Source organism: Microtus oregoni, unplaced genomic scaffold, assembly GCF_018167655.1.
Source record: "Microtus oregoni isolate MIOR12 unplaced genomic scaffold, Mior012 000012F_ref0000307, whole genome shotgun sequence".
NCBI classification, from domain to species: Eukaryota; Metazoa; Chordata; class Mammalia; order Rodentia; family Cricetidae; genus Microtus; species Microtus oregoni.
This window is the reverse complement of record NW_024543071.1, coordinates 52,928,085-53,472,372: the sequence shown is the minus strand read 5'-3', so window position 1 is coordinate 53,472,372 and position 544,288 is coordinate 52,928,085. Positions and strand designations below refer to the sequence as shown.

The 544,288-nt window shown below is 49.4% G+C and overlaps 31 protein-coding genes, 1 long non-coding RNA gene and 1 pseudogene across 57 annotated transcripts; 16 read left to right on the top strand and 17 right to left on the bottom strand.

Annotated features, from left to right (window-relative positions):
• The first annotated feature begins 7,638 nt into the window (after window positions 1-7,638).
• Window positions 7,639-18,404, top strand: LOC121454501 (aldehyde dehydrogenase family 3 member B3). Of its 4 annotated transcripts, XM_041661878.1 has the most exons (11): window positions 7,639-7,735; window positions 8,550-8,627; window positions 11,503-11,665; window positions 12,109-12,219; window positions 12,405-12,525; window positions 12,643-12,728; window positions 12,842-12,923; window positions 13,184-13,570; window positions 13,985-14,151; window positions 16,516-16,615; window positions 17,808-18,404. In XM_041661878.1, exons 3-11 carry the CDS (start codon window positions 11,504-11,506, stop codon window positions 17,990-17,992), a joined length of 1,401 nt encoding a protein of 466 aa, XP_041517812.1. In that variant the 5' UTR covers window positions 7,639-7,735; window positions 8,550-8,627; window position 11,503; the 3' UTR covers window positions 17,993-18,404. The 4 variants fall into 4 exon arrangements, with proteins under 4 accessions (XP_041517812.1, XP_041517814.1, XP_041517815.1 ...); XM_041661880.1 differs by lacking the exon at window positions 11,503-11,665; XM_041661879.1 differs by lacking the exons at window positions 7,639-7,735; window positions 8,550-8,627 and adding an exon at window positions 9,122-9,222.
• A 2,389-nt stretch (window positions 18,405-20,793) lies between these two features.
• On the top strand, window positions 20,794-30,206 carry LOC121453982 (aldehyde dehydrogenase family 3 member B2). The gene is made up of 10 exons (XM_041661131.1): window positions 20,794-20,885; window positions 25,698-25,860; window positions 26,244-26,354; window positions 26,549-26,669; window positions 26,787-26,872; window positions 26,986-27,067; window positions 27,328-27,714; window positions 27,999-28,165; window positions 28,731-28,830; window positions 29,081-30,206. Exons 1-10 carry the CDS (start codon window positions 20,848-20,850, stop codon window positions 29,263-29,265), a joined length of 1,440 nt encoding a protein of 479 aa, XP_041517065.1. The 5' UTR covers window positions 20,794-20,847; the 3' UTR covers window positions 29,266-30,206.
• A 3,814-nt stretch (window positions 30,207-34,020) lies between these two features.
• Acy3 (aminoacylase 3) lies at window positions 34,021-39,418 on the top strand. Of its 3 annotated transcripts, none has more exons than XM_041661884.1 (7): window positions 34,021-34,046; window positions 36,155-36,666; window positions 37,286-37,481; window positions 37,737-37,830; window positions 38,025-38,132; window positions 38,216-38,325; window positions 39,043-39,418. In XM_041661884.1, exons 2-7 carry the CDS (start codon window positions 36,431-36,433, stop codon window positions 39,256-39,258), a joined length of 960 nt encoding a protein of 319 aa, XP_041517818.1. In that variant the 5' UTR covers window positions 34,021-34,046; window positions 36,155-36,430; the 3' UTR covers window positions 39,259-39,418. The 3 variants fall into 3 exon arrangements, with proteins under 3 accessions (XP_041517818.1, XP_041517817.1, XP_041517816.1); XM_041661883.1 differs by lacking the exon at window positions 34,021-34,046 and adding an exon at window positions 34,984-35,035; XM_041661882.1 differs by lacking the exon at window positions 34,021-34,046 and adding an exon at window positions 35,042-35,239.
• Window positions 39,419-45,592: 6,174 nt separating this feature from the next.
• On the top strand, window positions 45,593-48,437 carry Tbx10 (T-box transcription factor 10). The gene is made up of 7 exons (XM_041662086.1): window positions 45,593-45,784; window positions 45,856-45,957; window positions 46,271-46,442; window positions 47,000-47,155; window positions 47,387-47,454; window positions 47,659-47,753; window positions 48,148-48,437. Exons 1-7 carry the CDS (start codon window positions 45,621-45,623, stop codon window positions 48,435-48,437), a joined length of 1,047 nt encoding a protein of 348 aa, XP_041518020.1. The 5' UTR covers window positions 45,593-45,620.
• Window positions 48,438-49,713: 1,276 nt separating this feature from the next.
• Window positions 49,714-51,332, top strand: Nudt8 (nudix hydrolase 8). Its single transcript, XM_041661849.1, has 4 exons — window positions 49,714-50,065; window positions 50,416-50,548; window positions 50,857-50,934; window positions 51,029-51,332. Exons 1-4 carry the CDS (start codon window positions 49,872-49,874, stop codon window positions 51,254-51,256), a joined length of 633 nt encoding a protein of 210 aa, XP_041517783.1. The 5' UTR covers window positions 49,714-49,871; the 3' UTR covers window positions 51,257-51,332.
• Window positions 51,333-52,545: 1,213 nt separating this feature from the next.
• Window positions 52,546-56,199, top strand: LOC121454527 (double C2-like domain-containing protein gamma). Its single transcript, XM_041661921.1, has 11 exons — window positions 52,546-52,559; window positions 52,678-52,983; window positions 53,131-53,210; window positions 53,280-53,351; window positions 53,508-53,617; window positions 53,698-53,827; window positions 53,942-53,995; window positions 55,337-55,494; window positions 55,587-55,668; window positions 55,787-55,883; window positions 55,957-56,199. The coding sequence occupies exons 2-11, from the start codon at window positions 52,740-52,742 to the stop codon at window positions 56,085-56,087; spliced, it is 1,158 nt and encodes a 385-aa protein (XP_041517855.1). The 5' UTR covers window positions 52,546-52,559; window positions 52,678-52,739; the 3' UTR covers window positions 56,088-56,199.
• Window positions 56,200-56,720: 521 nt separating this feature from the next.
• Window positions 56,721-61,721, bottom strand: Ndufv1 (NADH:ubiquinone oxidoreductase core subunit V1). Its single transcript, XM_041662209.1, has 10 exons — window positions 61,556-61,721; window positions 60,455-60,537; window positions 60,211-60,381; window positions 59,027-59,210; window positions 58,565-58,754; window positions 57,841-58,053; window positions 57,516-57,682; window positions 57,261-57,342; window positions 56,985-57,130; window positions 56,721-56,880 (listed from the first exon to the last, which is right to left on the bottom strand). Exons 1-10 carry the CDS (start codon window positions 61,625-61,627, stop codon window positions 56,794-56,796), a joined length of 1,395 nt encoding a protein of 464 aa, XP_041518143.1. The 5' UTR covers window positions 61,628-61,721; the 3' UTR covers window positions 56,721-56,793.
• Window positions 61,722-87,923: 26,202 nt separating this feature from the next.
• LOC121454159 (glutathione S-transferase P) lies at window positions 87,924-90,477 on the bottom strand. 2 transcript variants are annotated; one of them, XM_041661377.1, is made up of 7 exons: window positions 90,355-90,477; window positions 90,070-90,105; window positions 89,758-89,864; window positions 89,575-89,662; window positions 89,200-89,303; window positions 88,338-88,445; window positions 87,924-88,176 (listed from the first exon to the last, which is right to left on the bottom strand). In XM_041661377.1, coding segments are annotated over exons 1-7 (633 nt in total). In that variant the 5' UTR covers window positions 90,356-90,477; the 3' UTR covers window positions 87,924-87,987. The 2 variants fall into 2 exon arrangements, with proteins under 2 accessions (XP_041517311.1, XP_041517312.1); XM_041661378.1 differs by lacking the exon at window positions 90,355-90,477 and adding an exon at window positions 90,223-90,303.
• A 17,395-nt stretch (window positions 90,478-107,872) lies between these two features.
• LOC121454468 (glutathione S-transferase P-like) lies at window positions 107,873-110,990 on the bottom strand. Of its 2 annotated transcripts, XM_041661836.1 has the most exons (8): window positions 110,941-110,990; window positions 110,127-110,220; window positions 109,988-110,023; window positions 109,596-109,702; window positions 109,397-109,484; window positions 108,475-108,575; window positions 108,260-108,367; window positions 107,873-108,107 (listed from the first exon to the last, which is right to left on the bottom strand). In XM_041661836.1, coding segments are annotated over exons 2-8 (630 nt in total). In that variant the 5' UTR covers window positions 110,128-110,220; window positions 110,941-110,990; the 3' UTR covers window positions 107,873-107,918. The 2 variants fall into 2 exon arrangements, with proteins under 2 accessions (XP_041517770.1, XP_041517771.1); XM_041661837.1 differs by lacking the exons at window positions 109,988-110,023; window positions 110,127-110,220; window positions 110,941-110,990 and adding an exon at window positions 109,908-109,964.
• A 5,270-nt stretch (window positions 110,991-116,260) lies between these two features.
• Cabp2 (calcium binding protein 2) lies at window positions 116,261-120,865 on the top strand. 2 transcript variants are annotated; one of them, XM_041661943.1, is made up of 7 exons: window positions 117,112-117,168; window positions 117,652-117,810; window positions 118,485-118,515; window positions 119,179-119,313; window positions 119,759-119,868; window positions 119,985-120,132; window positions 120,652-120,865. In XM_041661943.1, exons 1-7 carry the CDS (start codon window positions 117,112-117,114, stop codon window positions 120,675-120,677), a joined length of 666 nt encoding a protein of 221 aa, XP_041517877.1. In that variant the 3' UTR covers window positions 120,678-120,865. The 2 variants fall into 2 exon arrangements, with proteins under 2 accessions (XP_041517878.1, XP_041517877.1); XM_041661944.1 differs by lacking the exons at window positions 117,112-117,168; window positions 117,652-117,810 and adding an exon at window positions 116,261-116,422.
• A 9,774-nt stretch (window positions 120,866-130,639) lies between these two features.
• Cdk2ap2 (cyclin dependent kinase 2 associated protein 2) lies at window positions 130,640-132,697 on the top strand. The gene is made up of 4 exons (XM_041661615.1): window positions 130,640-131,218; window positions 131,526-131,626; window positions 131,714-131,846; window positions 132,195-132,697. The coding sequence occupies exons 1-4, from the start codon at window positions 131,137-131,139 to the stop codon at window positions 132,260-132,262; spliced, it is 384 nt and encodes a 127-aa protein (XP_041517549.1). The 5' UTR covers window positions 130,640-131,136; the 3' UTR covers window positions 132,263-132,697.
• Window positions 132,698-133,759: 1,062 nt separating this feature from the next.
• Window positions 133,760-147,152, top strand: Pitpnm1 (phosphatidylinositol transfer protein membrane associated 1). 2 transcript variants are annotated; one of them, XM_041660903.1, is made up of 24 exons: window positions 133,760-133,944; window positions 134,837-134,955; window positions 136,347-136,561; window positions 136,648-136,769; window positions 136,940-137,164; window positions 138,537-138,863; window positions 138,950-139,045; window positions 139,136-139,243; window positions 140,086-140,147; window positions 140,237-140,487; window positions 141,318-141,507; window positions 141,611-141,718; window positions 141,948-142,105; window positions 142,187-142,392; window positions 143,285-143,455; window positions 143,968-144,132; window positions 144,311-144,459; window positions 144,547-144,657; window positions 144,770-144,886; window positions 145,032-145,180; window positions 145,267-145,416; window positions 145,495-145,678; window positions 145,930-146,058; window positions 146,654-147,152. In XM_041660903.1, exons 2-24 carry the CDS (start codon window positions 134,878-134,880, stop codon window positions 146,915-146,917), a joined length of 3,735 nt encoding a protein of 1,244 aa, XP_041516837.1. In that variant the 5' UTR covers window positions 133,760-133,944; window positions 134,837-134,877; the 3' UTR covers window positions 146,918-147,152. The 2 variants fall into 2 exon arrangements, with proteins under 2 accessions (XP_041516837.1, XP_041516838.1); XM_041660904.1 differs by lacking the exon at window positions 133,760-133,944 and adding an exon at window positions 134,114-134,235.
• Window positions 147,153-147,634: 482 nt separating this feature from the next.
• On the bottom strand, window positions 147,635-155,381 carry LOC121453891 (aryl hydrocarbon receptor interacting protein). The gene is made up of 6 exons (XM_041660905.1): window positions 155,151-155,381; window positions 151,939-152,118; window positions 149,172-149,360; window positions 148,473-148,649; window positions 148,236-148,377; window positions 147,635-147,955 (listed from the first exon to the last, which is right to left on the bottom strand). Exons 1-6 carry the CDS (start codon window positions 155,247-155,249, stop codon window positions 147,750-147,752), a joined length of 993 nt encoding a protein of 330 aa, XP_041516839.1. The 5' UTR covers window positions 155,250-155,381; the 3' UTR covers window positions 147,635-147,749.
• Window positions 155,382-159,689: 4,308 nt separating this feature from the next.
• Tmem134 (transmembrane protein 134) lies at window positions 159,690-165,008 on the top strand. 2 transcript variants are annotated; one of them, XM_041661681.1, is made up of 7 exons: window positions 159,690-159,927; window positions 160,798-160,862; window positions 161,250-161,339; window positions 161,445-161,521; window positions 164,339-164,383; window positions 164,532-164,585; window positions 164,665-165,008. In XM_041661681.1, exons 1-7 carry the CDS (start codon window positions 159,754-159,756, stop codon window positions 164,745-164,747), a joined length of 588 nt encoding a protein of 195 aa, XP_041517615.1. In that variant the 5' UTR covers window positions 159,690-159,753; the 3' UTR covers window positions 164,748-165,008. The 2 variants fall into 2 exon arrangements, with proteins under 2 accessions (XP_041517615.1, XP_041517616.1); XM_041661682.1 differs by lacking the exon at window positions 164,339-164,383.
• A 4,694-nt stretch (window positions 165,009-169,702) lies between these two features.
• Cabp4 (calcium binding protein 4) lies at window positions 169,703-173,873 on the bottom strand. The gene is made up of 6 exons (XM_041662013.1): window positions 173,508-173,873; window positions 173,082-173,112; window positions 172,857-173,000; window positions 170,868-170,977; window positions 169,899-170,046; window positions 169,703-169,798 (listed from the first exon to the last, which is right to left on the bottom strand). The coding sequence occupies exons 1-6, from the start codon at window positions 173,871-173,873 to the stop codon at window positions 169,770-169,772; spliced, it is 828 nt and encodes a 275-aa protein (XP_041517947.1). The 3' UTR covers window positions 169,703-169,769.
• Window positions 173,874-177,283: 3,410 nt separating this feature from the next.
• Gpr152 (G protein-coupled receptor 152) lies at window positions 177,284-179,035 on the top strand. Its single transcript, XM_041660782.1, has 2 exons — window positions 177,284-178,519; window positions 178,856-179,035. Exons 1-2 carry the CDS (start codon window positions 177,284-177,286, stop codon window positions 179,033-179,035), a joined length of 1,416 nt encoding a protein of 471 aa, XP_041516716.1.
• A 5,193-nt stretch (window positions 179,036-184,228) lies between these two features.
• Window positions 184,229-189,769, top strand: Coro1b (coronin 1B). 3 transcript variants are annotated; one of them, XM_041661484.1, is made up of 11 exons: window positions 184,229-184,337; window positions 184,978-185,180; window positions 185,513-185,635; window positions 185,739-185,868; window positions 186,072-186,253; window positions 186,338-186,457; window positions 187,001-187,105; window positions 187,188-187,333; window positions 188,093-188,150; window positions 188,966-189,229; window positions 189,334-189,769. In XM_041661484.1, exons 2-11 carry the CDS (start codon window positions 184,980-184,982, stop codon window positions 189,457-189,459), a joined length of 1,455 nt encoding a protein of 484 aa, XP_041517418.1. In that variant the 5' UTR covers window positions 184,229-184,337; window positions 184,978-184,979; the 3' UTR covers window positions 189,460-189,769. The 3 variants fall into 3 exon arrangements, with proteins under 3 accessions (XP_041517418.1, XP_041517419.1, XP_041517417.1); XM_041661485.1 differs by having other exon boundaries at window positions 184,230-184,330; XM_041661483.1 differs by having other exon boundaries at window positions 184,236-184,344.
• A 130-nt stretch (window positions 189,770-189,899) lies between these two features.
• Window positions 189,900-192,415, top strand: LOC121454230 (protein tyrosine phosphatase receptor type C associated protein). Its single transcript, XM_041661486.1, has 2 exons — window positions 189,900-190,529; window positions 191,624-192,415. Exons 1-2 carry the CDS (start codon window positions 190,527-190,529, stop codon window positions 192,227-192,229), a joined length of 609 nt encoding a protein of 202 aa, XP_041517420.1. The 5' UTR covers window positions 189,900-190,526; the 3' UTR covers window positions 192,230-192,415.
• Window positions 192,416-192,519: 104 nt separating this feature from the next.
• Rps6kb2 (ribosomal protein S6 kinase B2) lies at window positions 192,520-199,446 on the bottom strand. Of its 2 annotated transcripts, none has more exons than XM_041661402.1 (15): window positions 199,233-199,446; window positions 198,924-198,964; window positions 198,708-198,828; window positions 198,364-198,432; window positions 196,405-196,552; window positions 195,070-195,127; window positions 194,893-194,993; window positions 194,677-194,767; window positions 194,504-194,594; window positions 194,284-194,391; window positions 193,741-193,803; window positions 193,553-193,630; window positions 193,355-193,459; window positions 193,151-193,263; window positions 192,520-192,925 (listed from the first exon to the last, which is right to left on the bottom strand). In XM_041661402.1, exons 1-15 carry the CDS (start codon window positions 199,308-199,310, stop codon window positions 192,736-192,738), a joined length of 1,455 nt encoding a protein of 484 aa, XP_041517336.1. In that variant the 5' UTR covers window positions 199,311-199,446; the 3' UTR covers window positions 192,520-192,735. The 2 variants fall into 2 exon arrangements, with proteins under 2 accessions (XP_041517336.1, XP_041517335.1); XM_041661401.1 differs by having other exon boundaries at window positions 193,355-193,462; window positions 199,233-199,439.
• A 2,441-nt stretch (window positions 199,447-201,887) lies between these two features.
• Carns1 (carnosine synthase 1) lies at window positions 201,888-211,436 on the bottom strand. 2 transcript variants are annotated; one of them, XM_041660669.1, is made up of 10 exons: window positions 211,377-211,436; window positions 210,985-211,011; window positions 209,025-209,298; window positions 208,269-208,358; window positions 207,537-208,024; window positions 207,127-207,301; window positions 206,955-207,040; window positions 206,097-206,328; window positions 205,715-205,995; window positions 201,888-203,474 (listed from the first exon to the last, which is right to left on the bottom strand). In XM_041660669.1, the coding sequence occupies exons 2-10, from the start codon at window positions 210,985-210,987 to the stop codon at window positions 202,248-202,250; spliced, it is 2,856 nt and encodes a 951-aa protein (XP_041516603.1). In that variant the 5' UTR covers window positions 210,988-211,011; window positions 211,377-211,436; the 3' UTR covers window positions 201,888-202,247. The 2 variants fall into 2 exon arrangements, with proteins under 2 accessions (XP_041516603.1, XP_041516604.1); XM_041660670.1 differs by lacking the exon at window positions 210,985-211,011 and having other exon boundaries at window positions 211,377-211,427.
• A 4,869-nt stretch (window positions 211,437-216,305) lies between these two features.
• On the bottom strand, window positions 216,306-224,745 carry Tbc1d10c (TBC1 domain family member 10C). Of its 7 annotated transcripts, none has more exons than XM_041661597.1 (10): window positions 224,415-224,745; window positions 223,485-223,662; window positions 222,737-222,836; window positions 222,505-222,612; window positions 222,302-222,408; window positions 222,019-222,133; window positions 221,346-221,411; window positions 221,027-221,216; window positions 217,936-218,090; window positions 216,306-217,658 (listed from the first exon to the last, which is right to left on the bottom strand). In XM_041661597.1, the coding sequence occupies exons 2-10, from the start codon at window positions 223,634-223,636 to the stop codon at window positions 217,311-217,313; spliced, it is 1,341 nt and encodes a 446-aa protein (XP_041517531.1). In that variant the 5' UTR covers window positions 223,637-223,662; window positions 224,415-224,745; the 3' UTR covers window positions 216,306-217,310. The 7 variants fall into 7 exon arrangements, with proteins under 7 accessions (XP_041517531.1, XP_041517533.1, XP_041517534.1 ...); XM_041661599.1 differs by having other exon boundaries at window positions 224,451-224,745; XM_041661600.1 differs by lacking the exon at window positions 224,415-224,745 and adding an exon at window positions 224,165-224,253.
• Window positions 224,746-224,957: 212 nt separating this feature from the next.
• Ppp1ca (protein phosphatase 1 catalytic subunit alpha) lies at window positions 224,958-228,221 on the top strand. Its single transcript, XM_041661935.1, has 7 exons — window positions 224,958-225,102; window positions 225,563-225,694; window positions 225,842-226,072; window positions 226,757-226,861; window positions 227,264-227,487; window positions 227,567-227,701; window positions 227,779-228,221. Exons 1-7 carry the CDS (start codon window positions 225,048-225,050, stop codon window positions 227,887-227,889), a joined length of 993 nt encoding a protein of 330 aa, XP_041517869.1. The 5' UTR covers window positions 224,958-225,047; the 3' UTR covers window positions 227,890-228,221.
• On the bottom strand, window positions 228,210-234,869 carry Rad9a (RAD9 checkpoint clamp component A). The gene is made up of 11 exons (XM_041661934.1): window positions 234,709-234,869; window positions 234,555-234,625; window positions 233,994-234,122; window positions 233,512-233,626; window positions 233,326-233,425; window positions 230,446-230,555; window positions 230,248-230,357; window positions 230,110-230,174; window positions 229,878-230,015; window positions 228,959-229,166; window positions 228,210-228,870 (listed from the first exon to the last, which is right to left on the bottom strand). The coding sequence occupies exons 1-11, from the start codon at window positions 234,740-234,742 to the stop codon at window positions 228,775-228,777; spliced, it is 1,176 nt and encodes a 391-aa protein (XP_041517868.1). The 5' UTR covers window positions 234,743-234,869; the 3' UTR covers window positions 228,210-228,774.
• Window positions 234,870-248,019: 13,150 nt separating this feature from the next.
• Clcf1 (cardiotrophin like cytokine factor 1) lies at window positions 248,020-257,211 on the top strand. Its single transcript, XM_041661979.1, has 3 exons — window positions 248,020-248,242; window positions 253,862-254,028; window positions 255,803-257,211. The coding sequence occupies exons 1-3, from the start codon at window positions 248,065-248,067 to the stop codon at window positions 256,295-256,297; spliced, it is 840 nt and encodes a 279-aa protein (XP_041517913.1). The 5' UTR covers window positions 248,020-248,064; the 3' UTR covers window positions 256,298-257,211.
• Window positions 257,212-265,737: 8,526 nt separating this feature from the next.
• On the top strand, window positions 265,738-267,341 carry Pold4 (DNA polymerase delta 4, accessory subunit). Of its 2 annotated transcripts, none has more exons than XM_041661978.1 (4): window positions 265,738-266,022; window positions 266,264-266,353; window positions 266,536-266,606; window positions 266,992-267,341. In XM_041661978.1, the coding sequence occupies exons 1-4, from the start codon at window positions 265,926-265,928 to the stop codon at window positions 267,052-267,054; spliced, it is 321 nt and encodes a 106-aa protein (XP_041517912.1). In that variant the 5' UTR covers window positions 265,738-265,925; the 3' UTR covers window positions 267,055-267,341. The 2 variants fall into 2 exon arrangements, with proteins under 2 accessions (XP_041517912.1, XP_041517911.1); XM_041661977.1 differs by having other exon boundaries at window positions 266,536-266,647.
• An 8,039-nt stretch (window positions 267,342-275,380) lies between these two features.
• Window positions 275,381-300,032, bottom strand: LOC121454572. Of its 2 annotated transcripts, none has more exons than XR_005975275.1 (3): window positions 299,749-300,032; window positions 277,827-277,979; window positions 275,381-275,439 (listed from the first exon to the last, which is right to left on the bottom strand). It is a non-coding gene; the product is annotated as an uncharacterized LOC121454572 (long non-coding RNA). The 2 variants fall into 2 exon arrangements; XR_005975274.1 differs by having other exon boundaries at window positions 277,827-277,975.
• A 2,975-nt stretch (window positions 300,033-303,007) lies between these two features.
• On the bottom strand, window positions 303,008-310,799 carry Ssh3 (slingshot protein phosphatase 3). Of its 2 annotated transcripts, none has more exons than XM_041661332.1 (14): window positions 310,528-310,799; window positions 310,043-310,080; window positions 309,269-309,500; window positions 307,659-307,774; window positions 307,512-307,583; window positions 307,273-307,338; window positions 307,002-307,190; window positions 306,833-306,926; window positions 306,550-306,678; window positions 306,391-306,437; window positions 305,615-305,761; window positions 305,204-305,404; window positions 304,837-305,110; window positions 303,008-303,932 (listed from the first exon to the last, which is right to left on the bottom strand). In XM_041661332.1, exons 1-14 carry the CDS (start codon window positions 310,591-310,593, stop codon window positions 303,648-303,650), a joined length of 1,956 nt encoding a protein of 651 aa, XP_041517266.1. In that variant the 5' UTR covers window positions 310,594-310,799; the 3' UTR covers window positions 303,008-303,647. The 2 variants fall into 2 exon arrangements, with proteins under 2 accessions (XP_041517266.1, XP_041517265.1); XM_041661331.1 differs by having other exon boundaries at window positions 310,043-310,083; window positions 310,528-310,798.
• A 1,091-nt stretch (window positions 310,800-311,890) lies between these two features.
• On the bottom strand, window positions 311,891-322,211 carry Ankrd13d (ankyrin repeat domain 13D). 2 transcript variants are annotated; one of them, XM_041661431.1, is made up of 15 exons: window positions 321,974-322,211; window positions 321,300-321,435; window positions 321,085-321,209; window positions 320,385-320,430; window positions 320,161-320,304; window positions 319,768-319,957; window positions 315,459-315,525; window positions 314,747-314,838; window positions 314,493-314,554; window positions 314,268-314,358; window positions 313,177-313,334; window positions 312,950-313,066; window positions 312,698-312,861; window positions 312,523-312,614; window positions 311,891-312,259 (listed from the first exon to the last, which is right to left on the bottom strand). In XM_041661431.1, the coding sequence occupies exons 1-15, from the start codon at window positions 322,061-322,063 to the stop codon at window positions 312,046-312,048; spliced, it is 1,788 nt and encodes a 595-aa protein (XP_041517365.1). In that variant the 5' UTR covers window positions 322,064-322,211; the 3' UTR covers window positions 311,891-312,045. The 2 variants fall into 2 exon arrangements, with proteins under 2 accessions (XP_041517365.1, XP_041517364.1); XM_041661430.1 differs by having other exon boundaries at window positions 314,268-314,398; window positions 314,757-314,838.
• Window positions 322,212-325,527: 3,316 nt separating this feature from the next.
• Window positions 325,528-345,151, bottom strand: Grk2 (G protein-coupled receptor kinase 2). The gene is made up of 21 exons (XM_041661665.1): window positions 344,805-345,151; window positions 334,014-334,090; window positions 332,505-332,578; window positions 332,288-332,389; window positions 332,094-332,168; window positions 331,876-331,937; window positions 331,242-331,293; window positions 330,886-330,977; window positions 330,395-330,494; window positions 330,232-330,310; window positions 330,016-330,146; window positions 329,692-329,786; window positions 329,505-329,612; window positions 329,234-329,300; window positions 328,902-329,002; window positions 328,176-328,242; window positions 328,002-328,097; window positions 327,589-327,751; window positions 327,309-327,445; window positions 326,888-327,001; window positions 325,528-326,811 (listed from the first exon to the last, which is right to left on the bottom strand). The coding sequence occupies exons 1-21, from the start codon at window positions 344,915-344,917 to the stop codon at window positions 326,647-326,649; spliced, it is 2,070 nt and encodes a 689-aa protein (XP_041517599.1). The 5' UTR covers window positions 344,918-345,151; the 3' UTR covers window positions 325,528-326,646.
• Window positions 345,152-357,516: 12,365 nt separating this feature from the next.
• Window positions 357,517-431,840, bottom strand: Kdm2a (lysine demethylase 2A). 2 transcript variants are annotated; one of them, XM_041660800.1, is made up of 21 exons: window positions 431,083-431,840; window positions 429,827-429,930; window positions 407,592-407,730; window positions 406,253-406,331; window positions 405,847-405,893; window positions 400,260-400,438; window positions 394,568-394,674; window positions 394,001-394,094; window positions 392,774-392,927; window positions 391,569-391,684; window positions 387,535-387,661; window positions 385,048-385,442; window positions 372,081-372,164; window positions 369,883-370,152; window positions 369,340-369,471; window positions 367,565-367,654; window positions 364,923-365,629; window positions 362,945-363,108; window positions 361,638-361,796; window positions 360,600-360,815; window positions 357,517-359,770 (listed from the first exon to the last, which is right to left on the bottom strand). In XM_041660800.1, exons 2-21 carry the CDS (start codon window positions 429,866-429,868, stop codon window positions 359,589-359,591), a joined length of 3,483 nt encoding a protein of 1,160 aa, XP_041516734.1. In that variant the 5' UTR covers window positions 429,869-429,930; window positions 431,083-431,840; the 3' UTR covers window positions 357,517-359,588. The 2 variants fall into 2 exon arrangements, with proteins under 2 accessions (XP_041516734.1, XP_041516735.1); XM_041660801.1 differs by lacking the exon at window positions 431,083-431,840 and adding an exon at window positions 413,551-413,771 and having other exon boundaries at window positions 429,827-429,920.
• Window positions 431,841-463,905: 32,065 nt separating this feature from the next.
• Rhod (ras homolog family member D) lies at window positions 463,906-475,353 on the bottom strand. Its single transcript, XM_041661648.1, has 5 exons — window positions 475,192-475,353; window positions 467,827-467,914; window positions 467,129-467,238; window positions 464,939-465,073; window positions 463,906-464,494 (listed from the first exon to the last, which is right to left on the bottom strand). Exons 1-5 carry the CDS (start codon window positions 475,321-475,323, stop codon window positions 464,327-464,329), a joined length of 633 nt encoding a protein of 210 aa, XP_041517582.1. The 5' UTR covers window positions 475,324-475,353; the 3' UTR covers window positions 463,906-464,326.
• Window positions 475,354-480,287: 4,934 nt separating this feature from the next.
• Syt12 (synaptotagmin 12) lies at window positions 480,288-517,348 on the bottom strand. The gene is made up of 8 exons (XM_041661705.1): window positions 517,054-517,348; window positions 504,133-504,189; window positions 496,670-496,863; window positions 492,588-492,980; window positions 489,766-489,981; window positions 488,282-488,402; window positions 486,206-486,339; window positions 480,288-484,176 (listed from the first exon to the last, which is right to left on the bottom strand). The coding sequence occupies exons 2-8, from the start codon at window positions 504,164-504,166 to the stop codon at window positions 484,003-484,005; spliced, it is 1,266 nt and encodes a 421-aa protein (XP_041517639.1). The 5' UTR covers window positions 504,167-504,189; window positions 517,054-517,348; the 3' UTR covers window positions 480,288-484,002.
• Window positions 517,349-536,517: 19,169 nt separating this feature from the next.
• Window positions 536,518-537,111, bottom strand: LOC121454780 (annotated as a pseudogene).
• Window positions 537,112-544,288: the final 7,177 nt, after the last annotated feature.

Here is a 544,288-nt window from a genome sequence, read left to right as displayed (position 1 = left end):
TCACAAAATTTGGGAGACTGAGGCAGAAGGATTATGAGTGTAGTTTTGAGGTAGCCTAGGCTACTTAGTGAGACTGTCTCAAATATGTAAGAAAGAAATAGGGAAGGAGGGGAGGAGGAAGATCTTTTCAGATCAGGCTAGCACCATTGCCTGGCAGAGCTGAGCTGGAGGGCATATTCATGATTATTTTGAGTTATTTTAATATTTATTTTTTAAGTGGTGTTTTTGTTTGTTTGCTTGTTTGTTTGTTTGTTTTTGTTTTTGCTTTTCAAGACAGGGTTTCTCTATGTAGCCCTGGCTGTCCTGGAACTCTCTCTGTAGACCAGGCTGGTCTTGAACTCAGAGCTCCACTTGACCCTGCCTCCTTTCTTTCTTTTTTTATTTATTTATTGTTTGTTTTTTCAAGACAGGGTTTTTCTATAGCTTTGGGGCCTGTCCTGGAACTAGCTCTTGTAGACCAGGCTGGCCTAGAATTCACAGAGATCTGCCTGCCTCCACCTCCCGAGTGCTGGGATTAAAGGCATGCACTACCCTGCCTGGCTTAGACCCTATCTTAAAAAAGAATGGGGAGAGAAGCTACTTCTATAAAATCAGATCATAAGAGTCAGGGCTGAGAGTGAGGACGTAGCCAGCTGCAGACAGAGGCCCTGCAGCAGGATTGGCAGGCCCCAAAGGTGGAGCAGGTAGACAGCATGTAGCAACCGAGCAGGTGGACAGCATGCAGCCGCCGAGCAGGTGGACAGCATGTAGTCATTGAGCAGGTGGACAGCATGTAGCCACTGAGCAGGTGGACAGCATGCAGCCGCCGAGCAGGTGGACAGCATGTAGTCATTGAGAAGGCCTTGTCAACAGAGGATGGGCCAAAGAGAAGCCCCAGCAGCAGTTCTCTGTGTCCTTGCTACACACCCTGGGTGTCAGATGACAGTTGGTGGGGCGGACCCATGGATGCTGTTGTGTTTGTTAAGCATCTGTCATGCTATGGGGTCCAGGCAAGGAAGTTCCACCCTTGTTTGTCTGGTAAGCTCGTGGGTTTGTTTTGCCTCACATGGTTTTAACATACCAAGCTCCCCAGGCTAAATTTACCCTGATAAGTGTATGAAGCAATACCCTTCCCACTTCCAGTCATTTATCAGGTGGCGTGGCAGCTAATGGTGTTTGTGGGTTCTCCTTGGTGAGCAATCACGCCCCACCCTTGAAATGGAGTAAGGAAGCGTTTGTAGAAATGAGTCTTTCAGGGGCTGGAGAGATGGCTCAGAGGTTAAGAGCATTGCCTGCTCTTCCAGAGGTCCTGAGTTCAATACCCAGCAACCATATGGTGGCTCACAACCATCTGTAATGGGGTCTGGTGCCCTCTTCTGGCCTGCAGGCATACATGGAAGGAATGCTCTGTATACATAATAAATAAATATTTAAAAAAAAGAAATGAGTCTTTCAGGCCAAGTGTGGCTGAAAAGTCAGTCTGCACAATATGACCTGGCAGATCAGACTCAGCAGAAGCCTATAGGGGACATTTTATATTTAAACTATAATAGATGGAGAGACCAAGGCACCAGACCTTCTGGGGAAGAGTTGAATCAGTAACTGAGAAGGGAGTCTGGGATCTGTTACTGGATCTGTAGAAAGGCCACCTGATTGGAACAATGGCCATTTTGTTTGTTTGATCTGTCAAGACAGGGTCTCATGTAGCCCAGGCTGGTCTGGAACTCACTGTGTAGCCAAGGATGACCTTGAATTCCTGCTCTTACCGTCGAAAATGCCAAGATGAGAGGGGTGTGCATATGGACCCAGTTTACAGTGGGGCCTGGTGAAAATGCAGACACCAAGGTACTAGAGGCTAAAGGGTCCCAGAATCAATCCACTGAGTCCTGGATGGGAAACCAGGGGTCTGGAGGAATGGACACAGCTGTTTTTCTGTCCCCAAGAAGGCTCCCTGACCTGGGCACTAGATTGTCCCCCTTCCCTCCTTGCTCAGACAAGACCATCCCCTCTCTCAGGCCTCACACTTCCATGGCTCAGTGAAAACACCACTGGATCTGAGTTCAGACTTTGTTTCTTACAGTTCTGGTATCCGGGTGGGCTCTTCCAGATGAACACCAGCTTCCCGGCAGGTGGATTTCCTCCACTCTGTCCCATCCTCCCCCAGGAGATGGGGACAATGCCAGCAAGCCCTCTAATGTCTCTTCCTCGTTTTCTCTTCCTTCCTTTCTTTCCTTTTTTGTATGTGTGTGTGCATGTGCAGTGTATGTGTGTCCGTGCATGTGGGTGCCCATGTGGGTGTCTGTGCACGTGGGTGGGTATGTGTGTGGGGCGTGCACATGGGTGTGCACGTGGGGGTGTATGTGTGTGCACGTGGGGGTGTATGTGTGTGCACGTGGGTGGGTATGTGTGTGCACGTGGGTGGGTATGTGTGTGCACGTGGGTGTGTGTGTGTGCACGTGGGTGGGTATGTGTGTGCACATGGGTGTGTATGTGTGTGCACGTGTGTGTGTGTGTGCACGTGGGCGTGTATGTGTGTGCACGTGGGTGGGTATGTGTGTGCACGTGGGTGTGTGTGTGCACGTGGGCGTGTATGTGTGTGCACGTGGGTGGGTATGTGTGTGGGGCGTGCACATGGGTGTGCATGTGGGGGTGTATGTGTGTGCACGTGGGTGGGTATGTGTGTGGGGCGTGCACATGGGTGTGCACGTGGGTGGGTATGTGTGTGCACGTGGGTGGGTATGTGTGTGCACGTGGGTGTGTATGTGTGTGCACGTGGGTGTGTATGTGTGTGCACGTGGGTGGGTATGTGTGTGGGGCGTGCACATGGGTGTGCACGTGGGTGGGTATGTGTGTGCACGTGGGTGTGTATGTGTGTGCACGTGGGTGTGTATGTGTGTGCACGTGGGTGGGTATGTGTGTGCATGTGGGTGGGTATGTGTGCGGGGCGTGCACATGGGTGTGCATGTGGGTGTGTGTGGGTGTGCACGTGGGCGTGTATGTGTGTGCACGTGGGTGTGTGTGTGCACGTGGGTGTGTGTGCATGTGGGTGTGTGTGTGCACGTGGGCGTGTGTGTGCACATGGGCGTGTATGTGTGTGCACGTGGGTGGGTGTGTGCATGTGGGGGTGTATGTGTGTGCACGTGGGTGGGTATGTGTGTGCACGTGGGTGGGTATGTGTGTGGGGCGTGCACATGGGTGTGCATGTGGGGGTGTATGTGTGTGCACGTGGGTGGGTATGTGTGTGCACGTGGGTGGGTATGTGTGTGCACGTGGGTGGGTATGTGTGTGGGGCGTGCACATGGGTGTGATGTGGGTGTGTATGTGTGTGCACGTGTGTGTGTGTTTGCACGTGGGTGTGTGTGTGTGCACGTGGGCGTGTATGTGTGTGCACGTGGGTGGGTATGTGTGTGGGGCGTGCACATGTGTGTGCATGTGGGGTGTATGTGTGTGCACGTGGGTGGGTATGTGTGTGCACGTGGGTGTGTATGTGTGTGCACGTGGGTGGGTATGTGTGTGCACGTGGGTGGGTATGTGTGTGGGGCGTGCACAGAGGCCACGGGATAATCGCAGCTGATACTCCTCAGGAGCTGTCCCACCTTATTTTATGAGACAAAGGTCTCTCACTGGACTGGAATTCACCAACACTGGCTGGTCAGTGAGCCCCAAGGATCCTCCTTTCCCTGCCCTACCCACAGCTCTGGGATTACAAGCAGGCAACACCACACCTAGACTTCTCACGCAGATCCTGGGGCGGGAACCAGACACTCCGGCTTACAAGCCAGGCGCTTTATCAACATGTCCCAGCCCTTTATCTTCCTTCTCTTACAGATGCACCCACCAGATCCTGCCCTATCTTCATGATCTAATCTAACCGTCCCCGCAAGGGGCTGCCCCCAAATCCTGACACTCTGGGACTTCAGGTTTTACTACACAAACTTGGGGGACAGCATTTAGCTCACAGGCACATGCGGACCTCCCTGGAGTGTCGCACTGACTCATCAGGCAACCTGCTACGTCCACTCGGTGGTTGGTTACTTCCTGTACAAGTCCCTAGAAGAGAGCTAACCTTCCCCACTGCCACATCTCACAAGTTCCCACCTCATCCTCATGCTCACCCCCTGCAGCAATGTCTTCCTGAGCTTGTCTTATCAGTGTCTGGGGACACCCCACCTCACCCCGCGTGATACCAGCCACTGTTTGTGGAGGAGCCGTAGAGGTTGTGGTTCCCCACAGGGTGGGAAGTGACCTCCAGGGGACACAGTCTTGATGTCACAACCGGAGGATGCAAAGCACCCAGCTGTCATCCCTGCACATGCAGATGGCAGTGCAAGAGTCACACCCTGCAACTTTCCGACTGCAAGAACCTGCTGCGTGGGAACATGCCTGCCAGGTGTCTCTCTGCGAGCAGCTCCAAGCACACCCTCCAGCTCTGGCCTGTTTGCCCTTGTTGACTCGGGTGTGTCAGATCTGTCTATTTCAACCATGCTTGTCTCGCTGTATCCCTGGCTACCCATTCTCTATGCTCCTTCCCCATAGGCTGCCATTGCCCAAGACAGGTTGAAGGCCCCCACAGCTGGCCTCGGCCCTGAGCCCCTGACTCATACTTCAGGCATCTGCTCTACGTCTCGCTGGGCACCACTTGCTGACCACTCTACTCAGGCAGGACTCAGGGTCCCTACCTCCCAGGGCACAGAACCTGAGCCCTAATAAGCAACTTTCAGTCTATTGCCTCAGTTAAAACCTGGTCAGCCCCCCATTTCTCTCTCCCACCCCAAACCCTGGCTCCCAATACAGAGCAGTCTTTGAAGTTCTCCCAGGAAGGGATTCTTCTTCATTTTAGATGAGGTCATGTGATGTAGCCCAGGCTAGCCTTCTACTCACTATCCTCCTGCCTCAGTCTCTGGAGGGCTGGGGTTATAGGTGTGTTTTCCCAGGACGAGCCCATCCCGAGTCCACTGAAACTCCAATAGTGACTCTGTTTGAAGTCCAAATGGCCTTGATTGTGGTCCGTGTCCAATTCTAACCCCCTATCTAGCAGACAAGATATTGCTGGCTGTCCCCTGCCTCTGCCTGAACACTCTGCTGTGCTTTACTGATGGCCTGGGGCAGCTCTTCCTTCTCGGGTTCTCTGCCTCTCTCCCCTGTTAGCCTCCTCTCTGCATAGGCGTGGCAAGGCGCTTATCCAGTCAGTGGGCATCTGAGTATGTTTTTGGAGAACTGTGATCCAGTGTTCCCCAGAAGTGACAAAGCAGTGGCATTTGCTCCCCTTGGTAGGTGGATAATAGTTCCTGTAAACAATGCCTCAGCCGGGCAGCGGTGGCGCACACCTTTAATCCCAGCACTTGGAAGCAGAGACAGGTGAATCTCTGTGAGTTTGAGGCCAAACTGGTCTACAAGAGCTAGTTCCAGGACAGGTTCCAAAGCAATAGAGAAACCCTATCTCAAAAAGCCAAAATAAATAAAAATGAAAATTATATTTAAAAAACCCAATACCTCCTAACTCCTGGGGCTAAAGGTGACGCTGTGGAGAAAGGGTCTTTCCAGGTCTGGTGACATTAGGGATCTTGACCAGACGGTCATTCGGGTAGGAGACAACTTGAGTCACAGTTGTCCTTGTAAGAGAAAGTGGGAGGTCGCTCAGGGGTAGAGCACATCCTCAGCATGTAGGAGCTTCTGAGTTCAGTCCCAGCACTGTATGGGAGGAAATTGGGGGGCAGTGATGAGACTGTGGGCCAAGGGTTGCTGGCAGTTACCTGACACTAGAAGAGGCAGACTGTAATCTCGAAAAGCCCTCTGGGAACTGGGTTCCATCTTATCGCATCTAAACTGTTGGCAGCCCTTCTCTTTCGTTCGTTCATTCATTCGTTCCTTCCTTCCTTCCTTCCTTCCTTCCTTCCTTCCCTCCTCTTTCCTTTCCCTTCCTCTCTCCCCCTCTCTTTTTCTTTCCCTCTCTCTCTCTTTCTCCCTTTTCTTTCTCTCTCTTTTTAACTTTGAGACAAGGTTTTACTCTGTAGCTCTGGCTAAATTAGAACTCTGTGTACACCAGGCTGGCCTCAAAATTATGGCTATCCTCCTGCCTCAGCTGCAGGACATCAGGAGCTACAGGTGTGAGCCACTGTATTCAGCTGGATTTTGCATTTCTCTCTTCAGCGTTGAGAGAAAACACAGCGCTGCTGTCTCGCCCACTTGGGGTCCTTTGTCACAGCAGCCCCAGGACAGGACAGAGCAAGGTCAGGAAGCTCCCTAATGGCTATCTCACACTCTGGCCATTGCTGAGGGGATCTGGGATGTTTGATTCACAGGCTGTGTGGGTTCCTCTCTGGCTTAGTTTTCTTTTTTTTTAAAAAAAATATTTATTTATTATGTATACAATATTCTGTCTGTGTATATGTCTGCAGGCCAGAAGAGGGCACCAGACCTCATTACAGATGGTTGTGAGCCACCATGTGGTTGCTGGGGATTGAACTCAGGACCTTTGGAAGAGCATGCAATGCTCTTAACCTCTGAGACATCTCTCCAGCCCTCAGGCTTAGTTTTCTTTAAGCTGTATCTCTACTGAGCTAGGATTCACACAGCCTGGAGCCTACACACCATGGTGCTTTACAGCTGAGCGTGGGAAATCATCTCCTGGACCCACCTGCTGCTCTTAGGCAAGGCCACCCCTAAGATACCATCCGGTGTCCCCTTGGCTCACACTGTGTTCTCTTCCTGGGCCCACACTGGGCATTTAGCTCTGAACTAGCAAAGATTCAGGGCCCAGGGGTTGGTAGTGTATTGTGGCTCCCTCCGACCCAGCTCCAACCACAAGGAAAGGTTATGACAGACACCTGCTGACCCAGAGAGGCCCTTTCTGTAACTCTGACTGGGGGTGTATTGATGTCTGTGTCAGGGAGGGGTGGAAACAGGTCTGGACACGGGTGAGAGATGGCAGCAGGGCCTGGGCCCAGTCTCCTGGGTCTCAGACTCTAGGGGTCCTCAGTGAGTGTGCACAGAAACACTGGGAGCCAGCATTGCCGCCCCAGAAACACTGACTTGTGCCAGAAGCTGTGATTGTGTCTCCTCACTCCCAGCAGAGTCTCTCCAAACAATCACAGTTACACTCAGGGAGGTTAAATAAATAACCCAAGTGGTGCCACACAGAAGCTAAAAATAAGATATGAGTGACATCCCCCTCGGCAAGCTCCTTCTCTCCCCTCTCCTTCAGGAGACCCTCTACAGCTGGCAAGGACCCTTCTTCTGCCCCATGTGTGCCATTTGGTCACAGGAGAGTGGAAACGAAGGTGCCTCAATAATCCAGGGATACTCTGGTTGTGTGTGCGTGCGTGCATGCATGTGTGTGTGCACATGCATTTGTGTGTGTGTGAGGGTGGAGATGATTAACCTGTGAGGGCTTCCTAAAAGAGGTAGCATTGCTGGGAGAGCTCAGGTGAAGCTTGTCCTGGGACCCTTTCCTCCTTCCTGCTAGCTTCCCACCTGCCCCCCACCCCCACTTGGTAGCTGATAAAGCAGCCTGCACACCCCGTCGTTCCAGTTCCCCTCCGTGCAGCCAGGGAAGAACTAAGATAGGAAGGGCGTGGGGTTTAAAGGCAGCTGCCCAACCAGGATAGATCCCCGTGCTGTCAGGCGTGGGTGCAGGAGTGTGGTCCAGGGGCACTCGGAGGAACAGGCAGAGGAGGGAGCCATCAGGGTAGAAGAGGAGCTGCATGCCTGGAGCCAGAATGTCCAGCAAAGGCCAGTACCCAGAGCCGGAGCAGGGGTAGGTGAACCTGCTGGTAGAGGACCTAGGGCCATAGACTGGGGCCAGTGGCTGAGGGAGATGGGATGCCAGGGTCACAGGAGGGGGGTGGCAATGTGATAGGGACTACAAGTCCAGGAGTGGCAATGTGATAGGTGGCCCAGGGGGCTCGTGGCACAGATGTGGCTTTGTTCTTCCTTACCCCAGCCTCACATCCCTGTGACAGACAGGTTCCCCATCTTTCCTGGAGATGTTCCAAGCTACAAAAGGCAGCTGTGTGGGCAGATGGGGACCTGGTAGGACACTAGAGGTGTGACCAGGTTGTTATAAAGAAGGGGGCTTCTTGGGAGATGCATTCAGAGCTGAGTTTCTGGTTCCGTGTTTTTTTGTTTGTTTGCTTGTTCTTTGGTTTTTCGAGACAGGGTTTCTCTGTTGCTTTGGAGCCTGTCCTGGAACTAGCTCTTGTAGACCAGGCTGGCCTCGAACTTACAGAGATCCGCCTGCCTCTGCCTCCCGAGTGCTGGGAATAAAGGTGTGCGCCACCATCGCCTGGCTCTGGTTCCGTGTTTAAAAAGCCATATTTCCAGAGGGACACAGAGGCACAAGCTGTAATCTCAGCACTCTAGAGACTGAGGCAGGAGGATTCTGAACTCAAGGACTGGGCTATATAGTAAAATTCTGTATGGGGGGACGGGCGGGAGGGAGGGAGCCTGGGGCTGTAGATGTGTTTCCCCAGGACCAGCCCATCCAAAGCCACGGAAACTCCAATAGTGGCCCTGTTTGAAGTCCCCATGGCCTTGATTGTGGTCTGTGTCCAATTCTAACCCCCTACCAGATGACTGTTCCCTGCCTCCTGCCTGAACCCTTTGCTGTGCTTTACTGATGGCCTGGGACAGCTCTTCTTCCTTCTCAGGTTCTCTGCCCTCTCCCTGTTTGACTGTTAGCCTCCCCTTTGCATGGGCATGTCAGTAGACAGAGTGCTTGCCTAGTGAGCAAGAAGCCCTGGGTTTCAGCCCCTAGCACTGTGTAAACAGATACTAGTCATCTTAGCACTGGGGAGGATGTGGAGGCACAAGGATGTTGGGTGGGGAGGAGGGATTCAAGATCATCCTTGGCTGCTTAGCAAGTTTGAAGTCAGCCCAGGCAACATAAGATTCCATCTCAAAAAAAAAAAAAAAAAAAAAAGGCTGGGGGCTGAGGTGGAGGGTGGAGGCTGAGGGTGTTCTTGTGTCTATGGAACCATTGCATTCTTTTACATTTTTGTTTTGTTTCTTTTTCTTTTTTTCTTTCTTTCTTTTTTTTTTTTTTTTTTTTTTTTGCTTTTTTGAGACAGGGTTTCTCTGTGGCTTTGGAGCCTGTCCTGGCACTCACTCTGTAGACCAGGCTGGCCTCGAACTCACAGAGATCCACCTGCCTCTGCCTCCTGACTGCTGGGACTAAAGACGTGTGCACCACCATCTGGCCCAGAATTACATTCTTATTGCAGAAAATCTTGAAGTTCCAGGAAGGTGCTGATGATAAAAGGCATGCTCCTAGCACTTAGGAGCTGTCTCGAAACACACACACGGAGGGCTGGGGAGAGGGCATAATGGGTAAAAGGTTGGCCACACAAGTCTGAAGGCAGAACTCTGTCACACACACACACACACACACACACACACACCATCGGCACATGACTATAATGTTGGTGAGAAAAGAGGCCTGTGGGGTCCAAAAAGACCCATTGTTTAGCAAGCACTGTGCACAGGACAAATTAGCTGCTGCTTGGAGCCTTAGTTTCCCCATCCTTACAATGGAGCAACACTGTGCGCCAGCTTCAATATTACGCTTTCTTCCAGCTCCCTTCCGTGTTGTTTTTGATGGCCACAGACTCCGTCGCAGCTTCCTGTGCAGCAGGTCCCGCCAGGACAGCTGCTCTGCACCGCTCATTGCTGACCATCCGCATCACAGGGCCTTTGCCCTGCTGCCCCACGTCCACAGTGTCCAATGCCCCTGTGTCTCCATTGCAGTCAGAGGCAGGGTGACTCTCAGAGCTGCCTCTGGAGGTGTCTGTGTGCTGATCCTGTATAATTACAGTCTCATGTCACATAACTGACACGTCAGCCAGTGACAGTCAGATGTACAACAGTAATCCTACGGATTATAGCCAGGCTGAGTGAAGGAGGCTGCCCCACACTAAGGAGCCCTGGGGGCCTCAGCACATCCCAGGCTCAGCCCATGAAGGCAGTAGGAGGCCATGGACAATATCAGAACAAGGCCAGTGTGACCAGGAGCCCGCAGAGCCCAGGCAGGGAGCACTGGGGAGGGCTGGTGACATTGACACCCCAGAAGGAATGCTCAGGAAGAGGCCTGAAATGCGCTAGGGCCTAGAATCTAAGCCAACTGTGCCAGCCATGCTGGCTGAGCCAACCAAGCAGGCTGCCCAGCCAGGCCCAGTTCCTCCAGGGAGCCCCTGCAGGGAAAGGCCCCTGGTCCTCTGGGAGGGGGTCTAGGTGGAGGCTCCCTCAGGCCTGAGTGTAATGAAGGAGGGTCTGGGTCCCCATGAAGCCCTGGCAGGAGTTGAGCCTGCTCGGGGACAATCCTCACCAATGCTGGTGTGAGCTGTCTCCTGCCAGTCCCAGATAAGGGGGATGTGAATGTGGAAGACTCAGCCAGGAAATCAGCAGCACTGTCTGAAGGCAAAGGGCAAGTCTGCCTTCTCCTGTCTCCCACATTTGTGAGCTGGGACAATCCCTCAGAACCTGCAGTGGCTGCTCTATTTACCCCAGGCTCTATCCTAAGAGTTCTACCTACAGGGGTGCTGTCCTGAGAGTTCTGTCCACAGGGGGCGCTGTCTTGAGAGTTCTGTACACAGGGGGTGCTGTCCTGAGTGTTCTGTCCACAGGGAAAGCTGTCCTGAGAGTTCTGTCCACAGGGGGCTCTGTCCTGAGAGTTCTGTCCACAGGGGGCGCTGTCCAGAGAGTTCTGTCCACAGGGGGCGCTGTCCTGAGAGGACATGTGACTGGAGAGGCAAGGGAGCACCTATGCTGTCCCTATAGGAGCATTGCTCCTGAGAGGACTGTTTTGAGTGCTGTCCACTGTGGGGCGCTGTTCTGACATGAATTCTGTTCACAAAGAGTGATGGTGCCAAGAGCTCTGTTCAAGGAGTATGCTGGTCTCCAAAGCTACGCAGAAACCCTATCTCGGAAAACCAAAAACCAAACCAAACCAACCAAACAAAAAAGAGTGTGTTGGCTTTAGGGGAACCTCCAAAGGCCATGATCAGGTCCCAGCATGGGCAGATGCTGTTCACACAGATGCAAAGCCTTCACCTGAATTCATTCAGGTCATTGCAAAAACCCAACACACACACAAACACACACGTGCACAGATTCAGAATACAGACACTTATTCAGACACATGGATGTAGGCACTCATTTACACACTGACACAGCAATATACAAAATGACATTCAGCCTTGTGAGTTAGCTTGTGCCAGCAATTTCAGCTCTGTTAGAAGCAGAAGCAGCAGGATCAGGAATTCACAGGTCGCTTCGAGGTATCTAATACTTTGGAGGCTACCATGAGCTACATGAGACCTTGTCTCAAAAAACCAACCAACAGATGAATAACAACAAAGACAAAACACTCTCTGGACCCAGCATTCAGAAGAGCTCAGCCCCACCGCAGTGTCCGGCCTGTTGGGTCATAGGATGAGCTTCTGGGTGTGGCACAAATCATGGGTGATTGGATTGTGTCTTAAAGATGGAGACAGTCCCAGACACCCAGTTATCTGCCCCATATTGCAGGATGGACCCCTTTGAGGAAAAGCTGTGGAGGCTGAAGGAGGCCTTCAACACAGGGAAGACAAAGTCGGCCAAGTTCAGGGCTGAACAGCTACTAAATCTGGGCCACTTCCTACAGGATAACAGCAAGGAGCTGCATGACGCCCTGGCTGGGGATCTGGGCAAGGTGTTGTGGGGCTGTGGGGTGGGGCACACAAAGGTGCTGATGTGTCTTTCCTAGGCTGGGCTACATCCTTTTTGAGACCTCGAGTAGCTAAGGAGGGCTCATACCTTGTAATGTGACCCAAACTGTATCCTGAATATTCCATCCATGCCTTCTATGCAGAATGCAGCATTTACTCTGGAACACATAGAGCCCCACCCCACCCCACCCCACCCCAGAGGCCAGCTGGATGGCTGTTGTCAGGTCACAAATAGGGAAACTGAAGCACTCCCGTTAAGTCACTTGCCTGAAGTTACAGGACCAGGCAGTGGCAGGTCAGAATGCAGCTCCCATGGGCTCATCCTGCTGCCCTTACGTCGTGTTTAAATGCTCAAGGACACTACCTCACGCCCTTCCTGAATGGTAGACCCCAGCCCAGCCTTGAACCAGACCTCCCCATCCCACAGTCAGCCTTCGAGTCAGACTTGAGTGAGATCATCCTGTGCCAGAATGAGGTGGACCTGGCTCTCAAGAACCTGCAGACCTGGATGAAGGACGAGTCTGTGTCCACCAACATGGTGAGTACTGTTGTTTCAGTAATGGTGGGTGGAGGTGATGGTGCTTGCTCCAGGCCCCTTCCTGCCCTTGAAACCAAAGTAAGCCAGTCTTTACATTGGGGACCCATCACCCAGGGAGGTGAGGACCCATGGGAGTGGGGGAGGCTGTTACTCATTTGGCACCTCACTACCACCCTGCATCCTAGCTCACGAAGCTGAGCTCAGCCTTCATCCGGAAGGAGCCCTTTGGCGTGGTGCTTATCATTGCACCCTGGAATTATCCATTGAACTTGATGATCATGCCCCTAGTGGGGGCCATCGCTGCAGGTGAGTGGGGTTTGGGAACCCCCTAGTCGGACAGTCCTTCCCAAAGAGGGCATCCAGAGTTTCCTGGAGGGTGCAGGCACAGGCCTCACTCCTCTACTTCCCTATTGGCTCCTTCAGGGAACTGTGTGGTGCTGAAGCCATCAGAGATAAGCAAGAACACAGAGAAGGTGCTGGCTGAGCTGCTGCCCCAGTATCTGGACCAGGTGGGTATGGCTCTGCCTGGCAGCACCCGGCATTCCCATATCCCTGTCCTGGCCAGTGGGGAGGTCCCCGCTGTCCTTGCGTCTGCCTCCTGAGCTGTCATCCTCTTTTGCAGAGTTGTTTTGCTGTGGTGCTGGGTGGGCCCGAGGAGACTGGGCAGCTGCTGAAACACAAGTTTGACTACATCTTCTTCACGGGTGAGGATGGCCCTGGCCAGGATCCCGGGCATGGGGACAGCAGAGAACACGGCGTAGAGAACAAATCAAGAGGTGGAGGTGTCCCTGAGGGTGGCTGTCCAGGACCTCTGAGAATCTTGGAGATTGGATCCTGGGTGGTCAGGATAGGTGGAACAGCCCAGAACTTGGGCTGAGAAAGGTGTCTGTGGAGAGGGGAGGCCAAAGTTCATGCCTAGACCAGTTGTCCAGGTGAAGATTGTGTCTCTTGACCCTGTTCTCAGGGAGCCCTCGGGTAGGCAAGATTGTGATGACAGCTGCTGCCAAACACCTAACGCCCATCACCCTGGAGCTGGGGGGTAAGAACCCCTGCTATGTGGACGATGACTGCGACCCCCAGACTGTGGCCAACCGCGTGGCCTGGTTTCGCTACTTTAACGCTGGCCAGACCTGTGTGGCCCCTGATTACATCCTGTGTAGCCAGGAGATGCAGGAGCGACTGGTACCTGCCCTGCAGAATGCCATCACACGTTTCTATGGGGACAACCCACAGACCTCTCCCAGCCTGGGCAGAATCATCAACCAGAAATATTTCAAGCGGCTCCAGGGCTTGCTGGGCTGTGGCCGCGTGGTCATTGGTGGCCAGAGCGATGAGGGAGAACGCTACATTGGTGAGTGTCCTGTTTCCATCAGTGGCACACAGCCCCCCTGGGCTGAGTCTCTTCCATACTGGAGGGGCTCACTCTGTACCTCGAGTCTGATCCCAAAACCGAATCCTAGTTTCTGGTGCTAGGAGTCCCCAACACTGTGGTTCCTTGGCCTGTGACTCTTCAATGTTAAACTGCTGTCCCACAGCTTAGCCCCCTTGAGCTACAACCCCATTCCAGGTGTCTATACGGTGGCTTAAATTCCTATCTTCTATTTTCCCATATCCCAGAAGGCCAGAGTCCTACACACTAAGCCTGGAGTCCTCTGAGGTCAGACCCTGAGTCTCCCCTTCTTGGAGCCCAGACTCTGTCTCGTCAGAGTCCCTGTTCCTCAGAGTATCCTTCCTAAGAAAGGCTGTCTACTTCCTGTGTCTTCAGCACCCACAGTGTTAGTGGACGTGCAGGAGACAGAGCCCGTGATGCAGGAAGAGATCTTCGGGCCCATCCTGCCCCTGGTGACCGTGAGGAGCCTGGATGAGGCCATTGACTTCATCAACAGACGGGAGAAGCCGCTGGCATTGTATGCCTATTCCAACAGCTGCCAGGTGGGTGCAAACAGGAGAAGCTGCTAGCATTGTATGCCTATTCCAGCAGCTGCCAGGTGGGTGCAGACAGGAGAAGCTGCTAGCATTGTATGCCTATTCCAGCAGCTGCCAGGTGGGTGCAGACAGGAGAAGCTGCTAGCATTGTATGCCTATTCCAGCAGCTGCCAGGGGGGTGCAGTCTCCATGGGCCATGGGAGAGGTGGCAGGAGAGAGCACACAGGCCGTCTGGATAGTAACAGAAGTTCAGGGAATTCTGGTGGCTTCTTAGGCTCTGTCCCTGCCCTCCCTCCCAGAAGGCACTGAGGTTCCCTCCCACATCCTATCTAGATTTCACACATTCTCCTGGGCACCATCACATCTGGCTGAGCCAAGAGTCTTGTTTTTCTAGACAGGGTTTTATGTAGCTCTGCCCCGTACTTACTATCTGGATGAGATGACTTCAAACTCCTGATGCTTCTGCCTTCACATCCCTAGTTCTGGGATAATGGGGTGATGTGGGATTCCCCTCTTTATTCTGTGAATATCATTGGTTAATAAAGGAACTGCTTTGGGTCTATAGCAGAGCTATAGGGGAACAGAACTAGGCAGGGAAACTAAACGAAATGCTGGGAGAAAGGAGGCAGAGTCAGAGAGAAGTCATATAGCCCCGCCAGAGACAGACACCGAAACTTCACCCATAACCACCGCCACATGGTGATACAGAGATTAATGGAGATGGGTTAAATTAATAGGTAAGAATTAGCCAATAAAAGCCGGGCGGTGGTGGCACCGCCTTTAATCCCAGCACTTGGGAGGCAGAGGCAGGTGGATCTCTGTGAGTTCAAGACCAGCCTGGTCTACAAAGGGAGTTCCAGGACAGGCTCCAAAGCTACAGAGAAACCCTGTCTCAAAAAACTAAAAAAAAAAAAAGAATAAAAATAATATTCTTTTTTAAAAAAATATTTATTTATTTATTATGTATACAATATTCTGTCTGTGTGCATGTCTGCAGCCAGAAGAGGGCACCAGACCTCTTTACAGATGGTTGTGAGCCACCATGTGGTTGCTGGGAATTGAACTCAGGACCTTTGGAAGAGCAGGCAATGCTCTTAACCACTGAGCCATCTCTCCAGCCCTAAAAACAATATTCTTATTATTCAATAAGAAGCTAGAGCTAGTGGGCCAAGCAGTGATTTAATTAATACAGTTTCTGTGTGATTATTTCGGGGCTGAGCAGTCGGGAACCAATAAGCAGTCTCCCCCCAACAATGGGGTACATACCGTACCTGGTTTTAGGTGGTGTTAGGAATCAAACTTAAGGCCTCAGACATGGACACTGCCCATGGAGCTCCATCCTCCAGCCCTCAACAATGGACTTGTAAATACACTTTTATTTGAGAATACATTAATGGACAAGTCACAGAGGCAGTAGACTTCCCCATGTACCTACCATGAAGACGGACAAGAAGCAGAAGTCCCGTGGGCATTGCCATACCTGTCCCTGCATCCGTGTCGTCTGTGTTCCTAGTCTAGTGTTTTATGAACAAGGCCTCCGTCTGGATGGCCAGGTCTCCACAATGTCCCCAGTTTTCTGACAACTCAATCCAGAGAAATTTCCCATAGAGGCAAAGGCTGTCTCCGAGTGCCCAAGAGTTGTGCATGGCTGAGGAGATTAACAGTCATTTAGGCAAGGCTCTGTCTGCCAGTGGCTTTGCTGGGAGCTGTCGTACTTCTCAAGAGCTTAGGACAAACCTCTAAGCCAGCCTCTGATGGGGGGGTGGTGCTGCAGGGCCGTAGAGAATGCTGATAACCAGGCTCCTGAAGATACACTCTCGACTCTGGGAGAAAGTATTGCTTCCTGAACCATTTATTTGACAGAATAGATGGGTGTGTGTACATGCATGTACGTGTGTATGTGTGTGTACATGTGTATATATGTAATTTTCTTCATTTTCTGAGGCAGGTTCTTGTAAACAAGACTGGTTTTGTGCTCCCATGTCTCTAAGAATGACCTCGAACTCCTGGGGCCAATCTCAGGCTGCTAAGCCCAAACCTGACCTTAGTGACCCAAATTCTCCCCACACAGCCCCTCACTTCTTTCCTAAATAAATACAGGACTCAGAAACTACCTCATGTTCCCCCACTGGGACACCTCTGTGACCACCTGGCACCTCACTGTCCCCACTCTGCCTGCATCTAGCCTCATGCTGCCTCCCTGAGATTATGTCCCAACACCTTGCTGGGGCCACATAGAGGCAGCAGACACACGGGGAACACGTGCACAGCATAGGAGTCTGTGAGTCTGTCCAGACCCACCTTGAACCTCAGGCCCTTACTGAAGCAAATTATAAACATGTGTTTTACAAGTTCCTCTTTCTCTCCCAGGTGATCAAACAAGTCCTGGCCCGGACCAGCAGCGGGGGCTTCTGCGGGAACGATGGCTTCATGCACTTGACCCTGTCCAGCCTTCCTTTCGGAGGAGTGGGTAGGTGGCAGCAGCCCTCGGCCTCCTCACTCTGCTGCTCGAGCGCCCTGACTACAGGACGTGCGGCTCACCCTCAGGGGAGCGGACACGAGAGGAAGCCCCCTCCACAGACCGTGTCCACCTAGCCTGCCTCCCACCTCCCTACAGTCTGTGGTGGAACCTTCCAGGTGTGCTTGCACTTGCATGTGTGGGTGAGGAACCGAGAAGCCGTTTGGTGGGTTTTCAGAAAACACACCTGAGGCTGCCAGCCATTAGGCACCTTGATGTCACCAAGAAACACTTGTCCTCAGTCACCCCTCCCCCACCTGGCCATGGGTGTTTTTACTCAGCTGTGAGGCTGCATGCTTGCCCCTCCAGCCTTCACTTGTCCCTGTGAACTAAGCCCTGGGCACCTCAGATTTCAGGGTGCCTGGGCTGTGGAGATGCATGCCCTGTAGACACACGTCCCCCTCTGAACCACTTTATTATTGAAAGGGTGTCCTGTCCTTTCGCCTGGTGAGTCTCAGTAGTGTGAGGAGTGACATTTGTGGCGCTGGCCTCGCCTGGTCTGTCTAGAGGACCTGCTCACTTTTCTCTCTCTTACTTCTGCCTGCTGTGGCAGCCACTCCACTCGGCCCTAACATGTCATCCCCCTCTGAGGTTCTCTGGGTTATCTGCTAGCCTGAGTCCTTTGGACTCACCCACTATTCATAGAGTAGACCCCCCAACCCTCTGACCTCACTCACTCCAGAAATCACAGCTTCATTCCCTCTGCTTCGCCCAGGCCATTCCCCTGGACTTCCCTAGCTGGGTCCATGTCCCTTCCTAGACACTGGGAACTCCAAGGATCTGACGATTCACTTACTTTCTCACCCGCAGAGAAGGGCGTCATTGTCCTAGAAGGGGAGACTAGGGCAAAGTCACTTACTCAAGGTGGCATAGCTATCCAGGGCGAAGCTGGGATCACCCCACTCTCACCCGGCAACTCGGCCTCAGGACAAAATCCACTGGCCATTGCCTGTCTGTTCTGCACCAGCAGCTGGTAAGCTGGTGCCAAGGAGGCTCAGGGCTCAGCCTTTCACTCACAGAGCCTTGTGTAGCCCACAGGACAATGGGGAAACAGAGGCTCAGATAGACCCTGTCAGAGCAAGGTCTGCGATGCCCCTTCAGTTGGTCGCTGAAGGTTTGACCCTTTGTCCCATGCTGCCCACAGGATCGAGTGGGATGGGCAGGTACCACGGCAAGTTCTCCTTTGACACCTTCTCCCACCAGCGTGCCTGTCTGCTGCGCAGCCCTGGGATGGAAAAGCTTAACGACCTCCAATACCCTCCTTACAGTTCCTGTAATGAGCAGTTTATAAGCTGGGCCATGGGCTCCCAGAGCTGCATCCTCCTATGAACGCCACCCCCACTCCCTCCTGCTGCCCAGGCCCTGCCCCACCTGAGCTTTCAGCCGCACTCACATCCCCAGTGGTTCCGAAAGGCAGGTGTCTGGCCCAGCCTGTGCACACCCCACTTCAAGAACTTTTCCTGAACAGACCTGCAGCCAGGCAAGACCTGCGGGTGGCTGGTTCAGTCCCTTTCCAGAGCATGGCCCCTCGCAGCCCCCTGACCCTCTCCTTAGGCAGATCTGCTGACAGAGAAACCCCCTCCCCAAGGTTGAGCAGATCTGGTGACTGAGGGGGACTTCCTTTGTCAGATCCTAGACAGGGTCCCAGAAGACAGAGCAGTGGCTCCCAGCTGCATCCACACCTGGAGGGTGGCTTTGTCCCATCTGAAGTGACATGATCTTGAACACTGATCAGATTTATTGGTGGAATCTGCCTGAAGGGTGTTCATTATTTACTTTTCTGTTGCTTTGATCCAATGACCTGATAGGCAAGTTCAAGGTGGAAGATTCTCTCATAGCTCATGGTCAGAGGGTTCACTCAATAATAATTTCTGATGGAATTTAGGATCTTGGCAGGAGGGTCATCCACACAGTGCTAATTTCAGGTGCCTTGTAAGAGAGAAGAGGGGCGGGGGGGGGCGGGTGGAGGTGGGGTAGCGCAATAGGGTACTTGCAAAGTTTGTGGGAGGCCAGGGTTGCTGAAAGAGAAAGGTGTGTAGGGGTGATGTGTTCCCAAACAAGACAGAGATAATGCAGTAGATATGTCTCGAGACAAAGGTTATGTAAAGATAGACAACTGGCGTGGTGGCTACAACCAGATCTTCTCAGCAGTCACCTGAAGCTGGAAGAGGTGAGAGAACCCTCCCCGACAGGCTTTTAGAAACCAGGGCCGGGCTGTGGTGGCACACGCCTTTAATCCCAGCACTCGGGAGGCAGAGGCCAGCCTGGTCTACAAGAGCTAGTTTCAGAATAGGAACCAAAAGCTACGGAGAAACCCTGTCTCGGAAAAAAAAAAAAAAAAAAAAAAAGAAACCAGGGCCTCAGCATTTCTTTTTTCTTTCTTTTCTGAGATAGAGTCTCAGTATACAGTCCTGACTGCCCAGGAATTCATGGCTATCCTCCTGCCTCAGCTGCAGGAGATCTGGAGTTACAGGTGTGAGCCACTGTATTCAGCTGGACTGTGCATTTCTGTCTTCAGTGTTGAGAGAGAACACAGCGCTGCTGCCTCACCCACTTGGGGTCCTTTGTCACAGCAGCCCCAGGACAGGACAGAGCAAGGTCAGGAAGCTCCCTAATGGCTATCTCACACTCTGGCCATTGCTGAGGGGATCTGGGATGTTTGATTCACAGGCTGTGTGGGTTCCTTTCTGGCTTAGTTTTCTTTAAGCTGCACCTCTACTGAGTTAGGATTCACACAGCCTGGAGCCTACACACCGTGGTGCTTTAGCTGAACATGGGAAATCATCTCCTGGACCCACCTGCTGCTCTTAGGCAAGGCCACCCCTAAGATACCATCCGGTGTCCCCTTGGCTCACACTGTGTTCTCTTCCTGGGCCCACACTGGGCATTTAGCTCTGAACTAGCAAAGATTCAGGGCCCAGGGTTGGTAGTGTACTGTGGCTCCCTCCGACCCAGCTCCAACCACAAGGAAAGGTTATGTATTGATGTCTGTGTCAGGGAGGGGTGGAAACAGGTCTGGACACGGGTGAGAGATGGCAGCAGGGCCTGGGCCCAGTCTCCTGGGTCTCAGACTCTAGGGGTCCTCAGTGAGTGTGCACAGAAACACTGGGAACCAGCACTGCCACCCCAGAAACACTGACTTGTGCCAGAAGCTGTGATTGTGTCTCCTCACTCCCAGCAGAGTCTCTCAAAAATTATGCTAGGCCGGGCGGTGGTGGCGTACGCCTTTAATCCCAGCACTTGGGAGGCAGAGGCAGGCGGATCTCTGTGAGTTCGAGACCAGCCTGGTCTACAAGAGCTAGTTCCAGGACAGGCTCCAAAACCATAGAGAAACCCTGTCTCGAAAAAACAAAAAAACAAAAAAAAATCATGCTAGTAAGGGACTAGAGAGATGGTTCAGGGGTTTCCAGCACTGGCTGCTCTTCCAGAGGACCTGGGTCTAGTTTCTAGCTCTCAGATGGCATCTCCATTTCTGTAACTCCAATTCCAGGATATCTGATGCCATCTTCTGGCCTCTGTGGATACCATGAATATGATATGGTACACATATATACATGTAGACAAAACACCCATACACAAAAAATAAACATATGTTTGTTTGTTTGTTTAAATTATGACATTAGGCTCAGAGAGAGTAAGCAACTTGACTGGGATCACAGAACAAATAGAAAAGAAAGATGTGAGTGACATTTGCCCATTACAGCAACTCCTCTGCCTTCAGAGTCTCCTCTATGACTGTCAGTTCCCTTCCGTCCTCTGTCCCCTGTGTGTCATTTGGTCACAGGAGGGTGGAAATAAAAGTGCCACAATTTTTCTTCTAGACAGTGACACCTTGGCTGTCCTGTGTGTGAGGATGGAGATGACTTCCTGGAGGAGGTGGTATTGCTGTCAGGGACCTGATGTGGTTTGTCTTCACCCCCACTCCCATGACTTTTCTCCTCACTAGCTAACTTCCTGTCATCCTCTCCAGAACACTCAGACCAGCAAAGAAGCCTGCACAGCCTGCCATTCCGGTTCCCTATAGCTGTGCCCAGGAGGCAGTGCCAGGGCGAGGGCTTTAGGAGGTGGCCGCCCCACCCACCATCTGTTAGCGCTCCTGCCTGCACTTCCAGGTAGGGCAAGGTAGTGTAGTCAGAGGTAAGAGAGAGTCTGGCTAAGTAAGGAGCCACACATCTGGAACCAGAATGTCTGCTACGGACGCAGGCGCGGAGCCCTCATTGGGGTAGGTAGCGTCACTGCTACTGGTGGCAAAGGGTCTTAGTACAAAAGGCCTTGGGTGGGGGACAGTTACTGGTGGAATTGGGTGAGAGGCAGGGCTGGGAGTCAAGGGGTTGAGATCACCAAGGAGCCTAGGACAGCAAAGTGACAACAGGACCAGGGGTGGAGGGCAGAGGTACAGCCTTCTGCTTTCTCTTTCTTCACGTTTCTGTGACAAATAGGAAGCGCTCAAGTCCCCTAGGCCTGGGGACAAAGCCATCCTGTCTGGAGGAGCTCCATACTGCTGAAGGGACAGCCATGTGAGCTAATGGAGACCTGGCTAGGGACACCAGAGCTGTGATTAGGGTGTCAAAAAGGAGGGACTTCTTGGGAGGCAAGGTCAGAACTCAGGGTTTTATTTGTTTGAGGTAGGGTCTTACTGTGTAGTTCTGACTACCCTGGAATTCACTATGTAGACCAGGCTGTCCTCAAACTCACAGAGATCTACTCACCACTGCGTTTTGAGCTGAAGTTAAAGGCATGTGCTACCACACCCAATCCAGGTTTAGGATTAAAAAGTCACATTAGCAAAGGGGTCATCTCAGCTCTCTAGATGCTGAGGTAGTAGGATCATGATTCAAGGACAGCCTAGTTGTTTCATTTTTAAATTTTTTTTTATTTTTTAAAAGATTTATTTATTTATTAAGTATACAACATTCTGCCTCCATGTATGCCCACACACCAGAAGAGCCACCATGTGGTTGCTGGGAATTGAACTCAGGACCTCTGGAAGAACAGCCAGTGCTCCTAACCACTGAGCCATCTCTCCAGCCAGAGTTGTTTCAAAAAAAGGAAGGAAGGAAGGAAGGAAGGAAGGAAATTTTTTTAAAAAGGAAAGAAAACAATGGGGCTGGGGATGGCAGGGTGCTTGCCTGGAGGGCATGAAGCTCTATGGTTGTGCCCCAGGACAGCATACACTGCATGTATGTAATCCTGGCAATTGGGAGGCAGTAGCCCAAGCATGAGAATCAGGGGTTCCAGGTCATCCTTAGCTAGATAACAAACTTGAGGCTAGCTTGAGCTACATAAGGTCCTGTCCGGAGCTGGAGAGATGGCTCGGTGGCTAAGAGCGCTGGCTGCTCTTCCAGGGAAGCAGGGTTCAGTTCCAAGCACCCATATGGTAGCTCACAACTGTCTGTAACTCCAGTTTCAGGAACATGATACTCTCACACAGACCTACAAACAGACAAAACACCAATACACATAAAATAAAAATAGTTATTTTAAAAAAGAGATCATATTATTGTGCTGAATGGCACATGCCTTTAATCCTTTCACTTTGAGGCAGAGGTGGTGGGTAGGTGAATCTCTGTGACTCTGAGGCCAGCCTGATCTATGTAGAGAGTGTCAGGCTAGTAAGAGCTTCCTAGTGAGACCTAGTGGTTCCAAAATAAAAAATCCCTGGTTACTGTGGCTCTGAAAATGTCACATTCTCTTAGAAAACGGGAAGCTAGGGGACTGGAGAGATGGCTCAGCGGTTATGAGCATTGCCTGCTCTTCCAAAGGTCCTGAGTTCAATTCCCAGCAACCACATGGTGGCTCACAACCATCTGTAATGGGGTCTGGTGCCCTCTTCTGGCCTGCAGGAATACAAGCAGACAGAATATTGTATACATAAAAACGGGAAGCTACCAACAGGCCTTGAGGAGATGAGAAAAAAGTATGTAACTAAAAAGTATGTAACTGACAGGCACATGTCACCTCCATACGCAGAGGCAGGAGCATTGCTTCAAGTTCAAGGTTGCGTAAAGAATACCAGGTTGACTAAGGCTGCATGGTAAGACTATGCCTCAAACCCATCACATACATGGTGATCCTCTTCTCAGGTGACCCTAGCCTAAGTCAGGATGACAGTCAACGCTAATTGGAACAAATCAGCTAGTCTCTCTGAGCCTCACTTTCTGTTCTTTAGTATGGGGTAATGGATGATCTCTTCTGGACTGAATGAGATGGCACTTGCCACCCTTCTGTCCAATCGCCAGCTCTGACTTCCTTCCAGCTCCCTTCCGTGTTGTTTTTGATGGCCACAGACTCCGTCGCAGCTTCCTGTGCAGCAGGTCCCGCCAGGACAGCTGCTCTGCACCGCTCATTGCTGACCATCCGCATCACAGGGCCTTTGCCCTGCTGCCCCACGTCCACAGTGTCCAATGCCCCTGTGTCTCCATTGCAGTCAGAGGCAGGGTGACTCTCAGAGCTGCCTCTGGAGGTGTCTGTGTGCTGATCCTGTATAATTACAGTCTCGTGTCACATAACTGACACGTCAGCCAGTGACAGTCAGATGTACAACAGTAATCCTACGGATTATAGCCAGGCTGAGTGAAGGAGGCTGCCCCACACTAAGGAGCCCTGGGGGCCTCAGCACATCCCAGGCTCAGCCCATGAAGGCAGTAGGAGGCCATGGACAATGTCAGAACAAGGCCAGTGTGACCAGGAGCCCGCAGAGCCCAGGCAGGGAGCACTGGGGAGGGCTGGTGACATTGACACCCCAGAAGGAATGCTCAGGAAGAGGCCTGAAATGCGCTAGGGCCTAGAATCTAAGCCAACTGTGCCAGCCATGCTGGCTGAGCCAACCAAGCAGGCTCCCCAGCCAGGCCCAGTTCCTCCAGGGAGCCCCTGCAGGGAAAGGCCCCTGGTCCTCTGGGAAGGGGTCTAGGTGGAGGCTCCCTCAGGCCTGAGTGTAATGAAGGAGGGTCTGGGTCCCCATGAAGCCCTGGCAGGAGTTGAGCCTGCTCGGGGACAATCCTCACCAATGCTGGTGTGAGCTGTCTCCTGCCAGTCCCAGATAAGGGGGATGTGAATGTGGAAGACTCAGCCAGGAAATCAGCAGCACTGTCTGAAGGCAGAGGGCAAGTCTGCCTTCTCCTGTCTCCCACATTTGTCAGCTGGGACAGTCCCTCAGAGCCTGCAGTGGCTGCTCAACTTGCTTCAGGCACTGTCTTGAGAATTGTACCTACAAGGGATGCTGTCCTGAGAGCTCTGTCCACAGGGGGAGCTGTCCTGAGAGTTCTGTCCACAGTAGGTACTGTCCTGAAAGTTCGGTCCACAGGGGGCGCTGTCCTGAGAGCTCTGTCCACAGGGGGCGCTGTCCTGAGGGTTCTATCCACAGGGGGCGCTGTCCTGAAAGTTCTGTCCACAGGGGGCGCTGTCCTGAGAGTTCTGTCCACAGGGGGCGCTGTCCTGAGAGCTCTGTCCACAGGGGGCGCTGTCCTGAGAGCTCTGTCCACAGGGGGCGCTGTCCCGAGAGCTCTGTCCACAGGGGGTGCTGTCCTGAGAATTCTATCCACAGGGGGCGCTGTCCTGAGGGTTCTATCCACAGGGAGCGCTGTCCTGAGAGTTCTGTCCACAGGGGGCGCTGTTGTAATTTTCTGTTCACTGTCATAGTTGGGCGTGTGTGGCGGTATGTCCCGAGAGTGAGGCATATGTGTCTGGATGTCATTGACTAGAATGGTGACCTGTAAAGTCCAGGGAGGATGTAGGTGTTGATGGGGCAGGACTTCTAGGGCACCACAGGGATTGTTTCTGCTCCCTCTCAAGGATGTGAACAGGTCCCAACATGTGCTGTTCCTGTCCACACCGACGCAAAGCAACACCCATTCCCACCCAACTCACCGCACAAGTCATGTGAACGGGCCCTCAGGTGTGCACACCAAGATAAACCCACTGACAGACACTCCTTATATGAAGACTCTTGAAAATAGGCACACGTGTAAACAAGCGCACATGCACACACAAACATATACATATCATCTTCATAGTTGGAGGCAAGCGGAGCTACTGTTGTGTGGCAAAACTTTTACTGCAGAGGCAGAACACAAAGATCTTCTCACCCCAGATAGGGAATCCCATGGCAGACCAAAGTACAGACACCACCAAAGTCCAACTTGGTGAACCAGAGACTTTAATTCCAGGTCACTTACAGGAGTGTGGGTGAGGGGTTGCTTGCAGGAGCAGAAACAACTCAATGACAGCTGCATCACTAAGGCCCAGCCCAGCAAAGTGACAGCCACAAAGCTGGGAACCTGGAGCTCACTGTACGGCCTGCAAGCAGCTCAACTGTTTGGACAGTGTCTTCCAGGCAGCTCTGCTTTCGCAGGGAGAGGCCTAGTCTCTCTCTCTCTCTCTCTCTCTCTCTCTCTCTCTCTCTCTCTCTCACACACACACACACACACACACACACACACACACAGACAGAGAGAGAGAGAGAGAAAAAAAAGAGAGAGAGACAGAGACATAGAGAGAGAGAGACAGACAGACACACAGACACACAGAGACAGAGAAACAAAGAGTCAGACAGAGACAGACAGACAGAGAGAGACAGAAGGGCAAGTGAGATGCCTTGGCAAGGCAGACACATCCCATACGAGCTTGGTGACCTGTATGTGTTGGGACCACAAGAACGAACAGTGGAAGGAGAGAACTGACTCCACAAATCTGTCCTGTGACTTCACACACATAGTGGGAGTGCCTCTATTCACATCCAATAATAAATACAATTTAAAAGAAAAAAAAAGAAAGAAGCTATGAAAATGCTTATTTCCAACAACGACAAAAAGTCATTAAAAAAAAAAAAAACAGACACAGTAACACCCAACACCATTCTGTAACAGCTGCTCCGGGGGAATCCTCTGAGGGCTCTGAAGCTCAGGGTAGGGACTTGGGAGGATGGGAAGGCGGGGCATGAGCATTTGGGGGGCTGCCTTGTGCTCTGGAGCGGCTGAAGCTCTTCCCAAGGGTTGAATGGAGCACAAGCTCCACTCAACGCCGTCACATCCTGCAGGGTGGACCCCACTGAGGACACACTGCGGAGGCTGCGGGAGGCTTTCGCTGCAGGACGGACTCGACCTGCGGAGTTCCGGACAGCACAGCTGCAGGGCCTGAGCCGCTTCTTTCAGGACAACAAGCAGCGGCTGCAGGATGCACTGGCCAAGGACGTGGGCAAGGTGCTGTGGGGGCATGAGTGTGGGATCTAGACAGGTGCAACGGTCCTTCCCAAGCTGGGCCAAATGCTCCGTGAGATGCTGTGCCCTCGACGAGGAGAGAATGTCCTGGTGTCTTTAACCCTTGCTCTATGCAACATTGACTTGAGAACATGCAGAGCGCCACTGAGAGGCCAGCTGGATGGTTGTTCTCAGGTCACAAATAGGGAAACTGAGGTACTCAGTTTTAAATTGTTTACCCAAAGTCTCAAAGCCAGGCAGTAGCAGTCCAGAATTAGTACCCATGGAACCATACACTGCATCTATAGGCTCAAGGTCACTACCTCACACCCTTCCCAAATGGTAGACCCCAGCCCAGCCTTGAACCAGACCTCCCCACCCCACAGTCAGCATTCGAGTCAGACATGAGTGAGATCATCCTGTGCCAGAATGAGGTGGACCTGGCCCTCAAGAACCTGCAGACCTGGATGAAGGACGAGTCTGTGTCCACCAACTTGGTGAGTACCGTTGTCTAGGGGATGGTGGTGGAGGTGGCAGCGTACAGGACAGCCTGTCCCAAACCCCTTCCTGCCCTTGAAACCAAAGTAAGCCAGTCTTTACATTGGGGACCCATCATCCAGGGAGGTGAGGACCCATGGAAGTGGGAGAGGCTGTTACTCATTTGGCACCTCACTACCACCCTGCATCCTAGCTCACGAAGCTGAGCTCAGCCTTCATCCGGAAGGAGCCCTTTGGCGTGGTGCTTATCATTGCACCCTGGAATTATCCATTGAACTTGATGATCATGCCCCTAGTGGGGGCCATAGCTGCAGGTGAGTGGGGTTTGGGAACTTCCTAGTCGGACAGTCCTTCCCAAAGAGGGCATCCAGAGTTTCCTGGAGGGTGCAGGCACAGGCCTCACTCCTCTACTTCCCCATTGGCTCCTTCAGGGAACTGTGTGGTGCTGAAGCCATCAGAGATAAGCAAGAACACAGAGAAGGTGCTGGCTGAGCTGCTGCCCCAGTATCTGGACCAGGTGGGTATGGCTCTGCCTGGCAGCACCCGGCATTCCCATATCCCTGTCCTGGCAAGTGGGGAGGTCCCCGTTGTCCTTGCGTCTGCCTCCTGAGCTGTCATCCTGTTTTGCAGAGTTGTTTTGCTGTGGTGCTGGGTGGGCCCGAGGAGACTGGGCAGCTGCTGAAACACAAGTTTGACTACATCTTCTTCACGGGTGAGGATGGCCCTGGCCAGGATCCCGGGCATGGGGACAGCAGAGAACACGGCGTAGAGAACAAATCAAGAGGTGGAGGTGTCCCTGAGGGTGGCTGTCCAGGACCTCTGAGAATCTTGGAGATTGGATCCTGGGTGGTCAGGATAGGTGGAACAGCCCAGAACTTGGGCTGAGAAAGGTGTCTGTGGAGAGGGGAGGCCAAAGTTCATGCCTAGACCAGTTGTCCAGGTGAAGATTGTGTCTCTTGACCCTGTTCTCAGGGAGCCCTCAAGTAGGCAAGATCATCATGGCCGCTGCTGCCAAACACCTGACGCCCATCACCCTGGAGCTGGGGGGTAAGAACCCCTGCTATGTGGACGATGACTGCGACCCCCAGACTGTGGCCAACCGCGTGGCCTGGTTTCGCTGCTTCAACGCTGGCCAGACCTGTGTGGCCCCCGATTACATCCTGTGTAGCCAGGAGATGCAGGAGCGGCTGGTACCTGCCCTGCAGAATGCCATCACACGTTTCTATGGGGACAACCCGCAGACCTCCCCCAGCCTGGGCAGAATCATCAACCAGAAACATTTCAAGCGGCTCCAGGGCTTGCTGGGCTGTGGCCGCGTGGTCATTGGTGGCCAGAGTGATGAGGGAGAACGCTACATTGGTGAGTGTCCTGTTTCCATCAGTGGCACACAGCCCCCCTGGGCTGAGTCCCTTCCATACTGAAGAGTACTGTGTTTGACCCTGAATGCAAGCTTCATCTTGGATCCTTAAGTTCACTGCTTCTGGTGCCTTAACTGTGAGCGAGCCTGTGACTCCTAAATTCCTGGTCCCTAGACACTCAAACCCTGAAGTTCTGAGAGGTCAGATCCTTACTTTCTCCAGTCTGGAGCCTTGTTTCTACCAAGCCCTGAGAAAATGAGAGGCTGTTCCTCCCTTTTTCCACAGCACCCACGGTGTTAGCGGACGTGCAGGAGTCGGAGCCCGTGATGCAGGAGGAGATCTTTGGGCCCATCCTGCCCCTGGTGACCGTGAGGAGCCTGGATGAGGCCATCAACTTCATTAACCAGCGGGAGAAGCCCCTGGCCTTGTATGCCTTCTCCAATAACAGCCAGGTAGGCCTGCCGGGACTGGGGCCACAGAAAAGGTGACAAGGGGACGATTGGCCACACCTCCTGCTGGGGGCTTAAGACAGGTGCTACAACTTTGAGCCACCAGCCTGGGTCCCTCAATTTCCGCACAAAGACACCTGAGAACAGGACACAAGCAGGGCCACGGGTCCCAGCAGCATGACTGGCCAGCTGTCTGTCCTGACTGAGGCAGCCTCCACTCGCAGTAAGGGCTGTGCCAGAGAGGGAGCCCCCTCCTCACTTCTGAGCTGTGCAAAGTTCCTATGATACTGAAAGACGATACCAACCAGGACCGCACGGGCAAAGCTTGGCTGGTTACAGTGAGGGTCCACCACACCCTCGCCAAGTCCTAACCTCCTCATGGTCACAGTGATGGGCATGGACCTCTGCCCTACCTATTCGTACAAAGTGTGCCCCCAATGGGTGCTTGGAATAAGGACTGCCAGCAGAGGGAGGACCTGGGAGAGGTGATGCAGAGGTGAGAGCTCTTTGTTCCCCCAGTGGGACTGTCAGGGCTCACCCCCTTCCTGTGTGCTTCTGCCTCCCTCAGGTGGTGAACCAGATGTTGGAACGTACCAGCAGTGGTGGCTTTGGGGGCAATGACGGTTTCCTCTACCTGACTCTACCTTCTATGCCCCTGGGGGGAGTTGGTGAGTTTCTGGCCCCCTCCATAATCCAGCCCCAACCCCAGAAAGTCTTTGCTATTCCACCTGAATGTGGGCCCTGGGCCTCTTACAGCCTTGGTTTTCCTATCTGAAAAATGGGTATTTGATTGTGCTGCCTTTCTGTGTTCCCTTGTAAGCTTTGGGCTTCTGACCCAGGTAGGTGGTGGTCACCTAGGCTGGCAAGCAGGGTTACACAGGTGCTGCCTTCACACTCTTGTTCTCTGTGTCCTTGCAGGCAACAGTGGGATGGGCAGGTATCACGGCAAGTTCTCCTTTGACACCTTCTCCCACCAGCGTGCCTGTCTGCTGCGCAGCCCTGGGGTGGAAAAGCTTAATGACCTCCGTTACCCGCCTTATGGTCCCTGGAACCAGCAGTTTATAAGCTGGGCCATGGGCTCCCAGAGCTGCACCCTCCTATGAACGCCACCCCCACTCCCTCCTGCTGCCCAAACCCTGCCCCACCTGAGCTTTCAGCCGCACTCACAACCCCAGTGGTTCCGAAAGGCAGGTGTCTGGCCCAGCCTGTGCACACCCCACTTCAGGAACTTTTCCTGAACAGACCTGCAGCCAGGCAAGACCTGCGGGTGGCTGGTCCAGTCCCTTCCCAGAGCATGGCCCCTCGCAGCCCCCTGACCCTCTCCTTAGGCAGATCTGCTGACAGAGAAACCCCCTCCCCAAGGTTGAGCAGATCTGGTGACTGAGGGGGACTTCCTTTGTCAGATCCTAGACAGGGTCCCAGAAGACAGAGCAGTGGCTCCCAGCTGCATCCACACCCGGAGGGTGGCTTTGTCCCACCTGAAGTGACATGATCTTGAACACTGAACAGATTTATTGGTGGAATCTGCCTGAAGGGTGTTCATTATTTACTTTTCTGTTGCTTTGATCCAATGACCTGATAGGCAAGTTCAAGGGGGAAGACTCTCATAGCTCACAGCTTCAGAAGGGTCTATCCCCATGACTCAGCAGACATCACAGAATACAGTTTAGTTCATAAAATGGCAAGCCAGGAAACATCATGAATAACAAGAAAAACATGGTTGATTAGTCAAGTCTGTTCTGGGCCCAGGCAGGGGTGTGTGCGAGTGTTGGCTACATCTCCACTCCTAGAAAGAGGTAATGAGAGGTAGAATATGAAATTGGGGACTTGGGGATAAAGAGATGGCTCAGTGATTAAGAGCACTGGTTGTTCTTCCAGAAGACTGAGTTCAGACCTCAGAACCCACATAGCAGGTCATAGTCATCTTTAACTCCACTTAAAAAAGATCCATCTTCTTCTTAGGGCCTCAGCAGGTACCAAGCACACATATGATGCCCAGACATACATAGGCAAAATGCTCATACATGGAAAATAAAATTTAAAAATGGAGGCTTGAAACCAAGTTTGGTGGTGCACGGCTTTAATCACAGCACTCAGGAGGCAGAGGCTGGCGGATATCTGTGATCTTTGTAATGCTGTCCTGGGCTACAGAAGGAGCTCCAGGACAGTCGGGTGTGTAGAGAGAGACCCTGTCTCAAAAAACAAACAAAAAACTGGAGACTTCATCTGAACATGGGAAACTGAAGTCTTAATCAAGACAGGGTTGACCTGAGTTCACCGAGGAAAGACCAGGGGTAGAGTCTAGAGACAGAGGGCTTAGTTGAGGATTGTGGAGCTGGAGTCTGAGTAGACAGAATGCATGACCTTGGAGTTGGTTCCTTGTTCTTCCCCAATTCCCCCTACACCCAGGCACAGAGCCACTCCAATTTCCAGCCTCGGCTTGCTGGTTCCTTAGAGTCACAGGAAATCTGAGCTAATGGCCTGAGGCTGAGAAATTAAAAGAAGTGTGGTCTTAGAAAGTCTGGGTGGTGGCATCTCCAGAATGGTACATGGGGGACACAGCAGAGGCCCTTAACAGGCTTATGGGTGGATGAAGGAGAGAATGAAAGAATGGATGAGAAGAGGAACAGATGGTGTGTGGATGACGGAGGGATGCCAAGACTGATGGGTTCTTGAGTAGGTGGGCAGGTGAGTGGCAGGCTTGGGAGCTGCCCTGGGGCTCCAGTGGGTCATAGTGAAATCTAGCCACAGGTTCTGGGTCCACAGTGGTCTCAACTGCCCACTGTCTCAAACTGAGAGTGTCCATAGGAAAACCACTACAGGTCCGAACCCAGGACATCAGGTTAGCAAGAAGCCAGCAGCACAGCGCTGGAGGGGCAGCCGAAGGGACTGGTCCCAGGGAAAGTGGCAGGGTAGCAGAGAGAGCAGCAGGACCCCAGGCCTGGAGCATAAATGGCTTTGGGAGGTCAGGTCTGGAAGGAAGGACTAAGGTAAGGGCTATATCTGTGTGTGGCCATAGCAAGGGCCTCCAGGGGCTGGAGAGATGGCTCAGAGGTTAAGCACACTGGCTGCTCTTCCAAAGGTCCAGAGTTCAATTCCCAGCAACTACATGGTGGCTCACAACCATCTGTAATGAAATCTGCTGCCCTCTTCTGACCTGCAGACATCCATGCAGACTGAATGCTGTATACATAATAAATAAATAAATCTAAAAAGAAAAAAAAAAAGAAAATGTTGCCGGGCGGTGGTGGCGCACGCCTTTAATCCCAGCACTCGGGAGGCAGAGGCAGGCAGATCTCTGTGAGTTCGAGGCTAGCCTGGTCTACAGGAGCTAGTTCCAGGACAGGAACCAAAAGCTTCGGAGAAACCCTGTCTCGAAAAATCAAAAAAAAAAAAAAAAAAAAAAAAGAAAGAAAAAGAAAATGTCCCCATCAACTTGGCCTGCAGGCAAGTCTGTGAGTCATTTTCTTAATCAATGTGTGATGGTGGGGAGGGCCCAGCTCATTGTGGGTGGAGCCATTCCTAGGCAGGTGGTCCAGGGGTGTGAAAGGAAGAGCAGGCTGAGCAAGTCACCTGGAGCAAGCCAGGAAGCAGCGGTTCCTCATGGCCTCTGTTTCAGTTCCTGTTTTCAGGTTCCAGCCGCGACTTCCTGTCCTGACTCCCTTAAATGATGGATTTGTGCAGACCTGTACACCCTTTTCCGCAGCAGCCCTCTGTTCATGGAGTCTTTAATCACAGCCACAGAAGCAGGGCACTGTCCCTTGAGCTGTGGCACTAGCACCGTGCCGGGGCCAGAGGACAGAGCTGTTTCCCGGGGGCTGTGTCCATGGACCTCAGAGGGTTCTCAATGCCCCCCGAGGAATACAAAGAGACTTCTCATGTCCTTCTGTCCCGCATGGTCACCAGAGTCCTGCCTTCTATTCCCTGTTCTCTGGAAAGCAGACTTTAGGGGGCAGAAGCCAGCTCTGGCTGGTTGCCATGTCCCCAGTACCCAGTCAGAGCTGGCCCTGCCTGGTACTTAACTAGAATTAATAAGGCAGGTGGAGGAGGGCTGAGGGACAGGAAACAAAGGCACCCCTCCGCTGCCTCCTTCCTCTCCCTCCCCCTAACTTGTCTTTGAGAAGGGGCCAAGAGTCCCCACCTGGGCATCCCCAGGTCCTGGCCTTGAGAAATAGTGATGGTGGCCTGGCACAAGGTTGCTGGTCAGTGCCCACATGACTGCCCTTCCAGCTTTCCACTTCGGCGAGCTGAAAATTAAACCTGACTCAATGAACCTTTTACCCTAGCTGGGCCTTCTCCTTTCTCAGCTGCGGTGCTGCCTACACTCCCTTCCCCACATTCCCAGGCCCTCTCTGTCCACTTCTTCCCCTCCTTCTCCCAGTGGAGACCTTGTGGTCTCCGGCTTGGACCCTGGCAAGGCCTTCCAGGTCCTTTCCTGGCTCATTCCCCAAGACTGGCATCCAGAGCCCTTTCAAAGAAAGACAAAGCCATCTGTCATCCCCTTGTCATTAGGGGAAAACACCAGGCCAATGCCGCAAGCCCTGCAAGACAACAGCTTCCTTCTTGGAGTGGCCTGAGCACTCCCGGAAGATTCAGTCCCAGAAGGAAAATGGTGGAGCGGCTGCTGACAAACGCTGTGTCTCAGATGTCACCTTGGGAGTCACTGGCAGGGAGATGGGAGGTCATTGAGAAGGGCTAACAGGATACAGCAATCTGGAGAAGCTGGTAGGGGGTGGCCAGTGTCACTCTGAGGACACAGGGAACAAAGCTGAGGGACCCTGACCAAGATATGACAGGCAGGCCAGAGGAGCTGAGCTGTGACAAAGGAACCATAGCCTGGTCAGAAGAGTGGAGGGTCAGGCAGGGCCTGCAAAGTCACTGGGTCCCTGATCCTCAGGCATGGATCCCAGGCCACAAGGCCCTCTTGGATCAAGATTTACAACTTGGGAAGAGGGGGGAGCTTAGTTTTGATACATTCTTGGGCCTCAGTTTCCCTAACTAAAGAGATGTGGATCCCCTGCTGGCCATCGCTCTAGTGCTTGTTCATCTGGGGGTGCTCTTGCCCATGCCAGTTTTCCAGGCTTGCACTTGCTTTGCCCCCACTCCCCACAGCTGCCTCAGGCTCAGAGCTGCCTCACCCTCATTTCCCAAGCAGGATGCCAGACCCAGGGTGGGCACCGCCTCCCTCCAGGCCGCACAGCTTATCAGAGCCCCCCTCTTTGCTGGGGTTTGGGGTAACTCATCAGACCTGCCCCTCATTCTGTTCACAGCTGTGTCTGGTGACGGGGGAGGGGGGGAGAAAGAGAGAGAGACCCACAGAAACAGAGAGGCTAAGGACATGAGGCATTCATTCTTCACTGCTGCCCTCCCCATAGCTGGGAGCCCAGGGCCTCCTGGCAGGAAGGACCCTGGACACTGCCACGCCCCCCCCCCAACAGCCAAATTGCCTAACAATTCCGACTTCAGAGTGCCTGCAGCAGTCAGCAGCACCCATCAGCTGGGTGGCCTTCAGACTGAACACCAAGGCTTTGGGCTGAAGCACAGTGGGGACTGAGAAGGAGGCTCATCCCCTCCAACCACTTCCCCTCCCCTCCCCACAGGGGAAGGACTTGGGGAACAGCCTAGGGACTGGTGGCAGAAGGGTCAGTGACCCTCTGCAGAGGCCTTCTGGAGGTTTCTGCCGTCCCTCAGCTGAGGCCTCAGACTCCAGAAAGGGTGCTCAGAACCACAGTTCACCGACTCAGGCTCCCCGCCAAAGGACAGAGGCCCTGATGAGAACAAAGGTGAACAGGGTGGGAAGGGTCAGAGGGCAGGCTCAGGCCACCTGAGTCAGCTTTGAGGAAAGTTAGCCTGTGCCTAGTGAAGCCCAGCCACGTCCCAGCAGGTAAGAGGATGGTCAAAGGCTTCCTGCCAGTTCAGAGGAGGGTGCAGGAGGCCTGGAGCCCAGCTGCTTGCTGCAGCTAATGGCGTGACAGTAGCCACCAAGAAGCCCCAAACTATCTGGTCATCTTGGACCTACAGCAGGAGCAGTCTTAGAGGGAAGGCACCCTGGGACACAGGTGCCCCCGCACGGACAGTGACAGAGGTAATCAGCTGCACACAGCATGGTTCAAGGCCTCGTGGGAGGGACAGCCCTGTGTCAGGGGACAAGGACTTCTCCTTTGCCCTTCCCCTGAACCCCACAGAGACAGCAGGGAGTGGAAAGGGCCCAGACCCTGCCTTCCAGGTCCAACTGTCCCCAGTGCTCAGTGCATCCGTAGCTACTCTGTCTAAGCCTCAGTTTCCACATCTGTAAACTGGGTCTAAGGGTTTGTTCCCAGAGCAGAGCAAACAAATCCATTTTGGTCACAGCGCCCTTGAAGACCACAAAGACTAGGCAAGACAATTTGCAATTTTGTTTGAAGCATCAATGAGCTGTAAGATTTGAGCCCCATGGCTCACAGCCTTAAGGAAGTGGGGAGAGCTGCAAGGACAGAGGGAAGGCAGAGGGAAGGGGACTTCTTTTCTGGTGGTCCTCAAGGTACAGGGCTGATGGGGCTACAAACGAGTCACAGCCCACTGCTGTCTGCCTTAAGTAGCGACAAGGAAAGCACCTTTCTGGGTGGATCTGGGCTGGACTCCAGGCAGGCCTGTCCACCCACCAGGGACCAGGCCCTGACTACCTTGCCAGTCAGTAAAGCCAAATCCTCTCTGAGGACTGGGAATCCTCCAGGTCAGGAATCTCAACGGTTAATTTTCCAAGGGTTAAGGGCAGCTTCCAGCAGGAGTCCTCAGAGGCCCTGGCACACAGAACTGTCCCTGTTCCCGGAGGAGGAGCAGAGGGCAAGGACAGGAACTGGCCCTGGGGGATCTGGACCCAGTAGGCTGTGGAAGGTGAGGGCAGGTGGAGCTTATAGGAGCTGGGGGTGGGGCCCTAAGAACTTTGGCTGCCTGGCTCTCAGCCCAGCCACCCGCCCCCAGTTCTCCAATAACTGGGCACAAATGCTTCCTGCCTGGGGCCTCCAGGCCGGCAAATACAGCGGGTAGGAGTGGACACATCAGGCCTGTGCCTAGTGAAGCCCAGCCACGTCCCAGCAGGTAAGAGGATGGTCAGAGGCTTCCTGCCAGTTCAGAGGAGGGTGCAGGAGGCCTGGAGCCCAGCTGCTTGCTGCAGCTAATGGCGTGGCAGTCTTCTCTCCCTGGAAAATTTGGCATTGGTTTTACCATCTATAAAATGAGTGTAGTTCTATGGTGAAGATTGTGTGGGTGGGACCAGTCCATCCTTCCGACTGTCTGACTCCCTCTTCTCAGCTTATGTGTGTTAGACCTGAGAAAAAGCCATTCCCACGGCTGCCTGATTAATGCAAGCTGCATTTAGAGCTGCACAACGGACTGGCCAGACAACAGCCTCCCCCTAAGTCAGGATTTCAGAGACCAGCCCCTCACTGGCTTTTGAGAGGAAGGGTTAGGTTGACAGAAAGAGCTGTTGAGATAATTGGCTGTTAGCATCTGGGCAGAAGAATGGGGGCTCAGTGCTCAAGGCTGTCTGGGGGTAAATGAGTACGAGAACGCATACATGGAAAGGGGGGTCACCACAGTTGTTCGGGAGTCCAACAAGGCAAGGGGCTGGGCATATATTATGGGGTTACCAGTTCAGCATAGGTTGAAAAACATGGTTTGCAGGACACGTTTGCTTTAGGGAAAAAGAAAATTATTCTTGTAAGGTGTAAGGTATGGAGACTTTCTTTTCTTTTCTTTCTTTCTTTTTCTTTTTTGTTTTGGTTTGGTTTTTGGAGATAGGGTTTCTCTGTGTAGCTTTGAAGCCTGACCTGGAACTGGCTTTGTAGACCAAGCTGGCCTTGAACTCACAGAGCTCCTCCAGCCTCTGCCTCCTGAGTGTTGAGGTTAAAGGCATGCACAGCCACCTCCTGGCAAGGTATGGAGACTTAGTAACAATGTAACAATGGCAATGTGGCTTCTCAGGAACAACATGGTCCTGTCTTGGTTGCACAGGTGAAGGGACCTTCCTTCTAAAGACATCAAGGAAAATTGTCTCCTCTGAGAGAAAAGTGGAGAGCGCAACACACCCTCCAAGAAAGTTCCAGAAGCAGGACTGAGGTTCCAAGTGGAACAAAAATTTAGCTGAAAGTGTCCTAGAGCTTGGCTTCTGGGTACAGGTGGGAGACAGCCGACACTACCACCCAGCTACCTCTTCACGAGCAGCCCTCTGCCTCAGACTTCTCAGGACCTGGGAGCTCTGTGTCTGGTGAACTCCTGCCCTACACCAGGATGTGCTCCCTGCCTGTCTCCCGGCAGCCCCTGCGCCGAGTGGCTGTGACTGGGGGCACCCACGGGAATGAGATGTGTGGTGTCTACCTGGTCAAGCACTGGCTGCAGGCTCCAGGGGAGCTGCAGAGACCCAGCTTCTCAGCCATGCCAGTTCTGGCCAACCCAGCAGCCACAGCTGCCTGTCGCCGTTACCTGGGCTGTGATCTCAACCGCGCTTGCACCCTCACCTTCCTCAAGTGAGTAGACTTGGCCAAGGTGGCTGGTCCACAGCCGGGTACTAGCATCCTGCACACCGCCTCTGTGGCTTGCATCCCTGCCTCTGTGGCTCACATCCCCGCACCCCCGCCTCTGTGGCTCGCACCCCCGCCTCTGTGGCTCGCATCCCCGCACCCCCGCCTCTGTGGCTCGCACCCCCACCTCTGTGGCTCACATCCCCGCATCCCTGCACCCCCCGCCTCTGTGACTAGCAAGCTACCCCTGCCTTTGCTCATTGACCCTCTGGTTTAGAGAGATTCAGATCAACGTTACCTCTTCCAGTAAGTCTGTCCTGACAGCAACCTGGATCAGCCACTGATCCTTAGGCCAGACTCTTACCAGTTGGAGTGAGATTCACATGGGGAATAGGAGGTGTGAGCCTCAGGTTCCAGGAGACACAGAGGAAGTGTGTGTGTGTGTGTGTGTGTGTGTGTGTGTGTGTGTGTGTACCACTTGCTACATGAAGCATCCAACCTGGCCAAGAGCAGTCTGGGAAAGTTTCTTGTAGGAGGTGGCATCTCAGTCAAGCCCTCAAAGGTGAGAAGCTAGCCAAGAGGAGGCTGAGATGATGGGGACTGGTGTGCCCGACTTTCCCCACAGTTCCACAGCCACTCCTAATGACCCATATGAGGTGACAAGAGCCCGAGAGCTGAACCAGCTACTGGGTCCCAAGGGCACAGACCAGGCTTTCGACTTTATCCTGGACCTGCACAACACCACGGCCAACACTGGGGTCTGCCTCATCTCTGAAGCCTCCCACAGCTCCTTCAACCTGCACCTGTGCCGCTACCTACAGGTGGTCCCTAGAGGGCAGGGAGAGGGAGGGCAGGGAGCAGGGCCAAGGGACCAGAGTCACCTCTGCTTGTCCTCTGTTCCCAGAGGCCTGCCACCTGCAGGTACTCCAGAGTCTCTGGAACCTTCCAACCAAGGGAGAGAGGTGGGACAGGGCAAATGACACTGTGCTTCCTGTACACTGCTCTTCCCAGTCTCAGTGCCTCAGTTTCCCCTCTCAAGAAGGCCTGGATCCTGATTGGCCCCCCTCACTCTACAGCTGCAGAACCCGGGGCTGCCCTGCCGCCTCTTGCAGTATGAGCCACCCGGAGCAGAGACCTACAGCGTGGAATCTGTGTCCAAGAATGGAATCGGTGAGCAGGTGGGGTAGGAGAAATAGGCAGGGAGAAGAGGGCCGAAGGGTGGATGGAGTCAGGGCCTGGAGAGGCTGAGTTGGAAGGGGTAGGACAGACGCTTGGAGGGCAGAATCAGCACCCAGAGGGGCGGGACCTCCTGTAGGTGTCTGGGCCTGGGGCACCTGCCTGACTTTTCCCTTCCTGGTCCCCAGGTCTAGAGCTGGGCCCCCAGCCTCAGGGCGTGCTGCTGGCCGACCTGTTCTCACAGATGAGAACTCTGGTGGCCTCCACTCTGGACTTCATTGAACTCTTCAACCAAGGTAAGACCCCACAGTAGCTTTTAGGGAAACTGAGGTGGGGGAGAAAATGGAGAAATAGGCAGTCACACTCAACCTCTCCACAGGCAAGGCCTTTCCGGCCTTTGAGATAGACATCTACAGGATCTTGGGTAGAGTGGACTTCCCACGCACAGCGGACGGCGACCTGGCTGGCACTGTGCACCCTCAGCTCCAGGTCAGTCCTGCGGGAAACGAGGGGTGGGGGTGGTACCCTGAATGTCCGATGGAGCCCCCAGTACCTTAGAATCCTAGTGGACCAGAGGCTGATCCCGTCCAAGCCTGCAGCTGGAGCCCCGCCTCGTACCTGGCATTTGGAGCAGCACAAATCTTCACACTTGGAGTGGAGGGAGGCCCCTGGGTGGCTGTTTAACTGAAGAGCAGTGGGGATCAGACATTGTCACCTGATTGGAAGTGCAAACGTTCTTTTTTCATGGATATGCAAGCAACCCCGTGTCTGTGAGCTGACTCTCCACACGGGGTCGTTGTTGAACAGGGTCTTGTGCAGCCCTGTGGCCTTTCCTGCAGCAGTCTTAGTATTTTCTAGAGTATCTGACGCCTGGCAGAGCATTGTACGCCAGGTCTGCCCATAAGCTTTGCTAATGATATGTAATAACAGTTACTTTAAAAAATATAAGCTTGTTCTATACTTTGTCCAAGAGGAGACTGTAGGCAGAAGCAGTTCTGGTGAGAGGGTATTTCCTGATGATGTCATTGCTGTCCTAATTTGCATAGTATATTCCATGATGTTCTTGCGCCTGATGACATATTTCTCAGAACTAACCGTTTTTAGACAGTGTTCCTTGGCAAGGCTGGAGTTACTCCTCCTGGGGGAAGGGAGGATGGGGGGCAGAGATCATGGCCCCAGCTACCTTGGCCTTGGCTCTTCTCCCAGGACCATGACTTTGAGCCACTGAGGCCCGGTGAACCCATCTTCAAGCTGTTCAGTGGTGAGGACGTGCTATACGAGGGGAACTCCACTGTGTACCCCGTGTTCATTAATGAGGCTGCCTACTACGAGAAACACGTGGCTTTCATGAAATCTGAGAGGATCCGGGTCTCTGTGCCTGCCCTGCCCGAACTGACCTCCAGCTCCACCCTGGCTCCCTAACCCAAGTCATACCTGCCTGGTCTCAGTTTCCATATCTGAGGATAAGGAACATTTCCAAGCCCAGGGTCCTCTGTCCTACTCTGGGCACCATGCCCCTTGTCAGACAACCAATCCCATGATATAAAATAAAATGTAAAATAAAATAAAAGAACCATGGTTCTTGTTCTCTGCCCAGCATGGCCTCTCTTTGGGGAGGTGGGTGGAGGAGCAAAAGAATGCCCACAGGACCATGCAAGGACCTGGACATGTGGGCACAGCACATTGAAGGGGAAACTGAGGGAAGGGCCAGTAAGTGTAGCCTTGGACCTGGGACCAGTGACAACCATCTCTGTGCCCACATCTGGCCACACATCCTGGAAATAGGGAGAGATCATATATGTGGAGACCAATCTGGGGAGGGACTTTCAAGAGCCCAGGAGGGATCCCCAGCCCCCTACAGACATGTACCCGTGTGTATGTGTGTATGTATTACCAAGGGTCCTGGGCCCACAAGTGTTCTTTTGGGGTGATCTGTATGTAGCTAGGCACATGGCCTAGATGCAAATTTCCAGGTGACTCAAGGGATTCAGGATGCCTAAGAGGTGTCACCAGGACAACTGTCCAGCTGCAGGGCACTGGGGGGGCGGGGGAGATGGCTTGGGTCGTGCAGAAGGAAGCCAAAGTTCAGTTACCACCATCTTCTCTACCTCCCCCCACCCAGTAGCATCCGGGGAGTGAGCACAACCTGGAATCTGAGGACCAGGTCTCTGTGTCTGCCCTGCTGGATTGACCTCCACCTCCACCAGCACAAGGTCCTGGTGGTAACCCCTGGTCCTTACCCAGGTTCCCTCTGGGGCAGGCAAAAAGGTCAGGATGCTGGGGCCCAGAGCTCTGTCCTTCTGCAGCCTCACGTGCTGGACCTCTGCAGTCTGCCTGGCCCATCCATCTCCCTGCGGCCATGGCTGCCATGCCGCCTCCTGGTATTGAGCTGAGAGATGAGAAGGTGTGAAGGATACGGGTGCGCCAGGGACCAGCTGGCAGACAAGATGGATGAGAGGGCAGTGGGGGCCAGCAGGAGCCTGGGGCAGGCAGGCAGGCCAGTTAGGGAGGGGTGCCTGTGTTCATGTGCCGGGCTTTGTCCCCTGTGTGGACGGAGAGACGGTACGCACACACACAAAAGCTTCATCCACTGTCCTGCCGTGAGTGGGCCTGAGTTCATGTGTGTGCATGTAGGCTGTGAGTTTGTGAGTTAGCGTGTCTGTGCTATGTGTGTGTTTCCCATTACAAGTATCAAAGACAAGCACGAGAGTGCGTGCGCACACACACACACACACACACACACACACACACACACAACCCAACAGACTCCCAGGCTGGCCCGCTTCTGGGAACCTGGGCTGAGGAGGATCTGCAGAGATTGGGACAGATCTCTCAAACCTCTCCTTTGTCTCCTACTTCCCACCCACCACAGTGAATCCTGAGGCAGGAGGCCTGGGGCGCACTTCACTGGAGGCCCCTGGGAGATTCTGGTGCCCTTTGACTTGAAGACAGCACCCCTTTCTTGCTTTCTTGCCTGGGCAAAAGCTCCAGAGCCAATGTCCTCGTCCTCACACAGTGGAGTATGAATCAGTGCAGGGTGGGACCCTCACCGCACCCCTCCACGTGTATATGGGGGGGACCCTCACCGCACCCCTCTCCACGTGTGTATGGGGGGTGGGACCTTCACCGCACCCCTCTCCATGTGTGTATGGGCAGGGTGGGATCCTCATCGCACCCCTCCACGTGTGTATGGGCAGGGTGGGATCCTCACCGCACCCCTCTCCATGTGTGTATGGAGGGGGGAGGTGCCCATCCAGCTTCAGGCTGGAATCTGAGGTTGAGAGACATTGAGTGGCAGCAGGAGGCAGGGCTAGCTAATCTGAGTGCACCACACTCAGAGAAAAGCACTCCTCCAGCCATGGGTTTGGGTCCTGCCTGTTTGTCCCCAGCAGCACCAGACTCTAAAGAGGCTTGGCTATTCCTTCCCAGGGTGGGCTGAGGGGATCTGGCCAGGTGAATTTCTGTGGGTCATTTAGCACAGGCCACTAGTCAAAGGGTGCCCTCAGCTAAGGAAGTGAGGGCTTCCAAGCCCCATCCCTGGGTGGTGACTAGGTTTCCCTCAGGACAGATGGGGAAGCTTGGAGGAGGTGCCTGGCAAGGCTGGAGAGGGACCAGTGGTTAGAGTGGATGCACAGACTGCCTCAGTTTACCCTAATGGAGATGACAGATGATCATCAGGTGAGGGTGTGACCCCTGCTATGCTGTTTTCAGCTAAGGCCAGAACATCCCAGGCAGAGCTGATTATTCACTGAAGTCAGGGATATCTGACTACCCAGTCTGGAGCTCTTCCTGCCTCTCTTGTGTTTCCTGCTCGTCCCTTATCCCATTCAATACTAGCAGGCTGGGGTCTTCGGCTGTGAGGGAGGGCACCACTTCTGCACTTAGCTCTCATCTGCCACCTCTCCTGTTGCCTCCCCTTTCAGCTCTTCCATCTAGCCGGATCCTGGCCCCTGTGGACACCAGGCTGTCCTCAAGATGGCACTCCACCCCCACCTGCACTGGGACCATTGATCAGGAATAGCTGGGGGGCTCTCAGCTGGAGAAGAGAGAGAGGACCAGGAGAGGAGAGGGGGAGCTTTGCAACGTCACAGCCTCCCCACCTGCCCCCTTCCACATGTGCCTGCCCCTGGAGCTAAACCCAGCCAGTGGTCCAGCTCCAGACACTACAGTCAGAGGTGGTTTGGAGACCCCCCCACCCTGGACATCCTAGAGCCAGACTTTATGAACATCCTGACCAAGTGCCATCTCAGGAGGAAAAGTCTTGGCCAGGGACGTGGACAGAGGACAATTGAAGAGGGAAGGGCAGTGCTGAGAACTGAGGACTTGTGCACGCTCGAGAGTGAGTTCTGTTGCTGAGCATATAGGACAACCCAGCATTGCTGGCTACTCCTCCTGGGCGAGGCTGTAGCCCCGCCTGAGCTGAGATCCTGCTGTCTGCATGGCAGGTAGGTATGGTTCAGGCAGTAGAGGTGGCCTCATAAGTAGATGGGGTTCAGGGGCTTGGACAACTGGATGGGAGGCTCCCTAAGCTACAACCTCTGATCCTGCCGATCTTCCCCCAAAAGCCTCCATTCCCTGCTGCCATCCCAGGATCTTATGACCCCTTCATGGGTCAAGGGCAGTCAGGGTTGCTGCAAAGCCCCATCCAGATGTGCTCTGTAAACAGTGGCACTGCCCACCTGGTGTGTTAGACACCTCCAGCCTTCTGTCTTTCTCATTGTTTATAATTGTTGAACGAGCTGTGATTTCCTGCACGGTAGGGTGGGGCAGCCGTGGGACTTGTGCGAGTTCAAGGACAACTTTTGTGGTTCTCTTTCCAGCCTGGTGGGTTCTAGAAATGAAGCTCAGGTTGTCTGGCTTTCATGGCAACCATTTTACCTGCTGAGCCAGCTCACTAGCCCTCCCCTTCTCTTCATCTCTATCCATCCAGCAGCCCCCTTTCTCAGGCTGACCTGGTGGTGCTGCTGGGAATGGAGACCTGGCCACCAAGGAGTCTGTGGACCCTCCTGTCCTCAGTCCCTTACTGGAATGTTGTTCTTCACCGATTTCTGTTTCCGCATTGAGCAGGGGTATCATGTAGCTGAGGCTGACCTTAAATTCAGTATGTAGCTTAGGGTAACTTCAGCTTCCAGGCACTGGGTGTACAGGTGTGCACCACCACACCTGGCTCAAAATAACCTTCTTTAAAATCCAGAGCTGGGCATTGAAAACAAGTACATGCTAGGCAAGGGCTCAACTGCCGAGGTATATCCCCAACAAAACCTTTAAACTACAGCAAGGGTATAGCATGTAAAACTTAACCGTGTTAACCATGGTTAAGCTTACAGCGTCGGGCATTAGGATACCCTTGGCTGTGTGCCCCTCAGTCTGCTTTCAGTGTCTTAGAAAGATGAAACTCTCACCCCCACGGAACACTCCTTCTCCTGGGCCCTGGCATCCCCACTGAACTCTCTGTGTTTCTGTAACTTTTTACCTTCTGTAAACAGAATTTATACAGTTTGATCCAGTGCTTCTGGTTTATCTCACTGAGAGAATGTTCACACACAGTCTCAGAAAGTCCTTTCCTTAGAGGGCTAATTACTATAATTATTATTGTAATCGTGAGCTACATTTTGTTTATCTGCTCATCTGTCAGTGGACACTCGATTGCTTCTGCCTTTTGGCTCTTGTAAGCAGTGCCGTCCCCAGGCGGGTGTGCTGACATCTTTATGTAGGTTCCTTTGGTGATTCCATGTTTAGTTTTGTAAGAAGCTTTTGATTTCCTCAAAGGCTACACCATTTTAAAATCCCACCCACCTTAGGATTCCAGTTTCTCCATAATTCCACCCACACTGGTTAAGTTCTGCCTTCTTTTCTTGTCCTAGCAGCCATCTTGACGGCTGGACCTGGATCTCACTGAGAACAGTGCTACTGATTTCTTTATTTGTGGTTTTTGAATCGGAGTCCTATTTTATTTGCTTGTTATTTTTATTTCTTCTTCCCTTTTCTTTTCTTTGTTTGTTTTGTTTCGAGACAGGGTTTCATATAGCCCAGGCTGGCCTCAAACTCATTACATAACTAAGATGAGCCTTGAACTTCCGATCCTCCTGCCTCTACCTTCAAGTCCTAGCATTACAGGCATGTACGACCATGTTGCAGTGTTTTTAACATGGTGCTGGGGATCAAACCTAGCATTCTGTGGACACCAGAAAAGCAATCTACCAACTGAGCTGTGTTCCCGGTCTAGTGTCAGTATTTTATGTTAATATTTATTTTGTAAGTGTGCCTGCTAGTTGTCAACTTCACACAAACTGGGGTCATTTTGGTAGAGGGAATTCACCCGAGGAATTGCTTGCATCAAACTGGCCTGTGGGCTTGTCTATAGGGCAAAGATTAATGTGGAGGATGCAGCCCACTGGCGTAGTGCCTCCTCAGGCAGGCGGTTAAACAAGCTGAGCCAGAGGGTGGTGGCGCACACCTTCAGTCCCAGCAGAGAGGCAGGTGAATCTCTGAGCTCAAGGTCAGCCTGGTGTACAGAGCAAGTTCTCAGACAGCCAGGGGTACACAGAGACAAATAACAACAAACAAACAAACAAACAAAGTTGAACATGCCACAAGGAGAAAGCCAGTGAGCAATTCTTCCATGGCTTCAGTTCCTACCGCCAAGCTCCTGCTTGAGTTCCTGCCCTGGTTTCCCTCAGTGATGGAATGAGAGCTCTAAACCACATAAACCCTTCCTCCCTGTCTATGACGTCAACAGACAGCGAACTAGCAGTGAGCACTAGTGGAAGTCGGAGGAGAAGCAAGTCAGTTTCCTCTTTACCACACGAGTCCTGGGAACTGAACTCGGCTGCTCGGGCGTGTTAGCTCCTTCACTCGCAGCCACCTCACCACCCACGTGTATTGTTTTCAGTCCTGATGCCGTGAGCTGTATGATTAGACACGGCTGACTTGGTAAAGTTTGCCTTAGGTATACCCTAGCTACAATTTAAAAGGTTTCGCCAGGGCATAGGAAAGTCTAAGGAAGATAGTTTAGGTAATTTGGATGAACTGGATCCGCCTTCAGCCCCCTTCCCGTAAACAGCACTGGGGGGTGGGGGCTCCACGGAGCTTTGTGCTCCTGTGGCACACTTGCTCCCTTTCCCGCCGTCTGTGCGCATGTCACCTATGAAGAGCCTCCACTGTCACTCCGCTCCCCACACCAATGTGTGTGTCTGCCCTAGGAGACATGGAAACTGGGGATCCAGAGGTCGGGCAACCTGTCCAAGGCCATGTAGCTGTCGTCTCTGCCCTCTAGGATCTCGCTGAGGGAAAGGCTTTAAATTAGAAACAGTGACTGTAATCCTGGGACTTGAAAGGCTGAGGCAGGAGGATTCCCTCTAGCTTATGGCTAGCCTTGGCTACCGAATACTACCATGCTTCAACAGTCCCATCCAGAGAGTCATGGTGACACAGGCTCGTAACCCCCGGCCCTGGGAAGTGGAGGCAAGAGGTTCCAAAGTTCAAGGACATCTTTGGAGTTTGACACCAGCCTGGGCTAAAGTCTGGGGGTGGGGGGGGGGCAAACAAACAAACAAAGTTCACTGTAACTGAACGCTTATGGGGTGATGCTTTCTGACAGCACTGGGAACAGAAGCCTGGCAGGCAGGAGACCTCCCAGAGGAAGAGGCAGTGGCCACTCCCTGAAGGATGAGGCTGGATGGACAGTGAGCTGCCAAGGGCAGGACTCACAGATTCATCCTCTCTCCACAGTCTTCCTGTCTGCTGGCCTCGGGGTACTTGCTCCCCCAGAGCCCCGGCTGGGGATGTCATACCCATCAGGTTCGGAAGCCCAAGCCATGGTAGAGGCCACGGGGCAGGGCCCCAAGAACCCACGAGTGTCCAGTGTGATGGTCCAGCTGGAGATGAAGCCCCTGTGGGAAGAATTCAACCAGCTGGGCACCGAAATGATTGTCACCAAAGCTGGACGGTATGGGCGTGGCCAGTGGGGGCTGGGCAGGGGGTGGGGCCACAGCGAGGCTGAGCACCTCCCTCCCGCAGGAGGATGTTCCCTACCTTCCAGGTGAAGATCTTGGGCATGGACACCTTGGCTGACTATGCCCTGCTCATGGACTTCATCCCTCTGGATGACAAAAGATACAGGTCTGGGCCCCTGGGGACTGGGTGATGTGGAGCCCTTCTGAGTTCCTGCCAGGGAAACCTAGCCCAGAGCAACAGCCTTTAGGCAGAAGGAAGCCTACCACAGAGGGAGTGGGCTAGTCTAGCACAGAGGGCGTGGGCTAGCCTGAGGCAGCCACAGGAATGCACACACATACAGAATTAATTAAAAATGGAGGATACTCACCAGGCAGACTGAGCATGCGGGGTCAGGATCATCCTCTTCACCATTGTCTTGGTCAGACTTGGCACCGACTAGGATAGGGACAGCCCCTGACCTCTCAATCTGCTCCCCCAGGTATGCCTTCCACAGCTCTGCCTGGCTGGTGGCAGGCAAGGCCGATCCTGCCACACCTGGCAGAGTGCACTTCCACCCTGACTCACCAGCCAAGGGCGCCCAGTGGATGCGTCAGATCGTGTCCTTTGACAAACTCAAGCTGACCAACAACCTGATGGACGACAACGGCCATGTGAGGCGCAAGCCACTAAGCCATCTGGGGGGGGGGGGACTGTGGCAGCTGTGGCAGGGTGGCACTCGGATTGGGGGGAGCCTGGAGCTAGCAGGGCTGATGTGGTATTTGAACGAGTATCTGAAGGAAAAGAGGGAGGAAGGGAAGGTGCGAAAGGAAGCTGTTTGAAGCCTAGGAGACAGCCTGAGCACAGGTCCTGAGGCCAGACAATATGGAGTGAGTCAGGAGACTCCCAGTGGGGCTGAAGTGAAAAGACGCTAAGGGAAGTGGCTGTCACACGGGGCCAAGTGCCGAGTGAGAACCCTGGCTTCTCCTCTCTGTGGATGGGAGCTATAGAGGATTTAAAGAGAGTTCATGTGTCTTGCCCAGCTTCTGTGTGGAGATGGGGCAGGACAGGATGGGGAGGCAGGGAGGCCAGTCAGCATGCAGCTGAAAGATGAGCAGGGCTGGGTAGCACGATGGCAGGTTGGAGAGGTAGTTTGAAGGCAAAGAATGGGTGGGCCCAGGGAGGGCGGTGTACTAGCTCTGGCCCTGCACTCGGCTCCCGCCTCCTACAGATCATTCTCAACTCCATGCACCGTTACCAGCCCCGTTTCCACGTGGTCTTCGTTGACCCACGCAAGGACAGTGCCCGCTACGCCCAGGAAAACTTCAAATCCTTTGTCTTCACAGAGACCCAGTTCACAGCAGTGACAGCCTATCAGAACCACAGGGTGGGTCACACCAGAGCTCATGCGGACCAGCCCTCCTCTGAGGGGTGGAGACTGAGGCTGGAGATTCCTCCTGCCCACTGGGCATCTGCCTGCATGGTGGCTCTGGAGGTCCTGGGCCAAGGGGGTCTGGGTGGATGACTGGGAGTTCCCAAGGGACAAAATGCCGAAGTGTGGGCTCTTCGGGGCCCAAATGGCTGGAGGCCAGCCGGTAACTAAACTTTCTCTCTGTAGATCACACAGCTGAAAATTGCGAGCAATCCCTTTGCCAAAGGCTTCAGAGAGAGCGACCTGGACTCATGGTACTGTCTCACACAGGTCTTCTTGCTCTAAGCCCAGCCCTGGCCCCAGGCTCCACCCAGGCAGCTCCTAAGGCCTTCACTCCTGACCTGTTTCACTGTTATGTCTTCTGGTTTGCCATGGGATCCCTATCTGACTCTGACCATAATATCTGGGGTGGGGCTCCCCTTGACCTCCTACCCCATTCCTGCTTGTCCTATCTTCAGGCCTGTGTCCCCAAGGCCACTGCTCAGCATCACAGCCCGGAGTCGTAACAACTTTGGTCCCTGCCTCCTTAAGGGTTCGGCAGAACGAGAGAAAGGTGAGGACCCAGCCCAAACACGATGCCAGGCACACAGGTCTCCAGGAAGGGGCTTCATCGTGATCAGCAATAGCCCACCCTCACCCCCACCTAGGCAGAAAGGTCCAGGGCAGGGACAAGGTATAGAGCACAGGAGGGATGCCTGGTGGGCTTCCTGGAGGAGGTGGATCCCAAGCTGGGCATCGGAGATGGAAGCCCATCTTGGGACTGGGAGAGGGTTTTTGGATAGAGGAGAAGCTAAGGAAGAAAGTCCAAGCAGAGACGAGAACAAGAAGAAATACTGAAGCAGGTCAAGATGGGTGACCAGGGACAAGGCAGACAGGACAGGTCTCAGTATTAGGACTGGGCTTACAAGGGGAAATCTGTGAGCCACTTAAACCATTTCCTCCCTCAGAAGCCAGTAAAGCTTCAGCTTTCGACTCCAGGACCCCTACCCAGCCGCACCATCAGCTGCTGCCCGCCCCAGAGGTCCTGCTGGCCCCTGCCACCTACAGGCCTTTCCCTTACCAGGACCTGTACCCTGGAGCCCCTGGCCACATTGGAATCCCAAGGGCTCGGCTGGCACCGTACCCTCTCCCCAACATCGGCCCTGATGGAGATCAGGAAGACCCAACCCTCCCAGGCAAGCTGGGGCTCCTATCCTCCTCTGCCTTGTGCTTGGAACCTAGCCAACACTCCCAGTGATGGCCAAGTGCTTTGGAAGCACTTTTACCCTGTGCCCCACCTCTCCCATCCTCCTCTTGTAAGACATCTTCTAAGGAAGCCCTGATGGCAGTGGTTCCTGCCTCAAAGTCAGTCTGGGCCTCCAATCTTGGAATCAGGACTCCTACTCAGAAGCCCTGAATCCTGACCCCTGCCTCGAAGACGACTTCTCTAAATCCTGTTTCAATTGTCCTTCCCCCACATTAAACTGCTTGACACCGGGAGTCAGAGCACTCTGTCCACAGGAACTCCCAGACAAGACGGTCCCATCACCTTTGTAGGTATCCAAAAGCTGGACCCAGGTGCACAGGGTGATGGTAACATTAATGAGGCCAGCAAGGCTGCACTTAACCTGGTGTGTCCCCTACTTTGTGCACCCATATAAGGACGTAACCGGCTCGGAGAGGCTTCTGCTCACAATCACACAGCCAAGTACATCCGACACCTGTTACTCCATTTAAAAGCTGTGCCCCAAGGCTGGTCCTGAAGGCTAGGAGCCATAGAGGGGTGCTTAATATGACTGGTAGGGATCACACAGGCCAGGGTAGGGACGCGTGTAGACTGGAGAGCCAATCAAGGCCGGAGAGTAAAGTTCAGGTGGACAGGGGCTGGATTCCTGCTAGACAGACACTGGTGGGATAAGGCTGGGGGAGGCGCGTATCCTTCATTCTCTTGGGGTGGGCGCCCCGGGGAACCGGAAGACTCCGACTTTGCTTAACCCGGAGCTCTTCCTGTGAGACCTTCTGGAAAGCACCGACACCTGCAGGAGCGAGAGACAAGGAGCCCAGCAGATCTTCACCAGCCAGACATCTCAACTCCCGAATCTGAAGTCAATTCAGGTTACCCAAGCGTTCCGGAAACACAAAGACCAAAACAACCCGGCTGCACTGATAGGGAAGTCACGCCCCCGGAAAGAAACTCAAGTCAGGGGGACCACTTTACCGGACACGCCTCCACGGGCTCTAGGCCAGGTCTTTCCCTAAGGTGGCGCTCTGGTCCCGGTACACAAAACCGGTTCTACCCTCATCTAGCAAGCCCCTCCTCAGATGCCCCACCCCAATCACCTCTGCTGCCCAATAACAGCTGATCCTGCCTTCTCGCCCCTGTATGCCCCGCCCCCGAAGGCCTCCGAGGCCCCGCCCCAGCTGGCACTGCCCCGTCCGCCTCCGAAGCCCTCTGGAGCAGGCCCCGTCCCGGCGGCCTCTGAAGCCTTGTTCCGTTCCGGCAGTCCCGGACCGGCCGTCCCCGACCGATCCGATTCCCGACCCCACCCGAGGCGCCGCCCCAGCAGGCACACACGCTTCCGACCGGCCATGAGTCTCCGCCCCTCAGTCCCCAGCAACGCCCCCTTCCGGGTCCCGCTTGGTTCCCGGCTCCGCGCCGGCCGGCGCCCTCCATGTCCCGGTCATCTGAGACATGCTGCCTGATTGCCTGTCTGCCGAGGGCGAGCAGCGCTGCCGGCAGCTGCTAGCTGGGACCACTGCCCGGCTACGCTCGCGGCCTGCGGCGGCCGCAGTGCTCGTGCCGCTGTGCCTGGTGCGCGGTGTCCCAGCGCTCCTCTACACGCTGCGCTCCAGCCGCCTGCGCGGGAGGCACAAGGGGCAAGTCAGGTACACCGGCCGCGGGCGCACCTCCTGCGGCCCGTACAGCCCGCTGAATTTTTCCCTTCAAAAACTGGACTCTGCTCCTTGCCGGGAACTGGAGGGAGCCTGTCCGGGGTTCCCCTTCTTTGGCTTCGCCCTCAGCAGAATTGAGAACACTGCAGGGTCAAAGTCTGTATCGCAGGGACACAACAGGCAGACTTGGGGTGTCGGAGCAGCAGGATAGTCTTGCCCTGCTGCCGACCTCATGCCCTAACCTGTATCTCCAGTGCCTCCCCTCACCCCCTAACTCTAATGATATAGGGAGGTAAACTGTCCCCTGAAGGCCTGTGGTCCCAAGACTCCCTTTACTCATTCAGTTTCCCAGGTGGTAAGTGTGACCCCGACGACCAAGATGTAATACATACGGCCCTTCGGGAGACTCAAGAGGAGCTGGGTCTAAAAGTGCCCAAGGAGCATGTGTGGGGTGTCTTGCAGCCTGTGTATGACCCGGTGAGCCACCTCATCCTGTCACGCTGTGTACCCCAAGTGAAGGGTGAGCCTGCCCTGCTCAGGGTCCAAGGAAGGCGTGCAGGGTAGGCTGCGTTGCTCTGGGCTTGAATGGCAAGTGGGTGATTTCAGGGTAGTACCGGTGAGGGCAGAGGGTTAAAACTCTTCGAACTTGTAATCAGGCAGCATTGCTAGAAGCCAAGGAAAAGGACTGGAGGTCTGGGCCATGACTACCCAAGGCCTCTGAATGGCAGAGCAGGTCTGCCTCTGAGGTTTGCTTCTCCTGACTGCTCACCCTCCTCCTACCCCAGGCAAAGGCAACTGTAGTCCCCGTGCTTGCCAACGTGGGCCCATTGGATCTGCAGAGCCTCAGGCCCAACCCTGAGGAGGTGAATGGGGGGTACTGGGGAGTTGGGATGTCCTACCGGGGGATTCAGAGGCAGTCAGTCCTCTGTCCACCCTCTCCTTGTCTCCTGCCCACAGGTGGATGAAGTGTTTGAGCTGTCTCTGGCCCACTTGCTGCAGACACAGAACCAGGGGTATACCCACTTCTGCCAGGGCGGCCACTTCCGCTACACAATGCCTGTCTTCTTGAATGGACCACACCGTGTCTGGGGCCTCACAGCTATCATCACTGAGTTCACCCTAAAGTTGCTGGCCCCTGACATCTACCAGCCCTACCTAGTTGTCCCTGAGCTGCCTAGGAGTTGAGGCCTGGCCTTTAAGTGCCTCTGCCTTCGTTTGACCAGGCTACTCCAGAGCTGATTAAAAGTCTTTGACAACTCTCTCTCAGCATCTCTGTGTGCAGGATGAAAAAGCAGGGCATGGTGGCACACCCTTGGAATTCCAGCATTGGGGAACAGTTAGGTGGATCTCTTGGGGCTGCTGGCCAGCCCGGATAGGCTACTTGGTGAGAACCAGACCAAATAAAAGACCCTGTTTCAAAAAAACCAAGATGGGGCTGGTGAGATGGCTGGGTGGGTAAAGGCACCTACCACAAAGCCCGACAACCATTGTCTAACTTGGGGACCCACGTGGTGGAAGTAGAGAACCAACTCTTGCGAGTTGTCCTCTGACCTCCACATACATGCTCACGTATGTGTATGGATAGAGATACACAGAATACATGTTTAAAACATGGAAGAAGAAAAGTATGTGGTTTACCCTTGTAATGCCTGCACAGTGGAGGCAGAAACTGGCAGATGGAGAATTCAAGGTCCCCTTGCACTTGGGTTACATATTGAGACTTTGTCCCAGAAACCAATAAATTGTTGGGTAGCAGAAGGGGAAGGGATGCTGGAGCTACTGTCAGTGAGATTCCCCTGCCAGGAACACCTCAAAGAAGTGACCAATTGCCAGGACAGAAGTGACCAATTGCCAGGGTGGAGGCCGGTCTAAGTAGAAGGTACCGCCTGGGCGGTGGAAGAGAAGAGATTGTGGAGATGAAGTGATAGGCCAGTCCACACAGAGGGCCACCGTAAGGTCAAGGGGCAGACATGGTAGGGAGACAAAGGGGCATGACTGATTTGACTGTATCCCAGCCAGGGGACAGGGCTGAAATGTGGCGTGATCTTCAGCTGGTTTCCTCAAGGGAACCAGAATGCAGGGCCTTCCCAGCTGCAGTACCCACTTCTTCCACAGAAGCCTCCCCATTTCTGCACACTTCAGCGGTCCCTTCTCTTCACCTCCTTTGTCCCCCTTCTCACCTATTTCCTCTCCCGCCTACCCCCAGCACCCCCTTTGTCACCTCTAGCCCTGCAGCCTTCTTACCCAGCAGCAGGAACACATGACGGTGGCAAAAATAGCTCCATCTGACAGAGTGTGAATGGAGGGGCATAGCAGGAGACGGCTGGGCAGCCAGCGCTAGGGAAGGGCCCTTGGGCAGTGTGGGCACCTGATCCCCTCCCCTGCTCAGTCACACACTTGCTCAGATGGGTCACTTTAGTCTTGGGTTCTGTTGCCCTAAGCATACACCAGAGCCAGCAGCAGCAGAGCAGAGACGCAGCTGTCAGAGGTAAGGCCCCCAAAGGGCTGACTCCAGCCTTGACCTCCAGGTAGAGCTCCTAACCCTTCCCTTCAGTCTGTCCTAGGGCAACCTTGCTGATGTTTCTTTATTCCATCTTGGTGGCTAGGTGTGTGCCCAGTGTCTCTGGTAGGTGAGAGCTTTCTCTTGAGTCTCTATGTCTGAGCCACCATGGCGTGTGCAGGGCCAGCTGGTGGGCGGCAGCGGGTGAACATGCAGGAACACATGGCCATTGACGTGAGTCCCGGCCCCATACAGCCCATCCGCCTCATTTCTGACTACTTCCCACACTTCTACCCCTTCCTGGAGCCGGTGCTGCGTGCACCAGGCTCGCAGGCTATGCTGGCCCCGGCCATCCACTCTGCATCCCAGCTGCAACCCAACCCAGAGCCAGAAGGAGACTCGGATGACAGCAGTGAGTAGGGGAAACAATGAGGGGGTGCTCCCTAGGACCGGATGGGGTGTTCTAGCACCATGGCAAAGGCCAGGCAAGTGGCACTGTGCCATGTGGGATAGGTGGGTGCAGAATTGGGGTGACCATGCCTGCCACTTGCCACCTTAGCTGCCCTGGGTACCCTGGAGTTCACACTTCTCTTTGATGCGGACAACAGCACCCTGCACTGCACAGCCCATCGTGCCAAGGTGAGGATGAAGGCAGCGGTTCTGGGATGGGACAAGCCACAGGCCTCTACATTCATTTTCTGTTTCCAGGGCCTCAAGCCACCAGCCTCGGGCTCTGTGGACACCTATGTCAAAGCCAACTTGCTGCCGGGGGCCATTAAGGTAAGGGTAAGATCTAGGCCCCTTAGATGGCAGGGCCAGCTTAGGTACCCATGGATCCTGCTTCACCACTACTCCAAGAACTAAGTCTCAGTTGCAAGGATTCAAGAGTCAAGGCAGGAGGCCAGGAGGATGCCTGACCTCCCTGCCTGGCTCCAGGCCAGCCAGCTTCGGACACGCACTGTTCGAGGCACCAGGGGACCTGTCTGGGAAGAGACACTCACCTATCATGGCTTTACTTACCAGGATGCCGGACGGAAGACCCTGAGGTGAGGACCCAGATCAGGCCACCGGTAGGGAGGCAGGGGGTGGGGCTCGTATGACCAGGAGTGACCTGGTTGGCCACTAGGTTATGTGTGTGTGAAGACTCACGACTGCGGCGACGTGCATCCCCCTTAGGGGAGCTACGAGTGCCCCTGAGGAAGCTAGTGCCAAACCAAGCCAGGAGCTTTGACATTTGTCTGGAGAAGCGGAGGCTGGTGAGTGGAGTTGGGGCTCAGGTTGGGCCCACAGAGCCAAATTCCATGTAATGAAAATGGGGTAAGGGACCTGGACAATATCTCCTGAACTGACCAAGGGTTTTGCTTTTTCAGACCAAGAGGCCCAAGAGTCTGGACACAGCCCGTGGGATGTCTCTGTATGAAGAGGTAGGTAGGAGAACTTGACCGAGCAGGTATGGAGACAGACAGGCCCAGGCGGCCCAGGCTGGGATCAGAGGTTTGGAGGAATTTGAGTCCATCTCTCTCATAAGTTCTCTGAGTCCTCAAGAACTGGCTAGGCAGGGTGACAATGACTCTTTTGCTAGGGTAGCCTGGAGATGAGGAACCCTAGGAAGGACCTGCAGAGTTCTCAGAAGACAGGCAGGCAGAGAACCAGCAATCTAGAGGCAGAGCCTGAAAGTTGGTATTTGTGACCAGAGGTGGGAGGACTGGCTAGGGTGGAACAAGCTCGTCTACCACTAGTGTCCGCTCTGGGGATACCTCTGGGTGTTCCTGTCAGGAGGCAGTGACGGTAACCCCACAGCCCGGTAGGAAGGGCATCTACAAGGCTGGAGGCAGGCCTTCCAGCTGCTCCCATCAACAGAGTAGGTGCCCTGCCCACTAGAGGAGGCCTAGCTTCTGCAGCGGCTGATTAGCTAACCCCAAGCCTTTGAGTCCCACACAGTGGTCATCAGTAAGAACCCCCAAACAGTCTGCCGATCCCAGAGCCCATGTGCAGTTGTGCCCTGGCACACGGAAGCGGAGGCCATACACTCCTGCATTACCAAGCACTGCCAATGACAAAAGTCTAGATCTCTGCCATCAATTCTACCCCAAAGATGGGAAAGAAGGCTTGATTACCCAGGCCGTCATCCTAGCTGGGGGCTCCAATGTCTAAAGAATGTGGCAAAAGCCGGGCGGTGGTGGCGCATGCCTTTAATCCCAGCACTCGGGAGGCAGAGACAGGCGGATCTCTGTGAGTTCGAGACCAGCCTGGTCTACAAGAGCTAGTTCCAGGACAGGCTCCAAAACCACAGAGAAACCCTGTCTCGAAAAACCAAAAAAAAAAAAAAAAAAAAAAAGAATGTGGCAAAGGATATTCATAACATGGTCAGCCAGGCAGTGGTTGTGGAGGTGGGCTTAAGAGGTAAGAGACCTGTCTCTCTCTCTGGTGACAGTCTCCCAGAGCTATTTCCATTGCAAGGGAACAAGCCACTTAGAAAGCTCCTGGTTTTGACACGTCACATGCATGGCTGTGACAATCATCAGTTCTCCTACTGACAGAGAGGTGAGCAGCAAGCCCCTGCCTTTCTTGGGCTTTGGAGGATACAGATCTCTGAGTGCCACTGTAAGGTCTCTTCTGGGAACGGGGGAAATGGCTGTTTAAGGAAATAAAGTTGATGGCCTGGTTTTTCTATAGCCATCTGTGCTCTCACAGTGGGGCCCGGCCGCTTGAGACAGGTGGCAGGCTTCAGACAGGACAGGGTCTGACTTAGCTTGCATCTCCAGGAGGAGATGGAGGCAGAAGTGTCTGGGGAAGAACGTGGACGCATCCTCCTGTCCCTATGCTACAGCTCCCAGCGTGGTGGCTTGCTGGTGGGCGTGCTGCGCTGTGCCCACCTGGCCCCCATGGATGCCAATGGCTACTCGGACCCCTTTGTCCGCCTGTGAGTAGAAACAGACAGGTGGGCATGGAGAATGAGAGAGAAAACCTTTGGTTCTGCAGGGGCACACCTGACAAGCCCATCTCTCCTTCTAGTTTTCTGCATCCAGGTTCTGGGAAGAGATCCAAATACAAGACCAGTGTTCGAAGAAAGACCCTGAACCCTGAGTTCAATGAGGTGGGTCACAGCTGGGAGAACCCAGTAAGTGTGGTCATGGTTTAGCAAACCAGGCCCTGCTTGAGCCCGTTTCTAAAGCGGCAAAGAACTCACCTCTTTCCTGTCCCTTTCCCTACAGGAATTCTTTTACGCAGGTCATAGGGAGGAGTTGGCCCAGAAGACACTGCTGGTGTCGGTGTGGGACTACGACCTGGGCACAGCTGATGACTTCATTGGTGAGCAGCAACACAGGGTGCTGAGGGGGGTGTCTCACGAGCCTCTGCTGGCTACTGACCCCTCCCTCGGCAGGTGGGGTACAGCTGAGTAACAGAGCCAGTGGGGAACACCTTCGCCACTGGCGTGAGTGTCTGAGCCGCAGTGACCGCCGGCTGGAACTGTGGCACCTGCTGGACAGTGTGCCCCCACAACTTGGCGACTAGCCAGCACAGAACCCTGCTTGCAGCCTGTTCAGGGGCCAAGATGTTGCTGCAGCTAGAAAGAGCTGTAGGTTGGCCCTACCTGCTGTGCCCATTCCTGTCTCCTTTCAGTCACCCTACCTCCAAACACAATGCAAAATAAACATCTGCTTCTGCTAGCCAGGTGCCTGGCCTTGCTCTAGGAACACCTGCCTCTTCTCTGCCTGCTTCACAGGGCAGACCAGGCCCATACCCTCCTGTCTCTTAGCATTTAGAGCAGTGGTTCTCAACCTTCCTAACAATGCAACCCTTCAACATAGTTCCTTATGTTCTCATAACCCCCAGCTTCTAACTGTAACTTTGCTACTGTTATGAGTCATAATGGAAATTTCTAATGTGTGACCCCCAAGAGGGCCATGACCCACAGGATGAGAAGCACTGCCTTAGAGGCTGCAATGGGCCAGGTTCACGACTGGGCACACAGCTCAGCGGCAGCATGCTCACCCAGCATGCCCTCAGGCCTGGGATGGATCCCCTAGTGTCAAGCCCAGCCTTCACCTCCCTGTCCCATCCTGCTTCTCTTGCCCAGTGAGGGAGCAAACGCCCCAAGTGGATGGGGGTGGAGGGGTGAAAAGCACAAGCACAGACAAGCTGTGATCGGAGAGCAGGCAGCACTTGTTTATTGTCCAGCTTCCCAGAGGGATGTGAAATTCGGAGGCCAGGGTACAGCTCAGGAGGCTGCCTGCCGGGCCGGGTGCTGCAGAGCAAACCGGTGCATTCGCTCCTCCAGCTCTGGCCGGAAGTGTCGGATCAGACCCTGGAAAGGAGAGGGAGGCACTGTATGAACCAGAATTCAAAATTCCCAAAGCTCTGGACTCTAATGCCACCCACCACAGTATGGCACAGCAGGGCAGTGTGTACCTGTACTGGCCATGCGGCCCCATCACCCAGAGCACAAATGGTGTGGCCCTCTATCTGCTTGCTGATCTCCCAGAGGGAGTCAATCTCAGCTGGCCGGGCATCCCCCTTCACAAAGCGGGCCATCACTTTGTTCATCCAGTCAACACCTGCAACAGAGCAGCAAGAGGGGCCTGAGGCTCTCCCACTAGGGAGGGGGACAACACTCAAGGGGTGCAGGCCTCATGGCAGATTAAGAACAGCCCAGCAACCAAACCCCAGCCTTTCTGGGAAGCTCACCCTCACGGCAGGGGGTACACTGGCCACAGCTCTCATGCTTGTAGAACTCAATGAGACGAGCAATGGCTTTCACAATGTCTGTCTAGGAGACAAGAAGCAACGCGCAGACACCTTAGCCTCCCACAAAACCCTTAGCCTGGGTTCCAGTGTTCTGGCCCACTCTCCCACTGTACTGGGATCTCAGGCTGTAAGGATTGGTAGGGTAGGGAGTAATGCCCAGGCTGGCAGGAGGATTGTGGGGCATGGGGCTATTACCGAGCGATCCATGACAATCACCGCAGCTGTGCCCAGGCCTGTCTGTGCCTGCACCAGTGCATCAAAGTCCATAAGCACTGTCTCACACACAGATTTGGGGATCAGTGGAGTGGATGAGCCACCAGGAATCACAGCAAGGAGGTTGTCCCAGCCGCCGGTGACACCACCTGTGGCAATACCCAAAAGAATTACCATGGGTAAGCCTGGCACACCCGCCTAGGCTTAAGACAGGACTAATGTCAGCCCTGAACCCAGTCCCGCCCCTGAATTTCCCCCTGTGCCACCTCCTAGCACCTTGCCCCTCCTGGCTGGTCCTCAGGCTTACCAGCATGCTTCTCAATCAGCTCCTTCAGTGGCACAGACATCTCCTCCTCCACAGTGCAGGGGTGGTTGACATGGCCAGAGATGTTGAACAGTTTGGTACCTGAGTTGCGTTCTCGGCCAAAGCCAGCAAACCAGGTGCCCCCACGACGGCAGATGGTGGGGGACACAGCCACTGTCTCCACATTGGCCACAGTTGTGGGGCATCCAAATACCCCTTCAAGAAAATAAAAAGAGATCGGTGACTGGTGGCTTCCCAGGAAAGGGAACAATTTTTTTTTTTTTTTTCCAAGACAGGGTTTCTTCGTGCAGCCTCAGCTGTCCTGGAACTTGCTCTGTAGACCAGGTTGGCCTTGAACTCAGAGATCCCCACCTGCCTCTGCGCGTGCCACCACTGCCTGGCTGGGAACATGTTTCTTGCAGTGGGATGTTTCCTGCCCTGGTCTTGTGGCAGTTCCTACTCTTATCTACTCAGCACTCTTGCCCACACTGCTCTCCAGTCCAGGGGAGCTCATCTGCTCACCACCACACTCCTAGCTCCTACAGCAGGTACTGTGGGACGCAGTCCTCAGCTAGCAGAGGACATGGGTGTCTGATGGTGGCACTGGTGGAGCCTGTGTTACTGATACCTTCTATCAATCCATCCTCCCCTCCAAAGGGCACAGAGAAATATCGTAAGAACCACCCAGGGGGCCCCTGGTCAGATCCAGGATCTCACAAGGTCTTACCCACGTCTGCTGGGAAGGGTGGCTTCAGGCGTGGCTTTCCCTGCTTGCCCTCAATGGACTCAATGAGTGCTGTCTCCTCTCCACAGATGTAGGCCCCAGCCCCGCGCACCACAAACACGTCAAAATCATAGTCAGAGCCACAGGCATTCTTGCCAATCAGACCTGCTTCATAGGCCTCTCGGATAGCTACCTGTGGGACAAAGTGTGAGTTCCCCAGCCCCACCACACTCCAAGAGTCAGCCTCTAATCCAGGGGCCATGGAACCCTTAAAGACTTCCTAAATCAACCTTTGGAGCACAAAGGAAGACGTCTGGAGCCATGTCCTGTTGCTGATGTAAGCAGAAATGGGATACCCCAGCCCAGGCTGGACCACAGACTAGTGCTACCATCTAAGAACGGCTGTGCCAGGAAAGGAAGCACGAGAGGGATGCATGCACTGCCGGCCAATACCCATGTGCTCACCTGCAGATTGGAGGCCTCGTTGTAGAACTCCCCTCGGATGTAGATGTAGGCAGCCCGGGCGCCCATGGCTCGGCCTCCCACCAGGCAGCCCTCCACCAGCTTATGAGGGTCATGGCGCATGATCTCTCGGTCCTTACAGGTTCCTGGCTCCCCCTCATCAGCATTCACCACCAGGTACTTGGGCCTGTGGGGTCCTGAACATCAGTCAGGCTACAGACATACCAGGACCCAGCACTCAACCAAACTCCATTCCTTCTGTACCCAGAGAAGCCTCAAAAAAGCTGATCCTCTCTGCCCCAGCTCATGTTCTTTGCCTCACTCCAATGACAGCCCAGTCATCTTTGGCCAGGTATGTCCACAAGAAAAGTCTTTGCTCTCCCTGTGCCTTCCCTTCCGAGTCAGCTCCTGGTCATAACAACTCTTCTCCAACCTCCACCACAGCCCAGAGACCAACAAGAGGTAGAGCAGCTGACTTAAAAAATAAATAAATAAATAAACAAACAAACAAATCAATAAATAAATAAAAGGAAAATAAAAATTTGGTTGAGTGCGGTGGCCCACACCTTTAATCCTGGTACTCTTCTTTTTTTGTTTATTTTTTTGAGACAGGGTTTCTCTGCAGCTTTGGAGCCTGTCCTGGAACTCACTCTGTAGACCAGGCTGGCCTCGAATTCAGAGATCCGCCTGCCTCTGCCTCCTGAGTGCTGGGATTAAAGGCATGCACCACCAATGACTGGCTATCCCAGTACTCTTGAGTCAGAGGCAGTCTGGTCTACAAAGCAGGTGCCAGGATAGCCAGAGCTATACAGGAAAACCCTGTCTGGATAGCCCATGGCTCACTGCTATGATTTACACTCTAAGTGTCAACTGAAGCTGTAGATCAAAAGTTGAACCAGCATTATCTTTCTAATTCCCACATATCATACTCAGGCATGAAAAAAGAAACTTCAGATTTGAAAGGAGCAGATTCTGCGAAGCTCAACAATTACTAATAAGGCCTGCCTGAATCAAAATCTTGTGTGGATTGTAGACTCTTGCGTCCCTGCTGAGGAAATCCGGAGAGCTCTTAAGTTCTGCCTAACTGCTTACAGTCTGATAAGTCCCCCAGAATCACTCTCAGAGTCCAGTGCTCCAGCAGCCCCCAGTCTGTCCTACAACCACATCTCAGGGTACTCCCCACAAACCTGCCATCTGAGGGCTTATTCATGAAGCTCCATTTGAGGCCAGTGGGAAAGCCAGCACCACCACGGCCCCGTAAGCCAGATGTCTTGATCTCACCCAAGATCCAGTCAGGCCCTTTCAGCAGGATCTCTTTTGTCTTGTACCAGTCACCCCGACTCTGGGCCCCTTTCAACCTGGAAGGAGTAGGAAAGGATGTAAGGAAGAGGCCCTTTGAAGGGACCCAGCAGTCCAAGGGCACTGTCTCACCTCCAGTCATGGCGACCATACAGGTTGGTGAAGATCCGGTCTTCATCCTTCAGTGAGCCAAATGAGGTTTTCTTGGGTGCTGTCTGGAGAGACAGAAGGTCAGGAGGCGGCCCAGCAGAGCTCTGTGGCCATGAGGGGTTGGGCAGACGCTTCAGCTTCTTGGGCCCTTCAGAATAGGAGGGGCTGGGCCACAGAGGGGGCCGAGGCTTCAGACTCTTCTAATGGTGACAGGTAGCTGCAACGCTACCTCTTTCAGTGCTTCCTGCTTAGAAGTTACAGAGCTAAACATTCCACACCTCACCTCAACTCACCCAGGTAACAATCCTGAGGTAGGAATCCTTTCCTCCATTTTACAAAGGAGGAATCAGAGGCCCAGAGCAAAAGGAACTTAGGGACGGTCATAAAGCTAAAAGCAGATGGCCCCTGCTGAGCCCATGTTATGCTTCAACTATGGCATCAACACTGCTTCAAGTCCAGCATGTATTTGTCTGGAGGGGTCTGACATCCCTGCTAAGGAAGCAAACTGTGTTCACTGGGGATGGGACACAAAAGGGATGTGGGGCCTACCTGGGATAAAGTGGAGATGTATGGGCTGGAATGGGTCATGACAGTAGAAAGTGGGCAGACTTCCAGTCTCGCCTCCTTAAAAGTACTTCTCAGGTGTTGTGGTGGATGCCTGTGGTCCTAAGAGCACCCCGGGACGCTGATAAGAGCATCATTACTAGTTCGACTACAGCTTGGGCTATAAAGTGAGCCCCTAGCTCATAACGCAAACAAAAACCACAAAAGTGCTTCCTGGTCACTACAGGAAGCAGAACACTGGCGGGGGATGAGGAGATATCCATCCTCTCCAACGCTGTTTTCTGCATTTGCAAATGGGGAATGACCCCGATACCCGGCAAGGCTGCGCGAAAGAAATAACAGACCTTGATTGCCTCAAACCCTGCAAACCCTCACGCTAGGACGAGGTTGCTAAATAAAGGAAGCTGGACCGGAGAGCCCTGGGTCGGGACCGTTCGTTTTTATTCAGGCTGAGCTGCAGCCCGAAGAGAAGGAGCGCGCCGCGCGGACACCCCAGGCCTGAACCAGGAAGGGCCTCACCGTGCCGCTGCTGAAACGCACAGATACCCGCACGGGAAGCGACCCGCAGAGAACTTGCCGTGCCGCTAGCATCGTGGGACCCAGGCGGGTCACCTCCCGCTGTCACCTTCACAGCTCCCGGCGCGGGACAGGCGCGAGAGAAACGCACAGGTGGGGGCGCACAGGAAGTGCGTCACACGCCTGTCAACCAGCGGCGCGTTCACGCGCCGTCCCCGCGCCTTCACGCTCTGCCATTGGCCCCACCTACCAAGAGGGCGTAGACACGAGGGCCGTAAATTTACTCTCGTGCTGGGCCTTCTGGGAGATGTAGTCCAGCTGCCCCAGCCCCTCCTTCCTTGGATACCAATTTCCTTTCCCAAGTAAACAAGGCTCCGGTGTCGCCCTCTGCTGGATCCCGAGTATTCCACTTCCTGGTGGACACCAGCTGTATGCACGGATAGACGCTGGGGAGAGAATCAGTGGTGCTAGAGCCGGATCGATCTGATCTGGTGTAATTATGCTTACCCAGTCGAACGCTATTGGACTAAGCGCTCCCTCTGGACATCCGTCTGCCCGGGGAAGTGCTTATTAACCACAGAACCAGGTGACACACACACCCTACACACTCCCTCTGGACATCCGTCTGCCCGGGGAAGTGCTTATTGACCACAGAACCGGGTGACACACACACACACACCCAAGGCTGACCCTGTTTCTTTGCCTTGATCTTCTCGATGCCCGTGTGTCTGCAGGCCTTCACTGGGTGTCACATGCTCCAATAGAAGCTGCACGGCTTGCCCTTCCCTTTCCAGGGGATCTACCCTTGGTGCTCTGGCTCCACACTGCAGCCTGATGCCTCCTGTCTTCAGAATCCAACCCCAGATCGGCACTTAAGGATTCCACCATCCCTTCAGCATGGTCCAAGCCACTGTTGTCTTTTCCAAGACCCTTTTCTGGGCCTCGCTGGGCATTAGCATGAGTGTTGCTATCTCCTTCCCCTTATTTTCTCTGTCCTTTTCAGTTCCAGAAAGTATTGGGCACTTGATCAACCAATGCTTGTTTTACTCAGCCTTTTGGGACCTTGCTCTGGTTCCGGTGTGACTTTTAAAGAATAAAACCAAAAATGCTTCATTTGTTTTTCTTTTAAGAATGGGTCTTGGCCGGGCGGTGGTGGCGCACGCCTTTAATCCCAGCACTCGGGAGGCAGAGGCAGGCGGATCTCTGTGAGTTCGAGGCCAGCCTGGTCTACAAGAGCTAGTTCCAGGACAGGAACCAAAAGCTACGGAGAAACCCTGTCTCGAAAAATCAAAAAAAAAAAAAAAAAAAAAAAAAAAAGAATGGGTCTTGGCCGGGCTGTCTAGGTCTCTTCTGGGTAGAGAAGAAAAGCCTGAGTAGAGGTAGGGATCACACAGCTAATCCAGTACTCAGACTTAACTCTGCCGATCCTCTGGGGACAGGAGGAGGAGGAGGAGCAGGATGGAGCCAGAGGATTCCCCAACCCCTCTTTCTCACGCCACAAAGAGACAAGAGACAATGGTCATGGAAGTGGTGGAAATAGAACATGAAGGGCAGGTCTCATGTTCATCTAGTGCCAGGCTCAGCATCAAGTGCTTGCCATGTGTTATTTATTCCCTAATCCCCCACATCCAAAGTCTAACGGATGAACCTGATTGCAGAAACAGACAGTGTAGCTAGGATGCCAAGTGGTCCACTCAGCAAGGTACAACTGCCAGTGTCCTTGCTTACCAGGCTCCTCAAGTAAAGAAGGTCTGAGGCAGAGGCAGGAGGATTACTGCACATTCAAAACTATCCTTGTGCATGTAGTGAATTCCAGGCCAATCAGGGATACATAGCGAGACCCTGTTTCAAAAACAGGGGTTTTTTTTGTTTTGTTTTGTTTTGGAAGCAGCTGCCTACCATGCTCAAGGCCCTGCCTTTTGCAGGCCCACATCTGTAATTCCAACTCTTGGCAGACTAAGGCAAGAGGATTACCATGAGTCTGAGGCCAAGTCAGGCTAGAAAATTAAAGTCTTTTTCAAGGTCCACTGTAGTATCATCTCCTAAGCAAGCTCATCTGGGTGCTCACTCCTTCTCAGCCTGTTCCGCCTGTGTCGTTACCTGTGTTTCTGGCTTCTGTCTGCACTCCAGGAGGCATGAGGGAAGCTGCTGTCCCACATGCTTCACGCCCACTACGCTTGCCTTACACCCCTGCCACCTGGAAATTTCCACGTTCCCTAACGACCCCCCACCATTCTCTATAAGTGTGGAGCCAGTGGAAATGTATGAGCCCCAGGCCCGTTTGTCTCCCACTGACTCAGGACTAAACTCCAGGTTACTATTTCCAGCATTCAAGACTCCATGTCCTCTCTCCAATTGCCCTGTCTGCAGAGCTGGCACACACCAGGGATCTGTTAGTCTCTTTGGCCCCTTTCTTCCTATTCCTCCTCCTGAGAAACCCTGTGGATGTCACCATTTCCAGGAAGCTTTCTTCATCCACCAAGATCAACTACATAGAATAACCCTGTCCTGGCCCCAGGGGGAAGAAGGCCTGTGTGACAGGAACTTCTCTTTACTTTGACCCTCAGAATGGCATTACAGAAAGTGTTTATTTAATAGCATAACTGATTTTATATTTCAAAAAATAAAAATAAAGCCTTCTTTTGTTTTTTTTAAGATTTATTTATTTATTACATATACAATGTTCTGCTTGCATGTACACTTGCAGGCCAGAAGAGGGCAGCAGATCTCATTACAGATGGTTGTGAGCCACCATGTGGTTGCTGGGAATTGAACTCTGGACCTCTGGAAGAGCAGCTAGTGCTCTTAATCTCTGAGCCATCTCTCCAGCCCTAAAGCCTTCTTTTGTTATAAATGTACAAAATATACATTTTGGAAGGGCTATATGACTCTTTAAACCAGGTATGATTGTACACACCTTTTCTTTCTTTTTTTTTTTTAAGATTTATTTATTTATTATGTATACGGTGTTCTGCCTGCATGTGAACCTCACCCCAGAAGAGGGCACCAGATCTCATTACAGATGGTTGTGAGCCACCATGTAGTTGCTGGGAATTGAACTCAGGACCTGTGGAAGAGCAGTCAGTGCTCTTAACCTCTGAGCCATCTCTCCAGCCCCCACCTTTTCATTTTTAAAGATTTATTTATTACCTATACAGGTAATATAGGTATTTATTATCTATACAGTATAATATAGGTGTATTTATTACCTATACAGTGTTCTGCCTGCCTGTCCCTGAAGGCCAGAAGAGGGCACCAAATCTTATTACAGGTGAGCCACCATGTGGTTGCTGGGAATTGAACTCAGGACCTCTGGAAGAACAGCTAGTACACGTAACCACTGAACCATCTCTCCAGGCCCTGATTGTACACACCTTTTATCTCTGTACTCAAGAGGTGGAAGACAGAGGCGAGAGGCTCAGGAGTTCAAGATCATCCTTGGCTACATAGCAAATTTGAGGCTGGACTCATGAGACCCTGTCTCAAAAAGAAAACAAAAACAACAACAACAAAAAAGGCTGGGCAGTGACGGCGGCGCATGCCTTGAATCCCAGCACTTGGGAGGCAGAGGAAGGTAGTTTGAGACCAGGCTAGTCTACAAAACGAGTTCCAGGACAGCCAGAGTTACAGAGAGAAACCCTATCTTAAACCACCCCACCCTCCCCAAAAAACCCACTTTACAATAGCTCATGAATTCAATGATCCAAAAATTTTAGCATTTAACATAAAAGACTAAGACTTGCCCACCATCCAAGAGCCAAATGCTTTTGAATCTGATGTTGTGACTGCCAGTAACTATGAAGCTTGCTGACTCTTTTGTTTTTGAGACAGGGTCAATGCCTGGCCTCAAACTCACTACAAAACCAAGGAAGGCTTTGGGCTTTTCTTTCTTCCGTCCTTACCTCCTGATTGTTGGGTTTACAAATGCAAGCCCAACAGCTGATTTTTCAGACCTGGGGTTTGAACCCAGGGCTTCATTCATGTTAGGTGGGCCCTCTGGCAACTGAGCTCCATCTGCCCCTTGGTAGAGAGGTCTTGATCATCTCTTAGCATCACAGCTTTCTCCTGAAGGATGTTTGGTGCTGGCGTCTGAGATGGTCTTGTAACTTTCATAATCTGTGGTTAATTCCCTCTGTCACTTTGCCATCAAGTAAACCACCATTGACCCAAGGGAGCGCTGAGTGAGGCAGCTGAGAGCAGTATGAAGCCAGTTAGTTTCAATCTTCCGCTCTTCTGTGGCTTTGAACAGTTCTTTGACCTCTTTATTCCCCGAGGTGTAATTGCATTCATTAAATGTCTTCATCCGTAAAGTTTTTGAATAGGAACTAGCACATAGTATATGCACAGATCTGTTAACTGTTCTCTTATTTCAGTTTTTTGTTTGTTTTTTGCTTTGGGACAGGGTTTCGTGTGCCTCCGGCTGACCTCAGACTTGATATTGCCTAGGCTGACCCTGAGCGGCCTTCCTGCATTCTGAGTGCTGAAATGGCAGGTGTGCCTCCCCACACAGCTGGGTTTGTTTGTTTGTTTGAGGTGGGCCTCACTTCGTCCTGGAACTCACTACGTAGACCAGACTGACCTCGAACTCACAGAGATTGCCTGCCTCTGTCTCCCAAGGGTTATAACTATATCTCATTTCCAGCCTAGCTAGATACAATGAGTCAGAACACAGAAGGAATGCAGCTGTCTGAGTCCTGCAAACCGGGAGGGTCGTGGAAGCCATCACCAGGCCCCACCACCCAGGTCCCAGCCCCGTGTCAGCCTGCACCTGGCTGGGCACCTGCACTGTCCACCTCCTTCACGAGGGATATCATCTGCAGTTCTGTCCAGTGGAGACACTGAGGTCTCAACTGAGACAGGTCATAGGTCACATTGCCGTTCAGCGACTCCTGCTGTGTCCCTATAGCCCACCTGAGTTCAGACACCCAGCAGGACAGGGCCAACTCTCTGCAATGTCTCCTCTGCCAGCCCTGAGCTGTCCCTGGCATCCTGCCCACTCTTTGTCCTGAAACAAAGTTGTTTTTTTTTTTAATATTTATTTATTTATTTATTTATTATGTATACAATATTCTGTCTGTATGCCTGAAGGCCAGAAGAGGGCGCCAGACCTCTTTACAGATGGTTGTGAGCCACCATGTGGTTGCTGGGAATTGAACTCAGGACCTTTGGAAGAGCAGGCAATGCTCTTAACCACTGAGCCATCTCTCCAGCCCCCCTGAAACAAAGTTCTAATCTCTTTATTGTCCAGCGTGGCCCTTGATGATGGTGTGGGGTGGCAGATGTGGGAGGTGTCTGTACATTCCTTGGGAACTGTTAGAAATGAGAGACCATTGACCCACTCCAAAGTGTTCAGCTGGAACCTCCAGCTCACTCCAGCTTGATCCAGAAAGCCCACTCCCCACTCTCCAAACCCCACCCTCTCAGAGAATCTCCAGTAAAGCCACCAAAAGGCCCGGTCAGTAGCTCCTCCCCTGAAGTTGCCGGCAGTCCAAGACCCCGCCTAAGGCGCTCAGCTTTTGACCTTACCTGGACACAAACCCAGTTTGTGGAGGACACATCCTCACCCCTCGCCCACAGGCTATATAAACTGCTTTAGTTCACGTGTGACTGCCTCAATCTCTGGGACTAGAGAACTCACCCAGGAGTTGCTTCGCTAAATAAACCTATTTTTTCACTTTCAGTTCAGCCTGGCCTGGCTTACAGTATCAGTGGAGAAACCTATTGTTGGGGCACAGAAAACCTATAACAAAGGATGCAGTTTCTAGAATGGCATTGATTTGTGAATCTGCAGTTCTCAACCTGTGGGTCACAACCCCTTGGAGGGGGTTTGAACGACCTTTTCACAGGGGTTGCCTAAGACCATCAGAAAATACAGATATTTACATTAAACTCCTAACAGTGCAAAAATTACAGTTATGAAGCAGTAACAAAATAATTTCACAGTTGGGGTCACCACAGCATGAAGAACTGTGTTAAAGAGTCACAGCACTGGGAAGGTTGAGAACCACTGAACTTGAAGGAAGGAGAATAGCCTGCGGGTCTTTGTAGCTAGACACAGGCGAAAATGCTCAGCTTCCCCCACGTCTTCTCCTGAGGTCACTCTGTACCTTGGAAAAGCAGTTTCTCCCCGTAACAAAATCTTAAAACAAGGAGGAAGGGCCTCTGTTGCTGCACTGGGTCACGAGGCCCCAGGTGGTGTTCATGGCTTTTTTCTTGCATGATTTGGTCTGTGACCCTTGGAGTCAGTACTTTGGTAACTCAGGAATGTTACTGGTGCAAGACTAGTAGCCAAATATGTGGCTTTCCAACCTACACATTCACTGCAAACCCTGGCCCACCACCCGCCAGGGCTTCTCATAGAACTGAGAATTTGATAGTAAAATGTATATGGGAAGAAGAACCAAGAATGGCCAAGATATCTCTTGTTCGGTACTAGAGATGGAGCTCAGGGAGACTCTAAGCTCTCTACCACTGAGCCATGCCCCAGGTCCTCCACGGTGGATCCTATGCACAGCTCTGCCACCGACTCATCCCTCCAGCTAGGGGCAGGTTAATCTTGAATAACAACACAAAGGGTACCTGCCTTCCAGAGAGCCACATAGCCAGCCAGCTAGAGCAGCTGAGACAGGTCGGCCATGATCCTGACAGAGATTCATTTTATTTCCGTTTTTTGCCTTGTTTTGTTTGTTTGTTTTAATGTTTGGGTGTTTAGCCTGTATGTATGTCTGTGCATTATTTGCATGCCTGGTACCTGTGGAGGCCAGAAGAGGGCATCAGATCCTTTAGGACTGGAGTTACAGATGTTTCTGAGCCCCTATGTTAGAAATTGAACCTGGGTCCTCTGCGAAAGCAGCCTGTGCTCTTAACTGCTGAGCCACCCCTCCCCCTCTGAGACAGTTATTTTTTTTTAAAAATCCAAATTTTCTAAATGTTCTGCAGCCTCAGCTTTCCTGTCTTCTTTATTAGTCTTCCCCCCACCCCCCTTAGCCTGAGATCCATAGAATGACACTATTGCAAACAAATAAAAACAGTACAGGGCTGGTGCGGTGGCTCGCTGAGCAAAGGCACCCACTGCCAAGTCTGAGACCTGATTCAACTCCTAGAGCTCCGGTAGTTAAAAGAGATATCCTTCTCATGTAGCCCAGGCTGCCTCACACTCACTATGTAGCTGAAGGTGACTTTTAACTTCTTACTGCTGACACCTCCCAACCAATGAATGGCAAGCAGGCATCCCCATGCCTGACTTTACGTGGAACCCAGAGTCTCACACCCACTAGGCAAGCACTCTCAACTGCGCCACATACCCAACCCTTGGATGTCTCTTCCCCCACACCCCTTGAAACAGGTTCTCGCTATATATCCCTGGATGACCTTGAACTCACGGATCTCTGATTGCCTCTGCCTCCTCAGAGCACCACCACAGCTGCCATTCATTCGTTCAGACATTTATTATTATTCTTTGAGACAGGGTTTCTCTGTGCAGCCCTGGCTGTCCTGAAACTCACTCTATAGACCAAGCTGGTCTTGAACTCAGAGAATGCTTCCTCTGACTCCTGAGTGCTGGGATTAAAGCACGTGCCACCTCTATCCAGCTCTTTTTTTTAATGATTTATTTTTATTTTATGTGAATTGGTGTTTTGTCTACATGTCTGTGTGAAGATGTCAGATCCCCAGGAACTGAAGTTACAGACAGTTGTGAGCTGCCATGTGGGTACAGGAAATTGAACCAGGGTCCAATTAAAGAGCACTCCATGTTCTTAACCACTGAGCCATCTCTCCAGCTGCCGGTGTCATTCTTAAAAGTTATTTTATAAAGGTAAAGATGCTAGAATGATTTATTGCCTGGCTTTGTTGTTTTTATTTTCAGTTTCATTGTTTAATAATAAGCTGTTGTTGCCTGCACTCTCTTTTGCTTGCTGGAATATTCTACAACTCATAGAGGCATGAGAGAAGATTATTGTAAAGAATGTTCTAGAGCAGTGGAAAGGATGTTGATTTTCCCATCCTATTTTGAAACCTGTATTTAAACTTCAAAGTCTCTCTATCAGTTTATATTACATTTATGTATCTATGTATCTTTCTATGTATCTATGCATGTGTGTGTATGTATGTATGTATGTATCTATCAGTCTGTCTATCTATATGTCTATTTGTGGTATGTGAATGCTATGGCATATGTGTGGAGGTCAGAGGAGAACTTAGAGCAGTCAGTTCTTTCCTTCTACCACATGAGTCCTAAGGGTTGAACCCAGGCGGCAGACTTGTCAGCAAGCACCTTTACCCTGGCCCTGTTTGTTCTCATTTGTTTGAGATTAGGCCATTCTTTGTAGCCCTCACCCTCTCCCATAGTCAGCCTGGTGAATACTAGGAGTGTTTCAGAACACTCAGCTTCCCTTTGAGCCTCTGGGTTGTGAATTCCAGGCAAGTTGATTGGTGCTAGAAGCTTTCAATTGCTTTGCTTCACATTTTACTTTCGTGAGAAGCTGAAGAGGGCTTTTGTTTTTGTGGTCTTTGTGGTTTGGAAGGATTCTGACAGTTCAGTGGGAGGTCAGCCTCCTGTGTGGGAGAGCGCAGGCATTTCCTCTGAGCTAATGGGCTCTGATAATCTGATACAGCACAATGAGCCCGGTGCAGAGGAAATCCTCAATGTAAGGACGTTCGTTTGGGGCACTGTTTAAGAAACACACCCCAGGTCTAAGGTCACAAGGACATTGTTTTTCACTGTTATTGTTTCTTTATTTATTTATTTTGAGACAGGGTCTCTCTATGTAGCTCAGGCTGGCCTTGATCTTGGAATCCTCCTGTGTCTACCTCCCTGGCGCAGAGATCACAGGACACTGCAGACACAATCTGACCAAATGCCTCTTGCCCCTGACACCGTGACTTCCCCACGTGACAGACTGTGCACCCTTGAACAGTAAAGTCAAAATAAACCCTTCCTTCCTTAAGTCGCTTTTGTAATAGCAACAGGAAAGGAAACGAAAATGCTGGATCTTCACTCCTGAGAGGGCTGGAGGCCATCGGACCGTCCTTGTCAGTCTTGGTTGTTTCTCAGTACTTCATTATCCTGGGTGCTGTGTGTCTTTGCTCTTCAGCCCTGAGAACCCAACTGTGTGCTCAGTCCTGCCTGCGCCTCTCTCCCGCTCTCTGGACTTCATCAAACAACACTCCCCTTTCTTATGTTACCACAGCTTCATCTGCTCCATTTCACACACATTCTCAACTTTTCCTCCCAGTCTTTCTCATGTGCTACCCTATATTAGACCCCCAAACTCGTCCTCTTCTCATACTCATGTCCCGGATGTAGGAGTGTCTTTATACATCAGCACCCCCACCGCAGTGGTTAGTGTTGACCTGGAGGTTTGACTCCACTGTCTCTCCTTTTTCTCCTGCTCACTTTCCCTCCTTCCACATCACAGATTGCTCTTGTGTCGGCTGCCATTTGTCGGCTTGAGAGCATATAGGAAAGTCAGGTTCTTTCTTTCTTTTCTCACTTTAATTTTATTTGCATGGGTGTTTTCTCCACATGTATGTCTGTGCACCACTTGTGTGTCTGGTGCTTTCAGGGGGTCAGAAGAGGGCATAAGATCCCTTGGAACTAGAGTTGCAGTTTTTAAGCCACTACATGGGTGCTGGGAATCCAACCCGGGTCCTCTGGGAGAGCAGCCAGTGCTCTTTACTGCTCAGCCACCTCCCCATCCTGGTATTATTTTGGTTTTAATTCACCCTACCACAAACAGCATAGCAAGGAACAGGTTTGTAGTGCTCAAAGGTTTCTGAGCAGGTCACACTGCTGCCTCCCCTTTCTCACACAGATTCTCAAGCTGCCCCTACCTGGAAGGATTATCTGTCTGTTTCAAAGACTTTTTGCTTTTCTTTATTCCCAGAGTCACGCCAGACGTCTCAGCAGCCAGAGCTTCCAAGAGTCTCCTTTTGCTCATTTTATCAATTTTGTTGGTATCCATAACTTCTTGTCTCCTGTCGAAACACAAGCATATCCTCAGCCCTATCTTAACACTTTCCCTGGTTTCCATTTTGCTGTTAAAACATCTTTAAATACACAGACCGACTCAACTCGGTAGTCTATTCCACAATTCAATGCCTTTCAGCAGCTGTTGTTCCTCCTTTATTAGCATTTAAAAATTGCAAAGTTAATAAAGTATTATGCAGTCTATCCCTGAGGGGTCCTTATATCCCCCTTCTGTTTAGAAAGCATCTCTGTTAGGGTGGGAATAGATCTTTCAATAACTGCTTGTCCTTTAGAATTATATGGTATGCCTGTAATGTGTTTTATGCTGTAATGTGCAAAAAATTGTTTCTTCATTTTACTGGAAACGTAAACTGGGACATTATCAGTTTTAGTTTGTATCAGTATGCCCATTATGGCTATTGTTTCTAATAAATGTGTAATTATAAAATCATCCTTTTCAGAACTTAAGGCAGATGCCCATTGAAATCCAGAATATGCATCAGTGGTATGATGAATAAGTTTTAATTTTCCAAATTCTGTTAAGTGAAATATGTCCATTTGCTAAATTTTAATTATTTTTGTGCACCTTTAGGATTATTTTCTGCAGGTAACAGAACTTGATTATACAAAGAACAAGCAGGACAGCTTTTTAATCATTTCCTTAGCCTGTTGCCAGATAATGGAAATTTTGTTCTTTAAGCCTTTACTATTAACATGATGTTCCTTATGAAATTCTGAAGCTTCCAACACATTTCCTATCAGTAATCAAACAATGTCTTTCTTTTTTTAAAGATTTATTTATTTATATATACAGTGTTCTGTCTGCATATTTGCCTACAGACCTGAAGAGGGCACCATATCTCATTACAAATCCACTATGTGGTTGCTGCGAATTGAACTCAGTACCTCTGAAAAAGCTGCCAGTGATCTTACTTAACCAATGAGCCATTTCTCCAGCCCCATTGATCAATTTCTTAATTTCCTTTTGTTAATGGCCCAGGAAATCCAGTATGAGATGGAATATGTGTGATATAAAGTGGATAATTTCTTTTTTTTTTTTTTGGTTTTTTCGAGACAAGGTTTCTCTGTGGTTTTGGAGCCTGTCCTGGAACTAACTCTGTAGACCAGGCTGGTCTCGAACTCACAGAGATCCGCCTGCCTCTGCCTCCCGAGTGCTGGGATTACAGGCGTGCGCCACCACCGCCCGTCAAAGTGGATAATTTCTGTCCATATTGTTTGTTGAAGTTGCATGAATAGCAAAGTTAATTCTGAATTATCAGGAATAAATTCAGTTGCTGCAGCCAGCACAGCCTGGATAGCCAAGACTGGAGGGGGGTGCTGGGATTGAGACATGGAGATTAACAATCAGTAGTTATATTAAGAGATTCATTAAAGTTTAATAAATGTAAGCATTGCAGCTAGGATGGGAAGGTATCCTGGCAGTCGGGAGCCAAGGAATATCACAAAGTCACTGTAAGTTTAGCAGCTTACAGCTCTGCTCCATAGGAGGGTTCCCAATGCCAGTGTAACAACTCTGTTCCAGCAGGGGAAGGTTTCCCCAGCAAACTTGTTACAGTTCAGGAAAAGTGTTACAGCTCTGCTTAGGGCCCCTAGACAGTAACAACTCTGCTCCTCTAAGGGAAAGCTTCCCGCAGCAAAGCCTTACAGTTCTGCTCTTCTCCCCTCTGCTCTGACTCCAGCAAAAATTGTTACAGCTGGGCTCTGCTCTGGCAAAAGTGCCACACCACACAACAAACCTCACTCAAGAGATTTATTGGGAAGGAAGAATCCTGGAGGGTGGCTGCCTCAGGTGAGAAACAGTGCAGACTAAACTTATATAGGAGTGTGTGTGTGTGTGTGTGTGTGTGTGAGTGTGTGTGTGTGTGTAGCTTTCCAGGGTGGTTTGGGATTGGTGGACTTTTATAGCTTGATTCTGGGGCAAGCTCAGGGATTGGTGGGATTTCATGCTCAGGGGTTGGTGGGATTCTGTGTTCAGGGGCCTCAGGGTTGGTGGGATTCTTTGCTCAGGGATTGGTAAAATTCTACAGCCTGATTCTGGTCCTGGGGTCAAGTCAAGGTCAGGGTGTTTTTCATGGTACAGGTCTTAGGTCTAGTCAGTGGTAGGATGTTCTTTTCTTGGCCCCTTTACCCTACAATAAAACCATTAGAATGGCATTTAACTATGAGTTTTTGACTAAAGCATATGGACTTTGAACTACTTTGATGTTTCCTGCTTTATAACCAGACATTCCTACTTTATTTGCAACAGCGAATGTAAAAACGTAAAAGCCCCAGAAATGGGAAGAATCCATTCAGTTCTTTTTATAAATGGAAGTCATTAACTTTCAGACATTTGTTGTTAATTTCTAAGAAATTACTACAAGCTCTTTGTCAATCATCATTAATCACCCAGAGCTGCATAATTTCAGCATATAATAAAGTACTACAATCTCAGCTGGATCTATTCCTGACAACTGATGAAGTCTTATTCTTCCCTTTATAATTAATTCAGAAACCTTTTCTATATAGGCTTCTAACTTTTTACTCTGTGAACTAGGAAAGAGCATTCTAAAAGATTATCTCCCTTTGCATAATGAGTCCAGTAGGGGAATGGGTAGAGGCAAAATTACTAAAATACATTCAGTTGTGAGATCCACTCAATCCAGATAGGCATTCTGTAACTCTTCTTCTACTTGGGTCAATTCCTTTTCAGTTTCAGCTGTTAATTATCTTAAATTGTTTAAATATGAGTCACTTTGCAAAATTTGAAACAAATTACTTAACTCTTGAGTAGATAATCCAATGGTAGTGTGTAACTAGTTACTATCACCCCAAAATATTGAGAATCAATCATTAAGAGTGTGTAACCGATCTCTTCTAATTGGTATGCTTTGTGGATGAATTCTATTTACTTAATTTAAATACTAAATAATAAGAGAATCTCCTTTTTGTATTTTTTTTCAGGAGAAAGTTGTAATCCTCAACAGTGTAAAGTTTTTGTACTATATTAAACATTCTTTCTAAGGTACCTGTATCAGAAGCTACCAACAAAACATCATCCATATAATGGTAAATAACAGATTGAGAAAATTGCTCGCACAGAATATTGACATAAAGTTGGACTGTTTCACATTCCTTGAGGAATTATTTCCATTGATATCTCTTTGCAGGATGGGATTATTATAAAGACTGTAAAAGAAAATTTTTCTCTGTCTTTTTCTTGTAAAGGGATAGTGAAGAAATAATCCTGCAAATCAATAACAATACTAGGCCAAGCTTTAGGTAATAAAGAAGGTAAAAGACTTCCAGGCTGCAAAGATCCCATAGGTTGAATTACCTTACTACAACTCTCAAATAAGTTAGCATTCTCCATTTTCCAAGTTTCTTGTTTATTACAAACAGGAGAATTCCAAGGACTAGTAGTTTTCTCAATGTGCTTAGAACCTAACTATTCTCTTATTAGTTGTTCAAGCGCCTGTCATTTTTCTTTAGTCAAGGGCTATTGATCCACCCATACAGGCCTATTAGTTTAAAAAACTCTGTTATTTAAAAACTAATTTTAAAAACATTTTTAAAACAATTAAAATTGCCGGGCGGTGGTGGCGCATGCCTTTAATCCCAGCACTCGGGAGGCAGAGGCAGGTGGATCTCTGTGAGTTCGAGACCAGCCTGGTCTACAGAGCTAGTTCCAGGATAGGCTCCAAAGCCACAGAGAAATCCTGTCTCGAGAAAACCAAAAAAAAAAAAAAAACCCACACAATTAAAATTGACATTTCCAGAGCAGAGTAGTTGGGTTATTGGCAGTGGCCCTTATCCCAAGTTTAGAGAGGCAATTTCTATTTCATCTTGCCATTGGACAACCTGTATAGCCTGTGATTTTCCTTCATAATTTTTTTCTAATACCTTTTTCAGAAACATATCCCATTTTAGGGGTGGGGGGTTGAGACAGGGTTTCTCTGTAGCTTTGGAGCCTGTCCTGAAACTAGCTCTTGCAGACCAGGCTGACTTCGAACTCATGGAGATCTGCCTGCTTCTGCCTCCAGAGTGCTGGGAGGGATTAAAGGAGTGTGCCACCACCACCCCATATCCCATTTTTAAAATCTTTATGAGCTGTTTTTGAAATTGTAGGAATGTTAATTTGAGCTTGTAATAAATCTCTCCCCCATAAAATCATGGCTATATCAGTCACATAAGGCTTTAATATCCCTTCTTGTTCTTTGGGCTCTATACATTTGTGATGTGGGAGTGTCATATATCAATCTGTTGATTTCATTGGTTAAGCAATAAAGAAACTGCTTTGGCCCTGATAGGTTAAAACATAGGTGGGAGGAGTAAACAGAACAGAAGGCTGGAAGAAAGAAGCTGAGTCAGGGGTCGCCATGATTCTCCCACTCCAGACAGATGCAGGTTAAGATCATTTCTGGTAAGCCAGCTCGTGGGCTACACAGGTTATAAGAAATGGGCTAGTCCAGGTGCGAGAGTTAGCCGAGAAAAGGCTAGATATAATGGGCCAAGCGGTGTTTAAAAGAATACAGTTTCCGTGTAATTATTTCGGGTAAAGCTAGCCGTGGGGGCGGCCGGGTGCCGGGGACGCAGCCCCGCCGCTCCTAATTCAACACATTTGATAATTATTAATAGTGTGGAATAAACAATTTACCTGGATTTTATTTATTGGAAAATATTTTTTGTAGGTTCTTTATCAGAAAGAGAGTATTTTTTATGAGCTTTTGCCTTGGTAGCCACAGTAGCTAATAAGCTAAAAGCCTGATCTGTTTCAGGCATTACATTTTTATAGAATTTAACCAAGAATTTGCAGAAAACAACTTAAAGAACAGAGCCAAGGGGCTGGAAAGATGGCTCAGTGGTTAAGAGCACTGACTGTTCTTCCAGAGGTCCTGAGTTCAATTCCCAGCAACCACATAGTGGCTCACAGCCATCTATAATGAGATCTGGGTGCCCCCTTCTGGTGTGCAGGCATACATGGAAGGAATGCTATATACGTAATAAATAAATAAATCTTAAAAAAAAGAACAGAGCCAAATTCTTAGCAATAATAAACAGACAAGAGCATATCCAATAATCTAGTTTAAAATCATGAATTTTGTTTTTTTAGTTTATTTACTATGAAAACTAAACATTAATTAGACAATCTAGATATTCTCCACATAATGAATGACTAATACCTCTGGAAATTCAAACAGCATTGGCTTTAGTACTTTATGCCCTGAAGGGACCTTTAATATTGAGTTATCCCTGCTCTGAGGGAAAAAACATTTAAACCAAAGTTAAACAAACAAACAACAAGAAAATTCTAAGCTCTGGGCCAGCTGTGCTAGCTCAGGCTGAGGCAGGGAGCCCCACTCATCATTCTTTGTACTTCAGATGCTGCAGCTCTCTCTAGCTGCTGATCCCTGAGAGAGCTGAGAGGCCGAGTGCAGGCAGGGAGCTCTGAGGTCCAGCTACCCTTAATTTCCTTCTTTTATCAGAGAAAGCACCCTGTCTTCTTCTATTTCTACTAGGAAGAGGCTTTTCTCTTTCCTTTATTTTTTGTTTATGAGGTCCTTTAATCTTTAGACCTTAATTTAACATTTTCCATTCTTTTCAACCAAGAAAACCTTTTTTCTTGATTTGAACATTTCTCCTTTTCCCATTGAGAAATTTCCTTTTAAAATTTCCTTTCCTTCCCTCTTTTTCTTGATTTATTTTTTGTCTCAGAGCCTATTTTTTTTATATTTGCAATAATTGTGCAGTTACTAACTTTTCCTTTTAACAAGCATTTTAGAAATTGCACATTTCATTGCTCCTGAGATGGGAGTTTAAGTTCCCCATGACCCTGCCAAAATCTGGAGTCCTCTTACCTTGAGAGCACACTGTTAAGAGTGTTCAGATCCCTTTTATCTTCCAGCCCCACGTTGGTCACCATATGTGTTGGGTGTTCAGTTCACGTGGGTCTGTGGAAGAAACAGTCACTCTAGGATGCTTTTAGCCTTTGCAGCCACAGGGGAGTCAGCTTCTGGTGAACTGACTACCTGTAGCTTTGCAAAAGGTTTTTTTTTTATTGTTATATAATTTTCACCTTAGCAAGTCAATTTCAGCACATCAAAACTTCTTATCTGAAGTTCCCCAAAGGAGATAAATGCCAAAGCTTCTCAGCTTCAAAATTTCTCAGGTCTTCTGCAACCAAGTTTTGCACCTTTTGGAAAGCACTTAGATAAAATTTACATGCTTTAAACAGAAGGTAGTAGCCACAAGAGAGAACAGTTACAAAAGGCAGATCAAAGCCAGGTGCTAAGACTCCAGAATCAAACCAGCTGCAAAGCTCTGCAGGAACTCCTGCTACAGACAGGCCTCTCCAATGTAGATGGACAGCGTCCACTTGAATAGAACAAAAAGGTTGAAGTGTTGCACTGACTAGGCCTGGCTTTTGCTCCTGAGCAACTGGTGTCTGAAATCCAAAGGAATTACTCTGCCCTCCAGCTTCCAGGGATCTCCAGCTTACTCATATGTAATAGGAGGTTTGTCTTTCACTTGCCTGTTCCCAAATACATGGCAGTTACTTCCCAAATTATCATACAGAGGCTTATATTAATTACATATGCGTGTCCAATAGCTCAGGCTTATTACTAGCTAACTCTTTTTTTTTTTTTTGATTTTTCGAGACAGGGTTTCTCTGTGGTTTTGGAGCCTGTCCTGGAACTAGCTCTTGTAGACCAAGCTGGTCTCGAACTCACAGAGATCCGCCTACCTCTGCCTCTCGAGTGCTGGGATTAAAGGCGTGCGCCACCACTGCCCGGCTTACTAGCTAACTCTTACATTTTAAGTTAACCCATATTCTGTATTTACACTCTGCCACGTGGTGGTACCTTTATTAACATGGCACATTCATCTCCTGTTCCCTCTGCATCTGGATGCAGGTGGACTCCTGGCTCTGCCCTTCTTCCCATCATCCTTAATTAGGTTGTCCCCGTATACTTTCTGCCTGGCTATTGGCCCCTTAGTGTTTTATTAAACCAATTCAAGTGACAAATCTTTATAGTGTATAAGAGGATTATTGCAAAGCACCCATGGCCACCTTGTTATGGCTCCTTGGAACCCAGATCATATAATAAATCTCTTTTTTTTTTTTTTTTTGGTTTTTTTGAGACAGGGTTTCTCTGTGGTTTTGAAGCCTGTCCTGGAACTAGCTCTTGTAGACCAGGCTGGTCTCGAACTCACAGAGATCCGCCTGCCTCTGCCTCCCAAGTGCTGGGATTAAAGGCGTGCACCACCACCGCCCGGCAATAAATCTCTTTACATATGAAAAGATCTAAGATGCCATTTCCAATTGTGCTTCTCTGGCACATTGACTGTTTTGAGCTAAAGAACTTTTGAATAATAGCAGGGGCAAGAAAGACCACGCTAGCCTTGCTTTATTTATTGCTTTTTCTTTTCTTTTTTTTAATTTAAATATTTATTTATTTATTATGTATACAATATTCTGTCTGTGTGTGTATGCCTGCAGGCCAGAAAAGGGCACCAGACCCCATTACAGATGGCTGTGAGCCACCATGTGGTTGTTGGGAATTAAACTCAGGACCTTTGGAAGAGCAGGCAATGCTCTTAACTTCTGAGCCATCTCTCCAGCCCTTACTGCTTTTTCTTTTCTTCTCATTGCAAAAGTAGGAGATGAAATTCCCATAAGACAATGCCCACCCTACATCAGAGTGGACTTTTTTTTTCCGTTATTTGTTTTTGGTTTTGTTTTTTGAGACAGGATTTCTCTGTGTAGCCCTGGCTGTCCTGGAACTCACTCTGTAGACCAGGTTGACCTTGAATCCACAGAGATCTGCCTGCCTCTGTCTCCTGAGTGCGAGTGCTGGAATTAAGGTGTACACCACCACCTGCCTTTTCTCATCAAGGACAGAAGATCTGCTAGCCCGTTTCCTTGTGCTTCTGAATGATGCCCAGCACTACTCCCAGCTGCTCCATGTCCTGGGACTCACAAAACACAATCTAGGTTTGCTCTGATACCATCAATGGTTCCAAAAATTGTCCCGAACACGTGGAACCAGACATTGCCATTTCACACCAATCTCACCACTCCATGGTGCCATCTCATCCAGGACACTTGATGTGGGATTCCCTTCTGTATGCTATGAATACCATTGGTTAATAAAGAACTCTCTTGTCCTGTAATAGGGCAAAAGAGTAGAGCTAGGCAGGGAAAGCTAAACTGAATGCTGGGAGAAAGAAGGCAGAGTCAGTGAGATGCCATGCAGTCCCGCCAGAGATAGATGTGGATGGAACCTTGCTGGTAAGCCACTGCCACGTGGCACTACACAGATTAATAGAAATGGGTTAATTTGGGGAGGGGGAGGGAAATGGGAGGCGGTGGCAGGGAGGAGGCAGAAATCTTTAATAAATTAATTAATTAATCAATTAATTTAAAAAAAGAAATTGGTTAATTTAATATAATAGAGCTTGCTAGGAATATGCTAGAGTCATTGACCAAGCAGTGTTTTAAATGATATAGTTTTAAATAATATAGTGTGGTTATTTTGGGGCTGAGCAGTCGGAACAAACAAGTGGCCTTCCTACAGCAGACACTAATGCTCCTTTCTTGAAACTCCACTTACAAGGTCTGAACAGCAGTGAGTTCTGTTGAAACGGAGGTGGGCGTGGTATCTGAGAGCTATTTTTAGGCTGAGGTTTGGCTAAGGTTAAGTGAAGGGGAAATACGGAGACCCAGGGAAATCTGCACAAAGGCTCCCTCACTAGCCTCATCTTCTAGCCACTCCCCAAGCTCCTGGGTTTTGTCCTGCTTCTGCAGCTTGCTGGTCTGTGCAGCTGCACTAGATGGCTGCTCAATACAGCTTCCTCAGATCTTCATTTCCTCATAAAGTGTCACGTGCCATGAAGAACTTGCCTCAAGTGTGAATGCTTGTCTCTTGCTCATTGGTGCCATGCCAGTTTATTTCTTGGGCCAGCTCCAAATCCCCAACACAACACAACTATTTAAAAATATTTGCTTGTGCTGGGCAGTGGTGGCGCACACCTTTAATCCCAGCATTCAGGAGGTAGAGGCAGGTGAGTTTAAGGCCAGCCTGGTCTACAGAGCCAATTCCAGGACAGCCAGGTACTGCAGCCTGGAGGAACCAGTCCCAGACCACCTGGGTTAGAAAGAACTCCACTGCTTCGTTGCACTAAGACCTTTCTGTCTTAGGGTTTGGGGAAAGAAGACACACAAACACTGTCCTGATGGATTCCTTCTTTTTCTTCGTGTTTTTCTCCTTCTGTTCTCCCCCTCCCTCCGCCCCAGCTTAAATACCCCAGCAAAAGCTCTTAGGCAAGGCAGGAGTCACAAAGGGTTACCTTCCTCCACCCTGAGATCTCCCATGCAAACCATCTCAGTAACTGTCACAAAACAAGGAAGGAGCTCTTCTTCTCAGTTAGCTGTCTCATCAGCAGGCTGCAAATGGCGGTAGTAAAGGGTGAATTAAACACTGTGTTATCTAATTTGAGAGGTGCTCTTATTAGGACTGTTAAAGGGGTCATAAACCACTGAGGAGTCTAAGAAGTCAGAAAGTTGCATACTGTAACGGGTGCTTCTGCGAGAAGTTAGGACTGATGGCCGTTTTCTCCTTTAGCTCTATATTTTTCTAAGCAGGGGAAAAAGGCAATTTTAAACTAACCCACAACTATATAAACATTTTGGACTAACATTCCAGGGATAACATAATAAAGAGTCATAAATTCCAGGTTATCACGGACTCAGAGAAAGCCGCACTTTAGACAGACAGACAGACACACACACACACATACACTGGGGGTGTTGTAAATTCTCTAGTTAGGGCTCAGGTCAATATTCCTGAGCTACTGTAAATCTTGTAGCATCAGCTCAGTTGACGCGTCCCAAGATACTGTGACACCAATAGCGCTTTAAGTCTCAAATGTACTTTCTGTCCTGCGTGTCACTCTAGACCATAAAAGGAAACTTGTAGCTCTTTCTCGGGACTATAAAGTCAAATTATTTTCTGTAGCCCTGACCAGTTAGAACAGAAGCTGTTTCTGTTTCTAGACCTCTGTGTTTCACTCTCTGTCACCTGTGCAAGACCAGGACCCAACATTTTTAGACATAAAAAACAGTTAGTTACTGAACTTAGAGTATTCACTGTATATTCCCATTTCAGAAAGCTGAGGTCAGGAATTTATGCGGAGAATTCATTGTGGTCCCCGGTATCAGTCACACCTAGCAAAGCAATTGGGGGCAGCAGTCAGTTTGCCTCAGGCACATGCTAGACAAGGGCTCTACCGCTGAGCTACATCACACCCCCCTTTTAAAACACCGTACTGTTTTATGTGCTGGCATGTCATGCTCCAGACAGTCAATAAGTCCTTTCACTGTAAGCATGAGGACCTGAGTTCAATCTCCAGTGTCCTGTAAAAGTCAGGTGTGGCCAAACATGCCCATAATCCCAGCACAGTGCACAGCAACCTGGGCTCCCTGGGGCTCACTGGCCAGCCAGGCTAACTGACTCAGTGAGCTCTAGATTCACTGAGAGACCCTGTCTCGAACTATAAGGTGATAGATAGCAGGGCATGGTGGCACACACTTGAATCACAATACTTGGGGAGTAGATGCAGACAGACAGATTTCTGAGTTCCAGGATTTCTAGGGCTATATGATGAGACCCTGCCTCAAACAAACAAACAAACAAACAATAACAGCAACAAAAAAACCAGTGGAGAGTGAGAAAGATAAGATACAAGTGCCAATCACACACACACACACACACACACACACACACACACACACAAAGCTCTCCTTGTCTCTCTCTTTCTAAATTTAGGTTGCTGGGAGAATTTGGGTGGCTCTGTCATGAGGACTCTTGGTCCTTTTCATACAGATGTGGTCATTGTTCTTTGTCTTCTGTGTCACTGGTCACGCGGAGGGGAATCACAGGGTAGAATCAGGAGTGATCCCAGGAGCTTGTGGCTCCAGCCCACTTAGACAGTTGTGGGGTATTTGTACACTGTGTGAAGATATATTGCTGTGGTTGGTTTAATAAAGAATTGAACAGCCGATAGCTAGGCAGGAGGTATAGCTGGGACTTCTGGGCAGAGAGAGGGGAAGTAGGAGATGAATCTAGGGGTATGGGAGACGCCAGAGAGGAAACAGGAGGTGCAAGATGAAAGAGAGGTAATGCCACGTGATAGAATGTAGATTAATATAAATGGGTTAATTAAGTTATAAGAGCTAGTTAAGATACGCTTAGCTTTCATAATTGATAAGAAGTCTCCATGTCATTATTTGCAGACTGGCAGGCAGCCCATAGGAAACTATGTCTGCAATAGACTAAAAAGCTGGGCTTCTTGCCTGGCCTCCATCTGTGTGGACAAGTTTTGCTGTGGTCCACCAATAAAATGAATCGGAGTGGGTTTCTGTTTCCCTTAGTTCACATGTAGAGCTGTCATTCAAAGAGGAGAAGTAGTTGGCCCAGGTCATATGGCCAGCAGAACAACCTGGGTCCAGGGATAATATATAATAGTCTCTGGGGAGCTTATCATGAGGCGATGCCCCCGTCTGAAGGGCCAGTCTCAGGCTTCACTGGCTCCTACGCCCATCTCATCTTTGTCTTCACTGGCTCCTCCTACACCCATCTGGTGCTGGAAATTGACCCATCCCTGACTTGGACACTTTCAGTCTCCCAAATGGTGTTTTTGTGGCATGTGGTACCATGGTGTTTGCTTTCTTGGGCTGCCTTTGAGATGACCTCTTAGATAGTGGGAACTGTGTCCTCTGCATCTGCCTCAGGAATGCCTTTGCCTCCTCCCCGACATAGGAAAGAGCTTTCCTAGCAGCTCGTGGCTGACACACATCTGTAGTCCCAGAATTTGGGACCAGTACTCTTAACTATCGAACCATTTCTACAGTCCCAAGTCAAATATAATTAAAACAAAAAAGAAAAATGTAATGTAACCTCATTCTTCTATTTGAAGTAGTCTGAATTTTAAAATTTTATTTTATTTACTTATGTACAGGAGCTGGAGGCTTGGGTTCAATTCTCAACATTCACATGGCAGCTCACAATCATCCTAAACTACAGATCCAGGAAATCCAATGCCCTGTTCTGGTTTCCACAGACATACATATGGCTAAACACCCATACATATAAAATAAGTAGGATTGGAGAGATGGCTCAGTGGTTAAGAGCACTGGCTGCTCTCCTAGAGGACTAGATTTAATTTCCAGCACCCACGTGGTGGATCACAACTGTCTGTAACTCCAGTTCCAGGATGTCTAACATCCTCACACACATATGCAGGCAAAACACCAGTGCACATACAATAAAAATGAATAAATCACAGAGTGGTGGTGGTGCAAGGCTTTAATCCCAGCACCGGGGAGGCAGAGGCAGGTAGAGTTCAGTGAGTTTGAGGACAGCCTGGTCTACAGAGCTAGTTCCAGGGCATCCAGGGTTACACAGAGAAGCCCTGTGTTGAAAACTAAAACAACTAGAAAAGTGTGTGTGTGTGTGTGTGTGTGTGTGTACAAATGTATCTGAGGAAGGGAGCCTGTGTTCACAAACAGGCCAGAAAAGGGGCATTATGCTTCCTCCTCCGTCACTCTATTCCTTTGAGGCAGGGTCTCTCCTTGAAGCTAGAGTTTGGAGTTCTTAGGCTAGGCTGGAAACCAGAGAGCCACAGCAATCCTCCTGACCTCAAGCCCTCTCTAACTAGGGTTACAAGTGCATATAGGTCATGCCTGGCTCACCTCCTAACAGCAGAGATCCAAATTCTGGTCCTCATGGGTGTGGAGCCAAGTGTTCACACTGTCTCCAACCTCTGATCCGTATGTTTGGAGGGACAGGATAAACACTCGCCTTCTCATAAGAAGTTCAGCTTAGTAGGATGGACCAGCTCCCAGGAGCTAAGGGTGGGTTTCCCAGGGCTCCATAGGACTGACCAGATCCCAGGGAGGAGAGTCACTTTCCCAGAGCTCCCTTCCGCTCTATGCTTGCTCATCCTCATGCTACTCCACCTCACCAGACTCTGCCCTCCCTTCAGCACAGCTCAGCTTTTTGTCATTGTTTTTGTTTGTTTTGTTGAGACAGGGTCTCTCTGTATGGCTCTGTCCTGGAACTTATTATGTAGGCCAGGCTGGTCTTGATCTACCTGCCTCTGCTACCCAAGTGCTCGATTATAGGTGTGCTGCACCACCACTACCAGGAACAATTCAGCTTTTAATTTGAGATTTCTGAGGAAATTTTGCACAGGGGATAAAGGAGCTTTGCATGTGCCCAGACACAACTCAGGCCCGTTGACTATTTTGCGCTACAATCATTTTAAGGATCTGGAGAGGCGGCTTAGAGCACTGGCTGCTTTTCTTTTTTTTTTTTTCTTTCTTTTTTTTTTTTTTCTTTGGTTTTTCAAGACAGGGTTTCTCTGTGGCTTTGGAGCCTGTCCTGGAACTAGCTCTGTAGACCAGGCTGGTCTCGAACTCACAGAGATCTGCCTGCCTCTGCCTCCCGAGTGCTGGGATTAAAGGTGTGCGCCACCATCGCCCAGCCACTGGCTTGCTTTTCTATACAGGTTCAGTTCCACCACCATGGGACAGCTCTAACTACCTGTACCTCCATTTCTAGGAGAGCCATCACCCTCTGCTGGCCTCCATGGGCACCAGCACTTGAGAAAATACTCCTACACATAAAATAAAGGTAAATCTTTTATTTAAAAAAAAAAAGAAAGAAAAGAAAGGAAAAGAGAAAGGAAAGGAAAAGAAAAAGGCCATGAAATCCCTTTATGGAAGACCCTGTGGCTTGATGTGGTTTCTCCCACTAAAACTCACAATCACATCCAATTGCCAATATGACGGTATCAGGAAATAGGTTAGTGATGGCACACATCTTTAATACCAGCATTCAGAAGGCAGAGGCAGGAGAATCTCAGAGTTTGAAGCCAACGTGGTCTACAGAGAGCTCCAGGACAGTCCGGGCTATACAGAAACCCTGTCTTGAAAAATAAAAAAAGAAAAAAGAAAAAGGAAAGAAAAAGAAATACTGGGGCCAATAAGAGGTGTTGGGACAGCCCCTTCAGGAATGCTTTTTCTGTGGGGATTAGTTAGTTTTCTGGACTCCCATGAAACTAGTGTCCTTGCTCAGGTGTATACCTTCTTTGCTGGAAGCTGAGAGAAATCAGATACTGTTTTCCCAACTCCAGAACTCTGAGCCCAAACAAGCCTCTTTCCTGTAGATGGATGTGTGTTCTTTCAGTGTTAGAGTGTATCAAATAATGAAACAAGCCTCTTTCCTGTAGACAGACATGAGTTTCTTCAAGGTGTTAGAGTGTATCCAGTTGTAGGGCCCATGGGTCTACCCCTGCTCCCAGGGTTCATTTTGAGAAGTTTCTGGCCAGCCAGTTTCCTGTTTGTTCTTGTGTTCCCTCTGCCGGGCCTGGTGATTAGCTATAGGGCTATATGTTTACTCCATCTTGGGTGTGGCAATTCCCACCTTCCTGGGGGGAATTCCCTGTGCAGCAGCTAGGTGTATAAGGATTATTCTAAGCTTGAATAAACAGCATTCGGCTGATCTCCTTTCGAATGACCTAGGTCTCACGTGTTCTTTCAATCTCCAGGCCCTTGCCCGGCTCACATAAAATACAGTGGTGCAAAATATACCAAGAGTAACGCAGGCAGGCGTTACATCTGGTAATAATGGTTCATACCCAGCGTTGTCCCTGCTGTGATTTACCTGGCAATCCCAGATTCCTGCGACAGTTGGCAATAGCCTCTTTCCTTTTTGTCCTAATTAATAATATGAATTCTCAGAATGCTCCTTAGAGGCTGTGGACGTCAAAGAGGAATTACTGAAGGACCAGCTAAGAGCTAGCACAGTCGCAGAGTGACAAGCAGGTGGCTTAACAGAGCCCATTGAAGAGGACTGTAGGGCTCAGCTACCAAAGTGCAGGATCCCCAAGGTGAGGACCCAGGGTCCAGAAGGGGGGGGGAAGGAAAACTTCTCAAATGGACCTCGTCAGGCAGTGGGGATGGGGCCATGGAGCTCAGGGGACACGGGAGGTTTTCTGCCAGTTGGTCCCTGGATGCCCACACCAGATGTTTGATGACAGGTTGGTGAGGTCATTCCCATGACAGTTGTGCTTCTTTTTAAGGAGTCTGGTGACAGTATTGCACTTTTCCTTGCTCTCGGATCTTTGGCATGTTTTTAAGAACAAAGGAAATGCCGAGTCATCCTGAATCTGCAATTACACTCCAAGTGGAACCTCCCCATCTGGAAGCCACTGTCTCAAACAAGTCAGAACATAGTAGTGACTCAACAGTTGGAGTACGGCACCAATCTCCAGAGTACCTACCCTTGGTCGTTATGTTATAGTAACAACAACAACAAAGACTAAAAAGGAGAAAATGTCCTTTTCATCACCAAGTACAGAATGCTGAGGCCAAGGGAAATCTGCACGAACAGTCTGAGCACGGAGGTCCACCCCTGTATCACAGCACTGGGAAGTGGAGGCAGGAGCCTGGGAGCTTAAGTCAGTCCTGGTTACACAGAGCTCGAAGCCAGCTGGGATACAGGAGATCAGTACCGGAGCTGGGGAGATGGCTGCGGGGATGAGAGCACTTGCTGAACATGAGGATCTGACTTTGAATCCTCAGTAACTGCAGTGCAGGGTGGGGAGGGTGGCAGAGACAGGGGCTTGCTGGCTGCCAGCCGAGCTTTATTTTAGAGAGATCCTGTCTCAAGAGAACAAGGCAGAGAACTGTAGAGCAGGTTACTCCCCTCCTCCACCTGCCTCTGCACGTGCATGAGCACACACGTGTACACACTGACCCGTTTGAGTCGGGGTCTCACTGTAGCCCAGGCTGGCCTTGAACTCAAGGTTATCTTGCGCCTGAGTTGTGACTACTGGTACGGGCTACCACACTGGGCTCTGTTCCTGCTAAGACTGTCAGGCCTAGTAGAAACAAACAAAAACCACTAAAAGGTTTTTGGAGGTGTTTGGAGATCAAGTTGACCTTCTCCTTGGTCTTTGACTTAGCCTGAGAACTCTTGCTAACACACCTTGGCTTGTAAATATGTGTAGTGTGCAACAAAACTCACGCATCACCAGCAAGCCAAGCAAAGCCCCGCTGCAGAGTCCGTGACCCCTCCCAGGCCAGGGAACTGACTCTGGCTAGCAGGCAAGGACTCTGTTGCCTGCTACTGGGACTGACTGGCCAATCAGCACAAGGCTCTCCTCACTAGACGTTACGTTATCCCTCCTCCTAGTCTCCCTTTTTCCTGTTTTAAAGATCAGCAAACATTATGCAGGAATATGCCCTGGTCCCACTCTAGGGTGCAAGCTTCCTGGTCCTCTGCCCTTTGCCAGTCTAACAGAGTCCCCTGCCCAGGAAACAGCACCTGCAGCAAAGTCTTACAAACTTTATTAGTGCTGGGGAAAGGAGGACAGGCAGCTCCGGTCTCTCCCTACATTACTGCTTGCCGTTGCCATTGATGGGACGGTTCAAATGGTCAGGGGAGGACAGGAAGGCCTTGATCTTGGGCCGGGCACTGAGGCGTGCCACATAGGCACTGAGCAGGGGGAAGTTGTCCAGGCAGCCAGGGGCCAGGACCTGGTGGATCAGCAGCAGATCTAGCAAGTTGTAATCGGCGAAGGAGATCTGCAAGGGTGGAGGGTGCGGATATCAACAGGTGGGAGCAGGCTGGGGCTGGGGAGCAGAGAGCCGACCCACCCCACCCCACCCCACCTCACCCCTCCTCCGGTGGTTCTGCTCCATTTTACAACTGGCTTTATCTATAAGGCAATGAAGCAGCTGCTCACCTGGTCACCCACGATGAAGGCTTTGCCTCCTTGGTTCTGGGACAGCAGGGTCTCGAAAGGTTTCAGGTGTCCAGGCAGGGCCTTCACATAGTCATCCTTCCCTTCCTCCTGCCAGGGAGACCCCCAAAGCTGGACTATCCTCCCACCCTCACAGGGCAGTGGGCACTGGAATCCTGCTGCCCTGTAATGAATGCTACCCTTTCTCGATAGACCCCACCCCCAGGGACGCGCCCCTGCCATTAACTACCTCTTGGGTTGCCTGGAGAGGAGCCGCCCCTCTGCCTGCACCCCACACCCAGGCTATGACCTTAGTCTCGTTTACTTCGGAGGCTAATTCTTGCCCACTCCTTTCTACCATTGCATTCCTGCTAAGATCTCCGTCTATACCCTAGGCTGGCCTGGACAACTCAGACAGCAGAGCAGGCTTGGCCTCGAACTTGGAGTAGCCCTCCTGCTGAGACCTGTTGTGGGTTGTGTTAACTCTCCCATCTAAGATCTGTTATCTTTATTATTGTAAAACTCTCCAGCGGGCACCTCTGAGGATCATTCTGTTTCACCTTTAGACCCACCCACAAACAGACTCTTCAGCACCACTCCCCCACACCAGGTTCAATCCAGCTCCAGGGCTTTAGGACCTGGCCTGCTGCCCCAGCTCTCTCATGTTCTGCTCCTATGCACACACCCACACACTGTGGGCACACACACTCTTACTATCTGCCACCACCAGCCCCTCCCGCTCCCGAAGCTATCTATTGGTCCTCTTCATACTGCCCTGCCTCACGAAGCCTGGCAGAGGGAGGGAAAGGATGGAGTCCCTTTGCTTGTACACCACCCGCTGTGTGGGGGAGGGGTCCAGGCTCACATATTTGGTGTAGATGAGGGTGATGTATTTCAGGCGAAGGTCTTCCACCCCATCATTCACCATATCCACCAGGGCAGCCTCCTTCTGATCTTTTCCATAAAGCCCTGCAGGTTGGGAAAGACAGCATATGACTGACATCTGATTTCCCCACCTCAGCCCCCTTTCCCCAGGCTGTCTGCTGGTCTGAGAGGCAACAGGAAGTGAGGACAGGCAGGCGGACCACAGCTTGAACAAACAAATCTTTGTGTATCCCTGCTTTGCTGTCTGATCTGGAATAAAATGGGAGTGGCTGGGAGGGCAGACACCCTGAAACCACGACCGATGCCCCCACCACACCCTGCCCACTGGCTGGACCACCTGAGGTTCAGGACTTACCAAGGGATCGGCCCAAGTGCCTCAAGATGGCATTAGATTGGTACAGGGTAAGGTCTCCATCCTGAAACTTGGGGAGCTGCCCATACAGCTGGGGAAGGGGGCAACACTTGGTGAGGCTGCGGTCTCCCAGTTACAGCCCTCCAAAGGCCCCACCTCTGGCCCTCCCCCGGGTGTGCCACTCACACAGGTGGACTTGAGCAAGCCTTTCATCCAAGTATCTATGGACACCACCTCCTCCTTCCAGCTCTGGTCCTGGTCAGCCAGTAGTATGCGCATGGCCTCACAGCGCCCTGTAAAGAGAGTCAGGGCAAGCAAGGCTTTGGGGACAGTGTATAGACCCAGCCTCAAGCAACGTGGGGAGCGGGCCTGGGTACGGTGAAGGAGGCACAGCCTTGTAACCAGAAGGGTCAAAGATGAACTGGAGTTTCCCCAGGGTGGATGGGAAAGGTGGGCTGCAGTCCCTCCCCTCCCCTTTCTGCAGTCCCTGGTTCCTACCTCGAACTGGGAAGTAGACAATGGTGTACGGCGGCACTGGGGATCACAGGAGAAGGATGTTAGTTGGGAGAAGCGGGGTAACTAGGATTCAGAGTGGTGCACCCTCTTGCCCCACCTTCTGGGTCCCCCTCCCTGCTCTGGGCCTCCCAAGACCTTCTGAAAGCCTTCCCTCGCCCCGCTCTTGGTGCAAGCTGCTCCGTGCAGGGAGCTCTGAATCCCGAGGGAGCCCAGGCCGGCACCAGCTGCATGTTGGTAGTCTGCAGAAGCCGGGCAGCGTGTACTCACTGGCTGCTCCGTAGACGGAGGCACGAATTCCGAGCTGCGTAGACGGTAACGGATCTTGGGTGTGGACGCCAGCACAGGCCTCAGGGACGCTCACCTTATAAGGGGCACCGCGCCCCGCCCCGGATGCTGAGTCACCACGGTGGAGGGAAAAGGGGGGTTGCGGGAGTTCCGCTGCTCGTGCCTCCTACCTGGGACACTCACGAGCTGGACCTGAGTCTGAAGCACATGCTGGGTTCATTTTTGGGTCAAAATTACGTTCTGCTTAGAGAAGGGTGTGACCAGCTCCCTTCCACTTTGTACTGGAGCTGGACGGCTTTTTGCAGCATGTGCACCCTGTTCCGCTTCCGCCTGTCCCCATCCACCAAACTCTTCTGCAGATCCTGCCAGTGATTAACCTAATTCATTAACCTCTTCTTTCTCCTGCCCAAAGAGCTTCATTTAACCATTTGACCTCCCACAAAACTGCAGTCCTGGATCCTCTATGCCAGGAACCTGAGGAGTTTCAAAAAGAGAGAGGGAAAAACAAAAACAAAAGAACAAGCGAAGAGACAAAGTTGCAGTTTTATGTCTAAATAAAACCCTTCACAATTGATACTTCCTCTACTTTCTGCGCTACTTCTTCAGATCTTAAAAAATAATTGCTGGCTCTGGAGAGATGGCTCCGAAGTTAAGCACCCTTTCAGCTCTAGCAGAGGACCCAAGTTCACTTCCCAGAACCCTCATGAGGTGGCTCACAACTGTCTGGAACTCCAGGACCAGAGGGATCTGACTCCTTTGTCTTCCTCTGGCTTTGCACTCATGCGCACAAACACAGAGACCCATGAGTTCAAAAAATAAATCTTAACAAAAGAAACATGTGTCCCCAAAGGCTACTGTACACACAACCTCACTGTTTAACACATCCAAGAGTGTGAGGGGAGAGAGAGAGGAGAGAGAGAAAGAGAGAGAGAGAGAGAGAGAGAGAGAGAAAGAAACGGGGAAGGGGGGGAGTCGGCGGCTTTCTTCAAGCTCCTCTGACTGGCTTCTCTCTCCTCGTGTCTCCCTGTGTAAGTTTCAGTTGTAAGTCGGTGGCCATGTCTGTGTCTCACTCTTTCCCCCACAACCCTGTCTGCCACTGTCCCAGTTGGAGTCTGTCCCCTCCTCATTTCTCGCGCTCTGGTTACTTCACAGGAGCCCGAGCAAGCTTCTCATTTTGGACTGAACTGGGCAGAAGCATTTCTCAGCCCTGCCTCTGTCCCTGTGTCCTGTGGACACAAAATATTGGCCAGTCCCTCCCTCTTCCCACAGCACCCGGGACCTTTCTGCCTGTTCAGTAGTTGCGCAGACTCGTATGGGGCTGTTAAGGTTTCCTGGATTCCGGCTCCATACTGGACACAGGTCCGAGCCCTTTCGTTCTTGTGTGCCCTCACTTACTCCACTCTCACTTCCTGGCTGTGTCTGGGATGCCTCCTGGGTGGAAGTGCTGGTCCCAAGGTATGTGGACCTGATTTGCATAAGTAGAACCAGGTGGCCCTCAGGAAGAGCTGTATGTGCCAATCCAAACCTCATTCCATTCCGAGCTCCTGCAGGCCCCACTTTTCATTACTGAGGATTTGGGCCCTTCCTTCCTGTGTTCTTTCGGGTTTTTTTTTTTTTTTATCCCCTTGTGGAAATTGTGTTTTCCTAATCTTGGGCTTTGTTCCCTGAAGCTGTTGTTCTCTGTTTCTAAGCATGAGGTCTTCTTTTATTCGACACGTTAATCTCTTATTGATTTTTTTTTTACTTTTACATTTATTTATTTATCTAACAAAACTCGAGAAGTCCTGACAGGCCTTGAACTCACTAAGACCACATAGGTGGGCCTTGAACTTGTAGCAACTTCTCTACCTCAGCTTCCAAGTGCTGGATTACAGGTATGTCACTAAACCTCTTGCTTCTGGTCTCAAAGGGGCTGGTGGGTATTAATGAAGAGAGGGGATCCCTGTACTCTCTCACACAGCCCAATGTGCTTTGGGTTACTGCCTTGTTCAGATAATCTGGCCAAAGAGCTAGGGGACTTTATGTATAGCTGTAAGTGTAGATTTTTGACCTGTAATCCCATCACCTGAGAGACAGAGACAGGAATCCCAACTAGCAAGTTAGACCAGCTGGAACTGGTGGACTTTAGTTTATCAGGGAACTCTGCCTCAATATAAAAAAAAAAGCAGAGAGCCATTGAGGATGGTGCCTGGTGTCAGTTTCAGACTTCTACACACACGTGCACATGCATCCATACATACACACATGGGTACCACACACACACACAAACACATACACATAGGTACCATACATACATGCAAACATACACACATGGGTACTACACACATGCAAACACACATACATAGTGCCACACACACATGAAACACACACACATAGACACCACACACATGCAAACACACACATGGGTACCACATATACATGCAAATGCATACACATGGGTACCACACACACATACAAACACACACACATGGGTACCACACACATGCAAGTACCACACACACATGCAAACACACACACACGATTTCCACACACACGGGTACCACACACATGCAAACACACACACGGTTTCCACACACACATGCAAAATGCACACACATAGGTACATACACACATGCAAACACACACACATGATACCATATACACATGCAAAAAGAAATTGAGCTGAGCATAATGGTACATGTCTAGACTCCCAGAACTCTGGAGGCTGAGGCAGGAGGATTGTGACTTCAAAGGAACCTGATGTATATACCGAGGCGCTGTTTAAAATAGCTTCCTAAGGGGGCTGGAGAGATGGCTCAGAGGTTAAGAGCACTGACTGCTCTTCCAGAGGTCCTGAGTTCAATTCCCAGCAACCACATGGTGTCTCAAAGCCATCTATAATGAGATCTGGTGCCCTATTCTGGCCTGCAGGCATACATGGAAGGAATGCTGTATACATAATAAATAAATAAATCTAAAAAAAATAAAATAGCCTCCTAAGATGTGGAGGGCAGAGAATTCTGTTTCCACCAACAGTGTGGAAGGAATTCCTACATCCTCTCCAGTAGGAACAAATAAGATCCCAAAGAGAGGTGAACTGCAGTGTCATGTCCATGACGCTGAGAAAAAGCCGAAACTCACAGGAGGGAACAGGTGAAGGATGGCCAGGGGCTGGAGGTGGGTGAGCGTCACCGGGCAAAGGGATGGGGCATGTGCGGACACGATAGTTTTCTTGCTGAATCATAGTGAGTTGACTCCATTGCTACAGTTCATTCATTCGCAGGTGAAGTGCGCTTGAACTCATGGAGAGAATGGATCCAGTCACTCTGTGTGGCTGCATCTTGGCTACATAAACAGCAGTGTGCTCCAACTAGTACAAAGATGGCCGAGCCATGCCTGAAGAACACGGAGAACTAGCTGAGACAATGGGCCGTTGCCCTTAACAACCTAACAATCTGCTGATAATCCTGCAAAATCATGCTTGCCTGTCAGTCCCACTTGTGCTTTCAAAGTATAAAATGGAAATACAAACGGGACAGGGAACCAAAGCCTTCTGTAAGCCATCCCGGCTTCGGTCCGGTTCTTCTCTCTTCCACTCTTACTGGTATTGGAGTGCTTATTCCAGAAAGACCTCACATTTGGGGGGCCAAACCCAGGGAGAACTCCTTTGCCAGTTGGTCCCCAGAGGCTGCAGCTCCTGGGGCCTCTCAGCCCACTGAAGGTCTCTGGAACTGGGAAGGGTAGGCCCCTGAGGAGATTCCCGGGTCCCCTTCCAGGGACTTAAAGGAACTGTAGGAGCGGAGGGTGGAAGAGACCAGGTGTCCAGACCAGATAAAGACCCCTGCATTAGGAGACATAATTAATAAAAACAAACATTTAAAAAAGTGTATCAGTTGTGGGCTTTTTGCTACTGTCGCTTTGTATCTGAAGTTTTGTTTTTGAGACAAGGTCTCAATGTAAGTGTTAAGTTGGGAGCTTAGGCCCCAGCCCCTAGCATCTATCCTAGCCCCCTGACCCTGAGAGTTAGCACTCTGGACTCCAAATCCCAGCAGGCCAGGTTCTGACCCCTCCCTGGGGGAAGGTCAGGACCACTCCCAAGAGTATTTAAGTGAACTCCCAAAAGAGGAACTCGTAATCTCTTTTTCTTCCTCCCGGTGGCTGCATTTGCGTGGCCCCCCACCCGAGAGCGCAGAACTCCCATTAAACCTGGATATTTCTTAATTTGGCTTGTTTTGATCTGGCTTGATTGGGATTATGCGTCGGCAGAGAGCTCGCATTAGGAAAATATTCCTAACAGTAAGATAGGCTTGTTTGGAATTTTCTGTAGTCCTCCTGTCTCAAGCTTCCACATGCTGGGATTTTAGGCATGAGCCACCATGCATGACAACCGTCACAGTTTGTCAGAGTGGAGAAGTCTGCCTAATCTAAGAGAAAGGAAGATTTCTGAGTCAGGCATGATGGGGCACACCTACACTACAACAGAGGCCAAGGTTGATGCTGGGCTATGTTCTAGCTACCACGTATGAAACATATAACATTGTCTGGTTTATCTTTTCTGACAGTCTCCGCCTCATCTGTCACTCACCATCTTATTCTGCATCCTTACTAAAAGGTTTAAGATCTTTTGAATACTGTTTATTGGCCATGTCCACTCTACAAGAGGCTCACACTCTCTGTGTAGTGGAGCACAACCTTGAACCTCTGATCCTCCTGCTCTTGCCTCCCTCCTGCTGGGAATGCAGGATGTACCACCACATCCAGTTTCTGTGGTGCTGGGGATAGAACTCAGGACTTTGTGCATACTAGGCAAACATTCTGCAGAGGCCCAGTCCTACAAATCTGTATTTAAGACAGGGTCTCAGAATGTTGCTTAGGATTGCCTTTGGCTCCTGGGCTCTAGCCATCCTCCTGCCTCAGCTTCCCATGTAGTTAGAACTATAATTACCTCTTACTGCAACCAGTTTTTTAGCCATCAGTTTTATGCAGCAAATGATCCCATTATTCACTTTCAACTCTGAAAAAGTTTTTATTTACTCACTGTGTTGTGAGAGGGAGTGCCACAGCATGTATGTGGAGGGCAGAGGACAGCTTGCAGGAGTCGGTTCTCTCCTTCTACCATGTGGGTTCCGGGCATCTGCAGGTGGTCAGGCTTGGCAGCAGGTCTATCTGTTGAGCCATCTTGCTGGTGTTTCAACTCTTAGTTTTGCATTGATTATTTCTTCTATTTTGCATTAATAACTATCCCCTTTGTGCTTCTGCGTTTCTAGAATGTTTGTAATCTGGGTGTATGTGGTTCTACAGAAGGTTGAGTCATCAGCTGGGACTTGGGAGCCTGAGCCCCTGGTGGACTTGATGAGTCTGTGCTGTTTCACTTTGTCAAACTATGACTTACTAAAACTCCAGTTTTAGTTGCCAAACTTGCCAGCCTGTGACTTCAAGAAGGAAGGAGCTGAATTCCAGGGAAATGCTGTGTCAACCAATCTCCCTTGTCACTCCTCAAGCAGAGTGTGAGGTCAGAGGTTCCCCTTAAGACCCTAGGGGCAGGGACTAAGCTTCTGGGCTCTAATGTGTCAGTCCTGGGGCATTTAAGGGGAAAGCATGGATAGGAGACCTTCCTCTTCCCCCAGTGCCTCCTCACACCTGCAGTCTGCAGCCAGCCTTCTGACTGGGAATGCCTGCAGCTGCTTTAGATCAGTATAGGTAACCATGACAGCCCTTCCCCAACCCTGGCAGTGGTAAGGACTAAGTAACACACATACATCTATATGCACAGACACACACACACACACATACACATCTATATGCACAGACACACACACACACACATACACATCTATATGCACAGACACACACACACACACACACATACACATCTATATGCACAGACACACAGATTCAAAGCAATCATCTATCTCTAAGAAGTCTTATCAACAACCCCCAACATTTTATCATTTTCTTAAAATACCAGTGTATCTTATTTTATGTGCAAAGCGTTTTGCCCCACATACATGTATGTGCACCACATGGATGATGGTTGATGGAGGAGGGTCATTTGTCTATGTATTGCTTTCATAGAGACCCACCTACATCAGGTGGTGCTCTTTGGGGTAAGAAGTGGGCATCGGATCCCTTGGAACTGTAGCTGTGTATTGTTGCAAACCACCATGTTAGTGCTGGAAACTGGACCCAGGTCCTCTGAAAGAGCAGCCAGTGCTTTTGGGCAGCAAGCCCTGGCTCCAGCTCATGTTTTGTTTACTCCACTTTCCCCTGAAGCCCCTCCTCTCTGCAGTTTCCTACTGCAGTTCAGTGCATGCCAGGTCACCAAAGAAAGTGAGGCTGCCATGTGGTGGACCTTGGCATCATCTGCCCCTATAACGTTTGTTGGATCCTGGTCATCTTTGTCTTTTACATGGCTATCTGTTTGGGTTTTTTTTTTTGTTTGTTTGTTTTGTTTTTTGGTTGGTTGGTTGATTTTTTGAGACAGGGTTTCTCTGTAGCTTTGGAGCCTGTCCTGGAACTAGCTCTTGTAGACCAGGCTGGCCTCAAACTCACAGAGATCCACCTGCCTCTGCCTCCCAAGTGCTGGGATGTTTGCTTTTGTTAAATAGCAGCAGGGATAATGGACCTCAACAGCTTTCGTGCTGTTCCCAGGGATTAAGCAATTGCTGTCTGCCCTGTATGGAAACCGTGGTGACCTCTTATACAAACCCCAGTCTTCTGAGACACTGAATCATGAGCAACTTTCAGTATCATTTGTTTCACCAGGACCGTTGCTTTGGAGCGGCCCAGAGCAATGCCCAGCATCTCTCAACATCCCTGAACTGACCTCGGGGTCCATGCCAGGGTGGGAGCCACGGGGATATCCCTGCAATAGACTCAGAGGGCAGTCAGGCAGCTGAGGATACTACTCCACTGCTCTGGGCCACAAAGAGAACTTTGCTGGGCTGGCTGAACGCTCACATTTTCATAGGCCACAGTGTTTCTCTGTGTAGCTTTGGAACCTGTCCTAGAACTGGCTCTGTAGACCGGGATATCCTCGAATTTACAGAGCTCTGCCTGCCTCTGCCTCCTGAATGCTAGGATTAAAGGTGTGTGCCACCACCGCCCAGCAGGTTCTGAATTCTTTTTCTGTGCAAATTAGACTTTGATATAGAAGTCTAGATAGAGAAGTGTTGTGGAATATTATTTTAAGATGTGTTGTATTTGCTTATGATATAGAATATTTGTTTAATGATTCAAAGACATGTTGCATTCTTTTATATTTTATGTTTAACTTGTGAAGCTGTGTTATTTTGCCTGTCTAAAACACCTGATAGTCTAATAAAGAGCTGAACGGCCAATAGCAAGGCAGGAGAAAGGGGCTGGCAGGCAGAGAGAATAAATAGAAGGAGAAATAGAAGGGATCAGGAAGTAAGAGAGATCAAGAAGCGAGGAAAGAAGGGGCCAGCCACTCAGCTACACAGCCACACAGCTACACAGTCACACAGCTACACAGCCACTCAGCTACACAGCCACTCAGCTACACAGTCACACAGCTACACAGTCACACAGCTACACAGCCACTCAGCTACACAGCCACTCAGCTACACAGCTAGACAGCTACACAGCTACACAGCTACACAGCCACACAGTCACACAGTCACACAGCCACACAGCCACACAGTCACACAGTCACACAGTCACACAGCCACACAGTCACACAGCTACACAGCCACACAGCTACACAGTCACACAGCTACACAGCCACTCAGCTACACAGCCACTCAGCTACATAGCCACTCAGCTACACAGCTACACAGTCACACAGCTACACAGCCACTCAGCTACACAGCCACTCAGCTACACAGTCACACAGCTACACAGTCACACAGCTACACAGCCACTCAGCTACACAGCCACTCAGCTACACAGCTAGACAGCTACACAGCTACACAGCTACACAGCCACACAGTCACACAGTCACACAGCCACACAGCCACACAGTCACACAGTCACACAGTCACACAGCCACACAGTCACACAGCTACACAGCCACACAGCTACACAGTCACACAGCTACACAGCCACTCAGCTACACAGCCACTCAGCTACATAGCCACTCAGCTACACAGCTACACAGTCACACAGCTACACAGCCACTCAGCTACACAGCCACTCAGCTACATAGCCACTCAGCTACACAGCTACACAGTCACACAGCTACACAGCCACTCAGCTACACAGCCACTCAGCCACACAGCTACACAGTCACACAGCTACAGAGCCACTCAGCTACACAGCCACTCAGCCACACAACCACACAGTCACACAGTCACACAGCTACACAGCCACACAGTCACACAGTCACACAGCCACACAGCCACACAGTCACACAGCCACACAGCCACACAGTCACACAGTCACACAGTCACACAGCTACACAGCCACTCAGCCACACAGTCACACAGTCACACAGTCACACAGCTACACAGCCACACAGTCACACAGTCACACAGCCACACAGTCACACAGTCACTCAGCTACACAGTCACACAGTCACACAGCTACAGTCACACAGCCACTCAGCTACACAGCCACACAGTCACACAGTCACACAGTCACACAGCTACACAGCCACTCAGCCACACAGCCACACAGTCACACAGTCACACAGTCACACAGCTACACAGTCACACAGTCACACAGCCACACAGTCACACAGTCACACAGCTACACAGTCACACAGTCACACAGCCACTCAGCCACACAGCTACACAGTCACACAGCTACACAGCCACTCAGCTACACAGCCACTCAGCCACACAGTCACACAGCCACACAGCCACACAGTCACACAGCTACACAGTCACCCAGTCACACAGCTACACAGCCACACAGCTACACAGTCACACAGTCACACAGCTACACAGTCACACAGCTACACAGTCACACAGTCACACAGTCACCCAGTCACACAGCTACACAGCCACACAGCCACACAGCCACACAGTCACACAGTCACCCAGTCACACAGCTACACAGCCACACAGCTACACAGTCACCCAGTCACACAGCTACACAGCCACTCAGCTACACAGCCACTCAGCCACACAGTCACACAGCCACACAGCCACACAGTCACACAGCTACACAGTCACCCAGTCACACAGCCGCACAGCTACACAGCCGCACGGCTACATAGTCAGACACAAAATAAGAAAGAAAAGATATACAGGAATAGAGAAAGGCAAAATCCCAGAGGCAAAAGGAAGATGGAATAAATTAAGAAAAGGTGGGTGGCCAGGTGGTGGTGGCACATGCCTTTAATCCCAGCACTTGGGAGGCAGAGGTAGGCGAATCTCTATGAGTTCGAGGCCAGCCTGGTCCACAGAGCTAGTTTCAGGACAGCTAGGACTGTTACACAGAGAGACTCTGTCTCGAAAAACCAAAAAAAGAAAAACTTGGTGGAAATTAGCCACGCTAAGGCCTGCCACTCATAAGTAATAAGACTCCATGTGCATTTGTTTCAGAGCTGGGTGGCAGCCCCCCGAAAAGCCAAAATAGTAAAGAGTTAAAACAAAACAAACAAAACAAAACAGGGGAAGCATTTCCACTTCCTTCAAGCTTGTCTCACTCGACACCTCCAAGGGCACGGTTTTGAGGTGAAGAGGGAAGTGGGGGTGAAAATGCGCAATGAAGGCAGTGAGGCAGTGAGCGGTGGTGTCTCCTCCGTGATTGGCACTGTGTGAGACTCACCACAGCTGAGAACCCCAACTGTAGCAACTGTAGCGAGAGACTAGGTGATCACATCATCAACCTCGACTTTGTAACGACATTAATAACAAAAGCCAGAGAATGGAAGCTGGAAAGGGAGGAGCCACCCCAGGCCTTTGCAAGGAAGACAATTAGAAACTGGTGTTTGTGGTTTACAATAGCAGAAATGAGGATCCTGTGTTTTGAGGTAGGGCTTCACTGTGTAGGCGGGACTCACAGAGATCCACCTGCTGTGCTTCCTGACAGCAGGGGTTTAGAGCCTCGGTTGCCTTAGCTTCAGGAGGTTGTGAGCTGCCCCAGCTGGGTGCTGGGCTCCAACCACCAGGCTTCTGCTGGGGCAGTGTGTGGTTTTAACCACTATGCTGTCTTTCCTGCCTCATAGGTTTAGTTTTGTTTGTTCAATTTAAAATTTTAATTTTGATTGTATGTTTGTATATGCATGATGTGTGTTTGTGGACACCGAGTGCCACAGCACACATGTGGAGGTCAGAAGACAACTTCGTGGAGACGGTTCTTTCTACTTCTTGTGGGCTGTGGGATTGAACTCAGGTTGTCAAGCTTGGTCCGCAAGCCCCCTTACCAACCAAACCATCTTGCCAGCCCCATTTTTAGCTTTTGTGTGTGTTGGAGTTAAGTCTCTGGCCTTGGACTTGCTAAGTTATTAATCTCCCACTGAACTCTAACTAATAGCATGGTTGTTTGTTTTGGATACATTGTTCTTTTTCTTTCCCTGAGACATATTCTCACTGTGAACCCCAGACTGACCTTGAACTAACTCTTCTGTCTCAACCTCCCAAGTCCTGGTACTGCAAACATGTTTTACCACCCAGGCAAATTTTATATAGTTGTTGGGGTTTCTTGTTCGAGACAGGGTTTCTCTTTGTGGCCCTGGCCATCCTGGAGGTGGGCTTTTCCCCCCCAGTTAGAGGAAGCAAGACCATAAATAAAGAGGGCAATGTGGTTACAATAATCTCATTTCCAAACTAGAGGAACTGAAAATACCGTTGTACTCCCTGGGAGAGAGGCAAAAGGGATGGGGACATTGCTCACCTATGAGGCAGATCAGCAGAGACCGCTCCGAGCTGATTGGTTAGGAAACAACAGTAATATAGAGTAAATTACTTTCTCAACAAAGAGAGTAAACCCCTGGAAACCCAGATCTAAGAGTTAAAGTGTTTGCCACCAGGGGGCGCTGGCATACAGCGGCTGAGACAGAGGGCTGCTTCGATTCACCTGTTCTCCTGAAATCTTTGAATGCTAACATGCTACCAACATGTTTCTATTTTTCGAGTCTTGCATCTTGCAGGCTCTCATGGCCGCAACTGCAGGTGACAAAGGCAAGTCTAGGTTCCCCAGTGTGCTTTCCTGCGTTCTGCCCAGGAGAGGGCGCAGCGTCCTGTGTCTCTCTGTCCCTCCCACAGCTTGCCCCTTGGAACGCGTCATCCTGCTTTTTCTGAGTCGTGCCTTTTTTGGCAACTACATAAAAGAGAGTGAAATTTTGTCTGAGTTCTGTGAGCCATTTCAGAAAATCGATGAACCTGCCGAGGAGTTCACTGGCGCCCCCCAGTTTTGTAGTAAATTTATCAGGGTGCAGGAGGTTTAAGCTTGCTTTTTAATCCCACTGCTGAGGAGAACAGAGGCAGGTGGATCTCTGTTAGCTTGAGGCCAGCCTGATCTATGTGGTAAGTTCTAACCAGTCAGGGTCACATAATGAGACTCTGTCCGAAAAACAAAAAAACAGGCGGCCCAGAGCTTGTGATTGGTGGAGTGGGTCTCAAGTGGGGGTGGCCGATGAGACCTCCCCTTGGGGATGGTGCTGGCTTGGGGCAGCTGAGTGTGGAAATGGAGTTGAGCTGTGAGCCTACAGCTAGTGCTGGCCATCTGGTAGTGAGAATGGAAACCACGCTGAGAGAAATCCCTCAGATCTGCGGCCGCACGCCCCTACACTGCCTGCTGGACCATCCCCCGCTGACTCCGGTGCGGAAAGGCAGGAAGTCCACTCTCAGCCTAGGCACTGGTGCATCAGCTTGTAATAGAGCATTTGCCTAGCGCAGTGAGACCCGGGCCTCCACCGCTAGCGTCAAAAAAAAAAAAAAAAAAAAAGAAAGAAAGACTAGGGGAGACAGAGGGAAAGGGAGAAAGGGGGAGGGAGGTTAAGGTTAAAGGTGAAAAAATATAGTTGGTAAGAGAGCAGCACCTGGTCTGCCCATGGCCTGTGACCTTGAACTACACAGGTAAGACAACACAACGTACCTAAAATGCTCACCACAGAGCCTGGCATACAATACATCACCAGTAATGACTGAAGACAAACTCTGTGACTCAGAGGTCTGATGGAAGCCCTTCGCTTCTGTATCACATTGGCTCCTTGAGGAACTAGGGTATTTGCCATTATAGCATGGAAGCTTCTGGAAGCTTCACCCAGGCCCCTGACATCCATATACCCAAAGAGTCAGGAATGTTTGGGTGGAAGCTCCACCCCAAGCCCCCTCCCCAATCTCTCTCCAAACCCTGTGCATCTCAGAGATGCTCAAGATGATACTTAAACTGCTCCCCGCCCTCCCGAAAACAGACGCATGGTTTTCCAGTCTTCCTTTCCTGTCTCCTCTCTGGGGGACTGGAAAATCATCTGGGAGCTTTTCTATCCATTAAACCTGGACTTTTTCTAATTCGGTTTGATTTAGTCTGATTTGGATTGCTGCATCGGCAGAGAGGCTTATCCAGTACAGAAACTTTTCAACATTTTTCTGCATGCATGGCTAATTAGTATGCACCCTAATGTTTTATTAATTAATTATTATTGTTGTTGTTGTTTTCAAGACAGAGTTTCTCTTTGTGGCCCTGGCTGTCCTGGAACTCACTCTGTAGACCAAGCTGGCCTTGAAATCACAGAGATGCACCAGCCTCTGCCTCCCCAGTGCTGGGATTAAAGGCGTGCGCCACCACCACTGAGCTCTTGCCCTAATATTTTGTTTGTTTTCCTGTATGTAATTTCTCTTTTCTCTTCTTTTTGGAGGTCTCATGTAATCCAAGCTGGCCTCAAACTCATGATCCTCCTGCATCAACCTGCCTACTGCTACAACTACAAGCAAATGTCACTGTGCTGGGCTTGATGACCTTTTTACTATTTTTAAGAAGTGGAACCTCACAAATCAAGATCAACGAAGCCTACAAAACATTTGTTCTTCAGAGAACAAGCTTTACTAATTCTCTATCGTGTGTGTGTGTGTGTGTGTGTGTGTGTTTGGTATGCACAGGCTTGTGTGTGGAGGCAGGGGGTTGATGCAGGGTACTTCTTCTGTTGTTTTCCACCTTATTTTTTGAGGCAGAACTCTCCATGAACCTGGAGCTTACTGATTTGATGACTAGGTAGCCCCTGAGCTTCGGGATCCTCCAGGCCCGGTCTTCTCAGCACTGGGGTGACAGGTATATGTGCCCAGTGACTGGCATTCTACATGGATGCTGGCATTGTGGAGTATCCATTTTAACTAGGCAAAGGTGTATTACATTTGTTTATGCTGCATTTGTTTAATTATATAAAGATGTGTTCTGTTTCATCTTGCCTGCCTAAGGCACCTGATTGAGCTAATAAAAAGCTAAGCGGCCAATAGCTGGGCAGAAAAGGGATAGGCAGAGCTGCAGGCAGGGGGAGTAAGGAGGAGAGATCTAGGCTCCAGAGGGAACTAGAAAAAGAGTCCACACTCTGGGCCAGAAGCCAGGCAGCTGGCGCCAGACTTGGAGACAACAGGAAAGTAAGATATAGAAAGAAAGAAAGGTAAAAAGCCCCGAGGCAAAAGATAGATGAAAAGAAACAGGTTAAGTTATAAGAGACAAACATGAGATAAGGCCAAGTATTCATAACTAACAAGAAGTCTTCATGTTGTGATTTGGGAACTGATTGGTGGCCCAAAAGAAAAAGCCTCCTACATCCTGGGACTCAGTACCCACTCGGACTGGGGTCCAGTGCTTGTGTGGCAAATACTCTGACTGACTTGCCTTCCCAGCCCCACCGTTCCTTCTCGTTCACACACTGGGTTCTGTATGAATGAGATACATTCAGATTCAGGGGCAGAGCCTTCCGATGATGGCAGCTAACGCTTAGACACTCTCCTTACTCAGTCACAACCCGGGGTCATCTGGATGGACTGGCGGACACCTCACGGTTACATACCCATACTCTCACAACAATAGTAACCTCCAGATTCCACAGCCCCAGCCCTGAGATGGGACGAGGTATCCTCTGAGTGTCCCCTTCCCAGGAGACAGGCTCTGGGGCTTACAGTGCCAGCGGCAGAGGATGCCACGTGCCTGTCTTTCCACCACCTGTGAGGCTGAGGCAGGAGTTCAAGGCCAGCCTGGGCTACGTCGGTAGACCTGTCTCAACAGCTGTCAGTACACACAGCCTGACCTCATGGTGTGGTGTGGAAGCGCTGTCTTCCAGTTGATGATGACTTCTAGTGACCCCACACAGAAAGCCAAGAGAGGTACCAATAAGCACACTTTCCCCCTCTTGTGGCTGGTTTACAGACAGCTCATTATTTAAGGATCGAGGGGAAGTAAGTGGGGTATACCATGCCACACGCAGGTTTTTCCAGTGACATTTTATCCATCTGCTCCTGGTGGTCTCTGACTTTGTGAGGTCACAATACAAGATATACAGTCTTCACTCAGTAGCATCGTACTTTTCTAGTGTTGTAAGACTCCTGGCTCCATCCCTAGCACTAAACACACATGCACATGTGTGCGAGTGTGCACACATACATAAATTCCTTCAGCTATGATGGTTTACATTAAAAAAAAAAATAGGCCAGTGAACTCCAGGGACCCACCAGGTTTTCACCCTCCTATCTCACGATTGCTGGGAATTCCAGCACCTGGCCGCTACAGTCGGCTTTTACAGGGGTTCTGGGGTGGAACTCAGTCCTCACCCTTTATTTATTTATTTGTTTGTTTGTGTTTCGAGACAGGGTTTCTCTGTGTAGCCCTGGCTGTCCTGGAACTCACTCTGTGTACCAGACTGTCCTTGAACTCAGAGATCCACCTGCTTCTGCCTCGTGAGTGCTGGGATTACAGGTGTGCACCACCACCGCCAGGCACAAATTGTATTTTCAAAGGGAAGCATTTGTGGTTCACACCACCACCCAGGAGAAGGATGGGGTGAAGTTAGCATCTCAAGCCTGGAGCCAAGAATCTAAAGTCTCTCCTATCCTACTTGGATGGTGAAGAGAGGCAAGACAGCAAGAGGAAGAAGAGGGCAGGGAGGGCAAGAAGGAGAACAGTAAGGATTGAGGTGTCTATTTAAGTGACCAGAATGAAGCCCCAACTCCAACCCACCCCCACCTCAGAGGAGGCTCCATGCAGAGAATGGTGAAGCAAGGGGCACAGTGGGGGCGTTCCTGGCCTCCGACCAACTGTGCCAGGGAGGTGGGGTAGCTGGTCAGAGACGACTCAGAAAGGCTCAGTTCCGTGCCTTGGGAGCCTCATCTTTGCACCCATCCCTACAGCCAGAGCTGGGGCTCTGTGATTAGCTAACCACAGGTCCCATGTTAATCCTGCATCTAGAGGGCAAGGCCCAGCACAGGAGGAGATACTGGCGACTCACGTGCAGCAGAGAGAAGAGCTGCCGGGCGGCTGCCAGGTTGGAACTGGGCAGCCATCCCAAATGTGTGTGCAACTAACTGTTCCTGCGGCCAAGTTTATGAGGCAAAGGTCGTGTTCGCCCTATTTTTGGAACAGCAGGAAAAAGCATTGCTTCAAACTTGCAAAATGGTAACTTTCCACAAAAACAGCTTAGGCAGATCTGTGGGAAGGCCTAAGACTCTTGGACCTGAACCTGGGAGAGGCCACTACATCAAGTGGTCACCATACTTTTAAGATCAAAGCAATCCCAGGAGCAAAAGTCTTCTTGTCATTTTCTCTCCTGCTGAGAAGAATCAGGACCAGGACAGAAACAAGTTGAATGGAAGCAACAAAGCTTGCACCCATGGATCCAGGGCCACATTTCTGTCTTGTAGCAGGAAATAACCATGCAGGCAGGCAAAGCAGAGCTCCTCCCTCTGGCCTCTGTCCAAAGCTGATAAAGCGGGGTGTTTGCTGCCAAACAGGGAAGCACTAGGCAGTTTGGGGGATTGGAATGTCCATCCATAGGTAGCATGAGAAGAGACTCGTGGCTGAAGCTCACCCCAACTTTGTCCCCCCCAGTTTTATAAAACCAACGTGCAGCTTTCCAAGCCCAGATGCAAACCCCCAGGCTGCCGGGGTTTGGACGTGACCCAAAATTTGTACCGTTTGACTTCAACCTGTGTATTTAAAATGTAACTATCATGAATGTTTTAAATAGCCACTGCACTTGTTCAGGGAACATTTGCAAACTTAGTCTCGGAACGCAGGTTTAGTGGCCACCTGCCTGGGTGCAAATTCCAGCTCTGGCCTCAGCGTGAGAGAGAACACACTCAGAGAGGGGCGGCTACATTTCCAAGGGCCCACACACAGGTGAGAACTGCACAAGAGAGTGAGTCTAGCAAGCATGCCCCAGGGTATAGAGTCCTCAGGATCAGGTGGGAGTGGCTGTCTAGCCCAGTGCCCCCAGGGTATAGAGTCCTCAGGACAAAGTGGGAGTGGCTGCCATCTAGCCCAGTGCCCCCAGGGTATAAGAGAGTCTTTGGGACCAGGTGGGAGTGGCTGATGTCTAGCCCAGTGCCCTCGGGGTATAGAGTCTTCAAGACAAGTGGCTGTGGAAGTAACCCTGGGAGAGATGGTGGAAAATTCCCATAGACGTCCTGCCTTCATGATGTAGCTGAGGAGTGCAAAGCAAGGGATAAATTCTGATCCCAGGACTGAACCCTCATCCCTGAGCTAAGCCCTGATCCCAGGTCCGAACTCTAATCCCTGGACTAAGTCCTCATCCCTGATCTGAATCCTGATTCCAGTCCTAAAACCTGCTCTTTCACGGTGAGCCCTGGCCCCTGGGTTAAACCTACTATCTGAGCTGATCCCTGATCTCAGGCTGGAGACCTCACCCTAAGGCTGAGCCCCAAGCCCTCTTGTTTCCCAGCCCTCTCAATCCTGGAAAGGACAAACCTTTTTGTGGAATGAGGCCAGTCCCCTTGAATCTACCCTTTCTGCTCCATCCCAAGCAGCAGCTGGCCAGCATTTTCTGGTGTGCAAAAGTCTGCCTCACCTCCCAGACAGAGCAAAAATCCAGTCACTAGTCTCCAAAAGTCCCCAATTTCAAATCAGCTGGAAGACCTTGGCCTGCCTGGGACCCTTGCACAGGAGACCTGCTCATTGCCTGTACACGGGATAGGAACATTCAACAGTCCTCCGAATGCACACGTGATATACCTAAGTGTGTACACGTGTCAGTCCTGAGGGTGTCTGCCAGAACAGTTCACGGGCTGGGACCGCAACTAGCGGATACCCTTAGGCTAACGCTGTCTTTTTATCAGCTGAAGGTCCTCTGGGTTTGAAGGTCAACCACCTCCCAGCAGGGAGCCCTCTAGTGGGACCTGAGGGCTTGGAGCCCCAAGGGCCTTCTTCCTGTGGTCAACCCTGCTGAAGGTCACCAGTACCCTCACACCTACCCCTAAAGACCACAGTTCAGCTTCCTGCTATTGTTTTTCTCTTTCTTTTTCTAAGTTTTTTGAGACAGGGTTTCTCTGTGTAGCCTGAAAGTCCTCTGTAGACCAAGCTGGCCTTGAACTCGGAGACCTGCTTGCCTCTGCCTCCTGAGTGCGCTATGTACCACCACCGCCACTGGTTTCTGCCATTGTTTTTATTGGTCCATGAGTAGGGGTTAGGGGAGACAGGTGGGCTCATATCTTTAGGCGAGCAGAAATGGGGCGGTTCACATGCTCAGGGGAGTCCAGGAAGGCTTTGAGTTTGGGTCGGGCTCTGAGGCGTGCCACATAGGCCGACAGCAAGGGGAAGTCATTCAAGCAGTCAGGGAACAGGAGCTCGTGGTTCAGCAGCAAGTCTAGCAGTCGGTAGTCAGCAAAGGAAATCTATGAGACAAGGGTATGTGACCGGGCTTGAGTTGGGGCCAGAGGGAGAAGCTCCATGAAGCCAAACGCAGGACGCTTCCCGCCTCCACCGCTGTATCAGGCAATTTGGCCTCAGTTCAGAGAAAGTGGGAAAGGCCTGAGCCAGGGCTCACCTGGTCACCCACAATGAAGGACTGGCCTCCCTTGTTCTGGGCCAGCAGAGTTTCAAATGGTTTGAGGTGTCCCGGAAGTTCCTTCAGATACTGGGCTTTGCCCTCCTCCTGTGGACAGAAATGATGGCCCCAGCTGGGGATGTACAGCCAGACTGCCCAAGGTGATCTCCCTTTCCTGACCACCCTACTGGGCACTCGCCTGTAGCCCGACATACATAGTTACGGAGAACCTGGCCAATGTGCCTGACGAGGTCTTCCAGTCCGTCATTGACCATGTCCACCAGAGCTGCCTCTTGCTGGTCTTTGCCGTAGAGCCCTGGGTCAGGAAGCAGGCAGCAGGCTCAGGTTCTGGACTCAGACCTAAGCCTGCGCCGTCAGGACCCTACTCTGTAGCTTTGCTTTGGAGATCTTCCCTGCCTTCGTCAGCCACACCACCTTCACAAGGTCAGTCAGCCCAAAGCCACAACCAGCTGAAGTCCAGGCCTGTTTTCTGGGCCGCACCTGTCACTGGGTCTGTCACACCAAGGGAAGGCAAAGACTCTGGTTTGTCCCTCCCCTAGAACAGGCTGTCTAGGGACCTAGACAGTGAAGTGTGAAGGCCTCTATCCATATATATCCTGCGATGCTCAAGGCAGTTGTGGTGGCAGGCCCCAGCTCAAGGCCTCGGTCTGCTCTCTAAACCCTGCAGAAGTTATGGAACTCCAGGCACCCCCTTTCCTAAGCAGGCCCACAGAGAATAGTTGCCTCGGCCTCCCTCCTGCCATTCTTCAATCAGGCCAAGGCCTCCTCACTGAGGTGGTGGGTTTCCCTGACTCGGGTATGGCCAGGCGAGGAAGAAATGGACAGAAAGGCCTACTAGAAAGTCTCTACCCCACTGCGTTGTCACACAGAAACTGGAGGCCCGCCTCTTATGAGAGAGAGGTCATCTAGGAAAAATGATACAAGTTTCACGGAAACTCACAGCCCCTGGCTGTGCAGACAGCCCCGGAACACACCTAGGCGCCTTCTGGAACCTGGGCCTGCAACCTTCCTCTAGGGCAACCCTCTTGCCCTCTACCCAGGTGAGACATTGGTTGCTGCAGGTGAGGCAGCTCGAAGTCCCAGGGCATTTGACAGATGCTGCTCTTCAGGACTCACCGAAGGTGCGGCCCAGGTGCCGCAGGACGGCATTCGATTGGTACAGGGTGAGGTCTCCATCCTGGAACTTGGGGAGCTGGCCAAACAGCTGGGAGAAGACAGCTCTGTAAGGGGTGCTGCCCCTGGCTGCCCCCAACCCTAGTCACAGCACCCTAAGGCTGCGCCCCAACCCCATCCCCACTGAAGTGTAGGCACTCACACAGGAAGCCTTGAGTGTCCCCTGCCCCCAGGCATCCATAGTCACTACTTCCTCAGTCCAGCTCTGGCCCTGGTCTGCTAGCAGCATGCGCATAACCTCACAGCGCCCTGTGTTGGGGTACAGGACAGGAACTGAGGAACAGTGAAGGGACAGGAGTTTGGAAGAGTGGGAAGCAGACACGGGAACCGAACTGAAACGCTAGCTTTGGAGCCTCGTTGGGAGGGGAGAAATGTAGTAGAGGCCAAGCCCTAATAGTATCATGGAGAGCGGGGACCCAACTTCACCCCCAACGTCCCAGGAAAGGAAGCGTGCCAAAATGTGGCAGCCCAGAACCAGAGCGACCCCGAGGACTACAGCTTGTGCCCTTCATCTTGAAAGCGCTGAGGCCACACCTCGGAAGGGGAAATACACGATGGTGTAAGGCGGCACTAGGAGAGATAGACAGAAAACACGATGAAGACCTCATGGCTGTTGGGGGTGGGGTGCCAACTCTGCCCAGGCACCGCCCTCACTGCCCAGCTTCATACTTACTTGTAGGTGATGAGGTGCGGTGCAAGCTCAGCAGCAAGACAGAAGGTGAACAGGGCCTTATATTTACAGCGAGGCTCCGCCTCCTCAGACCGCCCTAGAAATACACCAAGTCTCTGAGTTCAGTACACTAGGCTCTAGGCTAAGGTTAGGTGAGGTGGGGCGGGGACTGTACTGGGGCTTTGCAAGAGGCCTGCGTGCTAAGCCTCACACCTTAACACTCCCAAAACACACTGTTCTTCGTGTACTCATGAGCTTGGACAATGCCTTGCACGCATGAAGGTCTCCAACCAACAGCATATATATAGTAACTGCTCAATAAATGCTTGCTGTAAGAATAAAGCAATGTAGCCGGGCGGTGGTGGGCACGCCTTTAATCCCAGCGTTAGGGGGCAGGCAGATCTCTGTGAGTTCGAGGCCAGCCTAGTCTACAAGAACCAGCTTCAGGATAGGCCCCAAAGCTACAGAAACCTTGTCTTAGAAAACAAAAAACAAACAAAAAACAAAAAAAAAAAAAGAAGAAGAAGAAGAAGAAGAAGAAGAAGAAGAAAAGAAAAAAGAAAAGAAAAGAAAAAATAAGGCAATGTGGCAATGTTACTTGGCCTGGTGGCTCACTCATTTAATCCCAGCACTAAGGGTGCAGAGGCCGGCAGCTCTCTGTGAGTTCAAAGCCAGCTTGATCTACACCTAGAGTGCCAAGCCAGACAGAGCTATATAGTGAGACCCTGTCTTCTCAAGAAAAGAAAGAATAAGGAAATGTTCACAAATCCACTACCCCCTCCTGTCCTGGTGACACTGTAACAGAAAGAAGACTTACAGGATCACATCCTCAAGACTAGCTCGGTTCCGCTTTCTAGAGACAGAAACTGAAACAGAACTGAAGTGACGTGCTCAAGGCCACACAGCCGGTAAACAGGATTTAAACCGCCGCCTTGGTCTGGCCAGTTCCTGGGAACCTCACTTTTTAAGCCCATTATTTTTTCTCTTTGGTACCTTGTTGAAGAAAAGCAGAATGTGTCACTTCCAAATAAGCTTCTCTAAAATAAAACATATCTTTGAGGCTGGCCATGGCAGTGCCCTTGTGAGATCCAAGAAGGAAGATCAAGTGAGACCAGCCTGGGCTGCATAGTGAGACCCTGTCTCAAAAAATAAAATTAGGGGCTGAGGAGCTGGTTCAATGGTGAAGAGTACGTACTGCTCTTGCAGAGGACCTGGATTCAAATCCCAGCACCCATGCCAAGCGGACCACAACCACCAATAACTCCAGCTCCATGGGGTCTAAAGCATCTAGCTCCTGAGGGCACCTGCACACACACACACAAATAAAATAAAAAAATCTTTTAAAATATAATAGATCAAAGCCAGTGTGGAAACTCAGGGACATGCCACCTGGCCTGACGCCGAGTTCAACTCCGGGAAGCCACAGTGAAAAGAGAGCAGACTCCCGGGAGTTGGTCCTCTGATCCTCACAGCCGGTACAGCATGATGTGCACTCGCAACACTGCAATAAAGTAAAAAATAAACAAAATTACTGCAAAACCTGGGCAACGGAGAACAGCAAACGGTGGTAAGGATTTCTCCCTCCCTTCCTCCCTTTCTGCTTAAAGGTGAGAAACAAATTTGAGTGTTTATGCATGTGTGTGCATGTTTGCATGTATGTGCACGTGTACATGTGCAGGTGTGTGTATTTGTGTTGTAAGCAGTTGTGTATATGTGTGGTGTGTGATGTGTATGTATGTGTGTGTGGTATATATATATATATAAATGTGTGTATGTGTGTGTGTTGTGTGTATATGTGTGTGTGTAGTGCATGTTACATGTGGTGCATGTATGGTTTATTGTATGTGGAGTGTGTATGTGGCTGGGAGGACAACCTTGAGTGTATTTCCTGCCGTCAGCTTTTCTGAACAGGAGAGCAGGTCTCACTGCCTGGAGCAGGGTAGCCTGGTTGGCCAGTGAGCCCCAAGGACCCTTTTTCCATCACATGTTCTGCCTTTTGTTGTTTTATGTGGGTCCTGGGGGTTCAAGTCAGGTCCTTGTGTTTGTAAGGCAAGCAGCTGGCAGACTGAGCTATCTTATCTCCCAAGCCTGGGAAACTAATTCCTTGAGCTCAAACCTCATCAGCCCGAAGGAGTGTGCAGACAAACTCAGCTTTGTTCCTTTCTGCTATGTATTTCTTGTGCTGGTTCCCCTCTGGATGCCCGCGGTGGCCTTTTACAGTTCTCACTACCTCCCTACCCTTTAGTTTCTGCCTGTGGAAGATGCTGGTCAGTGGAACTGGAAGCCCAAGTTTCTCCCATAACTTGTTGCTTTTTATAGTTTTTGAGATAAGTTTTCATCTATTTATTCTGAGGATCTCACTATGTAGCTCTGGCTGGTTTTCCCACAAAACTCAGCAAGGTTGAAGGAGAACATCCTGTGCCTCCAGCATGGAGTCTCCAAACCACTTCTCAAGCCTGTGCGTCCTGTGCCCTTTCCACACAGGCCAAGTTTGGGGGCAGAGATACAGGACAAACCACACAGGGAAGTTCCGGTCTATGGCATGCCCAGGACTCTAGCCAGCCTCCCCCCTTTCATCTCTCCTTGCCGTGTCCCTCAAGGGAGACTCTCAGTAGGTCAGAGCCACAAGGAAAGTGGAGGTGTAGAACCCTCCAACTAGCATTTGGAAGAACCAAAATTACTCCAATCAGGAGAACCCCAACAGCCAAGGCTCTTGCTTGGGAAGCACTTCCTCTCCCGTGAGCCCTCAGCTTTGTGGGGCTGGGAGCAAGTGCAGGAGGTGGTGCCAGAGCTGGGCTCTCATCCCTGGCTCACAGCTGGAGGAACATCTGCCCTGCATGAGCCGCTTACTAAGAGCTTTCATAGACGATCCCATTTCATCTCCCATGCAACCCTGGGAAGAAGTTGAGGAGGAAGGGAGGGAAGAAGGCTTGTTGCCATTATGCAGATGGGACATGGTGTCTGCCAGACATTCCTTCATCATGTGGAAGCACCGTGGACTTTGGAAAGCAGGTGCTATAATTCAAATAGGTGACCCCAAAGGTCTGTGTAGTAAAGACTTGGTTATCAGACTGTGTAGTATTGTTAGAATAGTGGTTCTCAGCCTGTGGGTATGCTACTTACATTACTTAATGATTTATAACTAGCAAAAAAAACAGTTATGAAGTTGCAATAAAAATAATTTTATGGGGCTGGAGAGATGGCTTGGAGGTTAAGAACATTGCCTGCTCTTCCAAAGGTCCTGAGTTCAATTCCCAGCAACCACATGGTGGCTCACAACCATCTGTAATGGGGTCTGGTGCCCTCTTCTGGCGTGTAGGCATACAAGGAGGCTGAACACTGTATACACAATAAATAAATAAATATTTAAAAAAATAATAATAATAATTTTATGGTGGGGATCACCAGAGTATGAGGAACTATATTAAAGGGTCTTAGCATTAGGAAGGCTGAGAACCACTGCTTTACAGAGTTCCATGCGACTGCCTGAGATCACAGTCCTTTGGTTCTACAAGCCCAGACTTGGACCTGGCTCTGGGATCACCCCAGGGCCTCCTTTTGTGGGTCCCAGAAGCAGATCCTTGACATTTCAATGGGCCAAGCTCTCTCTGTCCATCCCCAACCTCCAGACTGTGTGTCTATCCACACCTGTTTCTAGGGCAATTTAAAGACATATACAGCTTTGGTTTATGTAAAATTCACCTGTATATAATGAATGTTCTGGGGGTTTTATTATATTCAGCATTGAGTAATTGTCACCACTGTCCAAGTCCAGAACATTGTTCTTAAGCCAAAAGTCCCCATTAGCAGTGACCCCACATCACCAGGGTACCAGCTGTTCCCTTTTCTGACGTGTCACATGAAAGGATGCAGACAGTATTCACCTTTTGTCTTTCTGGCACCTTTCATTTAGCATAGCATTTTTCCACAGACTATCCACGTATTTGGTATGCATCAATACTTTCTAACTATGGCTGAAAACGACTCCATTGTATGGGGCTGGAGATGCAGATCAGTTGGTAAAGTGTTTGCCATGCATAAAGGTGGCCTGAGCTCAATCCCCAGCATCATGTAAACCAGGCATGATGGCTCCTGCCAGTAATCCTAGCATTCTGGAGGTGGAGGTGGAATGTTCAGATGTTCAAGGTCATCCTCCACTCCACAGAGAATTCAAGGCCACCTGGGCTACGCAAGAGTCAACTTCAAAAAAAAAAAAAAAGCCACATAAGCCAGATGTGGGTGGCAGCGCACATCTTTAATCCCAGCACTCAGGAGGCAGAGGCAGGCGAACCTCTGTGAGTTGAAGGCCAACCTGGTCTACAGAGTGAGTTCCGGACAGCCAGGGCTACTCAGATAAATCACTGAGTGGTGCATGCCTACAATCCCAGGTGCTTGACAAAAGGAAAGGAGAAAGAAAAAGGGGGGAAGAGAAATGGCTGGACACGGAGCTTGTTGGTAGAGTATTTGCCTGGCACGTTGAGGCCCTGGGTTTAATCAATGAAATTAAACAATGAAAAGAGGGGCAGGAGGCAAAGCCAGGGACCCAGCCCTGGCAGCCCCTCTTGCAGAACAGGGGGATGTTTTCAAGGGTGGCCTTGCCTGGCACAGAGGGACTGAAGAGCCACTTGCGGAGTCGCTGTGAACAATCACAAGCCCTTCCCAACCTTGACCGCCTGGCCAGACTCCACACACCTCTCAGGCTTGGCCTGTCTCAGATCTCAGAACTTCCTCTAGGCTGTGTTCAGAGTTTCCTCTTCGCGGAGGCCACCTGCTCCCAGACACCTGTCTCCAAGCACACAAGGCCTCTCTCTGACAGTCTTCGAGACTCTCCTTGTATTTCTCATCAACTGTAGTCCTACATTGCTGAAGGTATTGCTCCTACCAACTCAAAAGTTCCAGAAGTGAGGCTGGCTGCCTGCTCCCAGGATCAGAGGATTCAGAGCTGATCCTTAACCAACACCACCCTCTGATGCCCCCATCTGTTGCTACCCATACCTTTTACAGAGGGCACTGATGCCCTTGCCTGCCTCCTAAGGGCTCTGCCCAATGCTATGTAAGCACCCAGACACTGCTGGGTCACTGTTGATGACTGTTAAACTCAACCAGGACTAGATTGACACCAGCGGACACAACCTAGATCCAAGTGTTCCTCTTCCCTGCCTAGGTGGGTGTTCCCAATCACAAACAGACTGCTTGGGGGCCCTTGTCTGAGTTAAAGTCACCGAACCGGGAGTTCTTAGGGCAAGTGGGCCTTGATGCTTGCAAGCGAGTCGGTGAGTGGATGACAGAGTCGCCAGCTCAGATGGCAGACATGGCGTGGGATCTGGTTCCCTAGGACAAAGGCTGGTGCAGAGGGCAGGTGAATAAATCATGAGGGGCCTGCAGCAGGCCAGCAGGCCACAGCTGACCTCATTCTGGAAGTGAGGCGTAGGCAGCTGCGTGGTGAGTGGCTGGGGTGTGGCAAGGGGGAAGGGGTTTTGTGGCACCTCCACCCTTGTTCCCTGAGAGGAACTTGAAGGTCACTGGAGAGGTGGGGAGACAGAGGCTAAAACAGAGGTGTCCTGGGGCTCCAGATGGGGGAGGGCGAAGCAGGTGGCATGCTTTTCCAGAATCTTGGAGTAAAAGAGTAGGAAGGGCAGACAGACAAGGCAAGGTGAGAAGGAGCCTCTGAGCATCAGTGAAAGGGACTGAGGGGAGCAGACAGGGGCTGAGGAGAGTGGATGGGGGGCTGAGGGGAACGGAGAAAGGTCAAGGCACAGAGAGAGGGCCAGAGGGTCATGGGAACAGTGCTAGACCAAGACAGAGCTGATGGAGAATGAGCAGGATACGGAGCATGCTCAGACCACCAGCCAGAGATGTGCGAGCAGGACTTGGGGGCTGAAGGAGGCCCATCCACTTGGGAGCCTAGCCACCTGGGTCAGCAAGGAGACCTGGGGTGCAGTCTGTGAAGGCTGGAAGGAAGGAGGAAGATGAAGATTTCAGAGATGGGCTACATGAGTAGCAATGGAAGAAGATAGTGACTTTAGGGGAGTTGGACTCTACTAATCCCCAGAACCAAAAGGGAAACGGTATCTGAGCTTCCTTCCTGCAGGTCAACCAGCACCAGCAGGAACAAAAAAGGTGCTACACCCAGGGCCATGGCCCTGCCTGAGGGCCCAGCAGATGGCAGCCTCCCTGAAGGGGACTCCATCCCATCCACAAACACTCCAGGACCCAGCCAGGACCTAGCCAACCCCACTGCCCGCAAGCGGGCCCTCCTCCGTGAGCTGGAGGCCCAGGTGCAGGCTGCCTATGGGCAGGTAAGGGGCAGGAACTGTTCTTTAGGGGAACCCACATCCCAGCTGGATATAAGACAGCCCCAGGGCCAAGTCCACTTACAGGTGATCAGAGGGCTGAGAAGAAGCTAGGGACCCATCTCTGTGGATACGAAAGGATCCAGTACCCAGAGTGATCCTTTATTGTAAGGTATCGAGCACTGGTCCAATTACAGGGTAAAAGAGCCCTGAACAGAGACAGGGTCCTGGCCGCAGACTTCAGACCGGCCAAAGGTAAAAGCAGGTAGGACTCATCTTCCAGTCCCCAATTGCCACAGAGAGTTGGGCTCCAGCTGACCCAGGCATGGGGTGCCAGCTCCTTCCGTGGGGATCCAAGCCTGCTTCTGAAAGGTGCTGATTGGGGAGATTAGAGCAAGGCTAAGAGGAGAAGGGCTAGGGGCAGTGTTCAGAAGACCCTTCTGAGGAAGTTCCAGGAGGCTGTGCCTTCCAGGGAGCCTTGACTCTGAGTACCCCCCTACTTGCAGAGATTCTCTGACATAATCTGGGATTGGATTAGGGCCCAAGCCCCGGGCCCAGGGCCCCCGCCTGCCCACCGGCCCCTGATCTTGCCCACAAAACCCCAGGAAAATCCTCTCCAGTGCTCCCAGGCTGTCCCTGGAAACAGCAGGAGGCTGGCAGAATCCACAGCATCCTCCCAGGACTCAGGGCCTGGCATGGTTCAGGGACCCATGGGGAACTGTGCCAAGCGGCCCTGGCGCCGGGGGCCTAAGGTAGGAAGATGAAGGGGAAACCTAAGGCCAGAAACCTGGGTGGCCCCATGTGTTGGGCAGGCAGTAGCCAGAGACCTAGGAGTAATGGGCTGGATTATAGAGGTCCGCGGGCTCCAGGGGAGATGGAGGGGACATCTGTATGCTTTTCTTAAGGAGATGTTTTTCTGGACAAAGAGCCCCTCTGATCTTGGCTGGGACTCCCCTGCTAAGTTAATAGTCCAGCTGCCGGTTCTGGGTAGGCCCTACTCTCTCAGCCGTGGCCAGGGTGACCAGAGTTAGAGGCCACAGGCTACAGGTTTCCTCAAGGACCTGGGAGAGGCCCTCACCTCTGACGGGTGAACCTTTCCAGCCTAGAGAGTAAATGGGGCTTGTGTACTCAGAGGCCCCGCCCCCTCTGCCAGGGGCTGAGCTCCAGAGAACGGAGCTGGAGAGGGGCTGGGGGGGGGGGGGGGTTGCTTCGGCTTATGGCTGAATTTGCCATAGGAACACTGGCAGTGGCCTGGAGCCCCCCTAGGGAGGCCCAGTCCCGGCCCTAGCCCCAGAGCTGAGGAGCAGGAGGGCACCCAGGGCTACTCGGTGCTTGGCAGTCTGGTGGGGCCAGCCTGCATCTTCCTTCGACCCAGCATCGCCGCCACCCAGCTCGTATGTACAGTCACTCCTCTGCCAGCCTGCTGCCCCGGTCCCTTCGCCTCATCGCTCCCTGAATAGGAGGGAGAGGCCGGAGAGGACATCGGAGGATAGACACGCAACCCCCGGGGTTGGGGCCAGAGCGGTAGCTCCAGAACAAGTTAAGAGTTCAGGGAGCCCCTAGATCCATACCAGGCATGGGGGGTGGGTAGGGACCCAGAGAAACAGCCACCCAAGGGTTGGGGGTGCAGCCCAGTGACAGAGCACTTGCTTTTAGCAAGACCAGGGTCACGCCTACAAAAACAGAAAAGTAAGTTCTTCCAAGGGAAGATGGCTGGAGGTGGCAGGGTTCTCAGGAGAGGGACAGTGGGCAAAGCCGACTTGCAGTGACATTGAGGACAGCTGGGTTGCGTATGACTATGACGTTCTGTCTGGCCCTGGGATCTACCTCTGTCAAAAGGAGCTATGTACCTCAAAAGACAGTGTAGGAACAGGGGTCCTGAGGGTCCCCTGGCAGGTTATAGGAAAAGAGAACCCCAAGACACCCAGGCAGGTGAGCAGGACTGGGCAGAATAAGTAGCAGGCCCTGGGTATGCTGTGGTGTGGGCTGGATGACGAACCCAAGAAACAGAAGGAAGGTGCTGAGGCCTGGGTGTGCCAAGGAATCCCTAAGCCATCTGTGCCCGCAGGACCGGGAGCTGAGACCAGAGGAGATTGAAGGTAAAGAAAGAATTCAAGGAGGGGCTAGTCGAGGTGGGGCATGGATGGAGATTAGAAGGGGAGGTTTGGGGCTGGGGCCTCTGCAGGGTCCAGGAAGGGTAAGAAGGTTATGGGGTGAGACTGGGCAGGGAGGGATGGCAAACCCTCCCTTCTTCGGCTGCCAACCCCTTGGTCTCAGTGACCACACTGGTCAAGGGCCTCTTTCATATTTGTCCTGGCTGTCCACTGTGGGCCTGGCCCCTCACTGAGAACCAGGAAGCACTGCTAACCAATAGATAAGGCCGTGCCTTCTGGAGCTACAGTGGCAGCTGTGTGGGTCTGGAGAGGAAGAAATAGCAGAGAAGCCTCCCTGGAGTCGGTGACACTGAAGCCGAGGAGGGAAGAATGGAATCTCCCTGAGCTCATAGCTTTTCTAGCTCCCCTCCCCTCCCCCTCTCCCTTCTCTTTCTAATCACCTAGAGCAGAAACTGACACATAGTAGATGCTTCCCAAACATTCCATGAGAACAGAAATTTAAGATCATATGTGCAAAAGCCCTAAGACAGCAAATAGGAACTGAGGCTTAAGAGCAAGAAGGGACTGGAAGAAAGGGGACAGATGGGCTGGTCCCAGCTGGCAGCCAGGGAGAGTTTTGGAAAGGACTAAGCTCACTCTGCCTGGCAGAGCTGCAGGTCGCCTTCCAGGAGTTTGATCGAGACCGGGATGGCTACATCGGCTACCGGGAGCTGGGTGCCTGCATGCGGACGCTGGGCTACATGCCTACAGAGATGGAGCTCATTGAAATATCACAGCAGATCAGTAAGTGCCTCAGCCCGTGCCTCAGACCCACCCCACCCCCGCACTTCAGCCCTGGCCCAGACCTGAGGTAGCTGCATGCGCTGACCCAAGAGCACAGGGCATAACTGTCTTTAAAGGAGAGCTGCCTCCTAAGAATCTACTAGGAGAGTGGCGAGGATGACACGACCCCCTCCTGCCTCCCCCGACCCGTTTACCAATAGTGACTGAAGCTCAGAGAGGTGAAGTCTTTGTCCAGAGCAGGCTCGGGAAAGAACAGTGAGTCTTACGAGCCTGCTTGAGGATGATTCTCACCAGTAGCTGCAGATGACGCAGCCTCTGGTACCCAGGGATGAGAGCTCATCCAGTGCCATGAAGGAAGGGACCAGGAGCAAGAGGGAAGGCGGTGGGCTGGGGAAGGCAGGTCAGGTGCTAGGCCAGGGTCTTTCATGGATGAATGCACCCTCAGGTGGTGGGAAGGTGGATTTTGAAGATTTTGTGGAGCTGATGGGTCCCAAGCTGTTGGCAGAGACTGCGGATATGATTGGCGTGAGGGAGCTTCGAGACGCCTTCCGGGAGGTGTGCCGGGGTGGGAGGGGTGGAGGGTGGGTGAGACTGTGAGATTGCAGGAGTTAAGGGCTGAGCGAATGTGGGACTCAGTCAGTGACCCCATGCCACCATCGATGCTGCCACAGTTTGACACCAATGGAGATGGCTGCATCAGTGTGGCAGAGCTGCGGGCAGCCCTCAAGGCTCTGCTGGGAGAACGCCTCAGCCAGAGGGAGGTAGATGAGATACTCCAAGACATCGATCTCAATGGAGATGGCTTGGTTGACTTTGAAGGTAACGCCTCCCCTGTTTAGCTGAATATGCCCTGAAGATTCCAAACCAGCAGTTCTTGACTTGTGGGCCTTGACCCCTTTGGGGTTGCATATCAGATATTTATATTAGGATTCATAACAATAGTAAAATTAGTAACAATGGAAATAATTTTATGGTCGGGGTCCCCACAACATGAGGAATTGTATTAAAGGGTCACAGTGTCAGGAAGGTTGAGAAACTCTGATCTAAACAGACCCGGGTTAAACATTATTGGAGGATCAAGGAGGCAGGGCTATTATACTCCCTACTGGCGAGAGAAGAAATCTGTGTCAGTTCTCAGGATAGCTAAAGTACTTACTTAGGATAAGGAACTAGGGAGAGCCAAGATTGTAATCTGGGCAGCTGAGGCCCCTCCTCCTGGTTCTCAGATGCCTTTGAAGGTCTCCTCAAGCCCACTCTAGCCCACTCTTGAGCAGGCAGATCTGCCAACCCTGATGGGGTCAGGAGGGCAGACCTGAAACCTTGCCCTTGTCCTGGCAGAATTTGTTCGGATGATGTCTCGGTGAGCTTATATAGAAGCTGGAGTGGACCAGCCTGGAGGACCACAGCCGCTGAGCCGCAGAGGAGCCCATGTATTCCTGGAAACTCATTATGAATCAGACTGTGTGCCTCCTCCCACCCCTGCTGGGCATAGTGCCCTCTCCTGTCACCACCCTTAGCTCTCCCTGGTTCTCTGACAATAAAGCATTTTCCAGCTTGTGGAGAAAGAGTTTTTCCTACTCGTTTATCCTGGAAGTCTGGCATGTGACCCCAAAAGTCAACCCCTGGAGCTGGCCTTCTAACCACAGGTTACCTCAATTGTGAGTTCAGGGGGTATGGAGATCCCCTCTTCTTCCTCTCTGGATCCTGGATCCAGTCCAAAGGAAGTGATAAAAGGTATCGCTGAGCTAGGCATGGTGGTGCACACCTTTAATCCCAGCTCTCAGGAGACAGAGGCAGATGAGTCTCTGAGTTCGAGGCCAGACTGGTCTACAAAGTGAGTTCCAGGCCAGCTAGGGCTTCCTAGGGAGACTTTGTCTCAAAAGCGAAAACAAAAACCACACACAGAGAGGAACACATGCAGATGCACACACACACATACATGCATACATCAGTGCTCTGAGTTCTGTGCTTGAAGATGCCCAGGACAGAGCCCTTCTCCAGTTCTGTCATGTATGTATTACTGCCACAGCCTGGGAGGAGCATTGCTCAGAGCTTTCAGGAGGATGGTAGCTAGCAGAAGCCCCCCACTCTGTGCCTCTGTCTGATAGCTAGGACTTCTTTTTTTGTTGTTTGTTTGATTGTTTTTGTTTTCCGAGACAGACCTGGCTGTCTTGTAACCAGGCTGGCCTGAACTTCCCGAGCACAGTGGGAAGGGAATAGGACTGGTCAGCCCTGCCCAATTCAAGGCCCATCTAATGGACAGTCTGGGTTGGGGGTCTTTTAGGTCAGCATAAAACATAGGTCCTTCCTAGCAGGAATCAGGACCTTCCTGCCCTAACTAGCTGTCCTTTCCTTTACTAGTATCCCTAACCTAAATCTTCACTCTACTAGACACTCAGATCTCCACACAAAGAGCCTTCTCAGCTCTTGGATGCTGGGAAGCTGTAGGTCTCCATCCAATGCCATTTTTTGTTTGTTTGTTTTCGTTTTCTGAGACAGGGTTTCCTTCAATATACAATTACTGAAAATTGACATTAGACAATAAAACTGGGCCTAGTGTTAGTAGCACACACTTTTAAACCCAGCACTTAGGAGATAGAGGCAGATGGATCACTGTGAGTCCAAGGCCAGTCTGGTCTACAATGTGAGTTCCAGGACAGCCAGGGCTACACAGAGAAACCCTTGTCTTTTTCTTTTCCTTTTTTTTTTTAAAAAAAATATTTATTTATTTATTTATGTATTTATTATGTATACAATATTCTGTCTGTGTGTATGCCTGCAGGCCAGAAGAGGGCACCAGACCCCATTACAGATGGTTGTGAGCCACCATGTGATTGCTGGGAATTGAACCTCAGAACCTTTGGAAGAGCAGGCAATGCCCTTAACCTCTGAGCCATCTCTCCAGCCCCCCTTGTCTTTTTCTCCTTCCCATGTAGATTAGACCTATGTAAGTCTCTCTTAGTGTCCACATTGTTGGCTAAGTTCTCTGGGATTCTGTTTTATAGGCTGGTTTTCTTTGCTTTATATTTAAAAACCACCTATGAGTGAGTACATGTGATAATTGTCTTTCTGTGTCTGGATTACCTCACTCAAAATAATATTTTCTAGTTCCATTCATTTTCCTGCAAAATTCAAGATGTCATTATTTTTTTCTGCTGTGTAGTACTCCATTGTGTAAATGTACCACATTTTTCTTTTTTTTTAAATATTTATTTATTATGTATACAACATTCTGTCTGTGTGTATGCTTGCAGGCCAGAAAAGGACACCAGACCCCATTACAGATGGTTGTGAGCCACCATGTGGTTGCTGGGAATTGAACTCAGGACCTTTGGAAGAGCAGGCAATGCTCTTAACCTCTGAGCCATCTCTCCAGCCCTGTACCACATTTTTCTTATCCATTCTTTGATTGAGGGGCATTTAGGTTGTTTCCAGGTTCTGGCTATGATAAACAAAGCTGCTATGAACGTAGTTGAGCAATTGTCCTTGTGGCATGATTGGGCATCCTTTGGATATATACCCAAAAGTGATATTATTGGGTCTTGAGGAAGGTTGTTTTCTAATTTTCTGAGAAATCGCCACACTGACATCCAAAGGGGTTGTACCAGCCTGCATTCCCACCAGCAATGCAGGAGTGTTCCCTTTTCCCCACAACCTCTCCAGCATAAGTTGTCATCAGTGTTTTTGATCTTGGCCATTCTTACAGGTATAAGATGGTATCTCAGAGTTGTTTGGATTTGCATTTCTCTGATGACTAAGAATGTTGAACATTTCCTTAAGTGTCTTTCAGCCATTTTAGATTCCTCTGTTGAGAGTTCTCTGTTTAGGTCTATACTCCATTTTTTTTTTGGTTGTGTGATCTTTTGGTGTCTAATTTCTTGAGTTCTTTGTATAGTTTGGAGATCAGACCTCTGTCTGATGTGGAGTTAGTGAAGATCTTTTCCCATTCTGTAGGCTGTCGTTTTGTCTTGTTGACCATGTCCTTTGCTTTACAGAAGCTTTTCAGTTTCAGGAAGCCCCATTTATTAATTATTTCTCTCAGTTCAGTGTCAATGTGTTCAAGTGTACTTCCCACTTTCTCTTCTATAAGGTTCAGTGTGGCTGGCTTTATATTGAGGTCTTTGATCCATTTGGACTTGACTGGAACTAGCTCTTGTAGACCAGGTTGGCCTCGAACATACAGAGATCCACCTGCTTCTGCCTCCTGAGTGATGGGATTAAAGGTGTGTGCCACAGCAACCTGGTTTGTAGAGACATTTTAATTTAACACTCTCAGGTCGAGAAACTGAGAAGCCCAAGATCAAGATTCAGGCAGAGGCAGGAGTCTGAGGCTAGCCTCAGCTATATAGTGAGACCCTGACTCAAAAAGCGGAAGAAGAGCAGTGGGGGTGGGGGTGCACACCATTAATCCCAGCCAGCCTACCAAAACAGGGGCTCCAAATTCAGTGAGAGAGCCAGGCAAGGTGGCACACGCCTTTAATCCCAGCACTTAGGAGACTGGGGCAGGAAAATCTCTGTGAGTGTGAGGCCAGCTTGGTCTACATAGGGAGTTCTAAGGCAGGATTACATAGAGTCTATAATGTTAATAATATTGAGGACAAGGAGTGTGATTGGGGAAGACATTGGCTGCCAACCTCTGACTCACACATACAATAAATAAAATAAAGTACCAAGGCGTTGGGAGCACGCTGGTCCTCGCAAGGTGGTCTCAGTGGAGCATGCAGGCACCCTGGATCCCCAAGCAGCAGCCTGGAATCTGCACTCTGAGGTGGCAGGGCTGGCTTCAGCAGCCTCAGCACCACCCATCTGGAGATCCCAATTAATCCTTAATCTTCAATTAAGTGATCCCTGCTGCCAAGCCTATAGCCCCAGTCCCGTGGCTTTTCCAGACGCTGACACAGATGGTATCACGCGTGAGATGTCTCTGCAGGAACTGGGGGTGGCAACCACCAAAATCGAGGGGAAAGCAGGCAGGGTCCACTGCCCACTGTCCCCCAAGCCCCACCCAAGCCTCTGTGGGGGGATGGTGAAGGCCACCAGAGAAGGTCTTAGACACAGTGTGTCTCCTAACACAAAGTGTTCATGGATCCCCCAGAGGTCATATGTGCCCCCCACCACAAAAAGGCCTCTAGTCCAAATGTTCCGGTCCCAGTTGGAGTAGGTCTGGGTCAGGGTCAGGAGGGGCGCGAACATTAGGTCTATGCTGCCCGCGTGGGGGTGGCGTGTTTGTGAGCCTGGGTTTCCCAGCTGCTAATTTATGCGTCCCTGGGAGCATGCTCACTGCCTTGGCCCTTGGCCTTCCAGGTCAGCAGTGGTCCACTCCCACTGTGCTCCTTCTGTGTCTGTGAAACAGCTGGATTCTCGGCTTGCTGACTTCCTAGATGAACTTTGGGTTTGGTTTTTTTTTTTTTTTGAGAGGTAGGGAGGGCTGAGGTTTCTCTGTGTAGCCCTGGATATTTGGGAACTCTCTTTATAGACCAGGCTGGCCTTGAACTCAGATGTTCACCTGCCTGTGCCTCTGGAGTGCTGGGATTAAAGACTTGCGCCACCACTGCCCTGCTAGATGGACTTTTAAAATGTATGTACACTGAAGTCTGCCCATTGACAAATATTCAGTGTCTTCTAGTCACCCTGGTAGAATCATATGAAATGGTTCACTCTCCTAAAAACATTGCCTAGACTTGCTGGCCCTGCCCCACCCCCAGACCCTCCTTAAGCCCAACAGCTAGTCTCCTGTCAGTCTTAGGGTACTTTCCCTTTTCTAGCATGCTGCACAATCGGAATCATCCATGCTGTAGCTTCTTCAGGCATTTCTTTCACTTAGCACCATGCACTTAAGATTTAGCTATGCCATTGTATGGGGCTGGAGAGAGATGGCTCCGCAGTTAAGAGCTCTCCCTGGCTGCTCCTCTAGACGACCCAGGCTCAATCCTCAGCACACGTGGAGGCTCACAGTGATCTGTAACTCCAGTCTCATCCCCGTTCATGCCCTCGGAGGGCATCAGGCAAGCATGTGGTGCACAAACACAGACATACATGTAGGCAAAACACCAATAAATATAAAATAATTAAAATTAAAGAGATTTATCTATTTTATTTTATGCTAGATATATGATTTCCATTTGTTTCTGAATAATATTACGTTTTATGAATACACCACAGTTAATTCATCTAGTTACTTTTTTTTGAAACAGAGTCTGTCTATGTAGTTCTGGTTATCCTCAAACTTTCTGTATAGACCAGACTGGGCTCAAACTCAGAGTTCTGCCTGACTCTGCTTCCCGAGTGCTGGGATTAATGGTGTGTGCACTAAACCCAGCTGTTCCTGGTCACCGGGTGAAGGGTGTTTTAGTTTGTAAATTATTCTTGAGACAGAGTCTGGCTGTGTAGCCCAGTTTAGCCTCAGACTCACAGCAATGATCCTCAGTCTCCTGCCGAGCTCTGGGATTACAGGAGTGTATCACACACCACCTCTAAAGTCTGAAGCTGGCTGCCTCCCCAAAGGGCCAGGTGTTTGTTGACGGTTTGGTTCCCCAAGCTCACGGCACTGCTCACCAGGAGTGACAGAAGTTCTAGGATGTGTCGCCTAAGGTGAGGTCACTGGGCACTAGTCCTTTTATTTTTTTTTAAATATAATTTCCTTGTTGATTTTTTGGGAATGTCATATCATGCCTCCTAGTATTGTTTACCTCCCAGTCTCTCCCAAATCCTACCCTAATCCCCCAAGGAAAAGTTTAAAAACGTTAAACTAAAACAAAACAAAGCAAGCAAGCAAGCAAACAAACAAAACAAAACAAAACAAAAATCTCTTCGCTCCTCCATCTTTCCTGCCTCTCCAACACCTCTTTATTCGTCCTGGTGGCATTGGGAGCCATGTGTCACCCTTTTGTCCAATCAGCTCTACTAGCAAATGTTCATCACAGTGAGTCACTGGTCTGTTTCACCGTCACCACTAGATTCGCACCGGAACTCCTCTGGGATATCCCAAGGCTGCCCTAAGTCATGGAGAGCCTTCCACAACACCAGTCCCTTCACAAGCTCCCACAGGTCCTGGATAGCCAACCCAGGGCCATGTGGCCACCGGCCTCAGGTGGGGGGGGCGGCAGAGGGGTGGGGGGCAGTGACCCATGCCATCAGGATCAACTCCCTCAGCCTGGTGAGGGGTGAGGCCATTTCTCCCAAGTGCGGGGGGGTCAGCTCTCCTGTGACAGGGCCAGCTCTCTTCCTGTAGTGTCCAGCAAGAGGCAGGGAAGGGTGGGGCCAGCTCAGCAGGGCTCTCTGATTTCATCACACATGGTTCCTATGGCCCCATGGGATGACATGGGCCACAGACACCAGCTGCAGCTGGACAACACACCCAGACCCAGCTTGGGCCTGGGCGACACCATGGCGCTTGGTGGCAGCACAGGCCACCCAGATTAGCATGGCTCCAGCGGTGACACGTGGACACCTACATGACCACAAGTGAAAGCCCAGACTCTGGCCATAGTTGTGGCCTTTGGTGGCAACACAAAGCCCCTGGCTGTGGCAGGACCATGGACCCAGACATGTGGGCATTGTTTCTGAGCCATTAACCTATTCGATTCTCCACCCAGGAAGTGAACAGGTGTCCTCTGACATCGGCCCCACCCAGGGTCAAACCACCAAGAACTGAAACCATGAAACACAGGAAGCCTTCCTCCTACCGACTGTCAGAGCAGTGGAAAGCTGATGAACAATGAACATTTCCCCGGCTGGAGGTCATAAACTGCCGTAGACGGTCAGGTGTGCCTGCTTTGGGGACACAGACATGTTCAAGTCATCTGGGTCAACACCCAGAAATACATTCTCTGGGTCATGTAGTACGACTATAATTTTGGAAGAAGTTGCCGACGGACCTTCTGCAGGGGCTGTGCTATTCTGCCTGCCCACCAACTTTGCGGAGAGCTGCTGCTGTCAACAGTTACAAGGGATGAGGGGCGATTCTCTAACAAGGGTGTAGAGGCGGCTCCTTGCTCATCCATTCATTTTTTTCAACATTATAAAACATTACATGGCTGGGCAGGGGTGGCACACGCCTTTAATCCCAGCACTCAGGAGGCAGAGGCAGGTGGAATTATGTGAGTTTGAGGCCAGTCTTGTCTACAGAGAGAATTCCAGAACAGCCAGGGACACACAGAGAAAACCTGTCTTGAAAAACCAAAAAACACACAAAACAAAAAATCTTTACAAACATAAGGTGGGTTGTGAGCCTAGCCTTTAATGTCCAAGCCAACTATCCATCCCTAAAACTTTACAAACATAAAATGGGAGAAATATACAGAAATACAAACCAGCAAAATGGCTCAGTGGGTGAAAGTACTTCCTGCCAAGCCTGACAACCTGAGCTTGTTCTCCGGGATACGTAAGGTAGAAGATGAGAACAGATGCCTGCACCCTCAAGCTGTCTTCCGATCGACCACACATGCCCCATAGCACGTGCACCCACACACAATAAATAAACAAAATGTAATTTTAAAAAATTGATCCTAGCACTTGGAAAGCAGAGACAGGTGGATTGCTGTGAGCTGTGAGTTCAAGACCAGCCTGGTCTACAGAGCAGGTTCCAGGACAGGCTCTAAAGCTACACACAGAAACCCTGTCTCACAAAAGAAAAAAAAAAATGAAAGGGACTTAGGGGTCAAGAGTACCCACTGCTCCAGAGGACCTGAGTTCAACCCCCAGCACCCATGTTGGATGACTCACAGCTACCCAGAATTCCAACTCTAGGGGATCTGACAGCCTCTTCTGACCTCCTCAGTCACTTGTTCTCACCTACACTTACACACACACACACACACACACACACGCACGCACACGCACACGCACACATGCACGTACAATTCCAGGCCTGGGGAAGGGTGCCCTTGACAAACTGGCCAAGGGGCTTTTCCATCTTGCCCCACGTGAGTAGAGTCTGCAATTTGGGTGAGCCACAACTGCCTGCTCTAATGTCCTTCAGACACTGTGTTCCTCAGCGAGGACCCCTCAGTCGAATTGCCACTGCCCCAAGCACAGATGTTAAAAGGACTGAATGTTTGTGTGTTCCCTGAAACTCATTGGCTGAACCCTTAGTCACCACTGAGGCCCCATTGTGACTGAACCTGGAGGTAGGTTTCTGAGGAAGTCATGAAAATTTAACGAGGTCAAAAGGCAGGGCTCTTATCTAGAAACCCTGTGTGGGGTCAGGAAGAAAGCCCACACCAGGAGCCCACGAGGCTGGTACCCTGACCTCAGACTTTTAGCCCCTAAACTGCGCAGAATTAATCTGTGACTTAGACCACTCAGTCCATGGTATTTCCTTCTGTCGGATATTAGTCAGCCCAGCTGATGAACATATGGAGCAATGGAGAAGCAGGAAGTCTTAGCGTTTGAAAGGAGAGGGGACTGGGACATTCATCAAAGGATATTTCACAGTGGCTCCTCCTCACAACCCCATCCACCCACTGGAGTCTGTCCCACAGGGCAGTCTTGCTGGCACACTTACGGGGGGCTCTTGGGTAACCTGATCAGCACTTTGTTTTTTAGGTTTTTTTTTTTTTTTTTGAGACAGGATTTAAGTAGGTCAGGCTGGCACTGAATTCATGATCCTTCAGCCTCAGTTGAGGTTACAAGCACTCACCACCATGCCCAGTCCTTATTTTAATTATGTATTAGAGAATTCTTTGTTTGAGACAGGGTTTCTCTGTAGGAGTCTGTTCTGGAACTCGCTCTTGTAGACCGGGCTGGCCTCAAACTCACAGAGCTCCACCTGCCTCTGCCTCCGGAGTGCTGGGAATTCTGAAGAGGCATTCATTAAATGCCATTATTATTATTATTATTTTGTTTGTTTTGTTTTTTTCAAGACAGGGTTTCTCTGTAGCTTTGGAGCCTGTCCTGGAACTAGCTCTTGTAGACCAGGCTGGCCTCAAACTCACAGAAGTCCGTCTGCCTCTGCCTTCCGAGTGCTGGGATTGAAGGCGTGTGCCACCTCCGCCCAGCCCCCATTATTATTTTTAATTGGAAGTTTTGGGGTTATTGGTTTGTTTGGTTTGGTTTTCTAGCCAGGGTTTCTCTGTATAGCCTTGACTGTCCTGGAACTAGCTCTGGCTGGCCTCGAACTCACAGAACTTCCACTGCCTTTGCCTCCTAAGTGCTGGAATTAAAAGCAATCACCAACACTGGTTTGTTTTTTAATAGTCTTTAAAAGGAAATGTAGTTGACTGGGAGTTGGGCGCATGCCTTTAATCCAAGCACTCAGGAGGCAGAGAGGATCTCTGAGTTCAAGGTCCATCTGGTCTATACAACAATTCTGGATTAGCCAGAAGTAAATAATGAGAACATCTCTCTCTTTCTAAAATAAAATTTTAAAAAGATTTATTTTCATGTCTAGTGTGCTTTTCCTGAATGTATGCAAAACACATGCATAATTTTTAAATTTTCACTTGTTCGTTTGTTTATTTAGGTTTTTCGAGACAGGATTTCTCCGTGTAACAGCCCTAGCTGTTCTGGAACTCGCTCTGTAGACCAGGCTGACCTCAAACTCACAGAGATCCACATGCCTTTGCCTCCCAAGTGCTGGAATTAAAGGTGTGCACCACCACCGACCGGCCCATAAAGTATTTTTTGATTTAAAAATGAATCAATTTAAAGAAAATAGGACTAGATGGCCAGACCCAGGTGGGAGTTTTATTAGCGGATGAAGTTAGAAGAATGGGTAGCACATCAGCTCAGCTCCATCTACTCGAGGCCAACTCTCATCTCTCCTGCTCTGCCCACTTCCTAGTTTAATTTCCAGGGATCATTGTCTCCATGTCTCAGATAAGGAAACTGAGGCCTGTTAAGGCAAGAAACTCTGGCACGTGCCTGTAAAGCCTAGCATTTGGGAGGTGGAGGATCAGGAGTTCAAGGCTATCCTCAGCTAAACACGAGTTAGAGTTCGGACTGGGCTCAATCCCACCCAACCCTCCAAAAAGAGAGCCCCGGGAGAAATCGCTATTGAGGGGCTAAAATTCCAACCAAGGAAGGACCTTGACTCAGGTCCTGCGCGCCCCAAAGCAGTCCTTGATGTCGGGACGCCCTGTCATTGTCTGTGGAGGACTTAGGGTGCAGGTCTCGAGGGATGTCGTTGGCTGCCTTGCACCCAGGACCTGCCTAGACCTAAGACTCAAACCAAAACAGAGAAAGCGTAGCGATGACTTTGGCAAGGGACCCGTTGTCATAGGAACAAATGAAGGCCTGAGGCGCGCGCATGCGCACATCCAGAAAAGGGGGTGCTGAACCGGTGAAAGGTGACGTAAAGCGCCCGGGGTGGGGCGGAGGGCTCACACTGTAGGAGCTGCAGCCTTTCGTGCCCTCAGCAGAGGGAAGGCGCGAGACGGTGAGGACGGAGAGTGTCCGGCGCCCGGCCACACACCACCGGAGCGAACGGCGAGGACCACAGTGGCCCCGCTGCCGAGGCCCCGCCTCTCGGGCCTCGGGACTAATCGGATTGAAAGCGCGCCGGCCCCGGGCCCCGAACTCGCCAATTGAGGAGGGCGGCAGTCACCGCCCAATCCGGGGCAGACAGGTGCGAGGTCCGGAAGCTGGAGGCCAATCAGCAGCGGTTGCGGCCTGCGGGGGCTGGGCTCAGCCAATGAGGCGTCTCGAGTGACAGCTGAGCGCGCCAATTGAGAGTGAGGAGCGGTCGTGCCCGCCCGCCCTTCCGGCCGGAGCTCTATTTACCAGGGGCGTGCAGCCTGCTTGCCAATCAGAGAGCGGCTGAGCGGCCGGACAGCCAACCCCGGAGGAGCGGTCGGCTGGCGGCCGCCGTACCCAGGAGTTGGGATGTCCTACAAACCTATCGCGCCCGCCCCCAGCAGTACCCCCGGCTCCAGTACCCCCGGGCCAGGCACTCCGGTCCCTACAGGTGAGGCTCCAACTCCACCCTTGCTCCCCTTGCCCGGGCGGTCTAGGTCCCGAAGAGAAACGGCTCGAGTTTTGCAATACGCGGCCTGCTAGGCGAGCCTTGCTCGGCCTCAGTTTGCTGGCCTGAGAAGTGGGCGTGGTCACGTAGAGCTTGTAGGTGGAGCGCAGCGGGGAGGAGTGTGTCTCTGAAGTTGTTCGGCTTGGAATGAAGAAGCCTGCCTCTGGAGATAAGTCAGGCGAACGGTCCAGGCTTGGAAAGCTGTGACGAAGCCCTTGCCACACTCTGACATCTTACTCTGCTTTTGCAGCCGGAAGTGTCCCATCGCCGTCGGGCTCAGTGCCCGGAGCTGCAGCACCCTTCAGGCCACTGTTTAACGACTTTGGACCGCCCTCCATGGGGTATGTACAGGTGAGTGTGGCCAAGAACTTGCTTTTGGTGGAGGACAGGAGATCCTCTCGGGGTCTGAGGTAACTTTTCTATTTTCTTTGGACACAGGCGATGAAGCCTCCGGGTTCCCAGGGTTCTCAGAGTACCTACACGGACCTGCTGTCTGTCATCGAGGAGATGGGCAAAGAGATCCGGCCCACCTATGCTGGTAGCAAGAGTGCCATGGAGCGCCTGAAGAGAGGTGAGGGAAGCCATAGTCCCTCCCGTTCCCTGCCCAGGACACAAACACTGAACGCTAAGACGTTTCGTTAAGGAGAGAGTTTATCTAGAGTCAGTGCGGACACCTGGGCTAGCCTAGATTAGACCAGAACCTTTAGAAACAGACAGGTGTTTCAAAATGAACTTGAGTCCGTTTCCCAGAAGGTGCCAGGGAGCTCAGGATGAATGTGAGGGTTAGCTAAACCCTTAATCTCATCCTCGCTGAACCAGAAAGGGGGTGGGGGAGCGTCTGCTCTGAAGCGTGGGAGTGGTGGCTGTGGAAGGCTGCTGAGACCCTGTCTGTGACCTCCCTGTCCCCACCCCACCTCAGGCATCATCCATGCCCGGGCGCTGGTCAGAGAGTGCTTGGCAGAGACAGAACGCAACGCCCGCACGTAACAGGAAGCACCTTGGCCTTTCCATCGGGACCTTTCCGGCCACCGCAGAGCACCTGCTTCTCCTTGGCCTTCACCCCAAGTTGCTTCCTATCCTGGGCTTCCTGTCCTGTGTCCCTCGGTGGGCCTCCTCCAGGAGCCAGGTAGCAGGTCTTCCTCCAGTTGGCTGTACAAGCTGGACTCCTCCTCTGCACGAGTGAGCAGAGAGGCCACCGTGAGTCCACCCCTGACCTGCTCACAGTGCTGATCCAGCTGGAGCTTGCTTCTCTCCGCGGCCCCACCATATCGCACTTACTTCTTAAGTCTTAGTCCAGGCCTCCTCCCCCTCCAGCAGGAGTGCAGGTCTCCCTGCCTCGTCTCTGGGGCCACAGCCGACTTTTTTGGTGTGTCTTTTACTAAATATGCCCTTTTTATATAAATAAAAGATGATTTGGAGTCATTCAGTTCTGAGCCTTTCCTCTGGGGAAGCCTGAGCGGACCAGGCAGGAGGGAAAGGGCAGAGCCGGAATCGGGGAGGCTGCTTGAACATAGTTTTCCTTCCTACCCAGTCCATTTCACCTTCTCCTGCTCTCGCCCGCCTTCCAGCTGGGGGAGTAGCTGAAAGGCCAGAACCCCAGCGGAGGGGGAAGCCTGCATCGTGCGGTGCCACCAGGGGGCAGCGCAGGACCTTGGCTGCCTTCACAGCTGGAGGCACTGTGGGGCAGCCGCAGCCTGGAGGGCCCTTCCTCTGGATTGGCAGGCGTGCCTGGCAGGGTGAAATACCAGTTCACATAAGCCTCTCCCTTGAATGCCCTAATGCCCCTACACTACCCTCCATTCTAAGTTGTCCTTGGAAGGCACGAACTACACCAGGCCTCTCAACTCCTCGGGGAGGCAGTTAGACGCTCCCTTCCCCCAGCACCTTGGCTTGGTGCTGGTATCCACTGTCCCGACAACTTCCACCAGGCTGGGTGTGGCTCCATGAGCCAGACGCGGTGTCTTAGCCTTTGTATAGAGTCGGGCAGCTCGGATGGACGGCCAAATTTGAGAAGCTAGCAGCCATAAGTAGTGAAGGACTTGGGCTCCATTAAGAGGATGGCCAAGCGAATTGTAGTGATAGAGGCCTCTACCTGGGTGTGTAGCTGAGTGATCCTGAAATCCCAATCCTAGGCAGAAGCAAGTGAGAGCGATAAGTTTTTGGCTGACTTTGGGGTGCAGCGTTTCCTCTACCCTGGGACCCATTCATGTCAAATTCCACCTCTTCAACACACACACAAGGGTTGCCCTGGCTGGGCCAGGGTGGGAAATGAAACCGGGAATCTTTTGGGTGTCCAGACAGCACAGAAGTAAAGGACTGTGACTTTTGGGTACCGGCTTCTTCCTCACCTCATCTACCTCTCGGAGAAGGAAGGCAGGGGCCTGTTCTGCTATGCCGCGGGCGGGCTGCCCCGACCCTGCCGGGGTGGGGAGGGCCTGCCGGGCCCAGGAAGGGGGCGGGGCGGCCGCAGTGACGCGGCGGGGAGGGACAGCAGGGGCGCCGGCGGGCAGACGGGGGAAAAAGGTCGGGGCTATGGGCCGGCTCTGCGCCTCCAGAGGGTCGGGCTCCCTCTGGAATCCGAGGCCGGGGCTGGGGGCCCAACGGACTCCCACCTTGGGGCCGGCCGCCCCTGCCCGGGCCGGGTGAGGGGCGCCCGCCTGAAGCTAGAGGTGAGTGGGGACGTCGGTGAGCGGGCGGGTCAGAGCGCGCCTGGAGACTGGGACGCAGGGGGAAGTGGGGACGAGGGCCTCTTGCCCGCCCGCCCGCCCGCTGGGTGAGGTGTGGGTGTCTGCTACGGAACTGTGGCGCCGGGCCGGGACGCAGGTGGGTAGAGCGGGCCTCCCAGGGCCGAGGCCGGAGGGTTACCAGTGGACCGTTCCTGCACCAGCCCGGAATGGGCAACCTCGTGGGAGGATGACGGGTGGCTGCAAGGACGAGTGGAGAGCCGGCGCGGACCGAGGGTACAGTTCAGGACCCGGGTATCCGCTAGGGTGGTGAAGGCAGGTTTAGGGGGCGTAGAGGGGTTTATTTGGCACCGGAAGGTTAAGTTAACATTGGCAGAGGCACATGGGGGCCGCTCCCAGAGAGACACCTTGGGGTTACAAGGGTTTAAGTGGATTTCTGGGAGTGGGGTACACGGAACCCCACCGACTTCGGGGATGAAGTGAAGGGGGCGGGTCCCTAAGGTTCTGGTCTTAGAAGGCGGGCGCGGCTCGTGGATGCTCTCTGGGGAGGGCGCTGGACGCGGCCGCGGTGGAGACGCGAGGCTGGCCTTGCGGCGTGTCGGCCCGAGTCCGCCGCTCTAGGGGGCCAGCGTCAGTGCGCGGTTGCCATGACGACAGGCGGGCGGGGGGCGGGGGCTGCGTGGAAAAGAGGTCAGCTCTGAGCCTCGTTGCTGCTCTGGACTCCGGTGGCGCGGGAGGCAACACTGCTTTCGCCTCTGCCTCCCCCGCTGTGGGCCCGGGCATGGGGTTCCGCGACCCGAGCCCCTACGCGGGCGTGCAGGGCTCGGGACCGCGCATCGCCACCCTGCACTGACGGGCGCGCGGTACCCTGCGCTAGGAGGAGAGGAGGCCGCACGCGGTCAGCCGAGCATCTTCAGGATGCTCATCAAGGAGTACCACATCCTGCTGCCCATGAGCTTGGACGAGTACCAGGTGGCCCAGCTCTACATGATCCAGGTGAGAACGGAGGGGAGGGCTGTGCTTCATGGTGGAGAAGAATTCGCAGGCCGCAGGGGGATAGTTCTGCTGGACCCCCCCCCCCCCCAAAACACACACACACCAGTTCCGTTAGTGGGTTCTGCCGCCCAGAAGAGGAAAACAGACATCCTTTGGATATTAAAGCGGAAGGGAGGGACAGAGGGGCAGAAGGGCAGGGAAGGCCAACGGGTGCTTTCCATCCATTAAATGCCCAGCCCGCACAGCCTGCATAAGGTCTCCTTTAATCCTAGGAATCTGTAATCCGGTGGGGGAAGGGAAAGCAGTCTATGAGGACACTGGGGAGCCAGGGACGCTAGGTGGTAGGTAGCTTAAGCGGGAAGGGGTTCTGGGAAGAAGTGTAGAATCCTAGCATTCCCAGGAGATCAGAAAGATGGGCATGTAGATCAGGCACCCAAGCTGTGGCAGGGACTAGATGGTGAGGAAAGGCATCTTCCTTGGGCTGTGAGAAAGATGCTGGATCAAGGGGGTCTGGGCCAGGTGTTTCCCAGACCTATGGAGTATGAGTCTAGGAGTAGAGAAAGTCACAGCCCACCTCGGTGGGGTTGACAGAGCTTTCAAAGGACAGCTGGAGGCTCTCTCACTGTGAAGGATGTCACAGGAGCTGGGAATAAGGTCCTGAAGGGAAGGGGACAAGTTGAGTCTGAGAGGAGGTGGTGTTGCTACTCCTGAGCACATTCGTCATGTTCTACTACCGAGCTTGCACAGACGTTTCTGCTTTAGCCTCCCGCCCTGTGCACACACACACCACATGTTCGAGCCGTGGTCCTGCTGTCCTCTCGGTCAGATCTCCTGTGACCCATCTTCTCACATCCAGTTCCCTGCTCTTTACTCTTGGCCGTGCCTGCCTTTCTCAGAGCACACGCTTCCTTCCTGTTTCCTGTTTCCCTTTGCTAAGTTGTGGCAGGTGGAGGTTCTGTTTGTCAACAAATCCCAATTCTCCATCCCAAACAATTAATGACCAGATCAAGTGTGAGGTTGCAGAGCCCTATGGGAAATGGCCAGAACCTATGATCTCAACCCCAGGAAGTTGCAGGGACCTGAAAAGACCATGCAGGCTGCAGAGATAAGAGCACTTGCTGCTCTTGCAAAGGACCTGGATTTTGCTCCCAGCACCCATATGGCAACCTACAATGAACTGCAACTCCAAATCCTGGAATCCAGTCCCCCTTTGGGGCACCAGACATGCATTGCTGCACATAAATACAGGCAGGCAAATGCTCATGCACTCAGAATAAAATAAACAAGCCTTTTTTTTTTAAAAAAAAAAAAAGGCTATGCAAAGAACCAAGCTGAGGACCCCAGGATTTAAGCTAGAGGCTGAGTTCCCTATTCTCTGTCCTGGGCTGCAGAAAAAGAGCCGGGAGGAGTCTAGCGGTGAGGGGAGCGGTGTGGAGATCCTGGCCAACCGGCCCTACACAGATGGGCCCGGAGGCAGCGGACAGTACACACACAAGGTGTACCATGTGGGCTCCCACATCCCAGGCTGGTTCCGGGCACTGCTGCCCAAGGCTGCTCTGCAAGTAGAAGAGGAGTCCTGGAATGCTTACCCCTACACCCGAACACGGTGAGTGTGGGGTGGGCCAGGCTCAGGACTGTTAAGGAAACAGTGCTTGTGGGCACAGCACTGACTTTCATTCTGCCCTCTGCCAGGTACACCTGCCCCTTTGTGGAGAAGTTCTCCATTGAGATAGAGACCTACTACCTGCCTGATGGGGGGCAGCAACCTAACGTCTTCAACCTGAGTGGGACTGAGAGGAGACAGAGAATCCTGGGTGAGGTCTTCTTGGGACCCCTGCTGTTGTTCCCTGGTGGGCAGTCTCGGGCAAGCCCTGTTTCTAACTCATCTTCCTGTCTCTGAAAGGCTTTCCTCCTAACCCTTGGGGTGAGGGTAGAGATTAGAAACGGGGCTTGATTTACTTAGTGTTGGCTGGAACCTCCTCAGATACCATTGACATTGTGCGAGATGCTGTGGCCCCCGGAGAGTACAAAGCAGAAGAGGACCCCCGGCTGTACCGCTCAGTCAAGACCGGCCGAGGGCCGCTGGCTGATGACTGGGCACGGACAGCGGCCCAGACAGGACCTCTCATGTGTGCTTATAAGCTGTGCAAGGTTGAGTTCCGCTACTGGGGCATGCAGGCCAAGATTGAGCAGTTCATCCATGATGTCGGTGAGCATCCAGATGAGGAATACCCAGCATGCACTAGGCCTGTTTGGAACCAAGAATGCTCCCATCCACTGGGGACATGGCAACATGAAGCTCTCTAGGGTAAAACACAGGTAGGGGAGGGGGCAGGGGCATAGTGTGGCCTGTCTAAGAGTCAAGGGAGCTTGCTTTGAGGTACCTGAAAGAATTAGGGGGCAAGAAGCGCTGGCAGCATGGTCTCTGAGGCCCATGCTGCCTCTGGTCCTCAAAGATGTAGTGGCCTTTGTGATGTTCTGAGTTTCTCAGGAGACACACCAGCCCTCACCGGGTTTGCTGAGGGATGCATGCGAGGAAGCACTGATCCAGGACCGTTCTCCTCAGGGTGCCCTCCTTTCCCCAGCACCCAGGGTCACAGCTATGACCCTGATGTTGAAGACCCAGTTCTAAGCCTCTTCTGAACCGACCCCCACCCCACCAGAGTTGCTACCCAGCCCCGCTTACTTGTTAGGTCTGAGAGACCCCCAGGTGCGAGAGTTCTATAGCCTGGGTTCTGCTTCATCCACTGCTGACCCCCTGAGGCTGTCCCAGCAAGCTGTGAGCCATCTCAGCACCTTCGTGTTGCTTTCTGACGTGAGAAAGAGGTGAAGTTAATGATAGCCAGTGCCTGAGTGTCAGCATATACCAGATCCTTGAAAGTCACTTTTACTGCGGGGCCTCCTTTGGCACCCATGGCATCCCTATAAGACAGGGGTTACTGCCATTCCCGTTCGGCAGACAAGGGCACTGAATTTAGAGAGTGATTCAGACTCCCTGTAATGCACTTGGAAAAGACCAGAAAGCATAAATAAGAAAATGAGAATTACCAACATACAACTTCTATTAGGATACTAATGCATCTCCTTCCAGAGGTTTGTAATTCAACCATTATTACTTTACTTCCTAGATTCTTCCGAGTCTCTTAACTTTTTTTCTCCTTATGATGAAAATATCCCAGAATGAGTATTGCCTTTTGCTCCACCCTTTGAGGATAGCCAAAATTTCCATTAACTGCTAACACCTTCATTAACCATGACCATTTCATTAACTGTTACCACCTTAATTAACTGTTAGCTCTTCAGCAGATCAGCAGGAAGCTGCTGAAAGCCACAAGCCTTGTTCCTGTCTGCTAAAGTGAAGGGGTCAGTGCTCTGAGTGTCCAAAGAAACAGACAAGAAAGGGCAGGGAGACAAATGCCTGTCTCCTATCCTGCCCCCTACATAGCATAGACCCTCCTCTACTATGTGGAGGATGGTTTGCCTAAGGGAGTCATTACCTAACCTTGAGGACTGGGCATGTGGCTGCAAGGGCAGGGAAGTAGCGGTGGGAGGCATGGTTCTGATGCCTGGGGCGTCTGCAGGTCTGCGCAGGGTGATGCTTCGGGCCCACCGCCAGGCCTGGTGTTGGCAGGATGAGTGGATAGAACTGAGCATGGCTGACATCCGGGCTCTGGAGGAGGAGACTGCACGCATGCTAGCTCAGCGCATGGCCAAGTGCAACACTGGCAGTGAGGGGCCTGAGGCCCAGACCCCTGGGAAACCCAGCACTGAGGCCCGGCCTGGGACTAGCGGTGCTGGCACCCCCGATGGGCCTGAGGCCCCTCCTGGCCCTGACGCCTCACCGGATGCCAGCTTTGGGAAGCAGTGGTCCTCATCCTCCCGTTCTTCCTACTCATCCCAACACGGAGGTGAGACTGGGGTTCCCGATCTGGGGATGGGAGGGAGCCACTCACCCCACCTGGTCACCTAAGCTGAAGCCCAGGTGGTCCGGCAGGTGGTGTGTCTCCACAGAGCTTGTCTGAGTGGCGCATGCAGAACATTGCTCGAGACTCGGAGAACAGCTCCGAGGAAGAATTCTTTGATGCCCACGGTCAGCAGAGAAACCATATTTGTGGAGGGTGGGAGTATTGGAGAGTTCTTAAGACACCCCATCCCATGACACAACCCCTTGCCCCCTCAGAAGGCTTCTCAGACAGCGATGAGGTCTTCCCCAAGGAAATGACCAAGTGGAACTCCAATGATTTTATCGATGCCTTTGCCTCCCCAACTGAGGTAGAGGGGACACCAGGTAAAGACCCTGCCTCAGGGTACCACACACCAGCACCCAGTGTGCAGCAGGGACTCAGAACAGCCTTGAGTGAATGGGGCCTGAGGAGTGTCAGTCTGGGGGGCATCTCATCAGTATTCAAATGACAAATGGAGGGATAAAGGGTGGGATGATGGACGAGAGAAATGCAGACAGGCCTGGTGGCGCCAGGGAAGTACTCCCTGGGTGTAGAGGAAGACTTTCCACTGGGTCCAGTGTCTACTCTGGGTTTAAAGGTTTGAACCAATGCTGCCCAACAGAGCTGAGATAATGGAAATGTTCTAGGTCTGAGCCACTCACATAACCACTAGCACCATGTGACTTAAAATGGATTTTTGGGGTTTTGGTTTGTTTGTTTTTTGACAGGGTTTCTCTGTGTAGTCTTGACTGTCCTGGAACTTACTTTGTAAACCAGGCTGCCCTCAAACTCAGAGATTCGCCTGCCTCTGTGCCACCACTGCCCGGCTCTTATTGCATTTTAATTCATTTCAGTATAAATAGCCGTGTGTGGCTTGTGGTTGCAATGTTGTTTCCTTGAGATGGTTGCTGATATGTTTTGTTGATCTTCTGTGATTTTATTTGGAGGTAGGATCCTAAGCCCTTCCGCTTGCTAGGCAAGTGCTCTACCACTGAGCTAAGTCCCCAATCCTGTGATTTACTGTCATATGTGTCAGGGTTAGCGTAAGGAAAAGCCCGGAATGTAAAATGGCCTGCAGGTTTGGGTAAGATAGGGAGCATCAGGCAGTCATGACTGGGGTACCTGGAGTGCCCATGAGAGGATCCTAGTGGCCTCTGGTCCCCTCATTGGCTCCCCCTTCCCTTAGATCCTGTAATTATGGCTACGAAAGGCATTGAAGATGGGGCCCGAGCTCCCAGGGACTCAGAGGCAAGTATGTTTAGCTACCCTAGTCCATGCTCTGCTCACTTGCTGGCTGACCACTGATCTGATGCCTCATTCTCTATTGTGTCCCTCAGGGCCTGGATGGAGCAGGGGACCTGGGGGTTGGAGCATGCTCTGTGCATGCCCTCTTCCTCATCCTTCACAGTGGCAGCATCCTGGACTCCGGCCCCGGAGACACCAGCTCCAAACAGGCTGATGTGCAAACACTGAGCGCAGCCTTCGAGGCCGTCACCCGAGTCCATTTCCCCGAGGCCCTGGGTCATGTGGCGCTGCGGCTGGTGCCCTGCCCACCCATCTGTGCAGCTGCCTATGCCCTCGTCTCCAAGTACTGGCCAGGACTGGAAGGGTGGAGCACACACAGGGTCCCCAAGGGGCAGTCATCTATGGGGGGGGGGGCTCCCAAGATCGAGGAGGTCCTGGGGGTGGGAGAGGAATCACATTCCGCAACCAGCCCTGGTCATGAATGGACTAGTTCTATATTGGTTTGTTTGATTTTGATTCTATTGCTAGTTTGTGTGTGGGTGTTTTGTCTTCTGTGTCCCACGTATGTGGTTAGTGCCCAGAGGCCAGAAGAGGATGTCTGATCCCCTGGGACTGGAGTTACAGACAGTCGTGAGCTGCCATGTGGGTGCTGGGAATTGAACCCAGGTCCTCTGGAAGAGCAGCCAGTGCTCTTAACTGCTGAGACAATGTTCTAGCCCCTGGCTTTGCTTTTCTGAGACCTGGTTTCACTCCAGCCCAGGCTGGCTTAGAACTCATTGTGGCTGAGGTTGGCCTCAACTTGTGAGACTCCTCCTAGTTCAGCCTTCAGAGCAGTGGTTCTCAACCTGTGGGCTGCGACCACCAAAAGACCACAGCAAACACTAATATTTATGATTCATAATGGTAGCAAAATTATTATGAATTATTATGAATTGACGACAAAAATAATTTTATAGTTGGGTTAGGAGTGTTGAGAACCCCTTCTCCAGAGTGCTGGGGTCACAGGGTACACTATCATGCCTGGATATGAAAAGACCTGATCAGTGGTGCCACCTCAAATGCCTCTCAGTTCTAACACCCCACAAAGGACGCTTGCTAGCAGGCCCAGGGGAGTTGGTGGCAGTGGTTAAACTGAAGGCCCTTACCCACCCACCACACCTTCTCCTCCTGCAGCCTGAGCCCCTACAGCCATGATGGTGATAGCCTGTCCCGCTCCCAGGACCACATTCCGCTGGCTGCCCTGCCACTGCTGGCCACCTCATCCGCCCGCTACCAGGGTGCTGTGGCCACTGTCATCGCTCGCACCAACCAGGCCTATGCAGCCTTCCTGCGCTCGTCGGAGGGCACAGGTTTCTGCGGGCAGGTCAGGGGTTAGACACGCTCCCAGGAAGCATCCAGTACCCCTGTAGCTGTGTTCCCATCTGGGTGGTGACAAAGCCTCTCAGTTGTCCCACCTTCTCACTCAGGTGGTGCTGATCGGAGACGGTGTTGGTGGCATCCTGGGCTTTGATGCGCTCTGCCACAGTGCCAGTGCAGGCACAGGGAGTCGGGGCAGCAGCCGCCGTGGGAGCATGGTCAGTGTGGCCAAACCCAGCCTCCTCAGGAGGGGGGTTGTCTCCATCTCTAGGTCTCTGCCCCCCTGGAATATGGATGGCCTCTTTGCATGTGGGCAGGGCCCCAGCTGCAAAGTTGAGTCTCTCTGGGACTCTGCCCAACCCAACCCCAAGTCTCTCTCACTTCCAAATTAAGTAGGAATCAGATAGTCTCAAGCTTAAGGATGCTTCTGTCCTTTGTTCCTTCTAGAACAATGAGATGCTTTCCCCAGAGGTTGGCCCAGTAAGAGATCCACTGGCAGATGGGGTAGAGGTACTAGGTCGTGCTAGCCCAGAACCCTCCACCCTACCTACTCAGCGTACCTCCGGGGACATGGCCAGTTCTGAGCCTGATGGCTCTCAGAACAGGTGACATTGCTGCCTAATAACCCTTGCCCTAAGCATAGGCTGAACTTGAGAAGCAACACTGAGTTTCTCCTTTCTTCACAGCCTACAGGTAGCCTCCACAGCCTCCTCCACCGGGGAGCCCCGTCGGGCAAGCACAGCCTCCTGTCCACCTGCTGCCAGTTCTGAGGCTTCTGATGGCCCCACCAATGCTGCTCGCCTGGACTTCAAGGTCTCAGGCTTCTTCCTCTTTGGCTCCCCATTGGGCCTGGTGCTGGCTCTACGCAAAACCGTGATGCCCGCCTTGGAGGGTGAGCCCTCAGGGTAAAGGGGGTACCCTTCATCTGCTTCTGTTTGCTTCTTCCCCATCTCTGCTACCTTTGCTGGCTCACTTGAGACAGGGGCATTCTTACTGTTCTTCCTCACTTCAAAGTAGTAGCTTGGCTAGAAAGGGAGAGGTGGAAGGCCCGAAAGGATATGCCAAGGCTATGTCCCAGAGTGGATCAGGAGGACCTTCTTTGTGTGAAAGGTATTCTATGTAAGAACGGGCTCCCAAGGCTGGAAAGTTGGCTTGGTTATGAGTGCTTGTTGCTCTAACAGAGGACCTGGGTTCAATTCCCAGGACCCACATGGCAGCTTGTCACCATCGGTAGTAACTCAGTTCCAGAGTATCTGATGCCCCTTTCTTGACTTCCTGAGCTCCAGGCATGTACATGGTATACATACATACATGCAGACAAACACTCATACATATAAAGTAAATAAATCTAAAAGGAAATTTAAGAAACATAGCAGGCTGGGCAGTGGTGGCATGCATTTAATCCCAGCACTCAGGAGGCAGGGTCAGGCAGATCTCTTGTGAGTTTGAGACCAGCCTGGTCTATAAGAGCTAGTTCCACGACAGGCTCCAAAGCTACAGAGAAACCCTGTTTCGAGAAACAAAAACATAGCAGTCACTGAAGGCTTCTACTGCTGCTTGGCCAGGAGACCCATGCAATGCCTGGCTTAACACGCCCCCTCAGGCCAGGTGGAGTGGCACACGTAACACACACCTCTAATCTCAGCATCAAGAGACAGAGGCAGGCAGATCGCTTTGAATTATAGGTCAGCCTGATCTACATAGTGAGCTCCAGGACAGCCAGGGCTATGTACAGAGACCCTGTTTCCAAACCAAACAAAAACCCTCTCCTCGTCTATCTCCAGTGGCTCAGATGCGCCCAGCCTGCGAGCAGATCTACAACCTCTTCCATGCTGCTGACCCCTGTGCCTCCCGCCTGGAGCCCCTGCTGGCCCCCAAGTTCCAGGCTATCGCCCCCCTGGCTGTGCCACGTTACCAGAAGTTTCCCCTAGGAGATGGCTCATCACTGCTGCTGGGTACAACTTCTCCCCTAGCCAAAATTAAGGGGAGACAGAAACTGTAAAAGATAGGCAGTAGCCCCTACCTCATAGGTAGTCTGTCATGTCACCCCTCCCAAGTGCAAGGACCCTTCCTTTTCCCCTTGTCACACAGGCAGTCAGGATTCCTAGGACTTTTGGATGTGAAGCCAGTGACTAATCTAGAGAGGAGACGGAGGGATATTGGCATGAGCACACATGACTGCACCATGTAAGGGTGCACCCTGGCTTCCATGTATACTTGGAGGGCATGTCTGAGAGGGGAGTATATAGTATATGTTTGCATGTTTGGGGGATGGCAAGCATTCTGATAGGAGTGTAGTTGACTCGTGCGTACAACTGTCCCTCCCCTGAAAATCTTCAGCCTCAGTCAAACAAAGAGGCTAGAAGGGAAGACAATAGCGGCCCAGGAATTGAGTTATCTTGGGACCTCTAGAAGAGACATGGTGGGCCTGGCCCAGCCTGTGCTCAGGTTGGTCCTCTTTCCCTAGCTGACACTTTGCAGACCCACTCGGGCCTATTCCTGGAAGAGCTGGAGATGATGGTGCCCTCCACGCCCACCTCGGCCAGTGGTGCCTTCTGGAAGGGCAATGAATTAGGCAGTGAGCAAACAGCCCAGCCAGCAGCCCCCAGCACCACCAGCGAGGTGGTTAAGAGTAAGTCGGCCAGCTACTGGCCTGCACTGTCAGCCTGTCTGGAAGGGTATCACTTCATAAAGTACACACACATTCTCCTAGCTAGATGGAAAGGGGGGAGGGGAGAGTCCCCATAGGCCAGGTAGATGGGCAGTGGGCAGCAGGCCACCCTGACCTGCTGCCCACCATGGCTGTGTAGTCCTGGAACGCTGGTGGGGAACCAAGCGGATCGACTATTCGCTGTACTGCCCTGAGGCACTCACCGCCTTTCCCACGGTCACGCTGCCCCACCTCTTCCACGCCAGCTACTGGGAGTCAGCCGATGTGGTGGCCTTCATTCTGCGCCAGGTGAGTGAAGTCAGGGATATGGGCCAGAGGCAGGAAGCCTAGGACTATGGAAGAGGGCTAGTGTTTTCTGCTGGGTGTCCTGAGCAGGTCATAGAGAAGGAGCGGCCACAGTTGACAGAGTGTGAGGAGCCATCCATCTACAGCCCTGCCTTCCCCAGGGAGAAGTGGCAGCGTAAACGCACGCAGGTCAAGATCCGGGTATGTGCCCTGGTGCCAGAAACCAACTTGAGCATCTCACCCAGCATTCTTGTAAGTCCTCCCCACATCTGCATCCTCACCCAGTCCCAGTGTACCCTCTCTTTCCCACCAGAATGTCACTTCCAACCATCGGGCCAGTGACACTGTGGTATGTGAGGGCCGTCCCCAGGTGCTGAACGGGCGCTTCATGTATGGACCCTTGGATGTAGTCACACTCACTGGAGAGAAGGTCAGGACCGGATGCCATGCTCCTGGTGTTTCCTACATTGCTCTGTGGGGCCTGACCCCCCTCCCTGCCCAGCCAGCCTCTGCTCTCACCCCCTGTGGAGCAGTGCTCAGAGCTCTGCCTCCATCGCCCTTGCCACCCCTTTCAGGTGGATGTCTATGTCATGACACAGCCCCTGTCAGGCAAGTGGATCCACTTTGGCACCGAGGTCACCAACAGCTCGGGCCGCCTCACCTTCCCAGTGCCCTCAGAACGTGCGCTGGGCATTGGTGTCTACCCTGTGCGCATGGTGGTCAGGTGAGCAGCAGGTATTTGGGCTCTGGTGGCGCTGGGCTCTGCCAGCCTTCCCCACTCCACTCATGCCATGCCTCCCTGGGCCCTAGGGGCGACCACACCTATGCCGAGTGCTGTCTGACTGTGGTTGCCCGAGGCACCGAGGCCGTGGTCTTCAGCATTGATGGCTCTTTCACAGCCAGTGTCTCCATCATGGGCAGCGACCCCAAGGTGCGCGCTGGCGCTGTGGACGTGGTCAGGTAGGAACTGCAGCCCTCCTGGCCACGATGACTGGTCGTCACTCTGGATTGTGGAGCTGAGTGGCTTCCATGTCACAGGCACTGGCAGGACTCGGGCTACCTGATTGTGTATGTAACTGGCCGGCCTGACATGCAAAAGCACCGTGTGGTAGCCTGGCTGTCGCAACACAACTTCCCCCATGGTGTTGTCTCCTTCTGTGACGGCCTCACCCATGACCCGCTGCGGCAGAAAGCTATGTTTCTGCAGAGCCTGGTGCAAGAGGTACTGTGACTGCGGGTGCTCCCAGCCTGCCCTCACCTCCTCCCATATGACAGTGGTCCCATTTCTATCAACTTGAGCCTAAAGAAGTCTTTGTGCTCTTTAGGGCCAACAGGGGAGACTGAGCTGTGTTCACTGGAACCTTGCCCCCATCTCACAAACAGTGCTGCCCTCAAACAGCAATTGGGGGTGCATGCTATGTCCCCAGCCCTATGGCTCCACCTGCAGGGCTGCTGACTGACTTCTTAACACAGGTAGAACTGAACATCGTGGCTGGATACGGGTCCCCAAAAGATGTTGCGGTGTACGCAGCTCTGGGACTGTCTCCAAACCAGACCTACATTGTGGGCCGTGCTGTACGTAAGCTTCAGGCACAGTGCCAGGTGAGACCCGAGAAAGCTGGGAACAGATTCCAGGGCCAAGGCTAACTTGTACTGAGTCCTGCAAGTGAAGACCTGAGATAGGGGTCATAGTACAGCTGTAGCAAGTACAGCTGTGGACAGACTAGAAGTGATCACCGAGGCTGTGACTGCTCAACACCTCAGATACTGATCCTTTTATTGTGGCCTTGGGCAGGTGCTTGGCCTTGCTGAGCCTCTGCTGTGGATTGCGAATAATGCCAGCACTCAATACTCACTAGCTTATAACAAAGGTCTCATCATTCACTGCAGGTCAAAGGCTCAGGGCGAGGCCCGGTGCTCACTAAATGCTAACTGCTGTTATTTCCCCAAGATGCCAGCTTAAGGATGAGTCAGGGCCAGAGAAAGAGAGGCTGATTTGGGAGTAGAGCCAGGTGCTGTCTCACTGTCGGGGGTATTGTCTGCTGGGAGGCAGCTTCCTGGCCAGGTTGAGCCATGCTGTCGCTTGCCACTATCCCTCAGTCTACCTATTCTGTGCAGGAACCTAGAGAGAGCAGGGAAGGTGGAGTATGGGCGTAAGGTTGGCAGTACCCTCATCCCTGCCTCCTTTTACCCACAGTTCCTGTCAGATGGCTATGTGGCCCACTTGGGCCAGCTGGAGGCAGGCTCCCACTCCCATCCCCCCTCAGGACCTCCAAGAGCTGCCCTGGCCAAAAGCAGCTATGCTGTGGCTGCCCCCGTGGACTTCCTCCGCAAGCAGAGCCAGCTGCTTCGCTCCAGAGGCCCCAGCCAGGTGGACCGTGAGGGTCCAGGAACGCCTCCCACCACCCTGGCCAGGGGCAAGACCCGAAGCATCAGCCTCAAGCTGGACAGTGAAGAGTGAGGAAACTGGCTGGGCCTGGGTTATTTATTAATACTCAAGGGGCCTCAGTGACTGTGTGGGAAACTGGGGCCCAGACCTTTGACCCCAGTCCTGGCCTCACACCCTGTATAGCTACTCCTCAGTATTACTTCCATGGGAGGGGGGACCTAGCCCCCAGGGAAGGAAGGAGGGAGTGGGCTAGGGCCCAGCAGCTTTTCCAGTGTGTGAACCCATGAAAATAAACAATTGCACCTTACCAAGTGCCCACTTGTCTGGGCCACTGAAGTGCTGAAAGGGGCAAGGACCTACTCAGGGTCACAAAGGAGGGCCAGGCTAAAGCCTTCACTTTCCTCACTGATCCTGGCTGTTTTCCCAAGGTCACTTCCTAGATAGTCTGCCTAGTCCTTCCCCTGTCCCCAACCTCAGACAATGTTTGAGTTTATAAGAGTCCTATGACTTCTGCTCTTCAGCCCTTCTCACCCCTGCCCCCAAGGAAACCTGTCTCCAAAAGCCAAAGCCAGGGAACCATGGGACCTGAGGCTGGAATAGAGTGGCCTTATGGGCCTGTGTTATCTACTACTTAATACTAGAGCTCCAGATGCCGCCCAGTACTGGCCAACAAGAAACACTCCCAGAGACCTTAAAGCAGACTGGTGGGGAAGAAGGATGAGACCCTGATCTTTTGCCTTCCACTAAGCCAGTGATGACCAGCCTTTGGGACAGATTAGCTCTGCAAACCAGAGAGATAAATAAGGCCTTTATATACACAGAAGCGGGAGGTGGCAGTGGGGGTGGACAGGTGGTGGCAGCAATGGGCAGGGCAGGGCAGGGCAGGGCAGGATGGACTGCCCTGTCAGTGGGAGAAGATGCCTCTGAAGCGAGCTTTGTCTTCCTCGTCCTTCTGCCGGATGCGTGTCTCCAGGGCCCGCAGTTCTCTGCTTACCACGGGTGCCAGGGCAGGGTCTAGCTCCAACACTTTGGCAAAGTCAGCTTGGGCTTCCTGGGCATTCCACACAGCAGCATGGGCCTTACCCCGCTTGAAGTAAGCTTTGACATTGTCTGCAGGGACACCAGAAAGCAGAAGGCTGGCAAAAGGCATGAGAGGAGACTGGCCAGCCTGTCTCCTGGCACCTGGGTCCGCCATCGGACACCTGCTCTACTCTGAACATCCCAACACTGCCCCACCCCATTCACCACTCACACTTCCTGGACACATCCCTTAGCCTCCTGGGATAAAGGCTCTGCTCAGGCGCTTGTGGGGAGCTCAGAATGGGGAAATGTCAAAGCTGAGAGACCCAGGAAGAGGCCACTCTGGACTGCCACGGGGTCTGGAGCTCACCGTCATACTTGTTGAGGATGGAGGAGCAGTGGTCCAGCACTTCGTAATACTCCTGGGCCACCAGCTTGCACTGGCAGTAGTTGAGGAGCAGTGGTGTGATCTGTAGGTCCAGCTGGATCCAGTCAGGTGACCCAGGCTGCTCCTTGGGGTGTGTGGAGGCAAGGAAAGTGGAGACACTGAGACCTTGCCCTGGCTCTCCCCGTAACCCCCACACACACTGCAGCCTCTGGGGTATACCTTCATCTGCAGGTTCTTGAGGCAGGCAATGGCATCGTAGTACTTGGCAGCGGCTTCTTTCACCTGGCCCTCACGGTATAGCCGGTTACCCTCTTGGTGGATGAGTGGCACTGCCTTAGCTTTCTCCTCATCTGTCATTGCCCATGGGTCCTGCTGATATGTGCCAGGGCTCTCCACCTGCCAGGGCAGGGATGAATTCAAGGCAGAGCCCATGGGGCACCTCAGAGTCCTCTGCAGCAAACCTGATTGGCAGCAAACCCTAGGCTGGCCGGGTCTCTGACATCAGATGCTGGAAACCAAGTCATTTGTCCACTGGTCTCCAGCACACACTCATCGGGCACTAAGACCATAGCAATGAAGATGATGGCTAACACCCATGCCCTGGCAGAGCTTATGTTCCGTGGAAAATAACCTAGGTGGACAGAAGGAACTACCTAAACCCCTAGTACCTTCAAAGCACAGCCAGCTATGGAGGAAAAGATGGGTCACAGACAAAGGATGAGAGTCAAGGTGGCTGTCAGTCCTCCTCAGAGAGGTGATCACTGAGGCCTGAGGGCAAGTGCGGGACACTAGGAGCTTCCACACTGTTTTCCTATCCTTCCCCTTTCCACAGCAGACCAACTCAGGACAGCAGGGTGTAGCAGCCAGCAGGGAGGTAGGCCCAGGGCTCATCTTCAGCATCAGCAGGGGGGGCCTTACCTTCAGCATCTCGATGTGGAAGATGAGGGGCTGAGGGTTCTGCTGCAGGGCGTCCAGGTCTGCATGACCCAGGGAGTTATGCTCGTGCATCTGAGCAATTCCACAGCAGTGCCGCTGGCCCTCCAGGGGGTCTTTGCCCTCCGCGATGTTGCGCAGGCTCTTGGCCACCAGTGGGTAGAGGACTACGTGCTGCAGGAGGGCAGCAGAGGCTCTGTCAATGTGTGCACGTGGTCACTGGGCACAAAGAAGCCTCACCATCACCATTCAGACAAGGAAAACTGGTGGAGCCCCAGCCCTTGCCTGCTCAGAAACAGGAGGGTCTTTCCCTCTGCTGCCTTTGTTTTTTGTTTTTCAAAACAGGGTTTCTTGCCAAGTGGTGGTGGCGCACGCCTTTAATCCCAGCACTTGGGAGGCAGAGGCAAGCGGATCTCTGTTAGTTCGAGGCCAGCCTGGTCTATGAGAGCTAGTTCCAGGAAAACCAAAAAAAAACAAAAAACAAAAAAAACAAACCAGGGTTTCTCTGTGCCACTCTTGCCGTCCTGGAACTCACACTGTAGACCAAGCTGCCTTTTACCTCCTGAGTGCTGGGAGTAAAGGTGTGCACTGCCACTGCCCGGCTTCCTCTGGTGCCTTTCTACCCTCTCAGCGTACTCTCTAAGTAAAGTCCTCAGCTTTGCCATGATCTCTGGCCACCAAATCCAGCACCTGCCCAGCCCACAAACAGACAGACCCACAATTCACTTCTATCTCCTGTCCTAGATCCAATATTAGTCTTTCCTCTTTGTCCCTTCCCCCTTCTCTCCTTAGGGATGCATCCCACAAGCCAGTTCATTACCACATCCTATTCCCAGCACCACCTCTTCCTTCTCCCACCCCACTCCCATTCATGCCAAGGTTCATCTCAGAGCTGAGAGCAGGGCAGCAACTTCATATCCCCAGGACAACTGGGAGTGGTGGGACACACCTTGGCAGGCAAACCCAAGGCCTTCCTGGTCTACAGAGCGAGTTCCAGGACAGCCATGACTACAGAAAGAGACCCTGTCTCCAAAAACAAAAACCAATCCTCGGAGGAGCTACCTTGTTGTGGAATATTAGTTTAAGATGTGTCTCATTCGTTTATGCTGGGGTATATTTCATGATGCAAAGACGGGCTGCATTCTTTTATGCTGCATTTGTTTTAACTTTGTTAAACTGTGTTACTCCCCCTGTCTAAAAACACCTGATTGGTTTAATAAAGAGCTTATCAGCCAATAGTTAGGCAGGAAAGAGAAACAGGTGGGGCTGCCTAGTAGAGAGAATAAATAGGAGAAATCTAGGCTGGGGGTGGGGAGAGGGAGGAGGGAGAAAAGGAGAGGAGGATGCCAGGAGCCAGCCACTCAGCCACACAGTCAGCCATAGAGTAAGAAGTAAAGAGAGATATATAGAATTAAGAAAAGTAAAAAGTCCAGAGGCAAGAGAAACGGGATAATTTAAGTTAGAAAAGCTGGCTAGAAACAAGCCAAGCTAAGACCAGGCACTCATAAGTAAGAATAAGTCTCCATATATTTATTGGGGAGCTGGGTGATGGTACACTACCTGGTACTTTGGTGTACCTATTATCCCATCTACTCAGGAAGCTGAGGCTGGAGGACCATGAGTCCAGGGGTTCAAGAGCATCTTGGGTAATACAGAGGTCCAAAATAACAAAACAACAAAAATCAGGGCTTAGGGAGACGGTTCAAAGGGTAAAGCGTGAGCACCTGCGTTTAGGTTCACTGTACTCATGTAAAAGCCGAGTGTGGGTCCCAGTGTGCTTGCAAATCCAACGCTGGGAGGTAGGGACAGGGGTATCCCTGGAGTTCCCAAGCCAGTCCAGGGCACACACACCCTAAAACAAACACCTGCTTCTGAAGAGTAGAGCAGGGCACCCATACACACACACACACACCAAAACAAAAAAACCTGCTTCTAAAGAGTGAGGCTGGGTATGTAGCTCAGAGGTAACATAACTTGCCTAGCATGTGCAATGACCTGGCTTCAATCCCCACCACAACAAACACAACTCCAGGAAGATGGGAACAGAAGACTTAACCTAGAATTCTTCCCTTGAGAAGGATGCAGAGATGGTGGAAATCACATAACGGACCCCCGTACTGTCCACTGCTCTCTGCATGTGGTGGACTGATGAGCAGACATTCACATGCAGATGTTTCTGGACATAGCACTCTGGGTTGGCTCCATTTGGAAGCAAGAGATAGGAGAGCCCAGTTCCCATCGGGTGTAGGTGCAACCAGACAGATCCTGACCATGCAGGTATGGGGCTGGAGGACCCAGAGGAGGCTCAAGGAAACCCCTAGCAGACAGGCTTCCCAGGGATGGTGACCAGGAATTGGGTTTGAAATGCAAGGCTACAGGAAATGAATGAAAAGGAAGGGCAAGGGGATGCACCTGAGGAGACATTACCAGGGACCAGACTCCAAAGGGACAGTGCACAGCCACACATGCTCCATCCTAATAGTGACCAAGAGCCACAGAAGTCTGAGGAAATGGGTCCTATGGGTCACTGTACTTAAGAAGGAGTTCCCTGGCTGGTGAGCCCTGGGGGGTTCATGCACAGGAAAAGATGGAATAGTGGCCAGGATGCAAGTCAGGAGACTGGTGGCAGTTTAGAGAAAGTGCTGGGATTAAAGGCATGTGCCACCACCTCCCAGCTTTGTCTGGAGTGGCTAAGCCAGGGCAGGGGCTACAGCACATGGCCAGACAAATGTACAGACCCCAAAACGGATACCTTGACATCGCAGAGGAACTGGGCAATCTCCCCTTCACGCATGGTGCACACAATGGTCTCCCACACGGGCAACTTGAACTTCTTGCCAATGATGAGCTCCATGGGCTTGCCACGTGTTCGGCTGTCATCTAGTATGGCACCTTCGTCATCACTGTGCAGGGTCCGAAAGTGGAATGTGGCCTGCAGGACCACATGGGAATCAGGCAAAGATATAAAACCAGCAAGGTCAAATCTAGCCCGGCTTCTAAAGATGGGACAAGGGATGAAGCTCTTCTCGGACCACCAGCTAGTTCTGCACCTGGCTTTATTCCACCATCTCAGTGAGCGCTAAGCCACGGGCAGAGAAGTAAGAGGCCCAGGCACAGGGCTACTGGGTGACAGGGCTGAGACAAGAGCCCGTTTCCAACCATGCTTTCAACAAGGACTTACTGAGCTCCTGTTATCTGTGCAAGACACAAACACAGCAGTAAACCACACAGAAGCCACAGACCCGCTGAGCTCTCATTGTCTTTCTAGAATACAGAAAGAGTAAGACAGAGTTTATGCTATGAAAGATGAAGGGGATTTTTCTTATTTTCTTCCTTTTTTTTTTTTAAGCATCTTGAGCAAAAAAAAAAAGTTAAACAACTGGGGGTGTGGTGGGGGTGGGGCTCTCCAAGGATGCAAATTTTAAGCAAAGCTCTGAAAGGAATAAAGAAAAGAGTGAGCTAGGCAGGGACTCAGGTAGGAATTTTCTAGGCCAAAGGAACAACAGGTACAAAAGCCACACAGTGGGGGCAACATGTGAGGTGTCCAAATGCAGCAAGGCCAGTGCCACAGGGCAGAGTGAATGCTGAGTATAGACGCCATGGAGTCCCGGGATGAGCAGAGATGAACTCCAAGGGGCATAGAGGATATGGTAAGACCCTGAGTTTTACTCGGTTTTACTGAGTTTTACTGGGTGGCACCTGGCAGAAGTGAAACATAATCCAACTTAGGTTCTGTGGCTGCAATGTGATCACTTTTAAAAGCAACAAGGATAGGAGGAGGGGGCAAGATGGGACGGTATGACCCAGGGAAAAAGGCAACTCTGCCTAAATTGATGTCGACTGGAATCAGCACAGATGGAGCAGTTAAGACTGTGGTGCAAGGAGGCACACACCTTTAATCCCAGCACTCGGGAGGTAGAGGCAGACAGATCTCTGAGTTCAAGGCCAGCCTGGGCTACAGAAAGTTCCAGGACAACCAAAGCTACACAGAGAAAACCTGTCTTGAAAAACCAAACCAAACAAACACACAAAAAGATTGTGGTGCCATTCCAACATCAAGATCAGTGGGGCAAGGAGAGCCAGACCTCCACGCATGAAAGGAATCTGGGCAAGGAGTCATTTCAAACCGTTGACTCTAGATAAGATCAGGCTAGAGTGAGGGCAGACAGGAGGGAGCTTGACACGGAAATCTCAACAGGAAGGATATGGTTAGCTGAGCCCACACTCAACTGTTCCATGGCTGTGCAGCCTCTCTGAAGTCAGTTTTCACATCAGTAAAATTGAATCAACAGTATCTGTTTAGCATCGTGGGAGATATACCTATGAACATGTACCACAATGCTCACGGCTAGTTGGGCTTTTTTCCTTTTCCTTCCTTCTGGGCATGAAATCCAAGACCTCGACATGTACTCTACCGCTAAGTCACATCCCTAACCCTGGTGATATTTTTAAATTACATTTATTTATTCAATTGGGGGCACATATGTGCATAGTGCACCATCTACCATCTGGGCCCTAGGGATCCAACTCAGGTCATCAGCAGTCTTGGCAGCAAGTGCCTTCCTTTACCCACTGAGCTAACTCACCAGGAGGAGATCGCCCCCACCTCCAAACCCCTCATGAAGGTTTAACCCTGCCTGTTCCTGTTTACTGTGTACCCCCGCTCACAGATTTCTCTATCCTTTATTATTTTATTCTAGTCTGTTCCATCTAGAATCTGTAGAGTAAAAGGGCCAGCCAAAGAAACCCACCTGGTTCTGAAACTCAAGCCAGTGAAAGAAATGCTTTAGCCCTGATCCCAGACCCAAAGAAACACACAGTGACTCTGAAACCAGTGCCAAAGAAACACACTTTGTCCCTAGAATCAGAGCCAGTGAAAGAAATACACCCTGGCCCCAAAACTAGAGTCAAAAAGCCAAAAATGGTCAGTGAGAGAAACACAGTTTGGCCTTGAAATCAGCCATCTGCCCCTGACCAACCAAACTAACCAATCCCCTGAGCAGGGAAAACTAACCAATCCCTCTTCTCCAGGGGAAAACTCCACCCCTATATAAGCCCTGCACCTGTTCAGTTTGCTACTCTTTTTCCACCCTGGAAGAGGCAGCCACTCCTGGATTCTTCCCTCCCAATAAATCTGTTGCATGCGATTTGGGTGAAGACCCTTCGTAGGAGCAGAGCAGGGCTGTAACACTTTCACTGAGGGAGCCTTCCCTCTGGGAAAGTCAGAGACAGAGCAGAACACGGCTGTTACTCTTTAGTTGGAAAAAGCTTCCCCTAGCAGAGCAGAGTTGCTACACTCCGGAACACACGAGCCAAGCTGTAACAAGTTCGCTGGGGAAGTTCTCTCCTGCCAGGGCAGAGCTGTTACATTGGGGAAGCCTTTCACTTAATTCTTGCTTTGGTCTTCACTTGTATCAGCCCACAACAGTGATTAGAGATGACATCAACAGAGCAGGGACGCCTAGAGATATGGAGTGGTTCAGGGTGCCTAGATAGAAACGCGATGCTACTATCAGAAAGTTGACAAAAGGGTTTGATCTGGAAAACTAGATCTCTGGGACTCTTTGGGTTTTCGAGTTCCTGGGTCTTCCCATCTAAATAATAACAGTTGTTCTTGATGGTTTCAGAAGGCCCTTTACTCATAAACTGCATGAACTTTGAACCTGCAGGTCCCAGTAATAGCACTGAGCTCACACCCTCCCCCAAACCAGTCTGAGATGACTGACACCCACCCCTGTCCAATGCTGTACTAAAGCAAAGCCAAGAGGCGGGATAGACAGATCTGAATTTACTCCCACTTAAATCCAGACCAATCAGCGTCGAGCTCGGCATGTGAGAGGTAGGGTGACTGGCGGCTGCTCTCTGGGCATGCGCAACCTCTCACCTACGGCCTCCTCCCGCCTGGCATGCGCACTGCACCTCAGAAGAGAGATGGGGGGAAGGGGAGAAATGATGGACACGAACCTTAGTGCCATCCTGAAAGTCAGGCAACTCTCCTTGGCCCTCCTGTATCACACGCTTTTGGATCCCGTCCTCTCGAAGTCTTGCGATGAGATCCGCCATCCTCTTTCCCCGCTGCTCTCTTTCGGCAACTTCCGGACTCGTTCGGTAGCTTCCGGACCTGCTTCGGCAACTCCTATAGCTTCGGCAGCTTCTGAGCAAGCGCCATTTTGGCTGAGGGCAGAAGCCAAAAAGGGAGGAAATGAAGAATAGAGCCGCGATTGGCTCTCTGCGCAGCGGCTTTAACTCAGCGCCGGGGGCGGGACCCGAATCTGCCTAGGGGCGGGGCTTGATTGGCCAGTGGGGCGCGGTCGGGACCTCCCCCAGCAATTGTGCTGTTGGCTTCACTGGGACTGAAGCTGGGTGCCATTCCATTTAAGTTGTAGATGCCCTATTAACGGCATTCCAGTTAGGAAAATGAAAAAAAAAATTCACCCGTGTGTTCCCTTTTGACCCGTTTATTTTGTGTACTTAGCATAAATTATGACTTATAAAGATTCTGGACTCTTTTTTCAGAAAAAGGGAAAGAAAGTCTAGTGTGGTGACACACACTTAAAATCCCAGCGCTTTGAAGGTGGCAAGCAAGAGAATCAGGAGTTCAGGGTTATCCTTGTTTATACATAGCCGAACATGGGGTAGATGTTCTTAAAACAATGTCTTAAAAACAATAGGAAGAGGACTGGGCTGCGATGTAGCTCAGTGGTAGACCACTTGCTCCAACATGCTTAGCCCCTCCCCAACCCCACCTGTTCAAAGCGAGTTGAGAGTCAGTATCCCTATGAGAACCCCAACAGCTTGTGGGGTTGGGTGAGCCTATGGGTGATCGCACATAATAGGTGCCCATAAATACCAAGGGAAAGAGCTACCTTAGGGGGTGAAACGGTCTTTCTCTCCCCGCGGGAATCTAGCTGTAAACAACAGCTGTGAGACTTTCCTGCTCTCACAGGTAAGGGAGTCTCCAGGCCTCTGCAGCGTCTTCAGCCTGTTATCGTCTTTCCCATGAGTCCCAGGTGCTAAATGCTTCTCATATTTGTACTGGTTCATCTCCCAGTAAGAAGTCCTCAGAGAGGGACAAGGCTTCTGAAGGGAAGGGGAAACATGCTTGTTTGTTTTTACCAACACAGAGAGCGTAGGCAAGCTATACCAAATTTTAGTAAAAAGTGGTCTGCTGTACTTATGTTCCAGAAAGTCAAACAGGAATGAAAGCTGACCAACATGGCTGATTTACTTTGATCCATGAGCCAAATAAGTATATGCCACAGCAGGAAAGAGAAATAGATAGATAGAAAAAGTAATGAAATATTAATCTAGGGGCTGAGGGTGTAGCCCAGAATTAAAAACTTGTCTAGCATGTGAGAGGCCCTGGGTTCTTTCTCCAGCATGCATATCCACAAATTAAGCTAACTGAGTACACGTTCCATAAACATATCAGTATTCTCAGAGAAATATAGTTGTGAAAAAATACTGTATGGACTGGAGGGATGGCTCAGCAGTTAAGAGCACTGGTTTCTTTTTCAGAGAGCAGGGGTTCGATTCTCAGCACCCACACAGCAGCTCATAACCTTCTGTGAATCCAGTTACAGAGCATTCTGGCCTCTGTAGGCACCAGATGTATGTAATACACATGCATACGTGTAGGCAAACACTCATACACATTCAAAAATACTGTACAATCATGATTACTGTGGTGTCTGAACAGCTAGTTTGTAGAGGGAAAGTAGAATTGTGGGGTGGTAATAGGGAAGATGTTATTTAAGGAAGAACTGAGTTTCTATTTTGCAGAATTACAAAGCTCTAAAGACTTGCTGCACAATATCGTGAATACATAACAGAACTGTACAGTTTGAAACTGAGCAGGGAGTGTTGATGTGATGTATACATAATGTGTATTTTACTTCAAGAACAAATTTTGTTTCCAGAATGAATTTTGTTCCATACACAGAAGACAATCTGAAGATCCAGTCAGGTTTTCCCCAACGATGTAAGACTGATTAACATGAGAAGTACTCATCACTAAGACCAGTGAGCTATGTCAATGGGAAAAGCCCTTGACAGGTAGGGCAATGCCTCCAAGGATAAGAGCACCTGCTGCCCTTCCAGAAGACTGGGGTTTGGTTTCCAGCTCTTGCATGGCCACTCACAACCATCGATAAGTTCAGCTCCAGGAGATCTGACGCCCTCTTCTGACCTCTACAGATACCAGGCACACGTGTGATGCACACGCATGCATGCAGGTAAAAGACTAATACACATAAATATCAATCTTAAAAAGAAGAAGGGGGAGGGAAGAGAGACGGGAGATCTGGTAAAGGCATCTGCCACAGAGCCTGACAATCCGAGGTAGACCCCCCTGAAGCCACACGGTGGACAAAAAGAGCCGACTTCCTTTGAGTTCTCCTCTGACCTACACATGTGCCAAGGCATATGCATTCACATACATGCTTGTGTGCACACGCAGAATAAATAAGCAAATACATGAATAAATAAGGGAGACCAAGAGGAAGGAGAGAAAGGAAGAGGGAAGAAAACTAAGGGTAGTGATGTAGGCCTGTATTCCCATCATCAAAGAGGCTGAGGCAGAAGAACCTGTAGCATTGTCTATGTGGAAAGTTCTAGCCCGGTAAGAGTTACAAAGACAGAAAAACAAAGGAAGTTAGGGATGGAGAGAAGTACTGTCTTGTACTCATGAGACCTGCCAGCTCCTGGGAAACATGATGATACCAGGGCCTGAGAAAAAGCCAGAAGCCTCAAGATGGATGTCAACTCACCACAGCTGAGGAGAGCATCTGCAAGCTCTGTGAAGTTGCCAGGGTAAATTCCTATGGCCTGGACAGCCTTCTGCTGCAAGAGGAGTCCTCCCACCCTGCACAAGAGATAACAGTGATGGGTGCCTGAGGTCAAGCTGAGTGGGGTCCCTGTGGGGCTATGTGCTGGGAGCCCAACTGGTACCGTGCCTATGACTGGTAGAGACAGCAACAAGATGCATGTGGAAGCCATTATCACTGAGTGGAAAAACAGAAAAATGTAAACAACAGAGTGAGCTTGGTGCGTGACACCATGTTTGTGAACTGCAAACACATCACACAGGAGACAGTGCTGTGTATGGGACAGGACAGGCACGGTCGGCTGAAGCCCAGAGAGGTGAGGAGGAAGATGAGGGGAAAATGAACCACCATAACTGGATGGGAGCCTCTTTCACAGTAAGGAGGTGCATAAACTGAGAAATGGAGTCGCCTAAGTTCTTTATAGGAGATCATAAAATGAGAGCGTGGGTGGGCATGGGGGACAAAAACTTTGTGAGCTAGGAAGATGTGGGTTCAGATCCCAGATGCTCCACTTTGGCAACCTGCCCACTCAGTCCTGCCACGGGTATTTATTTACTGAGCATGAACTCAGTTCCAAACTCCTGGGCACTGAGGAGAGAGCAGTGAACAAAAACTAGGGGCTAGAGAAATGGTTCGGGAATTAAGAACAAGTACTGCTCCTACAGAGGACCTGGGTTCAATTCCAGCTCCAAGGGACATGGTCTTCTGGAGTCGGCTGGTACTCACTCACATGTGCACACGCACCACAAACACAGTGACGGGAGAATGAGGCAGAAGCATTGAAAGTCTGAGGCCAGCCTGGAACTCACACACACACACACACACACACACACACACACACGCTTGTCTACGATTCAGTGACCCTAGGCTCAATTGCCGTCATGGAATAAACCAGACATGGTGGTACAAGACGGCAGCAGAAGCAGGAAAAGTTCCAAGTTATTATTCCATTACATATTGAGTTTGAGAGTTTGAGATCAGCTGCATGCACTACAAGAAATCTTGTTTTAAAACACACACGCGCGCGCGCGCACACACACACACACACACACACACAGATCATGGTGGTTGGTGTATGCCACTAGAAAAGAAAAGCTGAGGCAGAAAGATTCAGAGTACAAGGCCAGTCTGAGCTACATAGACAGACCCTCTCCCAAGAAAAATTAAGATAGAAAGAAGTGCAAACGTGGTGCGAGAAAGAATTAAAAAAAAAAAAAAAAAAAAACACTCTGCCTGCCTCGTGAATTCTGAATTCGAGGAAGCCATGTAAGTGCTGAGCTTCAGTTTCTATATCTGCAAAATGACAAGAACACTCCACCGGAAGCCGTGGTGAGTAGCATGAAGGAACGGGTCCAAAAGTCTCAAGAAAGCACAGGACCGGTATTCAGGCCACACCTTGAGGCCTGAGCCGCTGGCATGGGTACTCCTCCCTCCTTCCCGCCCCTGCAAGCAGGAATCTAAATTGTGTCAGGTCACAGTTCGGGCTGTCGCTCACCAAGGCAGCCTCTAGGTGGCGCCGCGGGTTCCGCCTCCCGCGAGACGCTGACGTGATCCCGAATCAACTCGGCGCTCCGCCTCTCAGGCCTGCGAAGAACGAGCGGGCAGGGCGGGGCCGTTGTAGAGGGCGGGACTTCTCGCCTAGAGCGACGGGGCGGGGCCTCCGGGGGCGGGACCTGTTTAGTGGGCGGGGCCGAGGCGAGCTCAGATGGCGGCGGCGCTGGGCGCCTAGGCGGGCGGGGGCCATGAGCGCCACCCGACCCCAGTTCAGTATCGATGACGCCTTCGAGCTGAGCCTGGAGGACGCGGGGCCTGGGCCCGAGTCCAGTGGGGTCGCCCGCTTCGGGCCGCTGCACTTCGACCGCCGGTCCAGGTTCGAGGTGGCTGATGAAGACAAGCAGTCCCGGCTGCGCTACCAGGTGAACGGCCCGGCCCATCTCACCCTCTTGTCCGGGATAGGGCGGGACTCCATGCCGGGCCCCGGAGAACCCTAATTCCAGAGACTCTGCCTAGAGACCCCAACGGAGCGGGAAACTTTTCCCCAGTCGTGTCTGCTCATCCAGAATTATGGCCTTGCCCTCTGAACTCGAGTTCGGTCCCCATGCAGCTTTGGAGAGCCACAAGCCCGGACCAAGAACTCAGACCTCAGCAACAGTGGAGAGCCCACCCATCCTGGAGAGTGACACCCCAGTACCACTCCTCTGGGTTTGGGGAGCATTTTGTATCTAAACCAGACTTTGCCATTCCTTGCAGCATCCCTTGAGCCCCAGGCTACACGACCTAGGTAGAATCTGCATCCTGTTTTGAGACTCATCCTGGCAGTGGAGGACCGCCACACTTGACGTGTTTGCCCATCTCTTGACTCCAACTACACCATAAATCATTGTCCCAGATAGCCTCCCCCATCCCTAGCGCTCTTTGAAACATGGGAATTAGAGACCTGTGCTCTGCTACACCAATTCCAGAACCTCTCTGTTGGACCCCAGAAAAATCCCAAGAACCCCATTTGGGTGGTCACCTGCTCCTGGGATCCATGGTGAAAGTCAGCAGGAGCTCTCCACCCACTCCCGCTGACTTCTGTGCAAAGACCCCAGCAGACACCTACTTTCTATCTGGGTTTCAGTTTCTGTCATCAAACCGGTTGTGCTGGGAGGGCAGGGAGAGGCAGGAGAGCACCTGCCAGACATGCCAGGCAGCAGTTGTCTGGCTGGCACCTTTTCTCCTCTCCCCAGAGGGGAGTGAAAAGGCCCAAACCCAGCAACCTCTCTGAACCTTGTGTTCTGCAACAGAACCTGGAAAATGATGAGGACGGAGCCCAGGCCTCTTCAGACCTCGATGGGGGAGTCAGCACAAGGTCAGGGCCAGGTGGGGGCCCACCCTTCATCCCAAGCCCCATGTCTCTAACTCCTGTCTGCAAAAATCTGCCCAGTCCCCACCCCACTGTACTCATCTGTCCTATAAGGAGTCCCTCCTGGGATCGCCTGGCCAGCTGGGTCACCTTACCCTAGTGCCCAGTGCCTCCAATTTACCATCTCCTAGAAATCCTCAGTTTAACTCACCCCCTCCTTCCCTCTTTCATTTCTCTTACACCCCACTCTGTAATTCACTCTCGCCCCCAAGCTTGTCCCCTTTTGGGGCCCTCTATCCTGCAGGGTTTCGCCTCAGCCCCTGCACACACACCCATTTTATGTTGACTCTATCATCTTCTTTCTCTCTCCCTCCCCATCCTTTTGTCCCTCAGGGATTCTGGGCGCATGTCCATCCGTAGCTCTCAGTGGTCCTTCAGCACCATCAGCAATACCACCCAGCGTTCCTACAATGCCTGCTGCAGGTGAGATCCCCTCACTCGGAGTTCAGCTGCTTCTGCCTGCCAGCCAGCCCTGGCTCCCCACCTGCTTCCCCTCCTTGACATCTGTCCCTCTCTCCTGCCACCCAGCTGGACCCAACATCCTTTGATCCAGAAAAACCGAAGGGTAGTTCTGGCCTCCTTTCTGCTCCTGCTGCTGGGGCTAGGTGAGTGTCCTGATGGCCTATCTTCCCTCCCTCCCATAAGCAGGCTCTGTAGCCACCTAGCATTTTGGGCTTCCCTGTTAGAACTGAGTCCCAGGGTCCTGATCATCTGTCCCAAGAGTCACAAAGGGTGAGACTGGAACCTGACTTGGACTTTTTAAATTCTTTTTATTTTATTTTATTTGGTTTTTTTGAGACAAGGTTTCTCTGTAGTTTTGGAGGCCTGTCCTGGAACTAGCTCTTGTAGACCAGGCTGGCCTCGAACTCACAGAGATCTGCCTGCCTCTGCCTCCTGAGTGCTGGGATTAAAGGCGTGTGCCACCACCGCCCAGCTTAAATTCTTTTTTTAAAATTTATTTTTAATATTTATTTTGTCATTGCTTCTTGGCCTTTTGGCTAAGATTAAGTGTAATATTTATTTTGTATGTGTATGTACATGTACCATGTGCTTGCAGTCTCCAATGAAGTCAGAAAAGGGAATTGGTTGCCCTGGAACTAGAGTTGTAGAGGGTTGTGAGTCACTGTGTGGGTGCTAACCAAACCTGGGTCCTCTGCAAGAGCCATCTCTCTAGCTCCCCTACCCCCTTTTAAGTTTTTTGAGGCAGAGTCTCCTGTAGCCCAGAAAGTGAAGTATGCTCTTGAACATTGTATCATCTTGACCCTGCCTCCCATGTTCTGGGATTCCAGGTGTGTACCACCGTGCCAGCTTACTCTCTTTTTGTTTTAATTAATAGATTTATTTATTTATTATTTTTTTGAGACAGGGTTTATCTGTGTAGCTTTGAACTTGCTCTGTAGACCAAGCTGACCCGACTCCTGAGTGCTGGGACCAAAGGCGTGTGCCTTACCCCTCCTCCCAAGCCCCACCCCACCTCCTGGCTTATTTTCTTTTTAAATTTGACCTGTTTATAAATCTGTCAGAGGACCCGAGAATGGAGAGGTAACAGCTTCCATCTATTCTGTTACCTACTGGCAGGTTCATTTTCCCTGCCTTACAGAGGGGGCAAGTGAGAGGCAGGGTCCGGAGCCCGATCATGAAGTCAGGTCCAGGGTTCAGGATACTAGTGTCCCTGAGGTCAGGTATCAGGCCTGCTTCTTTTTCTCTGGGGTCTGTGATCTGACCAGGACCTTTCTCCACTCCACCTTGTTTAGTGGGGAAACTGAGGCCCAACACAGGCAAGTTTCACAAATAGATATTTCTACTTCTTTATGGGAATGAGATGCGAAGTCCCCAGAATATCCAGGGTTGAGGTCAACAGGGGGCCATAAGGAAGGATCAACTATGGCTGCTACCCTAGGTCCCCTTCCCTTCCTTCTCCAGGAAGGTCAAAGACCCCAGCCGGCTAGGTCTCCTGGCCAGAAATCAAATCTCCACCTCTAGATATTTGAGTGCAGGGGACAGAGCTGCAGCTTACCAGCACCACTGCAGGCCAGGCACTGGTGACATCTACTGCCAGCTTCTTCCCAACCCAGCAAGGCAAGCATTGGTAGCATCCTGGCTTTGGAAGTAAGGACACAGGTTCGGACTGCAGAGGGGCTTCCTCAGGTGGCAGCTGGAGGAGGATGAGCTGGGATTTATACTCACACCTGTGACTGCCAAGCCTCAGGATCACCAGAAGGCCACCGAGAGCTCTAGGGAATTAGAAAAAGATGTTTACTCTAAGCAGAAGCCAAAGCCCTGAGCCAGGGGCAGGGAGTGAGTGTGAACCCCCTTCTGAGGTGTTCTTTGTGGAACATGGAGTCTACAGAAGTTCACAGTAGCTCCGTGGGCCCACCGGCTCTACCCTACCCCACCAGTTCTCAAGGATGGATACAAAAAACTGTGTCCAGGTCTGACCTCTGCACCAAAGGCCGTATCCTTGCCGGGGACAACAGGCCATCCCAGACCTCCCCAGCCCAGGGTCCACTTTAGTCTCATCCAGGGCTGGACTGTCACCTCTGTCCTGAATTCTTACTCTGCTTGTATGATGGCAGCAGCTACAGCTTCCCCTGGGTCCCCCTGGGTCATGGTTTAGTCTATGAAGGCACCGCACAGAACGCATAGCTCAAGGCCTGGCAGTGCCATGTTACTGCTCCCGGCTGACGTGAGGCAGCTGCTTCAGGCTCCCACAGACCTCTTTCTACACGTGGATCTTGTTGGTCCCTCCAGTAAGAAGGGCTGCTAGACAAGCACCTATCTGCCTTTCTATTACATTTCCTTAATTCTTTGTGTGCAGGGATAGGAGGGCGCGTGCATACCACAGTCCAAGGGTGGGGGTGGGGGTCAGAGGATAATTGTAAGATTCAGTGCTCTGCTTCCACCACCTGGGCCCAAGGGCAAGCTCTTCTACCCACTGAGCCATCTTGCTGCCCCCCATTTGCCCTTTTTTTTTTTTTTTTTTTTTTTTTTTTTTTGGCTGGGGGAAACAGCCCTGGTTGTCCTGGAACTCCATATGTAAACCAAGCTGGTCTCAAACTCACAGATCTGTCCGCCTCTCCCTCCTGAATACTGTGATTAAGAGCATCCATTACCATGCAAGGCCCCATCTGCCTTTTTATGATGGAATTCTTGGTACCTGGCATGCAGAGGGTGTTCTGCAAGTGGCTGTCGAGTGACTAAAAGTCACACCAAACAGCAGTAGAAACTCCCATTTCATAGCTACTTCCCAGGGTCTACCAAGTATGCTGCCCTGAAAACACAGCCTGGTAAGCATCCTGGGAAGATATTCTGCCAGGGGGCATCAGTTTAGGTAGGAGATACATCTGGTGGGAGCCGGGCTGAGAGTCGGGTGTGGAAGACCTTACCCTCACCCCTCCCTCCACAACCTCCTGTGTGTACAGTGCTTATCCTGGTCGGCGTGGGACTGGAGGTGGCCCCCTCTCCAGGTGAGCGCCCCTCCTGCCTGGGTCCTCGGCAAACCCTCCCAACTTCTAGCACAAATCAACCACCTTCCAGGAGAGAGGGAGGCCTTCCCGGGCAGCCATCGCCCCTAGGGACCCCTAGTCCTGAGCCGTCCGTTTCTTTCTGCTTCAGGTGTCTCCAGCGCCATTATTTTCGTGCCAGGTTTCCTGCTGCTAGTCCCGGGAGGTGAGAGAGTGACGTGAGGTGGGGCGGGGCATGGGTGGGGCGGGGCCAGATCCACTTACTGACAGACACCGCCCCTCAGTTTACCACGTGATCTTCATCTACTGCGCTGTCAAGGGCCACCGGGGCTTCCAATTCTTCTATCTGCCCTACTTTGAAAAGTGAGCTGCAGCTGGCCAGTGGGATACCAGAGCTCCACGGCCTCAGGCCGCCTCCACATGTCCCCGGGGCGGTTCTCCAACCTACGCCCGGATCTGTCCCTTTCACTTGGAAGGAAAAGGCCTTCTGGGAGCCTCACAGCCACCAGCCCCTCTGGATTTGCTCAGGAAGCTTGGGCATGCCAGTCTGGGGGCGTTGCCCCTTAACCTGGGCCCTGGACTCCTGGGTTGGTGTAATTTTGTGCTAATAAAAGGGTAATTAATCCCAGCGGGACAGTTGCAGTTTTCTCTCCCACCAGGTCTGGCCCAGCCCCTTCTACATAGGTTTAGTGGAGGACTCACCTGGGGTGTGGAGGACCACCAATCTCTAATGGCATCTAGGACAACCTGGTGATCTCAGATGTGCCAAGGTCACCATTATGTCCAAGGCAGAGCTGCATGGAGAAGTGGTCGGCCTTCCTGCCTTCAACCCTGAGGAGATTCAACTCTCCCCATCTGTGTAGCATGCCAGCACTTGTCCTGGTGGCCTCATCAAAGGGCACTGAGAGATGACGCAGGCCTGGGGCCTGGAGGCTGGTATCCCAGTTCCAGCCTGACTCTGGGGCCCTAGGCTGCCATATGCATCTCTAAATAAGGGTTATGTGGGACAGTGCTCCCCCACCCACTGCCCTACTTCCGAGACCCAGCGGCTGGGAAGGACTAGGGAGCTGATGGGGGTGAGAGCACAGCTCCTCAGCAGAGCACCACACTGACAAAGACTTTTGTCACCAAATGTTTGAAACACCATCTTAGATTTTTGGAAAATCTGGGCCTCTAATAATGTCTAAAAGTTAAACAAAACCTAAAACAAACAAAAAACCCAAACTCTGTATGGAAATCTGGGCTCATGGTAGTGCTCACAAAACAAGCTGTGTCAAGCACTTCCCTAAGTCAAGTCTTAGAATCCTTACTGCCTCAACGCCATCTCACACATGAGAAGCCCAACGCCCCCGGTTTACAGGTGAGAACCAGCTCTTCAAGGACAAAACACAACCTGAGCCCCTTCTGAAACTCAGGGAGAGGGAGAAAAATGGAAGAAGGCTGGTGACCTCTGCAGGCCACCAAAAGAGCAGCTGAGTGGTGTTCCCTCCTCCAGACAAAAGCAGGAATGTCCACAGAGAGATCAGGCAGCTGGGCTGAATGAATGGACACCTAGTCTTTTCACCTGCTCCTCTCCCGACCCACCTAGACCTTCCATCCCCAGACCTCCAGTCAGAACACCTTAAGTAACTTACCGTTCTGCAACCAGCCAAGGCAAGGACTGTAGAGGTCTGGTGAGATGGCACCAAGGGTTAAGGCACTTGCTGCCAAGCCTGACAGCCCGAGTTCAATCCCTGGGACCCACAGGATGGAAAGAGAACAGACTCCCACAAGCTCTTTGCTGAGCTCCACATATGTTTCATGGGATGCTGGAGCACGCAAGCATGCACACACCATAAAGAGAAAACGGAGGGATGTGCTGGAGAGATGACTCAGAGGTTACCAGCACAGGCTGCTCTTCCAGAGGTCCTGAGTTCAATTCCCAGAGACCACATGGTGGCTCACAAACCATCTGTAATGAGATCTGGCGCCCTCTTCTGTCATACAGACATATATGCAGGCAGAACATATTATACATAATAAATCAAATAAATTCTTAAAAAATGAAGGAACTGGGAGATGGAGCAGTGGATAAAGCATCTGCTATGCAGTCGTGAGGATCTGAGTTCGAATCTCCAGAATACACAAAGCCAGACACAGTGGATGTCTGTCATCCTAGCTTCTACAGAGGTGGAGGTGGAGGCAGGAAAGTCCTGGTATCTGAAGTTCCAAGACAGCAAGAGCCCTGCCTATCTCAGAGTGGAAGGTGAACAACTGAGATTTTTTCCTTCCTTCCTTCCTTTCCTTTATTCTTTCTTTTTGTTTTTCAAGTCAGGGTTTCTCTCTGGCTGTCCTGGAACTCGCTTTGTAGACCAGGCTGGCCTCAAACTCACTGAGATCTGCCTGCTTCTGCCTCCCTAGTGCTGGGATTAAAGGTGTGTGCCACCACTGCCCAACTCCGACTGAGACTTTCTTCTGAGCTCTACGTCTGTGTTATGGCATCCTCCTGCCCCACCCCCTAGATTTTTTAAAATTTAGATTTATTATCTTGTGTGAATGAGTGTTTTGCCTGGGTGTATGTCTGTGGACCACATGTGTGCCTGGTACCCAGAGAAGTAGTGAGGCTCCATGTGGATACTGGGAATTAAACACAGGTTCATTTACAAGAACCACTGAGCCAACTCTCCAACCTGATTTTTTTTTTTTAGAAAAGTGAAAAAGACAAAATCCAAGCCCACAGTTTGTATTATCAGTACATTCACACAGTTATCGTCCAACAAACATAACGAGAACATAGAAAAAAAGGGAAATTTCAAAACTGTTCATTGAAAAGAGAGCTGGCAAGATGGCTCATTGGGTCAAAGCACTATTGCCATTACACATCCCAGACAGCTTGAATCTGATCCCCAGATCTACTGTGGAGAGAGAACTGACTCCCCAAAACTGTCCTCTGTCCTCCACATGTGCACCATGGCAGGCACTCACAAACAACGTTAGCCTGTCCTAGAACTCACTCCTTAGACCAGGCTCGAACTCAGAGGCCCGCCTGTCTCTGCCTCTCAAGTGCTGGGATTAAAGGCGTGCACCACCACAGCCCGGCTATGATACTGTTTTTTAAAAGACAGTTGCACAGTGTACTCTGGCTGGCCTGGAACTCGCTCCGTAGACCATATTGGCCTCAGATTCACAGAGATCTACCTGCCTCTGTCTCCCCAGGGCTGGAATTAAAGGTACCTGTCACCATGGCTTAAAAAAAAAATAAGTAAATAGATTCAATTCCAATTCCATCCTTTGACCCAGCATATATCACTTAAAGCTGAAATGTGACCAGTGCACTTTCTTCCTTTGTTAAAGGTACATCATTTAGGAGAGATTCACACACGTGTGCGTGTCAGAGGGCAACTGTGGGCTCATTCTCCTGTGGCATGTGGAGCCCAGGGACTGAACTCAGTCTTCAGGCGTGGCACCTTTACCCGCTGAGCCATCTTGCTGATCTCGCTGGCCCTCCTCTCTCTCTCTCCCTCTCTTTCCTTTTTTAGTGAGGCTCTCAAGTCCAGGACCTTGCCAATGTTATGCAGGCACTCAGCCACTAAGTCACACTCCAGCCCAGAGCCCAGAGCTAGCCTCTTGCTGATTAACCCATCTCACCCAGATGACTCTGACCGTGACACTTCTCTGCGATCTGAACAGACACGCAGACACAATAAACAGCATCTCATTCTCTCGAGGCACACTTATAGGAGAAACAAGTATTTCCTTAGCAGCTGTGGGTGGGTGGCGCATGTGCCTTTAATCCCAGCATTTGGGGGTGGGGCAGAGGCAAGAGGTTTCTGTGAGTTCCAGGCCAGCCAGGCTGCCCAGTCTCAAAGGAGAAAAGCAAAAAAAAAAAAAAAAAAAAAAAAAAAAAAAAAAAAACTTATCTCTTCCTCAGCCTTCTCCTCGTTTAAATCAAAATTCTTCATTTTCCTCCTTGCCTCCTCTGTAATGGTATATTCTGTGTCCCTCATCCTCCAGGCTAAGCTTCAGTGAAGTCCACTGTCACGTTCTACCCTTCTCTCCGACACTAGAAAAGGTCCAGGTCACATCTTTCCTTTGAGTTACTTTTGCCTCTGAAAAAACTTTTTTCCTCTCAAGGCCCTGACCGCCCTCAACATGCCCCTTTCTCATCCCTGAGGCCTCTTTGCTGGGTTGCCTTTTCAGACTCTGGATGTAAGCAGGTGGTTCATATCCCCCCCCCCCCCCCCCCCCCCGCCAGACTCAAACGGGGGTCTATCACTCGGAAGTGTTAGAGCCCAGGCCCCCAAGCCTCAATCCAGGACTGAATCCCCCAGTCTCAGTTCCTCCAAGATCCCACACTGAGGTCCCCAAGCTTTGAGGACCTAAGAGCAGCCCCTCCTTTCCAGCACTTTAACTGTTGGAACTTCTACCCTCTTGCCTTGGCCTCCTGTACTGAGATTGCCAGCAGGTCTGCCACACCCAGATTCCAGTTCACTTTTCATTTATCGCAAGGGGTGCGTGGTGGGCGGTAAAGGGTGCGTGGTGGGTGGTAGAGGGCGGCGGGGGGGGGGGTGCGTGGTGGGCGGCAGGGGGTGCGTGGTGGGCAGTAGAGGGTGCGTGGTGGGCGGTAGAGGGTGCATGGTGGGCGGCAGGGGTGCCTGGAGGGCGGCAGGGGCTGGGGATAGATAGAGCATGCGCATGCCAAAGAACAACTTTATGAAGTTGGTTTTCTCCTTCCATCATGTGAATTTTTTGTTTGTTTGGGGGGTTGGTTTGTTGTTGTTGTTTTTTTTTTTTTTTTAAAGAGGATTTCTCTCTGTATCCCTGGTTGTCCTGGAACTCACTCTGGAGACCAAGCTGGCCTGGAACTCATAAAGATCTACCTGTCTCTGCCTCTGCCTCCCAAATGCTAGAATTAAAGAAGGGTGCCACCACTGCCCGGCCCCCACCATGTGAATATCAAGGATCCTATACAGACTTGGTGACAAGAGCTTTTACCTGCTGAGCCATTTTTACCAGGCCCAAGTTCATTTCTCAGAAGAGCACTTTCTGCACACAAGTAGTGGGAAGTGGTTTGGCCGCCCTCTCAATCCACCAGGTCCTAAGAATTCCCCACAATACACTCTGCCTGGTTTATTCAAAAGCAGCCAACGCTGGGGAACTCCCTACTTCTCCAGGGCCTGGAGAGATTTCAAATCTTGTTCTCTGCTGAGAACTGCACCCAGCTGGGATTTTTCCCTCCACAGTTTAGGAGTGGGAGGAGAAGACAGCGCTGCAGATACGGGAGGCAGGCCTACTCAGGGGTAGCCGCAGCCTACAGTTGGGGAGGAGCTCCCAGCCTCGGGAAGGGTGTGGTTGTCTGGTTCTCGCAGGTATGTGGGCCTCAGGGGCAGTAGGTCGCCCTGCAGGTGCCTCAGCCAGAAGATAGCATCATTACAAATTCTGCAGGAGAGAGGGGTAGAGAAAGGCCAACCCAGGTCAGGGATTGAAGGAGATCCAAAGTGCCGGAGGCATGGGCAGGGTGTCTGTGAGGGTGACTCACCGTCAAAGTCTATGGTGCCATCCCCATTGAGGTCCATGTCTCGCAACATCTCATCCAGCTCAGTGCCCTCTAGTGGTTCCCCCAGCAGAGCTGGCGCTGCCTGTCGCAGCTCCGCCACTGTGATCAGTCCATCCCTGTCCTTGTCAAACTGTCAAGAGAGGGTCCAAGCATGGTTCCTACCCTGTTGTCTCTGTATGTGGCTCCATTCTGGTTTGGTTTCTTTCTTTTGTTATTTGAGATAGTGTCTCACTATGACATCCTGCCCAGGCTGGTCTCAAACTCACAGAGTCTCTCTTGCCTCTGCCTCCCAAGTACTGAAATTAAAAGTGTGGGCCAGGCCGGGCTGTGGTGATACATGCTTTTAACTCCAGTACTTGGGAGGCAGAGGCAGACGGATCTCTGTGAGTTTGAGACCATCCTGGTCTACAAAGTGAGTTCCAGAACAGCCAGGGCTGTTACACAGAAAAACCCTGTCTCGAGAACCCCCCCCCCCAAAAAAAAGTATGAGCTAACATAACATGCTTAACCTCCTTGGGTTTGTTCGGTTTATATTGTTGAGACAGTGTCTCAACTCACTGTGTAGTGGATACAGCCTTGAACTCCTTATCCTCCCGCCTTCGCCATCTCCCAAATCCTTGGATTATGTGTGCACCACCATGCCCTGGCTGTGCTTGGTGCTAAGGATTGAGCCCAGGACTTTGTGCATACTGGATATGCACTATGCCAACTGAACTACATCCTGTTCTCGGTTCTGCTCTTGCCACTGCCTGACCTAAGGCCATGATGCTCCCCGCCAGGTATCTAAACCTCCCCATCCTCAGAGATCAGTTTTCCTGACTGAAAACCTCACAGGCAATGAGTGTCGCCCTCTCTACCTGTCCCTACACCCTAGTCTTGCCTCTCTGGACCCCCTGAAGGCAGGGATCCCAGTAAATGTAGTCCATGCTTGCCACCGCTTGTAGCCCTTACCTCTCGGAAGGCGATGCGTAGCTCTCGTACACCCAACATGTGAGCTGTCTCCTCTCTCAGCTTTGGGCTGATCAGCTCCACAAACTCTTCAAAATCCACAAAGCCGCCCACTGTGGACCCAGGCAGAGTGTCAGAATCTGTTCAGGGAGGATGCTGCGTTCTTCTGCCCTCCCTCCAGGGCTCTGAGCCCAAGAAGGCACATCTAGTTCCTCGCTCAAAGAGGGGTTTCTTGGCTACTGGGGGTCAGGGATGCTCCTCTTCTCCATGAAGCCCCAGTGGGCCAGAAAGAGAAGGCAGCCCAGGTTCAAATCCTGCTGTATGAGGTCTTGGGTGGTTTACCAATCCTCTTGCTCTCTGGGAGGGGCCTGGAAGGTGCTTCACGGAGCAGTGCTACAGCTGCTGGAAATCAGGGCTCAGCTGGGTGGAGCTGAGCAGGAAGCACAGATTGTTATGGGATATTTGTACACTGTGTGAAGATGTATCATTGTGATTGGTTTAATAAAGAGCTGAATGGCCAATAGCCGGGCAAGAAGAGGTTAGTTGGGACTTCCAGGGATAGAAAGGACTCTGGGGAAAAGAAAGGTGCAGTCACCAGCCAGACGCAGAGGAAGCATTATGGGCAGTATAGAGAGATGAGGTAATGAGCCATGAGGCAGAACACAGATTAAAATAGATGAGTTAATTTAAGTTATAAGAGCTATTGTGGTAAGCCTAAGCTAAGACCGAGCTTTCATAATTAATAATAAGTCTCTGTGTCATTATTTGGGGCTGGCAGTGGGGAAAAAAAATCCATCTACACTAAATACCTTTAAAAAGCACAGCCATGTCCGTGTCATCCCTCAGTTCTAAGATGTCATAAGTCCCCTAAGATTCCAAGGATCAAGCAACAACTTTGGGGGAAAGAGACGCAAGGCCCTAGAATGAGCATTGCACTTCTTGCTTGTGTTTGAGGCATGGACTGTGTTAATGTTAACCTGGAGCTCACTCTGCAGCCCAGGCTGGCCTTGAACTCACGGAGATCCTCTGCCTTTGCCTCCCCAGTTTGGGATTATAAGCATGTGCCACCACGCCTGGCTCTGGTTAATTTTTTGTGTGTCAACTTAACATAAGGTCATTTAGGAAGAGGGAACTTCAATTGAGGAAATGCCCCCATTAGAGTAGCCCATAGGCAAAGCAAGTCCGTGGGACATAATGATTGATGTGAGAGGGTCCATTCCATTGAGAGGGCCGACTCCTGGAAAGGTGGTCCTGGGAGGTATAAAAAAGGTAACTGAGGGACTGGAGAGATGGCTCAGTGGTTGAGAGCACTGGCTTTTCTTCCAAGGGTCCTGAGTTCAATTCCCAGCAACCACGTGTTAGCTCACAGCCTTTTGTAATGAGTTCTGGCACCCTCTTCTGGCCTGCAGGCATATGTGCAGACAGAACACTGTGTACATAATAAATAAATCTTTAAAAAAAAAATAAGGAAGGTAGCTGGCCAGGAACCTGGAGATAAGCCAGAGAGCAGCAAATGTCTCCACAGTTTCTGTTTCAGTTCCTGCCTTCAGGTTCCTGACTTGAGTTCCTGCTCTGACTTCCCTCAATGGTAGATTATAAACTGTGATACGTAATAACCCCCTTTTCTCTCAATGTTGCTTTTGGCCATGGTATTCATCACAGCAATAGAAAGCAAGCCAGGATGTGTGCATCAATGGCAAATCCCATGCTCGTCTTGAAATTGTTGTAAAACAAACCAGCAGATGGCTCCATGGACAAACATGCCTGTCACCAAACTGGATGACCCGAGTTTGAGCAGATCCCTGGGACCCACACGATAGAAGAACTCAATCTTGACAATGGGATTCTGACCTCCAGATGCACACTATGGCACACACACACACCCCACACACTAATAACTAAAATTAACAATAGCATGGATGTAGCCCACCCCTGCTCTAGGTAAGCAGTCTGGCTCCCAACCCAGTCACCAAGCAGGGCTCCGCCACTGACTGCGCATCTTCACGTGCTGTGACACTTCCAGGAGCTCCATCTCCGTGGGCATGTAGCCCAGCGTCCGCATGCAGTCACCCAGCTCCCGGTAGCCGATGCAGCCATCCTGGTCAGTGTCAAACTCCTCAAAGGCAGCCTGCAGCTCTGTATGGGTTAGCGAAGTCAGAGCAGGAAGTCATACCCAGGGTCACCTTCCACCTCCCAGCAACGGTGAGAGACACTCACCCTCCAGCTCCTCAGGACACAGTTCCCGATCCTGTATAGGAATAAGGCAACATGTCCCCACTTGCCACAGTTCCTCCAACCTCCCACCCCAAGTGCACTGTGCAGGGCTGGCCCCACCAAAGCAGCTGAAGAAGGCTGAGATCCTACAGACCCCATGAGTAGACAGCTACATTCTCCCATGCTCTTGGAGCTCCAAATGGATTCTCCAAGATGCCTGGTGTGAGGAGGTCTTCTGCTCCCTATGCCAATTGGTCAGAAGCCAACCTTGTCTCGCATTCACTTCCCCTCATCTGGGTACAAGAAGCCACAACTGTGCCCTGTCCTGTCTTTCCCAGTCTGGGACAGGAGGCCCAGACAGTAGAGTCAGGAAGGGATAAAGATAAGGAGAGTTAGCCTCAACCCCCTCCTCAACCCTTTACCCCTGACCTTTCCGAAGATGCGGTTGAGCAGGGGCCCATAAGTCCTTTGGGCAGCATCCTGCTGGGGGTCAGAACGATGTCGGTGGGACTGTCGGTGGGACTGTCGGTGAGAGGCTTGCCTGGGCGGTGCTGAAAGTGGCTCGCCCTGCCCCACTTTGGTCTTTGGGGCATTCCTGCTGCTTCCTGAGGCCTCAGAGCCTTGGCCAGAGGATTGCTTCCCAGAACTGGCCTTCTGGGACCCTGGCAGTCGCCCCTCCTTCTTGCTCCTTCTTCTGGTCAAGGTGGGACCCTCAGCAGCACTCCCGGGAGATACAACTCCTTCAGGGGTCTTCTGGTGGCCAGGAACCCTCTGAGAGCCATGCTCTGTTGCCATGCATAGGATAACAAGACTCAGCGATGCAGCTCCCTGAAGTGCCCTTGGTTCTCGGGGCCCAGAAAACTGCTTAGGGGCCCCGCAGGCTTGAGACGATCACCTGGGATCCACAGTGAGGGGGATTAGGGTAAACGAAGCAGGCAGCAAGCCTAATCTGTGCCCTCTGCCCTAGGGTGTCCTGGCAGTACCAGATGGGTCTTGAAAGCTATTCTTAGGAGTGAGGGTACCAGGACACAGCAGCTGCAGTGGGCTCATACTTAAACTCAACCACTTCTTTTTTTTTTTTTCTTTTTTTTTTTTGGTTTTTCGAGACAGGGTTTCTCTGTGGCTTTGGAGCCTGTCCTGGAACCAGCTCTGTAGACCAGGCTGGTCTCGAACTCACAGAGATCCGCCTGCCTCTGCCTCCCGAGTGCTGGGATTAAAGGCGTGCGCCACCACCGCCCAGCTAACCACTTCTTACGTAGTAGAAGCAGCCAATTCATCCTTCCAAGTCTCAGTTTATCCATATATGAAATGGGAGCACACTACTGCAGAGTTAAGCACTCATCCCAGAGTGTGACATGGCTAAATTTAGTGTATCAAAGACCAGTGAAGGCCCTTGAGGCAGGATGAGGACTACTGGAAAAGACTGAGAGTTGTCACCTTGGGTGTGCAATGGAGTGACATCCTAGTTGGAGCAGAGGGCATTTGAAACTTTAGAAAGCAGGCCTTGGATGCTGACAGAGGGGTGGGATTGACATAGTGTGCCCTGGGCTAGAGGAGTCCCAAGCAAAGGGTCTCTGTTACCTTACCTTGGGATGGGGGGCCCTGGCTGGTGACTTAGCCCTATGGGGCCACGGTTAGGGTTTCCCAGAGAGCAGACCCATGAATGATTGATGCTCCCTCAGCTTGGGTTTCCTGCCTGTCCGCCTTCATATCTCCACTGGGCACCATGCGGCAGGCCCCATCGTGGGGCTGGTTGGTGGCGGACCTTGGGCAATCAGGCAGTACCCTGCTCCTTCTACCTGGCCTGCATCTCCCAGGTAAGCCAGGAAATGCTACAGGCCCTGAGGGAGGGGCATCCAGGCTCTGAAGCCATCAGAGCTAGAACTCATACAGGAAACTCTGCCAAGAAAGAGGCGGTGGGAAGTTGTGGGGATAGTGACTGCAACCGTGGGTTCCAGGCATGATCCAGGCGTGTTCGGTATGTAGCTGGTAGCTAGTCCCTCTCAACCCTCAAAGGGACGCTTTCTTCCCTCCACCAGCTGGGGGAGGTAGAGTAAGGACAGCAGAAGGCACTGGGGACTCATGCCTGGGCGCCCCTCCCCCACTTCATTGTCAGCATCCCACTGAGCCCACTGCCTCCTCTCCATAGTAGCTCCAGGGACAAACACGGGAGCAGCACGGGTGGCAATGCAGACACTGAAGAATCCTAAGCTGCTCTCAGGACACTCAGGCTAGCCTGCCAGGGTCTGGAGGCACAGACCTCACCTGGCGTCCTGAGGAGGGCACTAACGGCACTGTCTCTCTGGGAATTCTAAGCATTTGAAACCCCATATCAGGATCATGTGAAAGGATAATCCAATAGTTTTCTTTCTTTTTCTTTCTTCCTGTTTTGAGATGATGTCTCATGTATCCCAGGCTGCCTTCAAAACCCCAACTATCAAAGGCTAACCTTGAACTCCTGATCCTCTTGCTCCACTCTTCAATGCTTTGGGTGTGCACCGGTTGCTGCTTTTGTTTGAGAGGTTTTAAAACCCTGTTGTCTAGGCTGACCTTGAACTCATGGCATTCTCCTGCCTCTGCCTCCCACGTACTGAGGTTACCAGCATTGCTACCTTTAAACGGTTTTCAAACCCTGTCTTCACGCACACTAGGGGGTTGTTCCTGCACCTTTAAGGGGAGCACCCCTTCTCCATCCATGGAGATGGTCCATTCCAGCGCTTTACCTTAGAACAAGACTTGGAGCTGCAGGAAAAGAGCTAGGCTGGGCCTGATGGTGCACTCCTTAGAATTCCAACACTCAACAAGCAGAGGCAGGAGGATCATTTAAACTTTGAGACGAGCCTGCTCTACATAGTGACAACTTGTCTCAAAGAAACAAGAGGCAGGGTCAGGGGATGTGAGTCAGTTGGTAGAAGGCATGCCAGGCACACACAAGGCCTTCGGTCTAATCCTTTCAAGCCTGCATAAGGTGAACACAGTGATGCATGGCTGTAATCCAAGCGCCAGGTAGCGAATACTGGAGGACCAGGAGTTCAAGGCTACCCTCAGCTCTGTAATGAATCTGAGGCCAGTTTGGGCTACGTGGGATCTTGTCTCACGCCACTGTCCCCCGGCTTGTCTCAAAAATTGAAAAACTGGGCTGGAGAGATGAGATGGCTCAGCTGTTAAGGCATTTGCTGCCCTTGCAGCGGAACCAGGTTCAGTTCCCAGCATTTGCATGATAGCTCCCGACTGCCATGTAACTCCAGTTCTAGGGGACCCGATGCCCCTTTTTGGGCTCCACAGGCATCATCACACACAAAGTGCATATATATACATTCAGGTAAACACTCATACCCATAAAATAATAAATAATTCTTTTCTTTTTTGAGACCGAGTCTCACTATGTAGCCCCTAGCTGGCCTGAAACTTGCTATGTAGACCAGGCTAGCCTTGAATTCAGTCCCCTATGTCTGTGCTTCCCAAGTGCCAGAATTAAAGGTATTTGTCACCATGACTGGCCCCAAAAAATAAATTTAAAAAAAGAAGTCAAAGCTGGCATGGTAGTTGGTAATCCCAGCATTTAAAAGGCTAAGACAGGGGGCTGGAGAGATGGCTCAGAGGTTAAGAGCATTGCCTGCTCTTCCAAAGGTCCTGAGTTCAATTCCCAGCAACCACATGGTGGCTCACAACCATCTGTGATGAGGTCCGGTGCCCTCTTCTGGCCTTCAGACATACACACAGAATATTGTATACATAATAAATAAATAAATATTTAAAAAAAAAAAAAAGGCTAAGACAAGGATGGTCTCAAGTTTGAGGCAGTCCTGATCTACACAGAAAGTGCCAGGCCAGCCAGGGTTCCACAGCAAGACCTTATTTCAAGGCAATATTTATCAGCCTCCTCAATAAACCTCTGGTTTAGTCCACTTCGGCATGTATAATCTATGTGGCAACATGGTTAAGTCTAGACTGAGTTGCTGACCATATCTGGAACCTTCACCAAGTCACAGAGTTAGTGGACAATCGTCTCCTCGCTGGTAACATTGATTAGAGGGGGACCACATGAGATTATGTATGTGAGTGCCGGGCACGGGCTAACTGCTGGCCCAGAGAGGAGCAGTGCCTGGTCGGGTGGCCAGCACCACCTCTCTCACGCCCAGCCATCACATTTGTTGATTCAGCAGACTGGCAGTCCATGTCCAGCGCTACCCTGAGGACCCGGAATGGACACTGCTATGGAAGCCAACCTGGGCGCTGCTGGCCACGGTCCCCGCACAGAGCTCAATGACGAGGACTACTACCCCCAGGGCAGCTGGGACACTGTCTTTCTGGTAGCTTTACTGCTCCTGGGACTACCAGCCAATGGGCTGATGGCATGGCTGGCTGGCTCGCAGGCCCGACACGGGGCTGGCACGAGACTAGCCCTGCTCCTGCTCAGCCTGGCCCTCTCTGACTTCTTATTCCTGGCAGCAGCGACTTTCCAAATCCTGGAGATCCAGCACGGAGGGCACTGGCCACTGGGCACTGCCGCCTGCCGTCTCTACTACTTCCTATGGGGTGTATCTTACTCCTCCGGCCTCTTCCTATTGACAGCCCTCAGCCTGGACCGCTGCTTGCTGGCGCTATGCCCACGCTGGTACCCAGGGCACCGCCCAGCCCGCCTGCCCCTCTGGGTGTGCGCTGGGGTCTGGGTGCTGGCCACACTTTTCAGTGTGCCCTGGTTGGTCTTCCCTGAGGCTGCTGTCTGGTGGTATGACTTGGTCATCTGCCTGGACTTCTGGGACAGCGAGGAGCTGCCTCTGCGGATGCTTGAGATCTTGGGGGGCTTCCTGCCCTTCCTCTTGCTGCTGGTCTGCCACGTGCTTACCCAAGCCACCGCTTGCAGGACCTGTTGTAGGCACCAGCCTAGGCCTATGGTCTGCCGTGGCTTTGCCCGTGTGGCCAAGACCATTCTGTCTGCCTATGTGATTCTGAGGCTGCCCTACCAGTTGGCACAGCTGCTCTATCTGGCTTTCTTATGGGATGTCTACCCTGGATACCTGCTCTGGGAAGCCCTGGTCTATTCCGACTACCTGATCCTGCTCAACAGCTGCCTGAGCCCCTTCCTGTGCCTAACAGCCAGTGCTGACCTCCGTGCCCTGCTGCGCGCTGTACTTTCCTCCTTCGCAGCTGCTGCCTGTGAGGAACAGCCTGGCAGTTTCACACCAACTGAGCCACAGACCCAGGTGGTCTCTGTGAGCCTGACTCCGCCAGGACAGACAGCTGAAGGCCAGCCACGGTTGGATCCTGTGGGCCAGCCTCAGGAGAATCCCTCTGTTCAGCGACAGTCTGAATCTGTGGTCCAGCCTGAGGTGAGCCCCTCAGTACAGCCACGGTCCAATTCTGTGGTCCAGCCTGAGGTGAGCCCCTCAGTACAGCCACGGTCAAACTCTGTGGTCCAGCCTGAGGTGAGCCCCTCAGTACAGCCACGGTCCAATTCTGTGGTCCAGCCTGAAGTGAGCCCCTCAGTACAGGCACAATCAAACTCTGTGGTCCAGCCTGAGGTGAGCCCCTCAGTACAGCCACAGTCAGACTCTGTGGTCCAGCCTGAGGTGGAATCCCTAATCCAGCCACCATTGGATCCTGTAGTTCAACCTGAGGTGAACCCTTTAACCCAGTCACAGTTGGAACCCATGGATCAACTTCAAGTGAATCCTTCAGTCCAACCACAGTCAAATTCTGTGGTCCAGACTCAAGTGGACTCCCTGACCCAGGCACAGTTGGATCCTGTGGCCCAGCCACAAACAAGCATGGAGGCCCAGACCCCTGCCTATGGGGCTGAGTCAGCCTCTAACCCTGGTGAGGAAAGCTCCCCCAGTCCATGCCCAGATCCCAAGCTTGGGGCCCCTGAGAACCTAGATGAGCCGGCTGTTCTTGAGGGAGAAGGCCCTAGTAGTGTCCCACCACAAGAGGCCCCCAGCGCCGGTCCTACTTGAGTGACCTGGAAGCCCAGGCTTGCCAGGGCGGAGAGAGTCAGAGAGAGCCAGCTGGGTGAGAGGGGGAGCATGAAGAAACAGTGAAAAACCCATTGATTCCCTTGAGCCTGCCGGGGGGGGGGGGGGGGGCTGAGGAGAAGTGAAACCCGTTAGCCAAAGGTCCAAGCTAGGGTGTTGTATCTCCACTCTGGCCTCACCAGGCTTTCCTGTTACGACCCCCCACACTCACAGCCACCCCACATCCTTGTCCTGCTGGGTTCCAGTGCCCCCGGATCCATGCTTCCCCTTCTTGCCTCCATCCTGGTGGAGGAAGACAGCAGGGGGCACTTCCTCTGATGGCCTTCTAACCTTTCCCTCACTTTCCCCATCCCTGTCCGGTTCTCTAGCTTGGGCATCAAACAGAAAAGCCCCTGTAGAGAGGGGAGGCTTCTAGGAGCCCACAGCCCAAAGCAGGAACCAGTTGGCCGAGCCCAGCCAAGCTGACTGAGACATTCTCCTGCCCCTGACACACAGAGCCTGGGACATGATTTCCCTAGCAAGGTGCAGCCAAGAGTGGGGAGCAACCAGACAAAAGTGAGGAGCGGCCAAGCCTGGATTCAAATCTAGCGCTGCCACACCCTGGCCTGGTAACCGGGCAAGCTTTGGGGCTGTTTGAGGGTTAACTGAGAGAGTGAAAGGGGCACCTGCAGGAGCCTGGCACACAGCGAAGCTCTGGGCCGGATGACTTTTCCTTCACTGACATACAAACATGGCTCTTCAGGGGCTGGGACTGGAGAGCAGAAGGACAATGCCACTCTCTGCCCGGAGAACCCAGGATCCTTTGATTGCTTAGGTTGACAAAGTTAGAGGGAGACTCACAAATCTTCAAAGTCTGACTCCATCCAAGAGCCTAACTAATGTCACCTGCCTCCAGCCTTCAGGGATGGCAGGACAGGATTGGGGTGGGGGTGGGGGGAGCTGCAGGGTGCAGAGTGTACTGGAATTCGAACTCAGGACACACACAGGCAGAGATCCCTGAGCACCATGGTCCCAGGAAGGGCAGAAGCTCCCAGAGTCATAAGGCTGGGCCAGTTCTTCCTCTCCAGTTGCAGATGCTGCAAGGGAAAAAAAGAAACAGGAAGTGCAGCAAATTGTTTGCCACCCACCTCCCTCCCATCAGCCCCTCTTCGCCCAGATGAGTGTTCTCCTCCCAGCCTCTCCCAGACCAGGTCTCCCTCTCCGCCCCCTTCGCATTTGTGAGTGGATGAGAGAATGACCTCTGCAGCAGGTATCCTGATGATGGAGTTGATGAGAAATTTTTCCTGGGAAACTTGCATCTTAAAAAGGCAAGGTGGCAGGCTGTGCAGGCAGCGGGGAGGGGTGCAGTCAGATCTGCATGTCTGTTGATTTTCTGATCTGTAAGATGGGGGTAATGTGCAGGGCATGGCTCACTCCTGCAATCCTAGCACTCAGGATGCCAAGGCAGGAGTCTCGTAAGTTTAAGGTCAGCCTGGGCTACATAGTGAGATTCTGGGTCAAAAAACGAAGGGTTAGTGAGACTGGAGAGATGGCTCAGCAGCTAAGAGCATATAATATTCTTGTAAAGGACCAAAGTTGGTTCTCAAACCCCACATGAGGCAACTTACACACATGAAACTCCAGCTCCAGGAACTCTAGTGCCCCCTTCTGATCTCCATGGGACCTGCACACACGTGTGTACATATACACGTGCAGACAGATACACATATAAATTGGATTAAATAAATCTAAAGAAAAGAAAAAAAGGAGAGACTGGGGATATAACTCAATAGTAGGAGGCTTGCCTAAAACATTCAAGGCCTGGGCTCAGTCAGCAGCACTGCAAAATGATGGTATGTTCTCTTGCTGGTGATCACAAATATGGGGTACACGCATGAGAAGGCACAGAGTAGCCGTGGCAGTTTCAAAACGTAATGATAGCCTGATGGGATGACAGGCACTGTCTTAGTCACTGTTCTGTTGCTGCAAAGAGACACCATGACCAAGGCAATTCTCATTAAAAGAAAGTAATTGGGGGGCTTGCTTGCAGTTTCAGAGGTTTAGTCCATGATCATCACGGCAGGAAGTAGTGTGGCAGGCATGGTCCTGGAGAAGTAGTCTTCAGGCAGAAAGAATAAAATGGGCCTAGCATGGGCTATTTATTTATTATGTATATAGTGTTCTGGGCACCAGATCTCATTATAGATGGGTGTGTATCATCATGTGGTTGCTGGGAATTGAACTCAGGACCTCTGGAACAGCAGTCAGTTCTCTTAACCTCTGAGCCATCTCTCCAGCCCCCCATGGGCTTTTTAAACTTCAAAGGAGGTGGACTCCCTGACACTTTTTCCAACAAGGCCACACCTCCGGATCCTTCTATCAATGAATCCTACTCCCTTGTGACTAAGCATTCAAATATATGAGCCTATAGGGGTCACTCTTATTCAAACCTCCACAGGCAACAAAGTCAGTGGGAGAGAGAGATGTCTGAAGTATTTGTTGAATTAACTCCTCTAACAAATATATATATATATGTTTTTTTAAGACAGGGTTTCTCTGTGTGTAGTCCCGCTGTCCTGGAACTCACTTTGTAGACCAGGCTAGCCTCGAACTCAGATCCTGAATGCTGGGATTGAAGGCATGTGCCACCACTGCCTGACTCTAACAAATATTTGATGACCATTTACCTACCAGATAGTTTTCTGACCAGCCTTGCACTTTAGAGATTCATGTTTACAGTTCAGGGTGTTGCTAAAGGTTGCTGGGCCCTGGCTTCACCATCCATTCATTGTGTGACCTTCAGCAAAGCTCTTTGACTTTTTGGGACTTGTTTTGCCCATTTGTAAAATGGGTATTATAATGATTGGCCTCTCTGTCACGTGTGGCTCTTTGATAGAGAGTAAGCCTTCAATCACGGCCAGCCATTAAATTTGATTTGATAATGGGCACCCTGAAACCAAATGAGGCCTAGGCCAGCGCCCTCCTGGCAGGTAGCGTGGGCACCAATTACGCATCTCCTTACACTACCATGGTGCCTCCTCCTCAGGAAAGGTTCACCTTGCCCCTGTCCCTGTCCATTTGCTGGAGTTCACAGTCTCTGAGGGCAGAGCCTAGATTTTGGTCTCCTTTGGGGCACTCTTCAGGGATCCTATCCCTTCTCCTGACAGGGGTCCCAAAGCCTCCTCAACATCAGATCAGAAAATAAAACTTCCTTGCCTTCAACTGTGGCCCACCCCACAAGTTCTACCCCTTAAGGAGTGAGCCAGCCCTACCTCCAAGGTCCCCGGGGGGAGTCTCACCGGTATGGGAGAATTGCTACCCAGAAGAAAGAGCTGCACCCTGGGAAGTTTACAGGATAAAGAGGAGTTTTCCAAGTGGTCCACAGAACAGGTTTGTGTTGAAGAAGATGGAGCCAGAAAAGGAGAGCACAGCCCCCAGCTCAGGGAACACACCCCAGGGGACTTGCTGCCTCCTGGGGGACTCCTTCCTCCAGGTAAGATCCCTGTATCCCCCCCAAAGGAACCAGATGTTGGTTCTAAGGACTGTGAATATTAATATTTTGCAATTCTATCTTCAGGCCTGCTGCTCATTTATTCTCCAGCATGAAGTGGTTTGACACTGGGTGCTGGGCGGGGTCTTCTTCTTCTGGGTACCAGAAGGACAAGGCGGGGGTGTGTGTGGGGGAGGGGGCACATGACAAAGTCCCTGTCTTTTGTTTGCTGGCAGGAATCTTAGCAGGGTGCCAAACAATTACACAGTGTGGTATTTGGGACTACGAACAGCAAATGGGGATGAGGAAAAGCCAGGCAGTGACTGGGTGAGGGGAGCCCAAAAGGGCCCTCAGCAGAGGTAACACCTCAGCGGAGGCCTGGAGTCATTGAAGTTCCTCCAGGCCAGAAAGAGCTTCCTGAAGGAGGAAGGGAACAGGCTGTGCCGGCCTGAGGAGGCAGTGAGGGTTTGTATCACTGGATGCACGCTGAGGAGGCAGTGAGGGTTTGTATCACTGGATGCACGCTGAGAGAGGACAGTGGTAGGTGTCCCGAGATGGTCGGTCGGCAGGAGTCAGGCAGGAATTCTGGGAGAGGAGCATGGGGACTATGGATTCTATTTGCAGTGGGGTGATGTGGGGGAGGGGGATATTTGGAACTGTGGCACCTGACCTGGTGTGGGCTTCCCACAGAACCCCTCAACGCCTGTCATGCTACATCCTGACTGCCTGGCTCCAGGGTTTGTGAACAGTGAGAAAAACCAAAGTCTTTGGGAATAACAGAACAAGACGGAATCCCAGCTGAGAGGCCTCAATCAAGCATCTCTCCCTCCCCGCCTGTTTCTTCACAGAGTGTGGTGACCACTGAAAAGGGTCACAAGTCCACCTCCCTCCCCCACACAGGGGCGGGCTGGGGGGCTTCCTGCAGGCTAAACAAAGCACTTCTTACCTCCCTGCTCTTGCTCCTCCCACGTACCTGTTTACTTTCTGGGAAAGACACCCACTATCACCACTGGCCACCCAGGGAGGTGGCCGCAGAGGAAGGAATGTTATCTTGTGGGTCCTAAGGGGGCCCCTCAGTTCTCCAGGACGAGACAAGATAGGCGGATCTGAGGAGGCAAACAGGCAAATTTAGGCTCCTATGAAATGGAGGAAAGGAAGGTGCACAGGAGCCACAATCAAATCATCTTCTTCGATTTTTACTAAGCCCAAGCAGGAACCACACGTGTCCACCAGGATGTATGATGGACTTCCACTTCTTCAGGTTACATAGTTAACCGACATCATGAACTCCCGACCTTGAAACTGGCACCTATGGCTGGGTGTGGTGGCACATGCCTTTATTTGCAGCACTTGGGAGGCAAACGCAGGCAGGCAGATCTCTGTGCGTTCTGTGCCAGTTCCAAGCCAGCCAAGTGTGCATATTAATAGGGTCCTGTCTCAAACACAAAACAAAAAACACGTGAAAAGGGTGAAGGCGGAGCGAGAGGATCCTGGCCGGTAGCACCGGGTAGGGAAATCGGAAGGGCAAGTTTCACCCTTCTTCAGGAGACTCCTACGGTTGTGGTTGTACCTGTGCGGTAGTATCAACCAGGCCCAGCTCGGTGTAACTCTACTGGTCGAGTGAGGGCCTAGCGACCAGGCCTCGCCCCGTGGGCGGGTCATTACAAAGCCCCGCCTTCTGCGCGTGACCTGCCCCGCCCCCGCTCCACTCCTCTGTCACTTCCTGATTCCCGCTTCCTGCTTCCCAGAGGCCGGGATCCGGAGCCGCCCGAGGTTGCAGCCGCAGTCCCGGGCGCCCCTGGCGAGCGGTGAGCGGTGAGCGGTGAGAGCGGCAGGGCCGGAGTAGAGGCGCAGGCGTGGGCTGGGGCGGGGGGCATGAGTCAGAAGAGCGCATCCCCTCCGCGGCGCCCCACCCTCAATCCCAATCCCCCTCCCCCAGCGGCCCATCTTTCCTTTCCTGGGCAGGGATCTTTGGAAGTTGGGTCTCTGGTGTTCTTTGGACGGTGCTCTAAGGCCACTTTGAGGACCTGGCAGCATCCTCGAGACCCCTGTTCTGCCAGGGTCTCTATGCCGGACTTCCTGCACCTCTTTGCACATTCCCTGGGACTCAGCTGCGGCCTAGTTGGAAAACCCTTTTGCTGCCTTGTCTCCTCATCACCCAACCTCCAAACTCTGGCCGTGTAAAGCTGCTCGGAATCATTTGGGAGCTATAGATCTAAGCTCTGTGTTCCTTGCAGCAGCATCCGTACACACATGCGTGTGCGCGTGTGCACACACACACAGATAACAGAGCTACGGAAGGCCTTGGGGGGAAGAGTCTGTTGGTCTTCACCTATGAACCCATTCTCTAAGTGGGGAAACTGGAATTCCCAATCTCATCATGACCACTTCCCTGGTAACATGGCTGTGTGTCTCTTTGGAGGCCAGAGCTGATCCAGGTGTCTCTGCCCTGTAGACATGTCCTTCCGAAAAGTGGTGCGACAGAGCAAATTCCGGCATGTGTTCGGACAGCCGGTCAAGAATGACCAGTGCTATGAGGATATTCGAGTGTCCCGGGTCACCTGGGACAGTACCTTCTGCGCCGTCAACCCCAAGTTCCTGGCAGTGATTGTGGAAGCCAGTGGCGGGGGAGCCTTTATGGTGCTCCCTCTAAGCAAGGTGGGCCCCAGGGGTCAGGGTGGAGAGGAGGAATGAGGACATGCTGGCCACACCTGTGGACAGGGTAGTTTGTGTCATTTCTTGGCCCATGGCTCCTGCTGGACAAGTTATAGTCCAGATTTATTGCCCAGGAGGTGTTGTGCAAATAAAAAGTGTTTATTGCCACCAGGTTTGGATGGTAGGCTGCAGGCATTTCCTGCACGGAATCACATCTGGGCCACCGGAAACGAGGGTAGTCACCTCATTCTTTCATCATGAAAGGGCCACAGATGCTGGGAGGAATGGGGACTAGGGCTGTTGGTTCCCCTCTGACTGCACCTTAATGCCTACAGACAGGCCGCATTGACAAGGCCTACCCAACAGTGTGTGGGCACACGGGACCTGTTCTGGACATTGACTGGTGTCCCCACAATGATGAAGTCATTGCCAGTGGCTCAGAGGACTGCACAGTCATGGTGAGCATAGGACTGTTCAGATGAGGGTCTCGGGGTGTAACCGAAGGTTGCTGGCAGTGGGGCCAACACAGGCCTGCGCCCATCCTCCCTCTCCCTACTACAGGTATGGCAGATTCCAGAGAATGGGCTGACCTCACCTCTGACTGAGCCAGTAGTGGTGCTGGAGGGGCACACCAAGCGTGTAGGCATCATCACCTGGCACCCCACAGCCCGGAATGTGCTTCTCAGTGCAGGTCTGCACACTCCCTGCCCCTTCATACCCTTCTCCAGGGTGGCCGTGGAATGTTCAGCAGCCTCTCACAGGCTAATCTGGAAACTGATGCCTACAGAGAAGGAAACCTAGTTTAGTACCAGTGGGCAGAGTGGGTCTAGCAGGCTGACGGCCCCACAGCTGCAGCCCCAAGCCTGATAGAGCTGCTGATCGTTTGCCTCCCAGGTTGTGACAATGTGGTGCTTATCTGGAATGTGGGCACTGCAGAAGAGCTGTACCGCCTCGACAGCTTGCACCCTGACCTCATCTACAACGTGAGCTGGAACCACAATGGCAGCCTCTTCTGCTCAGCTTGCAAGGACAAGAGTGTCCGCATCATCGATCCCAGGCGGGGCACCCTGGTGGCAGTAGGTATCCCAGAGGGCAAGAATGGCAATATAGAGACTCAGGGCCCTGACCTGCACTGCACTGACCACCTGTCCATCCCACAGGAGCGGGAGAAGGCTCACGAGGGGGCCCGGCCCATGCGGGCCATCTTTCTGGCCGATGGCAAGGTGTTCACCACCGGTTTCAGCCGCATGAGTGAACGTCAGCTGGCACTCTGGGACCCAGTGAGTGATTTACCAGCCTAAGGCGGGCAGGCTTGAGACCTGGGCCTTACCCTAGGATACTCCTCCCTGGGCCAGGCAGACAGAGATCAGCATGGAGGAGAAGCCTGCACTGCTTAGATCCTCAGCCTGGCTCTTGAGACTTCCCTCCCTTCCCTGACTCCAGCTCTCTGGCTCTCCCTGGCTCTCCTCCAGTGCCTCCTACACTCTTCTTTCTGCTTGCACAAACCATAAAGGTACCCTCCTCCTGGGAGCCCCCAGGCCCTGCCCTGCTACACTCTGTCTCTCAGCAAAGTGAACTTGAGGGCCCCTTTGAGGCCTGGGCTGGTACCATCTGGCCCTTCAGCCTTCCTGTAACCAGACTTTCTCAGCCCTTGCCTGTCGGTTTGGGAATAGGATTACGGCCCCGAGAAGGCTGGGAATGGAGAAAACCATTAGCATGTTGGGGAGTGTGGCTATCTGTTGTGTGAGACTGGCTGACGCCAGTCCTGAAAGGTTTAGAATGAGAAGATTCTGACTTGGCCCCATTGTCCCCCATGTACTTAGGACAACTTTGAGGAGCCTAAGGCCCTGCAGGAGTTGGATTCAAGCAATGGGGCCCTGCTGCCCTTCTATGACCCAGACACCAGTGTGGTCTATGTCTGTGGCAAGGTGAGGCTCGGTGGGGCAACAGACTGGGGCTGAGAGGCCGGGAAAGGGTCTGGTCAAGTGCTCAGCTTCTTTACCCCCACAGGGCGACTCCAGCATCCGGTACTTTGAGATCACAGATGAGCCTCCCTATATCCACTTCCTGAACACATTCACGAGCAAAGAACCCCAGAGGGGTATGGGTAGCATGCCTAAGAGGGGCTTGGAGGTCAGCAAGTGTGAAATTGCCCGGTAAGAAGGTTCTCTAAGGCAGCTCTCTATAGGCAGAGTTTATTTGAGGACCCAGTCAGGATTGGGAGGGGCGGGGTGGCTCAGACTGAGCATGGCCAGGTCATCAGCATCCACAGTAAGAGTTCAGATGATGGAGGCTAAGTTAGGCATGGTGCCATACACCTGTCATCCCAGCATTTGGGAGTTCAGAGGACTGCAAGTACAGAGAGGCTAGCCTGGGCTACATAGTAAGTTCAAGGTCAGTCTGAACTGTATAGCAAGACCTTGTCTCAAGCAGAAAGCAAAGGAAAAGGCTGGCAGTGTAGCTCAGTTGGTGGCGTGCTTGCCTCGCACAAAGCCCAGGGTCCCGCAGCCACAGCACTGTAACGTGAAAGAAGCAGTTCACGAGGCAGAGCTGGGAGAATCAAAAGTTCAAGGTCACCCTTGCCTCTACAGAATATCCAAGGTCAGCCAGGGATATAAGAAACCATGCTTCAAAAAATAAAAGGAATAGCATAGGCCTTTAATCCCAGTTTCCTGCAGAGGTAGGCTGATCTCCATGAGTTTGAAGAAAGTATGGTCTACATAGTGAGTTTCAGACTTCCACAGCTGTACAATGAGACCCTGTCTCAAAAAAAAAGAAAGAAAGAAAGATCACAACCACAAAGTTGCCTAGGATCACTCTAGAGGCACCCTTAAGAGAGGGAGGCCATAGGCAGAAGTCACCAGGCAGCCTGTAGAAATGTCCAGGTTCCACCGTGGCTCCCCTCCCTTTTCCAGGTTCTACAAACTGCATGAGCGCAAGTGCGAGCCCATAGTCATGACTGTGCCAAGAAAGGTGAGGCTGCTGACCCCGCCCCCCACGCCCTTCCCGGCAGAGGGGCCACACCAGGGCAATGGGCAAGGTTGGGAGATGGGCTGAAGGGATGACACGGGGTGCGCTGAGGCCCTGCAGTGACAGAGGCCAGGCACTAAAGAGCAGGGTAGCAGGGATAGAGAGCCTTCATAGGAGGAAGGACCAACAGTAGGATTGGGTGGTGCTCTGTTGGGAGGGGGCTAGAAGGACAGGGGCTCTGGCCTTGAATCCCATTGGGGAGGGGCCTGGCTACATGTGACTTGTCTTCAGATGCGGAGCCTGGAACACATTCCTGCTGTCCTCTATTTGGTATTCACAGGCTCAATGTGCCAGGCACATCCTGGAACAAAGCCCACAATCCTTCTATGGGGCTTGCGGGACTCACAGAGCCATACAGCTGGCCCTTGTGGTCTGCCGGAGAGGGTGCCAGCAAGGGCTGTGCCCAGGAGGATCCAACAAGTGGGAACGTTGGAAAAGAAAGTGAAAGGGGAGATTGGTGCTCTCAAGGTTCTTGGGGATCAGATCTTTGGAGGATAGGTTGATAAGAGTCCACAAGTCAGAATGGGCGGTGGTGGCACACACCTTTAATCCCAGCGCTCAGGGAGGCAGAGGCAAGTGGATCTCTGAGTTTGAGGCCAGTCTGGTGAATTCCAGGTCAGCCAGGGCTACACAGAAACCGTCTTGAAAAAGAAAGAAAAAAAAAAAAAGTCAGGAGGGTGTTGAGGATGCAGCTACTCAGACGTGAGAGCCCTGGTAGGGCCCCCAACTGATTCTGACCTCTCCTGCCTGGTGCGCAGTCCGACCTCTTCCAGGATGATCTGTACCCTGACACAGCGGGACCTGAGGCTGCTCTTGAGGCAGAGGATTGGGTGAGCGGGCAGGATGCGGACCCAATCCTGATCTCACTACGGGAAGCCTATGTGCCCAGTAAACAACGGGACCTGAAGGTCAGCCGGCGAAATGTGCTATCGGACAGCAGGCCTGCCAGTTCCAGCCGTCCCGGAGCCGCCACCGCTACCACAATTACGGATGTTCCCATTGGCGCCCTTGCTGGGGCTGGTGTATGTGTCCTACATTTGGGGGTGCTTTCCAATTGGCTGGGTCTTGGGCCTTTACTGTAGGAGTAGGTTATGGCTGGTGCCCTCTGACTTCCATGTTTTTGCAGGAATCTGGGAAACTGGAAGAGGTGATGCAAGAGCTTCGGGCACTCCGGGTGCTGGTCAAGGAACAGGGGGAGCGCATCAGCCGCCTGGAGGAACAGCTGGGCCGCATGGAGAATGGGGATACATAGGACCACCAGGGACCTGCTCCCGACACTGCCTCCTCCACACCCCCTCTCACCTAGCTTCTGTGGCCAGGTCACAGCAGGCAGTTTGCTGCTTAGTGCCTCTGGGGCAGGTCATGGCCAGCTTGCACCTCTCCACAGCCTGGGGCCCAGGTTGGAAGCACCATCTGGCTTTTGGAAGATTTTTGTACCAAGGCAAACTCCCAAGTACTTCAAGGGACCATCTTCTCGACCTGCCCAGCCCACTGCCCCCTCCCCAGAGAAAGCAGCAGAGATGGTTCTATATTTTCATTTTAAATAAAATGCTCTTTCTAAAGCCAGGTTTGACCTGCTGCTGTGGAGGGTTGGGGCGCACTAGGCAGGGAAACTGCAAACTTTATGTGGAAAGTAGCTCCTGCTTACTTGAATTCCACCATGCAGAGAAACTGAGGCAAAAAGGGTGTGAGAGATGGGTTAGTGGATAAAATCACTTGCTAAGCAAGCCTGATGACCTGAACTTGATCCCTGCAATCCATGATAGAGAAAGATCTAACTTCCGTATATACCCACATGTGCAGGCATGTGCAGAGTTGATTTGTTTTCCGGAGACAGGGTTTCTCTGTGTAGTCCTGGCCATTGTGGTACTCTGTAGATCAAGGTGGCCTGGAACTCAGGAGATCTGCCTGCCTTTCCCTCTTATTTTGATTTCTAAAGGCTAGTCCGGTACACACCTTTAGTCCAAGAACACTTCAGGGGTAGAAGCAGGAGGATCACCTTGAGTTCCTGGCCAGCCAGAGCCACACAGTGGATGTCCTGTTTCAGTTAGATGCATACTTCCTCCCTTTGGAGTTCTGGTCTTAGATCCTGTGGCCACAACCTCACCTAGAGAGGCCTGGGAAGATTTGGTATGGGTCTGGGGATCCATAGGACCCATGAGGGTCCTATGATAGGCTAGAGTGGGTGGGGTGTTTCAGGCAGGAAACGGAAGTGTCAGTAACTCCTACCAGCTACTATACTTGAGCGCGCTCCGGAGCTCACTTCTCACTAAACACAGCCAGTCAGAGGTGGGTGCCCGTGCAAAGGCCATCGGATCAATGGTGAGCTGTGGAGCCCTCTGGGTTCTTGGGGCACAGGGGGCTAGGGATGGGTTTTCAGGATTTCAGAGCTAAAGGGTCCCCTCACAAGAGACCTGGGGTAGAAAAGCCCAGGACTAACATGGGGTGGAACCTGGCCCTCACCTCAGAGCTGGGCTCCCTGGAATTCAGGGTAGGTCCTGCAGTACTTCATTCTAGTTGTGGCCTTACTCCAAGACCCTTGGACTAGTCCCTCATCTGATCCCCTCACGAGCTGAGTTTGGGTGTGACTCCTTCCCTGGAGCCTGGTGTGCTAAGGGAGGCTTGCACCCAGCACCCCTCCCCCACCCCTACCACACCCCCACCTTTGTTCCAACCGCAGGCTTCCTTTAGCTATATGTGCTGCCCCAAACTGAGTCTTGGCCCTGCACAGCCTGAGGCCCTCCAGGGCAGAACGGGGAGCTGAACGGAAACCCTGCAGCTGGGGCAGCCCCATGGTTGAGAGGAGGGGCTTCAAAGATCCCCCCCCATCCTAGGACCAGTCGACCTCTGAGTTGTTCTATATACCTCCATCATGGCCTCCAGAGAGCCACCTGCTTCTTGGGCCCCCAGCTCCCTCCACTGCCCAGGCAGGCCATTTTAACACATTTAGCTAATGGCCACTAAACATCTAGGCGCCACCATGGCTTTAAGTGGTGTCCTCTCCCAATTCCATCATCTAGGAGCTTATTCTGATGGGAAAGGGAACAGAATAATCCATTTCTCTCTGGTGTGGGATCTGATGGGAGTAATTAAGGGGCCGGTTAGCTGTAGAGGTCTGGTGGGTCTCAGCAGGGTCTCATTGGCCATGGCAAGCAGGCAGGCTTGAGGCTGTGGAAGTCCTGCGTCTGAGCAGAGGGCCAGCCAGTGCACAGGCCTCAGGCAATGGCAGACCAGGGGCAGTGACTGCAGGGTTGAATTGAAGGCAGTCACACTAGAGCAAGGCCTTAACCAAATAAGGGCTGGGGATTTTCTGCTTGACTGTCCCTGTTTTGCCTGAGGCAACTAAGGACTGTGTCAGAAGAGATCAGAGATGGTTGGTTTCATCAGTAACAACTTCTTCCTGCTGTCTCCCACAGGCTCTGCCTGGTACCCTCAGATTTAGGGTGCTGTTAGCCCTGCCCGGGGCCCTGGCCTCCGGGGTAGGCACAGAGGATGGTGCAGGCTCCAGTGCTGTCACCATCATCCTGCTGTTCCTGCTCCTGCTGCTACTTGTCACTGCCCTGGCCTTCGCCTGGCATCGCCTAAGTCGTGCCTCGGGGGGCTACTACCACCCAGCTCGCCTGGGTGCTGCGTTGTGGGGCCACACCTGCCGCCTGCTCTGGGCCAGCCCTGCAGGCCGCTGGCTTCGGGCCCGCACTGACCTGGGATCCCCAGAGGAACCAGGGCAGCAAGAGGATGAGCAGGATGCAGAAGAGGATTGCATGATGGACGGTGGCCCTGAGGAAGCTGGTCCCCAGGAAGAGGAGCAGCGGTGTGAAGCCAGAGCTCAAGCAAAGCAGGCCCCAGCAGCATATGACACAGACAGTGAAGGGGGCCTGGGCCTCAGCTCGCAAGGTCCCGTGGGCTCAGGCAGCAGTGCTGAGGCCCTTCTGAGTGACCTGCACGCCTTTTCAGGTAGTGCGGCCTGGGATGACAGTGCTGGAAAAGCAGGGGGCCAGCGCCTTCATGTCACCGCACTGTAGGAGCCAGCCTGCTGTCCTGTCCCTGCCCCAGCCTCTGACTGTCTCTTTCCATGCTGTCCTGATGAAACAAAAACCAGCCTGGACCATCATCATCCCCCGCAGCTTCTCAGACTGCCACCCCGACCAGTTTCCCAGAGTGTCCCCCTCCCCTCCCCAGGCACTGGGCAGATACTGAAAATAAAACTCCTTAAGTCCTGAGGTCTGGAGTCCTTCAGCAACCCTCCTCTTCCTCCCCTCCCTAAAGGGCCATTCTGGGGTCCTGGGATCCAGAGAAAGCTACTCTGCCATGATTCAGTCCTTTAATTCTCTAAGGGCACAGGTGAGGTCCCTTCTGGCGGGATGGGCGTTAGACCCGTGGAGAGTCGCTGCCAGGGCTGCACGCTGCAGCCCTCCAAGTGCATGATTACAGGGCTCAGCCACCCAAGAGAAAAACACCCAGGTGGGAGGCGGCTGGGTCCTCACAGCCGACAGGGAGCAGGCCTCAGGGCTGCCCTCATCCTCTGTTCTCAGCGTCCTGGGCGCCCACGGCCCTTCTTGGATTTCTTGGTCCCTGAGGGGGGACGGATGGGAAGAGGGGCAGTGCTTGTGGGTGGTGGTGGTGATGGTGGTGGCAGGAGTGGAGGTAGAGATGGCTCCATGGGCTCTGGTGGGCCAGGGCTGGGCCGGAACCCCTCAAAGGGAGAGAACTTGAGGGGGCTGCAGGAAAAACCAAGGCAGAGTCAGAGCCTCCTAAGCTTAGGCAGGAATACTGGCAGTAGGCCCACAAACTGCCGTTTTAGCAGCCCGTTGCAGATGTACAAGGACTGGGGTCCCGCGGTGGGCAGGAGACTGAGGCTAGCTCTAAAGAAGAGCTTGGCCAGCAAAGGTAGTCTGTGCTAGAGAGACCCACCCCAGTCACATGCCTGCCCTGTCCCTGGGTACCTGATGGGGGTGCGGGGGCTGCTATTAAGGCGCCTGGGGGAACGCAGCTTGGGCTGGAAAGAGAAGCCCTCCTTGATGCTGTCCAGGACAGAAGGTGCCACGTACGTGAAGCCCTGTGGGGAAAGGCCAGGTCAGCCGATGCTTGGCACTTCCAGTCTCTGGCTACAATTCCTGCTCTGGTCCCCATACCCCCCACGCCCTTACCAGGAAGGCTTGGTTGGCACTCTCACTGAGGGCTGTGTCATCCGGACTATCTACTGGAGTCTGCCGTGTAAAACGGGTATCAAACTGGCTCACGTCCTCTTCTGACTGCTGTGGGAAGATCCATGTTGAAAATTAGGGGGATCTAAAGGGCAGGGTCTCCACCTGCCATGGGGGCTAAAAGGATCCCCAGATACTCACCAGACTCGGCCTAAAGGGAGGGTCCACCCGGCGGGCCAAGAGGTCATCCCAATTGATGTGCCGGAAGAAGGGGTGCCTCTGAGGGTGAAGGGTGCCCAGGAACATGTCAGAGACTCACCTTGCCTAGCTCCCTGGTTTAGCCTGCTTCATCCTCTGGCCCCAACTCCTTATGCTATCCCCAGACTCACCTGCACCTCAGCAGCATCTCCTGGGCCACCCCCAATTCGCTGAACGGGATTCCGCTTTAGAAACTGAAGAAGCAGAGAAGAGGTGAGGGTGGATGCCTAGTCTCCAGAACAGGGAGAAGGCAAGCAGAAACAAGGTATAGGCTCTGGAACATGGCCTCTGCCCACTGAACCCCTCAATACTTCCAGAGCTGGGTTGAGTGCCCTCTTCATGAAGCCGTGGCAAAGCTCCTGCTCAAGGCCACCTCAGAGGGCTTAGGATCTACGTGACACTCCTCCCCTTAACAGGATGATAATGGCGTTTCTGATGGAATACGGCTAGCTCACAAGAATACCCTGCTGCTGAAGACAGACCCAGGACTGCTCGGGGCAGTGGTGAGGCTCTCAGAACCCAGGCCTGAACCCAATGCTCCTATCATTTCCAGAGGCAAACTGCACAGGATGGGCCTGGCCTTCCCCAGGGCCTAAGGACACTCAAGCATATGTACAGGATTACTGACAGGGCTTAGGGGAAGAGATGGGAGCCTGGACAGGAGGGAGCCCCACCTTTTTGACAAGGTCCCGGGCATCCGGGGTGAGGTAGGGGGGCAGCACCAGCTTCCCTTTCATGATTTTATCCATAGTTTTCTTTCGGTTCTCTGCGGTGAAGGGCGGCTGGAGGAGGCAGAAGGTGAGAGCAGCCTAGGGAGTCTTCCCACCCAGTCCTGCCCCAGCCTGGAAGGGGGTCTCCCCAACACCCACCCTCCTCCCAAGGAGCTGGACTTGCCGATCCAGTGAGCATGTCGTACATCAGGGCCCCCAGGCTCCACCAGTCCACTGCCCGGTTGTGACCGCTGCGCACTAGAATCTCTGGGGCCCTGGGAGGCAGGTGAACTGTCAGTAAGGGCAAGCCCTCTTTGGTTATTCTCTCAGACCCAGGGCCAGTCAGGTGCCACTTACATGTACTCGATGGTGCCACAGAAGGTGTGCGTGATGGCACCATCATGAATGGACTCTTTGCAGAGTCCAAAGTCTGTCAATTTGATGTGGCCTGAGAAAGAACATTAAAAGGGATAACACGGGGTGAAATATGGCCCAGGCCTACGGGTGGGTTCCTCAGCCCTGCCCTGCAGACCACCAAGAAGGGGTGTAAGCATGCGCCTGCAACAAGCTCACCCTGGCTGTTGAGCATGATGTTCTCCGGCTTGAGATCCCGGTAGATGATGCCTTGGGAATGGAGATGGCCCAGGGCCAGTGTGATCTCAGCCAGGTAGAAGCTGCAGAGACAGGACAAGGTGAAGGTAGGGCAAAGGTGGAGCGAAGGCAAGGACAAGCACCTCCCCAGAGACCCACCAGGCTGTGTCTTCTAGGAAGATGCCTTCTCGCTCAAGATGTGTGAAGAGTTCGCCACCTGTGACACAAGCACAACAACGGCTGTGTACTCAGGCCCAGCCCTGCTGCTGCCTGTCAGTTTCTTCTAGAGAAAAATGGGGCGTGTAGATCCCACCCTACCTGCCTCCCAGAGCTGCCGTGGGGACTCAATTCAATCAGCAAACATCTACCGTCGCCTACTCACTCGGTGCCTGGCCCTGTGCTGGGTGAAGCTGGGGCAGAGTTGAGGAGACCCAGCCATTGCCCTCAGGATGCTCAGTCTGATGGGGAGACAGACATGCGCACAGCGCTCTAGGATGCCAGGCACAGGTAACAGCTCTGAGAACTTCACCACGGAAGCTAATCTCAACACAAAGATGGAGAAAGGGCAGCGCAGGCATGGCTTTCGGGGTGTCGATATAGTGAAGAAGGATGCCGAGCATGCATTGAAGCTCATGGGGCTCAGCTGGTACTAGAGAAGCAGGTAGAAAGAGTGGGCCTCGGTCACCCTTGGTAAGCAGTGGTGTGACCAAAAAGGCCAAGGCTTCGTTTGGGTAGATGCGTGCTCTAGGAAGATGGCCTTTGCAATTAGTGGAGGATATACAAGAACCCAAGTGGGCTAGACCCTCAAAGCCAGTTTAGAAACAGACTTGCTGGGTATGGTGGCACATGCCTTAATCCAAGACAGGGACAAGGAGTATCTTTGAGTTCTTTGTGGTAAGTTCCAGGTCAGTCAATGCTATACAATGAGACCGTGTCTCAAAAGGTCAAAACAAGTAGGTATAGTGGCACATGCCTTAAGCCCAGCGCTCAGTATGTAGACACAGTCAGATCTCCCGAGTTTGAGGATCTGAATTCAAGATGGATCTCCTGAGTTCAGGGCCAGCAAGGTCTACATAGTAAGTTCCAGGCAAGCCAGGCTACACATAAGCAGACCTTGTCTCAAAACAAAAACAAAAACAAAACCTTATAGAAACAGTAACTATCCATGAGACTTCCAAGATGAAGAAGGATGCAGCTAGATGGGGACCTGGCACATGGGGGACAGGCAGGAAAGGTAGCAAAACTGGATGGAATTCCCTCCGGACATCTAGACAAACTCCCACCAGACCCACACACTCCACAAACACTAGGCACTGGATGGATGTTTGCTGAATGAATGAACAAATGGAGGACAGACAGATGGACATATGGCCAGGCATGGTGTTAGAGCCTCCCAGCCATCCTCCACCACACGTCTCTCAGGATTCCCTAAGTCTTCATGCTCCCCATGCTCGACTCCTGCTCCCCACTACTCAGCCTTGCCCACACACCTACCACTGAGGCACTCCAGGATGAGGTAGAGTTTGCCACCTGTCTGGAAAGCATAGGCCAGCTCCACAATGAAGGGATGCTTCACAGATTCTAGAATGTTCCGCTCAGCCCGGGTATGTGCTGTGTCCTTGGCATTGCGTACAATCTTGGCCTAGAGACACAGGACTGGGTTAGAAGGTGAAGTACCAGAGTGATTTCCTTTTGGCTCTGCTGTTTTACTGTTTTGTAGAACGTTCAACCCCAGTATTCAACCATGTTGGTGTTCTAGTAAGTACAAGGAAAGTCAGGTTTCAAATATATATTAAAATACAACTTGGGGCCAGGTGGTGGTGATGCACACCTTTAATCCCAGCACTTGGAAGGCAGAGGCAGGCGGATCTCTGTGAGTTCGAGGCCAGCCTGGTCTACAAGAGCTAGTGCCAGGACAGGTTCCAAAGCTACAGAGAAACCCTGAGTCAAAAAAAACCCAAAAATACAACTTAGTTATATAAGAGTCTAGACTCTAGGTCTGTGTAGACATGGACATGCAGTGATGTCATGATCATCTCATCAGGACAAGATGACTAGAGGACTGGAGACAAGGCTCAGATGTTAAAAGTACATGCTATGTAATCATGGAGATCTGAGTTCAAATCCCCAAGTATCCACATAAAAAGTCAAGGGTGGGGGGCTGGAGAGATAGCTCAGAGGTTAAGAGCACTGACTGCTCTTCCAGAGGACCCGGGTTCAATTCCCAGCACCCACATGGCAGCTCACAACTGTCTGAAGATCTGGTTCCAGGGGAACTGACACCTTCACACCAATGCACATAAGATAAAGTTAAATAAACGATAAAAAAAAAATGTTTAAAAAAAAAGTCAAGGGTGAAGCTGGGTGGTGGTGGTGCACGCCTTTAATCCCAGGACTCAGGAGGCAGAGGCGGCGGGCGGACCTCTGTGAATTCAAGGCCAGCCTGATCTACAAGAGCTAGTTCCAGGCTCTAAAACTACAGCGAAACCCAGTCTCGAGAAAAAAAAAAGCCAAGGATGGCTGTGTGTGCCTGTAACCTCAGCACTGTGGGAGGTGAGACAGACGGATCACTGGGGCTTGCTGGCCACCGGCCCAGCTCCAGGTCAGTGAGAGACCCTGTCACATGAGAATAAGAAAGTGATAGAGTAGGGGATCTTATGCTCCCCTCTGGCCTCTATCATGTATAAATCATACATTAGTTTAAGATGATTAGGATTTGCGAAAGATCGTTTGTCAGTTGCAGTGAAAGGCTGCCCCACTACCACACCTGTCTCTTGCTTCTCAGCCACAGCCCTTCTGCCATCTTTTTTTTTTTTTTTTTTTTTTTTTTTTTCGAGACAGGGTTTCTCTGTAGCTTTGGAACCTGTCCTGGAGCTCGCTCTATAGACCAGGCTGGCCTCGAACCACTGCCTGGTCCTTCTGCCATCTTTTGCCACTCAAATTTCTGTGCAATTCTACTGCTATGAATAGTAAACCTTTTCAGGAACTGGTTTATCCTCTCAGTTTCTCAACCTTGACACTCTGTTTGTTGTTCAAGACAAGATATTATGTAGCCCAGGCTGTCCTAGACCAACTCAGAGCCTCCTCCTGCTTCATCCCTTGAAGTCCTGAGACTACAGGGTGTATCCTACCAAATTCAGCTGAACTACTGACACACTGAGCCAGACAAGTCTTTGTTGTGGGTTCCTATTTATCTGCCTCTCTACCTTCTAGTCACCGAATGTCAACTGCACTTCCCCTACTAGTCCTGGCCATCAAAACTTGCCAATGTGCCCCAGCAGGCAGGTTGCTCCCATTCAAGAATGACTGAAAATCAGTACGTGAAACAGCTACTAAGCCAGCAAGTGACAAGATAGAATTTGTCTTCATCATGTTCACAGCTGTCCTTCCAAGCCTGGAACAGGTTGTGGGGTGGTAGCAACTCAGCATTTGCTGGCTGGGCAAATGGCTCACCTTTCTCAAGACTTTCATGGCGTATATTTTCCCCAAGTTGGTGCCTTGCACTTTTCTCACCTGGAACACCTGTAGGACAGGGGAGGCAGGATCAACATTCCTCACACATCCTATTTTCAAGGAGCCCCACCCTAAAGCTCTAGGACTGGGACCAAAAGCACTAAACTCAGCTCAAGGGTGGAGCACTTAAGATCTCTATCAGATTGAGAGGACCTGCCCTTCCCTCCCTCACGTTTCCAGCTCTAAATCCCTTCAGAGGCTCCACACAGAAGCCTATTGGTGTGAAGGATGGTCTGCTGCCCCAGGCTAGAGCTGAGGTCACCATGAGGGGAAGAGGTGCGTACCTTCCCATAGCCCCCCTTGCCCAGCACACTCAGAAGCTCAAAGCAATGGGGCCCGATGCATTCAGGGCCCAGGTTCACGCTGCTCTCTGTCAGCTCCACTTCTTCATAGTGTCCCACCGTCCTAAAGACACAAAGTTAATGAGAGCAAGGCTCGGGTGTACCCCAAGTCCCATCCCCTACTCCGAGCCCCAGGCCCCCAGAAAGACCCTCACTCACTCCAGGCCAGCAGCCCTCAACTCGCCAATGGGACACACCTCCTGTGAGAAACCAAGGGGTAAGAGCCATGGAGATGCAAGAACATCTCCCAATCCAGGAGGAACTGCTTGACCCAGGGGAAAGGACCAAGAATGGGAGACAGGAATGGGGAAAGGGTAGGGAAGAGCGACCAAGGGCAGAAAGGGAAGACTGGATCCAGGGGCTGAGGCTGGATCTGGGAAGGATGGGGCACTCAGAGTAGGGAGTGCCGTGCCTTTGGTTAACCGGCTGGACTCCCGGGTCCAGTCGTGCCCGGTGGGAAACACTCACCGCAGGGCTGAACTCCGGCTCGCCCTCGCCCTCGCTGCCTTCCTCGGTTTCCAAGTCTAGGTCAAACACGGCGGCCATGGCTCCGCCGGCCCCGCCGGCCCCTCGGCCCGGACCAGGCGGAGTTCTGACTGACAGCCCCAGGCTTGGGCGTTGCGTTATCTCTCCGCGACGGCAGCCGCGCGCGCTGATGACGCAAGGTAGCTTCGCCCACTCTCTCGCAAGCCCTTTAGCCAGGCGGGGAGGGAAGATGGCTGTCGCAAAGTCTCTCGGGAGTTGTAGTTCCCGAGAACTGGACACGCCATCCTGCAGCCTTCTGAACAGGCTTTACTAGACTGTCTCTTCCTAATCCTGCTCTCTGGGTCCGCACCCGACGCAAGCAACGCAGAGCCTCCTATTTTGGCTCTGGGGCAAGTTCGAGATTGAATGGGCAGAATCACAGGCCCATGCAGGTTTGAGTTAAAATGGCAAATCGTCAGCTGTTCTTGGAGCTGAGTTGCCAGGCAAGTAGTGACTGCCAGGAACCAGTTGACTGTATTAGGGACACTCCCCACAATCTCCCTAAAGCTCACAGACCCTGCAGGTCTGACATTTGCTGGGTGACTGCCTGGGCTTTGTTACCAGGCTCCCGTTCTGAAGGACTCAGCAGACTGAAATAAATATGGCCTTTTATGAACTTAAGCATAGTAAGTGTTCCTGCTTCCTGGTTCAGAATAGGTACTTAAATAGAATGTGTTTGAAAGGCCAGGCGGTGGTGGCCTTTAATCCCAGCACTCGGGAGGAAGAGGTAGGCGAATCTCTGATCTACAGAGTGAGTTCCAGGACAGACAGTCTACACAGTGCAACCCTGTCCCAAAAACCCAAACCAAACCAAACCAAAGCAAAAGAATATGGTTGAAAAGATGAAGGAGAGCTGGTGAGATGGTTGGGCTGGGGGGTGGGGGGATGGGAGGGTGGAGAGGTTGGAGGGTAGGGGGGTAAGGGGTGGGGTGGGGTAAAATCACTTGTCACACAAGCCTAACTACTTGGGTTCTATTTCAGACCACATCTGTGATTTTGGATTTGAGTCTGTCTGGATGGACCTTCCCACTGCACGGAGGAGGCCCCTTGTGATGCAGGGTGTGAACTCAGATGTACAGAACTTATGGTGTCCAGGCCACCAGAGTGTTTACTATCTGGATGTGACATAGGACTGTAGTTCAAGCAAAAGAAAACCTCAAATTTAGGCCTAGATGTTAAGTATAAGGGAGGCCCCTGCCAAAGTTCAGCCCAGGGGCTCAGACAACGAGGTGTTTTTCCTACCTCTCCTTCCCTCTCCCCAGCTCCACACACATTGAACCTGGGCGGGGCACTGTCGGAAACAAACCTAGCCCAGAAACTTCACAAGTCTTTATTGGGTTAGCTGTCCACAGTTCCCGTGCTGGGCAGAAGCAGGCGTTTTCAGAGTAGCTTCCCAGAATGCAGAAGGCGGTGCAGACAGAAGTCCTGTAGCCAGGCTAGTTAGGTACCCAGAGGGCAAAGCAGCGGAGCTGGTACAGAACGTGTGGGGTTCACCAGAGGAAGGTGTCAGGAGTCCAAGTGCTGCTTCTGAGTGGGTAGGATCTGGAAGCTGAATGAGTGTGTAAAATAGTAAACAGGCCGGGGTGGTGGTGGCGCACGCCTTTAATCCCAGCACTCAGGGGCAGAGACAGGCAGATCTCTGTGAGTTCAAGGCCAGCTCCAGGACAGGCTCCAAAGCTACCAGAGCAAGACTGTCTCAAAAACAAAACAAAACCCAAAAAGCAAAACAGTAAACAGAAAAGGCTGGTCTGTGCATCCTGTCTACATCTGCTGAGGTAGGACCTTGGAGGCAGAGTCGACTCTCTGAGTCGGCTTCCTCATCTATGACACGGGGACATTAGTGTCTGTCTGGAGGTGTGAAGGAAGATGGTTATTCCTACTGCTCAGGCCACAGTCACAGTGAAGCACTGCTGGACATTTTCAGCAGGCTTTACAACTATCCTAGACTTTAGACAGGAACGCTAATCTCAGGTTTCATGGGCTTTGACCATGGACAGAGATCCACGTAGGTTCCCTCCTCCTAAAGGTGACATGAAGAGACAGACCTGAAGGGGTGGTGGGGAGGACCTGGGTTTGGACCCACTGCCATCTGGGCTGGGCACGACAGTGTGGACATGAAGCTGCTGTTTGTTAGCTACTTAAAGGCTAGAGTGTCCCAGGCTTTATCTTTTAGGCCACCAATCAGCTCTCATTTCATGACACGGAGAATTCTTATTAGTTATGAAAGCTTGGCCATAGTTTAGGCTTCTTTCTTGCTAGCTCTTACAACTTAACCTGTTTATCTTCTGTTTTGTCTCAGGGATTTTTAGCTTTTTACCTTTCTTCCTTTCTTTCTTTCTTTCACTGCTTCTTGTGTCTGTCTGGCTGGCAGTTGCCTGGCTTCTGGCCCCAGGTGTGTCCCTCTCTTTCTCCCTCGTTCTCTCCCTCGTCTTCTCTCTCAAGCTTAGAAGTTTCCTTGTACTTATTCTGTCTGCCCACCAGCCCTGCCTAGGTATTGGCTGTTCAGCTTTCTATTAGACCAATCAGGTGCCTTAGGCAGACAAGGTGAAATAACATCTTTACATAATTAAACAAATGCAACATAAACAAATGTAACACATCTTTACACCATTAAAAAGGCAGCAGAAACAAATGTAACTTTTACGTAGTTAAAGTAATATTCCACAGCATAAACGAATGTAACACATCTTCGGCTAGCTAAAATAATATTCTACAACACTAGAGTTCTGGGGATAACTGGGACTAGATGGAGGTTTTGGGGAAGTCAAGAAGACCCAGAAACGTCCAGATACTTGTTTTATGATACTTGAGTCCAGAAGACTATGATGTCAAAATGGCTCTACTGCTCTGGAATAGACCTGAGGCAGAGGAGTATGCTGAACTAGGTTTGGGCAAGGTTTGGAAGGAGGGGCAGGGAAACAGAGCATCACAACCCCTCCCCCTAGCACTTCATCCCTGCTATTTGAAATGAGACAGGAAATGGGCAACTGGGTAGTTGGGTCTGTCAATGCCCAAGCCCTGACAGATGCCCAGCAGGCGGAGACGGGCCTCAGCAGGGCTGGACCCAGCACAGGCCACATTGCAGTAAGGCTCCTCATACTGGCCAGGTATCAGGGCCTCCTCCAGCAGGTTGAGTCGCAATAGACCCTGGTCATGGAGGGCTTGCAGAGTCTCTCGACTGCTAGGGGAACTCAGCATCTCGATGTGCTGGGACACCAGGCACATGATGCCCACCAGGTAGCCACGGGCACGAGGGTGGGCAGGAAGGGCTGGCTGCAGGCCACAGGCCACCATGGCAGAAGCCAGCAGCAAATCCACACCATAGATCTCCAGGATCCAGTCTCGAAGGTAGAACCCTCCCATGCGTGGGTTGATCTCGATGAGCTTTGGCCCGGCCCCAGTCATCTTGAGCTCCACATTGAAAACTCCATCTAGCAGCCCACAGCCCAGGCAGCAGCGAAAAGCTGCCTGTACCAGCTGAGCCTCCTGCTCTGGTGCTAGCCCAGTGGGCATGCAGGCTGCAGTCTCCGTGAAGCCAGGCAGCCTTGTGGGGCCATTATCAGAGACAAAAGCAGCCAGCAGCCGTCCACCAAACACCACCAGGTCCACATCGTGCTCTGTGCCCTCGACAAATTCCATCAGCAGCATGGCATTGCCCCAGCCCAGCCCGATGCCTGGGTGGTCAGCTTCACCCTGCAAGTCATGAAGGATCCGGGAAAAGTGCTCGTGGCACTGGGGCCCATCCTTCACCAGCTGCACACCCACTGCTCCTGAGCCAAACTCCAGTTTCATCACACCTGGCAGGGGTACCTGGTCGATGGCTCTCTCCACATCAGCCTCACTCTCTAATGGGCAGCAGGCCACCGCATGGAGGGAGGTTGCAGGCCAGGGTGGGCCTGGGCATCGCAATAGGTGTAGCTGGGTACGGCTCTTCTGCTTTGCCAGGCACATGGCAGCTGGGGGGCTGCAGGGCAGACCCAGCTCACGGCAGAGCAGAGCGGTGAGCACCAAGCAGTCGTCCCAGAAGGAGAAGCAGCCGTCTAGCTTCAGGTTGCGTGCCCGTACCAGCTCAGCCAGCTGCTGTGCGTTCTCCTCATCTCTCCGGTGCTCCGTCACATCGAAGTGGATGAAGGTCTGCACCAGCTGGGAGGCAAAGTGGTTAGGGTCCGATTCCACCAGGTGCAGCTGCAGAAACAGAAGCGAGCAGGAGGAACCTCCGTGTCAGCAGGTGTCGGGTCATGGAGGAGACAGGATGGTGTCCCACAGGGGAGGCTGAATCATAAACACCAGGAGCTCAGAATATGTTTACTGATGACGTGTTGAATAAATAGGAAGTGCAGAGGTGGGACTCCTGCTTCAGACTGGAGGGGCAGGAAGTCAGAAGGAAAAACTTCGGGAGGAAAGAGCAGGCTGGGCTCAAGGGGCCAGGAGCAAGGAGAGAACACCAGAGGGCTCACTAGGACACGCTCACAAGCAGTTCCCCCTTCCCCGCCCTCCCCACACCGCCGCAGGGCTTGGACACAAGCCATCAGGGCTGAGGCTGGAGACAGGTGGCTTGGTTATCACTCATTTTGCATGTTCTAACACTGTGATGTGATATGCAGGACTCCTGAGGGGCCATGTCTCCAAAGCTTGTGGTTTGCTGGGGGAAACACAGACACAAGACAGCTGATACTCAGGGCAGAAGCAGCCACTGATGAGGGGAAGGGGCTATTTGCAAGGTAACTTGGCATCAGGAGTCTTTCAGTACTTCAACTGGCATACACACTATCGGGTAGGAACTGTGATGACAAGGCTGTTTGGGAATTCCTCAAGGACCGTGCATGGTGGGGAAAAAAAGCGAGGAGGCCACTGTGGTGGACTAGAGCCAGCCTGAAAGAGCCTCATCTTTCCTGTTTCAATAGCGATGAGGATGTCTGTTGCCTGGTTAACTCCATATCCTACAATGTGAGTCCCTGCTCCTCCCAACAGTAGAGTTGACTTGAGATCTGCAAACTACTCTTTCGCCCCCACAGGACCCTATGTGCCAAGCTGCAGGAATTTGACTCCAAAGACCTTTTCCCCAAGGCAGAGCTAGACTCCTTACCCACTTGTTCCAGACCTAGGAGCTACAAGGTTTGGCAGTACACACTTGTAATTCCGGCATTCAGGAAGCTGAAGCAGGAGGATTGTGTTTTGAGAGCCAAGTCTACATAGTGAAACCCTGGCTAAAAAATAAAGCATGGAGGGGCAACTCAAGAGAGTAATCCCAGCCCTTGGGAGACAGAGGAAAGAGACTCTCCGAAAGTTCAAGGCCAGCCTGATTTTCCTATTAAGTTTCAAGCCACCTGGGGCTGCAGAGTTAGACCCTGTCTGACATAAATAAACAATCACTCAATAAACAAAAATAAAATAACATGTCTGAAATCCCAGAATCTGGAGATGGAAGTAGGAAGACCAATTCAAAGGCAGCTGCAGCTACATGAGGAGGCTGAGACCACCAAGAGCTATTAAGAACCTGTCTCAAAGATCCCAAACTACTGAGGGCTGGAGAACTGGCTTAGCCACTAAAAGCGCTTGCTGTTTTGCAGAGGACCAGAATTCAGCACCCACATTAGGTGGCCTGGATCCTATGACACCCTTCTCTGGACTCCACGGACACCGGCACACACTTGTGCACATACATACATCAGGCCCCCACACATACAACATACATTTGAAAAAGTAAAATAAATCAGGGCTGGAGGGATGGCTCAGCAGTGAAGAGCACTAGCTGCACTTCCATAGACCAGGTTTGATTCTCAACACCCACACGGCAGCTAACAATTGTCTGTAACTCCGGTTCACTCGGGTTCTAGGGGATCGATGCTCTTTTCTGGCCTCGGTGAGCATCAAGCACCACTTTGGTGCACAGATATGCACGCAGGCAAAACACCCATATACATAAAATAAAAGCAAATAAAATAAGAAAAGAAATGAAAACTGGGGCTCTAGTTCAGTGACAGAGTGCTTGCTCGCATAGAATACGCAAGACCCTAAACTCAATCCCTAAAACAGCAAGGGAAAACAAAAACAAAACAATTAACAAGGTGGTGCACGCTTTAATGTACCAGCACTAGGGTGGAAGAGGCAGGAGGATCTCTGGGAGTCTGATGCTTGATTACATAACGAATCCCAGACCTCTGCCTTCCAAGTGCTGGGATTAAAGGCGTGCGCCACCACAGCCCGGCAGACCCTTTTCAAAAATAAATAGTGATCTGAGCTCCGCGGCTGACCTGGAGTACCACCTGCTTCTGGCACATTCCAGCCAGTCTAACCCACTTATTTTCCTTCTTTGCCTTCTGAGGGGCCTTTCACAGCAACCGGTCCCGCCCCGGCGAGGAGGCCCCGCCCCCACATTCACCAATCAGACCGCGACTTGGGGGTCGGGATCCGCCCTCGCCCACCTTCAGTCCATAGTCGCGCGCAGCCTCCCACACGAACTTCTTGCTGACGCCGCCGGCCCCGATCACCAGCAGTTGCTTTCCTTCCATCAGGTGGCGCCCCGAGCGCCGCAGCATGGTCTCCACCAGCGGTGCTGCCGCCGCCTCCTTCACCGAGCGTCCCAGGCGCGGCGCAGCCCACAGCCCCTCTAGCGCGCCGCACGCCTCCAGGCACAGGCCACTGTTCAGCTTAAGGACCGCGGGGGTCAGCGTGCGGCCGGCCACTGTGAGAACGAAGTCCACGCCTGGGCCGGGCGAGGATGCGCGGACTGAGCATCCCCTCCCCCCCCCCCCCCCAAACCCGGTCCCCACGCCACCCAGACCGAGTCGCGCCTCCAGTGCTCACCGAGGAAGTCGATGTGCACTTGGCGCCCACCGCGCTGCTCAACACTCAATCCGGCCTCCAGGGCCAGCACTGCGGCCAACGCGGCTTCTGCTGCTTCTTTGATGCGCTGCCCCAGGAGCGCCACCTGCGCCGCCTCTTCCAGGCCGCACTGGGCCAGCGCCACCTCCAGTGTTCTCGGCAGGGTGTTGTGATGCCGCGCGAGCTGGTCCCCACGGCCCACACCGCACACCACCTGACCACAGTGCAGCTCAGAAGGGTCTGGCCAAGACTCACCTTTTAAGTACCCCTTTCACCCTTGAGCATCTTCCCTGCACCAAAATACAGGCCCCACCTTCTCTGCACTTCAAGAACTCCTTTCTTCCATCAAGACTTAAACTGTATAAATCACTCTTGGCTTCACACTGGCCATCTGGTCCCCAGATCCTTCGGGGTTATGCTGGCTTCCAGGCCCAGCTCGAAGATTCCAAGCATGCTTGCTCCTACCTGCTATGGCACTCTGGTTTTTCCTAGCCTTAGGGAGTCTCTTGAAGACCCTTCTCATCTCCCCTGGAGTTCCGCTGAGTACCCAGGTCCCCCCAGTTTGGAGCCCTTCCTGTGGGACTGACCCTAAATAGGTTTCTTCTGTAAGGAGGAACATACTGGAAAAGGAATCAGGCCCCTAGGTCCTGAATGGAGGTTGAGCACAGGGGCCGCGGGCTCCTGATAAAGAAGGGATCAGGAGAGTTGAACAGGAAGAAGTGTCAACCTCAGGAGTCCCCTCCCCCACAAAGATCATGTCCTCTCTGCACCAGGCCCTCATTAGATCAGTGGGACTGGTCAGAGCTGGGGAGGACAGGGCCAGTCCTGTGCAATTCTCACCTTGCTCAGTAGGGGCTTATCACCCTGAATCCGACACACCACTGCGCAGATTCGCACAGCCAGCTCGGGGCCAGGTGCGGGACTGCCTGGGGGAACAGGGAGAAGTTAACCGGGAGACGGGGTCTAGGAGGCCAATCTCTGCTCCCAGTTCCCGGCTAGCACAGGCGAGAACCTGGCAAGGGCAGGCGGGCAGGTGGGCACATGGCCTCCACAAGGACACTCTCCTCCTCCTCCAGCTTCTCCAGCAATGCCAGCACCGTGTTCACCACTGCAGACGGCTCCACCCGCAGGTGCAGGCGCAATGCTTGCTGTCCCTGCCAGCGCCAGCCGCTAAGCCTCACAGCCACCTGCAGCAGAAAAGGGAGGACCCTCCTCACCACCACCTCATGGGCCTGAAATGTAGGGTGCTCATGCCACTATTCAGTATGTAAACTGAGGCACAGGGCACTGCTGTGGAGAAATGGGGCAGTGGCAGAGCTGAGGGTTTGGGATTGTTTCCCAGTAGGACCTGGTAATCGTCACATGGGTTCCCTCCTCTGGGTACCCACAAAGACCTCAATGCAGAGAGGGACCTCCTGTTACCTGTGATGCTTCACCCAAGGCCTCGGAGTGCACAAAGGCCTCTATTTCCTCTTTCACCAGTGTTTCCTGGCCCTCCTTCCCACTCAGCTCCACCAGCCGTAGTCCAGGGCTGGCATCCCCTCCCCGAAGCAGCCCTGGAGGCCTATAAGTGAAAGCCAGGGTAGCTGGCACCACCACACCGGTCTGCTGGGACAGCAACCACCTCGTCAACAGCCGGTCCTCCAGCAGTCGTGCCAGCTCCGCTGAGGCTCCTGTGGGGCAAGTGAGGTTCCGAGCCAGCTCTGCCGCCTCCCTGCCATGGCCAGATTCTGGCCCCAGGCCTGCCAGGAAGTAGGTGGCATGCCGAGGGGGAACAAAATCATCCAGGAATGTCAGGCCCCCTGGATAGAAGCTCACGGCCTTGGAGACCAGCAGGGACGCCTCACCCTCTTGGCCTGGAGCTGCCACCTTCATCAGCCATGCAGGGGACAAGCAAAGGAGCATGTTTCCTGTGGGCAAAGGGAAGAAAGTGGCTGGCCAGGGAATGCTAAACGGTGCCAACACCCTCCATCTCCTGCCCAGGTTTCAGTGTCATGGGGGTCAGTGACTCCCAGAACCCACCCCTGCTCAGAGCAGCTGGTCCTGTGGAATGCAGGCAATTGCCATGGTTGGTGGGTATTTTGGGATATGGCCGGGCTAGGGCGGGGCTGCCCTTTCTGTAGGAGAGAGTAGGGAACTTGGGCACATACTCACCAGGGCTCTGGACCCCACCCTCCAGCAACAGAGACAGAAAGGTGCTGGGGGAACCCAGTACGCACAAGGTCACCTCTGCTCCAGGGCGGCCTGAGGGAAGAGAATATCGCCACGTCCACCAGGAGTCCTCCTCTTGGCTGCCCTTCTGCCCATTTTCTGTGACCTCCCCATTCCCACCCTCTCAGAGGACAGAGGGAGCTCAGCATGAAGTGGGAGGGATCTGCCATCCTGCCTTGAGACTGACTGTTTTATCTGCATCTGATCCAGAAGACTCATCCTCCAGAGTCTAACCTGAGTTTGGATTTTGCATGTGACCTCAGAAGGGTCACTGTTTTTCTAAGCCTCAGTTTTCCAGTCTGTATGATGGGAACAAGTTTGTGTTCTAGTTGCAGATCATTTGGTCCACACAAAATTATTCATGACCCACCTGATCTATGAAACAAGGAGGCATCTTGGGATCGCAACTGCTCAGCTGCCTCCATAGCATCTCCTAAGACATCATTCTAGACGTTTCCGCTCCACAGAATATGCAAATGGTACCGTGGAATTCCAGGGAGCAGGGTGGGGTAGGGTGGGACGTGGTGGGGAGCCCTGACCGGGTGTCCTTGGAGACAATACCTGCCTGCCTTAGGCCCTCTGATTTTGCCTTTAGACAGAACCAGAGCCTGGGGGAGACAGCCTAAACAGACAGGGAAGCAACTGGACTGAAGGTCCCTCCCTGTCTCTGGGAGACCCCCTTGTGGAGCCCGGAGGCACCTGTACGAGGTGCCTGGCTGCGGTCCTGGGTCTCAGGAAGGCCAGCTTGCTGCAGACAGCTCTGAAGGAGACCATAGTAGTACACAGTCCAGGCCCGAGCCTCAGCCTCTTCTGGGGACCCCTTGCAGTCCAGGCTAACATCCTGGCGCCAGGGCCCAGGGAAGCAGCCTGTGGGTGGCAGGGGAGCGCCTCCGTTCCATGGTCCTTCCTTTCCATCCAGGTCCTTGGAGCCCAGGGGACAGTCCCACTCCGTACTCAGTGGATCCTGGCAGAGCTGAGCGGGGGCAGAAACGGTACATCTTGGGCAGGATTGGCAAGGGAGCACTTGAAGTCACTTAATGGTATAAACCTGCCTCCCAGTCTTCCCACCTGGCTCCCTTTCAAAGGACCAGAAGAGGGTGGAGGGAAGGCAAACACAGCTAGACGTGGTATCCTGAGGCGAGTCCCCTGATGGGACTGCCGAGCCCCACCCACACTAACTGGCTTTCCAGGGGCCCAGGGTTTGTTCTTTGCATCACTGCAGTCCCAGTTTCACACAGTGCGGACACACAGTAACTGCTCCTCAGATGGTTACTCACTAAATACCTAACCATTGTCCAGCTCTGGTCTCTCTGGGCCTCAGTGACTCATCTACTATCATGGACCTTGCTGTTACCTATTACCCATTAGGTGTATTTATTTTCTATTCATCACCCCTATGCAGGGCCTCTGGGTGAGGACTGAAATCCTTTTCTTTTCTTTTTCTTTTTTTTTTTTTTGAGACAAGGTGTCACAAAGTTCAGGCTGGCCTCAAGCTTGTAGGCGATGGAGCATGGCCTTGAACTTCTGATGTATCTGTCTCTCCTTCCAAGTGCTGAGATTACAGGCATGCGCCACCATGGCAGGTTTACACGCGAGTGCTGGGGCTGGAACCCTGCCTCCTGTAAACTGAGCCAGCCCTCTGCCAACTGCCTTCAACCTCAGTCCCTCCATTCAATCCTTGTTCTTCATTTTTCCTTTTCTTTTTTTGAGACGGGGTTTTGCTCTTTCGGCAAGGCTGAGAACTCAAGGCATTCCACTTCCCAAGTGGAGAGATTACAGGTGTACCCCACTACATCTGCTCTCATGGGGAGGGGGATTAAGCCAGGGCCTGCCCACTACATGCTAGGCCAGCATCCTCTAAACAAATTATAGCCTCAGCTCTGTTTTGCTTTTGTTGTTTTGCTAAGTGGCCCATGCTGGCCTTGAACTGTCAATCCCACCACACCTGGCTAAACATCTCTACAGGCGTATGGTGTCCTGGCACTGTCTTCTTTGCAGGAAGTCTGACACCCCGTCCCCTCTCTGAGGCTGGGAGTCTCAGCATGATAGAAATGGGGACATCACTCCTTGCAGTGTCTGGGCCTATACAAGCCTGGAAGCTGGGCCTGTCTTTCAGGAGATAGACCGAGCCACCTTGGACAGGTTGTTTCTTTCTCTGGCTTGGTTAGCTCTCACCTGGATGCCTGGTGCATGACTTATTCCCACCCCATTGGTTCCAAAGAAATATCTGGCCTAGGGGGGGATCATCTATTGGTTCAGAAACTGTAAGCTATGCCCCAGACATCCAAGGTCTGGGTCTCAGACCTTCCATGCATCTCAGGACACCAGGGCTGAATTCTTTGTGTCCTTTCCTAGAAAAGTACTCTGATGTCACGGACTGTAGGTTCATCGCTGTGTCCCCAAACCCAGACCAGTCCTGGGCACACAGGTGGTAGTTAATAGGTGCTATCGGAATGAGGAACTGTCGTTGGGCTGACAGCACCTACCTCCTGGAAATAATGTGGCCCAGGAGTGTGCCATGTGCACTGGGTAGGGGTCAAGGAATGGAGCTGGTTATGGGGTGGGAGCTGTCAGAAGCAGGACTCTTTGGGTGCCAGTTCTTGCCCTCCCTCTATCCAGGGATTTGGGCCTTTGTGGGAAGGGACCACAAGAGACTCACCATCTTGGAGGTGGAGAGGCTGAGAGACTAAGGGACAGAGAGACAAAGCAGAGATCAGGGCAGCCAGGTCCCTAACAGACCTTTCAGCCCTGAAGACTTTAAGGAACCCAGATACCCTCTATCCTATCCCTGCCCCACCCCCACCTCAAGGAAAAAAGAGACTCTGCTCCATGGGCCCCAAGAGCCGTGCACCTCTGAATCCTCCATCCCACCCCACCCCCGTGTTACTCCAGCTATACTGGGGTGTTGGCTCAGCCCCTGCACCCAGGGTCCCTGTGAGTATGTAAGGTTAGTGTCCAGCTCTACAGGTTCTCAGGGTCCCCAACCTGCATTCCCACTTATCCCTGCTCCCTGCTTCCCCTGGGGTAGGACAGGAACCAGGAACGGGGTACCTGCTGGTAGCAGCAACTGAGCCAAGTTGGGCAGTCGAGCGAGCGGGTAGGCAGAGACCAAGGGAGTGCAGCAGTGGTGGCGGCACTATTGCGAGTGGTGTGCCCTTATATAGTGAGCCTGGCCATGCTGGGGCGGGGCAGCCTGCATTCATGCCAGGGCCCCGCCTCCCCCTTTCCCTTGCGGCCCCTCCTCTCTGCACCTCAGGCTTAGGACAAGGGATTTGTGGGCCCGAGGGTGTTGGGATCCGACAACTGACAGAGGTAGTTCACAGGACAGAGGGGTACCCTTGGACACAGCCCTGATCCCAGGCAAAGACTGTCTAGACACAGACAGATCTACAGTGAGATCCACAGGGAGAAGGGAGGAAAAGCCGAGGGTGATCACGGTGAGGAGAGGCAGTGTGGGGAGGACTGAGTCCAGCCTATCACTGGCACTGACTGCCTGGGTTTGGGTGCAGGCTGAAGCCTATCTTTAGTTGGAGCAGAGCGCCTGGTGCTCCCAGCCAGGCAGCTGTCAATCCTAATCAGGAGCCCCTGGCTCCCGGGGACACTCTCTCACAGTGCCTCCTGAGTCAGGGTCTCTGCCTATTAGGTAGCATGAAGGCAGCCCAATAAAATGCTGGTGTGAAGCCAGTAATACACTGGTTTCCATGTCAGGGCCACCAGCCAAGAACAGAGCAGGTTACACGCACAGTCTTCCTGTGAACCACACAGTCCTACTCGGAGCTCGTGCCATCTGCTGTGTGTATCATTTACCTGAGCTCTGGGCTCAGGATCTGGACATCTGCCCTTCACTTTCCTTCTGGGGCCAGATCCACCGCAGGGTCTACCCCCCCCCCCCCATGGCCTCTACCTTCCCCCAAGCACTCTGATCCTCCCTCCTCCGCTTAGCTTCCCAGAACTGTATTGTTCTCAAGAGCAGCTTTGCAAGGAGAGCATTAAGGAGACCCAGCACACCTTGGGGACAGAGGTAGCAGCTTTTGTAGTTTGCCAGTGAGTGAGGACACAGTAGCCTGTGAGGGCCCCCTGTCTACCTCTCAGGAAGGAAGGTGGCTTATCCAGGGCTCCCTAGTCCTGCACGTCAACCCGCTGGACTTTTCCTGCTCCAGGTCCACACCCTAATTGTCACCATTCTGATTCCTACAATAAGGGGAGCCACCCCAGGAACCCCACCCACTTCCTTGCTGTAAGTATGGCCTGAGCTCCAGAGGAGTCCTACTGTGGGGACAAAGTGGAGTACAGCGGGGTCATGCAGCCCCTGGAGACTCAGTTTCTCACTTTCAAATGGGGGTTACTGTGCATTCTTACAGGTCAGGCGGAGTAGGGGTTCTGGATACTAGGTGAGCTTGTGATTCCAGCAAATTCTTTTTTCCTTCCTTTTCTTTCTTTTTTTCCTAATTTATTTACTTTTATTTTATTTGCATGTATGTCTGTGTGAAGGTGTCAGATCTCGGAGTTACAGTTGTTAGCTGTCATGTGGGTGCTGGGAATTAAACCCAGGTCCTCTGGGAAAGCAGGCAGTGTTCTTAACCACCAAGTCATCTCTTCAGTCCTTTCCCCCCCACCCCCAAGACAGGGTTTCTCCGTGTAGTCCTGGCCATCCTGGAGCTCCCTCTGTATACCAGGCTGACTTCAAACTCAGAGATCCACCTGCCTCTGCATCCACAGTGCTGAGTTAAAGGTGTGCTTGACCACCACTGCCCAGCCTGCAAGTGCTTATTGCTGTAACAGGCCTTCGTTCCGGATATTGGAAAGTCTGAACTGTCGGGTGACAAGTTCATACCCAGCTGGGCTACAGAGCAAGCACAAGGCCAGCATGGGTCACTTTATAAGACCTTGTCTCAAAATGAAAAATCACGGGGAAGACTGGGGGTGTGACTCAGTAACAGGGCTTGTTTGGCATAAGTAAGGATCTGGGCTCAACTCCATTACCTCAAACAAAACAAGACAACTAGGTGGTAGTGGCTCACACCTTTAATTGCAGCATTTGGGAAGCAGAGACAGGTGGATCTCTGAGTTTGTGGCCAACCTGGTCTACATAGGACAGCCAGGGCTACACAGAGAAACCGATTCGAAAACACAACCAAACAATAACAAAACCCAATAAGACAAAGACACGATAGCTGGGTATGGCAATCCCAGCAATCAGGAGGCTGAGGAAATATGGTGAATTGAAGGCTAGCCTGGGCTACATAGAAAGACCCTGGCTTGAGAGAGGCATGGTAACCCACACCTGTAATCCAAGCATTCCAGAGGCAGGTAGGAGGATTAGAAGGAGTTCAAAATCATTTTAGGTTACAATATGGAGCTTGAGACCAGTCTGGGCAATATGAGATTTTGTTTCGAAACACAAGCAAATAAGGCCCTGTCTCAATAAGAGAGAACCAGCCAGGCATGGTGGCATTCACCTGTAATCCTAAAGTAGGAGCACCATGTCTTTTTGGTTTGCTTTGTTTTTTTTTTTATTTACATGAAAGGACAATATTTATTTAAACAGCGCACAAATGGGGTAACCATGCTATCATCAGAGTGCATCCAGAGGAAAAAAAGGAAGAACCAAATGAGACTCAATTAACAGCACTCCCACACCTTTACTGTTTGATCTACACTGCCAGTAACCACATATGGTGCCGTCTTGTAGAAATCCAAGGAGGTATCAAAGTGTTCAGGCACATTGAGGGTCTTCATGCATCACTTGTTCTTGTAATCCCATACATGGAGAGTTTTGTCATCAGCACAACTCAAAATAAACTTCCCCCCATAATGGAACGGAACTCCACTTATCATGCCCCACTTAGTTTTGGTTGGTCCTATCCTGTTCCTTTCCCATCTTTCTTCTAACCTTTCTCCATTGTGCCCCTCTGCTTTCAATATTGGTTTTGGTTTTTCGAGACAGGGTTTCTCTGTAGCTTTGGAGCCTGTCCTGGAACTCACTCTGTAGACCAGGCTGGCCTCGAACTCACAGAGATCCGCCTGTCTCTGTCTCCTGAGTGTTGGGATTAAAGGTGTGCGCCACCACTGCCTGGCATGTCACCATGTTTTTGTAGCCAGCTTTGTCTACAGCAAGTTTCAGCCCAACTTAGGCTACCTATCAATAGCCTGTCTAAAAGAGAGAGAGAGAGAGAGAGAAGGAAAATAGCCAAATATAGTGTACACACCTGTAATCTCAGTACTTGAAAGATGGAGGCAGGAACAGAAGTTAAAAGTTCAAGGCCAGCCTTGGCTGCATTAGCAAGTTAAAGGTTAGATGTTGAGAGATGGCTCAGTGTATGGCTTAGTAGTTAAGAGCACCCACTTTTCTTCCTGAGGGCCTGGGTTCAAATCTCTGCACCTACATAGTAGCTCATAACTGTCTGCAACTCCAGTTCCAGGGAATTCAACATTCTCTTCTGACCTCCTTGGACATCAGTCAAGCAATGGTATATATACATACATACAGGTAAAACATTCATATACATAAACAAAAATACATGATAAGATGATTCAGTGGATAAACACACTTGCTGCCAAGCCTGATAACCTGACTGCAATCCTGGAAGCCATAGACCCAACCCCTGCATACACACACACTCTTAACATCAAAAATGTGAGCCTAGCCAGGCGGTGTGGCACATGCCTTTAATCCCAGCACTCAGGAGGCAGAGGCAGGCAGATCTCTGTGAGTTCGAGGCGCCAGCCTGATCTACAAAAGCTAGTTCCAGAACAGGCTCCATAGCTACAGAGAAACCCTGTCTAAGAAAAGAAAAAGTGAGCCAGTGCTCCTCCACTAAGCTGTTTGCAGCCCTCTATTTACTTTCTTGTTTTGAGACGCAGTCTCCCTAAGTTACACAGGCTGACCTTGAACTCAGTAGGCCGGGCAAGACTTGAACTTGTGACTCTCCTGCCTCGGTCTCCCATGTAGCTGGGAATTCAGGCCTGCCCCACCAGGCCTAACTTTTTGAGATGTTTAACATAGGCCATCCTGGAGAGTAGGCCAAAGTGGATGTCCAGGATTGGGGGAGGGGGACTGCTGGTTCATGGGATGCCAAGAGTGGAGGTTGATTTTGGGACTGACATGGTAGTAAGGATTCAGTCAAGTTCACTCTACTTCTAAGCCTCCACCTCCCTAGGGAAAGCACGGATAAGGCTCTGACCTTCTGTAACTATTTCCTCCAGAGCAGGCTTCATGTGAGGGAGACAGGTCTGCCTGGCCCTGGCAGGTACCACAAAGTGTATATGGGGTGCTTTGCTTTTCTTACTTTTTTGGGCAGGGGATAGGGAGGGGTGGTTTAAATAGGGTCTCACTAGGTAGCTCAAGCTGGCCTTGGACTCCTGATCCTCTTACCTCCACTTCCTAGGTGCTGGGGTTCCAGGTGTGCATCATCTGGTTTGGCTCCCAGGGTAAATTTCTATAGCCCCATCACTAGAACATTCCAGGTTCTGATGGGTCCATGCCAGAGTCCCAGCACTGCTGATAGGAAACCTCCCGCCCGAACCAGGGACCCACACCTATCACCCCCAAGTGTGTAAAGCAGGAAACCTCTCACCCGAACCAGGGACCCACACCTATTACCCCCAAGTGTAAAGCTGGTACGTGGTTTCCTGTTTGCACACTTGTTCTTTCTCCAACACCGTATCACAAAGACTGACACCAGGGACTTTGTCATGACCAGGGTAGTGCCACCATACCTCCAAGGCCACATTGACCTCTAATCCGAATCTTACACTGGAGAAAAACTCAATTAAAGAAACAAAGCAAAAAAACAAACCAACCTACTCCTGAGCCATGGAAGAGTACCAGGTCTTAGCCCATTGTCTCATAAGGTCTCTCCCTTTGTATGGGCTGGGGTGGATTGCTAACACTGTCTGTCCCTCCCTCCTCAAGTGGACAACTCCTTTTTCCCTTCACTGTGCACAGTCTCATTTCTGTTGCCTCCACAACAGCCACTGGATGGTTTCCCACGGAAAGGAAGGTCACCAAGCTCTTCTCCCCAACTCCTGCCTAGCTCCCACCTCAGGGTGCTAGGAAGCTACCCAGGGGGCCAGGGCAGCTGGGACTGGGCTCTGTGGAGAAGAGGCAGCATCAGAACCAGCTCTGTTGTCTTGACAATGGCTCATGTCCCAGGCACCCTAGGCACCCACAGGGGCAATTACTGAGTGTAGGAGAGGGTTTCCATGGTGGCGGTCCCAAGGGGTACACCAGGCTTAGGGAAGAACAAGGGCTGGCAGGACCTTTCTCCTTTGTCCTGAGCACACTAGGTCTTTGTTCTTGTCTCGCTCTCTTTGACAGATGGGACCAGGAGCATGGCTGGGGAGGTCAACATGGCTTAGAGTCCCCTGCCCAAGGGAGGCCTGAGTCATCTGGGGGAGGTAAAGAGAGGCTGGAGTCCCCCTCTGGGGCCCAGCTCTCATTGGGGAGCCTTCCTCTGGCTTGTAGAGAAGCCTGACCTATACCCTGGAGGCTGCCACTCACGGGCTTGCTGCTCGCTCCTTTCCCGTAAACACCTTACCCAGCAACCAATGGGTAGCCTTGGCATGTCCCCATATGGGACTATGACAGGAAGTGGGGATGTAGGCAGGGGGGAACATGGCAATAAGTCCAGGGTAGAGAGTGGAGGAATATTTGATCCAGCTCTATCCAAGCATCTTCTCAGTCAGGTTTTATTTGAGGTTCCCCAACAAGAAGCCCATGGGGGTACCATATCCCAGCCAGAAGCTTCACCCCTACTCTCCTTCAGTGCTGGCTTTGATGCTGGCAGGCACCAGGTCGGTCCCCACAATCTCCACTCGGTGACCTTCCTTTATCTTTGTGCCTGACACAGTCTAGTTGGGGAGATGCTCCCCTCCTCTAGGTGCTCCCTGCTGGGAACAGAGCAGTCACACAGCTCCGAAGTAAAGAGCAATACACATTTCTGGGACTGGCATGGCTCTTCAGATGATTAAGATATGGTATGCTCAGAAGCGGGTGTCCAGGAAAGAGGTGGAGCCTCGGTGGGACCTGGAGGGACCCTCAATAGGGGGTCCCCGGGCCCTTGTCAGAAGCCCATGGAAAGTCTTGCCACGAGTCTGTGGTTTGCGCCGTGGTGGCCTGGGCTCCTCTGGGGGCTGCACCACTATTCGGGGTATCTCAGGTTTGGTGCTTCCTCGAATCCTTGCCAGTTGCTGGGACTCAAAGATGGCTTGGGCTCCAGGAAGGCGGGCCTGTGGCAGAGGTGCTGGCCCAGGAGATGACTTGGGCAGCTGGGCCAACTGGATTCTGATTTCCCGTTGGAGATCTCGCTCAGACAGGGCTACACTGTGCACCTGTGAGGAACAGTTGACAATGCCTTTGCCTGGACTGGGGTGGCAGGGAGCAGGAAGCCTTGAGGTCCCCATGGGCAGGCAGTACACCACCCCAGGAAGTGGCTGAGGGCTGAGACACAGCTTGGCTGGGACCCGAAGAAAGACAGCTGAGGCCTGGGGTTCTCACATTCTCTGCAGCTCAGAGTACAGGAGCTACACAGGCCTCACCTGGGCTGTGTTCCCAGCTGTGCAGCATGGGCAAGGCCACTGAGCCTGATTAGCTGAGAGAGATACCCACCTGGGACATGAAGGCCTCTTCCTGCAGCTGGGTCGGGGGGATGGCTCGAAGGGCCCCCAGTGTCTCCAAGAGCCCTGGGCATGCTGCACGCTGTTCTACAGTGCCCAGTGCCAGGCGCATGAGTGTCAGCCCCACACGGAACAGTACCTTGGCACCTGCAGGGAGGGGAGTTAATCACTCCCAAGAAACCAGTCTGCCTGCTCAGTTCTTCAGCTGAGTCAGCCCTCAGACTTGCTCCTCTTACCTCACTCCCCTCAGCTCAAGTCAGAAAAAACGGCCAAAGACTGCAATTTGTTAATTTTTGGAGACAGGGTCTCAAGTCGCCAGGCCTCGGTCTGCCTCTGTAGCTGAGATGACCATGACCTTGATCTGAGTCCCCGCCTCTTCCTTGCTGGATTACAGGCACGCGACACCAAAGTGCCTGGTTTTTTGTTTTGTTTTTTTGAGACAGCCTTAATCTGTATCCCTGTCTGGCTGGAATTTAACGTGTAGCCAAGGTTGGCCTTCAACTCACGGTGATCCATTAGCCTCTGCTTTTGAAGGCTCCGATTAGAGGTGTGTGCTACCAAGCTCCATTTGTTTTGTTTGTTTGAGACAGGGTCTCACTGTAGCCCACACTGGCCTGGAATTCATTATGTAGCCCATGCTGGCCTTGAACTTGCAACAATTCTCCCACCTCCGCCTCCTGAATACTGGAATTACAGGTGTGTCACCACACCTGGTTATCTATTTAGTGTGTGTGTGCATGTGTGTGCGTGCGTGCATACATGTCTGTGTGTGTATGAACTGTACTGTACTGCCACATCACATGTGTGAAGGTCAAATAACCTCTTCTAGAGGTTAAGGGCACACCTTTAATCCCAGCACTGGGGAGGCAGAGGCAGGCGGATCTCTGTGAGTTCGAGGCCAGCCTGGTCTACAGAGCTAGTTCCAGGACAGGCTCCAAAGCCACAGAGAAACCCTGTCTCGAAAAACCAAAAAAAAAAAAAAAAAAAAAAAAAAGTCAATTCTTTTCTTCTACTGTGTGAGACCTGGAGGTCAAACTCAAGTCATCAGACCTTACCCGCTGAGCCATCTCATCAGCTCACACATCTGGCTTTTTGTTTTCTTGAGATAAAACTCACTCTGTAGGCCACGCTGGCCTGGAACTACGTGATCCAGCCTTGCCTTGAATTCAGAGCAATCCTCCTGCCTTGGTCTGGGATTAGACACGTGGATTATGATGCCTAAGGAAGACTAGAATTTGAGGACACAGGACCTGCAGGGGGTAAGCCAGTCCCAGGACACTAGACACTCACAGGCAGGGCAGCCAGCCAGGAGCCAGGGACTGCTAATAATCTTATGCCAAGCCTTCTCAGAGTCTCGGTATCCTGTCTCCTCAAGGAGCAGTTGGGTTGGTGCCTATTAAGGACTTTCCATCTTGAATCTGCCACCTTCTAATTCTAGGAAGGTTCTGGGCAGAACTTCATTTCTTCCTAAACCAAGAGCATAAAACTCATAGCATTTGTGTGCGCATGTGCATGCGTGTGTGTGCATGAATGCATGCATGTGCGTGTGCGTGCACGCGCGCATGTGCACGCACACACACACAAAGAGAGAGAGAGAGAGAGAGAGAGAGAGAGAGAGAGAGAGAAGAAAGAGAGAGAGAGTAACCTTGACCAGTCCTAGGGCCTCATAATCCCTTTCTGGCATCTTCTGAAGCACTAAGAGCAGATAGAATGTCAGGGAGACCTAGAGACAACTGTGACTTAGAAAGGAACAATTGCTGCTGACAATGTCATCGATGCTATTAAAGGAACCTGTGCAGTGCTTGTCCCCAGATAGAGGGGATAGGGATCAGTTGGACCATGATCAGCCCTACCTCTTTGGGATTAGAGGCTAGAGGAGAGGGGATATGTATGCTTTGGGTACCTAGGCCAGGATTTTTGTTCGTTTGCTTTTAAGATTTGGAGACAGAGTTTCATGTAACTCAAGTTGGCCTTGAACTCAGTGTGTAAGCAAAGAGGATCTTGAACTTCTGATTCTTTTGCTACTGCCTCCCAAGTGCTGTGATGACAGCCATATGACACCATGCCTAGTTTTTTTTTTTTTTTTTTTTGGTTTTTCGAGACAGGGTTTCTCTGTGGCTTTGGAGCCTGTCCTGGAACTAGCTGTGTAGACCAGGCTGGTCTTGAACTCACAGAGATCCGCCTGCCTCTGCCTCCCGAGTGCTGGGATTAAAGGCGTGCGCCACCATCGCCCGGCACCATGCCTAGTTTTACACAATGCTGGGAATTGGGTTAGGGACTTATTGCATACTAGGCAAGCTAGCTATATCACCAGCCCAAACTCGAATCTGACTGTAGGAGCAATCTCTAGACATATGGAGCAGCAGAAAGCAGAGCCCTAGAGACCCATAGTCCAGCTTGGCTCTGCTCTGATGCCCCTTCCACTCTCTTTTCCACCCTTACTTCTCCATGCCCTTCCTCCCAAGAGTCACCTGAGTTGGCTGCGACCTGATCTCCCCGCCTGTGGTGGCCTTCCTGGCCTCTAACCTCCACCTGCGTGCCTTCCAGTTTACCGCCTTCACAGAGAAGCCAGAGCCATCTTTAAAAACAGCCACCACCTCCTGCTGCTCTCCTGACACCCTGTCACATCCCTTGATTTATTTTCTTCATGGCACTTATGACATTCTATAAATATCTTCTTAATTCGGGTACTGTCACCTCCTAGCCCCACCCCCACCAGAATGAAAGTTTCACAAGCTAGCTGTCAGCGTCAGCTTGCAGGGCCACTCAGGAAGAGCCATGCCACAAGGCCCTGAGGAGCATCTCCTACTGCTGTGGACCACGCCTCAGGCCTGCACATCCTGAGCCTCTGACATCCCACGTGTGTCTTGGCCAGCCTGGCTGCTGCCTCACAGACCCCTGGCCCCCATCCCCATCCTTGCACCCGGCCGCCCACTGTGGTCCTTGTGACAAAGCAGAGGCTCTCGCACGTTACTCTGGGATTGAGTCAATGAGGTGGACACACTCAGGTCCATGTGACGCAAGGCTCCAAAAGGGCCCAGCAAATTCAGAAAAGTGAGCTAGCCCCCCAAGGCCCCACTCACCCTCGCTAAGGAAGGCATCCCAGATGCGCAGCACTGTGGGGAAGGGCAGTGAGCGGGTGAAGAGGCACAGGAACCACTCGGGCAGGTAGAGCAGCGGCCCAACGCCTACCTGCTGCAGATGCTGGTACACACGTGGGAGCAGCCGCCGCAGAAGGGCCATGAACACCTCAGCATCCAGCTGCACTGCCTCCTACAGCCAGGCTTCTCATCAGTCTGGCTTGCCAGTGCTGCAAACCTCCACTCCCCAAACCCAGGCTTCTGATCCCTCACTCCCCCCAGCCCTCACTTCCCATTTTCATATCCCTACCCAGCCTCTCACCATGTGGGGCCCATAGTAGCCAGGGAGGTAGACCTCGCAGATCTGCACCAAGCACCAGAAGGCTTCCTGGGGGCAGGGTGCATGCCTGTGAGCCCTCATGAAGGGAGGGTCCAGAGGGGGAGAAGAGGTAGGGAACAGGCACAGGGGCATGGACTTAGGCCACTCCCACCCCACTTGGAGCCTGCCCTGTCTTAGGTTGAGGGGTTGGAAATCACAGGGCCTGAGGTTCTGTATTTGGGGGCCATAAGGCCCTCTGGGGAAAAGTTGGGAAACTTTCAGAGTTTATATCCCAGAATCCTAAGGTCACTGGCATCCCACCCCGGGCCAAGGCCATGGTGCTCCAGACTCCCAGCTCAGTGTCACAAACCATAAGCTAGGGAAAGCCAGCCTGGGCACAGAACAGAATTCAAAATGCCAAAGTGAAATTTTCTTCACTGGGGTAAAGGTCAGGGTCAAAGGTCCCAGGTTTAAAAGTCAAGGATGATAGACTTAAATGTTACTGAGACTGGTGGACTCATGTCTTTGATCACTAGAATAGGGCTCAGAAGTAAAGGACCACAGTTCCTGAGGTATGAATACCTGGGGTTGGAGGCTGGTGGTCTAAGAGCTCAGGACCCTGGGGGCACAGGTGAACAGGGACTGAGGATTTCAGAGCAGGGTCAAAGTCACTCACCTCTGGGGGCAGATGCATGAGCAGCACAGCAGCTACAGGGCCTTGAGCCTGGCAATAGCCCTGTTCCGGCCGGTACAGAGTGTAGGCCTTGAGAATCTGCAGCAGCCCCTGCTGCCTGTACCAGAAGATCTCATCAGGGCTAGCCTAGGCACCCTTCCCTGCCCTTCGGGTCCTCTTGCCCGGGCCATCGTCTCCCTCAGTCAAGGGTGTAACTCTGGACTAGGGAACTGGCTGAAGCATCTAGCATGAGGACTTGGGGTCAGTGGGTATTCCTGGCCCATACCCGTGTCCCTGGGGTGACACAAACATCTCGTGCAGAGGGAACTGGCGGTGCAAGTCCCTGCCAATGGTCTCCATCCACTGCGGGTCTCCAGGGGCTGCTGCCAGCTCCTATGGGTGGTAGGAAGGTGGATGTGAGGACTCAGGGTAGCAAGGAGTTCTGAGAGGGGAGTAAAAGGCAAAGCCGGCCACTGCCAACTTCTTCACCTGATAGGTGCCAGGGTTGTTGTTCCGGCACATCTGGGCCCCACACAGCAGGGGCCAGCACCGGGCCCGCAGGGCAGACGGGATGCCCTTCCGGCACTGCATCTTTACCTGCGGGTGAGGTCCAGTCGTTATGACAGGGCAGCCTCTCTTATAGCTTTCCATTGGCCAAGGCATCAGAGGCAGCGGGGATTAAGAGCTACAGGGACGTAGACACGGACCCCTCTTCCCTCACCTTCTTGTATCGTCGAGACATGGTCTTCTCCCAGTGTGAGGTCATCTCCACCCACTTCATCTCCCGCTGGCGGATGAGGTCTGCAGAGGGTTGACCAGGCCTGGAGGCACATGGCACAGCATTCCTTGGAACATATACCTTCCCGTCCCAGGCCATCAGAGAAACCCCAGCTCCTGGCTTGGGGATCGCTGAGGAGTCCTGGACGGGCATCTGTGCCCCAGAAGCTGCCAATGGTTGTCATGGTTAAAGGAAGGGAATTTGGCTTCAATGGGGAACAGGAACTGAAGACTGAGGGGGTGAGGAGGTATGCATTGAGGGAGGGTCTGTTTGGCTGTCACCCACAACAGAGACAGTTCACAGGGATGCTGGCTAGACAGTGCCCTGGCCTGGAAGCCAGAAGTCCTGGGTGTGAATCTGCTCCTGTTTCTGATCTGCTGTGTGATGTGGGGCAGTTTCTATCTGTCTCTGGACTAACTGTCTAAGGGAAACCTGAAGAAGAGAATGAGAAGAGGTACGGACTTCCATCTGGTGCTCTTGGGCCAGAGATTAAACGGGGGAAGATGTGCAGCTATAGGGGAGCGTTCAGACCCTCGGAGGATAAAAGAGCCATAAAGGGATATTACCTCCACTACCCTTCTTACCTGAGCTCTGGGTTAGTCTCTACAGCCAGGCCCCTGAGGCCGGGCCTACCTTCAGAACTCAGTCCTCAAGTCTCTGTACCCTGTCTCCCTACCCATGACTCACTTACCCCAGTTCTGCTGAGTTGCCACCAATGAAGCCATAGCGGTCAGCCTGGCGATATGGACCTGGCCCACTCAGCTCCGAGTCAGACCCTAGAGAGCTAGAATCATCCTGTAGTTCTGACGACAGCACCAGGTCCTCCCCCAGGGTCTGGGCCATTGTGCCCTAGACCCCAGTGTCACAGGCTGCAAGACATACAGAGAGCCAGCGTGAGCAGCCAGGAGCTGTCAGGCTGAGGCCGGGGATTCCAGTCACCAGTACTCAGCCACAGGAGACTAAGCCTCCTCCGTCACTGGGGAGTGGGCCAAGCCCCAGGTGCAGCCCCAGCCCCAGCAGCCCACCTCACCTCCTTGCTGCACCTCACCTCCTCCTCTCACTTCCTCCTCAGTCTCAACTTCAGCAGCCTGTTGGGGGCCCCTCCCAGGTGGGGGGGACTCCCCCCTTCCTCTATGAGGCTCTTCCTGCTTGCCCTAGTGCCCTAGCCTTGAGCTCCTCCCATCCACAGGATGCTGGTGTGATGAGTCCCTTAGCTCACCAGAGATAAAGATGACAGGCCACAAGCAGGTAAAACCCAATTCATGGTTCCAATAAGAATTATGCTTTAATGTTTTGGCTCCTCCCTCCTCCGTTTTCTTTCTTTTTGGGGAGTGAAGGGGTTACTGTCTGGGAATGAGGGTCTCATGTCACCTGAGAAGAAGGTGAACTCTCTATATCCTTGAGCATGACCTTGACGTTCTGATCCTCCTGCCTCCAGAATCCTGATGCTGGGATTTCAGGCACTGGAATTTCAGGTTTATGACACCATGCCTACCTTAATGTTTTACTGTTTAAAAACAATATCTTTTTCTTTCTTTTTTTTTTTTTCTTCCAGAACTGGAGATGGAACTTAAGGTCTTGCACATGCTAGGCAAGTCCGAATACTCCACAAAGTACTTACAACATGAACGCGGTGCAATACTATTACATCACTCACAGAAGAAAAAAAAAATGATGCAGCAGGCACCAAGGCAACCTGGACCAAAACACGCTCAGAGTTCAGTAGCAGGTGTCCATGGGTTTGGCCACAAAGCCCGAAGTGAACGTAAGGCCTGGGTCTGGAGTCCACTGTCAACATCACTAAGCATTAGTAATATCATTAAGCCTTGGCTTGAGAAGTCAGCGATTAGCGTGCTCACACCACAACCTCACGGAGGGCTGGGGTGAGAAGAGACCTTTGAGAGAGAAAAACAATTTCCACAGTACTTCCGGCCCTAAGGCCTCCAAACGCGGCAGGGTGAGTCCTCCGGGGTGGAGCCAACTCAACCCCGCCCTACCAGCCCCGCCCGCCACCCAGCTAGGCTCCGCCGGCTCCCCCGAGGCCCTCCGAGCTGAGGCGCTTGCCGTCCAGCGGGGGCGCCAGAGAGCGGAGGACGGCGGGCGCGGCGGGGCGGGGCGGCCAGCCGAGGAGGCGGGGCAGAGGGCTGGGGGCGGGCTGGGGCGGGCGGAAGGAGAGCCAGGCCGGAAGGAGGCTGCGAGAGGGCGGGAGGCAGGAGAGGGCCCGGAGCTGCTGGGCAGGAGCGGCGGCGCCGCCATGTCCGACAGCGAGAAGCTCAACCTGGACTCCATCATCGGGCGCCTGCTGGAAGGTGGGCAGGGGTAGGGAAGGGGCGCACGCTCCATCCCCGGGCCCGTCGCCGTCCGGAAGTGGCGCGCGGGCGGGCCTGCGGCTCCCGGGGGCCAGCGTCGCTTGGGCGGGGACAGGCCGTGAGGTTCCGTGGACACGGCCACCTCCCCGTCCGCGCGCCGCGGCTTTGGAGTGGGCCCCGGGATCGGGGCCGCACGCGTGGCCCGGACTCAGAGTGAGAGGCCGGCGAAGCTAGCTGGGAAAAGGGCCCGGAGCGGGGAGGCCTCGCTTGACAGGGTACTGAAAACAGGCGTCTCTCTCAGGCCTCCTGGGTGACTGAGAGGGTCGGATCAGCCTTCGGAGGCCTGAGGCAGAGGTTTCGGGGCGGCTCCCTGGCAACAGTTGCCCATGATGGGAGGGTATGACGCCTACTCCGATCCTGCCTGCGAGGTTAGGGTCCTAAGACCCCATTCCGTACCCAGTGCAGGGCTCACGGCCTGGAAAGAATGTGCAACTAACAGAGAACGAGATCCGTGGTCTGTGCCTCAAATCCCGGGAGATTTTCCTGAGCCAGCCTATTCTTCTGGAGCTTGAGGCGCCTCTCAAGATCTGCGGTGAGCCCTTGCTCAGAACCCCCTAGCTTCCTGGAAATAGCCCCCACTCCCGCCCCACTGCCTGGTTTTCTTCTCGCCTTATGGCCTATTGCTGGCCCTGGGTTCAAGTTTAGATCTTGCTCCTATCTAGCCTTCTCTGGTTCCTAGGTGACATCCATGGCCAGTACTATGACCTTCTACGGCTGTTTGAGTATGGTGGCTTCCCCCCAGAGAGCAACTACCTTTTCTTGGGGGACTATGTGGACCGTGGCAAGCAGTCTTTGGAGACCATCTGCCTGCTGCTGGCCTATAAGATCAAATACCCTGAGAATTTCTTTCTGCTCCGTGGGAACCACGAGTGTGCCAGCATCAACCGCATCTACGGCTTCTATGATGAATGTGAGCTACCCAGAACTACATTCCCTCCTCTTCATAGGACCCTTACATTGGTCTGGTGCCCAGAGACCCCTTATGTACCATGACATGCTGTCATCACTGACACTTAGGAAGGGCCTGGTGAACGGAGGTGCATGGAGGACTGCCCATTTGCTAAAGCTCCCCCCTCAGTCCTGCCTGATGACACTCACCTCTACTAAATCCCTTACCTAAGCATCTAAGGTATCTATCTGTAGGGTGCCTGTATGAATAAACCAGACCTGCTTTTCAGTTTGGCCTGGTTCCTGGGAGTGGGTGCCAACATCGACCTTGGGCCAGACTGGAGTTCAGGTTCCTGTGTTAGAATTCTGGGAGGCAGCCAGGCGGTGGTGGCGCACGCCTTTAATCCCAGCACTCGGGAGGCAGAGGCAGGTGGATCTCTGTTAGTTCGAGGCCAGCCTGGTCTACAAGAGCTAGTTCCAGTACAGGAACCAAAAAGCTACGGAGAAACCCTGTCTTGAAAAAATCCAAAAAAAAAAAAAAAAAAGAATTCTGGGAGGCACGATTAGGAGGACTCTGGATAGTACAGGGAGGGGGGGCTCAAGCCCAGAGTAACCCACACAGTACCCTGGGGTGCGCAGAAAGCTAGCCCGAGGGTTGCGTGGGGTGAGTAGTCTTCCCTGTGAGCCATCTCCTTCTCCTGTGCAGGCAAGAGACGCTACAACATCAAACTGTGGAAAACGTTCACCGACTGCTTCAACTGCTTGCCCATTGCAGCCATTGTAGACGAGAAGATCTTCTGCTGCCACGGAGGTGAGAGTGGCAGTGGGGCCTATGCTTGGGGTTCCTGGGCCACATCCTTAGGGGCCTTGGAACGTTGTTGGCAGAACTCTCCTCAGTTTCCTGGAGTAGCTCTCCTTGACTCTCATCTGGATGTCACTATTGTAGGCAGTCACTCGCCACCCCCCAGTTTGGCTGCACTCCTTCCTGTTGTGGCATTTGGCATCCTGTAGGCAACTCACTCATCTCCTTTCCCCATGGAGGTCTGCTCCTTGCTCTTTTAAAAGCTGAGGGATAATGAATTCTACCTGCCTGGACTTTAGGAGATCAAAAGAGGAGCCCATTGTGGTGGGGAGGGAGAGACTGATCCCCCAAGAGCTTCTGGGCATGGGAGAGCCCTTGCTTTTCGGTTTAAGGAAAACCTCCTTCCTCCAGGCCTGTCTCCAGACTTGCAGTCCATGGAGCAGATCAGGCGTATTATGCGGCCCACAGACGTGCCTGACCAGGGCCTCCTGTGTGATCTGCTGTGGTCTGACCCTGACAAGGATGTTCAAGGCTGGGGCGAGAATGACCGTGGTGTCTCCTTCACCTTTGGGGCGGAGGTGGTGGCCAAGTTCCTGCACAAGCATGATTTGGACCTCATCTGCCGGGCGCACCAGGTGGGCAGGTGGTCCTACGGCAGGCTGGGGATGGCCAGCTGCCTAACTTGGAGACCAAACGTTTTCTATCCTTGCGCAGGTTGTAGAAGATGGCTATGAGTTCTTTGCCAAGAGGCAGTTGGTGACACTCTTCTCTGCTCCCAACTACTGTGGCGAGTTTGACAATGCCGGTGCCATGATGAGCGTGGATGAGACCCTTATGTGCTCCTTCCAGGTGGGTGTGGGAAAGAGACTGTCAGGGCTGCCTGACTTAGTGCCAGGAACCTGACCCGCCCGCCTTTTCTCTTTCAGATCCTCAAGCCCGCTGACAAGAACAAGGGGAAGTATGGGCAGTTCAGTGGCCTGAACCCTGGAGGCCGTCCCATCACCCCACCCCGCAATTCTGCCAAAGCCAAGAAATAGCCTCCATGTGTTGCCCTTTTGCCCCAGACGATGGATTATTTGTACAGAAATCATGCTGCCATGGGTCACGGTCCCCTCAGGCCCACCCATCATGGGGAACACACAGCGTTAAGTGTCTTTTCCTTTCTTTTTTTAATGAATCAATAGCAGCGTCTAGTCCCCAGGGCTCCCTCCCACCAGCACCTGTGGTGGCTGCAGTGGAAGCCTGGGGCCAAGGCTGCAGCTCAGGGCAATGGCAGACCAGATTGTGGGTCTCCAGCCTTGCATGGCTGGCAGCTGGATCCTGGGGCAACCCATCTGGTCTCTTGAATAAAGGTCAAAGCTGGATTCTCGCCATGGCCTCTGTCTCACTCATCCCAGACAGTGGGCCAGCAGCCCTTTGGTATGAAGCCACCTGGGGAGGCAGACTGACTGGCTGGACATGGGCCCAGCCAGGGCAACCCCACTGGCATGCTCAGGTTCAGAAGCTATTAGGATGCCAAGCCAAGGCCCAAGTATTGGGAAAGCAAGAGAAATTGTTCCTACCAACCACAGAAGGTCCCAGAGGTTTGATAGGAAGTTCATGATTGGCAGAGGGTAATCAGCACTTTTTAAAGAGGCAGGCAAGCCTGAGGAAGGTATGGCCTGTGGCTCTACAGTAAGAAAGAGGTGAGGAACCTATTTGGTGGTAGCTGGGCACCAGAAAGAGACATGATTGACACAGTTGAGTGAATAATATAGAACACAGACCAAACGTGGTAGCCTAGGCAGCTCTGAGATAGCTAAGTGGGGCCTACCCTAAGCATAGCCCCTTTTCCATGCCCAGGGACTGAGGACCAGCCCTGCCACTGGCTGGGCCTGCTTCTGGTCCGTGGGCCATTGGATATAGGCTTCAGTTTCTCAAGTTCAGCCTTCACCATCACTGTCTTCAGCCAGCACAGGGTTGGGACCCTGTGGGGAGTGCACAGGGGCCAGGATGGAACCAAAGAAGAGTGAACGAAACTGGAAAGAGAATAGAGAAAGCCCAGTTAGTTCTAGGAGCGGCTTCCTTCCTCACCTCACAGTTCCTACCCCAACTTCCAGCTCCTACCTTCTTGGGTGGGGGAGTCCCAGGCACTGTACTGGGTTCAGCTTCCTCCTCTTCCTCTGAGGAGGGTGCAAGGTCATGGGAGGGCTGGGAGACATGTGGGAGGGAAGTGGAAGGCTGCGCCCTGGAGCCCTCGCTGCCCACGGTGGTTTCCATGGCAATCATGTAACAGTCGATGTCGTCATTGGTAAAGTCATCTAAGGGGGGTGTGCTGTAGGCAGAGACAGTATCAGCAAGGAACAGGGAAAAGAGGGATCCAGAGCAGGCCCCACTTTGGGAGGACTTGAGGCCTCAAGACTGCTGGTGAGCTTTTGGTTTTATTACTTCCTGATTTGGCTAGGAGGAAAGGATGCAGGGGTTAAGTGGGAGCTTCCTGCAGGGGGTGGAACTGGAACCCCTTTGATCAGAGTTCAGGTAGAGGCCTGAGGGAGGCATCCTGGGGGCCAATTTAGCTCAGCTGGGGGAGGGAAGCAACAGTCCTGTGAAGAGGGCCACGTGGGGCCCAATCCCTCACCTTCCCAAGGGAGAGGAGCTGGAGAGCACCAGAGCCCAGGGATATGCTGGGCCACAAGCCAGACCAAACTTCCTCTGCTTCCACTACACTGATCCCAGCCTCCCCAACCCACCTGCCCTTCCAGCCACCTGCTTCCCTGCACCAGGCAGCTCCCTGCCTCCCAGCAGCCCTTTCCCTCCTATCCTGGGAAGAGGCTCAGAGGGGTGGCCTCAGCTAGAAAAGGAAGCTAGCTGGACCTTGGGGATGCCTCTTTGGATGGGAGGGGTCTCAGTACAGCTGACCATGAAGGCTGGGAGCCCCATAGAGGCTGGGGCCTGACAGGAAGTCTGTACTGGGGGAGGTACAGAAGGTAGCAGTAGCAGGCTCAGCCTGAGGGGTAGAGAGGGAGAGCAGGATGGGTGTCCTTACCTGTGAGCCTCCTTCTGAGGCACTGGCTGGCAGGGCTTTGGGGAGCACAGGTCTTGGGAACATGGGTCTTGTTCTAAGAGTGTGGCCAAGACAAAGTGGCCGTCCAGCAAAGAATCCTCAATGGTAAAGATGACTGGCCTAGGTCAAGGAATGGGGGTGAGCTAGGCCAGCCTGCTCTGCTCCAGACATCCCAGAGCCCTCTCTCCTCCCCGGTCTCCAAGCCTAAAATTACCTTCCTGGAACATCAAAGTGGACGCTAAGAGACAAGTTTGCTGACTCTGCAAAGCTCAGGAGCCCCTGGGATGGAAGAAGCAGGCAGTGAGAGCCCATGTTGGGTAGAAAGACCAGCTGGCGGTGCTAGTGAACTCACCCGAAATTCCTTGAGGCAGAAGGTGACAGCTATCCCTTCTGGGGCCTGCAGCTGCTGGAAGTCCTCCTCCCCAATGCTGGTCTCAGTCACCATGGCTTTGTTGGCGTTATCTACAGGGCAGGCACAGGGGGAGCTAAAGGTCTTGAGCTCTGGCCTCAGCCCAGCTGTTCCCTCTTGGGGGAGGTCTAATTCCCTCACCTGCCTCCTCCTCCTGGTAGCTGCGCAGGATGACCCGCTGGCCATGGCCAATGCCCAGTGTGACCTCAGTCAGCGCCAGGGGAAAGGACAGAACAGCCTCTGCCAGAACCCTGTGACAAAAGACACAGCAGATGTACGTGAGGTGGTTTGTCCACTCGAGGACTGGGGAGGTATGAGTCAAGTATGTACAGCCTCAACAAAGCCGGGGCATGCAGGATGGGCCGGCAGCGCTGCACAGTGTGGAACAAAGGACTGTTTGCTAAAACAAAGCCTGGGCACGCAGGATGAGCCGGCAGCGCTGCATGCTGCACGGTGTGGAACAAAGGGCTGTTTGCTAAAGGACCAAGAAACACGACTACAGGGCAAAGGGCCGGCACATCCCTAGTACAAAGGGGGAAAATGGAAAGCTGGGTGCAGGGCACACTGCTCTTCGTCGCAGCTACTTTGAGGGGTGGGTGGGGTCGTTTAAAAACATGTTCTCTTTATGTAGTCCTGACTGACCTCAAACATGGAGCAATCCACCTGCCCTCTTCTTAAATAGCTGGGATCACAGGTGTGCACCACCACACCCAACCCAGCTACTGAACCCAGGAGCTCACGGTCAACTTGTATAAAATAGCAACACCTTGCACCCACACACAAAAATGGAAAAAAAAAAACCTTTTTGTTTTGTTTTTGAGACAGGGTTTCTCTGTGTAACAGCCTTAGCTGTCCTGGAACTAGCTCTGTAGACCAGGCTTGGCCTAGAACTCAGAGATCCGCCTGCCTTTGCCTTCAGAGTGCTGGGATTAAAGGCGTGTGCCACTACAGCCTGGCCTGGTTCTGGTGATTTTTGAGACAGGGTTTATATAGAGCTCTGGTTGGCCTGGAACTCAGAGTTCCGCCTGCCTCTGCCTCCCAGGTAATAAGATTAAAGGTGTGTGTCACCATGTGAGGCCTTGGCTCCCACCTTCTAATGATAAGTATTACTGAAGGTGTGCAGAAAGGTAACACCTAGATTTGCTTCAGGACAACTTCAGGAGCTGGAACTATAGCTCAGTGGAATGTGCAGTCTTTGGGTTGCAGCCGAGCACTGGGGGCAGGGGAAGAGCACCTGGTATCTATATTTGGATTTTTTTAAATTTATTTATTATGTATAAAATATTCTGTCTGTGTGTATGCCTGCAGGCCAGAAGAGGGCACCAGACCCCATTACAGATGGTTGTGAGCCACCATGTGGTTGCTGAGAATTGAACTCAGGACCTTTGGAAGAGCAGGCAATGCTCTTAACCTCTGAGCCTTCTCTCCAGCCCTCTATATTTGGATTTTTTTTTTTTTTTTTTTTTTTTGGTTTTTCGAGACAGGGTTTCTCTGTAGCTTTGGAGCCTGTCCTGGAACTCCCTTTGTAGACCAGGCTGGCCTCGAACTCACAGAGATCCTCCTGCCTCTGCCTCCCAAGTGCTGGGATTAAAGGCGTGCGCCACCACCGCCCGGCTATATTTGGATTTTTAAAAATCATTTGTGGGCATGCATGTGCTGCGGAGGGAAGGGGTACGCAGATGCCCTGGCACACAGGTGCCCTGGCGCACAGGTGATGATCCGGGACAACCCACAGGAGTCAGTACTCCTTCTGCCGTGTGGGTTCTGGGATTTTAAACCTGACAGTTCAGCCTAATTGCTGAGCCAACTTACTGACTTCTGTATTTGAAATTAAGTTAGAAAGAGAAGCAGCTGGGGCTGGGAATTTAGCTGGGTGGTAGAGTACCTAGCAAGCACAAGGACCTAGGTTCTGGTGCCAGTACTGAGGGGGGAAAATATGACAAAATTGCAATTGCTAATTTTTAGTAAGAAACAACCCTTAGTGCAAATTTCTCTCCATCACTATTAACAGACCCTCGGGAAGCTGATATTGGGACCTGAGGGGACTTTCAGTCACTCAATGGAAAGTGTCCAGCATGGGTAGGGGAGAGTCTACTGTGCTCTGGACTGATCTTCAGGGACCTTCACCTCTGCTGGAGCCCACATTCTCCTTGCCCTGCAGTCTCTTGATGCCGGCTGGTGAATTGCTCACCTAGACTCCAGCTTCCTTCCCAGGCTCTTCCTTTAACTCAGAGTCTAGACCCTGGCAGTTAGGAAGCAGCTGCTTTAAGGACACCTCAGAAGAACGAGATCAGAGGGCTTTGAAGCTGTGACAAGCACAGACTTCAAGGATACTGAGGTCATACAAGAGATCCTTTCTAGAAAAGTAGTCAAAGCATGCCTGAGCAGCAGAGAGCCAGGCCAGGCCCCTGGGATACAGAAGGCAGAACCCCATGTCAATGGGCATGGGGGTGGGCAGTAGCCTGTGTGTTTGAAGAGCCAGGTAAGGGCCCAAATGTGCACTGAGCTGGGAGGTCTTGACACAGAAACCTCGTTTCCCTCATAGAGAAAGCGGTGCCTTGCCTTTATGTATGTTCTATCTGAACGTCCACGAGCAGAGTTAGACTTTCTCGGGCAGTGGGCCTTCTCAAGTCTGTCCACCTTGTTTATTTGAGACAGAGTCTTCCACTGGCCTGGGGTTATGAATCCCAGGAATCTTGTTTCTACCCCTGCCCCCCAAGACTAGAGTTACAAGTGGACAGCACACATTTTTATAGGGGCTCTGGGACTCAAAACCAGGCCCTCGCGCTTGCACAACGGACTTGCTGAGTTATCTCCCCAGCACACACGCCCTTGTTGAGAGTCTCTTGGTATCTGGGTTAGTCTGGAAACTCACTGGCCTTGAAACTCTTGATCCTCCCACGTCCACCTAAGAACTTCTGGGATGACGGGCGTAAGTTAACCAAGCCTAGTAAAAACGGCGCATTCCCAGAATGACACTTAAAAGCCCCAAAGACGAAGCCTGAAGCAGGGCGTACTCACCGTGCTGGGGCACGGAGCAGGTGGGGGCACAAGGCTGGGTTGAAGACAGCTTGTAGGGACTCACAGTCCTGGAAGGAGAGGTTGTGTGTTTTCTTGACCCCTGGGAAAGGAGAAAGGGTGTCAGTGGGCTTGACAACCTTCACTTCCCCCACACCCACGGAGGGAACTGGCCAGCCGCTTGCTCACCATACTTGCAGTGGAGCTGGACCACCAGGTGGCTGTTGCTGCCACTGAGAGAGATGCAGCACTTCTCCACAGACTTCTCCACCATCGCCAGGGAGCGGAAGACGGACAGGAAGGACTGGGCAGGGTAGGACAAGAGCCTGGCACTGTGCCTCCATGAACCAGATCTACATCCCGTGTAGGTCCTGGTCCATCACTGGCCCAACAAAGCTTTAAATGGGGCTCCCACTGAATGCAGGATGTCTGCACACTTCCAGGCCATGTCCATGCTGTTTCCTTTGCAGGGAAGGGCTGCTAACCTTTTCTTGACCAACTCGAATGTCACCACCCTCTCCACAGCTCTTACAACCTTCTAATGTCTAGACATCTTTACCTCCCTGCACTTTGCATGGAATTGCTCCCACACGAGGCTAACTCCCCAGTAATTATTTACTGGGCGCCCTGGCAGAGGCACAGCTGTGAAGATGCTTCGGGCTGGTTCTCACCTTCATCAGGATCTTACAGCGCAGCAGGTCCTGACCAGGGGAAGCTGCCTGGTACTGCTGGAAGAAGAGTGGAGCGAAGAGAAAGCAGGCATAGGCAGAACGGGAAGAGTTCACAGTCCGCAACGAGAGCTGAGACACAAAAAGCAGGGGAGATCAGTCAGGGGCAACGGCAGGCCCACCCCAATGGTCTGCTTTTTCACCCTATGCCCTCCTCTTCCATCGCTTACTGAAACTCTCCTTCCCTCCTGCCTTATAGCAAGACCTTCTGCATGTGGACCTCCCAGTGTTCCGTGGCCCAGGGTCTGCCATGCTTGCTTTCCCCCTAAGTTACTTCAGCCCCACCCTGCCTACCACTTGGCGCTTTAGGGAGGGCAAGTGCCCTCTGTACACACATGCAGCCTCAGAAGTCAGGGCCCGAGCTGATGCCCCACCAACCCAAGAGGAAAATAACTGCGCCGAAATGCCTGCCCACACCATCATATTATGCAAGGCCGAGAGTGAGAGCCAGTCTAGGCTTCCCATTCCCCATAGAACCTGCCCCACCCGAGTCCCACCTCTTACCCCGTCCTTCAAGGGTTCCAGATAGAGCTCGTCCCCGATTCGGGATAGCGAATGGACAGCCTTGCCCAGCACTGCAGGGAGGAGAGCAGAAAGAGATTAGGAGGACTCCTAGGGCTTGTTCACGCATCCCGCCGCCAGGCACATCCAAACTCACCCTTCACGTTGCCGCCGGTGATCAGGCACTTCATGGTTCACCAGCACTGAACTTGAACCTAATTTGCAACCATACCCGGACCGGACCTGACCCACAGCGAATCCCAGTCACTATGAACGAACTACTTGAGTTCCCTTCCCGCGCACCGTCTCCTTCCTTCCCTCCGCCCCCCGCCAGTCCGGCCTCCGCACCCTTATTGGTCCACCCGAGGCACCTCCGTCACGTGAGAAAAACGTTCCTTGGCTCCGGTGTCACGTGATTCAGTCAGTTCCCGGGGTGTGGCCTTCGTCACGTGACTTCAGAGTGCGAGCTCCTGAGTCATTCATCAGGTGTGGGTCCCCCTGCCCAACTCTAACCTTCCACGCCTTGTAGAGCCCTGCAGCTCCACTGGGCCCCGCTGGGCACACGGGACGACGGGCCCATAGGACGGAGCTCCGAAGAGCAAGGTGCCTGCCCCAAGGATCAAGCCCTGGACCAGAGTCCAAACCTGGAACGAGTAGACATTCCCCGGTCGTTAACTTACAGTGAAAGGGGTTACAGGGTCAAAGCAAGACAGCTCGTGGACTGGGAACTGAAGTGGCTGCAATCACCAGCTCCTCCGAAAAGTTAATGTAACCTGCTTCAAGAGCCTGGAGAAGGAAGGGCTGTTCATCCTGGTTTCAAGATCCTTCATTGGTCTCCATAAATACACGGATTTATGGGTTCTGGGGCAGAGAAAAGGTACAAGGATGGACCTGACAGGAGGAGCAGAGGTGCAATGGAGTGGGAGCATATCGGTAGGTGGAAGTTCCTGAGCCTTGGTTGGGGCTGAAGCCATGAACTGGGAAGCCTTGCAAAGGCTAAAGCACTACACATGGTTTGTGTGCATCTTACCAGTTACCCGAGACTGTGAAAGGATGAGAGTTATCTGCTGGAAGACCTTCGTCTTGCCCTGGGATAGTTCCCTCAAGTGTTGAAGGGACTGCCCAGAACAATGTATCTCCCATTACCCCTGTAGTCCTGTGGATGATGGGAGGCTCTATTTGTTACCCAGCCCCTCTTTGTTTTTCTGGGCTCCTCTTGCTCTCCCTTTCCACATCCAAGGCACCCAGCAGTGTAAATGTAGAAGCCTTAGCCCGAGCAGTCCTGCCCACTCCATTGTTCAATAGCCCCTGGCTGTCATCTCCAGGACAGATGACAATATGGCCTCTCTTCCCTCTCCACTGCGCTCCTTTCAAACACAGTTCCCAATGATCTGCCTCCATCATTAGCTCTCCTGGCCGGAGTCCAGTCTCAAGATCTTGAATCTTCAGGATCCAGGTCCCACCCAGGTCACCCACCTGGGATCACCTAGCTCCAAAGCCCTGTTAGGCCCTTTGGTTGTCACTTCAGTTGCTTCCAAGGTTGTGGCCTTCTGCCTCTCTCATGCTGGCATCTCCTCCTGGGCTCAGCAGCAATGGTTCCCTTTGTCGTCATGCTTATCAGTTTTCCTCTGTGTTTAATATTTGTGTTCCCTGCTATTGTGGCAGCTGCATGTAGGCAGGGACTGCTTCTGTTTATTTTGTTGCTCTGTGTTCCTCAGACACAGCCTAGGATTCATAGGTGTTAAGCCAGGTATGATGGCTCATATTAATCCCTATCACTAGGGAGACTGCGAGTTTGAGAGGCCAACCTGGGCTACATAGCAAGACACTGTCAAAAAGAGAAAGAAAGAAGAAGTTGCCAGGCAGTGGTGGCATGCCTTTAATCCCAGCACTGCATTTGGGAGCCAGAGACAAGTGGATCTCTGTGAGTTCTGTCTACAGACTGAGCTCTAGGACCGATTCCAAAGTTACACAGAAATCCTGTCTCGAAAAACCAAATAAATAAATAAATCACTCTAAGTGGTAAGAAAAAGGGATCCAGCTTGCACCCTCTACCCATAGCACCCCCTTTCCTTATAACCACCCCCCCATACTCAGCACACCCCCAAACATAACTGCAGAGCCAGGCATGGTGGCATGTGTTTGTAATCTCAGCTTCTTGGGAGGCTGAGGCAGAAAAATCACAAATTCAAAGCCCATTGAGATTACATAGGGAGTTCAAAGCCAGTCTTGGCAACTTAGGGAGAAAGGTCTGGTGGGCCAGGGTGACACGGCTAAAAGTCCTTGCTGTGCAGGTCTGACAAGATGCCAACCCCAGAAGCCACAGTGGAAGGAGAGGGCTGATTTCTGAAAGTTGTCCTCTGCCACAATTGCTCTGTGTCGTGTATGTACCAACACTCTCAACACACTGACAGAGAAAAGAAAAACTAAAGCACTGGAATGTATCTCTGAGTAGAGCACTTGCCTAACATTTTTAAAAAAACCTTGGTTTAAGCCAGGTGTGGTGGTGGAGCACGCCCTTAACACCAGCAATTGGGAGGCAGAAGCAGCTGGAAGCCAGTTTGATCTACAGAGTGAGTTCCTGGGCAGCCAGAGCTATACAGAGAAACCCTGTCTCGAAAACAAACAAAAGCCCTGGGTTCAATCCCTAGTCCTACACTGACACAGATTTGGCTGTTGATTTCCTGTTTCTTCCTCCCAAAATATCCTCCCACCCTAGCCAGGACTGGGTAAGTGTGGGCCTCAGACATTCTCTGCTTCCTCCCCTGACCCCTGCCTGAGCAACCAGACTCAACAGGAGGCAGACCCCAAGACTCAGTGGAGGCGAAGAATAAGGCTGTTGACCGTTACACTTCTGCCTGACACATCAAGCCCAGGCACTGTCCACCTGAGGCCATATGCATGGGCAAAAGGAGACGGGGACGCGTTGGTCACCCTCCCACTCACCTGCTCAATGCTGGAAACCATCTGAACCTTCTGCTGTACACTGGGCTGTGGGGGTGGGATGGGGACACAGGGAACACAGGATGCTCACCCTGACCCCTTCCAACCTGACACTTAGATCCTGCAGGGCTTCTCTGTGCTGTAACCCATGCCTCTGCGGTGGTCTAGTGGGAGGCGTTCTAATCCACCTCTCTGCCTTGTGGTCAGCACATCCAGCCATGCACTTTAGCCTCAGGAGTGCAGTGGGAGAGGAGGAGCTGGGACCCACAGAGACCTTGTCATATTGGGTGAGAGATGAATTACCCAAAAAGTACTTGGGTCCATCCTAAAAGGAGAGCAAGGTGTGGCTCCAACTCTACACATAGATGAACTGGAGCAAGTCAAGACCCCTCTCTGCATCTCTTTTTCTCCCTCAAATGCAGTTGGATGTGATGCTCTCTTGGAATTCAACTCCCAAACTTTAGAGTGCTCACCTTCCCCACGTTAGAGGCAGCTTCCTACAAGTAGGTACATCTGTGTAAACAGAAGTGTATCTGGAGATGGCGATGCAGAGCGGTCACCATTTCAAACCTTGTGAATCGTTGTCTTCAGGTATCCCTTCCCTTCAATGGCCTCTCCTCACCTAGCTACTTAGGGCTGAATCACAGGAATCCCAAAACTAGGCCTTGGTGCTCAGCCATTCACTAGTTCAACCCATCCTAGGTGTGATTTTCCAAGTATGGGGCAGAGACAAGATAAAGCTCCCTGCTCTTGGACAAGAGGCGCTGTGAGGGAAGGACAGAGGGATGCTGGTGAGGGGAAGGAGAGCCTCCTCTAGAAGAGTGTGGCCAGGTTAGACGTTTGCCTGATCCCTGAGGGAGGGAGCAAGCTGCACCAGTGAGGGTCAAAGCTCTGGCCAGCGGTGGAGCTGAAATGAAGGGGACACAGCCGACAACAGAGGCTTACCAAAGCCCCCGTGAAGCTGCACCTGGGAGGGGGCCAGGAATCTGTGGCTCTGGGAACATGTCAGTCAGTCAGATCGGGCGCATCAAGAAGGCTCTGTCCCTCCAGGGTATGTCCTGTGCAGTCCTACTTATAGGCGGCCCGGGTGGCATTGCTCCGGGAGTTCTGCTAGACTGGAGTCATTGAAAAGCAGAAGGGCAAAGGAGTTTGGGGAGTTGGGGTTCACTTGAGTTTGTCTTGAGCTAGGCTGTACATACAAGAGATGGCCTTTGTGTACTTACTCTGGGATAGCCAACTGGACAGGGTAGCTCTGACTGTTGGGACACTAGGAAGGGAGAACCCCACTTGGCCTGTTTGTGATGCATGTGTGCCGCCAACCCCACTGCCAAGTCCTGCCCAGGCTTTCTTGTTTCCTGGCCTTTGTCCCAGCTATCAGAACAATGTTTGGCAGGTGGCATTGGTTTGGTACATTTATGCTGAATAACCAAAGAGCAAAGATTCAGAACCTTTGCAAGCCTTAAAGGTTGTCTGCTGAGAGACCCACATTGGAGCACCGAACTGAAATCTCAAGGTCCAAATCAGGAGCAGAAGGAGAGAGAGCACGAGCAAGGAACTCAGGACCGTGAGGGGTGCACCCACACACTGAGACAATGGGGATGTTCTATCGGGAACTCACCAAGGCCAGCTGGCCTGGGTCTGAAAAAGCATGGGATAAAACCGGACTCGCTGAACATAGCGGACAATGAGGACTACTGAGAACTCAAGAACAATGGCAATGGGTTTTTGATCCTACAGCACGTACTGGCTTTGTGGGAGCCTAGGCAGTTTGGATGCTCACCTTACTTGACCTGGATGGAGGTGGGTGGTCCTTGGACTTCCTACAGGGCAGGGAACCCTGATTGCTCTTCGGGCTGACAGGGAGGGGGACTTGATTGGGGGAGGGGGACGGAAATGGGAGGCGGGGGCGGGGAGGAGGCAAAAATCTTTAATAAATAAAATTTAAAAAAAAAGGTCTGCTGAGACAGAGTGAGTGAGGTCTAGGTGCCAGGGCTGCCTGGGTCTGATTCCTGGATCCATCACAAGTTGTGTAAAAATGGGCATGTGGCTCGTATTCTTAAAGTCGGAATCTTATACTGTGTTGAACTGGCAATACTCAGGGTCACTGCTCCCGGGAGCTACTGTGTAATGCTCTTTCAATGATGACGGTGTCCTACCTACTCCGTGTAACCCATCCTTACTGTAGCCTAAGCTTCAGAGAGGGCAACAGAGAGACCATCAGTATAGATACAGGATGAAGCACATAGAAATCCTGGAGGAAGGTCTCCCCCGTGAAATGGCATAGAGAAAGGCGTAGAGCGCACAGGCTGGTGGACCTTCTGCGGGCTCCGGATGGGACAGAAGAAAGAATCAGCCTTGAGAGCAGCTAAGAAAGCTGGCTGCTGCTGCGGCTGCTTTGAGCCACCACATGTGGCTGGCTGTTCAGGTCTGGGCTGTCGCTGGTCCTTAGCCTCCAGAGCAGGGAGAATGGAAGAGCTTGTGTCTCTCAAAAGCTCCCCCGAGGCTCCCGTGAGATAAAGATGTGGCCGTGCTCCAGACACACAGACACGATGCACACATGAGGGACCAGGTCTTTTCAGGCTGTGTGGCTGGACGTGAAAGGGAGATGGAATGGAATTTTTCAAACCCACAGAGGGATGAGAAGGGGGAAGCTCAGCTTGTTCACCAAAACCTGGCATGCTGGAGTTACAGGGCCCCCTTGGAGTGCAAGTGAGGTAAGTTTAGGACAAATCAAAGGCAGCATGCTTCACCCAGCAGGGGAGGACACCGATGGAACTCATTACCCCAAGATGTGGTCCCGCTTGGAAATATAAATAGCTTCACAAAAGGTTTAGATAAATCCATGGCTGACAGCTCCATTCATGAGTTAGAAGGGAAAAGAGGCTGTTTGGGGGCCCCCTGGGCAGGCATCAGGAGGCAACCTGACCTCCCTAAAGACCACCCCTTGGCGGTCTTGTTAAAGACAAGCCTCTGGGCACAGCATCCCAGAAGGTGATCCTGGGTTTCTGTGCATCAGGGTGTGGCCCGGGTCCCCCAACTGTCTCCTCAACTTCCCCACCACCTACCAGCCACTCCGGAGAAGACAAGGACATCGACCAGCTCTGGGGAAAACAGTTCAGCCAGGCTGTCCCCTATGGGACCAGCAGAGGGAGACAGACACCGCATCCATCCAGTCCCAGATCCCAGGGCAAGGCCAGGGTGGCTGGCCTGACTGGGGTCAAGCATGCGTCTGTGGGTGCCAGTCTTGGACCCAGCCTGATGATAGGGCCCATAGGGGAAAGGGGGCAGGAAGGTATCCTAGGGTTTGCTTGTAGACGTGAAGATGGGAAGAGGCTTTCAGGGACACAGGGGCAGAATGGGGAAGGGGTTAAAACAGGGGTGGCTACAGAGCCAAGTTGCCTGCTTCTATGATCTTGAGCAAGTTGTACAATTTAGGCCTTGAATTCCACAAGGTAAAATGGCAACAGCATCTTACAATAGCATCAAGAGGACCACGTGAGAGTGTCTGTGGGAAGTATTTAGATACTTTTTTATTACCCTGCTAGACGGATAGCAAGCTATACTCAGTAAACAACAGCTACTTACACGGCTGGGAGACCAGAAGTCTCTTGGGTCTCCTTGGAGCTCAGCAACTTGGGAAGCCTTCACTGCCTTATGTGAGCCTCATGACAACTTGGAGGATTCTGTGAGGGTGAGAGGGCAATTGTAGTTGGTGGATCCGGGCCTCCACTCTTCCTCCAGTGCAGGGACTGGAACTCGGCCTTGTGCACGCTCGGCCACTGAAAATTCCAGATCCATATACATATGGATCTGTTAGAGTTCCTTGTGAGTTGGAGGTTGAGGAAGGGCCAGCTCCAAGTGCCCTGGACTGCACTGAGCCTCATAGCAAGCGCCCCACATCACTGGCCAGTATGAAAGTCACCTTTCCATATGGCCCTGGAAGGCAGGTTGTCTCTAGGACCACATTGGACAGCGAGGCATACACAGCAGTTAGTTTGGGACACTTTGGGAGGTAATGGGACAGCCAAGACATGGGTACCAGCTTCTACCAGCTCTGCCTGCTGTCCTGTTTGTCATGCATCTTTCTGACCTCCCATGGAGGTCTTCCCTGATACCTCCAAATTCCATAGCCTTCCATGTACTCTCATCACCCCCCCCCTTTTTTTTTTCTCTTTAAGACAGGATTTGTCTGTCCTGGACCTAGCTTTCATAGACCAGACTGGCCTCAAAATCACAGAGATCTGCCTGCCTCTGCCTCCCAAGTGCTGGGATTAAAGGCTTATGCCACCACCACCAGGCCCTCATTTCCTATTTCATTATCATTGCTTTGTTCTGAGGCAGGAGCTCATTAGCCCTGGATGACCTGGAACTCAGAGGTCTGTCTGCCCTTGCCTCCTCTGTATTATGATGAACTGTGTGCTTCTCATGGTTTTGTTGGTGGTGCTGTTTGTTGGCCTGCAGTGCTGGGGATCAAACTCAGGGCCTTCTGTATGCTAGGCAAGCACTCTGCCCCTGAGCTATAACCCCAGCCACAGTTCCTATTGTATTTATGTAACAAATCTGACAAGTTGACCATGACACAAATTCATGCAGATACTCTATTAAGGACCACAAGAAACATGCCACTGTCATATTGCCATCACCCCTGTCTTGGCGAGAAGGATGCCTAGGCGTAGAGGGGATAGTGACTTGCCCAAGGTCACTTAGTAGAGGAGGGACGTGTTCTCTCCTCTTTCTGTCACTAAGCCTCCTTACATCCATCATGGATGGCCTCGGGGAAGGGGGCTGTCTGTGACCCTTGGTCTGGAGAGGCCTGAGAAGAGAATAGTGGGGAGAAGGGAGGGGAGAGGGCGGGAGGAGCCAGCAGTGACTCAGCAGGGCAGGATAAGGATCTCCCAGCCCAGGGAGAGGTAACCCCACTCCTCTGCCAGGGGAGACAGAGTCACAAAGCCTGCGGCATGGGTTGGCCAGGGCAATGGAACATACTGGGAGAATGGCAAGGCAAGCAAAGGAGGAGTCAAGCACCTGGGGGTATCCCTTCTGCCTCTGCCCACACCCATCCCCCAAACACCCTGATGGATGACAGAGAAGGCCGTGGTGGGGCATAGGGGAGACAGCAACAGAACCACACAGCTGGATGCCTCTCAGCCTCCCACCAGCTTCACAGGGGAAGAAGGGTGGGGTGTCCTTTGGGGAGGCCTGAGCTGGGCCAGGTATGGGTGGGGGAGCCAGGGCAGGGCAGGGAAGTTGCTGAGGTAAGAGGAGTCCTCTGCCCCTGGGGTTTCCGCTGACATCAGGGCCAGCTTAGGGTGAGGCAGGGCCCTCTGGGCTGGAGTGTGCTGGAGAGAAAGGGAAAGTGCCCACTCTCTCCCACCCTCAGCTTCCTCCTTCCCTCCTCACAACACTGCAGGAGCTTTTTGTGCACCATGCAGAACACTACCAAAGGACATCTGAACCTATCTAGGGACTTACTTTGTGTACCAGAATATTTTATTTAAAAATTTGAATTATTTATTATATTTTATAGATGAGTACTCTGCATATATACCTGCAAAGTCAGAAAAAGACATTAGATCCTAGTATAGATGGTTGTGAGCCACCATATGGTTGCTGGGAATTGAACCCCAGCCCTCTGAAAAAGCAGCCGCATCTCTTCAGCCCCCATTGTGGAGCAGGGTAGAGGGAAGCCCAGGTCTTGCTGCTTTGGTGGATGTCTTCTACTCCTACTTTAATGCTCATGTGTGGCTCCTACTCCCTTTCAATGGAATCCAGAATCTAGCTGAGCTTTCCGGTGTGTTTAGGATCTGGCCTCTCTTAGACACAGGAGAGTGATGGTAAGCCATCTGGCCCAGTTGACGTTCCTGTCTGTGGTGGAGGGACCAGGAATCCTCAGGAACTAGAATCATTTCTACAGGTCTCAAGGAACACCTTGGGGCCCCCTGTGCCCATAGGCCTCATAGCCAAGGGACTCAAAAACGTTTGCAGCCCAAAACCTGCTTTCAAACTCAGTCTCTTCTCTCTGGATTCCTCCTCTAAAGGCAGCCCCTAGGTTGGTACCTGCACAGTACAGTCAAAAGGACATGGTCCCTGAGGTCAGACAGTGCGGGGTTCCCACGCCAGCTCTGTTACTCAGTCTACTGCAGTAGGATGGAGTGACTTTATCAGCTCATCACCTGCTCCTAGGAACCACAAAGGACAGCACCTGTCCCATAGGGTTATCGCAAAGGTAGGATGAAATGGACAAAAATGGACCTGAAGATGTTTCAAGGGAGTGGTGGTGGGGTCAGTGTTTTAAAAAGCTATAGGTGGTGGTGGTGCACGCCCAGCATTCGGGAGGTAGAGGTTGGCTGATCTCTGTGAGTTTGAGGCCAGCCTGGTCTACAGAGTGAGTTCCAGGATAGGCTTCAAAGCTACACAGAGAAACCCTGTCTCAAAAAAACCAAAAACAAGCTATTATATTGTTTAAGCCAAATAACCCCCAAGAAAAAAATTATCACTGGGGAAGCAGAGACAGATGGATCTGGATCTTTGTACTCCAGAGACAGCCAAGGCTACACAGAGAAACCTGTCTTAAAAAAAAAAAAAAAAAAAACAATGCAAAACTGGGGAGAGGGGGGTGGCGCAGGCCTTTAATCCCAGCACTGGGGAGGCAGAGGCAAGTGAGGCCAACCTGGTTTACAGAGTGAGTTCTAGGACAGCCAGGGCTATATAGAGAACTCATGCCTTGAAAAACAACAACAACAAACAAAAAAAGAAAGAAAGAAAAGAAAGAAAAAAGAAAAAAAAAACAAAGAAGGGGAGAGGGAGAATTACTGGAAGCAACTTGTTGACTCCTGCCTTTCCCACCTACACAGGACACAGGTCAGCCTCTATCCTTCCACCCCACGGCCCCTTAAAGCTCCTTTCCTTTTCCCTAGCAGCTGACACAGAGGAGGCCCTCAGGAAATGTCTCCACACCCTCTGTGGGCTTGTGGGCATCTAAGCCCTCCCTTGATCACCTGTCAAGAGGAGACCAGATTAGAGGTTTCTCTAGTTCAAGAAGTGGAACCTCCTTGGGCCAGGATCCCTTACCTGGAGAGCTCCCTCAACTGACAGTTACAGGACAGGAGAGGAAAGGAAGTGAGAGGAAAAAGGGAGGGGTGGGATCATAGCCAGTCCCTGAGCCAACATCCAGTCATTTTTAACCCTTGGTGAGCAGCCTGGTCATTACCTATTGCCGACTCTGCCCCTCACTCACCATACCTCTTGGGTCTGACACACCTGTGACCTGCTGTCTGGAAGGTCAGAAGAGGGCAAGCTAGCACCTCAAACCAATCAATCACTGACTCACTGATTACTCTTAACATCCAGGAGAGAGGGTTCAGGGGGTCAAACCGGACTGTACCCTGGCCAGTGAACTCGGGTAGCCCGCCCTATCCTCACTCTTCACCCTGCCTGCTGCTGCTGGGAGCTGTGTAGATGGTACCCAGTGGACCCTCCTTAGGCCTCCTATCAACTTCCCGGACCCTGAAAGCTGTTCCTACCACTGGGGCTAGGGATAGCATTTAACAAGTGACGCCAAACTGAAGTTCTCGAAGGCAATGTTGAAGGAGTTCATCTCCCTCTGTTACAAGACAGAGCACCACAAAAGCAGCTGAGAAAAGCACCCTTACAGGATCCCACAGGACAAAGAGGATGCTCTGGAGCTGGGGGAAGAGTCTAGTTTCTCCTCCAGCCTCCACTCTACCCCCCCCCCCACTCACACTCCCAGAGTGCTGGAGTTGGAAGGGCCCTGACCAGGTTCTGAGAGTCACCAAAAGTAAGGAGAGAGCAAGAGCAGCATCATTCCCCAGCTGGAAACCAGAAGACAGCACCTGTCCTGCCCCACCCTGATCCACAGAAACCCTGGGGGGCTCTCCTGATTCACTCTCCTTTTTTCCTTCTCCCCCAAATTCCAGCAGCCCACCCCTATTGGGGATTTGGCAGGAGGCAAAGTCTTTACTCCAGCCCCCACCCCACCCCAACTGGCAGCTTCTTGCTTGCTGCCTTTGCCCAGACATGGCAGAGGGGCACTGGCAGCTTAGAGAAGGAGTTGATTTTCCCTTTGGCACTGAAGGAGTTGGGGGTTGGCCCCCAATGGGTGAGGGGAGAGGGCAGGATGCAAGTCCAGACATGGGGTTAAGGGAGAATCTGACTTTCCTAAAATGTGGGGTCACTACCTTAAGAATCAAAACAGGGGAGGCCCAGGAGCCATGCATGAACCCAGTTGTCCTGCTCCCCACTGGCCTGGATCTGCCAGAACAACTGCCCACCGCTCCTGCAAGCCAATGCCTTGAAGACGCCTTGCTGTGGCTGAGTGGGGTCACCTGGAGAAGCCTCTCCACAGCTTTGCCAAAGGCTGCTGCTCTTCATCCCCGTCCTTCACAACTACAGCTCTCCTTATTCTGGCTCTGAGCCATTCCCCTCTGTCTCCTCTCTTCTTTCCCAGGTCCCTTGTCCTGTATCCCTCCTTTCCTCTCCCCCTCAGCCTGCCTTCCTTCTCTCTTCATTGGGGCTGCTTTTCCCACTGACTCAGCAAGGTGCTTTATAAGGTGCTGAGGGGGCTCAGCCAAATCCAAACCACATTGTCTGCAAAGCCTTCCCACCAGGGGCAAGCTGTGGAGCTGCAAAGCCCAAGCTGGGCTTTCGAGCTGTTCCCCTTCCCTTCCTTGCTCCCTCCCTCAGAAGAGGTAGTAGATGCCAGAGAGACCTCCTGATCCACTCTGGGTCAGTTACTGGTGGGCACCTGCATCTTGAGGCACGAGCATCAAGAGATGATTAGGCTCATTGGCCAAGAATGTCATTGAAACTCCAGAGCCCTAGCTGGTGGGGGTGGGGAGGAGGGGAAGAGGGAGGCTAGAGCGCTTTTCATAAGGGCTCCTTCAAGGCACTTTTCATCAGAGCAGCTACTGATGCTCTAGAGCCCCTGCCCCCACCCCAGACCAGCTCACCATTCTTAGCTTTCTCTTCTTGTTCAGAAAAAAAAGGGGGGGGGGGAGATGAGGGAGAGAGAAAGGAAGGGAGAGAGGGGAAAAAAATAGAAAGAAACAACCCAACAACAAAGTCTGTCCCACTCCAGTGAGGTAATTGAAAACAAACTTCTTCCCCACCCCCCCACCCCCCCACCTCAGTTCTCCAGTGGAGAAAAGGGAAGTGCTGCCCTGGGAAACTAGCACCGGCCATGACTGATGCCTACCCTGACCCACAGGCCGGAGGGGCTGTGTTAGACTGGCAGAGTGCCCTCCTTCCCCAGGGGCACCAGCAGAAGTGGGGGATGAAAGTCGCATGCCACACAGGCATCACCTTCCAGGTCTGGCTGCCACCCGTATCTGCCCATTGCGACTTCAGATAAACAATACAGCAACTTGTCACCAAATGACTTAATTGGCGGTATGCCTCTACAAGCACCCAAGACTTGGGGACCAAAGGACTGTACCCCAAGAAAAATCACAAAGTGGGGCTGTCTCCAAGGCCTAGATGACAGCTGTTTCCTCTGCACTGCTCTCTCACTCACTCTCCCTGGCAGCCCTTTGGAGAGGGAGGAAGGGGGAGGAAGGGAGACCCTCCTGGGAGGGTCTGGGCTTATGGGTCCCCTAGGTCTCCCACTCAGTAAGTCCCAACCCAGGCCTGAGGCGAAGGAGGGAGAAGAGCGCTAAGTGCCAAACCACCCCTACCTCACCACCGGAAAAACCAACAACCCCAAACCCCAAAGGGAAGAGGATGCCAAATGTCTCGATGGGGAAGCATTTCACAAACGGGATGCTGGGTCTGGTCTGCTCATGGCCTTGAATCTGCGCGTTCCCGCTGAGTCACCCGTGAAGCCTCTGGTGTTGAAACTGGTCCGGTGCCTTGTGCTGATTAATGAATTACAAATCCCCCACCCATGTGCACTCTCCCTGGTCACTGGGAAGAATGAAAACCCTTGTGAACTTGAGGGAGACGCAGGGCCTTCGTGCCCTCTTCCCTCCTCAGGGGGCATTAGGAGCTGGTTAGTCACCTGCCCCAGCCGCTGGCGGCTCACTTAGCTCTAGCTTTTGGAAATGGGACAAGCACAAGCGGCGGGACAATAGGCAAGGGGGCGGTCAGCCCAGACAAAGGGCAGCAGGAAAAACACCATCACTTGCTTGGAGGCCAGCTTGCTGGCATTTGAGAGAATGTGTCATTGCATTTACTCAAGTGGGAGGGGGAGGGAAGGTTGGAAATGAAGAGGCAGAGGTAGGGTGGGCACAGGGACCCTAAACCCAGCAGGGAGCAGAGGGAAGGCAGGCATGCCCTGGCCGACACCACGGAAGAAGCCCACACCAAGGCCAGCTCCCTCTCCAAGCTCTCAAGGGTTTGCAGAGGGACGATGCCCTCCCTGCCCCCTCCCCCAGGAGGCCTAGGGTGGTACCGTCGCAGCCTTGCCTCACCTCACCCCCCCTCAGTGTTGTGGGAGGGAGAGGAGCCCCAGAAGCCCTCCCTTCCCTCCTCCCCCCTCTCCCCCCCACCCCGGGGAGGGCTGCTACAATTTGTGGTTACAGCTTTACACGTCAGAAAAAAAAAAGTTTGCAGAATGTCCCACACCGAAAAAAAAAATGCGAAACCAAGAGAAAAAAACCTGCGAGTGGGCCTGGCGGATGGGATTATTAAAGCTTCGCCGGAGCCGCGGCTCGCCCTCCCACTCCGCCAGCCTCTGGGAGAGGAGCCGCGCCCGGCCGGCCCGGCCCCCAGCCCCATGGACCTCCGAGCAGGTAGGAGCCAGGCGTCCGAGGCCTCGGCCTCCGCCCCCGCCCAGCGGCAGTGAGATCCGGTTCCCGTCCTCCTCCCCACCCCCGGAGCCCCACGCCGGGGCCCGGCCGGGGAGCAGAGCTCGGGCTGGGGAGTACGGCCGGGCGCCCTCGAGAGGGGCCGGGTGGGGACGCGGCATTCCTGGAGTCCGCTCGGCGGAGCCGGGAGGTGGCCGAGAGCGCGGCGGGGAGCCTGGACGACCCGCAGACCTGGACAGGCGGCCACCTGGAGCCCCAGCGAGGCGGGGTCCCAGAGAACCCGAGGACACAGAGCCCCGCGCCGGAGTCGGGGCGAGCGACTCCGAGGCGGGCAGCGAGGGTGCGGGGGTGGGGTGGGGGGGACGGGACGCGGCGCGAGGGAGGAGGGGGCCAGGAGAGGAAGAGGGAGGGAGGGAGGCAGAGGGGGAGCCCGCGGCCGAGCAGCGGGAGGCGAGGGGAGGCCGACACCTCGGGCCGCGCCGAACTCCTTCCTCGGCCGGCGGGGAGGGGAGGAGGGCGCGCGAGAGGAGGGCGGAGGGCAGAGCGAGCCTGGCCGGGCCGGGCGGTCGGGCCGCGGGACTCCCGGCTCCTACGCTGCGCGCGGCGTGGCCGGAGCCCTCCATGCTGCCCACCGCCGCGGAGCCGGCGGCAGGTAGGGGCGGCGCGGCGGGGCGGCCGGGGCCCCGGGCCCGCAGTGGCCTGGGAGTGATTACTGCGGGAGGGGGGTAGGAGGGAGACGCAGCCCGGCCGGACCCGTCAGCGGCCCGGGAGCGCCGAGAGCTGCCGGCAGCCCCTCGAGCGGCCGCTCGGCGGGGCGGCCCGTGGCAGGAGGGCGGACAGGGCAGGGAGTGGACGCGCCGGAGCGGGCAGCAGCTCAGCCGAGCCCCGAAGCCCGGCGCCCGGACCCCGCCTCCGCCCCCACCGCCGCTGGAAAGGAGCGGACGGGGGGGCGGGGCCGGGGGCGCCGGGGCCACACAAGGGGAAGGCGCCACTGCCGCCGGGAGGGGTCCGGGATCGAGAGGTCACAGTCGTGGAGGTAGGGCCAGCGACCTGCCAACTCCCACCGCCCAAGTTCTCGGGGCTGAGCCCCTCAAGCAAAGTTCGCGCAGCTTCAAAGTCCCCACACCCATGTTCTCACCTACCTTTCTATTACACTGGCTTACAGGAGGCTTCCCTCTGGGAGACCCCCAGTTTCTCTGTTCTCCAGAGCCCACGGGCAGGAAGAACCTGCCAGAGGAGGAGGGAGGGCAGACGGTGGAGGCTTGATAGCGGCAGCCCGAATGGTGGAGAGCATCAGGTGTACCTCTTTCGCCCCCGGAATCTGACCTAGGGAAATCTCCGACGTTCATTGTGTCTGACAGGCACCCAATCCAGGACACGCTGCCGTACCGTTCGCCCACCACCACGGAACACAAATTCTTATTTCCCAGACGAGTCGCACCCCTCTAGCTCTAGTGCCCCGTAACCACACTTCATCATAGAGGAGGAACAACTAGAAACGTCAGCCACTATCACTGGGCAGCCCCAGAAGCGTCTGCTGACTGGAGTAATGGCCCCGGGATGCACATTGTCGTGTCCAATTCGCACTTGTGCAGGCCACCCCTACACACTAGCTACTGATGCCTGACACTTCACATTCTTCCCCAGAATCCCACCTGCCTGCTCACACCCTGTCTCCTGCACTCTGCAGCCCCTCCCACACCCTCGTGCACACTCTGACCTCAGCACCCTTTCCAGTTCACCCGCACCCTTGCTCTGAACTATTTCCTTCGTTTCTTTTCCGGCGGCTTCTGGCCTCAGTGGGCTGCTCAGCCTGTGGCTGTGGGCTCCCCTCTGATCTCCCTGAGTGCTTCAAGAGCCCTCTTGTGGCAGGCACATCGGAGCAGCTTTTCCTCAGCCCAAGCGCGGCTCCTGGACTGACTTCACAGGAACCGATTGGCATTGCCTTCTTCTTCTTTCCCTGCCCCTGGTTTCTGCTATCTTTTGGACTAGAAAGGAAGAGGATGAGAAAGATGGGCATATTGGAGAGAATGCGGAAAGCCCCACATGATTCGGCCAGGAGAAACTTTAGCAGGCACAGCGCTGGCTGCTCATGGAAGCCCATAGTCAATAGACGGTTCGTGGCAGAGCTAGGTCTCCTGGTTTCCAGGCCTACCTTCCCACCAATGCTTCCATCCCTCAGCAGCCTTGGGGGAAGGGAACCTGAGAAGACAGAAGCAAAGGAAGGGAAAAAATAGAAAGGGACAGCCGGTCTTGAGGATGGAAAGAAAGGTCTTTCCCTGGGTAGGATCCCTAGATCTCACACCCCTTCTTCGGCTACTCCCTCCAGCTCCCCTCAGTGGACTTCTCCAAGGTCACCCGGATGCTGGTTTTGGTCTGAATTGAGGGCAGGACCTTTTCTCTGGCTCCCATATTCAGCCTAGACTATAGAACTTCTGGACCCAACTATAGGACGTACAGCTGTTAGCCCCTAGTCCCAGGTGCAGTCTTCCCCCTCAACCCTGGACATCTGCACTGCTGAGCCCCCCACCCTCACTGAGGGTGGTCAGCCTATGAGATGGGCCAGGAGCTGAGGGGAGGTTGGCTAAAGGCCTGCCTGTGTAGCATGTGGGGGTGGCCCTTGGGCTTGATGGGGCTAAGGCAGTGTGTGTGTGTGTGTGTGTGCGCGCGCGCGCGCGTGCATGAGGGGGCCTTGTTTCCCAGGGCCCAGGGATCTGGATAGAATTAGGGGCTGGCCCTGGCAGGGGCCAGGATGGGGAGTGTAGGGGTGCTGCAGCAGGAAACGTGAGCTGCACTCATTAGCTCCTCGTGCTCAGCCGGATTTATAAACACAAGGAGAAGGGGATGTAAACAATCAGTGGGCAGCAGCCAGAGGCGGGACTGGGCTGGGGGAGGGGGCTGCGATGCAGCCTGATGTGGGGTCCACCTGCACACCGCGAGCTGGAGAGAGAAGCAGAGAGCTGGGCTCTGGGCAGGGGGAGCCCCTGGCTCCGTGGTTACACTAAGCACTAAGCTCAGGTGTTCTCTGTGCAGGCCTTCCAGCTTGGCTGCCTGAGAGCCGGGCACATCTTACCCTGATCAGAGCTGTCACAGGGCAGCTGTCCTGTGCTTTGCCTGTCCTTTCTCCTCTCCTGGCCTCCACTCTGATTCCTACGGTTGCTGCTCCTTTCTGCTTCTCTCCAGGACTGGTCGGTCAGTAGGCTCCTTCTGCTCTCCCGTGCCTCCCCCCCCCCCCCCCCAAGCCTGCAGTGATACAGTTACCTCAGAACTGAAATATTCCTGGAAACACCGGCCTCGTCTGGTTAATTTCATGAGCCGTTTTTCTGCCCAGATGACTTAGCTTTTGTTTATCCAAAGGCTTCTTCTCCCCCTGTTGTCCCCGTGTAAGGAGTTTTCTCCCCAGGGATATCCACAGGGCCCAGGAAAGGAGGGGGAAACAAGCTTCAGGTTGGGCTCCTGCCGTTATGGGACAGACAGAGCCGGGTCCAGGATTCCTGATGACGGGGCTGCCTCTGGCAGGGTCGGGTGAAGAGGCCAGCCAAGCCTCCAGTTTCTGCTTTGGCAGGACTTTGGCAATGCTGCTAACTTCCAGCAAAACCATACTTCATCTTAAAAACTGTCTTGAGGCTGGGAGGGCTGCTGCGCAACTCATGGTTCTAGTCTCCAAACTAGCCCTCCGTGATAGCCGCAGGATCTACAGGGCGTTTGTCCAGATGTCCAGGGCTTGGTACAGAGGACTTGGACGTATCTGGGGATTCAATAATCAGGGACTAGAAAGGAAAACAGTTAAGTAAGAACTAGGGCTGGAAAGGACCAAGGAAGGAACATGGAAGAAAGTGGAGCCCATTTGCCCAGGAAGCAGCTGAGTGTCTGATCCTATAGTCTGAAACACATGTGAACATACAAGCTAAAATCCTTTCATTCCAAAGACATAGGTTCCTGTGTGTGACTGGACACACACTCTTCCCATGCTCCGCCTGCAAAGCTGACTTAGTCAAGCACCTGAGAGTCCGTAAGGAGTACCAATGCCACAACAAAAATCCTCAACTGCTTTCTGGATTCTGTATGAGACAACAGTCCTGGATAGTGACTTCTCGTGGCTCCTAATGACAGACTCTAACCATAGTCTTAACTCCAAACCTACCTGAGTCTGACTACCGTCAGATTGTTAAATCTATCCACTTGTTTCTAAGCCATGTGTCATTACAGAAGAATCTGGAAGTACAAAATGTAAACTAGAGCAAAGAAACCACTTGACCTCATACCTATCCAAGCTTAAAACCCAAACTATCCCTGCTTTGTGTGACATGCCAAACACCATTCTGTCTGATGTGTAAAGCAACAAATTCACAGATTTTACTCTCAGCTAACCTTCTGCCTGCCCAAACCTAACCACATCCCTTCCTGGACTCAAATCTCAACCACACTCACTCAACCAAATCCAAATTCATCTGAAATGTTAAGACTAGCCTAGTCCTTAAACCTAACCTAGCCCACAGCTAATTATATTCCTACCCTATCCTAGCCCAGATGGGTACTGATTTTGATCTTGGATCTCACTTAAAATGCCCTTTAGAAAAGTGTTTCCCACTTGACTCTGGCCCATCTAGTGGCCTCAATTCCTGGTTTCTGGGACAATCAAACCTTCCGTTGTCTTCTGTGGACCAGGCTTCCTCTTTATACCTCTGTCCCCTTGGTGTCCCCTCCAGCATCCCAGACATAGACAGGGCAGACATTGGCAGGCCTGTTGATACAGGCCTGTAATCCCAGCTGCTCCGGAGGCTGAAGCAGAAGGATCGTAAGTTCACAAGTAGCTTGGGCAACTTAGGAAGAACCTGTCTCAAAAAACAGAAAAGAGCTGGGCCATAATTCAGTGGTAGAGCACTTGCCTGTATGTCCAGGCTTTGTGTTTGATTCTAGCACTGCAGGGAAAGACAAGGGGGGTATCAAACTTGTTCCTAAGGGGAATACTACATCTTGAGATAACTCCATCAGACCCTCATCACACCCAGGAGCGATATCCTAGTTTATACTTACCACTTCTCGCTCCCCAAACCATCTTGGATCCTTCAGGCTGACCTTGGCTGGGAAACCCTACTCCTACCTCTCCTGGTTGCAGCCTCTCTCTTCACTCTTCCACAGGGCTCACTGCTCACAGCTCGCCAGAATTAACATATGCCATATCCCCAGCCCTTTGTTCCTGCTGCAGTAGGACTAGAAGACATGGAGAAGAGGCCGGGACACACCTGGAACTCTGGCATATTGTCATAAAGTCCCTCACGCCTGGTCTGCCCTTCTGAGTACACGCTTGCACACAGTTTTGGCACATCCAGGGACATACATGCCAGAGACTCAGCTGACAGATGCAGTCAAGCATCTACTGATAGACACAGATGCCAGGACTTTGTCCTTGTGCACATACCTCCACACGTGCTCTTGGACCAGAACTGTTTCCCTTCCTCCGTCCCCTCCACCTCCCATCCGGTCTCTCAGCCTCACCCCCCTTCCTAGCCCAAGGTGGGGACAGACACCTGAGGGGCTGCCAACTGTTTCCCCGCTTGGGCCCGGGCCCACCCTCATACTTCTTGCCCATCCTGTCCACAGGGGACTCGTGGGGGATGTTAGCTTGCCTATGCACAGTGCTGTGGCACCTCCCTGCAGTGCCAGCTCTTAATCGCACAGGAGATCCAGGGCCTGGCCCCTCCATCCAGAAAACCTATGACCTCACCCGCTACCTGGAGCACCAACTCCGCAGCTTGGCTGGGACCTATGTGAGTATCCTGTCCCTTGTCCGTTTACTTTGGGCACTAGATAAAGAGGGAAGAGAGGCCTTTGGGAAGAGAGAGCATGGTGCAGGGGTCCTGGTGAATGATTGGGTGATGAGAGGCCCTTTGGGTCCACACGGTTTCTCCATCTGGCCTATCTCCTGCCCTTCCCTCTCAGGTGCGCCCCCATCCTGGCCCCAGGACTAGGCATGTGGGCAGGCCTCGAACCCGCCTTGGCCCATTGCCCCACTGGCTGCCAGCCCAGCTGCCTGCCTCCCCCTGGGGGCTGGGGAAGTCTCCTCTGTTTACACCGTGTTGTGGTGTCTCTTGCAAGGGCGGGGCTGGGTGGGGATGGAGGGGCCCCACCTTCTATGCTTGTGTTCCAGCTTGACTCTGCCCCCAGACCTGGGGCCCTGCTGTTCTAGACCCATGGGCCTCCCTCCGTCTGCCTCTCCCATCCTTCACAGGCCTCTTGGGGAGCGGGGGTCGTAGGAGAGGTCTGCAGAGAATCCAGGGCAGTCACAGCAAGAGGTTCGGGGTATGGAGGGTGGTTCTACCATAAGAATTTGAGGGTAGTCCAGAGAGGTTCATAGAGCCCAAGAGAGAAGGGAAGAGGATAGGAGGCGCTGAGGACCATGGGGAACAGGCCCCCTCTTCCCGTGTTCCTCTTCCATATCCCAGACCCTACTCCCGAGCCAGGGAAGAAAAGGGGAGGAGGGTGGCGGGGGAGCTGGCTCCAGCCCCAGGATACACCGAGGAAATTAGTTTGTCTCTGTGCTTGTCAGCGTGTGAACCTCCCCCTGGGCCCTTGCCTATCCCAGGCCTCGCCCCTCTTCTCTCCCCCTCCCAGATGCACATCTCCCACGTCCCCTTCCCTGGGCCTCAGGCCGATCCCCTGAGGCATTGGCAAGGGCTTTGCCCTCTTCCTATACTGTACTGCCTTGCATGCCCTGCCTCCTTCCCCTCTTGAGATGTCCTCAGTTTCTTCCTTTCACAGCTCTGCCCCTAGCGACTGAGTCCTCTTCTCTGGGGTGTCGGTGAGTATCCTACTATCCCTTGTCCCTTTTGCTTGAGGAACCAGGTCTGTCGAAGAGGAGTTTTGGTGCCACCCGACCCCTCGGCCTTTGATACAGATTCTCCTCTGGCTGGTTTCCTGCACAGAAAACCTCTGCTTGAGTCTGCTACCCTTTCTAATTCCCGACCCTTTCTCTCCGGACATCTTCTGCCAAATTTCTTGAAGGAGTCGTCTACACCCTCTGCCTCCACTTCCTCTCCACCCACTCATTCCTTAACCCCCTGCAATCTGGCTTCCAGGCCACAGCAGCCGCCTCTCCCAGGTCACCAGGCATCTTCTCACCAAACCCGACAGCATTCTCTGAGGCTCATGCTCATGTTCTGCAGCGGCCTGCGGAGCTCTGCTGCCTTCCTGAGCTCTTCCCTGGCCTGCACTCTCAGAGGCCACCTTCTGCCTCTCCAGCCTGGCCTCCAGGTTCCTCGGGGTCTTCTTCTTCTCTGCCCTGCCCTGTGGTGGGCACTCTCCGCCCAGCCAAGCAGCACATCCTTCCTGAGTGGCTCCTTCGTGGTTTTCTCTTTCTGTACCTCTCCATAGGAGAGGCCATCACCCCACTGCTTCACCAGTCACCTCCATGCAAACGACACACTTGCTGGAAAAGCTCAGGAGGTCTATGAAGAGGGCTACCATGTTTGGGAGGAGGTGTCTCTCTGGTGGTAGGCTGCCAGTCTGCCCTCCTCCTTCCCCATCGAGCTCTCCTTTTCACAGCTGAACTACCTGGGGCCCCCTTTCAACGAGCCTGACTTCAATCCTCCTCGGTTGGGGGCAGAGACCCTGCCCAGGGCCACTGTCAACTTGGAAGTGTGGCGAAGCCTCAATGACAAACTGCGGCTGACCCAGAACTATGAGGCCTACAGCCACCTCCTGTGTTATTTGCGCGGCCTCAACCGTCAAGCTGCCACAGCTGAACTGCGGCGCAGCCTGGCCCATTTCTGTACCAGTCTCCAGGGCCTGCTGGGCAGCATTGCAGGAGTCATGGCAGCTCTTGGCTACCCACTGCCCCAGCCTCTGCCAGGGACTGAGCCAGCCTGGGCCCCTGGCCCTGCCCACAGTGACTTCCTCCAAAAGATGGATGACTTCTGGCTGCTGAAGGAGCTGCAGACCTGGCTGTGGCGCTCAGCCAAGGACTTCAACCGGCTTAAGAAGAAGATGCAGCCTCCGGCAGCTTCGGTCACCCTGCACTTGGAGGCCCATGGCTTCTGATCTCTGACCCTTAGCTCCCCCAGACCCCCTGCCCCAGTCAGCTGTGCTTCCATTCTGGGGTGAAACCCGTGCATACCAACATTTGTTGAGCCAGGAAACAGACAGTGGAAACTCTGTCCTCCTCTGCCGTGGGTGGGGAGTGTGAGCCCTGTCCCTTGACTAGCTCCTAGAGTCCTAGGGTCTCAGAAAAGGTGGCACCATCCTGTTTCCACAGTGGTCATGCTTGAGGGAGTCAGATGGCTCAGGCGCGTATAAAGGTGCTCCCTGCTCTCTGCTCACCACTTGCCAGTGCCCACTCGGTTCCTCAGGTGGCACTTACAGAAACACACCTGGAAGGCATGGGTGGGGCCACTGTAGCATGTGCCTTTCTGGGCTGAAGCCCCTTGGCTTCCCTCCCTCTCATTGGATGGGTGTTGCTCCCCTACCCCAATAACTACATATCCAGTTCAGGAAACAAGATGACCAGTCTCAAGAAGGGTGTGATAGGGAGTGAGGGGTAGGGTCTGTGCTGGAGGCGGCCTAGAAGCCAGAAGATGTAACACTAAGAGAGGTGGGCAGGGACGGACCAGACCCAGCAGTCACCAAGGCGATTGGTGGCACAGGGCGGAAACCCAAAGCTTTGTTGAGCATCAGGACCTCGCCTTGAATTTTCTTGCCGGCATCTCGGTGCCTCCTCTCCGCCCCCTTTCCCAGGGTATCTGTGGTTGCCTGGCCTGGGGAGGGCAGCCACAGCCACAGCCACAGGGTTTCCTGAAAGTTTACATTGCAGTAGCATTGTGGGGTGAGGGGGATGGCTCCCCAGGCCCTATCCCCAGCCCCACCCACTCATGACTCTAAGTTTGTTGTATTAATATTTATTTATTTGGAGATGTTATTTATTAGATGATATTTATTGCAGAATTTCTATTCTTGTATTAACAAATAAAATGCTTTCCCCAGAACTTGGACTCTGCCTGGCCCGACAGTCTTCCTGGGGCTCATTGCTGGTGACCCTAGACTTGCCTTCCAATTCCCACTGTTTCCTTATATCTGGAGGTACACAGAGCTTGGAGTGCAGGCTCTTTCTGGTGGTCCTGTGCAACACAGGCTTCTGGAACCCATCCACTCCTTTGCCACACCTGAATGTCTTGGTCCTCCTGAAGCTGTGAGTGTCATGTCTTTGCCTGGCTTCCTTGCCTCTGGACTGCTTTTCTGGTCCCCAGGTCTGTCTGGTCATGAATTTTTCCACTTCGGTTCAGCCTGCACTTAGTGGGGAGAGCCGACTCTTGCTGATCACTAAGCCCTGACATTCAGTCCCAGACTCCCCCAGGCTCCCATCAGTGGCTGCCTGCTGGAGCCCTCACTGCAGTCTTCTCCTAGGGAGGGTGATGGACACTAGCCAAGTCCGTGTTCTTTGCTATGGATCTGTTCTTTTCCCACCAATGTAAAAGCCTATTTGGAGGAAGAGAATGCGTATTGGATTGCAAGAGAATTGGAAGGATGGGAGGGATAATCTCAGTTCCGATGTCATTTTATAGCCCGCTAGCTGGGTAGCCTCAGACGGTTTCCTTGCCTTCGGTTTCCCCATCTGTAAAGTGGGGATATTAAATACGCTTATGCAGTTGTTGGAGAGGGTGATGGAAATCTCAAAGGTGCTTGGCTATCGCAGCAACCGCTCCAGTGATTACAGGTTAGCTGCAACATCCCTATGTCATGACATTTTAGTTATGAGCTGCTGGGTAAATTAATGGGTTAATTGCGCCCAGGAAACACATGGCTATTTTATGAGAAGAGCCTCCTAAAGATAATGCCTTAAGCAAAGAAGTAAGAAATGATGGTAGTGCTGGTCAGCTGACAGATACTTTAAAGCCCTAATTACCTGCCCTTCACTGTGCTAGTTGGGTATATTGAAGCCAGAAGACTCGGGCCTAACTCGGCTCCTGCCGCTGTGGAATCTGCAGTTCACTTAGGAAGAAAGATCAGTTTCCCCAAAATGATACGGAATAGAAGCACATTCACATGATGTAGTGGATGAGGCAAGGGTAAAGTGAACGTGTGGGCGGAGGAACTTCTGCAGCCTAACCAACCACAGTGTCCTGTCCTAGAGTGAGCTGGCCCAAGTGGAACATGCCCTGCTTCTATGGACTGGGATACCTGACCAGACACTCACAGGACTCTGCCTCTTTGCCTAAGAGACCTGAAAGGGCACCAGGGCTTTCTCCACGCACAGGAAAAAAAGGATACTGACTTGTGACATGCAAAATATTACACAGGTATGAGGAAGGTAACAAGGAAAGCAAGGGTTCTGTCTTCCAGGTCTTTCTCTTTAGTATCCTCCCCTTTGTTCCTTCCTTCCTTCTCTTTCTCCCTCTCCTTTTCTTCCTTTCCTCTCTCTCCCTCCTCTGTCTCCCCTCCCAGCCTTTTCTCACTCTGTGGCCTTGGCTGCCCTTGAACTTGTAGTTCTGCCCCCACCCCTGCAGTGCTGGGATAACAAGCATACACCACCAGGCTCTGCTCTGCTCTTCTTCCCTCTGTGAAGTACCCAGCTCAGGCTCCAACCTAAAGGTGTTTCTCGTTATTCTGTAACGTAGAACAAACAATTTAGAAATGGGAGTAGTAGGATGATCTCCCATGATGCTGGGCTATGATGAGGCAGATTTGCTTAAATGTAGAAAGACCTAGGCAATGGGCTGGCAAGATGGCTCAGTGGTTTGAGACACTTGCTGCCAAGCCAAACTGATGTGGGAGGGTCTTCTGTTTTGAGTTGATTTCATTGGTTATTATTGAGTTGATATTCATTGGTTAGTCAAGATGTGAGAGTTAGCTGAGAAGAGGCTAGATATAATGGGCCAGGCAGTGTTTAAAAGAATACAGTTTGTGTGTTATTTCGGGTGTAATGCTAGCCTTGCCGGAAGCCGGGCGGGACGAAAAGCAGGCCTGCCCGCAGCTCCTTCTACACCAAACAACCTGAGTTTTATCTCTGGGACCCACATGATGGAAAAAGAACCAATAAATATTAAGAAAGGTAAGAAGTCAAGCAGGCAGACCCATGCAAATGGAAGTCTAGGACAGGGTTGTACCTAATGGGGTGAAGGGTCGAGGCTGGGACCACTTGGGAAGGAAGCAGTACCTGAAGCCATTGATGTATTTAAGTGCTTGGCACAGTAAACGTTCAGTACACCCTTTGCATATGGCACAGGGTGGGATTCAAAACCATTCTCAGAGGACAGGAAGATTTTGGATGGGTGGAGAAAACAGGGCAGGAACAGGTAAGTCTCCTCAGGCAGACGGGCAGACTCCAGGGTTGCTAGTCATCCATCCTGATAGTGTTTTAGCATCCTTCCCATCAGTAAAGTCCTTGGTATTTGATTTAAACTGGTGGAGAGACTGCAACAAGAGTTTTAGAAGCTGAGAGCCGATCAGCAGTCTCATGCTCCAGGAAACAGAGAAGGAAGTGGAGGTTTCTGCTGACCGCTCCAGTGGACATCAGATTAGCATGGCTTCTCTCAGTGTGGCAGCTGGGGGTGTGGCCAGCACCGCGCGCGCGCACGCGCGCGCGCGCACACACACACACACACACACACACACACGCACACACACGCGCGCGCACACACACACACACACAGAGGCATCCTGAAAGCCCATCTCCCTAGTTTGACATGGGTCATATGGAGAGAGCCAGGTAGAGCTGAGAAGATGGGGCAGGTAGAAGAGAGGGAGGACAGCAGCTGCCCAGGGCTCAGTTGGGATATAAGGCACACCCATTTCTTTCCCTCTTTTACCCACCCATCCCTTCCTTAGGTCCTGTCACTCACCCTGTGCTGGAGCTCAGTCCAGCTGAGGGGATTCTAGGCAGCCAGATGAACACCTCTGCAAACATACTAGCTCGGGTGGTTAGGAAACCACAGGCAGCTTATTTGTTTTGGGGTATAGGGAGCTGTGTAGACTAGGCTCTCTTAAATCATAGTGATCTTCCTGCTTCAGTGTCCTGAATCTGCCACCATGTCCACCCCATAGGAACCTTTGAAACAGCAGGTGAGAAGCAGTCACCAAAATGTGAGTCTGAGAAAGATACAGTGTGAAGAAAGCAGAAGTAAATACAGTCTCAGTGCCCTGTAGTAAAGAGACAGGGTCAGGAAGGCTTATTGTTTGTCTGTTTCAAAGAGAAGAGCTCGAAACATGTTATTACCAAATGTGGAGGTGGTAGCTGAGGAATGGAGAGATCTGGGGTGTAGACAAAACGGAGAGAATCCCAAAGCTTGCTGGGAAGAACCAGGTGATCTTAGCAGACACGTTTTTCTTGTGAGTCCCATTCGTGGCATTTCCTACCCAGAGCCTCCCAGTGTTGGCGCTTAGCCTCCAGGAAGCTGCTTTTTCTTCTAGGTGCGGGTTTTTGTCTCCTGTGCATCTTCTCCAAGCACATACGATGACAGGGAGGTTTCCAGTGCACAGTGCTGTCTGGAGACAAGGAGGAAGTCAAACCCTTCCATCTCCACTCTTGCTCCTTCCTTTCCCCCTTAAGGACACAGGATTTCTGGACACAGTGACTCTAGGCAAGAGGTGGGGGCAGAATGAAGAGGGCATTTTTTCAAGACCAAGGACCGGCAAGTCAGGACTAGACTTGAGGGACCTTGGGTGCTAGAAATGGGACTGTTGAGCTGCTGCTCCGCACGTCACAAGCAGAGTAGACAGCAGAAGAGACAGGCAGGGAACGGACTGAAGAGATACTTCATGGGGAGCACTGGAATTCACACCTAGAGGAAGCGGGGGTGGGGAGGCTTACAGTAGCCACAAGTGCGAGCAGGTTCAGAGAGCTTTCCAGAGCTTTAGTTTTCTCCTTCCTTCCTTCCTTCCTTCCTTCCTTTTTTTTTTCTTCTGGGTTTTTCAAGACAGTCTCTCATAACTTAGGATGACTTTGAATTTACTGTGTAAACCAAGGATGGCCTTGAGCTCAGAGACCCACCTGCTTCTGCCTCTTGCGTGCTGAGATTAAAGTCGTGCACAACCAGCGCTTGACAAGTTACAACTCTTAAGTGTGGTCTGAAGAGTCAGAAGCCCAGGTACTGAGAAACCACCATGCAAATCTACCTGGGTCTCTTCAGTGTGATAGAGGCAGGGTGCTGTCTCCAGAAGTCCTATGTCCTCAGGGTGAGAGGAGCAAGAGTGGAGATGAAAGGGTTTGGTGTCCTCCTTGTCCTCAGACAGCCGTGCATATGGAAACATCACTGTCATCTTATGTGCTTGGAGAAGATGCACAGGAGGAAAGGCAGCTCCCTGGAGATTGGGTTAGCAGTGAGGAAGCGCTGGGTAGAGTCGATTCATCATAGTTCACCAGAAAATGACAACAGCCGGGACGCGGGACCCCTCAGCCACAAAGCCAGGATGCGGGGACCCCCCAGCCACGACAGCCAGGATGCGGGGACCCCCCCAGCCACAACAGCCAGGATGCGGGGACCCCCCCAGCCACGACAGCCAGGATGCAGGGACCCCCCAGCCACGACAGCCAGGATGCCGGGACCCCCCAGCCACGACAGCCAGGATGCCGGGACCCCCCAGCCACAACAGCCAGGATGCAGGGACCTCTCAGCTGCGAGGAAACTCATGGACTTGCTCATATCACACAAACACATTCACCAGTTGCCACAGCCACAGCTACCCAAAATGGAGAAGGCAGAGAGAGGGCAGTCCTTGTTCCCCTTAGCCTAGAATACAAAGCGCAGCGATTCAGGCCTGGCTGCAGATTCTGATGGCTGTTCCCTCTGAGTTCTCCCTTCTTCTGTGGAGCCATAATTATCCCTGCCTTTGTTCTCTCAATTCTTGAACTCCCTGACTCAGTCTGGTGTCCGCGTTTCCTAGTAGGAGGGAAAGCTTGTGGCGCAGTGGCAAAGGTAGTGGGGGAATTGTGAGAGAGCCGTGGGTCTGGGTTCCAGTCCTTTTATCTTAACCCTCAGGGTCCCTAGCCTGGGTAGTTCAGAGATGACTTGGGGGTCCCTCCCCAACTTTCCTTGACCTCCAGGACTTGGCTCTTAGGAACTAACAAGGACGTCTTCCCTTCTGGACAAAGTCTGACACCTGGTGGCCATAGTGAGAAATGACCAGAAGGGTGCTTTTTCGAACCTTGCCCAGCATTTCTTCTGAACTGTTTGTAGGCCCAGGTGAAATGGGAGCTGATCAGCGAGGGTACGGGAAGTTCCTGGGCAGGGCAGAAAGGACATTAGAGGCCCAGGGAAGCCTTCTTGTTCCCCAAGGTTCCTATCCTTTAAATCCGTGAGACCTCAAACCTAGCTGGCTAAGGAGCTGTGTCTGAGAGGGTGGAGAGGGACTAGGAAGGCGCTCCTGAGGGAATGTGGCACACGGGGAAAGGAATGAAGGCAGGAAGAGTAAGGCGTTAGGGACATTCATCTGGCTGCCTAGAATCCCCTCAGCTGGACTGAGCTCCAGCACAGGGTGAGTGGCAGGACCTGAGGAAGAGGTGGGTGGGTAAAAGGAGGGAAAGAAATGGGTGTGCCTTATATCCCAACTGAGCCCTGGGCAGCTGCTGTCCTCCCTCTCTTCTACCTGCCCCATCTTCTCAGCTCTACCTGGCTCTCTCCATATGACCTATGTCAAACTAGGGAGATGGGCTTTCAGGATGCGTATTTGTGTGTGTGGTGCTGACCACACCCCCAGCTGCCACGCTGAGAGAAGCAATGCTAATCTGCTGTCCGCTGGAGCGGTCAGCAGTGAGTCTCAGTCCCAGAAGGCTGCTGGGCTTCTGCTCAGGTTATTTGTTCCGATGGTCTCACTAGGACTTTGACCTTGGACATGTCAAGGCTTTGGGTATCTCCAAGGTGCAATAGTTAATTCCTTCTGGTTCCATCACCAGCTTTGGAGGGGTCAGTGCTGACCAAGTATACTTTGCATTACAAGACAGAACTGAGCGCCAACACAGACTGCCAACCTAATCTCCGATCTGAGAACTGAACATAAGTTTGGTGGATGAGCCCAGGAAGCTGCCTGAGTGGGGCAAAGTGTCCCAGGTATGAAGGAAAAAAGATGAGATTGGGGGGAAAAGGAGGAAAACATCCAAAGATAGAAGGCCAAGGGCTAGTCAGTTCCCCAAACACCTCAGAAAACCATCGGGTGCTGAGCAGGGCTGACTGGGAGAAGAGAGTGCGCCTCCTAGGGAGAGCTGCCTCACCCCAGGTCAGAAGGCCAGTCCTAAGGTCCCAGAACTCAGGTAAACACTCTGGATCTCTCTCTGGGGCTGAGGGAAGCTAAAGCCCGTGGGAGCTCTTTCCAGACAGTGTAGGAGTGGCTAGCTGGGTCTGAGCCAGGCAGAGCTAGGAGGGGGGAGCAGGTAGGGATGGCCCTCCACAGAGGAAGTCGGGGTGTCAGGGGCTGCCAAAGAAGAGAGAGGAATGGGCCCAGGCGGTAGTGGGAGCTGCTGTGGCCGCCCAGCGGCACACCCCATTTCACGCTCCCTGGGCGGTGGCAGGCCCCACGGCTATCAGCTTTCAGGGGTGGGAGGGACCAGGAATGAGGAGGGGTCTGCCCCACCCATGGTTCCCTGCTTCCTCAGGGCTTTGTGGACTCAGGAAGTGGGTGCCACATACCTTTGGGAACTGTCCCCAGTCTCTTTCTGAGGCCCTTTTAGGGAGGAGTGGTCAGTCTCACAGAACCTAGGAGCTAGCCCACTATAGAGCACTCAGCCTGACTAGACCTAATCCTATGCCCTTCCCTTCTTGGTAGAGAATCCTCCCTGTCACCCTCCTCAACTTTGCATGGTCCCTTCTCACTGGATGTGTACACCCCACCCTGTCCAGGAGACAGATGGGGGGATTAGACAGGGGCCAACCCAAACAATGGGGCTGAAAAGGGCCTTCCAGGTCTGCAGTATGCCTTGCCTCACAGCTTCTTCCTCCTCAAGAAGCAGATGGGGAAGGCCAGGCCAGAGGGGGCTACTGGAGACACAGCCTTCTCCTCCCCACTGCTGGGCTCCTCTCTAGAGCTCTTCTCTGAGAGCCCCCGTGCTGGCTAGGGCAGATCTCAGAGCTTCAGAGGAGGGCACAGGCCTGCAAGCAGCCCCCAGTAGACTTTGCACCCCTGGAAAGAAGAACCGGATAGGATCTGCAGAGGGTGATTAGTGCTGGGTCAGCCCAGTGCTGGTTCCCAGACTCCCACTGGCCAGCACTTTCCCCCACTGCCAGGAAGTTGGTGAGGGGGAGGTGGTAGTAAGGGTGAGTCAGCGATGACAGGAGCCCCAAGACAAAGGTCATGGGTGGAGAATTGAGAGACACTGTTTACAGCAATCTGCCTCCTGGAGGTCTTGTCCCGATGGGGCCATCCTCCTCTAGCTCTGAGGAGTCCTCCTGCTCTCCTGTCCCTGACTAACAATTGGATGCCCCTCTACCCTGCAAGCCTGAGAGCTTCCGGAGCACAGGGAGGGCTAGTTACATAGTATCCCAGTATCTGTTACTAAGACCCTAATCACAGCTTTGAGTTAGTTTGTGGGAAACACTTAGGGCAGCACTTGGCACATGGTAAATCCAATATGAGGGTAAGGTTTATTGATCTTATCGACTGCCAATATACACATTCATAAGAAAAAGAAAAGATCTGTCAATTAAGAACTGGGGATCTATACCAGGTGGTGGTGGTGCACACCTTTAATCCCAGCATTCAGGAGGCAGAGGCAGGTGGATCTCTGTGAGGCAATCTCTGTGAGTTTGAGGCCAGCCAAGTCTACAGACTGAGTTCCAGGACAGCCAGGGTTACACAGAGAAACCTTGTCTCAAAAAAACAAAAAGAAAAAAGAACTGGGGATCTGAACCCATGGGGATTTGGGGACTAGACTTCTGGTGTCCTGTTTGGAATAGAATCTTCCTGACTAGCAAAGTGGACAGAGGCAGGCTGTCGGGCCTGACAGTGGACACAGAAATCGCATGCCTGCGCTGGGTGGACAGAGTCTCTGCCAGCAGACTGTGAGAAAGGAGCTCTCTGAGCCCATGGGCTTCTCCAGCCAGGTCTCCTGGGGCCGGTAGGACCAGGGAAAGGCCCGGATTAGTCCAAACTCTCTTTGGACCTACAGATCTGATCCCACAGCACTCTGGGGCCAACCAGCAGGAGTGAAAGGTTCCAGCCGGGCTCAGGGGACTTACAAACCGGCCACGGGGATTAGTGAGGCTGAAAAGAACATTTGCCTAGGAAGGAAAAACGGGAAGTGAGAGGCCGAGGATAACTCTCTATATGTCCCTGGGGACCCAAGTGGACCAATGAGGGACCGGGGGAGGTGGTGAAGTCTGGGGCATCTTGACAGGTCCTTGGTTCCGCCTAAGCCCTCCTCACTCGGAACACAGCAGCAGCTGCCCCGCCCGCTGCCCTCTGACAACTGCCATTGGCTAGAGGTAGGGCCCCGCCCCGCAAAAGCCGCTTGCCATTTGCTCAGGTCTCTAATGTTTGCGTACTTGTGGGGGCGGAAGACAGGCGTCATTCTCTGGAGCCTAGGGACTTCCTCTCTCTTGCTTGTCTGGGTCAGCTTGTCTGTCCATCGCTGGCCCATCTCTCTCTGGCCCTCTCTCTCACTCTCAGCAGCTGTCTCTCACAGGCCCGCTGCCCTGCCTTTTCTTTCCCGCTATTGCCTCCTGCTCTGCCTGCCTGGGTGGCCGCCATGGGCCGGAAGCGGTTCATCACTGACTCCTACCCTGTTGTGAAGAAGAGGGAGGGGCCCCCTGGTCACAGCAAGGGGGAGCTGGCACCAGAGCTAGGTCTCTGAAACGTGGGGGTGGCAGGAAGAGTGGACATGCAAGGACCAGAAAGGACTGTGTGTGTGTGCGTGTGTGTTGGCTAGTAGGGGAAGTTAGCATGTCTCGCACTTCCAATGAGCTGTCTGACTGCAGGATGGCAAAGGCAAACGAGTGAGCACATAGCCAGGACACAGTGGCACAGCTACAAGACCAGGGCAGGGCACAAACCAGGATGGGCCTGAGGAGCCGTATGTTATTGCAGGAGAAGACACCCAGTCCCTCAGCCAAGAGGAAGCAGAGCTGGAGTTGCTGAGGCAGTTTGACCTGGCCTGGCAGTATGGGCCTTGCACAGGTGAGAACCCCACGTCCAGCCCATCTGACACATCCCTGAGCCAGTTCTGTCATCGGTGTGTCTCAGAAATAATCCAAGAGCCTGCACAACTCTTGGACACTGCCTCCTGAGACTGACATTTGGGGAGGCTCAGGAACTGCCATCTGGACTCTCTAGCCTGGACTCTTCTGCCCACTCTGCAGGTATCTCGCGGATGCAGCGCTGGCATCGGGCAGAGCAGATGGGCTTGAAGCCCCCTCTAGAGGTGCACCAGGTGCTGAAGGCACACCCCGAAGACTCCCGCTTCCAATACAGGTCAGGACAGACCAGGGCAGCTTTCAGGGGAACCAGGGCTTCTCCAGGAGTTGCAACCCTTTGGTCTGTATAGGAGCTGCCCTGACTTGGAGAAATGGGTACAGACTTAGGCAAGAAGGGTCTTCTAGGTAGGTGCCTGGCTCACCATAAACCCCTTTAATGATCCTTACCTCTGCGAGCTATGGTGAGGGGAGAAGTATATACAGGGCCCAAGGGGCTATCCATGAGTACTGGGGTTCACCAAAGCCGCAGAACCATAGGTAACAGTTAAGAAGCGCTGAAGGTCCGTCAAGGACTAGAACTGACTCTGCTGTGCGTTCCTCCTCCCACCCTGTCTTCCACAGCCTCTGGCATCTCTACCCGCTCTGAGGTATCACCTAGGGTGTCCTTCCCTTGACATCTCCTAGCTACCAAGAACTTCAGGACAGAATCCATGGCCAGTAGATTCCGCTCTGCTCAGCTCTGGAGAAACAGCAGGCTGACTACGGAGGTCCTCCTGGTTCAGTCTCTTATCTGCCTAAGCAACAGGCTCCTGACACTCCTGAGACCCTGTGTAGCTGAAGCCGAAGACCTCAAGGGCCTAATCATGACCACCAGACGCTACACTTGCTACACTTGCACAGCCTGGCACAAAGCCAGATGTCGGCAGATGAGAATCAAGGAGTTCACTACTGCTTACAATAAAGTACATTAAGCCTGAAATCTGATCTTTAGTCCCTTAATATGGCTGTGTGCTAGCTGGCAGGCCCCAGAAGGTAAGTCAGCAGGAAAACCAGCTATAGTGATAGGCTTTTGTGTTGCCTGGGTTTTTTGGGGTTTTTGTTTTTTGGTTTGGTTTGGTTTTTCAAGGCAGAGTTTCTCTGTGTAACTCTGAGAGTCCTGGGCTCTCTCAATAGACCAGGTTGGCCTCGAACTCAGAGATCTGCCTGCCACTGCCTCCTGAGTGCTGGGATTCGTGTGTCACTACACCACCAGGCTTTCATATCTGTCTTTCTAAGGCAATCTTTTCAAGAGCTGAGCAGCCTCTGGTGTGCCCTGGTCATCCTTAGGAGAGCACTCTGCATCACCGTCCCTGACACCACACAGCAAAACACCTGCCCATGTGCCCAGCTGCTGAGACCTGTTAAGTTCCTGGTACCACAGGTCTCCATGGGGCATTACAACCACTGAAATATAGCGAAACAGACATGGAAACTAGTCATGTCAGGTGGTGGTCAGCATTAAATGGAAATCAGGTGAGGGGTTTGTAGGGGGTCAGAGAATGCCGAGGTAGTACTCGGGAGAAGTTGGACAGGAACAGCCCCGTAGAGAGGTTGGGTTTGAGAAGAGGCACAAATGAGCTGGGGGAAAGGCTGTCCCTGTGCAAATGTTCCAGACAGAAGGGCTGACAAGAAGAAAGGCTCAGCGGCAGGGACATTCCCAGCCTGCTCACCCAGGCGTGTGCAAATCAATGCAGCAGGGGACGAGGCCGGACAGGTAGCAGGCCAGCACCCCCCCCCCAGCACTGTGGGCCCTGATAAGAAGTTGGATTTTGCAGTCAGTGAGAGGAGATCCTGGGTGGCTTTAAGGAGTGACAGCGTTGAACTCATGCGTTGGAAACATGGCTGCGGCTGTGGGTGGAAACAGCCTGTGGAGCCGGGGGAGCAGACGGTGTGAGAGGGCCCTGTTCAGCAGGCTAAGGAGGCCTTCATGAGAAGAGGGGACAGGGATGTGATGTAGAGCACGGTGGGGAGACAGAGCTGGCAAGAAGTGGCAAGGTTTTATTTTGAGGGGACAGCTGACCGCTGGGGTTGCTGATCTTGACTGGGATTTAAGGGACTGGAGCCAGGGACAACTCCAATTATCAAGTTATGAAGGTTTTGGCTTGAGTGACAGGAAGATCAGATATCCCGTCACAGACAGGATGGTAGGAGGAGGAGAGTAGGAAGGGAGCCAAGAACCAAAGGCTTTAGGCATTTTGGCTTTGGGGGAGGTGCTGTGGATGGAACCTGGGGTGTTGCCTATAAGAAGCGAGTGCTCTGAACCACACCCCCAGCCAATATGTTACATGAGTGTTTGCATCCTAGTGAAGATTGGTGTAGGCAGAGGATATGGTAAATGGAAGTCTGGAGAGGTCTAGATTTGAGATAAAGCTTTGGGGAACTTTCGTGGCATTTAAGGTCACAAGAATGAGCTCGGCACCGTGGTACACTCTAGAACCTGATTCAGGACTGAAGTTTCAAAGTGAGTTTGTCAATACAGCAAGATCTTTCTCCAAAAAATTCCCAGCACATAGTAGATCTGTGTGAGTTCAAGGCCAGCCTGGCTTATGTAGAGAATAACTGGGCAGTTAGGGTTACATAGACAGATCCTAAAAAGTCTTTTTAAAAAAGTCCACCCATCAATCAATATATCAGTTTATTAAGATTATAGAGAGCTGGATGGTGGTGGTGCACGCCTTTAATCCCAGCACTGGGAGGCAGAGACAGGTGGATCTCTGTGAGTTCGAGGCCAGCATGGTCTAAAGAGTGAGTTCCAGGACATCGAAGGCTAAAATGAGAAACCCTATTTCTGAGAGGAGAGAGATATAGAGAGAAGAGGGATCTAAGGACAGCCCAGCTCTATACTTAGGCCAAAAGAATGGGAGAATAAAGCAAAGGAGATGGGTGGGGTAGCATGCAGAGCGGGAGGAAGACCAGAGCAGGTAGAAGGGTGGAGGGCTTGAGAGTCCTGGCAGAGGGTTTCAGCCTTTAGGTGTTCCCAAGAAGCCGGTAAAAATGCAATTTGAGAGGGTCCTTCTGGATTCAGCCACACAGAGGTCCCTGGAGCACTGGTCAGAACAGCGCTGTGTGGTGCGATGGTAAGGGCCGGCCTGGAGCACTGGGAACAGGGAGCTTATTGGTTTTGGTTTATGTTAAAGGGAGGGAAGATTTATTTTGGCTCATGGCTAAAGTCAGCATGGTGCTAGGGAAGGGTCGTGGCAGAAGTGGCCATGAAGAACAGTCTGGAGTGCCTCACACATTCCTCGCCGTCCTATCATTCCAGTTTCAGTGCCTGTGCTGCCGGGGTGAGCGCGTGCCAATTCCGCGAGGAACAACACTTCGCTGTGAAGGAGTGGGGGCTGGGGTGCAGCTAGAAAGGCATGAGATCAGAGGAACCGTTTGGTTTGGGTCTTTGTTACAGATGGAGTAGCCTAGCAGCTTACTTACATAGTGCACACAATCAGGAGTGGTCTCCGGGATAGGATGTGATGCAGTTTGTGAGTGAAGCCATGGTTATGGTAGGGAAGTCTGGAGACTCTAGGGAAATCTACTGTGAACATGCAGGAGGAGGTAGAGGGAGGGGATGCCGTGAGGGATGGGGACACTGGAGGAGCAGCTGCTCACTGAGAGCCTGGCACTGCTGGGCAGGGTAACAGCTTTGCTAAGTGCTGTCCCACTGTACCGAATACTGTTATCAGTGAGGCCTGAGGACCCACTGTACCGAATACTGTTATCAGTGAGGCCTGAGGACAGTCTCATTAGATGACCATTGTCCATGCTTTACAGATAAAGAAACTGAGGCTGAGAGGGAAAATGCCCTGCACACTCAACAAACAGCAAAGCTAGCCTTCGCAGCTACCCCACCAGACTAGCCAAACACCTGCACTCCAGATGTTTAGGATGGACTTGATGAGATAAGGCCTACATGTGGGGTGTAACACAAGTCCTGCCCCCAGGCAACCTAGGAGTCTACAGACATAGAGGTGTCTTTTATCAGGAAGCAGAGACCATCTGGGAGGGGATAGAGCAGCCATCCTGCAGAAGCCCCCAGTACAAATGACTCCTCCTGCTCCATTGGACTTGCCCGACTTACTCTCATATGTCCAAGCCTTTGGACCCAGCATCCCTGCTTCCTAACCTGCGGCAGCACAGATGTGGTCTCTGAGATCAGCATCCCTGCTTCCTAACCTGCGGCAGCACAGATGTGGTCTCTGAGATCAGCATCCCTGCTTCCTAACCTGCGGCAGCACAGATGTGGTCTCTGAGATCAGCATCCCTGCTTCCTAACCTGCGGCAGCACAGATGTGGTCTCTGAGATCAGCATCCCTGCTTCCTAACCTGCGGCAGCACAGATGTGGTCTCTGAGATCAGCATCCCTGCTTCCTAACCTGCTGCAGCACAGATGTGGTCTCTGAGATCAGCATCCCTGCTTCCTAACCTGCTGCAGCACAGATGTGGTCTCTGAGTACTCTCGCTAGTTTTTTGTTTTTTGGGGGACAAGGGTGAAACAGGGTTTCTCTGTGTAGCTTTAGAGCCTGTTTAGCCAAATTTTATCTTTTTAAAATCTGCCAACTTTTAGGTTTGGTGGTCATAGTGACACATGCCTTTAATCTCAGCACTTGGGAGGCAGAGACAGGCAGATCTCTGTGAGTTCAAAGCCAGTCTGGGCTATAGAGGAAGTTACAGTACAACAAAGGCTAACAGAGAAACCCTGTATTGAATAAACAAATAAATAAATAAATTTGTTTTCATTTAAATCTGCCAATTTTATATTTGACTCTAGTCTCCAGTGATATGTCTGAAGTAGCTGTTTTGACCTAAAAATAACTGAAAACCCTTCAGCAAGATGTGTCTGTGTGACCAAAGGCTGGCTTCATAAGTCTCTGACATCTGTCACAGCCTAGTGTGGTCTGAGCAGCACTGTGTAACAGAAACTAAATATTCACCTGGAGGAAATGGAAGTATCTAATCTTTTAAGGGTAAGCTAGAGCCGGAAGGCAGAGAGTGGCATTTGGGCTGAACAAACAGAAAGGTGGGGAAGTGGGGGTGTTCAGTATTGGTTTTGTTTGTTTGCTTGCTTGTTCTTTGAGACAGGGTTTCTCTGTAGCTTTGAAGCCTGTCCCAGAACTAGCTCTTGTAGACCAGGCTGGCCTCGAACTCACAGAGATCCTCCTACCTCTGTCCCTGAGTGCTGGGATTAAAGGTGTGTGCCACCACTGCCCAGCTTTGGCCATGGTTTTTATCACAGCAGTAGAAATCAAACTAAGATGGGGGCATGGACAGTCAGGAGCGATGTGTGCAGGGGTGTGCCATGTGAGTGACAGTCAGGAGCGATGTGTGCTGGGGTGTGTCATGTGAGTGATAGGAGCGATGTGTGCAGGGGTGTGTCATGTGAGTGATAGGAGCGATGTGTGCAGGGGTGTGTCATGTGAGTGATAGGAGCGATGTGTGCAGGGGTGTGTCATGTGAGTGATAGGAGCGATGTGTGCAGGGGTGTGTCATGTGAGTGACAGGAGCGATGTGTGCAGGGGTGTGCCATGTGAGTGACAGTCAGGAGCGATGTGTGCTGGGGTGTGTCATGTGAGTGATAGGAGCGATGTGTGCAGGGGTGTGTCATGTGAGTGGCAGCACAATCAAAAGCTAGCATCTGGGGGCTGAAGAGATGGCCAGCAAGGTTAAGAGCACTTGATGCTCTTGCAGAAGAGCTGACTTTGGTTCCCAGAACCCACGTGACATGTCACAAGCACTCATAACCCTAGTCCCAAGGGTCTGACACCCTCTTCTGGTCTCTGCTGGCACCAGGCACACAAATGGTACACATACACACACACAGGCATAACAAAACAACAACACCTGCCAGCAGAGGTGTGTGCTTATGCGCTCAGCTCTGGTCTGTGTGTATTTAAAATACAGAGTTATTTTAAAGAGGATGCTCAGGTGGAGAGAGGTGAAATAGTTGCTCTGGGCAGCACAGTGTATGAGGTTTGATCCCAGAGTCCAGTTCCAGCCAAGCCTGTGCTCTTTGCTATGTGTGATAAAGCCAGTGAGCCTGGCTCAGATCAAGAAAGGGCTTGTGAGCTGAACAGTATCTATGGTAATGAGAGTATCTGAAGGTTTCTGGGTAGAAGAGACAAGATCAAGAGAGCCATCCTAAAAAGTCTGTATGGCCAGGTATGAAAGAAAAAAAAAAAAGAAAGATTGTCATCCAGCATGGTGGCACACACCTTTAATCCCAGCATTCAGGAGACAGGTAGGCAGATCTCTGAGTTTGAGGTTAGCCTGATCTAGATAGCAAGCTGCAGGATATCCAGGGCTACATAAAGAGACCCTGTCTCAAAAGAGAGAGTGGTGGAGGGGAAAGAGAAAGAGAAAATGTGTCTTGGAGCAGGGGGAGTGGTAGCGTAGGGAGAAAGACCAAGTAGGAAGCTCCTGAATATTCAAGACATGGAGTACCACAACCTTGGATTGACAAGGACAACGGAAGTGACAAGAATGCTGTGAAGGAAGTTAGCAGAGACTAGTGTTTGGGAATCTAAGAACAGGAGGAGGCACCAGACATGACTCAGGGTCTGGGTTTGGGTGGTTGAAAGAAAACCGAAGCCATGAGCGGAAAAGCGGTGATGGGAGGGAGACGGGCTGCACTTCATGCATGGTCACCCAGAGATGATGACAGATATCCCCATGAGAAGTCTGGTAGGCTATGAAAACAGAGTTCAAGTCTAGAAGAGAGGACAGGGGAGGGGGTGACATCCAGAGAGAGGAGACTCGTGTACATAGAAGTGACACTGACCCCAAGAATGTGGGCAAATTTGTTGTGAGCGGAGACAGCACTTAGGAAAATTCTCTTTAGAGGGAGGTGAAAGAAAACCCAGCCACCCAGAAGGAAAGTCTACGAATGACGTGCAACGTCACCAAGACTGACCCAGCAGTCAGCTGAGGGCAGGGGCCGTCAGGAAGAACATTCAGAAGAATCCCAGACTCGAGCTCCACATTTCCCCCTCCTCTCTTCTTGCTCTGTACTTCGATGCCATGGCCATGATGAAGGCCACACTGACCCTCGGGGACCACGCTGACTTGTTCTCACTGATCCACCCTCAGACCATGCTGCCAGCCAGGGCCAGCCTGACGGGAGGACCCACAGAGGCTGCCTGAACACCACACAGATGAGCCCACAGTGAGGCTCCAGGGGTTTGTAGACCATGGGCTAGGTCAGTCCTAGGCCCTTCTTGGGTCCAAGTTTGGCTCTTTGTAATCTGAAGGAAAAGGCCTCCGGGTCTAACTTTGAGGCTATCTCAGACTCTACACTATGAGGTGCTGATGCTCCTCCTCCTGCTGGCTCCAGACCTTCCTGCTCCCTGTGGTGGCCTCTTTGTGTTTGTTAAGGCACGGTCACCTTAGGACAACAACCCCTGCATTGTCCTCACTGCCAAAGGGGGTTTGATCTTTGCCCACCCACCCAGGGTCAGTTCTACAGCCGACAACCTTCCCACTGCGTGTTCACATTGAAAGACCCTCAGAGAGGACCAGAACCAGGACACTCCGAGACCAAACCACAGGATGCAATTAGCAAGAGGTTTATTGAGTAGACACAGGTACCTGCGGGCGGCAAGATCTCTTGGAAGACTTGCGTGCCTGCCAACTGGAGGGCGGGCTTTTTATAGGGAAGAGCAAAAAGCAAGTTTACAGAAGCAAAAGCGAGGTTATTGGAATGAGGCGGGGGGGGGGGCATAAATGGTTTCCTCTCTCAGCATGGATCCTGTTTTGCAGTCAACCTGCTTTGTTGATGTCCTATCTTATTGACATCCTGCCTTGCAGTCTTCCTATCTCATAGACATCCTGCTCTCTCAAGCACATGGGATGTTCTTATGAGAGCAGGCTGGCTGCTGATCCGGAGAATTTTTTTTAAGCAAACAGGACGTTCCCCCGGGAGCATGCTAGCTGCGGGTTTTGAGGAGGGGGTCTATAGGGTCTTTCATTTCCCCCTTTTTCTTTTTATTATTGAGTTAAGTCTTTTACTCAAAGCAATTACAGAACCTCGGTTTCTTGTTGTGGTAACATGTGATACTGATGGGTCAGTACTAGGGCCTGAATGACTGACAGCCTGTTTTTTATAAACTGGACCAGGCGGTTTAAAATGCAAGGGCCGATTGTAAAGATGAGAAGTAAAATAAGTAGGGGGCCCAGCTATAGTGGAAATTAAGGTTTTTAACCATGGCGATTTATTAAACCATAAACAGCTTTTGTCTCTGCTTTAATCTTTCTCTAAGTTTGGTCATGGATCTTCTAACCAATCCAGTATGGTCAACATAAAAGTAACATTTTTCCCTGAGTGTAGCACAAAGACTCCCTTTTTCTAAAAACAACAGATCCAGGCCCCTCCTGTTATGGAGCACCACCTCTGAAAGATTTGCTCAGACAATAGCCACATGAAAACTAGTACAACTGATGGGACAAAATAACTCATACTTTACAGAGCAGTATTGGGAGAAGATAGTAGAACATCTCTAGGGTGTGCAGAATAGCTCTTAGCAAAATTATCTGAATGAGGCTTGAAAGTAACTACATGGTAGACATTATGAACCACTGTAGACCCAAGAATAGCACCCAACATTGTGGCAATAATAGTCTATTGACTACAAAGAGCTTAACTCAGCCCTAAGAAACACATGGATGCCTTCTCATAAGAGGCAAGTTCAGTATTATGAAGACAAATCTCTTTTTTTTTTTTTTTTTGCTTTTTCAAGACAGGGTTTCTCTGTGGTTTTGGAGCCTGTCCTGGCACTAGCTCTTGTAGACCAGGCTGGTCTCGAACTCACAGAGATCCGCCTGCCTCTGCCTCCCGAGTGCTGGGATTAAAGGCGTGCGCCACCACCGCCCGGCAAGACAAATCTCTTTTGCTGTAGACACCGGGAGTGTTGATCCTCAACTCCAGAGAATGTGCCGGAGAGGTCAGTTTTGGTCCAGCTGGCACCACATGGCATTTACAGGTTTCCATTGCATCCCGTAGCATCAGCTTTATCCAAATGTACAGGGTTGTGTCCATTGTGAGAACTTTAACAAACAATGAGAGAAAATGCAATACAGGATGACAAATGTTTAAAACAAAACAAAAAGCCCTAAAGCCAGAGGACAGCCAATGAGGACATAAATATCTTTTTTTGAGACTGACCTTACCCAGGCTTTACATTTGTAAGTACAGCATTAAAAAAAGTTTTAACATCCCATTGACATCTATTTTATCATATACTAAACCACATCTGTTTATCTTTTGAAAGCCATATCATTTCATAACCCCACAGATTAAAGAAAGATTTTCCTGTAGAAAAACAAAACCTGTCAAGAGGTAAGGAAGCTTTAGGTGTGTTTGCTTTTCTCTGCAGTTATCTGCACAAAACGGTCTGATCTGGAAAAATCTCAAACTGTACAAAATAATTCCTGTCAATAGGTCCCAGACACACAGTGGAGGAACAGAACAGAATTGCCTTTTGCTTCTGCTGTCTGATATTGTGCTTCAAAAGACACTAAAAAATGATCAGAGCCCTGTGGGTTTCTGACTCTAGGAAAGAAGAGCCTTAAAGGTGATGTAAGCCCACCTTATAGCAGATGTGCCTGCCCTGTGTAAGCCTTGAGCTCAGGATTTCATCACCTTCCTGCTCCCTGTGGTGGCCCTCTTTGTGTTTGTTAAGGCACGGACACCTTAGGACAACAACCCCTGCATTGTCCTCACTGCCAAAGGGGGTTTGATCTTTGCCCACCCACCCAGGGTCAGTTCTACAGCCGACAACCTTCCCACTGCGTGTTCACATCTGGTTTTGGTCTACTTGTCCCATCAGCCTGTGAAATAATTTACAGGGAGAGGGCTGCCCGTAAGCTTTAGTGAAGCCCAGGCTCCACCTAAATCACTCCTCTGTCCAGTTCAGAAGCAGGCGCTTCCTGTTTCCAAGCCTTGGCCTCCGGTGGCCAGCCTGATCCAGCGCAGCCTATTCAGGTCCACTGAGGGACAGAGTGGAGGCAACCGTCATGTCGGGAGCACCTGTCAGTGTCTCGTTCTTTCTCCATGTGCTCCTAGGTCACCAGGCAGGGTCCTAACCGCCACAGCCCCACACTGCTGAAGTGCAAATTCATCCAACCTCAAGGATGTTTGACATCCTTCATTGAAATCATAAACGCGGGCTGGAGAGATGGCTCAGAGGTTAAGAGCACTGACTGCTTGCTCTTCCAGAGGATTCCGAGTTCAATTCCCAGCAACCACATGGTGGCTCATAACCATCTATGATGTGATACAGCACCCTCTTCTGACATGCAGGTGTACATGCAGGCAGATACTGTATACATAATAAATAAATAAACCTTAAAAAATCGTAAATGTGGCTATCCCTTCCAGTCTCTATCTGGAAACCAAGCCTGCAGGTTCACTCGCATGTGTAAAATAACACATCTAAAGCTATTGACTGTAACACTCTGTGAGAGCAGAACATAAACAGCAAAAACCAAAAACAGTGGGGCCTGGTGGAGTTTAAGTACCTGATGGATACGTTCCACAGAGTTCTTCATGTGCTGACTTATTTGAATTAATTCTAAGACATGTAGAGAAGTAAGAAAAAAGATTTGCAGAAAAATATGCATTTGAGCAACAATATGTATGTATAAGGCTGAGTGTGTGGCTCAGTAGTAAAATACATGTTTAGTGTATGTAAGATCCTGGTGTGATCCCAGCAACACACACACACACACACACAATTTGTTTTATGTATGCAGTCCCTCTAAAAAGGAAGCCAAGAAATTAATGCCATTAGGACTGGCAAGAATGCTCAGTGGTAAAGGCACCACCAAACCAGCTAATCTGAGTGTGAGCCTCATGACACATACTGGAAAGAGATAACTCTCACAAGTTGTTCCCTGACCTCCACACACGCACCATGGCATGTGCCTCCACTACCACTAAAACCAAATAAATACAATTTTTTAAAAAAGGAATTTATACTATTAGTTGCTGCTGTGGAATGTCCTTCTGGACGCTGTGAAAATATGTTGATTTTATTGGTTGATGAATAAGGTGGCTTTGGTCTATAGCAAGGCAGGAAAGTCAAACTGAATACAGGCAGAAAGAAGGGCGGAGTCGAGAGAAAGACACGAGCGGGTAGTCCGAGAAACAAAATGCCAGCAGACCGGTAAAAGCCACAGTCACATGGCAATACATAAATTAATAGAAATGGGTTAATTTAAAAGTAGGAGCTGGTTAACAACAAGCCTAAGCAACAGGCCAAACCGTTTGTAATTAATTTAAGCTTCTGTGTGATTATTTAGGGACTGGGCAGCCGGGAAGTGAAGGAGTTGCCTCCATTCATAAGTTGCCTTTGACAGGAAGGTAATCTTTGCCTTAGAAATCATGAATAAATAAATAAATCGTGTAATCTTTAATCTCAGGAATCACTTACCTTGTTTATTTTGGTTTGGTTTGGTCTCTTTTGTTGTTTTTCTCCCTACCTTCCAGCAATCAAATGACAGAGGCATGTGGATCTGTGAGTTCAAAGCCAGCCTCATCTACTCAGTGAATTCAGGCCAGCTAGGGCTAGAATATGAGGCCCTGTCTCAAAAAAAAGAAGAAAAAAAATTAATTTGAGTAATAATTTTGAATTATTTAATTAAATTACCTATCCAATCGATTTAAAAAAACCCTTATTACCAGATTCATGCCTATGTGTTTAAAGAATATTAATAATACCAGAAATCCCCAGGTGTGGTGAAATATATTTATAATCCCAGCAATTGGAAGATGGAGGCAAGAAGATCAAGAGTTCAAGGCCAGCTTCAGCTACACAGTGAGCATGGGTTCCTTGAAATCTAGTCACAAAAAAATGATGATGATAATGGTGATGGAGAAGGAGGAAATAAGGTCATGGGGTCAAAGGCTACTGTGCCGTGCGGCTGCAGCATCTCTATAGCTGTTGGACTCAGCGCTGCCCTCTGTACTACGTTCACTGGGAGGGAGAGGCTCCTGCCTAGTTCTGAGGTAGGGATCCTTTCCAAACTCTTCCTAGCAGTCCAGTTCCCCCTTCACATGGCAGTGCCAACACTGATACAGGGCCACCTTGTCAAGGCAACAGATTTAGCAGAGGTTCAAACGTGACGGCTCTAGCATGGATGCAGGTGCTTTCGGTTAGCTGGTTAGCAAGCACACACAGACACCTGTTGGTGTGGGCAGTATGTGGAAGAAAGAACCCTGCCCCCCCATTAAAATATGCTCAGTCTCACTCTAGTAACCTTAGACCACACCCTCTGCCAGCCAGGTGCAGCGGAAACAGGTAGATGCTCAAAATAGCCTGGCTCTGGGAGGAAGCGTCTGAAGACGGTGTGAGGACGCTAGTGCCAGTGCAACAACTTCCCCTAAGAATCCTCCAACAAACAAAGCAGTGTGTGCACAAGCTTGCTCACTGTGGCATTGTGTGCATGGCAGGACACTGAGAACCAACCCCCTCCACCCTGCCTAGTGTGCCGCCATTGCTAGAGAAGAGAAGCAGATTTCCTGGCTGATGTGCAGTGATTGGCTTCCAAGATCAATTGTAAAATATGTAGTCAACTCCCTTTGTTCTTGGGGGGGAGTAAACTATGTATTTGATTAAAAAAAATCAAAGCCAGGTGGTGGTGGTGCATGCCTTTAATCCCAGCACTCGGGAGGCAGAGGCAGGAGGATTTCTGTGAGTTCGAGACCAGCCTTGTCTACAAGAGCTAGTTCCAGGACAGGCTCCAAAGCTACAGAGAAACCCTGTCTCGAAAAACAAAACAAAACAAAAACAAAAACAACAACAACAAAAAAAAACGAGGAAGGGTAAGATAGAAATGACGTTGAGGCAGGTAAGAAAGGGAGGCGGATGCAAAGCCAAGCTTCTCTAAGTCTGTTTTATACAGTTTGGCTCTTGACCTGTGTTCAAGATGTTATATGAAGAGGCTTCTAGGACCTAAAATAAACAAAACAAACAAACATAAAGAACCCACGGATGTTGGGAAACCAGTCATATGCTTTGAAAAAATGTGGAGTGGGAAGGAGGGAGAAAATCTTCTGGAGCGGGATTTGGAATTGGAGATAGCAATGTGCCTATAAAGGGATCACCTTTGCTGAGGCGCAGCTTATCTGCAACATTACAGTTGTTGGTTTTTATTTGTTTGTTTGTTTGTTTGTTTTGATAGTGTTGAGATCAAGCCCAGAGTCTTGTGCAAACCTCTAAATTGGATTTTAAGTGCATATCTTTGATAAATGTACACACACACAACCATAACCACCAACCCCACGATGATCTAGAATATTCATTAGTCCAGAAAGCTTCTTACTTTTCTTTTTTTTTATATTTATTTATTATGTATACAATATTATGTCTGTGTGTATGTCTGCAGGCCAGAAGAGGGCACCAGACCTCATTACAGATAGATGGTTGTGAGCCACCATGTGGTTGCCGGGAACTGAACTCAGGACCTTTAGAAGAGCAGGCAATTCTCTTAACCACTGAGCCATCTCTCCAGCCTTTACTTTTCTTTGTATCTAAATCTTTTCCTCATCCTCTGCTGTTTGGTTTCTGTAACCAGAGCCATATCTTTTCTTTCCTAGAACTCACAAATACCACCATGAGCATGCCTGGTTCATCTCACTTTATAATATCTACAAGAGGGCTAGTGAGATGGCTGGGCAGATAAAGGCGCAAGCCAGGCAACCTGAATTTGATTCCTGGAACCACATAGGTGAGAACTCACTCCACAAAGCCGGCCTCTGACCTACACAAAGCCGGCCTCTGACCTACACAAAGCCGGCTTCTGACCTATATAAAGTTATTCTCTGACCTATACATGCATGCCCCCCAATAAAACTGTTTTAAAGATTTAAAAACTCGCAGTCTCCATGAGACTCAGCCACGCTGTTGTGTGCCAGGCCCTTCACTGTGTGTGGAGTGGGGAGCGGCAAGAAGGGAGAAGGGGCATCAGCCAGAAGAGGAGGCTTGTAAAAATAAAGTAAACCAAAGTGGAGGAAAAGAGAGAAAAGGAGACGGGGAGGGAGGTTCAGGCCACTCTGTCCCTCCCCCACCCCCAGCCGGGACCAGAAGTCAGTAATGCTCAGGAGTGAAGATCAGAAGGTAGAAAGGTTTGTGTTTTGCCAGCCAGGTAGCCGGAGAATGAGTGAGGCCTTTGTTACGCAGGCCTACTTTGGTAGGAAGGAATACTTGACTCCATCCTCATGGTCACAGGCCATAGGCCTGGGGGAGAGGTGGGTCACAAATGAGTCAAGCTGAACTCAATTAATTTTATGGCTGAGTAATAGTCCATCGTGTGAATAAGCCCAAATGAATTGGCCATTTATCAGCTGGTGGACATTTTCAATCATTTCTAGTTTTGGGCCCTGATGAATAAAGCTGTTATAAACAGGCATGTACAATTCTTAGTAAATGTCAAAAAATCAGATTACTGGGTTGTATATCATATGGGTATTTTATTTATTTACTTTTGAAGATGTATTTTATTTCACGTGTATGAATGCTTTGCCTGTGTGTACACTATGTGCACACCTGGGGTCCACGGAGACCAGAAAAGGCATCAGATCCCCTGGAGCTGGAGTTACAGAGGATTGTGAGCTGTCTGTGGCTGCTGGGAACCCAGCCCAGGTCCTCTACAAGAGCAGCTGGTGCTCCTCACCACTGAGTCATCTCTCCAGCCCATGCATATTTTACTTTAGAATAAACAGTAAATTCATCCCCCAAAATGAGTCTACCATTTTACATTTCCAACGGCATACAGGACAGTTTTGGGGGTGTAGGGCAGTAGTTCCTAGCATGTATGAAGTCTGAGCTCCATCCCAGTACTGAAGAGTGGGAGAGATTTGTGAGCCTTATATTCTAACCAACATTTGGTGGTGCCAACCTTTTAGGTTTCAGTCATTCTTTTAAAAAATGTTGCTGAGTGGTGGGTGATAATGCACACCCCTTTAATCCCAGCACGTGGAAGGCAGAGGCAGCCTGGTCTACAGAGTAAATTCCAGGCTACACAGAAAATTCCTATCTCGAAAAATCAAAATCAAAAATAAAATAAAAATGTCTTTATTGGGGCTGGACAGATGGCTCTGCAGCTAAGTTTACTGTTCTGTCAGAGAGTAGGTCATGACACATATGCGTGCAGGTGTGCGGTCAGAGGGCATGGCACATATGCGTGCAGGTGTGCGGTCAGAGGGCATGGCACATATGTGTGCAGGTGTACAGTCAGAGGGCAGGGCACATATGTGTGCAGGTGTGCAGTCAGAGGGCAGGGCAGGGCACATATGTGTGCAGGTGTGTGGTCAGAGGGCAGGGCAGGGCACATATGTGTGCAGGTGTGTGGTCAGAGGGCAGGGCAGGGCACATATGTGTGCAGGTGTGCAGTCAGAGGGCAGGGCAGGGCACATATGTGTGCAGGTGTGCGGTCAGAGGGCAGGGCAGGGCACATATGTGTGCAGGTGTGCGGTCAGAGGGCAGGGCACATATGTGTGCAGGTGTGCAGTCAGAGGGCAGGGCAGGGCACATATGTGTGCAGGTGTGCAGTCAAAGGGCAGGGCATGGCACATATGTGTGCAGGTGTGTGGTCAGAGGGCAGGGCATGATCATCTATGTGTGCAGGTGTGTAGTTAGAAGACATTGCAGAGGACAACTTTATGAAGTCAATTCTCCTTCTACCTTTTCGTGGTTTCTGGGGACTGAACTTAAGGATCCAGACTTGGCAGCAAGGATCTTTTCCCTCTGAGCCATCTCACCAGTCTTAAAATCCTTTTTACATCTTTTGAATTATTTACCCACTCCAAAAGAACAAGGATTTTCTCCTCTGTCTTTTTCTAGATATTTTGTGTTTTGGCATTCACATTTGGATCTAATATTAATTTCAGGTTAATTTTCAAGCTTTCATTTCTGATAATTGGTCATTTGTTTTTATCTTGCCTTTTTACATTTATTGTTAATATTATCAGTATATATTTTTTAGACAGGGTCTCACTATGTGTTACGGGAGGTCCTCCCACTCCTCCAGCCTATCGCCGCTGAGATACCAGCCCATTGGGGCGTGGTCTCTCCCTTTAAAAAAGCGGCCACTTTCCTCTCCTCTCTCTCTTCACTTTCTGCTCCGCCGGCGACTAGACTCCCTTCCTGGTTGCGCAGAGGGCTGATGGTGATCTGTAAGTTTTTTCCCCTTTAAATAAATACCACCCTATTAATCATAATTCCAAACTGGTGTGGCATTGTTTATGACTTACGCCTTCAGTTGGCACCCAACGTTTGGTTTTAGAACCTCTCCTTTCCCCGCTCGGCTGCCGGCCGCGAGTTCAGCTTGGCGGGAGCCCTCCCTTCCTCAGCCAGCGGCGGCATTGGCCTCCCCACGTGGATTTAAACTCCACAGGCCCGCGTAGTCTCTGCCGCGTGGTTTGCTCTTTTCTGAGTCGTTTTTAAATCTCCCTTGCAAGCACAGCTCTTAAGTGGCACGAACCAGAGCATGCGGTTGCTGAAAGCTGCAACCCCTCAGGGTGACTCTGTCACGTGGAGGCATAAGCGGCTTCCAGGTTGCTCTTCTCTACCCCTGGATTCTGGGTTTCTGGTTCCGTCTCTGGAATTGATTTAATTACATTTACTTTGTTGAGCAACTTACATTTTCCAGTTTTTAACAAATACTAGGCGGATTCTGAAACAGGACTCTGTTTTCGTCGCGACTTGGCAACAGCGCCACCTGCTGGATAATAGGTAATATGGCAGTTTTCGTTTCCAACACGAATTTTACTGTTCTGGTTACCAATACAATGGGTTATATCATGCAAGGTTTATATGACTATGGGGATAACTTAATTTACTGGTTACTAGGTTTCAGTATTCTTTTGAATATTCTATCATTTAGGAAGATCATGGCACTCCTAAGAACCATACAATCTTTACTAGAACTCATGCAGGTCAGGAGATTCAGGATTCAAAAGAGACAATAATAAAGACAATAATAAAAAGATTTGAAATGATTGAAGAAATGATTGGAGCTGGTGAGCAGAGTAATAAGGCACAAGGACAGGATATAATGCCAACACCAGCTATTAGAACTGGCTTACCCAAGGTTTTAGCGGCATACCCTATACTTAATTCTGACAAAGCGTCAACTTCTAAAGGCTCAAAGGGAGTCAGAGAAGCTAGATGGACGCCAATAGCAATGAATGATCTAAAAGAAATTAAGCAAGCTATTGTTAATTTTGGCTTGCACTCTGCATATGTAAAGGAAATGATAAGGACTTGGGCTTCTAATGCTAGAGCTACCCCCCATGATTTCCATCAGTTAGTGTCTGCAGTTTTAGATAATGGACCTTTCTTGATGTTTGGAATTTATTTCAGAGAAGAATCCAAACATATGGAACAGAAAGGAAGAGCAAAAGGTGTCGAGGTTTCCCAAGATCAAATTCTTTTTTTTTTTTTTTTTTTTTTTTTTTTTCGAGACAGGGTTTCTCCGTAGCTTTTGGTTCCTGTCCTGGAACTAGCTCTTGTAGACCAGGCTGGCCTTGAACTCACAGAGATCCGCCTGCCTCTGCCTCCCTAGTGCTGGGATTAAAGGCGTGCGCCACCACCGCCCGGCAAAAAATGTGTAGCCCAGGCTGGCCTCGAACTCATGATCCTCCTGCCTCTGCCTCCTTCAGCAAATCCTACCGGCGTGCGCCACCACAACCGGCCCAAGATCAAATTCTTGGTGCAGGAGAATATGCTGATCCACAGGTCCAAGCTCTTTATGATGATGAAGTACTGTGTCTATGTCACCAAGCAGCTTTAAATGCTTGGAATAGGATACAAGATCCAGCAAAAAGGGTTGAATCATATACTAGAATTAGGCAGGGACCGAGAGAACCCTTTATTGACTTTTTGCAAAGATTAATTAAGGCTCTGGACATAGGGGTAACAGACCCAGAAGCTAGACGAATACTTCTTGAATCTCTAGCTTTCGAGAATGCAAATATAGAATGCAAAAAGATAATTGGGCCTTTAAAGTCTAGATCAGCACCTATGGATGAATGGATTCAGCATACGATGAATGTTGAGACATTTAGCTATAACGATGAACCTTGGGTAGGAGAAGCGATTTCCACAGCAATGAGGAGACATCAAACTGCCAGGTGTTTTAATTGTGGTAAATTAGGACATCTGAAAAGGGATTGCAGGCACAGAATTTCTAGGAATATTATCTCCTCTGGGAATGACAAAAATAGGAGACCTAGGCCTTCAGGTATATGTAGGAGATGTGGTAAAGGACGACATTGGTCCAATGAATGCAGGTCAACAACAGACAAACAAGGCAACCCGATACCGTCGGGAAACTCCTTGAGGGGCCTCTCGCAGGCCCCCAAGCCAACAGTGGCCCAGTCATTCCCAGTCACGGTGGAGAACGTGCCTCACCAAGAAAATTAAAAGTTCCAATTTCTGCTGTAAAAAGTAATACTGGTCTAAATGATGAAATGCGTGTGGAGGATGAGTCAAAAAACCCAGTAGGACAGAGTAAACGTATATTTTGGCAGACTTCTATTAATGATCAAAGACCAAAGCTAAGAGTCTGTATAAATAGCACTTTTATTGAAGGCTTATTAGACACAGGTGCGGATGTAAGTATCATTACCCCAGGATCTTGGCATCCGAATTGGCCTCTTCAAGAGGTAGATGTTCAGTTCCTGGGAATTGGAACCCTATCTCGTGTAAAACAAAGCACAAGATGGGTTGAATGCATAGGGCCCAAAGGGCAAATAGGAAGACTAAGGCCATATATAGCCAATATTGCCGTAAATTTACGGGGCCGTGACCTGCTACAGCAATGGAATACCCAGATTAACATTCCTGTAGTTCCAGGAACTCATAATTCTGGGAAGGATATGATGAGGTATTATGGAAAAAGGTCACCAGCCATTCAGGCTGTACAAGAACATACAGCAAATACCAAACCTTTATTGGTACCAACAGCCCTACCTTTAAAATGGCTGAGAAGCCAATATGGATCAAACAGTGGCCTCTAGCTGAAGATAAACTACAGGCATTGGAACAGCTGGTGCAAGAGCAACTAGATGCTCACCATATTGAAGAATCAACCAGCCCTTGGAATTCTCCTGTGTTTGTTGTAAAAAAGAAATCTGGTAAATGGAGAATGGTGACAGATCTAAGAGCTGTCAACAAAGTAATTCAACCTATGGGCCCACTACAATCTGGAATTCCTTTGCCTTCTCTGTTACCAAAAGGATGGCCTCTTATAGTTATTGATTTGAAAGATTGTTTTTTCACTATACCATTACAAGAAAAGGATAGAGAAAAATTTGCCGTCACAGTGCCTACTTATAATAATTCTCAGCCTAATAGGAGATATCAATGGACTGTCCTCCCACAGGGTATGCTCAATAGTCCTACATTGTGCCAATATTTTGTAAGTAAGCCATTGGAAATAATTTGTAAACAATTCCCCAAGTCCATAATTTATCATTACATGATGACATCTTGTTATCTGATTCAAATAAAGATACTTTAGAAAGGATGTTTGCCTAGGTGGGGATTACAAATAGCCCCTGAAAAGATTCAAAGAGGAAATTCTATTAATTACCTAGGTTACAGAATAGGGTTAGAGAAAATTAAAACACAAAAGGCACAAATTAGGAGAGACCGGTTAAAGACTCTTAATGACTTCCAAAGATTGTTAGGAGACATTTCCAGTCTACAACCAGCTGTTGGGATAACACCTGATCTAATAGTTCATTTAAACAAAACCTTAGATGGTGATAAAGATTTGAATAGTCCAAGAAAACTGACAGCTGAAGCAGAAGAGGAACTGACAATGATTGAGGAAAAATTACAGGAGGCACATGTGGACAGGGTGAACCCAAATCTTAGCTGCATCCTAGTCATATTGCCTTCCAGAATTTCTCCTATAGGGATTCTAATGCAGAGGGAAGATATTATTTTAGAGTGGATATTTATACCTAATAAACCAAGTAAAAAATTAAAAACTTATGTGGAAAAAGTCTCTGAATTAATTATAAAAGGTAAGCTGAGACTTCGTCAACTAGCAGGTATAGACCCAGCAGAAATTATAGTGCCTTTTACTACTGAAGAAATAAAAGAGTTATGGGAAGACAATGAACCGTGGCAAAGAGCTTGTGCTAATTTTTTGGGAGAGATTAATTGCAACTATCCCAAAAGTGGTAGACTTAACCTCATAAAAAGAACTTCTTGGATTCTTCCTAGAATTGTACGTGATGCTCCAATAACTGGAGCCCGTATGTTCTATACTGATGCAAATAAATCAGGGAAAGCAGGTTACAAGTCAGATGAATTGAGTAAGGTGGAACAAAGCCCTTATAATTCTGTCCAGAAGGCAGAATTATATGCTATTCTTATGGTGCTAAGGGATTTTAAAGAACCTCTTAATATAGTTGCAGATTCACAATATGCAGAAAGAGTTATCTTGCATATTGAAACTGCTGAATTTATACCAGATGACACAGAGTTGACTTCATTGTTTATCCAGGTACAAGACATAATCAGGAACAGGCTTTGTCCGATGTACATAACACACATCTGGTCCCATACAGGTCTGCCTGGTCCTCTAGCCCAAGGCAACGCTGAGATTGATCAATTATTGATTGGAAGTGTGTTACAGGCCTCAGAATTTCATAAGAAGCATCATGTCAATAGTAAAGGCCTAAAGAAAGAATTTTCCATTACTTGGCAACAAGCTAAGGACATTATAAAGAGATGTCCTACTTGTTCTTTCTATAATCAAACACCATTGCCTGCAGGGAGTAACCCAAAGGGTACTAAGAGAAATGAAATCTGGCAGATGGATGTGTTCCACTTTATGGAATTTGGTAAATTAAAATATGTACACCACACCATAGACACGTATTCAGGTTTTCAATGGGCTACTGCCCTGAGCTCAGAAAAGGCTGATTCAGTAATCACACATTTATTGGAAGTTATGGCCATCATGGGTATACCTGCGCAAATAAAGACAGATAATGGTCCAGCATATGTATCTAAGAAAATGAAACGCTTTTTTGATTATTATAATATAAAACACATTACAGGTATACCAAATAATCCTACAGATCAGGCAGTTATAGAAAGATCAAATCGTACTATAAAGGATATGCTGAACAAACAGAAAGGGACTGAAAATACCCCCAGAAATAGATTACATAATGCTTTATTAACCTTGAATTTTCTTAACGCTAATGAGAAAGGAACAACAGCAGCAGAAAGACATTGGATAATGGAAAAGTCTGCTGAACTAAATCAACCGATTTATTTCAAAGATGTGCTGACCTCTCAGTGGAAGCCAGGAGATGTGCTACGTTGGGGAAGGAGTTTTGCTCTTGTTTCCACAGGAGAAGAAAAATTGTGGATACCATCAAAATTAATAAAGTTTCGATTTGAAGAGGAGAAACCTCTTGGAAAGGAGAAATGACAACTCATCCACAATGATGATATTCATACAGGTGGTAAGAAAAACATATAGAATGGGGGCAGGGTTCTGTTCTTATCTCCACAGGAAAACACTCATCTTTGAGAAATTCAAGGGACCCTGGATGTTTGGATACTGACAGATGGAAGAATACCTGCCCAATAGGAAATATCAAGAAAACTGAATGGGTTGTGTAAGTAAAATTAAACCATATTTCTAAATTTATAAAGCTGGTTTTGAAGTTGGACTCTGGCTCAGTCCCTCTCCAATTCCAAGCCTGTTAGTAAGAGAAAAATCCAGAGTTTCTGGAGTTTCTGTCTCATGTCAAGAGCCATGATGTGGGACAGAAAGAAATATGAGTTTAGAAAACATCTTTGCTTTTCTTCATATCTATCATACTTTTCATTGAATATATCTATCATGTCTTTCATTGAATATATATATATATGTCTATATGATTAATGTTTAAGTTTTTCATAATGAACAATGAGTTTTTCCTGAAGTGACATTTGAAGTTTCCAGGAAGAAGATGGGGCCCCATAACAACAACTCCACCTGGTTGATATGACGTCATGATACTGATAGCGCTACTACAAGACCTGCTTTGGCTACCAGCTGCACAAGACAGTTCCAACTTGGTTAGCTGAAATGGTGCACATCTTATACAACATTTTGGCCAGACCTGCACAAAATACTCAGAGACTATTGGCAATTTTAAAAGACATTGATCTTGAAATTTAACCATCATTTTACTTTCACAGGATCCCCCAGAAAGAACGTCGCCCCCATGACAGCTGGAAGTAATTCTAGAGGACGACGTCCCCTCTCCCAGTAAAGTTTGCCCTTGGGTTTAGGGACATCATTTAGGGGTTGATTATAATTAGTATACGATTGAGGGTTGGGGGAAGAATTTTATAAGCTCAGGGATCATTTTGGAAAAAAAAAAGAGGGATGATGGGATAATAGATTTGTAATTGTGAGTTACTGTTTTTAGACAAATATATTGGTGTAGATTCTTGTATATTGATATAAAGTTAAATTACATTGACTATTGTATGCATGCATGTTTCTACCTCTGTTTCAAACATTTTTATGTATTGACATATATTGTATTGATATATATATATATTGTATATATTTACCATATTGCAGTGTACATTTCTACCTCTGATTAAGATACTTATATAATGTTTGTGTATTGATATATATTTACCTACTGCAATGTATATTTGTACATGTTTATATTTGAAGGTCATTGTCCTCATTTGTTTCACAGTCGTTTATTGTCTTAGTCTTTAAGTTAGATAGATATTGAGAATTATATAGACTAATAGTCATCTAAGTTTGTCATTTATAATTAGACTAATCAGGTTCTTTAGATATATAGAGATTATACTCAGTATAGATAGATAATCTTCAACTTCTTCAAAGAGCTGTAGAAAATGGCCTTTAATCTAACTCAGAGTTTTGCGGTAGTGAGACACAATTGCTCCTGGCAACACCACTAATTCCCGAGAGAATGTTGAGCACCAAAGACACTCCACCTGGAGCCTTTCTTTTTGGCAGAACTGGCCTTGGGGCAAAGAAATGCCCATACCTCAACCACTGACAAAGATACAGAGCATGCATCAATGGATAAAACAGGGCTGTCATATCCTGCCAAGACAAGGTAAGATAGTTTTGAAAAGTTGCTTGCCTTAGAAAATGGTATGTCAGTTATGTTAGGCCTTAGCCAATGTTGGTTGCTTCAACGCTGCTAATGTGACTTTGGGTGATTGCCTAGGTAGCTAGTTGTCTCTGTGATTTGTTGCATGTTTTGGAAGTTGTTTTACTGAACTTCCTAATTACCCAGGTAATATTATTTCCCTTCTCAGATCTTCGATGGGGTTGAAGACTATATAAATGTAGTTACTTTCTCTCATGACTTGGCCAAGTTATTTATTATACAAGACCTAAGCTAGTTAGAATAGGATATTTGTACTTATTGTATATAATTTCATAGTAGGGTTAGAACTCTCTTATTTAAACAAAAGGGGGAGGTGTTACGGGAGGTCCTCCCACTCCTCCAGCCTATCGCCGCTGAGATACCAGCCCATTGGGGCGTGGTCTCTCCCTTTAAAAAAGCGGCCACTTCCCTCTCCTCTCTCTCTTCACTTCCTGCTCCACCGGCGACTAGACTCCCTTCCTGGTTGCGCAGAGGGCTGATGGTGATCTGTAAGTTTTTTCCCCTTTAAATAAATACCACCCTATTAATCATAATTCCAAACTGGTGTGGCATTGTTTATGACTTACACCTTCAACTATGTAGCCTTGGCTGACCTGAAATTCACTATGTAGGCCAGGCTGGCCTCAAACTCATAGAGATCCTCTGCCTCTGCCTCCCAAGTGCTGGAATAAAAAGCGTGCACCACCATGCCTGTCTCCCTCTATTTAAAAAATTAGTTTTTACAGGAGTTTATTAATTTAATTGTTGTTTTTGAGACAGGGTTTATGTTTGTAGACTTTGCTATCCTTAAACTTTCTCTGTAGACAAGGCTGGGCTTGAACTCAGGAATCCACCTGTCTCTTCCTCCCAAATGCTAAGATTAAAGGTGTGTGTCACTATGCCCGGCTAATAACTTTTGTTTGCTAACTTTATCATTTATTTGTGAGAGTGTGCATGTGTATATGGTGTGCTTATACATGTGTGCACATACATGTGGAGGCAGGACAACCTCAACTGTCACTCCTCAGGAGTCTTTCATTTTGTTTTTTGAGACAAAGTCTCCTACTGGCCTGGAACTTACCCGTCATGCTAGGCTAGCTGGTCATCCGGCCCAGGGAGGCACCTGTCCCCACCTCTCAAGATCTGGATTACAAGAATGTAGTTTTACACAGGTTCTAAAGCTCCAGCTTAGGCCTGCATGTTTACAGAGTGCACTACCCATTGGCTACGTCCCCAGCTCCTCTTTGTGTAAAATAAAAAAATCTCATTAACAGAAGTAGAGCTCAAGGTTCAGAGATTTTTTTTACGACTTTATTCTTATTTTAATTATGTGTATATGTGTGTGTGAGGGGTGCTGGGTGTGCACGTGAGTGCAGGTGTCTGCAGAGGCTGGATCCCTCTGGTGCTGGAGTGACAGGTGGTTGTGACAGGTGTGACAGGTGTGTGTGTCAGGGGTGTTGTGTGTGCACGTGAGTGCAGGTGTGTGTGTCAGGGGTGTTGTGTGTGCACGTGAGTGCAGGTGTCTGCAGAGGCTGGGGGGCCATATTTTAACATGATCACTTCATTCAACAACATTCTGATCCCTCCACAAAGAAGCTCTGCAACTACTGGCAGGCAGTTCCAGTCACCTTGGCAACAGCCAACATATTTTCAATCTCTGTGGATCTGCCTGTTCTGAACATTTCACACAGCAAGAATCGCAGGGCTGGAGAGATGGCTCATCAATTTAGAACACTTGCTGCTAATTCTCCGCACCCACCGGGCAGCTCATAACCATCTGTATCTTATCTCCAGTACCAGGGGATTTAATGCCTTCTTCTGACATCCGGGGCACCAGGCACACATGTACTTCACACACATGCAAGCAGGCAAGACACTCATACCCATAAAAGAAAAACAAATAAGTCCTAAAAAGGAAAAAAGGAAAAAGCCAGGGATCTGTTGCTTCTTCTGGCCTTTGTGGGCATTGCATGCATGCACAGACAGGCAAAATGCCCATAGACATTAAAAAAAATTAATAAAAATAAATAAACAGAATCATGTAGTATGTGCCCTTTTATATCTATATTCTTTGATATAATACAAGGATTTAAAGATTCACTTATAGCTGGGCAGTGATGGTGCACACCTTTAATTCCAGTACTTGAGAGGCAGAGGCAGGTGGATCTCTGTGAGTTCCAGGCCAGCCAGGGTTGTTACACAGAGAAACTCTGCCTCAAAAAACAAACAAACACAGCACTTGGGAGGCAGAGGCAGGCAGATCTCTGTGAGTTCGAGACCAGCCTGGTCTACAAGAGCTAGTTCCAGGACAGGCTCCAAAACTACAGAGAAACCCTGTCTCGAAAACCAAAAAACAAACAAACAAACAAGCAAACAAACATAGCCTCACTTATTTAAAAAAAAATCCAGGCTGGAGAGATGGCTCAGAGGTTAAGAGCACTAGCTGTTCTTCCAGAGGTCCTGAGTTCAATTCCCAGCAACCATATGGTGGTTCACCACCATCTATAATGAGATCTAGTGCCCTCTTCTGGTGTGTATATACATAATAAATAAAGAAATCTTTAAAAAAGTTTCACTCACAGTGTAGCCTACAAGTACTTGATTTATTTTGATGGCTGAATAATAATAATTCATTTTAAAAAACTTAATTATTGAAACCAGGTGTGGTGGCATGTGCCTTTAATCACAACACTAGGGAGGCAGAGGCAGGCGGATCTCTGAGTTCAAGGCCAGCCTGGACTACAGAGAGAGTTCCAGGACAGCCAAGGCTACACACAGAAACACTGTCATAAAAAGCAAAAAACAACAACAACAACAAATTAATTATTTTACTGGGTCCTGAGGAGGTGGTTTAGTAGTTGGAAGCACCAGCTGCTCTTCCAGAGGACCAGGGTTCAAATCCTAGCCCCCACATAGTGACTCCCAACTTTCTGTAACTCCAGTCCCAAGGGATTAGACACTCTCTTCTGGCCTTTGAGGACACTGCATACTAATACATGCAGGCAAAACAACCACACACATGAAAATTTTTTTAAATTTAATGTATTTCTTTTATGTGTATGGATGTTTGGACTGCTTTTATGTATGTACTATGTACATGTCTGGTACCTGAGAATGTAAGAGAATAAAATTCATTGTTATTTGTGAATTAGTTAGAGATATTCTATTCTAACAGCACAAAAGAATAAAGACAGGCTTCCATAACAAAGAACCACAGAGTGTAGTAACATTTCATTTGTATTTTAATAAATAAAGCTTGCCTGAAGATCAGAAAAATAAAGCCATCACACTGGCCAGCCTTACAGACCAGGCAGCAATGACACACACCTTTAATCCCAGTAGCCACACTAGCTTGCCAAAGAAACCAGGTGGTGGTGGTTCACGTCCTTAATCCCAGAACTAGAGAGGATCATAAAATGGGAGGAGACAGCTCATATTCTCAGTCTCCGTCTCATTCTGAGATTCCTGGAGGCGGTATCAGACTGAGGTCTAGGTAAGAGCCAGTGGCTAGCTCTTTTGCTTTTCTGACCTTCAGGTTGAGCCCCAATTTCTGTCTCTGAGTTTTATTGAACATGCTTCAGTAGAGTGCCTCTTTTTCCCCTCAAGACAAAGTCTCTCTGTGCAGTCCTGGATGGCCTGGAATTCAGGAATATGTAGACCAGGCTGGCCTCAAACTCACAGAAATCCTCCTGCCTCTGCCTCTCAAGTACTTGGATTAAAGTACTATGCACTATCAAGGCCCAGCAAGTTTTTAAAATTTAAAGAAACACTCTATTCTATGTATGTATGTATGTATGTATGTATGTATCTATCTATCTATCTATCTATCTATCTATCTATCTATCTTGCTTTCTTTTCAAGACAGGGCTTCTCTGTGTATCCTTGGCCGCCCTGGAACTCACTCTGTAGACCAGGCTGGCCTTGAACTCACAGAGATCTGTCTGCCTCTGCCTTTTAAGTGCTAGGAAGTGCTAGGATTAAAAGTGCATGCCACCACACCTGGCTGAATTACTTCCTGTGCATGAGTGTTTTGCCTGCACGTATGTGTGTGTGTGCACGTGCATGAGTGCCTGTGCATCTGTGTGCCTGTGTGAATGTCAACAGAGGGTGCAGGCAAAGATGCATTCACATGAAGTAAAATGAATAAACCTGCATGATGTGGGATTCCCCTCTGTATGCTGTGAACGCCATTGGTTAATAAACAAACTGTCATGGGCCTACACAGGAAACAGAGGTAGGTAGGGAAAACTAAACAGAATGTTGGGAGAAGGAAGGGGGAATTTAGAGAGAAGCCATGGAGCTGCCACCAGAGACAGACATTCTGAAACCTTGCTGGTAGGCCACGAGCCTTGTGGTAAAATATAAAATAATGGAGACGGGTTAATTCTAGATGTAAGAGCTAGCTAGCAATATGCTTAAGTAATTTGCCAAACAGTGATTTAAGTAATACAGTTTCTGTGTGATTATTTCAGGGCTGAGCAGCCAGGAAATGAACAAGCAGAGGGCGGCCGGGAACCAACAAATGGCCTCCCTACAACAAATTGCCGCCCACATAAAACTAAAACTAAGAAAGCTTAGAAAGGAATTCTAGACACTAATAAACAAAGTTTAGCTGCATTTCCCCAAAAATGGGCTCTGCTTGCTAGTGACATGCTGAAGCTCCTTTAAAAGAGGTTTTTCTGATTCAGCAGTAGCAGAAAAAAAAAAAAAGCTGCAGTTTCAAAATGGCGGCTTCCTGGTTTGCCAGCAGGAATGGCTCTAGCTTTTTGGGAGGTTCAGCTATGGAGCATTTGAATGGGGTTTGTGGGCCCGGGTGCTTGTATGCCCACTTGGGAAAGTAGCTAAGACCATGCCTGCAGCTCAGCACCTCTGGCCTGGGCAGGCAACAGGATCAGGACTGCTAGGAGTACACAGGCAGGAGAGCATGGCAGATTCCTGCCACCATACACAGAGGTGTTTCCAGGCCGTGCAATGCACTGCATGGCATATTTAGCTATTACTCAGATAAAAAGGATTTATTTGCTGCATGCTCATTCTCAGATTTAAAGTGCTGAGTGCAGCTCCTACCTGGTGGTCCCAGAATTGGCAGTAATGGTACCTCCACCATTTTGAAAGTGGAGAGCCAGTATCCAGAGCTGCTGCAACCAAGCTGCTCACCATTTTAAAAGCTCTTCAAGACAGTAAAGAGTTACAGATACACAGTAAGAACAGATTCAGACATAAAAGACCTCTAAATGGGTCACAATGTGTTTAAGAAATGTACGTAGGCTTGGGAGAGAGAAGAAAAAGAATATAGATAGCTATAAAAATAAGTAAATGCGGGCTGAAGGGATGGCTCAATGGTGAAGAGCCACTGGCTGCTCTTCCAGAGGTCGTGAGTTCAATTCCCAGCAACCACATGGTGGTGATCACAACCATCTGTAATGAGATCTAGCGCCCTCTTCTGGCATACATGGAGGCAGAATGTTGTATACATAAATAAATAAATAAATCTTAAAAAAAAAATAAGTAAATGGGCCGGGCGGTAGTGGCGCACTCCCAGCACTCCCAGCACTCAGGAGGCAGAGGCAGGTGGATCTCCGTGAGTTCGAGGCCTGCCTGGTCTACAAGAGCTAGTTCCAGGACAGGAACCAAAAGCTACGGAGAAACCCTATCTCGAAAAATCAAAAAAAAAAAAAAAAAGTAAATGGGGGTTGGAGAGATGGCCCAGCAGTTAAGTGCTCTGACTTCTCTTCTAGAGGACCCGGGTTCAATTCCCAGCATCCACATGGCAGCTCACAACTGTCTGTAACTCCAGGTCCAGGGGATATGATGTCAATGCATATAAAATAAAGTTAAATAAAAAAAATAAGTAAATTTTTTTAAATAAAACAAAGTCTTTAAAGAGACAGAGTATAGACAGTCATAGATTAAAAGGAGTAAAAAAATAATGAGCCACGAAAAGATGGAATGTACACAGAGAGTCTGGATTATGTAAATTATTGTGTTTTTTTTTTAATTTTTTGTCTGTGAATGAGCTAAGTACAGAGAGACATTTTATTGTATGGGCTGCTAAGCTAAACTAGAATATATACATTACTGCCAATATATATATTAAAGGCATCTTGATTTCAGGACTTGGGTCTAAGGATATGTTGCTTTGAAAAAGAGGTTCTGCTTTTGTTTCCACAGAGGATGAGAATCTGTGGATTGCTTCCAGACTAATGTGGTTTGATGGACCAAGACCTCCTGAAAGGTCGCTGTGAATACTGCCCAAAAATTACTTTGCCCAATAAACAGCAGGAAGCAGTTTGGAGAAAAACTATGCCCATATTCCCAAATACTATTTATAAATGTTTCTTTACATTTAAAGGGGGATATGTTATAGAGATTTGCATTGGTATGGATCTTGGTTTATTGATACAGATTTAAGGTCAATTTTGTTATACTTTGTATATGTATTTCTGCTCTTAATTAAGGTATTGTGTTTGTGCAGCTCATTTAAAAATGTAATGTATAATTAAGATATATATATATTAAGAAATATATAAAGAGGTTAATAGATGATTATAATAGTCAAGCTTCTAGTCATTTTAGTTAGGTTTTCTAGATACATAAAGATATATTTCAAGGCTGGAGAGATGGCTCAGTGGTTAAGAGCATTGCCTGCTCTTCCAGAGATCCCGAGTTCAATTCCCGGCAACCACATGGTGGCTCACAACCATCTGTAATGAGGTCTGGTGCCCTCTTCTGGCCTGCAGACATACACACAGACAGAATATTGTATACATAATAAATAAATAAATAAATAAATATTAAAAAAAGATATATTTCAGTTAGATAGGTATTCTTCAAATCTTTCAGAGACCTTCAGAATATGGCATTTAAAATGTTTTAAGAGGGGCTGGAGAGATGGCTCAGTGGTTAAGAGCATTGCCTGCTCTTCCAAAGGTCCTGAGTTCAATTCCCAGCAACCACATGGTGGCTCACAACCATCTGTAATGAGGTCTGGTGCCCTCTTCTGGCCTGCAGGCATACAAGCAAACAGAATAATGTATACCTAATAAATAAACAAATATTTAAAAAAAATGTTTTAAGAGCTTAAGACTTTTCATGATAGTGAGACATATCTGCTCCTGGCAGCACCAATTACTTCAAAAGGAAGATGGGCATCGAAGAGGCTCCTCATGGAGTTTGCTAGCCATTTGGGCATAAAACTGCTGTTGCCTGGAATGCTTGATGAATTGAACATGCAGGACCCACAGAGAAATGACTGCTAAACTTGCCTAAAGGTGAGACGATCTTTCAAGGTTCCTGCTTCATGAAAGACTCTGCTAGACACTCCGCAGGACACAGAAGAAAGTGACTGGCAAACTGCCAATAGAGGCACAACTGTCTTTGAAATTTCCTGCCTCATGAAAAAGTCTGCTGGATACTTATGAGCCCGTAGGCTAAAGATGGATATCCCAACATTACAGAAGAATTTTCGGTGACTGTCCGGGTAGCGAGATATCTCTATCAATTCTAGAGTTTTGGAAGTTGCTTACAATGCACTTCCTGTTTACTTAGGTAAAAATATCATATTCTTCTGGAGTCTTTGATGGAGTTGAAAAATAGTTATTATTATAGTTTTCCTTAGTTATGATAAAAGATAAAGTAGATATAAATATTGTAACTGTAATTCTTGCTTGATGACTGTTTTGTTATATATAATTTTACTATGTTAAAGTTAAAACCTTTTTATTTAAACAGAAAAGGGGAGGTAATGTGGAATTTCCCTCTGTATGGTGTGATTGCCATTAATGAGTAAAGAAACTGCTTTGGACCTATAGCAGGGCAGAACTTAGCTAGGCCGGAAAAACTAAACTGAATGCTTGGAGAAAGAAGGGTGGAATCAGAGAGAAGCCATGTAGCCCCACCGCAGACAGATGTTCAAACCTTGCCAGTAGGCCACGAACCTCGTGGTAAAATATAAAATACTGGAGATGGGTTAAACTAAGTTGTAAGAGTTAGCAAATAAGCTAGAGCCAATCCAACCAGTGATTTAATTTTGGGAGTCTGGGCAGCCGGGAAACCAACAAGCAGTCTCCTACAACATCTGCAAACAAATTTCATGGATTAGCTTCTACATAGAAATGTTGGTTAGAGATGAATGGCCATTCTTTGTGAAGCGATGGAGGACCCACATTAAAGAACAAATAATATTCAGGGGAGATGATTTAGCAGTTCTGAGCACCAGCCACTCTGGTTTGGGTTCCCAGCATCTACATGGCATCTCACTTCGCTACTGTCAATGCCAATTCTAGAGGCTCTGATGCCCTCTTCTGACCTCTGTGGGCACTGCATGCATGCTATGTAGAGGTCAAACACTCACATATGAATAAAAATATATATTTTTTTCAAAACAGGGTTTCTCTGTGCATCTTTGACTGTCCTGGAACTCACTCTGTAGACCAGGCTGGCCTCAAACTCACAGGGATCCGCCTGCCTCTGCCTCCCAAGTGCTGGGATTAAAGGCGTGCGCCACCACCACCCGGCTCTTTTTGGTTTTTCGAGACAGGGTTTCTCTGTAGCTTTGGTGCCTGTCCTGGAACTAGCTCTTGTAGACCAGGCTGGCCTCAAACTCCCAGAGATCCGCCTGCATCTGCCTCCCGAGTACTGGGATTAAAGGCATGCGCCACCACCGCCCGGCACCCTTCTAAGAATCTTAAGGAAGGAAAAGTATCTCCTCCACTACCTGATGCTGGACCTGGGATCATGCCATGCCCACGCGCTGTGCCTTTGAGTGCCCTGGCCTGCAGCACTGATCCTTGAATGAGGAGAGTGGATCTTCCTCTTTACGATCAGTCTGTAAACACACAATCCCACTAAAAAAGAATGGGAGCGCCCAGAAATAAAAGAAGTTACTTCAAAATGTAGGGATCTGGCCTGGCAGTGTTGGTGCACCCGTTCAGTCCCTGCACTTGGGAGACAGAGGCAGGAGAATCTCTGTGAGTTTGAGACCAGCCTAATCTACAAAGCAAGTCCAGGACAGCCAGAACTGTTACACAGAGAAACCCTGTCTTGAAAAACAAAATGAAAAAAAACAAAAAAAAATAGGGATCTAGAATTAGAATAATGCTTACTGTATATAGTCACTGCACTAAAAATGTAATGCTGTCTCATCTAATCCTTAAAATCCTGAGGTAAACTGGGTGGTGGGGGAGCACGCCTTTGATCGCAGCTCTTGGGAGACAGAGGCAGGCACATCTCTGTGAATTCAAGGCCAGCCTGGTCTACAGAGTGACAGCTAAGCTACAGAGAAATCCTGTCCCCAAAAAACCAACCAACCAACCAAACAAACAAACAAAGAACCTTGAGGTGTGAGCCTGGCTCAGCACTTAGGGGCATTTGCTGCTCTTGCATAGAGGAACAGATTTGATCCCTAACACCCACATTTGGGGCGTGGACGGGTCATAACCATCCTTAACTCCAGTTCCAGAGGATTTGACACCATTTCTGACCTCCATCAGCACTCACATGGTAACATACATACATGCAGGCAGGCGTGACTCCTACACACATAAATAAACAGGCCTTAAAACAAAAACATGGCTTGGCATGATTATTACCCGAATTTGTGCCCATGAGGAGACTGAGGCTCAAGAGGTGTCATAAGTCTGCACCCAAATGACACCCATGCTGTCATTCTTGCTCCGTCCGGCTCACCCCCCCCCCAGCTTTTTTTCTCCTTCTTGCACTTTTTGAGGGGCAGTGACTCTAGTTGTAGGTAAACTGCATGGCTAGAAAACACCTCGGGGATTATTTGCTTCAGGCTCCTTTTTAATTTATTTTTTATTTTATTTATTTTATTTTATTGAGACAAGTTCTCACCAAGTAGCCTTGGCTGGCCTGAACTCGATATGTACATAGGGCTAGCCTTGAACTCATACAGACCTACTTTTCATCTAAAGGCATGCACCACCACATCCTGCTTAAAGGTTCCTTCCTTGTTTTAACGAGACAGGAACTTGGGGTCAACGAAATTCCCATTGTATGAGGCGGGGACAAGGACGAATACTGAAGCTGGGGGTCAGCCTGGGGTTCCAGCTCTTTGGAGGCAGAATTCGGCCCAAGGCCCAGGTGCGCTGATCTCCCAGGCAGAAGGGTTCTCCTTCCACATTCTCTCAGCGCCCACTACACCCGCCCGCTTTGCGCTCGTGCAGGAGGAGTACCTGTGTGCGGCGGGCGCCAGGCTCTCCGCTGAGGGCGACACGATTTTAGAGGTTGGCTCAAGACTGAACGGCACCTTGCAGGCCAGAGCGAAACACTGCTCTCGGGACGCTGAGGTCACGGGAGAGTGCGGACGCCGGGACACCCAGGAGAACTTGGCAGCGCTGGTCCCGGGAGGCAGTTTCCCCACTTTGTCCTCGTAATGGTCTGCAGACCCGGTAACCTAGCTCCTAGCTTCTAAGGGAGCAATATTCTAACCCCTCACAGCACAGCTAACTGTCTGGCTTACCCGGGGGATCGAGGTTCCCATGGAAACGAGAAGACGGTCTTTGCGCCTGCGCAGTTGCGCTAGACACACTGGGAAATGTAGTTTTCAGGTGGTCTCTGCGAGGCCTGAGAACTGGCCGCAAGATGGCGCCCGAGCGTCGCGTTTGGTTCTCGCGAGCCAGAATCTGCTTTCGCTGTTGCTGTGGCCTGAGGCGAAGCCACCGAAGCCTGAAAGGTCAAACTCTGGTTCGGCGCCGGTTGTGTGGCGTCCTCGGTGCTGAGTAGAGGCGGAAGCGCGAGCTCTGCGGAGGGTTTAATTTTACTGTGTTTTTAAACGGCCTAAAAAGGCCCTGGGCCAGGAGAAGGCTTTGAAGACGGAAACTAGCCCAAGGTGGGGCTACCTTGAGAGATGGGAGCTCCTCCTTACCCCAAGTGTTCAAGTAGGGGCTGCGGTGTCAGGTGGGAATTGAATGGGAACTCGGGCCCGGACACAGGATTTTAATGTCCCTGCCTGTTGGAGTTGGGCTTTTCCAGGCGGTTCTCCACCGCTTGAGCACTATTGTGAAACCGGAGGATTGACCTCTGAGAAACTCCCAGTGCCGGGAGTGAGGCTCCTGGATTGAAATCTAGAAACCCAGGATCTGACTGAGACTCTCCTAGATTCAGTAGTTTCTTCTAAGGCTTGGTTCCTAAACAGCAGTGGTTGTAAGGCCTGCCTGCCCTTTGCCCGCCCGTGTGACGGTACGGGAAGGTGACTTGGGCGTGTAGGCTGGATGGCCCTTTAAGGAGGTAGACATTCCCATTGCTGTAAATAGGTGCAACTTCCTGGAAGGAAATTAGGCAGTGTCTCATGAAATAAAAAAAGCAGTCTTTGCTTTAGCAATCTTAGAAATATGTCCCACAGATTTAGTACCAAACAAAATATTTTTGTAAACAAAAATAAGGACAAGAGTACTTAGTGAAATGTTACTTGGAATAGGATTTTAAAAAATGTTAAGTATACTGTTTATCAGTGAATGGCCTCTTATATAGCCCGGCAAGTGGCACAAACCTTAAATCCCGACCCTGTAGCCTTGGCTGTCCTGGAACTCGCTCTGTAGACCAGGCTGGCCTCAAACTCACAGAGATCCACCTGTCTCTGCCTTTTGAGTGCTGGGATTAAAGGTGTGCGCCACCACCACCCGGCTTAGAATTTTAATATGCTGTTGTCTAGGGCCAGTGGGAGGACTCAGTAGATCAAGACACCTGCCACCAAGACTGAATACCTGAGTTCAGTCCCTGGAACCTCCATGCTGGGAGAACTGGTTCCCTCTGGTTGTTCTCTTGTCCTCCATCCACAAGCTGTGGCATATGTGCACACACAAAATATAAAAATGTAATTAAAAGTTTTAAATGCTAGCACATTTCCAAAGAACACACATACTACTGGATTTGATTACATCACGGTCCTTGGAGGCCTCAGAAGCTATGAACAGCCATTGCCCGTGATCTGTGATCTAGAAGGAAGTGAGGCGCTAGAGTAAACAGAGACTGAATTCTTCTTTTCTGTTAAGCTCTTTAGCAATTGTTTGTATACACATCGTAATTATCCATCTGCATTTCTGTTTTTGTTTTTTTGTTTTTCGAGACAGGGTTTCTCTGTGGCTTTGGAGCCTGTCCTGGAACTAGCTCTGTAGACCAGGCTGGTCTTGAACTCACAGAGATCCGCATGCCTCTGCCTCCCCAGTGCTGGGATTAAAGGCGTGCGCCACCATCGCCCGGCTCCATCTGTATTTCTGATGCAAACAGTTTCCTTAATCCTTCTTTCTAGGGTCCTTGTGAACAGGGGGCTGGAAGGAGCGGGAGTTCATGACTGTGTCCCCTGCTTTTTGAGCTGAGCAAGAAGCAGGAAGTGGGGCTGCCCTCCCAACCCTCATCTCTCCAGCCCTCAGCCCTAGCCTCAGCAGTCTGGTGTGACTCCTGCTTAGCTGTCGGAGGGAGCTCAGTATCTTGGGTCAGTAATGAACTGGCTTCACTGCACCCCTCCTTCTGCCCCTATGCCTGCCACCAGATGGGTTTAAATGACTCTTATTCCAGAGAGCACTCGGAAGCTGAGCTCTAGCTGTGCCTAAACAGAACCAAGAGTAGTGGGGGTGATGGTGGGGCAGTGCTTATGGCTTCCCAGGTTTTGCTTCGTTTTACAAAAACAAACCAACTCTGGGTACGACTTGGAAGTGATATAGCCAAGGCTGAGACTCAAGTCCACCCGCCCCCCCCACACCAGACTTCTCCACTTTAAGGTTAGGACAGGACTGGACTACCCCAAGACTTTGGGAAAGACACTTTCATGAAACTGGACACGCATGTCTGGAGTCAGTCCTGGCACTGAACACGCTTACCCGGAACTAGTGGAGCATGTCATTGTGCCCTGACACACAGAGCATCATCTTGGGACTAGGATGAAAACGACATCTCTTTTTGTTTTTGTTTTTCTGAGACAGGATTTCTCTGTGTAACCCTACCTGTCCTGGAACTCACTCTGTAGACCAGGCTAACCTCGAATTCACAAGAGACCTGCCTGCTTCTGCCCCCATGTGCTGATATTCAAGGCTTTGGAGGTGATTCCTAGGACCCAAACATTCTCAAGAACTAGCATCAAATGTCCTAAGGAAGTCCAGCCTTAAGGACAGGCTTTTTGTCCAGGTAGGCAACACAGTTCCTGCTTCCTCACAGTTAACTCCCTGTGCCAGCGGAACCACAAGTCTGATGCCCGCTATATGCCTGCTCCTGTTGACGGGCAGGATGGCTAACATTTACCCAGGCTGTTCCCTAGAGATGAGGAGATAGCACTGGCTACCCCTTCCCCTCCCCCAACACATCACTCAGCCAAAACAGGTCTGTCACAGGACACCTGAGAGACGTGAGAAAGCTGGAGCAGGTAGGAGAGGGAGTGTGGTGTGTCAACAGAGAAGGATCTGATTGAAAGACAGATGGCTTTGTCACCAAATGGAAAAATACTTAGTATGAAAATGCTTTTATTTCTCAGGACAAAGCCAGATACTATTTGACTATGAAAACTTGGCTGGCCAGAGATATTCAAGAATAAGAAGACTCCCTTTAGCCCAGTGCCCTTGAGGGCCACAGAAGGACTTAGGGCAGCAGTAGAGACTCTGGTCAGCTGTGGGGGAAGGGGGTTGTGAGCCCTCAGCCTGTGAGGCTGGGGACTGAAAGTGCTGTCTGCCCCTGTGGCCACTGGTCCCCTGGCCTAGCTGCCTGCAGGACTGCGGTAGGAGAGGGTGGAAGGAGCAGGATGGAACAGCCAGAAGTCGAGGGCAAGGGGGACACGAACCAGAAACTTGCCCTAGAAATTTCTGGCTTTAATTCCATGGCTGCATAAAGTGTTAAGAGTTGGTAGGAAATGAAACCAGGGTATGACTACCCTTAAAGGCACCTGGAATGGGTCTACCCATATACCTTATGTAGAAAAGTCGTGAGCCCTTGACAGGTAGACCCAGGTCTGAGACCTAAGGCTGCAGGAAGTGACAAAGGTCTAGGGACTGCTGGGGAGGAGCTGTATGGAGTGTGCAGGCCCACGGGTGCAAAGGGTGCTCATCTGAGGAGTCTGCTTAGTGTCCAGGGGACATAGTGTAGAGGCCTAGGCCCCACCCTCCTCCCTGCTGTCGTCTACACTGGCCTGCCTCACCACTCTCCGGAGCCTCGGTGGAGAAGACATCCCAGCCTCCCCCTTCCCTCGCCCCTGCTCTTGGAAGGCCCGGGTCCTGCTGGCCACCAGGGCAGCACTGTGAAGGGCAACCACAGACTGGCGAGACTTGAGGGCAGGCCAAGGCCCCCTGCGAATTCGCTGACCACCTTTGGCTGTTGAAAGCTGAGAGAAGCGGTGAAGAGGCTCTTCATCTGAAGGCTCATGGGAAGAGAAAACCTGGGTGGGAGAGGAAAAGCCACAGGGCACTCAGAGCCACACTTCCCAAGGGAAAAGCAGCACCCAGCCTGTTCCTTGGCTCACCACATGACTTCAGCCACCTTCCCCTCTCACCCCTCTCTGCCTTTGCACATTCAAGCCAGTGAGCCACAGCTGTAGCCCTGCCAGGCACCAGGCCTGGAAGGAGCTCTGTGGACACCAGTGGCTGGGTGTCCCAAGGACACTTGCCTCACACGACACCATCATCCCACGCCTCCCTGTCGGTCCACACCCTGCACCTAAACGTTCTGCCTGCAGATTCCTTCTTTTGGGTTAGCCATGTGACCTCATGTCACATGTGAGGCCTGGCTTCCTCAGGCGAGGGCTAGCTTCCTGTCTTTGCTTGTGCCCAACAATGCTCAGCACACAACATGCTTGTGACTTAATCAGTAGGTGGACTGTGGGAGTGCAAAGGCCTTCTCTGCTCCTTGGCACACAGGACGAACTTCAGGAATGCTCTCCCCTCTGCTCTCTAGTGCAGGGAGCTTTTTCAGCCATCAGCTGGCAGTGGAGCTCATGGCCTGGGGACAATGCTCACTCCAAACCTAGGAGCCAAGGCCCTTAGGAAACGAGTCAGTTTGTCAGGCTGGGACTGGACTCTTCCATGTTCCAAGTCAGACCTGCAACTGCTTAGCCCCTGGGGCCACTGCTCTTGCCTGGCTTGGCATAAAAGGAGGAGCCCAAAGGTGGTCCCCATCCTTAGGTACTCAGGGTGTCTTGAGTTGCCTGGCACATAAAAGTGTAAGGTGGTCAGTGTGGAAGAGGCAAGACAACACCCTACTGTGAGGGGCCTATGGGGCCCTAAGTCAAGCTCCAGCACTTGCTCCCATATTCTGCCAGACAGAGCTCTTGAGCCCAGCCTCACCTCGGGCAGGTCTCCAGCCTCTGGAGTGCTCTCTGGCTCTGAAGACGGCTCCAGGAGACTGATGGAACGCATGACTCCTCGGAGATTGATGCGGGGCCTCAGCCCAAGCTCTTCTTTGGGGGTTTCCTTGCTTTCCTCCAAACCCATAACCATCACCTCCCCACTGCCCCCTGGTTCTGGTGGAAGAGGCGGCAATGGTGTAGAAACTTCAGGTGCCACGGGCTCCTCGGGGGAGACCACACCTACTTTCTGCTCCCAGACATGGCTCTGCCGGCTGTGAGGAGGTGGCTCTGAGTCAGCTTTGAGTGACATAGCAGCCACCCCCCAGTATACACATCAACTTCTCCCTTGTCCCCTCCCCCTATACCTGGCAGTTAGAATGCCCTGGTAGGTCTGTAGCTGGCGCAGGAAGCCAGGGTTGGGGCGCACGATGGGCCGGAGCTCCTGCACGTGGATCAGGGCTTGCTCCAGGCCCCAGCCATACTGTTTCATGGCATAGGCCAGCACCGTGGCAGCAGAACGGCTGACACCCATCTTACAGTGGACTAGCACCCGAGTGCCCTGTGCTCTGTGGAGGTGGGGTGTGGTCAGTCTATTCTCCCTCAACCCCAGTAGCCTGTAGACTGGCAAGGGGCAGGCAGATAAGGGAATAGGACCCAGCAGAGAGGACATGAGGATAGAGAGGACAAGATGGGCAGGAGAGCGCCAGTCCCCACTGGGAGCTGGGCTTAGCCAGTTCTGTGTGGGCTGGGGCAGCAGAAGCTGGGAGGAGCCCAACCTGGCATCCTCAATGAAACGGTGTGTCTCCTTCCAGTAGGGCAGCAGCTGTGTGGACTCCTCATCCCAGACACGCACGTTGTGATACTTGAAGCGGTCAGGAAAGAAGTTGTCAATCTCTCGGGCCATGTTCAGGATGTGGCTTACCCTGTTCCAAAACCAGACTGATGTGGCCAAGGAACCAGGCTTACTGGCCATTTCTGTTTGGTTCTTGGTTCTGAGTCAGGGGATGACAACACTTGGAGCAGGAAGAGAACTGAGCCAGCCAGCAGCCGATCAACCTTGGGTGTACTGTTTGACTCTGCTGGGAATGAGTTTCCCTGACGAGGCAGCAACACTAACCCTCCTCCATGATTCTGAGAACCTAAGCTGAGGTTAGGAGCTCTCAGCAACAGGTGATAAAGGCTATAGCAGGTCTCCCAAAAGCCCATGGTGGGGGATGGCAGGTTTGTTTCAGAAGTGGCACCCACATCCCTACTAGAAGAAGGTATTTTCTTCTGCCTGAAGAGGTGATCAGGTGGGAAGGAACCTCTTCTGCTTGGCAAGTGTCCACCAGCGCCCCTTGTCTCAGCACAGCTCAGACCTCAGTCCTGCACTGTCATGTATGCTTAGTGGGGCCGATGGCCAGGCTGCTGAGGCCTTAGAGCCCAAGTGAATTCAACATCCCCAGGACTGGATTAAAGCAGAAACAGCAATGCTGAGGGTGATCTCAGGTTCCAGAAACTGCCCACAGAAGGCTGAGAGAATGACTGGCAGCCCTGAGGCTGGGAACCCTACCTGTTTCTCTGAAGTTCCTCCAGATTGGCGGCATTCCACTCAGAGCCCTGTGGAGTGGAGCAGAAGAGCACCGGGCTCCCGTGGCTTGTCTCTAGCTACAGGACCTGTCACGGTAGCTCATGGGTGACCTGGTCCCTACCTCTAACAGCCTGCACTCACCAAGTAGAGGTGGGGGAAGATGCGGGAGGCCCGGTCTTGCTGGGCCATGAGCAGCAACATCTGGTTGTCAATAAAGTCACGGTACTGCTGGAGAGGGCATCCCAGACGCAGCTCCAGGGCCTGGCGGATCTATGGGTGTGGCGCAAGGGAGAGAGCCCAGGTCCCCAAGCCTGTGAAGCTTCTGAGGATGGTACCCTGGCCCATCTACACAGAGCTACAGTCAGGGACTGGGGAATGCCTCAGGGCTGGAGTCTCAGGCCCCAGACACAGCCACCCTGCCCACCTCTTTGGAAGTGACACTCTCTAGGTCACTGCTGTCCAGCACCTGCCACAACTCAGCCAGGATCGCCTGCTCCATCTGCTCCTGTTCTGAGGCCCTGGTAGTGATCCTTCAGTAAGAGGTATTTCCCTCACTGGGGTCCCCCCCCATCCTTCCCCTCCCCAGCACTGACTGTCCAGGCTCAGCAATAGGTGGTCGCAGGGACTCCAGGTCAGACATGGTCATCCATTCATTGAGGCAACCCTGGTCAGAGTTCAGTTTCTCCTGATAGTGAGTGGCCCAGACAAGGGCACTGCCCCCAGGCACAAGGCCACTGCCTAGAGCCGCCTCACATGCCTGGTGCAACACCTGCAGCGTGGCCCTGGGACAAGAAAGAGAGCTAAGACACATGGTCTTACTTGGTTCCCTCTCCTGGCCTAAGGCTAGGCTGCTGCAGCACTTACCACATGGTCTGGATGGAGATGGGCTTGAAGATTCGGCTCAGACCACCAGATGTCACACTAAAGCCCCTGCAGGAGACCCAGGGACCTGCTCATTTGTCAGGTTGGGGGAGGCTGAGGCCCAGAGTCAGGTGACTTTCCCAAGATCAAGCAGTAGAAGAGCAGGTCCCAGCCCTAGTCCCATTGTTTTGTAATGCCTGCCTCCCCTTTCTCCTCTTCCCCCTCCTGTCGCCACCTCTTACCCATCGCCGTCCAGGAACACTTGGGTATCACTCCAGATGGGCAAGACCAGGCCCAGGGTACAGTTGTGAGAGCTAACAGGGGACAGGAGAGCCATTGGCCCTTAGCACCTCACATCTCTGCCCCAACCCTCCTCTCCCTGCTCCTACCTCCTGTCAGGAAAATCCACCCCCAGAAGAATGGTCTCCTGACTCAGACACTCTCCTGTGGATACTACCAGCAGGTAGCGAAGTCTTGGGGGCCGGGCTGCCTCCAGCTGGGCTGCCTGGGAAAATGAAAGAAGCCCAGAATCACAGGAGCTCCTGGCTCTGTCCTTTACTCCCACATAGACACACCTTGCTCCTTGCGAGCCCCTGCTCCCCCCAGCTTCCATAGATCCCATCAGTGGCTACTTGAAGACACAGTGATACTCAAATTTTGCAGTTTATGGCTCAACTGCCTTTAGAAGCCTTAAATGGGGAATGTAAGGAAAGGCGGGGGAGCTGGGTACAGTGATACACAACTTTAATCCCAGCACTCAGGAGGCAGAGGCAGACAGATCTCTGTGAGTTCGAGGCCAGCCTAGCCTACAAAGTGAGTTCCAGGACAGCCAGCATTGTTACACAGAGAAACCCTGTCTCGAAACACTCTCGTCCCCGCTAAAAAAGAGAGGAGAATAGCACTAATAGAGGCAGCCTCATTTTTCTCCCCCTGCCCAAGGCAGCCTTATTTCTGCCTAGCAACGAGTTTTTTTTTTTTTAATATGTTACTTGTAAGGACGTTTTGTCTGCATGTATGTCTGTCCACCACATGCATCCTGGTACCCAGAGAGAACAGAAGAGTGTCAGCTATCCTGGGACTGGAGTTAGAGATGGTTGTGAGCTACTCTGTGTGTGCTGGGAATTGAACTAAGGGTCCTCTGGAAGAGCAATCAGAGCTCTTAACCCCTGGACCATCTCTCCAGTCCTGCAAGGAGGTTTTAAAAAACCTTGCCACTCGCCAATATTTTATTTGAGAAATGCCTTCTACGAAAGGAACGATGTAGGGCCTCATTCATGCTAAAAGGATTTCATCTTATAATGGGTTGGAACAACACTCCTGGGGCTGAAGAGACAGCTTAGTGGCTAAGAGGACTGGAGTTCAATTCCCAGCATCCACATGGCAGCTTGTACCTGTTTGTAACTCTAGTTCCAGGGCCCTGATACCCTCACACAGACATATATGCAGGCAAAACACCAAATAACATAAAAATAATAATAAAAAAAAGAACAACATTCCTGTTCTGAACTCTGCTTTACCAAAGCCTGCATCTTGTTTTTCATACTTTTACTAACAGCAAGTATCTGCCTACACACACACACACACACACACACACACACACACACACACACACGTTCAGGAGCTGGCTCTTACGTTCCAGTAAACCCCAGCCTTCTGTGGGAGCTCTGTTTGCCTGCCTGGCACACCAGCTGCCAAGGCGTGCTTCACAAACCCTGGGAGTGTGAGTCCATCTCTGGGCAGCTCACTGGTATCAATAGGGGTCTCCTGTGGATTAACAGAAACCTCCCTCACGTACCCCCATCTCTTGGGTCATGCAGGACAAAGCTCCCTTGTCTTTCACAGTCCTCTGGAGAAAGATAAGCCCTTACCCTGTTAAGATGCCTCTGGCTGAAATGGCAGAGTTCTTGGGGTTTGGGTAATTCCCCCCCCAATTGCCTGGGTGAGCCCTAATCTCACAGTATTGCTCCTCAATAGACAAAAGCTTCGCTGTGCCCCTTACCAGGCGGATGTCGTCCTGAGGCCTCAGCAGCTCCACCATGAGGTGCAGGTGCTGTCTTTGCACTTGTTTCCAGGGGCTCTGGAATTCTTGCCCATTGTCGGTCTGGTCCTCAGTGGGCGGCTTCTCACCCACGGCTTCCTCCATTGACTCAGAGCCGGCCTCAGCTGTATCATTACCATCTCCTCCATCTTGAAGTCCCAGAACAGCCCCTCGGAGCACCGCAAAGCTCTGCCTGGCAGAGCGACGGGGAAATGGCTCTGGTCATAGGTTTTCAAACTTTAGCAAGGGTGAGTCCCCTGAAGGGATTACTGAAATGGATTGCTGGCCTGCTCTCCTGAGACAGCCCTCCCGGAGTGAGGGGTGAGGCAGTTTGCGGTTTTTAATCAGGACCCTGCCAGTGCAGCACCCAGAGGGCTCACATAGGGGTTGTGTCCCTTTTCTGGGTAGGTTTGGATGCTCGAAGCTTGTCTAGGCACCTATACAGCTTCAGGTCCTATCCTGCTCTTGGGCCTGTGATCATTGGCCTGAGCCAAAGTTCAGGTAATGTGTGAAATCAACCACTGACCAGGGCCAAGGTAGCCCTGCTAGTTCTTCCACAAGCCAGGGATGTGATGTGTGCCAGTTCTACCCACAGCACCTGGCTCTCACCTAAGCCTGGGTTTATCTGAGAATACTTTAGTGAGTCCTTGGTCCAAACAAGACACCTGGAGTTCACAATGGCAGCGAACAGGCCACAGGCTACAAGAAAGCCATGTGTCGTGAGAAGAGACTCACCTGCGCTGGAGACGGCCTCTGCGCCTGACCACTCGGTCCTGCTGAGAAAGCAGCCCGGGGACAGAGTGAGCGAGCAGCCCCCAGGACAGGAAGCACCCAAAACCTCTCCTCCTCTTCCCTCAGGGAAACCCTAAGTGGGAAGAAAAAAAAATCTCCTCCCTCTGAAGCCGATCCCCTCCACAGGCTTCAGGGGAGTCCCGACCTAAGTCCGGGCACAGCGGGGCTCCCAGGGTAGGGGGTAACAGTGTGGGAGGGATCTGGGCGAATCTGGGCCTCTGCAGACTGGGCTGGCTCTCAAGACTCCACATCTACCCAGGTCGAGCTCCTGGGAGCCTCAGGACCTCCCAAGTGTCCTGGAACGTGAGACTCAAGAAGGTCCCTCTCCGCCTACTCCCAGGCGTGAGGCCGTCTGCCAGGGGCAGGACGTACTCCCTCAGGCCCAGCTGGCAGGCAACTGCGAAAGGGTAAGTCCAAGCTAAACTCACCGTGGGTCCCACAGGCGTGGAGTGGCCACTAGCCGGCGGCGAGCGACTCACTGTGACCAGCGCCATAAAGCCAGGCCCGGGTCACCTGAACGAGAACCCGTCACGACCCCTCCCACAGCCTTTCGGTCAGTCTCTGCCTTCGCACGACCAGGAAGGAGAGATTGGAGCCACTAGGGCCGGGCACCTACTCGGGAGCGGCCCTTAAAGGGCCCGACTCATGCCCAGTCCGGCCTCACGGAGCTCGTACCGAGCGGCCGCGGCCCCTCCCCTCCAGTCTCGGCTCAGCTCGCCCCGCCCCGTCCACGCCGGAGGCGGGGCTAAGGGTGGGGCCAAGGGCGGGGCGCAGGTGAGGAGCCTAGACCTTACTTTCTCCCCTTGGCTTTGATCGCAGTTCCCACAGGAAGCACCCAACCTCCTTGCTACACCTAGTAAAATCACCTGATTAGCTTTGAACCTCAAGGAAGGAGCAAGAACGATAGTTTTTTTCTGTTTTTTTTTTTTTTTTTTTTTTTTTTTGGTTTTTCAAGACAGGGTTTCTGTCCTTAGCTGTCCTGGAACTTGCTCTGTAGACCAGGCTGGCCTCGAATTCACAGAGATCTGCCTGCTTCTACCTCCTGACTGCTGGGATTTAAGGAGTGCGCCACCACTGTCTATCACCATCCGGAGTTGGGTTTTTTTTTTTTTGTTGTTGTTGTTGTTTTTTTGAGACGGGGTCTTGCTATGTATCTCTGACACGCTTGGAACTCACTATGTAGATCAGGCTGGCCTGGAGCTCACAGAGATCCACCAGCCAGCGTCTGCCTCCCAAGTACTGGGATTAAAGACTTCTGCCACCATGCCTCGGGGTACTGGGTCTTTATCTATAGTCCCATTCCAAACTTGTTCTCCTTTTCACTTGGCCTTCTTTCCTCCACTCTGAGGAAATGTAGGAGATCAACAAGCTTCTAAGGAAATGAGTTTGGGTCTTAGCAATAGTCCACAAAGCTCATAGGTATTTCAAGTCCACTGTAGTGGGAAACCAGACAAGGCTGAGCCTCTTCCCCAACTACTGCTGTAGCGGGTGGGGGTGTAACTTGCTTAAAGTCCCTCTGGTAGAAGATATTTGGATCTGGGTAGGAATTGTGCCTACGCTGCAGGGACGAGGGAGGAAGCTTCCCCGGGGAAGGGTAGAGTAAGGGGTCCCAGCCTTTTTCTCTCCCCAGCAGGAGTATGGGCCAGGTGACCCAGGGGAAATGTCAGAATCTCCTGGAACACCCGCTCTGGGAGGGGGTGGCCTTATCTTACAGCTGAAGAGCTGAGGTCACCATCCTCAGTCGTCCCCCACCCGGTGTCCCTGGCTGCAGCCCAAGGAGGACAGCAAGCCCACTGCTGACGGTCTCTTTATTTCCACCTCGGCCACACTGCCAGCCTACCTCCAGGGCTCCAGACCCCAAGCTCAGCAGCAGTTTATAAATAAATAAATAGAAAACAGGCAGAAGGAATGACCCTGGAGGGAGAGCCTCTCCAGGGCCAGCCAGCTCAGTGCTCTGTGAGTGACAGCCGCAGGATCCGCTGTAGGTCTTCTTCCTCCTGCTGACCCCGTCGTTCCTGCTCCTCCTGTTCCCTGGAAGACAACTCCAGGGCCAGGCGAAGCTGCTCCTCAAAACTTGGGGGTGCAGGGGATGGAGATGTTCTCTGAGGAGATGCTGGCCCCATGGACTCTGTGGACAACTGCAGGCTCTCCTGGAGGGCCCTTGAGGACAAGGATTGAGGGGAGAACAGACCAATGAGAAGGCTTGGAGAGAAGCCTTCGTGAGATGACCTCATGTCATTGTGAGAGACAAGCGGTCAGGGAGAGAGACAAGCAAGACTCTTTTGGCCTGGCCTGTTCCTTGTAGTGAGCAGCATTTTGTCTTGGGAAGGTATGGAGCCCTGGGGTTAGAACTCCCTTGTTTCCCATCCCTCCCCGCTACCAGCCAGCCAAGGACCCACACACAGTGTTCCTAGGGGACTCACTGCTCCAGCTGAAGCTGCTCTTCAAACACCGTGACTTGGGGAGGAGGAAGAATGCCAGGCCGCGTGTTGGTCAGGGCTTCCCACACAGTCACCTGCAGCAGCCAGAGCCCAGAACTGTCACGTCAGGCCTGTGGCTGTAGAGGTCACGACCCACCTTCCACCTGCATCGTCCCACCTGCTCTGCCTCTGTGCCGGCCTCAAGTAGGCTCTGCTGGATGGCAAACTGCAGCAAGCCATCATCCTCATCTCGAAGGGGTTCGCTGCGTTCAGCACCCAGCACACTGTACCCCTCAGGCACCTCGAACACAGTGGGGTCCACCTCACATGGAAAAGGGCTTCCTGGGCAGGGTAACAGCGGTCACATTCAGCCCCAAGGCTGATCAGACAGCTGAACAGCCACCTAGCCCTCCTGGAGCTATAGCCATACCTGAAGTCGAAATGGCAGAACTGGGGGCAGGGACCCACACCGAGCTTACAGGCTCATCACAGCCACACAGGTTACTGAAGGTGATTCGGGCATTGAGCACGTGGAAGAGGGGAATCTCTGAGAGGAGAGAGCCAGGCTTGAGCTGCTTGCCCCCTGCAGTAACCCCAAACCTGAGGGGGGGGGCATGTCATGTCTACGTCCTGGTTGCCCCTTGGTAGTCTTCTCACCAATCTTGACAGGGAAGCCTGGTGGGAGGCGTAGCGTGATGAAATCCCGCAGCTTGGCAAAATGAGCATTGCTGATGGCCATCAGGTCAATGATGGGTGTCACCTGATCACCCAGGGACAGTGGGTGCTCCTCACTTAGCCACAGCGTTGCCTTGAATCTATCCAGCCAACCAGAGAAAGTGGGTCAGGAACCCCTGGCACCTCACCCTTTCCAGTCACCTGCCTGTGGTGCCCTTCTCCTTGCTCAGCTCCTATTGACTGTTGCCCCTAGGAACTCAGCACTGGCTCTAAAGCCCGAGGTGTCTCAGCCCCTGGCCCATTTCTGGGGCTGAGAGCTCTGTGCCACTCTTCTGATCTGCATGAGGAAGGGCAGGAGCCAGACTCATCTCTGGGCCTTGTCCACAGCCCAGTCTCTGTCTAGAGCTTGTCGGCACTATACGCTTGAGTATGCTGGCCACACAAACACAAAAGGGCTGTGCTCGACTTCGGGGTTTAAATCCCATCTCCAATCAGTGTGTGAGCAGAGACCCATGAGGCTGCGTGGAGTCTGTTAGATCTGTTCTAAGGCACTGTCGCCGTGACTACATCCGTGTGACGTGAACATTTTCTAAAGAAGAAAACAGACTCCCAGGAGGGAAGATCATCTCCTTGGGATATAGACCAATGGGCAGCAGAGCTGTAAGCTCTTCCCACTCTGCCATGCTCTAGTTCCTGGCACATGCACACTGAGTTGAACAGAAAAACAAGCCAGGATTGGTGTAATCCCACCACTTGGACTGTTTTGAGTTGGAGGCCAGCCTGAGCTACATAATGAGCCACAAGCCAAGGCTACAAAGTAGAACCCTGTATCATAAAGCCCAAAATAAACAAACAAAAAGGCAAATACATTGGTGATGCCACCCAAGTATGACCAACTCCCTGGGCCCAGGTACTTGCTGGGTGTCAAACATGTGCCCACCCTCTGGAGCTGGTCCAGAGAGAAGCCGACTAGGTGAGCAGATCCCTCACCGCGATGCACTCCATGCATGGCAGGACTCTGCCGCTGCCCAAGGTCTTCCAGTAGGACTCCCCAACCTGACCCCAGGCCTCACCTCTGTACTTTGCTGGACATCTCAATGGGGCGGCCGATGTTTCTTGATTCCAGGCTGAAGCTGGGGTCAAAGTACTCCTCGGGGGAAATTGCTGTGGGGTTGGTGGGGCTGGCTGCCTGCTGCACTGGAGCCTGAGTGGACCCCAGGGCAGGACTTAGCCTTCAGTATGAACAGAAAGTGCCCAACCACCCCAGTTTGGCCCAGCCCTCCCCCAGCCAAGCTCACCCCACTGTGGGAGGAGTGCTGCTGGGCCATCCCCAGGAAGGACTGGAACGGAGTCTTCCCCCCTGAGAAGAAGTAGTGGGAACCATGAGGGAACTTTGGGCAACTCCCCAGCCTGTGTTCTGCCACTGTCTGCCTGGGAGCCCCCTGCTGAATGGGAGAGAGAGGGTTCTGGGAGAGAGGGAGGCCTCCCACCCTGCCGGGATGGTCAAACCCTGGCCCAGACCACAGAATGACCGGGCAACAGGCAATCGCACCTGGGTTTACCTTTGCTCCTTAACTTGTCCTGATCAGAGAGGTGCTCCGTTCTTGTGCGTGTCACCAGCTCCACGTTGGTGGCACTGTACACCTGAGGATTGGGGGACACATGGGGAACGCAGGGTTCAGAGCCTGGTTTTCATCAGCCCAGGATCCAAGTCCTTCTGTTCCCTGAGACACAAAAAATTTCCCCACAGGAGAGCAAATGGTAGGTCTGAACCCCAGGAGTCACTAACAGGGGCATGTAGTCAGAGAGGCAAGAGAAACAAAACAAAAACAAAAACACCCCTTATTTCATCTCAGAGCCTAAGGAGGGGTCAGCAGGGGCTGGAACTCTGGGCCATAGAAAGTTACTTTGGCAAAAAAAAAAAAAAGAAAAAAAAGAAAGAAAGAAAGAAAAAAGAAAAAAAGAACCGGGTCTGGAGAGATGGCTCAGAGGTTAGGAGCACTGACTGCTCTTCCAGAGGACCTGAGTTCAATTCCCAGCAACCACATGGCACATTGTGGCTCACAACCTTGGGTAATGAGCCCTGGTGCCCTCTTCTGGCCTGAAGGCATACATGCAGGAAGAACCATGTATACAGAATTAATAAATAAGTCTTCTTTTTTTTTTTTTAAAAGAACCGATCTCACCTCTCTCTCCACAGCATGAAGGGTAAAGGAGCAGCCCCCAGGTCCCCCTAAGTCCCCTAGCCCAGTAGCCCCTCTTGCCTTGGCCTCATAGCCACTAACGGTCTCCATCTTCTCAGACCGCCATCCCCAGATACCGCATTTGTTCCTGCAACAGACCAGACAGGAGTAATGAGGACACGCACCCCTCCCCCCAGTACACAGCAAACATTCCTTCAGCTAGCTGGTGGCCCTGACTACTCAATTGTCAAGGTCCCTACCCACAGTGACACATGGAGGGGCCTGGACTAGGACTGAACAGCTAGAACATTTGCACAAGGGCAAGACCAGAAGTGAAGAGTAATTGTTTTATTGTTATTTATTGTTAGCTATGACAATGGTGTTAAAAACCGTGTGGAAATACAGAAGCATTTATTATTGAGATGATAAAACATCTGGGATGATTGTTTCTTCTTGTTGCTGTTTGAGACAAACACATATCTCTGGCTGTCCTAGAACGCACTATGTAAACCAGGCTGGTCTTGAATTCATAGAGATCTACCTGTCTCTAGCTCCTGAGTGTGCACACTTACACACACAAATATAATAGTGGTAATTTATATGACGTGGACAAACTCCTTGTGAGGCCCAGACTTCTGAAATGATCTAAGTAAGGTGCAAGTGAGGAGAGAGTTCCTCTTCTGTTACCCACTCAGGGAAAAGCGCAGCACTGGATGGCTTTGCCGTGGGATTCTACCAACCATCTGAAGAATTAGTGTCAGGCATTTGCCAACTCGTCTACCAAATGGATGATGAGGTAATACTTTTCAACTTAGTCTATCAAATTTTGCCCACATGTCAAAACCAGACAAAAACATGAAAAGGGAACTGTAGGCTCTGGTACAGCTTACAGAGCACCAGCACAGAAAAGGAGAGAGAAAGAAAAAGAAGGGAGGGAGGCAAATAGACTGGCTACAGACCAATATTTCTTATAGATGTATAGACAAAATCCTCAACAAATTACTAGCCAACAAAAATCAGGAAGTGGTGATGCACGCCTTTAATCCCAGAACTCCTGAGGCAGAGGCCAGCAAATCTCTGTGAGTTCAAGGCCAGCCTGGTCTACAGAGTGAGATCTAGGACAGCCACTGCTACACAGAGAAACCCTGTCTCAAAAAACAAAACAAATCTAACAATAAATGGAAAGAATTCTATATAAGAATCAAGTAACATTATCCCAGGAATGCCAGGTTGGTTCAATTTTGAAAGAATCAATTTATGTAATAAATCATATGAATAGAAATCTTTAAGTATATAGTGGTTTGAGTAAAAATGAATTATATATGAATTATGAATAAGAATTAAATGAGAATAATAATAGGCTCATATATATATGAATTAAGTCATCAGGAAGTGGCACTGTAGGAAAGGATTAGAAGGATCAGGAGAATGGGCTTGTTGAGGGAAGTACGTCACTGGGGCGGGCTTTATGGTTTTAAAGCCCATACCAGGCCCAGTCTCACTCTCTGCTTGCAAATCAGGATATAGCTCTTCACTATTGCGCTTATCACCATGCTTCCTGCCATGATGACAATGGACTAAACCTCTGGCACTGTAAGACAGCCCCAATTAAATGCTTTCTTTTATAGGAGTTGCAGTGGTCACGTGTCTCTTCACAGCAGATGGTGGCTGAGACACAGTGGTAATGGAGATCAAACCAAGGGTCTCGCATGTGCTAAGCATCCATTTACTACTGAACTATACTCCCCACTAACAAAAGAACACTTTGAAGGAATCACATGGTCATATCAATGAGGCACTGAACAAATCTAACACTCTTTCATAAGAAAGAAAGAAAGAAAGAAAGAAAGAAAGAAAGAAAGCTAGGTGTGGTGGTGGCACACACCTTTAACTCAGGAGGCAGAGGCAGGCGGATCTCTGTGAGTTCGAGGCCAGCCTGGTCTACAAGAGCTAGTACCAGGACAGGCTCCAAAGCTGCAGAGAAAACCTATCTTGAAAAAAAAAAAATTGGGGCTAGAGAGATGGCTCAGTGGTAAGAGTGCTTCCTGCTCTACCACAGGACCAGAATTTGAATCTAGTACTTATATCAGGCTGCTCACACACACCTGTTATTTTGGCTCCAAGGTTCTGATACCTCCTTCTGGCCTCCTCAGGCAGTACACACACACATATGCAAGCAAACACTCATACAAATAAAGTCTTTTATTTTAATATGAAGGAATTTACTAAAAATCTAAAGGAAATAATGAGTGTAGCAACGTTCAAGAATATGTAACCAAAATAAAGTTATGTTTTTATTTTGACTATGAACAAATCAAAACCTTAAGAATGAAGGGTTGGGGAGATGGGTTTTAGTGGTTACAAGCCATATTGCTTTTTTGTTTGTTTGTTTTTAGAGACAGGGTTTCTCTGTGTCTCAGAACTCATTCTGTAGACCAGACTGGCCTTGAACTCACAGAGATCCACCTGCCTCTGCCTCCTGAGTGCTGGGATTAAAGGTGTGCGCCACCATCGCCTGACTTACATATTGCTCTTTTAGAGGACCCAGGTTCCATTCCCAGCACCCACATAGTAGCTCACAACCTTCCTTAATTCCAGGTCCAGGGGACCCAATGCCTTCCTCTGACCTCCATGGGTACTAGGCACATATATGGTATATATCCATACATGTAAGCAAAATGCTCTCTCATAAAATAAACATATAGATCTAATTGTTAAAAATTAATGAAATTATATTATGATCTGACCAGGTGTGGTGGTGGATACCTATAAACCCCAGGGACTCAGAGACCGAGGCAGGAGATCAACTGTGCTTCATTGTCAGGACAGCTCACAAATTTCTGAGTTTGAAGCCAGCAAGGTCTACAGAGTAAGTTCCAGAACAGCCAGGGCTACACAGTGAAAAATCTGTCAACAAACAAAAATAAAACAAGCTCAAGAATTGGAATAGACATTTGTCAAAAAAATAAAAATGAATAAAATGACCCAATTTGCACATGAAAAAAATCTTCAGCATCATTAGTTTTTAGAGAAATGTCAATCAAAACTACAGTGAGGCGCCACATCCCACTCACCAGCCTCGCTGGAATGCAAGAATCAGAGAATGATCAATAGCAAGCATTGGTGAAAATGTGGAGAAACTGGAACCCTCACACACTGTTGGAGGCCATATAAAATGATTCCAGGCCATTTGGTAAAAAGTCTGGCATTTCCTCATACAAAAAAAAAAATAATTGAGTTGTTATATAACCCAGCAATTCCACTCAAAGGTTAGGAATATGTCCAGGAGAAATGAAATGTTCACACAAAATTTATATAAAAGTACATAGTTTGATTATTCCTCGTAGGCAAACTGTAGGAATAACCCAAATGTCTACTGATGGAATTATGTAAATAAAGAAGTAAAGAATAATTATGAAGACTGGAGAGATGGCTCAGAGGTGAAGAACATTTTACCTGTTTTTGTAAAGAACTGGTATCAGTTCCCAGTACTCACATGGTGGCTTACTGTCATCTCTCTCCAGTTCTGAGGGCTCTGATGCCCTCTTCTGGTCTCTTTGGGCACTGCATGCACACAATGATATAGATACATGCAGGCAAAAAAACCCTCATACACATAAAATATAAGTAAATCTTAAAAACAGTAATTATGGTAAGTGCACACGATCTATTCAGCCATAAAAAAGAATAAAGAGTTTCATGCTATAGTTACAGTTTGGATAGACCTTGAAAACAAAGTAACAAATCAATACACAAAAAGCAACATATTTTCAATTTCATTCACGTGCAAATAGCAACAGAGAATAGATTAGTGGATACTTAGGACTGGGTGAAGGCAGACCACAGGTAAAGGGTTACTTTTTGAGATAATAAAACTTTAAAAAAGTTAACTGTGGCGATGGCATATTTTTTAATACAAACCATAGTAACCCTTGTACCCCAATCTAAGCAGCCTCTAGCGAAGGGGGATCAGCCTCCCATAAGTATCAGGGACCTTAAGGATAGTTCTGCTTTTATTAATGTTGGTTTCACACACACACACACACACACACACACACACACACACACACACACACCTATAATCTCAGCACTCAGGATTTGAAACAGAAGGATCTCTAGTTCAAGACCAGCCTGGGCTACATAGTGAGACCCTAACTTTTTTTTTTTTCGAGACAGGGTTTCTCTGTAGCTTTGGAGCCTATCCTGGAACTAGCTCTTGTAGACCAGTATGGCCGTGAACTCACAGAGATCTGCCTGCCTCTGCCTCCCGAGTGCTGGGATTAAAGGCGTGCGCCACCACCTCCCAGCCAGAGACCCTAACTTTTAAAAAAATGTGTGTTTCCCTATCTCTCCTCCATCGCCACCCATGCTGTGCCAGGCCCCAACTGACCTCTCGAAGGCCACATTGCGAGTGTCCAGGTGGGTGGAAACAATAGGCGAGGTGAGGCGACTGGCGACGTGTTCCTCACTGGGCCGCATGGCAGCCAGCAGTGCTTCCGGTTCATGCAGAGCTGGACCTAGCGTCTCTGTGTGCACCACCTGCCGGTCATGGTCCACCTCCATCACCAAGGCTCCTGCCTCTGTCAGTGGCAGGGGTGTCACAGGAGGGGAAAGGATCAGTGAGCTATCCTCAGTCACCTGCTGCTAAGTAGATACACCCTCAGCCCCTGGGTCCCTCTCCAACCTCAGCTTCAGTCTCCACTTCCAGGAAGTGCAGAAGTCACAGGGAGAATCTGAGCATGCCAGCCACATCTGTCCATGCAGTAAGTGCCCCAGAGCTCACCCTGACCCCTGAAGATGAAGCTCCTCCGGCCACGTTGCCAGGTCATGTGCTCAAAGCCCAAGAGACTAGTATCCACTCGCAGGCTCTCACCACGCTTCCACACGCGGTATACATCGCTCGGGCACATCTTAGACACAAGGGGTACTGCAAGGAGTCTCATAGTCATCAGGAACCTTCCCCAAAGAGCCCACTCCAAGCCTAGCAGTCAGTTGGTCCCCACTCACCCCAGCTGGTGAATTCCCACTTCATTTCCACGTAGAAATCAGGGGCCTAAGAGAGACCAAAGCTGCCTGTTAGGGCCTGAGGCTCATGGTCCCCCATTACTCTTTGGGAGCCCACAAATTATGCTGCAATGCTGTGACCCAGCTACACTCCCACTCCAATCACATCCTGCCAAGGAGAGACCCTAAAATATTCTATACATAAGGAAACTATAAGCACCGGTAGCCTGGGGCCAGTCAACATGGCCCACAGGCCACTGTGGGGCCCTCCAACAGCCTTTGTCTTTTTTGTGTCTCTGAGTCCTGATCTGGAAAGGGGACACAATGACCCTTCCAGGCACAAGGGTGCTTCTGCCCCTTGCAAGCTTAAGGATGAAGTAGGGATTCCAGGGTCCAGGCCATCTCTACCCAGTCACCCTTCTGGAAATTTACCTTCTCTAATAGGCCCAAGAGATTCCTGGCATCAGGGACCCTTAGTGCTGTGCTGGTAAATGTTTTCCTTCCAAAAGACCCAGTCTCATGTACATGGGCCTGGATCCTCTATTTCTTACATGCCCTTTGGCAGAGGTAAACGCATAGATGGGAAACATACTGCACAGCCTATGTACTTAACTCTTCAAAGGCCAGGCCTGTCACAGGGACTTGGTGGCCCCTGTTGTGATACCTCACTTCCTTACTGACCACATCCTGTACCCTACCATACCTGACGGAGTTTATTGAGCAGTTCTGGAATGCCAGCCAACCTCTGTGTGGCCCTCTGGAAGTCCCGATACTGAAGTACCAATTGTACCATCTCAGGGTCTCCAGTGCTGACTGCCTCCTGCAGGACTGGAGACGAACGATCGCTAGGAAAGCCCTCTTAGTGATCCCAGGCTCGACTACTCACTCCCACCCACCAAACCCTGCCCTGCATAGTACCTGCCCAGCCCTGGTGGCTCTCTTTGCCCACGTTGGCATTATGTCGAAGAAGGACTCTCACAGACTCCAGGTTCCCCAAGGACACAGCCAGCTCCAGGGGGGTCCGCCCTCGGGGATCCTCCTGTTCAATGTTGTGCTGAGGGAGATGGAACATTCAACACAAGGCAAGGGAGAGCCAAGGCAAGGAGGTCACCAGACTGAAAAGAGCTAGAGTTACTACGGAAATAAGGAGAGTAACTGAGTCAGTGAGAAGATAGAGGGTGGCCTATGTGGGCTGGAGGATGCCGGGTTAAAGGGGGCAGTGAGAGCCAATGGCAAGGGTTTGCTCATTTTTCCTGCCCGCTGCTAGTCTGAGTTGGGGGCCTAGCGGCAGAGTCTAGTGAGAGATGTCAAGAATCTGGGTCGACTTGAGGACCAAGAGCAAGGTTCTCATCCTTAATCTACCTCAGAGGTGGAGGGTGAATCCGGAGCTTAATGCAATATTAAGTGGGCAGAGAAGAGAGCTAGGCCCAGAGCGGGGAGATGCCACTAAAGGGCAGGTGACCTGGGCTTCAGACAGAGCTGAAGCTAAGGAGTCAGAATGCGGCTGTGGAGCAGAGCAGGGGCAAGTGAATTGCAGGATGAATTCCGCACCTCGGCAGGGGGGACCAACCGGATCCACTGCAGGTCCTCACCTGGCGGCTGTGCAGGGCGGCCTCCAGTTCGCGGTGCCGGTTCGCCCAGACTAGCCGGTGCAGTGGGAAGGTGGGGCCCAAGGCGGCCATGCTGGGCCTCAGCGCCGCATCCCGAGTGAACGGACCAGCCCTTCTTGGCCTGCGCCAGGCACTGCCCCCGCGTCTCCGCTCCGAGTCGCACCTCAGCTGCACCGGCCACAGCCCCGCAGACCCCTAGCAGAGCCGCGGCAGCAGCAGCGAGGGCGGGGCTGGGGGACGGGGGCGGGGCTACAAGGGATGGGGCGTGGCTTCGGGCTCCGCGCCCCCTCGCCTCCTGCAGCCATGGCAACCACTTCAGGCCTGCGCGCTGGAGGCGGGCAGAGAGGAGGGGGTGTTGTCCAGTCTCCAGGGCAACCACATGCGCTCCTGGAACAGCCGGAACCTCATTTCGAGGCCGCAAGGGTCGGTAGGGGGCGTTCCGGTGGGCGGGGCCTAGCTGCATCTCCTTCAGTGCCCTCAGGCGGCGCCCAATGCCCTGGGCAGACCCCCTCTTTCTAGAGGTCTGGAAAGGGAGGGTAGGGCCGGGAGGGGACGGGAAGCTTGATGGAGCGGGGATTGGGCCTCGAGCCCTACGTATGCAGAGGGCCTGGTCTGGACCGTCGCCCACACCGTGTCCTTCCACCCAGCCCACTCCTGGATTCTACAAGCACCGACTGACCTTTTGTGTGCGGGTAAGATGGGAATTCTTGTCCTCATCCCTGCCAGGCAAGGCACTTAGCTTCTGGAGATGAGTGCCCACCCAGTAGTAGCCCCTACGCTGACCAGTCACCAGTCGAAACCTCTTCCCCCAAGGAGTTGCCTGCCCTGATGTCTGGAAGACATCACATCATGAGCAGGGAATCCTCCAACAGCACTGGAGTCAGGAATAGTCATATGGGGTTGGAGAACACAGGCTTTCTCCGTGGGAAATTGGCCGTGGTGCACACTGCCACCACGTGGGTCTCTTTTGCAGAGGCTGCATTTTACTGTCAATAGGGAAGGAAGGACAGTTTCAAAACAAGGCCGGCACTTCCACCCACACAAGAACTAGGGTAAAGGCAGTTACCTTAGTTCGGGCCCCTGGTTCTCTTCAGTCCTACCATGGGGTCATTGAGGATCCTGATCTTGGTGAAGCCATAAACCAGACTTTTCAAAACCGATCCACTTGTCTGTTTCTCCATTTTTAAAATTTACATTTGATTATCCATTCATTCTTGTGTGTGGGTGCTCATGAGTGTAGAGGTCAAAAGACAATTTCTAAGAGTTGGTGCTCGAGCCAGGCGTGGTGGCGCACGCCTTTAATCCCAGCACTTGGGAGACACGGGCAGGCGGATCTCTGTGAGGCCAGCCTGGTCTACAAGAGCTAGTTCCAGGATAGGAACCAAAGCTACAGAGAAACCTTGTCTCGAATTAAAAAAAAAAAAAAAAAGTTGGTTCTCTATGCTGGGCAGTAGTGGTGCATGCCTTTAATCCCAGCACTTGAGAGGCAGAGGCGCACAAATTTCTGTGAGTTCCAGGTCAATCTTGTCTACAAAGCAAGTTCCAGGACAGCTAGAGCTAAACAGTGAACTCCAGAGAGGGAGGGAGGATGAAATCTCTCTCACCCTTGAACTCAGGTTGGGCAGCAGGTACCTTCAATGGATGAGCCATCTTGCAATCTCCCAACAGTTAGTGAGATGGAGAAAGCCATTAACTTGAGGCTCCCTTCCTGCCCTAGGATGTCATCATTTCTACGGCCCAACTGTCACCTTTACCCCCTTTCTCCTTGTGGTCAGGTGACTTATAGCTCTCTGGAATCTCTGCTACTTACCTTGTGTGGTGCAGACATCTGTGATGTCTGGTCTTAGGCAGGAGCTCAAAGGCTTCTCTTGGCCTCTGAGACTGTCCTGTCCCCATGTCCTCTCCACCCTAACCCTGGAATTGCTGTGTTGAGGATTTCTCCATCAGCTCTTACTTCTCTGACAGCCATGTGGACCTCTCCTGGCTGAGAGTTTGTTCCATTCTCCTGCCATGATGCCACTCCAGAACATCTCTGGTCATAGGTACTCTATGTTGCCCCAGTAGGGTGTCAAAAGCCAAATCCCAACAACGCTTTATTTTCTTCCTCCCAGGCCAGCTATGCTCTGGCCTATCTTACCTCTTTTTCGTCATTGTTGGGTTTTTTGTTTGATTTGTTGTTTGGTTGTGTTTTTGAGACAGGGTTTCTCTGTGTTGTAGCCCTGGCTGTCCTGGAACTCTCTCCTAGACCACGCTGGCCTTCAACTCACAGAGATCCACCGGCCTCTGTGTGCCACTACTGCCTGTTTGTGTTTTGAGACGGTCTCATTACGCAGCTTAGGCTGGCTGGAACTCACTATATAGACCAGACGGGTCTCAAACCCCTACATTCACCTGCCTCTGCCTCCTAAGTGCTAGGATCAAACGTGTGTGCCACCATGCCCAGCTCTACCTTACCTCCTGAATAACATCATGGCCTTCATAATACACTCCAGGTCTGATCACCTACTTCTCATCCCTACGCTTGGCCTGCCTACTGCCCTGCTCAGGATTTTCTCCTCTCTGGCCTCTTTCCCTTCTCCCTTCACTATCATCAGCATTACAAGACCATCTTCCCTGGACAAGAGCGCTGACCCTGTCGCTTTACTTCTCGCAGTGACCAGATCAGTTCTCATGAACTCAGCCTGCCTGAAACTTGAGAACTAGCCAGACATTACTGGGAGCAGACACTTGTAATCCCAGTACTTGGGAAGTGGAGGCAGAAGGATGAGGAGTTCAAGACCATCCTTGGCTATATAGTGAGTTTGAGACTAGCCTCTGCTAACCACCAGGAGCTAAGCAACCTTAGCCCCTCAGTCTGTTCATATATCCAGGCTGCAGTCACTGAATATTCTGGGTCTGTGCTGGCCTTTCAGGGCCCCAATGCCTGGTTCCTTCCTTTGTGTTTGCTGACTGAGACACTCATAAGTGCCTGACCTTTTCTGGTCTTAGAAACATCTCCACCAATGACCACTCTGATGCTGGAGGCCTACCTCAAATGCCATAACCCAAAACCACACAGTATCTTCCCTAGAACTATCTCCTCCTCTGTGCACCCCACCCTACACTGGACAGGGCAGGCAATGGTGCTTACATGTTCTGTCACCAGCTCCAAAGAGCTGGAGCAAGGAAACAGGAAAAAGAAGTTCATTCTTAGGAGATAGCTTGAAGTTGGGGTACCGCTCAAGCCCAGTGACCCCAGTAAAGGTTGCACAGTGAGGCCAATGGCAGACACAGCCAGTGTGGATAAGAAACACATAAGCTGAGAGGGAATGGGAGGTTGACATGTAGGGGAACTTGATAAGGTCAGTATGTCCCCAGCCATTCCAAACATGACAGCTGTCGTGGACCATGGACCATTCCTGCTTACTTGGGAGGTGGGCAGAAGAACCCACTCCTCCAGAGAGGGAAGGATGGGTTACTAAGTTCCTCCCCTCTCAGGCCCCAGACAGAAGGGACTGAAAAGTGATCACCAGCACAAAGAACCAGACAGCGAGGAATCAGGCACCATTTTTTATAAAAACGCATAGTCTCATTTCCACTCTTTAAAATCACATTCAAAAATCGGCAAAGAAACGCCCCGGGAGTGAGTAGACAAGAGGGGGAGGTGCGCTGACCCAGCCCCAGGGGAGAGGGCGCGACACCACACACGGCTGCGCGACTGGTACAAGGGGGCATGCGATGGGCAAGGTGGCACCTGTGGGCGGTGGCACTGACAGGACGTGGGCTAGGGGGCTGGACAGTGTGGGTGGGGACACACTGATCAGCCAGGACAAGGAGGACTGGCCCCAGCTGGGCTCCTATGCTGTGCCACCCACCTGCCCAAGATGTCCCACTGTGGTCCTGGGCAGGTGACCTAGGTTCAAGCTAGGCCAGTGTGGCCCAATCCACAATTGCCTTTTCTGTGCTCCTGAGTCCGGGCACGCAATGGGAAGAAGAGGGGACTTGCACAGAGGCCAGCAGCAGCCACTGCCAATGCCAGCCTTCTGACCCAGCCCTAGTGTCCATGGAAGGGGAGAAGGGGCAGTAGTGACACAGAGGCTTTTCCTGAACAAGGACCTAGAAGCCAGTCATGTGGAGACCTCCAGGTCTGGGGAGACAAGGGCCTTCTGTCACCAGTGGCGAGAGGGCAGAACAGCAGGGGGTCTGTCCCTCTGTGGCATGTGCGCTGTGATTGGAAAGTTCAAGTAGAATCCCTATGTTGCACCTTCCTTCCTAGGATGGGGATGCTGGGCCACCCAGTGGTGCCACAGGCTGAGCACAGCCCACAGAGCCTGAAGTGGCCCACTACCGAGTGTGGCTTCACCCCGTGGAGGTGCAAGAGGGCTGCTGAGGGTTGCTCCTCTTCCCTACAGGAAGACACTGGGAGCGAGGACCCAGGGGAGGGGGGAGGAGAGGAGTCAGGGAGGGGTATTAGGCAGTGGCTGGGTTGGTGGCAGCAGGAGCCGAGGCAAGCGGACCCCTCCCTGGGGGCTGGGCCAGGCTGGGGCCACAGGAAATCACAATAATTACAAAATAAAACCTTTTCCGCTTTGCGGGAAAACAAATAATAAAAATTCGACAAAATAAATTAGAGGTTTATAAAAGGCGGGTGGGCAGGCGGGCAGCAGATAGGTGGGTCAGAGGCCGTTGGCACTGCCACGCTGGATCAGTGGCACTTTGCTCAGTTCCACCACAGGTGAGCGTGGCTTGTTCTTCATCTTGGGCACTCGCTGCACCAGCTGCTGCGCCTCGCGGTAGGCATCACGCAGCTCTTTTTTCCACTGCACCAGCTCAGGATCACTCTGTGCATGTTCAGGCTCCATCAGCCTCTGCCAGCCAGGCACCCACCCACCTGCACCCGCACCAGGCCCCACTTACGTCACACTGCAGGACAAACTGCTTGCCACCGCGGATCTTCAGCAGGAGACACTTGCGCTCCTTGATCTGTGTCTCTTCCACCGACTGGATCTCTTCCATGGTCAGGAGGCTCTGCTGCAGGATGGGAGGGGCAGAATAGGCTGTGAAGAAAGGCCCTGGGGGGCCCGGCGGTTGTGGTGCACGCCTTGAATCCAGCACTTAGGAAGCAGAGGCAGGAGGATCTCTGTGAGTTCAAGACCAGCCTGGTCTAGTTCCAGGATAGCTAGGCAGCTAGAGCTACTGCACAGAGAAACCCTGTCTCAAAAGAGAAAGAGAAAGAGAGAGAGAAAGAGAGAGAGAGAGAGAGAGAGAGAGAGAGAGAAAGAAAAAAAAGAAAGGCCCTGGAATCTGCCCTGTGCCCTCATCAGTGCCCCCTTCTTACCGGAGCCTCGCCTTCACCCCGCCATTCAAGTCGGTTGGGGAACAGGTAGAAGTACCGCCGCTGCCACTGGGTCAGGAAGGGATTGCCCATCTTGGACATGTAGCCATGCATGATGCAGTCCTTACCCAGGGCATAGTCTGCACAAGAGATGGGATGTAGGCTCAGCATCCCACCCCACCCCCTTTCTAGCTGTGGTCTTGGTCAGTTTCTTAGCAGAGCCCACTTCTCATTTCTACAATGTGCAACAGGCCTGGTGTGCCCCATGGTCAGGAGTCCTCACCCTCCTCATGGCCCAGCTGCTTGTTTTTGGCTTTCTTTCGTGCCTCCAGCCGATCTGTTTCAGTATTGATGGTGTCAAAAACAGTCTCTGCCACCTCCTGCTGCCACCGCTCCGAGATGGTGAGAGGGAAGTTGCGGTACAGTTCCTGGTCACTGTCCAGTAACTTCACCAGGTGGACATGGCAGGGAAACGTGGGTAGACAAAGGATGCCAGGATATTGTTAGTCACAGGCCTGCATAGGACCCTAAGTCAGGGATGCCTCATGTGACCACTGTCCCCAGGGAGGTTGGGGGATGAGGAAGTATGGCCCACAGCCCACAGGGCTGCCACAGTGTCTCATAAGGACCGAGGAGGGGCAAGGGCCACCCAGAGCAGGCCAGGCTCAGGGTTCAGGGCCGGGCATGGTGCAGTACCTTGATTCCTTTTGTGTCCTCTTCATCAAAGGAGCCAATGTCAAAAGCATCAGCTGCATTCACCTCCCCACGTGGGGGGATCAGTGGGGGTGGGTACTGCGAAGAGCAAGGGTTGGGCATCAGCTGGGGTGGGAGGCCATGGGTTCCCCATCCTTACCCTGGAAAGGCTCTTACCTTCTGTAAAAAGACCATCTGCCAGTCCAGTGAGCGGAAAAAGGGGCTTTCTTTTACCTCCTGAGCCCTGTGGAGAGATATACCTGTCACCTGGGCTCTGCACCTCACAAGCTGGGCTAGGTCCAGACTGTGAGGTCATTAGCTCAGGCTTGACTCAGATCTTAAGTGAGTTCCATAACTCTTAGCCCGTTAGTTCATCTTGAAATGGGAGACATAGTTCCCACATCCTGGGCTGGTGTGGGTACTAGCACCACTTTGCCTGGCAATTAACCAATATCTCAGCAGACGTAAAAAGCTGCTCTTAAGCTGGGTGTGGTACCACACACCTCTAATCTCAGCACTTAGGAAGTGGAAGCAGGAAGATGAGGAGTTCAAGGCCAGCTTCAGCTACAGAGTAAGGGGAGTCTAAGCTACTTGAGGCCTCATCTTGAAAAATAAGCCCCACCTCATTCAAAAACAAAACAAATAACTATTATAATTATGGTTATCATCACCTCACTACAAAGACTCTCCTGGGCCTTCTGAAAGCTGTTTCTCAGTTGGCTCCAAAAGTGACACACCCAGCCAGCCCTGCCACGTTGAGGATACTGGATAGTGTGGGCCATGACCTCCCTTGTGAGCACTTCACAAGGTTGAGACCATGGAGGAGTTCAAAGGAGGAAACACAACCACTGTTCTAAGGGGGGGTATAGCCAGAGGCCCAGCAGCCTACAGCATGACACTCACCCACGGCCCAGACAGCCTAGCCGCCGATTGACATCCCTCTGCAGCAAACCTTCTAGCAGGGATCGGAGTTCAGGGGAGAAGGAGTCAGGCAGCTCAACAGCCTTCCAGGAGGAAAAGGAGGATGTCAACAGGAGCCCAGGAAGAGCCCTTGGCTCTGGGGGAGGGGTAGAAGCCAGCAGCAGGAGGAGGTAAGGCCCAGCCTCCTGCTGGTCCCCAGCAAGTGTGAGCTTTGGCAGCACAAAGGAGGCCAGGGGCTCCAGGGTTAGGGAAGGATCACTGGCTCAGGAGCTGTGCTGGCACCACTGTGGCCCTTACCAGCTACCCACACTCACCATTGTCAATGTCATGCGGTCAATCTCATGCTTGTCTTTGGTCTTGTGCTGCCGAAAGGGGCTGTGTCTGGACAAGAGGTCAAAGACCAACGTCAAAGAACAAGAATGGGAAAACTGGGATAGATTACATGAAGGAGGTTTGTGAGAAGTGAGGGGGGCTCCACCCCTCATACCCAGGCCACGGAGGGCTCCCCTCCCTGCTTCCTATCTGGACTGGTGAACAGGGTCTCAGGGCCTCACCCTACTTGCCCACCTGGGATAGCCTACTCACCCCCGCAACAACTTGAAAAGCATGCAACCCAGGGAGAACCAGTCGGCACTGCTGTCATAGGCCACACCCTTCTGCAGGACTTCGGGGGCCATGTACCCGTGCGTGCCCCTGTGGGAGCATAGGTTGTAAGCGAAGGGGAGGAGGTTCGGGAAGGGAAGGGAAGGGAAGGAATGGTTTGGGCACTCACACACTGGCATGGGGCTTCTTCTTGGAGAAGTCACAGGCGAGGCCCAAGTCCGAGATTCTCACATGGCCATGCTCGTCCAGGAGAATGTTGGCTGGCTGTGAAGGAAAGCCCAGTGAGCTGCTCGGCCAGGAGGCCAGCTTGGGCCTTCACTGGAGGGAACTACAGGTTTCTGGGAAAGGCTCCAGGTAGGACACGCCACTCCCTTCCCCAATCACGAGTGAACTCAGAAAGTGGTTCAGGCAGGGAGGGAGGAGGGCAAGGCAAGGAGACAAGCTAACTTTGTCACAGACCTAGAGGGAAGGATGGGTGGCGGCAGCCCCTTACCTTTAGGTCCCTGTAGACTACAAAACGATTGTGCATGTGTTCAAGACCCAAGATGATCTCAGCCGCGTAGAAGCGCATGTCGGCCTCGGAGAAGACTCCATGCTGAGACAGGTGGTAGTGTAGGTCCCCACCTGAGGGGCAGCCCTCCAGGTGAGACTCAGCTTCCTGCCCAGGTCCAGCCCTAGGTCCACCCCCTAGGGCTGGTCCTGGGCTCACCGTTCATGAGATCCAGGATGAAGCTGAGCTTGTCTGGTGTGTGGAATGCATACGACATGCACACGATGAAGGGGCAGTCCTAGGAGGGAGGGGAAGGTGAGCAAAGGCCAGCTGAGGCTTGGTCAGAGGTCACTATGGGGGCCCGCTCGGCCTCCCAGCTCACCCCGGTGCTGACGAGGGAAAGCATGATCCGCTCGTTCAGAGCCAGGGTCTCTCCCTGCTTCATCTTGATGCGTTTCTTGTCCAGACACTTCATGGCATACCTATGATGGAGTAGGAGGTCAGCTGTGTCAGCACGCCCTGCAGGGCAGAGCCCCAGGCTGCCTCAGCAGGCTGCTGATGAAGACCAGATGCAGGACAAACACGTGACACAGCCAATGCTTTAGAGGGCAAAAGGTGCTGGCAAATTAGTCTCTGAGGAGCCTGAAGGAGACAGAATAGCCAAAGGAAGACAGGAAGGAGGGACGGTGGCAGCAGGGGATAAGGTATGGTTCTAGGCAGAGACTGAACATTCAGCATTCAGGGACAGTAAGCTTGTGACACTGATCCCCGTAACAGCTCTTCCCTAGAAGGTCCCAGTCCCTCATGGTACCTCTAGCAGCCTGACTCCTCCCTCAGGCACCCCACCCAGTGCCAACTGATCAGGGTGCTCACATCTTGCCTGTGTCTGCTTTCCGGCATCCATAGACCTCACCGAAGCCCCCACGCCCGATGATGCGATGCACACTGAAGTCGTTCATGGTCAGCTGCAGGGTGGCAACAGCTGAAGTCACTGCAGGCCTCCTGGGCCCAGCACCACAGCAGAGGTATTTGGGCATCAGGGACAGGCCCTGGCTCTAGGATTCCCTACTCTTGAGATCTGGCCACATATCTTTCTCCAGCTGCCCCCACTGGGATTCTAGCATTGGCCCCCTCCCGCCAAGAGCCACCATGGTGAGGCTGATGGCAGAGCCCTGGCCACTGCATTTCCCCACGGTCCCCTGGCATGCCAGCACCCTCGGCCTACTCACGTGGATGTTGAGCTCTACATTTTTCCACTGGCAAAACCGTGTGAACTTGTCACTGGGAAAGAAGGGGATACACACTTAGGCAAACTTCAAGGTATTGAGAGGCCATTAGAGCCTGTCCCACCCCCTGCCCTCCCAGAGCCCTGGCAAGAGGACATGGAGACACCCTGAGCCTGTGGTCAGCTCAGGCCACACACCCTCACTAGCTGAGCCATGGCGGCCTACTGGGATCAGAGAGATAGCCTCCAGTCAGACCTCCACCAGGGCATAGCAACTCCTCACACAAAAGCTCATTTCCAGTGAACTCACCCTCTCAGCTACCCCCACCCCTTCTATGGCTAGGTAGCCATGACTGCAAATGTTGCTCCTAGCATTCTGCCTAGGCTCTGGAGGTTCGAGCCACAAAAGGCAGTGTGTATTTCAGGCCTAGCCCTGCCTAGACCCCGACACTCCACAGAACAGGGAGACCAGCAAGGTGATTCCAGAAAGAGGGTGAGAGAAGAGGACAAAGAATCTGTGTGACCGCCCACGAGCTCCTTTGATGGAGTACGAACAGACCTGGCACCTGCCAGTGCAGAGCCAGAGCAGCTGCCGCTGTCCTGCTCAGACCCTCTTCTCTCTCTCCTCCCCTACTCACCTCTCAATGAACTTCTGGAACACATCCCCTCGGAGGTTCTGACAAATCTCCTCAATGTATGGCTGTGGAGAGGGAGCTGGGAGTTGGTGACCAAATCTATTAGCCCCTGGTGACCCCAGTTCTGCATCCAGCCCCAGGCTTCAGGACCCCAGCTGTCTAAGGCAGGAGGACCTCACCTGGGGAGGGTGGGGCCATGAGAAAAGGAGCCTAGCACATACCTGGAAGAGATCTGGAGGCACCTGCTTCTTCACCAGGTGGCCCTGGACATGCTCGGTAGCATTCTTTGAAAAGGGCTGGAGAGGACAGAGGCGGCTGTGCATCCCATACAAGGCCCTTTCTTCCCTTCCAACCCCAGGTTGCTGGGGGACAGCATATGAGCTGGCACCCAAGAGCAGCTGACTAGGACACTCACATGTGAGCAGGCCAGCAGTTCTTTCATGATGTAGGAGTCAAAGATCTCCCGGCTACGGACCACACGCTCCTCCTCTGTCTCCAGCTTCTCATATTTCTTGATCTGGAAGGCACAGCCATAGATGGTCTGTGGCCAGGGAACGGGGCTAGATCCCAAGTGCCTCACAGACTCAGCGAAGGTACCCAAGCACCTCTCTCAGCAGACCTTGATGTCATACCTCTTCATAGAACTCCACCAAGGGTTTGGCCTCTTCCAGGTGGTTCAGGCAGAAGTCTCGGAAAAGCAGGTACCCTGAAAGCAATCAGGCCTGGTCATGCTGAGCCATGCACACCCTCCTCTAAGGGCCTTCTCATCACCATGGGCATTCCTAGACAGAACTAACAAAGGCAGCAGGAGAGATGGGCTGTACCTCACTCAGGAAGAGTATAAGCAATCTGAGCACTGAGGCTGTCACCAGACTGGAGTCCCAGATTCCAGGTTAGGGACACTGTATTTCTGTACTATCCCCAGAATCTGCCTTGGAGATGATGACTGGAAAACACGGGTACTGTGGCAAGTTAAGAGGAGCGGGGTGTGCTGGCTCTGCATCTCACGCCCTGCCCTGACAGATACCCCCACCCCCAGCGCTGGTGGTACTGCCTACTATGGGCTATGGAGATATAGGGAGGCTCTTCTTCTGTTTGTTTTCCAAGATAGGGTTTCTTAGTGCAGCCTTGGCTGTCCTGTAACCCTCTCCATAGCCCAGGCTGGCCTTGAACTCAGAGATCCTCCTGCCTCCAGAGTGCTGGGATTAAAGATATGCACCACCACCTCACCACTGGGATGCCTGAATTGTGCTGGGTGACTTTCTATGTTCCTTTAAAGCGCATTGGTCGCCTAGTATTGTTAATGGCCTCTAATCCCAGGTGTCTCTGCTAGTACCTACAGCCATCTTTTCTCCTACGGTTAACCTGATCTTTTAATGAGGACTTGTGAACAAGGCTATGAGGAGAGGTGTGGACTGCAAAGTGCGCTTGCTGACATCAATGACTCAGGTCTACCCTGTCTGCATGGGCAACTGGGCTCAGGGTTCCATTAATCAGATTTGAACAGCAGGAGACTGACCCCCAATGCCTGATCCTTCCAGGCCACCCTCAGTTCCACACTGAGATCCCAGCTTCAGAAAGCCCAACTCTGTGCCCTGTGTGACTAGAGGCTTCCTGGGATAGGACCCCAAGCTTTCCCTGGGCTGGGACATGGGGTGGGCAGCATACTTCAAAGACGAGGGTATACACCACACACAAGAGGAAGGATGGAAGGACCAGCTCCAAGGCAGGTTGCTCACTTAGGGACTAGAGGGGGGTGGGAGAGTGGCTCGGGTGGGGGCGGGGCCAACCACAGCTCTACAGGCACCACAGGAAGGGCCCCGCCTCTTCCTGTCAGTTCCACCAACGGCTCAGAGCAGCTGTGGCTGCGCCAAGGGGAAGCTGCAACTCTCAAAAACAAAAAACCCAAAGGAGGAACTTCCCTGGCGCCTGGGGAAGACTGATGGGCCCCCACCCCCACCACAGGGCTCCCTGGGCAGAAGCCAGGGGCTGGGAGGCACAAAGGGTCATCACTCTTTACTGGGGGGAGGGGTAAATAGATGGGGGAACCTCCTGGGACAGGGGCATGTGACTGGGTGACAGGAAGTCACCCTGGAGTCTTCTTGGAGAGACCTCAGGCTTGGAGAGGTGGCTGCACTTACCTAACTTCTGTGAGAAGATCTTTTCAAAGGTCACCTCTCCTCGGTCCTCTAGGTACTTCTGCATGACGCTGCGGATACTGCAGGCAAAGGGGCACAGTAAGCAGGGCCCACAGAGACCTGGGGCTACAGGCCCTGCCCAGAAGCCTGGATCAAGGAACTACTCATTTTAAAAAACAAAAGCTTTATTTATTGTGCATGTGAGGGGCGCACACACAGCAGCCTGTGTAGAGGTCAGAGAAGAAGGCATGGGAGTTGCCAGGCATGGCAGCAACACCTTTTACCCACTGACCACTGAGCCATCTTCTCTGAGGCCTTTTTTTTAAAAGGTAGAATCACACTATATAGCCCAGGCTGGCCTTGGGCCCACAGAGGCCCCTGTTTCAGCCTCTCCAGTGGTAGAATTACAGGTAAGTGCCACCATGTCCGGCTTGAAGGGAACCATCCTTCAATTCAGTGTCTTCAAGCCCCCCAGGGAGCTCCCGGACCCCCAGCTGGCCTGGTCACTCATTCTGTTCAGGTAAGTCACCATCTCCATCCTGTTGATCTCACTGCAACACTGTGCAGCCTAGGGACGTCTCACTGATACTTTGGGACTCCTTGTTGTCTCTACCTTTTTCTTCAGGGTCACAGGTGTGCCAGACCTGCCAAGCTGCCCCAACAGCCAGCTCTGCTCACATTTGACCTCCACTAGCCTAGCTCTTCAGAGAACACATAGCTGCCCAACTGAGGGCACATGAGAAGCCAGGGGCTGGCGGACATGTGAAGCCCAGCAGATTCTGCCCAGGAGACTATGGCTGCTGAGGATTCACAGCCGCGGTCCAGCTCTCCATGTCAGGCACTGCCTCCCCTAGAATCCCTGGCAGGTCAAGCATAGGCTGGCCTAGTCACCCAAGCTAGAGTCAAGGCACTGTTCATGGTGTGAAACCTACACCTGCTTCTAGGCAGGTGTGTCCCTGGTACAGACCCCTCATCTGTGATATCAGTAGGGCTTGTGGTCAGATCAGCTCGGGGTGGCGGGGAGATGCTGTGTGGAGATGGTGGACCTTTGCCGGCTTCCTGAAGTGCAAACAGGATGCCATCAGGTGGTGAAGCTCAGGTCAGGTGGGGGTGGGGTGTTAAGACAGGTGAGGAAAAAATTGGCCCAGCAACAAGAGGCCCACAGGTCAGGGAAGAAGGTACAACAAAAACTACATGAGCTAGAGAGATGGCTTGGTGGTTAAGAGCACTGGGTACTCTTCAGAGAACCCGAGTTCAATTCCCAGTAACTACATGGTGGTTCGCAACCATCTTTAGTGGGATCTGATACCCTCTTCTTGCATAAAGGTGTATATAGAGGACTCATCTACATAAAAATAAATAAATAAATCTTGGCTGGGTGGTGGCACCCACCTTTAATCCCAGCACTTGGGAGGCAGAGGCAGGCATCTCAGTGAGTTCAAGGCCAGTCTGGTCTACAGAGCGAGTTCCAGGACAACTAAGGATACACTGAGAAACCCTATCTTGAAAAAAAATCACACACACACACTCACCAAAAAACAAAAAACACAAACAAAAACCTTCATGAAGGGAGGACAAAACTCGGTGCTAGGGATTTCAAAACTAGGGTGTAGTCTGAAGGTATAGCCCTTAGGAGGCTAGATCCAAGATAGAGCAGGAACCTCACTGGGTCACTAAGGAAGTCCGGGTAGACACTCTGATAAGGTGAGGAGGAAGTGGGGCTGGGAAGGTGGCACAGGCTACTGGGCTATGGTGTAAGAGGGGTGTCTGCCAGTCCTACCTTGCACTGTGGACTTCAAAGTTTTTGGAAAGATGACAGCTCTGGTCAAAAGCAGAACTGTAAAAAGCAGTGCCAGGGCACCAGACTCAAGGCCCAGCCCTCCCAGGATCTAGCTTTGTTGGCCTTCCTCAGGAAAGTCCTCTCAAGATAGTGAATTATGCAAAACTGCCAGGGCCCAATCCTGAAACTGTGACACCCTGGTTTGCCAACTGGGAGACACCACAGCTCCACCAAAGGCTGTCTCTAACTAGAAGTGGGGCTCCGATGACCAGGTCAGGCCTTGGTGACTCTGGATTTCCAGCCCACAACTCCTGCCCAAGCTCAGGGACCCCCACACTGTTGCCAGAGCTGGTTCCCACTGCTACAGCAAGACCATAATTCTCTGGTACCTGGCTGAGGCACCACGGTTACAGATGCCCTGGTCCAACCTCTCTTCTTGAGGACCACCATCAAAACACTTCCTCATCCTCAAAGACTCAGAAGGACTCAGGGTAGAGCAGACACAAACAACAGGAGCTTGAAGAAAAAGCTGTGAGACTCGGAGTCCAGCTGGGTGGTTCACACCCAAAATCCCAGCACTCAGTAGGCTGAGGCAGGAGGTTCTCTGTGAGTTTGAGACCAGCCTGGGCAATAGTGTGAGACCCTATGTCAAATAAACAAAACTTAAATAAGGAGGTAAATCAGACACGCCCATGCTCTGCCTGCAGATGGAAGCCTGGCCAGGCAGTCCTCCAAATAGCAGGCTCATCTCTCGGATCCTGCAAGGCAGTGGCAACTCCTGAAAAACCTGGCAGGAGGGCAGAGGAACATGGGGCTCAGAAACCTGCAAAACCGGGTGCCTGGATCTCACCTGGCAGATAGCCCAGGAGGGTGAGACTGTCACCACCCCAAGTCCTGGGTGCTCTGCTTGTCACCTAATCTTTACATTCTGGAACATTCTGGTTCACAGACAGGACAGGATCTGAACAATAAAGGGGGAAAATATCAGCACATCCATCTTCCATGTAGTGGAGGGGCAGATGGACACGATCAGGTAGGGTCAGGTGGGGTTTATGGACAGGAAGATGCTGATGACAGAGATCCCAGCTGTTGGGGATACCTCATCAGGAGCTGGGCAGGGCACCGGGAATGGGGGCCCTGGGTACCACTGGGATACCCTCCCAACCCTATACTGGCTTCCTGAGAACTGGAAAAACAGACCATTTTGGTTAAAGGCATGCTCAGCCCGGGTCAGGGAGCTGCCACCACTATCTCTCGTCATACGGCCCAGAGCAGCTGATATGGGTGTACAAAGGCGAGATACAGCGCTTGTAAGAGACCCCGCCTTAGACAGCCAGGGTACCAACAGGGCAGGGCTTTCTGCTTTTTCACTGGGCCTGGGGCCTGCAGAAAGCAGAAACTCAGCTGAAGACTGTCCCTCCCATCAAAAGCTACACCTGGGCATGGCCATAGCATTCTTCCCAGACCAAAGTACTTTATTTTCTTCCTTATAAAGAAAGGAAAAGTCCTCCTAAATAAGATAAATACTCTCCCCAAACCGAACGTAAGGCCAGGCCCAAGCAGAGTCCTTGAATGGAAGGCCCTCTAGTGTGGCAGTTTTCGGGTTTCCGGTCTAGCCCCACAGAGTTGGAAGCTATGGAAGCTGGCAGGTTAGAAAAGGTGTCACTGGGGGGCTGGAGAGATGGCTCAGAGGTTAAGAGCATTGCCTGCTCTTCCAGAGGTCCTGAGTTCAATTCCCGGCAACCACATGGTGGCTCACAACCATCTGTAATGAGGTCTGGTGACCTCTTCTAGACTGCAGACGTACACACAGACAGAATATTGTATGCATAATAAATAAATATTTAAAAAAAGAAAAGAAAAGGTGTCACTGGACAAAACTCCTGGCCAACAAGCAAGTGTAGGCTTGCATGGGAGGCAGCAGCAGCCTCCTGACTGGGTCCCTGATGCTGGCAGTGCCTAGAGATATGACATGACATGTTCTGAGTGGCATCTTCATCTCTGCCCATTCAGAGGCACATGGCTCTCTAGTTCCCCTCTGGGTCATTAAGAAAATCAAAAGTACGCTGGGCGGTGGTGGCACACACCTTTAATCCCAGCACTCAGGAGGCAGAGGCAGGCAGATCTCTGTGAGTTCGAGGCCAGCCTGATCTATGAGCGAGTTCCATGATAGACAGGACTGTTAACACAGAGAAATCCTGTCTTGAAAACAAAAAAAAAAAAAAGAGAGAGAAAGAAAGTGCTGGCCATGGTGGCAGCTGCTCATAAGCCCAGCACTTGGGAAGCTAAGGCCTGCATGTAGTAAGTTCTAAGTCAGCCCAAGCTAGAGTGAAGGGCAGTGAGTTTATCACTACTCCCAGGTGGGAGACACTGGAGCCTCTGTTCCTTGGCAGCTGAAAGGGCATCCTGGCCAGGTTCCAAAGAGCCCTTCCTACCTTCCTCTGAAGGTCAAGTCACAAGCTGTTTTATTTACTTTTTGGCATATGTACATATGTGTGGTCACATGACCCATGTGTATGCAGAAGCAGGTACGTTTTCTGATGTGGGTCCTGCTAGTAGCCCAGACTGGCCTTGAACTAGCAATCTTCCTGCCTCAGCCTCCAGAGTGCTTGAGCTTATGCCACCATGCTCACTCAGCGAAATTACGGACTTCTCTGCTGGTTTCCTGTTCTGTAAAACAAAAGCGTCCAGGCAATGGAACTGTCACTTCTGTACTACATATCAGAAGGCCTGAAAGATCTTGGGGGGGGGGGATTTCTGCCCCATTGTTAGCCTGTATCTTCCCTCCTAGACATTAGGACATAGCTGCCCTAAGCTTTATTATCTGGCACCCCACAACCCCTACCTGCCTACACTACTCCTAGAACATGATCCTGTGCTAAGATAACGAGTCCACACTGTCCTGTACTTGGAGGAAGGGGCTATATAGCCAGGCAGTCTCTTGGGGGCAGAGCACGGGCCAGAGCCATTGGCAGGAGGTGAACCAAACAGAGCTGTTGGCGCTCCTCTGACCCTGAGAGTGGAGTAAACACTCCCTTGACTCCACCCTAGAGCCCATCAAAGTTCTGCCAAAGGATCGAGGGCACCTAGGCCCTGACATGCTTTATGCTAGGGTGGCTATCAGGTTGTGAAATGCACCTAGCCCCATCCCCATTCCTAGCACCTCTCACATAGTTTGATAGTTTGAGGGGTAGGAAGAAGGCAGTGCCCTTCTCAGCAGTGGCTGAGGTGAGAGGACAGCAGGCAGGCAGGGAGTGGTGTCTGAGCAGAAATTCTGGTAAGAGAGGTACCACACTCTGGCATAGTGGCCTAACACGTCAGGCATGACCCTCACAGATGACTCCCACACAAGGTTAGGGAGCTTAGCTGTGTGGACTGGGAGGGACTACAGGAAGGAGTCTGGGGCAAACATGCCCATTGCGAGAGTAAGAGGAGTCTATAGGGCCAACAGTAGGCCTGTGACAAAGGAAATATCCAAACTGGCTTTGAGGAATGTGTCAACAGGGCTTCCTCCACCCTCCCGTCAGCCTCCGTGGGGATGCTGGAGGAGGGTCTCTAGAACCAGGGCAGTACCCAGCCTCTTCCTGATGCCTCCCTCCCACCTCACCAGGGGCTTTAGGATATGCCTGCCAGACTGGAAGGAAAAGTCTTGGCTGGCACCATGGTGCTGGTGTTTATATGACAGCGATGCTGTACCACCGAAGAATCTGGTGCAGGGGCTACGGGCCTCCAGGCTGGTGGGTCTCAGCCAGCCACACTGGGAACTGCCACACTCAGGTAGGGGCAGTTAACAAGCTGAGGTTGCAGCTGAGGCACTCCCTGGCAACCTTTCCAGGAAACCTGGCAGAGAGGTGGCAACAGCAGGAGGAAGATCCCTGGGGCTTCTTATTAATATTTCTTGATGACTCTCCCTGGGGCCCGACAATGTTCAAGGATGGGGCCGTTACCAAAAAAGGAAGACCAATTGTGGCCACCATGTCTGGGCAAACCCTTGGCCAATAAAGGACAACAGTGGTTGACCATGGCAATGTTTAGTGAGCCCCAGACTTCCAGGTTCTCCTGCAGGACGTTCAGGAAGACACTCCAGTCATCACAACAATACATAAACAGGCACCCTGCCTATGTGCCTATGACACGAGGCATAGACATCCTGTTAGTGTTCACTGAAAACACAATTCTAAACCGGGTGGTGGCAGTGCACGCCTTTAATCCCAGCACTTGGGAGGCAGAGGCAGGTGGATCTCTGTGAGTTCGAGGCCAGCCTGGTCTACAAGAGCTAGTTCCAGGACAGGCTCCAAAACTACAGAGAAACCCTGTCTCGGGGAAAAAAAAAAAAAAAAAAAAAAAGCCACCACCACCACCACCAAAAAAAAAAAAAAAATACCCACAATTCTAGAGGTCCTTGCTCTGCAGTCCTGAAAGGGGGTTGTTCCCCATTCCAATTCTAGGGCAACTTCCACCCTCAGAGAAATGACCCCCATTTTACCACCAAACACCCACGTCTACATCACCAAAACCGCCCTTTTCAGTAAGCAGTGATGCGAGACAAGATGTCGTTACAGAAAAATGCAGTTGCCAAACGCCTTACTCTTAGGATCTCGTTTGAAGTGGGCCTGAAATAACCTAAGAGTAACTGTCCCAAAGAGGAAATGGCTCTAGGAGCCAGTGGGGAGTAGAAAAGGGGCCCAGGGAGAAACAGCAGGTATAATGGAGGCTGTGCTTTCCTCAAAAACCATCACATGCTCCTGGCTTCGGTTGTTTATTCCATAACATCTTTAAAACAACAGCCATGTGCAGGCAGCTGGAACTCCCTGGGGCCCCAGGGCTCTCAGCTCCCTATACAGCAACCTGGGCACAGAAGCTGCTGTAGAGTGTGTGCCTACACTTGACGTCAGCCAGGATTTACTACGAGCATGGACTGTGCATTAATAGGACAAATCATTCCTAGGCTGACAGAGCCCAGATTCCTGTGCACGGATCCCAACCTATGACGCTCATGCTCCCTTCAAATCCATTTACTGAGTGCACAGTGGAGAAGCAAGCAGAGCTGAGCAACTTAATAGCAAATCCATGAGAGCCTTGCTCCAGAGAGGAGGACAGATGGGAAAAGGCATCTCAGAGAGCCATTCCCAGGGAGCAGCAGCAGCTTCAAAGGCCCGCAGGGATAGACTGCAGAAAAGATAATCTTGTTTTCAGGGGCAGGAGGGGGTGGGTCCCTGCTACTGGAGTGGAATGTTCTGGAAAGGGATAAAGGCTGGCAGCAATGGGCTTTCTCTGGTGATGGAGAAGTCGAGGGAGGAAGAAGAGCAAAAGTCTTCTTAGCACTCCTTCCCCCACCAATCCAGGCAGGAAGTCCTGGCCGTAATGAGTTAACAGGAACGAAGAAACGGAGAAGGAAGAGTAGCAGGGTCTGAGGAGCCGGGGGAAACAAGCAAGGGGCGGGCAGCAGCGGAGGAAGCTCTTGGTGGGGGAGGGACCAGGAAATAGCCCAGAGAACCAGAAGGCTGCAAGAGGCACCCAGCTCCCACATACAGTTGCTGGGGCTGCTACTGTCACTGGGGAGAGCAGGGACATCTCCTGGGACCGCCCAGGCAGGGCTCCTCGACGGGAGCCCTGAGATTAATTACACAGGGCCTCAGTGGTCATATTAAGCAAATGATGATAATTATAAGACTGCGGCAGCTGCTGGGAAAGAGGTAACAGCTTCTGCAGGGCGAGGCCCAGACCACAGTCCCATAGCCCTGGGAGGTCACTGGTGAAGGACCAGCCTCCTGATTTTACCAAAGCAGATAAACTGAGGCAGGCCCAATCAGGATTAGTGTGCCTGGGGCCCAAGTGAACCAGTATTGCAGGAGTGAGGAGCCAGGACCCCTATGTTCTATCCATACAGCACCCCCTCCTGTAGAAGGTCGGAGAATAGGTCTGTTTCCCCATATCTTCTAGGTGACAGAAGGGGAGGTGCCTTTGCCAAGTTACAGAGGCACTATGCCCAACAGTTCCCATTCCCCAGCCCTGGGAAATAAGAGCTGTGATGCCAAGCTCAGCCAAGCCACAACCCTGGGCACCAGCCACAGAGAAGGCTGCCAAGATGGCCCACCCCAAAGTAGGAACAACTCCCATTGGCACACTGGCACAGGAACGAACCCCACTGCTTCTTCTCCTAACCCTGACTTCATGGTGGAGAAGTAGGATTCTGTATATGATTGGCGCTTGTGGCCTCACCAGGGTAGCCTGTTTCTCGATTTTAGGAAATGGCAAAGGGGTTGGGTCTTGTATACTGTGACAGCTGATGGTGTCAGAAGCCCCTGCTACTTTCAGGTCACCACCTTAGACCCACAGCTCTCAAGACAAGGGGTGCCCCCATCCCACCCCACACATCAGTGAGTAGAGGAGACAAAGCAAACAGGAAGACTAGGGCTCCAAAGATCTGTGATCCAATCCCAGACCTTTTGTATGACACGCCTCAAGACCTTGATCAGTAACTGAGGAAAATACCACCTGCTGGGTCGGCATACCAGGGCTGAGAAGACAAGGCACTTTGCAAACTGAGACATACTGGGCAAATGGGCAAGACCATAACCACCTTCAAGGGCAAGGGAGGTCTGCCTCGAGAATGTGCAGTGTGCGTCACAGAAGCTTTCCAGCATGGGAGGTTTGCATGGCGAGGGCCTTGGCCACTGCGGGTTGGCTCAGGGTCCCTCCCTGGCCTGCACACACCAGTGTTTAGAGTTAGAGGCTCCTCACCATTCACAGACTGAGCAATTGGTTCGACAACATGCTACTTCTGGTGCCCTGTACCAATGCCTACGGTGTCATCGGTCCCAAAACTCACAGCCTGCCTCCATTCTGCTCAGATTCTCACCCCATCCTGGTACTGTTGAGCAACTAGTCCACGCAGGCATGGCCTTGCCAACTTCACACGCTGGTTTTTGGATCAACTGAGACAACAGATGTCAAAATAAATAACGAATTAATAAGATCTCCATTCTTATTCCTATCACACCACCACTGCCACTAAACGAAGGGTAAAGGGAAAGAGGTACAGCTCATTTATCAGGGTTCTCAAACACCTGCACAGGCGACCCAAGGCGGGGCCCTTTGGGAGCAATGCATTCTGGGGAAAGATTATCCAAATATGGAGAGTTCTAGAAAAGGCACCACCTCAAACTTTGTAGACCTCACACTTGCACAAGACTCTCCTGGCTGTGGCTGCCCAGGAGGGCTAGGCAGTGCCCCAGATGCTAACTGCACGCCGCGCCCTTCTCTTCCCTTCAGGTTTTGTCATTTCTGAACTCATTTCGTCCTAACTGCTGCCCCTAGACAGCCCTGGCTGATATTCAGTCTAGTTCCTGTTTTGAGAAATCTGATTGCAAATGTCTCAGAAAAATAGGGGCGCCCAACGGCCTCTTCAAAACGCAGACCAATTTTTCCTCTACTGGGCTTGATTCTCAGTCAATCCGAAACCCAGTGAGCAGCCACTGGCGGGGTGGGGGAGGCATGGTGAGCTGTACAACAGCAACCCTGCAAGCTGCCCACCATGCTCCAACGCCTGGGGCCACCAGAGGCCTAGTTCACATTGCCCACATTTCACAGGTGTAAAAATCAAGGTCTAGATAGGAAAAGAACTTGCCCCATGTCCTGTCCTGTGATAAGAATACGGCAGTAAAGTCAGGTCCAGTTCTTGGCTGCTAAAGGGGCTGGCATGAAAAGCTGCTGGGATTGGCCTTACCACCCACCATAAGGCACCCTGATGGGTAGACACATCTGCTCTTCCAGGGGCAGGACATCGAGGCCACCTTTCAGGGCCGGGCAGTGAACAAAATATACAACGAGAAGCTGAAAACCTAACGTGGAGGCCAGGAGCCACCATGGAATACCTGGGTGATACTGCACAAGCCATTCAAGCATTCAAGTGTGAGATGTGCCCCTACACACACACACACACACACACACACACACACACACACACACACACCTTGTCCTATGGGCACAACACTACACCTGTCTCACTCAGTCTCTGATCTTCTGTGCAGTTCAAATGGGAAGGTAAGTCTATCTGCCACAATACACTGGACAAACCCCAGTTACACCTCTCACATCCTGCCCGACTCTGCACCCACATCCTGAACAGTTTAAACTTTGATACCAGGTGTGATGACATCAGTTGTCTTGCGGAGAGGCGGCAGCACAGTCCAGCTGCTGTAGGATGGGATGTCCCCTGGTCAAGAGTACCCACAAGGCACCACATGTGAGGAAAAGGGTGAAGAATGGACTTGCCTCACCCAAGCGCAGCCCCTGGGGATGGCACACACACCAATGCACTGTCCCCAAAGAGCACTCTCAAACCTAAGCCAAGGGCAGTGACACCACCAGAGGAGAAGGCAAAAAAGTCTCCGACTCGTGCTCCCACTCCACAAACCTCACAAGAGTGCTGTTAATCACTCTGAGAGGAGTGAACAGGGCTGTGGAACACCAAAGAGAGGGGTGCTGGGAGCAGGGGCAACAGACTGGGTAAACAGAGGCAGACCTGGGGAAGGGAACCAACCGGAAGGGGACACAGAGGGTGGAGGGCAGAGCCCAGCCCCCAGGGTGGGAAAGAGGGTTGCAGCAGAGCCGGGACTGACAGCGACCAGGCCCCGCAGTGAGATACAGGAAGCGGCAGTGCGGCCCGGGGAGCGCGGCGGGGAGCTTGGAGTTGGGGTGCTCTGGGCTCGCAGGCACCGGGCCTGCGCCGGCCGGGACAGGAAAAGTCCCCGGGTACTGGGACGGCCCGGATAGTGGGTCTCCGGGGCAGAAGGTCCCCGGAGTAGGGGGTCCCCGAATCCTGGGGCAGCCGGGATCGTGGGGTGCTTGGGGCAGGGGATCCCCGGGGCCTGGGGCAGCCAGGATAGTGCGGCCCCTAGAGCACAGGGTCCCCGGAATACGGGGGTCCCCAGGGCCTGGGGCGACAGGAGAGGGGTCCCCGGGGCATGGTACCCAGGTCGGCGCGTGGGGCCCGACACAGGCGGGCTCACCTGGGCTCTGGAAGCAGGATCTTCTTGCTGGCGCGCGCGGCCGGCGTGGCCTTGCTCTTCTCCATGGCCATCAGGTAGCTCACATCGGCCAGCACCGCCTCCAGGTCGGCCATCTTGGCGGCGGCGGCGCTGTTCCTCCCGCCGCCCGAGGCTCCGCTCCGCTCCCGCTCGCTCGGCCCGGCCCGGCCCGCGCGGCTTGTCGGCCTCGGCGCCGCCGCCGCCCCGTCCGGTCCCCGCTCGTCGCCCGCTCACAGGCGGCGCCGCCCCATGGCGCCGGCTCGGGCCCGGCCCGGCTCGCGCTCCGCTCCCGCCGGGACTGCAGTCGGGGCGCCGCCGCCACCACCACCACCCGCCCTCCCGCCCGCCCGCGCCCGGAGCTGCCGCCGCCGCCTCCGGCCCCGCCTGCCGCGCACAGCGCCAGCGAGCCGCCGAGGGGCCGAGCCGGGCGGGCGGGCGACGGGCAGGCGGGCGGCAGCGCCCCCTAGAGGCCGCGCCGCTGGGGTCCGGGACGCGGGTGGCAGTCCAAGGCTGCATCTAAGGACTCCAGGACGACCCCAAGCCGTGCTCACAAACTCGGATCCTGTCCACCCTCCCTCCAGGCCGTTGACTCCAGAATCCTGACGCCGGCCTTGACCCCAGACTCAGAGTTCAGAACATTCTCTCAGGATCACACCATCACATCCATCTCTGACCCCCAGACCTTGAGTGACAATCCTGATTTCAAACTCTCAACTGAGCTCCAGACTCAGACCTTGGGCCACACTCCTGACTATGAGCATTTTGTTGTTGTTTTTCTTAATTCAGACAGTGTTGCCATGTCTTTCTGGGTGGCCTGTAACTCACTACTTAGACCAGGCTGGACACTAAGTCACAGAGATCTGCCTGCCTCTGCCTCCCAAGTGTTGAGATAGATTAAAGGCGTGCTCCACCTAACCACACTCTGATGAGGGCTGAACTTTTTTAAAATTCCATTATTTATTTATTTCTTACATATGCACACATGGAGGTCAGAGGATAGAAAATTTGACAATCGGTTTTATTTTATTTTTTTTTAGCACATGGGTTCCTAGGGATGGAACTCAGGTCCTCAGGCTTGGTGCCCTACTCTGTGCCTTCTTCCTGAGCCAGCTCCTGCCTATTCTATCCTCCCAGCACTTGGGAGGCAAAGGCAGGTGTGTTTCTGTAAGGTGAAAGTCAGCCGGTGCTATGTCTCAAGCAAACAAATAAAAAAAAAAAATTGAAACTACATACACCTCCCTAGGGCACCTCTCTGATTTCCAAGCTGCCAGGATACTTCAAATCCAGTTCTGGACACTTAGAAACTGATTCTTGTGCTAGTTCATGGGTCAGCAAAGCAAGTACTCCTGCTCCCTTTGTACTGCTCGACTACTGTGGATCAATACAAATCAGATGGGGGGGGGCTCTCAGTGGATGATGTCCCTGGACATCCAAGTCAAAACCCAGGCTGCTTTTCCCTGACCCCTGCCTCATCCTCCCGTCTTCCCTACTTCATCACTACAGTCTCCCGAGAATCCTGTGTCCTTCCCATAGCTCAGGGCCCCTACCACCACAGCCCTGTTGGTGCAGGCTCTGACAAGAATAGCTGCTCCCAAATCTAGGTCTGATGTACTGTACGTTTAGTGCCAAGCAACTGCTGTCCAGCCCCCAGGCCTACCGAGAGTGGAAAGTATTGGTTTTTGTCGCTAGTAGACCAGAAAGACCTTGAACTCAGAGATCTGCCTGCCTCTGACTCCTTAGTTCTAGGATTAAAGGCATGGGCCACTAACGTGGCTGAGAGTGTCAAGTCTTTTATTACTATTATTTATTTTATGTATACGAGTGTTTTGCCTGTATGTAGTCTGTAGTCTGTGTACTGTGTGTACCTGATGTTTGTGGAAGAGGGTGTCAGATCCCTTGGGACTGGAGATACAGACAGTTGTGATCTGACATGGGGGTGCTGAGACTTGAACCCAGGTCCCGGGGAAGAACCAGTGTTCTAAACTTCTGAGCCATCTCTCTAGCCCGAGTGTCAAATCTTTTTTTTTTTTTTCTGGATTTTTCGAGACAGGGTTTCTCCGTAGCTTTTTGGTTCCTGTCCTGGAACTAGCTCTTGTAGACTAGGTTGGCCTCAAACTCACAGAGATCCGCCTGCCTCTGCCTCCCGAGTGCTGGGATTAAAGGTGTGCGCCACAACCCGCCCGGCCCGAGTGTCAAATCTTAAGGGGGCACTTTGGACTCCAGTCTTCCGTTACTCAAGTCAGATTAGGTGAATGAACAGTATCTTGTTGTTGTTGTTGTTTTTTTTAAATTTATTTATTATGTATACAATATTCTGTCTGTGTGTATGCCTGAAGGCCAGAAGAGGGCACCAGACCCCATTACAGATGTGTGTGAGCCACCATGTGGTTGCTGGGAATTGAACTCAGGAACTTTGGAAGAGGAGGCAATGCTCTTAACCTCTGAGCCACCTCTCCAGCCCATCTTGTTGTTTTTTGTTTGTTTGTTTTTGCTTTGTTTTTAGAGACAGAGTTTCTCTGTGCAACAGCCCTGGATCTCCTGGAACTCCCTTTGTAGACCAGTTTGGCCTCAAATTCAGAAAGATCAGACAGCCTCTGCCTCCAGAGTGCAGGGATTAGTGTGTGCCACCACGCCCAATGTATTTTGTTTTTTGAAAGAGTCTCACTATACAGACCAGGCTACCTTGAACTCATAGAGATCTGCCACCCTAGTGCCTGGCATTGGCAAACAATCTCATTGTTAGTTCTCTACTCTGGGTCCCTGCTTTCCCCTGGACCTGGAAGCCCTTTATGTGCCTTCTTCCCTAGCCCACTCCTGCCCATCCTTTCAGACCCACCTTCCTGCAAGAGCCTGCTGCCTTGACTTCCAGACCCTAGCTAGATACATGCTCCATTTTACACTGACCACTACCGGGCCCTATTGCTTTAGTTTGAAACCATCACCAATCAAAACGTACATTGGCTGGGTGATGATGGTGCACACCTTTAATCCCAGAACTCAGGAGGCAGAGGCAGGCAGATCTCTGTGAGTTCGAGGTCAGCCTGGTATACAGAGCTAGTTCCAGGGCAGCCAGGGCTACCCTGGAAAAACCCTGTCTCGAAAAACCAAAAACCAAACCAAAACAAGACAAAAAAACAAAAACAACCCCCTCCCCAAACAGAAACCATATATTGTTGTAAGTTTTCCAGTGGAAGAGGACAGATAATATGTTATTACATGTCTGCATCCAAATGTCAGGATGCCAATAGATGGGAGAAATAGCCACTGTCTTCTCCTTTAATTGAAGTTCCATGCTTCATCTCTTTCTTGTGTGAGCATGTGTATTACAAGCATGTATGCATGTACATGTTGATATGAGTGCATGTTATGCTCAAGTGTGTGTTTTGTGGAGACCTGGTCAATCTTAGATATTATTTTCAGGAGGCATCTGTATGCTTATTTATTCATTTATCTATCTATTTATTTATTGGTTTTTCAAGACAGGGTTTCTCATAGCCTTGGAGCCTGTCCTGGAACTCACTCTGTAGACCAGGCTGACCTCGAACACACAGAGATGCGCCTGTCTCTGTCTCCTGAATGCTGGGATTAAACGTGTGTGCCATCAATATCCAGCTTATTTTTTAAAAATATTTATTTATTATGTATACAATATTCTGTCTCTATGTCTGCAGGCCAGAAGAGGGCACTAGACCTCATTACAGATGGTTGTGAGCCACCATGTGGTTGCCAGAAATTGAACTCAGGACCTTTGGAAGAGCAGGCAATGCTCTTAACCACTGAGCCATCTCTCCAGCCCTATCCCAGCTTATTTTTAAGTTTTAACAGGCAGTGGTGGCACACACCTTTAATCCCAGCACTAGGAAGGCAGAGGCAGGTGGATCTCTGTGTTCAAGGCCAGCCTGATCTATACAGGGAGTTCCAGGACAACAAGTGCTACATAGAGAAACCCTGCCTTGAAAAAAACAAGCAAAAAATTATACATATGCATGTATATATATCATGCATGTATATTTATCTGAGTGTGGGTTTGTGTACATGAGTGCAGGTGCCTGGAGAATAAAGAGGAGGGTGTTGGATCCAACGAATCTGGAGTTGTGAGAGGTTGTAAGATACCTGGTATGGGTACTGGAAACTGAACTCTGAGTCCTCTGTAAGAGCAATATATTCTTTTAACCCTTAACTACTGAGTCATCTCTCCAACCACCTAATTCATTTACTTTGAGACAGGGTCTCATATGGGGCATGCCAATTAGGCTAGTTTGGGGAGTTAGCAAGCCTCATAAGTCTACCTGTCTCCACCACCCAGTGCTGGGACCACAAACGTGTGTCACTATGACAGGCTTTCTTTCTTTCTTTCTTTCTTTCTTTCTTTCTTTCTTTCAAGATAGGGTTTGCCTGCGTGATAGTGCTGGCTGTCCTGGAACTAGCTCTTGTTGACCAGGCTGGCCTCAAACTTACAGAGATCCTCCTGCCTCTGCCTCCTGAGTGCTGGGATTAAGCATGTGCCACCACTACCTGACTGTGACAAGCTTTTTATGAAGGATTGAAGTAAGATTCCCATGCTTGTGCAGCAAGCAGGCACTTTGTCGACTAAGTCATCTCTCTGGGGCCCTGGTTCACCCTTTGTCCCCCGTGTTCATTTCAGGACCAGACTCAGACAAGCATTAGTGTTTGATGAATGAATGGATCAGTGACTGCCCTCTTGGAGCACGGGAAGTTTGAAACAGAATAGGATTAGATGCTCCAGCAGGACAAGATGCCTGAGACCTTCTCCCAAGTCCTACCTTGACTCTCTGGACCTTGACCTGTAAGAAAGCCCAACCCTGACCTGGGTTTTCTGGAACAGCTCCTATTTAAAAAAAAAAAAAATTGCCTGAAGAACTTGTCAGACCAGAGTCTGAGCGTGGGTTTGGAAATGTCAGCCATCCCTTCCTTTCACTACCTGGAAACCAGATGGGCCATCCCACCCACTGCCCCACCCACTGCCCAAGCCATGGGGCTTTCCCAGAGCCATTGTCGGGGGCATTGCTCAAGGATTCCTGAGAACTGAGAAGGCAGTTTTAGGAGGCCCAGAACCAGAAGACTGTGTAAGGAGGCCTGGCTTGGTAAGTCTGGTCTTGAGATGGTGCTGCCCTCTGGTGGTGTTTGGAAGCTCGATTGTAATCTTGACCTTTCAGGCCAATTTCAATCCTTCTGGGAACCTTTGTCTGGCATCCAGATCATGCTGGATTGAGCCAGGATGCTGGCAGGGCAGAGGGGAGAGAAACACCATTTCTGCCCAGCTAGACACAATCCTGCTCCAATCACCTCTGGGTGATCGTGAGTGTTGACATCAGCCTACACTGTTCTGCTCCCACCTCCCCATAAAGCCTCCATTTTCCAAAACCTCATGAATCTTCTTTAATTCCTTGCTTCTTTCCTTTACCTATCCCTGATCCCCATATACACACCGGCTGACTGAATTCGCCTCTACTTTGACTGTCCTAGGGCCTAGGATGATGCCTGCCCTCTCACAGTGGCCTGTGAGACCTAACAACCCTGACCTCTGCATCTCTCAACTTGGCACCCTCCACTCTTCCACTCTCCAGCCTCTCTGTTACATGAGCAAATCTGTCATATTGTCCACTTCCCCAGCCTAAGCTGGCCTGGCCCCTGCTCCTCCCACATGGCAGGCTCTTGCTCAACCTAATGTTTCCTGGGCTGAGACGTTTATGCTCAAAGGGCAAGGGCTCTGGGGTACTGGTACAGTGTTTCACCCCTCAGGCTGGCCTTGAACATGGGACAATCTTCCTGTTTCTGCTTCCTCAGAGATGGGAGCCAATTACTACCTCCCCACTTCCCTAGTGCAGGGAATAGAATTTAGGGCCTTTCAGGGCTGGAGAGAGGGTTCAGTGGTTAAGAGCACCGGCTGCTGTCTTCTAGAGCACCTGGGTTCGACTCCCAGCACCCACAGGCAGTTCACAACTTCCTCTAACTCCAGTTCCATCTGCTGACCTCCACCGGCACCAGGCACTCACATGGTACACATATATATTGTGGGCAAAACAAACACACACATGAAATGACATGAAATAAAATAAAAATAAATTAATAAATAAGGAATTTAGGACCTTTCACGTGTAAGGCAAATGCCCTAGCACTGAGAACTATTTTGTTTGTTTTACATATGTGTGTGTATGTGTGTGTGTGGAGAGAGAAAGAGACAGAGAAAGTTTCTCTTTGTAACAGCCCTGGCTGTCCTGGAACTCACTTTGTAGACCAGCTTGGTCTCAAGCTCACAGAGATCTGCCTGCCTCGGCCTCCCAAGTGCTGAGATTAAAGGCGTGCACCACCACTACCTGACTCCCCCCCCCCCCCTTTTTAAAAAGAGGATCTCACCAGCCTGGTCTACAGAGTGAGTGCTAGGACAGGCTTCAAAGCTACATAGAGAAACCCTGTCTCAAAACAAAACAAAACAAAACAAAACAAAACAAAACAAAGCAATAAGAAGGCCTTACTGTGTCATGTCGCTGTCTGACCTGAAACTTACTATGTAGCAGGTTTGCCTTGAACTCACAGAGCCCCTCCTTCTGCCTCCCGAAAAGGCATGCTACTACTGGGGATGTCAGTTTGACACACAAACTAGAGTTATCTGAAAGGAGGGGACCTTAATTGACTTTATAAGATCTGGCTGGGAGGCAATTTTTAGTGGTTGAAAGGGGAGGGCCCAGCCCACTGTGGGTGTGGCCATCCTTGGACTGGTTGTTCTGGGTTCTGTAAGAAAGCAGGCTGAGCAATCCATGAGACACAAACCAAAAACAGGACCCCTCCATAGCCTCTGCCTCAGCTCCTGTCTTCAGGACTCTGCTCTGTTGGAGCTCCTGTCCTGACTTCTTCCAATGATGAACAGCTCTGTGAAGTGTAAATCAAATAAATCCTTTCCTCCCCAGCTTGCTTTTGATCGTGGTGTTTTGTCACAGCAATAGAAACCAAAAGACATGTGGCATAAAAATTTTGTTTGCGGGGGCTGGAGAGATGGCTCAGAGGTTAAGAACACAGGCTGTTCTTCCGGAGGTCCTGAATTCAATTCCCAGCAACCACATGGTGGCTCAAAACCATCTGTAATGAGATCTTGTGCCCCCTTCTGGCCTGCAGGCAAACATGCAGGCAGAACACTGTATACATAATAAATAAAATCTTAAAAAAAATTGTTTTTGAGGGAGGGTCTTATCATATACCCTTGGCTGGCTTGGAGCTTGCTATATAGACCAAGGTGGTCTTGGATGTCCATCAATTCTCCTGCCTCCAGCCCCCACAAACAAAAGTAACTGAGTTCTAGACATGAGTCACCATATTCTATTCTTTCTTTCTTTCTTTCTTTCTTTCTTTAGAGACAAGGTTTCTCTATGTAGTGGCTGTCCTGGAATCCACTATGTAGACCAGGCTGGCCTTGAACTCAAAGAAATCCCCCTGCCTCTGCCTCCTGAGTGCTGGGATTAAAGGCATGTTTCACCACCACCAGGCTACCATACTTTTTTTTTTAAGATCTATTTATTTATTACATATACAGTGTTCTGCTTGCATGTATACTTGCAGGCCAGAAGAGGGCACCAGATCTAATTACAGATGGTTGTGAGCCACCATGTGGTTGCTGGGAATTGAACTCAGGACTTCTGGAAGAGCAGTCAGTGCTCTTAACCTCTGAGCCATCTCTCCAGCCCCCTCTTTTTTGTATTGTATTGTATTTGTTGTATTGTTGTTATTATGTATGTGTGCATGATGAGCTTGTATGGGGGTGTAAGTGCCATAACGCGAGTGAAGGTGAGCAGAGAACTTTGCGAGGTTTATTCTCTCCTTCCACATTTACATGGGTTCCAGGTACCTAATTTAGGTCCCCAATCTGGCGGGCACTATTTGTTTGTATAGTTAAGGTTGGTCTCAAACTCAAGATTCTCCTTTCTCAGGCGACACAGGTTCTTAGCTCCATTGTGGATTTTCACAACCCTCTTCCGAGGAGTAGAACATTCCCTTGGGACCTTAAAAGTCACGCAGTCCCACTACAATCTGCCAGGACACCAATTACGACCTTCCGGACTTGGGCTACACCCCTAGTTTTGACGTAAGACCTGCCCGGGTTTTGGTCCCGCCTAGCCCCGCCCTCCCAGGCCCAATGCGCATGCGTTCCCGCACTCGAAGCCAATCTAGCTGGGTAGTGTACGTGGCAGCGCCTTCTATAACTGAACACTGGCAACTGGCTTGTGAATGTTCGATTTACCGTCTCTTAGCCCTCTCGCTGGTGTTTGGTGTGGTGTTGTGGTGCGACGGAGGTTGGATCTGAGAGCTATCTTCTACTAACTCCGTCCAGTGCCTTGGTCAAGTTGCTTATCCTTTTTGAATTGGCAATGGTGAACTGAGATGATGTGGGAAGCTCTGGGGTAGGGTCCAATCTCAGCCTGCTGACTCTGTCGCCAATTGGAGTCTTTGGTGTCACTTGCTCTCTAGGCATCTCGAAAGTCTTCTAATTTCTCTTCTGCCCTCTACCTGTTACTTTTCCTTTTCTGGTTCTCTCAGGGTGCATTACTGTGGTCCAGCATCCTTCTGAATCACTGGAGTCAGCCTCTGGAGAGGGATCGACAGGACAGGGCGAGGCAGGTGACTGGATCAGAACCTGGACAGGGTCAAGCCTAGAGCTCTGACTTCCATCTTGGCTTGGACGCTTATTTCTGTGACCTGGGAATATGCACCCTACGTGGAAGAGGTAGGGCTCTACATCCAGTGGGTATGAAGCATAAGTTGCAGCCCGTACCTAAGTCACACTCAGCAAAATTGGCCTGGGGGGAATTGGGATCCCTCCCTCACCTCCCAGTATTACATCATTTGAAGGGCCCTATGCAAATAGAATAGTAAGTCTCTAGGCTAGAGAGATGGCTCATTGGTTAAAAGCATCTACAGCACAATCATGGGGCACTAAGTTCAGATTCCAGTAACAAGCCAGGCGTCTTATAAATGCCTGTAATGCCCGCTCCAAGGGGCATGAACACCTTCCAGTTGAACACATACATACACACACATATGTATTTCCAAATAGTAGACTCTAGGCTGGAGAGATGGCTCAGTGCTATCTCTGAGAGCATCTTTAAGAGCACATACTGCTCTTACAGAGGACTAGAGTTAGAGAGTTCCAGCATTCAAGTTCAACAGCTCACAGCCTCCCATCTTCAGCTTGTGGAGATCCAATGCTTTCTTCTGACCTCTGAGGTCACTGCACTCGAGAACAAACAAAAATCAGGTATTGGGGATATGGCTGAGCAGTTAAGAGCATTGACTACTCCTCCTGAAAAAAGCAATTTTTTTTTTCTAGCATCCACGTGGTGGCTCACAATCTGTAACTCCAGTTTCAGGGATCTGATTATTTTTTGGCCTCCATGGACACTAGGCATGCACATGGTACACAGACATACATGCAGGCAACACACACTAGCCAGTTATAGCGGTGCACAACCTTAATTCCAATACTTGGGAGGTAGAGACAGGTGGATCTCTATGATTTAGAGGCCAGTCTGTTTCACATGAGTTCTCAGACAGCCAGGGCTACATAAAGAGAACTTTGTCTCCAAAACAAAACAAAACAAAAAAAACCCTAATAAAAAAAATTCAAAGACATTTTGAGACAGGGTTTCTCTGTGTAGCCCTGTCTGTTTTGGAACTTGCTCTGTAGACAAGGCTTGCCTTGAATTACAGAGATCAGCCTGTCTCTGCCTCCTGAATGTTGGGATTAAAGGTGAGCACCACCACCACCTGGCTAAAATGAAAACTTCCACGATTTGTTTTTATTATTTTAAATTATGTGTAAGGCATGTGTATCTGCATGTGAATGAGTGTAGTTGCCCTCAGAGGCATCAGATGCCCTGGAACCAGGAGTTGCAGACAGTTGTGAGCTGCCTGAAATGCTTATGGGGAACTGAAAGGGTTCTCTGGAAGAAAAGCCAGCACTCTTTAACCACTGAGCCATCTCCCCAGCCCCCGTTTCCTATCTTTAAATAGGACAGAGTAGGATTATCATACTATATATAAGGTATTTGTGGTCTTGGATGTCCATTGATCCTCCTGCCTCAATCTCTGAAGTAACCATGTTCAAGGCATGAGTCACTATATCTTTATTTTCCCTTTTCTGTTCTGAAACAGGGTCTCTGTGTAGCCTTTGCTATCTGGGAACCCACTCTGTAGACGAGGCTAGCCTTGAGCTCAGAAGAGATCTGCCTGCCTCTGCCTCCTCAGTGCTGGGACTAAAGGCACGAATCACCACTGCTTGGTCACTTGTTTTTCAACATTTAAAAAAAAAAATGCATGTATGTGGCTGTGTGCATGCCATAGTCTGTATGTGGAGGTAGAGTACAATATGCAGGAGTCAGTTCTCTTCCATACGGGATCCAGGGATTGAAAGCAGCTCAGCTGCAGGTGCTTTTACCCAGCAAGTCATCTCTTAAACACGTTTTAAGTAGGAAGCAGCAGCACTGGGACAATCATTGACATATTCTTGCTATTGAGTTGGACTAGCAGTGTTCTCAACCTTTCCAATGCTGTGACTCTTTTTTAATACAGTCCTCATGTTGTGGTGACCCCCAACTATAAAATTGCGTTTGTTGCTACTTTGTAACTCTAATTTTGCTAGTTACGAATTGTAATGTAAATGTTTTCAAATGGTCTTAGGTGGCCCCTGTGGGGTTGTCTGAACCCCAAAGGAATCGTAGCTCATAGGTTAAGACCCTCTGAACTAGAGGCTATTGCTGAGGTACTAGACAGTGGTAGCAAGGATGAGGTGATATAATGGAGGCAAAACTGACAACTCCCTGTTCTCTGCTAACACCCAAACAGCTCCTCTTCAGGAAACTTAACTACAAGTAAATTTACACAATGTCCTATCTGTTTCTGGAGCATACAGCAGAACTAGACAAGCCTTAGCTGTCAGTTCACGGCAGTAGGAAATGTAAGAATCCAACCTTCCTGAGCCAGTGATGATTTCTGGCAGCAGGCAGTGCTTGCCTAGAGGTGAGAACTAGTTCTCAATTTACTAAGCAACAGATCTGGTTATATGGCTAAGTTAGATAATAGGGGTAAATGCCAACCACAGCCCATCTGGAAGCTTCAGGCTGGCACTAATATTAAGCAGGGGCCTAGTCTGTGGTTTTAGTCATGTGGAGGTTGGTCTTCGTTATTGGGGCTAAAAGATGAGAAATGCCCAAGCTGTTCCCAGGCACTGTTCCAATACTGCCTGTTTAACCTCAGCACATAAAATACTTATCCATTCATTAGGGCCAGGCGGTGGTGGCTCATGCCTTTAATCCCAGCACTCAGGAGGCAGAGGCTGGTAGATCTCTTAATTTGAGGCCAGCCTGGTTTACAGATTTAGTTCCAGGACAGCCAGAGTGGTTATACAAAGAAATCCTCTCACCCACCCAAGTTTGCTTTGAGCTGAAGAGATGGCTCAGTGGGTAAAGGCACTTGCCTCAAAGCCTGACAATCCACACAGTGACAAAAACTCATTCAAGCTGTCCTTTGACCTCCACACGCATGCCATGGCGTATGTACATGCTTGCAATCACACACAAAAAGTTTTTAAGTTTTCCTCAATGAAGAAAGTACTGCTTTTTGACATTAAGAAAATTAGTTAAGTACAGACTTTTGCCAGTGCCACAGCTGTTTCTGTCCAGAGTGGAGGGGCCAGCATTCTATGGCCTTGGCTGGACATGTCTGTATGACCTTCTGATTCATCCTTTCAGATATTCACATACACCAAAGGAGAAAGGGGTTAGTTTTTGTTTTTAAAGTCTTTTTATTTAAAAACAAAAACAAAAAAGAAAACCAAATCAAAATATTTCTCATTGGAGGCTATTTCTTTCTTTTTTTGTCTTTTAAAAATTTTATTACACAAATATCTCCCACTCCCAAGTGTCAGAAGAAAGACATCTTTGCTCTTTCTAAAACCAAGTGGGGAACTTTTAGAAAACAAAGCCCAACTAGCTTCCTTTCTTCCCTGACCCAAAATAATGCCAATGTGTCAGCTGGTAGCTAAGACTCGTTCCCTTAATGCTTACATTTAATTTAAAAATCTTAGCACAACATTGGAGATTGACTCTAAATAAGCAACAAAAAAATATATATTTACAATATTTCTCCCCCCAAAAAACAAACCCTTTAAACATAGTGACTTTAGGAGTTTTATTTATTGAGCAGTTATTTTTTAATCACCAAGTGATTTTATATTATATATATATAGTTATATATATATATATAATTTTCTTCCTTTCCTTTGTGGTTTTTTGCCCCAATATGTGGAAAGATGAAGGCAGAGGTCTGATCCTACAGTCTGAAGAGGCCAGGCTCTGGCAAGACCACAGCTAAGAGTAGATGCAGGACTATGAACGTACATGTTCTTGCCCCCAGAGACACTTCTCTCCTTTGCAAGGACCAACCCTCACCTCTAAAAGCCATTCTCCCTCATAGTTCTAAAGAAAAGAAAGACCCAACAAGGGCATCAGTCCATCTGCCGCCATCCTGAGCTCCCTTTTCAGCTGACGAATTTCTGTGTGGTAAAACATTTGCTTTATCCAAACCTAAATGCAAAGACCAAAACCCCAGACAAGCCATCAGCTTAGAAATTTCTGTGGATGAACTGTCCCAAAGGTCAGAGGCACTCTCCCGGCACAATCCCTGCTCTGAAGGGGTCTCTCCACCTCCCCTTTTATAAAAAGACGACAAACAAAACTTAGTAATTTTAGTATTTTCCACAGGAGCAACCAAAAAGAAATAAAGAAAAAAAAAGAGGCAGGAAGCTTCTAATTATAGGTCATTAATAATATTAATAAGGTTTTGCTCAACACCCAGGGTTCTTTACAGAAGTTCCCCCAATTGAGGCACTCTGGAATAAGTCACTGGCGTTTCCTCAACATTTCAGCCCCAGAATCCTGGGTCCTGAAGACCAATGGAATGGCAGAGGGTCATGGAGGCAGACTGCTGTTTTTTTAGGTGCAGCCAAGAGAATCAGCAGATTGGAAGAAACAATGCCACCCCTTGCCAGAACCCAGTTTTCCTGGAAAAACAACTGGTTAATACCAGGGTCAAAGCTCTGCTAAGTGGCAAAGGTGGGGGGAGGGGTGTGCTTCTGCCTCTATTGCTTTGGCAGTGGCAAGGGTGCAGTTAGCATCTCTCATTGGGCGGTTCACACTTCAGACTCATGGTGCCTGGGCTCTGTCCCCTCCTGATGGAGTTTAGGAAAGCCTGAGGCTGGATTACAGGAAATAGGGTGGGAAGGGGTATGGCTAGGGGAAGAGAAAGCGGGATAAGGCTGTGCTATCAATCTCCTACAGATGGGGAGCAGAGTGCAAATTTGCATGTATCACTGATAAACTCTGGCCACAGGCCTCTGCTGAGCATCTCCTCACACTCTAAATATTGACCCAGAATAATTCCGACCATTTTTTTTTTCTTTTTTAAAGTGCAAAAAGCTCTCTGCTGCCCTAGAGAGAGGATCTTTGGACAGGCCGTTCAATGCAAAGTAAAAGGGGGCAGCTGATGGGGCTTGGAAAAGGGTGGTGGAGTGGGAGACACCATGCTCCCCTCCTTCCCTGCACACACGTGCAGCACACTCAGCCAGACACACAGAGGCACATGCACACACACTTCCAAGGCTGCAGGCAGAGGGCAGGAAACTGGCTTCCAATCAGGACTCCCCTTAAAAGGCATCAGGTCAGTGAGCTGCTAGGCTGTACACAGGCCTGGTCTCAGAGGGCTATACTAAACCAGAGGCCTAGAGGAACCTGGCCTGGAGGCAGGTGGGGACTTAACCAGTCCTCTGTTCCCCAAACCTGAGGAAACAGGCTGCTCCTTCTGAGGACATGCATTCTAGGAAAGTCCTGTTCAGGCAGGAAAGAGGACAAGGGCAGTTGGTGGAGGGCTTTGGGAGTGGGGAGGGGAGATGATGCCTGTCTTAGAATATGCCTGGGTGGCAATGAAATGGAGGAGCATCTCTGGGGGTACAGTTCTAGCTCCTTGGAAGAGCTTTTAATAACCCCAGTAAGTGCAACAATAAACTCAGAGACTAGTAGGAAAGTTTAGGGAGTGGTGGCAGAATGGGGACTATATTATGTGAATGAGCATGAGTGTTGGACAGCATCAAGCCCAGGGAAAAGAAAAGGGGCTAGCACAGACATGGAACAATGCTTCAGACACCTCACAGCACCATTGAGACCTGCCAGGCCTGGTGTTCCTAGGGCTACTGGCCCCTCCTGCAGAAGCTGGGAGAGTATAACGGAGGAGAGACACGCAACGGACACCATGAGGAGATCCTGGCCAGGGAAACAAGGCCACCTTTCTCCCTGGAGTTTGCTCAGACCTTCCTCCCTAGAGTTTGCTCAGAACCAGGCACTGCTGGGGGACCATGGGTGAGAAGGAAGGGCTCTTGGCCCAGTGCAGGTGAAAATGCACAAATTCCCCCAAACTGAGAGTCCAGCTTCTCAGCTGGCAGACGAGCAAGCAAGCAGGCACTGGGACAGCACAGCCTGTGCTTTCTCCTTGATCGACCTCTCCTCTCTTTTCCTTGGGAGAAAGAGGAGCAAGCAAGTGACCTTGGTGTCCACCATCCTCTCTGCCCCACCTGTGGGAGAAGGGCTCAGAGAAAAGAGAGCAGAGAGGGAGTGTGTCATTGGCCTCAGAACCTGCGCAGGGAGAGACTCTCCTTGGTGGGAAGGCAGGGGAAGATTTTCCTGTTCAGTCCGGGCTGAGCATGTCTTAGCTAATCTTCTGTATCAGTTTCTCATCAGACAGGCAGTAGAGGCTGTTGATGGACAAGTCTGAGATGAAGTGCTCACAGGCTTTTCTAGTGATCTGTTTGCATCCTCGAAGGTCAATCAAGGTGACATTAGCAATTCGCCTTAGGAAGAACAGGGTCTGGTCTGTCAATTTATTGCAACCTGTGGGCAACATGTCCAAGAGAAGAAAGATCACAAACATGCAGCCGCAGATGCCCATCTCTGTCATTCAGTTCTACTTTTCTCCAAAATGCTAAATCAAAGTCCATTTTGTCACATGTTGAGAGACCACAGGTGCCATAAGCACTGTGGCTCTTGCTGCCTTCCTGCAAGCACCATGGGCGAGTGAGCAGCATAAGGGCCATTGGCTAACCAGACTACAGCTGGATGGCAGCCATACATGCAGGCATCTGAGTTTATTACCTGCCTTTGAGATCTTTTGGTTAAAAAGGAAAAGAAGTCTCTTGTTCTCCTGCAGATGCAAACTTTTTATTGTTGTTTTGAGACAGGGCTTCTCTGTGTAGGCCTAGCCTAGCTGTTGTGGAACTCACTCTGTAGACCAAGCTGACTTCAAATTCAGAGATTTGCCTGCCTTGTCTCTGAAGAGCATTTTACCACCAAAACCTGGCCAAGATGTACATTCTCAAAATTTATTATTTTTCTGAGACAAGGTCTCATTATGTAAACCTCAATGACTTCACACTCAAGAAATTTACCCTCCTCTGCTTCCCAAATACTGGGATTGAAGGTGTGTGCCACCATGCCCAGCTGTTTTTGTATGTATGCCAATGTGTGTGTAGGTGCTCAAAGACTAGAAGAAGGTGTCTGATCCTCAGAAGCTAGAGTTACAAGTGGTTGTGAACCACATGACATGGGGACCACTGAGGCACCTCTCTATCCCCATGCAGATATGAATCAATAAGCAAACATGGTTTTAGTTCAGAAAGCAAAGAAACCATCTAATATCCCAAGCATAAAGACCACAGCATACCTGCCATATTGAGCTCTGTGAGGGAGTATCGAGTGGAAGACCCGACAGCAGTGAGTAGGTTGGAGGACTGATCTGTAAGGTGGCTGCAGTGACTGAGGTCGAGTCTAGACAAGAGGGGCATGTGGCGAATGATGAGTCGGAGAGTGGCATCTGTGATGTCAAGGCCTGCCAGCCGGAAGTCAGTCATGTTCCGGAGCTTGCTTCGATTGTCCTGACCTGCACAGGCAAGAAAAGAAGTTTATGCCAGCCGGGCGGTGGTTGCGCACGCCTTTAATCCCAGCACTCGGGAGGCAGAGGCAGGCGGATCTCTGTGAGTTCGAGGCCAGCCTAGTCTACAAGAGCTAGTTCCAGGACAGGAACCAAAAGCTACGGAGAAACCCTGTCTCGAAAATTTAAAAAAAAAAAAAAAAAAAAAAAAAAGTTTATGCCAGGTGGTAGTGGCACACGCCTTTAATCTCAGCACTCAAGAGGCAGACACAGGTGGATCTTTGTGAGTTCAAGGCGAGCCTAATCTACAGCATGAGTTTCAGGACAGGCTCCAAAAAGCTACAGGGAAATCCTGTCTCAAAAATCAAACCAAACCAAACCAAAATCTTAGATCAAAACTTTTAATTCTCTACCAAAGCCCTAGGTAGCAGTAGCTCTATGCTTGCTTGGACCCCCTTGATAGGGTTAAGCAGAACTGCCACACTTAACCCTTCCCATAGGGAGGAAACAATGTTTCTAGAAAATAATGTTAAGTTTTCTGTCTTCTCAGTGTCAGATTATATGCCCCACTTCCAAGGTGATGTGTGAAATGGGCCTATGCTCTTCACAGTCCAGCATACAATTCAATTTCCTACTCTGACCCAGAAGATTTACAAGACTTTCTCAGATTTATGCTCTCTGGGTCTGAACTAAATGCATAGAATGAACTGCCTCCTGTTTGTGGGAGTTATCTGCTTGTATATAACCTCTGTATTTTAGGCTTAGTTTCAAGGTCTGTCCAAAAAGAAACCTACACCAAGACAGATACAGATAGGCAGGCCCAGATCATACCTGGTTTATCTGTGGGTGGAGTCAGCAAGTCCCGAATTTGAGGGTCTTTAATTCCTACTGCCCACCGAAGATCAAGGGTCCTGAGAAGGGGGCAGCTGGAGCTGCTGAGGGCAGAGACTGCAGACCAGGAACAGCCTGCTAGGAGGAGGTCTTTCAGTCCTGCAACAAATGGAAACAGACACACAACATATTCTACATTTAGAGAATTCACAGTCTCAGTTACTAGCTGTTCTGGGCAAAAGAAATGGATCTCTAGTCTTAAAGGAAGGACTGTGTTCTAGCTCTAGTAACCAAGTCTAAAGATTGCCATGATTGTCTAGGCCTCCAAGTTACAGCTTTTACTTTGGTGTTAAAATGAACTGATGGAAAGCTGGGTGGTGGTGGTGAATTCCTTTAATCCCAGCAAGGCAGGAGGATCTCTGAGTTCCAGGACAGCGAGGATTACAAAGAAAAACCTCGTCTTGAAGGAAAAAACAAACACAAAACAAAACAATCAATAATTGCTAGAGCGAGGTGTGGTAGCACACACTTTCAATCCCAGCACTTAGAGGCATAGGCAGACTGATCTCTGTTGAGTTCATCATAGGTTAAGAACACAAAGTGGGACCATCTCAAAATAAAACAAACAAATGAACACACAAACAAAAAACTCAATTGCTGGAGTGGGGTGAGGTTAGAGAGATGGCTAAGTACTTACCATTCAAATAAGACCAGAATTCATATTCCCAGAAACCACATAAATGCCAAGTGGACATGACAGTCTGCTAGTAATTACAGCATTGAAAAGAGATGGGATCTCCACAAACTATATCAAAAACTAGCTACATGACATGCAAGCTGCGGGGTGTGACTGACAGATCCTGCCTCAAGTGGGAGAGTGAGTCAAGGTTCCTGATATCAACTTCTAACATGTACGTACACACAAATGTACACCCACCCACATCCATATACAAGGAAAGTAAACACCCAACTGCTTAGTTTCTATTGGAGCAATAGATGCTGTGTGGCTTCTGTCCTTCTGGGATCTCAAAATGCTGAAGGGTTAACAAGGGCAAAATCAGACCCAAGTTTCTTCTTCTATGCTCAGGAAATGTGCTGGGCTGGCAGCAGCAACCCAATCATGCTCTGCATCTAGTGCAGTCACCAATCCAGCAATGCCTTAGAGACTGGCAGGCTCAGTGGCCCTGGGTAAGGCTATCTCTTGCTTTTCGGAAAGACTGTGCCTCAGTCTCAAACTACACTGCATTAGTTTAAAGCAGTGCTGACAACAGCCTAATAACCCCTCTGCTGGTCCTCTGCTCACCTACCTGGCAGCCTATTGACCAGCCACGTCAGCTGCTTTTTGGAGATGTTAGTCCAACTAAGGTCGAGGCTTACTGGCTGGCGCTTGATGATGCCACTGAGAGCTTGGGGTACGATGGCCTTACACCTACTCAAGTCAATTTTTGTCCAAAGTCGTTTATCACAGCACCTGTAAGAGGGAAGAGAATTTAACCAACTTGATATTCCTGTCAAAGGCACTCTCTAGAAGGCTTCTGGTAAAGGCAGAATACCTGAAGGCCATTCCTCTACCTTCTATAGAAAACCAAGGATCACTCATTTTGTGCCACAGAATCAGGTAAAAACTGCCTTGCTTTTTTTTTTTACAACTAGACATCTTGCAAATCAAGGTTAAGCTAGTCCCACAATAGTATACTGTGTTTCCTTCTTTTGTACTAAAACAGTATGACTTTTGTTGAAAGATGTACAGGAACATTTAATCAATTTTAAAAAAATGCTTTAATTTTTAAAAATAATTTATTCAAATTTATTTTATGTGCATTGCTGTGAAGGTATCAGATCCCCTGAAACTCAAGTTACAGACAGTTGTGAGCTGCCATGTGGGTGCTGGGAATTGAACCTGGATCCTCTGGAAGAGCTGTGAGTGCTCTTAACCGCTGAGCCATTTCTCCAGCCCCCCAAAATACTTTAATTTTTAAATTTTTTAATTTCTTACTGCTCAGAATGCCTTGGCTTGCTTCTTTCCCTTGTTACTTACAGCTGAGGGAGATCAAGAATGCACTCTATCAGTCTAGACAGACCTCTTCCATACTCAGACATCTGCTTCCCTGCTACCTTGATATCTAGCCAGACCAGTCTAAAACTGAAAGGCAGAGGCCTTTCTACTGCAGTCTACAGACAGTACCATACCATGCAGGCTTCTATTTAATGTTATAGTTCTTGCTCTTGAGTTTAGCCTGCCTGGCAGGGCACAAGGAGATTAATATGTAATAGGAGCCTTACGTGCCTTGGCCTGAAAACCAAGGAGTAGAGCCTGGCAGGCCCGTTTACTTGACAAAAGGAAATTAACACAATATGGGTAGATCACACATTAATTCTAATTCAAGAAATAGCTTTGTATTGGCCAAGTTATTAAACTGACAAAATCTCACTGATAGCACACCAAGTATCAATGATAGGAGTCCTTAAATAAATAAATATGCAACATGTCAGAACACACTGCTAGACCTATCTGATTCAACAGGCATGGGAACTGTTTTCCTCCCCCAGACCACTTTTTTGCTTCTGTCTCCTGAATGCTGGGATTACATGTATATACTACTGCACTCTAAAAAGCTCCCAGATATATACTTAGTCAGAACACCAAATTTGGGAACAACAGTAATAGAGTGTGACCAAAATAAAAAATATACACCCATATGAAAAGCCTCACAATGTTCCACAGCAATTTAATCAATCATTAGCTCTAGAAATTGTCCCCACTAACTGTCTGTCTAACTGGAGACAGGGCCTAGGATAATTAAGTATCAGCTTCAGAACTGGGTCCTGCTTGTTGAAGGAATAAGAATTCAAGTTTAGGGGAATAATTCAAACTGGAAGCTGAACTTAGAGGTGGAGACACTAATGAATACCAAAACTGGAAGATTTGAGCACCTTCAAATTCATTTTGCAAAGTCTGTCCATTCCTCCTGGTGCGATTAATCCTGTCATTAAACACTGGATCACTACCTAACATGTCATACTCCCAAGCAGCACATGGTTAAGTTAGGGGAGGGAAGACAGGCTTACAACCTTTATGACCCTACATTTTAGAACAAGCCACCTCTTATCAGTTTGCCTTTCCCCAGCAGAGAGAGAAGGAAACAAGGTCAAATTCTACTAACATCTGCAGGTACAATGGACTACATCTTTAACAGCACCCACAAACTAGGTCCCTTTACTAATACAGAAGACCTGCCGCCTACTCCCCTGCCCCTATTCCTGACCCCCTGTATCCCTGCTCACCATTTATACCACGTCTTGCACACTCGCATACATTCACAAAGTTCTCTGCGGCTGAGGTAGCGGAAGACAGACATCCAGACCTCCCGCTGCATCCAGCTTTCGTCTCCATCCTGAGCCCAACTGCCCCGGCCATTCAGCCTGGCTGCACCCCCCTCCTCTGCACTGTCATCTTCCTCCTCCTCCTCTTCCTCCTCCTCTCCCCCTAGCCCCTCCTCATCCCCATGCTGGGGGTTTCGGGCTCGGCAGTGCTGCATCAGCACACGGGGGTTTGGGCGAAGGTTGGCAGAGGAAGCTGTGATGGCCTGCAGCTTGGGCACAATGGAAGTCCCGTGGAGCTCTTTGGTGGGCCTCTGTAGCGTGACAGTGAGGTACGATCCCCGGATCTTGGCTTTCTCAACTTCAGACAGCTCCTTTTTGCCGCTGGGATTGTTCTCCTTTTCCCGTACCATGGTGCGCTCTGTGGCTTGCAGTCGCAGCAACTGCCGCCGTTTGAAGCGCTCATCACGGCTGGCACTGTGGTGGTCACTGGGGCCAGCCCCAGGGGATGACCGAGTCACCACACCCCGAGGAGAAACAGGGTCATGGATGAGCTGCAGCATGGAAGTAGGTGAGTGAGGCGGGGGTGTTAGGGGCTCCTCGCAGCTCCTCAGGGGCCGTAGGACTTTGGCTTGCACAGCTTCTTCATCACTCTCTTCTATTTTCCGCTTCTGTAAAATGCCCAGAAAAGAAATACCAGTGCTTCCTTTTTTCTAAACCTTCTAAAGTTAATAAGGAGAACCTAAGAGAAGCCAAGTCACTGCTGCCTAAGGGAGCCATTTCCTCAGAGCCTGTGATTCAGCCTACCAAGATCAGCAACTGAACTCACAATCAGGCCACAGAATGCTGATTTCAGAACACAAAATCCTTATATGGTCACTCAGGAAACAGATCTGTGAGAAAAGGTTTGTGTCAAGTACAGAGAACTAAAATCTAGAACTTGTACAAGGTTTCTTGATTCTCTACCCTATCTTATTCATTGCACCTCAATTTTTGGTTATGTCTTTGGGTAAAAAACTATTTTAGCATTACAACTCTACCTTTGTGTAACTTTGTGTCTCTAATTTAGCTCTTTCACAATCAAGTGACGCATCCATGTTGATAAGAGAAAAATTGCTCATCTAACCATGGACAAAGAAGTACCAGACTTCACTCCTTCTCAGCTGTCAACTCTACAGCACCTCAATTCAGCTGTCCATGAGGAAACCTGCTACTACAGAGATCTGCCTATGATTATGGTGAAGAATCCCGAATCCCACGAGGCCCAGATGTCATGCTGTAGTACCCGGGCTTTCCAGATGCCTGTCTGTTCCTACAATTATGGTTCCTATCATGGCTATGCTGTGACAAAAATCAGTCAAGATATGCCATTAAATACCCTATTAATAAATCGGATTTTCCATAAGGAGACACTATATTGCCAGCAAAAGTCCTGATCTATATTTCTTTTGTTCTTTACATTCTCGGTCACTAGGGGAGGAAATGACCACCTTTGTTCTAGAGCTATTTTTCACATAAAATGCAATAGGAACAGCATTTGCCACCCTCAAAGACAAATTCAAAAGCTCCATGTTCAAGAACATGGAATGAGAACTTTAGGAGTAGTCAGCACCACAAACCCTTACTCTTGAAAAATATTTCAACTAGCCTGGCATGATATACACACCTTTAATCTCAGCACTGGAGAGGCAGATGGTTCTCTGTGAGTTCAAAGCCAGCCTGATCTACATTGTTGAGTTCCAGACCAGCAAAGGTTACACAGTGAAACCTTGTCTCAACATACCAAATCAACAAAAAATATTGACTAAAATTTCAACTGCCCCAGAGCCCAAGTGGAAGAAATAAAAAGGCAAGCAATTTCCTTCATGCTTCTTGCTCATGCCTGTGTAGGGTCCTTGAAGAACTGACAGTAAGTAGTCATCACCTGCTGTCTGTGCCCTCAACAGGTCCAGCCTTGCCAGTATGAATAACCAGAGTCCTTTTGGCCCTATGATGTTAGTGGTGACCATTAGGGCAACAACCTTAGCTGCCCTGGGCTAAGGTCATGAAGCTAGCTCCACTCTCTCTAGTGGAGTGGCTTTGGAATTGCTTCTGAAGTGCACGTTTGGGCACATGGGGCAGGTAAGAACAAAGAGGTAAAGATGAGGGGGGAAAAAAAAGTAAACCTGCTTAACAGGAAACTCTAGTGTATGAATCTAGTATGTAACAGCACCACAGGCCAGCCTGCCTCCTCCACTAGTTACATTCCTCAGGACAAAGTTGCATACCTAATTCTCCAACTCAATAACCCAGGGATGGTTCCTGCCTTTCTAGTACCCTACAGAATAAAAAGGTCATCAGGAATCCCTACTGGAACAGTACCTAGTAATACAAAAAGCAAAAAACTAAAAGAAAAAACACCAAGAACACTAGCAAAACCCCAAAACCAAAACAAAATAAAAACACAAACCAAAACAAAAACAAGCAAAAAAAGCAAAAACCAAACCAAACCAAACCCCCCCACAAACAAACAGGAAAAAAAAGAAATTTTGAATCAGAGAAAGCCCATGCTAACTGTAAAGTCCAGCGAGTGCACAGCAACCTACCAGACTCAACATTTCCTTTACCTGGGCTTTCTCCGAGCTGTCTTCCTGGTAACACTTTGGACACTCCCAGCAATTTGGCAATTCCTCGTTAAGTAACCCCTCTCCATCCATCTACAGGCATATAGAGATGTTAAAAGAAAGTTAGTCTCCTCTGTCTTCTATTATTTCTAAACATACTGGTCTACATGGGAATTAAAGACTAAGACTACTGAGCAACAAACAATACTAACACCCACTGCCAGTCACCGGTACACTGATTCTAGGCTCCCTGCAGAGATTTTTCAGGGACTGGGCCAGTTCGGAGTTGTTTCCTCTCCTAAACATCTTGTGTCAATGGCACCAGCCCTGACCGCTATCTGTGCAAACTAATGACTACTGAGATTCAGAGACCAATAGTTTAGTCTCTGTAACTCAGGGTTCTCCACTGTAAAATCTAGATACAATGCATCAACTTAATTGCTTGAGTTAAAATAAATCTTGGCTTGTGGTAAGAACTAAATTCAAAATGTCTATGGCTGGATATGGTGGCATTTGCCCGGATTTCAGCAATTGTGAGAGAGGCAGAGGCAGGATGATCTCAGAAAACACAAGGTCAGCCTAATCTACAAAGTAAACTCTGACCAAATATAACTACACAGGGAGGATGTCTCAAAACAAAAAGAAAGTTCTTCAGAAGTGCTTGGTACTCAACTCTCTACTAACGATTTGACACAGGCAGGTACTACTTTACCATTTCTTTTCTTTTTTTCTCCCATGCCCTCTTGAGTCAGAGTCTCTATAGTAGTATAGTAGCTCAGGCTACCTTAAATTTAGAATATTTCTGCCTGAACCTACCAAATACAGGGATTGCAGGCATGTGCCACTTACATCTAGCTTTTATCAATTCAACACACATATTTTTCTTTTCTTTTTTTGTTTTTCAAGACAGGGTTTCTCTGTGTAGCCCTAGCTGTCCTGGAACTCACAAGGTTCCACCTGCCTCTGCCTCCTGAATGCTGGGATTAAAGGTGTAAGCCACCACCAAGTTATTTTTCACATTTTAATCTTTCTGAAATTGTGCAGATGACCATCACTGACAATGTCTCATAATCACTAAGTGGAAGTCCTTAATTGTTGATACTTTCTATCAAACCCAATGCATATCCATCTACCCACCCACTTATCCACCTACCCAATTTTGACATGGGGGTCTGTGTTACCAAGGATGACCCCAAATTCATAGGCTAAAGTCATTTCTTCACCTCAGAGTAACTGAGACTATAGGTGTATGTTATCACACCAGTTACTCATAAACATGAAACCTACATTTGACAGATACAATTTCATAGACTTGTCATAAAGATTTAGGAAAAAAAAAAATCCATGTAAAGCATGCCTTCTCTTCTTTGGCTACATACCAGAACCACCCGGGGACACTCTGGGAATATAAAATTTAAGCTAGCTCACATAATTCCATCTTTGAGATTGAGTTCTAACTAAATCTCTATTACCATGGGCTCCAAACAAGGGCACATCCAGAGATATAAAGGACATAGCAGAGATGTCTGGGGGATTGAAGCATCCTCAAACAAATCTGGTTTCACTGTTCACTGGGACATGAACTAGTCTACTTTGTATTCTATCCTCAAACTATCACACAGTCTGATACAAAGTAGACATACAAAGAACAAGGGGCTAATGTTAAATGATTCTCCTCTGTGACAGGGAGCTGAAAGTCCACAGTAGAGATGGTGACAGACAGCCTCAACTGAGAGGTGTCTTACCCTTCTGTCAAGGGCCTTTAGGCATCTCTTTACCTGGAGGCAGCCAGGATGAACTATCTCATTGCAGATGCAGCATTCCATGAGTTTCTTTTCGAAGTCTTGTGTCTCTTCATTCTGATCCACTTCTCCACAGAGAGAACACGTAACTGAATGAGGCAGTCTAGGCTATAAGAGAACAAACATCAGGAGACCAGATTCAGAATTTTTAAATTTCATGTTTCCTTTAAATGAACATGGAGACTTGGCTCACCTGGGATGCACAGGGCAAGGTACTAAGAATAAAGACCAGCAGAGGCAATTAATTCACTCTTTGGGGGCTTGCCTTTGGCCTCATAGGTCCTTTCTTATTAAGGAGGGGACAGAAAACAGTGAATTGTTCTTCAAAAGCTGGGGCTGTTTCAACATTAGATGAGCACAGCCAAAATATTAGATTATTTTCCCTACTAGATACCTTCCTTCTGAACTCAGGGAGAGAGGAACTCCATCTCTACTGAGTCTCTCTGACTTTATGCATTACACAGTTCCTCTAGCACCAGCACCACTACTGAAAACTGTTTTACCCAGAAGATCACTTACTGCTAAGCACTGTCGGAGGACACAGGATTGCTTCATGCGTCCAGGCCCACCAAACTTCTTCATGTCCCTGCAGTAGTGGCAGACACCACATTCTCCTTGGACACACGCTTTGCATTTCCTACAGCGCACTCTTCTCCGCCTGGCTCCAGACACAATAGGGGAGGCAGCAGCAGGCCTCACAGGTGTTAAGCGTGGAGCTGGCTTCATGGTGTGAGGCTTTGTGATGGGAATGGTAGGAACCCTTACTTTTGGCCTGGTAGGGAATTTCAGCTGGAAAAAAAATGCAGCGAGGTTAACCATATTCAGACAGAATATTTACATGGCAGTGTACCTGGCCTAGGATTTGGCAAACTCTTTTCTGTAGGCAACTCTATTTTTAAAAATAAATTTTTACTGGAACACAGCCATATTCATTTATTTTTGTATATTTCCAAATGTTACAGAACTATGACATCATGACTGTTTGCTACATCAACCTACAGAATTTCAACATTGACAGAAAGATTTGTCAACCCCTGTCCTAATGCTCTGATACCCCTTTTCAATTTGGAGAGCCCTGCCCCTCTCTAAAGCTTTTGGGGTTAAGCGCCTTGTACTGAAGTCACCAAAAGACCCCAAATTCCCATAGTTCTTTATAACTCAGAATATGCTCAAACAGGGTGGCAAAGTCTGGAAGGTCAAACTAGTCTAATTTATCACTCCAAATGGTATCACACAACTTGTTATACTGCATATAATAACATTTAAGAGTGGAATAAATGCCAATGTTTGTAATTTTAGCACTTGTGTTTAGTTACCTTGCTAGGGACCTTTCCAAGGGTAAGAAGCATATCTTCTACATCAATTCTTAACAATTTTCTAACATGACTCCTACACTGAGAAAGAGATATCTTTCTCTCTTTTTGTTTTTTTCGAGACAGGGTTTCTCTGTAGCTTTGGAGCCTGTCCTGGAACTAGCTCTTGTAGACCAGGCTGGCCTCGAACTCACAGAGATCCACCTGCCTCTGCCACCTAAGTGCTGGGATTAACGGCATGTGCCACCACCGCCGGGATGAGAGAAGTGTCTCTTTAACATTATTTAATTCCAGAGTTTTAACACTTTGCCTAAACACCCCTGGAATGTTATCTTTGCAACTGCCAGCTAGGAAACACTAAGAAGAGGCTTAATTTGGCTCATGGACAGACAGAATACACCAACTCTATCACAGACATTAAGGTAAAAAAAAAATTATGTAAGATGTAAGCTACAAGGGCACACACACACACACACACACACAAATAAGACAATTAACTGATGGAAATTCCTTTTAATCTTAGCTGGGTATAATGGTAACGTACCTGTAATCCCAGACCATAGGAGGCAGAGGCAGGCCATGAGTTCAAGGACAGCTTTGTATACTCTGTGAGACCCCCATTTGCAAAAAGAGGAAGATGGTAAATTGTTGGGGTCATGATCTTACCACAACAAAAAAAACCTTCTAGTCTGCCTGGCAGTGGTGGCACATACCAATTGATCCCAGCACTTGGGGAGGCAGAGGTAGGTGGATGTGAGTTTAAGGCCAGCCTGGTCTATAGAGTTCCAGGATAGCCAGTGCTACACAAAAAAAACCCTGTCTCAAAACAAACAAACAAACCAACCACTTTCCAGTGTTGGATACATATATACTGATTTAAATTAGTGTTAAACCATATTTAGCTGAATTTCTGGGTTTGAAGAATAGGAAATATCTACTGAAGTCAACCAATGTATACCAAAGTCTCTGAATCTGGAGAGAGGGCCAATTACCTTGAACTATGAGTCAGAACAGAACCAAGTAATGATTGACTACAAGTTATTTATTTATTTGCTCATTCATTAAGACAGGGTCTTGCTATGTAGCCCTGATTGGCCTAGAACTTACTGAACTCCTTCTCCCTCTATTTTCTGAGTGGGGATCAAACAGGCCTATCAGGGTTTTGTTGTTTTTTTGTGAGAAAGGGTCTCACTATGTAGCTCTGGCTGTCCTAAAGTCACAACGTAGACCAGATTGGCCTCAGACTCAGAGAGATCCACCAGTAAGTCTCTGTGCCACCTTGCACAACTCTACCAAGGCTTTGAATCCCATCTAGCTCTAGTTGTCTTTTCTTTTCAGAATGGATGGTAATGATCAAGACGCAATAAACTTAAGTGGCTTGAAGATCAAAAGGAAGTCTCTTACCTTATCCCTTTTTGGCCACTGCACTATAGGGACTCCAGTGAGGGCTAACTTGGGATCACTACTGGCAAGTTCCTCCAGCAAAATCTAAGGGTCAAAGAAAAGGAAAAAGCTGAGTATGGTGAACGCAAAGCCATGTGCTCTCAATAGCATTTAGATCCAGTCTTACCCCTGCCCCCTTCAGCACCACAAAGAAGAGGAGTAGGTTGGCTGCATTTTGCCTGCTACAGGCTATAGCAAATCAAGTAAACAACAATGAAAGAGAACCTCGGACTGCTATCAAGACTTTAACCTTGGTTGGCTGTACAGCCATGAGCCAGTAATTCTAGGTCTCAGGAAGTAGATCTACAGATCAAGTTCCAGAGAAGCAAGATAAAGACTTCTTTTGCTCAACACCATATCTTAATATTTTCTAATACACTGAAGCAAGTAGTTCCTACAGTGTTACAGTGCTACTTGTCAAGCAGTTCTATACAGGACAGTAAAACTTTACATTACTCCCCCCCCCCCCCCCCAAAGACAGGGTTTCTCAGAAGCTATGGAAGCCAGTACTGGAACTTGCTCTGTAGACCAGGCTGGCCTCAAACTCACTGAGATCCACCTGCCTCTGCACCCCCCACTGCCTGGCTATTTTTACACTTTTTTGTAGCAGCAATTATTACTAGTTTTGTCTTTAAATTGTAGATGTGAGAAAAGGGGCATCAAAATGAGTGGCTAATATTGAATTAGCAAGACAACATAACCTTAATGTACTAGTTCAATAGAAGACTTGTTTTTTTGGGTAGAAGAGGGAGTTGAAATGGAGATTGAACCCACAATTTCACACATGCACATTCTAGGCTGATTCTCAACCACTGAGCCATGTCCCCAGACACAGACTTGTTCTAAGACTGATTACAGCCGCATATCCTCTGGGAGTTCACAGAGTGCACACACAGACACACAAACATGCAAGTAGAGTCTGCTTTGCATTTATTACTATTAAGGGGAAAGGAACAGTTTTAGACCAATGGCTTTTATGACTTTTAATAAAGTTTGTATGGCTTAGAAATAACTGACAGTAACAAACTGTCACTTATGTGAATAACACTGGTTGACTTCATTTTGAGACAAATCATTTCCTATCTTTGAAACAGACTCTGAATAACAACCCCCCCCCAGCAGAACAGATACCCCTTTTGATGACATGAACCACAAAGCAATGCTATAGCAAAAGAATATAAGTCTAGGTTATCCTTGTCTTAAGTGCACATAGGCTGTTTCAGCAAAAATCAAACTTTGACCTAGAAGGATCAACATACTTGGATCATCTTGAACAAGCATTTTCATAATCAGAACTTTAATTATTTTCATGCTTAACCTAAATATTAAGCTCCAAATTACAGAATTATGGTTCATAAAACCTGTTTATATTCTGAAAGGTTCCTCTATTAAGCTCTCCCTTTGCCATATCTCCAGATGCCTTACACCTTCCCCCAATCTCATTTTCAGGCATTTTATTTACTTCAAGTTGCTATGGCACCCTATTCCAGAGCCTCATGTTAGCGCCATACTGTGTGGGGGTGAAGAGGCAGGGTGTGGTACCACGTGGGACAAGGTTCTGGTCCCAGCTCCTAATCTCCCTAGGTTGAAAAATTCAGGTCCATTCAAAATGTGCACTGAGGAGTGCATGGCTCCCCTCCCCCACTTTGCATAGGGGAGGAGTAGGACTCTGCCCATTTCCTCTGCGGGAGAGAACTGAGCTGTCCACAAACAGGGACTTTCCACTTTCAGCAAAGCAGACTGCACAGAAAGACCTATGATTAAGAGAGTAGAAAAGGAACTTAAGTTCACTGAAACAGCCTAATTCTACCTGTGAGACTTTTGTGGGGGGCACAGGGAAGGCTCAAGAGACAAACTCTGTGGGCTGCACTGGGTGGGGGCAGTTAACAGACACACCACTCAATTACTGGGGTATGTGTGGGTGTGGAGGGAAATGCAGATTTCCTTCCCAGCTTAAATTTGCTGGGGCCAAGTCTGCAATGCTTTCATGAAAAAGAAAAAAAAAAAAACACTCTAGCTGAGGCCCTATGAGAAACCATAAAAAAGCCACCACCCCTGCCAGTGGGGATTTAGGATCAAGGAGCGGGGGTGGGGGTGGGTGGAGTGCGGAAAGACTGCTGCCTATCTAGGTTCCAGGCATTTGGGAAAACATTCAAATACAGGCCCACACCCCACAGAACACAGGAAGAGAAAGAAAACTGGGGGTTCCTGGTCAAGGAGTAAGTATCTCCCCCAAACCAAGCAACCCAGTTCCAAAGCACATCCCACCAGCTAGAGAACAAGTGTTAACAACGGCTCAAGAAACACAAGTAACACAAGCATTGTCCTGGACTCGCCCAGCAGGCAGTTCTGCCTCTTCCAAGAGACAAAGTCTCCACAGTTACACACACCCAAACCAGAAAGGGTTTGCCAACCGACCGCCTGACCTTGCATTTCTTGTCGCTCTGGAGCTGCAGAGGCTCTTGGGTGAAGTTTCCCCAGCGCCTTTGTTTTGTTTTCTGTGTTGGAAGTTGTGCGGAAGGAGTTAGCTTTTCTGTTTCTAGGAAAATCCTGATTTACTTGAAATCCTCAATCTCCCAGAGCAGGTAAAGCAGGGCAGTCCTGCTGTAACCCTTCAGGCTACCCAGAGCAGCGTGCAGCACTCTGAGATCCTTCTAAAGCCCTTCAGCTCAGCCGCGGCTTCCTGTGCCTGCGAACAATGCTGCTGCGTCACCCACATGCAGCTCCCAGAAATGCTTTGCAACGGAAGATGGCAGGAGGGGGAGCTTAGCTCGAGTGAGCCAGCCAGGCAGAGGGCCTGGCCGTTCTGCTGCAGCACCCGGAGGGGGTGTGTTTGGCAGCCACTCGCCTCCTTGTGATTGGAGGAAGCACAACCGGGGAGGGAACTCGGCCAGCCCCTGCCCCAGCTCCTTCCCTCCAACACTGCAATAGGAGAACCCAGAGCCAGCCCCCAGAGTGCTCTTGGTAGCTGACTTCGGGAGGCACCAGTGGAAGAGGACGCTTAAGGCAGCTTAACCCAGTGCGAGTGTACCATGCATGACCCCCACCATTCCCCTCGGGGTCATTTACTGTTCTAACTAGAGCTCTCACAATGGTACACAGATTTCTCTCCTCTATGGGATCCCATCAAGAGTCCAGCCTTTGAGGAGGAAGCTGGCAGGAGGTTATGATATTCCCCAGCTCTTCACCTGTCTGCTTCACACCTGTCCACACTCACATGGCACTCCCCACCAGCAAGTACTACTATCAACACTTTCAGAAACTACAGGCAATACTGTTCCCATCAACCATACATATACCTACTTCCAGTTCGGGCAAGGTCACCACTAGCATACTATAATTGTATATGCAGCAATCTTTTAGCAGTTCCACTGTGACCAAATCAAGGCACTCAGGTGCAATTTAAGATCAGAACACTTTATTCTCTTGCCTCTATACAAGGTACAGTGTCAGGGAATGGGTACCCCCCCCCCACCAAATTGCAACAATTTCCTCTGCCCATCAGAATGCCTCATCCTCTAGATACCATTTTCAGATTTCTTCTAAATCAGCTCTGCCTGCCTCATTCACAAACCTACTGCCTCAGCTTTCCTACTGCTGGAATTATAGACATAACTATCCTCTTAACAGTCCATGAATCCAAACAGTCCTGCATCCTATTGATACTTCAATGACACCTTCTACACCGTCTAGGGGTCCTGGAGCTAGGGTGAAGCTCAAAATTTGTTCATATACTCTCACTGGGCTATAGCAGAAAGGGAAGGGTCACACAGGCCAGAGTCCTACACACACTGTATATCAACATGGGAGGAGCAGCTGGGCAGGAAAAGAAGGCTAAGGAGCGGCCTTATTTGGATTTAAATTTGTGTTTCCCAGATCCTCATAACCGTCATTGCTACTTTGACATAAACATCTAGCTCTCACTACCATCCCCCCCTTCAATTATATTTACTTATTTGTGTGTGTGTAGGTCAGAGGACAACTTCTATCATGTGGGTCCCTGAATGGATGTTGTTAGGCTTTGCAGTAAGCACTATCACCATGGAAATACTTTATTGTCCCCTCCTCAAGTAGTTATTTTAGTGCCTTTCTGGAATAGATTTTTGGGGCCTAATAGGCTTCCTAGGATCTGGGCCGGTATCAAAAGTTGTGTTTGTGAATACACTATTTTTCGAGACATATTTTCTCTTTGTAGCCTGGCTGTCCTAGAACAACCTATTTAGAACAGGCTCGTCTCGAACTCACATAGATCTGCCTGCCTCCACCTTCCGAGTGCTGTTGTTTAAAGGCATGTGCCACCACTGCCAGCCTGTGAGTATACTTTCTGCCAGACAGTTTCCCTCTCTGTGTTGCCTGCCCAGAATCAGCTCCAGTCCTTGGGAACTCTAGTGATCATCTTAGATTCTCCCAGTAGCTGGGATCCGGCATATGCTGCATGTGCTTATTTTCACAGTAGCTTACAGAATGAAAGAGGCACTTCTGTGTTTTTCATTGAGTTCTTCCAGGAAATGCTTATATGGTCATCCTGAACTCACTTTTGAACTTCCATTTTAAGACTTAAAGATAAAATACATGCAGTTTATTTCACAAGGAAGGTTTTTATAACAATCTAGCTACTAAGAGGTTTTCTTAGAAAATGCTTATCTAGCTATCCTAGAGAGATGATAAAGTGCTTTAGAAAAACATATTTTGAGCTTCAAGAAAAACTGGCTATAGCAAAATCTACCAGAAAAACTGAGAAACAAAAATGCCCCTAACAAATTCACTCCAAGTAAATTTTCAAATTATGTTTTTTTTTCTTTTCCCCTTCTTTCCTTCCTTCCTTCTTCCTTCCCTCCTTCCTTTCTTCTTTGGTTTTTTGAGACAGGGTTTCTCTGTATAACAGCTCTGGATGTCATGGAACTAGTTTTGTAGACCAGGCTGGCCTCAAACTCACAGAGACCTGCCTGCCTCTGCCTCCCAAGTGCTGGGATTAAAGGCATGCGCCACCACCTGGCTCAAATGACATTTAACAGGCCCAATTTTCCCCTCCTCTGCAATTAACAATCAAAAATGGCCAACAAAGATTGCCTAAACTGGGCATGGCGGCACACACCTGTTATACCAGCACTCAGGAAGGTAAAGTAAGAGGATGCAACTTCAGGACCAACTCAGGCTGGACAGGGAGACCCCCATCTCCAGGGGCCAAGGAGGACAAACACAGCCTTTTATGACACAGGAAACTTGAAAAAACTTATACTCCCCCCCCCCCCCAAGACAAGGTTTCTCTATAGCTTTGGGGCCTGTTCTGGAACTAGCTCTTGTAGATCAGGCTGGCTTTGAACTCACAAGTCTTAGTATTTTTGTGTGCTACCACTGCCTGGATGAAAAAACTTGTACTTTCAAATGCAACCATATTTGACTTAAAACTGAGTTATTTAAAATTTTCTATCATGCAGTAAGAATGTGTAAATTATTAAATTCTGGAGAAATGAGTGAGCAACCGAGAACACTATTCAGAGGACTAAGCCTGATTAGCAGCTTGCAACTACTTGTAACTCTAGTTCCAGCTGGTTATGGTATCCTCTTCTGATTTTTGAGGGTACCCTTAGACATATAGGCGATACATACATAAATACAAACACACAAGCATAAGTAAAAATAAAAAGAAGACAGGCACAGAGGTGTACACCTTTGATTTCAGCATTCAGAAAGCAAAGACAGATCAGTCTTTATGATCTGCATGGACAGCCTGGTTTACATAGCAAGTTTCAGGACAGTCAACAATAGCCGGGCGATGGTGGCGCACGCCTTTAATCCCAGCACTCGGGAGGCAGAGGCAGGCGGATCTCTGTGAGTTCGAGGCCAGCCTGGTCTACAAGAGCTAGTTCCAGGACAGGCTCCAAAGCCACAAAGAAACCCTGTCTCGAAAAACCAAAAAAAAAAAAAAAAAAAAAGACCCGGACTCAACAGCTAAACAAAATAAATAAGTAACAAAATAACCTAATAATACTAGAGACGGGGCAATCAAGTGTCTGCCTTGCAAGTACTAACACTCAATTTCAGTTTCCAGTACCCATGTGGGGTAGTTTACTCCAGTTCCAGAGGACCTGATGCCTCTGGCTGTTCTCCCATTACAACATAGCCACACACATACACTTACTTTAAAAAATAATCTTTGCCGAGTGGTGGCAGTGCTCACTTTTAATCCCAGCACTCAGGAGGTAGAGGCAGGAAGATCTCTGGGAGGTCAAGGTCAGCTTGGTCTACAGAGCAAGTTCTAGAACAGTCGGGGCTACACAGACAAACCCTGTCTCAAAAAACCCAAAACAAACAAACAAACAGAAAACAAAGTTTTAGCAATTTCAGAAAGCTATTTTATAAAGAAAGAAGAACTCGTTTTCATGTCTCTAGTAACTTAATGCCACGAAGTATGATTGGCAAGATGATCAAAAAGCTTCTTTCATATATGCATATACATTGGAAATTCTTTATCAGTAAAATAGACCAAAATAGATACAGACAAAGCAATAAAGTTCAATTAAATTCTTCCAGTTGACAGTCATCACGTACAGATTTTCCTATTTAAAACAGCTTAGGGTATACCTCTCAAGAACCCTTTGCAGTTAGCATACTTTGCTTCTATTAATGGACCTATACCATACACACTACATCATGTTCTGCCTTTCATTCAATATATGTTAAGTTGCAACTCTTCTACTTTAGAAACTAAGGGTATCTTACAGTAGAAGAGCTTCTTTCTATCTTTATTACATTTCCTCAAGCAGTCGAGGTAACTCACACATTTTCCAGTTTTATCCGTGTTGATTTACTTTATCAATAAGTCAATATTCTTTTTTTTTTCTGAGACAGGGTTTCTCTGTAGCTTTGAAGCCTATCCTGGAACTAGCTCTTGTAGACCAGGCTGGCCTCGAACTCACAGAGGTCCACCTGCCTCTATCTCTCGAGTGTTGGGATTAAAAGTGTGCACCACCATCTCCGGGTCCATCAATATTCTCTAAATGCTTTTTCCCCCATGTAATCCCACTCTAATTCTGTATTCTATGATTTTCTTCAATACTGTAAAACTTAACATTTTAGAGTGCTCAAAGCCCTTTATCGCAGGCCAAAAATGGACTTTTCTTCGAGGAAATATATAATTATGGCTATCCTATCTCATCATTTTTCCGTTTTTCTCTCCTACTCCCTGTATTTCTGATAAGCAGATGGACTATAACAGGATATAATTCCTTTCTGAATAAAGAGTAAGAGTACGCTGCTTCCTTTTGTCCCTCCCCACTATAACCAGCTATGTTGTCACAGAGTCCCCAAGTATCTAATAATTTGACACCTACCAAACCTAATTTTTCTAATGGTTTTTGCTTTTTTGTTTGTTTTTGAGACAGGGTTTCTCACTCCATAGCCCAGGCTGGCCTCAAACTCAGCCTTGTTTCAGCTTTCTGTGAGCCACTGCCTAGCCTTAAAAAAAAAAAAGAAAAAGAAAAAAAAAAGTATGGGCATGAGAGCAGGTATTACAGAGTCCAGCCCAGATCTGCTGGAGCTAGTCAGGATGTGGAGCAAGCCAAACAACATGGCTGTTAACAACCCAATATTTGGATTGTCTTACAAAAGTAGCAAAGTAGCAAGTGCTCTTAACTGCTGGGCCACCACTCCAGCCACTTATAATGCCTTAACAACAATTGGTAGAGTCTTACTATGTAACCCTGACTGGACTGAATTCTGCAATGAAGAATGGGCCAGTCTTGAACTCACAGAAATTGATCTGGCTCAATACTTTTTTAGGTGATGCTCAGAGCCCTGAACTTAGTAAATTTCTCATTACACATAACTCATAGAATACAGGATTAACCCATTTCCTTCTCTTAAATGAAACTACCACTTTCTGAACTCTAAATCTGCCATTTTCTGACACTGGCTTAAGTATTTTCTTTTTACTTTTGAAAGGGGCCCTATTGTCTTGCCAGGCCTGAAACGCCTAGGCTCAACTGGTCCCTTTACCTCTATCTCTTGAGTAGCTGTTATTACAGAGAAACAATAATGTCCAGCACTAGAGGCTGCATTCTGACATCTCTTGTTAGACATAAACAAGAGACAGTGTAGACGAAATTCTGAAAGAATCCAAACACTATCAGTCTAATTAGTCTTCTCATGGGCCACTAGAATCTTCATGTTCCAACGTGTGCCACCATGTTTTAGCCAGTGTCGATAGCTATACTTCCTAGTGATCCTTGATAAACAGAAAGAAGCTCTGCATTTTTCACATGGTTGAAGACCTTTGGATGTCAACCCTTAACTTATTCACCTGCCTTTATGCTGCTTCAAATTTATTTTTTCTGCATTCTCACCTGGTATACTACTGGACCATTATTTCCTTCATTCTCTGTACTTAAGCTGGTATATACTTGTAATCAATCCTAGTACCTGGGAGGCCCAAGTAGGAAGATTTCTAATTTGAGGTCAGTCTGGGCTCTCCAGCAAGACTCTGCCTAAAAACCAAACCAAACCAAATCAATTTTTCGTATTTAGCTACTTTAAATACTTGTTTAAGCCAATCAAGACCTGTGACCTTGAACAATAGAATGCTAGAGTATAATATAGCTTTCTATAACTGGATTTAGTAAAATTAGAATATAGTAGAGTCAAAATGATTCACTCTTTTTTGTTTTGTTTTTTTGAGATAGGGTTTTTTCTTTGTAGCTTGTCCTTGAACTCACTCTGTAGAGCAGGCTGGTCTCGAACTCTCAGAGAGTAGGATGCAAGGCCTGCACCAGGACCACCCAGCCTAAGATATTCACTTTTATAAACGAGAAATACATACACCAAAGAATGTTATAAGACAATCTTAGGAATTGTTTCTTGCACTTGTGATGGAATAGCTATATAAAATGAGGATGTTGCAGAAAACAATGTTATGTTATAGTCAATCACCACAAAGGAAAATAAAGCTGGACCTGGTGACACACTTTTAATCCCTGACTGGTAGAGACAGGCTCTCTCCGAGTTCCATGATAACCTGGTCTATATAGTGAGTTCTAGACCAGCTAGGGTTACAGAGACCCTGCCCAAAAAACTAGATAGGTAGATAAGCAGACAGATAGATAGGCAGACTCACCACAATGGAAAATAAAAAATCCAAATTGCCTTTGCTTACTCAAGGTGTAAAGTGAATTGCAATTTGAGAGCCAATAAAAGGACGTCTAGATTTCCTTTGCTATACACTAGCAATTTTAGAAATTGGATCACACCAACTTGAAAGCCTTGTTATTTTACTTCCTTATATATGAGCCGCAATAGCACCTCCTTTTCCTAAACAACAATATTTTTTAATTCCTATTTGAAACATAGTGTTATTCTATAGCCCAGGCCTGAAATCTATTTTGTAGCCTAAATTAGCACTAAATTTGCAGCATTCCTCTTACCTTAGCCTCCCGAATGTTGGATTACAGCCATATACTGCCATGTCTAGCTTAAAAGGAAATCCCCCCACCCACTGCGCTTTGGTTTTTCAAGACAGGGTTTCTCTATGTACTTGGGATGGAGAGGCAGGCATGATCCCTGTGAGTTCCAGGACAGCCTGGGCTATATAAAGAGACCCTGTGTCCCCCCCGCCCCCCCAAAAAAAGGAAAAAAGAACAGAAACATGGGATGAAAGAGATTTACTATTTATAGTAACAACAAAAAACTGCACGGCCCTAGCATAAAAACTGACCCATAGACCAATGATATAAATCCATACAGGTACGGTACGATGACCTAATTATTGACAAAGATACCAAAACATGGGTAAAGGGCCAGTAAGACGGCTCAATGGAAAAAGGGCACCTGCTGCTAAACCTGGGGATCTGAGTTTGATCCCTGGAATTCATGTGGTAGAAACAGAAAACCGATTCCTACTAGTTGTCTTTGGATCTCTACATGTGTGCAGTGACACATTTGACCACACTCCCACCCACCAAATAGTATGCTTAAAAAAAAAAAAAAAGAACTTAGAGGGCTGCAGAGATGGCTCAGAGGTTAAGAGCACTGGTTTTTCTTCCAGAGATCCTGAGTTCAAGTCCCAGCAACCAAACACATGGTGGCTCATAATCATCTATAATGAGATCTGGTGCCCTCTTCTGGCATGTAGGCATACATGCACGCAGAATACTGCATGTATAACAAAGGAACAAACAAAGAAATAGAGCTTGGAAGCTGAGTGTAGTGGCACATACCTTTAATTCCAGCACTCAGAAGAAAGAGGTAGGTGGCTATCAGTGAATTTGAGGCCAGTCTGGTATATATAATGAGTTCTAGGAGAGTCAGGGCTACATAGAGATCCTTTCTCAAAACAAAACAAAAGGCATCAATGATGAGGCGGGGGTGACTGGGGCTGGTGAAATGGCTCAGTGGTTAGGAGCATCTGTGGCTCTTTCAGAGGACTGCAGTACACTGACTGGACAACTCAGAAACACCTGTAACTCTAGCTCCAAGGATCTAACACTTTCCTCTGGCTTCAAAAGGCACACACGTGTACAATAAATAAAATTTTATAAAAAATTTAAAAATAAAAAAATATACAACACTACAAGATATATTGATATGCCATTTTCTAGCATACCTGGCATAAGAGTACCTTTAATCCCAACAACTCAGGAGGCAAAGGAAGAAGTGTATTTGTGAGTTTGAGGCCAGCTTGGTTTACATAGGGAGTTCCAGGACAGCCAGGGCTATATAAAAAACCCTTGTCTCAAATAACAAAGAGGTAGAGAGAGATGGTTCATTGGTTAAGAGCATGTACCGCTCTTCCAGAGAACCAGAGTACAATTCTCAGCACCTTTATCAGACAGCACACAAACACAAAAACTTCGTTTCTAAGAGAATCTGACACACACACACACACACACAATTCGTTAAAAAAAAAAAAAAAAAAGTCAAGCAGTGGTGGCATACACCTTTAATCCCAGAACTAGGGAGGCAGAGGGAAGTGATTATTTGTGAGTTCAAAGTCAGTCTGGTATACAGAACAGGATCTAGGACAGGCAGGGCTACATACAAAATCCTGTCTCAATAAAACAAACGAACAAAAATCTAAAAAAAAAACAAAACAACAGCAACAACAACAACAACAACAAAAAAAAAAAACAAACAAAAAACCCCCCAAACAAACAAAATAACAAAACAAAACAAATCCAACAAAACAAAACAAAAGAATATAGGCAAGGACTTTTTGAAGAGGACTCAAATAACAAAGGAAATAATCCTACAAAATAACAAATGAAAGTTTATAAGAAATTAAAAAGTTTCTATACAGCAAAGGAAATATGCACCTAGAATAAAAAAGCAGCTTACAAAGTGGGAAATTGACACATCAAACAGGATTAATATAAAAAATAAGTATTAAGAGCTATAAAAATTAAACAAAGGAAATAGAAATGGCTGGGTATGGTGATGCATAGCTTTAATCTCAGCACTTGGGAGGCAGAGGCAGGAAGATCTCTGTGAGTGTCAGTCAGTCTGGTCTACACAGAGAATTCCAGAAAGTCATAACCACACAGAGACCCAGTCACAAAAAACAAAACAAAAACAAATACAAATGAGTTCAATGAATATCTGAAAAGTTGTCCAAATTCTCAGTCATCAATACAAAGTAAATTAAAGCTGCTCTGAGATTTTATCTCAACCCAGTCAAAATAGTTACCAAAAACAAAACAACCCCCCCCAAAAAACCCCAAGAGAACAAAAAAAAAACCCCACCCAATGACCAGAGCTGACTGCAGAAAAGTGCTTATCATGAATCCAATTCCTACTTCACAGCCAAGCATGTGCTCCCCTCCTACAACAAATCATCCAAAAAAGCAAAACCAAAAACCAAACCAAACCAAACAAAAAAACCAATGACAATATATGCCATTGAGCACCTATGAAAAAGTAATTCTTATATGTTGTTGGTGGGACTGTAAATTGGCACAGCTATTATGGACGTCAGTATGGGAGTTCCTCAGAAGCTAAAAATAGAGGTATTATATAACCCAGCTATTTCACTGAGTGTATACCTGAAAGGCTCCAAGTCACCATATCATAGATACTTAGATATATATTTTTATTGTGGTACTATTCACAATAGCTAAAAAAAAAAATGAAACCAGCTTAGATACCTATCAAGAGGTAAATGGATAATGAAAATGTGGCACATAATTACATAATGAAGTTTTACCAACTGTAATGAAAAATAAAATCATGGCATTTCAGAAAAATGGATAGAACTGTAGAATATTATGTGGAATCTATATTTGTGTGGGAAGATGAGGTAGAAAGGTAACCATGAGAGGGTTCGAGGAAAAGAGAAAGGGGAAAAAAAACACAGGGTAGTGAAATATATGTGACATGAAAGCAGAAAGGTAGGAAGGAAAACACAGGATATGGTGAGAAGGAAGAAATCAGTTTCTGGCCAGTTTGCCTATGTCTGCCTCCCATTTCACCATAGGCATGTACAAGTAAAAATGGGCTCTAGGAATTGAACCAAGGTCCTCACGCTTGTGCAGCAAGAGAATTTACCTGCTGCACCATCTCCTCAGGTCCCAGATGACCTTATGTTCACTACATTTTTGTTTATCTACTGTGTGTGAAACAACAGTTTGCAAGAGCTGATTCACCCCTTTCACCATGTAGGTTCTAGGAATTATTGGTTCTACTCACTGAGCCAACTCACCTGGCTCTCCAGTTTCTCTAATAAGCCTCAAGTTTTTAACACTAAATTTAAGTCAACTCTGAAAACACAAATGTTCTCATGTTCAAAATGGTGACTTCCTATCACTCTAGAAATAGAAACACTGAGCAGCATTAACACTGGCACACATTAACTTCCCAGTACTTGAGGCATCCTTAATCCTAATACTTTCTCCCTCCAAATCCAGAAAGAACTCTCCTAGACAGGTCAAAAGCTGCTTACCTTTACGTCAGCAATCAGAGCATCTTCGTCTTCTATCCCTGTGGGGACGCACTTCTTGTGCAGTGGCAGTGACTCTAGCTTATCTACAAGACAGCGAAGACCTTCAAGCTCAAAGTGGGTCAGATGCACTTGCCTATCCTTTCTAGGACTACCCTGGGGATCCCAAACTTGGCCATTTTGGGATCCTCGGCTAGAGTCTGAGGATGAGTCTCCTGACAAAGTTTTCTTCAGACTTGGAAGACTTCGGCAGGTTTTGCCCAGTCCATCATAATCCAGGTTGACTCCATTAGCAACAGGACTGGTAAGCACAGATCGCTTACTGTTCAAGCGTCGGGCTTCTCTGTCCACCCCTTCCTCGTCACCATTTCCAGACTCCAACTCATTTAATTCCATATCTACCGATGCAAAGGAAACAAATGCCAGTTGGCTAGATGATTAACAAGAAAAATTACACAGTACACCCAAGTTATAAATGACAAAGTCACTGCTGAAACCACAGTTACAAATAGAAAAACCCGTAGCAGTTTACAAGTGGTAATGTACGCCTTTATTCCCAGTGTACTAAAAAGCAGAAGCAGGAGGATCTCTGTGAGTTCCAGGCTACCCTGATCTATATAGTGATTCCCAGGCCAGTTAGAATGAGTCCCTGCCTCAAAAATACAAAACAAAATGAAAATTAAAAATGTATACGGAAACTACCATGCCGGGGCTAGAGAGGTGGCTCAGCAATTAAGAGAACTTGTGGCTATTACAAAGGCTCCAGGTTCAATTCTCAGTACCCACATAATGGTTTATAACTATTTAGAACTCTAGTTCCATGAGATCTGATACTATCTTCTGACCACTACAAGCACCAACCAACCACTTATATGGTACAAATACATACATTCACACATAAATCTAATAATGTTTTTTAAAAAAGAGCCAAGTAAAAAAGAAACTACCATTCATCCAATTAAGCATTTCTCTTGATATTGAGAAAATGTTAAAGCACAGGGGTTAAAAACAAAGATATTAGAGTCTCATCAGTCTAGTTCAAGGTATGGCTATTCTACTTATTAACTGTAGTATCATAAAAAGTATAAAAATCTTGAGAGTTAAAATTCTAATTTATGCTGGGTGGTGGTGGTACACACCTTTAGTCCCAGCACTCAGGAGGCAGAGGCAGGAAGATCTCTGAATTCAAAGCCAATCTGTTCTACAGAGTGAGTTTCATAACAGCTAGGACTACAGAGAAACCTGTATCTCGAAATAAAGCAAAACTCCAAAACAAATTAAATAACCCCTCCCCCCCCAAAATTCTTATTTGTAAAACCAGGTTAATTATACTTACCACACAGGTATATACTTATATTACATACACATATAATATATAATAAGAATTTAAACTATAAAAGTGACAAGAATAGACTGTGACCATCTATATGTAATAAATATATTTAACTAGTCAAAGGGTTGAATGACCCTATGGGACATCTATTTATCACTTCCTCCAAAAGAATAAAATGGCTAGAGAAAGGGATGGTGTGTTATTAAATAATACATTCCAGAACTGACATGATATCTTGAACTGTCAGCGGCTGTGATTATTATACACAATAACTATACAAGACTAGGCCACCAACTTCCATCATGGGTAGGAGGAGATCACAAGGCCCCATCCTCCCATAAGATCTACAGACAGTCAAGTATTGCTAGGGGCTCATAAGCCCCTTTCCTCCCTGAAGATCTTTTGGTATTTTGGTAGTTCATGGTTGTAGGGGAAAGGAGAGACATTTTCTTGATTGGTTCCCCAAGCATTTGTAACTAATCCTTCACACCGGCTTCTACAGTAAGTCTAATCATATTAGTTAGTACTCCCTACTCCACCCAGGGGCTGAAGAGATGACTCGGCTGTTAAAAACACTGGATGCTCTTTCAGAGTATCCAGGGTCAATATCCACAAGGCAGCTGAGAGGTCTTAAATCCAGTTCCAAGATCTCCAATACCCTTACATACACATACATGCAGGCAAAACACCAGTGCACATAAAATAAAAAAATAATTAAACTCTCTTTAAAAAAGAAAAGAAAAATCCCCTTTAAAAAAAATTATAGTAGAAGGGGACTAGCTAGGAAGAGGAAAGTAGATCTGTAGGTGGAGGAAACGAGACATGGGGGTAATGGGGGACGGCACATGCATGAAGACATCATAATGAAACCCATTAGTATAACTAATATATTTTAATAAAAACAAAACCAGACAATGTATCACTTATCTTAAGAAGATGAATATAGCAACTCAGGCAAAGTGCAGACCCACAATATTTCATTCAGTCTGGTAATTCATATGTAGTTGTGTATTTAGTGCTCAAATGCAGCAATTTGGAATTTTCAAACTGACAAATACAAAAGTCAATCCCCGCCCGCCCCCTAAACTGTAACTACTAAGTGACAGTATATTTCTCAGCTCAAGTGTGTCTTTAGTGCTCATAGGGTCAACACTTACCCATGTTGAGGGATTCTTTCTGAAATTCCTTAGTTAGGTGGGAGCGGTTGGTTATGCAGTATACATATCGTTCCAACACGTACCAACACATTTCGTAGTAAAATGGGTAACGGAATTTATTTGGAACCTATACAGGAAAAGAACCATGAGAAAAGGCAGTGACAATTTTCAAGGTAAGAAAATAAGAAAGACAATCTTGATCTCTGCAGTAATTATTAGTCCAGGAAAAATTCTTGCCAACCTATAAATTTAAGCTGGCATCTGAAGTAAGAACTTAAGTCAATTTTCAGAATGTTGATTTAGAACTAGGCAAGCAGGCCAGGTGGTGGTGACACATGCCTTTAATCCCAACAGAGGCAGGCAGATCTCTGTGAATTCGAGGCCAGCATGGTCTACAAGAGCTAGTTCCAGGACAGGCCCCAAAGCTACACAGACAAACCCTGTTTCGAAAAACCAAAAACCAAACCAAACCAACAAACGAAAAAGGCAAGGTAGTTTGTATCTGCAACCCCAGTACTCAAGGTTGAGACAAATAAAAAAAAAAAAAAAAAAAAGTTCAGGGCCAGCCTGGACTATAGAGTGAGACTCTGTCAAAAGAGAAAAAAAAAAATCGAGGGTAGAGGAGGTTAAGGGTATGTGAATAAATAAAAATAAGGACTAAGGATGTAGATTAGTTGGCAGATTGTGTGCCTAACATACATAAAGGCCTGAGTTGGAAGGAACTATAGGACTGTATAAAACTGGGTACCACGATCTACACTTATATGCTCACCACTTTGAAAGTAGGAGGAGGATCAGAAATTAAAGGCCAGCCTGGGCTACATAAAACCCTATCTTAAAACCTGACACCAAACAAAAACAAAACACAACTTAAAAAAAATGCTGTTTTACAGAAACAATCACTAGAGACAAAAAGGATTTGCAAAAAACATTTAGAATCACTAAGAAGCTAACATGGCTAAGTGGAAAATAAAAAAAGGAATTCTAAGGTATGATTCAAGGGATGCTATAATAAGACACAATAACTAGGTGTTGGGCACAGCCATCTGTAATTTCTGCTCTCAGGAGATAAGAGGCGAGTGAAAAAGAAGAAAGGTATAGGAGCATGAAGAGATGGTAAAAGGTGCTATTATTTGCAAAATTATTTTAGGCCAGTATAGTGATCCATGCCTTTAATCCTAGCACTCACGAGGCAGAGGCAGGCCACCCTGGCCTACACAGAGAGTTCCAGGATAGCCAAGGCTACACAGAAAGACCCTGTCTCATAACTAACACATGCACATGCGCACACATACACAAAATAAAACACCCTGATTTAGAGTATAAAGGTATTCCAAGCATTTTTTCCAGTTTTTTGTTTGTTTTCCTGAATCTGAAGCGCATAGGACAAAGAATCTAATGAAAGCTAGGTAGAAGTTATACACTTATAGTAAGACATTATACACATAAAAGTATAATTTTAAACTTATTCTCAAGCTCTGTATTGTTTAGAAGGCAAGATTGAGCCTCTGTCCAACATCCACCCTCAGCTTTCCTGTCTTGTGCTTTGTAGTATACCCACCTATAAGATTAATAATTTGTGTGGTTTTATTGGTCACTATTTTGGTAGCATTCATCTTTTTTACATTCAGAGCATCTCAAAAATTATTTCAGAAATATAATGGTATATCCTTAGGTATACCGTTGTCAAGAAAAAGATGAATTAAAATTACTATCAATCAATGAACAAGGAAGATAAGTGTCAGGTACCATTCTAAATGTATCTGCTGTTTAATCCCAGTACCCAGGAGGCAGTGGCAGATAATCTTTGTGAATTTGAGGCCAGCCTGGTCTACATACTGAGTTTCAGAACAGCCAGAGCTAGATAGTGAGACCCTATCTAAAAAAATAAAATTAAAGCCAGGCGTGGTGATACATGCCTTTAATCCCAGCACTTGGGAGGCAGAGACAGGCAGATTCTAGTCCAGCCTAGTCACAAAGCAAGTTTCAGGACAGCCAGGGATACACAGAGAAGCCCTGTCTCAAAAACCCAACAAATAAGTAGATAAATAAAATTGAGCCAGATGTGGTGGCACACACCTTTAATCCCAGCACTCAGGAGGTAGAGGCAGTGTATCTCTGTGAGTTCTACGCCAGTCTGGTCTACAGAGAGAGTTCTAAGATAGCTAGGATTGGATCCCCCTACCCCCCAGACAGGGTTTCTCTGCGTAGCTTTGGCTGTCCTGGAACTCGATCCGTAGACCAGGCTGGATATACAGAGAAACTCTATCTCACAAAACAAAAACTTAAATTAAAAAATATATATAACACCTTCTTTATAGAAGTTGCAATTCAAGGCCAAATAGCCCACCTATGATGTCCAGATATCTTCATAAACTGAAAATGAAAAGAGAATTCCTTTTCAAAGCTTTCATCAGGTCACAGGTATTATTATGAAATAAGGAAATCACTTTCTGGTCATCAGACAAGAGGCATACAACTAATGAAGAATATAACAAGATTGAAACCTAGATTTTTTATGTGATTATGGAGTTAACCAGAAGTTTCTTCTCTCTCACTTAAAAGCCAATTTATTTCTGGCAAGAAGAAAGAGCAGGGAGCTAAGAACTAATAGGTATTGTGTCTTTTTAAACTAAGTACAACACCCTTATGCTTCTCTGTTAGTATTTGATATTTTTTGGGAAAGTTCTTCAGTTCAGGACAAGTATAAATTCTAAAACTGTCAATAAATTTGATGAGCGCTGACTAATACTGACATTTTATGATGGAGAGGGAAGGGCCCAATAAGATGGGTAAAGGTACTTGCTGCCAAGCCAGATGACCTCAATTAGTTTTCTGGGACATAGTGACAAAAAAGAGCTGACTTCTATAAGTTGCCTTTTGACCTCCACTCATATGTCTTGGCATAGGAACCCAACATACATGACAAAATAAATAAAATTTAATTTTAAAAAGGTATTTATAAGCTAGGCAATGGTGGTGCATACCTTTAATCCTAGCATTTGAAAGGCAGAGGTAGGTGGATTTCTGTGAGTCGAAGCCAGCCTGGTTTACAGAGCTAGTTCCAGGAAAGCTAGGGCTGTTACACAGAGAAACCCTCCCTGTCTGGGGGCAGTGGGTGTTAAAATGGGAAAGGGAAAGAGGGGAGAGCTGGTAATAAAAGTAAAGTCAGATTGAGTGGTGGTGGCACACGCCTTTAGTTCCAGCACTCGAGAGGCAGAGGCATGCAGATCTCTGAGTCTGAGGCCAGAACAGGCTTCAAAGCTACACAGTGAAACTCTGTCTTGAAAAACCAAAAAGAAAAACTCAAAGTTGTAAAATTTGAATCGATCATCCCATTCCATAAATTATTCATGAGCATAAAAATGAAAAACATGGCTCAAAAGATTAGGACAAATATCCTTATGAAGAACTTTAGAGTTAAAAGTCCTACAAAAACAAAAGACCAGTAAAATCTTCTGATATATCCTCAAAGTATGTGGAAACTTCTTTTTAATGCAAAGAAAATCTAAAAAATTGACAAATTATCCAGGAATCCCTTTCTGGTTCATTTACTGTATTGGGGGAAAGAGGATGGCAGTATATGCAGATGAAGGTTAGAAGGCAACATGCAGTTGTTGGTTCTAGCTTTGTATTGTATGTGTTCTGGGTTTGTTATCAAGCTTAGTATTGAGTATCTTTACCTGATAAGCCATCTCACCCCATGAATCTCTTTTGATTTGTCTTTTTCTTTGATACAAGGTCTTGCTACACAGTCCAAGCTGGCCTCAAACTCACAATCTTCCTGTCCCTGAGTGCTACAAAGATTAGAGGCAGTCGGGCATTGGTGGCACATGCCTTTAATCCTAGCACTTGGGAGGTATAGGCAGGTGGATCTCTGTGAGTTTGAGGTCAGTCTGGTCTACAGAGCAAGTGCCAAGACAGGCTCCAAAATACACAGGGCAAAAAAGAGACATGTGTTACCATGCTCACCAAACATCTGTCACATATAATTGTTAATATGATTAACTATTAATAATGATCAAATTACTCACCCGTGTCCGATCTTCAATGCTGTATATTTTTAATTGCATGGGGATATTGAAGCTATGTAAAAAATTGCCTCCAAACACTAATGTGTCTGTAGGAGTATACACAGCATGAATCCAACCTGGAAGATAAAAAATGGAGGCAGGACTGAATGCACACACTATAATATGGTTTCTGGTTTATATTCTTCTCTCTCTTTTTGGAAACAAGACCTTGATGCATAACCCAGACTTCTTTAATAATTGGTCAATTTACTTATCTCTCAAAGCATCAATATTCTATTTAAAACTAGAACATATTTTACTTCATATGGTGGTGAATATTAAATGAGACTATGTATCTAAGAAACAGGTTTTACTTATTTTAAAGATAAGGTCTTAAATGCTGCTCTTGCTAGTCACAAACACACAAATAGCTAGGACTACGGGGTGTGATCCAATACTCAGCATAAGATGTGTTTTTGGTTTTTTTTTTTTAATTCCTAGAGATATAACACAGGATATTATGCAAGTTAAGTACTCTACCATTAAGTTATTTCCCCAGTGCAAGAAACTTTTAATAAATACTGCTTCCATTTATAAACCATCAACTATGCATCAGTTATGCGTAAGATAGTTTATTAATAATCTCATGTATTCTTCTCAACAAAAAACAAACTTAAGTATTTTCCAAAGTAGTACTGAGTCTCAAACAGATCAGGGACCCCAAAATTTGTACTCTTTATATGCATTTATTTTAGAATAAGTAATACAATTAAAATACCCCACTTAGGTAGGGAAAGGTGGCTCTTCACTAGAGAGGACACTCCATGTGTAAAGATTCTGAATTACTGGGCTTAATATGTAATCTAAACATGTATATCTTTTGGGAAGCCACCACTGGCTTTAATCAGTGCTTTTATTTTATTTATTTATCTGTTTTAAAATACATTCTCTCTGCCAGGCAGTGGTGGCACCCTTTTTTAATTCTAGCACCTGGAAGGCAGAGCTCTGTGAGTTCAAGGCCAGCCTGATCTTCAAAGTGAGTTCTAGGACACGCTCCAAAACTACAGAGAAACCGTGTCTCTAAAAACCAAAAAACCCCACAAAAAACGAAAAACAACATTCTCTCCATGTATTCCATAAAAACAGACAAGCACTCTATTGTTTGCTGCTGACTGTACAAAGGGGCTAAGTGCTAGAAAGCAACATACTTTCCCCACTTTGCTTACCTGAGGGAATGACGAAGGTATAGCCCTGCTTGAGCTCAATTCGTTGGCAATCTGACACCCGGTCACCCAGAAAGATGTCTCCCTGTTTCCCTGACAGCAGCCAATTCTCGTACAGCTCCAGGTTGTGGGCTGTAGGGGGGATGAGCCAGAAGACCTGTGAGTTAAAAAACTTCAGTCTGTTAACAGCCATTGACACGATCCAGTCGTCTCCCTCAAATGATAAACAGAGACAAAGAAGACTGGAAGGTAGAAGACAGACAAACAATTCTTCCAGCCTATAGACTCAACTATCTGGGTAACTCAGGACCTAACCAAACAGATCTGGTCTGACACTATCTGGATTTCCTGGGATTATGGCTATAGAAGTAAGAATGCAGAACCTATCTACAATACCAAGAGAAAAGGAAAAATGGGCTTATTACCTCGGTAATTTCTTAAAAACTCTGGCTATAGGCTTAAGCAGCCCCATTCTTTAGGTGCAATTAATAATTCTAAGAGACCGACCCGACACTGCCCTATCCCAATATAGTAATTAAAATCAACAGAACAAAACTTATGACCCATCTACACAAATGTAAATAAACAAAAGGATTTTGGATATAGACCCAGATGTCCTAGGTTAAATTCTTGTATACTTTTTTAAATCCCAGTTCTGCTAATAAATGAAGTCACTCCAACTGGAAGGCTAACACTACAAACCTCAGCTATTAACTCTAGATTTCAATTCTGAAATTAACATTTAGAAAAACTTGTGAAAAGATATATTTTATTATTATTAGAATAAAAGACTTAATATTTCCTTTGGTCACATTTCAGACCAATATCTTTAGACAGGGAGAGCTGGCTGAATCCTAACTTACTGGATTTTTTTTTTGCCAATATATCTAAAATTTATGTTCCCTTTCTCTACACTACTTTTCTTCTAGGTAAAAAAATGATATTGTCCTCTAAGAATTACCTTTTTAATTTCACCTGGGGAATTTTGCTCTGCAGTCTAGAAATAGTACTACTGAGATTTCTCCAAGTACTGGGCAAATATTGGTGGAATGACACTGGCCTACATAAATACTAAAACTCCAATGGACTAGCCACCAAAGGCAATTGTATCTATAATTCTCTTCCGATATGAATGGGAATGTTTCCTAATAGACTGATTCCCAGATTATATATATTAAGCATGCAAGTCATATAATCTGTTTCTAATTCCAATCCCAACCATGACCATACCTTTCCACCTTGGTGGATGTGATACCAAACAGAAGTACCACCAAAGTCCACATGGAAGTCAGTGTAGCAGCCTCGAACACTCATTAGACAGTACCTGCCCCCAAACAGAAGGAGCAATATTAGTATCCTGATAAAGAGAAACCAGTCACCAAAATGACATTCTCCTTCCTAATGAATTCTACTTTGCATCCAATAAACTACTAATAGGTTTTCTTTCTTTTCATTTTTGTTTTAAGGTCTGTAAGCTTCTTGGCTGTCCTGGAACTTGCTACTTAGACCAGGCTGGCCTTGAAACTCAGGAGATCTAGCTGACTCTGCCTCAGGGCATGAGCCATGATATTCTGTTAAAGAAATGCAGTTCAAAGTCACATTTCTAGGACATACAGCTTTTCCCATTATTCATGAGATCATGTGCTATGTAATTCCTCACATACTCTTGATACTATAAAGTCCACTGTTTAAATAATCTACTGATTTGATGATTTAGCACAGAGCAAAGCTTGAAAGGGACAGACTATCTTCCTTGCTATCAACACTTAAGAAAGAACACAAGAGTGAATAACTTACTTTTGCACCTTAGGGTACTGCATCTCTAAAATGGCATTTGTTGATTCAGTCTGACTTTCTTTCAAGTGCCTTGGCCACATGTTATCTACCCAGTCAATGAAATCCACCTTTAAAAAGGAAGAAACATTTAAGAGGTGGGGTTACAGAGAATGTTAAAGTCAAGGAAAAAAAAACTCCTTTAAATATACAGAGCACAAAAGAATATTTAAACATCTGTGACCCTTAGAGACAAAAGACAAACGTTCTGGAAATACATAAAGAAGAGAACAAAGACTAATGGTTCCATTACTGTGACTGTAAAGCAAGCATTGGACAAAATGGATTTAAAACAATAGATTATAACTTCTGTCAATACTGGTATAGCAGGTTGAAACTGTGAATTATAAACTTTTTAAAGGGTAGTCTTTGATGGTAACTGTACACTCACTGTTACAGTAGCTAAAATATAAAAATATCTGGGCTGGAGAAGTTGGTGTAGAAATAAAAGCCATACCACCCAGCAGAACAGCATCAGTTTGACCCTGGGTCTCACACAGTGGAAAGAGACAACCAAGTCCCTTATATGTGTACCACGATGTGCACGTGCACACACTCATATAAAAATGTTTTTTTGTTTTGTTCTTGGCATTCCTAAAACTCAATTTGTAGATGTGACTGGCCTTAAAAATCCTGGAACTCACTCTGAAGATTTGACTGGCCTTGGGCGTGTGTGTGTGTGTGTGTGTGTATCACTAGGCAGTGGTGGCACGTGCTTTTAATCCCAGAATCTGGAAAGGTAGAAGCAAGTAGATCTCTGAGCTCAAGGCCAGCCTGGTCTATAGAGCATGTTCCAGGACAGCTAGGGCTACAAAGAGAAACCCCGTTTCAAAAAACAAACAACAAAAAAACTAATAATAATAATAGAATATAAAAAAGAAAAAGAAATTCAGTATGTGATATAGAAACTATTGGGTTAGCAAGTTAGCAATAAGCTCCTAATTTAACTAAGTTTTGTTGTTTTGTTTTTTGTTTTTTTTTCGAGACAGGGTTTCTCTGTGGCTTTGGAGCCTGTCCTGGAACTAGCTCTGTAGACCAGGCTGGCCTCGAACTCACAGAGATCCGCCGCCCGCCTCTGCCTCCCGAGTGCTGGGATTAAAGGCGTGCGCCACCATCGCCCGGCTTTAACTAAGTTTTGATATCAAAGCGCGACTGTGATGATTAACTATAGACAAATATTAAAATCTTTGAAACAGTTAGGCATGTTAGCGCATGCCTTTAATCCCAGTGCTTGCGAGGCAGAGGCGGGCATGTTTCTGGGAGTTCGAGGCCAAGCCTGCTGGTCTACAGGTCAGGTTCCAGGATAGCCAGGGCTACATAAAGAAATCCTGTCTCATACACGCATCCCTTCAGGAAGGGGAAGTAAACAAGATCTCTTTAGTAATGTGGCAGGAAAGGGTGGTAAGGGAGTGGGAAGGGAAGAAGGGGACAGGGGAGGGAAGAAGGGGAACAGGGAGGAGAACATGAGGGATTGGGAAGATTGAGCTCTGAGAGGACAGAGAGGGAAAGCATGGAAAGAGGTATCTTGAAAGAGTGAGTCATTATGGGGTTAGCAAGAAACGAGGCACTGGGTAAAATCCCCAGGAATCCACAGGATAAACCCAGCTAAGAATCTAAGCAATACTTTTTTTCTTTCTATGTCGATATCGCACCTGCCAACATGGTGATCGTTCCTAAGGCCCGCCGGACATTCTGCAAGAAATGTGGCAAGCACCAACCCCACAAAGTGACACGATACTAGAAGGTCAAAGATTCTTTGCATGCCCAGGAAAAGTGGTGTTATGACAGGAAACAGAGTGGCTATGGTGGGCAGATTAAACCTATTTTCCGCAAAAAGGCTAAAACTACAAAAAATATTGTGCTGAGACTGGAATGTGTTGAGCCCAACAGCAGATCTAAGAGGATGCTAGCTATTAAGAGATGCAAGCATTTTGAACTGGGAGGTGGTAAGAAGCGATAGGGCCAAGTGATCCAGTTCTAAGCTTATCTTGTTATGAAGACAATAAAATCATGAGCTTTCACTCAAAAAAAAAAAAAAAAAAAGATTCTAAGCAATAGTGGGAAGGGTACCGAAAATGCCTTTCCCATGTAATCAGACTGATGATAACCTTACTTGTCATCCTAGAACTTCATCCAGTAACTGACGGAAGTAGACACAAAGATCCACAGGTAAGCACTGGGCCAAACTCCTAGAGTCCAGTTACAGACAGGGAGGAGTGTTATTACAAGCAAAGGCTTTGCCAAGACCATGATGGGCAAACCCACAGAAACAGCTGACTTGAGCTAGTGGGACTGACAGCTAGGGAACCTGCGTAAGACCGAACCAGGTCCTCTGAATGTGGCTGACAGTTGTGTGGCTTGGGCAGTTTGTGGGGCCACTAGCAGTGGAACCAGTATTTATCCCTAGTGCATGACCTGGCTCTTTGGAGCCCATTCCCTATGTAGGGATACCTTGCTCAGCCTAGATACAGGGGGTAGGGCCTTGGTCCTGCCTCAAGTGATGTGACAGACTTTGTTGACTCCTTATTAGAGGCCTCATCCTTTCTGAGGAGTAGATGTGGGTGGGAATAGGGGGAGTGTGAGGACAGGAGTGAGATGGAACTGAAATTGGTATGTAAAATAAGATTGTTTTAAAAATAAAATTAAAAAAAAAGAAAAGAAATCCCGTCTTGAAAAAAACTGAAAGACAAAATAAAAAAATTAAAACTAGGGACAAAACACCCAGGATACTACAAGGTAGGCTTCGTGTATAAAGGTTTCTAATTCTAGCTGGGCAGCGGTGGCGCATGCAGTAGGCAGAGGAAGGAGGATCTCTGTGAGTTCAAGGCCAGCCTAGACTACAAGAGCTAATTCCAGGACCGGCTCCAAAGCTACAGATAAACCCTGTCTCAAAACAAAAAACAAACAAGCAAACAAAACAACAACAACAACAAAAAAAAAAATCCCCATCAAAACAATTGTTTCTAATTCTAACAATCAAGTTTTATATTTAAAACCATAATCTTGAAATCACAATTCTAGAAGTATTAAAGAAATACATTTATAAGCAATGCTACTATAATTCTCAACATTGTTTTCTATTGTTTTTGAGATAGAAGCTTACTCTGTAGCCCAGGCAACCCTCCTGTCTCCACCTAAATGCTAGGATTACAGGCATGGACCACCATGCTTTGGTTTCATGCTTCCTTTTTACTGAATGCTTTATTAAAAATGATTAGTAGAGGGCTGGAGAGATGGCTCAGTGGTTAAGAGCATTGCCTGCTCTTCCAAAGGTCCTGAGTTCAATTCCCAGCAACCACATGGTGGCTCACAACCATCTGTAATGAGGTCTGGTGCCCTCTTCTGGCCTGCAGACATATACACGGACAGAATACTGTATACATAATAAATAAATATTTAAAAAAAATGATTAGTAGAACACACCATTAATCTGAGCACTTGGGGCAAAGGCAGGTGTTAAGCCAGGCTATACAGTGGAACCCAACCTCAAAAATAAATGAATGAATGGTAAGAGGTTGATTCCACTGCTGATAGCCTATTCATCAAAGAAGTTTTCTTTGTCAATCTTCTTTCAAACCCAACCAGGACAGCCAGGACTACATAAAGAACTGTCATAGGGCTACATAGACCCTAGCACCAATAAAACTACAGTGATAATACTGCAAAAATTATTAGAAAGTATGTATCTATATAAAGACATTACATGTTTTTAACAAAACCTCAATTGTTTGATCTTACCAATAAAGACCTGGGAACCAGATGTTGGGGTGAAAACCTGCTAACTCAGAGGCAGAGAAAGCACACAGCTGACATCCAAGAAGCCTGTCTTCAACAAGCCCCCTCAAACTGGATATTCCTCCCTTCTCCCCGTCTATTTCTCTCTCTCTCCCTGACTCCTTACTCTATTTTTTTTTCTTAATAATTCTTGTTTATTTCCTGTCAACTGGTTCCTTGCTCTCTCTCTTGACCTGTGGTTGACTTTATTTAATACTATTTACAATATTCAAGCAGAAAACTCTTGTATTAAAGGTACAATGTACTAGGGCGGAACCACACAACTAGAAACAGGTTTTTCCAGTAAGTAACACAATATTGGGATTCACAGTGTGATCAAATATTCTGTAACAATTTTTGTTTGTTTGTTTTTGAGAAGGGGTCTCATCCAGCTGAAGATGATCTTGAACCCCTGATCCTCTTGCCTCCAGCTCATGCTGGGATTGGACTACAAGTTTGCATCCCTCTGCCCAGCTATTTTTGTTTTTTAGTCAAAGGCCTACATATAGCTACATTCTAAAAGTGTAAAACTTCCTATACAGTTTTCCCAATAGTGAATAGATAGCCACTATTTTACCAAAAGATAGGTAAAATAAAAACTAACTTCAGGGGCTAGAGAGATGGCTTAGTGGTTAGGAACACTGGCTGCTTCCAGAGGTCCTGAGTTCAATTCCCAACAACCACATGGTGGCTCACAACCATCTGTAATGAGATCTGGTACCCTCTGTGTGCAGGCATATATGCAGGCAGAACACTATATACATAATAAATAAACCTTTAAAAATTAACTTCAGGAAAGTAGAATACCAAAAACAAATGAAAGCAACTCATGTATCACTACCAGTTTACTACTTGAACAACTTGTTACTTACCTGGAGAAGTGGATAGTTTGGGGGTACAAAATTTACCTTGCTCTAAACCAGTTTTCCCTTAGTTGCTCTTTTTATGGAGACAGATTCTATATTATGCAGCACATGCTATCCTAGAATTTCCAATGCAGACCAGACTGGACTCAAACCCACAGAGATTTACCTGCCTCTGTTTCTTGTGCGCTATGACTGAAGGCTTATGCCACCACACATGGCACAACCCCTATCCCCAACCCAATAATTTCCTTAAGTTTCTTAGCAAACACAAGACAGAAATTCCTTAAGCAGATTTTCCAGTAACATTTTAAGATTCTTCTTATCACGGAAAGGACAAGTTCCCAAATTAATTTCTTGGGGATTAAGAATGATTCTAATAAAAATTAACTGATTTTGGAAAATGAAGTCTTTTAAAAATGAAAGTTACTATTATCCAATACTCTTTTCCACATTTAGCTTAATCTTGGTATGTGCAAAGTTATAAAAATTCTCCCACTATCAAGACCTTCTGGTGAAAATGAGAATGTGGGAAAATGATAATTGTTGGGGAATATTTTCAGGTGTGTGCCTTTGGTTTATGCTTTACTTAACTCTGTGAAGCTGTTACTGTGCCTGTCTAAAACACCGGATGGTCCTAATAAAGAGATGAATAGACAATAGTGAGGCAGGAGGAAGGATGGAGGGGAAAACAGGCAAAGAGTATAAATAGGAGGAGAAATCTGAGAGGAGGGAGAACAGGAGCAAAAGAACAAGGAGGAGAGGACATCAGGGGCCAGTCACCTAGTCACCCAGCCAGTCAGACTAAGAAGGAAAGAAAGGTATACAAAAAAAAGGATAAAAGTCCATAGGCAAAGGTAGTCAGGAAAATTTAAGAAAAGTTGACAAGAAACAAGCCAAGCTAAGGCCAGGCACTCATTATTAAGAATAAGCCTCTGTATGTGATTTATCTGGGAGCTGGTTGGTGGGCCCCTCAAAAACCTGAAAGAGAAAACATCACACAACAGATAATGACTAACCGTGGAAGGTCGCTGTACCATGTTCTCAAGCCTGGTGTGGCTAAACTCTAGGCTAATGACATTATAGAGCTTCTCTCGCTCCTCCTCTGGGGTCTCATAGTATCGTGTCCATTGAGCCATGGTCATTTCAATGCCCTTCTGTGTGTTCACATCCATGACATCAACCATCCGACGACTCCCTACATGAAAGAAACCCTATTAAGTTAAAATTACTCTGAAGTATAGTAAGCATACAATACATACATCAAAATAAACTATGCTTTCTTACTTAAGGTAATTAGTAATACACAAGGAGATTACTTGGTCACAACCACAGAAATTGAAAAGGACAATGGGCACAGCTAAAAATACCCATCATTCCCTATGCCACTGTCAGGTGCTAAATCTTTTATTCAATATCTCACATAACCCTACAATTATACATGAAAAATGTCAATATTTATTTCATAAAAGATAAAACGGGGATTGGGTAACTTTCAAGACAAAAGATTTATTAAAATACACTTTTTCAACGAAGGTTTAAAGACTGACTTAATCTGTCTCAAGAATGTCAGTTAAGAGCTAGGTGTAGTGGTCTTTAATCTTAGTATTCAGTCAGCAGGCAGAGGCAGGTTGATCTCTGAGTTCCAGGCCAGCCTGGTCTACAAAGCGAAGTCCCAAGACAACCAGGATTGTTACACAGAAAAATCTTGGCTCAAAACCCCCCAAAAGAATGAAGTACTAATCCACACTATTAAACAAATAAACCTGGAAAGTGCGCTATGTGAGAAGTCATAGATGAAAGGCTACATATCATATAATTCCACTTATATGAAATACACATATTAGATAAACCCAGATCTAGAAAGCATCAGATCAGTGGTTGTCCAGGAGCCTCAGGGAAGAGAACAAGAAATGACTGCTTAACGGACTTTTGTTTTAGGCGATGAGAAAGTTCTGCAAGGAAATAGTGATAGTAGCTGCTCAATGAATAGATACAATGACACTGACTGTACTTTAGTGATTACAATGGCAATTTTCATGCTATACTTAATCACAATAAAAAAAAATCAGATGGGAGAGATGGCGCAGAGGTCAAGAGAGTGTACTGCTCTTGCAGAGACCTAAATTCAAATTCCAACACCTTCTATCAAGGGTAGCTCACAGATGCCTGTACCTCCAGTTCAAGGGGATCTGATGTCTCTAGCCTTCTTGGGCGCATACATTTTCTCTCTCTCTCTCTCTCTCTCTCTTTTAAAGATAAAAGTGAATGTCTTCCTTCAAGAACTCTCTGGGCACAACAAAAACAGTTTTATTTTTTCAGTGTTACCAGATCAAAACAGTTTTATTCTCTGTGTTATCAGAGCATTCAGAACTATGATGTATGATCATTTAGATGAATAGGAATCGTGAACGAAGTCATCTTAGAATGCGGTGTTTTGACAGATACTGTTTCTGTTTCTTTCTTCCCCCAACCCCAATTTATATATTTTATTTTATGTGTATGAGCATTTGCCTGTATGTGTCTGTGTACTACATGTGTTTGATGCTTTTGACCTTGTCTGATGCTTGTGGAAGTCAGAACAGGGTGTCAAATGACCTGGTACTGGAGTTACAGATGGTTATGTGCTGCCATACAGGTGCTGGGAACCAAACCCAGATCCTTTGCAAGAGCAGCAAGTGCTTTTAAACAAAATGAGATATCACTCAAGCCCCAGACACTGTTTCTATGTATTTTACATTTAAGATACATGAACCACCACACCATTTTTAACTTATTTGAATCTGTGGAAATTCAACGAGTTTCTTGAAAGCATATAGAACTGTTTTGTTTGTTTTTAAAATCTACTCTGCCAATATTTACCTTCTAATTCAAGATTTTGATTCATTAAACTTCAAAGGAAGAATATATTGTTATTCTAATTTATGTCATATGCCTTAGAGCATTTTTTTTTGGTATTCTCTTTCTAGACAAGGTTTTTCTGTGCATCTTTGGCTATCCTAGAACTCTATCTATAGACCAGGCTGGCCTTGAACTCACAGATATCCACCTGCCTCTGCCTCCGGGGTGTTGGGATTAAAGACAAGTTGGCACTGGCTCACATCTCACTGAGGAACCACTTTGCATGAAGAGCAACATTGATGGAGGAAGGTCATTGGTTAATTAATAAAGAAACTGCTTGGCCCTGATAGGTTAGAACATAGGTGGGTGGAGTAAACAGAACAGAATGCTGGGAGGAAGAGGAAGTGAGAGAGATGCCAGGTTGCTCCCCTCTCCAAGGCAGATGCGATGAAGCTCCGACCCAGGATGGATGTAGGCTAGAATCTTCCTGGTAAGCGCACCTCGGTGCTACACACATTAATAGAAATGGGCCAGGCAGTGTTTAAATGAATACAGTTTGTTTGTTGTTATTTCGGGGTATAAGCTAGCCAGGCGGCTGGGAGCAGGGTAGCAAGGAATGCAACCCGCAGCTCTTACTACAAGAGTTTTGTCTTTAGCTTTTACAATGTTTGATTTTAACATGTCTCTGTGAGGGTCTTTGAGATCACTGTGCATTTTGGATACTTTTAATCATGTCTTTCAAAAATATAAAAAGTTTCCAGGATTTCTTCAAATATTTTCTGTCCCTTTCTCTTCTAATATTACCACAGTATACAACTGTCTGCTTGATGCTGTCCTACATGCTTCATCTTTATCTGTTTTATACTGCTATAACAGAATATTTGATAGTCATGTAGCCCAGGTTGCCTGGAACTCATGTTCATTTTGCCTCTCAAATGCTGGAATTACAAGTGTGCAAACCACAATTGGTTTGTGCATATTTAAGACAACTGTTTTTTTATCTTATTATTTTCTGTGTATGGATGTTTTCCTTACATGTATATCGGTGTGCCATGTTTACTATTTTTGTTTTTAATTCTTGAAAGCGCTTTACAAAGTCTAAACTTATGTCTTTTTGTTTTTTTGAGCTTGCATTTCCTTCTAAACATGTGTGGTCAACATGTAACTTTCTCCATGAATACAACTGCTTTTGAGTATCTAGTCTTGAATGTTTGCTTAGGGGAAGGCATCTATCAAGTCTTTTTTCTTCTTTTTGTTTTGTTTTTGTTTGAGACTGGGTTTCTCTGTATAGACCTGGCTGTCCTGGAACTCCCTTTGTTGACCAGTCTTGTCTCAGAGATCTGCCTGCCTCTGCCTCCTAAGCGCTGGGATTAAAGGTGTGCAGCGCCACCACCACAACAGTTTTGAGACAGGGTCTCTCTATTATGTCCTCTTTGTGCCATCACACCTGGCCTTCTATCAGCTTTTTAAATCCTATAGAAGTAACCGGGGTCAAACATAAGGGCACTGTAACAGTTTAGAGGTGGACAAACAGCAATCTGTGACAACAGCACAAGTTTCCAATATTTCAATGACAAGACCTTTCTTACCCATCCTGGCTCCTATAAATCTTTATGCTGTGCTTTTTGAAAATATGCATAATTGCTTCATGGGTTATGGCTGGTGAGGATTGGGGGATGTGCAAATGCAGAAATTAACTTTACCGTCTAAATCTTTCCTTGGAAGTTGTAAGCCTTCAACCAAATTCCAAAATAGTTAAAACAGATGGACACACTCTATCAAGGCAATAATCACGTAGGTGGAGAAGGCTCTTGCCATATTCCCAGAAACCTCCCTGAACTTGTACTTTATCCCAGATGATTTTTTTTGAAAGATTTATTTATTTATTATGTATACAACATTCTGCCTCGATGTATGCCCGCACGCCAGAGCAGGGCACCAGATCTCAGTACAGATGGTTGTGAGCCACCATATGGTTGCTGGGATTGAACTCAGGACCTCTGGAAGAGCAGCCAGTGTTCTTAACCTCTGAGCCATCTCTCCAGCCCTCCCAGATGATTCTTGTGGAGGTCATTTGTGAAGGACAACCTTGAGAATACCTATGCAAGGGGCTAGAGAGTTTCAGCAGTAAAGAGCAGGGGCTACATTTCAGAAGACCCTAGTACTATTCTCAGCACCCATGTTAGGTGGCTCACAACTACCTGCATCTCCAGAGGATTCAGTGCCTCTTACCTCTGTGAGCACCTGCACTAATGGACACCACACACATATACACCACTAAAAAATAACAATCAGCTAGATTGGTGGAACATGCCTTTAGTCCTATCACTTGGGAGGCAGAGGTAGGCAGATCTCTGAGTTTGATGTCAGTCTGCCAAGACAGCTAAGGCTACATTTGAGAGACCCTGACTTAAATAAATAAACAGAAATCTTAAAAGTCAACACAGAAAAACTATGGATGCCTATTGCCTTACTTTCCTAAAGGTTGACTAAGAAAGAAATAAGATGAGCTGGAGAGATAGCTCAGTGGTTAAGAGCACTGGCTGTTCTTCCAGAGGACCCAGGTTCAATTCCTAGCACCCACATGGCACCTTAGAACAGTCTGTAACTCTACTTCCAGGGTACTTGACACCCTTATGCAGGCAAAACACTAATGCACATGAATTGAAAGAAAGAAAGGAAGGAAGGAAGGAAAGGCTGAAGATACTCAGTTGCTGAAAGAATGCTCATCTAGCATGAACAAAGCCCTGGATTTGATCCCCAGCTCCAAATAATCTGGGTAAGGTAGCAAATGCCTCTAACTGCAGCACTCAAAAGGTAGGATAGGTAGGTAATTAGTTTAAGGCCATCCGTGGCTACATGGTGACTCTGAGATTAGCCTAGTATACACAAACCACTCTGCCTAGAATAACAACAAAAATAAAAAGGGATAATGGTGAGTATTCACACAGAGTATATAAGCCTTCTAAAGGAGCTGTGTTTGAAAGGAATGGTAAGGATATTTATCACTCAACAGATTTAATGAGCACTTGGTCCACAAGTTCTGCTAGGTACCAGGAAATACATGGGTGACAGATGCTTAGAATAACACAGAACATTAGGACACGAATAATACAGGGATCAGAGAAATTTGGGCTGTGACTTTCACCTCTCAGATGAAGCAAGTTTACCTAGCAGTCTAACAAGAGTCTAAGTGGCTAGAGGTACTGCTAAAATATTGAATTTCCAAACTAAGAAATAGCACTATCATATACCACAAAATAGCAAGAGTCAGAAGAATTCCATTTTCCATCTATGTTAGTTGGAAATATGAAAGACTTTATACTGTTTTATTGCCTGATCACAGAATATAACAGTTATCATTCATGTCTAGATTTTAGAAGAACTAAATTTAAAAACTTTTGTCTTTGAAGAAAAGTTCCCCTAAATATGTATATTTACTTTCTAACTTTCTCCATATATACTTGTTTTATTATCATTATTTTTTAAATAAACTTTGGTATTCCTTTGAGAGAATAGTTCTTTTTTTCTTTTTGGTTTTTTGAGACAGGGTTTCTCTGTGGAACCTTGGCTGTCTTGAAACTCTAGTCTGTTTAGACCAGGCTGGTCTTCAACTCACAGGGATCTGTTTGCCTCTGCTTCCCCAAGTGCTGGGATTAAAGGCATGTGCCACCACTGCCCAGCTCAAATAGTTTTTTCTAATGAAATATATACTTTGATATTCCTAAACCTCAAAGATGAAGAGGCCAAAAGTTTGTCACTTACCCACACACATTTTGACATCATTCACTGTGAAGTCTGGATCTGGCATCCTAAGAAATAAACACCAGTAAATGGGAAGCACTACTTCTTTAATCAGTATGGATCTGTTCTTAAAAGAATGGAGAACTCTACAAAAATATCAATCTTCATGTTTAGCTTTAAAACATAAACAAATATATATTTATATAGAAAGAAAAACAAAAATGTTAGTAGCAATTATCTAAAAGTTATAGAGTCAAGAGACTTAAGTTTCTTTAAGCTCATCTACACTTTTCATTTCCAGGTATATTACTTTTGAAACAAGAGACATACTTCACAAAGCAACTGGGTTCTCAACATTGCCACTGTCTGAATTCCTGGGTTTAACAGTCATTTTGTGGCCATCTCAGGCCAACACCAGAGCACTTACTTTATTCCAAGTCCATCAGAATTCTTGAAAATCAGAGGGTCTCTCAAGCCACCCCGCTGGATATACTCTACATTAAAATCTGAAAGCATATAGGGGAAAACCATTAGAGAGGAATCACTGAAAAGAGGAAAAAAGATTATAAAAGAATTTTTTTGTTATTTGTTTTTTTGAGACAGAGTTTCTCTGTGTAACAGTCCTGGCTGTCTGGAACTTGCTTTGGAGACTAGGCTGCCTCGGACTACCAAGTGCTGGGATTAAAGGCATGTACCACCACATCCGGTTTATAAGAGAAATTTTTAGCCAAGCAGTGGTGGTGCACACCTTTAATTTCAGTACTTGAGAGGCAGGCAGATCTCTTTTGAGTTTGAGGTCAGCCTGGTATAAAAGAGCTAGTTCCAGGACAGGCTCCAAACCTACAGAAAAACAGAAAGAAAGAAAAAAAAATTAGGTAAAAACATATTGATGGGTGTTTGTTACTCTGTGCATATAGTTAAGTTTACACAACTTCTTTGTGTTACTAAGAAGCATCTCTTAGGAAATATGGAAAGCACACTGAAAATCAGGGTTTGAGGGTAGTATTCACTTGAATGAGAGAATGAGTCACTGTATAAACCCTAATTAGAAATTATCAATGTCTCTTAACAGCCAAAATAGTTTGAATGTTAAATATCCAACATATTTTTGCTAAAGATCAAAGCTACACCAAATATGAGGAATCCCACCTCATTAAAGGGGTTTCACTGTACCTTTCTCCCTCTCACCAAGGTTTCATGTAAACCAAGCTAGCCTTTAACCATTCCTGATCCTCCTGTCTCTACCTCACAAGTGTTAGGATTATAGGCATGTGCCACCATGTCTGTACTATTTTTAATTAAACTCAAGCCAAAGGGGGGGGGGGGGGGAGAGGAGAGAGAGAGGAGAGAGTGGAGAGAGAGAGAGAGAGAGAGAGAGAGAAAGGCCTTGTCCCCGGTCGGTAGCATTCTAATTCTAGTAAAAGACTACTTCAGCTGGGCAGTGGTGGCGCACGCCTTTAATCCCAGCACTCAGGAGGCAGAGGCAGGCGGATCTCTCTGAGTTCGAGGCCAGCCTGGTCTACAAGAGCTAGTTCCAGGACAGGCTCTAAAGCTACACAGAGAAACCCTGTCTCGAAAAAACAAAAAACAAAACAAACAAACAAACAAAAAACCTACTTCAAATCTAGCAGAATGAGCACTCAGACAAAATAAATATATACCCAACAGGCAGTATTTTTAAAGTTGTACAGATGTTAAAGCCACAGTTCTTAGAGTCAATGACTTCCCATCAAGGGGCTCTAGATCTGAACCAAAATGACACTGACCTTTTCCCTCCATAAAAGTAACAAAATTGGCATTGTATTTGTTAGTGTGGAGCTTCTCTTCCAAGTCAAAAGTTCTTTTCCCTTCAATTTCATCATCTGAAATGCCATCATCTTCATAGCGACGTCGCATGGTACCACGCTGTAAAAGGAAGGATACAAAGATGAAATTATGTACTTTTCCTTCCTCTCTACCAAGCAGTCACTGCTCCCTAGATGTAGAGTATGACTTCCAGTTTTAGTTGTTAGTTTAAATCATCCACTTTTCTTTCTCCAAGCTCAAGATTAACGGATATTCTCAGAATGCACAAAATAGAACAAGGTTTTAATCAGCCACTGGGTTTCCAACCTGTGAAATTTACATTTTGTTTTAAGACAGGATTTCTCTGTGTAGTCCAGTCTATCCTGAACTCACTCTGAAGTCCACAGTGGTCTCAAACTCAAAGGTCAGCCTCCCTCTGCCTCTGAGATCAAAGGTGTGTGCCATGACATCCAGTTGAATTTTATTTCTGCTATCTCTTTAAGCCTAAAGAAGTAAATTCACTAAAAAAAAACCAACCAATTCAGACCTAATAAATATCTATCATGGCTTTTGAGAGTGTGAACATTTAAAGACATTCAAACAAGGGCTGCAAAAATGACTCAAGGCTTAGCTGCATACTACTTTCAGAGGACGTTAATTCAGTTCCTACTACTTATGTCTGACAGCTCAATTCCAGCTCCAGAGGATCTAATGCCTGTTTGTCTGTCCTCATTCACCAGTACTCACATGCACAAATTCATATGCAGACACACAAACCTCCATAATTAAAAATAAATGAATGCAAGATTTAAAAGACATTAAAATATACAGACAAAATTTTTCACTGACAATAAATTTACCTAAAATTAAATTTGTAAAACAATCTAGTTAGGGGCAAGAAGGATAGCTCAACAGTTAAGAGGAATCACTGTTATTTTTTTTTTTTTTGTCCAGAGGATACAAATTCAGTTCCCAGCACCCCAACAGGAAGCTAACAACTACCTGTAACTCTAGTTCCAGGGTATTCTAATGGCATGTGCCGAAACGCATGCACATATATACTTAATTAAAAATAAAACCTTTTGCCTGGTGGTGTTGGCGCATGCCATTAACTCAACAGGCAGTTCAATCAGCCAGCCTGGTCTACAAAGCAAATTCTAGAACAGCCAGAACTGTTACACAGAGAAACTCTGTTACCAGAAAAACCAACCAACCAACCAAACAAACGAACAATCCCTGAGATTTCTGAAATTTTATGTCCAGAAGTAGAAGACTTAGAAGGAGATGATGTAAGATCAAGATCTGCATTTAAAATATACCTCCAAACCCACATACTCCTATACCTCTCACCTCTCATCAGGGTTCTAGCCAAGCATTTGTGTCACCCCATTTATACCACCTAAAGCAAAAATGGAGAAAAACCTATGGCTAAACGGACCTAAGAACTTTTAAAATTTTTGTTTTGTCTCTGAAATAAGGCTTCATCTGGCTGGCCTACAACTCCTGGAACCTAAAATCCTAGATTCTGTCTCTTACTGTTAGTAAGATACTTAATAATCATGATTAAATGAGGGAAACCAATGTAAAAAAAAATATATATATATGGGCTGGAGATTGGTTCAGTTAGGAAAGTACTTGCCTAGCATGACTGAAACATGGGTTCCATCTCCAGAACCAAGTAAAACCAATCCAGAACTTGGGAGGTAGAGAAAGGAGAATCAGGATTCTTGGCTACAGAGAACAAGGTTATATATAAAACCTTATTCTCAACGTTCAAATATATTAGCAACTGTTGTTCTAAACATGAGTCAATACTGTACCTCACTTCTATTTGCAAAAATAACAGCTTAAGGGGGAGGGAAATGGGAGGCGGCAGAAATTAAAAACAAACAAAAAACAGCTTAACTGTCTAAAGACAAGACCTACATTATCTTTTCTTTCTTTTTTTTTTTTTTTGTTTTTTTCGAGACAAGGTTTCTCTGTGGTTTTGGAGCCTGTCCTGGAACTAGCTCTGTAGACCAGGCTGGTCTCGAACTCACAGAGATCCGCCTGCCTCTGCCTCCCAAGTGCTGGGATTACAGGCGTGCGCCACCACCGCCCGGCCTATCTTTTCTTTAAATAGCAGGAAAGTTTCTCATTCCCCCAGTAGGCCTCTAATATTTCTAAGTTGAAGCCTTACCTTCTGTGAAGGGCCTTTTTATATTTTTACTTTATGCGCATTGGCGTTTTGCCTGCATGTATGTCTGTGTGATGGTGTTGGATCCCCTGGAACTAGAGTTACAATTGTGAGCTGCCAAGTGGGTGCTGGGAATTGAACCTCGGTCATCTGGAAGAACAGCCAGTGCTCTTAGCTATTGAACCATTTCTCCAGCCCCATGAAGCTGCATCTTAAAGTATCCTTATACCATGTCTAATCATAAAATCTACCAAATGCAATTTAATATGAAGTGGTCATTCTGATAAGGTGTTTAAAAAGCCTTTGCTTTATGTGGTAGAATTGCTAAAGGAAAAGAGGTATACCTAACAAAAATGAAAAGATTCAAACATTTTATAACCCACCTTTAAAGATAATTGATATATGCTTGCACATGCTGCTGTAAATCTCAGAAATTATTTCAAAAGTAATAACGCCTTTAATCCTAGCAGTCAGGAGGCAGAAGCAGGCAGATTCCTGTGAGTTCGAGGATAGCCTGGTCTACAAGAGCTAGTTTCTGGACAGGTTCCAAAACTACAGAGAAACCCTGTCTCGAAAAACCAAACAACAAAACAACAACAACAAAACAAAGAAACCAGGAAACGGTATAGGTAAACACTATTTCTGGAAATTTTTATTACAGCTAAGTCTATCCATGTGTTATGAATGTTAAACGCATTTCCAGGCTGGGTGTGGCTCAATGCTAGAGTAGAGAGTTCCTCTAACTTGGGCATGGTCCTGAGTTCCATCCTAAGCACCACTTGGGGACAAAAAAAGCTTTTGTTACTACAAATCAGTAAAAAACACTGTAATGCAACATACTAATCTTCCTAATCTATAACCTATGTAAAAATTACATACAATCTATAATCTACAGACTGAAAACTAAGCATTGAAGGAGTCAATTCAACTTATCATATTATCATGCTGTTACTACAGTGAGCACTGAATCTTTCCTGCCACCATCTCACCTACAGCCAATTCAGGCATAAAGAAAGGCAAATGAGAAGCTGGGTGATGGTGGCCCATGCCTTTAATCCCAACACTCGGGAGGCAGAGGCAGGCAGATCTCTGTGAGTTCGAGAAGTTCCAGGACAGGCTCCAAAGCCACAGAGAAACCATCTCGAAAAAAACAAAAAACAAACAAACAAACAAAAAAAACCAAAAAACAAAAAAAAGCCCAAAACCCAAAAAAGGCAAATGAGGTCATCCAAACCACCACCTACAGATACAGGTATTCATTCTTCCCCTCCAAACAGATCACCATAATGCTCATTCCATACATGAAGCGCCTGCCTTACCAGCAAACTGGTCAACTATTCATTTTGGAGTTGTCATTAGGATTACTGTTTCCATCCTGATCTTACAGAATTTCCTGGGTCAAAGCAACAATTAAGTAAGGCCAGGCCTGGCATAACATGTGAATAATCAACCCCCAGCCTTTCGTAGAGAGAGCATATCAAGTTTGAGGACAACCTGGGCAACATGATACTAGGATAGCCAGATATACATAAGACCCCTGCCTCCTCCTCTTTTTTTTTTTTAAAGGTAACATTTAAACAGTGGTTCAAGTAAGTTGTAGATCTGTTGCTCTCTTGTCAGAAATAAGTAGGCCCACATCAGGAGAAAACTGCAACAAAAAGAAACTGCACATGGTCTAAGGCAAAGCCTGTCTTCACCAGCAGTTGAATCTTCACACATAGCTTTGGGCATAATTTATGATACTCCGAGAACTCAACAACAGTCTCCCTTTGAGACTAACAAAACACATTCTACTGGTGGAAAAAGGCTGATAAAAACCTGAGAAAAGACAGTGAGACAGGATTATAGTTAGCAATACACCACAGAGGCAAACATTTGTTATGTGGACAATTCAACAGTATTTGGTACACTCACACTGTAATGCAACCACCACCACCACCCACATCCACAGCTTTTCATGCAAGACATGGTAGTTGCAAGCCTATAATGGTAGTAAAGCCACAGCACTGGGACTCAAATTTGAATCCAGCTGGGCTAAGTAGTGAGAATCTCTCAAAAACCTAAATATAACCTAAAAATATTTGTATCACCCCACATTGAAAATTGTACTAACATGTATGTTTTCACTTTCATTTTATTTATTTATTTAGTTTTTTTTTTTTTTCTTCAAGACAGGGTTTCTCTGTATAACAGCCCTAGCTGTCCTGGAACTCCTCTGCAGACAAGGCTGCCCACGGATTCACAAAGATCTGCCTGCCTCTGCCTCCTGAGTGCTGGGATTAAAGTTATGCGCCACCACTGCCCAGCCAATCTTTTTATTTTTATATTGTGCGTATGTGCAGGAGCATACTGCATAGCATGAGAGTGAGAGAGAAAGAGTGTGAGTGTGTGCGTGTGTATGTGCGCACGTCTGTCATTCAACTTATGGAAGTCAGAGGACAACTAGCAAAATTGGTTCCTTCTTCTACCCTATAGGTTTCCAAGATGGAATTCAGGTGGTCAGGCTTGGCAGCATGTTCTCTTAAGTGTTGAACCATCTTACCAGTCCTTCATAGCCCCTCTTCTGATAACATAATCTAAAATGCACATGTTCAACCCTTAAGGATAAACACATACTCAAAACTGACTTCAATGAAGGAAAGGGGCACGTTCTATGAGAACAAAAATACATTTTTCATCTCAGTCTCTTCTGGACTCAACTTTGAATTTAAAGGGAAACTATCCAGAAAATGTTGAGCTCTTCAATGAGGAAATGAGAATGTGTAAAGTAATTATCACCCATGCAAAGACAGTCTACTGATCTTTGGCAAATAGCCAAAGGAAATTCAATACAGAAAAGCCAGTGTTTTCAACAAATGGTGCAAGAAAAATTCAAAATTCATATGCAAACAAATAAACATACACTAACTGTATGTTATCTGGAAGCAATGGTTCATAAACCTAAACGTATACTATAAAAGTATGCAACTTTTTTTAGTCAGGCTTAGGTGGCACACACCTTTAATCCCAACACTCCGGGAGGCAGAGGCAGGCAAATCTCTGTGAGTTGGAGGCCAGATTAGTCAACAGAGTTCCAGGACAGCCAGAGATACATATAGAAGCCATGTCTCGAAAAAGCAATAAATAAATAAATAAAATGGGACTTTTAAAAGATAATATAGGAGAAAACCTATGTTTGGCAGTGAGGAATTTGGGTTTTACTTGTGAGAACGGTATCACATAACCCACTGTCTCACACCTGTTTTGTATCCGTCCAAGGGTCACCTTGAACTCCTGATTCTTCTGTCTCTACCTACTTCAGTGCTCTAATTACAGATGTACCACCATTTATTTTCAAGACAGGGTTTCTCTGTAGCTTTGGAGACTGTCCTGGAACTCACTTGGTAGACCAGGATGGCCTCGAACTCACAGAGATTCACCTGTCTCTGCCCCCCAAATGCTGGGATTAAAGGCGTGAGCCACCACCATACTCTCAATTTCAAAACTTGGAAAGCAAAATGAGGTGGATTTTAGTGAGTTAGAGGCCACCCTGGTCTACAGAGGAAGCTCAAGGCCATTTAGAACTACGTGAGAACCTTTGTCTAGAAGGGAGGGAAGGAGGAAGAAATGAAGGAAAAGAAAAACTATAGATTTAAAAAGACACATAGTTGCTGATAGAGAAAGGAAGGGGAATGCATAGCAGATTTTTAGGGAGTGAAATGTATTGTACTATAGTAATACATTTGTCAAATGCCACAGAACTGTAGAACAGAGTGAATACTTACTGTGAACTTGAGTTAGCAGGGTGGGGGAGATAGTCCAGCTGGTAAAATGTGTACTGCTTAATGAAGACTGAAGTCAAAAATACACAGAGAGAGAGGTAGAGTGGTGTACACTTGTAATTTCAGCAACATGGAAGTCAGTGACAGGTGGATCCCTGGAGCTATTCACCTAGTCAGTCCAGGCCAGTGAGGAACTCTTGTCTCAAATAACAAAATGGATGACCCTGAAGAGTAACAACCAGGGGAAATTTCTGACCTCTACACATAAGCATATACCATCCCACACAAATGGGAACAAACACACACACACAAACACACACACAAGTTATCCTTATTGACCCACTGATTCTAACACACATACCACACTAACGCAAGAATGTTACTTGGGAAAACAGAGTGGAAAAATTGTACTTCCCACTCCATTATTCAACATACCTATAATTCCAGCATTTAGAGGCTAAAGCAGGAAGATTAAGAGTTCAAAGCCAGAGGCTGGCATCTAGAGGACCTGGGTTTAAATCCCAGCACCTACATGCCAGTTAACAATTGTCTATAACTCCAGTTCCAGGAAATGTGACACCCTCTTCTAGCCTCCTCAGGTATCATATATGCAGAATATATAGATACGTAAAAGCAAGCAAAATAGCCACAAACATAAAAAATTTTTTAATTAAAAAAAGTAAGTTACACTAAAAATCAGAAACCAATTTAAGGGCTTGAAGAAATGAGTTGATGGTATACTAACTTGCATACCATGCACAAGGCCCTGGGTTCCATTACAAACAACACAAAAAAGAGTTTATTAATTTGAAAAAGTCAATGCCACCAGATGGTGGTGCATCTTTAATCCCAGCACTTGGAGGCAGAGCTCTGTGAGTTCAAGGTCAGCCTGGTCTACAGACCAAGTTCCAGGACAGGCTCCAAAGCTACAGAGAAACCCTGTCTCAATGCTCCTCCCCCTCCCCCAAAAAAGTCAATGCCAAGGGAAGGAGACACAAGTAGAAAACATTTTAAACTTAACAGCCTATGTACTATATCTATCATAACACTGCAATTCAGTCACTGCACCAAGAAAGTAAAGCAGCGCAGACAACATATAAATGAAAGAGCATAGTTTTTATTTACAGATGTTGAAATTTCAATCTTGGTTAGTTTTCATGCCACAATACTGATCTTTTCTTTCCAACCATTTCAAAACCTAAAAAAGGATTCAAATACATATTCACACACATTCATGGTGGCATTAAACACAATCAAAAAGTAAACAAGCCATTCAAACGTCCACCAATGTATACACGAATAAACAAGATGTGGTTTAGCTGTATAGAAAGTGTTTAGTCACCAAAAAAGGAACGAAACTCAGACGTGAACCACAAACTCCTGCTATGTCAAAGAATCCAGACACTAAAGATAATATATGATCCTAATGATAAGAAACATCCACAATGAGTAAAATCCTTACAGACAAAGAAATTAATCAAAATAGGTTTCAGAGGCTAGGGAGTTATGGGGAGCAAGTCCTTAATGAATACTAAGTTTCTTTTTAAGATGCTTAAAAATTTGGAAAATTCAGACCATTTGTCATTAAAAAATGACAATTTCCTTGGTTATGACAATATATTTCTGGTAAGATCATGTTCTTATTCTCTGGCAAGATATCCTATAGTAAGCCAGGCATAGTGGTATACATCTGTAACACCAGCCCTTGGGAGGCTAAGGGATGGGATCAAAAGCTATCAGGCAGGGCCAGATGGCGGTTGCACAAACCTTTAATCCCAATTTACAGGAGGCAGAAGTAGGTGAATCTCTGTGAGTTCAAGGCCAGACTGCTCTAAAACAGCCAGAGCAGTTACACAGGGAATCTTGTCTCGTTAAAAAAAAGTTAGCAGGTGGAAACTTGAGAAATGGCTCAGTGGTTAAGGGGGGGAGGGTTGTTGCTGCTTTGCTGAGGACCTGAATTTGGTCCCCACACCAACGTGGAAGCTTACAGTCATCTGTAACTATAGTTCCAGGTGACCCAGAACATTAAGCATGGACAAAGTGCACTTACAAACATGTAGACAAAACATTCATATACATAAATAAAAAACAAAGACTTCCAGTCATGTTATGATACTACCTCAAAATTTTAATAAGTAAATAAAACCTAGAGAAATTTAATTTATTTTTCATTTTATGTGTATGAGTGTTTTGCCTACATATGTATCTCTGCATAACGTTTGTACCTTGTGTCTGTAGAGGTCAGAAGAAGGGACAAATGGTTTTGAGGCACTATGTGGGAACTAGAAACTGAACCCCAGGTCTTAGACAAAAGCAAAAGTGCTCTTAACTGCTGAACCATCTCTCCAGCCCCCAATCTATAGAAATTTTAAGTGCTAAAATAATTAGAGACACTGTACCATGATGTTCAAATTAGTTGCAAATAATTCAGTCAACAGTAATATGCCAGGTGGTGGTGATGCATGCCTTTAATTCCGGTAATTGGGAGGCAGAGGCAGGTGGATCTCTGCGAGTCTGAGGCCAGCCTGGTCCACGGAGTTCCAGGACAGGCTCCAAAGCTACAGAGAACTCCTGTCTCGAAAAACAAAAAACCAAACAAACAAACAAAAAAAAAAAAAAAAAGAAAAACAAAAAAAGTAATATATAGTTAGGTGTGGTGGTACATACCTTTAATCATACAACTTGGGAAGCAGACAGACAGACTAAGGTATTTATCAACCACACAGGATAAGTACATCCTTGATCCCTGATCTGAACCAACAAACCACTGCAAAAGCAGCAATTGGAGAGATGTGAGCAACGGAAATATTTTAAACTATTCTTTGTTTTTCAGTAAGAATTGTTTAAAAATAAATTTTTAATTTTTTTTTTAATGTGTATGAGTGCTTCACTGCATGTATACCATGTGTGCTCTGGGTACCCTGCCAGAAGGCAGCTCCAGATGCCCTGGAACCATAGTTACAGGTGGTTGTGAGCCACTGTGTGGGTTCTAGAAATAGAGCCCAGGTCCTCTGCAAGAGCAGTCAAGAGCTCTTAACTTCTAAGCCATCCCTACAGCCTTTTGTTTTGCTTTGTTTTTCTAGTCAGGGTTTCTCTCTGTAGCTCTGACTGTCCTGGAACTCCCTCTGTAGATGAGACCTTCCTCTGCTCCTTGAGTGCTGAATTGTACTTTTTTTTTTCAGTAAAGCAGAGAGGGGTTTATTTGAAGAGCTTAAAAAAGATTTAAGCACAAGAATCAACAGAGTGCTTAGTGTGGGTAAAGTCATCTCAGAATAGTTAGTTGTTTGATTATGCTATTAACTTACCCCCACACACACCATTTTTTTCTTTTGATTAAAAACCAGAAATGGAGATGGCTCAATGGCTAAGAGCTAGCTGTGCAATCATGAGGACCAGTGTGGACTGCAGCAATTTAGGCTGGATGTGATGGCACCACCTGTAATCACAGCACTGGTGAGACAGAGACAGAAGGGTGAGAAGTTGTAGGCCAGCCTAGGTTACATGAGATCCGATCTCAAAAAGAAAAAGAATAATAATAAAAAACTAATTCTATATTACTACTAGTTAATATATAGTCTTTAAAATTTAGCAATAAACAAAAAGAATTGTATCTAAACTAAAGGAATTTTCCTCACAAACTGAACAGCGGCTAACACACCTAAGACAGTGCTACTTATTTTCAATCTGATGGCAAAGAACCTATCTCTTGTGTAATCAAGAGATTTTTATTTCAAAGGGACATATATCAGAGGTCACCATTCTATACATAGAAATCAATGAATTTCATTAATAGGCTAGGCACACAAAAACCATTCAAATGATTATTAGATCAGAATGAGACCAAAAAAAATTTAGACACTAGTTCTTATTTAAGATGTTTCTAAAATTGTCTCTTCCCAAGTGAAGGGTATGAAGAAACACAATTTAGAAAAGAAAAAAAAATCTATGAAAAAGGAAGATGTCTATTTTTTTGTAGATATTTAAAATTTTTATGCATATGTATGTCTGTGTGGTTATGTGGTCATGAATGTGCAGAGGGATTGTGGTGTCCATGAGCTCATCAGGCTTTACTCCCACCCCTATACCACCCCCAGGCACACCCTGCAAAGATGTAGTTATAGTCTCATCTACTGTGCTGGGAACTTAACTTAGGTCCTCTACAATAGCAGTAAATGCTCTTAACCACTGAACAACTCTCCAGCCAAGGCTCCTATGCATACACAGGACAGATAGACGGATAGCTTCTGAGATCTAAACCATCAACATGCTGCAGTTATTAACAGTACCCAAGACATGGAAGCAGCTGAAGTTATCAACACATGAACAAACAAGAAAATGAGACATATAAACATCTCTTTCAGCTATAAAACAATAAATTATAATACTGACAGGAAAAGAAATTAAGACTCAGAAAGACAAAAATCTCATGTTTTCTCTCATTTCTGGGATTTAATATTTACATTAGAGGCAAGATAAAACAGCATAAAAGTAGAAAGACAACCAGGTGCACACCTTTATCCTTTAATCTCAGCACTTGGAAGGTAGAGGCAGGTGCATCTCTGAGTTGCAGCACAGCCAGGACTGTTAAGCTAGGCAGAGAAACCCTAATTTGAAAAATCATAAAAAAAAAAAGAGCAAGTAAGCATATCTTGAAAAGATATGAGCAAATACATGCATGAAAATGTCACAAGGAAAGTCTTCTTTATGGAAAACAAAAAATAAAAAAGAGGGATGAACATGGTGATTCATGTTTTAATTCCAGCACCTAGAAGGTAAAGGCAGGCCGATCTCTGAGTTCATGACCAGCCTGGTTAACAGAAAAGTTCCCCAACAGCCAAGGCTAAACAAAAAACCCTGTCTCAGCTGGGCAAGGTGGTGCAGGCCTTTAATCCCAGCACTCAGGGAGGCGGAGGCAGAGGCAGGTGGATCTTTATGAGTTTAAGGCCAGCCTGATCTGCAAAAGCTAGTTCCAGGACAGGCTCCAAAGCTACAGAGAAACAGCCTCGAAAAACAAACAAAAACCTGTCTCAAACAACAATAAATAATAATAAAAAGCACAGCCAGTAAAATAATAAAACCAACAATAACACTTGACTTATTTTTTTTAAATATATTTATTTATTTATTTATTTATTATGTATACAATATTCTGTCTGTGTCTATGCCTGAAGGCCAGAGGAGGGCGCCAGACCTCATTACAGATGGTTGTGAGCCACCATGTGGTTGCTGGGAGTTGAACTCAGGACCTTTGGAAGAGCAGGCAATGCTCTTAACCACTGAGCCATCTCTCCAGCCCCCCCCCCCTTTTTTTTTTTTTGAGTCAGAGTTTCACATATCCCAGGCTGGTCTTGAAATCACTATTTAGCCAAGGATACCCTGAACTCCTGCTCCTATGGCTTTCATCTCCCAAGTACTGAGATTACAGGCTGTATTATATGCCCTGTTCCAAAACTTTTGTTTTGAGATTTGTTTTGCTAAAAAAACATCAGGCTGGCCTCACAAGGAACTCAGGTAATGAAGTTTGGTGGCAAGTACCTGTTGAACCATCTAACTGGCTTTTGTTTTTTAAAATCCCCCCTCTTCTTTTTTTCTCCCTTCTCATAGCATCTCCACAAATTCATATGGCCTAGATAGGCCTCAAATATTGTTCTTTGGCCTCTACCTACTCCCAGGGGCTAGGACTATAAGTATGTGACATTATACTCAGCTATTTTCAATATGTGGTCCCTGACCCCATTATCTGGGAAATAGGTAGAAATAGAATACTCAAATCTTGTGCTAGACTTAATCAGAAATTCTGGGAATGGGGATCCAGCAATCTGGCTCAGGTTGCTTCCAGATGGTTGTGTTTTTTTTATAATTATATATAAGTTATATCACCTAAATATTTCCCTTATTATAGAATTATGCTAACAATATATTCAAAAAAGTCTCTACTTATGTCTGTGCTATCCTGGGTTAAACTGGAACTTTCAAGAACTCACAGTGGTAATGAACCAAGGAACTCCACAATGTGGCCCAAAACTAGCTGTTAACTCTAATTCCAGCGTATCCAACACCCTCTTCTGGCCTCTACAAGCATATGGAGGCAAAATACCACATACGTTAAATACTTTTTAAAATGTTTATTGAAGGCAAGGTCAGGCAGTGATGGTCTACAGAGTGAGTTCCAGGATAGCCAAGGCTACAAAGAGAAACCCTGTCTAGAAAAACAAAACAAAATAAAACGTTTATTAATGTAGAATTCAGGCAGGCATGGTAGCTCATGCCTATGATTCCAGCACCAAGGAAGTTAAAACAGGAAAATTACCATGAGGTTTAGGCCAGCTTGTGCTATTGAGAGAGCTCTTATTTTAAGAATGAAAAAAGGCAATTAGGTGTGATGGTGCTGAGTGCCTTTAATCCCAGAACTCCTTAGAGCTGGAGAGAAAACAATGTTAAAAGCACTGTTCTGGCAGATGACCTTAGTTTGTTTATCAGCACCCATGTTGAGTGGCTCACAAGCACCTGTAACTTCAGCTCCAGAGGGATTTGACACCTCTGGATGATGGCTTCATCTATGGGCTCCTGAAGTCACATGCACATATACATAATTAAATTTTCTAAACAAAAGCAATCTACAGATTCAACTCAATGCCCATCAAAATCCCAGCAAAATTCTTCAAAGACCTTGAAATAATGGTTCTCAACTTCATTTGGAAAAGCAAAAAACCCAGGATAGCCAAAACAATCCTGGACAATAAAAAAACTTCTGGAGGCATCACAATCCCTGACTTCAAACTCTACTACAGAGCTATAGTACTGAAAACAGCCTGGTACTGGTATAAGAACAGACAGGAAGACCAATGGAACTGAATACAAGACCTGGATATCAATCCACACATCTTCGAACACCTGATCTTTGATAAAACAAAAAATATCAAATGGAAAAAAGAAAGCATATTTAACAAGTGGTGCTGGCATAACTGGATATCACCATGTAGATGACTGAAAATAGACCCATATCTATCACCATGCACAAAACTCAAGTCCAAATGCATCAAAGACCTCAACATAAAGCCAGCCACACTGCACCTTATAGAAGAGAAAGTGGAAAGTACACACTTGAACGCATGGCACAGGGAACCACTTCCTAAATAGAACCCCAGCAGCACAGACACTGAAACAATTAATAAATTGGACCTCCTGAAACTGAAAGCTTCTGTAAAGCAAAGGACACAGTCAACAAGACAAAACGACTGCCTACAGAATGGGAAAAGATCTTCACTAACCCCACAACAGACAGAGAGGGCTGATATACAAAATATACAAAGAATTCAAGAAATTGGACATCAAAAGATCACATAATCCAATAAAAAAAAATGGAGTACAGACCTAAACAGAGAACTCTCAACAGAGGAATCTAAAATGGCTGAAAGACACTTAAGGAAATGTTCAACATCCTTAGTCATCAGAGAAATGCAAATCAAAACAACTCTGAGATTCCATCTTACACCTGTAAGAATGGCCAAAATCAAAATCACTGATGACAACTTATGCTGGAGAGGTTGTGGGGAAAAGAAATTGATTTCTGCATTGCTGGTGGGAATGCAAGCTGGTACAGCCCCTTTGGATGTCAGTGTGGTGATTTCTCAGAAAATTAGGAAACAACCTTCCCCAAGACCCAGTAATACCACTTTTGGGTGTATATCCAAAGGATGCTCAATTGTGCCACAAGGACATGTGCTCAACTATGTTCATAGCAGCATTGTTTGTCATAGCCAGAACCTGGAAACAACCTAAATGATGCCCCTCGATCAAAGAATGGATAAGGAAAATGTGGTACATTTACACAATGGAGTACTACACAGCAGAAAAAGTAACATCTTGAATTTTGTAGAAAAATGGATGGAGCTCGAAAACATTATTTTGAGTGAAGTAACCCAGACACAGAAAGACAATTATCACATGTACTCACTCATAGGTGGTTTTTAAACATAAAGTAAAGAAAACCAGCCTATAAACCACAATTCCAGAGAACTTAGACAACAATGTGGACACTAAGAGATACTTACATAGATATAATCTACATGGGAAGTAGAAAGTATAAAAAGACAAGATCTCCTGAGTAAATTGGGAGCATGGGGACCTCGGGGGAGGATTAAAGGGGGGAGGGGAACAGAGAAAAATGTAGATCTCAATAAATAAATAAATTTTCTAAAAAGCCAGGTGGCTGGTTTGAGATAGGTCTCACTATCTAGCTTGACTATCCTGGAACTCTATGTAAACTAAGGGGGCCTCAAACTCATAGAGATCTACCTGTTTCTGCCTCTGCCTCCCCAGTGCTGAGACAAAAGATATGAAGCACCCACCACACTTGGTTTAAAATGCCAATTCTTGTTAATTTACCAAACATGTCAAAAGATATGTACCACCACACTTGGCTTAAAAATGCCAGTTCTTGTCAATTTACCAAGCATGTAACACTTCATTATGTTCTTTTATATCTGTTAAAAAGTAAGGGTCGGGAGCCTGGTAGTGGTGGCACACGCTTTTAATCCTGGCACTCGGGAGGTAGAGGCAGGTGGACCTTTGTGAGTTCGAGGCCAGCCTGGTCTACAGGAGCTAGTTCCAGGACAGGATCCAAAGCTACAGAGAAACACTGTCTTGAAAAAACAAAACAAAACAAAAAGGTCGGAGAGATGGCTCAGTGGTTAAGAGCACTGGTTGCTCTTCCAGAGGTCCTGAGTTCAATTCCCAGCAACCACATGGCGGCTCACAACCATCTGTAATGCGATTTGGTGCCCTCTTCTAGCCTGCAAGCATACATGCAGGCAGAATACTGTATACTAAATAAATAAAATCTAAAAAAAAAAAGCACCTGCACATTAAAAAAAAAAAGAAACTAAGAAATAAAATGCAGATTCTAGTAAGTACTAAACATAAAAGAAATTCTATGCTGTAAGAACTTAATAGGGGGCTAGAGAGGATGCCTCAGCAGTTAAGAGGCATCTGTTATTCCAGAGGTCCTGAGGTCAGTTCCCAGCAATCACAGGGTGGCTCAGAACCATCTGTAATGAAATCTGGTGCCCAATTCTGGCCTGCAGGCATACATGCCAGCAGAACACCATTTTCTTAATAAATAAATTAATTTAAAAAATAACTTAATAGGAAGCTCTGACCCGGGGGAAGACACTTCATAGGGCTGGAGAGGAGAGAAAGCTTGCTTAGTAATGTGTGGGGAAGTGGAGGAAGACCTGAGTGAATGTACAGAAACAGGCAAATCCTGAATGAATATATATTCTCGACATGCCAAGGACCCAATGCCTCAGATCCATGGAAGAAGGCAAAGCTCCTCCCCACTCTCCGCTAAGGCTCAGAGGGATGATAAAGTCTTCCTCTGGTCAAGTTTCAATGTTGCAAAAACTAAAAAACTCAGTTCCTTACTCCAAATTTTACAGTACTGAGACTGCTCCCCCTATAGACATCTCCTTCTAAGACTGGTTAACTCATCCTGTTCTGTACATAATAAAGGTGCTAAGGTTCTGGGTTGCTGCGTAGTTGGTGCCACTCCATCACAGCCCACTGGACTACAGTTGTTCTGTACAAGTGTCTGTCCTTTCTTTATTACCTGGTAGTTCCAGTCAGGGTTCCAAGACCCAAGGCATACTGGTATTATTGGTGGTCAACAGTACTTGCTGCTCCTTTAGCAGACCTGAGTTCATTTCCCAATATAGCTCATAAGCACCTTTAATCCAGCACTATGGAATCTAATACCTACCCTTTCCTGACCTCTGAAAGCACACACTCCCATGCATACACACACGAATAAATAATATTAAAATAAATCTTAAAAATAATATGTTGGGGGCTAGAGTGATGGCTCAGCAGTTAGGAGCACTGGCTGTAGGGACCAGAGAGATGGCTCAGAGGTTAAGAGCACTGGCTGTTCTTCTATAGGTCCTGAGTTAAATTCCCAGAAACCACATGGTGGCTCACAACCAACTATGAGTTCTGGTGCCTTCTTCTGGTGCCCAGGTAGAACACTGTATACATAGTAAATAAATACATCTAAAAAGAAAAAAAAAAAGCTTAGCTGGGCTTGGTGGCACACCCCTTTAATCCAGCAGAGGCAGAGGCAGGCAGATCGACGACAGCCTGGCTCACAAAGTGAGTTCCAGGACAGCCAGGCTGTTACACAGAGAAACCTTGTCTTGAAAAACCCATAAATAAATAATAAACGAATAAATAGATTAACAAATAAATAAATAAATAAAATGCTTACGGGGAATAGTGATATACACTTTTAATCCCTACGCTGGGGAGGCAGAGGCAGGTGGATCTCTGCAACTTCAAGGCCAGTCTGGTCTACATAGTAAGTTCCATGACAGCCATAACTATGTAGTAAGGTTTTGTCTTGGAAAAAAAAAATAATTAAAATAAAATAGTAGTAAAATGAAATGCTTTCCAGAGAAAAAGTTGATTAAGCATAAAGGATAATCCCACAGCAGTTTATATACAAATTCAAATAGTCTTTGTATAATTAGGAGAATTCTTGCAGGTAGGAGAAGTGTTTAAGGATTAAATTACTGCTAAACTGACATTGTTTTCTCCTTAAAAGTACAAAGGAAAGATCTTGGTAGACGAGCATTCAGTTCTACAAGACCAAAAGACTGCCAAATTAATGTCTTCAGGATGTCTTCTACTTCAGTCATGCCTGCTGCCACCCAGGGAAACCATTTCCCAGTATCAAGGAACCAGGGTAAACCAAACTAATTATTACAGCAAACTGGAGAACATATAACAGAGCAAAAGTAACTCAATGGTTCAAGGAACATAAACAGTCTCTATCTTTCTCTAATGACCAGAAATGAAGCAAAAAGACATAACAAATTATTATTCCTTGGCACTTCCCTTCCTTTTGACTCTTTCCTAACCACCCCTCTTGATAATTATAGCACTGCCACCAGTATTTTACTCCAGAACAGATTAAATTGTGTTACATTCTTGTTTGTTCTTGGTATACTCAGTTAACCAAGTCAGTAATATGAGAGTTTCAATGATATAATGGTACCACACTATGTATATGCCATGAAAAAGAATCATGCTTGGCTGCAAAACATACTACACAGATAAAACTGAACTTCCCATCTTATATTCAGTTAGATATCATGAGTCACAGAAAAAATGAGGATCCAAGAGGTTTCCTTCAATATACAATTACTGAAAATTGACTTTAGAGAATAAAATTGGGCCTAGTGTTAGTGGCACACACTTTTAAACCCAGCACTTAGGAGATAGAGGCAGACAGATCTCTGTGAGATCAAGGCCAGTCTGGTCTACAATGTGAGTTCCAGGATAGCCAGGGCTACACAGAGAAACCCTGTCTCAGAAAACAAACAAACAAAAGTTAAAAAAGTGTGCCCTATCTTAATGAATGTACTACACTATAAGATACAAAGTCACATCTACACCTCCTTTACATTCATTCTCAAAACATCTAATAAATGAAAAGCCTATGGTTTCTCTAAGTATTTTTCTAATCATTCCCTTTAATTCTCCCATCAGCTCTCAATAATCCCATACCAACTTACTACTTGAATCACCAGTGTACTAACTGGTCACAAATCCATTCCTGCACTCTCCCTGGGTTTGTCTAAGGATAGCAATTCCAATCCTTTCTGCAATTCAGTCACAGATATTGTAATTTAAACATACTACCACTCTGTTGAGTCTCTGTCTTCCCAGCACATTCATAATATTTTGTCAATATTCTAACTTCTTCACTTACATAGATACTGACCTTTTTAGTTAGTGTTTTAATTGCTTGAGAGGTCTCTCAAAAAGTCAAATCCTGCGAGGTGGCGATAGTGCACACCTTTAATTTCACCACTCAGGAGGCAGAGGCAGGCGGATCTCTGTGAGTTCAAGACCAATCTGGTCTACAGAGTGAGTTCCTTGACAGGCTCCAAAGCTACAGAGAAACCCCCGTCTCAAAAAACAAACAAGCAAGCACATAACCAATCAAACAAACAAAAAACATAAAAAAGTATCACCAACAAAGCTGAACAACTTAGTAGACCTTAACTAGACTGTCAACTTTGAATCTTAGCTCTGTCCCTTCTTAGCTAGATAACTAACCCAGGACAAATTACTTAAGGCATTATGCTTGTTTCCAAATATATAAAGGGAATCATAGAATCCACCTTTGCTGGGCAATCATGGTGCACACCTTCAATGTGTAGGAGGGTTGGGGAGGGTGCAGGCAGGTCTTTTTAGTTTGAGGCCAGCCTGATCTACAGAGCAACAACACAGAGAAATCCTATCTTTTGTTTGTTTTTTTCAAGACAAGTTTTCTCTGTTTAAAGGGCCTGGCTGTCCCGGAACTTGCTTTGTAGACCAGGCTGTCCTCAAACTCAGAGATGAGGACACCTTCCTCTGTCTCCCGAAAGCTGGAATTAAAGGCATGCGCTACCACTGTCCGGCTGGAGAAATCCTGTCTTAAAAAACAAAAAACCAACCAAACAAAAATTCACCTTAAAGGTTGCTGAAAAACAAACTAGCAAATGGTTTTGCATCACTTAAAGACAGAGATACACTCTTTTTTTTTTTTTTTTTTTTTTTTTTAAACTTTATTTAACTTTATTTCATGCACATTGGTATAACGATGTCAGATTCTCTTGAACTGGAGCTACAGACAGCTGTGAGCTGCCATGTGGGTGCTGGGAATTGAACCCGGGTCCTCTGGAGGAGCAGTTAGTGCTCTTAACCACTGAGCCATCTCTCCAGCCCCCGAGATACACTCTTAAAACTGAATTATACTGCAAATGCACCCTTATAACATCATAGAGCATACTTACACACATAGTATATCTGTCCTCAATGTCATTATGACACATCACTGTAATCATTAACTGTATTGTATGAGACTAATAACAAAGATGCCTGTACATGGTCAACACAGACACATTCTGTTTTCAAGTGTTAGTGGATCATGGCTGGTTGAATTAGGAATTTTAAGGACCAATTGCACATTCAACTTATGTGTGTTATTATCCAGTAACAATGAGCTATTTTTCCTATCACAGTGTGATACTTCTTTTATCTTTATCTATAACTCTTTAAGGACAAGAAAAAAATAGAATCAGTATTTTCATTTTTTTAACATTTATTTATTGTGTGTATATAGCATGTAGTATGTAGCGTGTGCAGGTAAGAGCCCTTGCAGATCTTAAAAGTGCATCAGACCACCTGGAACTAGAGTTACAAGCAATTTTGAGGCATCATGGCGGTGGGGGTTGACTAGGAATTGAACCTTCATGTAAGTCTTAAAACTCACTTTAAAATATAGTATATCTTACTTAAGACCCAGGTATAGTGTATGCAATCCAATACATGATGGAGGGAGAAGCAGGATCACTAGAAACTTGATGCCAGCCTTATTTGCATAGAAAACCCTATTTTTTTTTAAGACAAATGCTTAAAAAAAAAGTGTGTGTGTGCGCGCGCACATTAATTTTTAAAAGTTACATTATAAGGGCCTGGAGAGATGGCTCAGTTGGTAAAGTGTTTGCCCTGCAATCATGAGGACCTCAGTTTGATCTTCTGCAGTCTGGTAAAAGCTGAGTGAACATGGTGAATCATGCCTATAATTCCAGCAATCAGAGGTGGAAGCAGAAGGATCAGTTCAAGGTCATCCTCAGATAATGAGGTCTCTGTGAGACCCTATCTTCAAAAACAAAACAAAACAAAGGCACAAACATGAAAGCTGGCCAATCGGTTTAGCCTAAATATCTTTTCTAAAAAATACAGTGAGAGTAGTAAAGGAAGACATAACATCTGGCCTCCATACTAACACTCCATACTAACACTCCAGGTGAGCACAACAGCACAAATATGGGCATGGGCACAGACAAAATAGACAAAGTGAAGTGATCAAGGCCTCCACATGCAAACATACACATATACACAAGGACAAATGTACACATATACAAAAATACAACATATTATTTTACACGACACTGTGCAATAGCTCATTAACTAAGAAGAAATATGCTAGTAAGGGTGGCATGACACAGGAAGAAATTACCTTACATAAGTTAAAAAAAAAAAACAGGACAAAAGTCTCACAGAATCTCTAGATATCCTTACTTCAAGACTTCTCTACTTTGTTAAAAATGTGAGATGTTTTGTTTGCTGAAAAGGCTTTTCCTTTAAACACCAGACTTTAAAATCCTTTTTAGGTAGCTATCAAACAGTTCAACAATTCTATAAACTTGAAAAGTTAATTCCAGAGGATAGAGAGATGGCTCAGCAGTTAAGACCACTTGCTCTTGAAGGAGACCTAAGGTTAGTAATCCTGCACCCACACAATGGCTCACAAAAGTCTGTATTCCAATTCCAAGGGATCTGGCCTCTGTGGCATTTGTATGCATGTGGTAACAATACATACATACATGTAGGTAGACATATACATAAAACAAATCTTTAAATTTATTTTAACTATATGTATTTGTATTTATAAATAAATATTTGATTGGGTGTGGTGGCACACGCCATTAATCCCAGTACTTGGGAGGCAGAGACAGGTAGATCCCTGAGTTCGAGGCCAGCCTGGCCTATAGAGTTGTACCGGACAGCCAGGGCTACACAGAGAAATCCCGTCAGGAAACAAACAAAACAAAAAAACAAACAAAAAAAGATTTTATTTATATATTACACAAATATTTATTTATATAGGTATCTAGATATATATAAGAGAGACAATTTTTTTTCTCTGTATAGCCCTGGCCATCCTGGAACTCACTCTTGTAGACCAAGGCTGGACTCTAACTCAGAGATCCACCTCTCTCTGCCTCACAAGTGCTGGGATTAAAGGTGTGTGCCACCACCACCCAGAATAAAATCTTATAAATGGATATGGATTCAGGGATATAAAATAAATCCCTGCAATACAGCTGACCAGAATATATGCATGTCAGATATACTTGCTGATACATGTCAAAGCATTAAAAATTAGATAGTTTATGTGTTTTGTATGTCTGTGCATGTGTGTGCTTGGTACCCAGGTGGTCAGAAGAGGGTATCAGATCCTCTGGAACCGGAATTAGTTACTTGTGAGCCTCCATGTGGTTCTGGGAACTAAACCAGGTCCTCTGCAAGAGCAGCAGAGTGCTCTTTAGAGTGCTCTTAACCACTGAGCCATCTCTCTAGCCTTCCATACCAAATCTTTTTTTTTTTTTTAACAAGCACATTAAAAGAAAAAGAAAAAAGAAAGCAGGCAAGGTAGTTCACACTTGAAATACCAGCATTCATGAGGTTGAGGCAGGAGGACTGCCACAAATTCCAGGCTACCATAGGCTATAGTGTGAGAAAGTATCTCAAAAAAGCAAACAAAAGAAACCTGTAGCCTTTTCTCTAAGAGTGAAGATCACCAGAAAATGGATTAGGGAACTATTTACTTACTTTTCTTCCAAACAGTCTAAACACAGAACCCAATAAAATCACATAAGTTCTTCAGTAATATTCTAAGCCTTTGAGTTCACCAGATCTCACATACAATTTTGTGGCTCTCCTACCCCACTCTACAAACTCAAATTCAAGTGTTTAAAATAACTGCACGGGGAATAATGCTAACAAAGGTCTCCATGACTAAGGAGAGACAACAACTCCTAGACTGCAGCAGAGAGATCCTGAGAGGGAAGCAGACTAAAAACACCCAAATGCACATACAAGCTAATCCCTCCAAACTACAAGAGTTCTTTCAGTAACATGTTTCATAAATTCCTTCCAAAATATGACACAGAACTTAAGCAGCATCCAGTATTGCCCTCAATCCATCATCTCAATAATCCTCCAAACTCACCAAACTGTTAACTTATTAAAACAACCAGTTAACTTATCCCCCAAAAATCCATAGCTTATTAATGCCCTAGCTCAAAACTTAAAATTTTAAATAGTCAAATAATGCTAATTTATTGAATAAAACTATCCTTCCTTGGTTTTTCCCAAAATTTACATTCTAATATAATGTATTCAATTAGATTTACAACAGTATTGCTAAGTTAAGAATCTTAGTCCGGTTGCAATCCACAAAAACCTTTCATTTGCAGTTTGCAATGATTTCTATAAAAGTTTAGGCTGTAATTCCATTTCAAAACAGGATGAATTAAGGATCTAACTATTTGACAAAAAAAAAAAAACAACAGTAGGATATTATTATACCTTCACCCCTCCTCTGGTACATGGAAAAGCCATTTAAATAATTACTTTCAAAAAAAAGGGAGTTGAAAATACTAACCAATCTCTGGCTGTACCGAATCCTTTCTTCTTCAGGTTCCATCTCTTACTCTTCTGATGAAAGTACTGTGAAGAAACCACTCTGGGACTGCCTTCCTCTTCCTCCTTAGGAACCAAATTGCAAAGGAAATGAACAGATATAAGTTGAAAGTTAAGAATCCTTTCACGAATTTGGAGCCTTTACCCACATGGGCAAATGGTGTCACATCTTGTCAACACTAATCACATCACAACCATAGAACCCGGTCACATCGTTTGTTTCTGCCCATAGGATTGCAGTTAGCAAAACTTCCCGGCAACTTTAGCAATAAATAGGTTAGACAGATTAGAAAGACAGACAGGCAGACAGAGGAAAAGCCTCAGGACTTACTCCCCCCACTCCCAATTTTTTTTGAAATGGGGTCTCTCTACATAGCCTGGCTGTCTTAGAACTCACTATGTAAATCAGGCTGGCCTCAAACTCAAACGAGATCCGACTGCCTCTGCTTTCCGAGGGCTGGGATCAAAGGCGCGCGTACCACCAAACCCAGCAAGAACTTTTATTTCTAGAGCCTGAATGACCAGTTGGAAGTACGCGCAAAAATAATCCAGATGCTAAACACAAATGAGTTCTTAAACAAGTAATGAAAAACTATCAGCAAAAAGATTACTTTCATCAAAAAGAGGGCAAGAAAAAACAGTTTTTACAGAAAGACTCCAAACCAATGCCCCATAGCCTTCTAGTAAGACTGCGCACAGTTGTTGCCTTCCCAGAACTACCCTCCACAACACAAGGTGTACAACTCGGAAACAAATTTGAGAGTTGCAATACGGAGGCAAAAACACCATCTGATCCAGATGGGTAAATAATAAATGAAACGACTATTGAATAAAGACAGATTGGCTCGTCAATCAATCCATAACACCAAGAAAGGATTTTGATTTTTCTAGATATTCTTTTTGCTGGATAATGGCTTCCATTGGGAATGCAAATGTTTTTCTCTCTTGTAAATATATTACGGCCACGTTAACGGAATCCTTTCAGGGGACCTGATGACATAGTTTGAGAGAGCAGTCCGTGGCACTGCCCTCCTCTGCGGGCCATAGCCTGACCCCGCCAGGGCTGTACAGGAAAGCGGCAAACCTCGACTGCTCCCCCAGGGAAAAGGCGTTTCTATGGTTCACCCCTTGCAACTAAATAAAAACTTTACATCAAGTCTTTAGATCAGACAGGGAACCAAACTTCCCAGGGCGGGGGAGGGGGAGGGGAAATCTCACCGGGGATTTTGTTCTTGAGTTCTTGTCCAAGAGAGAAGATTCCAAAAACAGAAAAAAATTAAATCCCTAACGTCGTCTTCGGTTTTTCTGTGTATTAACCCAGTATCCAGACACGGGTCAGAGCGACCCGGAAAAGAGGAAACAGTTACTGAATCAAGCCTCCTCTTCGGGCTTTACAGACTAGGAGTCCGAGGCGTTAGGAGAGCAAGACACTCAGCGACTCCCCCGGGCCGGCAGTCAGCAGCCCCAGCCCGAGACCTGGGCACCCGGCCGCGAGGAGCACCCTCCTCTCGGTACCCTCGGCAGAGCGCAGACGCTTCCGAAGCCCAGGAGCCACGGCCGATCAGCTGAGATCCACCCGGCCGACGCTCCCCGCGCCGCCCGGCCCCCCGGAACGCGGGCCCCGGCCCCGGGGGGCGGAGGGGGCGGGAGGAGCGAAGCGCTCTGACTGGGGGCCCCCGGCTGCCTTTGCGTCGTCCCCTAAGCCGGGGCTCCGCGCTGCGGGACGATCCCCCCCACCCCCCGGCTACTCCCCAGTCGCAGAGGAGGGACTCCGGGGGATGGGCCCCCTGTCGTTGCCCTTCCACCAGAGGAGCCCCCTGCCCGGGAGAGGAACAGCCGCGACAGGCCCGGGAGCTGGAAAGGTGCTCCGCGACCCGCCGCTACCGCCGCTGCTGCTGGGGAGGGGTGTTGTTTCCCTCACACAGGAGGATCCGCTGAAGCAGCCGCCGCCATTTTGAACCCGTCAGATTCTCACATACACACAGCTCCTCCGGGCTCACTGCGCAGGCGCCGTCTCCTCACCACCCCCCACCCCCGTCGTCTCTCCACCCCCACCTCCTTCAAGCCTCCCTGCGCTCCTTACCGCTCTCCCGGGCACACGTGAACGCGCACGCGTCACTCCCCTCGAACGCGGACACGCCGCCGGCGCGCGCACGCGCGGAAGCGTCGGCCTCGAATCGCCCGCGCCCCGCGACGCCGACGCGGTTCCCCGCCCTCCCCACCTCGCGTCAGCCCGCAAGCCCTCTGGCCGGCCTACCGCCCCCGTTCCCTGCCCGCCTCCTTCCAGGGCACCGGCGCGGCGGGAGGCCTGCGCCTGCGCGCAAGCTGCGAGCCTCCTCCGCGGGCTCCTTCCCCCACGCCGCACTCTCGACACACACACACGCACACACATGCACACACGCGCGGGCACACACGCACACACACAACTTCGCCTGTGACCCCGCCCACCGCCGGCCAGCTCCGCCAGTCGCCCTCCCCCACTGCTCTAGGCAGGGCTGTGACCCCCGACCCCCACAAAACACAACGTCCCCCCACACGCAGTAGGGAAGCATCTCCCCTTCCCCTACTGGCATCTCTGCCCTAGGCGCCCAGACAGCCAGACGACCTAGGGCCAGGCGGCCTGTGCCAGGGCAGCCGTTGGCCGCCTCAGCGCGGGGTCCCCCGGGGTCATGCCATGGGAATGGGCCAGAGCCGGGTGCCGCGCTCGGGCCTGCTCAGCCCGAGGGGGCGCAGAGAGGCCGCGTCTTCCCGCCGGGCGCTCTCGCGCGCGCGCCGGCCGGTGGACCGAGGCCCACCTGCTCGCCATCCCGGAGTAGGCCCCAGCACCCCCGCTGCAGGGCCTGGCCGCCGTTAGCACGGGGGGTTCCTCTGTGCAGCGACCCGGTTCCGCCTCACTCACTCCTTGCCGCTCCGAAGGGGCAGGAAACGGGAGTAGTAGCATGTCTGTCCTAGGCTCGGCTCCCTCAGGGGAGCTCCAGACGCTTGACAAGGGCGTCCACAGGTGCTGTGCGCGACAGTGGGATCCACGACGGCTCGGGGGCGGCGGCGGCCAGCGCACCCACCGCGGGCCACAGGCACCCGGGGTGGTGGCCCAGGAAGCCCCTGCTGTTGGCCACGCTCAGGTTTCCGTCGCGCCGGTGCCCTCGGCGGCCCGGGTGGGACGTGACCCCGCCCCCGGCGAGTCGGGGCGCCCCCCACTGAGAGGGGCGCGGGCCGCCCCTAACCCCAGGGCCGTGGCGTGTAAGGGAGGCCCAGCCGGGAAAATGTCTCCGGTCTGTGTGCGCAGCTTCGCGCAAGGGTCAGCGATGGGGCAGCGGCGGCCCAAGCTGCCCGGCCCTGCCCACGAACGGGCTCCCACGGCTCGACAGCTGCCCGACGGGCTAGCAGGCTCCGGACGTCGACGGAGCCCAGCCAGAGGTAACAGAGCAATGCCATGCGAGCAGCCCAACTGCGCTCAGGGCAGTTCCCCAGCCAATCTCGTGCTTTGAGGCCCGTTTAAATTGTAAATCCCACAAAGGACGGTGGCCTGGACGCTACACATCCAAGTGCTTGAGGTTGGCACCTTCCCCTTGCTGAGTGGTGTCACACAAATCTTTTTCTCCCTGCCTTGATTTCCAACTCTTCAGCTTGATCCTGTAGAGTGTGGAATGGAAGAGGAAGAGGGCGGTGTATCTATCAAAAAACGTCCATAAACAGCCTTCTAGATCTTTTAGGAAGACGTTAGTGGTTGACAGTTGGAAAAATGATACTTTTTCTTTCACACTTTGAACTGGTGTAAAGACTCTCCTTAAACACAAAGTATTATTTAATAAAGCAGAAGCTTTTTGCTAAGGCACACGGGATTTTTACAGACATTCTCTGCTTTGTTTCAATCTTTAATAGACAAGAGAAAGAACTTTGTGTTTTTAAACTTGTTTTAAAGATAGACAATTGGATTATAAAGTAAACCGTCAGCGTAATTACTGGGAGAAAGAGATCCACAGTTGTGCAACTGTCAACAGAAACATCTCACAACAACAATGGTTGGTTAGTCATCATCCTGCAGCCAGTGAGCACTTCAGCAGTTGAGCCATTTTGCCAGCTCCAGTGTCTGTCTTTTTTTTCTTTGCTTGCTTGTTTGTTTTTTGAGACAGGGTTTCTCTGTATAACAGAGCCCTGGTTGTCCTGGAACTCCTCTGTAGATCAGACTGACCCCGAACTCAGAGATCTGCCTGCCTCTGCCTCCTAAGTGCTGGAATTAAAGTTGTGTGCCACCAGGTCTGGTTGGCATCTATCTTTCTCTCTGTTTTTGGTTTTGTTTTGTTTTTTTTCATTTGAGACAAGGTCTCACTGAGTAGTCCTGGCTGGTCAAGAAGTTGCTATATAGACTAAGGTGACCTAAACTCAAAGAGACCTGCCTATCTCTGCCTCTGAAGTGCTGGGATTACAGATGTATACCACCACACAGTTTTTTCACCAAAGTGACACACCATAACTGCTGGTAAGAATATGTACTGCTCTTGCAGAGGAGCTAAGTTTGGTTCCCAACACCCATGTTGGCTGGCTCATAACAACCTGTAACTACAGCTTCAGACTGTCTAGACTCCCACTGTTGGCCTCTACCAGTAATTACACTCATATACATATACCACTCCCAAGACACGGGTATCCAGAGAATTTTTAAATCTATTTTTAAAATCATTTTAAAAATATCCAGGCCACCCACTTTTTAGTGTGTGTTTGGGGAAATGGAGGGTTTACAGTTGAAACAAAAGCTGTGTTTTTAACTATATTAAACTATTTCAACTTATTTTTAAATTTTAAAGAGAAAACAAAGCTGCCCCAAAACAGTAGATCTGAACCAAAACAGAGAAGTTTGTCTTGAGGATTCCCCAAGAGGCAACACAGTCATCAGTGACTCAAGAGAGCAGAGACAAGAGTGGCCACCCTGTGGATTTATAACACTCCTCATGAGCTTCTCTATGTTTCAGTTGTGAAATGAATAAGCTCAAAGTTAGTGTCTATCACATGATAGCTACTGTTCATGACCGCTCTATGTCAGCTAGAGGTTAGCCCCAAAGTCCTGGGTTCAAACATCTTCCTGCCTCAGCCTCCTAAGCAACTAGGATAATGAGCAACTACTTTTAAGTTAGATTTTATTTGTGTATGTCAAGGCTTGCATATGGAGACAAGAAGACAGCCTGTTGAAGAGGATCCTCTGCTTCCCTACCATGTGAGTCCCACAGATAGAATTCAGGTTGATAGGCTTGACACCAAGCCTTACCTGCTCAGCCTTCTCAGTGGTCACAGGCATGCACTTCCTGTCTTTGTTGTTATTGTTTTGTTTTGAGACAGGATCTTACCTTGTCTGGCCTAGCACTTACTATGTAGACTAGGCTGGCCCGGAACTTCTAGAGATCTCACTACCATAGCCCTCTTGAGTCCTGGGTTAAAGGCATGCACCATCACACTCAGCTTTTTTTTCCCCCTTTTGGGGATGAAAAGGTCTTGCATGTCATGGGTGTGTGTGCAAGTGTGTGTTAGTGTATGTGTGTAGATCAAAAAGTAACTTAAAAAGTCACTTCTCTCCTTCTGTCATGTGGGTCCCAGGTATGGAACTCAGGTTGTCAAGCTTGGCAGCAAACACCTTTACCCACTTAGCCATCTTGTAGGCCCTATACTTAAAGTAATTTGGGAATTGTTGGCAGAGTACTTGTCTAGTAAGCACAAAGTTCAAGGTTCCATACTAGCATTTTATAGAACAGGGCAAGGTGTTACACACCTATAATTCCAGCACTCAGGAGATATAAGCAGAAAAGATCAGAAAGCCCAGAGTTCTATTGCCTATCTAGAGAATTCAAGGCCAGCATAGGCTACAGGAGACCTATCTCAAAACAAAGCAAACAGAAAACCAGCATTGAGTAAAGATGTTCGGTGTGTAACAACTTGAATAGGGTTCATATGATGTGCCAGCTGCTCGCCAGTCTGCTCTCTCTTTCCTCCCCACACTTTGTGTCTGAGCTCCATTTTTTCCCCGCTTCCCTTCCATCCTCCTTTCCCTCATTCTGTACTATCCCTACCCTCCCTGTCCATGATCAGACAGACCTGTCTGTATGCCTACCCTCTTTTGCGATCTGGCCCACTTAACCAAGTGTTGTTTAGATTTGTTATGTAGTGAGCATCTCCCTCTTCTCTTTTTCTACCAGACAAGCTCTTTTTGGAAGTGAACTGAGTCACATGATTATCATTCAAAGGCATCTAAAACCAGTATTGCTATTAACACTAGGAATAAAATCTGGATGCTGATGATCATGACCTAAAGGGATTGTGGGTAATTTTCTTTTGCATCTGGAGAAAGAACCTAAAAGGATTGGGGAGGAAAAAAAGGCAAAAATGCCCTGTATCATTGAACATGGATGACATACTGTGGTGGTTTGACTGGCCCCATGGGCTTACATGCTTAGTTCAAGTTGGTAAATTGTCTGGGAAGGACTAGGAGGTAGCCGTGGGCTTATTGAAAGAGGTGTATCACTAGGAGTAGGCTTTGAGGTTTTAAAAGCCCTTATTGGGCCCAGAGTCTCTCTCTTTGCCTGCCAATCAGGATGTAACTCTCTGCTGCTTCTCCAGTACCATATGCTTGCCATCATGGCCATGTTCCCCACCAAAAAGATAATGAACTAACTCTGAAACTGTAAACAAACTCCCAATTAAATGCTTTTTTTTCTAAGAGCTGCCTTGGTCATGTTATCTCTTCACAGCAATTATAACCCTAACTAGAACATACATGAAACTCATAAATTACATGAGATGTAGTTGACCTTTTCCTTAAGATCATGAGACTTCAACTTCCCCTGGCCCAGTGCCTCTCTGCTACCATCTCCTGGCATTTGACCTTTCCTACAGATGAGCCTCTCTCTGGTTCTTGGGGCAACTGGGCCAGCATCTGAGATTCACCTATCATTTCTATAGTCTTAGCATTGCTTTGGAAGTAGGCTACCCTTACTTCCCATTTCTAAAAGAAACGTGCTGCCCTGCCACAGACCAGAACTGAGAAATTTCTGTTTGAGCCATATCCCCTAAAGGCTCCTTGTGCTAGTGCTTATCTGTTTCCAGACCCTCCTAGCAGGTCAGATCTGCAGGTCAGATCTCCTAGCAGGTCAGATTGTGCCCTCAAACCATCTCTCCTTAGCTTCTGCTACAGCTGCTTGGCTGCTTTTCAGAGAGTGCCTACCAGTTTGTTTTTATCCTCCTGCCTTAGTCTCAGTTCTCTTGAGTAAAACAGGTTCTAATGCTTGCCCTGTTTCCTTTTAGTATCATTATAGAATCAATAGACAAAGACATGACTGTCCCTTGGAATCTGGGAGACGACATGTTTAAAAGAATTGCTGGTTCTTTTGTATTCTTTTCCTTTTTTGGGTGCTAGGGATCAAACCTAGGAACTCATACATGCTCGGCAACTGTGAAGCACCCCGCCTGCGTGTGACACACACCCAGCCCTATCCTCTAACATTTTATTTATTTATTTTTGAACAGAAGTGGAAATCTAAGGAGATGCAACTCACCAATAGGACATCTAGGGCAGCAGAAGCAGATCTAAAAAGAAGGCCAAATCAAAATATGAGCTCCAAGCTGCAGCAAATCACATTTAATTGCAAAAACTGTAACATAAAAATCTCCCCTTAAACACAGTCAATACTGTCTTGCAGTCACTCGCAGTCCCACTCCAGAGAGTGGGAAAGACAGACTAAGCAAAAAAGTGAAGACTTAAAACATTTTAAAGTTGGATCATTTAGCAAGCAGTTTTGTGTGTCTGTGAGGGAGGTGTCATTTAAATTTTATAAACTTCACCGGGCAGTGGTGGCACACACCTTTAATCTCAGCACTCGGGAGGCAGAGACAGGCAGATCTCTGTGAGTTCAAGGCCAGCCTGGTCTACAGAGAGAGTTCCAGGACAGCCAAGGCTACACAGAGAAACCCTGTCTGGAAAAAAACATAAATAAATAAATAAATAAATAAATAAATTTTATAAACCTCAAATATAATGAATATTATTAAAGAGGCATTTTTGGGGAAAATGATTATAGAATTATTAAGTCTCTGCTACCATGACAAGAGCCATGTTCTGGGCTAGGGATGGAGCTCAGTTGGGAAGAATGCTTATCTGGCATGCACAAAGCTCTCTGTTCCATCCCTGGCATTTCATGAAACTCAGATGGTTAGCATGTACCTGTAATTCCTACACTCAGGACATAGAGGCAGGAGGGTTAGAAGTTCAAGTTCATTCTCAACTATGTGTTGAGTTTGAGACCCTATCTCACAAAACAAAGTTCAGTGATGTAGGAAGTTCTTCTGTATATGTGCTGCTTTTATTGGTTAATGAATAAAGAAATTGCCTTGGCCCATTGATATGGCAGAGTAGAACTAGGCAGGGCAGGGTGGGGTACTAAACTGAATGCTGGCAGAAAGAAGACACAGTTAAGGAGAAGCCATGTAGCCCCACAGAGACAGATGCTGGAACTTTACCCAGTAAGCCACAGCCTCGTGGTGATATACAGATTAATGGAGATGGGTTAATTTAAGATATGAGCTAGCCAATAAGAAGCTAGAGCTAATGAGCCAAGCAGTGATCTAATTAATACAGTTTCAGAGTGGTTATTTTGGGAGTCTGGGCAGCCGGGAACACACAAGCGGCCTCCCTACTACAGTTGAACATAGTGGGACATACCTTAATCCCAGTACTAAGGAGGCAGAAGCAAGGGTCTCTGAGGTTCATGGCCAGTATGGTCTACAGAACCAGTTACTTACCAACCAGGGCTACATAATGAGATCCTGTCTCAAACAAAACAACAGAAGCTGTGCTCTGGGGTGTAGCTCAGTGGTAGAGCTCTGGCTTGTATATTTGAGGCAATACATAAACTGAGTGGCCTACACCTGTAATCCTAGCAGAAACGTTTAAATTCAAGGCTGTCCTCATTCACAAACCAGTCTGAGGACAGCCTGACTCACTTGAGATCCAATTTTAAAACTCAGAAATGACAAAGTTGAGTCTTTGGGCTAGGGACTAGCTCAGTAGTTGAGCACCTGCCTTGCATGCCTGAGAGCTTGGGTTTATTCCCTGATACATAAAATGAAGAAGGGCTTTGGTGTAGACTTTATATTTTTTATTTTTTATTATTTATTTATCTTTATTTTATGTGCATTGGTGTGAAGGTGTCAGATCCCCTGGAACTGGATTTTCAGACAGTTGTGTACTGTCATGTGGGTGCTGGGATTTGAACCTGGGTCCTCTGGAAGAGCAGTCAGTGCTCTTAACCGCTGAGCCATTTCTCCAGCCCTGGTGTAGACTTTAAAGATTGACATTTTAAGACTAAATCAGGAGAGAAGCTGAGATAGACTAATAGTGAACTTGGCCTGGGGCTAGAGAGATGGCATAGTGGTTAAGAGTATTGTTCTCACAGAGGACCCAGATTTGGTTACCAGCACCCATGTAATGACTAACAACCATCCTTAACTACAGTTCCGGGGCATTCAACACCAACTTCTGACCTCCAAGGGCACCTGGCAAACATGTGGTGTGCAGACATACATGCAAGGAAAACAAACACGTAAAAAATATTTTTAATTAAAAAAAAAAACTTGGCTGACCCAAGAGTCACAGCCCACCTCTTGACTTGGTTTACAGGAGTAGGGCTTTTGGTTGCTGACAGCTCTCCTTCTGCAGTGGCAGCTGAGTGAGTGACGGTTTCCTTGGAGAAATAGTAGTGGATAAGCCCTGTGCTCTAGAAAACAAGAGCCTGACTTACTGCATCAGATCCACACAACCTCGCAGGTAGGCATTCCAATCTTTCATGCTCCTTTCTTACTGCTCCTTTATCCATTTGTTCACTATTGAGTCAGGAATAAGTGCTCTGCCTGGCACTGGTAACAGGTACTGGGAATGCATCCATGAGCAAAATGTCTTCCTCTGCGTGAGGCTTTCATTCAGTTCACTTCCTTGACTAGTTTTGCTCAGTGGTTAAGAGCACTGGCTGTTCTTCCAGAGGACCCAGATTCAGTTCCCAGCACCCACATGGCAGCTCACAACTGTCTGTAACTTCAGTTCCACGTGACCCAACACCCTCACACAGATATACATACCCTAATACACATGGATTTTTTTTTTAAAGTAAGCCTTAAGCAGAACATGGTGGTGCACACCTTTAGTCCCAGGACTTGGAAGGTCTCAGGAGGTGTGTCTGTGAGTTCAAGGCCAGTCAAAGCTACACAATGAGATCTTGTTTCAAAACAAAACATAAAAAAGCAAACAACATCCCCACCACCAAACCAAACAAAAAGTTCTCCCCCAAGCCCAAAACCATGCAAGCCTTCTGCTAGGTGGTATACATATTTATGATCCTATTAGTACTACAGAGGCTGAGGCAGAAGGATCTAGAGTTCTAGACCACTGCTGGCTCCATGACACCTGTCGTAGTTTGAATGTAATTGGCCCCTGTAAGCCTATAGGGAATGGCACTATTAGGTCTGGCTTTGCTGGAGCAGATGTGGCATTGTTGGATGAAATATGTCACTGTGGGGGTGGCCTTTGAGGTCTCCTTTGCTCAAGCTTAACTCAGTGTGACACTCAGACCACTTCCTGTTGTCTACAAGCCAAGATGTTGGACAGCTTGACTACTCCAGCACCATGTCTGCCTGCATGCCATCACGTCACACTTTGATGTTAATGGACTAAACCTCTGAAAATGTAAGCCACCCCAAGTAAGTGTAATCCCAGCACTTGCGAAGCAGAGGTAGGCAGATCTCAGTGAATTTGAGGCCAGCATGGGCTACAGAGTGAGTTCCAGGACAAGCTCCAAAGCTACACAGAGAAACCCTGTCTCAAAAAACAAAAAACAAAACAAAGCAAAAAGCATGCACCACCACCACCCAGCACACCTCACTTTTTTATTTTTGGAGCTGATTACAAGATTGACCCATTTATTTTGGGACTATATATGAACCTATGAATGAAATGTATGCTTTACATAAATATTGATTTCTATAATATATCTTATTACCTAATTTATATTAGGTAGTTTTACTAAAATATATATATTTCTTAAATATTTATTTGTTATGCATACAGTGTTCTGCCAGGCACCAGACCTCATTACAGATGGTTCTGAGCCACTGTGTGGTTGCTGGAAATTGAACTCAGAACCTCTGGAAAAGTAGCCAGTCCTCTTAACCTCTGAGCCATCTTTACAGCCCCCCTAAATTATATTTTAAGAGTTTTTATTATTAATGAATTCAGAAAAGTATGTGCTGAGTGTGGTAGTGTGTATCTATAATCCCAGCTACTCCAGAGGCTGAAGCAGGAAGACTGCAGTTTCAAAGCCAACCTTGAAAGCCCTCGTCTCCAAATAAAATAAAAGTAGGCTCGAGGCCCAGCGGTGGTGGCGCACACCTTTAATCCCAGCATTTGGGAGGCAGAGGCAGGCAGTTCTCCGAGTTCAGGATCAGACTGGTCTACAGAGCAAGTTCCAGAATAGCCAGGGCTACACACAAAGAAACCCTGTCTCAAAAAACTAAAGCAAAAATTAAATGGAAAAAACAGTCTGGAGATGTTAGTTCAATGGTAGAGCACTTGCTCAACATGCGTGAAGGACTGGATGCAACCCCCAACTCTCCTCCTTCACCCCACCCCCAATTTTTATCAGAAAAGTAGACAAAATTCATAGATCAGTTACTGAGCAAGAATATGTGGAACTTCTCTTTTCTGAATTCAAGTCACTTCTGGAGACGGTTTCTTCCTATCCATGCACTTAAGTTGCTCCTTAGTGCAGGCACTTGCTCTGGATGCAGCAGATGGCATAGTGATGCCCAGTTCCCAGGGCTGACTGTTTTTCCAGAGTAGCTCATTAAACCTGCTGGCTGCAACCTGCCATTTCATCTCTTGTTTTCCTTCTCTTCTCTTCTCTTCTCTTCTCTTCTCTTCTCTTCTTTTTCTTCTCCTTCCTTCCTTCCTTTCTTTCTTTCTTTCTTCCTTTATTTCTTTCCAAGACAGGGTTTCTCTGTGTAACAGCCTAGCTGTTCTGGAACTTGCTCTGTAGACCAGGCTGGCCTTGAATTCACAGAGATCTGCTTGCCTCTGGCTCCCAAATATTAGGATTAAAGACATGCACCACCCCCACCCAACCTCGATTGATTTCTAATGACTATTAGCATCAGGATATACCAATATCTGAGTGCCTACTCGATGCCTAAGATTTAAAATATAAGACATAACATGTGGACATTGTCTTTAAGGAACATACATTTATCTTGCGGAGAGAGGCAAAAAAACATTTCACAAAATGCCAGCCTAGGTCTGGTGAGGTGACTTATTGGTAAATGTGCCTGATGACTGATTTTATTTATTTATTTATTTATTTGTTTGGTTTTCCGAGACAGGGTTTCTCTGTGGCTTTGGAGCCTGTCCTGGAACTAGCTCTGTAGACCAGGCTGGTCTCGAACTCACAGAGATCCGCCTGTCTCTGCCTCCCGAGTGCTGGGATTAAAGGTGTGCGCCACCATCGCCCGACTTGATGACTGATTTTAATCCCCAGAAACCACATGATAGAATAGTGTCCTCTGACCTCCACATGAGCACCTTGGCATACATACCCCCTCCCATCTCCTACTTATAAAATAAACACAATAAAAGGCTAATTTTTAAAAAATCAGCCAATATGTACACAAATTCACACCATTCACAGGGGAAAATGGGGAGGTCAAACTCCACATCAAGCCTGGAGACAACACTTGACAGGAAGGACACGGTTCCTGGCCAACTTCAGAAGGAGCTACATCAGTGCTCTTGCTCTCCAGGACTTCCTGTGCTGCGGTAACTTCTTCCAAAGAGTGTCTGCTGGCTCCACACCTTCCAATGGGACATTAGCTCTGTGGTCTTTTGGTTTGATTTGCTTAGTTTGTTTTTTTAGAGACAGGGTTTCTATGTGTACCCCTGACTGTCCTAGAACTTGCTCTATAGACCAGGCTAGCCTTAAACTCAGAGATCTGCCTGCCTCTGCCTCCCCAATGCTGGGATTAAAGAAAGGCACGTGTAGTGCTAGGCGGTGGTGGCGCATGCCTTTAATCCCAGCACTCGGGAGGCAGAGGCAGGCGGATCTCTGTGAGTTCGAGGCCAGCCTGGTCTACAAGAGCTAGTTCCAGGACAGGCTCCAAAAGCTACAGAGAAACCCTGTCTCAAAAATAAAAAAAAAAAAAGAAAGGAAGGAAGGAGGGAGGGAGGGAGGGAGGGAGGGAGAGAGAGAGAGAGAGAGAGAGAGAGAAAGGCACATGCCGCTGCCACCACCAGGTCAATTTGCTCATTTTTAAAATTTACAGTCTGAGGCCCATGATGTTAAGAATCCTGCTGAGGACATGCAGCTCGGTTAGTGATACAGTTGTAACCACAAACCTTGTCTTGATAGCTGGTCCATTGCTGATATCAAACTGATATCATTTTCTCACCTACAGATCAAATGTTCATTTATTTGGGCCAGAAATGATGGCACAAGACTTTTGATCCCAGTACTTAGGATACAAAGGCAGAGGGATTTCTGGGAGTTTGAATCTAGCCTAGTGTACAAAGCGAGTTCCAGGCCAGCCAGATCTGTATGGTGAGACCTTGTCTCTGAAAGAAAAAAAAAAAGCCAGTTGGTGGTAGTACACACCTTTATACCCAGCACTGGGGAGACAGAGGCAGGCAGATCCCTGAACTGAAGCCATCTATGTCTACAGATCAAATTCCAGGACTACCAGGACTACACAGAGGAACCTTGTCTCAAAAACTAACAAACCAAACAAAATAAACAAACAAAAAAAACTGAGCTTAGTTAACTTGGAAAAACTTACAGAAAAGAATTGGATCTGCCAGGAAACTGACAGTTATCTGAGGCAGAGACATCTGGAGTTGAAACTATGACCAAAAGGAACATACCAGGTTGAGAAAAGGCACTGGTATACCCCAAGAGGAACATTCCAGGTAGAGAAAGGCACTGGTATACCCCAAGAGGAACATTCCAGGTAGAGAAAGGCGCTGGTCTACCCCAAGAGGAACATTCCAGGTAGAGAAAGGCGCTGGTCTACCCCAAGAGGAACATTCCAGGTAGAGAAAGGCGCTGGTCTACCTGAAGAGCAGCAGGCTAGTGCAGTGGGAGTAAAACACTAAAGGAATAGTCTTGCAAGTTGCCGTGTGGCCTGACCAGAAGCCCAGGAGGCTCGGAGGTTTGAAGTTGGCTAAAAGTGAACCCTCAAGGCAGAACAACCCATGCTCTTAGATAGGAGGAAATGACAAGGTCAAATTTGTGTCTCAGAACTCTGATACAAAAGCAGAATACTAGCAAGGAGAGTCTTCTGTTCTTCCCATGAAGGAAGCAAGAAAGTGGCCCCACACAGGAGCGTAAGAGGAGAAGGGAAGAGAAATAAGAGCCTGACATAGACCGGTGCCAGGAGGATCATTGAGCCCAGGAGTTTAGGGTCAGCCTAGGCAACGTAGTGTGGTTCTTTTTTTTTTTTTTTTTGCGGGGAGAGAGAAGAGAAAAGGAAGAGAGCCCAACAAGATTTGTCCACATAGCCAGGCAGTGGTTGCACATGCGTTGAGGATCTCTGTGAGTTTGAGACTAGCCTAATCTACAAAGTGAGTTGAAAACAACAAAAGAAGAAGAAGAGGAAGGAGGAAGAGAAGGAAAGAAAAAAAATTCATCCACACATTTGTTGTATAGAATGTGAAAGAGAGGGAGGGGACATGGGTGTCAGTTTCTACCCAAAGGACAAGGTCACATATATGTGTCTGAGGGACTCTGAAACACCTGCTGGATTTACAAGGATTGGAATGGAAGAGAATAGTCTGTGATAGAGTAGGAGGTTGGAGATAACCTCAGAGGATCAAAATCACAGGAGAAATATTGCTGGCCTATGTGGATGGAGGAAGGAGGCCAGAATCCTTGGGACTTCGGGCGGGACTGTAGAACCCATTGTTAATGCCCTGTAACTGTTTGAGGAATTGGTGGATATGCACAATGACCATCAGAGGAAGAGGAGACTGAGAAACAGCTAAGAAGCAATGACCAGAGAGGTAGAAGAGACAAAAGTACCTAGAGGACAGTGGGAGGAAGAGGGGAGTCAGGGTCGGGAAGAGGACCAAGTCTGGGTATAACTATTGTGGCATTACAAGTGAAATTTCCCCAAGCTGGAGGAGCAGGGTGCGGTGGGTGGCACACTCCTTTAATCCCAACAGAGGCGAATAGATCTCTGTGTTCAAGGTCGACCTGGTCTACAGATTTAATTCCAGGACACTTGGGGCTACTTACTTAGACCCTTTCCCAAAAGAAGAGAAGGAAGGAATAAAAGAAAAGAGGGGAGAGAGAGGGGGAGCAGGAGCAAGAGGAAGTCTGAATAGAATGAGTGGGGACAGTAGAAATGTGAACTTCCTTTTGAGGAGTTTGGCTGCAAAGGGTAGAGGGAAGCAAAGTGTGAGCCAAGGGTCAGGGATAGGGCAGGAGATGTTCACTGTTGCAGCACACAGAAAAGTTGGGGGCCCTGAGATCCAAGAGTAACATCAGCTAAGAATGGGTAAATTGTCCTAGCTTGGGAGGAAATTACCATGGTCTAGGACAAGGAGTTTATTTTGAAGATAATGGCATGGGAGACTGAACTCAGAAGCCTATCTGGAATATTCCTAGATCAGTGTCAGAAAAAGGGAGTGAACTTACCACTTTGCTGTGTTCTGCTATGAAAAGACGTGTCAAGAAGGCGGTCAGGTGCTGGTACCTTGATCCCGGATTTCCTGTCCTCTAGGGCTGTGGGGAAATAACTTTACAAATTTTCAGTAAGCGGAGACTGCTCGTTCATATCCCAGCCACCCAAACCTGAATAATAACACAGAAACTATATTAATTACAGTACTGTTTGGCCTATTAGTTAAGGCTTCTTATTAACAAACTCTTACATCCTCAATTAACCCATTTCTATTAATCTGTGTATCTCCACTAGGCTGTGGTTTACTGGGTAAAGGCTCTGGGCATATTTCTCCTTCAGCAGCTACATAGTGTCTCTTTGACTCTGCCTACTCTGTCTCTCTCTCTTCCAGCCTGGCTATATTCTGCCCTGCCATAGGCCAAAGAACCTTTATTTATTAACCAGTAAGAACAGCACATATACAGAAGGATGTTGTAGGGAAAGGGCCTGTTTGTTCTTCCTGGCTGCCCAGCTAGCTTAGCCCCGAAATAACCACACAGAAATTGGATTAAATTAGATCACTACTTGGCCCATTGTCTCTAGCCTCTTATTGGCTAACTCTCACATTTTAATTTAACCCATTTCTATTAATCAGTATATCACCACATGGCAGTGGCTTACCAGGAAAGATTTGGCATGTCTGTCTCTGGAGGCTCTATAGCATCTTTCCCCTATTTTACCTTTCTTCCCCCCAGCATTCAGTTCTGTCTTCTCTGCCTACCTAAGTTCTGCCCTATCAACTAGGCCAGTGCAGTTTCTTTATTCATTAACCAATGAAAGCAACACATGGACAGAAGGACCTCCTACACCAGAAGGACATACCACATCATCTCCCCTTTTCTGTCTAAATAAGAAGGAAGGTTTTAACTTTAACATAGCAAAATTACATATACCAAACGGTTATCAAGCAAGAATTATAGTTACAATATTTAATCTATTTATATCTGGAAAGTTTCATATCAAATTTATCTTTTATCATAACTAAGGAAAACTACCTGTTTTCAACTCTTCAAAGACCCCAGAAGTATATAATATTACCTAATTAAACAGGAAGTACATTGTAAGCAATTTCCAAAACTCTAAAATTTACAGAGTCATCTCATTGTCTGGACAGTCACCCAAAGTTCTTCTGTAACATTGGGGCATCCATATTCAGCCTACAGGCCCATAGTATCTGGCAGACTTTTTCATGAAGCAGGAAATTTGAAAGGCTGTTTCACCTATATTGGCAGTTTGTCAGTCACTTCCTTCTGTGTCCTGCAGAATGTCTGGCAGCCTCTTTCATGAAGCAAGACCTCTGAAGTGCAAGCTCACCTTCTTTAGGCACATTCAGCAGCCGTTTCTCTGTGGTTCCTGCCTGTCCAGTTCATACAGCACACCATCAATCAGTCCAGACAACAGCAGTTATCTGCCCAAATGGCTACCCTTGCCACATTGAAGTCAAATTCCATAATGAGGTTCTTAAATGCCCATCAACCCCTCTGAAGTAATTGATGCTGCCAAAAATAGTCATGTCTCACTGTTGAGAAAAGTCTAAGTTCTTAAAACTTTTAAATACCATATTCTGAAGGTCTTGAAAGGTTTGAAGAATACCTATCTAACTGAAATGTATCTCTGTAAATCTAGAAAACCTAACATGACTACAAGTTTGACTATTACAGATAACTATATATTAATCTGTATTTCTTAACTATACATTACATTTTTAGATGAGCTACACAATACCTTAAATAAGAGCAGAAATACATATACACAATATAACAAAATCGACAACAAATTTGTATCAATAGACCAAGATCCATACCAATACAATATATTAATTTCTATACCATATCTCCCCCCCCTTTTATTCAAAGAGATTGACTGGGACCATTTAACCATTTATACACAATCCTTTTTAAGTGAAAACAAACATTTATAAACAATCATTTTGGGAATTTGGGTGTTATTCTCTCTAAACTGCTTCCTGTTGTTTGCTGGGAAAAGTATTTTTAGGGTTCATGGAGATCTTTTGGGGGGATTCTTGTTCCATCAAATCACATTAGCCTGGAGGGAATCCACAGGTTCTCATCTTCTGTGGAAACAAAAGCAGAACCTCTTTTCTATAGTAACATAGCCTTAGACTCAAATTTTGAAGTCAAGATACCTTCAAAATGCATATGTTTGTAGTAATAAGAGCGGCGGGGCTGCGTCCCCAGCACCCTGGCCACCTGGCTAGCTTATACCCCGAAATAACAACACACAAACTGTATTCATTTAAGCACTGCTTGGCCCATTTCTATCTAGTCTCTTCTAGGCTAATTCTCGCACCTGGACTAGCCCATTTCTAATTATCTGTGTAGCCCACGAGATGGCTTACCAGGGAGATTCTAGCCTACGTCCATCCTGGGTTGGAGCTTCATCGCGTGTGCCTCAGAGAGCAGAGCTATCCCCGCGTCTGCCCAGGAGAGGGAGCATGGCGTCTCTGCTCCAGAGAGCAGAGCTGTCGAGTCTGAGCTCACTTCCTCTTCCTCCCAGCATTCTGTTCTGTTTACTCCTCCCACCTATGTTTTAACCTATGAGGCCAAGCAGTTTCTTTATTACTTAACCAATGACCTTCCTCCGTCATATGTTGGATCTGGCAGTGGTGATACATACCTTTAATCCCAGCACTCAGGAGGCAGAGGTAGGCATATCTCTGTGAGTTTGAGGCCAGTTTGGTTTACAAGCGCTAGCCTGGTCTACAAGAGCTAGCCTGGTCTACAAGAGCTAGTTCCAGGACAGGCTCTAAAGCTACCTGTCTCGAAAATAAAAAATAAAAATAAAAAAAATTCAAAGAAAATACAATAATATGCATAATCCAGCCCTCTGTGTATTTTCCATCTTTACATGGCTTATTTTTCTTTACTCCTTTAATCTATGACTGTCTGTACTCTTTAATATTACTTTTACTCTCTCTTTAAAGACTTTACTTCTTTTTATAACTATCAATACTCTTTTCCTCTCTCTCCCAAGCCTACATACATTTTAAAACACACTGTGTCTCGTGTAGAGGTCTTTTATGTCTGAATCTGTCCTATTGTGTATCTGAAATCCTTTTCTGATAAGGAGCATTTTTAATGGTAAGTAGCGTGGTTATGGCAGCTCCAGATGCTGGCTCCACTTCTCTTGCTCTTTCAATATGGTAGAGGTATGTTTACCACCAGCTCTGGGACTGCTGGGTGGGAACCATGCTCACCACCTCAAATCTGGGGAGCACTGTCTACATAAATGCTTTTTGTCTGAGTAAAAGCTAAATCTGCCATGCAGCATGCTACATGGACTGGAAATGTCTCCATGTGTGGCAGCAGGAATCCACCATGTTTTCCTGCCTGTGCATACTTAAGAGACCTGATCCAACTACCTTCCCAGGTGGGGGTGTTGAACAGCTACTTTCCTCCTAACCCTGAGTGGGCATACAAGCACCCGGACCAAAGTGAGTGGCTGGCCACACAGGTTAGCCCCAAATGTATGATTTCCATTTTGTAAATGGAGGCTACTTGTTCATTCCTGGCCACATAGACTGGAATAATTGCACAGAAAATACATTAATTACAAGACTGTTTGGCCTGTACATCAGGCTTCTTATTAACTAACTCTTACATCTTAAATTAACCCATTGCTATTAATCCATGTATTACCACGAGACTGTGTCTTACCAGGAAGTTTTTAGGCATCTCTCTCCTTTGGCAGCTACATGGCATCTCTTTGACTCCACCTACGCTCTCTATATATCTCTTCCAGCCTGGCTATATTTTGCCCTGCCATAGGCCAAAGCAACTTTATTATTAACCAATAAGAACAGCACATATACAGAAGAATATCCCTCCTCCCTCTCCCTCTCCCTCTCTCTCTCTCTCTCTCTCTCTCTCTCACACACACACACACACACACACACACTTGTGTATGCCTGAGTGTGTATGAACCATGTTTCTATAGTTATCCCAAGGTGAGAAAAAAGCTTCAGATCTCCTAGAACTCTAGTTACAGGAAATTGTGAGCCATTGTGTGGGTGCTGGGAATCAAGTTCAGACCTCTGCAACAGTAGTAAATACTTAACTGCTAAGCCATTTCCCCAGCTCTGGCAATTCTATATTCTACAGCCATGTCATCACATTTGGTAGCTTCTCTCTTTCTGTCCATAGTCTGTGGCCCCTGCTGAGGGGAAAAGCATGGGGAGGTTTGAAACTCAGTGTAAGGATCCCAGGAAGCTGCCTTACTGGCTCTTCTGCTCATGTCAGAGGTTCATGAAGACTTGGGCAGGTCCAGGTGGTCTAGAGGAACCCCAAACAGGAAGGGGAGCTGAGTTCAAAGCAGAATTCCCTAGGTCATAGCAGTGGATGAAGAGGAATTTATGTCTCCTTCTGGCCCAGCCTGTACGTAGACTTTCTACACAATCTGTTTCTCATGCCTGCGGTAGGAAATCCCACAGCCAGCAGCCTTTAAGTTACCTGCCCACTTGGGCATGCCCTCTTATCTATAAATACTGATGTAAAGCATGCATACCCTCTCTCTCATGGCTGCTGGATTTGGTTCCTGTTCCCCATTTGTGCAGAGGGTTGTGAACTGTGAGTCTCCCCCTAAATAAATAACCCTTTATTAAACTCGAATCTGAGCTAGTGTGGAATTTCCTTTTAGCATCTGTCTTCATCTGGCACCCCACGTGGATCTGAACTCCACACCTACTGGGTAGACCATCCTAAAAGGCCCAAGGGGTCCACAGCCCAGAAGGTCTTCCACCCCCACCCGCTTGGCTTGCTTTCACCTACTAAGTGTTTTGGTTTTTTTTAACCCCCCACCACAGTGGAGCTAAGTGCACGTGGGGACTTGGAAATTTCCCAAGCTCATGCACAGTCCCCCTCACACTGCCACATTCCCTGCTGCCCGGCGGTGACTTGCACAGCTTCCAGTTTGTGCTCCCTGCTCCTGAGTTCTGGCTCCTTGCTCCATATACAGAATTGATTTAATTACTTTTAATCTGTCAAGCAAAGCATGTCTGTCAGTATTTAACCAGCACCAAGGTGAAAAACCAAAGCAGAGCTGGACTGTTTCTGGCGCCACTGGTTGTGCCGTCACCGATCACGACTCTGCAATCATGACACCTGTTAAACAATAAAGATTTATACATCTAAAACAATTTACCAGACCTCATAACACAGGTAAGTATTAATAAATCATTAAACTTGAAAGTTATATGATGGCAGACACCATTACCTTGAGAATTTTAGTAACCTTTTTGCTGATACTATGGATTGTCTTCTGCAAGGCTTATATGGTTATATATATCCATTTATTGGATATTGGGACTCAGTTTTTTTCTTCATATTATATCCTTAAGAAAATGGTTTGATAACAGAGCCAAGAATGAGGCACTTTTAGAAATGATACCATCTTTACAGACTAATAATGAACAGCTAGCTGACGGGATTGATACCATCGAAAATCAAAAGTTACCTGAAAAATTAATACTATTGAAAAGGGTAACTTTAATATGACAAAATTCAAACCATATCAAAGGGTACGGAGAAATTATCTGAAAGAATTCATACTGTTGAATTTGACAATCAAAATCTGTTTAAAAAGTTATGATAGGTTAGCAGATAGAATATCTCTCCAGGAAGGCAATCTACACACTATCCAAATAATGTCCAAGGATGAGATGTTCTCTTTCAAGGAAAAATTTCAGACCTTGGAATTACATGTGCAGAATGAAGACCAGAGGCTAGGTGCCTCAATGAAATCACTAGAAATATATACAGGCCAGGAGATTAAGGCTTTACAAAAGACAGTAGTAAAAAGATTGGAAACATTTGAGGAAATTATTAGAGCTGATAAACAGGGAAAGAAGGCACAAGGACAGGATTTAACATTGCCAATACCTGTCAGAGATAATTTACCTAGGGTTTTAGCTTCCTACCCTGTAATCAACTCTAAAAAAGCATCAAGTTCTAAAGGCCCCAAAGGATCCAAAGAAGGTAGGTGGATACCTATAGGAATGAATGATCTAAAAGAAATTAAGCAAGCAGTAGTAACTTATGACTTGCATTCCACATCTGTTAGAAAGATGGCAAAGGACTGGCTTCAATTAGTTTCAGCAGTCCTGGATGATGGGCCCCAACTGATGTGGAAATGTTATTTTAGTGATGCCCTTGATCTTGGCATCATCTAGCTTCAGCCTCCTGAACGATGAGACGGTAGGTACAAGCCACCAAACCTGGCTTTTCCTTATTTTTGAGCCTAATGTTTTCCTCTGTCCTATCATTGAGTTATGGTACCAATTCACTCTTGTCTGCATGTTTTGCTTGTTTGTTTAGTTTTGTTTAGTTTTTTTGGGGGGGGGCTTTTTGTTTGTCACAGTTTCTCAGACTTGGGGTTTGTTGTTTCTTTCCCCGAGTTTGTCGGTGGTAGCCCGTGCTGTCCTTGAACACTGCACCTCCCAAGTACTTCACTTAAAAGTACACACATCAGCTGGTGGTGGTGGTGCATGCCTCTAATTCCAGCACTCGGGAGGCAGAGGCAGGCAGATCTCTGGGTTCGAAGCCAGCCTGGTCTACAAGAGCTGGTTCTAGGACAGGAACCAAGGCTACAGAGAAACTCTGCCTCGAAAAACAAAAACAAAACCCAAGGGAAACACACATACACAAGCACACAGGATACTCCTGGCTGACTTGGTTTGGATGACCTTGACAGTTCTGAAGAGGGCTGGATTTGTCTGAAGTTCTTTTTATAGCTGGACAAGACTCCTGGGATTGGGGAGGGTGATTTTTTTCTTTTCTTTGTTCCCTTCCTTCCTTCCTTCCTTTCTTTTTTTTTTTTTTTGTGGTGAAGTTGTCTTGGAACTAGCTCTGTAGACCAGACTGTCCTTGAACTCAGAGACCCACCTGCCTCTGCCTCCTGAGTGCTGGGATTAAAGGCATGCACCACTGCAGCCTGGCAAGGAAAGAAGATTCTAACACAGGTCAAGTGCTTTGATTAAATGAGTCAAGTTATTTACACAGTTGTTAATTCTCCCCTCCCCTTCTGTGACAGGGTGCCACTGTAACCTAGGCTGATTTGAAACTCACTTTCTTTCCCTTGCCTACACGCCCCTGCTCTGCCCACCACAGATGGTCAAGTGCCCATCAGGCTATTGGCTGATAGAGCACTAAAAGGCTAGCCCTGTAAATTCTGTCCCAAATAGGCTTCAAGGCTTGACAGTGGTGGCACAGACCTTCAATCCCAGCACTGGAGAGGCAGAGACAGGCCTGATCTGAGTTCGAGGTCTAGTCTACACTCAGACAGCCAGAGTTACATAGAGAAACCCTGTCTTGAAAAACCAACCAACAAACACACCTACCAACCAACAAACAAAAAAACTAATAGGCTTCAAACATCCAATGTGGCAAGTTTCAGCAGACAGAAATCAGGTCTAACCGGGTGTAGTAGAATACACAGGTAATCAAAGTCGTCCTCTGGCTATATTCAAAGCCTGTCTGTCTCCAAAAGGGAAGGAATGACGGACCAAGCTGTCTGTGAATCTTCTGTCGTCTCCAGGATATTTTATCAATGTCTGGGATGGTCCAGGTGGGGCTCACAATGGTGTTTCACAGAGTCAGGAGCTGGTAACAGGGTAATAAGGGCTCTGCTGTGATCCTGATAAAACCTCCTGAGATTTGAGCACAGGTTCAAACTCCTGGACCCTGCGGGGGGGGGGGGGGGGACTTTATAAGAGATGACCTTGGGGATGTGACAGTGACAACGGTCCTCTGTCAAGCCCTTCTGTTCTGACTCTAGCAGGCAGGACATAGGCTGGTGAATGAACAGTGCTGGAGAACTGGAGGCTTCTGAAGCAGCCGACTGTGGTGGGGCCAGATGAGAAGCATCCTTTCCGGCACGTGTTCTTTGCCACCACTGGTGGGCGTATAGGAAGAACAGTCATGGCCCAGCCCAGGGGATTTTTTTTTTCCAGCATCTCATATAGGTTTATGTGGTGCTGGGACTTGAATCAAGGACTTTAATTCATAGCAGGTAAGCATTTTACCAGCTGAGCTACGTTCCCTGCCCAATAAACTGGGGTAGGTTGGGAGTGGGTAGGACTGGTAGCCCTCAGTCACTGCTCCCCCAGTTTGCATTGACAAAATCAGACTAGTCTGTGTTACCTGGGCTCTGTCTGTAGTAGCTAAAGGCAAGTTTAAATGCAGAGGCACTGTAGATTTAGGACAGCGTAATGTTCTATTTAGGTCATTCTAGACTGGCCAAATAGTCAACTCACAGGACCACCCTGGACCTTGGTAGTCGTCTAATAGAGAGTTGGTGTGGTAAGCCTTACCCCTATGGTGACAACCAGGGGGAACAGTGTGCTATGAAAGGAACCGTTGAGAAAAGTCACACCTGTATACCTGACTTCCTGTAACCAGGAAACGCCGCTCTTCCTGGGCCCTGCTGCCCCCTACTGGTCCAGGTTCAGCTCGAAGGAGCTGAGACTCCCTCCCTGTCCAGAGCCCAAGCTCCCAGCTCTGACTGGCCCAAAACTGTCTTTGATAGTGTTCTGGGTCTCCCTGAACCTTGGTTTCCTCATCTGGAAAGAACTGTGGGTACCAATTTAGGCAGGAAGGCAAAATATCTCCAAGGTTACCCAGCCAGACAGAACTAAAGTCACTCTTCTTGCCCTGTTGCAGATACAAGGGAAGAGGTATTTTATTCGGCAGCTGTGCTGTGGACTACAAAGCAACCGTCATGTCACAGGCCAATCCCCTGCCCGTTTTGATCTTGTCCACAAAGCTCTCCTGCAGGACTGAGGACAGGACTTGGAGGACAAGGGAACGCATGCTGCTGTCTGTACTGACAGCCCTGCCACGGTCAATGTTCAGTGCCCATCAGTGCCGACAGCTGGAAGGAAGGCTTGTGTTCTCATGTCCTCTCTTCCCGGAGGCTCCAGGAGGGTCGGAGTGCCTGCTCTCCTAAGTTGAGATGAGGGAACCAGCCCTGAACATATTTATATATTTGCATGCTATGATTTCTGGTTTACAGAGTCAGCAGCAGCTTTGCACAATAAATAATTACATTTATACATTTATTTTTATATTTCATAACTAGTTAGCAATATATTCCAAGTGAATAAGTGAACATTAGCATAAACTTAGATTCTTTTGTTTTGTTTTGTTTTGGTTTTGGTTTTCTGAGACAGGGTTTCTCTGTGTAGCTTTGGAGCCTGTTCTGGAACTCACTCTGTAGACCAAGCTGACCTCAAACTCACATAGGTCTGCCAGCCTCTGCCTCCCAAGTGCTGGGATTAAAAGCGTGCACCACCACAACCCAGCTAATTTTTTTGTTTTGTTTTGTTTTTCGAGACAGGGTTTCTCTATAGTTTTTGGTGCCTGTCCTGGAACTAGCTCTTGTAGACCAGGCTGGTCTCAAACTCACAGAGATCCGCCTGCCTCTGCCTCCCAAGTGCCACCCAGCTAATTTAGATATTTTTAATGTGTATGGGTGATTTGCCTGCATTCAAGTCTGTGCACCTCATGTATGTCTCGTGCTCCCTAAGTCCAGAAGAGGGTGTTTGATACTCTGGAACTAGAGTTACAGATGGCTGTGAGTCTCCAGTGGATGCTGGAATTGATCCTGGGTTCTTTGGAAGAGCAACCAGTGTTCTGAACTGCTGGCCACTACCCAGTCCCACATTGACTTTTTTTGAGATGGGGTGCCTCTGTGAGTCAGACTGATATAGAACTCCAGATTCTCCTGACTCAGCCTACCAAGTGCTGGGCATTATAGGTATATGTAGTCATGCTGTATTAACTCTTAATTCAACTAACCTTAAAAGAAAAAAAAAAAATCCACCAGGCAGTCGTGGCGCACACCTTTAATCCCAGCACTTGGGAGGCAGAAGCAGGCAGATGTATGTGAGTTCAAGGCTAGCCTGGTCTACAGAGCGAGTTCCAGGATAGGCTCCAAAGCTACACAGAGAAACCCTGTCTCAAACCACCCCCACCCCAAAAAAAGAAGCTGGTGGTGGTAGTACACACCTTTAATCCCAGCACTCAGGAGGTAGAGACAGGTGGATCTCTGAGTTTGAGGCCCGCCTGGTCTACAAGAGTGAGTTCTAGAACAGCCAGGGCTACTGTCTCCTTAATCCTGCTAAAAGGTACTGTTCTAGCCTACAATTAGAAATAAGGGGGCTGGAGAGATGGCTTGGAGGTTAAGAGCATTGCCTGCTCTTCCAAAGGTCCTGAGTTCAATTCCCAGCAACCACATGGTGGCTCACAACCATCTGTAATGAGGTCTGGTGACCTCTTCTGGCCTGCAGGCATACACACAGACAGAACATTGTATACATAATAAATAAATAAATAAATAAATAAATAGAAATAAGGGAACTGATAATTAAGAGATATACATAAGGAAACTGAGAGAACCCGAGTAGCTGCACATCAAGACCTAGGGTGCAGCATGGCTGCAAACATCTGTAATCCTGGTGCCTAGGAGGCTGGAGCAGGAGGAGTTTTTCCATTCAGGACCAGCCTGAGCTACACATCATAGTGAGACTGTATCTCTAAAAAATAGAGGGGCCAGAGAGATGAGTCTGCCGGTAAAAGCGTTTTCTGGGCAATGTCTCTCACACACCTGTGACCCCAGTTCCAGGAGGGGACAGAGGACTTGCTGACTTCCCACCTAGCTGAGAAAAAATGCAAGTCCCAGATTTAGGGAGAGGTGTTTCCTGAATGGAAGAGATGGGGAGTGATAGAGAAACCCTAACGTCCTCTTCTGGCCTCAGGCACACACCCCCAACACATGGGTACATACATAAGTAAATAAATACATCTTTAAAAACACAGAAAAGCCCCAACAACAACAAAAACACAAGATAACACAAGATTACACAGCTGGTCAGCTGTACATCCAGGCTTTTTAAAAATGCACACATATCGATCAGAGGACAACTTGAGTCTATTCCTCCGTGTGGGTTCTGGAAATCTGGGATTCTGGGATTCAGCCTTAGTGGCTACTGTCTTTACCATCTTTCTGGTCCTTCCTTTTCCTTTGAGACCGGGTGTCACTATGTAGCTCCAGTTAGCCTCCAGTTTGCTACATAGATAAGCAGACTAGGCGGGATTTGAACTTGCAGCTGTGCTCCTGCCCCTGGCTCTCAGGTACTAAGATTCTATAAGATGATAGCCCTCTGTCACCATGCTTTGCTCCAGAGCCAGGATTTGAAGCTAGGAAAATCCCTTTCTTTCACCTGTCTAATCTATTCCTCAGGAGCATCTGCCTGGGGGGAGGGCAACACCCGCACCCCACACTCCCTGCTTAGAGGTGTGTAATAGGTTGGTGTTTTAGGTCTCTGGCCTGGCTCCCTGGCCCTGGGCTCCAGAATGCCTTCCTGGGGCTGCGAGTGCTCATCCTGGGACTTAAAAGGCCAGAGAGCAAGGAGGGTGGCATGATCCGCAGTTACAACTCCCAGCCTGCGCAGAGAGCTTTATGACTCAGTGTTGGCTCCACCCTCTGCCCCGGAGAATGCCAGGGAGTGGTCTGTCCTGGAGGAGATCAGCAGACGACCCAAGGCTGGACTGAGGGACTGTGTTGTGTGTCTTCCCAGGTTGTGTCCCTCTGCCAGGCCCCACTTCCCCGCTGGTTGTAGGGAACTAACTGAAGTGCTAGCAGGAGGTGGGGGGAGAGGAGGACTGTTGGGGGGCAAGCAGGGCTCCCATGATTCTGCAGGACACCCCTTCTGAGCTCTGCTTTCACACACGGGATGCCTGTGTGTGGCTGGAGACCTAGAATGCAGACCCGATGGAGCCATGTCCCGACACTGAGGTCATGGGGTATTTTATTTTGGTGTTTCTCACCTCAGGGAGAGGCCACACTCTCACTATCCCCACCCTTCTCACAGTCCACTGTCATACATGGCTTCCCAGAAGCCACCAAGCTTTGACTTGTGGTGACTTGTTCCTTGTGTCTGGCTGGTTGCAGTTGCCTGACTTGTCTCCTGGCATCTTCCTCCACCCTGCCAGACACTCACGCCTTGTCCCACTGCCAGAGCTGTCATTTTAGAGAATCCAGGATGGGAAGAAAGGCCCAGAATCCTTTTGCAAAGGGGTTTGCAGAGATCAGATCAAGTTTTGGCCTGTGAATGTGTGCTCAGAGAGGAGGGATTAAGAGGCAGGGCGATGATTTCTTGGAGAAGATGGTGTCTGAACTGGACCCTAAAGATTTGGTGATTGAGGGAACTTAGGACCACACTACCTTGGTACTCCATGACAAGGAGGATGTGGGGGTAGCCTGGTCAAAGGCTTAGAGGCCAGTGCCCTGTGGGTGTGGCCCTGTGTGTGCAACTGGAGTGGGTGTGGTCAGGTGCTTGTGGGACAAGGCCAGAAGGAAGTGGGCTGGAGCCGGATCCAGGGTCTTTGGTTCTTCTCTGGATGGGGAGGCTGTGAACGACTTTCTGCATTGTGGTTTTCTGTCTGGATTTTGTGCTTCTGGTAGCTTTGCCTTTTTGAGGAAGATGAGGCTGGTTAGAATCTGGAGGGTCTGGGCTTGGCATGCCCCAGGTCATGGGAGGCGAGGGCTGGAGGAATGTGGCTCCACCGCATTCCTTTACTCTCACCATTGTCCTAGGAGGCATTAGCGATGGCCCAGCTGGGCATGGGCTGCACTTAGGAACACTGAGTGCTCTTCCAGAGGGCCCAGGTTTGATTCCTAGGGTCCATAGGACAACTCATAATTACCTGTAACTCCGGTTTCAGGGATTCAGTGCCCTCTTCTGGCTGCTGTGAGCATCAGGCATGCACATGGTACACAGTCATACATGCATGCAAAACACCCACACACATAGAAATAATAATGAACTTTTTTATATCTTAAAAACCAACCAACAGAGACTGAAGAGATGGCTCAGAGGTTAAGAGCACTGGTTGCTCTTCCAGAGGTCCTGAGTTCAACTCCCAGCAACCACATAGCAGCTCACAACTGTCTGTAACTCGAGGGATCAGGTACCCTTGAACAGACATACACTCAGGCAAAACATCAATACACATAAAAATAAATAAATTATGGGGGGGGGGAGCAACAAAAACTGGGTAGGTGATGCACCCATGTTTTCCCAACACTTTCTTTCTTTTTAATTTTTTTAAAGATTTATTTATCTACTATGTATACAGTGTTCTGCTTGCATGTATGCCTGCAGGCCTGAAGAGGGCACCAGATCCCATTATAGATGGTTGTGAGCCACCATGTGGTTGCTGGGAATTGAACTCAAGACCTTTGGAAGAACAGCCAGTGCTCTTAACCACTGAGCCATCTCTCCAGCCCCTTCCCATCACTTTCAAGTAGAATAAGGAGGGCCAGAAGTTCAAGGTCATTCTAAACTACTTAAGTGATTTGGAATCAGCCCAGGACACAGGAGACACTGTCAGAAAACAAAACAAAAATCCCCAAAAGCTCAAGAGTTGGGGGTTGTAGTTACTGGTGGAGTGCTTATCTGGAGTACTAAAAGCCAGCAAAGCATAAAGCAGATGATAGTGGACATTTGCAGTCCCAGTATTTGGCTATAGAAACAGGAGGATAAGAAGTTCAAGTAGCTGGAGAGGTGGCTCAGCAATTAAAAGCAGTGGTTGGTGGTGGCACATGTCTTAAATCTAGCACTTGGGAGGCAGAGACAGGTGGATCTCTGTGAGTTCGAGGCCAGCCTGGTCTTCAGAGCGAGTTCCAGGACAGACTCCAAAGCTACAGAGAAACGCTGTCTCATCCTCCCCCCCACCAAAAAAAAAAAAAAAAGAGCATTGGCTGCTCTTCCAGAGGTTCTCAGCACCCACAAGGCAGCTCACAACTGTCTGTAACTCCAGTTCTCAGAAATCTGAGACCAGGCTAGCCTTGAACTCACAGAGATCTGCCTGTCTCTGGCTCCCTAAGTGCTGGGATTAACGGTGTACACCACCATCGCCTGGCTCTGGAACTCTCCTTGTAGACCAGGCTGTCTTTGAACTCACAGAGATTTGCTTGCCTTTGTCACCCCAGTGGCGTGCTGGAATTAAAGGTTTGTGCCACCATGGCCTGGCTTGAGAGTTGAATTTAGAACTCAGGCGTGCTATTTTCTAGGTTCCTATTTCCTGTTTTGCTCCTGTCCCAGACTTTCCAAACTGGCTAGATCTGGACCCAATCACCTGCTCTTTCCAACAGCCTTCGGAGCTGCCGTGGTGACAGCGGCGAGCAGCAGGAGGGAGGAGGCCCGTCGACAAAGGGCAGTTCTGGGATTTTTCTCCTAAACCGTGAGCTCCTTGGGGTCTAGACACATTAGTATAGAGAGGGCTCAGGGTTGGGGTTCAGGGCAGACTGTTGAGGGCCAGGGCCCAGGGATGGAGCTGGCAGGGCTGATGCAAGTATACTAGACAATCCTGAGCTTAATCCTGGCCCAGCTCCGTCCCTCATCTGTGAGCTAGGTGCAGTATGGGTTCTCTCTTATCTACCCAGGAACTTTATATGGGGTATATCATAGAAAATGACTGTATGTGTCTGGCACATGCTAAGGCCTTAAGTAAATATGAATTCAATTTTGTTTTTTACAACTGATTCTGCAAGAAAATGCTCTCCAAACAGCACTGAGATGCCTGCAAGGGCTGACGGGGACCTGGAGTCCAGCTGGGATGAGGTTTGAGCCCCTTACTGTCCACTTCTCTGACCTGTTGACGTGTTTGGTTTGAATGAGTGATTCTCATGCTTGAAGTCCTTCTCTGAACCAACGGTGAAACAGTAGCCAGAGCAACACCAGTCTGTTTTCTGTCCAGGTGCTCTGGCTGAAATCAGAGTTTCTTCTGTTGTAATTTGAATAAAGTCAAAGCTTTCAGTAACCCCCATCAACTAAATCCAAGCACGTATTTCTTAACCTTGCTGAGCCCCGAGCTGGAACAGACCTGGAACATCACATTATGTTGTGAACCTGAACCTTGGGTTGATACATATGATACTCAGTAAGAACAAGCCACCCCCGTCCAGTTCAGCAGCTCCACTCAAAAGACCCCAGCTCGGGTGGCAGGGCTGAGCCACAGCGGGTGAGTAGTCTTGGGCTCATGTGGAAAAGTCCACTGGGGTAACAGGCTCCACTTTGGGTTTTGTTTTCTTGTTTGTTTGTTTTGAGACAGGGTTTCTCTGTGTAACAGCCCTGACTGTCCTGGAACTAGTTCTGTAGACCAGGCTGGTTTGAACTCACAGAGGTTCGCCTGCCTCTGCCTTCCGAATGCTGGAATTAAAGGTGTGTGCCACTGCCCGGCTCCACTTTGGGTTTTCAGCTCAGTCTTCAGGGCTGAGACTATAGCTCAATGGTAGAGCGATGCCTCACATGTGTGAAGACAAAAGTCCAGTTCTGAGCACCACACACAGAATCCTCCTCCAAAGCCCACTGTGGGCTATGGATACAGCTCCTCCTTTCATGGCATTTCAGCCTCCCAAGTCACTGTGACCACGAGCATATGCCATCACGCCTGACAAAATTTAGTTGTAATAGAAGGGCTCTTGCTTTACAGTGCGATCACCCGACACTGCTCTCCAGAACATACATAAAAGCAAAAGAGAATCATTTCCACCAAACTGACCTCTGACCTCCACACTTTTGCCATGGCAATATGTGTGCCCATATACACAATACTTCCACACAATGCTAACAGTTATCTCAATTAGCATATACAGAATAAAAAATAAAAACAAAAAAAAAGACGGGGGATTGGAGAGATGGCTTCGGGTTAAGAGCACTGGCTTCTCCCTGAGGACTGCGGTTTGCTTCCCAGCTCCCACGGGGGTGCAGCTCATCACCTCTGGAACTTCAGCTCTGCAGTCTGCTGCCTTCTGTGGGTATCAGGCATGCACATGGCACACAAACATACCATACAGGAAAAACACTCACACATATAGTAAAATAATTAAAATTCAAAGCAGGGCAGTCTACAAAGTGGGTTCCAGAACAGTCAGAGCTTCACAGAGAAACCCTGTCCCTCTGACCTGCTGAGAGCCTGCTGGGAGCTGAGCCCCTCAGTAGCAAAAAACAAATTTTAATTTAAAAAGAAAATTAAATAAAACCCAATTATCTTAGAAAGAAAGAATAGATGTGATCATATTAAAATTGGTAGACTTTGGGAGCCAGTGAGATGGCTCAGCAGAAGGCACCTGCTACCGAGCCTGACAACCTGAGTTGATCTCAGGGACCCATGTCATGAGAGAACCGACCTTCGAGGGTTACCTTTTCACTTCCACAGGTGTGGCATGGTGCACTCCCCAGCCCCCGCAAATAAATACATGAGAAAATAAGTATAAATTGGTAGTCTTTGAATAAAGCAGGTGGCGCTCAGGATGTGTGGGCTTTGTGATTTCCTGACAAATTCTGCCTTGAGTCAGCAATCCAGAAACCCTGCCTCAGCTTCCAGCCCACAGCCCTGCAAATCCAGACTCTGGATGTCAACCCTGACTCATTTGCCTGGCAAGCATCAGCCTTGCCAGCCCAGACCCCACAGTCACACCAGCATGAGCAGGCTCCCTAAAGTATACTATGTGTGTGTAAGTGCATATGTGCACACATGATCTACAGTACACATGTAGCCGTTTATGGGAGGCAGTCTCCCTTGTTTCTGGGCTTCCCTATATACCCCTGCTCGTGAGCTTTGAACTTCTGAGGGATTCGGGACTTTCCTGTGTATGCCTCCCACCTTGACATAAGAGTGCTGGCATGCACACTCACATATGCAACTTACATTTTTTTATTATTTATATTATTATTATGGATTTAGGGTTTCCCTGTGTAGCCTTGGCTGTCATGTAACTCGCTTTGTACACCAGGCTAGTCTTGAACTCAGAGATCTACCTGCCTCTGCCTCCCAAGTGCTGGGATTAAAGGGGTGAGCCACCACTGCCCAGCTTGATTTTATATTTTATGTTTGTTTATATTTTGCCTACTCATTTGTGCCTGGTGCCTACAGAAGCCAGAAGACAGCATTGAGTTCCCTGGAACTGGAATTACAGGTGGTTGTGATGCTGGAAACCAAACCTAGGTCCTTTGGAAGAGAAGCCAGTACTTTTTGCTTGCTTGCTTGCTCATTTATTCGTTTGTTTCTTGTTTATTTTTAAGCCAGTGCTCTTGAGCCATCTCTCCAGCTTCTAGCCTTTTTTGAAGCAGGGTTTCTCTGTGTAACAGCCCTAGCTGTCCTAGAACTTGCTCTGTAGAACAGGCTGTTCTTGAATTCTCAGAGATCCTCCTGCCTCTGCCTCCTAAATGCTGGGATTGAAGGTGTGCGCCACCATCACCCAGCTCTAAAAAGTTTTACAAAACGTTTCAATTTTACTGTGTGTGTTTGGGTGGGCTTACACCAAGGCTTGCGTGTGGCAGTGGGAGGACAGCTTGCAGGAGTCAGTTCTCCCCTTCTATCACAGGGTCCCAAGGAGCTCAGGTCAGTCTCGGTGGCAAGTACCTTTATCTGCTGAGCCATTTCACCAGCCCCGAATTTGGCTTTTTTATACGGGTTCTGCAGATTGAATTTAGACTTACATGGTTGATACCTGTAAAACACCACGGTGTTTCTCCACACCACAGTGAGCAAACCCCAAAAGGGTTTCTCTGTGTAGCCCTGGCTGTCCTGGAGCTCACTCTGTAGACCAGGCTGGTTTCAAACTCAGAGATCCTCCTGCCTCTGCCTCCCAGGGAATAAAGATGTGTGCCATCACTGCCCAGCTGTGAGCAAATTCTTTAAAGGAAGTGTATGTCTTTGTTTTTCTGGAAAAGCCTAGGGCTGGAGAGATGGCTCAGTGGTTAAGAGCATTGCCTGCTCTTCCAAAGGTCCTGAGTTCAATTCCAGCAACCACATGGTGGCTCACAACCATCTGTAATGAGGTCTGGTTTCCTCTTCTGGCTTGCAGACATACACACAGACAGAATATTGTATACATAATAAATAAATAAGTATTTAAAAAAAAAGCCTAATATACTAGCTAATAAGATTGTGCATCTTCAGAGCCAGTTAGCTGCTAAGCTCTCTGCATGTGTTAGTCCTCCAGATTCTCTCTGTCTGCATGTGTTAGTCCTTGAGATTCTCTCTCTCTCTTTTTTCCGAGGCAGGGATTAAAGGCCTGCGCCACCACGGCCCTGCTGCTTGAGGTCACTTCTGATTGGTCATTTTACAGATGAGGTTTTGGCCTAGAATTTTCCCAAGGTGTGATAAAGTCAGGCTGGGATTCCTAGCAGTCCCACCCTAGGATCTAGGTAGGTGGGCTTTTCCCTACCTAGTATAGTATAGGTAAAGATACTCTGAAGCAAGAATCAGGACACAAATAACAAGTGATATCATTTTAATTGTTACACTTATCAATGGGATGAATAAAATGACCAGGGAAGGGGCAGGGTAGGGTGTTGGCCCTGGCCGGATGGTCCCAAGAACCCCTAGGTCCTGTAGGTACAGCTCAGAATAGCCACAAGGTGGCGCCAGACCAGACTCCACAGACCCTACTCAGCATGCAAACCCAGGGTTGGGCATAGGGAGTCTATTAATGGTTCCAGAGCTAAGGGTCTGGGAACCTTCTTTCGCAGTTCAGGATTCTTAGGTCCGAGAGCCAGGCCTCTGTGGAGCCCATCTGTGGAGGTATGGTTCTACCGGCTCAGCCTGGGGACTAGGTCCAGCCCAGTCAACAGAGCAGGTCAGCTCCCGAGTCTTTCTCCAGCTGAGGGACGTGGGAGGCAAAGTGGGTTCCAAACTAGTCAGGAGATGAGGCAAAATCTCTGGGTAATCCGCCGCCAGAAGTTACGACTCGGACTGCTGAGTGCCACATTAACCGCTTCCTGGAAGACGGCTTCCACGTTGTCATGGAGCCGAGCTGAACACTCAAGGTAGGTCACTGCCCCCACAGACCTTGCCATATCGTGGCCCTGCCAGGGAAAAATAGGAGCTACTACCAGTTGCGGGTACAGGGTGAAACTCACATTTGGTCTCCTTGCAGCCCTTCTGGCCATCTGGGAGTCTGGAGGACAACAGTGGGAAGTGGGGCTTTTCTAGGACACCCACAGTGGACAATAACCTGTGTGTTGCAGGGAAGGTTAATAACATGGACCCCAGGGGCCCCATTTGTGAGATATATATATATATATATATATATATATATATATATATATATATATATATATATATATATATATATTCTATTCATCCTTTTCCTGACAGAAGCTTCTAGAAAGTGTCCTGCTTTCTGCTTCCAAGTGCCAGCAGTTCCTGACTTCCCCCAAGACCCCCGAGAGTGCTACACACCTGTCACAGTGGAGCAGTATCTTGAGTTCCCTCCCCCAAGTCCTCTGGCCCAAGGGCTAGCTTCCTACCCTGTGGTAGGTCACGGGCTCCAACCCATTCTTCCGCAGCTTGTTCACTAGCACCTTGTCCTTGCGCAGATCTGTCTTGCAGCCCACGACGATGATGGGCACTCCCTTACAGAAGTGCGTCACCTCTGGGTACCACTGCGGGGGGAGAGTTACAAGTGAGCCACTCTCCATCCACCACCCTGTCCTAGGGAAGGGGCTACCGGTGGCCTCAAAACCAGGATCAGGGGGGCTGGAGAGATGGCTCAGTGGTTAAGAGCATTGCCTGCTCTTCCAAAGGTCCTGAGTTCAATTCCCGGCAACCACATGGTGGCTCACAACCATCTGTAATGAGGTCTGGTGCCCTCTTCTGGCCTGCAGACATACACACAGACAGAATATTGTATACATAAAAAAAAAAAAACAAAAAAAAACCAGGATCAGCTCCTTTAGAGCAGTCTACACTAGACCCAGGACCTGCCCTTCTGCCCTCCTCTTCTCCCCTAGCTGCTCTGGCTCCCTGGGTGACCTCCTCAGTACACCCTACCTAACTGGCCAGCTCCATACTCCCCGCAGGGGACCCACAGATTCCAGTTACCATAGGCCTGTGACTCCTCCCTATCCCAGGCTGCTCCTCATCCTTGGGAAGTAGGGACTCAGTTTTCCGCTTGCTCTGATCCAGCGTCCCTCCACCCATCAGCAAACCCTGGAGTCTACCCACTGTGGCACCGTACCATAGGCACCACTGTTCTTCCCTGTCCTCATGCCCATAACAAGGTCGGTCCAGAGATGTGCTCAGCCCTAGACTTGTCACTTTAATAGAAAGTGAAGGAATGAAAGTATCTTGACTCTGTATGGTTGCCATGAAGGTAAATGAACAGTGCCCATTACATGGCCAGTCTCTCTCTCTCTCTCTCTTTCTTTTTTTCTGAGACAGGGTTTCTCTGTGAAACAGTCCTGGCTGTCTGAAACCAGGCTGGCCTTGAACTCACAGAGATCCACTTGCCTGTGCCTCCCAAGTGCTGGGATTAAAGGCATGCAAGTTCTTAATAAATGTTGTTGCTGCCTTTGCTAATGCTGTCACTGCCCAATGTATTGCTTCTGTGGAGGTCTTGGCAAGCAGTGGCTGAGGGGCTGTGCCATGGCTGGGCAGAGGAAAACATACTGCCTCTTTGACCCTTGAGGGGAGCCGTGAGAATCCCTCTTGATCCTGGGCATCATGAGAGGCTGCTGACTATCAGCAGCGGACATGGAGTGGAGTGCCGACAGCTGCTAGAACTGGACTTTATAGTTCACGTGACCTCCAGCAGGCCCAGGCTAGGGAGGCAGCCTGAGTCGCCCAGCATTGTCAGCAGAGTCAGAAGGAAAAGACCCAGCGTCTAGGCTGCACTGAGGGCAGGCAAGGAGCCACTAGAGTGAGCCAGAGGACCGGCCCTGCTACCACATTTCTATGTGACCCCAGGCAAGATGCTGCCCTGTTCTGAACCTCACATTATCTATGGATGTATCAAACCCAGCAGACTCATTAAGGGCCTGCCAAGCCTTTTTTGTTTATTTTTGTTTTTAGACAGGGTTTCACTATAAACTACAAGAACTCACTATGTAGACAAGGCTGGCCTCAAACTCCTAGAGATTCGCCTGTCTCTGTTTCCTGGGTGCTGAGATTAAGGACATGAGCCACCATGTCTGGCACTTGAAAATTTCTTGTTCTTTATGTGTGTGTGGATGCTTTGTCTGAATAACATATGCATGCTGCACCTGTGGAGGCCAGAAGAGGGCATTAGATCCTCTGGAACAGGGTTTCTCTGTGTAACTCTGGCTGTTCTAGAACTCACTCTGTAGACCAGGCTGGCCTGGAACTCACAGAGATTCACCGGTCTCTGCCTCTTGAGTGCTGGGATTAAAGGCATGTGCCACCACTGCCCAGCTTTTTGTTTGTTTGCTTTTGAGACAGAATCTCACTGTGTGTTCCCAAATAGTCTGGAACTCACTATATAGACCAGGCTGGCCTCACACTCAGAGATCCGCCTGCCTCTGCCTCCCTACTGCTGGGATTAAAGGCGTGCGCCACCACTGCCCAGCTCAGTATGCCCTCTTCACCACTGAGCCATCTGTCTAGCCCCAGGCCTGCCAAGCTTTGACAGCTGACAGAGCAAAGGGTGATGGGCAGTGGCCTGGGTGTTGAAGTGACACATCCCTCACCCCATCACCTACCCTGTTGGAGACATTGTCAAAGCTGTTTGGACTGGTCACATCGAAGCAGAGGAGCAAGACATTGGCATCGGGGTAGAACAAGGGTCGGAGGCGGTCATAGTCATCTTGCCCTAGGCAAAGGAGAGGAGTCACTCTCTAGTCCTCCTGCCTGCTCTCAACACCTCCCCAACATCAGGGAGGGAACTTAGCAGACCAGGGATTTTAGTGGGTGGAGTCAAGTTTTGCGCATCATGTGGATGTCCCCTGGTGGTGGCTCTTACTTGGCTTGCCTGTGAGATGTGGCAGCCTTGGCCTGGAGAAGCCATCACTGGAAGATCCTGTTCAAGGAGAGAGCCTGAGGTAGAGGCCAGGCTTAGGAATCCACTTTGCCCTTGCGTGTGCAGTGAGGGCGGGGACAGATGTGACCCCAACAGAGAGGTCTTAGCAGGTGGGCTATCAGGGGGCTGCTGGGTCTCCTTGACTTTAGTTAACCAACCCATGTATGGGCAAGGCCAGGAGTAGGAGGGGGTCTGAGAGAAGCTAAATTCAGGGTACAAAGCTTGGGAGCCAGGACCAGCCTATCTCTTGAAGCTGCCTTGGGTTGGAGAAGTGGGCACCTACAGGTGGAGGGTTCAGGTTCTGGGGGCCCCTCCTAATGCCAGTGCCTATTCACTGGGGCTCCCCTTCTCTTTCCTGCCCCCCTAGAGCCCCCCACCTACCTGCTGTGTCCCAGATTTGGAGGTGCACAGGTTTACCCTGCATTTGCAGAGTGACATTATAGCGCTCAAACACTGTGGGGCTGTAGCTCTGTAGAAGAAAGAGGACAGTTAGGAAGCTTTTGAGGGATTTGGAGCAAAGCAGACCCCCGCGAATGTGTAACCCCTCATTGTGCTTGTTTCTGAGAAGGTTCCCAGTGTCACAGTGACCAGCCTTCGGGGAAGGTTTAGAGCCGGGTGCCAGGAAGGTCCCCATCTTCCCTGGCCTTGTTTTCCTTGATTATAAACGGGAAAATGATGCCCCTGTGGTAGGGGTAGACTATTGCCACAAGGAGTCAGTGAAATGTCCAGGCAGAGTGCTCGGCTCAGTCTGCTGCACAGCCAGACCCCGTACATGCTGGTTACTGATATTACCTTTGTCCCGTGCCCACTTCTGAGCTCTCGCGTGTGTGTGTGCACCTCTTTCTGGGAAGATATTAACCTATACCTGCTTCTTCCCTTGTGCACCCATATGTTCATCCAGCAAACATTAGCACTTTGTCCAAGCCTAGTTCTGGGCACCAAGGAGCCTAGACTAACTAAAGAAGACTCGGTCTGGCTTGCAGAGCTCAGTCTCTCAGTTATTTGGGGTCTACTTTGATAGGCTCTCATAAAACCCAGGCTGGTTTTGAACTTCTGATTCTTCTGCTCACAGCCCCTGTTTCAGGATCATAGGTATGCAACATCCTGCCACCCCTTGACTTGGGGTCTTCTTAGCTTAGACTACCCCGAACTCATGGTAATCCTCTTGCCTCAGCCTCTTGAGGCTGAGGATTACAAGCAAGCACCCCCAGGTTTGTCTCTCTTCCTCCTGCCTGCGGGTCCTGATGTAGAACTCTCAGCTACTTCTCCAGCATGATGCCTGTGCTCCCTGCCATGCAGATAATGCACTAAACCTCTGGCACTGCAAGCAAGCCCCCAGTTAAATGTTTGCTTTGGTAAGAGTTACCTTGGCCATGGTGTCTCTTCACAGCAAAAGAACAGTGGCTAGGGAGGCTCCTTTTACAATTTTTATTCATTCATTCATTCATTTTGAGACGGGCTCTCTACCTATCCCTGGAACTCACTGTGTAAATCCACCTGCCTCTGCCTCTCAAGTTCTGGAATTAACATGACCGGTTCCTTCTTTATTTTAAAAAAGGTCTTATGTGTGTGTGTTGCCTACATGAATGAATGTGCACATGTGTGCCACATGCCCATGAGGTCAGAAGAAAGCAAAAGGTCCCCTGGGACTAGAGTTACTGACAGATGTGAGCCATGTGGTTTGGAGTCTTCAGCAAGAGCATCAAGTCCTGAGCCATCTCTCTAGCCCCCTTTTTGAGCTTTCCAGACATGGTCCCATTGTATGACCCTAACTACAGGCCTGGAACTTGCCATGTAGATCAGGTTGGCCTTGAACTCACAGGGATTAAAGGTGAGTACCATGACGCCTGCCTCCCCCCTACCCCGCCCTCGTTTTGGTTCTTTATGAGATGGGGTCTTGCTGTGTAGCCCAGTTTCACTTAGAATCTAATGAGCCTCTGGTTTTCCTCCTGAATGCCAGAGTTGGAGACATATATCATCATGTGAGCTCCTTCTCAATTCTCAGAATCCTAACAGAGTCCTCTCACACACTCCCTGTCTCAGCTTGCCTTTCCTGATCCCCCCTGACGTGTCCTCTCTTGAACGGGTTATCCAGGGCACAGTGTCTGTGCTGGCTAGTCTTATGTCACTTGACATACAAACTAGAGTTATCTGAGGAGAGGGAGCCTCAGTTGAGAAGCTCCTCCATAAGATCCAGCCATCAGGCATTTATTTCCTTTCCTTTCTCTCCACCCCCCCACCCCACACACACACAGGGTCTCACTGTGTAGCCTTGGCTATCCTTGAACTCATTCGATAGACCAGGCTGGCTTTGAACTCAGAGTTTGCCTGCCTCTGCCTCCCAAGTGCTGGGATCAAGGAGATACTCCACCACTGTCCTGCAAGAGCAACATGGACTCTTAACCCCTGAGCCATCTCTAGTCCTGTTATTATTTTTCTAGGACAGAGTCTAACTTTGTAGTTGAGGCTAGCCCGATGGGATTACAGGTGTGCACTGCTGTGCTCAGCATAACTCTTGGGGTGTATTTGTAGGGAGTATTGGGGTTTTGTGGGGGTTTTGTTTTTTGAGGTAGGGTCTTCTGTGGTCTTTAGGGTACCCTAGGCTCACTGTGTACCTGAGATGACCTTGAACTCTCCCCGTGTCTACTTCCCAACTGATGGTGTTGCAGGTATGCAGTACCATACCCGGCTGTTTTGCAGCTTTGTTTCTTCTGTCTTTTTGACACTTAATGTGTGTACACATGTCCTAGAATAGACGTCAGAGGACGATCCACAAAGGTTGATCCTGTCCTCTCACCATGTGGAGGACCTAGGGATTAATCTTGGGTCATTAGGCTCGATGGTTGGAACCTGTACCCTCTGAGTCATATCTCCAGCCCCGTGCTTTCGGAGACAAGGTCTCACTCTAGTTCAGGCTGGTCTCAAACTCAGTGTGATCCTCCTGTCTCTGGGTGGTGGCGCACATCTTTAATCCCAGCTCTCAGAGACAGAGGCAAGCAGATCTCTGTGAGTTCGAGGTCAGCCTGGTCTCTACAGCCAGGGCTACATAGAGAAATCTTGTCTGGAAAAAACAAGGGAAGGGGAGGGGTGCTGCTTACTGACTTGCTTCCCATGGCGTGTGTGCACCACTATGCTTGCCTCCCCATGGCTCCTGCCTTCCCATGGCTCCTGCCTCCCCATGGCTCCTGCCTCCCCATGGCTTCTGTCTCTGGGTTCCTTCCCTGATTAAGTTTCTATCCTGACTTCCTTTAATGATGAGCAGTGATATGGAAGTGTAAGCTAAACCCTTTCCTCCTTGACTTGTTTTTTGGCCATGGTGTTTTGTTGCAGCCATAGAAACCCTGACTAAGACAGTCCCCTACCCCAACCCAGGCTTGTTCCCTGCAGAAGGCACTGGGGCTCCCCTCTCTTTCCTGCCCCTCCCAAAGCCCCACACCTACTTGCCTTGTCCCAGATTTGAAGTGCACCCTCTCTACAATGGTTGAAAAGTGGACCTGATAGATCTGATAGCTAGATGAAAACTAGGGGCCTGAGCCAATGGAGTATGCCAAACTGCTATGTCTGGAACCTTTGGCTATGAGTAGCCCTGGACCTCCTGGTCTTGTTACTGCTTTATTATTTGAACCAGGGTCTCACATAGCCTAGGAACACCTTGAACTTATAATCCTCTTGTTTTCACCTCCTGAATGCGGCAAACATACACAGGCAGGCACCACACCTGGTTTATGTGATGGTGGGGATTGAATCCAGGACTTCATGTATGCCAGGTGGGCACACTACCAACTGAGCTCTTTGCTTGATTTTAATTACATTTATTTATCAGGGGAGGGGCACACATGCCAGGGTACCCATGAGAGGTCAGGGGACAGGAATCTGTGATCTCCTATTATGTGGGTGCTGAGAATGGAACTCAGGTTGTCAGGGTTGGTGAGCCATCTCCTCCTCCCTCCCCTCAGACAGGTTCTCACTGTGTAGCCCAAAATGGCCTGGAACTTACTGCAGTTTTTCTACCCTCGGCCTCTGAGTGCTAGGGTGACAGGCATGAGCCACCGTTCCAGGTTTAACTTCCTATAAGGACCCCTTAGGCTTCTATCACTTGGCCAGGGCTGGCTGGTAGGGTCACAGTGTGGAAATCCCTAGTCTCTTCCTTTCCCATGTTGGGCAGGGTCTTTACCTGCCTATGACTCAGTAGGACTTCATGCCTGTCTTTCTTATGGCCAGATTGCCTGCCAGTCCTCTGAGTCAGGCCCTGGTCAGCTGGGAGGGGCAGTCACAGTGATGGGTCAGTATGTTCTCTAGGGCACCTGGGAGGCCATGCAGTAGAGAGCAATCGGCGAAGTCAGCATGGACAGTCTGCCACTTCCTATAGCAATAGAAGTGGACAGGGACAGACAAGAGCCCAAGCTGCCTTCCCATCTCTGTTTGCAGGCTTAGGGCCCTCTTCCTTTCAGCATTTTTCCTGTAGGAGGGAAAGAGAGTGAGGACAGCACTGACTTTAAGATCAGATGAGCTTGGTTTAGGACCCAGCTCTGACAACCACCAGCTGTGTGGCCTTGGGTCTGCACCATCACTGGTTAGGAGAAACAGTGCCACCTTGGGATGCAAAGGAAAGGCCTGATGAAGCACGGATGGTCACTGCTCACCTGGTTGGCAGTACCCGTCCCCAACTGCTGCCTCTGGCCTCTGCCCTAGAGCAAGAACCTGTCACTGTGGCACCACTGACCTCTGCATCTGAGACCACAATGTGGTCACCCACATACCAGCTGAGGGCTCTCCTGATCTGAGCGTCAGGATGGCCCCACAGGCCAGTGCTTCACAAAGTGTGAAGATGGCCCCAGCCCACTACTCCCTAAGGCTCTTTTCTGAGACTCAGACAGACAACCTCCGTAGTCCTCAAGAGGTTCTGAGGAAAGTGACTTGCCTAGGGTCATGCACTAGGTGGGCTAGGCAGAAGCAGAGAGTAGGGGCTGTTGGTCTTCATGGACTACACCAGTCAGCCACCTTCCTCTTCTGAGGTCACCAATTCTTGCTCCTGAGGTCAGACAGACCAGACACGAGCTGAAAAGGGCTGTGTCATCTTCGCCACTGAGAAGTGTCACCGCCCCACCCCTTACTTGGGAATGTTACTTTATCTATACCTTCAGTGGTGTTCTTTGACCACCCTCCCCCCCACCCCAGGCAGAAGTGCCTAATCTTATCTGTTCAGTTTTGCTCAGCCAGAGACCCAAGGCCTGGCCCAGGCTGACCCAGGACAGAGGTGACTCAGCCCCGGGCTTGCCCTCCTGGGGTTCACAACAGGTGACTATCACAGAACGAGAACAGGGTTCCCCAGGTGGACACCTATAGAGACTGGAGCAGAGTGAGAAGGACTTCCAACTTGGCTAGTTCTGCAGACGGGGTGTTTTCTCCCACCTCCTGGCTACTAGGAATGTTTGCTTTCTCGGTGCCAACTGAGGCTTTCTGGAGATTGATGCCTCTCCCTGCCCCATAAGCTCTATTGTGCCCCTTCTGCCTTGAACTTGGGCTCCAGCCAGAGAGGGTCACAGAGGCCGCTTCACATTTCCAGCGTGTTCTCTTCTCTGCCCTTTGCTGCAAGCGGAAAGCCTGAAAGATGGACCCTAAGCCTCCAGGCTGCTGGCGCCCTGGCTTTTAGGCTGCCTGAGGCAGAAGCGGCTGAAGCTGGGCTAAGAGACTGCAGTGATGGCTTCAGAGGTCACGGAGTGCCCTGGGGTGCTCAGGGCAGGGCCACCTGAGCTCCATATCAGAGCTACCACCGTGGTCCCTTCGAAAGGCACTACCCATAATCACAGCACTTGGGAGATGGAGGCAAGATTAGGAGGAATAGCCTGGACTACTTGAGACCTCATCTCAAGAAACAAACCAGCATTCAGGAGGCAAAGGCAGGTGAATCTCTGAGTTCAAGGCCAGCCTGGTCTACAGATAGAGTTCCAGGATGGCCGGGGTTACACACACAGAGAAACCCTGTCTCAGAAAAACAAAACAAAATAAAAAACAATATATAATGCTGGGATTCCACGTAAGTGGTATTACACACCTGTAATCCCAGCACTATGACAGCAGAGGCAGGAGGATCATTGATTTGAGTTGAACCTGGGCTACATGTGGAGACTGTCTCAAAAACTAAACAAAACTAACTTGATAACTTACTAAAACTAATGAACTAAAGGGGCCCTCTCTCAGGTCAGGGACCTCCCAGATGAGGGAGAATAAGGACAAATGGTATACACACACACGCACACACACACATACACACACACACACACATACACACACACATACACGCCTACTCTGTTCTTTTGTCACTCCAATGTGTCCTGTAAAACATACATAGTTCATGGGCTTTAAGGTGTTTCCATATGAAATTAGCATGATCTCTGCAGTCAGCGTCCATCTGGAGTGTCTGAGCCAGGACAATGATGCTGAGGCCTCTCTCTTTAGGTGCCCTCCTCTGATCCCCCGGCTGTCACAACGGCCAGGTTTCCACGGGCAGCACCTAGAGACCTGGAAACTATCTCCTCAGCTTAAAAAAAACTTGTGTAATTGGTCAAAGGAGGTGATGTCAGCTTTGCAATCCACAAAACCAAAGGCTCTGAGCTGGGTATGGTGGCACATACAAGTAATCCCAGCAACCCTCAGGGCAAGAGACGGGAGGCCTCAAGGCCTACACAGTGGCATCCTGTCTCAAGAATAAAACAGAAACCACTAAGGGCCCAAAACATAAAAACCACCAGCTCACTGGTGCAGAGTGCCTAGCAAGCCCCGCTGGCACCTTTGCCAGGGCAGCTTCTCGGACTCCGGCATTAGACTGCCCAGCTCTGCAGTCCCAGAGGCTGGAAGGACACAGGGACAGGAAGGGAAACGGACGTGCTCCTGGAGGCAGACTCATGGAGGCACAGAACGTGGGCTCAGCCACTGTCCTGGTCACTGGACAGCCAGTGAGCCACTGCAGGAGTCACAGTGGCAAGTCCAGAGAGCCAAGCCTTACCCCGGTACCGCGCTGAGCTGTCCATCAGCCTTCTGCCTCACCTTCCCAACTCCCTTCCCTCCCATGACGCTGCTCTGAGAAACTGAGGCTTCGAGTCAAAGCAAGTCAGCGAGCGAACAAGGCTCTTCAGAGAAAGGTCTAGGTTTCCTATCTTCCTCTCTACAGGGAAACGCAGGATCTGCACCACAGTGGCCAGGGTTGGAGAAGAGCTATGTCTCCCAAGGGACATCATTTATCAACTTTCCTGAGTCCTTGCATGCAGACTGGGATCTGAGCTCCTCACCTCTATCCACTCACTCGTCTGAACTCAGGTAGGGACTGCCAGTCCTATCGTGCAGTTAAGGAAGCAGGCACAGAGAGGGTAAGGAACTTGCCTAAAGGCACACAGCTGTAAGAGGCAAAGGCTTGGTTTGACTGCAGCCAGTCTGGCTCCAAAGTCCTCACTCTCTCTTAGCCAAGTTGTGACATTGCTCTCCTAGGATTTGCTATTTCCCCAGGTGGCCTAATTCAGTCCCTGTGACACCCCTCCCCCTAAGTGCCATTAGTCTCACTTCGCCCCTACAGGCTAAATCTGAAACTCTGCCTTCGACCCCAGGCTCTCTTGGGACATCTCCCTCTTTCTCCTCCTCACCCCACACACACTCAGGATACTGGAGCTGGGTACTTTGAGGCAGCTCTTGGCAGACCCGCACATTGTCCCAGCGAGGGGACAGCGCAAGGCCAAGGGTGAGGGCACTCACCTCTGGGAAGTTCCCGGCGGCGTAGACCATCATCAGCGACGTCTTCCCGCAGCCCCCGTCGCCCACCAGGACCACTTTGACCGAGCGCCCGCTTAGCGGCGCCTCCTCCCCGGCGGCCTGGGCCGCCTTCATCCCGAGCGGGCGGGCGGGCGGGCGGGCGGGCAGCCGTGCGCGGAGCAGCCGGTGGTGCGCGGCGGGCTAGCTGCGGCGGGCGCGGGGCTGGCCCGGCGGGACAGGAATGTGGAAGGGGCGGGGCGGCGGGAGGAAGTGGGAGCGGGGCGGCCCTGGCAGGAGGCGGCCCGGGGGGCGGGGGACACTCAGCTCAGGTGAGAGGCTCTGACCAGGATGGGGGCGCGATAGCCGGCCAGGCGTGGAGCGCTCCCGGGGTACGGTCTCCTGGCGTCCTAGCTGGCCACTCATGAAACACCTTTGGAGCACCTACTGTGGGGCGCAGTCACTGAGGCCACAGAGGTGGGCGGAAACCTATGCCTCCAGAGGGCACCCGGGGCTCCTGGGGGAAAAAATAACTAGACAGGCAGTTGAAGAGGGGTTGGGGACAGGGAGGGAAGACGCACCTGGGCTGGCCCATCTGCCTGGGAGGGAGGTGGTCTTTTATGAGTGAATGAAATGAACGAATCTAAGTTTCTGTGCTTGGGGGCCTAACAATCCAGACCACCTTCAGGTGCAGGACAGATGAGAAGGGAATGGCCCGGACATGCCCTTGTGGGTTCCTGCAGGACCTCTTTGGCCAACACCAGGATTCTTCAATGAAGGCGAATCACTACCTGTCTCCCCCAGACAGGCAAGGATCTAGGGAAACTACGGAACCGTCCATCTGTAGCTCTCATAGCAGGCTCTGGCATATGGCTGATGCCATGAGTGGTCCTTAGTATAATACTTACGTTAAAATTTTATTTTTGTGTGAATGGGTTTTTATCTGAGTGTATGTCTGCATCACGGACATACTTGGTGACCGCTGCCCTCCGAAGTCTTGGAACTCGAGTGACAGACAAATAGGAGCCACTATGTGGGGGAACCTGAGTTCTCTGGCATAGCAGCCAATGCTCTTAACCTCTGGGCTATCTCTCCAGCTCCTTGGTAGAATATTTAACCAACACAGATGGTCCTTCGTTTCCAAGAATCTGGGGCCCCTGCGCTGTTCAAGTCACAACATCTACTGTGAGAAGCCTAGACTGGGAGCTGGGCAGGCCACCATCAATGTAAGATCTGCCTGAGGCAGAGAGACCAGAGAGAGAAAAAGGGACTCCTCACCTGGGGTAAACACGGAGGACATTTTCACGGGAGAGGCAGTCTTGAAGAAAAAGTAACAGGTGTTTCAAAGACAACACAAAGAGGCTGGCGTAAGGTGGCCCCGCCCCCTTCCAAGCTACGGGCTAGAGGGCGGGGCTTGACTGAGGAGTTGGAGGCGCATTTGGGATTTCAGGAATAAATCCAATATGGAACTGAAAACTTACTGTCCTCTAAATCCCGCGTTCTCCTTTGTGATTATATATATATTTAATTTTTAGTGGACATAAGTAGGCTGGGAATGTAGCTTTTCTGCTAGAATGTTTAGCTAGCATGCATGAAAGCCCGAGTTCCACCCCACTATCACATAAACTGAACTTGGAGGTGCATGCTTGTGATTCCAGTTCTAGTGAAGTGAAGGCAGGAGGATCGGAAATTCAGTTAGTGTCAGCTTGGCCATACAGAAAGTTTAAGACCAGCCTGGGCTAGATGTTCTGTCTAAAAGAAGTGGGGGCGGGGGGCGGTCTTTGTCTTCCCAGACTTTGGACTGGGTGTTTACGTGGAAGTTAAGTGGACCAAAGTCGGAAGTCTTTGGGTGTTACCTCCCACCCCACACTGGTTATGACGTCATCCCCATGGTATTCAAAGTCAGGTGAAAAGAACTGTCAGACCTATATGATCTTCATTGTGTCCCAAGAAGGCAGTTTCCAGTTCCCCTCAGGGCGGCGGCTGCCAGCTCAGCTGCACAGAGGGAACCTCCCCAAGACAGCTCTGCCCCTTCCCTGAAACTGCCACAGGGCTGGGTAGGACTTGGCATGAGGCTGGGTATGTAGCTGAGCAGGACGCCCAATCCAAGGAGTGGTAAGGAGGGGCCCTGTGTCCCGTCCCTGTCCCAGTCCCTGTCCCGTCGTGCCTCCCCCCCCCCCACCGTCCTGTCCTGTCCCGTCCCATCCCCACTCCAGTCAGCTGTCAGCCTAGTCATCCCTGCTTGCTGTCACCAGTCCTGGGAGGCAGGTGGAGCCAGAGTAAGGGTGGAGGAAGTTGAGAGTCAGGCCAAGGAGGTTGACCTCGGTTGCTATAGGGATAATCACTGTAATGACACCCTTGACAGTCACACTTTACTGTTTCTCTACCTCCTGGTAACAGCACCCACTGATGGGTGGGAGCTTCTGTGCAGGGACTGTCCACCAGGAGGCAGGAATTGCTAGCTCCATTTTACAGAGGAGAAAACTGAGGCTTAGAGAAGGTAACTTCTTGTTTAAGCTCCAATGATAGTTAAGAGGCCAGTGGCACATGGACCCGGGTAAGACTAGCCTACAGCTGCTCCCAAATCTTACTTCTTGTCCTTTATTGCTCTCAGCTCTCACACTATGAGGTAGGCTCGGGGGATGGTCCTACTTCTTGTTTGCAGACTTGAGGACTGAACCCCAGAGGGAGGACGCTGCTTAGATTAGGCCATTAAGACCCAGAGCTGGGACTTGTTCTTTCCCATGTCCAGCCCAGCCTCATCAACAGTCTCTGCTCAGGTTCCTGCGAGAGGCATATCAGTCAGTCACTGACCCATGGCCATCTGCCCTGGTGACCGGGAGCTTTCCCAAATCTGACATTACTGGACTCTGGACTTCACTGTTTTCCTGAAGTTTATTTTTGGAGTGGCCCAGGCCACATAGTCGGCCTCATCAGGGTGCTGTTTGCTGTTTTTCTGTTTACCGTAGCTGCTGCTGCTGACTTCCGGCCTGTGGGTGACTCAACCCCTCCAGGCCCCATCAATCCCAAGCCCAGAATTCTTTATGAACCCTGTGTAGCATGTGACTGCCCTGCAGACCTCAGCACCGAGGAGGGGGTGGGGCCAGCATCCGTCTGGAATGTTGTTCTTAGTGATGCAGGTCTCCAGCAGAGCCAGGGCCACCTCAAGAGCTACCCGGGGCTGACCACAGCTGACCCATTTCTGTACCCCAGACTATCTCAGACAGGCGCCAGCTGTGGTTCCGGATATTATGTCTAATTGACAGCCTGGCTGGACAAACACGGGAAGAGAGAGAAAAGAACAGAATGAAGTAAATAGGAAAGGACAGGGAAGAAGGGAAGGGAAGAAAGAGGAGATTGAAAGAATCAAACTGACCAAATGGCTGAGCGTGGTGGTGGTACACGCCTGTAACCCCAGCACTCAGCAGGAGGGCGGTTCTCTGTGAGTTCAAGGCCAGACTGGGCTACAGAGCAAGTTCCAAGCTAGACAGAGTTAAACAGTGAAACCTCAAAATAAATAAACAAGGAAATACATAAATAAATATAGAAGAGCTGAAGGCTAAATACATATAACGCGTGACCATAGGTGGGGCCGTGTTCTGCAGCTTCTACTTGCTCCAAGGATAGACCCCCTAACTTTTGGCCCCACTTTTTGGTCCACCTCTGCCCTCCCTTGCAGCTGGGCATCTCAGGCTGCTCTGACTCTTTGCTGCCACCGCGTGACCGCTCTGTTCTCTGCAGGTCATTCCCAGGGCTTTCCCCTGGGGCTCCTGGCATGGGGTGCTGAGTGTTTATGTAGACACGGCCTCGCCTTTGGGGGGCCTTGGCAGGGTGACCTGGGGTACAATTCTCCAAGCCTTTGCATGTGCTCTGTATGCCCTCCCTCTTTAGTCCCAACCACCAGATTCCAGAAGTCCTTGGATTCAGCCTGGACTGTGCCATTCAAAACTTTGCCCTCACATAAATCGAGCACTTACTGTGTGCCATGCACTTGGCAATGCCGTTTCATCCTGCCCTTGGAAGTACATACGATTCCTATGCATCTGTGAAATGAAGAAGCAGAGGCCCAAAGAGGAGAGAGAACTTAGACAAGGCCCAGCTAGCAGTTAAAACCTGGACACTGAGTTCCAGAGTTTGTCCTTACAGAATCCTCACAAATTAAGCCAAGTTGGTGGCCATGCCTGTAATCACAGCACTTGGGAGATAGAGGCAGTAGAAATAGGAGTTCAGTGTTATCCTTATCTATATAATGGGTTTGAGGCCAGCCCAGGATCTGTGAGGCCCAGCCCCTAAACAAAAGTCAGGCCCTACTATCACACTGATGATTTTCTCAAATACCACCATAGAATCTTTGTCCGGCAACAGATGGAGATAGAGTCAGAGACCCTCATCAGAGCAACAGACTGAGCTCCCAAGGTCCAGCTGAAGAGCAGAAGGAGGGAGAAAATGAGCAAGGAAGTCTGGACTGCCAGGGGTTGGTCCACCCACTGAGGCAGTGTGCCTGTTCTAATGGGAGCTCATCAAATCCAGCTGGACCGGGACTGAATGAGCATGCGATCAAACTGGACTCTCTGAATGTGGCTGACAATGGGGGCTGACTGGGAAGCCATTGATAAAGGCACTGGGACTTGTTTCTACTGCACGTACTGGCTTTTTGAGACCCTAGTCTATTTGGATGCAGAGCTTCCTAGGCCTGGATGTAGTAGGGAGGGCCTTGGACTTCCCACTGGGCAGGGTTCCCTGCCCTCTCTTAAGGAGGGAGGAAGGGGGAGGAGGGTGAGTGGGGGAGCAGGAAGGGAATGGGAGGAGGGGAGGAAGTGTAAATTTTTTAATGGAAATAACAATCCAAAAGGCGGGGGCAACTGGAGAGCTGACTCAGTGGTTAAGCGCACTTGTTGCTCTGACAGAGGACCTGAGTTCGGGTCTCAGCACCAGATGGTAGTTCACAGCCAGTAAGTCCAGTTTCAGAGTATTCGATCCCTCTCTGACCTCTGTGGACACTGGGCACACATATGGTACACATGCATTCGTGCAAAACACTGACTCTACATATAAAATAAACAATTTTAAATAAACAAATGAAGTCAGAGGTGTGAGGAGCATTTTATGGGGCAACTTGTCCAACACTCTTCATTTTTCAGTTGGAGAAACTGAGGCCCTGAGAGTAGAAGTAACTTTTCATACAGCAGAGAAGCAAGCAGACCCAGGCCTATGCACAGTAGAACCCAGAAGGTGCCCCCTCCCAATCATCCTTCTATGGGAAGTCCAGCTCCCTCAACTGCATGGACCTCCTGGTTAGAATCTTGCTACTGCTGGGCTTTCCCCGCTAGGAAGGGTGAACCAGCAACTGGGTGAACTGAAGAGGGAGGGGAGCTCTACGGCCCCATCTCAGGGGTCATAAAAGCCCCCTAATTAACTCGCTCTGGGTATCTGCAGACACAGAAGGATGGGCTCAGGCAGGGGAAAGGAGGAAGAGGTAAGAGCTGCTGTCATCAGTGGGTACCAAAGAACTCATCCCCCCTTGCTATAGGCAGGCCAGCCTCCAGCACGGCAACACTTTCCTCTTGGGTAAGTCCTCAGAGAGAGGGGCCCAGGACGCTGAAGGCAGGCCCATAGACTGGGTGCGAGGAAAAGGGGACCGGAAAGAGTGGGAAAGGAGGGGCGCCCAGGGAAGGTGTCCAAAGGGGTGGAGACAGGTGAAGAGAGTCATGAAAGAAGATGGGGGCAGGACACGCCTCTGCCAGCCGCAGCCACCCTGCTTCTCTCCAGTAGTGCCTCTGAGGTTTTATCTGTTTCTATTTTTGTGTGTATTAGTGTCTTGCCTGTGTGTGTATGTAAGTGAAGCACATGCATGGCCTAGAGAACAAAGGGCTCTAGAGCCTCTGGAAGTGGAGGAGTTGCAGACTGTTGTGAGCCTGCTCTGTGGGTACTTGAAACTGAACCTGGGTCCTTTGTTAGAGCAGCAAGTGCTCTCAACCTCTGAGCCATTTCTCCAGTCATTTTGAAAACTCTTTAATGAACCCCAAACCTAGAGATAACTGAGCCACCTGCCTGCCCTGCTTGTGCCTCTCTGCCTAGAACTATGCTGCTTCCTTTCCCTTCTGGGTCCTCAACCCCAACCTGGGCCTGCTGTTGCTCAGAGCCTTTTCCAGGTTCCCTCCCGCCAGCAGAGGGAGGCGGGAGGAAACCTCTGGAAAAGGGAACCTCACTGGGATTGCTGGGAGGCTCCACAGCCCATCTCCCTCAGTCTCTCAAGTCTCTGCCACGCTGTGGTTCTCCAGACAAGGGTCCCCAGTTGTGCCCTGTGGTCTACTGGGGGTGGATGCTAGGAATTTAAAATGTTCTTTATTCTTAAATCGGTTGGTGATGGCAGTGGTGGTAGCTTATTGCCTTTAATCCCGGCACTTGGGAGGCAGAGGCAGGCAGATCACTGAGTCTGAGGCCAGCCTGGTCTACAGAATAAGTTCCAGGACAGCCAGAGCTACACAGAGAAATCCTGGGATAGGGGAAGCCACCAAAAATGTCTTTGTTCTTGAGAATGCCATACAATGTACACAAAGCATATAAGCAGGCCTGCCCCACCTACCCCTTGCTAAGACACTGGATTATTATCTAGCTCCGGAACTCCCAGGAAAAAGGAAGGAGAGGACTATGTTGGGATCCAGAAAGTTTTCAGCTGCCCTTCAGTGACTTCTGAGGAATTGGAAAAAAGGCAGTGTGTCCTCAGGTTCGAGAGCATGGATTCTTGAACCATAATGCCCCAACTTGAATCATAACTTGGTGACTTTCTGGCTGTGTGATCTTAGGCCAGTTACTTAACTTCTCTGGGCTCTGGTTTCTACATCTCTACAGATGGAATGCCACAGTTGCTGCCTTTGAGGGCTGCTCGACTGCAGACTGAGAATCAGTTCTCGATGACCTTGTAAGGAAGGCCCTTTATCCCTCTATGGCCTATGCTCTGCCTCTCTGATCTTTGGTTCCCTCCCCTGAGCTAGCAAGGCAGGGGAACTCTGCCCATTGTGTCTCTACTCGAAATGCTTTTCCTGCCTTACATACTTAATGCTCAACTATGTGCCACCACTGGGAAGCCTTCCGTGATTTCCCCATGCCCACCTTTCCCTACCGGGACTGGGACTGGGGATCTCACAGGACCCCTGTGGGGCCCAAGGTTCCCAGTGAAGACAGGGAGATGACTCTAGGCTGAGCAGGGCTCCCTGTAAGCCCCCTTCTGCTCCAGCTTTATTTTGGTTTGAGAATCATTCTAGTCAGCATTCTTGGTCAGCACCACAGCCACCCGGGCACACGGTCAACGTCTCATGCAGTATAGAAGGAAGGAACAAGGGAATGGAGGTTGAGAGATGTGTTCTGCCCTGCAAAGCCACTGGCTTAGAGAGGGTCCGGGGCTTCCAGATGACAATGCCTGGCCCAGCCACCAGTATCCCTGGTCCAGTATTTACCTCTTGATACTGGCCCCAGGCTGAGAAGCCTGGCTTCAGTCGGGTCCGGTTACAGCAGGTGTCCGACGTCCAGGCCTGTTCCTGTGTGTTCCTGTTCTAGCCACCCCTCCCCTTGTCATACGTGGTAACTGATTAGACCTGGGTCTCCATGTTTCCTGGGTATCCATGATTCCTTAGGGCCAAGGACCAGAGGCAGCCACCTGAGTCCTTGTCTTATCACTTCCCATGCCCACTATCCTTTTAAATCTGCAGGTACCAGAGAGAAGCCAAAAGCCACCCCTTCTCTGGGACTGCCATTATCAAATGACATTTATGAAATCTGGGGGGGGGGGTGATACCCCTGCTAACTATGGCCAGGTGGGAGCCAATGAACGATTTTGATAGTGGTTGTACAACCTGGCCCTTGCCTTCTGAACACCATTTCCTCAGAGTTCCTACTGGCTCCAGCCTACGCTAACTATCCCTGAAGTCTGTGTTGGGAACTTGACCTAAGATGCCCACTATTCCTAGGGTTGGGTTTAGGCCTGCCTGAGAGCTTTCCTTTGAGAGAGGCCTGGCCTGGAGGGACACCAGCTAACACTGGTGGATCTGGGCCCCTGGGGACGTCTGGTTCTCTCAGGGGTGGAGGGTCATGTGGCCTACAGGCTTCTGCTGGGCCTGGTCTCCTGGCCTTTTCTTGTCCCCATTGCAGTAGGTAGAGTCTGTGTTTAGAATGGGCTAGCTTGTGTCCCGTCCCTTCTATTGTTTGACTGTTCACTACAACCTACTACACCCCTTCTAAATGTGGATGCTATTTACTCCCAAACCCTCAAAGTGCAGCTTCTTTCTTGTCTGAGAGATTCTCCCTGTTCCCCCAGACCCGAGGGCTCCTTCCCAAGTCCATCTGGCTGGGCAGTCACTTGATCAGAACTGAGCTATCCACCAGGATGGGAAAGGGGCCCTCTTGACTTTGTTAACATTAGTCCTGTCAGTACAGGGACTAGCCCCCCAAGACTTCTTAACAGCTTAAGAGAATCACAGAAGGGGTGTTGACCAGCTCTGAAACCCATGTGCCTCTGCAGGCTAAGGGACATACTTCATTAGGCTCCCTAGTACACACTTGGTCAGTCTGCTGGGTCCCCAGCCAGCTCCAGGTAGTCCTTAGTGGGGAAATTACCCTAGGTCTCCAGGTGAAGAGCCACACCCATTCCTCCATGACAGTCTGGACAGAGGATCCAAGATGACTGATAAGGACCCCCTAGGAGGTGAGGCGGCCCCGGTGTCGACAGCTCCAGCTGACTATAGAGAGGGCATCGCTGGGTAGAACTGAGATGGTGCCAGGCTCCGACAGCTCTGCTGCCCATTTGGCCTGCTTTGGCTGCTAGTTTCGCCGGACTGGGTGCCACATGGACACAGGCCTGCGCAGTGTGGCCAGCATCTGGTTCCAGTGTGTGGTGCCCATGCCACTGGCCGCTGGACCAATGATGACATGTCCCACGTTGTCCCCACGGCCATCACTGCTGCTCTCAGCCACGGTCACTCGGAGAGACAGGTCCTGGGGAAAAGGAGACATGAGAGTCTCACTATGTAGCCTTGATCGTCTGCAGTTCACCATGCAGACCAGGCTGGCCTCAAACTTGGTCTTTCGAGTGCTAGAACTAAAGACCATTGCCACCTCATTATTTATATTTATCTATAGTTCAGGCTGGCCTCAAAATCCCTTCAGAGTGGGACATGACCCTGAACTTCTGACACACACACCCCCCCCCGCCCCGCTTCCACCTCCTGAGTGAGTGCACCACCATGCCTGGTTTATGAGGTGTGGGGTGTGTGTGTGTGTGTGTGTGTGTGTGTGTGTGTGCACAAGAGTGTGTGCGTGAGTGTGTGTGTGCACAAGAGTGTGTGCGTGAGTGTGTGCATGTGTGTGCACAAGAGTGTGTGCGTGAGTGTGTGTGTGCATGTGTGTGCACAAGAGTGTGTGCGTGAGTGTGTGCATGAGTATGTGTGTGCATGTGTGTGCACAAGTGTGTGTGCGTGAGTGTGTGAGTGCGTGTGTGTGCACAAGAGTGTGTGCGTGAGTGTGTGTGTGCACAAGAGTGTGTGCGTGAGTGTGTGTGTGCATGTGTGTGCACAAGAGTGTGTGCGTGAGTGTGTGTGTGCATGTGTGTGCACAAGAGTGTGTGCGTGAGTGTGTGTGTGCATGTGTGTGCACAAGAGTGTGTGCGTGTGTGTGTGCATGTGTGTGTACAAGAGTGTGTGCATGAGTGTGTGTGTGCATGTGTGTGCACAAGAGTGTGTGCATGTGTGTGTGCATGTGTGTGCACAAGTGTGTGTGCGTGAGTGTGTGTGTGTGTGTGTGTGTTGGAAACCCAAGATCCTGTGTGTGCTCTAGCTTCCCGGCTTTTGGACTTGAGCCTTTGCTACCTGTTTCTTTGTCTTTAAAATATGACAACATTTCCTACTCCATAGGGCTGCTGTTGGAAGAAAATTAAGCATGTAGGCAGGGAGAAAACCCAGAAACAGAAAATGTGTGACCCGGTACTGGCCCATCAACAGAGCACTTTCAGATGCCTCTCCCTGCTACAGGCATCATCATGTGTGATCACAGCCGAGAGTCAGGGTTAAATAAGAAGAGGTTTGAGATGTTAGCCCAGATGTTCTTACCTAGTCTCCAGCAGCTCCGGTTTTGGAGGTTAGAGGGAGGGGGCATTGTGACAAACAGGGCAAAAGCAGGGGTCAAATGGGTGAACTATCCAGTAAGGGACAAGGTTATGATCCTAGGACCAGCAAGATTCCTAGATTTGGGACACCCAGAGTGAGGCTGACATTCAGCTTTCAAATCTGAGGAGCTGGCAGGGTATCTCAGTGGTAAAGTGGGTGCCTAGCACACACAAAGCCTCCAGTTCATCTTCAGCACTGGAAAACAAAGAAATTCCCAAGAACATCCCTAGGAGGGAACTAGGTGAGCCCTGCAGAGTCCCTGAGCTGCAGGGCAGGCTTTAGTACAAGGATGATTATTAGACATAGCTAAGGATAGAAAGAGACAATAAGAGGAGAAAGGAGAGGAAAGGAAGGAGCAAAATCCCCACTCTCTGACTGATAAGGCTTAAGCTATATTCTCTGTGGTTCATCCTACCACCCCCAGCCCGTAGTCTGTGATAGACCAGAGCACATAGTTGTCTGGAAACTCTAAGATGAGAAGATCCTAGTGGGGTCTTTGCAGTAGGACCTCTGAGGGCTTAGGTTCACACCCCTAGGCCCTGGGGTCACCTTGAGCTCATCTTCAGGCCAGTGTGGTTTCTCAGAGCTCAGCTGAGCTGTCACCTTCTGCAGAAAGTCCCCCCTGAGTACTAACACTGGGGAAGCTTCCAAGGGGGTTTACAAAGTCTAGGGACTTCCCTACCCGTCCTTCGTAGGCATAAAGAAAGCAGTGTCTGGGTCCCCAACCCTCACCACCGGCTGGCACGTAGAGGTGGGTTCAATTAGTGATAGACTAGAAGGAGGTTGGCTTGAGGTCCCTCCCATGAGGCAACACGAAAGGGATGCAGTGGCCCAGAGTCCTGTGAGGCTCCGGCGCACCTCACCTGGAGCACAATGGCTGGTACCGAGAAGATCATGGCTTCGTTGAACACTGGGTTGGGGTCATCCCTCTTCACTGCCGTCTTCTTCTTGCTCATCTTCCTCCCATCCTGCAGCAGGTATACTTTGACGAAGGGGTCTACAAGCAGGTGTGTGGGTGAGGGTCAGTAACACGCTTGCTTGCTTATGTGCCATGGCCCTGTCTACTCTGGCTCCACCCACTGCCTCCAATTCCCTAGTCTTTGGCTTATAGCCATTATCTCCAGAGGTCACCATTTGGTATTTATTTATTTATATTAAGACGTGGAGCTGGGCAGGATGGTGGAGACGCACGCCTTTAATCCCAGCGCTTGGGAGGCAGAGGTAGGTGGATCTCTGAGTTCAAGATCAACCTGGTCTACAGAGTGAGTTCCAGCACAGTCAGAAATACACAGAGAAACTTGTCTCGAAATGCAAAAATAAAAACAAAATAAAACAACAACAACAAACAAATAGGATCTCATTATGTGTTCCAGGCTGGTTCTAAACTGAGCTTAGGGATCCTCCTACCTCAGAGTCCTGAGCTGCGGAGATGAAAACTGCCAACTACACAGTGCCTGGCTTGAAAACTCACACTTTGTTGTTTACTTGTTTATTTTGGGGTTTTTCAAGATATGGTTTCATGCCAGCACCACCCAGCTAATTTATATGATTTACTTTTATTTTGACTTATGTATTTAAATTACATACACAGAAAGTGTCTCTGTATGGGTGCGCACATGTGCGTGCAGTGCCTGCAGAGCCTAGAAAAGGGTGGCAGAGAGCTGGCGTTATAGGCAGCTGTAAACTGCCCAGTGTGGATGCGGGGAACTCAATTCCAGTCCTCTCCAAGAGCAGCAAGTGCTCTTAACCTTGGAGCAATTTCTCCAGCTGTTTGTTTATTTTTGTCTTGCTAGGTAACACAGGTTGGCCTTGAATCTGTAATCCTAGTAGTCACCCCATTGCATACACCTGCTTTGCTATTGGGCATTGATTGATTGACAGATATTGAAAGACAAAAATCTTTTAGGCTGGTTCTGAATTCTTGGGCTTAAAGGCTCTTCCTGCCTCAGTCTCCTGAGTAGATGGGCCTATAAGTGCATACCACTGTACATAGCTTGATGTTATTTTAAGGATGACCTTGAGTTTCTGATTCTCCTGCCTACACCTCCTGATTATATATATTTTTTCCTGAAACAGGGTTTCACTGTGTCGTGTAGCCCTGACTGTCCTGGAACTCACTATGTAGACCAGGCTGGCTTTGAACTTGCAGAGATCTGCCTACCTCAGCCTCCCGAGCGCCGGGATTAAGGGCATACCACTACAACCAGGCCCATGCTGTGTTTTATGCAGTGTGATTACTGAACCCAAGGCTTCATGCATGCTAGACAAGCACTCCATCAACTGACCTATACCCCAGATCCCCAGACCCTCGATATTATTTAAAATCCACTTCCCAGTTGAGAAACCCAAGGCTCTCATGGCCAATCAAGAGAGGGCAACCAACTGCAAATTTCTCTCCCACATACTCCCTGGAAGGAGGCAGATCAGATGCTTCTCTCCCTGTTAGTGCCTGAGTGCAGACCGCAGATCTGAGTGACTGAATGCCAACACAGCGGGGCCTAACAGTGTGCAGCTCTGAGATACCAAGTCTTCCTACTGCCTGGGGCCCTTGGCAGACAAGTCCCAGTAAGTCCTCGCAGACCCAGAGTGTGAGAGCCCACAGGACACCCGTCCCAACGGTTGGGGCACGGCTCCTCCCCATTTAAAGTCCGGGTTTCTGCCCTGTCTCTGAGCTCAAGTTCTGACAGATGGAGGCTGACTCCCCATTTCTTGTCTGGCCACAGCACAAGTGTTGGCTCCTGCCCTCAGATTCAGTCACTTTCCCTCTACACTCCACACCTTGGGCTGCTTGTCACCCTCCGGGGTTCGCATGTTTCCCCAGCATGCCTGGCTCCTAGCTTAGTTGAAACCACAGGGACTCTGGCCTTGTGCCCAGCGCATGCTTATAGCACACAGCTCCCCCTGGTCCATGTGGAGGAGCCGAGGACATAGGACCTCACCTGCTGTGGTCTTGTCGTTGGTCCAGATAAGATTCTTGGCTTTTACCACAACCACAGTCAGACGCTCGGCTGTGGGCAGGTAACTGAGGGACAGCAGGATCTCTCCCACAGCATCAGCAGCCTGTGAAAACAGGTATGGTTCAGGAGTCTTCTGCCCTCCAGGGTCAAGGGGTCCAGGGAAACGTGGATACTTCCTTCTCCATCAGAAAGCCACTGCTTTGGGACTAACTCTTAACCAGGTACCAGGCTGGCAGGATTGAGAAAAGGACAACCAACCCACCCCCTGCCACACCAGGGAGGATGCACAGACCCCCCCCCCTTGCTCCGGGTGTGGACCATGCCTTGGAAGGAGGCCCAGAGGTTGCCTGTCAAGTGCATCACTCAGATGTAGTTTTGTTCCTCATTCGGGGCCAAGGAAAACATTCTCTGACTAGTGTAAAGGGATCCAAGTTGACAGCATTTGCTTAAGCAACAGCGTTCCCTGAAATTGTTGCCATGATAAAAGTAAGCTTCAGCTTGGCCCCTGTCTGAGATAACCCTCTTTCAGGTCAGACCCGTGCATCCCTAACAGTAGCTTATAGGATAGAACTTCTGACGATGTGGTCAGTACAGAGATGATGGGCTGAAGAGATGACTCAGCAGCTCAGAGCACTGGGTTCCTTCCCAGAAGGCCCAGGTCAGTCTCCAGCACCCATCATGTAGCTCACAACCCTATGTAACTTCAGTTCCTGGGGGTTGGGCATCCTCCTCTGACCTCTGTGAGCATGGTACGTGTGCATGACACACAAATATATATCCAGGTAAACCAGGAGAAACACTCATAAGAATAAATAAATAAAACATAAAATAAAAATAAATATATACTGGCCGGGCGGTGGTGGCGCACGCCTTTAATCCCAGCACTCCGGAGGCAGAGGCAGGAGGATCTCTGTGAGTTCGAGGCCAGCCTGGTCTACAAGAGCTAGTTCCAGGACAGGAACCAAAAACTACGGAGAAACCCTGTCTTGAAAAATCCAAAAATAAATAAATAAATCAATAAATACTAAAAAATAAAAAAGAAGAAAGAACTGAGAAACAGGCCAGAGAGATGGCTCGGTGGGTAAAAGGACTTGCCACTAACCCAAATGACCTGAGTTCAATTACCCACAACCCACATGGTGAGGGAGAGACCCAACTTGGAGAAGACAAGGGGTCTTCTGACTTCCACATGCCTTCTCTGTGTGTGTATGCATGCCCATACACTCATACACATAGAAAACACAATAAATAAAATGTTAAAAAAAATCAAAGCAGATTTGTTGTAAAAATCAAAGTTGTAAACATCTAGAGGGCGTATTTGCCACCACTTGCAGTGTGCAGTTCCCTAGAGTGTGGCTCTCCTAATGCTGTCAGGGTCCAGGTCAAGGACAGGAGAGTGGCATCTCGCCTAGGAAGTCTGTGTGTGTTCTCGCCTCGGGTGAGCAGGGAGCCAAAGCGGGTGATACCTTATTCTGGTCCTGTAAGTACAGCCAGCCGCTGAAGGGCTGCAGCGGGAGGTCCAGCACAGACAGCTTCAGCTCCACCACTCCAGTGCTCACGTTCCGCTCGTCCTCATCAATGCCGAACACAGAGAATCGGAGGCTCTTCTCCTCCAAGGCTGCGGGATCCAGGGGGACAGAGAACTTCTCATCGAAGAAGATGGAGTAGGTATTCCTCTGGATCTAGAGAGAGAAGGGGCCGTGGAGGGGCTTTCTGCGACCCAGTCTAGATTCTGGGCCTCCTTTTGTGGTTCAGCCTTCAAAATCTGTTTCCTTAATTTTGTTGTGTTTTGAGACCGGTACCCACATAGCTCAGGATGGACTCCTGAGCTTCCTGCCATTAATTCCAAAATGCTAGAATTACAAATATGATCCTCCATACTGTACTTCCCCTCCTTTTCTTGTCAGAGACAGGATCTCACTATGTAGCCCTGGCTGTCCAGAACTCACCATGTAGGCCAGGCTAGCCTCAAACTCACAGTGATCTCCCCCTTCTTCATCAGGGTCTTGCTATACAGCTCTGGCTGCTCTGGAACTTGCTATATTGCCCAGACTAGCCTTGAATTTACTTCCTGCCTTTGCCTTTGGCGCACTCAGATTACAGTGCCAGATTACAGACCTGGTAGACCTGAAGGGTTTTGGTTGTTGGTAGTGTTTGATTGGCTTTTGGTTGTTTTGAGATAAATGGCCTCAAACTCATTATGTAGCCGAGGACAACCTTGAATCACTGATCTTTCTGCCTCTGTCTCCCAAATGTTGAGATTACCATGAAGGTTTAAAAGCCCCAATGTCTCCTTCTTGGTTATGGTTAACCCATTGGCCTGACATTAGAAGCTTCCATAACTGAATCCCAGTAATCTTCATCCTCACAAGATGCTGTGGCTACGCTGGCCTCTATCTCTCCTGTCTGCCCAATTTAGCACAGCCATGGGACAGGCATGCAGGGGGAGCTGGATAACTGTAAACAGCCCACTGGCACCACAGCCTCCTGTAAAACCTGGCGAAGACTTTCTGATTGTCATAAGACAGACGGATGAGTGGACAGATCGACAGATGGTGGAGGGACTAGGCAGGGCTGAGCATGTTTCGCTCCTCAGCTCACTTCTGCTTTCGGATGCCATTGGCCTCCTCCCAGGAAGCTGTGGGCAGTCCTCAGGGAGGTGCAGTGAGGATCTGCTTGCCCTTCTGTGGGGGGCGTCTGAGTCACTGTGCGGTGGTATTTAGAGAGCAGCTCTCATCCCTGGCACCTTCTCTGATGCTGAGGGGGTTGTTCGACCTGGAGGCACCCCCCCCCCCGTGAGACTGCTAGGCTGTGATGTCACCAAGCCTCTCTTCCTAGGAACAAACCCTACTAGCCTCTCGCTACTTTGATCTCACCTTCTGTCTGCCCGGCTCTGGAGGATTCTTCCTGCAGTCACTTTACCCCACTACACAAACCTGTAGCCATGTTGCCACACAGTCCTCTGCCTTAGACTCTTCCAAGCTTCTGTCCCCCAGTGTCCCTCCTCAAGGAACACGTCCTAAGTCAACCAAAGTCTTTCATGTGTCCCAGGCCAAAAGCAACATAATGTGTATCAGCTCAATAGTAGCTCCTCACGGTCCTGAGAACTGCTCCTGACGCCTACAAGGACTGAGTTAAGCACTCTGCGTGATAAACCCAGGCCTTCTTCATAACTGTGATACTTATTTGACAGGAGGGGAGCTGAACAGTGACTCGCTCAAGGTCACACCTCAAGGTCACACCGCCAAGCAGGGGTGGAACTTGGGTTTTAACCCAATTCCTAACCGCCCACTGGCGCTATACTGCGAGTAGAAAATTAGACTCTCAGCAGCACATGAATAGAGGGCTGGTGGTTAGTTGTAGAGTCTTCTAGAGTTATGGGGTACTCTGGGGGTGGGGTGGAACATCCACCACTGAGAGCCAGCCACTCAGTGTTCAGTGTGAATCATACAGATGAGGCTCCAAGAACACAGGCGACCCTTGGTCTTGCAGAGTCCGTCTCAGAGGCTCAGGATCTGGACTCCTCTTAGCCTGCTGCTGGGCAGTGGGTGTAGCTGTCAAGGTGCAGCACCTTGGAGGTGTCCTGTATCCTCCCCGTTGGATCTAACCCCTTTCCTCTTGGTTGCTGACGGTCAGAGGTTGTGTCAGCAAGTTCCCTTGGTCTCTGGATTCCAGCAGGGTGAGCCACGGGGGTCACCAGAAGAAAACAGAGATCAGAGAGGGTTCGAATGTTTACCTCCCAAATCATATCTTCAGTTTCCCCGGGGGCCGACTATACACTCTCATGAGAGAATACAGCTCCTATGAAGGTGACCCTTTCATTTGGGACCCAGAATTCACTTTCCTCTCATGTTTTTTTTTTTTCAGTTCCTGGGGTGGGCCTCCCTTCTCATTCACAAACTCATGGAACCATGCCACCACTGAGGCCACCTCTCCCCGACCCATTCCAAAGCAAATAGCAAATGAGCCTGCCATTGAACTCTCTCCCAGATCAGCCAAATGAGCGGGCCATCTTTCTTCTTGCCAAGACTCCATGCTGACAGATGTGGAGACGGACAGTTAGTTACTCACTGCCCTTGCATGATAGGAAGATTGAAACCTGTACACAGCGGTAACACAAAGCTGGTTCTATCCCTGGCCATTCTCCTCTACAGTCATATTCTGATCGGCTCTTCAGCGCCCCCTGTCATCCTGTCTGGTACTGCAGCTCTGTCCACCAGCCCAGATGTCAGCTTCCCTGACCGGTTTCAGGGAACCCAGGGCACCTCACTGGCCCAGCCCCACTTACCCTGGAGATGCCAACGATCTGTTCATCTGGCAGCAGACTGATGCGCATGAAGCAGGACTCGAAGGTGGCCTCCTCGCGCTCCAGGAGGTCCTTGCCTTGCAGCACTGCCACGTGAAGGGTGTGGGAGGCTGCGTCGTAGTCCATGCTCACCTCCACCTGGCCCAGTGTGAAATCCTGCCCAAAGGTGTTGCTCACAGAGGAAATGGAGTTCAAAGAGTCAGCCGATTGTGACTTGCGGAGAGTACCATAGGGGGCCAGGTCCAGTTCCCGACCCATCAGCTCCAGGCGTCCCAGTTCACTGATACTCTCAAAGGTGTCCTCGATACTGAGGCTGCCTTTGCGGCTGGATGGTCCCTGAGTGTTGGTCCGTTGGGCATTCCATTGAGGGACTCTCTGTGGGTGAACAAAAGGGACAGGGAAGCATTACATGGGTCACGGGCACCATCTCTAGGGGACAGCAGAGATGTCCTTTGCCTGTTTGCTCCTTTCACAATACGAGCCCAGGGGACTATTACTTTGTTTCTTTTTCTCTCAACACAGGAACTTGCTACATATCTCTGGCTGGCCTGGAACTCAACACAGGAACTTGCTACATATCCCTGGCTGGCCTGGAACTCCTGGCCCGCCTGCATTAACCCCTGAGTGCTGGAGTTAAAGTCATGTACTAACCACATCTAGACTTTCCTCTCTTTAACCAGAATGGAAGAAAGCATTTTCTTAAATACTTTTTTTGTTGTTGTTGGTTTTGGTTTTTGGTTTTTTGAAACAGGGTTTCTGTGTAGCTTTGGAGCCTTTCCTGGAGCCAGCTCTTGTAGATCAAGTTGGCCTTAAACTCACAGAGATCCTCCTGCTTCTGCCCCCCAAGTGCTGGGATTAAAGGTGTGTGCCACCACCACCTAGCTTTAAATTACTTATTTGTTGTGACAAAATTTCATACATAAATATGTCAGCTGCAATGGCATTTATAAAAAGGAAAAGCTGGACCCCAGTGGTGGTGGTGCACGCCTTTAACTCCAGCACTCGGGAGGCAGAGGCAGAGGCAGGCGGATCTCTGTGAGGCCAGTCTGGTCTATGAAGCTAGTTCCAGGACAGTCAGGGCTGTTACACAGAGAAACCCTGTCTCGAAAACCAAAAGAAAAAAAAAAAAGGAAAAGGAAAAGCTGGGCTGGAGAGATGACTCAGAGTGGCTCAGAGGTTAGAGCTCTGGCTGAGTTCAATTCCAGCACCCACATGGTGGCTCCCAACCATCTACAATGAGATCTGGTGCCCTCTTCTGGCCTGCAGGCAGAACACTGTATACATAATAAATAATGAAGAAGAAGAGGAGGAGGAGGAGGAAGAAGAGGAGGAGGAGGAAGAAGAGGAGGAGGAGGGGGAGGAGGAGGAGGAGGAGGAGGAGGAAAAGCTGCTGGATGTGGAGGAGCACATTTTCCCCAAAATGTGGGAGGTAGAAACAGAAGGGTAAGGAGTTCAAGGTCAGGTTCCTGAAAGCCAGTCTCAAGACCATCAAACAATATTAACTAAATGTTCAAACGAAAAGGACTAGGTTAAGGATCATGGATTACATCACTCCACAGTTGGTTGAGTAGCCTCAAAGGAAGATCACAAAAACCTAAGCCAAGCCGGGCAATGGTGGAGCACGCCTTTAATCCCAGCACTCGGGAGGCAGAGGCAGGCGGATCTCTGTGAGTTCAAGACCAGCCTGGTCTACAGAGCTAGTTCCAGGACAGGCTCCAAAGCCACAGAGAAACCCTGCCTTGAAAAATCAAAAAAAAAAAAAAAAAAAAAAACCAACCCTAAGCCAAGGGCCAGAAAGACGACTTGGCAGGTACAGGCGACGGACACCAAGCCTGAGCTGGATCATGATGGGAAGAGAGAACCTGTCTCCTATAAACTGTCCTCTGACCTCCACACGCGCACCTATGCGGCCTGAGACAGGGTTTCTCTATGATGAAACAGCCCTGGCTGTCCTGGAACTCACTCTGTGGACCAGGATGGCCTCGAACTCACAAAGATCTGCCTACCTCTGTCTCCTGAGTGCTGGGGTTAAAGGTGTATACCGCCACTACCTATGACTCTGTCTCTTGAATACGAAGAATAACAGGCGATGCCACCACCCCCAGCCTCAACTGCTTTCTTTCCTTTTGTTTTTGGGACAGGGTCTAAGTACCCCTGGCTAGCCTGGAACTCACTCATAAAGACCTGCCTGCCTTTACTTCAGAGGTCTGGATTTAAAGGTGTGCTCTACCATGAGCAGCCCCCAAATAGCTTTAGTAAGATCCTAACTCTGAGGACAGTCCTTTTGTCAGTTTTCAACATGTGTTGCCAAAATGCTTCTTGGAAAAGTTGTCCCAGTTTGCACTCTCGTAGCAGGGACCCACCAATGAGTGAGCATCTGATCTGATAACAGAGTCATACTGTGCTCTCTGGAACTCTATGTGATGCCTGAAACACCCTCTGCCAAGCACGGAATGATCTCAGCTTCAGCAGTATGTATGAGAAGCTTAAAGTAAGTCTTAGGGCGGGAGACACCGCTCAGTGACAGAGAGCACTAACTGTTCTCCAGGAAGACGCAAAGGTTCAACCCCCCTTGGACACACGGACACTTGGAGGCTCATGACCACTTGTACCTCCAGCTCCAGGGGACCTGATGCCCTCTTTGGTCTCCTCAGGCACCAAACACGCATGTGGTGCACAGATATACATGCAGACAAAACCCTCACTTTTTTTTTTGTTTGTTTCAAGACAGGGTTTCTCTGTGTTGCCCTAGATGTCCTGGACCTACATCTGTAGATCGGGCTGGTCTTGAACTCAGAGATTCACTTGCCTCTGCCTCCTCAGTACTGGGATTAAAGGTATGTACCACTACCACCTGGGGGGGGGGTGAGAAGGGGAATTAAAAAAAATCTTACAACACCAGGCGGTGGTGGCACAGGCCTTTAATCCCAGCACTCGGGAGGCAGAGGCAGGCAGATCTCTGTGAGTTCAAGGCCAGCCTGGTCTACAAGAGCTAGTTCCAGACAGGCTCTAAAGCTACAGAGAAACCCTGTCTCAACACCCTCCCCCCAAAATCTTACAACAGACAAACAACAAAAAAAATGAAGAAAAGTATAGCATCCCAAATAATGATCAAGTTTTACACATTACAGAGAGGCACAGGCAAGAAGATCACTACAAATTCAAGGCCAGCTTGGTCTACATAGTGAGTTCCAGGAAAACACAGTAAGACAGTGTCTAAAAACAAATCCCAAATAATAAATAAGCAAGTAAATAGTTGTGTAGTAGCATTGTAAAAATGTTTTTCTATTATTTGTATTTTCCTCTATTTTTTTACATGATATTCTTAGAATTTTTGCTACATTTTATTTATTCTCTCTCTGTCTCTGTTTCTCTCTCCCTCTGTGTATGCATGTGTGTGTGTGTGTGTGTGTGCGTGTGTGTGTGATGGTGTGATGATGTGTGTGAACCTCAGTTTGTGGGAAGAGTCTGTTCTCTCCTGCCACGGCCCCAGGGACTGAACTCAGTTATCAGGTGTAGGAACAGGTGGGCATGCCAGTGTACCCTCTGAACCACCTCCCTGACCCACAGGAAAGTCTTCTGAGACAAGGTCTTACTGTGCAGCCTGGACATCATGGCTGCCTTTGACTCATGATCTTCCTGCTTGAGCTACCGAAGGTGTAGGATTACAGGTGTGTCACTGCTCATACGACACAGGTGCAAACTGTCACAGCTAGTCTCAGATGATGTGGGGTTGTTTTTAAGATTTTTGTTTGTTTGTTTTTTGGGTTTTTTTGAGACAAGTTTTTGGCTGTCCTGGAAATCATTCTGTAGACCAGGCTGACCTTGAATTTACAGAGAGCCTCCTGCCTCTGCTTCCAGAGTGCTGGGACTAAAGATGTGCACCACCATACCCGGCTTCGGCTGTGATTGTTTTTTAAAACTGTGATCAATCCCTTACTCGACATCAAACATTTATTCAACAAGCCCAGGGTTAGGAGTTGTCGATCTGCAGGGGTGTAAGAGAGGTCTGACCCTCAGAATGGATGGTGGGACGTGGATTTACGCAGGAGCGGAAGCCTCACCTTCAGCTTAGCCTCCACGTAGGCCTCTCCATACTTCTGCTGCAGGTACCTGTAGTCATAATTAGGGAACGGAGAGGGGCTGGGGAAGCTCCCCGATGTCCAGAGCTTCCACAGACTCACAGCCGCGATTCCAAGCAGTGCCAGGGCCCCGGCAGCGTAGACACCCACCTCCCAGCCAGGGGGGCTCTTGATGACTGCAAGGCAAGGACAGCGTCTCATTAGTGGGGTACAGAGATCGCCAAGGGTGCTTACACACTTACATGCTTTGTGTGCTTGGCTTTTTTATTATGTGAGCATGCATGTGTGCATACATACGCCCGAATGGGTGAGCATGCACATCTGTGTGAATGCACAGGAAGGCCAAAGGTCATCCTAAGTGATGTTCTTCAGAAGCTGTCCACCTTTTTTGGACACAAGTTCTGCTAGCTGGCCAGCAAGCCCCAAGGTTTGGAATTACAAACACATGTCATCCCGACTTCACGTAGAGGATGGGGACCAAACTCAGGTCCTCAGACTTGCATGGTGACCATTTCATTGACTGAGACACCTCCTCCCAAGGCCCTGTTTTCTGGTTTATTTGTTTGTTAAGATAGGGGTTCATTTCCAGGACAGGCACCAAAGTTACAGAGAAACCCTGTCTTGAAAAAAAAAAGAGAGAGAGAGAGAGACAGGGGTTCATGCTGCCCAGGCAGGCCTCAAACTTGCTGTGCAGCTGAGATGACTTTAGCTCCAATCCTCCTTCCACCTTCTCAGGGCATCACCCTACCTAGTGATACTATGTACTATACAATGTCTATTGAGAAGAAGAAAGCAAGATGGCTCATTGAGTAAGGTACTTGCCACCAACTGATGACCCGAGTTTGACCCCTGAGCACCATATGGTGGAAGAGCACAACCAACTCCCATAAATTGTCCTGTGTCCTCCACACGAGCGCCATGGCATGCCTACACACACATATAAGCCACAATTCAATGAGTAAATACATACATATGTAGTAAATACAAATTTAAAAAAGAAAATAAAAATTTTTATTTAAAAAATTTATACTGTTGTAAGACTTGGTATGAGAGCCTACAAATTTAGTGCTAAACACTCTGATTGTTTTTTTGCTTTCTTTTTTGAGGCAGTCTTGCTATGTAGCCCAGGCTGGTCTCATATTCTAGGCAATTCCTTATTTCTTTTTTTTAAATTTATTTATTTTTAAGTGCACTAGCTTGCAGGTCCGTGAGGAGCTACTGGATCCTCTGGAATTGGAGTTACAGACAGTTATGAGCTGCCATGTGGGTACTGGAAATTGAACCTGGGTCCTCTAGAAAGGCAGACAGTGTCTTAACCACTGAGCCATCTCTTCAGCCCCACAATTCTCTAGTTCAGCCTTCCAAGTGTTGGGATTATATATGTTCGCCACCACATCCAGTTTAAACACACTCTTGAGATCTCTGCTTCTGCTTCCTCTTCCACAAAACCATACGTTTCCACTGGGAGCCACTTGGCCAGAGCAGAAGAAAACCCTCACATGGTGGTTAGATATCCCTCGGGCTTCAGAAAAACAGAACTGCTCTTGCTTTCGTGGGTTCCCTGGCTTCAAAGTCCTCAGAGGGCCTCTCGCTTCAAAGAATCAAAATGGCCTTTCCCTCCTGGGGAAAAGGATGAAGATTCTGAGGAGAAAAAGAACTGACTACCTGTGCTTTAAGCCCCACTTAGAACAACCCAACACCCGTCAGTGGGTGAATGGTTAAGCCAAATAGTGACACACTCATGTACGGGACACGGCGCAGTCACTCCAAGAATGTTACCTGGAAATAACAAGGTCAATGCTAAGAGAACAGAAAGCAGATGAACCTTGAGCACACCCTGGTGGCTGTGAGAAGCTGGTCACAGGGACCACATGTGTAATTCTGTTACAGTCAGCCTCTGTCTGTGGGTTCCAGCCCCCTCCCCGTAGCCTCTGCTCATCCTGAATAACGGATTGTGCAATCAGGCTGTAACCGTCCTGACTTCAGACTTCTGTTTCCTGTATCTTTATTCCCTTAAGAGAGTGGGGCAATGAATATTTACTAGGACTGACATTATATTAAGTATTAGGAGTCACCTAGAGATGGCTGAAGGCACTCGGGAGGGTGCCTAGAAACTGTGCGAACACTACATCATTAACGTGGTCATCTGTGGACTTCAGTATTTAGTGGGGGTCCAGGAATGAAGCTCCTGAAGGTACTGAGGGACAACTACATAAGAACTGTTCAAGCCACATGCGGTGGTGGCGCATGCCTTTAATCCCAGCACTCAGGAGGCAGAGGCAGGGGGATCTCTGTGAGTTCAAGGCCAGCTTAGTCTTACAAGAGCTGGTTCCAGGACAGGCTCCAAAGCTACAGAGAAACCCTGTCTCGAAAAATAAAAAAACAAAAAACAAGCAAAAAAGAACTATTCAAGAGGTTGGAGAGAAGGCTCGAACATAAACTGCCCCTTGTACGGCCTGAAGGCCTGAGTTCAGATCTCCAGCGCTCTGACATAAAAGCCAGGTGCAGTGGCTCATGTTGTAACCCTAGTGCTGTAGACAGAGACAGGTGGCTCTCCGGAGCTTGTTGAGCAGACAGTCTAGCCAACTGGCAAGGCTGAGGAGAGACTCTGTCTCAAAACTAAGGTAGAGAGCAAGGATGGAGGAAGACACTCACCAACTCATACACTTCACACACACATATACACTAACTCATACACTTCACACACACACATACACTAACTCATACACTTTACACATACACATAAAAATAATAAAAAAGCTACCAGGCTAAGAGATGGCTCAGCGGTTGGGAGCACTGACTGCCCTTCCAGAGGACCCAGGTTCAATTCCCAGCACCCACATGACAGCTCACAACTGTCTGTGGACCCGACATCCTCACACAGACATACATGGAGGCAAAACATCAATGCACAAAAAATAAAAATAAATTTAAAAAATAATAAAAACTGTTTAGATATAGTAAATGGGGGTAGTTGAAGGGATAGAGTTTCTTTTTGGGATGATGAAAATATTCTAAAAGTCCACTGGATGTTCATTATCCTAAAAGCTACTGCTGTGCATGTTTTAAAGTGGCGAAGTCCATAGTTGATGCTTTTGTTTTCTGAGACAAATTCCCATGCATCCCTCCCAGCTTGGCCTAGAGCTTGTCACACAGCTGGAATTGAACTTCTGTTTACCCTGTGTCCACTTCCCAAATGCTAGGATTAGAAGCCTTTCCCGCCATGCCCAGTTAACTGGACAGTAGTTGAATTTATTTTGTTTTGAGATAGGGTCTCACTATGCAGCTCAGGCTGACTTCAAATTTGTGATCCTCCTGCCTCAGCCTCCTGTGTGTTGTGATTGCAGGTATGAGCTCCAATCCCTAGCTTATACAAGTGGATTTCACTTCTTAGTAAATCTCTAACCTCAAATCAACACACCAGTTCCACTTAAGCAAGAGGTGGCCACAGGCTGTGCTTGGCCTCAAGAGAAACCAAAGGCTCTGTTCCTCTGCTGACCAGGGCATGGCTGTCACCACTGGAATCTCTGTTCCCACACATAGCAATTTAATCCCTCAACCATTTCCCTGTGAATCCTCACCTTATACAGTGCATGGGCCACGACAGGACCACACGTGCTCAAGGATGTGGTCTCACCCTGCTCAGGAACCTGTCTCTGATGTCCTAAGGAAACCACCAAGATGTTTCATGTGGCAAGCGACAGTGGAGCCAGATAGGACTCTAAGCCATTTCTAGTACTATTGCGTACTCAACTCAAATGGGGAAGCTGAGGCTTGGGGAACTTAAAGAACTTTCCCAAGGCCACAGAACTGAAAGTGAGTAGAGCTAGGCTGTGTCTCCAGCACCTGACTCCAGGGTAAGAATCAGAGCCACACCTGGCTCAGCTCCCTCGGAGTGGCAAGGTGGAGATCTGTGGAGGGATGGAGGGTCTTTCTGAGTGGAAACCGAGATCTAATGAATACATTAAAATAAAGAAACAAGAAATAACAGAAGCAGGGTGGAGTCTGATCGCTGAACGTTGGATGTACATACATGCCAGCACCTTGGAATAGGGGAACCAGCACTGAGTGGGCAGGCAAACAGATACATCAAACAGGATGCTGGAAACTCTGCTGGGAGTGCAGGAAGGCTGAGATACGTGGAGGAGCAGGAAGTATGGCAGCGCTGGCTAGGTGGCTCAGCAGTTAAGGGTATTGGCTGCTCTCCCAGAGGTCCCCGGTTTGAATCTCAGCACTCAGATGGTAGCTCACAACTGGCTATAACTCTAGTTCCAAGTACCCTCTTCTGGCCCTTGTGAGCAGCATGTTCATACAAGTAGTCCAGACATCCCTGCAGGCACAACAGTCATATACACAAGGTAAAATAAAATAAGAAGAATGGCAGGCTGTGCAACAGGGGTTAGGAGTTGTGGGCCAGCAGAAAGGAGGTATTGACAAATGACCTGAGCCCAGTGGAAGGGAGAGAACAAGGCACCATGAACCAGAGGGGCTCCTTGTCTCTGCTCCCCAAAGCCCAAGAAACCAAAGGACAGGGCTGGACCTTTAGCCAGACATTCCTCCAGCAATGAGCACCCTCTGGGCTCAGGTACCTTGGCTCCAAGGTACATCCCCATGTCACCAGCCTCTCTGGGCGTCAGTGTCCTCCCTGGGAGACTGGAGGTGACAAACGTCCCTCATTCAGTGGTTCCACCCAGAGGATGTATTATTTGAAGGGGAAAAATCCCAACATATGTTATGTCTCATGTGAGTCACTGCTTATTTATAACAGAGGAGCTCTGAGAGCATCCTGAAGGTCCCACGGAGGGAGCTGCTGGGGGTTGGCTGTTCTGTGACTGGCAGGAATATCATTGGCTTTTGAGAATGACAACTTAGGTCATTAGGATGGAGGTGATAGGAACATTGCCAGCACTAAGAAAAAGAAGTAAAATCATTCCTCAACATGATAGATTTTAATATAAAAAGATCACACAACATAGGGACAAGAGCTTGCAGGCTGGTGTTTCAGTCAGATGTGGTATCAGGTGCGAGGAATTCCAGCACTTGGGAAATGAAGACACAGGATCAGGAGTTCAAGTCATCTTCTGTTTATTCTAGACTTTTCCTGTGATATAACAGGAGCCAATTGAAATCACAACCAAAGCATCTAGAGGGTCCCAGGCCCAGACAAGACAAGATTCTGGAACGTCCTCGGAGTCTGCAAACTGGGGGTGGGATGGGAAAGTAACTGGCCCGCTGGGCCACATCAGGCCAGGCAGGAGGGGGTCTGTCTAGAATTCCAGAAGAAAGTAGAATTCCAGAAGAAAGGTCCACAGTCCCAAACATATCCAGGGGCACAGCAGAGTCAGGCACCCTTGCATGAGAGGCTCTAAGGGACTAAATTTTCAGTGCTGGTTGGTAGAACTGGGGAGAGCTAGGGTTAGCAAAGCTAGGGACAGGGAAAGAAAAACTCAGGCAGGTGGCAGGGAATGGTAATGAATACCCATTAAATCGACAGATTCTATGGAGTACCAGGAGGGACAGTGGGTACGTCAATGGAAGTGAAGCCTACGCTAAGACTGAGAGGGACTCCTAACAGTTTTTTTTTGGGGGGGGGGGTGAAGAGTTACTTTATAGATCTGGCTGTACTGGAACTCATTATGTACACAAAGCTTGCCTAGAACACACATTGGCCCACCTGCCTCCGTCTCTGAAGTATGTGGATTAAAGGCATGCACCATTACACACAGCCTAAACTTTAATCCCAGCACTCAGGAGGCAGAGGCAGGTGGATCTCTGTGAGTTCGAGGCCAGCCTGGTGTACAGAGTGAGTTCCAGGACAGCCAGGGCTGTTATACAAAGAAACCCTGTCTCAAAAACAACAACAACAACAAAACCCAAAACAAAAGACATACACCTGGTAATAGCTTTCTTACTGTGTGCTAACCCTTCTTGCCAGGATTAGCTTAAGCTCTTCCCATTGGCTCCTTGAGTCCTGAGAGCCATGCTGTTCCATTTCAGAAGAGGAAGCCGAGGACAGAGGAGAATCCTATGATTGTCTGGCTCTGGATCTGCACTCTGTAGGTTTCCACCTGAGACACAGGTCTCAGCCAGGCAGAGTGGGTAAGACAGTCAGATCCAAACTGGGAGAGCCGTGACACTGTCAAAGGCCACACCGTGTTCTCTGTGTGAAGACCAGTGGGACTGCAGATGAAAACTGAGGCTCTCTGGTTGGGGCCTAAGAAAGGCTGTCGCTGCCCCACCCTGAAGTCCAGCCCCGGGTCAGTGGGGCCTGCACTGGTGTGACAGGGAGTGCTGGACTAGGAGGTTAGGAAATCTGGGGTCACATCCTGACCTGTTACTGTCCCTTTGCTCACTAAGGCTCACTCCTATTGCTGTCAATAGGGAGGCAGACATCTGGAAGAAAGACGGCAGCTGTGTATCAGCCATGACAGCACTTGTGAGCAGGACTGTGGGAGTATGATGGAGTATCTAGGTCATCTCCCAGAACTGAAGAAGGGCAAGGGTGAGTCCCAGACTCTCGTCATCCTTGACCTTAGTAAGTGCAGCATTGTCTAACACGGACAAATTCCAGGAGGGCCCCAGACGAGTAGATTCTCTGTCACAGGCTTATCCCCAGGGATTGGTACAACAAAGGTCTCACAGGGAACCCCCGTCTCAGACAAAGGGAATCTTTTTAACAGACATGTTTCTAGGTGTGGTGGCACATGTCTGTAATCCCAAGATTTAGTGAGTAGAAACAGGCGGATCATGAGTTCAAGTTCATCCTTGGCTACACAGAGAATTCAGGGGTCCAGGACTGGGGAGAGAGCTCAGTGCTCAAAGCGCTTGTGCAAGGGTGAGGCTGAGAGTTTGGAGCCCCAGAGTCCATAGAAATGCTGGGGTGGTGGGCGTGACAAACGCTTGTCATTCCAGCCTTGGAAATCAGAGCTGGGGATTCTCCGGAGCAAGCTGGCTACTGAGACTAGCCAAATAAGCAAGTTCTGGATTTCACCGAAAGACTGCCTGCCTCAAGGAATAAGGTGGAATACTACTGACGGATGATTCTGGGCATCAGTGGTGCCAGTGGTGGCTACCACATGCACACACATGTGCACAGACATACCTCCTATGTATGCCCACACATATTCATACATGCATACAAACACACACACATACACAAAATGCAAAACAATTGTTTTTGAAGCCATCTTGGGCTACATGAGATCATGTCTAAGAAACAAACAAAACACCAATAACAAAAAACACACAAATCAAACCAAAGAAATGGAAAGAACCCACTGTAGTGAAAAGACAAGGAGACCACAAATGGGTCTCAGGATGCTGTCCCCAGGGCTGTGTGGCCTAAGGAAGAAGGCTGCCCTTCTCATCCCACTGACACTTCCCATCCCAGGCTTGGTGCAGTTCCTGAGGCTGTGGTCCTCAGAGGTCTTGTCTGGGGGACTCACCGCTCAGATGATATTCTGTCACATCCACGGCCATGCTGTTCCCTGAGGTGACGGGGACTGAAAGGGAAAAGAGTCAGCCGTGAGCAGGGTTCAGAGCTTCGCATCCTAGCTCAGGGCTTCAGTGCGCCTGTCGCCTGTCGCTTGAGCTGCTCAAGAGAACTCGGCCCAAACGATTGCTACTCTGTTTCCCCATCCCCTGTCCCTCCTCCTCCTCCTCTTCTTTTTCTTTTTTCTTTTTGGTTTTTCAAAACAGGGTTTCTCTGTAGCTTTGGAGCCTGTCCTAAAACTAGCTCTTGTAGACCAGGCTGGCCTCGAACTCACAGAGATCCGCCTGCCTCAGCCTCCCGAGTGCTGGGATTAAAGGCGTGCGCCACCGCCACCTAACTTCTCCTCTTCTTCTTAAGATTTATTTATTATTGATCCAGAGGTAGTGGTTTATGACTTTAATCCCAGCACTCTGGAGGCAGAGGAAGGAGAATTTCTGTGTGTTCAAGGCCAACTTGGTTCACAAAGAAAGTTCTAGGCCAGCCAGTGAGTCATTCTCTATCTAAAAAAAAAAATAACTAATTTTATGTGGCTGGGTGTTTTTCCTGCATGTATGTCTGTGCACCATGTACAGGAATCAGACGAGGGCGTCAGGTCCTCTGGAACTAGAGTCACAGAGAGTTGCTAGCTGTCATGTGGGTGCTGCAGGAACAAACCAAAGTCTTAACCTATGAGCCATCTCTCCAGGCTCCCCATCTCCTCCCACCTCCCTTTTTGTTTTTTTGAGACAGACAGCCACCCTAGCTGTCCTGGAACAGGCTGGCCTGCAACTCACAGAAATCCACCTGCCTCTGCCTCCCAAGTGTTGGTATTAAAGATGTGCACCACCATGTCTGGTCTCTCCTTCCACTCCTTTTCACCTCTCTCTCCTCCACCTCTCCCTTCTCCTTCTTCTTGAGACACGGTCTCACTGTGTACCCCAGGCTAGCACGGACTCTCCATCTTCTTGCTGTGGCTGCCTAAGTGTGGGGATTACAATCACTACCACATGAGCAGGGTGCTTCTGTTCACGACATTTTCAGAAGCAGTGTAATCCCAGGACATAGGAGGTAGGAAAATTATTATGTTGAGGACAGTCTGGGCTACATAATGGAACCCTGTCTTAAGCAAAACGGTATTTTAACCTTTTGGGGGAAAGGGCTGAAACAGGTTCTCATGTAATTCAAGATGGCCTTGAATTTGCTATGTAGCCAAGACTGGCCTTGAACTCCAGATCTTCCTGCATTTTACCTCTCAAATGCTGGGCTTACATATGTGCTCCATTACGTCAGAGCAGACATCAGGACAGAACAGCCCTGGGATCTGCCTGTCCGCTGTCTTGGTGTCTGTCTTCCCCCATCCCCGTGTTCCACCTCTCCCTTGACAGTTACAAGCACACTGCTACATCTGCTGTTTTTGATTTTTGTTTTTTTGTTTTTCAAGACAGAGTATCTCTGTGTAGCCCTGGCTGGCCTCAAATCTACAGAGATCTGCCTGCTTCTGCCTCCTGAGTGCTGGGATTAAAAGTGTGTGCGACCATCACCCGGCTACATCCTGCTTTTTCTGTGGGTGCTAGGGATCTGCGACCTGGTCTTCCTGATTGCACGGCAGACATTTTGCCTCCCCCCCCCCGGCTCTCCCAGTCTCCCAATGTCTCCTATCTCCCAGTCTCCCAGCATCTCCTATACCCCAGCCTCCCAATGTCTCCTTTTAAACATTCTAAAACTCACTAGGAGTTGTCAGATAAAGCATAGGATGCCCTTGGGCATAAAAATTTCAGATTCACTTTTAGTATAAGGCCCAAATACACATGGGACATATTTATGTTAAAAAATGGTCCATGATTCAGTGTGCTGGGTGATGGTGGCGCAAGCCTTTAATCCCAGCACTTGGTGGACAGAGGCAGGCAGATCTCTGTGAGTTTGAGGCCAGCCTGGTCTACAGAGTGAGTTCCAGGATGGGCTCCAAAGCTACACAGAGAAACCCTGTCTCAGAAAACCAAAAAGAAAAGAAAAGGAAAAAAAAAAAGATTCAATGTTTACCTGAAGCGCCAGTGTTAGCAGGTGTTAGCCTTTGCCAGCTCTCTCAGCCCTGCCTCATCGCCACCCTAAAGCAACAGCTGGGACTCGAGGCTGCTCATTAGGGCAGGCCGCCTAGACCTCAACTCAGGTTCCACATAGCTTCGAAAAAAGTCAAAAATATTGAATTCCCTCAGTATTCTGCTCTCAATCTCTCCCTGAGTAGGATGCTTTCTTCTCTGCCCACTCTTGTCTCCTGGGTTCCATGAGCCACTGAGGTCTGTATTATTGTAGATTAAGACCTGGGAGCTCATACAAGCCATTACCTGGACTCAGAAGACTGCTTATTATTTTATTATTATTGTTGCTAAGGAGTTAATCTGGCTTGGGGATGTGTTCTGAGTAGGTGGAGAGAGGAGGCTCTGGCATAGGAGACTAGAATGAGCTGTACTCATTTCCCTTCTTTTTTTCCCCCAACGTAATATTTTTATTGATTATTTGGAAGTTTCATATAATGCATCCTGGTCACATTCAGTTCCCAGTCTTCCGAGGCCCACTCCTCTCCTTGTGACTCCCCCCCCACACCAGTAGAAGAAAAGAAAGAAATATATACCAAGTCCAATTTTGTGTTGCCCATTCACTCACTAGAGCATGGTCAAACTCACAGTGGCCAGCCCCTCAAAGAAAACTGAGTCCTTCCCCACCCCTGCCAGAAGCCATCCGCAGTTTAGAGCTACACTTCAGATCTCCCATCACAATTGTTTGTTTTTATTTTATTTTATTTTATTTTCGAGACAGGGTTTCTCTGTAGCTTTGGAGCCTGTCCTGGAACTAGCTCTTGTAGACCAGGCTGGTCTCAAACTCACAGAGATCGGCCTGCCTCTGCCTCCCGAGTGCTGGGATTAAAGGTGTGCGCCACCACTGCCTGTATCCCCATCACAGTTTTTAAGAGTTCTCTTCAGTGGCTTCCTGACTAAACTTTTTTTGGGGGAGGTGTGTGCGGGGGGGTCTGTCCTTATTTCACTCAAGGGTAAAGAAGGCTAAGTTACCTTGCCTCACTGCGGGTTTCCTTGCAGTTCATAAGCACTGGACACCCCTGACATCCCCCACCTCCCTACCCTCCCCACACCCCCTCCTTCCTACCCCTTCACCTCCCCACCCAGGCAAGGTAAGCGAGGGGAGGTCAGAGCCATAGAAGGCTTGCTTGGCTCTGGGCACCTGTCTCCCTTTCCAGCAGGAATTCTAATTAGGAATGGTGGGACCTTCCATCTTGTGACGGCTTAGTTTTATGTCTACTTGACATAAGCTATCGTCATCTGAGAGAAGGGAGCCTTGATTGAGAAAGTACATCCATAAGATTGAGCTGTGAGCAAAGCCAGAGAGCATTTTCTTAATCAGTGATTGTTGTGGGAGGGCCCAGGCCATTGTGGGTGGTGCCATCTCTGGGCTGGTGGTTCTGGTTTAGCAGACTTAAGCCAAGGCAGAGCAGGCCAGTCAGCAGCATTTCTCTGTGGTCTCTGCGTCTGCTCCAGCCTCAAGATTCCTTCCCTGCTGGAGCTCCTGCGTTGGCTTCCCCCAGTGGATGGTGACTCATGGTGCACAAGCCGAATAAACCCTTTCCTGCCCTAGTCATGGTCTTCATCATAACAATAGAAACTGCAGCTCTTTAAAGACAGCCAGACAGTGGCTGGAGAGGGAGAGGTGGCTCAGGGTGGAAGAGCATGGCTGCTCTTCCCTGGGTCTTAGCCTCAGCACTCACTTGGCAGCTTACAACCTTCTGGACTCCAGTCCCCAGGATCCAGTGCCCTCTTTTGACTTCCATGGGCACCAGGCACACATTTGGTACACATACTCACATGCAGGCGAAACACTCATACACATAAAAGAATAAAATAAATCTCTCAAAACTTTTTTTTAAAGAAAGGCCAAAAAATATTGTTTGAAAAAATTTAATTTTTAATCACATTTTGTTTGTTTATTTAGTTAGTTAGTTAGTGTGTCTGTGTATGTGTGGAGAGCAGAGGACAACTTGCTGGAGTCAGTTTTCTGTTTCCACAATGTGGGCTCCAGGGACTGAATTCAGGTCTTCAGGTTCCGCAGCACGCACCTTTACCTGTGAGCCATCTCACCAGCCTCTTGCTTTGTTTGTTTGGTTTGGTTTTGAGACAGAGTCTCACTCTGTAGTCTAGTGTGGCTTCCAGCTCACTACGTAGCCAATGAGTACCTGGACCTTCTGACCCTCCTGCCTCTGCCTCGTAACTGCTAGAATTACACCCACTCAGAATTAAAACCTGTACTAACTTTTTGTTGAGACAGTCTCCCATGCCATGCCCGGCTCAAGCTCCACACAACAGCTGACAATGACCTTAAACTTCCAGTCCTTCTGCCTTCTCCCCTCCCCCGAGATCTGGGGTTACAGATGTGGGCCACTATGCCCAGTTTTACTTGATGTTAGGAACTGAAACCAGGACTTCAAGCATACAAGGCAAGCACTCTACCAACGAGCTACTGGAGGAGCAGAACGAACTCCATTTGAGAAAGAACTCCATTTTAGACAGGACCTAACTAGGGGGGGTGAATGCAGCCCAGCCAAGTCATGAACATTCCCAAGAAACTGCCTACCCTGGTCAAAGTGACCCACCAGGATGTCCAAACAACATCTGCTTGGTTCAAACGCCCTTGTAGGTATCTGATTAACCACTGTTTTGAAATTCCAGTACATTCCAACCAACGAATTCGAAAGTTGTATACTTTTACCCAATCCCGACACGGCAAGGCTTGTGCTACCCTGCCCTGCAGTTTCCCCTTTAAAATCCCCTTACCCTGAAGCCTTGAGGTTGTTCTTCCCGACCCGCTGCGGCAGTGTATTGGATTACAGTCCAAGTTAGCTAACTTGTACTCAATAAACCCCAGTGTGTTTATATCAGATACTGGCTCTGTGGTGGTCTTGCTCGGGGGTCCTGGGACACAGGCATAACACTACATCCCTAATACGCATTAATTTTGAGACAGAGTCTCATTATGACACACTGGTTGGCCTTGACCTGCTAGGCTCTGCGGGTGCCCTGTTTATCCTGTGGGCAAGCTGGAACTACAAGCACATGCCCACATGCCTAGCTTGTTGACTTTTTAAAAAAATTTTAAATAAATATTATCGTGCATTGGTGTTTTGTCTGTGTAAAAATGTTGGGTCTCTTGGAACTGTAGTTACAGACAGTTGTGAGCTGCCATATAGGTGCTGGAAATTGAACCTGGGTCCTCTGGGAGAGCAGTCAGTGCTCTTAACTGACCCATCTCTCCAGCCCCCTTTGTTTTTGTTTTGTTTTATTTTTGAGACAAAGTTTCTCTGTAGCTTTGAGCTTGTTCTAGAACTCATTCTGTAGACCAGTCTGGCCTTGAACTCACAGAGATCTACCTGTCTCTGCCTTCTGAGTGCTGGAACTAAAGGTGTGCGCCTCCACTGCCTGGTTAGCTTGTTTACTTTCAAGTGTAATCAATTCACACACGCAAAGATGTCCACACAATTCAGGCACATTGGGCCTTGGCTCACCAACCTTTCCAAGCATTCTGTAGGCTTTCTCTGAGATCAGGGTTCAGTGGGAGAGTGAAGCTGAGACTTTAGGCATCTTTTTTTTGGGGGGGGGGTAGTATCTCCTGCCTTTGCTTTGGAGTCAAGATGTTGGTCCTGCACACAAGTTGGTCCTAGGGTATGTGGCCTTGTGATGCAGGGCAGATGTGGTTTTGTAGCTGGCTTCTGGTTTCCTGATGTTGCTCCCAAGTTGATGAGATAAGAGTTGTCATGGTGATGGGAGGCAGTGCTAAGACAAAAAGACTTCACCCATCTTGGCTTGTGTGAGCCCCAGGCTTGAGATAATGATAAGAGCCAACCTCCCTGGGCATATCTAAGCACCAAGCACAGTTCTAAACATCTATGCATATATGACCTCATTTAACCCTCTTAGCAAGGCACTGAAAAGGGCACTAGAATCATGTCGGCTCTGTTACCAGAGTGCTGTGGAGTTAACGTGCCACATAGCTAAGACGTATTCAACCAAGGCTGCCTGGCTCTGAGCTCCTAATCCCTGTGTCTTACTGAACGTATACATAGATTTCCCAGAAAGTTGTCTAAGAACTGTAGGTTACAGATGGCTTGCTGTACAAGTCTGGGGCTGTCCTAGCCCCAGCAGAAGTGGCTTTGGATATAACACAGTGTATGAACACACATTCCAGTCTGCCCCAGCCTGGCTGCGACCCTGATAATGCTGTAACTGCATATATGCCACAGGCTGGCAACAAAAGGAAAAGACTAAGCAGAGCATGACACACGCTACAGCGTGTGGTACCAGCAGACCCTCAGAGGGTATCAAGTCTCTGGCTCTGGCGTGTGTGTTGGGGTACGGGTCAACCAATGTTATCCAGCCCAGGCTCCACAATCTTAACATCTTGCCACGGGAACTGCGGTACCTGGGAAGGTATAAATGACTGCTCAGTGCACCCCCAGGTAGAGCTTCCAGCTGCACCCTGCTACAGTGGGCTTGAAGTCAGGGCACAGCTGCCTAAGTAGAGAGAGGAAGAAATAGGAAGATCCACAAGATCTTCCAGGGGATCAGCCTAAACCCCACGTCAGCTCTGGATTTCACATTAGCCCCTTTACTCTCTCTCTCTCTCTCTCTCTCTCTCTCTCTCTCTCTCTCTCTCTCTCCTCAGTAGTACCATCTATAAAGGGGCTAAGACTGGCCTTGGAATGTAGATCCCTTGGTAGAGTGCTTGCTTAGCAGGCAAGAAGACCTGGGTTTGGCTCTCCAGCACTGAGTAAAACTGGGTGTGGTATTTACACCTGTAGTCCTAGCACTCAAGAGGTAGAGGCAGGAAGATCAGAGTTCAAAGTCATGACCAGCAAAGAATGAGATGGCGTGGCAAATATTAGCTGCTGTGGTTCCTGGCCTGGCCAAAGTACAGAAAGAGCCCCCTGGCTCCCAGTCTGTGCAGAACAATCACGGGGCAGCACTGCCGATCTGCTCATGTGTTTGGTTTGTTTAAATTAAAGTGAATTGTATGCTGTGTGTGTTTGTGTGTGTGTGCGTGTGTGCGTGCGTGTGTGTGTGTGTGGTGTGTGGTGTTTCAGACAGGAAAAGGAGGGGTGCTAAGTGTATAGGTCAGCAGTAGAGTGCTTGTCTAGTGGGTGTGAGGTTCTGGGTTCTGTCCCTGGTGCTGGAAGAGAGGGAGGAACAGGGAAGGGAAGAGGCATTTCCAGCGGGTCTGCACTGCACCCCTGCCCCGTGATTATACAGTCTCATGCTCCTGGGATCAGACCCGGCCCCTCCCACTCCACCACTCACCTGCCAGAAGTATCCTTATTCATAAGCTAGACTTGAAACGAGCTCAGCAGAGTGGGCACCCGTGTCTAGGGCTTCTGTTTCAGCAGCCATAACCCCCAACCCAGAACCTTCTTCCCCGTGCCCCCAGATACTCTGGGCAAATCTTGTTATACTCAAAGAAGGTAGTAAATGGGCCCGGCACAGCCCAGCAACTGCATAGGAAGCTGCACACACCGCGGGTCTACGTCTGCAGCAAATGCCCTTCTTAATGACTTTAGTCACAACCCGAGAGACCCTTGGCTCTATCTCGCCTCCAGCAACACCAGTGGGTTTCTATTGGCAGCCCAGAGGTTGCAGCTTTGGCTAGGGCTTGGGTGCTGACAAGGCATTTGTAGGCCAGGGCAGCCAGTGGCCAGAGCTGGAACTTCTGATGGGCAGCAGGGGCCAGCTGGGGTTGCTCCAGGCCCTCATCTGAGCTAAGACTACGCATCTTCCTCCTTGAGCACCCCTCCGTACACAGCCTACAGTCAGTCCCAGTATCCACTGCAGGGAGCAGTGTTCATTGAGAACAGCCCCCGCTTCACAGTTCTCCCCAATACTGCCTTCACAACACCGTGTGCCGAGTGCTTAACTAACCAAGTCTAGTGTATAATTGGTGCTCATCAGACCCCGTGACTGAATAATGATGTGGGAGTGATTTCTTATTAATAAAGAAACTGCCTAGACCCATTTGATAGGCCAACCCTTAGGTAGGTGGAGTAAACAGAACGGAATGCTGGGAGAAAGAAGCTGAGTCAGGGAGTCGCCATGATTCTCCCACTCCAGACAGACGCAGGTTAAGATCATTCCTGGTAAGCCAGCTCTTGGGCTACACAGATTAATAGAAATGGGTTAGATCAATATGTAAAAGCTAGCCAATAAGAAACTGAAACTAATGGGTCAGGCAGTGTTTAAAAGAATACAGTTTCCGTGTAATTATTTCGGGTAAAGCTAGCCATGCGGGCGGCCGCGTGCCAGGGACGCAGCCCCGCCGCTTCGTAACACAACAGAATGGCGCCCGACGTGATGGACTAAATCCACTTAAAAACCTGAGAAGGCTTAAAAATAAGTGAGAGAGACTTTAACACAGATTTTTGCTGTTTGTTGGTGGCGTGCTGTAGAGAGATTTCCTGATTCGGCAACAGCAACAGAAAAAAAAGCTGCGTCATTTTAAAGTGCGGCTTCTTGGGACTGTGCCGCCAGTGCAAACTCTGGCTTTAAAGCATTTCAATGGATTTTATGGGACTGGATGTTTGTGTTCCCGCTTGGGATCGGAAGGAGAGTGCTCTCAGTGCTCCCCGCCTGCACCTGGGCAGATGGCAGAATCAGGCTTAGGCAGGCGGAATAGCATGGTGAAAGAGACGTGTTTTCAGACTGCGCAGTGCTCTGCGTGTCAGATTTGGTTGTAACTTGGATAAAAAGAGTTTCTGTGCTGCATGCTCAGTCTCAAAATTAAACTACTGAGTGCGGCTCCAATGAGGACTTGCTGTGTGCCTGGAACTGTGCACAGCTCAGGGGCACCAAATGGATCTGAGGCAGGAGAGGCTGCTCCTTGCTGAACTGTGCTGGTCTCAGGCAGTAACTACCGTAATTACCATAAAAACAGCGCAGTTAAGGTTTCAACTGGGCAGGACACAGGCGGTACCGTATTACCTGTACATGGCACAACTTAAGTTTTTAACAACTGCTTAACATTTTAAGAAATGCTCCTGGATAGTAAAAAAAATGTTACAGATTCACAATAAAACAGATTCAGACATAAAAGACCACACTGTTGGATGAATGTACATAGGCTTCAGAGAGAGAAAAAAAAATAGAAAATAAACTTAATGGTTTAAAAAAAAAAGAGGTAAAGTCTTTAAAGAGACAAAATACAGATAGTTAAGAGATTAAAAGAAATAAAGAAAAATAAGCCACGTAAAAATGGAAAATTCACAGAGAGTCTGGATTATGTACATTGTGTTTTCTTTAAGATTTTTGACTATGAAGGAGCTAAGTACAGAGAGACATTTCATTCTATGGGCTGCCAAATGGAACCAAAACGGATATCATGAGGGTATGACTTCAGAATTTGGGTCTAAGGATATGATGCTTTGGAAAGGGTCTTCTTTTGTTTTCACAGAGGACCAGACCCTGTGGATTGCATCTATCCCGATATGGTATGATAGACCACGACCTCCTGAAAAGTTCCTGTGAACACCCTCAAGAAATTACTTCACTCAACTGCCAACTGAGATAAACCTGGCACACAGGTTACACCCTAAATGATCTGATTAACAGCGCCCCCATTCAGCAGGAAGCAGTTTGGAGAGAAAAAACTGCGCCCATGTTCCCAAAATATTGTTTGTAAATGTTCTTTTACATTTAAAGGGGGAAATGATATAGGTATGAGTAATTTGCATTGGTGTGGATTTTACAGTCAATTTTGTTATATGTATATGTATTTCTGATCTTGATTAAGGTATTGTGATTGTGTAGTTCATTTAAAAATGTAATGTATAATTAAGAAATATAGGTTAATGGTTAATCATCAATAATAGTCAAGCTTGTAGTCATGTTAGTTAGATTTTCTAGATATATAGAGATACATTTCAGTTAGATAGACATTCTTCATATCTTTCAAAGACTGCAGAATATGGCATTTAATGTTTTAATAACTTAGGACTTTTCATGACAATGAGACATATCTGCTCCTGGTGGCACCAATCTACTTCGAGGGAAGATGGGCATCGAAGAGGATCCTTATGGAGTTGGATAGCCATTTGGACAAGAAACTGCTCTTGCCTGGACTGTTGCATAAAATGGACACAGAGAACCCGCAGAGAGAGGACTGCTGAACTTGCCTAAAGGTGAGACGGTCTTTTGGGGTTCATGACTCATGAAAAAGTCTGCGAGACATTCTGCAGAACACAGCAGATAGTGACTGAACTGTCTTTGAAATTTTCTGCTTCATGGAAATGTCTGCTGGATACTATGGGCCTAAAGGCTGAAGATGGATGCCCCAACCATACAAAAGAACTTTGGGTGACTGTCCAGGCAGCAAGATGTCTCTGTCATTTCTAGAGTTTTCTTATTTCTTGTTTACTTAGGTAGTATTATATCCTTCCGGAGTCTTTGATGGAGTTGAAAAATGAATAGATAGTTATAGTTTTCCTTAGTTATGATAAAAGATAAAATAGATATAAATATTGTAACTGTAATTCTTACTTGATAACTGTTTTACTATATGTAATTTTACTATGTTAAAGTTAAAGCCTTTCTTTTTTGTCTAAACAGAAAAAGGGGAAATGATGTGGGAGTGATTTCTTATTAATAAAGAAACTGCCTAGACCCATTTGATAGGCCAACCCTTAGGTAGGTGGAGTAAACAGAACGGAATGCTGGGAGAAAGAAGCTGAGTCAGGGAGTCGCCATGATTCTCCCACTCCAGACAGACGCAGGTTAAGATCATTCCTGGTAAGCCAGCTCTTGGGCTACACAGATTAATAGAAATGGGTTAGATCAATATGTAAAAGCTAGCCAATAAGAAACTGAAACTAATGGGTCAGGCAGTGTTTAAAAGAATACAGTTTCCGTGTAATTATTTCGGGTAAAGCTAGCCATGCGGGCGGCCGCGTGCCAGGGACGCAGCCCCGCCGCTTCGTAACACAACAGAATAAATTACTGGATCCCTGTTTCATAGACAAGGAAAATGGGGGTCACACACATCCCAGTGTAGCAGCTCTGGGCTCCGTATGAAGACTGGCTCTGGACCTAAGCACTGGGCCACCATGCTGCCTGCTGACCGGGCCTTGCAGGCCATGGGATGGTTGGGAAGCACCAGCATCCTACTATGCTGGAACCTGACCATGGCAGAGGCTCCCTCCTGAGCCTGTTAGAGAAATGGCTTTCCAGGAATTCTGTGTGTAGAATCTGGGACCCTGAGCTGAGCCCCTTTTCTCTGCACTTCACCTCCGTCTCCCTGCTCAGAGTCCTCAAAACACAACCAGCAGAGTGTTGGTTCCCTTTACCTCGATACCAGCAGGTAATAAGAAGGAGGGGAGGGGCCTTACGGGGGCGCCTCAGTCTATTGGGTTGTGAGTTTCTTGTGGGACCTTTAGGTTTGAAAACCTTTGCAAGTGCATGTACATGCCTCCCCCGCAACACTTTCTGAGATAACCACATCCTGGTGCCATCCCCCAGACACCCGCAGAAACCATAGTACAGACTGGCTGGGGGTGGGTGGCAGCTGACATTGGGTACCTACTGTGTGCCAGCATCTACCAAGGACTTTCTCCCTGCAGCCCTGGAAATGGCGGAGGGGTGGCCCAGCAGCTGAAGCTCCCTCCAGCTTTGCCAAGTGTGAGAAGTAACTTGCCCAGGATCACTAACAAACGCTTAGTAGGTTGAGGCCAGGATTGGATCCCAGGCTGGGAGTGTCTACTCTTCGGGGCTGCTTGAGAAAGATTTCAGATTATACCGTGAGGATGGGAGACAGGGGTGGGGTGGGGGCTGGGGAATGATTGTTCATGTCCTGGCCTTACTGGGTGGGCTGTGGGGTTTTTTGTTTTGTTTTTCGAGACAGGGTTTCTCTGTAGCTTTGGAGCCTGTCCTGGAATTAGCTCTTGTAGACTAGGCTGGCCTCTAACTAACAGAGACCAGTCTGCCTCTGCCTCCCCAGTGCTGGGATTAAAGGCCTGCGCTTTAGGTGGGCTGTGTTAACACCTAGGTGGATCTCCTTCCCTTGTGGAACCTCAGATTTCCTTCCCTCCTGTCTAATCAGAGGGACCACTGCTGCTGCTGCAGCTCTTTAAACCCAGCACCGCGGCTTGACAGTCCAGGTGCAAGTTTCCCAGGTTCTTCCCTACGGATGCGGACTCACCGACTGTAAGGGGAGACGCAGTCACTTAGCGACACGTTGGCCACCAAAGAGAGAGGCTCAGGGCCCCTTCACCCACAGTGCCGTTTGTTGCCCCCATGTTCAGCCCCAGTCTACAGACAGCCTCGAGGAAGCTAAAGGTACCCCCTTAGGCTCTTCCCCCAGCCTTCCTTCCCAGGCCTCCTGAAGATGAGATGCGCTGCGCCCCCTGCGATGTTGACAGTTCCTGCAGATTCTCACACTCCTCAGCATATCTGGGGACTGGAAGTTGGGGGGCCTGACTAGGGCCCCCCCCCTGAGGGATGTAAGTCCAGAGCACAGGCAGTTAGGATAGCCAAGGTGCTGAGTGTGAAAGTGAGGGGTGTGTATGTTGTGCGGGCTCAGGGGAGGCGTGTAAACAGCGGGGTGAACCGCGTGTGCGCACACGGGGGCCGGGCGAGCCGGCACCAGGCGATGCGCAGTGCACGGAGTGGCTGGGCCGGGGAAGGGCGCCCAGCGTGCTCTGTGTCCCGCGTCGCTGTGCCAGAGCGGCGCGGGGGTGCAGACGCACGGAGTGTGAGGGGCCCTGGATGCCGGGCGCAAGAAGAGGTACTGTATGCGTCTGTCCGTGCCCAGGGCGCCTGTGCCTGTCGCGCTCTGGGGGTAGGCCGGGGTGCGTACTCACCCCGGGTTCCTCCGTGGGGCCGCGGGTCCGACTCCCGTCTCTGCCTCTGCTTGGCTGCTCCAGTGCCGGCCTCGCGCCGTTGGCTAGCACAGGAACTGGACTGCCAGCCGCTACGCCACCCCTGCAGTGTCGCAGGCACCCGCCTCGCGCCGAAGCCGCGCTGCACGGATCAGGGGCTCCGCGGGGCTCGGCGGCCGAATGGAGCAGCGCCGCAGTTCGGGCACGCTCCCAGAAGCCCGCCGCGCGCTCCCTCGCGCTCGCCCGCCTGCCCGCCCGCCCGCTCCTTCTTGAATTTAAAGTGACAACCCCGAGCGCTCTCTCTACTCCAGGGAGCGGAGCGGCGCAGTGAGAATCTGAGTCGGAGATCCCCAAGCGCTGGTGGGTCCTGGGTGGTGCCCAACCCCAACCTCACAATTGTGGGTCCATGGACGTGTGGTGGGGAGCCATGCGCCCACCAGGGGTGCCCTTGCTTCCTTTCTAGGCCTCAGTTTCTTTATCTGTAAAATGGACTCAAGGGAGCCACAAGAAAGCCGACCAGCAGGCAGCGCAGCTACTAGTTGTCCCCCTTTCTCCGAATGGCTAATACTCCCTTCCATGATTGAGTTGTAATTCTAGGCTATACCAGTCCAGGTCTCTTACCGAGATCATCTCTTGTAAACTTTGCAATGACCTCATCCGTGGCCACGCTTTTTTTTTAAGGCCCAGGGTGGATACCAAGGTCACAATGCCAAATGTCAAAGTCAGAATTTGAACCTGAATCTTTGTGACTTTCGAAGTCACATTCTCTCTCTCTCTCTCTCTCTCTCTCTATATATATATATATATATATATATATATATATATATATATATAGCCCTGGCTGCCTCTGGGATTTACTTTGCAGATCAGGCTAGTCTCAAATTCATAGAGATCCATCCACCTGCCTGCCTCTGCCTGCCAAGTGCTGGGATTAAAGGCGCATGCCATCACACCTGACTCAAAACCTTTATTTTTAACTTTTTTTTTTGAGACAGGGTTTCTCTGTAGCTTTAGAGCCTGTCCTGGAACTAGCTCTTGTAGATCAGGCTGACCTCGAACTCCCAGAGATCGGCCTGCCTCTGCCTCCTGCGTGCTGGGATTAAAGGCATGTGCCACCACCACCCGGCTATTTTTAATCTCTTAAGGGTCATACTTTCTCTTCCAGAGGAATGAATGAATCATTCAGGAGATATTTATGACGCCCTCACCCAGGCTCTCGGCACAGTTCCAGGCGTGGGCGATCTTCCATCTTCCGGGAACAAGGGACAGGTCCTTTCACTGCCTGCGCAGTCTGGCAGGGAGATGGGTCGGGTATTAGGAGGGGCTGGGTGGTGAGTGTGGCAGGGAAGGGCGGGAGGAACAAGTGTTCCAGACACAGTAATCAGAACAACGGGCTGGAAAGGCGCTGACTAGGCCTTAGCGAGGGTCTGGGGTATAGTAGAGAAGCTGAGAATCTCGGGGAGAGCCAGTATGGGAAGGTTCGGTTGTCTGAGAGCTGTGTGTGGGTACTGACTTCCCAGTAGGAGGTAGACAAACTTGGTCCACCCTCAACTATAGGGGCCACCTTCATTTTTAGGACCTAAAAGAAAAAGAAAGAACGTTATGGGCTGTGGATGTTTGGTGCCATTTCCCATTTAACTAATCTTCATGGCTGCTTTGGTAAGACTGAACCCATTTCCTTTTTCTTTTCAATTTTATCTATCTATCTATCTATCTATCTATCTATCTATCTGGTTTTTCGAGATAGAGCTTCTCTGTAGCTTTGGTGCCTGTCCTGTAACTAGCTCTCGTAGACCAGGCTGGCCTCGAACTCACAGAGATCTGCCTGCCTCTCCCTCCCAAGTGCTGAGATTAAAGGCATGGGTTACCACTGCCCGGCATCTTTTCAATTTTAAAAATTATTCTATGTGGTGGCGCACGCCTTTAATCCCAGCACTCGGGAGGCAGAGGCAGGCGGATCTCTGTGAGTTCGAGACCAGCCTGGTCTACAAGAGCTAGTTCCAGGACAGGCTCCAAAACCACAGAGAAACCCTGTCTCGAAAAAAAAAAAAACAAAAAAATAAAAATTATTCTATGTGTATGTGTGTGGATGTTTGTATGTATATGTACCACATGTAAGCAGGTGTTCAGGGGGCCAGAAAAGGTTAACAGCCCCTTGGGACTGGAGCTGCAGGTGGTTGTGAGCTATGCCAGGTGAATGCTGGGAACTGAACTCTGGTTCTCACATGAAGGCCTGGCCAACTTTAAGAGCTTCTGTTGGAGGAGCTCAAGGTAAACTACCTGCCGGTTCCCTTCTGGGATAACTCCAAGGGGGCTGCTAGATCAACCGAGACGACCTTGAAATGAACTCTCGTTTAGAAATTTACTAACCACACACAAGTCCACACGTGCTCCAAGAAATAAGACAAGAATGTTGACAGAAACTCCAAACTGGACCACAAAAGCTCACCAACAGCTGTGTGTGCAAAGACGCTGCATAGTGCCACACCATGACACTACTGTGTACTGTGTCACAGAGAGAAGAGATGAACAAAGCGCTCCATTGGTGAATGATGAGGGGTTGCACAAACAAAGCTTTGTAGCAGGCCAGACACCAAAGAACACACGGCTGTTAGAGACCATTTATAGGACGTTCACAAACAGCAAAACTATTCTTTGCTTTTAGAGGCTGGGACGATAGTTCCCCAGGGACGGGTGATGTAAAGAAACTCGAGGAGGCTGTGAGGCTTGAGTGTGCTTCCCCAAAGTCATGTGATGGAGCTCGGGCTCCAGTGTGTGAATATCAAGAGGCAGCAGGACATTTAAGAGCTGTGACCTAGCACGGGGCTGGTGTGGGGAGTTCTTCTGTATATGAGTTGCTTTTATTGGTTAATAAATAAAGTTGCTTTGGTCAGTGGCTTAGCAGAATAGAGCTAACCGGGAAAACTAAACTGAATGCTGGGAGAAAGAAGGTGAAGTCAGAGAGGATCCATCTAGCCGCCAGAGAAGGAAGATGCAAGCCGCCATCTGGGAACTTTTCCCATAGGTCATGACCTCATGGTGGTGCACAGGTTAATGGAGATGGGTTAGTTTAGAATATAAGAGCTAGCTAGAAATACACTTAAGCTATTGGCCAAACAGTATTGCAAATAATATGGTTTCTGTATGATTATTTCAAGTCAGGATGGTTGGGAAATGAACTAGCAGACTCCAACAAAAGGGGACTGTTAGATGACAGGGGGTGTTGGAGACTGTGGGTCCCCGGACCCTGAATTTCCTGTGACCCCCTCCCTGCTGAAGTAAAAAACTTGTTTTTCTATGCTTGCAACTGCTCTGAGCACAAGACCCTCAGGAGTTCCTGATGGCAGGCGAGTGGTTTCTGGTGGGCTTGCACCTGAGAGTTAGGGCACAGCCATTAGTCAAAGAGACCCTGTATAAGCTGCCCTGGACCGCAATAAAGTGAGCATCCTTGGCTGGCTGTGTGTGTATTTCAATCTCCAGACCTTTGTCTAACTCGCGAACCATACCATAGCACATAGCCTGTACTGTAGGCGGGCTGCTACATGGGGGTACTGCCCTTAGAAGGGATTAAAGTGTTTCCCAGGAAATCCTGCTTAGTCCTCGTAGTGATTTGAAAGAAAATGACCCCATAGGCTCAGGGAGTGACACATTAGGAGGTGTGGCCTTGTTGGAGTAGATATGGTGTTGTTGGATAAAGTGTGTCACTGTGGGGACAGGCATTGAGGTCTCATATGCTCAAGCTACACCCAGTGTGGCACACCGTCTCCTTCTGCTGCCTGGGGATCAAGATGTAGGACTCTCAGCTCCTTCTCCAGCACCATGTCCGTCTGCTTGCTGCCATGTCCATCATGATGAAAATGGACTAAGTATCTGAAACTATAAGCCAGCCCAATTAAACATTTTCCTTTATAAGTGTTACTGTGAGGGCTGGAGAGATGGCTCAGTGGTTAAGAGCATTGCCTGCTCTTCCAAAGGTCCTAAGTTCAATTCCCGGCAACCACATGATGGCTCACAACCATCTGTAATGAGGTCTGGTGCCCTCTTCTGGCCTGCAGATATACAGACAAAATATTGTACACATAATAAATAAATATTTAAAAAAAAAGAGTTACTGTGATCATGGTCTCTTCATAGCAATAGAAACCTTAACTAAGATAGGTATCTTGAGAATATTATAAAATAGCAAGGAGCTCCCCTGCTTAGTCTCTTGGGCTTTCTATCTTGCCCTGTAATCTCTCTGTCCCACGCCATAACAGCACTTGCTATGATGTGGTTTAGGAGGCCCTCGCCAGAGACAAAATCAATGGTGCCATCCAATTTTGATTTTTAAGGTTTTTTTTTTTTTTTTTTTTTTTGGTTTTTCGAGACAGGGTTTCTCTGTAGCTTTGGTGCCCGTCCCGGAACTAGCTCTTGTAGACCAGGCTGGCCTCGAACTCCCAGAGATCTGCCTGCCTCTGCCTCCCAAGTGCTGGGATTAAAGACGTGTGCCTCCACCGCCCGGCCTGATTTTTAAGTTTTTTAAAATTTTTATTTCATATGCATTGGTGTTTTGTTTTCATGTTTGTCTGTGTGAGGGTGACAGACCCCCTGGAACTGGAGTTACAGACAAGTGTGAGCTGCCATGTGAGTGCTGGGTATTGAACCTGGGTCCTCTGGAAGAGCAGCCAATGCTCTTAACCAGAGATTGGAGTCATCTCTCCAGCCCCCAATCTTTGAGTTTTTAAAATTATGAACAAATCCCCACAAAGCTACTTTTCCTCTTTCTCTTCCTTTTATCTTTTATCATTTATTTAGAGAGATAGTTCTCAACCTTCCGATGCCGCAAACACTCACACAGTTCCTCGTGCTCATGCTGTGCTGACCCCAATCGTAAAATTATTTTCGTTGCTATTGCATAACTGTACTTTTGCTACTGTTATGAATCATGGTGTAAATATCTGATATGCAGGACGTCTGTCATGTGACTCCTGGACTCCCAGAGGGGTCATGACCTGGAGATTGACAACCACTGATTTAGAGAAAGGCTCTTGCTATATCGCTGACTGGCCTGGAACTATGTAGATCAGGCTGCCTTCAAACTCATGGAGATCCTTGTATCTCTGTCTCTCAAGTGCCAGAACTAAAGGCATCTACCACCATGCCTGGCATACATATAACTTAAAAAAATAAAAACAAACATTTAAAAATAAGAAATACAAGGCCAACCTGGTCTACGAAGTAAGTTCCAGGACAGCCAGAGCTATTACACAGAGAAAACCTGTCACAAAAAAGAAAAGAGAGAGAGAGAGAGAGAGAGAGAGAAATGAAAACTGCATTTTATTTGCCTGTGTGTTTACGTGTACGGGTGCCACAGCTTGCATGTGAAGGTCAGAGAACAATTTACAGGAGTCAGTTCCCTCTTTCTCCTGTGGAAAGTCTACGGTTCAGACTCAGGTCATTGGGCTTGGCAGCAAGTACCTTTACCTGTAAATCATCTCTCTGGCCCTCTCCTTTTCGTTAGGACAGGGTCACGCTCAGGCTGAACTTGAACTCTTGATTCTCCTGCTTCGGCCTCCTGGGATTGCAGCCATGTGACACTACTCAGAACTGACTTATATTTCTCTTATGCGTTGGTGGACTAAGACAGGATTCTAGGGTGCTATTCCTAGCTTGGGTCTCAGGGCCAGTCTCCCACATGTGTTCCCCGTGTGAAGTCCCACGGCACCATACACTTCTCTGCATGTGTGAGATGCTCCAACCTGGTGTAGCCACAGGGTTGCCCTGGACACAGTCAGGCTCCTTCTGCGGTCCATAGACCCTGGTGAGTTGCTCCTGTTGGCCTTTCTCACCCATCATGGCACCATCCCTCTCACCTACCAGGTTCCCACTTCCCAAACCTTCTGTTCCTGACACCCTGCCAAGCCATTTTCCACCTCAAGACTCTAGCATGCTGGTCACCTCTCTGCAAAGTGTTTCAGCTTACTGAGTTCTCAGTACTGTTTTGTTTTGTTTTTAAACAGAGTCACTATATAGACCAGGCTGGCCTCTAACTCACAGAGACCTGCCTGCCTTTGCAGGATTAAAGGCCACACTCAGCTCCTTTTTGTTTTTGTTTTTTCTTTTTTGGGTTTTTTTTTTTAAATATTTATTTATTTATTATGTATACAATATTCTGTCTGTGTGTATGCCTGCAGGCCAGCAGAGGGCACCAGACCCCATTACAGATGGTTGTGAGCCACCATGTGGTTGCTGGGAATTGAACTCAGGACCTTTGGAAGAGCAGGCAATGCTCTTAACCTCTGAGCCATCTCTCCAGCCCTTTTTTTGGGTTTTTTGAGACAGGGTCTCTCTGTGTAGCTGTGGAGCCTGTCCTAGAACTTGCTCTGTAGCCTGTTGGCCTCAAACTCACAGAGATCCACCTGCCTCTACCTCTGCCTCCAGAGTGCTCCACCACTGCCTGGCTTTTTTTTTTTTTTTTTTTTTTTTGAGACCAGAGAGACCAGCTCTCCAGTATCTGGGGCTGTCCTTGAACTCCTGATACTGGGACTACAGGTGTGTCCTCTACTCCTAGCTAGAGTCCCTGTGCTCAGTTCTGTGCTAGGACAGATTTTGATGGTCCTCCTGGTAGAGGTTGGGACAGATCCTGCCATCAGAGATAGCACTGCGCATGGAATAGGTTCACAACCAATGCGTGTTAAATGAATGAAGTCTAGAGGAGGGAGAGGTGCAGCTTGGACCCTGGAGTGGACAATGAGAAGGAATACATAGGTCTCACTGGTGGGGACACTGGGGATCTGAGACATGCTCAGGACCAAGCTCTCACCAGGGCCTAGGAACACCTCTCCCACTGCCAGGCACAGAGTGTAATGGTCTGTCCTGTCCCTTTAAGAGACAAGCCCCACCCACTCCCTCCCTGTCCACCACTGAGGCAGGCAGATCTTCCTTCTGTTCCAGGCCTGAGCTCTCTTCCTTTCTGTCTGTCTCTCAAAGAGGTAGCTGCTGTTGTGGCTCCTCCCCCCTTCTCTCTTTTTTTTTCTCTCTCTCCGATCTTCCTCTTTCTCCCTTTATGCCCTTTCCCCTTCCCTTCCATAACCCACTAGATAAATATCCAACCTCACTCTACATGGCATGCTTATCCAGGTCTCTGTCTCTCACCCACCACATGGTTCCCTGCATGGGGGACCTGTGGTGTGGTCTCAAGCCAGCTGCCCACTGCCGCAGCAGCATTTCTGCCTCTGTGTCCTTCGGGGAACTGCAGCATTTTATTTTTACCGTAACACAGAGGTTGCTCCCAGAGGGCACTCTGCCTTGAGGGTCCACACTCTGCTTGGTCTCCAACTGTGTGTAAGCCCTCTGCAAGCTCTTCATCAAGTACTCAGACTACGGTGACCTTTGTGAGTTTGAGGGCAGCCTGGTCTACATAGTAAGTTCCATGCCAGTAGGGTGACATAGTGACACCCTGCCTTCCTTAAAAGAGAGAGAGAAGGGGGGAAAAATCTAGTCTTAGTAATTAGTAATTTAAACAAATTAAAAACAAACAAACATTGGCGCACACCTTTAATCCCATTATTCAAGAGGCTGACACAGGCAGATCTGTGAGTTTGAAACCGGCCTGGTCTACAGAGTGAGTTCCAGGACAGCCAGGGCTAATCCTGTCTCAAAAAAATTCACAAAAGCAACCACTCTGGAAAGCAGTGTGGCGGTTTCTCAGGAAATTCGGGATCAACCTACCCCTGGACCCAGCAATACCACTCTTGGGAATATACCCAAGAGAGGCCTTATCATACAACAAAAGTATATGCTCTACTATGTTCATAGCAGCATTGTTTGTAATAGCCAGAACCTGGAAACAACCTAGATGCCCTTCAATGGAAGAATGGATGAAGAAAGTATGGAATGTATACATATTAGAGTACTACTCAGCAGTAAAAAACAAGGACTTCTTGAATTTTGCAAAACAACAACAAAAAGGAATCCAGGCTGTGGACCAGGCAACGGAGCTGGATCACTGTGTTTCATCCCAAGCCCACCTTGTGGAAGAACAGAGTGAAGTCCCAAAAGTTATCTTCTGACCTCCATACATTTAATTTGCATACACAGGCCTATACACATAAACACAATCACACAAGTTAAATAAATAAAATGTAATACTAACAAAAAGAGTCCAGGTTGTAAGCTGGACATGTGTTGGGTCAGGCTCCTCAGACCCTGTTGCCAGTTCCAGGAAAAGCAGGGGCAACACAGGTGAAAAGGCCCAAGGGGCTCCTTGTCAGACCCACAGAGCTGTTGTGTGGGGTTGACCTACAGAGAAGAAAGACTGGCCAAACCCATGCTCTGGAGACAAGACTGGAATGTGGGCTCCAAGGTCAATGCTCCGATAAGCAGCTGGCCATTTCCCAGATCCTGCCTTAGCTCCTGGGGTCACTTGTCTTCCTTATAGCCCTTGATAACCCAGCTTTATAGTTTTCAAGTTCACCTCTCAGGTCAAGCAGGCAAACATGAACTTGATTCCATTCCAGGGAATGGGCTCCCTGCCCTGGCAATGCCTTCATCTATAGAATGCAAAGGAAGTTGTTGGACCTCTCATAGACAAGGGGTGAATTGAAAGGGCTTGGCACGTCTCAGCAGGTGGGAGACACTACTACTCCTCTTCATATTCCCTTTGAAACAATAATAATAAAATTTAGGAGTAGAGTGTTGTTGGCGGAGGCCTCTTGTTCGTTTTCCCAGTGGTCCAGACTTCCAAAATAATCACACAGAAACTATATTTTGCAATATTGTTTGACCAATAGCTTAAGGATATTGCTAGCTAGCTCTTACATATAAAATTAACCCATTTCCATTAATTTGTATTTTACCACAAGGTTCATGGCCTACCAGCAAGGTTCCATCTGGCAGCTCATGTCTTTCCCCTCTGGTGGCTACATGGTGTCTCGCGACTTTGCCTTTTTTTCTCCCAGCATTCAGTTAAGTTTTCCCTCCTAGCTCTACTCTGCTAAGCCACTGGCCAAAACAGAGTCTTTATTCATTAACCAATAAAAGCAACACATATACAGAAGGACTTCCCACACCAGAGTGTGGTGGTACACTTGTAATCCCAGCTACTAGAGGCAAGAGCATCAGGAATTCAAGGCCAGCTTGACCTATAAGAGGTTCCATCTCAAAACAAAGCAAACAATAATGAAATGTGTATAGTGTTTACCTCGGTGTAAGGTTTCCCAGCTCGTTATTTCACATAATTATCAAAACGCTCAGGGACGAGCTGTTTCCAGATAAGTGTGTAACTCTGACCCTGGAACTGTTGGAGCCCACAATCCTGGCTTCAGATCCTGCCCTGTTTTGTTCTCAATATGGCCTTTAATTTACAGTAAGCAACAGAAAGCAGATGAAAATGGTGACATTTAGGAAATTTTCCCAAATTGTGCCAGGTGTCATCTGCAGGGTGTCTGGTCAACCAGTTAGCGCTGAGCCAGAAGAAGCCTGGCGAGACAGAAGGGCATGAGCTCATGGCTGAGATCAGGAGACCCGAGGGTAATGAGATTCAGCTACTGCCCACCCCCAGCTCCATCCTGATGCCCTGTCTGTATACCGTCCACCTCTGGGTTCCAGTCTGCCCTGCACATCAGAGCTGGAACCTTGACTTGGGTTAGGTGACCACTCCAGAATTTATGCTGTCACCTTTCCCATGAGGAGGGATTGGAGAGTCAGCACAGGTGTTCCCACGGAGGAGGAGAGAAAGGGGGCCTGGGAGGCAGCTCAGTGGGTAGCATGCTTGCCATGCAACTGTGTAACCTAAATTAGATTCCCAGAACTCACACGAGAAAAAGGCTAAGTGTGGTAATTAATACTAGCAATACTTATAATGCTTGCCCCAGGGGAGTGGAGACAGGCAGATCCTAGAGGCTAGCTGCCCAGCCAGCCCGATCCAATTGGTGAACATCATGCCAGTGAGAGACTCGCTCACCAAAGTGGGAAGCTGGAGAGCTAGCCTGGTGGTTAAGAACATGGCTGTGCCTCCAGCCTCCAGCCTCCAGAGAACCGGAATTTGATTCCCAGCACCCACTTTGTTGGGTGACTCACAATTTCTTTAAGTCCAGCTCCGGGGGACCCAGCCACCTCTTCCGGCTTCCACAGGCACTTGCACTTACATGCACATTCCCACACACATACATACATCTACACATAATTTAAAAATAAATCTAAAAAAATAATAAGACCAAGATGGAAGACTCACCTGAGGAATAACAGCTGAGGCTGGTCCCTGACCCTCCTATGCATACACACACAGATGTACATACATGTACCTGCACACACGAGCATACACATACATGTGTGCATATACAAGTTTTATACACACACACACACATATATGGAAGAGTCCTCCTGACGGTCATTTCTAGGGCTCTGTGATTTCTCTTTCTAGCCTGGAAGATACATAGCATAGTCTCTAAGTGTCTGGGTAAGTCAAGAACGCCTGGGTAAACGGCCCTGCTACATCCCTTCTCTCCTCTCCCGTCACTCAGCTCCTCAGCGTCTCGTCCCTCAGGCCACGTGTTAGAAGCTGCAGCCGGAATGCCCCAGTCACTGCTCCCTAGACACTGAACCCTCTCTGTCTCCACACTCTGCTCAGTGTAGTTCCTTTTACTTGAGATTTCCTCGGCCTGCTTTTCCCCAGGGGGCTCACACTCTTCTCCATCCTTCAGCACCTCGAGTATGGTGGCACATGCTCTTAATGCTAGCAAAGGCAAGTGAGTCTCTGTAGGCCAGTCCGGTCTACAGAGTGAGTTCCAGGACAGCTGTCCTGTGAAGCTTCTGTGACTGCGGTGACAAGCAGATCCCCCTTCTCCTGCAGAGCTGGTACCCGCCCACTAGCACAGTCACGTGCAGTCTATTCTGGAATGATTCACCCTGTGCTACTCCTACTGGATCCTGGCTGTTTGAAGAGCCGACGTCATGTCTTACTCATCTCTAGGTGCTTTTGGCCATCATCTAGCAGTAGCTTGGTCAGTATTTTAAAACCAGAGCCAGATGTGGGGGCATAAACCTTTAATCCCAGCATGCAGGAGGCAGAAGCAGGCAGATCTCTGACTTCAAGGCCAGCCTGAATTACGTAGTGAGTTCCAGGCCAGCCTGAATCACGTAGCGAGACACTCTCTCACACACACACACACAAACTCAAGAACCTGCACACCCACACACAAAATCCTTATGTGCCAGGCCGAGTTCTGACTCATTTAATCCTCCCAGCATCTCCATGACCAGGTTTCCTTGAACAGCCCCTATTTACACATTAGAAGCACAGAGAGCCTAGGAAGTATGGCCAAGACCAAGCATGGCAGATGGCAGCAGTGGGATTCAAACCAGTAATAACAGTATCATCGGTTACAAGCTGGAGAGCCAGCAAACCCAGAGAGGGACTAAGAGCATGAAAAAGTGCAGTGAGGGACCTTCGAGATGGCCCCCGGGGCAGGCAGTTTGCTGCCAAGCCTGATGCCCTGGCTTTGATCCCTGGAATCCACACGGTAGAGAGAACTGACTCCCAAACGTTGTCCTCCGACTTCCACGCGTACACCATGGCATATGTCCACCCACCCCAGCCACCCCCTGACTAAATAAATGTTTTCTTTAAAAAATGCAGCGAGTGCAGTACTTCTTCTGGATGGAGGAGGAAGTGCTCCCCACCTCTCACTGAGGACTGAGAAGGAAAAAGCCCTCCATCGAGACCCAGTCTTTTCATAGAGACGCAGTATTCCCTCTCCCACTCTCTTATTACCGCCTCCCACTCAAGAACTGAGAATTCTGCAAAAATAGAAAACCTGGAGGAGTTTAAAGGGAGCACTGGGCAGGAAGCCCCACCCAACTGTGACCTCTCTGAGGGTGGTGGATCTGAGGTCCCATACAACTTTATAGGGGAGAGTACCGGCTTGTCTTGGGGGTGGCTTCTTTGGGATCATAGTGCAGTGTGTCTTGACTTCCTGCTGGGTTCCTTTCAGTCTCCTACCTACAGGACCACATCTGCCTCTTAGCAAGCCCAGGTCTCGGCTGCAGCCTGTCTCTCTCTCTCTCTTTCTCTTTTTGGTTTTTGGAGACAGGGCACTCACTGTCTGGCACTCTGCAGACCAGGCTGGCCTTGAACTCACAGAGGTTCTGCTGGGATTAAAGGCGTGTGCTACCACCCTGCCCAGCCACCACCAGCCTGTCACTTTTTATGCCACGTGGCAGTGTACCCCTATTTCTTGCTCCTCCTTTACACCCAGCTCACTAACTTCCTGGGACTCTGCTCTGGCCTGCAGGAACCTAGTCCCTGCTAATTCTGTGCAGTGAATTCAGATGAGACACAGCCTGCTGCAGAGAAGCCAGGCAGAGTTTGTCACAGGATAACTCAAAGTGTTTTCCTGGCTGGGAGCGGCAGTGATCAGAGGGGTTGTTGCTGTAGAGAAAAACACTCCTTTTTGTTTGTTTGTTTTTCAAGACATGGCTTCTCTGTGTAGCCTTGGCTGTCCTGGAACTCACTCTGTAGACCAGGTTGGCCTCAAAATCACAGAGGTCCACCTGCTCCTGCCTCCCAAGTGCTGGGCTTAAAGACGTGCACTAACACTGCCCAAATAATACTAAAAGTTTTGGGACAGACAGCTTTCCTGATCATATGACTGACAGGCCCATTTGAGTTAATTCAACTTAGGGAGGAGCCAAAAGTACGTCTTTTGTTTTTGTTTGTTTGTTTTTTTTGTTTTGTTTTCCGAGACAGGGTTTCTCTGTAGCTTCAGAGCCTGTCCTGGAACTAGCTCTTGTAAACTAGGCTGGCCTTGAACTCACAGAGATCCACTCACCCAAAATTATGTCTTTATTCTTCACCAGAAAGCCTCCTGCTATAGTAATCTCACGGTCTTTTGGACAGTTAGAAAGTCACATGTCCACCCACGGTTAGGGACAAGATGCAGACTTCACTCTTTTTTTTTAATACTTATTTATTATGTATACAATATTCTGTCTGTATGCCTGAAGGCCAGAAGAGGGTGCCAGACCTCTTTACAGATGGTTGTGAGCCACCATGTGGTTGCTGGGAATTGAACTCAGGACCTTTGGAAGAGCAGGCAATGCTCTTAACCGCTGAGCCATCTCTCCAGCCCGCAGACTTCACTCTTTTCTCCAGAAATCAAAACCCTGCACTTTCAGGGCCTGGTTAACAAGACGCTGATTATGAGGGATTCTGTTTTTATGATTAAATGACCTTCAAAATCTGCTATTGTCTGGCTGGCTGCTGGCAACTTCCCTACCTCTGAGAAGTCATCCCTAGCCCTGAACGAATCCCAGAATTCCAGTTCAAGCTAACTGGACCCACAGAGTAGGTTTATCAAAACCAAAACCAAAACAAACCAAAACAAACGACAACAACAACAAAAAAAAAACCCCACCAGATAGTCATAAAGAACAGGGTCAGAGGTCAGAGACTATCACGAGCCTAAGTACCATACAGTTTCCCCTTTTCTGTCTGCAGCCTACTCTGAGATGAAAATGCCCAAACAAAGCTGGAGAGCACTGACTGCTCTCCCAGAGGACCCAGGTTCGATTCTCAGCACCACATGGCAGCTCACAGTCATCTGTAACTCCAGTGCCAGGGGATGGAACACCTTCTAGGCTTTATTAGAAGTAAGTGCAGGGTCACAAAGAAAGAGACCATCACTCCAGCTGAAGCGCTGGCAGGGCAAACTGTACTTTTGATGGTGAGAGTCTGCTTGGGAAGAGTGAACACACAAAGACAGGAAGTTCATTTGGTTTTTGTTCTAAATCAGACAGTGGCTGTGTCCTTTCCTCATCGACTGAGGTCAGACCTCACAGTCTTAATTTAATTGAATGGTCTGAAAATAACTGGTACCCAGGAACGAAGGAAAGGGAAAGGGGCCATTGCTCCAACAAAATTCCTGGAATACAACCATGAACCTTTCTGCCTCTCTGTGTTTCTTTCCCTTTTGAGGGCACCAGTTCACCCTTCCTCCCTCCTTTCCCTTTCTTGGTTGTTTGTTTTGGTTTTCTTTTTGAGATAATGTCTCACTCTATAGTCCCGAGTGGCCTGGAATTTGCTATGTAGATTAGGCTGGCCTTTAGCTCACAGAGGTCCATCTGCCTCTGCCTCCTGAGTGCTGGGGTAACTGGCAGGTGGCCTGGTTTTTGTGTGGGTTCTGTGGATCTGTGCATGCCTTTCCCCACCAGTGTTTTCATTCTGTGGCAGGCTGAATCCATACCCAGAGAGCATCCAGAGCTGGGGCTTGCCTGGACCGTCATGGTAGAACAGACTTTGCACAGCACCAAGTTTGTCCCTGAAGGTTGCTTCCTGGCTGCCTCCTCTCTTTGGGTTCTGTATTTTAGTTTCTGTTGTTTTGGAGGAAACCGGATCTTAATGTGTAGTCCAGACTAGCTTTGAACTCTTGATCCTCCTACCTTGGCCTTCCAAGTGCTGGGATTGTAGGCATGTGCCCCCATGATTGGGCTGCTTTAGGTTCTTCAGCCTGGGCAGCACCTTGCTCTACTCAGTCTGTCAGGACCTGACTGTCACAGTCCCTGAGGTCACTGTTTTCCTCCACTATGTAGGGCGTTTTCAGACTCTCCTGGGACACTGCCATCTGTCTGAACTGTCTTGTCCTAACAGGCCTGATGGATAATCTTCCTCCAGAACTTGGTTGAAATGCATCTTGATCCCATGTACTGTTTCTGCATTGTCCCATGTCTGGCTTGAGACTTCCCTCCTACGAATGGCATCTTTTGTTATCCCATAGATGCACCTGTGTCATGATGGCCGGTTGTTGGGCCCCAGGCTCCTTTTATGATGATGGGGAAATTCATTAATTTTATATTTTTTAATTTTAATTTTATTTTATATGTATGGGTGCTTTTGTCTGTGTGTATGTTTGTGTACCACTTACATGCCTGGTACCTAAGGAAGCCAGAAGACAGTATTAGATCCCTTGGAACTGCAATTACAGATGGTTGTGAAGTTCTACATGGAAAAATCAAATCACAGACCTCTGGAAGAGCAGGTGGTGCTTTTAACTGCTGAACCATCTCTCTTAGCTCCTCATTTAATTTTTCTTTTTGAGACAGGTCTTTCTATACAGGCCTGATTGGCCTGGAACTTGCTCTGTAGACCAGGCTGGCCTCGAACTCACAGAGATCCACTTGCCTCTGCTTTCCAAATGCAAGTGCTAGGATTAAGAGTGTGTGTAGCTTCCAGCACTTGGGAGGCAGAGGCAGGCAGATCTCTGTGAGTTCGAGACCAGCCTGGTCTACAAGAGCTAGTTCCAGGACAGGCACCAAAGCTACAGAGAAACCCTGTCTTGAAAAAAACCAAAAACCAAAAAAATAAATAAATAAATAAATAAATAAGAGAGAAAGAAGAGTGTGTACACCACACCTGGCACCTTATTTAAAAATCTTATGTCAGGCAGCAGTCTACAGAGCGAGTTCCAGGACAGCCAGGGCTACACAGAGAAACTTTGTCTTGAAAACCAACACCCCCCCAAAAAAATTACGTTACAGAAGATATAGTTGCAGTAACCCCTCATCATTTGTTGGGGACGGGTTCCACAATCTCTCCCAAGATACCAAAATCCTCAGATGCACATATCCTTTGTATAAAATGGTACAGTAAACTGGAGGTGATGGCACACTCCTTAAATTCCAGCACTGGGGGAGCAGAGGCAGGTGGATCTCTGTGAGTTCGAGGCCAGCCTGGTCTACAGAGCGAGTTCCAGGCCAGCCAGGACTACACAGAAAAACCCTGTCTCAAAAAAAATTTAACTATTTATATAAATGGCATAGTATTTCATATAACCCATGCACATCCTTCAGTACATTTCCTTAAATCATGTCTAAACGATTTACAGCAACAAATACAATGGAGCTCTACATAAATAGCTTTTATTATGTTGTCATTAGTGTGTATATAAGGAAAAAAACGTGGGCGTCGGTCTGACAGCAGCATCTTCCTCAATTGTTTTTTATTATAAGTATATATGCTTATTAGTATATATATATAAGTATATATACATTGGAGGCAGAGGTAGCTCGGTGGTTAAGAGCACTCTTGCTTTTGCAGAGGACCCAGATTAAGTGCTCAGAACCCACCTAGTGCCTCACAACCATCTGTAACTCCAGTTCCAGGGTCTGACACTTGTGAACTCCTTGTGAGTATGTATGCTTGTGGTACACATATATACAGGCAAACACACATATATGTAAAGCAAAATTAATCAGAAAAATATATTAAAATGTATTCATTTGTATGTAGGTATATTGGTGAGGGTGTGTGTGTGTGTGTGTGTGTGAGAGAGAGAGAGAGAGAGAGAGAGAGAGAGAGAGAGAGAGAGAGAGAGAGAGTCAGTGTTTTCTTCACCTTGTCTAGCATGGTCTCTCTTGTTTCTGTCACTGTGCCACATTCTCAGGGCGAGCTGGCCCATGAGCCTCTGGGTGAGCTCTTGTCTCCACCTGCGTCTCTATGGGTTCCGAGTATTGGTCTCCAGTCAGCAGGCTTGCAGGGTTCACACTTCACTGCTGAGCTGTTGTGGGTTAGCCTTCCACCTTGTGTTTGGCGGTGTCTCTATGGAACCTGGAGCTTTCCAGTTTCGCTAGCCTGGCTGTCGCTACCTTCAGCAGAGGGATGGAGGTGTGTGCGTCACCACCAGAGCTTTTTAATGTGGGTGCCGGGGAGCAAACTCAGGTTTCTGAGTTTGTGCAGCAAGCGCTTTACCAGCTGAGTCAGTCCCAGACCCAGGGGAAAAGGACAAGAAAGAGTCCAGGCATCTCCGTGTGGATGATTATTATTTTTAATCTTTTTTTATTTTTTATTTTCGAGACAGGGTTTCTCCGTAGCTTTTGGAGCCTGTCCTGGAACTAGCTCTTCTAGACCAGGCTGGCCTCGAACTCACAGAGATCCGCCTGCCTCTGCCTCCCGAGTGCTGGGATTAAAGGCGGGCACCACCACCGCCCGGCTATTTTTAATCTTTTTATTCACAATTAGTTAATTTCGCATATGTCAACCCCACCAATAAGGAGGGCTGACTCTGTACCCTGTTATATTAAAAACAAAAGACTGTAAGCATTTTTAAAACTTTTAACAGAAATTGTCATGAAAGTGTAGCTCCGCTAGCTCTCCAGTAAGAGAGCGCACAGGCCTGCAGTTCTGCTCCACCGTGGGCAAATCCCTGAGGCTTCCAGTTCGTGTTGGTTACTTTCTTTTCACACTTGGACTTTAGTCTTTTTTTTTTGGTAGACCAGGATGGCCTGGAACTCCATAGACCAGGAGGGCTCGGATTCAGAGACCACCTGCCTCTGCTTCCCTACTGCTAGGATTAAAACTGTGGGCCACCATGTCTGACTGGTATTTCCTATTTTGCTTTATTTTATTTTTGTATTATTATTTTATTTGTGTGTGCGCATGTGTATATGTATACAAGTGGTGGTCAGAAGACAATTTTGGAATCAATTCTTTCCTTCTACTGTGGGCTTTAAGGATTGAGAGACAAACTCAGGTCCTCGTGTTTGCTTGGCAAGCACTTTAACCCCTGAGCCCTCTCCACAGCCAGACTCCTGGTTTCTAGTCTAGTCTAGGTTGGTTTGTTTGTTTTTTTTTTTTTTTGGTTTTTCGAGACAGGGTTTCTCTGTGGTTTTGAAGCCTGTCCTGGAACTAGCTCTTGTAGACCAGGCTGGTCTCGAACTCACAGAGATCCACCTGCCTCTGCCTCCCGAGTGCTGGGATTAAAGGCGTGCGCCACCACCGCCCGGCCTGGTTTTTTTTTTTTTTAAGTAGTCTATTGATCCATTGATTTTTTTAGAACCTTTGATGTATCTTGAACCAGTTTGTCTCCTTGCCTCTTTTTCTTAAAAAACAAAACAACCAAACAACCCCCCCCCCACCGCCCATGTACACACACATACAGACATTGGGAGCTGGAGCGGTGGCTTGGCAGTAAGGGAATGTCTTGTGTTCTTGCAGAGGACCTGGATTTGTTTCCTAGCACTCACATGGTGGCTCACAACCACCATAATTCCTGTTCCAGAGGCTCTGAGGCCACTTTCACTTCCACAGGGCGCAAGGGTGGTGAGGGGGAGCCCCTGCAGCTTTCTGAGATTCAAGAGGGCCATATCCAGCCTCCCGATCTGTCTAGTATGAAATTAGAACTGTTTAAGACTCTCTCCTGAAGCTTCTCCCCAGGAACCCCGTGTTCCCGGGGAGGCAGGACCTGAGATGGCCCTGTGGGGATGTGGGCTTGGGAGCATACCAGGCCACCTGGCAGCTGGGTGTAAGGAAAGGTGCCAGCCTCTCCACACACCCAATCACATTCCCCATCCCTGGGCAGCTGCTTCAAGTCTTTGGCAGTGAGCCTGTGGCTGCTGCCTCTCATTTTCCGTCAAAGGCTCCGACAGAGGCAGCTGGCACTCAAGGTGTTCTTGTTCGGGGCATGTAAAGTCTGAGATAAAGCTGAGCATTCAAAGCCTCAAACAGGGGTCAGTGAGATAGCCCAGCAGGCAGAGGCACTTGCTGTGTAGTGGCACAAGTTTGATCTTGGGACTCACAAGGTAGAGGGAGAGAACCACCTCCAGGAAGTTGTCCCCTGACCTCCACACATGCATGGGGCACAAAGGTGCCCCCCATAAATAATGTAGTCTAAGAAATTTAAAAAATCAACAAAAACAAGACCAAAAAACAAAACAAACCAACAAAAAAATAACAAGTGGATGGGAGAAAAGGCTCAACAGTTACAATGGCAAGAATGCTGAGTGTTGGGGAGGCGGTGGGTGCAGGGCAGAATAGAGTGAAAGGAAACCTCAAAATAGCCACACATCAGAGGCATGCTCGCCTACACAGCTCAGGTGACGGCCCTACCCAGCCTGGACTTTGCCCTGGGAAGGGAAGGTGCTTGCCAGGTTGTGGGCTGGAGCTTTTTCAGACATTCATGTGGTGTGTGTATGTGCACGCTCGCACGCGTGTGTGCCGCCCTCTGCATCTGCAACTTCCACACCCATAGCTTAAGATGTGGTGTGTGTGTGTGTGTGTGTGTGTGTGTACTGTCTCTGCATCTGCAACTTCCACACCCATGGCTTCAGACATTCACGTGGTGTGTGTGCGCGCATGTGTGTATGTGTGTGTGTGTGTGTGTGCGCGCGTGTGTGTGCGTGTGTGTGTGTGCACACGTGTGTGTACTGTCTCTGCATCTGCAACTTCCACATCCATGGCTTCTGCACTGAACATGTATAGTCTTTTTTCCTTGTTATTCTCTAAAGGAGAGGACACAAAGATTACAGGAGGATGTGTATATACCGTGTGTGTGTGTGCGCAGTGAACTTTATGGATGATATTCAAGAAAATAGGGTTCCCTAAGGTCCGAGCCTTCTTCTGGCGGTCTGGAATGGAAACTGTGAGGGGACACACTCACTGTCGGAGGCTGAGCTGGCACAAGGACTCCTCAGCAGTCAAAGACTTCTCTCTTGCTCTTGTATTCTTGCTGGGGTGGGTGCTCCAGGCCTTCTTGCTCCTTGGAGACCATGTAGGTCCACCATCCTGTTACTGGGGTCATTCATTGTCACACCAGGAAATATGATAATGTCATCGAGAGCATTGCCAGCCCCAGAGTCAAAGGTGGTAGAGTGGGCATCACTGTTAAAGTCGAGGGAGATAACCTGGTCCTCCGTGTAGCCTAGGATGCCCTTTAGTGGTTCCCCGGATGCCTTCTTCACCACCTCCTTGAAGTCTTCACGCTTGGCAGCTTTCTCCAGGCAGCATCTCAGATCCTTGACAGACACCATGGGAAGTTATGCTTCCTGTTCAGCTCTGGGATCACCCTGACCACTTGGCAGCACCAGTGGATGCAGGGATGATGTTCCGGGCATCCCCATGGCCATCCACAGTCTTCTGGGTGCAGTGATGGTGTGGACCGAGTCATGAGTCCTTCCGCAATGCCAAAACTGACATGGATGAGCTTGGCCAGGGTCGGCTAAGCAGTTTGTGCAGGAAGCACAGCTGACAACCTTGGGGGAGTTGTCTTACTTCTCAGTGTCCACACCCATCACAGATATGGGGGCATTAGCAGAAGGGGTGGAGATAGTGACCCTTTGGACCCCACCCTTCAAGTGGGCCCTAACCTTCTCCATGGTGGTGAAGACACCAGCAGCTCCACAGCACAGTCTGCACCAGCATCACTCTATTTGATATTGGCAGGTTCTTGATCCTGAAAGAGGGTGATGGCCTCCTGTTGACGACATTCTCAGCCTTGACTGTGTTGTGGAATTTTCCATGGGTGGAGTCATAATGCAACCTGTGGATCATGTAATCGAGGTCAATGAGAGGTTAACAATGATGGCAACAATATCCACTTTGCCAGAGTTGAAGGAAGTCCAGGTAACTGGGCACCCTATATGTAGCACAAATAATAAAAACCCAGAGACAGATATTGAGGTTCAATCAGAAATGCAGAGTAGACAGCTACTGACTCTTACTTATTCCTCAGACCGAAAATGGGCGATCCTGTCTCCACAAATCCTCAGACTGAGAGTGAGATCCGTCTCCTCCCATCTTATATTCCTCTCCTGTGCTGGGATTAAAGGCATTCACCACCACCGCCCAGTCTTTGTGGCTAACTTGTGTGGCTTCTGGGATTAAAGGTGTGTGCCACCACTGCCTGGCCTGCATGGCTGACTAGTGTGGCTGTTTCGCCTTGATCTTTGAGCAAGCTTTATTTATTAAGACACAAATAGTATACCACTATTATTTCCCCTCTTTTGTCTAAAATAAAAGGCTATAACTAATATAAGAAAAACTACACACAATATATAAGGCAATAAATACATCAACAGTGTCTAGTCCATTTGCATTGGACAAAATCAGAGTAAATACTCCATATCTATCCTATCTTGGTGAGTTAAAGGCTTGTACCTAATTCACTTTCTATTATAACTTGCTTTATGCATCTGGTAAACAAGGAAAATTATAACAATCTAGTCTTCAACTTCCTCAAACCCAAGAAGGAAATAATATTAACTGAGTAAGCAGGAAGTGCAAGAAAGCGACTTCCAAAAGATGTGAGAAATGACAGAAACAGCTGACAGAACCCAAGGTTCTTCTGCAATGTTGGGGCATCTCATCTTCAGCCTACAGGCTAGCATATCCAACAGACTTTTCTATGAAGCAGGATATTCTGAAGGGCTCTCCCTCCTTGTCTTGACAATATTTGGCAGTCACTTTCTTTTGTGCCCTGCTTGTCCAATTAGGACAGTATACTATCAGCAGTTGAAGCAAGGGCACTTGCACTTTCTTGCCCAGTGGCTTACTTTTGCCACAAAGAAAGTAAACTCCATGTGGAGTTTCTTTGATGCCCTTTATCTTCTCTGAAATAAATTGGTGCTGCCAGGAGCAGATATGCCTCACTGTCATAAATAAAAGGATAGGTTATTAAAATATCTTAAATGCCATATTCTGTAGATCTCTTAAGTGTTTGAAGATAACCTGTCTATCTAAAATATATCTTTGTTTGATCTTGAAAACATGCCTAATATGACTACAAATTTAATCTTGATGAGCTGGTTGATTTAAACAAAACCTTAGGTGGTGAGAAGGACTTATATAGGCTCAGGGATTTATCAGCTGAAGCTAAGAGAAAATTAGTTTTGATTGAAGAGAAATTTCAGAAGATACATGTGAATCTGAATCTTAACTGCATTCTGGTCACATTACCCTCCAAACATCCCCCTACAGGAATTTTAATGCAGAGAGAAAATATTATCTTAGAATGGATCTTCTCACCACATAAACTGTGTAAAAAACCAAAAGCTTATATGGAAAAGGTCTCTGAGTTAATTATGAAATTGAGACTTTATCAGTTAGCAGGAAAATTCCCGGCAGATATTAGAGTACCTTTTAATAATGAAATTGACAAATTATGGGAAGAAAGTTAACCCTGGAAAAAAGCTTGTAGTAATTTTGGGGAGAGATTAATAACAAATATCCCAGAAGCAAGAGAATTCAACTTATAAGAAGAACTAAGTGGATCCTTCTTTGCATTGTATGAGCACACCAACAACTGGAGCCCCTGAATCTGTACTCATGCAAATAAATCAGGAAAGGCAGGTTACAACTCAGAATATTTAAGTAAAATGGATCGATGTCCTTGTGCTTCCATCCAAAAGTCAGAATCATATGCTATTCTCATGGTACTAAGAGATTTTAAAGAACTTCTCGGGGCTGGAGAGATGGCTCAGAGGTTAAGAGCACTGGCTGCACTTCCAAGGGTCCTGAGTTCAATTCCCAGCAACCACATGGTGGCTCACAACCATCTGTAATGAGATATGGTGTCCTCTTCTGGCCTGCTGTATACTTAAATAAATAAATACTTTAAATAAATTAAAAAAAAAGAACTTCTCAACATAGTTGCCAATTCACAATGTGCAGAGAGAATTGTTTTGCATATGGAAGCCACTGAATCTATACCAAGTGATACAGAATTGACTTCCTTATTTATCCAGTTACAAGATATAATCAGAAATAGGAATCATCCCATATACATAACACATGTCTGATTCCATACAGGTCTGCCAGGTCCTCTAGCATAAGGTAATGCAGAAATCAGTCAATATTGATTGGAAATGTGCTGAAGGCCTCAGAATTTCATTAAAAAAAAACATCATGTCAATAGCAAAGGTTTAAAAATAAAAGACTTGCCGGGCGGTGGTGGCGCACGCCTTTAATCCCAGCACTCGGGAGGCAGAGGCAGGCAGATCTCTGTGAGTTCGAGGCCAGCCTGGTCTACAAGAGCTAGTTCCAGGACAGGAACCAAAAGCTACGGAGAAACCCTGTCTCGAAAAATCAAAAAAAATAAAAAATAAAAAAAAAATAAAATAAAAGACTTGGCTGGGAGGTGGTGGCGTACGCCTTTAATCCCAGCACTCGGAAAGCAGAGGCAGGCGGATCTCTGTGAGTTCGAGACCAGCCTGGTTTACAAGAGCTAGTTTCAGGACAGGCTCCAAAACCACAGAGAAACCCTCTCTCGAAAAAGCAAAATAAATAAATAAGACTTTTCCATCACATGGCAACAAGCCAAAGAAATTATAATGAAATATCCTACCTGTTCTTTATACACCCAAACACCACTACCTGTAGGAAGTAACCCAAAAGGTACTCAAAAGAATGAAATATGGCAGATGGATATGTTCCATTTTGTAGAATTTGGAAAACCTATTCAAGTTTTCAATGGGCAACTGCTTTAATTCAAAAAAGGCTAATTTAGTCATCACCCATGTGCTAGAAATTATGGCCATCATGGGTATGTATACCTGCACAAATACAGACAGACAATGCTCTAGCATATGTCTCTAAGGAAATGAAACAGTCCTTTGCTTATTATAATACAAAGCATATTACAGGTATACTACACGATCCAACAAGCCAGGCAGTTATAGAAAGGTCAAGATGAACTCTAAAGTATATGTTAAATAAACAGAAAGTGATGATAAATACTTCCAGAAATAGATTGCATAATGCTTTATTAACTTTGAATCTTCTAAATGCTAATGAGAAAGGAACAACAGCTGCAGAGAGACATTGGATAGTAGAAAAACTACAGAATTAAATCAGCTGGTATACTTTAAAGATGTACTGACCTCAGAATGGAAGCCAGGATATGTGTTACATTGGGGGAGGGGTTTTACTTTTGTTTCTCACACTCTGTTTTACCTAAAATAAAGTTCCAGTCCCTAAAAACTGAACATTTACAACCTGAACAGGCCAATTTTGATGCCAATAGTCTAAAGAAATTATTGTTACATCCACACCTGTGTCTACTAGACCTTCAGTGACAACACCATTTATTTGTATTTTTAATTTTGGTCTTTGTTCATTTATAGAAGTTTGCCAAAATACTTGCTTTATGGTTTCTCCTGAATTTTTTGTTCCCTCTTCTATTGTCCAGAGCAGTGTGGCTTCTTTTTTTTTTTTTTTTTTTTTTTTTTTTTTTTTTTTTAAAGATTTATTTATTTATTATGTATACAACATTCTGCCTCCATGTTTGCCCGCACGCCAGAGGAGGGCACCAGATCTCAGTACAAGATGGTTGTGAGCCACCATGTGGTTGCTGGGAATTGAACTCAGGACCTCTGGAAGAGCAGTCAGTGCTCTTAACCTCTGAGCCATCTCTCCAGCCCCAGTGTGGCTTCTTACAATAAGCATTAGGTTCTTTAATTGCTCTGGAGGAGTTTCTTCTACGATGGCAGGAAACGACTGAACTGGATTTAACAAAATAGAAATATATTATTTGTGTTTTAATAAATAAAACTCACCTGAAGATCAATGTAAAACAGCCACACTAGCCAGCCATACAGGCCAGGCAGTGGTGGCACACATCTTTAATCCCAGCAGCCACACTAGTCAGCCCTAGAGTCTGGGTGGTGGTGGTGCACACCTTTAATCCCCGTATTGGAGAGGGATGTAAAATGGGAGGGGATAGGTCTCAGCTTAGTTTCATTCTGAGGATTCCTGGAGGCAGGCTCGCCCATTTTCAGTTTGAGGTAGAGGTGAGAGCCAGTGACTGGCTGCTTTACTTTTCTGCTCTTCAGGTTGAACCCCAATACCTGTCTCTGGGTTCTTGTTATTCGTGCTCCACCAGTACTGACGATCCATTTCCTCTGACTTTTCACCATCACGTCTCAGGGACAAGGCTGGCACGGTATGGAATGTGGCTGTCTCTAGGACAGAGAGACATCTCCCCCCCCCCCCCCCCCCCCCCGTGTAGCTCTGTCTGCCCTAGAACTCACTCTGTAGGCCAGGCTGGCCTCACACTCACAGACATCCACTCGCCTCTGCCTCCCAAGTACTAGGATTAAAGACGCGCGCTACCATCACCCAGCCTAGTATACCGTTTTATATGTGGGCGTTGAACAGTCTCAGCTTGTTTGTTTTTCTTGATATTTGTTTATTTTTCTGTATATGAGTATTTTGCTTGAATACATGTATATATACCATGTGCATGTCTGGAACCAGTGGAGGCCAGAAGAGAGATCAGATGCCCTGGAACTGGGGGTACAGATGCTGGTGAACTGCCATGTGGGTGCTAGGAACCGAACCGGGGTTCTCTGCAAGAGGAGCCAGTGCTCTTAACCACTGAGCCAACTGTTCAGCTCCTTGTTTGTTTTTTGAGACGGTATAGAGGCAGAAGTCAGTTCTCTCTTTCTGGGCATTGAACCCAGCTCTTCAGGCTTGGCAGCAGGTGCTGAGCCATCTTGCTGGTTCCTAGTTTCCTTATATTTTAACTTAATGTTTCTCTTGTGTTGCTGAGCTTCATCTTGCTATTTTACAGACTGTCTCTCGGATTTGTCTGAGATATTTCTTGTTACTACATCAGGGCTGTAGGTTTGGGGTGAGGACCATAGGGGAAGCCATTGTCATCATCAGCATTGGTCTTGGCTGGGAGAGCGCTCCTCAGGCTTTGCCACTAAAGCTGCCCTTTGTTCCCTGTCACCATGCCTTTCCTGGAGAAGTCTAATGGCATGGCAGCTGCACCTTTGTCATCTAGGGGACAGCATGCTGTGGCAGTGGCAGATCCGAAGTGGCCAGCACTCCTGGAACACGTGGCTTACATTGTGTCCCTCCATATGACGCCTCATAACAACCCATTAACTTGTTCTTGCTGTCTCTATTTCAAAGATAAGAGCAGAATCTTCTAGCGCTAACCACACTAGAGCAGGCAAGACCCAGTCAGGAGAGATACATTCTGAGTCTGTCGGACCCTGGGCCTACCTGCATAGATGCAGAACGCTTATCTAGCCAGGGACTCTGCCAGCACCCTCCTCTCATTCTCTCTCTCTCTCTCTCGTTACATTTTTTTAAATAATTTATTTTCATTTTATGTTTATTGGTGTTTTGTGTCCATGTACATCTGTGTGAAGCTGTCAGAGCCCTGGAACTAGAGTTACAGACAGGTGTGAGCTACCATATGGATGCTGGAAAGTGAACTCGGGTTGGTTCTTTGGAAGAACAGTGTTCTCAACCGCCGAGTCATCTCTCCAGCTCCAGTCAGCCCTCACTGCCCCCCTCCCAGGCCCCCTTTAACACCAGCTCTGCAGTGGTTTTCCTCCCTGGCTTTGGTTCCCATCAAACAGCCCTCTCCTGACCCTCCAGGGTGTTTAGTGCCCACAGGGGAAGTGACCCAGACTTCCCAGCAAATAAACCTGCCCACGGATTTCCATATATACAGAGGCCACTGTTTCCTTTCCCTGCCGCTGGGAAGGGCTGTACTCTACACATCCCAGCCTGCTTTGGATCCTCCTGGTGGTGGGATCCTAAGCCAGACGCCTTGATGCAACGGAAACCTGCACCCTGGTGCTACAGAACAGAGGTAGCCAAAGAGTTGCGATCCGAGACACACCCACAGGCTGATTCTGGATACATTTGACTTAACTCTTTTTGCAGTGCTGGGGAATCAAACCCAGGGCCCCACACATGCAAGGCTAGCTGCTTCACACTGAGTCACATCTGCCACCCTGATACATTGTTTGGTCTAGTTCTTTTTGCTACAGGAGTTCTGTAACCAGGGTTAGCCTCCAGCTGACTATGTAGCTTAAATGCCTGACTTTCCTGACTCCACTTCCCAGAACTTTGCCAGCAGGCCCACAAGATACATTTTCTAAAATTTATTTCATTTAGGCCAAGCACGGTGGCCTCAGCAGTCGGGAAGCAGAGGCAGAGTTCCAGGCCAGTCTGTTCTATATAGTGAGTTCCAGGTCAGCCAGGGTTACATAGTGAGACCCTGCCTAGGAAAAAAAAAAATCAATCAGTATATGTACTTGTGAAAATCAGACAATCTAGGGCTCCTGAGAGAACCTTTTGTCTCATCTCACCCTTTTCTAGGCAGGTGCCCCCTCAGGTGCCTCCTCTGGGGTTCTCTCTAGACAACACACTGGAGTTACAGTTTCTTGGCTTGTCAAGCATGAATATGCTATCACCTACTGACTTCACACTGTGGACGGTAGAGACTTAGTGCCCTCACGTTCCCCTCTCCATCATACACTAGAATGTTCTTTCCCAGCCCTCTTGACAGTTACACTATGATTTGGTATAATAAATATTCATTGATTATATTATTATTATTTCATGTTTATTATTTGTGCATGTATGTGCGCGCACGCACGCGTGTGTGTGTGTGTGTGTGTGTGTGTGTGTGTGTGTAGACCAGAAGATTATCTGGGACTAGAGATACAG

Bases quoted from the DNA above. Each gene is read 5' to 3' on its own strand.
- LOC121454501 (XM_041661878.1), top strand. From the start codon at position 11,504: ATGGACCCCTTTGAGGAAAAGCTGTGGAGGCTGAAGGAGGCCTTCAAC. The intron at 12,729-12,841 runs GTGGGTATGGCT...CCTCTTTTGCAG, and splicing joins TGCCCCAGTATCTGGACCAG to AGTTGTTTTGCTGTGGTGCT. The intron at 14,152-16,515 runs GTGGGTGCAAAC...TTTCTCTCCCAG, and splicing joins CCTATTCCAACAGCTGCCAG to GTGATCAAACAAGTCCTGGC.
- LOC121453982 (XM_041661131.1), top strand. From the start codon at position 20,848: ATGTCTGCTACGGACGCAGGCGCGGAGCCCTCATTGGG. The intron at 26,355-26,548 runs GTGAGTACCGTT...CCTGCATCCTAG, and splicing joins AGTCTGTGTCCACCAACTTG to CTCACGAAGCTGAGCTCAGC. The intron at 26,670-26,786 runs GTGAGTGGGGTT...TGGCTCCTTCAG, and splicing joins AGTGGGGGCCATAGCTGCAG to GGAACTGTGTGGTGCTGAAG.
- Acy3 (XM_041661884.1), top strand. From the start codon at position 36,431: ATGTGCTCCCTGCCTGTCTCCCGGCAGCCCCTGCGCCGAGTGGCTGTG. The intron at 36,667-37,285 runs GTGAGTAGACTT...CTTTCCCCACAG, and splicing joins TGCACCCTCACCTTCCTCAA to TTCCACAGCCACTCCTAATG. The intron at 38,133-38,215 runs GTAAGACCCCAC...ACCTCTCCACAG, and splicing joins CATTGAACTCTTCAACCAAG to GCAAGGCCTTTCCGGCCTTT.
- Tbx10 (XM_041662086.1), top strand. From the start codon at position 45,621: ATGTCATACCCATCAGGTTCGGAAGCCCAAGCCATGGTAGAGGCCACG. The intron at 45,958-46,270 runs GTCTGGGCCCCT...CTGCTCCCCCAG, and splicing joins CTGGATGACAAAAGATACAG to GTATGCCTTCCACAGCTCTG. The intron at 47,156-47,386 runs GTGGGTCACACC...TTCTCTCTGTAG, and splicing joins CAGCCTATCAGAACCACAGG to ATCACACAGCTGAAAATTGC.
- Nudt8 (XM_041661849.1), top strand. From the start codon at position 49,872: ATGCTGCCTGATTGCCTGTCTGCCGAGGGCGAGCAGCGCTGCCGGCAG. The intron at 50,066-50,415 runs GTACACCGGCCG...TTACTCATTCAG, and splicing joins AGGCACAAGGGGCAAGTCAG to TTTCCCAGGTGGTAAGTGTG. The intron at 50,549-50,856 runs GTGAGCCACCTC...CTCCTACCCCAG, and splicing joins TGCAGCCTGTGTATGACCCG to GCAAAGGCAACTGTAGTCCC.
- LOC121454527 (XM_041661921.1), top strand. From the start codon at position 52,740: ATGGCGTGTGCAGGGCCAGCTGGTGGGCGGCAGCGGGTGAACATGCAG. The intron at 53,996-55,336 runs GTAGGTAGGAGA...TTGCATCTCCAG, and splicing joins GGATGTCTCTGTATGAAGAG to GAGGAGATGGAGGCAGAAGT. The intron at 55,884-55,956 runs GTGAGCAGCAAC...CTCCCTCGGCAG, and splicing joins CACAGCTGATGACTTCATTG to GTGGGGTACAGCTGAGTAAC.
- Ndufv1 (XM_041662209.1), bottom strand. From the start codon at position 61,627: ATGCTAGCGGCACGGCAAGTTCTCTGCGGGTCGCTTCCCGTGCGGGTA. The intron at 58,054-58,564 runs GTAAGACCTTGT...ATTTTCTTGAAG, and splicing joins ACCCTTCCCAGCAGACGTGG to GGGTATTTGGATGCCCCACA. The intron at 57,131-57,260 runs GTGAGCTTCCCA...GCTCTGTTGCAG, and splicing joins GTGTACCCCCTGCCGTGAGG to GTGTTGACTGGATGAACAAA.
- LOC121454159 (XM_041661377.1), bottom strand. The intron at 89,304-89,574 runs GTAAGTCCTGAA...CCCAACCTGCAG, and splicing joins GCACTTGGGCCGATCCCTTG to GGCTTTATGGAAAAGATCAG. The intron at 88,177-88,337 runs GTGAGCAGCTGC...CCACCCTTGCAG, and splicing joins CCTTCATCGTGGGTGACCAG to ATCTCCTTCGCCGATTACAA.
- LOC121454468 (XM_041661836.1), bottom strand. The intron at 109,485-109,595 runs GTGAGTGCCTAC...GTCTTCTCCCAG, and splicing joins GGACACTCAAGGCTTCCTGT to CTGTTTGGCCAGCTCCCCAA. The intron at 108,368-108,474 runs GTATGTCGGGCT...TTCTGTCCACAG, and splicing joins GCCAGGTTCTCCGTAACTAT to GAGGAGGGCAAAGCCCAGTA.
- Cabp2 (XM_041661943.1), top strand. From the start codon at position 117,112: ATGGTTCAGGGACCCATGGGGAACTGTGCCAAGCGGCCCTGGCGCCGG. The intron at 117,811-118,484 runs GTATGTACAGTC...CTGTGCCCGCAG, and splicing joins GCATCGCCGCCACCCAGCTC to GACCGGGAGCTGAGACCAGA. The intron at 120,133-120,651 runs GTAACGCCTCCC...TTGTCCTGGCAG, and splicing joins TGGCTTGGTTGACTTTGAAG to AATTTGTTCGGATGATGTCT.
- Cdk2ap2 (XM_041661615.1), top strand. From the start codon at position 131,137: ATGTCCTACAAACCTATCGCGCCCGCCCCCAGCAGTACCCCCGGCTCC. The intron at 131,219-131,525 runs GTGAGGCTCCAA...CTGCTTTTGCAG, and splicing joins AGGCACTCCGGTCCCTACAG to CCGGAAGTGTCCCATCGCCG. The intron at 131,847-132,194 runs GTGAGGGAAGCC...ACCCCACCTCAG, and splicing joins CATGGAGCGCCTGAAGAGAG to GCATCATCCATGCCCGGGCG.
- Pitpnm1 (XM_041660903.1), top strand. From the start codon at position 134,878: ATGCTCATCAAGGAGTACCACATCCTGCTGCCCATGAGCTTGGACGAG. The intron at 136,562-136,647 runs GTGAGTGTGGGG...GCCCTCTGCCAG, and splicing joins TACCCCTACACCCGAACACG to GTACACCTGCCCCTTTGTGG. The intron at 136,770-136,939 runs GTGAGGTCTTCT...GAACCTCCTCAG, and splicing joins GAGGAGACAGAGAATCCTGG to ATACCATTGACATTGTGCGA.
- LOC121453891 (XM_041660905.1), bottom strand. From the start codon at position 155,249: ATGGCGGATCTCATCGCAAGACTTCGAGAGGACGGGATCCAAAAGCGT. The intron at 152,119-155,150 runs GTTCGTGTCCAT...GTGGTCCTGCAG, and splicing joins ACTTTCAGGATGGCACTAAG to GCCACATTCCACTTTCGGAC. The intron at 148,650-149,171 runs GTAAGGCCCCCC...CTGCCCTGGCAG, and splicing joins TCCACATCGAGATGCTGAAG to GTGGAGAGCCCTGGCACATA.
- Tmem134 (XM_041661681.1), top strand. From the start codon at position 159,754: ATGAGCGCCACCCGACCCCAGTTCAGTATCGATGACGCCTTCGAGCTG. The intron at 161,340-161,444 runs GTGAGATCCCCT...CCTGCCACCCAG, and splicing joins TCCTACAATGCCTGCTGCAG to CTGGACCCAACATCCTTTGA. The intron at 164,586-164,664 runs GTGAGAGAGTGA...ACCGCCCCTCAG, and splicing joins CCTGCTGCTAGTCCCGGGAG to TTTACCACGTGATCTTCATC.
- Cabp4 (XM_041662013.1), bottom strand. From the start codon at position 173,873: ATGGCAACAGAGCATGGCTCTCAGAGGGTTCCTGGCCACCAGAAGACC. The intron at 170,978-172,856 runs GTCAGTGGCGGA...CTGGGTCCACAG, and splicing joins ACAGCACGTGAAGATGCGCA to TGGGCGGCTTTGTGGATTTT. The intron at 170,047-170,867 runs GTAAGGGCTACA...CTCTCTTGACAG, and splicing joins TACGCATCGCCTTCCGAGAG to TTTGACAAGGACAGGGATGG.
- Gpr152 (XM_041660782.1), top strand. From the start codon at position 177,284: ATGGACACTGCTATGGAAGCCAACCTGGGCGCTGCTGGCCACGGTCCC. The intron at 178,520-178,855 runs GTACAGCCACGG...ACAAGCATGGAG, and splicing joins AGCCTGAGGTGAGCCCCTCA to GCCCAGACCCCTGCCTATGG.
- Coro1b (XM_041661484.1), top strand. From the start codon at position 184,980: ATGTCCTTCCGAAAAGTGGTGCGACAGAGCAAATTCCGGCATGTGTTC. The intron at 188,151-188,965 runs GTGAGGCTGCTG...CCTGGTGCGCAG, and splicing joins TCATGACTGTGCCAAGAAAG to TCCGACCTCTTCCAGGATGA. The intron at 189,230-189,333 runs GTATGTGTCCTA...ATGTTTTTGCAG, and splicing joins GCGCCCTTGCTGGGGCTGGT to GAATCTGGGAAACTGGAAGA.
- Rps6kb2 (XM_041661401.1), bottom strand. From the start codon at position 199,310: ATGGCCGCCGTGTTTGACCTAGACTTGGAAACCGAGGAAGGCAGCGAG. The intron at 193,804-194,283 runs GTGGGGCTCCCT...CTGCTTCTTCAG, and splicing joins CCCGGGACCTTGTCAAAAAG to TTTCTAAAGCGGAATCCCGT. The intron at 193,631-193,740 runs GTGAGTCTGGGG...CTTCACCCTCAG, and splicing joins GAGATGCTGCTGAGGTGCAG to AGGCACCCCTTCTTCCGGCA.
- Carns1 (XM_041660669.1), bottom strand. The intron at 207,302-207,536 runs GTAACAGGAGGT...TTTCTGCTGCAG, and splicing joins CCTTGGGTGAAGCATCACAG to GTGGCTGTGAGGCTTAGCGG. The intron at 207,041-207,126 runs GTTCTCGCCTGT...CTGTTCCCCCAG, and splicing joins TGCCCGCCTGCCCTTGCCAG to GCAGTCCCGCACCTGGCCCC.
- Tbc1d10c (XM_041661597.1), bottom strand. From the start codon at position 223,636: ATGGCCCAGACCCTGGGGGAGGACCTGGTGCTGTCGTCAGAACTACAG. The intron at 222,613-222,736 runs GTGAGGGAAGAG...CCTCACCCGCAG, and splicing joins TGTCTCGACGATACAAGAAG to GTAAAGATGCAGTGCCGGAA. The intron at 221,217-221,345 runs GTGAGAGGCTGG...GCCTGGCTGTAG, and splicing joins GCTACTATGGGCCCCACATG to GAGGCAGTGCAGCTGGATGC.
- Ppp1ca (XM_041661935.1), top strand. From the start codon at position 225,048: ATGTCCGACAGCGAGAAGCTCAACCTGGACTCCATCATCGGGCGCCTG. The intron at 225,103-225,562 runs GTGGGCAGGGGT...TTCCGTACCCAG, and splicing joins CATCGGGCGCCTGCTGGAAG to TGCAGGGCTCACGGCCTGGA. The intron at 225,695-225,841 runs GTGAGCCCTTGC...TCTGGTTCCTAG, and splicing joins GGCGCCTCTCAAGATCTGCG to GTGACATCCATGGCCAGTAC.
- Rad9a (XM_041661934.1), bottom strand. From the start codon at position 234,742: ATGAAGTGCCTGATCACCGGCGGCAACGTGAAGG. The intron at 230,175-230,247 runs GTGAGTTCACTA...CTTCCATCCCAG, and splicing joins TCTGCCTCAAGGAATTTCGG to GGGCTCCTGAGCTTTGCAGA. The intron at 229,167-229,877 runs GTAAGGACACCC...CTCTGCCTACAG, and splicing joins CCTCAGAAGGAGGCTCACAG to CACACCCCCCTTAGATGACT.
- Clcf1 (XM_041661979.1), top strand. From the start codon at position 248,065: ATGTCCCACACCGAAAAAAAAAATGCGAAACCAAGAGAAAAAAACCTG. The intron at 248,243-253,861 runs GTAGGAGCCAGG...TCCTGTCCACAG, and splicing joins CCCCATGGACCTCCGAGCAG to GGGACTCGTGGGGGATGTTA. The intron at 254,029-255,802 runs GTGAGTATCCTG...TCCTTTTCACAG, and splicing joins GCAGCTTGGCTGGGACCTAT to CTGAACTACCTGGGGCCCCC.
- Pold4 (XM_041661977.1), top strand. From the start codon at position 265,926: ATGGGCCGGAAGCGGTTCATCACTGACTCCTACCCTGTTGTGAAGAAG. The intron at 266,354-266,535 runs GTGAGAACCCCA...CCCACTCTGCAG, and splicing joins GCAGTATGGGCCTTGCACAG to GTATCTCGCGGATGCAGCGC. The intron at 266,648-266,991 runs GTCAGGACAGAC...TGTCTTCCACAG, and splicing joins GACTCCCGCTTCCAATACAG to CCTCTGGCATCTCTACCCGC.
- Ssh3 (XM_041661331.1), bottom strand. From the start codon at position 310,593: ATGGCGCTGGTCACAGTGAGTCGCTCGCCGCCGGCTAGTGGCCACTCC. The intron at 309,501-310,042 runs GTGAGTCTCTTC...TCGCTCTGCCAG, and splicing joins AGAGGCCGTCTCCAGCGCAG to GCAGAGCTTTGCGGTGCTCC. The intron at 303,933-304,836 runs GTGAGGCTGGGC...TCTCCCACCCAG, and splicing joins AGGCTGGAGACCTGCCCGAG to GTTTTCTCTTCCCATGAGCC.
- Ankrd13d (XM_041661430.1), bottom strand. From the start codon at position 322,063: ATGGCCGCCTTGGGCCCCACCTTCCCACTGCACCGGCTAGTCTGGGCG. The intron at 320,431-321,084 runs GTATGGTAGGGT...GGTCTCTCTTAG, and splicing joins TGCTCAATAAACTCCGTCAG to GCCCCTGATTTCTACGTGGA. The intron at 312,862-312,949 runs GTATGGCTATAG...TACCCTGCCCAG, and splicing joins TTCTGCCATTTCGACTTCAG to GAAGCCCTTTTCCATGTGAG.
- Grk2 (XM_041661665.1), bottom strand. From the start codon at position 344,917: ATGGCCGACCTGGAGGCGGTGCTGGCCGATGTGAGCTACCTGATGGCC. The intron at 332,169-332,287 runs GTGAGTGTCCTA...TGTCCTCTCCAG, and splicing joins AACTGCTGGCCTGCTCACAT to CCCTTTTCAAAGAATGCTAC. The intron at 329,301-329,504 runs GTGAGTAGGCTA...CCTCTTGTCCAG, and splicing joins CTTTTCAAGTTGTTGCGGGG to ACACAGCCCCTTTCGGCAGC.
- Kdm2a (XM_041660800.1), bottom strand. From the start codon at position 429,868: ATGGAACCTGAAGAAGAAAGGATTCGGTACAGCCAGAGATTG. The intron at 394,095-394,567 runs GTAAGTTATTCA...GTTTGGGGGCAG, and splicing joins CAGTACCCTAAGGTGCAAAA to GTACTGTCTAATGAGTGTTC. The intron at 367,655-369,339 runs GTAAAGAGATGC...ATATGCCTGTAG, and splicing joins TTCATCCTGGCTGCCTCCAG to ATGGATGGAGAGGGGTTACT.
- Rhod (XM_041661648.1), bottom strand. From the start codon at position 475,323: ATGAAGGCGGCCCAGGCCGCCGGGGAGGAGGCGCCGCTAAGCGGGCGC. The intron at 467,915-475,191 runs GTGAGTGCCCTC...TTTCTTCTACAG, and splicing joins CCGCCGGGAACTTCCCAGAG to AGCTACAGCCCCACAGTGTT. The intron at 464,495-464,938 runs GTAGGAAGCTAG...TTTCCCTGGCAG, and splicing joins AGCCCGTGACCTACCACAGG to GGCCACGATATGGCAAGGTC.
- Syt12 (XM_041661705.1), bottom strand. From the start codon at position 504,166: ATGGCCGTGGATGTGACAGAATATCATCTGAGCG. The intron at 489,982-492,587 runs GTAAGTGGGGCT...TTCTCTCTCTAG, and splicing joins AGATCGTTGGCATCTCCAGG to ATCCAGAGGAATACCTACTC. The intron at 484,177-486,205 runs GTGAGGTGCGCC...CCTTTTCCCCAG, and splicing joins TACCAGCCATTGTGCTCCAG to GACCTGTCTCTCCGAGTGAC.